We start from the raw sequence: 576,716 nt of genomic DNA on the forward strand, positions 1-576,716 counted from the left end.
AAGTTTTAAAACCTTCTATTAACTGCAATGCTTTTTAACGCAGTGCTATCATGTATATTGGTCCCAAGATGGTTGCCAACACTTCTAGGATGAAGTGCTGACAGCCATCAGATGTCACGATGAGATATGTCATTAGGCTATATATATATATATATATATTACCTACTGGCTATCGCCAGTAGGTATATATAGTTAGGATTAATTCCCTATGGGATTTTTGAAAATTCTATGTCTAATAACTTTGGCGTTTGTGGACGGAATCGGCTGAAATTTTCAGGAAAATGGCACATTTTGATTCTGAGCAGCCCCTGAAAATTTGGGGGGGTTTCGTCAAGGGGGGGCCGAGAAAAAAGGGGGGTCCCAAAACGCGTTTTTTACATTGAGTTTTCCATAGGGCGGTTGGACTCACTTTTAGCTCGAACGGCTGAATGGATTTGCACGAAACTTGGCAAAATTGTAGGGACTGTTAGCCCGATGTGCCTTTGCTAGGTCTCAATATATGTGCTTCAGTGGATTTTGAGAAATTAACGTTTAAATCAAGATATATATCTGTAACAGCGCTCCGGGCAGCGATCCGACCCGCTTACTTTTCGCGTTTCGGAACTTTGCGCGCAGAAAGCTGATTGGCTCTCCGGTGTCTGTCAACATTCTAAACAGTCCGGAGCGGCCGCCATCTTGTCTCTCGGTAGGATCGAGAGAGAAGAAGAGGTGAAAAACGAAGGGGGAATTTAATGAAAGGGGGCAAGGTATCCCCCTCTTGACCCCCTAGGAATGTTGTTGGGGTTATTAAAGGGTCCCGTGGGGAAAAGAAAAAAAAAATGATTTTTCACGGTAGAAGCGCTTCACGGGCCGCGAACTGGGCCGCAAACTGGTAGCGAAACGGGAATTCGCCATTTTGTGCTTCGTTAATTAAATTACTAGGTATAAGGGGGTGCGGGAGACGTATCCTAATCCCCTATGTTTCCTGAGGGTGGCTGAGGAGGCTGATATATGTTGATACATCTCTTCCAGCGGCTGTGCGTGAGCTTTTTTTTTTTTGCTGCGTGACAGTCCGGAGCGGCCGCCATCTTGTCTCTCGGTAGGATCGAGAGAGAAGAAGAGGTGAAAAACGAAGGGGGAATTTAATGAAAGGGGGCAAGGTATCCCCCTCTTGACCCCCTAGGAATGTTGTTGGGGTTATTAAAGGGTCCCGTGGGGAAAAGAAAAAAAAATGATTTTTCACGGTAGAAGCGCTTCACGGGCCGCGAACTGGGCCGCGAACTGGGCCGCAAACTGGTAGCGAAACGGGAATTCGCCATTTTGTGCTTCGGTAATTAAATTACTAGGTATAAGGGGGTGCGGGAGACGTATCCTAATCCCCTATGTTTCCTGAGGGTGGCTGAGGAGGCTGATATATGTTGATACATCTCTTCCAGGGGCTGCGCCATCTTGCCTTTTTTCCAATGCCACAATTTTGTCGTGCACGGCAGCCATTTTAGATGCCAGGCTGGTCCCAGGCTATCACCTACCCTTGCGGATGTAGTTTATGGCCCCAGCTGTAGAGAATTCAGACATGCCAACCCTCCCGATTCAGGCGTGTGACTACTGATTTCAGTGCTAGTCTCCCGCCTCCCGATTTCTGCAAGCAAAAACCCGGGGGCATATTACGAACAACTAGCGATAATTTTTGTCTCTAACTTGTTTAGAGACAAAAATTATCGCCGCACATCGGCGATTTTTATCGCAGATAAACCTTGCTATTATCGCAGAAAAGTCAGCGATATTCATGTATTATCGAGCAAATGCTCTTAGCCATGTTATCCACCTCCCATTGGATAACATGGCTAAGAACTGCTCAGGGCAGGTGTTAGATTTTGGAGATATTCGCGCTTAGCGCGAATATCTCCAAAAGTTGGTAATAGGAGAAAGCGATGTTAGGGACTGTTTCCAGTCGCTAACATCTTGGCACGCCACTTTGCATGTTATTAGTGATAAGTATCACTGACATGCAAAGCGGGGCCCAAGATGGTCGCTATCTCCTTTTAGCTGTCACTAACTGGTGTTAGCGACAGCTTGGTAATAGGGAGATAATTTTATCTCCGCTTTCATGGCTTTTAAAGCCAAAAAAGCGGAGATAAACCCCCTTGATAATATGCCCCACGATTCCTTGGGGGTTTCAGCTGACAGGGCTTGGTATTGTGTTACATGGTAATTTTTCCAGGAAACGTCAGAGGGTCGATGCAGGGGTTCTAGAAGAGGTGATAAACCATTTAAGCCTCATGAACAAGCGCATGGTCTTTTAAAGATTTGTGAAGTACTCGGGGCGGCGGTGTGTGTGTGCCCTCTTTCAGGAGCGGGCGGGGGGGCACTGCCAGCAACTTGCCAGGTCAGGTAGTGTTCAACATGTGCATCACCCTTTCTCTGCCTGCTATTGCGCTCCATGCTTCGGAAAGGTAAGAAAAAGAACGTGCATTTGAGTTTGAAATGTCCGATCCTGCAGCAGCACACTTCCAAAGCCCACACATGACAATAACCCGATTCAAGGCCCTATTCACCCGTTTTAAAAAAATATAGATAACACTCCAACAAAGTAAGATTATAAAACTTTATTAACTTTTAACTATAATGAACGGAACAAAAACTAAAAACATTTAAACATTTTTCAACTCAAAAAGCAACAATGGTTAGAAGCTGTCTTTTGTGCGAATAGTCCCAAGGCAGCACAACGTGCAGAGTTCTGGACGGCACCCAGGTGATGTCGCCTGGGTGCCGCACTGGTTTTGGGATCCTACAATGCAGCACAGAAAAACAGCGTGGGGCGTCCCGGGTGGTGCGGGGGGAGGCCTCGTCAGTAGCGGTCTGTTGTGCGAATAGTCCCAAGGCAGCAGAACGCGTTGAGATGTTGATGGGACTGTGTCCAGTGTCCCATGGCTGACACAACATGTACGACAGGCACCCAGGTGATGTCCAGTAAACTGCCGCACTGGTTTTGGTATCCTACAATGCTGCTCCGAAAATTGGCGTGCGGCGGCCCGGGTGGGGGGGGGCGTGGGGGAGGCGGCGTGAACGGGCCTCCCCAGGTGGCGGCCATCTAGCTGAGTTGCGCCCGCTCTTGCGGCTACAGCGTCTCGCTCACCATGTTGTTGAGTTGCTCCCACTCTTGCAGTGCAGCGATAGGCGGCTGCCACATGGCTCTTAAAATGGCGGACGGCTCCTCGGTTTTGGGCCTGGTCCACTGAAATGGCCCTGGGACACCTTGGAACTCGGACGCTTGCCTGTTAGGGCTTGGGCTCCATTCTCGAAAAGCGTCCCCTCAGCCGTGAAGATTCTACAAAAGTCTTGGGGGCCCCCGACTCCCGCAGGCTTCCGGTGGGGAGCGGCTGCCATGATTGCTCGCGGAATGACCACGACGGAGCCACGAGATGGTGGTGCTCTCATGCTGACGCCAGCTTCAGTCTGAATGATCCAGAAACAAGGTGGGGCTTTCATCGTTTGGGATAAAAAAATGTTCTAAACCAATGAAAAGTGTTATTTTTAGGTCATATGACCAAGACTTCCATCTTTAGGAAACCAAAAGTAAAATGAACCAATGAAAAGTTTTATAAACAAGTCACATGACCTGTTATGCGGCATAGGGCTACAAAAAGCGTAGAAAATCCGTTGGCACGTGAGGCGGCGTCAGTAGCGGACCGATGTGCGAATAGGCCGAAGGCAGCACAACGCGCCGAGATCCGGATGGCACCGAGGTGGTGTCCAGCAAATTGCCGCACTGGTGTGGCCATCCTACAATGCTGCGCCGAAAGACGGCGTGTCCAGCTGAGTTGCGGTCACTGTTGCGGTACAGTGACTCGAACGCGCCGAGATCCGGATGGCACCGAGGTGGTGTCCAGCAAATTGCCGCACTGGTGTGGCCATCCTACAATGCTGCGCCGAAAGATGGAGTGTCCAGCTGAGTTGCGGTCACTCTTGCGGTACAGAGAGTCGAACGCGCCGAGATCTGGATGGCCCCGATGTTGTGTCCAGCAAGTTGCCGCACTGGTGTGGCCATCCTACAATGCTGCGCCGAAAGTCGGCGTGGGGTGCCCCGTTGGCTTATGAGGTGATGTCAGTAGTGGACCGATGTGTGAATAGGTCGGAACCAGCACAAGGCGCCAAGATCCGAATGGCAAGTCCTGGATGTTGAGTGCCTCAGTTGAGAGTTCTGAGCAGTGCTTGTAAGACTGTCTGAAGCTTATTTGCACCTGCTGCAGCTTCACTATTGCCCTGGTGTGGCCAAAGGTCGCACATGACATAGGCGGCCGGCTCCCGAGGTCCGGCGGAACTTTTTTCCTTTTCCTTTCTGCTTCTTTTCCTACAATCCGTTTCATCTGAAGACACGACCAGGTCCCTGAATGTGTGCAGGGGGACGCTATTGATTGAATGAAAATGGCGGCTTGACACAAAGCTGACTCAAGCGTTACTGTTGATGCTATACAGACAAAAATTGGTTTTCAGTTTGTACATTCTTCAGGTTTTTTTTTTCCATCCAAGTCTGATTGAGAGTTTGTAGAAAAATGGCTTCAGATTTTCCACATACTACTCTTCAACATTCTTCCTAAATGTAACAATGTGAAACTCACTAGGAGAACGGCTGTTTCTGTTTCCTTTCAAAATGCTGCCAACAATATTTTCTGAATGGAAGACACCATCTTGTAGCATAAAGGGCCGAAAGGGGTTCTGGTCTGGCCGATGGTTGGTGGAGACATTTTGACTATATCTTGGACCTGCCCGGCCTCGCCCAAAATGGCGCCGGTATAAATGGGACTCTTAACTCCTTGCCCGCAAATGTATATCTAGAATATGTTATTGTAAGTGGCCCTGTCGTATTTTAATTACAAAATGTACGTCCACCGATTCCGCAACTGTTAGACACCTTTGTTCTTGCAACCTAATGGCCCGCTCGTTACGTTCTTCTACAGTGTAAATGTCTCCTCATCATATACGATTTCAGTTTGCTCCGTGGCCGGCCCACGTGGTTATAGGCCCGTATTTGTATACTGACATTTTCACAATAAAGGTTTTTAAAACAAAACACTGTAGTAGTATTTACATTGGTAAAGTTTTTACTTTTAGTCACTGTTTTCGAATCAGTAAAAGGCAAGTGAAATAAAGCAGTCCAATTACATGACGGATAAAAGGTATAATATGTAGGAACGCAGTAAAGATAAATGGTCAAGGGCAGTTGTGTTTTTCATGTCTGCAACATAAAGTGATCGATAAGAATCTGATAATCAGGCGTATCGGCGACTAAGACAGCAGGCCGAATCTCTTTTACTCAACGGCTCCGTCATGGAAGGAAGAAACGCCCTTTTTCTCGAAAAAGAAATATATTTTACTTGCAAGACAGTTGTAAATTTTCCGGGAAAGTACATTAGCCTGGAATATTATAACATATGTTTGAAAAAAAAATATTGTTCGAAAACAATAAAAAGCGTAATTTTTAGGTCATATGATCAAGCTTTTCATCATTAAATTAACAAAAGTAAAATGAACCTATGAAAAGTTTTATTAACAAGTCACATGACCTGTTATGCTTACGTTACGCGCTGCGCGCCGCGCCTCGGATCACTTCCGGGTGCGCTAACGCAGCGTGTCATATAACGCATTACGCGACAACGTAGGTCAAGAATATAGTCAAAATGTCTCCACCAACCAGCGTTCGGAACACAACCCCTTTCAGCAGTCCAAAAAGTTCTGTTAAATGACAACAGAGGGGACAGGCAACAAGAACCATCAGTCAAAGAGGGGAGGGCAAGTTCTTCTCTTCCGGGTCATGTTGGGGCGCTACCGGAACTGATCGAATTGGTAGTCTACAGTGTTTCTGGATGTTTCAGACTAAAGCTGGCGTCAGCATGAGACCACTACCATCTCGTAGCTCCGTCGTGGCCATTCCACGAGCAATCATGGCAGCCGCTCCCCACCAGAAGCTTGCGGGAGTCGGAGGCCCCCAAGACTTTTGTAGAATCTTCACGGCTGAGGGGACGCTTTTCGAGAATGGGACCCAAGCCCTATCAGGGAAGCGTCCGAGTTCAAAGGTGTCCCAGGGCCATTTTAGTGGACCAGGCCCAAAACCGAAGAGCCGGCCGCCATTTTGAGAGTCCTGTGGCAGCCGCCTATCGCTGCACCGCAAGAGCGGGAGCAACTCAACTACATGATGAGCGAGACGCTGTAGTCGCAAGAGCGGGCGGTAAACAGCTGAATGGCGGAAGAGGCACAGTGTAGCAAAAGCGGGCGGAATGGCAACTGAAACGGTAAAGGGGCGCCCCACTACAGCGTGTCTTCAGGTCAAACGGATTGTGGGACAAGGTTCAGAATTGAAGAGTCATCAAAAGGCAAAAAGTTCTGCCGGACCCCGGGAGCCGGCCGCCTATGTCGGGGGCGATCTCAGGCTACACCAGTGCTATAAGACTTGGGGAGGGTGTCGGAGCCAAGCGTCTTCTCCGAGTCCATGGCCATCACACCGCCCCTCAGGGGCCTCCGTCAAGCTGTTTAGGAAGGTAACATATCACATTGTTTTCTAATGCAGTCAGGTCCACAAACGACAATCACTTACTTTGAGAATAGTGAAGCTGCAGTAGGTGGAAATAAGCTTCAGACAGTGTTACAAGCACTGCTCAGAACTCTTAACTTTGGCACCCAACATCCAGAACTTATGCCATTTGAGAATGGCAGTGACATCGAAGCAACTCAGGGACCAAAACCATTAACGTACTTTCACGTATGAAAATCTTACTTGGGGAGGGGGCAGGAGCGAAGCGCCCCCTCCCAGTCAGCGCCACCACACCGTATGTTGAAAATTTGAAGCCATCGTTCTACAAAGTCAACCAAACTTGGATTGAAAAATCTAGAAAAATGTACAAACTGAAAACCAGTTTTGGTCTGCATAGCATCAGTAGCAACGCTTGAGTCAGCTTTGTGTCAAGCCGCCATTTTGATTCAACAAAGCACAGGCATTGAAAAAGGCTCAAACTCAGAACTCTGAACTATGGCACCCAACATCCAGGAGGTTGCCATCCGGATCTTGGAGCCTTGTGCTGCTTTCGACCTATTCACACATCGGTCCACTACTGACATCATCTTATAAACCAACGTTATGTAAATAGTTTTTTAATAAAATGTTTTACCCTGTTTCTTTGCTGGTGTGTTGTCTATATTTTTAATATTTGCATAGGGTTTGTCGTTATTTTGTGCGGGATGGGTGATGGAGCCGAGCTGTCTTGCAGCCCTCATGGTGTGGAGCTCAGTTCATCTCACTATTTTCGTATTTCTCATGAAGGGTTGTTCCTAATATTTCTATTTTAGCGAGGTCAAAAAGAGATCCAATTAGTGGCCTACTGATTTTGCTCGATTACTTTTATTTTTTTACACGATTTTTCACTATCTGCAAAGACTAAACAGAGTATTGCGACTTAGTGCTTGTTTGTAAATAGAGAATGATCCAAAGAGAACCAATTCTAAAACAGTAAATGCTTGGACAACAATCAATCAAATGGAGAGACAAGCAGGCACGACGGATTACAACGGGGGTAAAGGCCTGCGTTAACTACCCTTCAGTATCTGCAAAGAGAGAGTACTACTAAGACAAAAGAGGGGAGGGGGGGGTGCAGCGTTCAAAGCACATCAGCGTGCATAAATACGAAAATGTTTTTATCTATCACGTACTTGACATTTTAAAGCTTTTCATATTTGCTATTAAAAAACCAATGAAATTCACAGAAAAAACCATAGGTTATAGTGGATATATAGTTAGGAATTTGCATTTACAAAACCTTGAAAATTCAATGAAAAAACCATTGGTTTTAGGCCATATATAGTTAGGGATTTGCATTTACAAAACCTTATTTTACTCGCATAAAACCATTGAAATTCCATATATAGTTATAAGCGCTAACTATATATCGCGCACCCGCAATCCACTGCTGATGATGTCACATATTACATCATTCATGACATGGTTAGTGACATCACTGATGACATCACTGATGACATCTCAAATGACATCACTGATGACATCACTGAAAACATCTCATTTGACATGACTGATAACATCACTGATGATATCATTCATGTGATAATACGATGAACCTCTTCAGACTCTAATATAACCTTAGATACAATCAGTGTAAACAGACACTCACAGACTGTCACTCATCCATGGAGTTACTCACACACCTAGTCAGTCATGCAAAGAATCAATCACACCTCCATTTCCTCAACTATATAGTTATACACACCTTACTTATTCAAACATATTCTAACACATATTTACTCTCTTATACAATCACTGATACAAGTTCACAATGATCCATACAGCCACTCACACATTCACTGGCTCTTATGCACAGTTATTTATATATGTCAACTCTCACATGTACTGTGTTTTACATATGTACTTACTTTGACATGTAGCACTGAGATATCCATTCACTCACCAATACACTCATGCACACAGTCAACCGCCCATACAGCTGTTTCCACATGCACTTTTGAAACCATACATCTAGTGAATCAACTGCTCACACATCTATGCACAGAGTCACACACCTCCCAGCCACCCACACACACACTCAGTATCCCATACAAATACTTGGGCAACCAATCAATAACCCATATAGTTACTCATATAGCTACTGATCAACACATTTGGAATAACTTTGGCGCCGGTTGACGAATCTGCCTGAAAATTTCCTCAAAATGGCTTTGCGGCGTTCCGGTCCTTCCCTGAAAGTTTGGGGGGATTCGTCAAGCGGGGGCCGAGATAAAAGGGGGGTCCCAAAACGCGTTTTCCCCATGTTAATTTCCATAGGGCGGTCGATTTCACTTTTAGCCCGAACGGCTGAATGGATTTCCACCAAACTTGGCAAAATTGTAGGGACTGGTAGCCCGATGTGCCTTTGCTATGTCTCAAGATATGTGCTCCAGTGGATTTTGAGTAATTAAGGTTCAAAAAAATATATATATCTATAGCCGCGCTCCGGTACGCGCACCGGTACGCGCACCGGGCGCTTACCGCGACTTGCGCGCAGAAAGCTGATTGGCTCTGGGGTGTCTGTAAACATTCTAAACAGTCCGGAGCGGCCGCCATCTTGTGTCTCGGTAGGATCGAGACACGAGAGGTGGCCAAAACAAAGAGGGAAATGACCATAAGGGGGCAGAGTAGACCCCCCTTGACCCCCTAGGTTTGATGTGGGGGCCATAAAAGGGCCCCGCGGAGCAAAAAAAAAATTAAAAAAAATTTTGATTTTCGCGGGGTGAGCGCCCGGTACGCGCACCGGTACGCGCACCGGTAAGCGTACCGGGGAGAGTACCATGGGGAAAAAGAATGACAGTTTTAAAAGTAGCTGTTTAAAAAAAAAAATGTTTTGTTGTTTTTTTTTATACATACACATACATATATATATAAATGCATATGCATATATATATATGCATATATGTGTATATGTGTGCGTGTAGAGAGAGGTAGAGAGGTAGAGGTGTAGAGGTAGAGAGGTAGAGAGGTAGCGGTAGAGAGGTAGAGATTAGTAGAGAGAGAAGAAGAGAGAGGTAGAGAGGTAGAGAGTAGAGAGTGAGTAATAGAGAGTAGAGAGTGAGTAGTAGAGAGTAGTAGAGAGCAGTAGAGAGAGTAGCAGAGAGTGAGTAGTAGAGAGTAGTAGAGTGAATAGTAGAGTGAGTAGTAGAGAGTAGTAGAGAGTGAGTAGTAGAGAGTGAGTAGTAGACAGTAGTAGAGAGTAAGTAGTAGAGTGAGTAGTAGAGAGCAGTAGAAAGTGAGTAGTAGAGAGTAGTAAAGAGTGAGTAGTAGAGAGTGAGTAGTAGAGAGTGAGTAGTAGAGAGTAGTAGAGAATGAGTAGCAGAGAGAATAGTAGTGAGTAGTAGAGAGTGAGTAGTAGAGTGAGTAGTAGAGACTAGTAGAGAGAGAGTAGTAGAGAGTGAGTAGTAGACAGTAGTAGAGAGTGAAAAGTAGAGAGTGAGTAGTAGAGAGTAGTAGTGAGTAGTAACGAGTGAGTAGTAGAGAGAGAGTAGTAGAGAGTGAGTAGTAGAGAGTAGTAGATAGTGAGTAGTAGGGAGTAGTGAGTAGCGAGTAGTAGGGAGTGAGTAGTAGAGAGAGAGTAGTAGAGAGTAGTAGAGTAGTAGAGAATGAGTAGTAGACAGTGAGTATTTGAGAGTAGTGGAGTAGGAGAGAGTAAGTAGTAGAGAGTAGTGGAGAATATTCCAAAGTTTGGCACAGCACCACTTTCACAATGAGTCCAATCAAATCATATCACTTAGAGTCCTTATTGAAGCGCTGAATCTTGGTGTATATTCAAATGCTTTTATTTTCCTTAAGTTTATGTACCACAGCCAGCCGAAAGGTTTCGTTCTGTACAACAGAACTTCTTCAGGGCGTTCTTATTTCCTTCAAGTTATGTCGGTATCCAGTTGTCATATAACTAGATATTTCTTCCAAATGTTAGACGAGACATAAGTATATTCTTATTCAAAGTGACTAGGTATCAATTTTACCCACACAATTCGGGCAGACTTGAGTAATTTATAGCATCCTCAAAGTCAGTCTTTCAAAAATTCCAAAGTATAGGACATGATAATCCAAATCCAAATGTTTCTCAAGAAAAGTAATTTACAATCGTTCGGAATATCGGTGTTTGGGCAGATATGATCCAGGGACCCCCAGTATGCAAGGGGAATTAGTCCCCCCTCTACAAACGCGCCAGTGGCGTGCATTGCAGAGAGGTGTAACAAGGGTGTGGCCTCATTACACTTCTCTGCAATGCAGCTCCCTCGCGCATACTGGAGGCTCCTGGTGGACCAGTTGACCCCAGGGACCCCCAGTATGCAAGGGGAATTAGTTCCCCCTCTGCAAACGCGGCAGTGGGCTGCGTTGCAGAGAGGTGTAACAAGGGGCATAGTCTCATTACACCTCTGCAATGCAGCCCCTGGCGCATACTGGAGGTTCCAGGTGGGCTAATTGGCCCCCAGGGGCCCCCAGTATGTAAGGGGAATTAGTTCCCCCTCTTCAAACATGCACAGGGGCTGCGTTGCAGAGAGGTGTAAAAAGGGTTGTGGCTTCATTACACCTCTCTGCAATGCAGTCCCCTGGCGCATACTGGAGATTCCTGGTGGGCTTTCAGGTGTTATATAGTTAGGAATTAGCATTAAAAAAACCTTTGAAATTCACTGAAAAAACCATAGGTTTCACACCAGTTATAGTTAGGAATTAGCATTTAAAAAACCTTTGAAATTCACTGAAAAAACCATAGGTTTCACACCAGTTATAGTTAGGAATTAGCATTTAAAAAACCTATTAAATTCACTGAAAAAACCATAGGTTTCACACCAGTTATAGTTAGCTGGAAATTTTACTGACATAAAACCATTGAAATTCCCACGTTATAGTTAGTTGGACTCACTATAACTTGCGCGCCTGTAATGCACTGCTGATGACGTCACATATTACATCACTCATGACATGGTCAGTGACATCACTCATGACATCACTGATGACACCATCCTTGTGACAGAGTGACAGACCTATTTTCAGTGTAATGTAACGCTTGAAACACATATTCAAAAATAGAAACAAACATTTTGAAAAAAATGGAGATACCCAAACCAGTAACAACAACCAATTCAGTAATTCCACCATCTATATACACATCCACTCATTCACCAACAGTTCTATATAGTCACTCATATATATACTCACTCATCATATGTAGTGATACACCTATACATCCTGTTACACATCAGCAGTCATCCAAAAGTTACTCACACACATACTCACACATGCAAATAAACTATTGAACATCCATTTATTTGCATATACATTTATACACACACTACCACCTTACTTCTAAGGAAACTTACCCATACTTACTCTCTTAAACAATCACTTATAGAAACACATACTTATTTAAACAGGAACTCCTACAATCTCTCACTATATATACTATACTCACTTATATACATCAATACTCACATATACTAGATTAAAACATATGTCGTTACTAATGAAGACACTAGTGAGACAGTCATTCACTCACTAACACACAGATATACACACTCATCCACCCATACAGTCCTGCACATATGCTGTCTTCAAAACACATACAAACAGTGAGTCAGTCACCAACCCCTGCAGCCACTTATACACAAAGAGAAACACTGATACAAACATTTAAATATTTAAACAATACTCGCTAATATATGTATTCACTAAGATACACGTAATAAGCCAGTTACCCAACCACTTTTTTTTTAAAAAAACATCCATTTACACACTTATTTAAACATTTATTCTTCCATCGACCTTTACAAATACATATATAAAACAAATTTATTTTTCAGAAAGACACACATTCACTGGATGGTGTCATCAGTGATGTCATGAGTGATGTCACTGACCATGTCATGAGTGATGTAATATGTGACGTCATCAGCAGTGCATTACAGGCGCGCAAGTTATAGTGAGTCCAACTAACTATAACGTGGGATTTCAATGGTTTTATGTCAGTAAAATTTCCAGCTAACTATAACTGGTGTGAAACCTATGGTTTTTTCAGTGAATATTATATATATATATATATATATATATATATATATATATATATATATATATATATATATGTATATATATATATATGCACCTTGGTCCCTAACATCTATCCTGCGGCATTCTGGGACTGGTAGTTCCGCGCCACACTTGGAACTACTCACAGGTGCGAGGACTTCAGCAGAAGGGCGGAGCTGACGTGCTCTAACAAGCATATCTGAGAGGAACTCACATACAGCGTGGTGCTTCATCTACGGGACGCTTTGGGCGCTGAGGAAGGCAGTTATGCTGCCGAAATGCATTCGCAAGGTTACCAATAAAGAGGCGTCTCCTACCTGGTCCTCCTGGGAATCTGTCTCTTCTTTTCTTGGGAAGGAGGTTTTGTGCATCAATTCAGCGCCACCCAGGGGCGCTTCACAGAGACCCCCATCGCGCTATGGGGAAACCAGCCTCACTGGGACTTTGGACTCTTGCAGTTCGTGTATGTTGCCAGCGTTTGCTGGACAGGCTGGGAACCCGCCATTGAAGCCAAGGAGGAGTGTGAGCAGTTTTGGGGTTATTAATCCCATGCCGGGTAGGGCTCACTGTGGCTCGTCCCCTGCTTTACGGACTCTCAGGTCGATGTGGTTGCAGTGGTCAAGGGGGACCGGAGGAGGCACTCACTAGTTGGAACCTCCAAAGCAAGACGGACATTCAGTTTCCTAAGACATCACGCTTTTCCCCTGTCAGCCCGCAATGACTTTGTACATTCCAGTCATTCCCCTGCACCTTGGTCCCTAACATCTATCCTGTGGCATTCTGGGACTGGTAGTTCCGCGCCACACTTGGAACTACTCACAGGTGCGAGGACTTCAGCAGAAGGGCGGAGCTGACTTGCTCTAACAAGCATATCTGAGAGGAACTCACATACAGCATGGTGCTTCATCTATGGCACGCTTTGGGCGCTGAGGAAGGCAGTTATGCTGCCGAAATGCATTCGCAAGGTTACCAATAAAGAGGCGTCTCCTACCTGGTCCTCCTGGGAATCTGTCTCTTCTTTTCTTGGGAAGGAGGTTTTGTGCATCAATTCAGCGCCACCCAGGGGCGCTTCACAGAGACCCCCATCGCGCTATGGGGAAACCAGCCTCACTGGGACTTTGGACTCTTGCAGTTCGTGTATGTTGCCAGCGTTTGCTGGACAGGCTGGGAACCCGCCATTGAAGCCAAGGAGGAGTGTGAGCAGTTTTGGGGTTATTAATCCCATGCCGGGTAGGGCTCACTGTGGCTCGTCCCCTGCTTTACGGACTCTCAGGTCGATGTGGTTGCGGTGGTCAAGGGGGACCGGAGGAGGCACTCACTAGTTGGAAACTCCAAAGCAAGATGGACATTCAGTTTCCTAAGACATCACGCTTTTCCCCTGTCAGCCCGCAATGACTTTGTACATTCCAGTCATTCCCCTGCACCTTGGTCCCTAACATCTATCCTGCGGCATTCTGGGACTGGTAGTTCCGCGCCACACTTGGAACTACTCACAGGTGCGAGGACTTCAGCAGAAGGGCGGAGCTGACGTGCTCTAACAAGCATATCTGAGAGGAACTCACATACAGCGTGGTGCTTCATCTATGGGACGCTTTGGGCGCTGAGGAAGGCAGTTATGCTGCCGAAATGCATTCGCAAGGTTACCAATAAAGAGGCGTCTCCTACCTGGTCCTCCTGGGAATCTGTCTCTTCTTTTCTTGGGAAGGAGGTTTTGTGCATCAATTCAGCGCCACCCAGGGGCGCTTCACAGAGACCCCCATCGCGCTATGGGGAAACCAGCCTCACTGGGACTTTGGACTCTTGCAGTTCGTGTATGTTGCCAGCGTTTGCTGGACAGGCTGGGAACCCGCCATTGAAGCCAAGGAGGAGTGTGAGCAGTTTTGGGGTTATTAATCCCATGCCGGGTAGGGCTCACTGTGGCTCGTCCCCTGCTTTACGGACTCTCAGGTCGATGTGGTTGCGGTGGTCAAGGGGGACCGGAGGAGGCACTCACTAGTTGGAAACTCCAAAGCAAGACGGACATTCAGTTTCCTAAGACATCACGCTTTTCCCCTGTCAGCCCGCAATGACTTTGTACATTCCAGTCATTCCCCTGCACCTTGGTCCCTAACATCTATCCTGCGGCATTCTGGGACTGGTAGTTCCGCGCCACACTTGGAACTACTCACAGGTGCGAGGACTTCAGCAGAAGGGCGGAGCTGACGTGCTCTAACAAGCATATCTGAGAGGAACTCACATACAGCGTGGTGCTTCATCTACGGGACGCTTTGGGCGCTGAGGAAGGCAGTTATGCTGCCGAAATGCATTCGCAAGGTTACCAATAAAGAGGCGTCTCCTACCTGGTCCTCCTGGGAATCTGTCTCTTCTTTTCCAGGGAAGGAGGTTTTGTGCATCAATTTAGCGCCACCCAGGGGCGCTTCACAGAGACCCCCATCGCGCTATGGGGAAACCAGCCTCACTGGGACTTTGGACTCTTGCAGTTCGTGTATGTTGCCAGCGTTTGCTGGACAGGCTGGGAACCCGCCATTGAAGCCAAGGAGGAGTGTGAGCAGTTTTGGGGTTATTAATCCCATGCCGGGTAGGGCTCACTGTGGCTCGTCCCCTGCTTTACGGACTCTCAGGTCGATGTGGTTGCGGTGGTCAAGGGGGACCGGAGGAGGCACTCACTAGTTGGAAACTCCAAAGCAAGACGGACATTCAGTTTCCTAAGACATCACGCTTTTCCCCTGTCAGCCCGCAATGACTTTGTACATTCCAGTCATTCCCCTGCACCTTGGTCCCTAACATCTATCCTGCGGCATTCTGGGACTGGTAGTTCCGCGCCACACTTGGAACTACTCACAGGTGCGAGGACTTCAGCAGAAGGGCGGAGCTGACGTGCTCTAACAAGCATATCTGAGAGGAACTCACATACAGCGTGGTGCTTCATCTACGGGACGCTTTGGGCGCTGAGGAAGGCAGTTATGCTGCCGAAATGCATTCGCAAGGTTACCAATAAAGAGGCGTCTCCTACCTGGTCCTCCTGGGAATCTGTCTCTTCTTTTCCAGGGAAGGAGGTTTTGTGCATCAATTTAGCGCCACCCAGGGGCGCTTCACAGAGACCCCCATCGCGCTATGGGGAAACCAGCCTCACTGGGACTTTGGACTCTTGCAGTTCGTGTATGTTGCCAGCGTTTGCTGGACAGGCTGGGAACCCGCCATTGAAGCCAAGGAGTAGTGTGAGCAGTTTTGGGGTTATTAATCCCATGCCGGGTAGGGCTCACTGTGGCTCGTCCCCTGCTTTACGGACTCTCAGGTCGATGTGGTTGCGGTGGTCAAGGGGGACCGGAGGAGGCACTCACTAGTTGGAAACTCCAAAGCAAGACGGACATTCAGTTTCCTAAGACATCACGCTTTTCCCCTGTCAGCCCGCAATGACTTTGTACATTCCAGTCATTCCCCTGCACCTTGGTCCCTAACATCTATCCTGCGGCATTCTGGGACTGGTAGTTCCGCGCCACACTTGGAACTACTCACAGGTGCGAGGACTTCAGCAGAAGGGCGGAGCTGACGTGCTCTAACAAGCATATCTGAGAGGAACTCACATACAGCGTGGTGCTTCATCTACAGGACGCTTTGGGCGCTGAGGAAGGCAGTTATGCTGCCGAAATGCATTCGCAAGGTTACCAATAAAGAGGCGTCTCCTACCTGGTCCTCCTGGGAATCTGTCTCTTCTTTTCTTGGGAAGGAGGTTTTGTATATATATATATATATATATATATATATATATATATATATATATATATATATATATATATACGCTGACCCTCCCACAGCACACCTCACAAGCCAGCACTCCCCAGGAGAAGAACGGACACCAAATCCGATAATGGATGCAGCAGAGTTTTTTTATTTATTTCATTTTCAGTGTGTCAAGGGTGCCGCGATCTGACGCGTTTCGGTGACCCTGTCGCCTTGCTCACCAGATGAAAGTGTTTGAAAGTGCCTAACATTTAAATTGTGAACTACCAATCAAAGCACTTTTTACCAAATATCATGTGACCATGAGTCATAGCTATTGGCATAGAAAACAGACTTAATCATAGTCGACTTCCCTATGGTAATGTTCGCAATGTGGATAATGTCTGTATAAATACAATAACATTGCAGAAGAAATGTTTTGGGGAAAAAACAAAACAATATTTTCGTATCATTGCCCCAATTAATATCTAAAACAATAAATGTTATGATCATTATTAAAAGCATAACAATACATTGCAATGAAAAGCTTTTTTTCTTATAACTGCTTATTACATTTTTGTTTACATCCCAACCATATCTGTAACAATTTCATAATGCTTTGCCTTCAAGCTATTTAGTCACATGTATAAAAATCATGTGAAATAGTATCCATACTATTAAAAGTGCCATTGTGCTGAAAAAAGTGCAATAAGTGAATAAAGTGCATAAATATGAATAAAGTTTTGGGGAATGCCAGCCGGCAACCCCTTTCAGGGGAGAGAATCAGCGTTACTTGTTAGATTGTTACTTCATTTTAAGAAACAATTGCCAGCAGACTGAACGTGAAAGATTGCACCGTCCCAACAATGGAAGGAGAGGCAGCGCGGCAACCAGGAACTGTGCCAATGCCGTGCAGCGCAGCAGTTGTGAGTTAATATACCGGAATGACATTTGGGGGCCCACTGGAGGGTTTTTTAATGCTTCAATATTGCTCAAACAATGAATATTCACAAAAGGAACTCATTGCAAGTAATGACTTTATTAAATTGGACTCAAAATCCCAGCATGCAAATAGCACTGAGCATGACCCACTGGGGGTAACTGCATGTATTTAAATGAACGAACTTGGAGCACCTGAGTGATTATGCAGAGCAGCCCAGGAAGAAGAGGCTGTGTCCTCGAAACGCGTAGGCTGAAGAAATGCAATTTTACTCTGAATGAAATCCCGGTTTCTTGTGAATAAAAGCCTGTTGGTGACAGCTGCTGTGTGTGCATCTTTAAGCTTTCCGGCCTTTGGACAAAATATATATATATATATATATATATATATATATATATATATATATATATATATATATATATATATATATATATATCAAGATAATCCCGACCGCCTCTCGCTGCAATCATGAACGGGCGCAGACCTCCTCTCCACAGATGATTTAATTAGAAATCATGAACGCCATTACACCGATAAAGTGTCAGCAGTGCAGAAATGTATTCTGTTAGTGTCAGAGCAAGTTCCCCTCCCTGACGCGTTTCGCTCCGCAGACGAAGCTTGGTCACATGACGCGTCAGGAGTAGGCAGAGCAATTTATGGGAAGTAAAAGCTCATGCGCCTAAAGAAACAGGACGCAAGGGTGAACAAAGATACAAAGCAAGCATCAAAGCAAATATTTAGAACAAATTCAATGGCGAGATGACACAAGAAAATAAATTATAGCATAGTGCTCAAGAATATACAAGTGGATCAATCATATACAATCATAAATTATATATCTGAATCTATTAATAATATTGCATGGAAATGCTTAATGAAGCATTGAAACATTATTAGCGATAAAGTGCTAAAGTGCTAAAGCACTGCTGCATATAATATTGCACATATTAATGATATGATCAAATCAACTGCAAGTGCATGAAAGATTGTAATGAAATACACAACTCCCTTTCAATTTCTAATCTTACTTGTTCATCTATATCATGCCTATTTCTCAATGCTTGGTTGTATAAATGGCAAGTGCCAAAAAACGTGAAAGAAAAATTATATTATAAATAAATAATATATAAAAATTCAGACGGCTGAAAACCCTTTTAGAACCTGTGACATGACATTTGCTGTATTACATAAAGTAACATCATGGTTGCAAATTCATTATTCAATTCATTTTCAAACACACAATGTTAACCTCAAAGACAGATGATTCAATAGATTAACGCATTTATAAAAAATGGTGTAATTCATCAAAAGCATTCAAACCATTAGGTGATATTGTATCAAGCAACAGAATAAAATATGCTTCCCTTTGCCTAAGTAGTCTTTCACAGTCGCCACTGCGTCCAGGATTGGAGACTGAGCACAATAAGGTGTACTTCAGATCTTTTAGCTTTTTATCATGTACTGCCTTAAAGTGGCGAGCCACCGGGTAATTCATGTCAGAGTTCACTATTGCTCGTATATGCTGCAGGATACGCTGATTAGCTGGCAGCTTTGTGCTCCCAATATAAGAAAGTGAGCATTTGCAGGTAAGTTGGTAGATAACAAAATCGCTGCGAAAAGTAAGATGTTAATTTATTTGTATAGGTTTCTCACTGAAAGCTGATGTATAATGGGTGCCATTGACAGCAAAAGTGCACGCCCGGCACTATGTGCATCTGAAAAAAACGGCTTTGGTGAACCAGGAAGTTTTAGGGGGGCGCTCAGGTTGTGTTTTGTCCAGAACATCTTTCATGGACGGGGCCCTCCTGAAAGTAATAGCTGGTGACTTGGGTAACATGGGGCCTAGGATAACATCCGTTAACACAATCGGCCACTCTGTCTTGATAATTCTTCTTAATTTGCGCATCTGGGAACAAAAGGCGGTGATGAATCGAACAGATCCCCCGGCGAGGGATTCTGAGATTGTATTAGATCTCAGGGTCAAAAGTTCGTCCCTCAGGCGTCTTAATGCTTTCGAGAGGGCGCGGTTTAAAAGATCTTGTTTGTACCCGCGCCGCAAGAATCTTTGCATAGAGTCAGCCAGACATTGGTTGGTTGTCTCAGAATTGCTGCAGATTCTTTTAATGCGAATAAATTCGCCTAGCGGAATGCTATTAATCGTGTGTGGAGGGTGGGCACTGCGGGCATGAAGGATGGAATTTCCTGCAGTGCTTTTTCTGTGTAATTTAGTATGGATCTGACCCTGATCAATGTACACTTGGACATCTAAGAATTATGCAGAGTTGGATGTTATATTAGCAGTGAATTTAAGGTTCCTGTTATTGTTGTTGATGTCGTTGACTAAGAGTGCTGCCTGTTCGTGTGTTCCATTCCAGATGATAAAAATATCATCTATAAACCTCCAATAATAGTTAAGATGTTGAAGCCAATGACCGTGGGTCCCACGAAGAACGTGCTCCTCCCACCAGCCAACATGAAGGCATGAATAACTGGGGAGAAGCACGAACCCATGGCAACACCCCGCTCTTGTGGTAGATATCTCTGTCAAATTGGAAATAGTTGTTGAATAGACAAATACGTATCATATCCAACAACATGGAATTATGTTCTCTCAGAATTGCCTCTCTTTTGTCAAGGAAATACTGGACAGCTTCCAAACCATGCAGATGATTAATGCTGGTGTAAAGTGACTCGATGTCCATAACCAGGAAACAAAAATCAGAACACCAAGTGACTTGACTAATTTTAACTAAAAAATCAGTGGTATCTTTGAGGTAAGAAGGAAGTGAGGTCATGTGGGATTGGAGGAAAAAGTCCACGTATTTAGAGAGATTTTCATTAATGCTACCTTGTGCAGAAATAATAGGACGACCTGGGACTGGGAAGGTACATTTGTGAATTTTGGGTAAAAGATAGAAAAGAGGGGTGATGGGATGTGTTACACTTAAGAATTTGGTTTCTTCTTTAGTAAGAAGACCCTGCCTTTGCCAATGGCTGATGTTTTTTTGGTGTTATCATAAGTTTTTAACATGACAAATTTGGTAGTTTTGGTGTAACAGAGGGGGTCTCCTAACAGGCGAGCTGCCTCCTGAAGATAATCAGATTTAGCCCACAAAACAGTGTTACCCCCCTTGTCCGCATTCTTAACTATCACATTAGTATTGCCTTGTATTTTCTTAATGAGCATTGTATATTGTAAATTGTTGAAGTCCATTTGTTTTTTCCTTCCTAAAACAGTTCTGTTCAAAGTCTTTAATTCAGTGATGACTCTGTCACTGAATACATCCAGGGCGTCTTTAGGCATTAAAGGTAAAAACGTGGATTTTCCCCGAAATGGATTTGGTGATGTTTTATTAACTGCAATGACCTGACTGACTGTGGGAGATTGTTGAGAACTGTCCTCATAGGCTAATGAGATCAAAGTTCGAAGACCTCCTAGATTCTTAACCCGCAATGGCTGTTGCTCAGATGTCTCAACGGGCGTTTCAGTGTCTTTATTCGATCTTTCAGGATGAATTAGAAAATATTTCATCAGTTTGATTTTTCTAATAAATGTAAAAACATTGATGCGTGACTGAGTGTATGAAAAGTCATTAGGAGGACAGTAAGAAAGACCTAGAGAAAGAAGTTGTTCCTCCGCCTTTGAAAGTACCAAGTCAGTCAGATTAATTACAGTATTGTCTTGAGTAGTGGTTATTAGTTCCAATTCCTGCGAGTGTTGCCTCGTCCTCTACCGCGCTTTGGTATTGCGCCTCCTACTGCAGCATTTTTGCCTGCCGCTTTGCCTGCTGGTTGAGGAATGTTCCGTGAGCGCAGAGAGTACCTCCGGTCCTCGCTGACAAAATTTAGCTCGTCCACCAATGTAAAATTATTTAAATCAGTGGGACCCACAGTAGTAGTTGTTAGACTCTCTTCTGACCCACTATAGGATGCGACTGATAAATTGTCTTCATTAGTGGGGGCAGAATTTGTATTTGCCGTTTGATCAACTGTTGTGCCAGGTTTTTGTCGGACCGACATTGCTTTGATTTTATATGAGTCGTATTTCCTCTCAAAGGTGAAAATGCGCCCAGTCGCATAATCATGCTGATCTCGTGCAAACTTTTAAATCTTTTCGCTCTTGGATGGTTTGTTCCAACTTGGTCAGTCTCTGGTCAATTTCTTTGCGATTTTTGTTCAATTCGGTTTCACCTGTGGCTTCCAATAACCCATTCACCTGATCTATTTCAATCAGTACAGCTTCTCTGACTGATTGGGCATATTCGATTAAAATATGTAACATATTTTTGGAAGATTGCAGGTTATTTTCCGCCCATTCTTGTAGCATCTTTGGGTCAGGGTTTTCGTAGGTTGGAACAATTAACACTCTTAACCCCCTTGGGACGCGGTTTGCGTCAAGATATTTTTCAAGGGACTTCTTTTCCCACCATTTTGATAACTCACTACGGAGTAGTTTCTCTAATGTTTTTAACAAATCCCTCACATTGCTGTTAGTCGGAGTAGTACGACTTTCATGTGATGTTGTTGTAATGCTGACTGGTAGGTTCTCATAAAGGGCTTCCGCTGCTGTTTCCCTACTCCTGCATTATGAAGGGGGGTTAGAACCCAAGCAGTCAAGGGGACCTGGGCGTCAAGTAGTAAATGTATAGAGGGGTCCCCGTGGGAAATTATTTCTACACAAGCAATACAAATTCAAAGGAAAATAAAGTGGTACTCAAAAGACAAGGCTGTTGTCATTTATTCAACAACAACAATATAGAAACGGTTCAAAGCAATATTTATAGTCATTAATAGATGTGAACGAGAAATCTGGAATTTGAAGAGGCCCCAGAGGGGGAAGGGGAGAGGGGGGGGTGTGCTCAAAGGTAGTGTAAAAGATTATAAAGATAGTACACAAGTTTAAGCATACTGTACATATACACAATCAACAAGGAAATACAAATTATTCCAAAAAGAACCAAAACAGCCTACATCAATTAAGGCAAGTATTAGGCAAATGTTTCAAAAAGGTGGGGCATTCCACGGTCACGTGTACAAATCAATCAAGTACTGGAAAGGTGCCGGATGTCCCAAGGGAAAGAGGTGTCGACGTTTCGACCCCTATTAATAGGATCAATTTATTCCTTTGCCGGGGTCTTCATCAGGACCGTAGTAGGAGGGGAAGGGACGAGTAGGGGCCGTCCTATCTGAAAGATTGAAAACCTGTGTCAGAAATTGGAATGTTAATTAATGAAAACCACGCAGTCTTAGTACTGTCCACCAGAGGGGTGATTTAGTTAAAAACAGAATGAGGCCATGGAGTCCGAGTCAAGGGACCTCAGAACAGAAGGACCAAAAGCTGATTATGCGATTAATCCATAAACAAGCTTGTGAAATTGAATCGCTACAACAGGGATACATTAGCCAGGGGTTATAGGTGTCCACTCAGAATGGGGGACCCATTGGCAGTGCATGTAGTGCTCAGGTGAGCTCTTCATCGCAAGTGGGCATTGAGTTAGGGGGTATAAAATACATTAATTAAGTTCAGGGGCACATTAGCCTGACATGAAAACAGTGAGCAGTTACCTGTAGTTGCAAAAAAACTCTCGAAAGTTCAAATCGGGGCTGCCTGTTTTAGACAAATATACTGCTGGGCAAGTCTAAATAAAACAATGAACTTTATATTAGTCAGATTAACCCCAAAGAGAGCTTATTTGGATTAAGCCGGTCCCAGAAAAGTGGGGGGGGGGTTTTACCTCAGTATATAGTACTGCGAGATTGCAGACAAATTAGGGCGCTGTGCTGTAATCAGTTGGCTGTGAAAGAAAATATAAACACATTGGTTTGACATCAACGCGATGCGGAAGTCTAACATGCAGACTCTGCATTGACGTGTAATCATACCTTGATCTGAACTGTACTGCACCTGGGGGACAGAGGAAATTAATCGGGTCCGTACAGTGCCGCCCGCAGTGAATGGCTGAGCGCTGGCTTACACGATCGGCTCCGGGTGGTTGCAATGAGAACCCTAAAGTAATCATGAGGGCTCATGAGTATCTCGGTATTAGTTCAATGCACAGTCAAATGAGACGTAATCGGGGGGAGTTTTACACTTACTTCAGAATGCCATGGTCTGATCCGTAGTGTGCCTGGCGGACAGAAGAAATTAATCGGGTCCGTGCAGTGTCGCTCGCATTGGGGAGCTGGGCGCTGGTTTAAACGATCGGCTCCGGGGGATCACAATCGGAACCTACAGGAATCATGAGGGATCATGAGTGTCTCGGTATTAATCCGTTACACAGCCAAGAAGGACGTAATCGAGGGGTTTTAGACTTACTTCGAAAAACGGAGCGCGAGGCAGCAGAGTCTCTTGCTGCAGACGTGTCTCCGTACACAGTCCACCACTGAACGAAGCAGCTGGGCTTCTCGCGTTGAAACCCGGGCTCCGCTAACCACTACGCGGAGTTAGGGGGCGGGACTAGCGGTGTGACGTGGATCGATAAACATAAAGGAAAGGCTCGGGTGGGACCCTTAGTGGCTTGTGATTAGAAAGCAGCCCTTATCTCAAGAGATTGACATATTGTAGTTCATTGCATGTAAAACATTTGGGCGAATCAGGATACAGTTACACATTCGGATCAGGAAGTTTATCCAAGAGATAAGAGACTCGCGCACAGCCCTTGCAAAGGAGTGAAGGCGAGCGAACACAGTGATCATTCAGTTGAGAGGATCTCAAAAAGACACTCCATGTAAAACATATTTGATAAAAAATATTTTTATAGAAAAAACTCGTGCACCTGTCTCGCAGGATAGTGTAAACGAGTTGTCTGCATGTGTACCATATAGTGAAATTGAGGATAACCCCTAGGGTATCTGAAGGGTGTCAGTGTGGCTTATGTATGTTAGTCAATCATTATAGCTTATCTATATTAGTAAATCAGTAGAAATTCTAGAGAAGAAGTAAGATTACATCATGTGGACGCTCCTTATGTTGTGGTTTGTATGGTAATGAGTTAGTGATTCATCTCAGGGCGGCCAACTGAGCAAAGCTGCCGTCCTGTTCATTAAGGCCATTTTAACTGCTCACTGTTTTCATGTCAGGCTAATGTGCCCCTGAACTTAATTAATGTATTTTATACCCCCTAACTCAATGCCCACTTGCGATGAAGAGCTCACCTGAGCACTACATGCACTGCCAATGGGTCCCCCATTCTGAGTGGACACCTATAACCCCTGGCTAATGTATCCCTGTTGTAGCGATTCAATTTCACAAGCTTGTTTATGGATTAATCGCATAATCAACCTTTGGGTCCTTCTGTTCTGAGGTCCCTTGACCCGGACTCCATGGCCTCATTCTGTTTTTAACTAAATCACCCCTCTGGTGGACAGTACTAAGACTGCGTGGTTTTCATTAATTAACATTCCAATTTCTGACACAGGTTTTCAATCTTTCAGATAGGACGGCCCCTACTCGTCCCTTCCCCTCCTACTACGGTCCTGATGAAGACCCCGGCAAAGGAATAAATTGATCCTATTAATAGGGGTCGAAACGTCGACACCTCTTTCCCTTGGGACATCCGGCACCTTTCCAGTACTTGATTGATTTGTACACGTGACCGTGGAATGCCCCACCTTTTTGAAACATTTGCCTAATACTTGCCTTAATTGATGTAGGCTGTTTTGGTTCTTTTTGGAATAATTTGTATTTCCTTGTTGATTGTGTATATGTACAGTATGCTTAAACTTGTGTACTATCTTTATAATCTTTTACACTACCTTTGAGCACACCCCCCCCTCTCCCCTTCCCCCTCTGGGGCCTCTTCAAATTCCAGATTTCTCGTTCACATCTATTAATGACTATAAATATTGCTTTGAACCGTTTCTATATTGTTGTTGTTGAATAAATGACAACAGCCTTGTCTTTTGAGTACCACTTTATTTTCCTTTGAATTTGTATTGCTTGTGTAGAAATAATTTCCCACGGTTTCCCTACTCCTGAGCACGTCGCTGGAGATCATGTTACAACAAAAGTAAACGGCTCTTGTCAGTAATTTCGCCGACAGACTGAATGGCTTCGTTGTACCGAATAAATGTCTTTAGGAGATTTCCCAAATCCCGCTTTGAATTCCGTAGATGATAGTCAAAAACATGCACCAGGTGCCCTACCGGACTTCGCCTCAAGGATCCAAGGAGGTCAGCCGACCTCTCCGGCTCCGAAGCACCTCGCCGGGCCAGGACACCGATGACAATGAAATTGAGCAGGTTCTCGAACTGCGGGGGCACAGCAAACAAAACTCTTCCTAGTTGAAGTTGAAACACCGGAGCGTTGCTGGTTGTAGAGAACGCTGTGCCTCAAAGGATGGGAGGGTCCACGAAACCTGAAGCAACCAAATCCCGGCAATGGAAATCAAGAGAATCCCAACCGCCTCTCGCTGCGGTCATGAACGGGCGCAAACCTCCTCTCCACAGATGATTTAATTAGAAATCATGAACGCCATTACACCAATAAAGTGTCAGCAGTGCAGAAATGTATTCTGTTAGTGTCAGAGCAAGTGCCCTCCCTGACGCGTTTCGCTCCGCAGACGGAGCTTGGTCACATGACGTGTCAGGAGTAGGCAGAGCAATTTATGGAAAGTAAACCCCATGCGCCTAAAGAAACAGGACGCAAGGTTGAACAAAGATACAAAGCAAGCATCAAAGCAAATATTTAGAACAAATTCAATGGCGAGATGTCATATATATATACATATACACTGAAAACAGCGTTTAGAAGCTGTAAATTCTTTCTTGAAGGAAAGATCAATAAACGTTCTGAAACATTCTGCCATGTTGATTGAGATGTTGATCTTCTGCTTGACACATAATATTTTCCTCTTCCAAGGCAATCTCTACCTACAGCAACAGGGGACGGCAATGGGAACATCTTTTGCCCCCACATATGCAAATCTACTGATGACCATCTGGGAAAAAGAGGTTCTATTGGAAGAGAACAAGAAACATCAGAAGATAAAAAGATGGTATCGATATATCGACGACCTCTTCGTAATTTGGGACGGAAATGAGACAGAGCTACAGACCTTCATAGACTCTCTAGAAAACAATTGGTACAATTTACATTTCACTTCAACCATCAGCGACATCAGTGTGATTTACTTGGATGTAGAAGTTTAAATATGCAACAATAAACTATGCACTAAAATGTACCGCAAACCCACATCCTGCAACAGCATCCTCCATGCCAACAGCGGTCATCCTCCTAAATTAAAATGGAGTATACCATATGGAGAAATGCTAAGGGCTAAAAGGAACTGCTCTGAAGAAAAAGATTTGAATGTGGAAATAGAAAGAATGCTTGGCCATTTCCTCTCTAGAGGATACCCATTGGAAGTCCTGATGACAGCAAAATCTCGCATGCATCTAAAGGATAGAGCGGATCTCTTGATCTCTCGGAAAGAACAAACAAAAATAACGGGAGGTCAAAAAATCCAGAGAAAAGAAAATTGGAGGAGTCAGAGAACCAAACACGTCTCATTATGGACTTTAACAACCAGAGTCAGAACCTTAAGAGGGTGATAAAAAAAAATTGGGAAATTCTCCTGCTGGATTAAACTCTAAAGGAACATTTAACAGCTTACCCATGTATCACATACAGGAAAACAGTGTCTTTAGGAGATATTTTGACAAAAAGTCATTTTGAGATGAAGCCGAAGGAGAAAACAGCTTGGCTGAATACACCAGGGTTCTGGAAGTGTGTAAAATGCAAAGCCTGCGAGCATGGACAGAACATCAAAGAATACACACTCCAGAGTGGCAAAACTGAAAAGATCACAGACCACATCACATGCGATTCCAAATTTGTAATTTACAGACTTAAATGCCCGTGTGGAAGAGACTATATCGGGAGCACAATCAACAAATTGAAACTGCAAATCCTGCAACACCTGCGTGCGATCAAAAACAACGATCCGAATTATCCCATGGCGAAACATTTCAATGAACAACACCAAGCAGACTGTAGTAAACTAATATACTCAGGTCTAAAAATCGCCAAGATATCTGAGAGAGGATGAGATCGCACAATGAAGTTAAGAAAGATGGAGAGCAGGATGATTCTCGGCATGGGAACGGAATTCCCACACGGACATAACTTGGACGCAGAGCTTTATGTACATCTGGAAAAGTAATTAAATGAATGTGATCAATGAACAAACTCAAAAAATCCAACCTCTCATTCTGCATTGTATGGACATGATCTCATAAGGAGTAACATAACTACAAACCCTAGTAGATACAGATACCCAAAGAAGGAAATAGCCGAACTCAAGGGAGCGAATTGATTCACACAGTTACAATATAGGGCTAGCAAGGCATAAAGAAAATAGGTAAAATGCACCTTTTTGGATGTGACCATCTCGTATGCAGAGACAGACTCACTGAGCCTGAAAAAGGATATCATTCCCAAGGGAGGATAAATCTACTTTAGAACATGAATTATGGTTGAAAAAAGTTAACAAAATAAATATAAAAAAACAAGATATGAAAAAGAAATATCAATTGATAACTCTCTTCGGATATTTGCACATAATGAACTGATCAATCACTGTAATTACCAAAAGCCTTAACACCAAATGAACTCTTGCCCCTCCTTAGCAACTTTTGTAGAAAAAATGTACTTTACGGACAATTGTGACAGAGAGAATCAACTATCTCTTTAATATGATTTTCAGAAATGAACGCTTGATGAAGAACTCTTAAAATTAACTTTGGAATATGTATAAAATGTGCACCTTGGTCAACGCAAACTCTCATTTTGAATGTGAAAAGTATAATCTTACTTGGTACTTCACATGATGCACACCACACTTTAGAAATTCATTGTTATGTCAGTACTTTACTGAAAACTCTGAGCTGAATAGACACAAGGTGTAAAAATGGCGACCATAATGTGCCGTGAGTTCATACTCAGAATTGGTAGTCTAGTTGTTTTTAAAGGGTATAGAAACTAACAAGGGTACTAAACACAGAGCACAACATAAATTCTCTAGACACAAGGGATTCTATGGTCCAGTTGAAGACTAAGTATAGTCGAAACGCGTAGGCCGCCCTGTTGCTAATGCACATGGTGTTTGTGTATTAATAAAGAAACTTGAACTTAGCTGCTGTGGTGCCGTGACTTCTGTGGTGACAACGTGAGCCCAGGGGATCCGAGGTGATATATACAAATATATATATATACATGTGAACAAGGGTTACAAAGCCCGAAATGCGTCATGGTTGGGTGATCAAGGAAAAAAACTTGAAAATAAATAACTTACCTGAAAGCTGTGGTCTGTCTCCTGCTTCTCCGGTCCGGCCGGATCGGAGGTGGTGTTACGGAGTTACTCTTCAATACACATATATATATATATATATATATATATATATATATATATATATATATATATATATATATATATATATATATATATATATATATATATATATATATATATATATATATATATATATATATGTATGTATGTATGTATGTATATATATATATATATATATATATATATATATATACACTGTAAACAGTGTTTACGGAGCAAGATGGCGGCCGTGACCTCGGCCGTGTGAGCTGGCATTGTACTCTCCTGACCTGTGGAGGACCTCTGGCTAGCTGTGCCGACTGCCTCACCGCTTTCTGCATTTCGAAAATTGCATAATTAAAGCAAGCAGCTCTGTGCTTTATGGCTCTCACCTCCCGCCTGAATTTTCTCAGAGCCAGGCTCTCTCTAAAACTTCTGTGGATCCGGCGGACCATTCACTATACTGGTGCTCGTTTACTCGGTTCATTCTCCGGGGCGCATACAACGGGAATCACCTGCTGCCGTTTTCACCGTGATTCCTCAGCTTCAACGACGCCCTGCAGCATGCCGTCGAAATTGCATGCGAAAGCGGCCACCGCTGCTCTCAAGGCTCGTAGCGCTACCCGGAGCAATCAGGAAACTGGTGCGAAACTCCCGGCCCCTCTCACAGTGCAGAAGGTTCAGAAGGTGCGTTCGGTGCCGGCGCAGAAATCACCCTCTGCAAAGGGTCAGACACTGCCGGAGCTGTTTGATCGACTCGGCACAAAACCGAAGGCTTCAGCGCTAACTCTGGTTCCAGTCATCACTCCATTGTCAAATCTCACTCTGACTGAAAACTCTGCGGATGCCCAGCCCGGTAAGGAGGGGGTTAAAATAACTGTTACTGAGACTGTTACTGAGACTTTAATACTGACCTCACCCTCCGATCAGCAGCAGGCTTCTCCCTCAAATGATTCAGTTGACAATATTGTTTCATCATTGGTATCAGGTCAGATCCAGCATCCAGATTCTGACCCCTCTAACCCTCTTCACTCTTCTGCACAAGGCATTCTGGGTTATGTAGTCCCCCCCCTGAGTATGGCTCTATCTGCTTTAGAACTCCCTCTTGACCGCCCTTTAGATACAAGGGGGTCTGAAATTAGTGAGACTACCGATAAGCTCTACTCAGTCTCTGACCACTCAATTTCTGGTGGAGAGGAGGATGAGGATTTGGAGCAACAGTGGTCAGACTATGATAGTGATTCTGCTGATTGGCGTCTCAGTGACGCCACAAGGGATTCAGACGCCCCGACATTCACTGACAGAGTCCGCAAGCTCCCTGCTGTTAAACTATCTCTACAGCTTACTGAACAGGACTCGCAGAAATCAACTGAAGAGCCTTCAATAAATAACAAGGACATATCCCCCAGTACTGATGCTATTCCTGAAGAGGTCTCTCTAATAACAATATATCAAACCATCATGATGCATAGAGAGGCAACCAGGTTGGAGAATATGCGTACTCAAGGTGTATGTCGGAAAATGCAGAACTCCTTGCGACGAGTGATTAAAACCAGTGGGGAGACAACTGCAAGGCTTGCTGAAGCAGAGGAACGGATCTCTGCTCTCGAAGACTCTACACCAGTTCAGAGGGACTTGGCAATAGAGATAAAAGAACAGCGCAAGGACATTCTATTGAAACTCTCAGATCTTGAGAATCGCGCCAGAAGGAATAACCTTCGAATTCTGGGTATAGAGGAAAAAAAAGAGGGTGAAGATGTCCGACAGTTTGTAGTGGATCTTTTCACTGAAGCCTTCCCAGATGTCACTCAATGGGATTGGAACTTGGAGATACAGAGAGCCCATAGGTTCCCATTTAACATCCGAAAGCAATCCTCTGCTATTAATAATCCCTATCCTCGTGCGATTCTTGTTTGTTTCAATATTTTCCTTGCCCGAGAGCGCATATTTGATCTTGCCAGACCTAAAAAAAAACGATCTGCTAAGAATTCTCAGTTTTTTGTTCGTCCAGATTTTTGTTCAGAAACTGTTGATCGCCGCTGGCATCTGATATCAGCATTTCAGGCTAAAGGGGCCCAGGCCTTTTTGCCCTTCCCTGCAAAACTAAAAGTCATTGTTAAGGGCCAAACTAAGTTTTTTCTATCGGAGATACCTGCTAAGGAGTTTCTGGACTCAATATAGACTGACTTATGCAATGTTCATGTTTATCTAATGTCTTTCTGTGTTTTCGGAATCATGGCAGTCTAAAGCCTAGCTCTAAAGATGACCTAACTGATTTATGTAAAACTTGAATCTTTTTTTACTGGTGCTATTGGGTCATCACTATTTTCAAAACAGGGGTCTACCATGGGATCAGTAGAGTGTGGGGTACGCCTTCTCAACCATCGCAAGGACTACGGTCCTGATGCTCTGTTCGGGAGGTGTCGGGAGGGGGGTGTGGGGGGGTGGTCGGGAGGGCCTAGCTGGGGTGGGAGGGGGGGGTGGGGCGACTGGGGTTCTGCTGGTGGTAGGTGGTGGTGTTGACATTCTTTATTGTAATATATGGTCTGATTTTTCAAAATGCATTCAGCAGGATGATGCTAATTTTTTTTCTTCATTTCTCTCTGAAGTAATCTGTATTGATATCATCTCCTCTATAAAAGGTCCAATAGCTCCTCAAGGCTGGTTGCCCATGATTAAATTCAATGGCGAGTCCTAGTTTGATATGTGCAACGTGGAACGTTTGTGGATTAAATGATCCTAAGAAACGCAGGATCTTTCATAAAATGTTACAGGTGATGAAGGTAGATCTAATCTGCCTACAGGAAACCCATATAACTTGGAGTAGGCGTGGGCATCTGAGATTTTTAGGATACGATTTAGTGGCTTGTACTTGTCAAACATCCACGAACAGGGGTGTCGCTATTATTTTAAAAACTGGGATTGGGCGGGTTAAAAGGGTAAAGGAAGATAATTCAGGAAGGTGGCTAGTTGTAGAGTTATTGATTAATTGACGTTTGTTTTCTGTTTGTTCAATATATGCTTCTAATCTTGACGACCCTCAGGTGCTCAAAAATCTAAATGTGGAACTGGCTGGCCCCATCCAATGCTGTTCTGTGGCGATTTCAACATTAATATTCCCAGTTAGACTGATATCCTAATGCATAGCACCTATCTAGGGCGAAAGCCTCAAGTATATAAGGCCCTTCGAACACTTGTAATTGAACATGGTTTGATAGACCTTTGGCATTTTCATTACCCAGATAAAGAAAGCTATACTTTTTATTCTATACCCCACAATAAAATGGTTCGTATTGATTTTGTCTTTATTTCTGCCCAAGGGGCAGGTCTGGCTATGATAGAAACCCATCCTAGGACCATATCTGCGCATAATCCTATCATTTTTATTCTCTCATGGGAGCGACCTGTCAACCAAATTAGATCATGGACTTATGACAGGAAACTTCTCTTAGATCAACTCTATAAAGAACAATTTGCTCCTTGGATTTTAGAATTTTTTGAAATTAATACTGACACTGCCTCAGTTTGTATTGTCTGGGACACTTTCAAGGCTGCTCTGCGTGGCGAAACGAAGAGATTTGCTTCATATCGCTGGAAAACAGAACAGCAAGCAGTGAGAACTAGAATAGAAAATCTCCAACAAGCAGAGCGTGATCTCAGCACTAACATCCGTATGGGGCAAGATGTGGCAATTAGTCAGAAATTAGTTGCAATAGCAAAGTCTAACTTATTAGAACCCTTTTATAAAGATATCGCGGCCAAATACTATCAATTTCGAACGTCTATGTATGAATATGGTGAGAGCTCAGGTAAGGTCCTAGCAAAATGCCTACAACAAAGGGCAGTAGCCAGTAGCATTATTAGGGTCAGAGATGAATCAGGGGTCATCCAAGAAACTAATAGTGGTGTAATGAATGCTTTTGTTAATTTTTATTTGATTCTTTTACAGAGGAACCTAATATAACTCTGCAACAGCAAGCTACTCTGGATCAATTTTTTCAATCAATTGATACTCAGAAGGTTACTACTGAGCAGAATGAAATCCTGGCAGAACCTATAAGCTGGGAGGAAGTCGAATCTGCCATGAAATCTCTCTCTAATGGTAAAGCTGCTGGTCCTGACCTCATTCATCTAGAGTTTTACAAAACCTTTGCATATTTATTTAAGCAACAAATGCTCGAGGTCTTTAGGCTTGCCCAGGCTGGGTCTGTTCCTGATTCTTGGCGCCAGTCGACAGTTGTCCTTTTTAAAGAAAAGGGCAAAGATGGGCTTAGCCCTGCATCATATCGTCCGATAGCGCTAATCAATACAGATAGCAAAATCTACTCAAGGATATTAGCATGTCGGTTAGCCCACACTATTCTCCCTCTGGTATCCCTGCGTCAGCATGGGTTTATTCCTGGTAGGGACACGACCGATCATATTAGGCTCGTCATTGCCTTGCTAGACTGGGCCAAGGTCACAAATTCACCCCTCGGAGTGATCCTATTAGACGCCGAAAAGGCGTTCGACAGGGTCTCCTGAGGGTATTTATGGGCCGTTTTGCGTTGGAAGGGTTATACCTCTGAGTTTATTCAAGCTCTTCAAGCCCTTTATATATCTCCAACTGCAAAAATATGTATCTCAGGGAATGAATCTGATTATTTTTCTATTACCAGGGGTACTAGACAGGGATGTCCCTGTTCTCCTCTTCTTTTTGCTTTATTTATTGATCCTTTTCTTTCATTGATTGAAAAGTCTCGGACCATTTCTCCTATTATAGTTAATGGAACTCAATATAAGGCATTGGCTCACGCCGATGATATTGTTGTACTAACTGATAATGTCGCTGGATCATTCCCGGTACTAGAGGCTCTAGCAGCTCAATTCGGCTCAATTTCAGGGTATAAGCTCAATATAGCCAAGACCCAAATTGTCCAATCCGCGGCTACACCAATTTCTCATGTTCCTATAGTTACAGAGGCAACATACCTCGGTATCCGAATTACTGCTGATGTAGATCAGATTTTGGAAATAAATTATTCCTCTATCATTGATCTACTTCACAATAAGCTAGAGAGATTGGATCATCTCCATTTGTCATTATTTGGTCGCTGCAATATTTTGAAAATGTTTGTTCTCCCCAAATTCTTATATCTCTTTAGATCCATCCCACTCTTAATTTCTAAGTTAACTTTAACTAGAGCAGAGAGGATCTGTCAGCGTTTTTTATGGTCCTATCGGAAACCAAGAAGGGCTGCTAAGTGGACCTGCCTCCCACAGGACCGGGGCGGCTGGTCAGTCCCGAACTTAATATATTATTACTATGCAGCCATGATCCAGCATTTTTCCGTGCCTTTATTAGGAGATTCAGTTGAAATCAAGGCACATCTCTCACCTTCAATATATACAATAGCATTAGGTGATGCTACAAATGGAGTATTAACACGCATTCTCGAACCAAGCTACTTCAAAAAGACTAAATTTAAGCTATCCTAGGCCTTATTCACAATCTGGCAGAAAGTTCGCCGTCATTTTCATATTTCCAAATTCAATTACTATACTCCATTTAATGCTTCTGGTCTACTTCCATCAATATTTCAAGAGGGGGTGGCTGGCTCATGGATATCTGGCGGTTTGAAGGAAATTGGTGACTTAGCCCACTCTGGGCAAATGGCTTCATTTTCTTTTTTGAAGGAAAAGTTTCATTTGCAGTCTAACCATTTTTTTAAGTATTTGCAAATCAGAGGAGGCGCTAGGGGGCGCACAGCGGAATGGCTGCCTAGCTGTGCAGCTCCGCCGGGCGTATCAAAAAAGCTCCATTAATATGCGCTAACTCGGAGCGCCACAGGCCAACCGGCACACCATTCACCAGGGGAAAGTGTTATGCATACGAGGAACCCCGGAGTTTGCACCCTGCTGCGCTAGAGATGCGACACTGGCCGTGGACCCCAACGGACTCGGCGACCCAACATGGCGGACGGCGATCGTCTGAAGAATCTCGGCGACTGACCGCGCCGGTACCAGCGTGTGAGTGAACTCACATCAGACAATTGCCAAAAAACAGTGGTGTTCCCTCCGAGCGGGTGCCGCCCGCGGCGGATTGCTGGCGGGACCTGCGCAACCCTACGGAGGAGAGACATTGATCTTGCAGGTACGGTGCCGGAGGGTCACGGCGGGACGCTCCCTTTCATGCGGGCTTGACTGTCTCTCGCACAAATAACGCGCTCCGCGCTATACATGGACAAGCGCTGCCGGCGGCGTGGGGAGAGGATCGGAACTGGCCTGTTTCTGTGTTCTCTGGCAAAGAACAAGGGATCACGAAAAACGTACGCTAATGACATTGTTGACAGCGTTTCCCCCTCACACCTCCCCCCTGAACTGTTCCTACCTGCCGGCGGGAAGCACAATGACGGCGCCCATGCACACGTGGGATTGGGGTTCCCTGGCACACCAGTGGGCGGGCTGATTGCTGCCTTGCCACCCACTACATAACGAGGAATAAAAACGTCCTTTTTCTACCTGCATGGAAGTGGGAAATGCACGTGGGTTGTGCACCCTGCGCTAGGCTCCCTCACTGGAGGCTGACAACGACGCTATCTCACCAGCACGACAAAAAGGTCCCTACTGCAGAAACTGGATGCTCTTTCAATGGGTATATAAACGGCAAAAAACATTACCGACACAACCTGTGAGAACGGGGGGTGGTGGTGAACATCGCATGCCCGCACCAGTAATTGCTGGCGCTTATCTAGTGACAATCAACGACGCCTTGGTGTACCACGGCGACACCACCACCGCTTAACCACGGGACTCATTCCGACTGTGGGGTCTGATCTGTGCGTCACTTGGAGTGGCTAGAGAATAGGTGCCACATTCCCTCCTTACAGAGCAAGGCGCTACACGGCAAGCCGCAAAAGCAAACAACCCCCAGAGACAGCTAATTCAACACCCACAACATGGGCAAACCAGATAAACAACAGCCGAAACTAACGTTTGAGGCGCGAAAGACGCCCAAGAATCAGACTGGTGCTACGGGAGACGACCTGGAAACTGACTCTCAAGATGCTGGTGTCATGGAAACCATACTGAAATCCATACAAGCAAACCTGCAGGATATCAATAGCAAACTTGATCATTTGACGGGCCGAGTGGACAGCATGGCGGCTAAACTAGACAAACAGGGCGAACGCTTGGATACGACGGAAAACAGGATTTCGACGGTGGAAGACGAATCGCGCACCACGACGGCCAAATGTACAGGAATGGAGAAAGTACTAGAGGTGATCAAAGCCAGGGCCGAGGAGTTGGAAGCCAGATCGAGACGTAATAACATACGTATTTCGGGTCTTCCAGAATCAACCAACACTGGCCGAATGGAGACCTATGTGGAACAACTGTGCAAAGACCTGTTTGGCCCTGAAAATCTATCCTCAATATTCATTATTGAACGAGCGCACAGATCCTTGGCGCCAAAACCTAAACCGGGAGCCACACCTAGACCAATTGTGGCAAGAGTTCTGAACTATCGCGATAGGGACACAGTACTCAGACTGGCGAGGGAAAAAGGTGAGATTCACCATCAGGGAAACAAACTTGAATTTTTTCCAGACTTCACGTTCACTGTACAACAGGCACGCAAAGAGTTCAACGAGGCTAAAATCAAGCTCCGAGATCTGCAGATCTCGTATGCCATGCTATACCCAGCTCGCCTGCGGATCACATGGGAGGACAAGCCGATTTTCTTCTCGACCCCGAAAGCCGCAATGGATTTCATCAAAACAACGGCGGCCAAAGGTAAACGGTCCAATCGCAGAGACAGAAACACCGAGTCAGAGTGAAAGGTAAGACCTACTAGTGAACGCTGCGCTGTGTCTGCGCAGCTGAAGGACCTACGGGTGTAGGAGGGTAAAGCTGGATACCGCATGACCTACGGCTCCCAACCTGTGACTCTTCTCCATACAGGGTGTCATGTATGATGAGACAATGTTTGGGTATGGGTGCCATGTCAGAGAGACTCGCAGCTTGGTTAATTGGGGAGAAATGCAATGAGGGTAACATGGCAGCGGAACATAACAAACTATTAAAGCAGGAACTTGGTTATGCTGCCGTAATGTACCACTTATATGTACATGGGGGAAAGATGCCGTGCTCTCTGTCCAACACTGTAAGACTGTTCTGTATGCCTATGACTTCAATGATGCAAAATGGGAATGGTGTTGCTTCAGGGCCCAGGCGCTCTGTACACAGATCGTAGATTCGCCCACATCCTTTCACTAGGATGGATTAATGCGTCCTCGGTGGACCTCCACTAGGGCAGTCCCCGACAAGTTATGTTGTCAAACACAGTTCTGTGGGTACAATGGCTTCAGCAGAATTGGGTTGCTGGAGTGGGTGGGTATTGGGGAAGTTGGGGTTTGTTGATTTTTGAATTACCTGGGCGATCGAGATGCACTGCTGCACATCCAAGTGGGATGATTGTACACAGGTGGACATCCAAAATGCTATCACTGTGCAAGGTTGAGCTAACAATTGGGAAGAGGGTGAGTTACATATGGTACAACCAGTATGTGATGCTGTTCATATGAGTGTGAATAGCCTGAAATTACTAACATGGAATGTGAGGGGCCTTACCAATCCTAAAAAGGTCAGGCAAATTTTTGCATGTCTTGACAGGCACCACATAGACATAGCATTGCTTCAGGAGACTCACATGGACCCCAAATCACATAGACCAATTGGTACACGCTGGGCGGAATCAATCAACTCGGCGGCATACTCATCCTATTCCAGAGGGGTGATGACACTGGTCAAAAAGGGCACTAATTATAGAATAACACGTACAATTTCCGACACAAATGGCCGATATGTTATTGTGTCGGGAGTGTTGCGGGGCCAGGAGGTGACGATAGTGAATGTGTATGGTCCGAATGTTGACTCTCCGGGGTTTTTTCAGGACTTATGGGATCACCTGCTGGAATTTACTGATACGACTATACTCTGGGGAGGGGACTTTAATGTGGCATTACAGGACGCTGTGGATCGCTCTGCCGCTTCCATGGAACCACACAAGAAAGCCAGGGAAAAGCTGGGAGATATATTAGTAGAACTTGCACTCAAGGACATCTGGAGGGTCAAGCACCCGTCGACACCGGGTGCGACACATGTAAACATGGCTCACGGTAGCTGGTCGAGGATAGACTATTGGCTGGGGACAGATAATGTGGTGTTATGGACTACACAGATAGTAAATCACCCGCGTACATTGTCCGATCACAATCCAGTAGAACTTACTCTGCAGGTCCCACACTACACTCCCCCTCCATTCAGTTGGCGATTCCGCGCACAGGCGCTGTTAGACCCCCTGTACGTGACTACCATAACGAAAGCAATAAAGGAGTACTTCCAGTTGAATGAAAACTCAGTTGACGACCCATGCATTCTTTGGGAGGCATTCAAGGCGACGCTCAGGGGCACTTGCATTAGCACTACAGCTGGGATACTCAAAGACATACGGGCGCAAATAACTAGGCTTGAACGTGAGGTGTCTGCCCTAGAGGGGGAATATGCACACACAGGTAATGTGGAACTATTGGGGAAAATTAAGCTTGTCCTCATAGAACATCAAAAATTTGCGGAAGACGAACTGAAATATGTGAACAAGCGACCACTAGCTAGGCGGTTCGGGGAGGGTGGGAGACCTGGCAGACTGTTGGCGAGGAAAATATGTAAGGGACGAGAGCCGCAACTAATCACACAAGTGCATGACAGAGACGGCAAATTATGTACACAGCCTGCGGGAATTCTGGACAGCTTTGTCCGTAATTATGCCGACTTGTACACTTCCCGTCAACCGGCTCCGCCACAGGAAACGCGCGACTACCTTGAGGACATAGCAATAGCGTGGTTGTCCGACAACCAGCGTGAATACTTGGCACAACCAATTACAGTAGAAGAGGTGACCGCCATTATACACGCATTACCAAACGGGAAAGCTCCAGGGCCGGATGGCTATACCTGTGAATTCTATAAAGCCTTTGTTGATATCCTTGCCCCCCGCTTGGTTGAGATGTATGGTGCGGCCTGTGATCAGAAGACTCTACCGCCATCGCTGCGCGAGGCGGTGATCATCGCTCTCCTAAAGCCTGATAAACAGCCAGAACACTGCGAATCGTACCGTCCCCTGTCCCTTCTGAATGCGGACTCTAAAATCTTAGCGAAACTCTTAGCTGAACGCTTACAGCCCCTGATGACGAACCTAGTACTCCCAGATCAGGCAGGATTCATCCCTACACGAGCCACATCCCATAATACGAGAACGCTATTTGCACTATCTCACTACCTCCGCCCCCAGACCAAAGCGGCAGCCGTCATGCTGGACGCAGCCAAAGCTTTCGACTCCATCGAATGGTCGTACATACACACAATACTGCAGAGAATGGGGTTCCCGGCAAGGTATATCTCCTGGGTGTCTCTGCTGTACACGAGACCGGTAGCTAGAATAAGGATAAATGGATACATATCGGCGCCTTTTAATATTGCTAGAGGGACTAGACAGGGGTGTCCATTATCGCCTTTAATATCCGCCCTGGCCCTGGAACCACTCGCGTGCATAATCAGGCAGACGCATAACCACTCAGCCTTACATTTCCCCGGGAGGCCCCTTCATATTTCACTGTACGCGGATGACATGCTTCTCTACGTGCGAGACCCCGAACAGAACCTTAGTCCATTATTACGTGAATATGTGAAATTTGGTCGCCATTCTGGGTTACAAATTAACTGGGAAAAGTCATTAATCATCCCACTCACTGATTCCACCACTCCATATTCACCTGACTTCCCCCTAGACTGGCAGTCTGACCCCTCGCGTTACCTGGGCATATGGTACAGCCGGGACCCTGAAGAAGTGATCAGGATGAACTATGGGAGGGTGCTCACAGAATTAGAGGGTAAAGTAGAGAGATGGATACAGCTGCCGCTGTCCCTAGCAGACAGAATTGCGATAGTTAAGATGAATGTCCTTCCGAAGTTTCTGTATTTATTCAATAATATACCAATCACACCGCCTAAAGCAGTATTCACCCACATAACATCGCTGGTGCTTAAACTTATATGGGCGGGCAAACAGGCGCGCATAGACCTGCGTACATTAACATTGCCCTATGAAAAAGGTGGATTTTGTGTACCCGACTTTCGGCTCTACTATCTGTGCGCGCAGGCCCAATACGCGGCACATTGGTATCATACCACCCCATATCTCACACACACAGCGGTGGAAGAGGGGGACGCAGCACCGATTCCACTGAATGCAATAGTAACGCATAAACGACCGCCGCTGCACTCAAAAGATATTAACACAATTGATACCACGGCTCACGCATGGAGAACACTTGGCAGGATGGCTCACAAGCTTCCACTGTATGCCCCGGCGCTCCCACTACATTTCCACCCAAACATATCGGTGACCAATGAGAAAGTTGGAATGGACATACTGAAACATATAGGAATAGACTCATTTGGGGATCTATACCACGAGGGGACATTTCGCAAAACAGACGATCTGACCTATGTCAGCAACCCAACCTTACTTTTCAGATTCACACACTTTAGACTACAGAGGGCGATCCAGGAACTGTACCCAAACTACCCAGAAGAACCACCAACCTTGCAATTACTGCAATTTATAATCACTTCATCGAATACCTCCCACTTGGTCTCTAGATTATACAGGATGGCACAAAGCGAACTCCCACACAACAGTGATAGGGCCCTGCAAAGATGGAACGACTCACTACCGGAAGCACTAACAGAGCGTGAATGGTCTATTGCCTGCACACTCCTAAAACTCCTCACTTCAAATGGAAACCTGCGCATTACACACCTTAAATACCTACACCAAACATACCATACACCATATAGGTTGCATGAATATGGGTTACGAGAAGATGCCAGGTGCAGACGTTGTGGATGTGACGGGGCGGATTTCGTCCATTTAGCCTGGTATTGCCCAAAGATAAACGCATACTGGGATACGATAACGACCACTCTGAGTAAAATGGTGGGGATCGAGGTAGAGTGTACTATAAAAAACTGTCTATTGGGTCTGGTGCCAAATGTTAAAGCAGGGAGGCGGAAGTTCTGTGCCATAGCGCTCTTGATTGCTAAAAGACAGGTCTCCAGGTTCTGGGAAGGGAAAAAGGTCCCGAATGCTAAAGCATGGCTGACAGATCTGACGTATTGTAGGGACATGCTGCTCACGTACGAAGAGGAATTGCCCAGAAGGTCGCGACCAAAGAATTTTTGGTGTTATTTGACAGACTTTCTCCTGACCCTAGAGGGAGACGAAATGGAGGACTAGATAGGTATTGCCTTACGTGACTTGCCTTTCAAACAATTGATCTAATATGTTATCTACACTGCTCAATGATTTAGCCCTGTATTTATCGCACATTCACCATGCCACACACGGAGGATGTCAGAGTGTAGAATTGCCCGGGGGTTCCTAGGTTTATTGTTTTTGAATGTTCTACAAAAAGGGGCTTAAAACCCACAAAAATGAAGTTGCATGTAAAGTAGCAGTCAGTTGGCACCGCACACATACGATACATAACTACTGTATTGCTGCAGATACGCCACTGGACCCCCGGGTTGCCAGATGTAAGGCTGTGTTGTTTACTGATACTACGATTTTACAGAACGCGGCCGGCCTCAGGGTTGTAGGCCTAAGGCTGTGTCAACTGTACCTGAACCACGACAATAAAGACTTTGTTGAACTTCAAAAAAAAAAAAAAAATATTTGCAAATCAGAAGTTTTTTTGACAAAAACCTCCCCCTACATCCAATAATGTTTGACAAAATTCTAATAGTAGAACTAGTGCGAAAAAAAGCCAGATTAGGGAATCTATATCAGGCTTTTTTAACTCAACTCCCAGACGACCTAGCCGATCAGAACAGCAAATGGGCGATTAAATTTGGAGTGTCTTCTGTAGATTTAAAATTCCCGTTGGCTTTAGCCAGGTCTGTTTTGGTTTCAGGTACGTTTCGTACCCAAAGTTACATGTCTATGTTTAATCTTTACTATACTCCTGCTAAACTTGTTAGATGGGGAGCTGTTACTGGGGGCAAAGGTTCTTTCTGTGCAAGATGTAAACTTTCTTCTGCAGATTGTGTTCATATGTTTTATGCCTGTCCGGAGTTATCTATTTTCATTACTCAAGTCGAAACGTTTCTCACTTTGATAACTCAAACCCCTGTCAAAATTTCTGCGGAAATGATAATTACTGGATATGAACATTCAATGGCCACTCATAGAACAAGGTATCTTCACGCTTTTCTATTTATTGCTATGGCCATGTTAAGACTTTGCATTACATCACTTTGGATAAATCCTGAATCCCCCACCTTTTCTCACTGGAAGACCAGGATGTTGGCATGGTTCAAATTAGAGACTGCTGTTCAGACGTTTAGAGGAAGGAAAAAACGCCTAACTGCTGCTAAGAACTGGGCACCATTTGAGGAGTGGTTGGCAAAGTAATAATGTATTATCTATTTTTTTTTTACACTGTATAATTTCAGATGTATAACTTGCTCAGACCTGTGTTTGTATCTGCTTAATCCATTTCTCAACACCACGGGACAAAAAAAAAATAAAAAATAAAATAAAAAGTAAACAGTGTTTACAACAAATCTTTTACCCCGCAGGGAATCACAATGCGGTTGTTACAACGACGGCGTTGTGATTCCGCATACCATTACTCCACAAGTCGGAACAACGACTTGCGGAGGGTGGTAGGTGTTGGATTTAAAATCCAACACCTTCCACAGTGTCCGCACAGACTGGAGTTGGAATAGTAAATTATACTATTCCAATTTCCAGTGCCCTCCCCCTCCGCAAGTCGTTGTTACGTGGAATCGCAATGCGGTCGTTGTAACAACTGCGTTGTGATTCCCGGCGGGGTAAAAGAATGCGGGATTTAAAGGTATATTAAAAATATATATATATATATACATATACATATATATATATATATATAGTTTACATTACGGGGTTAAAAAGGTCTCAGCTCAATGTGTGTGTGATTCGAACAGCAGAGTTTTAATACAATTTATTGTACTTTCATTTATTGTTTTACACATGGAGGGCTTTATTTTTCTGAGAGATTGGCGCTTTTAAAAAACCCATAGCAGGCTGACCATTTATTCTTCCTGTGTGCACATGCAGACACGTTTTACGTTAACTCCATGACGAATGCAGGCTGAGGATGCATTATGCTGAGAGATGCTTTACAGTTTGTTACACTATGCAGTTTATTTATTAATATCAGGTAATTACTTGTTTTACCAGCCGAATTTTCTGTTATTTTCTTTGGACAATGTCTATATAGTATAACGGGTTTGTTTCAGGGCATGGCCAAAACGTAAAAGTATTTCCTTTATGTTCATGTGTGCCTTTAGAGGGAAGAGCTAAATATACTCATGTGTATTTGGCGCCAATTAGATTGAAAAAGGCTTCTGCGAAGCCGAAACGCGTCTCTCTTGTTGCGGGGTCGAGGGGGACCCGAGGAAATAAAAAAGCCATATTCATGCAGCCTCGAGTACGTGCCTTCTTCTTTGTTGAAGTTGGAGTGTTGGTTCGATATATATATATATATATATATATATATATATATATATATATATATATATATATATATATATATATATATATATATATATATATATATATATATATATATATATATATATTTGACTGGATCCCACCAAATAGAATCTGCAGGTGCATGACTTAGAACTACTGAAGGACATGTATCAATTGGAAACGGCAGATGAAAATGAAAGAAATGAGCATGTTGTCCTACAAGCCTTTGGGGTAAGAGGCGAGCGTGTCAAACATAGTGGCCTAAAATTAAAGACTAAATTTAATCCCAATGTCCCATTTGACAACATAGAAGCGTACAACCAAGCAGTGACCAATGAATTGAAACGAACCAGAATGAACTTTAAGAATTCCAAATGGGACAACCTAACGAAAGAACAGAGAACTGCATTAAAAGCATTAGAAGAGGATGGTTCTATTATAATCAAGCCCTCCGACAAGGGGGGCAACGTAGTAATAATGAACTATAAAGACTACAAAGAAGAAGCCATGAGACAGCTGAGTGACTCTTCATGCTATGAACTTATTAATTGGGAGAGGTACAGACGCACCATCAAGGAATATCACACACTACTTGGGGACTGGTATCATACTGGTCTACTAGACACTGATGAATATAAATTCCTAAAGACAGAAAATCCACACATCCCCTGTATATACTTCCTCCCCAAGATCCATAAGGACCCCACTAGACCACCAGGGCGTCCTATCGTATCATCCATCATTGTTGGAGAACACATCCATATTCTTAGACTTATACCTGAATGAATATGTTCGGAATCTTAACTCATTTTGCAAAGACAGCACAGACTTTCTTAGGAGACTGCATGATGTGAAATGGGAGGAGGGATATTATATGATCAGCATGGATCTGTGTTCTCTGTACACTTGTATTAATCAAGTGAAGGGTGTGGAAACATGTATGCATTATTTGAGGAGTCGTCACGTGGATTGTTGGAGGCATAATGCCATGCTTCAAAAAATGATGTTATTTTGTCTCCAGGAGAATATCTTCCTGTTTGAGAAGGCGGTATACCGGCAACTCTCCGGGACCGCAATGGGGACTTGTTTTGCCCCCAGCCTAGCGAATCTTTTCCTAGGCTGGTGGGAGGAACAGGTCATCTGGGCGGAAGGGTCCGAGATGTACACTGGCCACATTCTTATGTGGGTCAGGTACATCGACGACCAGTTTTTAATCTGGAATGGCCCTGAGATACTAGCGAGACAGTACATCAGTCACCTAGGAAACAATAACCTTAATCTAAAGTTCACATATGTAATTAGTAATTCATATTGTGAATTTCTGGATGTGGCAGTTGAGATAAAAAATGGTGATTTGACCACACGCCTTTTCCGGAAGACTACAGCCGGAAACGCGGTCCTACATGCGGCGAGCCACCATCCGGCTCCCCTTAAGAGAAGCATCCCCTACGGGGAGTTGCTGAGGGCCCGCCGCAATTGCAGCACCGACGTAGATTTCCACAATGAACAGAAGGCCATGATGGAACGCTTCACCCAAAGGGGATATAGCGATGAGGTATTAAACAGTGCTCAGACCAAAGTTCAGGGATTGAAACATGAAGAAGTCCTATTTAGTACATCTAAGAGTGACTTCAAAAGGAAAGCGATGGAAAATAATACCCAACCCAATGCACCCCGAATGATAACTAACTACAGTAGGGGAGCCTGGGCTTTGGAAAGAATAATGCGAGCCAAGTGACATCTGACCCTATTGTAGGAGGACTAGTGGGTAATAGACCTCAGATAACATATCGACGGGCACGATCCCTGAAAGATAGATTGGTTCACAGCTATCCCGGGGAAGATAAAAGCATAAAATGGCCCCCAATTCCCAATGGTTTCACTACATGTGGTAGTTGCAAGTGTGATCGCAATGGCAAGTCATGTAAAAATTACAAAACAGGTTCCGGTCAAACACGTACTATCAATCAACCTATCAATTGCAACACCGATTTCACTGTCTACGTACTGGAGTGCCCGTGTGGGCTCCAGTACGTGGGCAGCACTAAACATCCTTTAAAAACTAGGATTTTGCAGCACCTCCGTGCCATCTCTAACAAAGATCATAATTACCCCATGGCCCGCCATTATGAAGAAACACATGGTAGTAATAACGGCAGCCTGAGATTCTATGGAATAGATAGGATACCTAGAACCATTAGAGGTGGGGACCGCGAAACACAGTTGAGGATGAGAGAGTCTAAAAAAATCATTGACATGGAGAGTAAGGCCCCAAAAGGTCTGAATTATGGGGAGGAATTGGCATCCCATATAGGCTCCCAGAACTAACCAGGGCAGAGCAGAAGTATACCCGCGGTTTGATGAATGGTTTGTGCGTTACACTTTTTTCACATTTTATTGAATAAATTCTCCTATGTCTATGTATGCAAAAGATAATTAGTGGGGTAGGCACAGCCTTAATGAGTAGTAGACTGTATCCTGATGTTCCCACTGTTTGAACTGCAATGTTTTCAAATATAGGAGCTCGACACCATACTCTAGATAATGAATGTAATTTGAGTTGGTTGTTATGTATAATTTTATTTCATTATTTATTTGTCACAGTAATAACACATTCACCTGGATTGACATATCTCACCTTACACTCATCCTGAATAAGTGAGCACTCACACCTTGACCTTACCACCGATCACCCTCCTGCAAGTCGTACATGATGGTCAAATTACGAGGGGAGCTCTCCTCTACTGTCATAGTCCAGTCCCATGGCCCTATCCCGCATCAAAATCAGGGAGCTCCCTTAAAATAATTTCGGGACTACAGTCCCGTTCCGCAGTATCTATCTAAACTACAACTCCCAAGATACTTAGCGGTCGCCCGTCATTCCTCGGTTGGTGATTGGCCAATGCCGGCACCGCGTCACGATGGTATTATTAATAATATTCACATTGACGGGCGAACTTGACCGATGCGGGGTACACTAAACATTAGAATTCCTACTGGGAATCTCTTCCATGGGGCGGCTTAAAAGTCAACTATACATGACGATCATTAACATTTTTTGCCAGCGAGGTTACCGAATACAGCCAACTTCGTATACCACACGCACTCACCTAATTGAGAAGCACTTTATATATATTGAATGTCATAATACGGACATAGTGCTATAGAAGAATTTTTTGAAGCGGAATGAGTTCTTCATCAACTATGAGTATTTTCTCTATGTCTATTGTGTATCGAAACTGTTGTGGGACTATAAGTTTGGCAAAACACAAAATGGTGGTTACTTGATAAAGGCTTACGCCGAAACGCGTCGTCTTTGGTTAACGAGTGCACAATAAAGGGTTTGTGCAAGAATTCCTGGTGTGCCGTCTCTGTTTCCTTCTATTTGGTGGGATCCAGTACCTGCATACATTGAGGTAGCGGCTGCTACTACCGACGGCATCAACGTTGGCTGGTCGAGGGCCGTTCAAGCAGCAGAGTGAACGTGATATATATATATATATATATATATATATATATATATATATATACATACATACATACATACATACATGTTCTAGTGCCCGCATGCTTCCCACTGAGCTGTGTTTTATTTGTCATACATGCCTCACATATCAATTTTGTCTGCTTTACTGCTAACATTGCCACTTTGATAATTGCATTGGGCACTATATATAAGTAGGCTGTATCTTACCTGCATTTATGTTTATGAAGAGCCTCAGGCAATGTGAGCATGTTGCATTTAAGCTGTAATGGGAATCCACACACTATAGTATGTTTTCCATGTTTACTAATTGGGTCAGTGGGATGGGCTATTTAAATAATTAGTTATGCACTGCCAAACTTGATTGACAAAGGCCTCTTGAAGGCTGAAACGCGTCTCTTCTCGTGCTCGTGATTGAGGGCGTCCTGCACTAAGAAATAAATGCTGATTCCAATGCCACTTCGTGTCCGTGCCTGCTTTTCCATGGAACTTCTGTGGGAGTTAGGTGTTTTGGTTCATATATATATATATATATATATATATATATATATATATATATATATATATATATATATATATGTATATCAGCAGAAACTCCACAAAACCACCTCCAATCCAGCAGGACCAGCGAAGCAGGAGACAGACCACAGCTTTTTCCAGGTAGGTATTTATTTTATCGATTTTTCATAAGCAACCAACCACGACGCGTTTCGGGCTTTACAGCCCTTGTTCACATGCAGAGTATGGCAAACTTTCTAGTGCTTTTAAAGTGACTACGTGTCCCGCCCAACACCCTTCTTCCTGAATGGTCATGTGACCCAAATGATACAGAAAACAGACTATTTCCGTGAAAGTATGTGGATGCTCATATCTCAGATTAAATTCCTGAAAATAACGTATTGTCTGGATAAATCCAGTGAATCGCAATCACAGGCAATACAACAAATATGCATTTTCAAATTGATAATGTATGAGTCTGTTTCCATAATTTAAAAGTATCAAAAAATTAAAAGAGTCAAACTATGTTGGAGAAGAAGGTTGGACAGTGCTAAAGTGCTAACAACCAGAAAAGCTAGGTCAACCCTGCCTAGTGTGCAAAGAGGCTAAAGATAAAGTGCAACCTGCATATTCTAAAACCAGGAAAAAATTCATTACAATGTCTACTTAGTAGTATGCACTATAAAAATCCTGTAAGTTATCCGACATAAAATCAGGAGCTCCGGTTATGTATAAAATGCAATTGTAAAAAACATTGTTACATCATGATTTTGTTTTTCCTAAAAGAATATTGCAGTTAGTGTATAAATAATTTAAATAGTGATAAAATGATGTAAAAAAGAGGGAAAGGTACATAAACCATTGATCTAAAATGGTAGGAGGTGTGCATCTCAAAAACGTATTTGCTCAACATTAATATATGCATAAAAGAGAATTCATAGTATCATGCATATAAAAAATACAAAGCAGTATTGATTATCAATCCTGATAGACAACAGGGAACCTGACTATCTATTCATTATCATAAATAGTGGTACAAGAATATAAATATATATAGATATATCTGTGTATACACAACATTTCCGTCATATAGTCAGATGAGCAACAGGGAACCTGACTACTCAAAGAAATAGAGAGGTATGTGAAACCTAAACAGATTAGGATTCCATACTATAATTCACAGTGGGAATGCTATTGGAAGAGGGTCAAACGGTTCCCCTGAGAGTAGACAAGATATTTACAAAAAATTGTAAAAATCTTCAGTGTTGTTAAGACCATTCGGCCATTTGCTATCGTACTCCAGGATAAAACATGTTTCAAGTTGTCGTAGTAACAACTCTCTGTTACCTCCTCTTCGTAAGGGCAATACTGATCCTACCACATAGTATCTGAGGCAATTAAGATCCTTGTGATGCCTAGCTGCAAAATGGCGAGCTACAGGGTAGGAAGGGTCAGAGTGTAGTATTGCTCTAAGATGTTGTAAGATTCTGACATGCACCTGGGCTTTAGTGCTACCGATGTAATGTAGACCACAGGTGCACGTCAGAACATAGACTGCGAAGTCAGTTTTGCAGTCATAGCATCCCTTTATTGGATTCTCAGTGGGGCTGAATGGTGTACAATAATAAAAATATATATATATAAAAAAACACCTCTTTGGTTGCATACCACTAATGGCTTTAGGCGCTGTACCTCTTGTCGAGCATGCAAATTTGGGTGTAATAAGACTAGTTATCGTGCACCTTTTCAGACGTCTCCTGTCCCGATCAGAGGCAGCTACAACTGCTAAGCCGATTGTGCGGTTTACGTTTTGACGTGCACTTGCGGGCTAAACTACATTGGTCCATCAAGGCAATATTACAGAACGACCCTGCTTACCCTGTGGCCAGGCACTTTGCTAACTGTCATGGCAAGGACATTAATTGTCTATCGTATTATGTTGTCAGTGCCATTCCAAAGTCAAAGAGGGGTGGCAATTGAGAGCATCAACTTAGGCACCTTGAAACAAAATTTATATTAGAGTTTGACAGTAAATGGCCGTAGGGATTAAACAATTCAGAAGACATGCATACTTTTCTGTAATCATATAATGTTGCCTAGTGTATTTAAAGAAACTTTTGTTACAAATCGGTTGTTCTGCCAAATTCTCCTATAACATAATATATGTATCAAGATTTCCATATAGTGAGTCAAGACCATTTCTATACCTCACCTTGATTATTGTTTTTACAATGTACTGGTTTTTAGCAACATAGTAATTTTTGAGTAATTTTATCAATTTTAATATTTTACCCGGATGGAGTATTTTATTATTGATGAATTATAATACATGCCTGCTATTAATTAATTATGTATATTGTATTTTATAATATTAATCAAGGTTTTATTGTATTTAATATTGCACTGCACTTCTTTATGCCAATTTGCACACAACTGTTTTTTGCACTGTCTTGTTAGTCCTTACTGTAGGATTTGTTTGCACTAAGCACTTCCACTAAGTACTTTGGTTGCTTGGATTTATCCGGTTATTTTTTACAATGCACAAGGTCAGCGCAGAAATGAGCTATTACACTATAACATTGATACAATATGGATTTATCCAGATAGTAATCTTTGTGCATTTCATGCACTATTTATTATTTATTGTATCTTAACAATTAGTTTTGTGAAAAATCGCTATAATTTTGAAATTAATGTTGTGTGCGAAATACACAAGCATTTAGAATTTTAAATAATTTAAATAGCGTTTAAGCATGTATTTGTGTCAGGTATAGAAGAAATTCTGTGCACATCATGTTAACATAGTCTTTTTTCACTGCCATTTGATCTTGTGAATGCTATTCTAATGCAACCCCGGTGTGCACTTTCAACACATGTATATAAAGAAAAAAATGGCGCAGTTTAAGCTGAATGTGATCAAGGGCTGCATAGCCCGAAACGCGTCGTCGTGAGGGTTGATAAATAAAATATTTCTTGCCTGAAAACTTTGCTGCAGAGGCCTGAGTTTCCTTCCTCGCCAGGGGCTTTCTGGAAGTGGTTGGGATTTTCATCGTATATATATATATATATATATATATATATATATATATATATATATATATATATATATATATATATATATATATATATATATATATATATATATATATATATATATATATATATATATATATGTATGTATGTATGTATGTATGTATGTATATATATATATATATATATATATATATATATATATATATATATATATATATATATATATATATATATATATATATATATATATATATATATACATTCTTCCTTCCTTACTTCCTCCTCTGCATTTCCAGTTTTTGGAACTGTTGCAAGTCAATTGTTGTCAGTGGCAGGCACACTTACTATTTTCTACCACTTGCCTTTCTGCACAATTTCGATCATCAGTTTTTTGCCTACTGTTTCTATAGTGAACAAGCAAACCTACGAGTTCCTCTTCAGTGTCAAGCACACTTTTTAATTTCTTCAGCATGTTTATGGAATATCTTTGAGCAGTTAGATCGTCTTTACACGTACATTTTTTAAACAAAAACAACAAATAGGTGAAAATCTAGACACCTATATCACAGCTCTACATAAACTCATCTGTAAGTGTCAGTTTGATAACTTTACTGATTAGCTGATTAGTGACCAGTTTGTTAGCCATTGTAATGATGAGCAAGATAATCACAAGTTGTTATCTATGGGCAATCTCTCTCTGGAAGAAACATAAAAAATAGCAAAGAGTTTGGACATTTCTTGGATTTCTGTCAAAGAATTAGAGAACAACTCTATAGGGAGAGTCAATGTTGTTAAATCTAGCAAATCTTCTCTTGAAATGTTCTGATATTCCCAAAAACGTAGTGATAACAAACAGTCTGTTTTTGAAATAGCTGCAACTCCAACTAATATGTGTTACTGCTCTGGGAATGCTCCACATGTTTAGAATGGTAAAGCATGTTCAGCAAAAATGTAATCTGTAATTAGTAAAAGAAATTAGGTAATTTTGCTGTGGTTTGTCAGAAGGCCAAAAATTCTGCAAAGTCTGTTGCATTTGTGAAGGACTTCGATGGTGATGCAGACTCTGATATGAAGGTTTATATGATCTGGTACTTACTGTTGGGGATGAAGATACGTTTTGATGGTACTACAAGCCAAAGAAACGCAGTCCCATTTCTGGAGAACTCTCATGTTGTATTGATCCTATTGTGGACATTCATATGGGGAATACAATATTAAAATGTTGGTGGATTCAGGGGCAAAAGTCACAATGATTACCCAACATTTGTTCAAACTCCTGTGACCCCCTGCGAGTCACAGGAGTTTGTTTTCTGATGCGGAGCAAACAATTGAGCTGTTCGAGTACATAGAGGATGTACTTAAATTGAAGGGAAGGTGAATAGAAGGAAAAACCTATGTAGTGGTCAAAGGTTTTGGATGGTGTAACCAGTGTTTATTTGGAATGGCTCTTAAGCCTAGTGCTAAAGACACGTACGGGTAGTTGATTGTGATGATGTTGCAATTGAATGGAGCTGTAAATTTCCTGAAGTTTTTACTGAAATCCTTGGTAAAACCAAAGGATTCAAGCACAAGATCAAAGTCAAAGATGGAACCATTTCTGTCAAGCATAAATGTAAATGTGTGTGTCTTGTAAAGCACACTGCTACCCAGAGGCGTCCTGGCGCTATAGACCGCTGGGGAACCCGTCCTGGCTTTCCCTGTGAGATGTTCCCTCCTGGGAATCTCCAAGGTGAAACCAGGCATCCCTAGCGTTTGTGGGGGGCCGTTGTGGAGATGAGGCAAGCTAATGCCCAGAGTTGCAGAGTGTGATCCCTGGTTAGAGTAGGCACTGAGGCGAGAATTATCGAGTCCGCTGACCCTGGTTCACGACCCTGCCGCGTCGGGAATTGAACCCTGGTCCCGGGCCGTCCTCTGCTTCCGGGTCTGCCGCCTCTAACCAGTGAGCCACACCACTGCATGGGGCACTGTGCACTGTTCAGAGTTAGGGATGATTTAGAGAAAAATCTTAAAATGTTGTGCCGTGTGGGCCCGATTCACAGAATTAACTAAGACAAAATCCTAAACTTACTACTTTTGGTAATCACAGAATGCACTTACTACTTTTGGTATTCACAGAACGATTTATGACTATTAACTTTACGTCCACACTCGGGTAAGAGATTCCGACCCTGAGGCAGAGATTTCAGCCCATTGGTGGGACTTCCGGCCCGTAGATGGGACTTCCGGCCTGTAGATGGGACTTCCGGCCCGTAGGTTGGACTTCCGGTCCGGAGGTGGAGATTCCGGCCAGTGGCGGAGATTTAGCCATGGTAAGTTTAATATTTTTCACAGTGCAGGGAGTGAGAATGTTCGGGCTGGTTTTCTTTCCCATTTTCCATAACATCTCAATTGAGATTATCTATCAGAACACTGTGCATTGTAATACTACTAAACTGAGAAAAATCCTAATTTTAAGTCTTTCGGTATTCACAGAAGGCATTTAGGAGTCCTAAAGTTAGGAGTCCTAACTTTACTACTACTAAATTGCGAAAAACCCTAATTTTAAGACTTTCGGTATTCACAGAAGGCATTTAGGAGTCCTAAAGTTAGGAGTCCTAACTTTACTACTACTAAATTGCGAAAAATCCTAATTTTAACACTTTCGGTGTTCACAGAAGGCATTTAGGAGTCCTAAAGTTAGGACTCCTAACTTCTGTGAATACCGAAATGAGTAAGTGCCCTCTGTGAATACCAAAATAAGTAAGTGCCTTCTGTGAATATCAAAATGGTGGTAAGTTTAGGATTTTGTCTTAAGTTAGTTCTGTGAATCGGGCCCACAGGGTCAGAAAGCATGCTTTGTGTCATTTGGTGTAAATACATTCAGTAGTTTTAGAGATATTTAAGTTTAAAAAAAATATAAATGTCTTGGAACACATGTCCTTGCAGTGGACTTTGCGGATCCTACTGAAGTTTGATTGGCTGACAACACTTCAACTAGGAAGTGTTGGCAGCCATCCTGGGACTCAGCTTGAAGCCAAGTCCCAAAAAAAAGTAAAAAATATAGAAAAGAATGTAGGGTAGGAATACCTTTACCCCCCAAGATATGGTGGGGGATCCACAGGGACACCACTGGGGTATAAAAGAATATTTGTATTGAATTTTGCTGTACATTCCCGGGTGGACCAGCGGATCTGTGGAAATATTTTTTAAAATAGCCAGCAGGTGTTTTTATGAAGCCCCTGGGTGGGCCAAATCCCAGAAGCAGTTTTTATAATAATGCAGTGGTGCCCAAGCAGCACCCCCATGAACCCGGGGACCGCTAACTCCCTGGGACAAGCACAGTACCGTTGGGGGCCCGTGGGGTCCCCTACAGACTCAGGGACTGCCAACTCCCGGGGGTAAGTACCATTGTAATTTGGGGCTCAAATAATATAATGGAGGGGGGGCCCTAGTCCCGGAAACCCCTACCTCCCTGGGGAAAAATCAAACAGAAAAGGTGGGCCACACGGTCCCCTTCATGAGCCATATATGGCCCTGGGGACCGACACTACCCCAGGTCTAGTTACTGCTATGTTCCGTGTGCCCACCCAAGGACATTGCCGTTTGCTATGGCTTTGCTGGAGCTTTCCTGGTCTCACCAAGCCATAGCACAGTTTTGTATGCTTGGCTCTTGCTTACTCAAAGCCGAGCACATTTGCTTTGACACAGAGGGAGCTACATGTTACCAGCTCCCTCTGTGTCAAAGCAATGTTGGCTCCTACAGGAGGTGTGGTACTGGCAGGGACTGCGGGGCCTTGAGGTTGTCCCCATGGTCTCCATCATTAAAGTGTGGATGCATCAGAGACTGAGCCCCGGTGGATGGGATCCCCAGGGCTAAAATTGGCCCCAGAAGGAGACTGCTCAGCACCTCCCGTTAAATGTTTGACATTTTTGGGAGATAAAAAGGCCAGGCCCCAGGGGATGGGGTCTCTGGAGCCAAACATGACCTCTCTCCCTTTCAATTAGTAAAAAAAGTTTTTTTTAAAGGCTAGGCCCGGGGATGGGTGGTGGTCCCAGTGCCAAAATTAGCCCAGGGAAGGGGGGGCCCTTTCTAAAATACATCAAATGTAAAATTGAAATATTTAAAAAATGACAAGTAGGTAGAGGCCCCATCCCCTTTGTTTTCCACTCATTTTACCTCCAGTATGTCCAAAACAGCAGGATTACTGGATGTAACAGGAGGGCTTTTTGGCCCCCAAGGACCCTATGGAGACCCTTTTTTCTGTGTTTTTTTTTAATGGAGGGCTGATTACGGCCACGGAGACCCCATCCTCTGGGGCCAGGCTTCTACTGTGGTGCACTGGTCCCACCCAGGGCACCCACTCTTATTTGTTGGAGACCCTTGGGGAGCCCCAAGGCCTCCATAGTCCCAGCCAGCACCCCCGCATTCTGCGGGAGCTGGCATTGCTTTTGGAGAGAGGGGACTGCTGTTCCCTCTCTCCAAAAGCAATTCTTTACATGTTCTCACTTATTCAAAGCAGAGCACCATTTGGCCACCCTCTGACATTGCTGGAGCCAGCCCTGGGTGATGGGTGTCCGTAGGGCAACACATGGCTCCAAGAGGAATTGTCATTGGTGATGTCATCAGTGATGTCCCTGACCATGTCATGAAGGATGTAATATGTGAGTTCATAAGCAGTGCATTGCGAGGGCGTAAGTTATAGTTATCACAAGTAACTATAAGTGCTGATATTTACTTGTTTTTTACAAGGGGAATCTGAGTCTAACTATAATGTACCTGTAACCTTTGGTATTTTCTGAGATTTTCCAAGGTTTTTCAAAATGTATTTCCTAACTATAACATCACTGTAACGTTTGTTTTTTTAAGTGAATTGCCATGCTTATTAACTGGTCGGAGAAAGGGGCGGGGCTTCAGGCCGGATCTCAGCAAGTGCACTTAGTAGGACTTACTGGAGGTAACAGGAGGGTTTGTTGGTCCACAAGGATCCTTAGCATACAATCCCCCAACCAGTATTGCACCAGGAGGCATGTTTGCAGGTTGGTGGAGAAATGGGGCATAGCCTCCAAAGTACTCACACCAATCGCGCTCTGCAGAACTTACTGGGGAGAGCAGGAGGGTTAGTTGGACCCTAAGGACCCACAATAGCCAAGGGGGCTTCATCGCCTTTCTAGTAGTGCACCAGGAGGAGAATTTACAGAGTGGTGGAGAAAGGGGTGTGGCCTCCAACAACCTTTCAGCAATCCTGCTGTGTAGGACTTATTGGAGGCAACAGGAGGGTAAATTAGCCTCCAAGGACCCTCTGGACCCAAAGGAACTTAATTCCCAAAAGCACCAGGAGACAAGTTTGCAGAGCGGTGGGGCAGGGAGGCAGCCCTCCAGTGACTTGCAGGTCTTTTTTGCGCCAGAATCCCCATCTCCCAGTGCCAGGCCTATTATAAAAAGGAGAAGGGCACAGGTTTTGTTCTGGTTGCCATGGTGAGTACAGTGATTTCTTCTGGCCCCCCAAAAAAGTAGTCCGTTATTTCAAACATTTTGTACAAACCTGCTCAACAAATCTTAAACATTTGATAGAAGATACAGGCGTGCCTGCCATTTTGGACAGATGTAGTGTACAAAGGAGGGGGGGAGGAGGAGAGGGGGGTAACAGTTTCCCAAATGCTGAGCAAGGGAAAACTGCTGAGATTTATCCCAGCTGTACTCCCTCAAGCACTTGCCCAACAAATCTTACATCTTTGGTTTGGAATGTGGCTGGGATCACCAAACTTTTAGCTGATCCTGAGTGGGGCTCTTTTGTGGATTCCAACAATATAATACTTTTTCAGGAAACATGGAGTTTGCACCCCCATATAGGAACAGGTTCTCTACCTAAGGTCTGAATGCTACTAAGAAAGAGAAGGGGAGGCCATCGGGAGGCTTGGCAATTTGAGTCAGAAATGCTTTAGGCCTAAAAAAATAAATATGTTCACATAGACTCCCTTGATATACAAGCCTTAGATCTAAATACATGTGGTGATTTAAACCTCAGGATCTTTAATGTGTATAATAGAGTTGATCGGGGTTCCGATGATACCAATACTATTAGAATCTTAGACCAGGTATTATCTGAATCCGATGACTGTGTGGGAGCCCTGGTAGCAGGGGACCTAAACTGTACATTTGAGCCCTTAACTATGATTCCTAGAGACCTGACCGAAGATTGGGATAAGGTCTGGCAGGTCCCCAGGTAGATCTTTCCCCAGTCAGGTGGTCTAATAGAGGTAGCCAGGTGTTGGCCCTCTCGTTACAGCATGACCTGAGAGCCACCACCGGGAGAACAAAGTCAGCCCCGAAAGTGGAGGTAACATATAATAGGCGTTAGCAGTAGGATTGATTATTGCTTGGTTGCACTTGGTCTATTGCCCCTAGTACATGACCTGGTAGTGGTCAATCGCCTAGACAGCGATCACAATGCCTTGACCCTGTCCCTAATGAATCCAGGTAGCAGCTATTTATTTTATTTATTTATTTATTTAAAACATTTATATAGCGCATCTGTCACCTGGCAGGTATCCTGGCGCTGAGAGATTACTCCTAAAATGAAAAGAGACGGGAGACTGGGTAGGGGTTGTGAGGGATTTAGGGGAAGAGCCAAGTTTTAATCCGCTTTCTGAATGGAAGGAGTTGTGAAATTTGGCGGATGTCGACCGGCAAACTATTCCAGAGTTTAGCGGCGGCCACTCTGAAGGATCTTCCCCCAGTCCTTATATTGTTGAATCTGGGTACCCTTACAAGGCAGGCTGAAGCGGATCGGAGAGTTCTGGTGGGGGTGTACCAGGAAAACATTTTTTGTAGGGATCTGGGGCCAGTTCCGTGTAGTGCTTTGAAGACGAGGCAGAGTGCTTTAAAGGCTATTCGCTGCTTCAAAGGGAGCCAGTGTAGCTCGGCTAAGGCTGCTGTGGCCGAGGATCTCCTGGTCCATCCGAGGGCTAGTTTGGCTGCGGCCGACTGGACTCTTTGGAGTCTGTCCAGTAGCACAGCTGGGGACTCGAGCAGAAGTGCATTGCAATAGTCGAGGCGACTAAGGATAGTGCACCTGACTATTAGTGCTCGAGCCTGTGCAGGGAGTAGTGGCATGATTTTGCGTAAAGAGCGCAGTAGGGCCGAGCAGGTGGAGACAGTTTTGGTTACTTGCGTTTCCATGCTGAGTTTGTTGTTTAGCATAACACCCAGATTGCGGACACTAGTGACCGGCTGTGGTTTTTCTGGGGTTTCCGGGGGCCAGAATTCCGTGGGGCATAGGCGAGGAATCCGGCTCCCAGTGCAGAACAGTACCTCGGTCTTGGAGGAATTGAATTGCAGGGAATTATTGTGCAGCCAGCCGGCTGTGTCTCTTAAGCAGTCGTGGAATGATTCCATGGGAATTGAGTCTTCCCCCTCCCAGGAGAGGATAAGCTGGGTGTCGTCCGCGTAATTTATAGTTTTCAGTCTGTGGGATTTAATCAGGGTGACTAGTGGTTTCAGATAAACATTAAAAAGGATCGGGCTGATGGACGAACCCTGGGGCACCCCGTGAGGTACTGGGGAAAAGGCGGATTGAAAAGGGGGGAGGGACACCGCCTGTTTCCTATCTCGCAGGTATGAGTGGAACCAGAGCAAGGCGGTGCCGTCGACCCCTGCCTCTCTGAGCCTCTTTAGCAGAATCACATGGTTAACCGTATCGAATGCGGCAGACAGGTTCAATAAGATCAAGGCCACTGCGTGGCCCCTGTCTGCTCGCATACGAAGTTCTTCCATGGCTGTAAGCACAGCCGTTTCGGTACCATGGGCTGGGCGAAATCCGAATTGGAAGTCGTCCAGAATGTGATTCTGCTCTAGATGTGTCGACAGACAGGAGCTAACCCAGCGTTCCACAACTTTCGCCGGAAAGGGAAGGAGTGATATAGGCCGAAAGTTAGATAGACACTCGGGGTTCAATGAGGGTTTCTTTAGCAGCGGGGTGATGAGTGCTTGCTTCCAGGGGGTAGGGACCAATCCACAACACAGGGATTGGTTGCAGATCCTACGGAGGGTGCGGAAGAGTTCAGTTCCACACGCTTTCCATGTTTTTGGTGGCAACGGGTCAAGGGGGGACCCAGAGGTGATTCCACGTGCCATTCTCTCGAAGTCTGCTTCCGAGATAGGGGGGAAAGTCAGCAGACATTCCCTGGGTAGGAGTCTTGGGCTCAACGGATCAAGGTAAGTCGTGGCTGCCCCGGGGGAGTTGAGATTATCTTGCGAAGGGTGAATGGTAAGATTGTGGATGATGGTCTCAATTTTGTCCTTAACCCCTTCCATGCTGATGACAGAACGGTTCCGTCATCAGCATCGGCTGAGCTGTGCTGATGACGGAACCGTTCCGTCATGACTCCGCCCGCGCAAGACGGAGTCAGCACAGGCGGAAAATACGCCCCGCACGGAAGGGGTTAAAGAACTGTGCGAGATCATCACAGAGGGTCTGTGTGGGGGGATGGGTTTTTTGGCACAGTCGGGTGGATAAGGTTGTCGAGGATCTGGAAGATGCTTTTGGAGCTGTTTGCGGCATTGACTATGGTGGAGCAGTAGTAGGTGGATTTGCTCTCAGCGATAGCAGATTTATACTCCAGGAGCTTGTTTTTCCAGATAATTTTGTTTGTGTCGCAATAGCCTTGTCTCCACTTCCTCTCAGCCTGTTTACAGGCTAGTTTGAGGGTTTTCAGGGAGTCATTATACCATGGGGCAGAGGCTCTGCCTTTAGGTTTGCATTTTTTTAATGGAGCTATGTAATCCGTAGTGGATAATATCCTTGTGCAGAAGGCTCTGTAGTTGTCTTCAACCGAGTTGATAGGGGAGAAGCTGTCATCCACGTTAAAAACTGCGGTGGTAGAGCTCAGTTTTTCCAGAGCTTTCCAGTCTCTGTACATAAATTCTGGGAGGGCGCTATGATTCGGTGTTCTAGTTTTTGTGCTGGTAATGTAGAATTTAATAAGAGCGTGATCTGTCCAGCTCATGGGCAGAATGACGTTCAGATGTATTAGTTCAGAACTGGAAAAGATGAGGTCAAGTTGATGACCTGCTGAGTGGGTAGGTTGCTTAACCAGTTGGTAGAGTCCCACGCTTTCGCAAGAGAGGAGGAGGTTTTCTAGACCAGTGTCTAGACTACCGTTTGGCCAGAGGTTGAAGTCTCCTAGGATGATTAGTTTATTGTGAGAGGTTGCCATGTTCGTAAAGGTGGTGAGTAGCGCTTGCTGTTGTTGGGAGGTGAAAGTCCCTGGCGGACGGTAGCAGATAATTGCCGTAAAAATACCTCCGGAGTGGCAGTTTATGGAGAGGCCGAGGATCTCGGTCCCAGGGACTGAGTCCATGTCTATGGTGTTAATGTGCCAGGAGGCTCTGTAGATAATACCTACTCCACCACCACGGCCTTTGGGTCTGGGAAGGTGCAAAATGTTAAAGTCCTGAGGACATGCCCATGCTAATTCAATGTCACAATCTGCGTGAGTCCACGTTTCGGTTAAGAAGAGGACATCCAGGTGATGAGATTCGATAAGGAGATGAATTTCGTTAGCATGCTTTGGCAGTGATCTGATATTCAGAAGGCCTCCCAGGAGCAAACCCTTATATGCGAAGTCCTGCAATGGAAAGGCGGAGTCAGAAAAGATGGGCTGACCTTCGTGTGCGAATTCTCGTACGTTGAGCAGGGTTTCACGAGTGTAGCGTGGGGTTTGCGAACAAATTTGAGCAGAGTTGTCTGCGCTAGTCGCGTCCTCGTCGCGGACGAGCGCAGACGAGCTTGCCTTAAGCGCGCCTTCGGCGCGCAATCGTCGCGCCCGCTGCGCTTCCGGCATGGATTCATGCTTTATAGTGGGTGCTCTGGGCGTCGGAGGGGGGGTGTGGCAAACAGAGGTGGGCGTGGCTCGTGGCTCCCTCGAGCAGGCAATGGCGACAGAAGCGAGCGGTTTGGCCGTAAACAGCAATTAGATCTGCTGCTCGGCGTGGATTGAGGTAGGTGCCAGGGGGTGGTGCAATATCCTGAAGCAGGTTGTTGGGGGAAAACTGACCTGTGAGTCCTTTCCATAACGAATAACACAAGATCTATTAGAAGGAACAGGGTGGAGACTCATCCCGAGGCACTCAAACCAGTGAAACGCTTAGTGCACCAGACTTTGGAACAACTGTCCAAATAACCCAATGTTAGGTTAATCAGAATATTTGTCTACCAGTCATGAAACTATTTTTAATGAAATTAGGCACTTATTGGACAAGCCATATAGGGGGCAGAAACAGGAATATAGGCAGATCCAGGCAGTATGGTATCCAAGGCAGTATGGTACAATCAGGACAGCAGGAAAGCTAAAGCCAACCTTGTCCGGGCAGCAAAATCTAATGCCCACCCAGATCTGATAATTTGCAGACGAAATTACAAGAAAGCGTTAGTCAGCCAGGAAGGCTTTGGACCACCCTCCAAAGGGCATCCCTAGCCAAGGATTCTAAATTCTTTTGCAAACAGGCTACCTACTGGCTAACTGGTAGGGAACAGAAGTCAGAGTTTACAGTCTAGCCTGAGGATTGGGTGATTCTTTTTGGGGTGCTTTATGCACAAGGTGATTGTGAGTTGGAGGCACCACTAGGTGAAAGAGGGAAAACCTAGGATGAAGCTGTGGAGGCCCTTTTGTTCTTCATTGAAGAAACCGAGTGGCAATCGGCTCTAGTACAGCCGCCAAAGCCCCAGGACCCGATCGCATGCCAAATGATCTGTACAAAGAGTTCTTAAGTGTCTGGGGCACCTGTATTAATATGATCACAAATGCCATAACAGCAGGTATTGATATTCCTCTGTCATGGAACATAGTGAAAATTATTCAAATTTTTAAGAAGGGCAACAGAGTTAATCCAGCCAACTATATGCCTATAAGATTAATTGATTCATTGCAAAAAATCTTCTGCAAACCAGTGTTGTGACGAGTCCAGGATTGGATCTCAGACCACCATATTCTGAGCGACTTCCAAGCTGGCTTCCTTGCGAATATTAGCACGTTGGACCAGTTTTTTTGTATTTACGTATCTAATGGAGGGAGGTAAGTTTTAGAGGTGGCAACCTGTATGTGGCCTTTGTGGACTTACGTACAGCATTTGATTTGGTCCCGCACATAAAGCTGTGGAGAGTGTTGGTCGAAATGGGGTTGCCACGTAATCTATTAGAAATCCTAATATGCCTACACTCCTCAAAAACTGCACAAGTTAGATGGGGGACAATACCCAGTTTACTGAGCAATTCCCTTTCACCTGTGGAGTGAGTGAAAGGATGCATTTTAGCGCATACGCTTTCCTCCCTCTTTATCAATGGTGTGATTGGTTAATTGGCCATGGATGAATGTGATGCCCCAATGGTGGAGGAGCGAAGAGTTCCAGCTCTACTCCTCACGGATGACACCCTTTTAATTTCCAAATCCCCCCTTGCCTGCAGCAGGCAAAAACAAAATATATGATATTCTCGAAGGGGAACTCCAACCCACCCAAGAGACAATTGTATGTAGGAGAATGTTAACAACAAACAAAATATGAAGGAGGGCCCAAGGGGAATCTGTGTTTATAGACCTGCTTGTATCTTGTCCCCCAACTAAACAATATATTAACACATGGAAGATATCAAGGGTCGTTTCTAATCTTAACAGTGGTCGGTACCTATTTGTGGTATCCAGAATCACACATACCAAGAGGTTATCTAGGAGGTTACAGAGGAGAGAAAAATGAAAATTCAAAGATAGAGGAAAAATATACCCATCAGCCCACACAATGGCGGAACTTCATCATCTGGGTTGTTGTGGAGAGTTGGTATCCGCTAAGCACTTCCTCAGGGAAATTCCTGAGGATAGCTAGTATCGGATCCACAGGTTAGACCATCAACCAAAAGATGAGAGTTGTTAGGCTGTAAGGGCAAGTTGCAGTGCTCAAAAGTGTGAAGAGTGTGAACGAATATAGTGGTGATATAAAAATACCTGTTTTGATGTCTCTGAAAACTTTATTGGATACGACCATCTGTTAAGATTAGAAAAGACCCTTGATATCTTCCGTGTGTTAATATATGTAGGAGAATGTTCCCTTGAGCACGTTTTTGCATTTGATTATTTTGGTATTCACTTAACCCCAAATTTAAGTTGGGCACCACAAATCGAAAAGACACAAGCATACTTAAGCCAACAAATCACACATCCAGGTAAGCTACACAAAAAAACAGTGTCCAGGAAAGTGGGTCCAGCCCTAGAGGTTCATGATAGTAAAATACTGGGGGGAACCCTCTATGGGGCTGAACTGTGGGGTATAGGAAATGTTAACTCCCTTGTCTTAGTATAAAACAGGTTCATTCAATCAATGCTAAATCTTCCGATTGGCACGCCCCTGGTCCCCACATTCCTGGATCTGGACCAGAAAATGCTTCAGAATAAGATGGGCTAAAAGTAGCTAATGTACTGGCACCGCCTGTGGTCAGTAAATGAGCTTACACCACATAGAGCAGAGACGATAGATCTCCTAAAGCGATCCCAGGTTAACTCCATCCCATGGTTTAGCTGTTTGAAGAATCTACTGAAGAGTATTGGGATGGAGGAATACTGGAATTCCCCAGAAAAACGTGTCCTTATTGCAAAGTGCAAAGTCAAAAAGATCTACTGTGTCGGCATTATGGAGAAGGAGGTGGCCAAATGGGTAGACACTTTGACCCAAGAATTTACTCATTTTAAATTTGCTCCTTTTTATGAAGAAGCTATCAATGAAATTGTCCCACCTCTGGCAAGGAAATTATGTATACAATACCGTTTTAAAACCTTTTCACCTAAATTATTCTGCAAAAAGTGGTGTAGCAATGTGTCTGTAGACGACCAGTGTCCGGCATATAATGCTTGTTCAGAATCAACAGTCCACCTGCTCTTTTATTGCCACCACTACAATAATATGAGAACCACGTGGATTGTGCCTTTATGCAGACTGGTCAGACAGAGACACTATTTGGAGGCTATGAGACTATTAGCCACGGATACACATAGGGTAGTGGTATTTGGTCTGGCCAGATTCTGGTATGCACTATGGATCAAATGCTCAAATGTATTACATAGTCTTTTAAATCATTGTATGTTAAAACTGGGGCTTTTTGTATCGACTTTTAACTCAGCTTATTTTTTATATAATGCTGCATTTTGCATTTTGTATATTTTTAACCATTGTTGCATATTGTATTTTGGATGCTGTATTTATTGCTTGTACTACTTTTATAGCATCTTGCACTGTATAAGATCTTTGCGATTGAAAATAAAGTATTTGGTGATGATAGTTTTGAGGTAGGAGACAAAGGAAAAGTTGCTTTGAACATTGGAGAATTTGAAAGCATGAAATGGGTGAGCTTTTTTCGGTTGCATGATGGTCTTTGTGTGGTAGACAGATGCAAGTCTGATAAGATGAATAGTATGATTAGGAGTCCAGGAGAATGGTGGTTTATGATCAGGAGAGGAAGCAGCACATAACTCACGTGGAGCTAACAGCAGGATTGCATGCTTTGAAAGGTTTCAAGAATCTTTTGAAGGGAAATGCAGTGCTGATGAGAATGCACAAAGTGTTTGTCAGCAGTAGTATATATACATTGATTATGGGGAAGCAGGTCCTATCTCTCATAAGAATTGGTAAAGGGACCTCAGGTGTTTTGTTTAAAACTCAAGATAAATCTGAGGGCAGAGGACTTTCCTGAACAAGAGAATGTTATTGTACATTGGATTTTGGATTCCAGATCCGGGTAGCGGCAGGAGTGGATGCATTCCAACAAAGTTGTTTGGGGACTCTAGCTTATGGGTTCCACCTGTTGAGATAATTCAGAGGGCTCCACTGAAGGTGAGGAGAGAGAAATGTCAAGTGTCGTTGGTGATGCCATTTTGAGTGTCTCAAGCTTTGTTTCCACCAGTTATGAAGTTGGCTTGAAAATTTCATTTTCTAATTCCAGCCAGATTATGATTTATTAAAGAATGGGGATAGAGACGAGCATCCTTTGATAATGTGAAGGTATTGAACGTTCTTGTATAGAAAGTATCGAGAGATCTGCTTGACAGACAGGTCAAGCCTTCCTGTCAACATTTAAGACCTAGGGCTCCAGTGTAGCACCATAGACCCGCACACTCTGGCAATATGGTGACTTTGGTGAATTAATTGAGTGTATCTGTTTCATGCTGTGCCAGTCACCAGAACTGGGCATCACATGAGCACTTTTAGACTCCTGGAAGCCTGTATCCAAGCAGTTTGAAGTTGTCAATCTTGACTGCCATCGCATTTCAAAAACATTGACAAAATAAAACACTATAGGCCAGATTCTCTAAAAATAAGTTATAAGAGCTTAACAAGGTGACATACATGAATATTAAGTTATCTGACTCCAATATTCACTTCAGGCAGTGTTCAGCTACCTGCCAGGTCCCTAAGCCTGGTACAGAAGGCATTACTCCACCCATCCAGATGCTGCTTAGTTCTTTGCATATTGAAAGAGGAAATGTTGTGTTGACCAGAGACCAAAAGTGTACTATTTGCTCCAGTTTACCTACCTCTTGTTGTCAGCATAGCTGATAGTGGGTCAAAATGTAAGTACAACGTCGGTTCACCGATAGCTATATGCATAAGAAGTTGTAGAGGTGGGCGTAACTGGAATAATTCTTGCTAATGAAATTACTCAAAATTACCTCACAGTTACTCATAATTATGTGTAATTAAGTGAGAAGTATAATCCAGCATAACACGCTATTTTCTTAGTGTAAAATGCACCCTTCCATCCAAATTGGGACAGAGGATGTGTTTTGCGCCAAGAAAATAGCTCTAAATGATGCCGGACATGAACAGCAGTAGCCAGCAGCCACTCGTACTCTCATAGTTCATTGTTAATGTGCTCATTTGTTATGATTTTTGCCCCAAATTACTCTTAATAATTCAAGGTAGCATAATCACGTAATTTCAGTAATTTCGCATCACAAAAGTAATACGTAATAACTGAAACTACTCTATTTATTCCAGTGTAATTTACATTTCTACCAGGCCTACTTACAAGTAAGTGTTGTTGTGTTGCACATCATTATAGAAAGAAATATGCTCAATGTTATGTATAGTACCTCGTACTGTCTTCAAAATCCCACTTTTTCATTTGGGCACTCCACACCCATTTTCCCTTCGCTCACTTTTACTTTCTGTCCTTCTTTGGCCTTGCACATAAGCACCCCACTCCTCTCTGATTTGCTTCTTTTTTTGTATTACTTTGCCTCCTTCTAGCAAGCTGGGGTGTAGCCACCATTAGAACAGCAGGTCCAGTGACACCAGGTCCCCGAGGGCCTTATTGAACACTAAAAATCACTGTATTTTACTACTGCAACAGCAATCAAAGGGGCCAATCCTTGTTTGCACCAGTACCCATGGCATTGTTGCTACACTACTGCTCACAAGCACTTGCTCACTTCTGATTCACAATCATAATAAACCTGATGCAGTTTTCTTTTGTTTATTATTTTTATATCTCACACTGTTCAGTGCTTTCACACCGGTGATGTAAAAAGTTGATGTAGTAAAACACAACTTTGTGCTGCACCACTTTTTATAGATGTTCTAGACTTATGCTATATTCACTCAAGAATGCTATTCGTGTGATGGTCGAAAAGAAAGTAAACCCATGGCTGATGTCATTCATCAGGTGAAAAAGAACAAGGCTGGTGGTAAAACAACCAGCGTCAGTATCCAACGTATAAATCAAAAACAGAAAAATACTAAGCAAGAAAAATGTCAAAGAATGAACATGAGTTAGGTGTGGTAAAAAGCCTTCCCATAAGGGAATCACAAATGTTAATTTTAGCCGTATCTATAATTGAAAACTGTGCCATCCTCCATTCACAGCAACTCCTCGGGCTCACTAGCTTGCTGGCAAGGCTCAGCAAGTGATGGCAGGTTCATGGAGGCTCTATCGATCCCTGAAAATAGGACAGTGTTAGTATATTGTGGTATTCTTGAAATGTCGTGAAACTTGGCCACCCTAGCTTCTCCTTTAAACGTCATTTGTTGTTGCCTGGTGGACTGCAGAGGGATGGAGTAGCTGCACTCTCTCTGCTGTCCCGGACTTTTTGCTGGGGACTGTCTATTGGCAATTCGGCGTCCTCTGTTTTTCCTAGCCAGCATTTGGATTTCTTCAGTACATGTGGGGTGCAGACACAGACTGCCCTGTGCTGTTTTATCTCCTTGCGTGATTCTTTTACAGAATGTGTCACTTTGGTAGACGTCTCCGATGGATGATTGCGGGTGGCAGTGCTTCAGTGCCCAACCCTCTTCACTTTTTTCCTGGCTAACAAGCTGCACCACTGATAGCAGGACATCCTAGAGCTGACCCTTTTGGCTGCACAAGTCTCCCTTTTAATCTTCAGCTTATGCACTATCGGTCAGTGTGATCCTGTGCAGGCAGAGATCTGTCTGACAACCTTCGTGCAGTTAGTGTCAAGTAATATTTGAGTTAAAAACCAGTGAATGACCTTGCAAGAATACATTTATCAAGATGATGTAATTTTGGTTCTCAGGTTCGAGGACAACCATAGTGTTGATTATGGGGCAGATTTATGACGGACTTGCGCCACGTTTACGCCGCTGTTGCGTGACACAACGGCGCGGAAACGTGGCGCATCCCTGTGCCCTATTTACAACGTGACGCATCTAGGCAGGTGCGTCACGTTGTAAAGCCCGGCGCCACATGAAACCTGCGTCAGGTTTCATGTGGGCGTTCTGTCGCCGAGTGGGCGTTCCCTCGTAGGAAAGCCCCGTAAAACTGACGCAGTGAAATCTACAAGATTTCACTGAGTCAGTTTTACAAGGCTGCTGCGTCAAATCCTTACGCCTGCTTGAAGCAGGCGTAAGGAGTGACGCACCACGTTATGTATGGGTGGCCTCTGTACATAGCAGGAGTTGTGTCGCACTTGCGACGCTACTCCAGCAATGCGCCGCCCGTACACCACAAGATGCGTCACGCATCTGCCCTTCCTTGCACCATGTTTCGCCCCATTGTAAATGCGGCGCATCTGTGGTGCCGCAAGGAGGGAATTGCGTGACGCATCAGTTCTGGCGCATCCCTGCTGATTTGCAGAGATGCGCCAGAACTCATAAATCTGCCCCTCTGTTTCTAGGCAGTCTATGCTGTGTAATTAAGGACTACAGAAGTGGGTGAGTAGTGGGAATACATTGGCTCACTCAAAAGAGTTTCTTTGGTTGATTTTTAAACAAAACATTTCTCACCTTGCTGCAGGATAGATGAGCACACATACACCAAACACACTGTCTCTTCTGATGTTAGAGATGTTAGTAAAGGTCCTCATATGACTGCCTTGGCTTAGTTCTTAAGTACCAAAATCTGCTTGTAATGCCCAATTTTCGATGGCAATAATTTTCACTCCCAATAATTTTCGAATACAGGGTTCTCTCATTTCATCAGGTGCGATATTTACAGACTTAGACGCTGGTCCCTCAAATAGTATGCATAAGTATCCGTGGACTATGGGTGGCTCTCCTTCACAGGCTCCACAGCTACACTACACTATTCTTGTTTTCTGGTCAATTTTCATTATATCAAGAGTGAATAATTATTGCCTCTTGATGCAATATAAAATAAAATGCAGACCCGCTTTGGGTCTGGCATCAAACTGAGGCAGCGAGTGACATTGTCCGACTCCTGACGTAGGTGCATGAATGTGCCTGAGCCAGCCCTCAGAGGGATTGTTCATGGCTCGTGAAATACTAGCACTTTGAGAATGTATGTGTGACTATGTTTGTGAGCTAGAGTGAGAGAGATTCAGTGAAGGAATATGTCAGAGTGACTGAGAGTGAGTGACAGTAAGAGGGAGTATGTGTGAAAATGAATGTGAGTGAGTGAGGGATAATGACTGTGTGTGTAACTGAGGGTTACTGTGGGTTAGACTGAGCCTTGAGCCAGTCATAGTAAGGCTAAGTAATTCAGAATGAGTGAGAATAATTGGGTCTCTGTGAAACAGAGTGGGTTAGAGTAGAATGTGTGAATTAGTGAGACCCAGTGAGACTAGGTCAGAGTGAGAGTCAACTTAGTGCAAGCAAGAATGAGAGAACCCTTCATGAAGAAGCTCATTGGAATTTGAGCAGTGGGTTACGCCTCACAACTTTTAAAGGTCACCAGCCACCACTGCTCAGCAGCCTCACATTTGCCCGTCAACAGTTCATATTTTTGTGGACTGGTACCCAGCTTTCCTCATCAGACATTTACTGAGAGCAAGGGATGGAAAAACATAGTGGATAGACGGAGCAAGAGAAAGACGGAAAACATGTTATAAAGAGAGTAAAAAGGAACCTGTAAGAGTGAGATAAAGGGTCAGGGAGTACCTACTCATGGATTAAAGAGGCCCAGGGAGGGTTCAGCACTACTCAGCCTTGGTACTGGGCATGCCAACATCTGCTGTGGGCTTCTGAACTGAGCTTTAGGCACCGGCACTCATCCTTTTACAAATTTGGCACTGCTCCTGAAATCACTGGAAGCTACACAAAGTTAACAGTTCACCTAGAGTCCATTATAATTTCTGTGTGTGCTGTCCTACCACCACCTCAAATTCTAAATAGCCCCCTGAGAAGAAGACAGGACTTTGCGTTGAAACAAAGCAATTAAAGTACATCCAGCTACTGTATGGAAAGGTCCATTTTTTTCCTAATCCCTGGAGATAAGATTTCCCCACCAGGCAATGATTAATTTGCTTTTTGATTAGCACAAATACTTCCACTGCCCACAAGATGCTGAATTATACAGACAAGGAATACCTTCTGTTACTCTGTGTGCGTAAAAACAGATGACAATTTATCTTTCACTGCCTGCATCCTATAGACTAAAGGCCTTATTTATAGTTGGGTGGGCCATGAAATCACCAAACTCGCATTTACCCCTGCTGCTTTTTTAGTCAAGACAACTGCTAGATTTAAGATGGAGGAGCCACAGCTGGCTCTCCTGTCATACAATCTTAAACTAGAAGTCTATTTGCAAATGGGGCTCCAGATCACAGTACCTCACTCTGTTTTTAGATGGCTACTACCAACACTTTCCTCTGTCCAAGTCTACCATGCAAAGCATGGCCAACCCAACCAGAAAAAAAAAGCAATGGCCTTTACTGGTAAAAAGCCATATTTATTTGATTTGTCTACCCAAACACCTTCTTTGAGAGTTTATTTTAGGAAACCCCCCAAAATTAATATGCACCTTGAGTGCATCCATCGCACTAACTCTTGCGAATGCACCAAAGGAACAGAGATCCAAGCAGGCAAACATCTCTAAATGTGATGATGGTTATCCACCAAGTGGCTGGGGCCAGGACTTCCACTGACCTCGTAGGCTGACGGAACACCCACTATGGTCTAAATGGAAGTAATGTACATTTTTAATTACGTAATAATCCCCTGAGGGTTTCTGAAACACATCTGCATGGATGCAAAATGTTCGAAATAGGGCACATTGTAAAGCAGTTCTTGTATCCGACAGCAAACATGGGTGGAGGCAATCAGGAGCCTACCTTGACCCTTGACTATTTTCAAGTTTAAAATGTCTGCAGAGAGAGTAAATATTATTTGCATGTCAGTTTTAAAGTTCACCCAGGCACTGGATCCTCAAATTTGGCATAGTCATCTAGGGGCTCATTTATGAGCCCTTGCGTCATTTTTGCACCAGCAGTGTAAAAAATGTGCCTTTTTGCGCCACATTTACAAAGTGACGCATCTTGGTAGATGCTTCACTTTGTAAACCCCTGCGCTACATTATTCCTGCTCCAGGTATAATGGGGCAGATTTATGTCGGACTTGCGCCGCCGTTGCGTCACGCAACGGCGGCGTAAACGTGGCGCATTCCTTTGACCCATTTACAACGTGACGCATCTAGGCAGATGCGTCATGTTGTAAAGCCCTGCGCCACAAGTGGGCGTTCCAGCGCAGGGTGGGCGTTCTGGGGCAGGTGCGCCTCGCAAAAGTGGCTGAGTGAAATCTACAAGATTTCACTCAGTCACTTTTAGGCCAATGCTGCGTCAAAACCCTGCGCCTGCTTGAAGCAGGCGTAAGGCTTGACGCAGCATTGGACAGATAGGGCACCCCGAGCCTTGCTGGAGCTGCGTCGCACTTGCATAGTATGCAGGGGGGGTGTTCCCACGCAAGAAAGGGTCATAGAAGTGACGCAGTGAAATCTACCAGATTTCACTGCGCCATTTCTAGGACTCAAATGCGTCAAAATCTTACGCCTGCCTTACAGCAGGCGTAAGACTGACACAAGCCCTTTCACATGGGGCTTGCCCCATGTGAAAGGACACATTGCTGGAGTTGCATCACTTTTGTGACACACCCAAGCAATGCGTCACTTTTGCGCTTACAGATACATCAGAAATACTGACGAATCTGTAACTCCTTGCAACATGATGCGTCATACATTAAATATGACGCATCGGGTATGTCGCAAGGAGCGCGCACTGAGAAGTGACACATCGCTGCTTTCACGCAGCAATGCGTCATTTCTCATAAATGAGACCCCTAGTTCGTAACCTCTCATTGACCCTTTGAGACTATATGGCTCGGTAGATAGTTACACAAAGAAACAATACTTTATAAGTCACCTGGATTTGTGTGCGTCGGTGGTGGGGGACACACTGTATTTATAAATGAATTGATTTAATGTAGATTCCATTGGAATGTTTTCTGTTTTTCCCTTGCAGATGTGCTAGCAAATGGTTATACTAATAGTCTGCAATCAGGAAGTACTTGATACCAATCTCAAACACTATATCTTACTAAGACATTTATATTCTGTTTTAATGGTTTTTTTCATATTCGAAGTTTGTTCATGTAACTGCAAAGATTTATCATCTGAGATGTGATCTTTTTCATTATCCATAAAGGCCATATTGATCATTATGCAGCTTGGCATCACTTTCTTTAGTCTAATATACGAATCCTTGCTTATTAAAATAATAAATCACACATATGAAACGGGAGAGAGCACGGCTACACATTTTCATAAACATTTCTTCTGCGCCAATGACCATTCCTTTTGGTCTTTGGCAATTTTCATAAAGAGTACTAATGAAAAATAAGTGAAATAACAAGGGTGATTAAGCAACTGGTTACAGTGACCAGTTTATTGAAATCTGATTTTGTTAACGTGTGCTAGATTGCAGATCGGGAAAATAATTTTGAGAATGTAGATATTAGTTTATATTACTTTAAAAAGTGGAGCATGATATTGAATTAAAGTATTGCTGCACGTTCTGTGAAACAACCGAAACACTTTTGGATTTCAAACTATAACCATGTTGTGAGACTAAACGGTGCATTTCTTGAAATTCAAGGAATTTTCTTGTTGGCTTGCAGAAATAAAACCTATCAAGTCAATTTCAGCCCTGTTATGTTTGTACTTCAATATTCATTTTGTAACTGGTATTTTCAGCCAAGTTACTTTGCCATATTACAACAGAGGTGTTCGCTTGAAAATCGGTCTCTCCCAAAATGCAACCTACACTAAAGCGATTCATGGAACTGATTGTTGAAGCCAGGCTACCACATACTTAGGAGTGAACATGTACTAACTTGATTCCCTAGTATGCAAAAAGGCATCACAATTGATATCACCAGGGAGAGAACAACATGTAGAAGGCACAACAATCAATTAAAAAGTACAAAATTTTGTTTTTTTATTAAGTATATATACTCCGAATAAAAACATTCAAATACAAATACAAATACATTCAACCTATTCTAATCATAAAAAACAATAATCGACATACAAGGTAAAATTGTCAATAACACAATTAATTGTAAGTTCATAAAACAGTGGCAAACAAATGTAATCTTCGACGCGCGTTTCGGCGTATTAACAAGAACGCCTTCTTCAGGAGCCACATATAAAATCTGAAAGACATATATGAAGCAAATTAAAATCATCATTAAGAAAGACCTACTCGCCTTTCAACAACACTTATTGCATATACATCACAATATTATAACCTGCCTTACATATTGAAGAGACTCCCTACTAGTGTAGCCGAACTATAGAGCTACAAAAGGTACAAACTATAATTTATTATATTTGAGCAGTGGTGTAATTATACATGTCAAGGTCTTATAAGATGGTAGGACCTTTAACTCAATTCTATTGTCTAATGTAAGTAATGGTACTTGAGGGGCATGGTATTCAAGGCCGGATATCTAAAACAATATCTAGGCACAAAACCAGGGTGTCGTTATTGCAAATAAACATATATATCCTAGGGGACACTACTAACAGGCACCCTGGTTGATGTGGAAGAATGCTATCTTTATTCTAATCATTCAGAGTTCTTGGTGTTTACTAAGTATTCTCAAGGATGTTATTATTTCGAGCATGATTATTGACACACAGTCCTTACCACAAAGTTGAAAATACTACGTAGTTTCAAATGATGGCTGGAACACAGGAAAATGCTCCGTTCCTAATCGTGTGGACGGATGTGGGGTTTAGTTCCTTTTGGTTATACTAAACCATCCAACCAAAATGCTAAACAGCAAAGATGGATAAACATTAAATACCTGTCTAATATTCAATGGAAAGCATCTATATATAAGAAGCAGTTGTTTCAAGCTTTGGATGTGAAAATCTTACCTAATGTTGGTCAATTCAGTGTATGAAGGAAAATGTTTAAAACGGCAACCAATCGGTGTCAGTGCTGTAAATGAAAAGGGATATAAAGGAGTGACCAAACGATAACTTAAGCACACGTGGTAACTGGATGACCACCACAGTATCATGGCTGAATGTGTGCAGAATCTTACCTAAAGCATACAACCATTTATACAGCAGAACGGCTCTTCATTGATATGACGCTCGTTGCTTTTGTGAATTTCTTTAAAACTGCGGACATGAAATTAAAACGGGTCTGCAGTTAGTATCTTGTTTTGATAGACAAAATCAGACTAGGATATCTAAAAGAGAGCTCGACGAAAATACTATAAACGGAGATGCTAAAGCGCTATCTAAACATGGGACTTCCTGCTTATAATCAGGCATCAAAAATTGCTCATAAATGAACAGATCTGGACATCCGAACAATTAAACGGTATAACTGGTATAGACGAGGGTGATAAAATACTACCTCAGCTGCAAAGATCTAACTATTATCAAGGCATGGTGGGTGCTTGTCAATATATTGCGCGTATCCCTTAACTGATTAAATAAAACGACGGGCGTAAAGTACAAAATGTCACAACCCCGAGATGAAGTGGGAGAAATAACAAGAATGGGTGCGGTGTTCAGACTGAAATAGTCTCTAGCTCTAATTTATGTGGTAGAGATAAGTGTCGGGCTTACCGAAAAATAGTCGGCTCGGTTGATAAATGTACACGGGAACGCGGTTAATAAAGCTGCTCCCTCAGCGGTATCTTTAAAGCTGAGTGAAAAATAATAAAGAGCTGGGGTTAGGGTAGGAACGGGAAGGTGTACCTTAGTTGCAAGGTCTGCAACATGATAGCAGTGGGGAGGGAGAGACCGTTCACTTACCGAAAGCTGTCTTGGATGTAGCGATAACATCAACCTGCGGGCGTTCCGATCCGTGGATTCCTGGCGTCCCGCAGCCGTTGGAAATGATAATCAATTAGCGGGTAATCCTAGCTTTCCTTAAGTAGGCATGGCATACTTGTTCCTTATTCCAATTGGATAGCTGTGATCACTACCACATGCCGGAAAATTCCGGTTTAGTTAATGTAGAGGGAGGACTGCACGGCGCGTTTAGATGGAGGACTGCACAGCGCTTTTAAATGGCTCACTTTAAATGAACACAAGATAGGGGACTGAACAACGCGAGTATAATGCGATGCATTCATACGCGCTACATAATAGCAGTCTATGTGTACAAAGATACAGTCCTTGTTATTTTCGTCTAACTTGATTCCCTCTCAGACGAGATCCTTGAACCACGATTAGTGGCCATGTACAAACCGCCCTGTACCTGAGAACTTCAAAATCTGGTCAAGTTACAAAGGGGAAATATCTGTCTTATAAAGATATATAATTGAACATCTCTACAAATAACCCATAAACCGTCTGCTACTCTTGTCTTGGTGAGAGACACTTAACCTGACCTATACCGAGTAAGAAATTATCAAATTGTATTCTCAATTATAACACACATGAAGCAACACTGAAATTCAACTTTTTAAAAATCCTGCCTGGCTGGCATTGGTCCCCAAACAAACTGAAGAGATATTAGTTGTGATTACTTGCACTGGAGATGATTCTGGGTTTAGTACCCAAACTGGACTTCATGTCACCCACACCACACTAAATTCAGCATTTTCTACTGCCAAGCACTGAGCATAAGATGCATATGCAGCATTGAGGACACCTGTAAAGACCATCTACAGGAGCTTGCAAGATTATTTGAAAGCCTGGACTATCCTCTGCATATCATACACCAACAAATTGACAAGTCGTTGCAGTTACTCAGAGATGCACTTATGTTGAGTACCAGCATCAGAAACAAAAGTGCCAGAATTCCATTTGTGGTTGACTATCATCGATCATCTCCCAACTACGGAAATATAAGGCAAAAAATATTTCGCCTACTGTTCCTGTGCAAAACATTTTTAAAAAGTGCCAGTCATTGATTACCACAGAGCTACCAATTTATGATATCTTATTGTGAGAGCTGACCTCAAGCAAGCTGCAGAAAATGCAGGCGTTCATTGCTGTGACTCTAAAAGATATATCACACATGAATACCTTTTACAAACATCATCAGTAACTAGACCTATTATGACAGGGAGCTATGGAATAGGACAGCATCTTACATGTTGCTCAACATGCATTGTTTATGTGATTCAGTAGCAACACCAAAGCTGGAAAAAACAATGTGTAGGCCACACAGTGAATGACTTCTGTACATGGGTCAAGAACCACAAAACAAGAAACTTGACCAGCCGTTAGCCAATCGTTTTTGTCTTGTGGATCATTTACTATCAGATTTGAAAAAAGGGAGAATGACAGGACTCCAAGTGAAAACCTCCAAATGGAATCTTCACTTATGATGCTTTTGAATATCCTCACAATCAAGGGAAGGGAAAAAGAAATTAGGTTAATTCAGCTTCCTTAGGCTAGAGCAAAGAAATACATTTAAAGGGAATGAACCACTTGACCTGTGCTACCAGGGTCTATGATAACGCGTGGGGATCCTTGCTAGTAAAAACCCTCATATGCGAACACTAGTCTCAAGCGGTATATCTTGATTCTCCGCTTTTAGTGTCGCAACAGCATTATCATTGGGTCTTTTACTTTGTATGTTATACTGACCTCCAGATGGAGGAAGACTGACTTGATTGACAGTAGTGGTCAGGGATAAACAGGGAGGGCGTCTTGGTGTTCCAGTGAATGTGGTTTAAAATTCCTTATACCTAGTCTCAAATGTTTTTTTCTGTAGAGCATAGGTATAGGACAATAAAAACAGAGGTGTGCGTGTCAAGGCCTAGTTACTAGCCTTCTGCACGTGTGAAAAAAAGGAGGTTGAAGCATGTTGACCCCTTTAAAACTACAATAAATAATTGGAAACGTAACTTAAAGATAACAATACAATAAAGAACTAGAAACATGACTTTAATAAAACAATCTAATAAACAAAATGTGATGTGGACTCCAATAGACATATGGTAAGTAATCTGCAAAACAAAAAAGAAAATTAGTGTTTAAAATTAGATCGATGTGACTAAGTAAGGTCAAACATTACAAGTCAAGGTAACACTAGGATTTTACGTGTGCAGTGTGCCTGGTACATTTCACTTGTGTTATAAGCCCGCGTTGAAGCGGTGTCTGTATGGAAGTGCCTACTGCGTCAGATTTAAAAACAGATCAACATAGTCTTTAAAATGATTCAGAGATGAGACAGAATTAGGTGAGAGATCAAGTCATTATGCAGGACAATATCCTTTAGGGCTTATTTACAAGAGTTTTGCGCCACTTTTGTGTTACGTTTTGTATGTTGAAAGTGACGCAAAAGTGGTGCAAGGGGCTTGTAAATAAGCCATTTTATTTGTAATGCATTTAATCTGAGCTATTGTATATCTAGGATGCTCTGCTTACCTTGTGTAAACACTGTGGCCAGCAGAATGCACAACTTCAACTTAGATTTGGATCTACACGTCAGAGTAGACAGCAGCGTCCATAACTTTAAAAGAGAAAGAGAAATGATGTGAGAGAGAGTGAGAAAGAGAAAGAGAGAAAAAACGACATTAAAACATGGGAGAGAGAAAGTTAAAAATGGAGCTGTTAATACTGGAGAAAATATTTGTAGCTCACCTTTTGCCTCTGTTGTGTGTCTAAGCACGTGCTGGTTCATAGTGCACCCTCCAGTTTAGTGATCTGAAAGATAGAATATAGACTTTGTAATAGCATAGTGCATACAACTGCACACGTGTATTTTCGCTTTATTTATTTGTATACTCAGGATAATGTATTTTTTTTTAACGTCCTCTGTAAGGGGGTGTTTGTGCGCTGTTTTTCTTTCAAAGTAGTATGTTACATACACTCCCACTGCATAGCGGTGAGTTCTCGATATTGCAGGGCAGATTTACAAGCTCCTTGCACCACCAGTGCGTCACTTTTTGTGACATACTGATGGCACAGGGGACTCCTTTATATTTATGAGAGGAAAAGCCACCCTGCGTGACTTTTCCTCTCCTTGTAAATATGGCCCCTTCACACGCAGCACTTTGAGGTGAAGGGGCGTTTCATGGGTGTTGCTGTGAGTGTTCCCATGCAACACCCATGGAACAAGACACATTGTCCAGATTTACTAGAAATCGTAAATCTGGAGATGCATCTGAATGCGACGTCACCCTAGAGGTGGCGTAGCAAGGCGCAATGAGGACAAATGTTTTCATTTCTCCTCGTTTTTTTTCCTGTTTCAATCCGTGCTGCATTCTACGCACACATTAAAAGAGGAAAAATGCCTTTAGTGATTGTTTAAGTGCAGGAAGGTGCCTCTTCCTACACAAAAGCAATCTCCCCTTGGCACCATGGTACAAGGGTGCCTGCGCCGGCGCATGGCAACTGTTTGTGCGCCAGTGGAGGGGAGAGCACAGGAATGCGACATATTCTTGTAAATATGTCACATTTGTACGCTCTGAAATTGCCGTAGCGTGGTACAGCCAAAGGGCTAACCGTGCCACGCTGCGATACTTTCTAGTAGACCTGCCCCTGCGTACCTAGACTGTTGCATCTCATTGACTCGCAGAGTCTGGAGGTGAGTGTTTTTCTTCAGAAGTCAGAGGCAAATTTACAAGCTCCTTGCGCTACTTTTCCCATGTTAAAAGTGACACAAAAGTGGCGCAAGAAGCTTGTAGATCTGTTCGTCAGACTGTTGTAACCTATCTATTCTCACTGCTTGGAGGTAATTGTATATTTCTACGTAGTGAATGTGCAGGACACTACCCATGCTTTCCTTTCACAGATAACTTATTATTATTTCGGAAACAAGCTTTTTTGCTCACCTAGTGCCATTGGCGTGATTGAAGGAGGGTGCACTATGTGTCAAAGCAAGCTTCACTGTGGCCAACCCACTTCACTACTTGAACGCAGCTAAGGTTGTGCACAGCAGAGTGGACAGCAGCGACCATAACTTTAAAAGAGAAAGAGGAACGATGTGAGAGAAAGTGAGAAAGAGAAAGAGAGAAAAAACGACATTAAAACGTGGGAGAGAGAAAGTTATAGATGGAACAGTTAATACTGGAGAAAATACTCGTAGCTCACCTTTTGCCTCCATTGTGTCCAAGCACATGGTAGTTCATAGTGATGGAGCAAGTATTCGCCCGTAATGTGACTTGCTTGTATTCAGTCCTCTCGACATAACGTTAATACACTAATCAACATGTTTGTCCTATTGATATTGCATTACATGACATCTAAGTGAAGCTTGCATATGTGCTTTTACTAACGATAATCCACTTGCACTAATATGGCCGCTGCTACGCGGGATTTCTTACTGCGCATGCGTCTGTCACACTCACGTTACATGAGGTACTCTCTGCTTTTGGATGGAATCTTTTGCTTCTGCGCACAAGAACTAAGATGGCTGCACTATGTCCTCACATGCAAGAAGCTTGCACTGCTGCTTTTGCCAAGCTGTTTGTTCTGCTTAACTCTAACGCAATAGTTTAACCCCTTCCGTGCTCATGACGAGCTCAGCTCATCATGAGGTATACCTCTAGGGTGCTCATGACGAGTGGAGCTCGTCATGACCACACCCATTTACTTTAAGGTCCAGCACAGTTGAAGAATCTGCCAAGCAGCCAAGGTGTTAATGTAAAATAATGGGAATAGCGTAGAGATAAGTGGTATACAGTACATTCAATTATTCTGTGTTCTGAAACTGTTTCTTTTCAATTGTTTCATGTAACGATAATCTTGGGCCTGGGAGGTGTTATTACTCCATTTTGAAACCCACTGCATTCCATATTGAAACCTTTGAGCCTGCGCACCAGAGTCTGAAAACCATCATGTCTTGGCATTGAATGAATGCCAGGGACAGTCTTGACCAAGATGCGCCTGGGAACTTCAACTCCTGACCCCTGTGAAGGAAGCTGATCTAAAATATGAACTAAAATGTAACCAATATTGGAACATCCATTGTTGGGTGGTATAAAGATGCATTGGAAAATTAAATTTGTTGGGCGGGAATGTTAATAGAATATTCAGAAGTAAAAGTTTCATTTTAGTATGGTGTGATGATCGCTCCCCGTCTCTTGCCCGATCAAAATTGGAGATCCTTACACTTGCAACACTGGGGGTGGTTCACTGACCTAGTGAACAGTATAACTAGGGTAGGCTTAGCTAGTTAATTTGTCTGACTTGTCCGAATAGCTGACCTGCACTGACCCAACGCACTCAATAGGTGATCGGGGGCAGAGGTGCTGGCGGAGCCCTCTGTCAGAAGGTTCGAAACCCAGATTGGTGTTTAAGAGCTGAAGTGCTGGCGAGATCGATAACACTTACCGGGTTCTGGCTGTTAGCTGCAGAGAGGGAGTAACGCAGGCGTTGCAACTTTAACTGTGGGTGCTGGTCTTAGCCCTTGGTGGTCCTGTCCTGATCCAAGTTGGCTTTACCTGTCCTGATTCTGATCTGCACCTGCTTGCCTTTATGGTTTTGTACTTTCGGGGTTCTGTCATTTAAACTGACCCGTGGCCAGGGTTAGTTCTTCACACCATTCTAGATAAATATTCAATGTGGGTATGTCATTGCATCTGTGCATTAGATTGGATTTGAGTGGCTAGGCATGTGACCAGACTGTTGAACTGTCACGGTTGCTCTCCTAAGTAAAACAGCTTGTTAACTTTTAACTTTTATGGGTTTGTGTGTTTTTTAACTGACTGCACGACTTTTTTAATCATCTTCTTAAGGTGCTTTCACCTAGGTTACCGGCGGTGTTTATAGCGCCCGTTACCTTCTGGCTCTCCCACTGTCCTTGATTGGCAAGGCCCATCCGTGCGAGCAGACCTGCCATCTTTCACTTTAGCAGTCTAGTTCTCCCAGGCCCTACCAGGATATAAGTTGATGCTGTCACGGGCGCGCCGGCTGTGTACCAAAGGCACGCCAAAGGCTAGCCTGTCTGCGCCCGTCCGTGCTAAGGAGGGGCTCAGCGCCAGCCATGCTGCTGTTCCTTTGGCCGAGAAAAGTCAAATAGGTAAAAATGTTTGCAGCTTGGTCAATTATTCTTCTGCTGGACTCCGTTAAATAGACACAATAAGTCAGGGGAGAGGTGGGCTTTGTTTTGCTGATTCTGCTGCACCCTGATCTGACTTTCTGGAACAGAATCTTATACCATGCGGGCAGCTTAATGTGAGGTCACTGGTGAAGCATAAGACAGAAATCCAGCTGCTACTGGAAACTCACGACTTGGAAATTTTATTTATGACCGAGACCTGGACTCTTCCCGATTGTAAGGTTGATCTCGGCTTTACTTGCCCTTCCGGTTGAGAGGCAGGGGTGGTGGGGTTGGACTAATTTATAAGGATTCTCTGAACTTAGCCATTCTAGATATTGATGAGATGATGGGGTTTGAGCTCCTTGGATTTTCTATGAAAAACACTCAGGGACAGACCTTACCAAGAATGATCTGTTATACATGACCTGGTGCTTTTAGTGTGTAGCAACAGCAATTGCTGCTAGAGATCTTGACTAATATGATCACGACTCACCGTAGACTGTTGATCCTAGGTGATTTTAATCTCTGGTTTAATGGTACAATGGATGCTGGTTTGACTAATATTCTTCAATCTTGTTCAATGGGTGTCCGAGGCCACCCACACTGGTGGACACACACTTGATCTTATTTTTTCAGAGGTAAACCTTCTATCTATGGGAGAAATTCTTCCCATGGACTGGACTGACCATTTCTTGATTAAATTCTGTGTTAATGATGCTGTTCAAGTCAGTCATGGCACTAAATCTGTGGGTGGTTATGTAGGCAGAGATTGGAAAGCTTTGAAGCGTAAAAAGGGGCCCAACCAGATATTTCAGATACAGGATGTTTCTTTTCCGGAGGTGCATGTGGAAGAGAACTACTCCGTCCTCTGTGGAAAAATTACTTCAGTCTTGGATAGCCTAGCTCCTTTAAAAAAGCATTAGTAAGGGCAGACCCTCGGCCCGTGGTTTAATAAAAATCTAAAACATCTAAAATGTGAATGTATGAATGCAGAGAGGATGTGGAGGCATAAGGATCAGGTTGAAGATAAAATCACCTGGAGAACAAAGATGACGATCTATAGGAAAGCAATTAATAGTACTATGGCAGAGTTTTTTTCTGCTCTGATACTAAAGGCCCCCAACAGCTCAAAAAGCATTTTTAATATTGTCAATAGCCTGACCAGTCCTGACTGTGCTCAAAATATAACACCCCCCCTCCCAGACACTTTGTGATAATTTTTTTTCACGATAAAGTGAATAATATTATTATGGAGTTAGGAAATACTTCTGTCCGTACCGAAACAGGAAGTACGCCCAGCTCAGTAAAAGAGGATCATTTAGCAACCAGCTTAGTGATCACTGGAATCAGCTCTGAAGGTGGAAGAGCTTATCAGCTACCTGTTTTTCCTCCGTTGGACATGAAAGACTTCCATAGCCTTGCAATGGCTATTTCCTCTGGATCCATGTTAGACCCTCTACCCTATAAAATGTGGAGAGAATTTGAGGAGGAGCTCTTTCCCACTCTCCGTCAGATCTGTAACCAGTCCTTAACTAACGACTGGCTCCATCACAAACAAGCCCTGGTGACCCCACTGCTAAAAAAACCTACCCTCGACCCGGAATGTGCCATAAACTATAGGCCCATTTCTCTTTTGCCCTTTCCTGCAAAGGTTGTGGAGCGAGCTGTGAGTCGTACACTTTCGAAATACCTGGAACAACACAATCTCCTGGAAGATGTTTAGTTCGGGTTTCGGCCAGCTCATGGCACTAAAACGGCTTTGGTGACCGCGCTAGATGATCTTCGGATGCGGGCGGACAGGGGTCAGGCAGCGGTACTTGTACTTCTTGACCTGTATGCCGCATTCGACACGGTCAACCATCATACCCTGCTGGGCAGACTGCAAGAGCTGGGAGTCACGGGTCAGGCTTTAAAATGGCTCCAGAGACGCATCGGGAGACCGGCGGATCTTTGAAAACCGAGCGGGGCAGACTACATTGCCCAGAAACCCCTCGAGAGGCTGGCAGCAGCAGCAGCCCCTCCCACTTGACACCTGGGGTAATATCAATGCCTCGCCCCTCCCGCTTCACGGGAGGCGCATCGGGAGACCGGCAGATCTTTGAAAACTGAGTGGGGGCAGACTACATAGCCCGGAAATCCCTTGAGAGGCCGGCAGCAACAGCAGCCCCTCCCACTTGACATCGGGAGGGATATCATCAACTGAGGTTGCCTGTCCCGCGGAACGTGTGCGGGCGCACTCCGGGCTAAGCCCGGGCAAAGGGCGGGCCGTCTGTGGCCGTCCGGGGCAGGGCTGGGCCATCCCCCCTTTATTTTGTCACTCAAGGTACTGTGCATGCATTGCTTGCTTTCCCAGACACATTTGTTATACTAATGGGGAAAAGGAAATCCACTGAGGACGCTAATGAGACAGCGGGTGAGGTAGCAAAGTGTGGGAAAAAAGCAAAAAGGTCAAAGGTCAAGCACCAGAAAAAGCGTTTGATACACACGGGCAGCAATTGTGTTATGGACCGGATTGACAGTCTGGTGCAAGACTGTGAGGACCTGTTAATCTCTAACCCGGACATACATGAGACTGTTTTAGAGGGTGGGAAAAATGCGCCTATCAGTGTAGGAAAGACCCTAAGGAGGGGTACAGTGATCATCCCAGAAATGTTTATGAATAAACCTGGTACAGGGAGTGCGATCAAACCTGTGACTTGTGAGGAGGGGGGTCTTAATCCAGACCTACAACAGTCCCAATCAGCACCTGTTTGTGGCCCCGATGATATAAGCACTTTGCCTTGCAGTAACAGGTTCTCAATATTGGCCCAAATAGAAAATCAGAATCCCAAAACCAGTTCAGAGGGACTTATGACAGTTGCTTCTCTAAGTAAAGATATACTCCATGTGCCTGGACTTCCTGAGGTTCAACGGCAAGTGGAGGCACATGACAACCCATTGGCCAAAGTTGTAAAGCACTTATGTGATCTGGTTGAAGGAATGTAGGCCAAATTGAGTGGTTAACAGATATGGTAAATTCCTTAAGGGCAGACTCAGGTTCTGGATATTGTCAACAAAGTCTTGTAACGATTCAATCCTCTGGTCCAAATAGATCGCAGGTGGGCGATCGTACTAATCCTATTCCTACCACCAAAACACCCTCCGGTGTTCTTCAATTTCAAAGCACCCCCTTTGGTGAAATGGTTAAGTCAGGTAGAGGAGTCTCCCATACTAATCGCAAATGTAAAGGGAGTGGGGTAATGATCCCAGGAAACAAGCTAGTAGGAAAAGTGGGTGGTGTTTATACTCCTACAGTGAGACCTGGTGATCAGAAATTAGCAAGATGCCAACAGACAACTAAAGCGGATCCACCTAGTACGTTTGTTGCTCATTGTAATTCCAACTTAAATAAGCCATCTATGGTGTACCTGGTCAACACACCCAAGTTGAGTTTCGGTAGAAACTCGAATCCACTGAATCTTTGATTAACAAAGCTATCCATTGGATTAGGTATGTCAGAGGCTGTAGGTCTGTCATTAGGGAGGATATTAGCAGTGCTGAAAGGCTTAGCTTTTCGGGGGACACTTATGACTGTATTGGACTAACCTTCAAAAATCCTAAGTTGGTGGGAGATTTAATCAACCTTGAATACAGAACATGTTCCCCGGTTTCCTCAAGGATCCAACTGAAACCTACTCTTCTAACGGACTTGGCTGACCAAAATTCAAAAGGGCATTTGTGGCCAACCCCGGGGGGAGCTCTAGCATGGATCAAAATGATTGACTATTGACAGAAGCTGCACACGTGGAAGACAGAGTTGTAGTTAACATTGAAAAGTTTCCCCCAGGCCCAAGTCGGACAGTAGTAAACAAGGGGCCCCCTGTATTAAGTCCCCCAGCCAGGGCCACCTATGTAGGGACCAGGATCCTCAGCTGGAACATCGCTGGGCTCAACACCAAGGCAAAAGATCCAAAGTGGAGGGCCTGTCTCGCTGAGTGTGATATCATCGGGCTCCAGGAAACCTGGGACATCAAAAATACTTTCCTTTTGGATGGGTATGCAGCATTCTGGTCACCAGCAGTTGCTTCCCCTATGGGGAGGGCCAAGGGAGGGCTTTTAACCCTTATCTCACTAAGAATTGAGGGCATCTACACCAAGGTAGAGACAGGTACACCTTACTGTCTGGCTGTCCTAATTTCAACAAAGCTCGCTGGTATTTGGCTGATAGTCAATTTTTATAATTCCTTTGATAAGGCCTTTTTTAATGAACACTTAGTCTATATGAATTTTTGGAACTGTATAGAAAACATAATGCAAACTGTTATTCGGTTATGGTGTTGGGTGATTTTAATATTCATTGCTGTAATAAAAATTGCTTTGTTCAGGATAGCTTAGGACCGGCTGACCAAGAGAACATACATTTCGACATTCCCTACAGGGTTCCTATTTAGAAGAATTGGTGGTAGAAAATGATCTGATTTACCCAAAACAAGCCAAGGGGGAAGTCCCTACCTTTAGAGGCAAGGGCCTTGGATCAATTATTGACTACATTTGTGTCAGCTCCGCTGTAGCTAGCAGGGTAAGTCAGTATAGTGTCTCCTGGTCTATCTTTAGTGATCACAACCCGGTAATATTGACCTTGGTAGATGATCTCAAGAAAAAAGAAAAATCTAACACAACAGTTGGTATGTTAGACATTAGACCTACTGATCAAGCTCGGCGATTGAAATGGTGTCGGGTGGTTCCCCATGAGTTTCATGACAACTTACTGTTTAAAGTTGGTCATGAAATGTCTATCTGTTTAACAGATCGGAAAGTGGATGAGGAGGTCCTGGTGGCCTTTACTAAAATTTGTACCCAGATTATTAGAGATCTTAAAACGTTAGGTAAGGGCCTGAAAAGGACTGGGGAGAAATGGTTTGACCACAATTGTTCATCAGACCACCGGAAGCTGATGGTAGCACTAAAATCCACGCCCCCCAATAAAGTGGAGATAGCCACCCTCAGGAAATCATATAAAATGTCACTTTGGAATCGGAAAAAAGAAATTAGGGAGGATGCTAGGAATGATCTCTTATCTATTGACGTGGTTAATAATAGCGCCAAATTCTGGGCAGTGGTTAATAGGCCCTTTTTCCAGGATACCAGTAATGGTGAGCTTGACTGTGGCATACAGGAAGAATGTTGGCACAGTCATTGTAAGCAGGTTTATGATGGGGAAGGGAAGCCCGTAAACTTAGATCTAAATATCGAAGAATAACGAAGAATACACTCTTTCCTTCACAGAGCTAGAGGTATCAGAAGCAATAACCCAAATGACAAGTAACAAGGCCCCGGGACCAGACGGAGTGCTGGCTGACCTTTTTAAATCAGATATCAAGACATGGACAAAGATACTGTATAATGTCTTTGTCAATGCCTGTCAATTGGGCCTGCCACCCACATGGGCAAAATACGTCATAGTACCAATTTTCAAGAAAGGCAATAGAGTGGACCCAAGTTGTTATCGTCCGATATCACTTATTGATTCTTCTGTAAAGTTTCTAGGAAGGGTGGTGCTAACCCAACTAACAAGATGGTTGGAGGAGACGGGAACACTTTCCGTAGCGCAGTATGGCTTTAGAAAAGGGATGGGCACGATAGATCAATGCTAAACCTGCAGTTATTAATAGGGAAATATACAGTGGCGAAGAATGGCACAATTTTTCTGGGTTTTATGGACCTGTCTTCGGCCTTCGACCGAGTGAACAGGTCAAAACTGTGGTCCATTCTACTGACTCTAGGAGTAGATAGAAACATCGTCCACTTTTTAGCGGACTTGCATAGGGACTTATCCGCCATTGTGAGGTATGATCAGCAGGGTAATTGTACTGATGGAATACCCATTGCAAATGGTGTTAGGCAGGGGTGCATCCTGGTGCCACTGCTCTTTACACTGTATATTAATAATTTAGATTCCACCTTAACTGCCTCTTGCAAAGATAATCCATGTGCAGGGAAACGCATGATCCCCACACTGCTATATGCGGATGATGCCGCACTTTTAGCCAGAACGGCGGTAGGACTCCAGCTACTTTTAAACTCCTTTGCAGTTTTTATGAGATCACTGGATTTGAGTGTAAACTTCTCTAAATCACACGTAATGGCCATTGGAAAGAGATCTCCAAAAGTTAAAACTTTTTATTGTGAGAGGAATATACTTACCAGGGTTTCGAAGTTCCCTTATCTTGGAGTCTTATTTGATGACCAGGGCACATGGGGAACCCAAATTTTAGCAACAAAAAAAAGTCCTAATCAGAGCCACATCGGCTGTCCTAGGTTTTGCTAGGAAATTAGGAGCGAGGCCAATGAAGGCCCTCTTTCAAATATACAGAGCTAAGTGTATATCGCTCGCAATGTATGGGGCTGACTTGTGGGGTATTAAAAACGTGAAGGCCATTCAGACGGCTGAAGATAGGTTTCTTAAGAACATTCTATCAGTCCCGTAATCAACAGCCAAATACATCGTTCATCAGGAATGTGGAATTGGCTTTGTTGAAGACGATATCGCAGTGGCACTACTGCTGAAACGAATAGGGACCTGGCTAAACCCTGATTTAGAGTTAAATTATGACATCCTGAAAGACTGTATGGCACTTGATCAAGGGCATTGTATCCCCTGGCTTAAATATGTTAAGAAGTTGTCAGATAAGCTGGGTAGACCAGAACTATATAACTCGCCGGAAAAATTACTAAGGGGAGATATAAAATGGTCGAAGGAAACACACCTGCATATAGTTACCATGGCCAGAGACGAGAGAGAGTTGGAAAAGGTAATAGTAAGGGCTCATCAGTTGCGGAAAACTACATTGTCCATGGAACCATATTTTGGTATTGTCACAAATCCTAATCACCGATTTTTATTGATTAGATTTAGACTAAATCAACTTCATTTCCTTCTCGGTGATCAGTTAGGCTGGAAGAGGGTTGAAGACCTTGGGGCTTGTACCTGTGACAATTTCTCTATGCAGGATATTATGCATTTTATGTTTTTCTGTGAGTACCTTAATGACATCAGGAAGAGTTTTATTTCCCCAATTCTAGCTAATAAAGGCTTTATGCAAGTCAGGCCAGCCTTACTCTATCTTCAAATGTTGACAAATGTATGGGAAATCCAATTTTCTGGCCGCAGCTGTAAGAATCCTAAGCAAAATAACATAACATCATAAATCTATGTATGTATCTCATCGCTATGTTAAGATGTAATCAACACAAATTGCTTTCCATTGCTTTTTATATGTATATATCTGAGTATTAATTATTTATTGTATATCATGGTTTTATATTTGGTGACATTAATTGTCTTTTAGTATGCTTTTATGGTTTGTACAGTAACCGAATAAAGTAAATTTGACTGACTGACTGGCTGGCTCCGGTCCTTTCTGTTGGACAGACAGAAAGCAGTATCGATTCCACCGTATCAATCTGCCTTTTCCAACATCCCGCATGGAGTTCCACAGTGTTCGGCCATCAGCCCCATACTTTTTAACATCTACATGAAACCCCTGATTGCAGTCATTAAACAATATAACATGAATATTGTCAACTATGCTGATTACACTCAGTTGATCCTTTCCTTGGAGGGCGAGCAATCAACCTCTTTAGAGGAGTTTCATAGCTGCCTGCGAGACACGGCCGTATGGTTGAGGGCTAACTCGCTGCAATTCAACACATCTAAGACGGAGGTGCTTTACTGCACCACGCAAAACATTCCTCTCTTGTTGCCTAACAACTTCTGGCCTTCTGAGACTCCTAATTTGGTTCGCCCTGTGCAGACTGTTCGCAATATGGGGGTTAGGATCGACAATAAACTAACTATGGAGGCGCAAGTGACTAAAACAGTGGGCTGTTGTTTGTCCATTATTAGATCTTTGTGTAAGATCCTCCCCTTGCTCCCACCCTCAGTACGTACACTAGTCACACACAGTACCATCCTCAGCAGACTCGACTATTGTAACGCTCTGCTGCTTGAGTCTCCTAGATTTCTTTTGGATAGGCTGCAAAGAGTTCAAGCATCAGCTGCAAAACTTGCACTTTGTTGGCCGAGGGGGTCGTCATCCTCTCAGGCACTGGCAGAGTTTCACTGGTTACCAATGAAACAGCGTATCCAGTTTAAGTTGTAGAAAGCTCTACATGGAGTGGGTCCCGCCTCACTACAGAATACATTTAACTGGTATGCTCCCACTAGACATCTGTGCTCGGTAGGAGCAAAATTGGTAAAGATACCCAGATTTTAAAAAGTTAGATCAGGAAGTAGATCCTTTGAGGTTGCAGCTGCAAAACTATGGAACAGGCTTCCGCTGGAACTTAGGCAGATCAGTGAACCCCTACCCTTTAGAAGGAGATTGAAAACTTGGCTATTTCCCAAACTATAGCTGAAGGATCAGTAGCATTTTTGCTATAACTGTATGACTTTTCACTCCCTATCCATAGCGCCAGGATGCCTGTTCAGGTGACAGTACGCTCTATAAATTCAATAAATAAAAAAATGTGTTTCCTTCTCTCTTCCCCACCTTAATGTCAAAAGCGTAAAGGCTGCTTTATAAAAAACGCTGCATATTTTCATTCTAATCGTTATTTTTTTAATTGAGAATTTTCTATTGTACAATGCTTGGATTATGACATTTTAAAGATTTTAGATAAAGAGTTTAAACCTCTCCCGAGTTGTGGTTATTTTATGAGTGCAAATGTTCTTATTCTACCTATTATTCTAACACCTTTGATACCATTAGGACTTTAGGTACTGATGACGAAGATTGGTAAGACAATGGCATAGGTCCTAAATTAAATTTATAAATCACTGCTTAGAGTAAGTGACAGCTTACCTGATTAAATCTCATCATAAGTGGTTTTGGGCCTAGGTGAGTATGGTAATCTAAGTCGGTGACCTGCGCGCTCTATCAGTATTTCTTTTGGTATCAGCAAGATGGTTAGGGTTTAGTTGAGATAGGTAGTTAGTTGTAGTTAGTTGGTTAATGAAAAATATTTTTACATATTCGAGATTGTTTTATTGATTGTATTGATTTATGTATTAAACAAAATTGTTCGTACCTGTTATATGTTTTGTCTGTAATCCCCGGGGGCAGAATAGCGGGTGGTAAATGGAAGCCACACTGCAGTGAGGTCACTTACCTGTAGGAAATAAGTGCATGGTTAAGTAAAACCGGAAGCACTATTTAGGGATTTTTCTGTATGTGTGAATAAATGATAGCAAAGAGTTCGCTAGCAAAACTTTTTGTGTGATATCACCTAAAAAGGGTCACACGGAAGGAGTAGCAGGTTCTTCTGAGCTTGATTGATAGCAAAGGGGTAGCTGGTGAAACTGTGGCCTTAGTATATCCCAGAAGGGATAAGTCTGAAGGAATAGCAGGTTCTCTAAGCGTTGCGTGAAGGGTAAACGGAAGGGCTCTACTCGTAGTATATGAAGAGTAAGCGGAAGGTATTTACTCGTAAGTGAAAATGTATCTTTCCTCTGATTTTGGTACTCAGGTACAGTGGCAAATGTTTTTACGTTGTTGAATAATAAAATCTGCAATGAAAATTAAAGAAATTAAGTTTTCGTATTACCTTGCAAAGGAGGGAGTCAGTCGCGGAGCTGCACTGACGTCATTCAGAGCCGCGCTAGTATTGGTTGAGACAGCCGGCGTGTAGCTGAGGTAATAATTGTAAAGGAGGGCTGAGCACAGGAGTGTGAGCACTAGTCTCACGAGAAAAGCCGTTAAACTATTAGTTGAATTTATTTGAATTTTAAATTTTGATTGGTCACTGAAAAATAAAAGACGCGCTTGTATTGGAAGTAATTTGTAAACAAATTGAGAGTTTTCCTAAAGATTTGTGTTTAAATTATATGTGGCACATAGGTCCAATTGTAGGAGGTAGACCCAATAGGAAATATCTAGTGTTTGCACAAGAACAGTATATAAGAGGAAGACCTTATATCATGTACGGAGAGAAAAGAAAAATGTCCCTTGAAATATTTCCAGAGATGGATGTATTGATCCTAGAACAGCTGATGAGTAAAATTAAATCTGGCTCCCCAGCTGACCCGTGCCCACCTGAGATCTTCCGTGTTGCGCGCCCCTTGCTGGAGGAACGTATCATCTTCCTCCTCAACAGATCGCTAGATACGGGGTACTTACCGGCTGAGCTTAAGGAGGTGCGTGTAAGACCTCTATTGAAAAAGTCTGGATCAGATCCTGCGGTGTTAAAGAATTACAGACCTATTTCCCAGTTGCCCTTCCTCTCAAAAGTTCTTGAGCAGCATATATTAAAGTCCCTGTCCCTCTATCTGGAAACTCATCATCTACTCCACGAGCGACAGGCAGGTTTCCGTGCTCATCACAGCACCGAGTTGGTGATGCTATCGGTGTTGGATGAACTAAGAGGCATGGCTGACTGCAAGAAACCGAGCGCCCTGATTTTGCTGGACTTATCAGCGGCGTTCGATACTGTCAGCCATGCCTTGCTTTTGGATAGACTGAAGGACTTTGGGATTAAGGGCCAGGCCTTTCAATGGTTGCAATCATTCCTTACAGGAAGGACCCAAAAGATACAACTGGGGGACGAAACATCTGAGATGGGGATTTTAGGGTGCGGGGTGCCACAGGGGTCCGCCCTGTCCCCGCTTCTATTTAATTTCTACCTGCAACCATTGATTGCTTCTCTGGCCACTATGGGCTGTAAAGTCTATAACTACGCGGACGACACGCAACTGCTGCTAAGTGTCGATGACACCACGGCCGCACAACTCCAAGCTCAGAACATCTTGCGGTTCACAGTGCAATGGATGACGGATAACCTGCTAAAAATCAACCCTGACAAGACTGAGGTACTAGTGATTCCATCCACTGCCTCACCTTGGTGTGATCTCTATTGGCCCACAGAGTTGGGCCCGGCTCCAAAACCAAGCTCATCTGTAAAGAGCCTGGGGATCAAACTGGATGATGATCTGTCAATGGCCCCTCAGATCTCTGCGGTTGTGGGAAGTTGCACAAACATCATTAGGCAACTGGGGAAGCTAACTCCTGTCCTCTCACAATCCATGATGCGATCAATAGTAGCGGCCACCATCATCTCCAGAATTGATTACGGTAATGCCCTTTACCTTGGCTTACCTAAAACTCTGACCAGTAGACTTCAGGTCATAATGAATGACGCTGCCCGGTTGATCTTCATATTACCGAGGAGATCTAAAGCCACTCCCCTACTACAAAGTTTGCACTGGCTCCCCATTAAAGAAAGAGTGGAATTTAAGAACTTATGCACGGCCCATAGGGCAATCTATGGCAAAGCCCCAACTTACATCAAAGATCGTCTGCAACTTTATTGCCCTATGAGAACACTTCGATCCTCAGACTCCCAATTACTGGTCTGTCCTCGCTACAGGCTAGTGACCAAGGGAGGGAGAGCCTTTTCAGTGCTAGTCCCTCAGTTATGGAACAGGTTGCCGGAGGCACTGCGTCGGGAAGGGAATCTACTACGATTCAGGAAGAGCCTAAAAACATTCCTGTTCAGCAAAAGCATGAGCACAGTATAATCCAGCTTCCATCTTGCTAAGTTATTGTTTACTACCATCTTTCCTGGCGCTTAGAGGCCTGCAGGTGATTAGGCGCGAAATAAAATCTCATTAACAATAACAATAACAAGAAAAATGTCATTCAATAAAGGAATTAAGAATTATTTCAAGAAAGATAAAGAAATTAAAACAAGAGAAGGAATTATTATTTACCACCAAATACGCCAGCATCATACATGATGGTCAAAAGGGGCTATCACACTTGTGTGTGGTTAGAACATTGGATGGAGTACACAACAGATGATCGTGTTTTAGCATTTCCAGAAAACGGTATGTTTAATGGTAGAGTTTTGTACAATTTAAGAACTTGCATGAATGAATTAGATCCCAGACCTAGATTAACACAGTATGAGGCATTGGAGGAATGGGAAACTGAGGATTTTGAGAGAGATAGACCCAGAAGTAACAGGAATTGGAGAAAGTTTTATTCCCGATTATCAAAAGAGACAAGAGACAACCAAATGAAACAATGGAGACAGTCCATGTTAGTGGAAGGATTATATCCTGCATTAACTTTAGAAGAACCCACCGGAAGTAAAAGGACTGAAAAACCAAAACATTTAATGATTAGTGGTGAATCGGATGATGCTTATTTGGAGGATTTATTAATGAAAAATCCACCACCTTATGTTGAGGAGCCAAGCACAGTTAATCCAAATGCTCCGTTAGTGAAACCACCTTTGATTCCGCAAGTGGTACATGAGACTTCATTAGAAAAAGTACTACAAGACAGGGAAAGAGAAGCATTAAATAAACAAAGAAGTGAGTTGAGTCAGAACATTTCTCAATTAAATACATGTCCTGAAGCTCTAACAATTCGGGTAACTATAGGCCCAGTTGTTCCTTTGTAGGGAGATAAGCAGGCTAGTCCTAAAACTCCTGTTCTGACTACACCTGTAGTTCAGCCAAGAAAAGAAGCCTTCATAGTTGATGATCAAGTGAGTGAATGTGAGTTAGTGATTTTCCTGATGGATTCACCAATTAGAGAACCAGTGAGGAACTCAGTCAGGAAAAACACTCCTGTAAATTCTAGAGAAGTACAAATGGAGACATCCTCGGGTACAAGAAGTGCCACAGTAGTCACCTCAGAAGAAATAGAGAGATGGGCATGAGTAATAGAGAAACCAAAGTCACAGCCAAAAGTATTGGATATATTTAAATTAAGAGTCGAATTAGAAGAAATGATGGCTGGAAATGTGAGATGGAACAGATTAAATACATTCAGTGAAGATGAATTGTTGTTCATATGAAAAAGTATTTACTAGAAATACAAGAGTGTTTCATGAAAATTCCATGGATATGGCAGCTAATATGGGAATTAACATTGGCAAATCTAAAGTGTTACAGAAACCATATCGAGCTGAATTTTCTGACAAATATTTAGAAAACATGAATGTGTCAGGTAGAAAGGTACAGATCAGGGAGCTTATGACATTATTGCAAAAATGGGGTGACATAGAAAAATGCAAAAGTAGGTGGGCAAAGAAAAAAGAAGAGGCCCGATCAAAACAAACTGCATCCGAATATGTGTTAAAAGAAGCAGACAAGGTGTATATATTATTTCCCATGAGAAAGGTACCAGGTGGAGGTTATGTACATGTTCCATGGTCCCGACAAGATATTTTGTCATTCACAAATAATTTCCCAAAACTTCGGGAGAAGCCTGAGGAGTGATACAGACAAGTTGAGAGATTTGTGAAGTTTTCGAAATGTCTTTTAAAAGATTTAGATGGATTATTTGACATTGTTCTTCCTGTAGATTTGTGGCACTTTTAAAGAAATGCATAGATTTGTTGTGTGTGATTTAAGTCCAGTGAACCTGTTAGGCAGAGACTTGTTGTGCAAAATGAATTGATCTTTTGCACTCCAAGTGATGTTGAAATTAAAACTCCAGATGAAGACGGAATCTATAAATTAATGTTAGCAAAACAAGAAATAGAAAATAAAAAGCTAACTTTAAAAGACCTACCAGAAGAATTACAACAGACTGTAACTCCTAATGTATGGAATTTTTACCTGAAAAGATGCAGGATTAATGGCAAATGTTGATCCAATAAAAGTGACAGTAAAAGAAGGTGCAGTTTACCCAAATACCCGACAGTACAAAATGAGCCCAGAAATAAAAGCAGGTGTTGCAGCAGAAATAGAGCATTTGGTTGAAGCAGGCATTTTACAAGAAATAATGAGCAGTCCATGTAACTCGCCCATAATTGGCATAAAGAAGCCAAGTGGGAAGTATAGGGTCATACAGGACCTCCGAAAAATCAATAAAATTGTTGTCTCATGCTGTCCAGTTGTTCCAAATCCTGCAGTAATTCTATATCAGATACCGTGGGTAGCTGGATGGTTCAACCGTAAGAGATTTGTGTCACGCATTTTCTCAATTCCATTGCACTCAGATACCAAATTTCATTTTTCTTTTGAATTCGACAGGCATGTGTACGTCTGGAACCGCGTTCCTCAGGGGTACAGAGAGTCCATCGATTTTTAATCAGATTTTGAAAAAGTGCCTTGAGTCTTTGGTGCTGCCCGGACAGTCAGTCCTGGTCCAGTATATATATAGACGACCTATTGGTGCAGTCTAAAAATCGAAATGACTGTGGGCCATATGTAGGTAAATGGCATTTACCGAATCGTAAATACCGAATTTTACCGATTCGGTATTTACAATTCGGTAAATGCCATGTAGGTAATAATTCTTTAAATATTACCGAATCGGTAATATTCGGCAATTACGGAATCGGTATTTACCGATTCGGTAATTGCCATTGATTCCTATGGGCCTTGAGGCCCATAGGAATCAATGGCAATTACGGAATCGGTAAATACCGATTCGGTAATTTTACTGATTTGTTAAGGGGGACAGGGTGTCACTTTGACACCCTGTTGCACCCCTGATTTTGGCTTGTGTGCAATGTGACACACCTACATGCCCTTAGGGTATGTATGTGTGCCACATGGCACAGGTGTACATGCACAGATGTGCATGTACACAGAAATTCGTTATTTACCATGCCATTGTATTTCATGGTAAATAACGAATTTCTAAGGGCCTGTGGCACTGTTTCCAGTGCCACCTACATCCCAAATTTCCGATTCTGTACATTTACCGATTTGGTAAAATTACTGATTCAGTAAATATACAGAATCGGTAATTTTCAGGCCCCCTACATCTGGAATTACAAATACCGGTCAGTAACGGCCGAAATCGGCCGTTACCGACCGGTATTTTGCCACCTACATATGGCCCTGTGTTGTTGATACCATTACCTTGCTGAATCATTTGGGTGAAGGAGGGCATAAAGTGTCACCTGAGAAATTACAATTTTGTACCACGTCAGTGAAATATCTGGGGCACCAGAGAGAAAGAGGGGTCAGAAGAGTCACCTCAGAGAGGATCAGAATAATCAAAAACATGAATTTACCTCAAACTCAGAAAGAGATCAGAATGTTTCTTGAAGTTGTAGGTTATTGCAGGCAATTGATTGTGGGATTTGCAATCCTAGCAAAACCATCGGTACAAATGACAAAGAAAAGAGCAAAAGACCCAGTAGAATGGGATGACGAAAGCATGACTGCTTTCTTGAAATTACAAGAATGTCTGTGTACAGCTCCAGCATTAGGGATGCCTGACTATTCAAAAGATTTTGCACTATTCTGTGATACACAAGATAATTGTGCACTTTCAGTTCTGACCCATAACACACGGTCTAATGAGACGTCCTGTGGCATATTTTTCTTCCACACTAGACCCAGTGGCATCTGCATTGCCAGGATGCCTGAAAGCAGTAGCTGCAACCTGCATGAGCCTTGAGCAGTCAGTCCATTATTATGGGACATCCAGTGACAGCGTATGTTTCGCATGCAGTTGTGATTTTGTTAACAAGGACCAAGACTTAGTACCTCACTCCGAGTCTGCTGACTAAGTATGAGCGAATTATTCCAGTACAATATGTAATATTCTGAACCCAGCAACACTGCTACCTGATTCACACTTTGCAGAAGTGAAGGGAGAAGTCGAACATGATTGTATCGACCTGACTGAATACAGTACAAAACCACGTCCTGACATAAGAGAAGAGCCATTAATTGATTCTGAATATGAGCTATTTGTAGATGGCTCATGCATGAGACATGAGGAAGGAGGTTTGAGTGCTGTCTAAGCAGTGTGCACGTTGAGGGGTCCAGTTGAAGCATCCTATTTACCTGGAGTCAAGTCTGCACAAGTAACCAAATTGGTTGCATTAACAAAAGCCTGCAAATTTGGAAAAAATTGGAAAGCAACCATTTATACTGAAAGCCAGTATGGTTTCGGGGTTGTGCACGACTTTGGCCAATTATGGATGTAAAGGGAGTTTCTGACTTCTTCAGGTACTCCTATTAAAAATGGTCATTATGTAAAAGACTTGCTTGAAGCAATCCAATTGCCAAAAGAAGTTGCTGTGGTCAAGTGTGCTGCTCACCAATCTGGAAATGACAAAGTGACTCCTGGTAACCAATATGCTGACCAGTTAGCCCAACATTGTGCAAAATTTAAAATTGAAGTGGGTGGAAACAGCTGCCAACTTATGTTGCTTGAAGGTGTGAGAACGTGGAAAGAAGTGAGAGAATTGCAAAATGAAGCAGAACCAAAAGAAAAGGAAGAGTAGAGGAAGATAGGTTGTCAGAGAAGGGTTTAAGATGGTGTCATTGTTTACCTTGAATGTAGGCCTGTGTTACCGGACTGTATTCTTGCTCCTATGGCTAGGATGTTCCACGGAGATTCTCATTTGGGAAGAGATGCCATGATACGTTTGTTTAGACAGTCATGGTTCAATGCGAAATTCAGGAACGTAGCAGAAGCACTTTGCCATAGATGTTTAATTTGTCAACAAATGAATCCTGGAAAGAAAACTGTAGTGTTACCAGGAAAGATTGGTAAGACAATGGTATTGGTCCTAAATGAAATTCATAAATCACTGATTAGAGTAAGTGCACAGGTTACCTGAATAAATCTCATCATAAGTTGTTTATGGGCCCAGGTGAGTATGGTAATCTGAGTCGGGTGACCTGCGCGCTCTATCAATAGTGCACCCTCCAATTTAGTGATCTGAAAGATAGCATAAAGAGTTAGTAATAGTATAGTCCCACTTTCTCCTTTGACTGATGACTTGTCGTTGTTTCGGAAACAAGCTTCTTTGCTCACCTTGTGCCATTGGCGTGATTTCTCGGTAGTTGTTACGATGGCCACGCATCATCGCAGTATCCTGGAACATTGAGTTTTAGAAGTGTTGTGGGGACGCCAATTTGTGAAACAAAACCTGTAAGATAAAAAGGAAGTTAACATTGTGTGTAATTTTTTATCAAAGGAGAGAGGAAGTGACAGAGGGACTGCAAAGAATATTTGCAGCTCAACTTTCTGTCACCAGTGTGTTTTTGATCACGTGCTAGGACATAATGCACCCTGAAGCTGTACATCTAAAAGATAGTAAAAAAAAGATGTTATGATTGGTAATTGTTACTATCTTAACGTGGAGTTGGATAACATCGCCCTTTCACACACGTTCCTTCTCACATTTATAAGAACTATTTGTATAGTTTATATTCTGGACGATTAAGCAATTATAAAAATGTTCCTACTATTGGAAAAAAATATATACATGTAATTTGATGCACTATATAGAACTGCGTTTTTCTAAATCGCTGAGTTGCTATTTTGTATCCAATCTGCTACAGCCCTTCGACTCCCTCTGATGCTTACCCAGGCCTCACTGCTCACCTTTTCGTGGATAGGACACCTTCTACATCGTGCAGTCCCGCTCTGCCACTAAGAAGTCTCACATATGGTGCTGAGTCTTGATATCTCTATGTCTAACGAAATACTCGTTCTCCCATGATCATCATCGCAGGTTCTTCACTCGCTCAGTGCTTCGGGTACCACTAACTCAGTGACCAAAGAGGCCATGCGTGGTAGTGGGCCCCTTTGTTCGGTAGTTTAGGCCTACATGAAGCGTGCAAACCACCAGGACGGGCCATCACAGCGCTTGCGATGGGAGCACCTCTAAAATGGTGAACAGCATGTGCGCCCCGTCTTTTTTATAGGTAGGCTCACGTGTGTAGTGACGTATGTGCTGGATGGGTGTGGTGTATACCAGCCCTGAGGGAGTGTGAGTGCCGATCTATCAACTAGACCTGGAACTAAGAAATCACTACAATGTAAATCTGGGCCATGTAGTGTTGTTGTGTTTTCCTGGTAGCGTAAGCGGAGTGGGCTGTACTAACGTATTCAGCCTCGATTAATTCACCACCACCCTTTTAAATGTTGGGAGGGGGGCCGCTCAGCTCCGGGACACTGCAGGAGCTGGCCCTGGGGCGTGGCAGTTTCCAGGGCCTTCGAGGGCTCTAGACATAGGGACATGCAGTCTGCCTCACACAATACACTAAAAAAAGAAGAGAAAGTGGTGAGAGATGATTTGTGACGTGTTTAGGCTTGAGAGCCTGGATAATCATTAAATGGGGTCTGGCAGTGAAGTGCGTAGTTATTCTGGAAGAAGTCTTTTGGGGGTCTTGCAAAAGTAAGTCATCTTTAATAATTGCCTCTCTCTGTGTGTACTTGCAAGGTTATCTGATTTGCTTGCATGTTAAAAAAAGATACTTTCAACACCTCTTTTTGATTGGTTGTGAAGCATTGTAAGAAGATGTATTAGCGACCAATCCCTTTCTTGCGCTGATTTTGAAAAACATTTTATTGGCTGTTGTGTGGTTGCAAGTGCCTTTCTCATGGTAATTTTGATTGGCTTTTTTTTCTATGTGACGTTATGATACACTCACCATGTATGTAGCCCATTTTGTGACGCACTTTATTTTACAATGCGTTTCAAAAACTTATTTTGGTAGGGTGTTTTTAACTTAAAGTGTGTAGTCTGCTTACGAGTTTGTTGACTGTAAAGGTATTTAAAAATATGCACAAGTTTTCAAAATATTTTTATTGAGTCTTTTACATTCATCATACGGGTGAAATGCAAATTTTTAATTTTCATTCGTTGGTATCACACGTTTCTTTTATTTTATCAAAAGCAGTTGTTTATTAAGTTTACATTATATAAGTGTTGCCCAATAATTTTTTTTAAATGTTTGGGCTTTTTTTGCTTTCAGATAAAGTAGAATAGAAGTGCTAAGACAAACACCCATCACTCCTTCCACTTTTAAGTCACGTTTTTGTTGCAGTAAAAAGAAAAGGAAAATAAATGTATCGATTTATCTGAACATCCATAATGAAATATTTTCGAGCGGTAATTATTTACTGAAGCTCTTTTCTCTGGGAGGTGAAAAAGTTTGATTTTCTTGGTGACGGGTCATAAACTCCTCTGAGATCATAACTGTGAGAATTATAATATATATATATATATATTTTCACAGCATATGATCGCAAGGGGGGAAGAAACTGAAAACCAAAAGCCGGTGACGTTGCTTATATATCTTAACTCTTTGTGCTGACGTATCATGAACTCCACTGAGATCAGTATAAATGTTAATGTTATAATATGCATATTAACAGTATATGATCTCTAGTGGGAAACACAATAACAACTGGAAGATGGTGAAGTTGATTGTAAATGTTTAGGGTTTGCGCCTACGGGTCACCAACACCTCTCAAGCGAAGTACAGTGTAAACATTATAATATAGAAAGTCACAATACATAAGCTGAAAGGAGCCAGAAAAGCAGCAATGTTTGTTGTAATCTATCTGTTTCTGAAAACAAGCTGCTGACATTACAGAGAAAAAGCAAAAAACATGCAATAACATTTTTTTCTAGATATAAATGTTTAAATCTTGACAAATATCCACAAATTATAACTAAGTACTATGCCTATGCCATATTGAAACAACTTACACCTCGGGAATATATTTGTTGACGCAAAAGAAGAATCCGATGCTAGAAAAGGGAACCAGCATCACAGATTTGAGGTTTTGTATATTACGAATTTGTTCGTACTCAGCCTCCATTTTGAGATCGCCGCCATTTTGTGTTGCCCTCACTCAGGCAGCTCGGCGAACGCAATTTTTTTTTCGTTTCTGCTTTACGCGTCAGGTGGCTTCCTCGCCTATGTTTACTAACGAGTGTCAGGGTCTGGCCGAGTACACTAATTCCTGTCTGAGCTGAATAATCCCCGTCCGGACTACATGTCATTTCACACTATTGTTTCCTTTAAGTTATCTTATCTGTTGTCCTTCGCTGCACATCTCATGGATTCTCCTGTTTCTTGACTGTCCTTCTACGATACACAGCTGTGTTTTTCTCTGCTAGTAAACCGAATTGTGTGGATTTACTTGTGATTTGCTTATGGGGTCGAGTGACAAACATACTCGGGAACTCGAGTTGTTTTTGACTTAAAGTATTGTCTATAACATTTGCCTATAGCTCATGCTCGTGTGTGATTGCCTTTTTGCATTGTGCTGTATGATATATAAACCTGTGCGCCACAGAGTGAAGTGGCAGTCTCTTTTGAACCTTGTTGTATTGACGACTTCTAAGACCACTGTACTACCTGCAGCTAATAAATACCATCGTCTACGCCAGACGAAGAGTCTGTGTCTCTGTTTTGACAAGGCAGGTGAATCCCGGGGATTTAGGCGTACCCTGTGCCACGGGCCTTAGGGCTGCAGTTCTCCAACTGGCGCCCAACGTGGGGCAACTTCAGCGGTAGCGGTTGAGCCCGAGGGTCGTGAGGAGCCCTGCAGGAAAACTCCAGAGGAAGCGCACCACGTAATCGACCCCTGCATGTAGGAAGTGGACCGAAGGTCTTTGACGGCGCGGCTACTCCTCTCCGACGGCTGCTGACGACTGCTGCCCTGACTGTCGCCCTGCCTTGGACCCTTCTGAAGTTTTGGTAGAGCGAGACGATAGACGGACCTTCGCTGGCGCAGAACGATTTTTTGTTAAGTATTTGGTGTGTTGCTCCCACAGACCTTTGTTTTGTTTTTATTCTTAGTCTTTGTTCAGTCATTGCAATAACTGAAGCCAAGGGGTAAATACGATTGTACTGTTCCACTGATTTATACCCTTTGTTGTTTGTGATCAGTCTAGAGAAGTGACAATGCCTGGGCTGAGTAAGTTCAAAAGATTTTGTTGTTTGGGTTTTACAAGGGATTCCCAATTGGAGGAGTCATGCCCGATTCCTCCGGTTGGAACTCCGACTTATGAGCTCTATTCGAAACATGGCATTGGTCCCATTACCTTTAACGAGACATGGGTCCGATATACGAAAAATAGTGGAGTTTTGAGTTGGCCACAGAATGGTAGCTTTTATCCTGCAATATTGGATAATTTGGAAACAATTTTGTTCAGAAGAAAAGCCCGGCCGGCTATGTTTGACTCCTTTGGCCTCTGGCGTAAAGAAGCCAAACAGAAAGAAATTAAACAAGCGAAAAGGGATAAGAAAGCGCGAGACTTGTCAGTCCTTCAGGCTGCCCAGCAGTTTAAAGATAACGAAGTAGATGATGCGAAAGAGATATCAGAGAGACAACATCGTATGGCGCTAGATAGATGCTATCCGATGTTGCCTACTTCCTCTTCTGATAAAAGTAAGGAATTAGAATAAGATCCCCTAATGACTTGCTTATTGAATTCACCCCCGCCCTATGTTCAGAATGCGACTGCACCTCCGTTAACCCCTCCTGTTGCTCAACAAGTGGTTGCTCTATTACCGATTGTGCAGCAACCAGTTCAGCCCCTTAATGCTTCCTAGTCTACTTCTGCTTTGCCTTCACAGCTTGTACATCAGCCCCCGCCTTCTCCCGCTCCTATTCTTCGACATGCTGCGTCTCAGTCTCCATTGCCTTCTACATCTGTAATACCCCCTATTCTTTCGAGGGATTCCCCTGTTTCACAGAGGAGGATAGCAGATGCTGTTACAAATTTTTTCTCTCCTTTTGTTAGGTCCTTGAAAATGTCTCCAGCTTTTTTTAGACGACAATATCGTTGTCAGCTTCCTTTTGCGGATGAGAAAATAGCTCTGGGTTCTCTCGCTCGCAAATGGATTGAGCATGAGCCAGAATATAGTACAGATGATATTATGAGTTGTTTTCATCAATGGGGGGAGCCCACGCAGAGATACGTTTTCAATATCATGTGTCAAACTCTTATCAAAGGTTGGGAAGATATGGAGTTAGATACAGTCCCTTCGGACCTTCTGAAATTACAAGGTGATTTTGATAAAGGTTTTATTGTAGGAGACCGAGTTGAGGAAGCGGTCACTAGACTCATTGCATTTCGAACAATGTTTCTATCCCTGTCCTTTTCCGAGGTTGATCCAGTTAACAAAAAGGGTAGTAAGAATTATCCAATGCGTGAAGTCCCTCCAGTATGGAGAGACGCGGTGGTTGGTCCACCTGCTGTCCCTGCTCATTTCCAGCGTATATGGGTTCACGAACCCTGGAAGCGGTCTGAAGTATTGGCGCTTAAACAAACTCTTCCCGATCCCCGTAAAAATCTTGCAGGATATTACAAAGAATTGTCCCAAACAGTTGATGCTTGTATTATGAATTTGGCCGACATTGATATGTTATTTGGGAATGTTGTTCCGCAAGGTATATGGGCACGGATTCGTAGGGAAGATCATTTGGCTGAATTAGGTGGTGATTGGGCTGCTATTAGAGCTGCAGATGCGAATCAGGTGGGTGGTGCAAAACCCGAGGATTTGATTACGGCTCTTCCAGGTAGAATAATTGAGTTAATGAAGGCAATGATACCGGCGGTGCGAGTAATTTGGGATAAGTTGGCAGCGTGTAAGCAAAAGAAAGATGAAAGTGTTTAGGATTTTTTCACCCGTTTCGAAGAAACGTTTATAGACCATAGCGGTCAGGATTTGAGTGTAGAGGGTGGCCAGCGATTGTTTGTGGACAAGTTTGTATATAATTTACTCCCCAAATTATCGAATAAACTGAAGGGTTTGGAAAGTGCATGGGCTGTCTCTTCTCCTGCCAAAATATTGGCTACTGCACAGTATTATGAGAATAGGGATAATGAGGAGAAGGAGAAGCAAGAGAAGAAAAATAAGGATTTGAAAACTAAAGTTCTTTTACAGCAAGCGTATCAGCCTCATTTGAATCAGCATCAGCAAAACACTCAGTTTCAGCAACCTCCACAGTTCCAGAGATTGTTGCAAAGACCTGAGTATTTTACGCCGAGACCTTCATTAGGTCCTAATCAATGTGCATATTGTAGGGAGGAAGGACATTTTAAAAGCAATTGTCCAGTCCTGTTACAGCGTAATAATGGGATGTCTGCTTCTCGAGGTCGTGGTAATTTTCAGACGGGACGAGATACGCCCTCTCAGGAGCAGCGTTCTCATGTCCCATCTACATCGAACTACTTTGACCAGCAGGCAGTTCCGTCTAGGCAGTATTACAACGATGATTATTATATTAAAGAAGGGGCTGACAATTTTCAGACTAAATAGGACAGCCAAGGACGAAGTGAGGGAGTTGTGTCGATTCCAGTAGATCAAGATGGGAAAGATGTCACTGTTAATACAATGGGTGTCTCAGAACCGTTTCTTTTGGATACTGGTGCAATGAGAAGTTTGATTATTCATTCTAAACTCCATGGGGCCCCTTTGTCTGGCTTAATAAATACTTCTGTGGGATTTTCTGGTGCTCCAGTTTGTAATCCGGTTTCTTGCCACCTGCCTGTTTCGATTGGTCCTTATGATTTGGAAGCTCCGCTGATATTGACAACTGGTTGTAATGAGAAATTATTGGGCTTAGATTTACTAAAAAGGTTGCATGCGACATTGTATTGTTCCCCTTCTAGTATGTATCTCACGTTGGAAAAAACGATTAATGTCCCCTATGTATTTATCTCGGGACAAGTTTCCACCTGAGTTAAGTTTCCTCCCAGAAAGTCTTTGGGCCATGGGTCCGAATGATGTGGGTCGTCTTGCAATCCCACCGTATGTCGTCACAATTAAGGATAATGTTCGAATGCCACGCATTCCTCAATATTGTATCTCTAGTGATGGAGAGAGAGCATTATTAGCCATTGTAGATGACTTCATTCAGAAAGGTGTGGTCGAAGAGACTAGAGGCAATTTCTGTAATAGCCCTGTTCTTCCGATACTTAAAAGGACGGATCCTTCACAGCCTCCTGTCTATAGATTCGTTATTGATTTAAGGGAAGTCAACAAAATAGTAGTACCACAGTTCCCTGTTGTTCCGACATTACAGCCTTATTGACGATGATTCCTGCTTTGGCAGCTTGGTTTTCAGTGATCGACCTTAAGAATGCTTTCTTTAGCATTCCCATTGCTGAGGAAAGTAGGGATATTTTTGGTTTCTCTTTAGGTGCCCGAAGTTTTCGCTTCAAGAGAGCTCCTCAAGGCTATTGTAAAAGTCCCTTTATCTACAGTAAAGCTCTTAAATGTCAACTTGATACTTTTCCCTTGCCTCCAGGTGCTACGCTTGTTCAGTATGTGGATGATTTGCTTGTGGCTGCTGATACGGAAGATGTGTGTAGGAGTGTGACTGTGGCTTTGTTGCATCATTTGGCTGTTTTGAATCATAAAGTATCGCCCTCCAAGTTACAGTATGTCCGACAAGAAGTGACCTATCTAGGTCATCTCTTGTCGAAGGAGGGAAGGCGATTGAGCCCAGAACATATCCATGCTATTTCACAGATGTCTGAACCCACCACACAGAGAGAAGTGCGTGACTTTTTGGGTATTACTTCCTACTGTAGACAATGGATTCCCAATTTTTCCCTCTTGGCGAAACCATTGGTGGCATTAACGCTGAAAGATACGCCCCATCCGCTTCCTTGGACGGATGAATGTCAGAAAAGTTTTGTTGATCTACGTACTGCCTTGTGTTCCGCTCCAGTGTTGGGTACCCCAGATTATAGTAAGATCTTTACACTGTACGTTCATGAGAGAGAAGGTTGCGCGTTGTCAGTCTAGGCACAGCAATTCGGAGATAAGCAAAGGCCATGTGCCTATTTCTCCGCTACATTAGACCCAGTAGCTAAAGCTTTGCCCAGTTGTCTTAGAGCTACAGCAGCTGCCGCAATTTCTATTAGACAGTCTGCTGGATTAGTATTGGATAACACACTCATTGTTATGGTTCCTCATGCAGTGGATACTTTGGTAAATAGAACCAAGACGCAGCATCTCACGAGTGCTCGTTTGTCTGGTTACGAGCTGACACTTCTAGCGAGCTATGTTCATATCAAAAGATGTAACATGTTAAATCCAGCTACACTATTGCCACTCCCAGATGAGAAAGATGATCAGGAAAAGCATGATTGTTTTCTTCAAACAGAAGAAGAGATGAAGGGGATGATCGATTTAAAGGACACTCCGCTCAAGGACCCGGACGGGATCCTATGGGTGGACCGTTCTTTTTTTAAACTTCCAAATGGAGAAACCACTTCTGCCTATGCTGTTACCACCTTATGCACTATTGTTGAGACGGCACGTATTGGACATAATTCAGCCCAAGCAGCTGAATTGATAGCTTTGACTAGAGCATGTGTACTGTCGAAGGGAAAGAGAGTGAATGAGTATACAGATAGTCAGTATGCGTTCGGTGTTGCGCCTAGTTTTGGAACGTTATGGAGCGAGAGAGGATTTTTCACCTCTAATGGGACAAATATTCAGCATGGTCAGTTGGTAACTGATCTTCTTGAGTCACTTACTTTGCCAGCACAGATAGCGATCATAAAATGCAGCGCACATAAGAAAATCACAGATGATGTGGGTCGTGGAAATGCTTTTGCAGATCAGAAAGCGAAAACTACAGCTAGAAACACCACTAGTCAAATGTATGTGGCAGGCCCCGCAAATTGGGTGAGCGAAATTGGAATGTGTGAAGATACGATTGAGAGTGTGAAAACGATTCAGGGAGAAGCTACTGAGAAAGAATTGAGCATGTGGAAAGAAAGGACAGGAATGTTAGATCCAACGGGTTGTTGGACAGAGTGGTCGGAACATCAGCGATGGTTGTTACCGGACGCTTATGTGTTGCCGGTCGTGACTATGGCTCATGGCCCAGCTCATATTAGTGCAAAAGGCATATGCAAGCTTTTGGCTCCGGTATGGCAGAATGAAGGAATTCCAAAATGTGCAGAAAATGTGGTTAAACATTGCATTGTTTGCTTAATGCATAACCCAGGAAAAGGAACTCCAGCAGGCCATTTTGCTCCCCCGTCATATCCCTTTGAGGTGTTGCAGATCGATTACATTCATATGGATCGCTGTAACAACCTCAAGTATGTTCTGGTGGTGGTGTGTGCCTTTTCCCGCTGGATAGAGGCCTACCCCATGAAAGATAACACTGCTTTGTCAACTGCTAAAGTGCTAATCAAGGAATTTTTTCCTAGATTTGGTTTGCCGCGCATTGTCTGGAGTGACAATGGAAGTGAATTTGTGGGCCAGATTATGCAGAAAGTGTGTTCTGGTCTTGGTATTAGACAAAAGTTCCATGCGGCAAACCATCCACAGTCAGCGGGTTTGGTCGAGTGTTACAATGGTACGCTCAAGCTTAAGCTGGCGAAGATTCAAGCCAGTACAGGTCTTGCTTGGCCTGATGCTCTGCCCCTAGCTCTTTTGTCAACCAGAACTACTGTACACTCTCGTATGGGACTTAGCCCATATGAGGTGGTATTTGGACGTCAAGCAAATGTTTAGGGTGTCCCTCGTCCCAAAAGATACTCAGATATACCATATCCTCTGTTAATTGATTATCTGCACGATTTGACTACTAAATTGAGTGTTATTCGTCAACAGGTACAAAGTGTTCTGCCAGAGGCCTCCACAGACCCAGGTCACACCATCGTTCCCGGCGACTTGCTCTGTGTGAAGAACTTTTAACGGACCAAGAATTTGGAGCCTCGGTGGTCCCCACCTACGCAGGTGGTGCTCGCTACTCGCACGGCTGTCAAGGTGGTGGGAAAGCGCAATTGGGTGCATGGAGTGCACTGCAAAAAGGTGCCACTTCCATTACCCTTTGACCAGTGGACTCGTAGTGGTGTAAGAGAATTAGACACTGCAGCTGTTCCTTGTTTTGTCCCGTTCAGTGATGCTCAGATTTATGGGACTCTGTCTGAAAAAGCGGATGACGATATTCTTCAAGCTGCTGTGCCTGTACATCGCCGAGTAGACACCACCACCCCAGAAATACTGTTTAAAGATCAGACCGTGCCGAGCAAAACATGCTACAATTTAAGGCCAAGACCCAACGAACTGAACTCTTGAACACTTTTTATTAATTAAAGACATTCTTTTGTTCTTTTTGCTTTTTTGTATAATATTAGTATTAGATGTGCCATCTGTCTCCGTCGCAGGGTCACGGTAGGAGACTCAGACTGTAACCTGATTTTGTTCTTTAGTAAACGGCTAGTGCCTCAGGTATAAAGAAGTGATTAGCTGAGTGATTGGAGAAGAGTGCTGTGAGCGACATTTTTTTTTAGATAAAGATGGATGGTACAATAATTATAGGTAGGGAAAATAGGAAGCAAGAAATGAGAGTAAAATATTGTAAACTATTACGTAGCCGATTTGGCGTAGCATTGTGTTTTCTTATGTTTTTGTTTATTTTATTAGCCTGCACAGGATGGATTGTTCATATCTTACAATCAAAAAATGTTGCTAATACTACGACTTCTTTGCCTTCTCGACTTTCTGTCTTCTCACTCAAAATGCATACTTTACCCCCACAGGAACAGATAAGGAGAGCCGAGTATGTGAATAATATGTTTATTCAATTGTTACACCAACATCAGTTGGCCATTAATATGACTGATTGTTGGGTTTGCGGACTCATGCCACATAATACACAAAAGGGAATGCCATATCTGGTGCTTCATTTTTCATACGAAGGTTCAGCTTGGGCCTATTTGACAATGTTTTCGGCCGCATACCACAACAGACTTAGAAGCCCTGTGAGAACTCCTGGGAATGGATTAGATTTTAGTCATAGTTCTTTGCTAAAAAGCATAGTGGTAATGGCCAAGATTGTAGAGAAGGGTAAGATTCCATTGGATGAAAAGAAGGCTTATGATGGATGGAATGTCACCCACTATGTCTCCATTCTCAGCGATAAAACTAGAAAAGGCGAGTCTTCCACAGTGTGGACTGTGCCCCATAAAGGAAATCTTTGTCTCTAGATTACCAGTAAGAAAATTGATGATATCCAGAAATGTACATATACATATGTTGTTTCATCTCTTTATTTCCCTCCGCTAGTTTGATCTCAAGTAACATACTTTGTTTGTAATGATCGAGCCTACACTTGGTTACCTTCTAACTTTTCTGAAACTTGTTACATAGCTTCTCTTCTGCCCCCTACTTATACGGCTTTGTCAGACCATCACAGAGTTAGACATAGCAGAGGCGTATTCGATGCCAAAGACACGGCAGAGCAAGAGGGAGGAGATTTCCTTAAGGGATTCCTTCCCTTTTGGGGTCCAATGGTTAACAGAAGACACATTAGGCAATTGGTTAGAGTGGTTGAGACCACTATTAATGTTACCGCAGGTGCGATAGGTAACATTACAGCAGAGCTTCAAGCGGACCGTCTTATGACGCTTCAGAACAGAATTGCGCTAGACGTGATTCTAGCAGATCGAGGAGGTGTCTGTAGATTGATCGGATCCAGTTGCTGCATTTATATTCCAGATGACTCTCCAGCAGTGTACCAGGCCATTTCCAAATTGCAAACAGTCTCCGAGTCGATACATCAGGATGAAGGAGATTGGTCTTTTATGGGATGGTTTTGGGGAATAATGTCAACTTGGAGATGGAAAATCTTAATGTTCCTTGGAGCAATTCTAGCTGTCATATTCTCTTGTTGCTTGTGTGTTCAGTGTGGTCCTGCAGTGTGTGGCCTGTTGGCTACCTTGTGCGTTCCACGATCTGCTGCTCAGAAGACAGAGAATATTAGAAGGAAGGTGCAGCAAGAACTTGAAGATTTCATGAATATTAGTATTGACTCTGACTCAGATTAGCATAAGTTGGTTTGATTTGCCTGAATAATAGCAAAAGGAGGGTCTGAGGTTTTGTAAATTACGAATTCGTTCGTACTCAGCCTCCATTTTGAGATCGCCGCCATTTTGTGTTGCCCTCACTCAGGCAGCTTGGCGAACGCAATGTTTTTTTTTCGTTTCTGCTTTACGTGTCAGGTGGCTTCCTCGCCTATGTTTACTAACGAGTGTCAGGGACTGGCCGAGTACACTAATTCCTGTCTGAGCTGAATAATCCCTGTCCGGACTACATGTCATTTTACACTATTTTTTCCTTTAAGTTATCTTATCTGTTGTCCTTCGCTGCACATCTCATGCATTCTCCTGTTTCTTGACTGTCCTTCTACGATACACAGCTGTGTTTTTCTCTGCTAGTAAACCAAATTGTGTGCATTCAATTGTGATTTGCTTAAGGGGTCGAGTGACAAACATACTCGGGAACTCGAGTTGTTTTTGACTTAAAGTATTGTCTATAACGTTTGCCTATAGCTCATGCTCGTGTGTGATTGCCTTTTTGCATTGTGCTGTATGATATATAAACCTGTGCGCCACAGAGTGAAGTGGCAGTCTCTTTTGAACCTCGTTGTATTAACGACTTCTAAGACCACTGTACTAGCTGCAGCTAATAAATACCATCGTCTACGCCAGACGAAGAGTCCGTGTCTCTGTTTTGACAAGGCAGGTGAATCCCGGGGATTTAGGCGTACCCTGCGGCACCGGGCCTTAAGGCTGCAGTTCTCCAGATTGGAGACTCAGAAATAACTTGCGAAAACAAAACTAGGTGTGGTTTATATAGCTTTTGGTTCTTTAATAGTCTATGGAAGGAAGATTTGCTCTTTTTAACTATTTTACTTCTGCACGTGTTGTGAAAAGTTATAAACTGTGAAGCTAGAAAGGTTTTGATTTCCATAGTAACACGTATAAGGTCATTATTATCTACATATGTTACTCGGTAAACTGTGTTTTTTGCATTCTCATGATTAAAAACATCTAAATAGAAGACATTAAAAAGAATATTGTTTACAATAGAAGAAAAAAACTGATTAATATTTGTTATTACTATGCTTCTTAATAAAAAAAAATGCTAGCATATGTAAATCGTAAAGCTACCCTCGGAAAGGTGTGCTGGTGCTTGGGGCGTTGAAAAGATTAAGCAAGGTATTACTTACAGTGAGATAATGGTAGTCTAAGATGTCATAGTGTTTAAAATGGGACATGGCTTGAGAACCGGTCTCTGCAACTTACCTGTTTGGTATTGAATAGAAAGACATGCTTGGCTAGTAGAGACCAGGGATTTTCCAGATTAAAAGAGACCAAATTGCTCAACATGAAATACGTCACAGAGTGTGTTTTCAAATACGTTTTCATATTTAGAAGGACAGGATAAGTTACTGTGTGTAGCTTTTTTTCTCTATGTAAATATGTCCTCATCATACACAATACTTTGTGTTGAAGGGGAGTTCTAAAGATGTTGCTGTGAGTATTTTCGACTTATATAAGCAATGACTAATTTCTAATTATGTTAAAAGGTGAGTACTGGATAGGTCTTAAATGATTGATGTGTGTGAAAACACATGAAGTATTCGAAAACTAGTGTGAGAATGGTACCTAAATACACACTGATTCACAGTGTTATTCTAGACAAGCACAGTATCCTTTGAAGTTTACTAAAACACATTTACTAGTTTGGAAGGGGTAAGGTGAATAGACTTAGTCATTTTCCATAGTCATAAGCAGTGACTGGTTTTGAATTTTACGAAAACTTAATTACAGGATATGTTCATAAGCAATTATATTTATATAACCTTATGAAGTACTAAAACTCCAATGTTGGAATATTATTAGACAATAGAATTTACATAATATTTTTTTGGAGCCAAAATAGTTGATAAACCTACATTTGTATTATGTAGTAAGAAAACTGTTAAAGTGAAGTGTTTATGTTTTTGTGCAAGGACCTAGAACATAACAGATTTGTTATGGATAAAGAGGAGAATATGACTGAAGACACATTGAAAATGAGCAACAGTTCAATTGAAGTACAAAATCTATCTATAACAGGCAGTGAGACTGAATTAGAGGACATCAGTACTGCCGATATCACCTGTGATTTTGAAAATGAAAGCAGTGATGCTGATTTTTTAGAAGCACTGGATCACGTAGAACTACTGGAAGCTATAAATTTTGAAACGGCAAAGCAGCAGTATGATCTCAAAGAAGTACCAGATAAACTCCTTTTAGAAGCTGTATTAAAATATGAGATGTCTGAAGAATAAACCTTAGAAATTCACTGAAAAAAACCCATAGGTTTCAGCCACGTTATAGTTAAGAATTAGCATTTAAAAAACCTTAGAATTTCACTGAAAAAAACATAGGTTTCACACATGTTATAGTTAGCTGGACATTTCACTCATTAAAAACCATTGAAATTCCCCCGTTAGAGTTAGTTCAGCTAACTGTAACTCGCGCGCCCGCAATCCACTGTTGATGATGTCACATATTACATCATTCATGACATGGTCAGTGACATCACTGATGACATCACTGATGACATCTCAAATGACATTACCCTGTCATTGCAAACTGCTTTCCTATTAGGTAGAGAGAGCAGGAAACCTGCTCTCTCTTCCAAATAGGAAAGCAGGGGGCATATTACCAACAACTAGCGATCATTTTTGTCTCTAACTTGTTTAGAGACAAAAGTTATCGCCGCACATCGGCGATTTTTATCGCAGATAAACCTTGCTATTAACAAGGTTTATCGCAAATGCGATAAAAAACGGCCGCAATGCATGAATATCACTGAAAAGTCAGCGATATTCATGCATTATCGAGCAAATGCTCTTAGCCATGTTATCCACCTCCCATTGGATAACATGGCTAAGAACTGCTCAGGGCAGGTGTTAGCTTTTGGAGATATTCGCGCTTAGCGCGAATATCTCCAAAAGTTAGTAATAGGAGATAGCGATGTTAGGGACTGTTTCCAGTCGCTAACATCTTGGCACGCCCACTTTGCATGTCATTAGTGATAAATATCACTGACATGCAAAGCGGGGTCCAAGATGGTCGCTATCTCCTTTTAGCTGTCACTAACTGGTGTTAGCGACAGCTTGGTAATAGGGAGATAATTTTATCTCCGCTTTCTTGGCTTTTAAAGCCAAAAAATCGGAGATAAACCCCCTTGATAATATGCCCCCAGATTCCTTTTCCACAGGGGGAGCAGCATGTTAGCTGCTCCCCATGTGGAAAAGCAATGCCGGTTCCCACAGGATGCAGGGAGCTGTCTGGGACCGTGGGGGGATAGGGGACCCCCCAAGGCCCCCAACGAAGAGGGCAGCCCCGGGGGATGGGGTCCCCAGGGCTAGTAGTGGACCGGGATGGGGGCCACATGGCCCCCCTCCCCAAAAAAAACATTTAAAAAAAAGAAACGGCCCTGGGGGATGGGATCCCCAGGGCCAGAACTGGCCACAGGAGGGGGGCAAGGCAGCCCTCCTCCAAAATATTTTTTTTTTTAAAAAGGGCCATGCCCCGGGGGATTGTTCCCTGGAGCAAATTATGGCTTCCAGAGGGGGGGCACGCAGCACCTTTTGATTTTTTTTAAATTAAAAATTGGGGACAGGCCCTGGGGATGGGGTCCCCAGGGCCAGAACTGGCCACAGGAGGGGGGCAAAGCAACACCCCTCCAAAATAATTTTTTTTGAAAAAGGGCCATGCCACGGGGGATGGAGTCCCCGGAGCAAATTATGGCCTCCAGAGGGGGGCCACACGGCCCCTTCCTGATTTTTTTTTAATTAAAAATTGGGGGCAGGCCTGGGGATGGGGTCCCCAGGGCCAATAAATTAGAAAAGAAAGGGGGGCTACAAAGCCCCCTTCTTTTTAAAAAAACGGGATCGGGCCGGAGGCCACCCCTCTCCTTGCACCCCTCTGCAAACGCTCCCCCTGGCGTGTTTGCAGAGGGGGAACAAATTCCCCTTGAAAACTGGGGGTCCTTGGGGGCAAACTAGCCCACTGGTAACTTCCAGTATGCGTCAGGGGGCTCCGTTGCACAGAGGTGTTCTGAGGCGAAGCCCCTTTTTACACCTCTCTGCAACGCAGCTCTGTGGTGCTTACTGGCGGTACCTGGTGGGCTAGTTGGCCGCCAGGGGACCTCAGGATTCAAGGGGACTTAATCCCCTAAATTAAAATGTGCCACAGGGTGCGTTTGCACAGTGGTGTAGGTAGGGGCGGGGCTTGAGGTGATATGTGTGCAAACACGCCCTGTGGCGAGTTTTAAGTTGGGATTTTTTTTTTATAATGTTTTTTCTTTTTTTTTTACTGTAAAACATAGCCCTTGAGAACAAAATGCACAAAAGGTGTGCAATGAATGTTATAAAAGAAAAGAAGTAGCACTCGTGAGTTTTCAACCTGAGCAGGGATTGTCTATACACCCATGCTAAAATCGACTTACATTTTGCAAACTCCAAGCCTGTTGCTGGTGAATCGGAATACACTTAAGGAGCTGAAGAGGTGCCCTGATGTGCGTCGTCTGGTGCAGGTGTTGCTTGCTGGTTCCTCTCACGCTCTTTCAAAGCATACATAAAGTGTTTTTGTGGATATTCTCCAGGGGCTGCCACATGCTTCAAGTACCACAAGACTGCTCCTTGACAGTCCCTCTTGAAAATTACTTTTGGCAAAGATTGCACTTCACCTGGCATGATCCTAAATAAAGCTGCATAGTGGAAACTGTCATGTATATATAACAGTCTTGCATACAGCCAGCTACTTCCACCAGCTGAGCATGCTCCATATTGCGGTATTATATCAGAATAATCAATTAACAAAGTGCTTCTTGGTATCTTGAAAGAAGCAATTGCATTAAAACGTGCTTAATGTCCTATAAAAATTCACACTTCCTCATAGACCCATGGTGTTAAGTGAGCAAATATACAAGTATTAAGAATGTTGTTGAAAACTTATTTTGTTTAACCCTGGGCAGAGTTTGGGGAGTTGCACTATGCGAAGTTACTCAAAGAGCAAAAAAAACTTTGTTGCACTACGCGGTGGAGTACGTTAGAAAAATGCAGTTTGCAGTGATTGCACAGTGCAGGATGCTTGTCCGCACTGTGCAATCATTGCGAACAGCACCATGCACAGTGCAATCTTACCGTTTTCGACGCTCGAGTAGATTTTTACTTGAGCTGCAGCCTTCTCATCACGAACAGGCAGTTTCTCAATGCGAGCGGTCGCAAGCATACGAGACCACTCGCAATGAGAAATCTGACTCCCTCGTTGAAAAATCTCGCTGGGAGGTTTATTTTCCGCGCTTGCCAACTTGATGTTGGCGATGGCGAACAAGGTAAAGTCCCGCCGGGAGGTGTATTTTCCTTGCTCGCACTCACTAGCTTGATGTTGGTGAACGAGAGAGAGGAAAAACTCTGCTCCGCTGCGTGAAGCTGAGTTTTTCGGAACTCTGCGAGTGCGAAAAACTCTGCAAACTCTGCGAGCGGGGCGAAGTTTACTGCCAAGGGTTAATTTTGTTATAAACCATATTGTAAACGTACAATCCTGACTAAATTCCTTTTTTAAGTTTTAAAATAGAATTATATTGGAATAAGTATGGAATTCTAGTACAAAAAGAAACAAAATACTCACTAAGCATATCATGACAAATTCGAAATACATAACATCATGAGAAACAAACATATTAATTATATGACAATATCAAAACATTCTATAATAGGATCTAAAAGGCATAAACCAAATGTTATTAATAAAGAAAAATTCATGGAGGTTTAGGCACTTCTTCAATTCTAGGTTTGTTTATCTGTGATTAATGGGCAGAATTATTTAAAAAAGAAGTTATGGGTAGCCATAAGAGATCTCTTTTAAAAGCAAGTGCAACTGGATACACATAGGCTCTATCAAGCCTGTGATTACAACAAACTCCATACCACCATGCTTGAAAGGATATCTGAGAAGTAACTTTGCACGATTTCATAATTTGTTGAAAAGCAACAGCGAGAAGTACATTTATTATATAAAATTCTTTGGAGTGGGATGACCAATAGGTAGTATTGCCTAGATTTGTTTTTTTTTTCAATGGGACTTGTGTGTTAAAAATAGTATTTATCTGTTACCAGACCCTCAACCAAAATTCATCAATAGGTGGACATTTAATTAGCATGTGTTTAAGATCTGCTGAGGGTTGAGAACAAGACCAACAATTAAAAGGGACAGCAGAATCTATTTTATGTAATGTAACACAAATGATCAAGAGGCGGTTATAAATAAGAAGCAATGTTTGAGTTGCTCTAGAAGATTTCCTTATCGTAACCCAAATACTATTCCAAATTTAAATGAGAATAGTAGTTTGTAAATTGTGTTCCCAAAGATTCTCTATCTCTGCTTTATCTCTATTGTCAGGAACAAGTGTGAGATGCTTATATAATTGGGATGCAGAAGGCAATATATCCAATCAATCAATCAATAATTCAGGTGTCTGTTGAGCGCAACTACTCACCCGTAAGAGCCAGTTGTTGAGGTTTCTCGCAAAGATATGGAGCAATGTTGTCTGTCTGAGGTTAGCAGAAGGGCAATCCAGGCTCTGGTCACGAGGAAGGAGAAGGAATGGCCTCCAGATCTGGTCTTTCTGGTGTGGGAGACCATGGTGTAGGAGAGCTGGGCTGATCGTAGGGTCCTTTGGGGTGTGTGGAATATGAGTCGGCTGTTTAGGTATGCTGGTCTGGTGTCATGGAGGGCCTTGTGTCCGTGGGTGAGTGTGGTAAGGACAGGGAGTTTGCCGCGGTAGAAGACCGGAAGTGGAACCCGTCAGACAGAGATGCCCATGACTGCCCGAAAGTAGCTGCCGGTCTAGTTGTTCGCGGGGTCATGCAGGCGGGAAAATCAAGGAAGGACAATATATGCACGGCCCAGACAGAGTCCCAGCGGCGTCTTCAGGAAGCAATTCCATGGTGCCTGGAGGAAGACGAGGATCCCAGCAGTTCAGGAGAGGAGCAGCGTCCAGGGGAGCCGGCAGTTCAGGAGAGGAGCAGCGTCCAGAGGAGCCCAGCAGTCCCGGAGAGGAGCAGCATCCGGAGGAGCCCAGCAGTCCCGGAGAGGAGCAGCGTCCAGAGGAGCCCAGCAGTCCCAGAGAGGAGCAGCGTCTGGAGGAGCCTAGCAGTCCCGGAGAGGAGCAGTGTCCGGAGGAGCCCAGCAGTCCAGGAGAGGAGCAGAGCCCGGAGGAGCACAGCAGTCCCGGAGGAGGTGTGGACCGGAACCCGAGGGAGTACACCCCAAGGTTGTACAAGGTGCTTACGCCCGGCGGTCCCAGGAAGGGAGAACACGCCCCGGGTCCAGACACCATGGCCCTGTGGACGGGCCATGGCCAAGGCAAGTACCATTGAGGGGTGCCTTCCAGTGGGGTTGGTCGGCGTGATAAGTGGTAGACTCACGCCGGCCTCCTTCCTCCACATTCCCTCCCTTCCATAGTATCCCCACTGCCTATGGTGACGGTAGCACATATCAGTTGAAGAGGATCAGTGTGACTAATCCCGATCCCTTTCTTTCTTTTCCTTCCGGGGAGAGCCAACGGGGGAACAGACCAGCGCCAGAGCAAGGCGGTACCCCACGAAGCAGACCAGCCACCCCGGGAAGCGTCTGACACTTCGCCTGTTCTTGTTCTTGTTTTTTTTTCTTTACCTGTGAACAGAAAGAGATTTATCCATAACCTGAAAAACGTTCCCTAATAAAGACGCTCCAAACAAACGCCCTGAATGACCAGTGCCTCATTGTACCGGCCACTCGGACATTCTTACAGTGGGATTCTTGAAGGTAAGTCTAGCCTCGATGGGGAGGGAGTGGAGTGTGTGCAGGTGCTGGGAGATGTGGCAGTGTCTTGGCAGATTGAGGACGAGACTTGCAATGGCATTCTGGATGTTTTGTAGCTTGCAGGTGAGGTTTTTGTTTATTCCGGCGTAGAGTGCGTTCCCGTAGTCAAGTCTGCTGATGAGGGCATGAGTGACGGTCTTTCTGTGCTCGAGGGGGATCCATTTTAAAGTTCTTATGTATGAGGCAGAGTGTGTGGAAGCAGGAGGATGTAAGGAGAATTTGAGCGTGGAGTCCAGGATGATTCAAAGGTTGCAAGCGTGGTCCGTGGGTGTGGGTGGACTTCTGAGTGCGGGCCACCAGGTGTCAATCCAGGCATCGGGGGTTGGGCCCATGATGAGTACTTCTGTTTTATCGGTGTTGAGTTGTAGGCAGCCACTTTTCATCCATTTGGCAACGGCTTCCATGCCTTTTTGAAAGTTGTATCTGGCATTGTTGGGTTCATTGGATAAGGAGAGGATAAGTTGGGTGTTGCGTATGATGACACAATGTTGAGTCCGCAGGTTCTGAAGATGGGGTGAGCAGAGCCATGTTGATGTTGAAGAGCGTGGGCTGAGGAATGACCCCTTAGGGACTCCGCAGTTGGTTAGTGTAGGGTCCGAGAGGAAAGGGGGAGTCTGGCCCACTGAGTTCTGCCATAGAGGCTAATTCATGAATAGGAGGAGGAGGTGAAGAAGAGGATACATGATCAAGAGAGTTTGTTATAGAAGGATTGAGTTGCCAAAGCAAGCAACCGGTATTTGTCTACATACGAATTTGATAGGGAAAAAAGTGACTGCACTACAAGAAATGGCAAGCTGGTACCATCTTGAAAAAAACTGATGAACCCATTTAAAACCTCTAGAGTACCAATCTTTCCAGTAAATTATTCTATTATTTATTTTAATAGAATCTATCTCCCAGCTCTCAATCAATCATGCCAACATCATGATCATTGGAGACTTCAACTATTGGCCATCTGACACCCACGAAAGCCATCTTTCTATTGAGTTTACTGACCTGTTAGCAGGCATGAATTTCCACCAGCACATTAATACCCCTACTCACTGTAAAGGTCACATCTTGGATCAAGTTTGGACATCCAACCTTGATATCTCCCCTCCCTCCGTACTTCTCTGTTCCTGGTCCGACCATTATTCTATTTCCTTTTCTCTTTGTTTTTACACTCCCCGCCCCCCTCCTCTTATTAATAACCTATCTGCTCGCAATTGGAAGAAAGCCAACATAACCGATTTCCATGCCCTATTGGCTTCCTCCGTTCCAGCACCTGCGATTTCGGTCGCCGACCAGGCTGCCCTCCTTGAAGAATGGCTGTCATCTGCCTGTGACAAAGTTGCTCCCTACAAAACCATCAAAGCTAAGCGTCCCCACGACGCTCAACGGTGGTTTTCTGATCAGCTTAAGGCTGATAAACTTGCTCTTCGGCAGGCAGAGCGCCGTTGGAGACGCAACTATGATCCTCAGCTTAAACTGGTTTATGTAGACGCCCTGAACACCTACAAAAAAGCTATTCTATCTGCCAAAACTGCCTATTTCTCCCAAAAAATCTTGGATTCTAACACGAAAGCCAAAGACATTTTTTCTATTGTTAATGAGCTTTCCCTGCCTGACAGGATTACACCCCAACCCCAACCAACCCAAACCTTGTGCGACTCTCTGAATTCTTACTTCATAGACAAAATAACCACTATCAAAGACAGCATCCCTCCCCCCTCATCACCTCTTCCGTTACCTCTTCCCCCATGAATCCTAGCCGTTTGACTCAGTTCCCACCAATCTCTCAAAATGATTTCTCCTCGCTCCTTCTCAAGGTTAGCTCAGGCTCGCCTAATGACTGCTGCCCCCCTCAGATCCTTAGAGAGGCTTTCCTGGCATGCCCTGGCCCCCCATTAGCCTTGCTTAATAACTCTCTCGCTACTGGGGAGGTCCCTCGTTCTTTCAAACAAGCAGCTGTCATACCCATCCTTAAAAAAACTAATGCTGACCCTACCATTCTAAGTAATTATCGTCCCATTTCTCTCCTCCCCTACTTGGGCAAAATTCTGGAGACCTACGTTACCCGCTGCTTGAGTACCTTCATCGAGAATTCCTCCTTCCTGGATGCCCAACAAGCTGGCTTCAGACCCCTCCACTCCACCGAGGCGGTCATAGTGGCCGTCATGGATTCCCTGAGGAAAGGTGCCAACAAAAACATCTCTCAGGCCCTTGTCTTCCTGGACCTGTCGGCTGCTTTTGACACGGTCGATCATACTATTTTGATCGACCGTGTCAACAACGCCGGCATCCAGGGGGTGGCCCTCGACTGGCTCCGATCTCTTCTGAGCCATAGGCCTCAAGCAGTTCACTTATCTACCTTTTCTGCGCCCTACTCTTCTCTTACCTGCGGGGTCCCTCAGGGCTCCGCGCTCTCACCCTTACTGTTTAATTTGTACCTACAGCCCCTCCTTGCTTCCCTCTGTAATACCCCGGTCACTATTTTCAACTACGCAGACGATCTTCAGTTAATTTTTCCCATTGATCCTCTTCCTTCCTCCCGTTCCAACTTTCAATCCACTATGCTCCATATTGCAGAGTGGATGCTCCACAGCCAGTTGAAACTGAACCCCACAAAAACGGAGCTGGTACTTGTAGGGGCTCCACTAATCCGTGGAATTCCACCTTTTGGCCCTCTTCCCTGGGGACTCCACCTAGCCCGGTCAGCACTGTGAAGAGTCTGGGGGTGGTCATCTCTGAGGACCTCTCTATGCGGCCTCAAATCAACGCAGTCACCTCATCCTGTTTTTTCCATCTAAGGTGGATTCGTAAAATCAGCAGGTTCCTTACTAGAGATGCCCTTATTCTAGTCATCCTAGCACTGATCACTTCCAGACTCGACTATGCCAACACGTTGTATGCCAGAGTTCCATCAATCCATCTCCACCGGCTACAACTTGTCCAGAACCAGGCAGCCCGCCTGATTTTCCGCCAGCCAAAACATCAGCATGTCACCCCTCTTCTGCGTAGCCTTCACTGGCTCCCCATCACTAAACGCTGCATCTTTAAACTGGGCTGCATTACTTTCAAAGCCCTATCTGAGCTAGCCCATGTATTCATTTCTTCTTGCCTGACACGGTATGTTCTTCACAGAGACCTCCGCTCTGCAACTCTTAATCTCCTTGTCATTCCCAAAACCAGACGGAAAAAGCATGGTGGTCTGAGTTTCTCTGCCATGGCCCCCACCACCTGGAATTCCCTCCCAACTGCACTCCGTCTCTATCCCAGCTACGATCACTTTCGCAGACTGTTAAAGACCTTCTTGTTTCAGTCTGCACTTGAGTAACTCCTCCACCCCAGCTGCCGTTATGTCAAGAGCGCCATGAAACCGTTGATGAACGTGCGCGGTATAAATATTTTTAACGTAACGTAACGTAGAAGTATTGTACCAAATTGATGAGTTTAAAAATTGATCTTTAGGAGTTTTATAAGAAATACAATTAGAAGATAGAATGTTGCATGTATTCTTAAAAATCGGAAGAGATAGGGATAAGGGTCTAGGAGAAAAATCAATCTTTTGTAGTAAAAGAGATGTTTGTACAAGGCAAAAGGTTAAGTGATAGTTATGGAAATCTGTAAAAATATCTCCCCCCCCACATGTTTTGTTTTTTTTAAGTTTAAGAAGCAACATCCTGGGTTTTTTATTATTCCAAAAGAACTTAGATACAATGGACTTTTTATATTGAGATTGGGGAATACAAACAGGCATGTTTTAAAGATAGAACAATAAAATAGCTACTAGCATAATTTTGATAGTGTTGTGGCAACCCCACCAATATAATATCAAAGGATTCCAACAAGGTGTATGTGCAAGAAGGACTGTGAGCAATGTTTTAAAATTTGAAGCTATAGTATCTATAATGGTATAAGAGAACCACAGACCAAGATATTTAATCTTCTATGTATTCCAAAAAAAAGGAGGGCGACCTGAAATCAGCATGAAAACATAATTATATAGGGGGAGAATTTCACACTTGTCTGCATTTTATTTATAGCCTCAGATTGATGCAAAGTTATCTACTTCTAATAAAAAAGCTGATGAGGATGTTTGTGGATGAGAGATAAAAAGCAGAATATCGTCAGCATAAACAGAAATTTTAAGCTGAGTATCCCCATGTGTGAAACTTTCGATTTTTGGGTTACAATGAATCTTTATTAAAAAAGATTCCAAAGCAAGGATAAATAATAAAGGGGAGAGCGGACAACCTTGTCGAACACCTCTATGAAGAGGTAAAAATGGAGACATAGGCAATTAACTAAAATAGATGTCTTGGGAGAAGAATATAGTAAAGAAACATCATTATTAAATTTAGAACCAAAACCAAACAAAGAAAGCATAGAGAAGATAAAAGACCAACTTACTCTGTCAAACGCTTTTTCGGCACACATAGAGACAGCTGCCAAAGAAGAATTATATGATTTGGATTTACTAATCACATTACAAAATAGTCATGTATTACCTGAAAGATGCCTACCTTTAATAAAACCACATTGTTCTTTCACAATCAATTAGGGTAATAACTTATCCAAACGAAGAGCTAATATTTTTACATAGATGTTATAATCTAAGTTAAGTAGAGAAGCAGGGCGATCATTTTTACACAATCTTTGATCCTTATTATCTTAGGGAAGAAGACATATCAGCGCCATGTGAGAGGATATAAAATAAAGGAAAAGTTGGTGTAATTTGGGCAAAAAAGTGATGAAAAATATGCTATCAGGTCGAGGAGCTTTGCCACGTTTAATAAAACGAATAGCGTAAGAAATATACTGGATTAGAATATGCTCTTTCAATATGGAACTATCAATGTCATGGTGTGAAGGTGAAGGGGTGGATGTTAAATAATGATGAGGATCTTGGGGATCAGACTGAGACTCTGGGGTATACAGGGCCTGATAAAATATTGTAAATTCCAAAAGTAGTATATCAGTATGAGGTTAAAATAGAATCAATTTTTGTACATTGTTTCTTGATTTTAAGATAAGTGGCAAGAAGTTTCCCGGCTTTATTTTGACCTCCATAATATTTTGCACTGAATTTGAGTAGATAAGATTTGGAATTTTCAGTTGAAAGTGTATTAAACTCAAAAGGCCCATAGGAATAAATGGGGAGTATTCCTTATTTGCGATTAGCAATTTGCTAATCGCAAATAAGATAGCGATTTGAAGGGTGCCAGGGGTGTCCAAAGGACACCCTGTAGCACCCCTCAAATGAAATTTTACACAGGTGTTGCACACACACATGTCCAAAGGACATGTGTGTGTGTGTAGCATGCAACTCAGAAAAATGCATTTAAATGCATTTTTCTGAGTTTTCGCAATTTAGAACGAGGTCTGACCTCGCGGTAAATTGCGGCTAGAAATTGCGAATTCGCAAAATTAAATTGAATGATGAATTGCATGTAAGGAATCTCAAATAGAGATTCCTTAAATGTAATTCCTCGCAAAATTGTGAGATCGCAATTAGCGATTTTTACATTTGGGATGCTGAATCCCAAATGCAAAAATCGCTCTCGCAAAGGGCCAGATTCTCAGAATCTGGCCCTTTGCGAGCACTATTTTCTGTGATGAATCGGGCGGTTTGTGTGTAAGATGAAAAGGCAGTGTTAAACAAATGCTTTGTCACAGTACAGGTTAATTTGTGAAAACTAAACTAGGTTATGCCTACACACATGTTTTACGTTCATTTGTGATTGTGTCATTCAGTACATACTAATTAAGTTAAAGCATTAGCAGCCTGATTCATGATGTAAAATTGCGCCCGTAGTAGCGACAGTAGCGATAGTAGCGACTGCTGGGGGGGATATCCCAGCCCACCATGTCACGCTGCCTCCACACTTTTGTTAATTAAACAACAGGGGGTGGTGATGGACAGAGTTTCTGAATTAAGCAGAATACTCTCACCCAGTCAAGAGATCAGGGCTTAATGCAACACCGTTTTTTAGCTCACTGCACCATCCCAGCTCAGAACCTGGCTATATGCAAATTAGTCTGTCCCTGGCCCAGTGTATCATGGGAACAGGGCAAACCAAACTACCAAGCCAATTCTTTCACTGGGAAGGAAACAAGCTACCGGGGACCGGTTTCTGGCTCGGCCCGGCTTGCTTGAATCCTGATGGTGCAATGAGCTAGGGACTCACGTCTGAGTATACCCTTCCACGCTTATGGTGGACAAAATAATTAAACAACAGGGGGTGGTGATGGACAGAGTTTCTGAATTAAGCAGAATACTCTCACCCAGTCAAGAGATCAGGGCTTAATCCAACACCGTTTTTTAGCTCACTGCACCATCCCAGCTCAGAACCTGGCTATATGCAAATTAGTCTGTCCCTGGCCCAGTGTATCATGGGAACAGGGCAAACCAAACTACCAAGCCAATTCTTACACTGGGAAAAGAACAAGCTACCGGGGACCGGTTTCTGGCATTTCAGCAGTCTTCGGCCCGGCTTGCTTGAATCCTGATGGTGCAATGAGCTAGGGACTCACGTCTGAGTATACCCTTCCACGCTTATGGTGGACAAAATAATTAAACAACAGGGGGTGGTGATGGACAGAGTTTCTGAATTAAGCAGAATACTCTCACCCAGTCAAGAGATCAGGGCTTAATCCAACACCGTTTTTTAGCTCACTGCACCATCCCAGCTCAGAACCTGGCTATATGCAAATTAGTCTGTCCCTGGCCCAGTGTATCATGGGAACAGGGCAAACCAAACTACCAAGCCAATTCTTTCACTGGGAAGGAAACAAGCTACCGGGGACCGGTTTCTGGCATTTCAGCCGTCTTCGGCCCGGCTTGCTTGAATCCTGATGGTGCAATGAGCTAGTCCGGTCCTCGGATGCTTGATTCCGTTCTGGGAAGGACATGGCTTTTGTAGTTCGGACTGGACTGTTCCCATGGGGCAGAGGGTCAGAGCTGATTTGCATATCGCCATTGTCTAACTCAGGGTGGTGTGGAGTGCAAAAAAACGATGGATTTGGGCCCAGATCTTTGGACTGGGGTGAATGTGTGACATTGATCCACATTCTGTCCATCACTTGTTTTGTTTGCAATTGCTGCCATAAGTGCGCTGGGGATGCTCAGACGTGGGTCCCAGGCACTCCACACCACTGGAGTCAAGCTAGCCGGGCTGATGAGAGGTGTTACCTCGAAACCGGTCCGGTCCTCGGATGCTTGATTCCATTCTGGGAAGGACATGGCTTTTGTAGTTCGGACTGGACTGTTCCCATGGGGCACAGGGTCAGAGCTGATTTGCAAATCGCCATTGTCTAACCCAGGGTGGTGTGGAGTGCAAAAAAACGATGGATTTGGGCCCAGATCTTTGGACTTGGGTGAATGTGTGACATTGATCCACATTCTGTCCATCACTTGTTTTGTTTGCAATTGCCACCATAAGTGCACTGGGGATGCTCAGACGTGGGTCCCAGGCACTCCACACCACTGGAGTCAAGCTAGCTGGGCTGATGAGAGGTGTTACCTCGAAACCGGTCCGGTCCTCGGATGCTTGATTCCGTTCTGGGAAGGACATGGCTTTTGTAGTTCGGACTGGACTGTTCCCATGGGGCACAGGGTCAGAGCTGATTTGCATATCGCCATTGTCTAACCCAGGGTGGTGTGGAGTGCAAAAAAACGATGGATTTGGGCCCAGATCTTTGGACTGGGGTGAATGTGTGACATTGATCCACATTCTGTCCATCACTTGTTTTGTTTGCAATTGCCGCCATAAGTGCGCTGGGGATGCTCAGACGTGGGTCCCAGGCACTCCACACCACTGGAGTCAAGCTAGCCGGGCTGATGAGAGGTGTTACCTCGAAACTGGTCCGGTCCTCGGATGCTTGATTCCGTTCTGAAGGACATGGCTTTTGTAGTTCGGACTGGACTGTTCCCATGGGGCACAGGGTCAGAGCTGATTTGCATATCGCCATTGTCTAACCCAGGGTGGTGTGGAGTGCAAAAAAATGATGGATTTGGGCCCAGATCTTTGGACTGGGGTGAATGTGTGACATTGATCCACATTCTGTCCATCACTTGTTTTGTTTGCAATTGCCACCATAAGTGCGCTGGGGATGCTCAGACGTGGGTCCCAGGCACTCCACACCACTGGAGTCAAGCTAGCCGGGCTGATGAGAGGTGTTACCTCGAAACCGGTCCGGTCCTCGGATGCTTGATTCCGTTCTGGGAAGGACATGGCTTTTGGAGTTCGGACTGGACTGTTCCCATGGGGCACAGGGGCAGAGCTGATTTGCATATCACCATTGTCTAACCCAGGGTGGTGTGGAGTGCAAAAAAACGATGGATTTCGGCCCGGATCTTTGGACTGGGGTGAATGTGTGACATTGATCCACATTCTGTCCATCACTTGTTTTGTTTGCAATCCACACTTTTGTTGACGCCATGCTCACCCAGCTACACCGTCACATCAAATTTCCCACCAGCCAACAGGAATTGGACTTGACCAAGCTACAATTCTACAATGTAGCCCATTTTCCACATGTACTCGGATGCATAGACTGTACCCACGTCGCCATCTGCCCACCAGCTGCCACGGAGTATATGTTCCGCAATAGAAAGTCCTACCACTCCCTCAAAATACAGATGGTCTGCAATGCTAAGACATACATCACTGACATTGTCGCCCAGTACCCAGGGAGTAGCCATGACTCCTTCATATTCCGGCACAGCGGCCTCCACACACGACTGGTCAGGGGAGAGTTTGGGGAAGGACACCTACTTGGTAAGTACACTTTGTCGACAATGTCACATTGCTATGAAGTAACAGCGCAGCACAGGCAATCACCATCTGCTCCTCTCATTCAGGTGACAGTGGCTACGCCCTCCGTGAATACCTCCTGACCCCATACCTCAACCCTGCTACACCACAGCAACGGCGCTACAATATTGCACACATACGGACAAGGAATTGCATAGAAAGGACATTTGGCCTGCTCAAGAGCAGGTTCCGCATACTGCACAAGACAGGTGGGGCCATGTATTACAGTCCTGCAGTGTGCTGCCGCATTGTGGCTGTCTGCGCAATACTACATAACATTGCAACCAAGCGCCAGATACCTGTCGACATCTCTGGCAGTGAATCTGAAGGGGACAACCGGCCACCTGCACATGCGCGCCATGCACGTGGGGAGAACCCAGCTGAAGGCCACAGAGGTCGCAACCACATCACAGTGAACAGTTTCTAGTGCACCCTCTTCCCTCACCCCACAAATCACTAATGCATGCAAAATGTAATAATGACACAACGCTAATGTGTGCTGCAAAATAAATATATTTGTTTCAATCACAAAAATGGTACCAGTTCAACTATCTTCTACTAACAGTATTACTGCATACTGCTGTGTCAAAGGACAGGGCAGGCTTATAGTCAGCCTGTGCCTGTAATTGTCAAATGTACTCAAGTGCGCCTCCTGCGCGTTCCACCCAAGCGCCTCTGAGGCGCATCCTCTTCCGGGGCACCTGGACCTGGCGTGGGCCTGGTGCTGCGCCTGAGTGGCGGGACTTGTGAGGCAGAGTGGCTGCTGATGCTGGATGCCCCCTCACTGACATCATCACTCCCAACAGTGGCAGGTAGAGCAGGAGGGTGTAGTGCTGTAACCGCCGTGGTCAGGTGCTCCAGGACCCTGGCCATGTCCTCACAGCACTGGATAAGTTGGTTCTGCTGTGCTAGGGACCGCCGCGACAACAGTGAAGTTACATTGGCTGCAACATAATTGGACCTGCTGTAGGCGGCCAGCCGGCTCGTGAGCTGATGGTGGCGCCGGCGTGCTGCACTGCACTGAGTAGTCATCGCTGCAGTGTTGGTCTCCATGGCTGCAGTCATGCGGGCCATTCCCTCCCCCACACCTGCCATGGCTGCAGTCATGTTGTCCATGCGGTCCCCCACACCTGCCATGGCAGCCGTCATGCGGTCCATGCGGTCACCCACTCCGGCCACATTGCGCCCAATCTTGTGGAGCTGGAGCTGAATGGCACCTTGCTGCCGTGCCTGATGCTGATGGATACGCAGCATGCGTCTTTCGACACTCATACACGCCAGCCCCTGTCCATTGCCCCTCCTGCTGATTGCTGCAGTGGTGTGCTGGCGAGACCTGCCACGCCTGCTCTGCAGGCCTGACACTGTGGCTGGCCGCTGTGTTGCCGCTGTCGCGGGCACAGATGTTGTAGCACCAGCTGCTGGTGGTGTCACTGCAGGCGTTGCTGGTGCGGCAGGGACTGGAGGGACAATAGTCACGGGCCTGGCTGTGGCTGTAGGTGGTGCGCCAGACGCAGGGGGCACAATAGTCACGGGCCTGGCTGTGGCAGTAGGTGGTGCGCCAGACGCAGGGGGCACAATAGTCGCGGGCCTGGCTGTGGCTGTAGGTGGTGCGCCAGACGCAAGGGGCACACTGCTGGTGGACCTGGCTGTTGGTGTTGTTGCAGCGGCAGGGGCTGGTGCCTGTGTTTGTGGTGGCACCTCCTCCTCCTGGGCCTCCTCATCAATTAGAAGCCTTTTGCTGTCGCTGCTTTTGGCGCCACCTTTGAGGGTAAGTGGACGATTATTAGTTGCATGTATCTGTCAGACGTGCAGTTGCTACATGCATGCTGGGTGACATTCCCTGAATGGCAGTGGCTTTGCGTACTTTGGAACCTGTCTGGCTGCATTGTGGTACTACTACATTGTGGCCACACTACATCTCCCACAATGCTTCAGGGCATTCCCTGATGTGCAACAATGGCATGACTATGGGACATTATGGGAGCCTATTTGGTCATGGACATTCATAGGGGACAGGGTCGCAGTCGCATGCCACTTGCCTTGGGTGTCTTGGGTGGGGCGGGATGAGTCCAGACGTGTGAAGCCAATGCACGCCTCCCTCTCAAGGGTGTCTTCCACCTGGTCCTCCAAGGCTGTGTTAGCAGGGACTGTAGGTCCGCCACCTCCAGTGCCCGATGCCTCTCCAAGGCGCTCCGCCACCTTCTCTTTGGCACGACCTCGGCGGTCGTACCATCTTTTTTTAAGTTCGTCTAGTGACCTATCGGCCACACCCACGGAGTTGACGGTGGAGGCTATTCCCTGGCAGATCCTCCTTTTTTCTTGCTCCGGGACCCTCCTGGAGTCTTTGCCAAAGAGTTTGGCGTGGTTGGCCACCATCCCTTCAATCAAATGTTCGAGCTCCTGCTCTGAAAATGTCAGCTTCCTCTTCCGCCCTGTGGTGTTGCTGGGGCCAGGAACAGGTTCCTCTGACATGGCAGCAATGTTGTTGCAGAGTACAAATCACCAGAATAGCAGCAGCTCTCCCACTTGCTTCCTCGAGGTCTGCCTCACTGTGGTGAATGGGGGTGGGAACTGGCTGCTTCCTGGTTGTGATGTCATCACTGTGGTTGAAATGCGACTTCCCGTTTTCCTGATCTCGCGATTTGCCGATCTCGCAATTAGCGATATCGCAAATAGCGATATCGCTATTTGCGAGATCGCAATCCCGACGCGGGTAGCCGGAAATAGCGATTTTTCTGCGATTATCGTTAATCGCAAACGGAATTTGCGCCCGCGCGCGAATCGCATTTTTTTATCGCTAATCTTCATGAATTCAGATTTGCGATTTCTCAATAGCGAATCGCAATTTATCGCTAAATGAGAATCGCAAATCCCGTTCTTCATGAATCAGGCTGTGATCGGATTTTATTCATGACAAATGTATTTTTGTAGTGAAATCTACAGCAAAGACAAGTGTTCTCAGGTCCATTTTCATGCCAATCCTAAACATGTTCTAAATAGCACAATCTGAGAAACAACTGAGGGGAATATTCACAAGCCCCTATCGCCACGAGAATGTCACTTTTTATGATGTTCCTGTGGCCATAGTGGCTTCGCCTTATTTGCAAGCAGGGTTTTAAGCCATTTAATGTCGCTTAACGCTGCCTTGTAAATAAGGCCCCCTTTCACGCTATGCTTAGTGTGAAAGGTGAGGGCAAGGGATGTTGCTGTGGGCGTTACACCGCAACACCCATTGATTCTGACACTGCACTCTATTTACAAGGGAGGCTTAAATAGGAGGCAGCTCCAGAATTAAGACGAGGAAAAACCTGGTCTTACCCTGGCGCCCCGAGGAGAAATGTTTCATTTCGCCTCTTTTTTGCTGTTTTCGTGTGTGCTGTGTTGTGCAGATCACATAAAAACAAAAAAAAGCCAATGATTGTTTTTGTACAGGAAGGGCCCCCTTTTTACACATAAACAGTCCTTTTTTTAAATGCCGTTTTGCAACTTCTATGTGTGCTGCATTAAGCAGCACACCTAGAAGTTACAAAATGGCATTTATGTGCAGGAAGGGGGTCCTTCCTGCGCATTGACAATCTTCCCCTGCACACAGACTCCCTTGCACTATGGTTGAAGGGTGCCTGCATTGGCGCTAGGCTGCTAAGTGTAGCACCAGTGCAGGGCTGCACCATATTCTTCTAAATATGTTGCAGCCCTGCGTTTCTGAAGTGGCAGAGCGCAGCTTTGAGCCAACAAGGCTAACGCTGTGCTCCGCCACTTCACTTATAAATATGCCCTTGAGTTCCTGATTAAGAATTTGTCACTAATTTAAATCCTTACAATTCTAGAGGAAGTACCAAACCAATAAAAGAATCCACCAGTGGCATTTCCTCCACCACATTACAGGACATTTAACGCATCCTCCTGTGGATTTTTCTTTACCATCCAGCTGCAAATCAGGCCCTTACTGTATTTTGTTTCCAGTCTAAGGGCCAGATGTACGACCATTCCAAATTGCGTCTAGCAATTTGCGCTCAATTACCAGCCACAAAATGCGAGTCTCAATTTGGAATGTATAACAGTGTCTGAGACACTGATTATGATTCCCAATGGGGTCGCAAAATGCGAGGCTCATGTATATTAATGAGCCACTCACAATTTGCGACCCTATTGGGAGTGGCTGGTCCACCCAGGGATGGGGGCCTGCTGGGCTCAGCAGAACTCCATGTCTGAGACTGATTTTCAATAAAGGTGTTTTTTTTAAATGGAGCCCGTTTCCCTTGAAAGAAAATGGGATGCATTTTAAAAAAACTTTTTCGTTTCATTCTTCAAGGGCAGGCAGTGGTCCTTGGGACCACTGCCTGCCCTTGAAAAATATATTTGGAGCCAGTCACAAAGGGGAAGAGGTCCACTGGGGACCCCTCCCCATTTTTGACTCCATTTACCATCCTCTTGAGGAGGGCGGTAATTTGCCAGTTTTTGCGACTCAATTGCGGTTGCAAACATTTTTACATAGGCTAGAGACTCGCTACTAGAAAGGGATGCCCTTGGCTGGCCCCTTCCTAGTAGCAACTCACAATTCCTAATTAGCGAGTTGCAAATAAATTGGGACTCACTAGTTAGGAATTGTACATGGCCCTGTAACATTTTGCATGCGCAAACGGGTCTCAAACCTGTTTGCGCATGCAATTTAGAATCATACATATGGCCCTAACAGAGCAAAAGAGAACCACGCGGGGCAAATTTAAAAAAGCTATACATCACTGTAGCGGCTTCTTTAGGCTTGACACTGTCGTTTTCAGAGAAATTTCATACAATATGCAATACAAGTTCGAAGCAAAGATGACTATTTTCCGACAAACAGTTTTAAATGTATTACTGGAAATGTGTTTCTCTTCCGCATCACAAATAATTCATTGGCAAATATTTGTCTTGTCCATTTAGTTAGATACATTATTAAATGATGTCCTGCTTTGCCTTTCATGCTGTATTGGAATATATCCTCCAGTAGGGAAACCAAGCTGTCGTTTAAGAACTGAAATGCAAAATCAAGTGTACTCTAACTTTCTGTAATGGAAATGGTTAGACTCCCAGGAGCTTGAGCTATGTAAAATGGCAATTCGACACCTTTCTAGTTCTTTTTTATGTATTTTCCCCACATTCAATGACACCACGTTCTTTTGTGTTTAGGTTGTCCTTTCTCTGTGCTATCGCCACTCTGAACCAATTAGAATGAAAGTGTTATCTGTACAGAAAAAAACAGCATGGTGAAGACTATTTGTTGTCAAATTATTTCTCTCTGAAAAAGTCTTCACCATGCTGTTTTTTTCCGTACTGATAACACGCTCATTCTAATTGGTTGAGAGGGTTTGCCCATTAGAGAAAAAGTAATTTTTGTGATTTCTATCTGAAATAAAATGTGTAGAACCCGACAGGAAATCCCTGGTGCAATGCCAAAAGCAAAGTAAATAGGGTGATTCGCACTGCTTTGCTTCGAGACATTCCACGGACGGCTGAAGACAAGATCAATACTAAGTAGAAGACAGGAGGGTGTAGACATAGAGTCAAAGAGATATAGTTAGAGAAAAGTGGAGGGACGGTGGTGGAAAGGATGAGAGAGCAGAAGAAAAATTGAGGGGCATATTCACAAGGAGGAATCGCGGAATTAACTGCACTTTATCGCAGCCAAAGTCGTGATAAATTTACCCCCATTCACAAGCAGTTGCTAACAGCCCACAGCACCACTTTTCCTGCGATAGCATCCGCAAAAAACATCGCCACAGAGGACAAAAGCAACTTGCTGATGAGATGCAGAGTAGGCGTTCCCATGCAAAAAAGCCATAACAACACCTCACCTCAACATTCACAACGATCAGACAGATCAGCGATGAGAACACAAAACACGAGATAAGGCCCGTTAGCAGCAGGAACTGTACACCTGCTCTGACCTGGTGTAAAGTCGAACAGCAGACTGCACCACAATAGGGAGCACAGACTAGGGCGTCATCGGAAGGGCAACAGATGCCATGGAGCAACTGATTATGCAGCACGCACACCCAAGAGGGCCACAACACCCTCCTCCATCACCCCCAGGACCACCCCCTGGCACAGACATGCCACATGAACTACACCCAAACATGTTTGAAATATTCCGCCTGATGTCGCACAATCAAAACTGGTGACATGCATGTTATCACAGATATGAGCATCACACATTCACTTTCGAAAAAAAAAATTGAAACCTTATTGAAACAACACAGAAACCAAATGAAGACATATGGCAGCTCCCTTCAACACAATCCGTAGGTCACAGCCTGCAAGACAAAAAAGTGATGAGAAGGTGTGTTCTGTGCACATGAAAAGACAGAGATAGAGAAGAATAGAGGGGGAGGGAGAGAGAGAGAGAGAGAGAGAAGAAGAGAGGGGGAGAGACAGAGGGAAGAAGAGAAAGAGAGAGAAGAAGAGAGGGAGAGAGAGAGAGAGAAGAATAGAGTGGGCGAGAGAGAGAGGGAGAGAAGAAGAGCGAGAGAGAGAGAGAGAGAAAGAGAGAAGAAGAGATGGGAAGGGAGAGAGAGAGAGAAGAGAGGGGGAGAGAAAGAGAGAGAGAGCCGACCCAGCGCACCCAGGACACACTGCTGCCACTGGTGTGTCTTCAACCATTTGCCGGTAAGTATGGCAGCACACCAGGTCACACATCTGAGACAGAACCATCATCTGAAACAGAGTCCAGGGACATGATTGGCACCGTATACATACAGGCACACGCAGCCAGTGGCATCCTAGGCCCCCCGCCACCCATCGGAGCATGCCCGCCCATGCACACCCGTGCAACACTGCTCACCTTCCGACACCTGCGTGTAGACTGCAGGTCCCACCAAGTGCCGCTGCAAGCCACACATCCGGGGTCCACAGACATGGCACCCTCCAAACCATGCAGCCACATTGCGCAGGCCACCAGGTCACACGTCTGGTGCTGGGACTTGATCACACAATGGCATAGAACATACCAGGGCACCCGGAAACATCGCACCCTGCACAGCCACTCAGCCCAATGGGTACCACTAACTCTGTGACCCTGGGAGCAAGGCCACGTGGCAGTAGGGCCACGCAGGCCACTGGAGCGGCCTACACTGTGGTTCAGCTAGGCACACAAATCCTGAGCAGTCCGTACCGCCAGGACGAGTGATCATCGCAGGCTGCACACCCACTCAGCAGCTCAAGGTGCCAATGACTCAGTGCACCCTAAGTCACCGTCCCATGGCGGGGTGCCTGTGCTGGCCACAATGCAGCATCTGCCACAAACCCTGTCCAACCCCAGTCAGTGTCCCGTGGTGGGGTGCCTGTGCCAGCCGCAATGCAGCATCTGCCACAAACCCTGTCCACCTCAGTCAGCGTCCCGAGGCGGGATGCCTGTGCCAGCCACAATGCAGCATCTGGCACAAACCCTGTCCAACCCCAGTCTGCGTCCCATGGCAGTCACGTGTAGGCCTCAAGGCCTCGGGTCCGTCATCCAGTCCCCAGTGGCAGAGGGGTATGTGACATTGTTGGCCCCTTATATTTGCGGGTCACATGGCCTGTGATGCCTGTGCCGGGTGGGTGTGGTGTGCATGCAAACCTGCCCTCAGGGAGTGGCTGTGACATGCTGACAAGTAGACCAGTGACCTGCACACCACCGGTGAGTACGCCTGAGATGGGTAGCAATGAGGCCTTCCCCAGGAGCGTGAGCATAGTGGTCTGGCCTGCCGTATGCCAGAACAGTGCAGGGCTTGCAAAAATGACTCTTGGGCAATGGCCATCGATCAGTCCATGTTTGGACAAGAAAGTGGCTTGTGCGTGTGTCCCTGTTGTGTTGTCCAAGGGGACTGTGACCTACTTTGACATGTAGAGCCCTCTAACTGGCATCCCTCAGGATGAGCATCATTGACGCAAGGGAAATTACTGTCCCAACATTCATCCACACATATATACATGAATGATGAGAGACATAACACAGCAGTGCGTCACTGGATGCTTATTGCACATCCAGTGCTGTTTCTCAGCTGGAGCAGTACAGGGCACTGCTGAATACACCACACTATATGGGCCCGTGGTGGGCCAGCCAGAGTCCATCCATGGAAGACAAGTACTGCGCAAGAGGAGGAGTGCAGTCCGCAGTCCGGTAGCCGTGTCATTGGTCATCAAACTGGATGTGGCGGTCCATGTCGTTTTCCAAGGTGAGTGCATCTGAGTAAATCGGGGGTCAGTGGAAGGTCATGAGGCCATGTACGGGACCAGGCAGGAACAGGCCAGGTGGCGGGAATGAATGCTACTGAGCCCTTCTAATCACAGGCCCATCCACATCCTCGTCCCCGGATATGTACCCTGGCCCACCTGTGGGTATTGCTGTACTGACTGCGGCACTGTGTGGCACTGTCACTTCAGGTGCCGGAGGTGGTCTACATGCTATACTGTGCGGCACTGTCACCTCAGGTGCTGGAGGTAGTCTATCTGCCACACTGTGTGGCACTGTCACCTCAAGTGCCGGAGGTGGTCTATCGGCCACACTGTGTGCCACTGACACTTCAGGGGCCGGAGGTGGATTGTCGTACGCACTGTGTGCCACTGACACCTCAGATGCCGGAGTGGTTGGCCTGCCGCACAGGGAGGCATAGCCACACCAGGGGGCGGAGATGTGGATGGTGTGGGGCAGCAGTATTCAACATCACCACACCTTGTGGCAGCAATGCAGGGCATGGTAGATCCCTTCGATATTCCGCTGATGTTCAGCGGTGGCTTCCATCCTTTTCACCTCTATCCGCACCCTGTCCTCCATGAGCCTCCGCATCTGTGCCAGCTCACAGCTGGTATTGCTGAAGCCACTCTGAGAAGACATGTGTTCTTCTCTCCACGTCATGACTCCAGCGATGTCAGTCAGGCCTCATTGGAGACCATGGAGCAGGGCTACACACCCAAGGATGGCGTCAGGTTTGGTAGCCATGAGGTCGAACCCCACCCTCACCTGCTCTGCAGTCTCCCTCTGGCCCTCCAGCACACGGAGTTGAAAGGCCATGTGTTGTTCCTGTGGGTCTTGGGGGGTTGCGAGGGCTGTGGGCGCCTTCTGCTGGTTGCTTTGGGTGGTGGATGGGGTCTCCTCAATGCAGCTGGCCTGCCCTAATCCTGGAAGTGAGTTTCGGATGAGGTCAATGATGTCTTGGATGGCTTGTGTGTCAATGCTGGTGTTGTCCTCCTCATCATCATTGAAGAGTGGCTGGGACTGCTCTGCAGGAGGTGTTGACTGTATCCCTGGGATGTGAAGGGGCGATGGTGTATTACAATGCGTCCACATGTATGTAGCTGCATGGTACATGTTGACATTCAGACAACATGGCATTGTGCATTGTGTCAGTCTGTAGATCTGGGCTAGGACCCAGAGTCATTGTGGGTGTGCACTGTGATGTACTTTGTTGTGCATGTGTGCCATTGTGCCCATCTCCACCCGTCCCACCAGTACCTAATGGTTACTCACCCTGTTGCAGTTGTGTTATGTCCTGTCGAGCAGTGTCTGATCCCCCAACTCCAGTCACAGTCTCCACACGGATGACTGTCGACACCAACTCCTCCATATCATCCAGCTTGAGCTGTGGCGCTGGGCCCCCACCTCCAGTCTGCGTTGCTGCCTTCCGGTTGGCAGAGAGTTTCTACTTGGTCCGCAGCTTGATGTCATTACATCGCCTCTTGACCACATGCATTGTTCTCTAGTGCTTCCCGACGGCATTCACATTGTCAATGATGTCTGAACTTCAACTTCCTCTTCGTCTTGTCCTTGCACTTCCCTGTCCCCGAAGTCCGGGTGCGTGTGGGGTTACGCTTGTCCTCTGCGCCTGCTCCGGCAGCCTTGATGGTGCTAGGGTGTTGGTCAGTTTGTGTTTGTGTGTTTTTCCTACTTTTATGTTGGTTTTTCCCGCCTGCCAGGTGTGTGTTGCAGGCCTGGCGCTGCTTATCGCTAGTTTCCTCATCACGCTTTGGCCCAACGCAGGTTTTTTGGTGTTGTGGTTTCTGTTTCAGTCGCCACCAAGGTGGTTTTATCGCGGACGCGGTTTCGGCAGTCTATCGCATGCTGCCGCCGTGTTGTGAATTTCACGTTGTCACAGGGTTATTTTCCCGCAATGGGCTGCGGTGGTGAAAGTTGCACTACGCTACTCTTGTGGTAGTTATCATATGTTCTTGTGAATTAATTTTCAACTTTGCCATGAATTCAGGTGGCTTGCAACAATACAGGGTGATTAAATAATTAATCAAAGCTTTTTTTCTTACTCACCACACGGAGTTCCACAGCCTTTGTTTTTGTTCTTCAAATACTTTACATCAATGTATTTCATTAATTTGCAACTTTAAAGGAACCACCATAGCTATAAAAACAGGAAAAATATGAATGATAAAACAGGAAAAATATGAATGATAAGTAGAGGAAAATTGTTCAAACTGCACAGTTTCCATTATGATGGATGAGTGAATATTCAAATGTTCATGTGCCAAGTGCCACCTCAATCTGCACACATTTGAAATTTGAAAAACATTTCTAAATGTATCCTTTAGCACATGCAAAAGTAATACTAATACTACAAATAGCAAAAAAAATCTGTATTATCATACAATAATTGTGCACTGAGAACATGCTTTCCTCCTACACTCGCCCCTAGCTGCACTCCAAACTCCACCTTTATTCCATAGATCAATTTGGTGAGTACCTGCCCTTTTTTTCCCATTTAAAGCATTGACCATTTCTTAATGTCTAGTATATAACTAAGCAGAAAACATAAACAATTTCCCATTCTCCAGAGTCGAGATATTGAATGCAAGGTCTAATGAACCCAACCACATTTGCTGCCTTCCATCTCTAATATTGCCTGCTATGTCCGTAAGTTACTCGTTATTTCTTTGCATTTGTGTTCAGTTTGAGGTGATTCAAGTCCCAGTGCCCTCTAACATTGTGTAGCTGATGTTTCCTAGTGACACCCATGGTGTTTCCTAAGACTTTAGAGATACTCAATTAGTCCCCCAACCTATAGCCCTGAGAAGTAGCCCCTTCACTCCTGTGCCGACATTGCAATTGGTGTAAACATTTAATTGTTTGTGGGGCATAGTAGCTGTAAATAGGGCTCTTGAATTGTCTCTCCATAGAAAGTGATTGCGGTGACCTATATTAAATCGTAACAATTCATGTTTTTGAATATGAATGTTGATGTTCGTTTACATTAGGTTCATGGTTTTTGCAATAATAGTCATAAACATTGGAACATTTTAGGAGAGGTTGTTCGATATGACCTTCAGTGTACCTGCTGTTAGGGTTAAACTGGCTTGATTACAAATGCCATATTAGAAAAAATCGGTCGGTACAAAAGGAAGATGGTTGCTTTCATGAAGAAAGAAGGCCAGTAAAAAGTCTCATTTCATCTCATTTATTTATTTGAAAAGTTTTATAAAGCACGAACATGACTGTTGCGGGTATCAGAGCGATGTACAAAGTGGCAACAGCACGAATGAAACCAGCACAAAGGAACACACGAAAGAGATAAGTCAACACATTGTCAAAGAAAAGGGGGTAAACAATCTAGGTCCGGGGCCGGGTAATCGGCCCAGCTAGTACAGTTTCTGTTGGGCCCTAGAGGGAAATAACAATTTAACAGACAAGCGTAACATAAATCGAAACAACAAAGAAAATAAGTATCAAATCTGTAGACAGGGGAGCTTGAGAAGGAGTATAGGTTGATGATGTTAGTGATCACTCAGGAATTGCCATTCGGGATATGTTTCATGAAAGATGCAGTGGAAGGATTGGCTCTGATCTCTGGAGGAAGAGCGCTCCAAATTCTAGGAGCAAGACCGGAGAAGGCACGATTGTAAGTTCTTTTCTTTTTGAATTTGGAAGGTTTCAAAAGTAAGGTGGACGTACCACTTAAGTTCCGATAAGACACTGAAAGTACAAGCTTGTTTGCCTAATAAGCCGGAGAGTTGTAATGTAAGGATTTATGCGTTAGGCAAGCTATCTTAAAACGTATCCTAGCTTCAATAGACAGCCAATTAAGTTGTATAGTTCAGGGGTAATGTGATTGTGTTTTTTAGAGCTTGTGATGAGCCTGGCCAGTGCGAGGAGAGAGGATCTGAGCAGGGCCAAGCTCATTTTGGGAAGCGTTGCAAGGGTCACCAAAACATATTCCAGTTGCGAGATAACCAAGGATTTTACTGCAGGCCGGATGTCTTCAGGTGGAAGGAAAGGCTTGATTTTCTTAAGGGTGTTAAGTTGAAATTTTGCTCCCCTAATAGTAGCACTGATGTGAGACTCCTTATTTAGGTATTTGTCCAAGGTAATGCCTAACGATTTAGCAGAGTCAACCACATGAGGGGTGTAGTTAAGAGCTGTGAGCCAGTCCAGGGTAGGTGCAGAGTGGTAGTGGTGGGGGGGGGGAGTCAAAAGGAATTCAGTTTTGACAGTATTTAACAAAAGATAGTTCTGGGCTAACCATTGTTGAGTTTGTGAGAGAGAATCATTTGAGGCTTTTATGTCACCTGGAGAGGAGATCTTCAAGTACAGTTGTGTGTCTACCTTACTGCCTTCGTTTTCTCACAGTCTCCCTGATTGGAGTACATAAAGCTTCCTCCAAAGAGAAAAAAACTGTCTCTCTTGGCCAGACATCAAGTTATATTATTTGTCAATTCAAATTGCTGTCCAGCAAATATTTCTTAGTGTCTGATAATGCTTTACTTTTTTCCTTTTCTCCTCCTGAGATCATCATGTGATAACAGGATCACCCAGTTCCCTTCAACAAAAAGTGAGAGCCAGGAAAATCTCTGAGCACCTGCATCCCTGAACCTTAAAGCAATCCGACGTTTGCCCTCAGACAGCAGCAAAATCGTCTCAAATTCAGAAGCATGCTTTTCCAGATACTTTGACTTAACCTCTTGGCATTTGGCTTAAACAGAGTGTGATTTCTTGTCTGCTCCCTTTGACAGAAGTAAATTGTGTCTCTGAGAATTCCAGGTAGAGTATTCTTGGGCAGTCGTAAGGCACTGTGACCAAGTTGTTTCGACTGGGGTCTTTCACTTCTGGTGTTCCGCCACCATATTTCAGACCCACAAACTGAGAATTAAATACCTTGTTTTCCACTTAATTGTCAGGATAGAGAGGCAAAGCAGTAAAAGTCATAAAAATGAGGGTTTCTATGGACCAGAACCTCAGAAGTCAGAAAAATAACAAACTTCTCCCGGCCGTGCTTTTTCTTTGAAAAAGTAAAACTATTTTGTTACGAGCAAAACTAAATGGTAAGTAAAAATGATAACTATATACAGGCTGGCAGGTAGGAATACCAATGGGGAGACTCTTGAAGGGGCTTACAAGTGCAGATGCTGCACAACAATGCCTCTCAAACCATGGATAAATAAATATTTTGACAGCAGAAATCCCCTGACGTCTTATCCGAGTCAGTTCAATTAATGAACTCTACTTACTTGTATGATTCTTGTCAAAATGTACTAGTGTTTTCCTATTTTTGTAAAGACATTCAAAGTATACAACTAGAATGGGTTACTCATATGCCGTAGAGATTGTCTGTATCAAACATTTAGTCTATAAAAGGCACACTCGAATTAGCACAATGTCATATTTACAAACAGAACAGAAAAATAAATTGATACATTGTTAAAGACGCAACATGACTCTAATTCAACAACTTAATCTGCTACATTTAAGAGCAGCACATGAAAAAAAGTAATTATTTCATTCAAAACAATAAACATACGAGACATTACATACATGTCAACAACACATCAACCTGGATATACAAATTATCCTATGGACTGAACCAATTATTCTACATAATAAATCTTTTATGCCCTACTGTATTTTTATATCAGGACCTATCTGCTTAATGTATGGTCCAAAGGAGGACAGGGTGCAGATATGGTTCTTCTCATCTATGCCATCTTGATTAAGCTTATACATTCAGTCCTTTAATGCGGCGTTTAAAGGTACTCACTCTTGGCCTCAGGAAAGATTGTGCTGTCACGTTTTGACCTTCACGTTGGGACCAGGAACTGTTTTTGAAGGAAGGTCTTCCTCAGGGCGGGGAAACCTTTTGTAGGACAATGTAATTCCATAATATAGAACAAGGGAGTGTTATTCTAGTAAAGCTGCTACAAGTGGGCTGTACTAATTTATGTTATTGTTCCAATGTAACTATACTAATTTGCCCCAATTGTTCATGGGCAAAGGACAGTGTGGTGGTGAGCCTCAGCAAGGCCTACCAGTGCAAGGGAGTCGCCCTTCTCTGCACAGAGTCCACAGACCAATAGGAAGAAGTTGGCACAGAAACTGAAATAGAAAAGACAGAGTTTATTAAACCTCATGAGGTGGAACTACATTTATACAACACCCTTCGGCAATGTATGAAGTAGCACACTGACTAGAAGGAGCTTGGTCCTTTTATACCCACACAGGGGCTCAAATGAAGGCGGTACAAGTAACAAATGCTGGTTTCAAATGCCTACAAGGTCATACAGAGAGTGTGCTGGCAACAAGTAGGAGGGACTGACAGTTAGCTAATTCTGGTGGACACATCCTGACAGTTACAAGTTGAGGACAGCTGCAAGCTCAACTGAGCATGTGCAAAGCAGAAGAGGCTAAATATATCTCGTCTCTAGCCAGCTTTCATGAGCAGTTGACAGGAAGGCAGGACAGAGCACATTGGGAGCACATGGCAAACAAACTGGCTGCCAGAAATACAAAATGGATTCCACACAACGGACAAGATAGTCTCTAAATACAAGATGTCGTCTGCTAATGCTTAACCTAATCGCTGTTAAATTACAACAGATGACCCTTTCAGCATTAGCTGAAGACATTCGTTTATCTAGGGTAATCTAGATATGCATCCTGTACATTGATGTTCATCATCTCAGTAATTTCATTTTTTAACATGTGTTGTGCTTTTATGTTTGCAGTATTTCCTTTGGCAGGTGTACAAGCAGTGATGCACATGGAGCAAAGCATAGGACCACGTTGTATACAAGTACAGCATGTAAATAGTATCACCAGTAGTATACATAGAATAATCAGTAGCTTCCAGCCCCAAGTAGCAAAGAGTGTCCAGATCCAATTTGAAAATGTCCATGTACCACTCTCTGTGTGACTTTCTGCAGCAATCTTATGCAGTTTTGAGATTGCATCATATACTTAAGGTGAGTGATCCGGTATAAACACACAGCAACTGCTACCGATGATGCGACATGCACCACCTCGATCAGCTAAAATCACATCAAGCACCATCCTATTTTGGAGTGTTACAATCCTTGGAATTTGTAGTTCCTCTGTAATGTTCCAAAGTGCCATAGCTGTTTGATTGGTGACAGCTTCCAAAACACGAGTCAATCGCCTGATCTTTCTACAATTCAATGCAGCACCCACAAAAAAGAAGAAACCCAAATTGAAATTGACATATTGTTGCAAAGTGGTATCTGTCTGGTCAACTTCATCTACACTTATTGTTTGTTTGTATCTATTCTTGTAAATATCATTATACAACTTTAAAATCAGGTGATATGATGGAGGGGCCAAGAACACAGGTGGTAAGAAAAATAAAATGATATGTAACATACCCCGGACCACCCAACAGGCATATGATAGTATTCTTTATTACCACATACAAAATACGAATTATGCGAAGACATAAAACTACGTTTGTTAGCTCCTTCAATAATCAATGTCAAAATACATTCACTCCGTCCTACTGGAATTCTCCCAACACTACTTATACACAGTTCTGCTTTAGCTGTGGTCAAAGAAATTACAAAAGGTCCATTGTCTTTAATGTTCCTGATATTCGTGAAGACATATGGTGTCGAAATATTGTCTGGTTGGTACTCTTCCCATTCCCATTTAGTCACTTTAGCTTGAGGATAACCATCTATATCTTGATAGCATACTTCATTCAGGCGAAAGATAATTCCTCCTACTGAAGGCTTTCCAAAAGCAAACAAAAGAGCATACCAAGCTTGACATGAACCATTGTGGGAAAACAGTAGAGGAATAAAAGGTGTTCCTCCTTTCTTTTGGTGTGCAGGTATCATTCCACACACTTGGTAGTATTCGTGGCATTGTGTGTATGATGCAACATCTGGATGAATGTGTTATTTAGGTAGGATTGTTGATGCTTCTGCTCGTGATAGGGAAGTGTAAAATATTTATGTTCCACTGAAGCTGGAGTAGTGGCAACAAGAAGCTGTCGAGCAGGAGCCACTTTCTCAACAAAGGTGATTATCGCCATAACCACCAGAGCAACAACAAACCCTACATCACAAATGATTATTTTGTTATTCATTTCAGCAACACCGAAAATTGATCTTCCTAAAAACTCGATGAAAACAATTGTTGGAGCTCTTATCCCTTGGGCAGCCGCTGATTTCTTCACCACGAGCCAAGACGGGTGTCACTACACTAACGCAGGGCTGATCCCCCCTTGCCACATAGCCTCTCCCTTTCACTAACCCAGGGCGGTAGCTCAGCCAGTCTTTTTCAATACTGCAGATTCTTTCCACGGTCTCAAGTGGTATCGCGATGCTCCAGGAATCATGTGGTCTGGGAAAACTTTCGCAGATTTGTCAGATGAGATAGCTTGACCTTTCTCCGTCTCCAGAATCTCTCAATGGTCAGTCAGCAGAGCAGGTTCCACCAAGGCAGGCAACACACGCTTACAGTGTGTGCTGTGGACCAAGTTCTTCTTGTTTGTCACTCGAATTGCTGTCCTTGTAGTCAGGAGCACCTGCTCCGGACCTCGCCAACCCGGTTCCAGGCTGTTCGATCTGTCTAAGACCTTGACCATCACATACTGCCAGGATGGAGTTCGTGGGCCTCACCTGTAAATCTGTCAGGAAGCGCTTCTCAAAACCTGTTGATGAATAGAGATCAAACTGTCCGTTAACTGTGCCAAATTATCATTCATCAGAACACAAGGAACATCATGTATGGGGCGTGGCTTAGGAACTCACCAAATATTTATTGGTCTCCCAAACACCACTTCGTACGGGGTGAGACCAGATCCTGAATGTGGCACCGATCTTCTGGATAATAATGCCAAGGGTAATGCATCTGGCCACTTTAAAGACGTGGAAGCCAGTATTTTCGCTAACTTCAATTTTAAAGTAGCATTGTATCTTTCTACTAATCCTACTGATTGCGGGTGGAAGACTGTATGGAACTTCTGTTTGATCCCTAATCCTTTCAGGACATACTCAACAACTTGCCCAATAAAATGAGGTCCGTTGTCACTCCACAAAAGCTTACAAACACTGTGTCTAGGAAAAAACTCCTTTAGAAGCACCTTTGCTGAGGTGAGAGTAGTATTATCCTTTGTAGGGTATGCCTCTATCCATTTACTGAAGGCACATACAACCACTAGGACATATTTTAGATTATTGCAGCGTTCAAGTTGGATGTAATCCATCTGCAAGACTTCAAAAGGTGCGGTTGGTGTAGCAAACCCTCTTGTAGGAGTCTGTGTCCCTTTTCCAGGATTATACTGCCAATAGATCAAACAGGACTGTACCACTCTGCTAGCAATTTCAGGATGCTCCCAAACTTGTGGAAGCAATTTAGTTATTGCTAGTGCTCCAACATGTGCCAGCCCATGTGCCATTTGAACCATAGGTTGTAAATAGGCTGCAGGCAATTTCCACTTATTCATTTCTTTGTTACGCCAACAACCCTCATCGTCTAACATTTCTTCTTTATGACATTGCTCAAGCTCTTCCACAGAGGCAGATCTCTGTATATCCAATACTTCCTCTCTAGCGTCATGCCAACGCTCAGCTTGAGACTTCACTACGTACATGGAAGTAGTGTTTAGCTGCATTGCAGTTTCACGAGCTACGCGATCTGCAAAGGCATTGCCTTGTCCTATTTTGTCAATGATTTTCTTTTGTGCGCTACACTTCATAATAGCTCTATGTACGACAGGGGAAACCCATTAAACCAAACGGTACCTGGGTAATATAGACTCAAATAAAGAAATTGGTACCTCGGTATACAATATGTATTCTATTTTGCAATCATAAGGAATAAAAATGAAGTACTCCCTATATTAGTGTTTGTATCACTATCACCACACTAAAGTTTATATTATCTCTTTTGTGTTAGTCTCCTATCTCATCATGACCCATGGACACATTGACTGTTGTTATTGAGTACTTTTTATTTTTTCTTTTCTTCTTTCTGTCAAATAAACAAGTTTATATATCTCTCATTTTTCATTTTCAAAACACATTTGTATATATACACATTTTTTACATATATACAATAGAATATAAGCCCTTCGTTTCCAATTAGGATGTCACATCAAATCGTTAAACAGACATTCCTATTGAGATCAAGCAGATTCAAGTGAGGAAAACAATTAGGTCGAACCAATTTAAACCCAATGTCTTAAAGATCCCTCAACACACTATTCAAATTAATCAAACTTATTTATATGTATCTGCTGTCTCTTATATAGTCGACGCGTTTCAGCCAATCAATTTTGGCCTCTTCAGGACTAGGGCTATTCACAATCCATCTGTACAAAAAACAATTAAAAAAGAAGGAAAACAGACATCATTTTTAGGGGTCTTTAAATTAATATCAAAAAGTACCTATCTACATATTTACAAATGGAAATTTCATCCAACATAGTTTATAAAATAATCTTTCTGTGAGCGGACTGACCCTAGTAATCTACTATATATTTAGTACCTTTTCAAATTAAATAAACTAAACTAGTCAGAACAAAGTATGTTATCCTGAATAGAAATATTGACGTTTCTTAGAAAAATTAGACTTCAAGCCTTTTTTCTAGAAAGAGAAACTAATGAAACAGTAAACATCAGTGGTTTGAAAAATAAATCTAAATTCCTGCCAGAGAGTGTATTACTACCACCTGATATTTCAGTATTTGAAGATGTAGTTTTGCGTGAACTGGACGAACTGCATTCTAAAAAAATCTTTTATAATACAAACTGCAGTAGGATGGAGAAAATAGCACTAAAAAATCTATCAGACAACGCAAGTTTAATTATAAAACCCGCGGACAAGGGAGGTGGAATTGTGTTATGGGACGTGAAAAAATATGACCAAGAAGTAAATAGACAGTTGTCCAACAGGATACATTATAGAAAACTAGAGATCAATCCTTCAGTAGGACTAAAAGAAAAAATATTTAATATCACTAAAGAAGGCTTAGACCTAGGTTGGCTGTGTAAAAAAGAATTTGACTTTCTAAACACAGAAGACAGTAAAATACCAAACATTTATGTACTGCCCAAAGTACACAAGTCAACAATAGACCCCCCGGGAAGACCTATAGTGTCGGCGTGTGGGTCCCTATTAGAACCTTTGGCTAAATACACAGACTTTTTCCTGATTCCGATTGTCAAACAAACTAAATCTTACATAAGAGACACTATGGATTTTATATCCAAAATTGAAAAATTACCCTTCAATGAAGAAACTCAATTGCTAGTGTCATTTGACATAGAATCGTTATATACGAATATACCGCAGGATGAGGCAATAGCAGTAATGACAAATGTATTAAATGCTAGAGAGAGACCACACCAAGTCCCTTCTGAATTTATTGTATCTTTGGCGACTATCTGCTTAAAGAACAACTTCTTTAACTTTAAAGGTCAACTCTATTTACAAACGTCAGGAGTGGCTATGGGGTGCAGCTTTTCACCAGAAATAGCAAACCTTGTGATGGCCGAATTTGAAAAGAAATTAATTTACAGTGATACCAACCCCTTCAAAAATTGTATAAAAATTTGGTGTCGCTTTATAGACGACATTTTTTTAATTTGGGAGGGAAACACCACCATGCTGTACGATTTTCATAACTGGCTCAATTCCCGTACAGTGGAGTTTAATTTCACCATGTCATACCATCAAAAAAAGTTAAATTTTTTAGATGTATATGTACATTGTAACGATGGAGAACTACAAGTAAGCCTATACACTAAAACGACAGACCGTAATACATTATTACACTTTTCCAGCTGCCACCCAAGAACCCTAAAAGAAAACTTGCCATATGGCCAGTTCTTAAGGATAAAAAGAAACTCCAGTAAAAAAGAAGATTATTTTTTGAGTGCAGAAATCCTAAAAGAAAAATTAATCAACAGAGGTTACCCAAAGAGGTTAGTGAAAAACGCTCTCAAAAGAGCGTGGTTTACTCCAAGAGAAAATTTACTAACACCAAAAACAACGGTAAAAGAATCTCCATTGACATGCGTCTTGACCTTTGACCCAAAAGCTCATAAAATTAAAAAGATTGTCCAAAAACACTGGAAAATCATAGAACATCTAGGAATCCAAAAACCTCTATTTGCTTTTAAAAAAGGCAAAAATATAAGACAAATGCTGGTGAGAGCTGAGAGAAAAGAGGACAAAAAAATAACAGATCTGAGAGGAATGTTAAATTTGCCCCCTATAATAGGCCATTATAGGTGTTTGAATTGTGTAGCTTGTAATTTAACATCTGATTCAAAAGAAATAGAGATCAATGGATCAATACATCAACAAAAGAGTTTTTCTAATTGCAATACAAAGAATGCAATTTATTGTATTACTTGTCCGTGCAAAAAAACATACATTGGGCAAACTACCCAGCTGGTCAAGAAACGCATTCTGCAACATAAATCACGTATCAAATGCAAAACTTCAGGGGCTCCTTTAGTACAACATTTTGAAACGTATCAGCACTCAGAGGAGGATATAACTTGGTCAGTATTATGTGTACTAGATAAAACCAAACCAGAAGAACTCGAATCTAAACTAAATAGATTAGAAGCAAGATTAATCGAAAAATACAAAACAGCAACCACGGGGCTGAATGAAAAAGATGAAATCTGGTCTTTATTGTAAAATTGTGTGAAATTTGAATGTAACAATCTGTAAATTTGTTCCTTGATATGACATGTAACGGATAATGTAAAATTATCAATGTCAACAGTGTTTAGATTGTGAGGAGCGACTGACCTTGTATTTAAGCATACTAACTATTTTTCAGATTATATCATTAGAGACAATTTAAAGTATTATTCGATTTAGAAATAAAGATGGCACTCACAATTTGGTCTATACATGAACCTGTTGGGAATATAACTCTGAAATGGTCCCTCATTTGTGTCAAGATAGATAAACAGGAAGGAGCAAAAGTCCCCTTTCAGTTTCCATATAAACCACTCTGGAAAGGAGAGTCCCTCCTTAGTGTCGCCCAATTAAAGAGGGAGTCGCGAATCAACACTGCAGAGAGACGACCGGTTAGGAAAGTGAGAAAGTCGCCACTAAACGTAAGTGTTGTGAGCCTGCTTAGATAGTTTACAAATGCGATATGCCTAGAACGCGGTCCTGACGAAAGCGGGTCATGTTTGTATATTCCAGACCTCGGAGTGAGAAGAATGCGCAAGGCGGAGGTCCCCACGCGGGATTAATACGAAACAATTTAGTAACGCTTGAAACGCCAGCAGAGTAAGTTATTTTCCGCTCGCGTTTACACACCTTAGTTGGAAGAATGAGTCACACTATTGGTTTATTTATAGTGGTCTCTTTTCCATAGAGTCTGCAGGCTTGAGGTTGATCGACCTAACAATACCGCCATTTTCCGGATTTACATGCGAGCAGAGAGTGGACTGTACACAGAAAAATGAGTCCATGAAAAAATAGTGAAAGTTGTTCCATTCTAAATACCCGGTAAACACTAATTCATTTTAATAATGCTATTTAGATTAACCGGACTTGGCAAAATATATGTGACCAATAATTAAAGAGAGTGTCCACAAAAACTAACTCAGGATAACATACTTTGTTCTGACTAGTTTAGTTTATTTAATTTGAAAAGGTACTAAATATATAGTAGATTACTAGGGTCAGTCCGCTCACAGAAAGATTATTTTATAAACTATGTTGGATGAAATTTCCATTTGTAAATATGTAGATAGGTACTTTTTGATATTAATTTAAAGACCCCTAAAAATGATGTCTGTTTTCCTTCTTTTTTAATTGTTTTTTGTACAGATGGATTGTGAATAGCCCTAGTCCTGAAGAGGCCAAAATTGATTGGCTGAAACGCGTCGACTATATAAGAGACAGCAGATACATATAAATAAGTTTGATTAATTTGAATAGTGTGTTGAGGGATCTTTAAGACATTGGGTTTAAATTGGTTCGACCTAATTGTTTTCCTCACTTGAATCTGCTTGATCTCAATAGGAATGTCTGTTTAACGATTTGATGTGACATCCTAATTGGAAACGAAGGGCTTATATTCTATTGTATATATGTAAAAAATGTGTATATATACAAATGTGTTTTGAAAATGAAAAATGAGAGATATATAAACTTGTTTATTTGACAGAAAGAAGAAAAGAAAAAATAAAAAGTACTCAATAACAACAGTCAATGTGTCCATGGGTCATGATGAGATAGGAGACTAACACAAAAGAGATAATATAAACTTTAGTGTGGTGATAGTGATACAAACACTAATATAGGGAGTACTTCATTTTTATTCCTTATGATTGCAAAATAGAATACATATTGTATACCGAGGTACCAATTTCTTTATTTGACACTTCATAATAGCAACTTTCTTTGGGTATGTAATTACAGTCAAGAGATTATGTACTAATTCTCCGTGCATTATCTGCATCCCGTGGGATGTAATATAGCCTCTTTCCTTCCAGAGTAGGCCAAAATCATGAACCACTCCAAAAGCATAGGTCTATCTGTGTAAATGTTCACACACAAGTCAGTGCTAAGTTCACACGCTCATGTCAAAGCTATTAGTTCAGCTGCTTGAGCTGATTTCTGAGGTATGCGAGCTGTTTCCACTACTGTCTCAAGCGTGGTGATTGCATAAGCAGCTGAGGTCGTGCCATCTGGTAACTTCAGACAGGACCCATCAACCCACAGTTCCCCATCTACATCTGGAAGGGGCGTATCTTGCAAATCGATGCAACCCTTTGTCTTTTCCTCAGTAAGGAATATACAATTGTGAGGTTCCTTTGACTGGGACTGAGTCACAGGATATTGCAACATAGTGGCTGGGTTCAGTGTCGCGCACCTCTTCAAGGTAATATGAGGTGCTAACAGTGTCAATTCGTATCCTGTCAGGCGAGCACTAGTTAAGTTTCGTGTCTTGATCTGATTCAAAAGGGTATCTACTGCAAGGGGTACTAGCACCAACAGTTTGTGTGACAAAAATATCCCTTCCCTCTGACGTATAGACACAGCTGTCGCTGCAACTGAACGGAATCATCCAGGCAACGCATGAGCAACAGGATCAAGAACTACAGAAAAATATGCACAGGGACGCTGATTATCACCATGTGTCTGTACTAAAACTGACAATGCACATCCATCTTTCTCGTGTACTTAGAGTGTAAAAGCCTTTGTGTAATCTGGTGTGCCTAACACTGGTGCAGAACAAAGACCTTGTCTTAACTGACGAAAAGCATTTTGGCATTCATCTGTCCATGGAAGGGGGATCGGAGTATTTTTTGTCAAAAGCGCTAGCAGGGGTTTAACCATGTGTGAAAAGCCCAATATCCATTGCCTACAAAACGAAGTCAAACCAATGAATGCACGGACATCTTTCTGTGTGGAAGGTACTGGGGTGTCTAAAATTGCTTGAATGCGATATAATGCCAATGCACTGCCTTCCTTAGACAGAAGGTGACCTAAGTAGGTTACCTTCGGTCTACAATATTGCAATTTCTTTCGTGATACTTTATGATGGTGTGTAGCAAGAAAAGAAAGCAAAGACAAAGTACATTTTTCACACTGCTCAGGCGTATCAGCTGCCAACAAGATGTCATCGACATATTGTATGAGAGCCACTCCTTCAGATATAGTAAAGGAATCAAGCTGTCTCTTCAATGCTTGACTGTAAATACTAGGACTCTCAGTATAGCCTTGAGGAACTCTACAAAATGTATACGATCGGTTATTCAAAGTGAACCCGAACAAATATCAGCTATCAGGATGAATAGGGATCGAAAAGAAAGCGTTCTTCAAGTCTATAACAGAGAATGAAGTTGCTGTCGGAGAAAGTAGTGTTGTTATGTCAGAAACCACAGAGTACTGCAGTACTACAATCTTGTTGACTTCTCTTAAATCAATGATGAATCTATAAATCTTAGTGTCAGTATCTTTTTTCAAAATGGGAAGAATCGGGCTATTGCAAACATTGTAAGGAACTTCTTCCACAACCCCCACTTTAATCAAGTCATGTACCATGCGTGTGAGTGCTTCTTCTCCTTCTCGAGAAATCTTATACTGAGGCAGTCTTGGCAATGAAGCACCCTCCTTGACACTAATATCCACTGGTGGAATAACCATTTGCCCTACATTGGTGTCTGAAGTAGCCCACAAAGTACTAGGGAGTGAGGCTAGTGCAATGTCCTCTTTAACAATACAAGATCTCTCAATCACAGGGTAGTTGTCATTCAAAATAACCCGTACTCCTTCCGGAGAACATCGTATCGTAGCCCTAAAATATTTAAGCATATCAAGACCCACAATATTGTCTGGTGTGTTTGGAGAAAGCAAAAATGGACATGGAGCAGTAAACTTATCAACATGGAATGCGAGTTGTTGTGACAATGGGCTAAGGGAAGGTGTTCCATCGAAAACTATCGATGTAATGGTTAATCCAGACAGGGGAGCCCATGGAACCAATTGTTTAGACAAGGCGCTACAAGTAGCTCCTGTATCAACCAGAAACTGATCAGTAGAACACAAAACATGTGCTGTAACATAGGGACCCTTCTGATCTACTGGAACTTCAACTGATTCCTTACCCCATCCTAGGCAATCTTATGCATAAGCAGAATCTTGAAAATCAGAGGGCACATAGTCGGATATTTGATATTGATCCCTTCTATCAAAAGTGTTAAACCCATCCTGCCCACTTGTATTAGCATCAAACCTAGCGCAATCATTTGTGCTTCCTCTAGGCCCTGAATATCCTGAGCGATTTATCATTTGTCCCCGACCACGTGGACACTGCTGAGCACGCAGCACTGGACAATGTCCAAATTTCTTGCAGTACGCACACTGATCAACTGATAAATTCGAACGAGTATAAGAAGGAAAAGACAAACCATAAGATCCACGTCCGCCTCTATCATTACCTCTAGAAGGTGGGCCATAAGCTTGAGCTAACATAACCTTTGTTTTCAACTCTTTAGACTTTTTATCCTCATTATTTTTAGCTTCTAATTCTTGTCGCTCATATTACTGAGCCAAAATTAGAAGGGAAACCGGAGAAGAGGTAGTCCATGGACTGTCACTGGCCTTCAGGCGACTAGCTATTCCTGGCAAAAGGTTTGCGACATATTTATCGACAAACAGATGCCTACCCGTGTCGTCTGTCAATGACTGGCCACTAAAATCGTGGAATGCCTCTTCAAAAGCGTGCAAAGAAATCTGAAACCTATTCATCTGCCTTTTGCTTACACAACGCTAATATAGTCCAATCTATCTTTTTAGGGGGAATAATTGTCTTTAGCTTAACTAACATAGCTGCCGGAAGATTTAAATTTAACTGACACGGTTTCTGTGCAGGTTCTCTATCTTCATCTTACTGCTCTAAATCTTTTCATAATGCTCCAAATGTTGCACGATCGTCAATTTTACGCACAGTTCTCCACATATCAGGCGGTAATATTACTCCAAAAAACAAATCAATATCAGGCAAAGTCATAGTACAAGAACTAATTGCACCCTCACCTTCCTCATAAAAGGCTGCTGGATTCTTTCGCGAATCAGGCAATGCATTTTTAAGGGCCATATCATCTACTCTATTCCAAGGAGTGTAAACCCAATTATAAATAAAATAACCTTTAGCATCTGTAGAAGTCTTACCATCATTTGTACCCGTTCCTTTAGGAGGAACATATAAAGTCGCTGCTTCCCGCATGGGTTTCACATTACTTAATACATTCTTATCTGTTTCAAGAGTAGAAGTTCGTGCCATGCTGACGTGGGAAGTTTGTGCAGCTGCATTTGCTGCCTTTTTCTCCTCTCGCAAACGGGCTGCGTCAATACGCACTTTAACCAAGTGTCTGATCGTGTAATGCACCTGGGAATAGACAAAAAGACTGTCCCGTAATTGTTTACAATCAGCTGCTACATCATCGGGCTCCTTTTCTACCAAATGTTTCCTAAATCGTTCAATAGCCTCTGCAGCAAATACCTCAGTAAAATATATCTGCTCCCTTTCCTGCCAACTTTTTAGACTATCTAGAAGTTCAGAAGCAGCAGTAGTACTATGAACGGCTTTACGCGCAGCAGAACTAATCTGAGACGCACGTTCAGCAGATAACATTGAGCGAGTTTGTCTAGCTTTGTCCTGGTCTGTAGAAAAAGTCCTCCTCTGACTCATAAGGAGCAGAAGGAAGAGTATACGGAGGTGGACAACAATCTAATAAGAGAGAGTCATCTTGGGGTTTATTAAGAATAGGATAAAGAGGTCTTTTTTAAAAAGGCCATTTACCTGTAACTGACGCTCCTATCTTCTCTCTCTTCAATTTCTTTATTTTTCATTTCTAATGCTTTGGCATAAATACTCTTGCGCTGTTCTTTTTCAATCAAGGCTTGCTCACGCTTCATTAGCTCACGCACTTCTTTCTCCCTCATTTGTACACAGTCAAACTTACCTTGCCTAGCCTTTCGCTTAAACATCCGTTCCTCCGCATACTGAATCTTTTGCAAATCAAATGACCCATGCATAGGCCAACGCAACTCGGGATCTTTACTAGTATATTTATTCCATAACGTGCTGTACATTATAGAAGAAATACCTTACTTAACATACATTTCCCTATTAGGTGTCCCCTCCGGGGGGGGCGGTTGTGCTTCGTCGAGTTTCAAACTGGTACCACTACAAAAGCAACACATCCTTCGAAGTGTGCTGGAAACAGGCATGCCAAAAATAGGGCAAAATATGCAGTATTATAATCAAAGAAGCGCTTAAAGTACTCTTCGTACGTTGCGCCGTTCAAACACAGTTAAATAGAGTTAAATCTCCTCATTACCTGCCTATATGAATTGCAATACATATATAATTGTCAAACAGATTTCAATATTGGCCAATCGTACAAACAAAGCCGCAGTAAGTGTTACTAAACTACCTTACCAATCAAAGGCGCCAAACCAACAGCAAGTTCCGCAGAACAGCTCTTACCAATCAAAGGGTGTCCAGGTTCCAACTGCCAAGTTCTCAAATCGACCAAATGGTCACTGCACGGCGAATCAACAGAAGAGATCTCAGTCGAGGACCGGCGCCACCTAAATGGTCAGATCAGAAATAAAGGAAAAACACTGTGGTTTCCAAGACTCGGGTTTCCTCAGGCAGAGATTGCGTCCAAAGCGAGATTCCAATCCTTCGTCGCGACCCGTCCTTCGGGCATCTGAGTCGCCGATGAGCCCCACGTTGGAAGCCCCAATTTGTGGTGGTGAGCCTCAGCAAGGCCTACCAGTGCAAGGGATTCGCCCTTCTCTGCACAGAGTCCTCAGACCAATAGGAAGAAGTTGGCACAGAAACTGGAATATTAAATACAGAGTTTATTAAACCTCATAAGGTGGAACTACATTCACACAACACCCTTCGGCAATGTATGAAGTAGCACACTGACTAGAAGGAGCTTGGTCCTTTTATACCCACACAGGGGCTCAAATGAAGGCGGTACAAATACAGAATGCTGGTTTCAAACACATACAAGGTCATACAGAGAGTGTGCTGGCAACAAGTGGGAGGAGATGACAGTTAGCTAATTCTGGTGGACACATCCTGACAGTTTCAAGTTGAGGACAGATGTAAGCTCAACTGAGCATGTGAAAAGCAGAAGAGGCTAACCATATCTCGTCTCTAGGCAGATTTCAAGAGCAGTTGACAGGAAGGTAGGACAGAGCACATGGCGAGCACATGGCAAAAAAAATGGCTGCCAAAAATACATAAGGGATTCCACACAACGGACAAGATAGTCTCTAAATACAAGATGTCTTCTGCTAATGCTTAACCTAATAGCTGCTAAATTACAACAACAGGGAACCAGTTAGGATGGCACTCTGTCCGTGAAGTGGGTTAGGTGTCTTCACGTTCTTTTTTCTTTTATGTCGCCTTTTTTCAGTATTTCTTGGGGTTAGATATGAGGAAGAAAAGTAAAATCAATCTAACTGAGAGAACCGAAAAAACGTCTCTATATTTACCATGCACAGGTTGTATATGCACTATTGATTGTACTTAAAACACGGTGCACTTAGTGGCAAGAGAGCAACTCAGGTGAAAGAAAGTTCTGAGGTTCCGTGACAATTGTAAGTGGTGTTTCCGACTCATACGAATATGGTCGAGTCTGGTATCTATGAACCGCAAATGACGAGTTTAGTAAGTGTGCGCAGTTTCGCTGTGCTGACTTAAACCGTTCGTTTGTTACGTGGGTTTCTCATCTGTACCCACGGGTTCCATCTTAGATACGGCATCCATTTTGTCTCTTGCCCTCAAGTAGTCAGCGAACGGACGCTGTCCGCTTCGCGACCCTGGGACTCCCAAGATATTTGCGGAAGACACATGTCCTTTGAAAGTGTCTTTATGACGAGGGGGTTGCTACTGTAAGGCAGGTGGCACCGCTTAAGGCTCATCTTGCCGCACGGGCTTATTGTCTCAGCCGTGCATCTCATTAGGCACGTCCCTTTGATGCCTGTATCTCGTGCTTCCCGACACCTCCCCTTTTACACCCTTTCCGATCTCCCCACTGTCTCCGTCTTCCTCTGCACCTGTCTTCGTTCCTGTTTCGATCTACTTGATTGCTGATTGGAATTTGCTAATGGTGGGAAGATGGGTTTTTACAGTTGGGAACCGCCAAATGTTTCCGCAGTTATGTTCCGGACCTTATGTGTTTCAAAGTGATCAAAGCGACCCCTCTGGGAGCTCGATGTGGGAACTGAGTTGTAAACCTTTGTGTTTAATGTTAGCCTATGGGTAAAAACTGTATAAAAGGAGCGATCCACATAACCAATTTGAAGCAGTCTCCCCGAACTACACTCGATGTACTTCCTGTGACTTCTGTGTTCCCTGCAGTAAATAAACCTTGACTCTTTGACGCCGAAGGAAGTGTCCCGTGTCTCTGTGACTTGTACGCCGGAACAGGTTACCCACGAAGGTTTCAGGTGTTGTGCCCTGGCACCGCTGGGTCCAAAAGAACCCAGTCCTTCAGTTGGCGCCCAACGTGGGGCTGCATCAGTGGTACCGGTCCAAGCCCGACGATCGTGAGGAACTTCGTGTGAAATCTCCGAGGGAAGGTGCACCCCGCTTCATCGATCCTGTTGTCGAAATAAGTGGCCCGAAGACTTTTCCCGCGAAGATTCCCGCCTCCTGACGGCTGCGACGGACTGCTGCCCTGACTGTAGACCTGTTTTGGCGCCTGGCGTAGACCTTGGTATAGCGAGACGATTGACGGGCCTTCCTGAGGACGCCATTGATCTTTGAGTTAAGTATTTGTGGGTCGCTCCCAGAGTCCTTGGTTTTAAACACTTTAGCGAGTGTTTTTGTTGTAGACACTTTAGCGAGTGTCTTTGTTGTAAACACTAGTGGCTTTGTTGTACACGCTGTGTGAGTGTTTTTGTCGGTGACACTTTGCTAGCGTACTTTGTTGTTGTATTTGTTTGACGACTGCAGCCGCCAAAGACCGAGGGTTTTGTTCTTGCTGGGACTTGGTAAATCCCGTAACCCTTGAAGTTTGTGAAACTCGGCTAGTGTGCAAGATGCCTGGTCGCAGTACTTTGTTCAGATGTTGTAGACCTTGTGGTGCGGATTCCCTGCTGGAGGACTCGTGTCCGATACCTCCGGTTGGAACTCCTACTTATGACTTATATAGCAAACATGGGCTAGGCCCGATTGCTTTTAACGATTATTGGATAAAATATACAAAGAAAGACGGCGATCTTCGTTGGCCACCTCACGGTAGCTTCGAAGCGTCGATCTTAGATAATTTGGAAATAAAGTTGTTCGAACGTAAATCTAGGCCGGCCATGTTTGATGCCTTTCGGTTGTGGCGCAAAGAAGCCCGACAGAAAGAAATCAGACAGAATAAACGTAGTGAGCGAGATAATGTTGCTACCATAGTGAAGAAAGCTGAGCAGTTTCAGCGTGATAAGGAGGAGAAGGATAAGGAAGTGTTTGAGAGGCTACAACGTATGACCATAGATAAATGCTATCCTGCTTTGCCTACGGAGTTGGATAAGAAGGAAGAGGCAGTTGAGGACCCTTTAATGTCCTATCTTATGAAGTCGCCACCTCCGTACGTACAGGGTACCGTAGCTCCTGTGGTCCCTGCCGTACCTGTTCTTCCACCTGTTATTCCTCCACCCGTTCCTCAACCTGCACCCGCTCTTCCGACTGTTCCTGCTCCTGTGCCTGTTTCTATTCCTACTGCTCCTCCGCTTCCACATACTCCCACTCACGCTACTGCTCCTGTGTTGTTAACCCCTGTTGTTGCTAACGTTTCTACTCCTCCTCTTGTTAGTCCTGTGTCTTATTCTTGTCCCTCTACTCGTAATCGTAATTCTCCCATTGCGGCTAGTTTCTTTCAGTCGCTCGGACCTGTTTTTGGGTCCGCTGGTTCTGATGGTCCACCTCAGAGGCGTAGTCAGCTTCCTGGTAATAGGGAACGCGCTGCGCTATACAATATGGCGATGGGTTGGATAGACAATCCGCAGAGAAATCCACCCCGAGTTGTTCTTGAAACATTTAGTCAATTCAACATACCGACTCAGAGATATGTGTTTGACGAAATGTGTAAACTCTTACATGATCAGATAGCGGCCGTAGCGCCTGACGAGGTGCTGACCGCCCTGTCTAATCTTCGGCTTCAGTTCGCAACTGGACTGATAGTCGATACCAATGTCCGACGAGCTATTGAGCAGTTGCTGTCTTATCGCCTTGCTCCTATTCCTCACGCACTGTTTGTTGAGGATCTTGAACGCCAACAAGCTGAGTCTGGCCAATACCCTATGCGTGAAGTTCCGCCAGTTTGGGTACCAGCTGATAATACTAATGTTAATGCTCCAGTGGCAGCACATTTCCAGAGAGTATGGATACATCTCCCATGGAAACGATCGGAAGTGCTTCAGGTGAAGCAATCTTTGCCCGACCCTCGTAAAAATCCTGCTGGGTATTATAAGGAATTATCGCAGCTCGTAGATGCTACGGTAATGAATCTTGCCGATATCGACATGTTGTTTGGCAACGTCGTACCGCAGCCGGTATGGGCTAAGATTCGTCACCAAGATCACGCAAATGAATTAGGTGGTGATTGGGCTGCCATTACAGCGGCAGACGCTGGACAAGTGGCTGCTGCTAAACCCGATCAGTTGATTGAACTTCTTCCCCAGCGAATCATTACGTTAATGAAAACGCTTATGCCAGCTATGAGGGTAAATTGGGACAAGTTGTCAGCCTGTAAGCAGAAGAAAGATGAGAGTGTATCAGACTTCTTTACGAGGTTTGAGGAAGCATTTGTCGATCATAGTGGACAGGATATGGGTACTGAGGGTGGACAGAGGTTGTTTGTGGATAAATTCGTGTCGAACTTATTGCCCGACTTGTGCAATAAATTGAAGAATTCAGAAAGTGCATGGGCCGTTTCTACCTCAGCTCAGATACTGGCTACGGCACAATACTATGAAAATAGAGAGAAAGAAGAAAATGACCGAGCTGATAAAAAGACAAAAGAGCTGAAAACTAAAGTGTTGTTACAACAAGCGTATCCGCCGCGTTCTAATCAGAATGCGTCTCAGCAGAATAGATCACAGTCGCAATCGAATCGATCGCAGTCGCGTAACGATTCCTCTTTTCAAAGATCTTCGTTGGGGTACAATCAATGTGCTTATTGTAGACAGGAGGGACACATTAAATTCAATTGTCCCGCTTTGAACGAACGTATTAGTGGTAATTCGTCTAGAGGAGGCCGTGGTGGTTCACAGAATGCATCACGTGGTAGAGGTCGTGGTGCTCAGAACGACCGTTCTGACAACTCGTCAAATTCTAATAATTGTTTCGATCAGCGTGGATCATCGCAAGGACGATCTGCGCAGTACAATGTAGACGATTATTACGTCGATCAGGGGACTGACGACAGTAATTACTAGGACAGCCAAAGACAAGGAGAGGGAGTGGTATCAGTTCCGGTTGATCAGAGAGGGCCTTACGTCGCAGTTGCTACATTGGGCGTCGTTGAGCCTTTTCTGTTGGACACTGGTGCGGCGAAAAGTTCCATCATGCATTCGAAACTCCCTGGCGCACCTTTGTCTGGCTTAACAAATGTATCCGTTGGATTCTCTGGCGCCCCCGTTAGCAATCCAGTTTCGCGCCCTTTGTCCCTTCAAATTGGGCCTCGTGAGCTTGAAGCTCCGTTGATTTTGACCACTGGTTGTGGCGAAAATCTTTTGGGTCTGGATTTGCTTAAACGTTTGTATGCGACTTTGTATTGTTCTCCTGCGGGTGTAAAGATTACGTTAGGAGAGAGGGTAGTCTCTCCCATGTATTTGTCTCTCGATAAGCTTCCACCGGAATTGGATTCTCTTCCTGCGTCTTTGTGGGCGACAGGTCCAAATGATGTGGGCCTACTTGATATCTCCCCTTATGTTGTTCAGTTGAAATCGAATGTACGATTGCCACGTATTCCCCAATACCGTATCTCCCTTGATGGTGAACGAGCTTTGTTAGCGATCATCTATGATTTGATCGAGAAAGATGTTATTGAGGAGACTCGGGGAAACGTGTGCAATAGCCCTGTACTGCCCATTCTTAAACGTACTGATCCTACCAAACCGCCTGTTTATCGTTTTGTTATCGATTTACGGGAGGTAAATAAAATTGTGGTTCCTCAATTCCCTGTTGTGCCTGACATCACGGCGCTACTGACTCTGATTCCAGCTACTGCATCATGGTTTTCGGTGATTGACTTGAAAAATGCGTTTTTCAGCATCCCGATTGCCGAAGAGAGTAGGGACCTTTTCGGTTTCTCTCTTGGTGGACGTAGCTTCCGGTTTAAACGCGCTCCTCAAGGCTACTGTGAAAGTCCATCGATTTACAGTCAAGCCTTGAAGGGACAACTGGATGCGTTTCGGTTGCCGGTTGGTGCGGCCTTAATCCAATATGTCGACGACTTATTGGTGGCTGCTGATACTCAGGACATTTGCAAAATTGCTACGGTGTCGTTGCTGCAACATCTCTGTGAGTTAAATCACAAGGTGTCACCTTCTAAACTCCAATATTGTTGTCAAGAAGTAACCTATCTAGGTCACTTATTGTCAAAGGAGGGAAGGAGATTGACCCCAGAGAGAATTGCAGCGATTGCGCGAATGGCTGTGCCACAAACCCAAAGAGATGTACGTGCCTTTCTAGGTATCACATCGTACTGCAGGCAATGGATTCCTAATTTTTCATTGCTAGCGAAACCATTGGTGGCTCTTACGTGCAAGGATGTTTCAACTCCTTTACCATGGACGGAAGAATGTCAGAAAAGTTTTTCTGAATTACGTGATTCATTGTGTTCGGCTCCTGTGTTAGGTACCCCTGATTACAGCAAACCGTTCACGTTATATGTTCACGAGAGAGAAGGTTGTGCGTTGAGTGTATTAACGCAACCTTTTGGTGGTAAGCAACGTCCATGTGCATATTTTTCCTCGACCTTAGACCCAGTAGCTAGAGCATTGCCGAGTTGTTTGAGAGCAACTGCGGCAGCTGCGGTCTCCATCCGACAATCAGCAGGATTGGTCATGGATAATATGCTCACGGTGATGGTTCCGCATGCAGTCGACACTCTTTTGAATCGTACGAAAACTCAGCACTTGACGAGTGCGAGGTTGTCTGGGTACGAATTGACGCTCTTGGCAAGCCACATTCAAATAAAACGTTGTAATGTCCTAAATCCGGCAACTTTGTTACCAATTAGTGCAGAGTCAGATGAAGTAACAGAACATGACTGCTATCTGCGTACAGAAGAGGAAACAAAAGGTCGAGTGGACCTTAAAAACACCCCATTGGAAGACCCTGACGGCACTTTGTATGTGGATGGGTCATGTTTTAAATTGCCGAATGGTGATGTGACTACTGCTTATGCTGTTGTGACGTTGAATACTGTTGTTGAGACTGCGAGATTGAATCAGAATTCTGCCCAAGCTGCAGAGCTGATTGCTCTTACTAGAGCATGTGTATTAGCGAAAGGTAAGCGTGTGAATGTGTACACCGATAGCCAGTACGCTTTCGGTGTAGCGCATAGCTTTGGACGATTGTGGCGAGAGCGTGGTTTCTTCACGTCACACGGCACGAAAATACAGCATGGCCAGCTTGTGAATGATCTTTTGGATGCATTGACTTTGCCTGCTCAAGTTGCGATTGTTAAGTGTAGTGCGCATCGTAAAGTGACGGATGATGTTGGTCGTGGTAACGCGTTTGCAGATGAGATTGCTAAGGAGACTGCCCGGAACCTTAGCACTCGAATGTATGTGACGAGTTCGGTTAGGTGGCCTACAGAATCGAGTATGTGTGAGAATACTATAGAGAGCGTGAAAGCAATTCAGAATGAGGCCACCGATACGGAAAAGACGAAGTGGAAAGAAAGTACGGGAAAGTTGGATGCGAATGGTTGTTGGATTGATTTGTCAGATAAGAAAAGATGGATGTTGCCTGATGCGTATGTGCTGGCCGTTGTGACAATGGCACATGGGTTAGCACATATTAGCGCGAAAGGTATTTGCAAGTTGTTGGATGATGTGTGGAAGAATGATGGCATTACAAAGTGTGCTGAACGTCTGGTGAAGAATTGTATGGTGTGTATAATGTACAATCCTGGCAAAGGAACCCCAACTCCCCCTGGCAGTTTTGCTCCTCCTTCGTATCCCTTTGAGGTGATCCAATTGGACTTCATCCATATGGAGCGATGCAATAACTTGAAATATGTTTTGGTTGTGGTTTGCGCATTCTCCCGATGGATTGAGGCCTATCCCCTCAAAGACAATACTGCTTTGTCTACTGCGAAAATCCTACTGAAGGAATACTTTCCTCGGTATGGAATGCCTAGAGTCGTGTGGTCAGATAATGGAAGCGAGTTTGTTGGAAGTGTGATGAAGAGTGTGTGTAAGGGCCTTGGAATTAATCAGAAATTCCATAGCGCCAATCATCCCCAGTCAGCTGGATTGGTTGAAGGGTACAATGGCACCCTTAAACTAAAGCTAGCGAAGATTCAGGCTACGACTGGACTTTCGTGGCCTGACGCTTTGCCTCTAGCATTACTGTCAACTAGGGCGACTGTACACTCCCGAATAGGGCTTAGCCCCTATGAAATAGTGTTTGGTCGTCCTGCAAATGTGTGGGGGGTTCCTAGGCCAGGAATATTCGTTGATCTTGAGTATCCGATGTTGATTGACTACTTACATGACTTGACTGCTAAACTGAGGTTAATTCATCAACAGGTTTACGACGCCTTGCCGACGCAGACGGAGGGTCCAGGCCACCAGCTCCAGCCCGGTGATTGGGTAGTTACCCGTAACTTCTCACGCAAGAAGAATCTGGACCCCCGCTTTGTTGGACCTTACCAGGTGCTCCTGGCCACGAGGACTGCCGTTCGTCTTGAAGGGCGGAAGAATTGGGTACATGCTACCCATTGTAAGAGAGTCCCTATTCCATTGCCGGCAGACCCGTGGGTAAGGAAAGGCATTGCGTCAACAGAAACAGAAACATCGCCGGCGGTTGTGCCTTTTAGTGACGCACATCTTGTTGGAGAACCCTCAGCGCAGCAGAAAGCCATTGTTGGAACATTGTCAGCAAAAGACTCAAGACCAAATCAACAAACTGATCAGCAGGACGTTGTCTCTTCAACGGATCCTTTGTTTGACGAGCAGACACGTCCCGGGAAACATCGATATTCTTTGCGTTCTCGCATTAAGGACTAATAAAATTTCTTGCTTTGCTGAAATTGATAACTGCAATATCTTCGTTTCCCATGATCAACTTTGAACATTCGTATTGTTGAAATTTGTTTTGTATATATATCAAGCTTCTTCCTTGTATCTTTTTTTCCTTCCACAGCAGAGAATTATTGTGCTAAATAAATACATATTGTGTATTGAGGGCCGTAGGGTCGCGCGCGTACTTCCTTCTGGACAGTAGGTCTTGACGCTAGGTTGAAGGCCGTCGGTTCCTAGGAACTCCTGGGGATTGACTATTGCTGCACAGAACGAAGTGCGTCAAGAGACGTTGCGGACGGTCGTAGGGAAATGGCATTTTCGAAGCTGAACGATTTGGAAGGAGCTCAGGCGTACAGAGTCAAACTGCAGAAACTCAGTCGTACTAAATGTGTTGCATTCCAATTGTTTGTATTGTTTTTAACTGCTTCTGCATTTTTGGCGGGTGGGGTGTATTACACTATGTCTCACTTCTTACTTGCTACCCCTACTCCTACTCCTTACCCTAACCTTACTTTTACTACTACTACTGCTTCTCCCCATTCCTTTCATATTTTACCGGAACACGAACAGGCTAGACGTGTAGAATTCCGCAACAATTCCTTTATCCAGCTCCTCCACCAGCATCAGTTAGTGGTTAACACTACTAATTGTTGGGTGTGTGGGTTGATGCCACATACTACGGGTAAGGGAATTCCATATCTGGTGTTACCGTATAGTTCCCAAGGGTCAGCTCGAGCATTCCAAACAATGCTTCGAAGCGCACTGGGTTTCCACCCCACTCCAGAACAACGTTCCCCCAACTCTGGTCCTACCTCGTATCAGTGGGTGCTGTCGATGGCAATAGAGGATATGGAAGATGAGATCTATGATGCTTTTCTCATCCCTAAAGAAGAGGTACAAGCCTATAGGGTCCTGAGTAGAGGGGAATATAGTATGTTCACCAATGAAAAGCAGCTTAAACGCTCGCCTCCAATATGGGTCGTACCCCACACTGGTAATCTTTGTCTCGTGGGTCGTGGTTTGCAAGCCTCCCTTGGAGTAAGTGCTTGCACTGAAAGTTACCTTCTGCCAATGTCCCCGACCCCTGTGTTTCTGGCTGCCAAGGGTACGTACTTCATCTGTCATGATCGTGCATACACATGGTTGCCCGTAGACTTCATGGGCTCATGTTTTGTTGCAAATTTGTTGCCTCCAACGTTCACTGTAGATGCCGATTACCATAAGACTAGAGTTGTACGAGGCGTAATTAGCGAAGAGGATACTGCCGGTCAAGAGGCAGGAGACTTTTTCAAGGGTTTCCTCCCGTTTTGGGGACCTATGGTTAATAGTAGGAACCTGAGACATTTGACTCGAGTGGTAGAATCGACAGCTAATGTTACGGCTAGTGCCCTTGGTAATATCACCACAGAACTTCAGGCGGAGAGACTTATGACGTTGCAAAACCGCATGGTTTTGGATGTCGTTTTGGCAGATCGCGGGGTATGTAAAGTGATCCACTCGAGCTGTTGCATTTTCATTCCAGATAATGCTCCTACTGTCTATCAAGCCATCTCGAAGTTGCACAAGATCTCCGAATCCATACACGTGGATGTAGGGGATTGGACGCTACTTGGTTGGTTTTGGGGCCTGATGTCGACGTGGGGTTGGAAGATTCTGATGATCATCGGAGTTGTGGTAGTGTTCCTGTTCACGTGTTGCCTTTGTGTGCAGTGTGGTCCTGCCTTATGTGGCCTCTGTGCTACAACGTGTATGAGACAACCACCTGTTACCAAGGGGACTCGGTTGGACAGAGTTATGCTACAACGACATCTTGATGGTCTGATGAATATCGAATATGATTCCGACTAGTGCTTGCCTACATGAGGGCAAAAGGAGCGTCTGAGGTTCCGTGACAATTGTAAGTGGTGTTTCCGACTCATACGAATATGGTCGAGTCTGGTATCTATGAACCGCAAATGACGAGTTTAGTAAGTGTGCGCAGTTTCGCTGTGCTGACTTAAACCGTTCGTTTGTTACGTGGGTTTCTCATCTGTACCCACGGGTTCCATCTTAGATACGGCATCCATTTTGTCTCTTGCCCTCAAGTAGTCAGCGAACGGACGCTGTCCGCTTCGCGACCCTGGGACTCCCAAGATATTTGCGGAAGACACATGTCCTTTGAAAGTGTCTTTATGACGAGGGGGTTGCTACTGTAAGGCAGGTGGCACCGCTTAAGGCTCATCTTGCCGCACGGGCTTATTGTCTCAGCCGTGCATCTCATTAGGCACGTCCCTTTGATGCCTGTATCTCGTGCTTCCCGACACCTCCCCTTTTACACCCTTTCCGATCTCCCCACTGTCTCCGTCTTCCTCTGCACCTGTCTTCGTTCCTGTTTCGATCTACTTGATTGCTGATTGGAATTTGCTAATGGTGGGAAGATGGGTTTTTACAGTTGGGAACCGCCAAATGTTTCCGCAGTTATGTTCCGGACCTTATGTGTTTCAAAGTGATCAAAGCGACCCCTCTGGGAGCTCGATGTGGGAACTGAGTTGTAAACCTTTGTGTTTAATGTTAGCCTATGGGTAAAAACTGTATAAAAGGAGCGATCCACATAACCAATTTGAAGCAGTCTCCCCGAACTACACTCGATGTACTTCCTGTGACTTCTGTGTTCCCTGCAGTAAATAAACCTTGACTCTTTGACGCCGAAGGAAGTGTCCCGTGTCTCTGTGACTTGTACGCCGGAACAGGTTACCCACGAAGGTTTCAGGTGTTGTGCCCTGGCACCGCTGGGTCCAAAAGAACCCAGTCCTTCAGTTCTTGTTTATATATCGGATTTGTTTTGTGGTGGGATGATGTTAAAGTGTCCTAAGTCATCATCATGCATTGTAGTGCTATGATCAAGTTCATTCCGTGACACAAAGCATGCTGTGCCCTTGTGGGAATTATTTAGAAGGAACGCCTGTGTTTCCTCGGCCACGATAACAGGGGAATCGGTGCAGCCACTGCGCATTTACCTTTCTGAGTTTCAAAATTGCTCTGGAATTCTCCAGAATTTATTCGGCGTCTCTGATGCTCGGTGGCTTCCTTTCGGTCTGGCGTCTTCGCTGGGATCTTTTCTTTGGATAGGGTGTACGTTGTGACGTAATCCTTACGTCTTCGAATATCGCCTGGCTTGTGCCTGACTTCCTGATACCGGGTTTGTTTCAGGGTAGTCAAGGCAACTGTGAATAAATGTCCTTGTTAAGGGGAAACAGGTTTGTTTCCAGTGTAGCGTTCTGTCAGAATTCGCCTCTTTCCAACGTTGTGTGGTGGTGTCAGGGCCTGTCCTAGGATTTGTGGGGCCCCGGGCAGGGTAGGAACATGCAAGGACCCTCTAATTTGCATAAGATGTAATGTCACAGGAAGTGACGTCATAGCAAGTGTCAACTGGCCATTCATTTTCTGGCACTGTTAAAGCAGCTATGCAAGAAGCTACTTCTCTAATGTGGATATCACTGAAATGGGTACAAATACAAGTATTAGCTATAATACAATAAATGAACATATTTTAAAGCTCTAATATGTGGAAATACAACATGTCAAACTGGGTTGAAAAGCTAGGCCTTTATCTTTCCAATACTGATGTTTCCAGATAAGTGCATGAATAAAAGTGTAAAACAGATTGCCTCATAGATATTCAGTGGGTCTTCAGGTGACTCCTCTGTACTCCAGTTGCACCTGTGAAGTTCAGGGTTAAGGCATTTGGTTTTAACAGGCATGGTCATCAACACAAAGCTTTACATGCTAACTTCACTGCTCATCTCTCCCCAGCCTCAACTTTCTTTTACTGGTTCTGCCCCATTTACATCTTCTCTCCATTTTCATCCTTCTAAACACTAATCTTTTCACACTGATTTTGCACCTCTTACACCACCTATTTCCATTCATGCTCTTCTCTAATTCATCTCCTTTTGTACTACTCTTATTCTCGTCACCTCTTCAAACCATATTTTGTGGATTTTGCCCCTCTTAAATCAATCTCACTGCAATCACCAGCTTTGTTGCTTCTCTTTCTTGTTATGTCCCTCTTATATCCACCTTTTTCCTCCATGCTGTATGTCTCATCTCTCCCCATGCCTCTTACTTTTCTCATTGATTCTGGCATTCTACGCCCACCTCTCACCATTCCCTCTCTCTTCTCTGTGTAAGGTGTCTTGATTGTTCCGTCTTTCTTACATCTACCTGCCCCATCCATGTACTTCCCTTCACCTCTCAGTTCTTCCTCCACCCTCCTAATGCTTTTTTGCTGGTCTGTCCATTAACACCCACCTCTCTGCTTTTAACCCCTTGCCTTTTACATTGTCTCCATGTTTCTTCCTCTCTTACATCCGCATCTCCCTTCCATACTCTACACTTCACTTTATCTCTGGTACGGTCTCTTAACTTTCTCACTAATTATGCCTCTATTACACCCACCACAGACTCTAGCCTTCTCTCACTGGTTCTACCTCTCTATAATATACCTCTCCCCTGCCTCTCTCCCACAGCCTCTTACTTGCTCTTTGTTGCCCTACCCTCTTACATACATCACTCACCATTCCCTCTCCATGACACTTAAGTTCTCCTGATGGTCTGCTTCTCTTATATCTACCTCTCCCATCCAAGCACTGCCTTTTCACCTTTCATCTTTCTCTCCATCCTCAACTGTGTTCACTGGTTCTGTCCTGTTTATGTCCACCTCTCCCCTCCATGCTCTACTCTTCATGTTTTATCTCTCTCTCACCTCTACCCTCCATTCTCTGTTTTTGCCGCTGTAGCTTCCACTTCCCCCCTACATGCGCAGCTATTCACCCGCTGCTTACCTTGCTTCACCTCTTGTGCTGGGACACAGTACAGGCCACTGCAGCACAGATTGACCCACAACACTTCAGGGGCCCCCAACCCATCAGGGGTCTCACATTCAGCCCAGGGCCAATGAATATCTGTGAATATCCTCCCACTCTCCCAAAGCATCTTACCTTTCATTTTTGCATGCTATTCCTTGTACCTAACCAAGACTTTTCCCTTCTCCCATTGATTCTTCCATTATTTATTTATTTCATACATACACATCACTCCTTTCCCATCTCCCTTTCCTTAAGCGTCTTGTTCTTTATAGCTGTTTTGCCCCTTTTGTTCAGCACTCCCCTCTATGATGTATTCTATCATCTCCTCCACCTCTTCCCTTCTTTTATTTATCTTACTTCTTTTAGATGTACCTCACCTTCGATACTTCTATTAAAAGTAAAGGAGAACACCAGACCTACAGATGCACCCAGGAACATGGGAATTAAGGATTTCAGATGTGAACAAACATGATGCCAGGGAGTAATGCAACCTTTGCAGATGTATAAAACAAGGCATGTTGTGTGGGTGGCTTGAGGGGTTACATAACTTGGGTGTATCTTGGAGGGTTTATTCACTCCAGGTGGTAAGGATGGATGTGGGGTCTCCCCTCTGTCCCTCCCCCATCTGAATGTTATCATCTCTATTCTTTTACACACCCAATTGTTCATTTTTTCTTCGCTTCATGTAAATTACATGAAAGTAAAAATCAACAAGCGCTTATACTCGAATGGAGTTACTACTTATGTTTAACTGTTTTTGTTACTTTTGAATGTACATGCTTGGTTGGAGAAAAAAACCAATAAAATGTAACTGTTAAAAAAAGAAAAATAATAACCTTTTTCTCCGTACTCTGCTCTTCTCCCTTTCCCGTCATTGAAAGTGAGCGGCACCCATCGTGACCTTAGGTCACTTGTTTGTGTTTTGTGAGCCCTGCAGGATGCTCTGCTTTACATTCATGCAGGGGCAGGGCTCACTTCACACCTTAAGCCAAGCATCCGCCGTTATCATGCAGATGCAGCGATTAAGAGAAGAGAAAGAAGTGCTTGCAAAGGACGGCCAGAAACCCTGCCCTGCTCAGTCTGCGGCAGCAGAAAGGGATGCAGGAGTCACATTACTCTTTCAGCCCAGGGCAGCAGGGCACAGGTGAGGGGGCCCTTGGGATTTGCACGCTGTACGATGGCTGCAAACGCCAAGGGAGTGGGCTGTCCATCTGGATTTCGTACAAGGGCACATTTTTAAAAGGATGATGGACTCGTGGGGGGCCCCGTCACAGTTAGAAGGTCACGGGGCCCTGGGCAGCTGCCCATACTGCCCATGCCTGGCGCCGGCCCTGGGTGGTGTAACTGAAGTTTTGAAGTTGGCATACCACATAACTATAGTGGGAACGCTTGACTTGTTATGAGTGTTGCTGCCCTTACATGCGGTCACGGATGGGCTAGTGTAAGCACATTTAATCCTTTTTTTTTTTTTTAATTTTTTTATTAAAGTATTTTGCAGTTATATACAAGGCACGGCATCATTAATACAGAAAGAGCGATGGAAAAAAGTATATACATAACATTAAAAACTAATCAATAAATCATCAACAGGCGAGGTAAATATTACATCAAACAAATTATAACACAGAAATAATATATAAATTGGGGCATAGTGTACTTTCATGTTGTGTGCTATGAATATTATAATTGCACCGAGTTATTATTCCTTATCTTTAGACAAGCCTGCATTTCCAACAGTTATTCCTCCCTCCATCGTGTTATGGGATCCCATATTATATTACCTAATTTCCTTCCTCTTTTTCCCTTCCTTGCATATATCTCTTTCTCCATTTTATATATTATTAGTAACTTAGCCAACCATTTGTGAAAAGTAGGTGGTACAGGATCTATCCATGCAGAGGCTATACATAATCTCATGATAGACATAGCGACAAACAAGAATTCCCTCCCCGTACATCTTCAACATTAACTCCTAGTAAGATAGTTCCAGGGGTTAATACAATTTCGCTTTCTAGGATTTTGTTTATAAAGCATTCGATTTCTTTTTTCAATAAATCTAAACGGGGGCATAGAGCAAATACATGTTGCAAATCAGCATCCGAGCTTCCACACCTATAGCACGTGATGCCCACTAAACCTCCCCATTGTGCTATTTTAGCCGGTGTATAATACAAATGATAAAGTGTTTTATAGTGTTGAGCTTGTAATGGTGCTGAACATAGTAATGAATTCCCCTTTTCTAGGGCGATACCAAAACTTTCAGAGCTGATTTTGAGATTATCCTTCCATTTTTCACTCCATTTTTGGTGATCATCTTGTTTTACTTTAATCAATTCAGCATATAATCTTTTAATCGTGCAATCCTGCCCCCTTTGAATAATTTCCATAATAGCGTTACGCCTATATCCCAGAGCGCCACCTTCTTTTTTCAGGAGAAAACTCCTAACTTGGAGATATTTGAAAAATTGTCTAGTTTCTAGGTTGAATCTGTCTTGTAAATCTTTAAATTGGAGAACACCCTGATCCCCCTTTATATCTCCAATAGTTCTGATTCCCCTGTTTTCCCACTCTACAATTATAGGTCCCGAAAAAATATCTTGTGGGAGGGTGTGATTGTGTAACAATCTTGTATATGAATTATATTTTCCTAGACCAATTTTTTTCGCAAAACTTTTCCAAATTTCAAATGCTGCTATTATTGTCTTAAACTTTGTCTTCTTATAGTAACTAGCCTCTGTAAATTTCAGGAGAACATCCTTCACTTCCATTCCCAAAGTTAATCCATAGATTGCTAATGATCCAAATTTACTCCACTCCTCTGCTCCATGACACTGTTCACCTCCCATTAAACCAGTCATGTTCTGTAAATCCGCCGCCAAATAATATGATTTTAAATCTGGGACTCCCCAGCCTCCCCTTTCTCTCGGCAATGTCATATATCTAAGGGCCCTTCTCGTTTTCCCTTTTGCCCAAATTAATCTATTTAGTATACTCTCAAGTTTTTTAAATATTTTACTATCAAAAAATAGCGGTATTGCCCTAAAAAGATACAAAAATTTCGGGAGAATAATCATTTTTACTATGTTAGACCTTCCCACTATTGACAGATGCAAATTATCCCATCTATCCAAATCTTTCTCCACTTTCTTGATTAAAGGGGTAATATTCCTTTCCACTAAGATTTCCAGATCTGACATTATGATAACCCCTAGGTACATGCCTTCTTGTACCACTCGGTTGTCTAAACATGGGGTATATGAATTTTTTATTATCTGGGTTTTTGATGTATTTAGTTTATATCCCGATATCTTTCCAAATTTCAGTGCCTCAAGTTCAAGATGCTCTATGGTTTCAGATGGGTTTGGAGAGATAACAGCAATGTCATCTGCATAGGCTAATATTTTACACTGCCCGATGATTGTTGTTACCGGAATTATCATCTCAGATGCCTCTATTCTAGGTATGAGTGGGTCCAAGTATATAGCGAACAATAAAGGTGAGCAAGGGCACCCCTGTCTAGTCCCTCTTTTTATATGGAATTGACCTGTGTTTCCGCCATTCACACGCTACTGGTTCTAAGTAGAGAGTTTGTAGAGCTTTGATAAAGCCTTGTTTAATTCCTGTTCTAGCTAAAGCATACCAAAGGTAGCCCCAGGAGACCCGATCAAATGCTTTTTCTGCATCAAGTAACATAACTGGAATCGGGTCTCCGGTGACTGACGAAACATCAAATAGCGTTATTGCTTTCCGTATGTGGTGTGTGGTTCCTCTCCCTGGTATAAAACCGTGTTGGCAACTACTGACAATTTTATCTATAACTTTTGCCAGCCTTGATGCCAAGGCTTTAGAAAAGACTTTTACGTCTGCATTGAGTAGAGTTATAGGTCTATACGAACCTGGTTCTTCCGGATTTTTACCTTTTTTTAATATTACAACCACCTCAGCGCCCCCCCATGATTTAGGTAATGTTTTGCCCAGCTGTGCCCCTTGCATCACCCTTATTATTTCTTCTTTCAAACAATCCCAAAATACTTTGTAAAATTCTATAGGTATCTGATCAGGACCTGCTGCTTTACCAGAGGGTAGGTTCCATATTGCCTCCTTAATTTCTTCTAACTGCAGCTCTCCCTCTAACCCTTCTGCTTCCTCTTCCTCTATTAGATCTATAGGAGTCTCTCGGAGATACTCCATCATTTCATCCTTATCTTTTAGAGGATCATGACCCTGTAGTTCATCGTCGTATAACTTCTCGTAAAATATCCTAAAGACTTCTCTTATTTTATCCGACTCCGAATGAACCGTTCCCGAGGTGTCCCTAATTTCCCTCACTATGCCTGCAGCTTCTTGTTGCCTTGTTCGTGTAGCCAGTATCCTGCCAACCGACTCGCTCAACTCATAGCACTTCTCTCTTTTGGTATTATAAAGTTTTGCTGCTTTACTAGCAATTTCACCCTCTGCCTCTCCTTTAGCTTTGACTAGCTCTACCCAAGCTTTTTCCAAATCCCGCCCCGACACCACGCTATTTTCTAATCTTTCTTCTGCCATCAAAACCTTCAGGGCTAATTCTGAGTTCCTCAACTGGGTTTGTTTCCTTTTATAAGAATTATAACTCTTTGTTTCCCCTCTTACTCCAGCTTTAAAAGTATCCCAAACCACTCCCATTTCTGCTGTATCTCTATTAAAGGAAAAAAAATCAATAATCCATTTATTCATGTGTTCTATATACTTTTCATCTTTCAATAACTCTCTTTCAAAGGTCCAGTTTGTTTGCTGTCTAGTACTTGTTTTTGTTATTATAGTGAGTACTAGAGGGTTATGATCGCTAAGAATCCGTGGCAGCCTTTCAATTTTTGCATTGGAAATAATAATACTTGAAATAAAAAAATAATCTAATCTTGCACATGTTTGATGCGGAGCAGAATAGTATGTATAACCTTTATTATCCATTCTCTTTTTCCCCCATACATCTGAGAGAGCATTGTTTAACACCAGGCTGTGTAGTGCCTGAAATACTTTTTTTTTCCTGCCGTTATACTTTCCAAAAGAACCCAGTCCTAATCCATCTGCTCCATTAATATTGAAGTCTCCTCCCAGTATAATTTTTGGTGCCCATGTTGCTAATTCAACATCTAGAAATTGAAAGATATCAGGGTCGTCCTCTGTTGAACCATATACATTTACCAACGTTACCCACTCTCCATCAATAAAACACTCAACCATAGCCCATCTTCCCCATTTGTCTTGTGCTTTCTTTCTGGTTAGAATATTATTATTCCTAGCAAAAATAGCTACCCCTCTTTTTTTAACCCCTTGACTTGAGTGAACTAGCACCTTAAATCCTAACTGCGACAGAGCATAAGCTTGTGATGTCATAATGTGAGTTTCCTGAATGTATGCAAAATCCAGATTCATTTGTTTCAACATTAATGCTATTTTCGCTCTTTTTTGGGGATCATTTAGCCCACAGACATTCCAAGTTACAACTCTAACCCCCATTATCCTCATTCTCAAATCTCCTTTCCCTCCTACTCTCTCTTCTGTAAATTAACCATTTAGTGATCCAAAGTTTCATTATCACTAACTTAGCATTGCTTATTACATTGCATCCTTTACTTTTTCTCAACCCCACCTGTTCCCTTTGACTAGGAAATATTTTTTTTAAGCTCCATCTCTCTGTTTTTTTTCGTGCCGTGCCCTGTTCCCCCTGTGCTTCCCACCCCGCACCCCCTTCTCTTTCCCCTCCCTCCCCACCCTTTCCCTTACTGGCAAATAGGTCAATCCTGACCTATATGTGACAGCCGCGCCCTCCCAGGGGAGTTTGCCCCAGCCACTCTCCATGCTACAACGCTTTGAGAATATAATCACATTTACTCAAAAAAAAAGGACAGGACAAGAAAGGCTCAGTTATCTCTTTGTGATAGAAGCCACTTGTTTTATACTCTCTGTGCGATCCGACTGTCCATTTCGGTCCCTATGTCTTCTTTCTTCTCGAAGATACGTCAGGTATTCTTCGGCAACAATTTCGGAAAAAAAGATTCTAAACTGCCCATTGAGGCCCACTTTGAGGCGAGAAGGAAACAGCAGGTAGACTTCGCAGCCTAAGTTCTGAAATGGGACTATAAGTTGCCGCAACCGCCATCTTCTCTCGACTGTTGTATGACAAAAGTCAGGACGGGCAAAGAAAGTGATATCTTTAAAAGTGCGTTTCTTCGTAGGCTTAGCTTTCATTATCACTTCCTCCCTTAGCAAATAGTTTCCTACATAAACAAGAATTGCCCTCGATCTTGCTCCCGCATTACCTTTTTTCTGTACGAGAGGGAAACGGTGCGCTCGTTGCACTTCCTTATCCCAGTCCCATACACCCATCTCTGGGAACGCACCTTTCAATAGTTCTACAACGAAGGCTCTTGTGTCTCCCCCTTCTTTACCTTCTTCCACTCCTAACAGTCTTATATTATTTCTCCTCTGGCGATTTTCAAAATCTTCCAGCTTCCATAGTATATCAGATTCAGTTTTCCCCTGGGTCTGCCTGAATTCCTGGATTTCTGCCAACTCATCCTCCATTTTGCCAGTTCTCTGTTCTACCTCTGAGAGTCTACCTGTTACTTCAGAGTACATGTCCTGTAAGTTATGGAGAGATTTCTGTATTTTTTTATTAGCCCGTTTGGCTCTTTGGCTTTCCTGTCGTGCTTCTATTTGTATTTGTTTCATTGTAGCGAGTAAGATGTCAAATTTATCCTTATGCGGGTCAACTTGGGCCTCCTCAAGTATGTTAGATATTTCTTTTTGCGGCATCATTCCCTTCTTACTCCTGCTCTTACTCTTACTCTTGTTATTGCTTACTGGAATTCTTCCTCGAGATTTACCCCTGACCTTATGGGTTTTACCTTTAGTTTTAGATTTCAAATTACTTTCTTCTTTCGTTTAATTTAATCCTGTTGATATTGACATATACATGTAAATGCCTTTAGGAATCCGTTTTCAGTAGTACCCATGCGCAGAATAATTTTTGCTTTGAATCTGGAGAGGAGGGTGTCTGAACTCCTGCCGGAAACGTGTTTGAGGACTGTCCATTTAATGTCCTGTTGACCATGTCCTTTGTCCACGCAGTGTTGGACTTTAGGTGCATTTGGTACTTTGCATTTTATTTGAGATCTATGTTGGGTAATTCTCCTTTTGATCACTTGTGTAGTTATCCAATGTATGCCAATTAACATGGACAGACAACATGAAATAGAAAAATGTCAGTAAATTGTTACAAGAATCATACAAGTAAGTAGAGTTCATTAATTGAACAGACTTGGAGATGACATCAGAGGATTTTCGCTGTTGAAATATCCATGGTTTGAGAGCCATTGTTGTGTTGCAATTTAGCACAACAAGGAAAGGTCACAGTCAACTAACAACCTCCTGAATGTATCCTATCATTTTTGGAGAGTTAAACTTTATGGATCAATGCTATTTATTAGGGTTAAACAGGCGCTAAGGCACATACACAGCTGGCCACCTACAGAACACGGGTCAGCAGTGTCATGTAAATATATGAAAAGAATTGAACCCAATATTAACCCATGAAACTTCCCTTGCCACTTATCACTCATGTAAAGCAAAAATGCACAGTTAGGCGCTTGCCACCTAATATTCCGCCCGGGGCTACTGGCAGAATCTGACCTGAGCTTGCCACCCAAGTCCTTGGCATTAGAGTCCATCTCAGAGGATGGAAGGGATGATGGGATCAAATGTAGCAGCTTAAGGTATGTCAGAACCGTCAACTCAATGAATTCAGAAGACAGAATGTTAATTAAGGGCGTCCACAGCTCTTGGTAGATGTATGTTTCAGCTCTCCTGCAAGAGGCCATTTTTCCATTCCCAAAATGTACTATCATTTATGCAATCAAGTCATACAATTGGGGAGTCTATCAGAGTCCCATAATAAAAGTATTTCCTGATGAGCTGCGCCTAGAGCTAGGGTAATCTGATGTCTTCTCATTGATCTCAAAGGATATGTCAAGGATATAGAAAGAAAGCCTTAGTTTGGGGTATGCAGGGAACCTCATGGGATCTGTATTAAAAGCCCTGTCTATATTGTGAAGTATGCTATCCCAGCTTTGGACAGTTCCAGAGTAGGTGCAATAAGGTGCCCATCCTTCCCCAGCCCCTCCAGCATTCTCCTGTTCGCTCTGAACACCATTTCTGGACACAGCCAGGAGTTAGGTACCAATATGAATTTATTTTGTATGCCACTTCCATACTGGCATTTCTGTGCGGCATTTGCCATGCTCAATAATAGGTATCTTCGCATTCTTTGGGTGTTAGTGCCTGGTGAGCGCCTTCTCCCATCTTTGCTATCCTGCCATTTAGTCTTATATGGGCACTTGGCCCAATAGCACATAACTCTTCACAATGAGACGTCTATCATCTCTCTTGAGGACTAACCATCTCTCAAAATGCATAATCAATTTCTTTCAAACACCAAGGCCTTTCAGCATATTATCCATTGGGTTTATTAATACTCATATCTTGTGGTATAATGACATGTGTTTCGGTATAGACTCACAATCCTTCTTCAGGGCGCTAACCACCACCACTGATGGAGTAGCCAGTGGAGTATCATGAGGGAAATCTACAAATACAAAAGAATATCATCAACTATAACTAACTATGCATATATCCTGACTCTATTGGACACTATGTCCAAAATAAATAAAGATACAAATGAAACAAATATAAAAAATGTGGAGTACAGAAGAAATAAAATAGAAAGAACCTTATAGCCCATTTCTGCAGTGCTCCAAAGTTCCAGAAAAAAAGATTGTGGCAGAAAGATAATCTCCATGCAGGCATACATGGACACTTTTGGTCTAATCCCTGTAGCAAAAGGAGCTAGGATCCATGAAGAGTGGTTCCCCAGGGGGCCCAGCCCCAATGAGATTTCTGAAACAGGTGACATCTGTGGTTGCGGCCCCCATTGCGAACCTGATTAATACATCCCTTACCCAGGGTGTGGTGCCGCCGAGCTGGAAAATAGCTGTTGTAAAGGCTCTCCTGAAGAAACCCAATCTGGATTCCTCAGATTTGGCAAACTTCAGGCCCATTTCTCTGCTGCCAGGTCTTGGTAAGATCGCAGAAAGACTGGTCAACCATCAACTGTCTGTCTTCCTGGAATCCATCGGCCTGCTGCAAGAGTCACAAACGGGCTTTCGGCCATGGCAGGGCACAGACACCGCCCTATTGGCAGTCGTTGAGGAAGCAAGGAGCATTTTGGATTCAGGAGGGTCAGTGGCAGTGATCCTCCTGGACCTCAGTGCTGCCTTTGACACTGTAAACCACCAAGTGTTGATCCAACGGCTGTCCAATGCGGGGGTCACAGGAGTGGCGTTGCAATGGCTTAGGTCATTTCTGTGTGGTCGTACCTATCAGGTCTGGGAAGGCAGCAAGAAGTCTACATCTATCCCCCCCCAGTGCGGTGTGCCACAGGGCTCTTCGTTGAGCCCTACGTTGTTTAACGTTTATATGGCCCCCCTGGAGGATGTGGTTGCCCCTTTTGGGATAAAAATTGTCAGCTATGCTGACGATACCCAGCTGGTGGTTGCATTATCCCAACTGGAGAAGAACCCAGACTCGCTGCGCCTATGCATGACCAATGTACACACTTGGATGTGTGAATCGTCACTCAAACTAAACGGTTCTAAGACCGAGATAATGCTGTTAGGGCACTAGACTCCCTCTCTTCCCTCGACCGTTTGGCCCAGCTGCCTGGGTGAGCTCCCCAGCCCCAAGCAGGAGATCAAGAGTTTGGGAGTATGGTTGGAGCAAGATCTTTCTTTTAAGACCCAGGCTAAGAAAACAGCGGGGATTTGTTTTGGGCTTCTTTGCTCAGCCCGTAAAGTCTTGCCTCTCCTCCCTTTTCAATCGAGGAGGTTACTCATCCAGGGGCTAATTATCTCTAGGCTCGATTACTGCAATGCCATATTCCTTGGCGCCCCGGAAGCCATGCTCAGCAAGCTGCAGCAGGTGCAAAATGCTGGGCCAGGATGCTGACTAACGCGCCAAGGAGGCAATCAGCTAAGCCCGCCTTGAAAACATTGCATTGGCTCCCGGTGCGAGAGAGGGTTAAGTTTAAAGCTCTCTGTACTGCCCATAAGATCCTTCAAGGGAAAGGACCCCCTCCCTAAGGAAGTTAGTGGTGCCCTATAAAGCGAACAGAGCTCTTCGCTCTGATCAGAAACTTCTGCTTCAGGTCCCCAGAGTTCATAAGGCCCGCACTGGCGGCAGAAGATTTTTGGTGCATACAGCCACCCTCTGGAATGCGCTCCCACTGAAAATGCGTCTCGAGACATGCACTCTTCGTTTTCGGAGGCTTCTGAAAACACATCTCTTCTCGTCTTAAGATGTTGGATTTGGCTTTGCAACGGGTTGACGGATACCTTGACAAGCGCTGGGATGCCCAAGGGTAACCACGCGCTATATAAGACTCATAATAAAATAAATAAATAAATAAATACATGATCGTCATATAGAGTCATGCCTACTCAAAATGATATATACTGACTACTGGGTGCCCTATATCCCCAAAAGAGAGGGTGTCCTCTCCAACGGATGCAGAGGTGTCTCTTTTAAAGACTAGATACCTAGCTGCTGGCTGGTCACCATATATAGGAGCAGGGTTCCTCTCTGGAGTCTTATATGTGAATGATGTAAGCAACACGCTCGATAGCACCCTCCAACTAATGTATTAAAAACATATACAGAAAAATAGATTAAATATAAGAAGAAGAACTCAGCTGGTGTCAGCCAAAGAATGATACATAAGTACTGAGAATTCAGAGAAAATGTGAATACCTTCATACACAAAAGATGACAATGCCGTTGTCGAGAAACTTAAAGGCGGAATAGGTCATTTGTGGATCTGTCGGAAAGGATACCCAAGGGCAGAGCATCAATTTGCATGTTTTTTTTATATAAACCTTAATAACCGATCATCTGAAAAACAATATGATGATAAAGATGAATTAATCCGTAGCCTACAATTAATAAATAGATGGACCTTCTCACATAATTGCCAAAACTGCCAGTTAAGTGGCCAGAACAGCGCTAAGCCAAACAAGCACAATGTCAAAACGGGCTTGTCAACAAGCAAGACGCTGATACATAGATGGCCTATAACCGTCTGAGCTGAGACGCAGAGTCATCGTTCAGAAAAGAGCAAGCTCGGAAAAATCCAGTGATAAAAATAAATGGGCACCCACCACTAACAGGAGAATTTGTTTTGAGACACCTACCTCTCAGGTTTCAAAGGTAGTATTCCACAATATTCTATCAGGGGATCGTAGCTTCCACCATGTTCAAATCACCCATTTGAAACCTGACTTCACAGAATATAAGTTCAGTTTCTCCCATAAGGCTGCAGGTAATCAGGTGGCTCATCTAACACTTGAGAGACCTTCGATCTAGAGATTGGGCTCCAGTGGTGGCCATATTGGAGAGAGTAGGAAAAACTGAAACGTATATGAAAAGAAATCTCCGCTCAAAATTTAGTAGAAAGCTAGATATTTACCCAGAATACACACTTTTATGATTTGCTGTAAACTCATTCAGCCAATGTAGAGAAATTAAGCTTCAACATTTATAAATATCCAGCCACGTGGTACTACACAGGGAGTATCAAGTGAGTACCAAGGTACGAAAAGGCAAATGAAGCATACTTATTGCATTGATCTGTGGGAACAGAGACCAGTCCCATGAGTCTTAGGGCTGTGAGTGGTCAGTTGCAATAGGTAGGGAAATGATGGAGCTGCAATTTTAGGACTCAAGCACTCGGTAACCATGTCCTATAAAAAAAACATATAAGTAGAAGAGGAGGAGAGCCCTGAAACACAGCTCATGTGTAGGTGGAATCTGAGGCACCCTCCTTTAGGGTCAAAGTAAAAAAAATAATTTGTGTCACTGCAACTTGCTGTACCCTTATGGTACTCAGCGCATTCATTTGTGGGAGTGCCACAACATTTCTCCAAAATTACTGCTAAATTACTGCAAGATTACCATGAGATTACTGTGGGGCAAAAAAAAAAGTTGGATGGGTTGTTGGTGGGCTATTGTGTGACAGTGGGGGGGTTGGCTTGCAAATGATGTTGACCACCAACAAGGGGTTTATGTCTAGGATTGGCTGTTCAATAAGGTTGGGCCCAGGGCCTGGGCACAGGGCCTGGCCACAGGCCACCAACAAACCCTGCATGGAAAAAGGCTATACTTGGCTTTCTCAGGTCCTTGGACTTGCTACTTTATGGACATGTACGAATACAAAGGTTGGGTAACCAGGCATCTGGGAGTAGAGCACCAAGCTACAAGTCCTGTTAATCATTCTTTACATGAGATAGATTAATGGCAAATATTTCCCATTTTCCTTTTACTCCCTCTTGTCTATCCCACATTTACTAACAATACATATATAGAGGCCCTGAATATGATTTTGGTTGGAATTGCCTCTGGCTGACATCGCAGATTCAGGACCGGACGAACTCCGGTCGGCAGTCCTGACCCCAGTATTGCAATGAGGCCGTACCTGGTGCGGTTTCATACTTCCATTTCTCTATAGGACTCTGTACGCAAGGCCATAAACCGGGCGTAGCACAAGCTCCCATAGAGAAATGGGAGATTCTGTTAATCCCAGCACTGCATAACAGGCACCTCAAAGTAGCTTTCCAACTGGCTTTTCATGTGAGAAAGCCCGACTTGGAAAGCCCATCAGAAACCTGAGCATAATCGCAATGACAGAAATGCTGTCGTACAGGTATTATGTGCCGGGCGGAAGCAAGCTGGATTGACTGGCTGGTTTCACTTTCAACCGCCTAGATTGAAATTAGATGGTTGGAATCGAAACCTTTGAGCCCTGATTATGATGTCGGCCGGAGTTGCCTCCGACCAACATCATTACGGATTTGGGACCGACAGACCTCCAGCCGGTGGACCTGACCGCAGTATTACAATGCAATTGCACCTCCCATTTCTCTATGGGAGCTTGTGCTGTGGCCGTAAACCGGCCGTAGCACAAGCTCCCATAGAGAATTGGGATATTCTGTTAATCGCTGCACAGCATGGCAGGCACCTCGAGGTGCTTGCCACATGGTGCAGGAATTAACAGGCGGTCTCAGGGAGAAGGGGGGCCTCAGCTTCCAAAGTCACTTTCCTGAAGGCTGTCCATGTCGGAAACCAACATTGTAATCTTGACAGTGGAAATGTCGTTGTATAGAGATTATGTGCCACCTTTGACTGGCCCATGGGCTCCTTGAGCCCGTCGGAAGCCATACGGAATGACCAGCTGGTTCCACTTCTGACCACCTAGATTGAAATTATGCAATCAAAATTGAAACCTTTGATGTCAAAATCAGGCCCAGAGTGTAGATATTTCTGACAGAGAAAAGACAGCAGAAGCAGTGGCTCGGATCTCCAGCTGTAGATTTTTTAATAGCATTTTGCAGTGTGTGAGTGTTCCTACTGTCATACTACTTTACGAACTACAAAATTATGTTTATTAATTGGGCCCTGTAAAAGCTGCCAAACTTGCTTTGAATTGCTGGCAAAAATAGCAAACTGTGGTACACCTTTAAAGGGGACTTGCCCTTGCCAAAGTATAAATTTCAAATCTAACCAGATAATCTTAATCATGTCGTAAGTCAGACACATGCTTAGATTCATTTTGCAATTCACTCACATGGCAAACTGTTCATACCTCTTTGTACATCATCATTTTTTACCATTTCAATCAGTTGTAATATCTCTCTTTCACATGCCATTTATCATTATTTTGTTTTCAGTTATACCTTCGTTTAGGAAGTCACGAGACATGCATCTTGCTAATTCAAAGCTAATCACTGAAAGAACAGTGTTTCAACCTCTTTACTCCTTCACTGCCAGTCGGTGTTGAACATTTTAATACCTACATAGCAAGCAGTTTTCTATGACTTTTTTCCGTTAGAAGGAGGACAGAAATCTCTGACTCTACTCTGACAAAATAAGCCACATAATGGCTCCTAATAGCAATGCATGCAAGTTTTTCCAGATGAAAGAGTACAGTCTTCAATCAATGTGATACGAAGTAAATGCTTTAAAGAAAATTATTTTGAAATCTGGAGTATTTTCCCAGGCCCAGGTGAAATTGCGTAAAAGTGGTTTCTATTCATAGCTAGGTCTGCACATGCAAACTCTACCTATACCTACACAGTGCCAAACAGCCTCTTGCAACTACTCACTGTGGGGACATACTAACATGTAGGACTTTCATACTTAGAGCACCCACCTTTTTGCACTTACTAGGTACACCACACTTTAGGGCTCACTTAGCTAATATATTAAAGTAGATTGTCCTCCATAGCAAAGCATTTTTCTCTGTAATGAGACACTGTATTGCTTTTAAACTGCAGTCCAATAGTCCTCTATGGAGTTGTCTACTTTCGTCATATATATGGTGGTGTAAACGTACACTGAAGCACATGATATTTAACATTCACATAACTGGTCCATTTAATGTGCTAACTTACCATGGCATGGTTAAAGAAATCAATTACATACAATCTGTTTAACCCTTTCCGCGCTGCGCGAAGTTTCGCGCCGTGCGGACGGTTTATTCCGTGGGCAGTCTTCGGACGGCGCTCGCCTGTACTCCGCACACGCCCACCATGACGTCGGATGGCCGGGGGCCATCTGACGTATGCAAGTGGTTAAAAGTGCAGTTTTAGGACATGTGCACTTTGGTACTGAATGGCAGTGTCTCAGTACAGAGTCATATGATAAAACCAGCAAAAAATAGTGTCCCTAAGAGGCGAAAATCAAGGGATAACATGTAGGAAATCCACATTTGTATTGAAATGTAATAATCCTTGCCACATACCGATAAGACTCCTAACTATCTTTCAGCATTCAACAGATGATGTGCTTTTTTTCGGTCCCTCCCCAGCCCCACTAGTGAGCAGACATACACTAATACGATGGCCAGCAATAGAGATGGGAAAGGAGATGAGATTGAGAGAGACAAAATAGTCACAGATCTCCACCTCTGCTGCCTCGTCACTTGGCTGGTCAATCATGTCTGTGGAATGTGGTGAAAACCTATGTAGGGGAGTGACTTAGTATATGGTGCTCACTTATTTAAGTGTAGCACACTGCACCAATCTACACAACCTTATGTTGATTTTAGTGGTCTTAGACAACATTACAAAGCTCTCTAAGTGGTAGCTGTTGAGAGCAGCCTTCAGGCTTAGTCCAGAAGGAGAGTAAAGCAGCTTGTTTTACTAGTGCTTAATCTTATAGTGTAGGTTAAGTAAAAAAGAACCACAGAGTGTAGTTATTTAAATATGTACGTATTATGAACACTAATACATTGCAATATCTCCTACCCAGAGATATAACACAATACACACAAATAATTTGGAAATAGTACACTCAAGTAGCAAAATTGCACAGTGGTCTCCAGGGGGAGACCAAACCGTATACTAAAATAGTGGAATGCGAACCACGACATAAGTCTAGACTGGATCCAGAAGATGTAGAACAGTCGGGGACCTAAGGAACCACCCATGGTGAGTATCTAGGAACTCCCATGCGGCTGTGTGCATTGTGGCAACACGACGGCGTACTCAATGCAAGCCAATGGGTAAGTTGCAGTTGCAGTTTTAAAGAACAACCCTTCCCAGTGGACCCTGGAGAAATCCAGTGGGAGTAGGAAGTATGAGGAGTCACCTCACCTGTGGATACCCCAGTAACCAGGACACCTACACCAAGGAAGCCAGATGTATAGGTGCGAAGTGACGTCGGTACCGGCCATAGACCACAATGGAGGTCTTCAGAAAAGATGCAGCTAGTGAGAAAGATGAAAGAGTACAGTGGAACCCAAGGGTGTATTCTAAATTAGAGGTGCCTGCAAGCAGGGCGGACAGAGTCTATGGCACCCAGGAGTGACCAGGATGCACAGAGGACGAATGACCACCATGTCGGAGGATGCACGAGAATTGATGGTGCCCCTGAAGTTGCAGCTGTTCAGACCAGGCCTTAATGTGGAAGACCAGGAGCTGTTCACAAGCTGCCCACATTGGATGTGGAGCCAATGGGTCAGTGTCTGGCAGGGGCAACCAAAAGCCTTGGCAACAGCAACCAATGCAGTCTTAGAAAAAGGTGCAGAGTAGGGATCAGCAAGGTCCAAGGGACTCACCATGAACAGGTAAGTCAGACCAGGCCCCTAGCAAGCAGGAGAGCCCACTGGAACCAAAGAAGACCCTCAGGAGGCCCTAAAGGCCAGAGGAACAGGAGTCACAAAAGGACCTTTAGCAGCTCACCAAAGGATGAAGGCCCACGGTCCAGAGCATGCGATGCAGGCAAAGATCTTAGCTGCAGGAGATGCTTGAGGCTGGAGCTTCTTGGAGTCCGAAGATCTCTGGAAGAGAGAGTCAACAAACCTTGGCAACATCAAATCGACGCAGAGCCCAGGGGTACTGCTCCAGCGGTTCCGACAAGGGATATTGACTGCAAACTTGCTGTGGAGACACAGCAGACCTCTAGAGAGTTGTATAACCACCATCTGTGTTGCTGAACCTTTTGGAGTTTATTGGAGCTCAAGACCAGCAGAGTGGCAGCTTCATTGCTGTGCCTGCAGATGCAGGGGAGTGACTCCATCACTTCAAGGGAGATTCCTGTGGGTGTCTTGGATGTCCGCAGGCCTTGTGAAGAACCTGAATGAAGCACAGACACAGGTGCTGCAAAAGACTTGCAGGACCACAAGACCAGGAACATCAGGAGTCTTCGCAGTTGTGGTCTCAGTTCCTAAAGCAAAGTCCAGCGTAGTCCAAAGTGCCAAGACGGTTGAAGTTGAAGTGATTTCGGATCTGATTGGTGTCCGATGATGAATCTAGGGACCCACCAACAGGTACGCCCTTAAGTATTATAAGGAAAGGGTTGGGGCAATTCAGGGGTCCCTCCCAGAGGAGGGGCTGAACAGTGGGGAGGATACTCCCATGTCTTTTGTCCAGTTTCGCACCAGAGCAGGAGCCAATGGCCCCCTGAACTGGTTTCAACCGGAGTATGCAAGGAGGGCACCAAATGTGCCCTACAAAGCAGTCTAGTGGCACCGGCAAGCACTCCCAACCCTTCCCAATACAATAAATCCTGTCTGGGAGGTGGTCACAACTCCGTGTGACAGGAAACCTATTGTCTTGCCTTCCCCTGCTCGAGTTTGGCTCAGCAGCATGAGGGCAGTGTGGTTCTGTGGTTCGAGGGTCTGTGGTTCCGTGATTCTGAACCCGCTAAATGAAGGTCGTCGGATATAGCCGATTTTGGTGTCAGCGGACCGCAAATGACAAGTGCGGCATATATGAGTGTTCTTGTCATAATCGATCAATGAGAACACTTTATATTCATGGATTTCGTTCGAACCCTTGGGTTCCATTTTGTGTGCGGCAGCCATTTTGTGTGGTTGCCCTCACATAGGCCGATGACTACGGCCGAGCGAGTCTTTGGGACACGTACACCTTTAGCTGACTTTTGAGTGACCTGGCCGAACTGACTCCCTTGCCCGAGGCTGACCTCGTTGAGCCAGTTCATTGTTAAGCAGCTGGTCAGATAAAGATCAAAGAGTAGGACATTGCAGATTTTATGGTACATGCACACACCCTTCTATCTTGCTTGTCATCTGCTTCTGTTCTTTCCTTTATGGCTTAATCATTGATATGGGTTGAGGTCTTTATGATGGGTTCGTCCGGCCTGTTCGAGCAAGAATGTTGGATTTTGCCTAGTCATTTCTGGTGGGCTGGACAATGGAAAGTGGGATTGTTGTCATGCGATATGTCTGAGATGTCACTGTTCTATTGGTCAGTTTGTATGTAATTGATGCTAGCCAGGAATGTGATTTTTAGCATAAAAGACGATGCTCCGCTCAATGAATTTGTGCAGTCTCTAGCGAACCACCCATGTTGTGCTTTGTAGACCTCTGTTCCTGGTTGCAGCCAATAAATTTGGTCTTTGACGTCACCAAGAAGTGTCCCGTGTCTCTGTTTGCCAAGACAGGTGAACTTGAAAACATCAGGCGTTTTCCCTGGCGCCGCTGGGTTCTAAAACCCGGTTCTTCAGCAGAATCTTAGCTCTGGTAGGCAGAAGCCATAATTTGCTGTCCAGTTCTAGAACACTGGTACTGGGAACACTAAGGGCCTCCCAGATGAGCTTTCCAGTGTATGGAATCATACCCCAACACCGTTTACGGTGTTGGGGTATGATTCCAACATGTCTGATATCAAACACGACAGGGTTCGTTACAGGAAGTTTAGAGCTAGCCATCACTTAACGACATATGGCCGCTCTATGAATCGCAATGGCTGATGCACTTACAAACTGAGAGAATGGGCTCCGAGGGCTGTAGGGGAGTTCTGCTCATGCAGGGGCACCCTCACACCTATAAACGAGCACCCGTCCTTCAGAATTTAAAGGCCTGCCTTAGGGATGACTTATAGGTTTTTAGTGCAGTGACCTCAGATATAAGGAAACTTATATCTGTTGTATCATAAGTGGTGATAGCACCAGCATACACAGGCTGAGATGGCAGGTCTGTAGTCACAATTTTAACAGTCTCTCATGGGTGGCATAATATATGCTTCAGCTCATGGGAGACTTCGGGTGTACCTATGCCCTGGGTACTTTAGTACCATATACTAGGGACTTGCAAAGGGTACACCAGTAGCCAATACAGAGTGTACCTAAGTACTCACCATGTCCAATTTAAGGAAGAAGCACAGATACTAGGGTCCTAATTAACAGTATCCCAGTCAGACTAGTCAGTAAGACATAGCAACACCAGCAAAAAGTGCGGGTGACCATGAAAGCAGACCCTACTTTCCCACACCCTACAAGGCAAAAGGTGTCTTGGTGTCTTCTCGTTCACATAATAAAGCATAAATTCAAATGTGAATGAGTATATGTGGACATTTTGGATGTATATCCAACTCTCTGTACTAAAGCATGTGTTTGGCAATTCCTGCAAATGAAAGATACAAATATTTAGCATCTCAAATATAGATGTGTATTAATACTTTTCCCTGTGTTTTAGATAACAACTTCACGCTCCTCCACTATAAATTCTTTGGTGAAAGATGAGTAGTGGTTTCTATGACATTTCTGTAGAAATTAAAAACAACCATTACCATTAATAGCTTTTTGTTCCCTATTCTTGGCAATAGTACATGCTCAATGAAACTCAAATACATTATGGAATACAGTCACAATTACAAATTTAATGATCCACATCCAGCCTTCTCTCTGCATCACTGGGTAGCCTGGTAAATAACCTCACCCTACACCCACAGGACAGTGTATTGCAGTGTATTTAAAAGGCAGAACACATACTTTTAAGTTTTACATTTCTTGGTAGTGAAAAACTCCCAATTTAGTTTTTTCACTACTGTAAGACTTATCTTCCCCATAGGATAACATTGGGATTACCCTACTACACCTTTCAAGTGTAATTCCTAATTGTGAAGGGATAGACTTTGCAAGCATCGTGTCACTGGATACAGTTTAAAATCACAACTTATGGTGAAGATTGATTTTAAAATACAGTTTAGCTAATGTTACTTTTAGAAAATTGTCATTTATTCACTGTGTCCTTTTAGTGTCTGCTACCTGTCTCTGTTCAGTTTGGATAGAGATGGGCGTTTTGTGTTCCCTCTAGACAGCCACACACAAAGGAGGGGTAGGTGTGACTGAGTAGCCATCTGCTTCCATCTTGAGCGGGATGGGAGGGAGGAGCTGACACTTATACCTGAATTGGCTATGTCAGTCACAAGTGTGTTTCTCTGAGACTAAGCTACTCAGGATCAGTGTGTTGCTCATAAATGGTCCACCCCTTGATATCAGCAATTCCACAATAAAGTGAAGGGGCAGACGTTTGGAGAGATTTAGTGGGGGAAAGGGATTAGGGACGATAACAGCAAAGAGGGAGACCTGCACGAAAAAAACAAGAATTTACTGTTTCCTTAACTACCAACACATAACTCTCTTAGAATTAGTTATAAACCTTGGATATAGAGATAACCAAAAAAACACAACCACTAAATGAATCACCATTAATCCTCCATTAATCCTCCGTGGAATCAATGTCCAGATATTGATCAAAGAAAAAGTCAAAGAAAGCAATGTCTTATTATAAGTATGATTTTAGTGTCAAAATTAATTTCTCCAGATATATATCATTCCATTAAGATCAGGCCAATACACGTATCTCACTGATAAGTGAGAAGGGCACTCCTCTTCCTTTTTGTTTCCTGAAATATTCGAAACAATAAAGAATTCATTTTATTGAAATGTAACAAGAGTAATTTAAGAAATACAGAAAATGTACAATGCTTGCAAAACTGAAAACCTCAGACTGACAAGAAACTGACTTTCAAAATGTGTTATTTGTGGTAAAAAAAATATTAATGAATAGAACACTTATCTGAAAGTAAGTCTTGGATGCTCCTTTGAAAAAAACCTGCTATTGCTAATGTTTCTGAACAGCTCCTTGCAGTTCCAAAAACACACTAGAAACAAACTCCAAATCCAATTTGTGCTCCTCAGGATGAACAGTGGTAAGTTTCTTATTGTCTTTCAAATGAAGCCAGACGTTTCCTATACAGAAACCCAGATGCCGCAATCCCCAAGGAGACTTTCCTGAAATCTCTGTCTTGCAAGCAGCAAAGCACAGAGCCTAAAATAGCAGCTCTTCTCGAACCTCAGCAGCAGCTGTTGAACTATACTTCTTTCAGCACTTTCTTAAAACAAAATCCGGCAACCAGCAGGTGTCCTATTTTAATTACACACGATGGCTGCTGTGCTAGGCCTCCATTTATAGCCCATTTATAGCCCTCACAGCTGAAAACATCTAGCCCAACTGCCTCATGGGAATCGTAGTTTGCCTACGAATACTAAATAACAAAGCAACAGTCCTGAAACAAATTTACTTGCATTAAGTTTGGGATCTTTTCTTTTTGTATTCAGAGGAACCTGTCCTCTGATCTATTTATAAGCACCCCAAAGATTCTTAAGTCTGTCACTTCCTGACAGTGTCCTGTCCCCGCAAAAAGAGCTGCATACCCCCCATAGTGAGTCTGGAGCCAGGGCAACAGGAAGAGTGGAACTTTGTGCACTTCAAAGCTTTCTTTGAAGGCTCAGCCACTTCAAAGGCACAACTGGGTATAAGTACAGGACCCACGACACAACATTTGAGTAACCTTCTGGACCTTTCACAACTCTGCTAGGAAGAAGAGGGTCTGTGGTTCTGCTCAAGGAACGCCAGCCTGCTTGAACTGCTATTTGCTGAACTCTTACTTGCTTTGTTGCCCTGCTGTCTGCTGCTCTCTCTCTGCCTTAGTGAGAATGACTGGACCTGCATCAGTTGAACCCAGAGTTTCAAGGGATTGCTTGCCTGCCCCCATTTGCCTAAGTCTTAGGGACACACAGGACATAACACCATCCTGTTTCAACCCATGGGCTCATCTGCTTGTGCATCTGTCTTGACCGGTGGTGCCAACTCAGGCCTGGACTCTGGAAGTGGACCTAGGGCTTTGCTCCAGTGGAACTGACACATCCTGTGCTGCATGAAAAGAATCAACTCACCACCGCTGTTGTGGGGATCATACAGCACACTGCACTCGGAACTGCTGCTTCAGAATTAAAGGATCACCACCACTGCATGGACAAGATCAATGCATCACCTCTAGAGCATGGAGAGACCCAGTAAATAATCTTTGGAACCGCTGTACCTCAAGCTCCACGCTTTGCTCACAGAACCATTTCATCACCACTGTTGCATAGAGAAATACGGATCATTACCCCAACTGCTTGATGAATCACAGAAGCATCTCACTGTTGCTACTAGGATCAAGGTACTTCTACTTAGCGGGTCCTGCTTGAGTCTTGTATCCGGGACACGCTCCATAGTGGTTGGCCTGAACTCATGACTTTGTCCCTGTCAAGCGCGACCAAACAACTCTTTAGATGCTACTTGCTTCTCCGCACTATTTCTGCATTTAATCTTTAAAAACTCATATTTTAACTACTACTTATTGTATTTTTGCTGTTTTGGTCTTTTTTTTCAAAATACAATTAAGCTCTGTTTTTCTAACCTGGTTACATATTGCCTGTTAAATTAAGCCTGGCTGATCTGTGCTAAGTTACAAGAGGGTGAGCAACGGATAATTTAGGTGGTGTAGTGGCTTACCCTGCTGAGTATTGTGGTTCCTGCTTGAACAGGGTGCATACCTCTGCCACACAGAGATCCAATTACGAACAGTAACCATATATCAAGAATCAACGGCCACATTTCGGAAATCTGGCCAGGAAGTAACAAAACCCCCAAACTGTTCAAAAAGATAGACAGGCAAATTATGTTCAAAGGTGCCGTAATCTAAATGTACTCACTGGACGCCTTCACCACCAGCAGCTGCAGAGTAACATCCAAGGCCGGGAGGAGGCTCAGCTCATCCAAGCCAGGTGCAAGCCAGAACAACCAGCATGGTGTGGCAGAAAATGGTAAGTGGCAAGCAGAGGAAGGAGACACCTACAACTGCCACCACCAGCCGAGTTGCAGCAGCTGCGGGAGCCTACAGGGAACACAATCCAGGGGCAGGCACGTAAAACAGAGGAGCCACTGGGCATGAGTGTGCCTGGGCCATGGACTGCAAACTGCTCCCTCGTTTACTTGCTGCGCTGCAAAGTCCACTGTGCAGTCCAACAGCATGGAACGCGTAGTGTGGACGAAAGGGGAGAAGATCTGCTGATTGCCTCACTCCTAAGCTAATGATATACTTTTGTGTGGTCGGTGTAATTATGATAATAAACAACCTACTAGGTTCCTAGTCGTGGCTGAAATACAGAATGACAAAAAAAGTGATGCTTGACTGCCACCATCAATCTCAGCCATTTGTGATTTCCTGAGCTTCATTGCAGTCCTTTGCTTTTGTGCTCACTGTGCCAAGCCAGACAGGGTGCAACTGAATGGCAATTCGTCTTGGTCCTGCATTGGTAGCAAATGTACAGCCAACACGCCAGAATAGATCACCTCTGAATGATAAAACACCATCCCCAGGCAGGTTGGAGACATGCAAGGCTTCATCAGTGAGATGTAGTTGTAGTTATAAGGCGCAGTGAGCTATGGGAAGCATTCCTGAACATACCGGGTGCAATTCGGGCATTACATTGAGAGAAATAAAAAAGTGATGGGAGGAATGCTTGAATTATTCTTAATCACAAGAAGGGTTAAAACACAACGATTTGCAAGAAGTACAATTGGTCTGTTCCTTCCTCTACAGAGAAATTTTGCTTTTAAACACCATAGATAGGATTGTCATGGAATATGATCACTGCACTGCACTTATCTCAAAACTGGCTTGAGTTAGAAAATGTGCTTGCATCAAAGCTACCCCTAACCTGGCACAAACTTTAAATACATGAATTTCATAAACGTTTGTTTTGTTCTGCTTCACATAAATGTAAACGAAATAAATCTGAATCTAATCTAATCATTGATAGATCTATGTTTTGACTCTTGGCAGGTAAAACTGGTAAAGCTGGTACACCTGCTGGACTTTACTTGAAAAGTTTATATCAGGGAGACGAAGAAATCCATGTTGCTAACCTCATCTACGAGGAGAGTTTAGTTTCTTTTGAAATTAGCAAATTGCCTCTAAACCTGTACAATTTCGGACACAGGTATAGTGAAATTCCATGGTGAGCATTACAACACCATACTGGAGGAATTATCTTGCAGTTCTGCCATTAATAAAGTATATTCAACTAATATTGCCACACTTTATCTCTATGCTCCAAGGTCCTTTCTGTTTTCTATAACATACCACTATTGGGCTAAAATCAAGACATAAATGCATACGAAAAACAGAGACAATATTTTGCCTTTTTTCATCATGAGTTTGTCAGAGTGGTACCAGCTAAAGGGGATTGGGGGAATTGAGATATTCCGAAACTACAAGCAATTCTTGATTCCAGACCGGGTAATCCCAGATCCAGAAATACAGGAGCTGCTTTGAGTGACTTAATAATCTTCATCACTGAAACTGTGGAAACGGGCTGAAGGCAGAGGTACCAGTATTTCACACTCTTGCACCACAGGAAGAGCTGAAACTACTCTCAGCATAACCCTATCCTGTAGTGTGCTCCCCACAACTTCTAACGCTGCCACACAGCCCCCTGTACTCCTTCGGATGCCATTTCCCGCACACTACAATCAAGTGGTAAATGGCAGTGATAAGGGCCGGTTATTAGCCCCAGAATTGGGAATCATATGCAGGCAAAAAAAAAATTGCATTCCGGGGATTTTATGTTATTCCCAATTCAGTAGTCAATAATTTTAATGCCTATTATTTGGCGTGAGTTTATCGCCTAGAAAAAGAGATTCCAAACTAGGTAACTCAACACCAAATAATAGCCTACTTGTTTTGACACTTATTTGTGCGATGCGGATCCAGAAAATTCCTTATAATGATGATGAGACTTCTTCTCCCAACTTCATACTTGTCTTTTTGATTTATGGGAATTGGCCCCTATCCAGGTTTTCTTGAGCGTCTGCACCTGTGAAAATGATTCCCTTGAAGGTGTTGTTGATTTCCTCTTGTCTTATCCACATCTGAAGAAACTGGATCGTCACACTTTCTAAACCCCATAGTTTCAAAAAATGTTTAAACTTCCATTTGACTATGCAAGGAGGCACTCCAAGACTTTGCCAGTTTTCTGATGAGGCAATTCAGCTATGGAATTTGAAACGTCTTCGCTTCTATTTTTTTGACCACTGGATGTATAAAATATGTATAGACAAGAAATCTGATCATTATTTACTAGAATGACACTGCGCTAAAAGGGTATGTTACAACACACCAAGATTTCTGCGATTTCTTTTTTTTTAGTGTACATCAAAATGTTTACTTAAATGTTAAGGCTTACAAGAGTCTTTACTCTTCGCATGATTTTATCAATCTCTTATTACTGAAGAGTGGTATAGAGGAGTGTTGTGTATACATATATGTGTTAGTCTCAGGTAGCGGCATTTATTGATTACAAATGTTGACCTCTACATTAATCAATGATTAAAGTAAATTCTTGAGCGTATACTCCTGACGACCAGTATTCTGTATGATATAACAAAACACTCTGAATGGTATTGCTTCTTCCCTTGTTATTTGGGCAGCCCACTAACTGTTAGTGGATTTACTTCCTTAAAGGTGCAACTTCACCTGGTAGCTGCTGCTTACTCAATTGCTGATGCTGAACCTCTGGTCAGGAGTTCGAGGCCCTCCTCTACCCACAAGCTCCTTCATGCACCTCATCCCTGGTGGTCTAGTGGCAGAGAATATCTGCTCTGCTGCTAGAGCTGTCCCTCTGTCTCTGTTATCTTGCTTTTTCACGTTTTTTGCCTTTATTTCTGCTCTTTTCTTATTCGGCCTTTATTCTGTCTTTTCTTTTGCCTTTTTAATTCATTTTTCGCTGCCCTTGCCCCTGCTGTTTCAATCCCCTGCGGCCTGCCCCCTCCAGTGACCCTTCCCGTTTGTGTGTTTTCCCACTTCCCAGCTGTCGAGTCTCCCATAACACTACTTGATGACGGCCACTGTGTGGTGAAAGTGCATTCCACTAACCTTTAGTGGACTAGCCCCCTTTACAACGCAGCACCTCCTGGTAGCTGCTGCTGCCCCTTTTGCTGCTGCTGACCTGCTGGTCAGGAGTTCGAGGCCCTCCACCATCTACAGACTCCTGCAAGTGGATACTCCCTGGCAGTGGCGTAACGAAAGTCGTAGGGGCCCACCTGCAAGGTGCACAGTGGGGCCCCACTCTGGATTTAATCCGGAGCTCTCTGGCATGAGTACAGTGCTGAGGGGGCCCCCTCCAGCACATGGGCCCCCGCACTGCGGGGGATGCGGGGGCCTGTGTTACGCCCATGCTCCCTGGTGGTCTAGTGGGAGAGTATTTCTGCTCTTCTGCTAGAGATGCCCCTTTGTCTCTGTTTTCTTCTTTTTTCTCAATTTTTTGCTGCCCTCACCCCTGCCACTGTGATCCCCCGCGGCTTGCCCAGTGACCCACCCGCTCCTGTGGTTTCCCACATCCCAGATGTCCAGCCCCCGGCAGCACTACTTAATGTGCCCCAAAGAAAAGCCTGTCTCTGCCAGTCTGCACCTAAGCAGTGCCCCGCAACAGGGACCTTAGTTCTCGGACCTTTCACTGCTATGACGCCAGCACCCCCGTTGCCGTCAACTCAGGACACCATGCCTCCTGCCACCTTGCGTCACCCAAAGGAGACTGAGGGACCCCTTACCTGCTGAAACTGTAGACGACCCTCACTCATGACAACGCAGCAGCTCATTCAGCCGACCAACAGCACACCCGACCAGCTCACCTGCATCCTCCTTAACCTGCGATCCCTTCACAAACACGCCACAGAAATCCCGGACCTCCTTGACGCCGACTCTCCCGACATCATCTTCTTCAAGGAAACCTGGACCAACTGCTGTTCTGGACTGGACATCACAATCCCCAATGGCTACAAAATCACCCGCAAGGATTGCAGTGACTGACGAGCAGGAGACATCGTCCACAAGAACACCCTCCGCATGACCGTGCACTCAAATAACCCAGAGACAACCATAGCCACCTCCACTTCCAGATCCAGACCAACCCCAACACTTCCCTACGCAGCACCCTCGCCTACAGACCCCTCCACCCCGCGTAGTCCTCATTGCACCCCAGGCTCTCATATCCGCTGATTACATCCTACTCAAAGACCTCAACTTCCACCTGGAAAACCCCAGTGACCAGAACACTGCATACCTACTGGGGAACCTCACCAACATTAGACTCAGGCAGCTAGTTACCATAACAATCCACACAGTTGGACACATGATCGTCCCTGTTCCCAGGGGAAACTTCACCTACAGCCACACCACCAAACTCCTCTGGACCGACCACCACTGTGTACATCTCACCTTTGCAATGCCCACAGCACGCCACCGCCTTCATTGCTTCCCCGTTGAAGTTGGAACAAGGCCACCAAAGAACATTTCATTGACTTCCTCAGCACAACCACTCCAGCAACACCAACAGACGCCAATACCGCAGCGTGTAACCATCACAGATGGATCTCCAACTGCGCCAATACTCTGGCAGCCCTCAAGAAGACACCAGGCAAGCAACACTCCACGAGTCCAGGCGCACCTTCAGACAACTTGAGAAGAGATGGAGGAACAACAAAACCCCAGAAACCCATGCAACCTTTCAATCTACCATCAATGCACACCACCTTCCCCTCAAAACCACAAAGAAAATGGCCCTCCAAGACAGAATCAATGCCAACGCACACAACAGCAAAAAACTCCTTGCCATCATCAAGGAGTTCGCCAGGCCCAACAGCATGACCACCGACGTCACACACTCCCAAGACCTCTGCAACAATTTCAACACCTTCTTCTACCACAAGATCTACGACAGCTTTGACATCAAAGACCCTGTGACTATGCGCGCAACCACTGCACGCAACCATGCCGCAACAAAGAAATTATGCGCAACTGCACTCTGCTCACCACAGACGACACACTCCAGATTATGAAGAGCATCCACTCAGGAGCCACATCGGATACCTGCCCATATCTTCCATAGAGCAGCCATCTCCATCCCCCCCAGATTGGCCGCACTATCAACGGTCTATAAAACTGCACGACAACTGGAAATATGCCAAGACCAACCCCCTCCTGAAGAAATTGTCTGCCGACCCAACAGAGCTCAAGAACTTCAGATCCATCTCCCTCCTTGCCATTCCAGCCAAGGTCATCTAGAAGGTCATCAACGCCCAACTAGCCAAGTTCATTGAATAGAACCACATATTGGACGTCTCCCAATCCAACTTCTGAAGCAACCACAGCACAAAGACCACACTCCTCTCTGCCACCAATGACATCTGCTCCCCCCTCAACCGGGGCTAAACCACAGCCCCCATCATACTGGACCTCTCAGCTACCTTTGACACCATATCCCACAGCAAAATAATAACGAGACTCTGTGACAAGGCACTTGACTGGAACCAATCCTTCCAGACTGGCAGAACATAGCGAGTCAGAGTACCCCCTTCCTCTCAGAACCACCTATAGAGATCAGCTGTGGAGTGCCCCAGGGCTCCCCCTGAGCCCAAGCCTCTTCAAATGTGTACATGCCCCCCTCACAGCCATCATCAGAAGCCATAAACTCAACATCATCTCCTTTACAGACAACACCCAGCTGATCATCTCCCTCACCAAGTACCACAAAGCCACCAACTTTCATAATGGAATGAAGGACGTTGTTACCTGAATGAAAGATAACTGCCTCATGCTCAACTCAGAAACAATCAAAGTATTCATCCTGAGAGCCACCCCTCATCCTGGGGCAACTCCTGGTGGCCCACTGCTCTTGGAACCCCTCCCACCCCTACGGACCACGCACATAACCTCAGCATCATACTTGACTCCACGCTCACAATGAACAGTCAAATCAACGCAGTATCCTCACTCTTCTTCCACAAGCTCCACACAGAAATCAGAAATTCAGTCACCCATGCATTCATCACCAGCAGACTTGTCTACGGCAACACACTCTACACCAGCGTCACCCAGAAACAGCTCAGGAACTACAGAACATCCAAAACACCCAAAACACTGCAGTCAGACTTATCCTTGACACACCCCGCCACAGCCACATGACACAATTTCTCCTTTGACTCCACTGACTCCCCATCAACAAGCCGACCACCATCGAGCTCCTCACTCACACCTTCATGGCTCTACACGATGCAGGACCAGAATATCTGAACCACTGCCTCATGATGCGTTGGCTTGGCATCTGAAAAAAGAAGATGCTCTGCAGAGATGGAAAGACTTGTTTCAGGATGGTAAACTCTTGCCTTGGGGCTTTTGCCAACAACTGTGGGGTCAGGTCTTCTCGAGATACAAGTACTTACAGATTCAGAGTTGGGCAAATGATTCGGAAAATGTAATTGGGACTCAGAACGATTTCGAGTTGAAGCTTAGAATAGCGATTTTTAAGAAGGAATTGGCTGTATGGTATTGGATGATACTGGAAATGGAAGATGGACCATTTGTTCTACCGGAGGCCCTGTGGATGGATAGCTTGCCAAATATCGCGACAGAGAACCAATGGCAAGTAACAATGTCTATGCTCTACAGTATTGTTAAACCTGCAAATTTTAGGCGAAATCTTTTGTTTACTATCCACAGGACATATTGGTCCCCTCGTAGATTATCCAAATTTAAAGCCGGCAGAGTTGTGGGGTGTCCGAAATGCATGGCCCCAAATGTGGATGACCTTCATATGTTCGTTTCTTATCCAAACATAAGGCAATTCTGGCTGGATGTAAGTAATTGTCTGTCCAAATCTCTGAATCTGCGCATTGAGGTAAGCCCGGAATTAATTATAACAGGAAGATATGATTTAGAAAATAAAAGCATGAATAATAATGTTAGACTTACCTTTTATGCTATGTTGCTAGCTCGTAGAGAGATATGCAAGTTATGGGTCTCACCGCTTAGTCCTAATTTAATGGATTGGATCTTAGCCATGAGGTATATGGCTAAGTTCGATATTTTGGATAAAACTAAGAGAAATCTAGGATTTTGGGTACCCTTCCTTATATGTTTTGGTGGAATAACACTGACTATGATTTCCGATGATTAAGCCCGTGCCTATCTCGCTGGTATTTATTTTATGGGATTCTAGGACGAAAACAGAGTAAGAGGAAGACACACTTGATGAGTTAGATGGCCAAGAAGGATCGCTTAAAGAATGGCCTGACTTAAAATAGGTGGAGTTTACGCCTCACTATTCTAACCAGCTTATGAGAAAAAAAAAAACCAGTGGTGTATTAAGATAGAAGTTATGGGTGGCGAGTGGGCAAATGAGGAAAAAAAAAAAACACACTCTACACCAGCGTCACCCAGAAACCGCTCAGGAACTACAGAACATCCAAAACACTGCAGTCAGACTTATCCTTGACACACCCCGCCACAGCCACATGACACAATTCCTCCTCTGACTCCACTGGCTCCCCATCAACAAGCCGACCACCATCGAGCTCCTCACTCACACCTTCATGGCTCTCCACGATGCAGGACCAGAATATCTGAACCACTGCCTCATGTCCCACACACACACCTGCCAGACAACTCTGCTCTGCCCATCTCGCCCTGGCCTCCGCCCCACAGATCAACAAGACTAGAACTGGAGGAAGATCCTTCTCCTACCAAGCTACCAATACCTGGATCACCCTGCCCCCCCCCCCCCCACACTTAGGTAATTTGCATCGTTGACCCTGATACTGATACTCCACTACCATATACTCACCTGGGCACATAAACGTCACAAACGTGGATAAGCCGCTGGATATTTAATATTTTCACAACATGCCTAGAATTAGTTCATTAAATACCTTAATTTAATTTCCAACAAACCCTTCGCAGACCAACAAGTTCTTTCCTCTGGTCGATGGACTACTAGTTGAAACTAGTTGATGGCAATATTTAACATTAACTAACTTTTCTTTACTTTAAGTAAATCACCACAGACTCAAGAAGTTTTTCCAAACTTTATCTAAAATTGTAGGTGCCTGTGAACAGTCTCAATACAGTGCAGTCACCATCATTCGTAGGAGAGAAAATTCATTCAAATAAACACAATGCATTTATCTCTGACCCAAACAATAATCAATGCCGGAAAGGGAGAGGACAGAGAAAAAAGATCAAATACATATACGATTAACTGAAATTTATAGATACCAAGGATGCTTTGGAAAACCAGACCCATGGCCAAAGGACTGGTGGGGGTCCCCTGAGAAAGGTTCACGAGACAAAGACTTCAGGACAGGATAGTTACCCTCTCTAAGATACGGACGGTTAAGCGGCACCCCTCTCTGACACTCTCTTCCTCCTCGAGATTCTTCCACAATCTTCAGATCTAACCAAATTATTAAGGATAGAAAGCTCTTCTTCTACAATCGATTCATCATCAGTTACACAGCATCAGCTTCTCTCCCCAGCATTCAGTATGTAATCTCAGCAAAACGTCATCTGACAGCATTCAGTTCTCTGCTCAGAAAGACCCCATCTCTTGTTCTGACTAACTAACTAAATCTTCTTAATTATACCTTTTGTTTTTCATGTTCCACCCATTAATGTTTCAATATCTGAAAATACGAAATTTAATTAGTACGGCGAAGGGAGGTCTTCACCACACCATGCTTACATGTCCCAAAATTCAGTCAGACTATTGTTTGCAAACCCAACCCCTTACTTTTTCATTCATACATTTTATTCCCATCCACTCCATGTGTCCATGTGGTAACATTTAAAACATTAAAATCAATAGAACATTTCAGTGCTGAACTCTTCACCATCCATTCCCAGGCTGTGGCACTCGATTTTGGCTTCCGTTCAACTGTTCTGTCATTGACCTTCATGTCTTCATCTAGTGGTCATGCGCAGACTTCACGTGATTCAGCTCATTCAGTTAAGCGAGAAAGACCCAAATACACACTAGTGATAAATTTCAAAAGACAGATGTTAATTTCTCAAAGTAAGTGTTTGCACTGTATACCACCCACCTCTACTCTATCCCATTTCATGTATTAGACTTATCCCCGCATTAGCATTAGTAAAATAGCATGCTCTAATTTCAGCTAAGCAGGTGCCATGCATATGAGTCTTCAAGGCGCCATGTTAGTAGCTTTTGTTCATGTACTACAATTTCCCTCCAAGCGTTACTCGCCATACTTACGTAGATGTAATTCACGCATGCGCAAAACAGATTTCCTGATTAAAGCGGTATTAGTCCTTCTTCAATGTTATCTTTGTTAATAAATCCATAAGCAAGCTTCGCTAATCCAAAAGTGTTTGCGTAAAATGTGTATCAATATCCACAAAACTCTGTTAGGAACTTGTTAATGAGTTAAGCGAGCGGATCACATCCGAGCAAGTCTCTGTTCTCTGAATCCTTGCTCCATCAACTCAATTCAGGAAAGACCTCAAGACCTGGATCTTTGCATTAACGTTCACACCCAGATAAATAAGCAGTCCTTCTTTCAGCGCCTTGAGACTCTCATAGGTGAGTAGCCATGCTATGCCAACCCTTGATTGATGAATTGATTGATTGTTTGATTGATTTAATAAATCACTTTTCATATCGTTGTACCGCGACTGGACTTTTTGCCATTATTGTATTGTCTAGGCATATTTTCATATACTTTATATCAATTTTACCCCAAATAAACTATTCTATTGAGTAATCACTGTACAGACTTATATTTTAAAAGTAAAATAAATTGCACCATCACGTCTCATTTTCTCACTAGTCATAGAGGCATTGTCGGCATGCCTCTGAGAGGCCTCAGGCCTTACTTTTTTCAGGACTAGAGAACACAGATCATTGCTGTTCTCAGATGACATTTATTTGGTCCTGATGAACCTGGGCATGTCACTCCTAAAGCTCCACACAAACCTAAAGTGGTTCCAACAAGCACCTGGCTTTAAAATCAACTTGAGTAAATCAGAAATGTTTAATTTCACTGTTGAAAATTGGGTCTCTAGTTGGCTGAGGTTTGCATCCTGTTCAAGTAGGGACCACAATCCTAGAGCAGTCAGGCTTCTTTCAAGAGGCAATGTGTAAAGTATTTGTGCTCTTTAATAACAGTAACACAGTACAAATTACCACAAAAAGGTTCCACAATAAAGATAGCATATTTATCTGAGTAAAACCAGACCAAAACAACAAAAATCTAATAAGTAGAACTTGAGATATGATTTTTTAAAGAATAAACCACAATATAGTGTTTAAAAGTCAAAAGCGCGTAGGTGTTACTTGTGGTCACACTAGGCTGGGGTAATTTCAAAGTTTCATGCCGACCATGATGGAGCAACAAAGAAACAATGTCCTGAGAGGTAAGGATATGTAGACAATTAAAGCATGCATGCACATAGCATTACTTGTAAAGAAAGAAGGAGAATATTCGTTGGTATGACAAAAGTTAGTTAATCATCTTTATATTATAACATTAGTTTCATGGTCAGATGTTATACAGTTAGAGACAGCACTGCATAAATTGAATTGATGACAACCATATAAAACTTGGTGCATAAAAGTGTACAAAGTCAAGGTGGCGACGCAAGTGAAAAGTGAACAGCGTGGTCGGCGCACTGTGAATAAGGTGCAGATAATTTACAGTGAGTGGCTCGAAGGCGCATGTGACAACGTGATATCACAGTAGGCAGAGGTTCTTTCAAGTAAATGTAGAGCCACAACGGAGGAGTGCACCTGTTATTTAGGCTGTTAGGTCGACGGCGTTTCGATCCACATTAGTTTGGATCGTCATCAGGACTTTGTTGTCTGAGTTGGGGCGTGCTGTAAGGAAAGGAAAGAGGTTAGGGGTGAGGTCCTGGGAATTAGGAAGGGAAAACCATGTCAGGGGAGGCTATTGGGTACCTGGATGGATCCCTATTTAGCAAGCTTCCACGAATAGGAGGGGCAGTCTGTGGCAACTGGTGCAGGCCAAGTTAAGAATCGCCTGTAGACTGCATGTGGGACACGCCCAGTGCCCGCCCCCTCCTCCCATTCGAACCCCGCCCAGACGCGGAAGTAAAAACTTCCACTCCTTGCCGCCACCGGCTTTCCGACGCTTGCGGTTCATTCATGCTCCAGCACGGCGATTCATTCAGGTATGGGCTCCCGCTACCTCCAAAGCCCATGCTTTCCGACCAAAATGACGATCTGATTCTAAATGCCCCCCTCTTTACCTTTCCACAGCAAATGTGTTAAAACACGGCTGATTCAACACGGCCGATCCAGGCACAGATTACTCAAGGTACGTGGCGATTAGGTCCTCTAGCCCCCGTATTACTGCCTAACAGTATAGCCCCCAACCAGCATCTTGCTGATATCAGAAGGCTAGACCCACACAAGCATAGCACGCCAGTCTCCATCTAAACAGTGCTCCTTTGATTCTTTCTTGTCTCCCCAGTGCCCACATGCAGTCTACAGACGATTCTTAACTTGGGGTTTGGAGATAGCGGGAGCCCATACCCAAATGAATCGCCGTGCTGGAGCATGAATGAACCGCAAGCGTCGGAAAGCCGGTGGCGGCGATGAACCCCATTTCCCTTGAGTTTAGTTTAGGGGTACCTCTCCTATTTTTACCTATCAATTCAATTTATGCAGTGCTGTCTCTAACTGTATAACATCCGACCATGAAACTAATGTTATAATATAAAGATGATTAACTATCTTTTGTCATACCAACGAATATTCTCCTTCTTCCTTTACAAGTAATGCTATGTGCATGCATGCTTTAATTGTCTACATATCCTTACCTCTCAGGACATTGTTTCTTTGTTGCACCTTACCTACCCAGTCCTGAATTGGTATATGGGTTACACTCCTGTAAATCTTACAAGACCATGATGGAGTGCAGGCCAGCTACAGGACCCACATGGGGCGAGCTGATAAAGTACCTTGTATAGAGTGTCAGTGTTAAAGACTAGTTATGTCGGCTCCGATTCATGCAGTCGAGTGTCACCCTCCACGACGCAGGTGCTGTGTCATCATCGAGCCTCGCAGTGGGGACCTCAGGTTGTTGCAGCATCTTTATCGGACCTAGCAGTTGTAATTGAGTGGTGCAGGTATGTCATCATATCGGTATTGGGTCGGCGTCGAAGTGCACTGACTTCAAATGGATAGTTTCTGGGCACCGGATGGCATTGTCCACCAAGACCAAAACAAATCAGTTTCCCATGACTGTCTTTGGTACCAGGGGCCCAACAATGTTGATGCCGACCCGCACTAAAGGGGTACTAATGACTGGAAAAGGTAGCAGGGGGACTTTGCACTTCCCCCCTGACTTGCCACTCACCTGGCAGGTAGAAAAGAACCTACAAAAGCCATCTGAGGCCTTCCTTCTTTGAGGCAAATAAAAGTGGGTGACAAGCCTGTCAAAGGTCTTGTCTTCCCACGAATGACCTGCCAGTGGCACATCATTAATCAGACCCAGTAGGAAGGTCCTAAAGCGCTAGAGTACCACCAACACATATGTTGCACCAGGTTCAGGAGCCTTAGACTCACTATACAATAGACCATTCTCCCAATAAATCAAACACTGGCCGGTGGCATCACCAGCTGCCTGGGCCTCAGCCTGCTGCTGAAGACCCACAAGAGTAAGGCAATCCTTCTGGGCTATTTCACAACTCTTCCCTGGAGGAAACTCCTTCCTGCTGCCAGTTGGTCAGCTTAAGGCAGGTTCTCCAGTTCAGCTACACCTACCCCTGTAGTTACCGGAGCGTCCCCCTAAGGATCAGCCTCCTCCCAGAGTGTGGCCATTCTCTTTTAGGCAGGTACCTGGGCCATTCTTCCAGGATACAGGTCCTCTTAACTACTCTGTTGGGGTGCTGTGGACCGTGTGTTCATGCACACCCACTCGGGCAAGCCCAACATCTCCAAGTTTGAAATGAGCTCTACCTCCTTCCAGATGGTAAAACCCATGTTGTTGCCCAGTTGACAATCCACAGGCATGGATGGACCCACAGTTACCTTAGCAGACCTGACAGACACCCTCCCCACTCAAAGGGAACCAGAGTCACTGGGCAGTGGCTCCCACGGTTGTCAGCAGCAACAACTTGGTGGAACATATTTGTGATTATCTGCTCTGATGACACCATATGGCACCTGACAGTGGTCTTGCTGTCTCCTGTGTCTCTTAGAGCCTCCACCCTCTGCCCATTGATGGACACGCACTGACTGTACTTCTTGGTATTGTCAGGCATGTGGGTTCTCTGTACCATCTCTCAATCACTGAGGGGCACTAGTGTCAATTCTACAGTTCTCCCAAAACTATATGGGGCAATGTCCTCCCAAAGCGCTACACTAGCCAGCACCATTTACTGTCAACCAGTGGGGGCTGTGCCAGATCTGAACACTTGGTATCCCCTTTGTAGTGATCTTTTTGCTGACACTCATAACACTTCACAGGAGTCTTCCCTGCAGTCTTACTCTCAGGGAACCATTTATTTTTCTTCTTATGCAACCAATCAATCAATCAGGGTTTTATAAAGTACGCTACTCACCTGTGAGGGTCTCAAGGTGCTGAGGGTGGAGGGGTGCAGCCCCAAATGTATGTATTGCGTATTTGTATAGCGCTAAACTGTCACCCAATGGTTATCCTGGCGCTTAGACTCTTTAAGACCATACGCGATGTTACGCTGCCACAATGTTTACATTTTCCTAGGAAAAAGATACGTTTTTAATCCTTTTTTAAAAGAGGAGAATTCCCCAACGCTTCTAAGAGACAAAGGTAAGGAATTCCACAGTTTGGCTGCAGTGAATCCAAAAGAGCGTCCGCCCATCCGGATCCTCAAAATCTTGGGAACTACCACCAGGTATGCCGACGAGGATCGCAGAGGTCTGGCTGGCGTACACCAGGAGAACAGCTCCTGCAGCGGAACTGGCCCCTGACCATGGAGGGCCCTAAAAACTAAGCATGATGCTTTGAAATAGATGCGCTGGTGGATTGGTAACCAATGAAGGTCCATGAGCGCCAACGAAGAGGAGTCAGGTCGCAGCCGAGAGAGAGCTAGCTTGGCAGCCATATTCTGTATTCGCTGCAGCTTACCAATCAGGATATCAGGCGCACCCAGAAGTAGTGCGTTGCAGTAATCAAGCCTGCTTAAGATAATACTACGCACTACCTCTGGTCGGGCACGGGCCGGAAGCATAGGAAGGATCTTGTGTAGCGTGCGAAGCAGCATTATACAAGAAGCCACTGTTTTATTCACGAACGCATCCAACTGTAAGTTAGATCCAAACATGACAGCCAGATTCCAAACAGAATCTGCCGTCACAGAAGTACCCTGGGAAGAGGTAGGCCAGAAGTCCGTCGGCAGAGGCCGTTGGGTGCGGTCCGTGGAACAATGCAATACCTCAGTTTTTGAGCTATTGAATTGCAAGGAGTTCTGACGCAGCCATTACGCAGTGGCCGTCATGCAGCAGTGGAAGGTCTCCTGAGACACAGCATCACTACCCTCAAGAGAGAAGATAAGCTGCGTGTCATCAGCGTAATTGATGACCGCAATACCAAAGGACCTAATCAGCCTGACCAAGGGACGGACATACAGATTAAATAAGATGGGGCTGATGGCCGACCCTTGGGGTACACCCTGTCCTACTCTCTTGATGGCAGATCTGTAAGGCGGCAAGGCTACCACCTGGTGTCTGTCACCAAGATAGGAGACCAGCCAGTCCTGAGCCAGGCCGGCCACCCCAATTTCCTCTAGTCTGCTGACCAAGATGGCATGACTGACTGTATCGAACGAGGCCGACATATCGAGCAGCACTAAAAAGGCTGCCCGACCAGAGTCGACTCGCGAACGTAGGTCGTCCAGAGTAACCACCAGTGCGGACTCAGTGCCATGAGCTGGCCTGAAGCCAAACTGAGCCACATCTAGGCAGGTATTAGTCTCCATGAAGCTGGACAGGTGTTTAGAGACCAGTTTCTCCAAGATCTTAATAGGAAAAGGAAGCAACGAAATAGACCTATAGTTCGCCGCAAAGGTGGGATCCAGCGTTGCCTTCTTTAAAAGAGGAGACTGGCAGCAGATGGACTAGAGAGGGGGAAAGAGCTCTTCCTGAAACATTTTCCAGAATTTATGGGATAGCGGGTCCAGGGGAGAACCTGACGACACACCGTTGTCAAAGAACCAGGACTTGAGGCTCTTCCTGAAGGTGTGCAGAGTGGGTGAGCGCCTGATGTTGACTGGGTGCTCATTCCAGGTCTTTGTTGCGACGTAGGAGAAGGCTCTTCCCCCTGCTCTGGTTCTGCAGATGCATGAGGTCTATGCCAGGGAGAGTTCGGCAAAGTGGAGGTTCCTTTTGGGTACTTGTACATAGACTCTCTCGTTGAAGTGTTTGGGTCTGATATTGTGGAGGGATTTGTAGGTGAGGGTGACTAGCTTGAAGGTTAATCTCTTCTCGACGGGGAGCCAGTAGAGGTCATGTAGGTGCAGGGTCATGTGCTCATGTCGTAGGTTTCAGAGGAAGACTCTGGCTGCAATGTTCTGGATGGTTTGGAGATTGTGTAGCAGGGTTCTGTTGATTCCGGCGTAGAGGGTGTTGCCGTAGTCCAGTCTGCTGGTTGTGAGTGTGTGGGTGATGGTCTTTCTGCATTCGGGGGGATCCACTTGAAGGTCTTGCTGAGGATGCGGAGGGAATTGAAGCAAGTGGAGGTGACGGCATTGATCTGGTGGGTCAAGGTGAGGGAGGAGTCTAGGATGATGCTGAGGATTTGGGCGTGGTCTGATGGAGTGGGTGGGTTTCTGAGGGCGGAAGGCCACCAGGTGTTGTCCCAGGCGGTGCAGGAGGGTCCGAGGACAAGGACCTCTGTCTTCTTTGAGTTGAGCTTCAGGCATCTGTTGTTCATCCAGGCTGCAATGTCCTTCATTCCTTCCTGGAAGAAGAGTCTGGTGTCTTCGGGTCTCTTTGTGAGAAAGAGGATGAGCTTGTGTCGTTGGCATAGGATACTATGCTGAGCCCAGGCTGTATGGTGACGGCGGTGAGGGGAGCCATGCAGATGTTGAAGAGCGTGGGGCTGAGTGAGGATCCTTGGGGTTCTCCACAGTGGATTTCTGTAGCTTCAGAGAGGATGGGTGGGAGTCTGATCCTTTGGGTTCTGCCAGAGAGTAAGGAGCGGATCCAGTCGAGGACAGTTCCTCATATACCAGCGTTGTGGTGTCTGGGTGCGAGAGTGCGGTGTGAGATGGTGTTGAAGGCTGCAGAGAGGTCCAGTAGGATGAGGGTTGCAGTGTGGCTCTGAATCAGTAGCATGCGGATGTCATCGGTGGCGGCAAGGAGGGCGGTCTCAGTGCTGTGGTTGCTACAAAATCCAGACTGGGAGGAGTCGAGGATGGCGTTCTCTTTGATTCGGACTTGTATAAAGAGAACAGCCACAGCACCAGGTATTATTCTCAGGAGCACCTGGTAAAGGGTCCCTGGACTCGTGCCTGCTATATTTTAAATCAGCATTGCTTTATTTGCGCCGCTTTTAACTTTAAGCACACTTGATCTTTCTGCTCACCTGTTTCCCTGTGCACTCGCATATTCACCAGTCCACCGCTGGAAGTTCAGTTTGTGTGGATGGAAGGCATTGCACATACCGGAAGTGAGAAATCTTCCTCGCACCGCAGGTCAGCAGCCCAGCAGCTGATACCTGCCCTTTAAAAATGGATGACTCTCACAACGCACAGCGGACGCGCACAGCGGGTGCACCGCTGGCACGCCGAAGGCGTGCCAAATGCAGTCATGTCTGCGCCCGTCCGCGCCTGGACCGGGCCCAGGGCCAGGAATCCTGGCTCTAATACACCAGCAGTACCCGATATCAGGATAAAATATTCCAGCAACAAGCTAAAGGAGATTCACCTTGCGACCAAATTACATTCTTATCTCGATCTACACACCTGCACATTAGATACTCACTCCCTTTTCAGCTGCTCCAATTGTTCTCCCAATCTGGATACTCACACTAAACCAGTATCATCGCAGATGTATCCCCTACAAATAACTCACTAACATACACATTCAGCTCTTATAAATTTATGCTCCCTTCCCAAACATTCATATGAAGGACATCTAACATGGGCTTCAATTGGAATTTCATAGAGCATATTGTCAAGCCCATTATCGCCGTTTTAGCGGCAGTTTTCTGCCGCTAAAACAGTGATAATTGAATCGCCTGTCTTGATAATATGCCCCTGAGTACCTTAACGAATTATTGCGACAAAAATCAAGCCTCCCATTTGAACCCATGAGCAATTAGCATAGCCTGATCAGAGTGAATATGATTTCATAGTGCAGTACAGGCGCACTATTTAATTCATATCATGGTTTTTGACCTCTGGTTGTCCACAAAATACAAAATTGAAGTCCAGCACTTGTACAAATTGGAACGGTGTCAAGGTGATGCCCCAGAGTGAGAATTTAATCCATATGAAATGCAGTGTGCCTAATAATTGTACTTCAAGAACACCATATTATTTTGCACCTGGTACTAAAAGCAATTACCATTTAAAGGTGAGCATATACATTTGTTTCCGAATCTTTTAAAAGGTTGTAAAACACAAATGCAGAAACTATTCGCTTCCATATTAAACTTACTTATGAGTTCTCCAGAGATATATAGGTCTAGTACAATAATATTCAGAAACAACTTACTCGTTCTGTTTCCAGTATACACCTTCTTAAACCGTTAGTACAAATGTATACAACAATTGCAGCTAAAACGGACCTACCCGGTTCGGGACTTTAAATCACAGACAAGATTGAAATGAGCAATATGTATTCATTACTGTAGGTGAACGTTCCTTGAGGTCAATGTGCATACACACTCTCTCTCTCTCTCCTATTATAGTTAATCTGCAGTAATGAAATGCAGACATTTTATGCACTTACCATATATATAGTTGATCAAATATGAAATATTGTCTTAAACTACCTAATCAGTCTTAATAGAATTGTTATACTGTTATAAATATATATAATCCTTCCTCCTTGCATTTGAAAAGAAATTCATATATTTGCTCTGCGGTTGCGTCACCTTTGTTCCTTAGCCGTGATGCAAAATGCTAGTATTTACAAAACCACTCAAGGGGCAATTTGTACCACTTTGCGTGGCTCTGTAAAGAAATGTATCTCAAAGCAGCAGTTTGAGCTGCATTGTGTTACATTTCATCGTGGAAGGCATTCCATGGGTGGAGCATGGACGTTCCCGTTCCCATTTGACAAAATCCAAGATTTACAGAGGTTTGCAAACCTGAGATTGCGTGAAATCGCTATGCTCCCATCTGATAGTTTTACATGGAAAAAAGTATTTTTCCGCCTCACTATTTCCTCTTTATATATGGGCTGTATTGTACAGCCTATGTAGAAGGAGATTATTGGGTCACAATTGTTTTTATGCATGACGGTACCCCTTCCTGCAATAAAACAATTTGCCTTGTACCACCGTGCAAGGGTGTCTGCGATTGGCACTAGGCTGCCTGAAGTACACCAGCACCATAAGAGAGCAGACATGCCCCGGTTACTTACCGGTAATCTTCATTACTCCGAGTATAGTCTTCCTCGCCACATGAGTTCCCTCCCCCCCTCCCTGTCTGGCTATCGGCTTCATTGTTTGCTTGGTAGTTCAGGCTGTTGGTTGGGCCGGCCCGCCTCTTATAGAGGTCAGGTGTGACTGGTCGGCCATGTTGGGAGGGTGTGGGAGGCTTTTTTTACTTTGGAGGGTTCTGTCGTGGAGCTGAAGCTCACTATGTAAGTCATGTGGCGAGGAAGACTAACGAGGAGGTAATGGGCCATTAGGAGCACTTGTATTATACAATTGTGAGGCCACAACATTTTTTGCATAACTGTAGATTAACCACATTTGCCACAAACTCTATCATCTGCTGCATAATCTGCAGATTTCAAGAAAGAAAATTGTTACTAGCTCAAACGGTTCAAAGGCTAATACAACTGCTGCAACAGGTGTTGCCACAGAGTGGAAGGCCATTTGCAGATGTTGACTGGTCACCTTTCTGTTGCTTTAGCTGTATTTTAGTGTTAAATTGGTACTAATAAGGTGCAACCAATGCTCAGAGTTAACAGTTTTAAATTGGCAAATGTATGAAGTAATAATATCACAAACTGTGCTGCATTAAGCTGCATAATTAGCTTTTTCTCGCCTCATAATTTACTCAACCCAAAACACATAATTTAGCCCTCCCCTGCCACAAAAACCCAGTGGCTCTGATCTCCGTGCATAGGGCGCGTTTACTGATTTCTCCCTTTTATGCAATGCAGCGCAGCAAGTGCCACTGCATTGCATGAAAGGTTAGTAAATGTGTCCCTTTGTATTTTGACAAGCTATGTTGTGTTTATAGCAGTATTCGTTGCCATTAGTACGCATTGCTTTTTCCCAGTTAAAAAAATCTTCTGAAGGATATATCTCTGACATTGTTTGTCATCCCAAAATATCTTTTGTGGACTAATTAATTAGTATGTCTCTCCTAACCGCTGATATGAATGCAGATTCTGGGATTTCATTTTCTGAATTGGTGGTGGGCCTCTTGGTAATTGTCTTCTATAAAAGCAGAAAACACTGCTGTTTCTAGTTATTGTTTAGTTTCACTTTGTGTGCTCCTTTCAAACCAAATATTTGGGGTTTTTAATAAACGTTTGCCAAAGGGCAAGGAAATGTCACAAGCATATGGTAGGGTGGCCAGATTTTGAAAGGGAAAAACCGGGGCAGGTGAGTCATGAATGTAGTTCTAAAGCATTTCATGTTACTTTTATGTCTGGCCTGACCAGTTTTTTTTTTGACTTGGCTGTATATTTTTGACGCCGTTATCGAATACTCACAAAGTTTTTTTTTAAAAACTGTGCCATGGGTTTTATTGTTTATGGAAAGTTTTCCGTTGAGCGGGTACATAGAAAAAGCAGGGATGAGGTGAGAAATGTGTGTTTCCCGTGTTAATTTCCATAGATCCTTTAGACATGACTATAGCTGAAACTGCTGGATGGAGTTTCACGAAATTTGGCAGAAAGGTAGGTCTTGGTTTAGAAAATTACTTTTACTTATTTGGTTCTTATTCTTAGTCTTTGAGATATAAACTGAAATCCACATTTGTATATCTAGGGACACTAGATATGTATATCTGATCGGCTGCCAACACTTCGACCAGGAAGTACTGGCAGTCACCTTGGGACTCGGCCTGAGTTGAGTTCCAAGATAAACATAAAAATTAAAGTCAAGGGAGCAGCGTAGGAATGCCCTGAGGCCCTTAGCCTACTACTGGGGTCCCACAGCGACTCAGCCAGGGCCAAACAGCATTATTTTAAAATAGTTATTTTGAGGCAAAGATTGTGACAGATTTGTGAATTTGGAGCCAAACAAAAAACAACCACAGTCTCCTGTGTTTGTTTTCACTTTAGCCCCTGGGTAGGCCTGGTCCCGTTGGCATACCAGTATTGAATAAGAAGAAGGGGTGCTCACAGGCCCCACTGCTTGTTCTCCTCCTAGCCCCGGGAACCCCCACCTCCATGGGGCTATATTTTAATTTAGAAGGCGGGCCGTGCAGACCCCTCCATTGGGCTTCTTGAGCCTACGGCACAACCACCTCCCCGGCACTTTTCATCAGTAGTGGCGGGGGCCACATGCACACCATCCTGGGGCTTTAATATGACTTGGGAACCATCAACTCCCTCGGGCCAAATAAATAAAGATGCGAGGGCCGGCAGACACCCCCTCCCCATGGCCAAATTCTATTTAAAACTGAGGGGACCATATAATGCCCTGGGGACTACCAAATCCCCCGGGACGGCCAGTAGAAACTGAAGGAGGGGGCCTTCTGGATCCATTATTGGCCCTGGGGACAGCCATTCCCCAGGGTGACTTCTGATATCAATAGCAGTTTGTTTTGCGGGAGCTGTGACAGCTCCTACCAAGCGAGAGCAAACACTAACCTTGCTTCCAGCAAGAGGGATCTGTCAAACAACTCCTGATTGCTGGAAGCAGAGTTTTTATCTATTTCCCTGCCTGTTGGCATGAGGGCAGGGAAAACAGATGACAGAATTGTTCCCACATGCAAGAAACAGCATTTTTAGCTGCTTCATATGTGTGGAAGCAATGTCGGCTCCAGCTGGAGGCGGCAAGATGACAGGTACCGTGGGGGATTGAGGCTCCAACGTGATACCCAACAATGGTCACTGGGTGCCCTGGGTGGCCTCCAGGGCACCCAGGAGCAAGAAGCCAGGCTCCAGGGGATGGGGCCCCCGGGGGAAAAATTGGCCTGGGGAATTTTGGATATTCCTAGGGAGATGAAGTCCCTGGGCCAAAACTGACCTGGGGAGATGGGCCATGTGGCCCCATTTAACTTTTGACTAGGCCAGGGTTGCCCTAATGCTTAATTCACAGAAATGTAACCTCAATAGGAAGCACATACGTATATAAACATAGCAGTTGCCCCAATTAAAGCACCACTTCTGTAAAGAAGATATGGACCATGACTTCCTGGGCTTGAAGAAGGCAGAGCAAGTGTGTTCTCTCAGCAATCCCATGTTAAAAGACGAGCTGAAATGCTTCCTGGTGGTGAATGCATTGTTGATCTATTGGAGTGTGATGGAGCAGGCTGAAGAGCAAAATTTTGTTCTAACCTTTGAAGTTAATCTCCCATAATGAATAACTTAACTAATATGCATGTGGTGAAATTATTAATCAACTTAGTTTAAAACTGCAATTATCAGTACACGCGGGATAAACTAATGTGCTTTATGTTGCAAACGCAAAGAAGAAAATAATAAACTAACCTCGTCTATTGTCTTTGTCAGTATTAAATGCAGCTGTTTAACTAATGGCATGTGCTTATTATGTGTGCTTATGTTATATCTTTTTGTGACAAAAGCTCATGGAGTTCACGCAGTTCCTGAAGGAAAAGTAAATATACTGCTGCATATATGTGCTTCTGCTAGGTAGCATAATTAACCCTGTTAATTATTAGAAGGGGGGAGGGTGACAGAATGGGTCTCAATTCTTTAATGAATTGATGTCTTATGTTTTTTTAATAATAGTTTCCGAATTGAGGCCTAAAAGGTGGCCTAGAAAATATGGCTGAAAGCACGGCAGACGTGAAACCTTGTCCAGAGTGAAGTATTGGCACGTACGCATCTGTGAGGATTTTTGCTGCTCTGACATTATTAATTGAAAAACAGTTTCTTGGTCAATTTAAACGTACACAAGAAGAATAAGCTTCAAGGACAGGATTCGTGAAAGTCTGCCAAGGTCAGGAAGTAAAAAGTACAGAACTCGAAGAAAAAAGTTACTCTTTCGAGGAAGCCAAATGTTATGGAAGAAAAAGAAAATAGGGCTTATGTGAAGCCCGGATTTGCTAAATTCAGAGATGACCTAACAGTGGACTGACATGGGTCAGCCAAGGAGAAGCCTGGATTCCATTGAAAGAATGTGAAATGTAGAAGTTTAGCTAGAGAAAAGGTATAAAACCTGACACTTGGGTCGGGGAACAACGCTTGCTTCCCGATTCCTGAATGACGTGCTGTTGGACTTTTGGCGCACGTAAGGACAGCAGACTTTAAATGATATTTTCCTTTTCAGGTGAAGCGAGAAATAGACAGGGAAATAGATTTAGGGTATGGAAACTGTTATTTGCTAATATTTCATGATTCTGAACTTGCTTAAATAATGTCAGTTTATTAATTATTTTCCTAATAAAATGCTGCTTTCTTATTTGCTTATAAAATAAAGGTTCTAAAATGTAAATACTCTTTCTTTATGGAGAATAAAGTAAATAAAAATTAGATTTGAAAAAGACAAGCTGGTCTTGTTTAATCATGGTCCAGTTACTATCAGTTGATCCAATCGCCTAATGTGGTTTGATTTAACAAATGACAAATGTTAAAATCCATGGTAAAAGGTGATAAACTGCAGATGTATATAGAATTGTAAATATTATGTGAATAGATCTTAAATCATACCACTAGATTCAGTTGCTCAAAAATTGTCTCATTTGTGTTATGGGCCTGTTTAAGTGTTTCATAATTAATGATGAGTATTGAGGTGATAGATAGTATTTGTGAGACAGTTTTTCAATAGGAGCGCTGGATCAATTTCTTGGTAGCAGAGTTACTATGGTAACTGACATGTTACATGGTAATACATAGGATACATGTCTAAAACATGCTAAGTTTGTTCAGTTGTTACATGTAGTCGAAAGGATTTTTCCAGCAGTGTGAAAATTCCTAGTTGTGCCGGCATGAGTAGTGTGACAGGTGAAGTTACACAGTGCATTTGTTCTGTTTCAAAATAGTGGTATCGCCGTATATCACAAGTGTTGTGGACGTACAGCACAAGTTTAGGGATTTTAGGTGTGTAAGGTAGAATGTATAGCGAAGATTGTCTATGAAATCGTAGCTTTCGAGTATAGGGACTTCTGTCCTGTTTTAAAACTCACTGTGAAAAGAGTAGTAGAATTTATCTAAGCTTGAGTGAAGGGTAAGGAAATGTCGTCTATCTTACTGGCGAGTGAGTATTTCTGTAAGTGGGTTAAAGTCCTACTAAAGATTTATGTATGAATGGTTAGGGATTTTTCCGTATGAATGTGTGTAAATGAATGGGTAAAGTAGCCTTACTTTATTGACAAATTTAAATATTCTGTGAAAATAGCTTCGTCTATTTCATGCGAAAGAATACTTGATTGTTTGAAAAGACTATCACTTTATTTAGCGAAACAGACAAATGGTTTGTTTTTGTGGTGTTACTAACTGAATTCTATTGAAAGGTTTGTAAATATGGCACAGTGAACATTTTTTGTAAAGGAGGTGTCAGTGTAAGGAGCGAAGGCAGAAACAGAAGCTTCAGCGGTAGCATACGTCACACAAGTTGCGCTGTGATTGGCTAACATATGTCACAGTATTCGCGCACAGATTGGTTCACGTGACAAAACGAGCTTACAGCTGATTGGCTTATTCTAAAAAGCAGTATTTCTATAGGTTGAGCAGAACAGTGACGTAGCTTAACCTGATTAGTTAGTTAGTGAGGTTCGCGCACAGATTGGTTGGTGTGGTGAAATAACAAGGAAGTTGTATCGATCTTTACCAAAGCAAGGAAAATTTGTTTAAAAGACGTGGATTATTATTATTTGAAAGGGAAAAAGAAACCTTCATGGTTTCAGAAGTTGAAAAATAAAATTAAACCTGACAAGAAAATTTCAACGCGAAACGGAAGATTAATTCATAAATACAAAACACCTGCAGCCTATATGTTAGGTGAATATGGTTACCATACTTGTCTTTGGATTGAGAATTGGATGAAATATACTGAAAATGATGGTATATTAGCATGGCCAGAAGATGGATCATTTAACATTGCGGTTTTGAGAAACTTAAGAGAAAGGATGATGGAACTTGTACCAAAGCCTAGACCTACTCAATTTGAAGCTTCGGTTGAATGGGAGGATGAAATGTTTGAATTAGAACAAGAAAGTAGGGGAATATCAAAAGGAACAGGATTAGGTCTCGATAGGGAAACACATCAGGATAGAATGCATCGATGGAGAAAAGCAGACAAGTGTGATGGTTTGTATCCAGTGAGTCTAATTGATGACGCAACTGGTAAAAAATGTTCCCAAAAGAAAAAACATGTTAGAGAGGAGAGTGATTCAGAAGATGCGGTATTAGAAGAAATTTATACCAGAAAACCACCACCTTCTCAACCAGTTTGCACACTTCTCCAAGTGCCCCTCCAAGAGAAATAATTAATGAGACATCTCCCGAAACAAATCCGAATTATAAGAGAACATCTGAAAGAGTGGAGACATCTCCAGAGACAAATCAGAGCAACAGAAAAACACCTGAGAGAGTAGAAACGGGATGTAATTCAAATATATCAGGAGAAAATAGTAATTTTACTGAAACTCCAGTTCCTAAAGAAATGAAACCCCGAGAAATGGAAATAGAACAGAAAGGCATGAGGGATTGCCAGATACATCAGAATACATTCGTTCTGCGAATTAATTAATACAGCAGTTAACTAAAAGCATGGAAGCAGTACAGTGCCTGTAACAATAGGACCTGTTCTCCCAGTGTTTGATCAAAAGGAAATTAGACATTCAGCTTTAACTGTTCCATTAAATTCAGAAATACAGAAAGTGACTGAAAACTTTTATTCAGATTTAACCGAAATACATCGAGAAAAAATTATGATGCCAGATTTAACTTTTAATCAAAGTTTGTCATGTAAAACCCCAACAGGTGCAGATTCTGATTCTGGATCTCCGGTAAAAAGTTTAAGTAAAATAGGTTTAACGCAAACCCCAGAATGTAAATTACTTGATGTTGCAAAATTGAAAGCAGACATAGAAGAATTAATAATTGGAATTATTCATTATTTGCAAAAGCATAACATTGAAAACAAAAAACAGATATGACCAATTAGAGGAAATGGCTTTTGAATTAGAAATAGATTTAAGGAAGCAGAAGAGTTTGCAGAAAAATTATAGAGTGGATTTCTCTGAAAAAGACATTCAAAATCTGAATACTGCTGGAAGAATAACTCATATAAAAGATTTAATTGTGATTCTGAGAAATTGGGGTGAATTAAGTAAATGGAGAGCAAAATGGGCAAAGAAAAAGATGAAGACACAAGAAGTTTAGCTTTTTCCTATCAAAGAAAAGGAGAAAGTGGCAAATGAATTTCCAATAAGAGAAATAGCAGGAGGTGGCTATGTGCATGTTCCTTGGACAAGGCAGGACATTTTAATGTTTACAATTGATTTTCCCCGATTAAGAGAAAAACCTGTAGAATGGTATCGACAGGTGGACAGATTTGTGAAGGTTTCAAAAGTCCTGTGGGTTGATCTTGATGGATTCTTTGGCATAGTTGTCCCATCAGATCTTTGGACAGAATGTAAAATTTCTTTAGATTGGCCTAGAGAAGAACCCTCTTGAAATAAGGTAACAGGTGCCCCTTTGCCAGATGTAATGAAAATGTATGATAAAGTAATTGTAATTTTGAAAAACAAAATTCCCCCAAAAGAGGTGGATTGGGTTAAAATAGACAGAACAACACAAGAGCCAAAAGAATCAGTACATTCATTCTATGAAAGATTACTGCTGGTATTTAAATAATACAGTGGTTATGAGCATCTACGTGAAAAGGACATGAGCCATTTTATATACAGATTTGTATATGGCTTAAGACCTGAATTGGTGAAATGATAAGATCTGGAGTTGTTGGCTGGCAGTCACTCACAGTGGATGATATTTTGAGAAAGGCAAAATACTGTAATGATGAATTAGATGCAAAACAAAAGAATCTGAAAGAAAAAGCTATGTGGGCACAGGTAAAAGTGGCTGAACAGCAAATAGCAACTTTAAACAAAAATGTTGATCAGAATCAAGGGAAATTCAACGGTAATTATAATAAACCAAAATTGATGGGAAACATTGAAGAGTTAAAAAAGAAACTCCCATGTTTTAATTGTGGCAAAATTGGACACTGGAAGCGCGTGTGTAAGAATCCGCCCAGAAATTTTGTAAATAATACATCATTAAATCCACAGATGCAGAATGAGATGAATGAGCAGCAACAGCTACAGCAACACATAGTGAATCAGCAAAGTCAGATACCACAACCGCTACTTCCAAACTGTGTAAATGTGCAGCGATACAATACAGAAACAGGATTCTGCGGAGGTGAACAGGTAAACAGATCACCGAGAGTGAATGTGTCAAATGTGTCTCAACAATTTTGGACGAAAGAAGATGGGGGGGAATGAATCTGAGGATTACTTCTGACGGTGCCTGAGAGAGGAGGAAGAGTGTGTGCTTGGAGCTACTCTTGAGTTAGATCAATCTGGTCTATTTGTGAAGGGTAAAGTGAATGATGTAGAAATTACTTTCCTATTGGATACATGTGCTACCCGTTCTACTGTTAGATCAGTGGAAATAGAAAAGCTGCCTCTCCCTGGTGAAAAGATCCAAGTAGTAGGTGTAGCTAATCAGCAAATTAAAACAGATCTAACTGAACCAGTTGAAGTTGAGATAGGTGCATTTAAGGACATGCATAGATTTGTAGTTTGTGATAGCAGTCCTGTAAATCTATTAGGTTGGGATATCCTCAGCAAGATGAATTGCGCACTATATTGCTCACCTGGTGGTATAGAGCTTCAAACTCCAGAAGAGAATGGACTTTACAAATTAACAATGTCAATGGTTGAGGCAGAAGAAAGTAAATTATTTCCTGTGTTTGATAAAAATAATTTGCCTGAAGAATTAAAAGACACAGTAAATATACAAATTTGGATTTCACTGGAGATGAAATGGGTTTGATGAAAAACGTAGATTGAGTACAAATTACATTAAAACAAGGAGCAGATTACTCAAACATTCCTCAGTATGAAATGAAACCAGAAGTGATTGAAGGTGTTACTCCTGTAATAGACAAATTCATAAAACAAGAAGTTCTAAGAGAAATCGAGAGTAGCCCATGTAACTCACCGATTATGGGAATTAAAAAGCCAAACAGAACTTTCAGAATTGTTCAGGACCTGAGAAAAGTAAACAAAATTGTTGTCCCATGTTGCCCAGTTGTACCAAATCCAGCGGTGATATTGTATCAGATTCCGCATGATGCCTAATCGGATACAGGTATTGATTTATGCAATGCATTCTTTACTGTTCCATTGCATTCAGAAAGCCAACAAATGTTTGTGTTCCAGTTCAAAGAGCGTATATTAGCATGGTTTAGAATCCCACAAGGGTACACTGAGAGTCCATCCATTTTTAACCAATTGCTCAAGAAATCTCTGGAAAATCTAGAATTACCTGGAAATTCTACGTTAGTGCAGTATATTGATGATCTCCTTGTAGCTGCAAAAACAAGAGATAACTGCGTAACAGACACCATTACTTTTTTAAATCATCTGCCAGATGAGGGACATAAAGTGTCACCTGCAAAATTACAGTATTGCAAACAAGAAGTAAACTATCTTGGTCACAGAATTGAAAAGGGAATCAGACAAGTGATAACAGAAAGAAAAAAAATGATTCAAGCAATGCAACCTCCAAAAACAAAGAGACAGGTTAGAATGCTTCTAGGAATGGTAGGTTATTGTCGCCAATGGATCAGTGGATTTTCAGTAATTGCAAAACCACTGCAGAGACTGACAAAAGCAGATATAAAAGACCCAATTAAATTAACAAAAACTGAATTAGAAGCTTTTGAACAGTTAAAGAAAAGTTTGTGTGAAGCTCCAGCTTTGGGAATGCCTGATTATGAAAAAGAGTTTGAGCTGTATTGCAGTGAAAGAGAAGGATGTGCATTATCAGTTCAGATTCAAAGACATGGAAGACTGAGAAAGCCAATAGCATATTTCTCAGCTGTTCTTGACCCTGTTGCAAAAGCATTACCAGGTTGCTTAAAAGCACTGGCTGCAACAAGTGTGAGTATGGAACAAAGTGAAGGAATAATAATGGGATTTCCAGTGAAAGTTTATGTGCCACATTCAGTTGAGATTCTCCTCACTAGAAGCAAAACACAGCATTTGACAAACAACAGGTTGACAAAATAAGAAAAGATTATTCTTGGTTCAGATAATGTCTCGATTTTGAGATGTGTGAATTTAAATCCTTCCACATTGTTACCTGACACTACTGAAACAGAAGTCAGAGATGAGGTTGATCATGAATGCCTGGATGTATTAGAATATTGTACAGAACCAAGGCCGGATATTAAAGATGTCCCGTTGCCTGAATCAGACTTAGTTTTGTTTGTTGATGGTTCATGCTTAAGAACAGATGATGGTGTTCTGTGTGCAGCATACTCAGTGTGCACTGTTGCAGATGTAATGAAGCCTCCAGTCTCAAAGGAATTCGTTCAGCTCAAGTGGCAGAATAATTGCTTTGATTGGTGCATGTGAATTGGGAAAAGATCAGAAGATTACCATAGTGACTGATTGTCAGTTTGGTTATGGTGTAGTCCATGACTATGGCCAGCTTTGGCCTCAAAGAGGTTATTTAACTTCTGCGGGATCACCAATAAGAAATGCTCAGTTAATTAAAAGACTAATTGACGGAATTCAGCTACAAGAAAAAATTGCTGTAGTGAAATGCACAGCTCACAAAAAGGGAGAGGACTATATAACTTTGGGAAATGCATATGTTGATGCAATTGCAAAATTTTGCGCAAAACAAAATGTGTCTGTAAATCGGGAAAAAAATAATGAACATGTTTTGAACTCACTTATGCTAATATCTGTAGTTTAAACTTGGCAAGGAGTAAAACAGTTACAAGATGAGGCAAGTGATGAGGAAAAATACACATGGCTAAAAGCAGGTTGCAGGCAAAGAGAGGAAGATGAGATCTGGGTTTACAAAGATGACAGACCAGTAATGCCAGACGGCATGATTACTGACATGGCACGCATGTACCATGGTCCAGGACATATTGGAAGAGACTCTATGATTAGATTATTTAGGCAAACTTGATACAATCCAAAATTCAGAATAATTGCAGCTTCTTTTTGCCAGAGATGTCTTATCTGCCAACAGATTAACCCAAACAGAAAAACTGTTGTAAGCATGGGAACCATAGGACAGGAGGGTGGTCCATTTACCAGAATACAGATTGATTTTTTTGAAATGCCACGTCACAACAGACTAAGATATGTTTTGGTAATAATCTGTTTGTTTACGAGATGGGTGGAAGCATTTCTAACATGTCACAATGATTCAATTACTGTGGCAAAATTGCTTTTGAGAGACCTCATACCAAGGCATCGTTTTCCAGTGTCGATTGAGACAGATCGCGGCACACATTTTGAAAACAGATTGCTAAAACTGATTTGTGAAGCAGTAGGAATTAAGCATAAATTGCATTGTGCCTACAGACCAGAAGCATCAGGTGTTCTTGAGCAAGTGAATGGTACAATAAAAAACAGGATAGCTAAGATGTGTTTAGCAACAGGAATGAAGTGGACAGATGCACTTCCACTTGTTTTGATGACTTTGAGAAGCATTCCAGATAGAAAAACTGGTTTGAGCCCCCATTAGATACTTATGGGAAGGGTCATGAGACAAGCATTTGTTCCAGTTGATAAACTACTGAGCATAAATGATAGCACCATTATTGATTACTGAAAACATCTATCTGACGTGGTGACTTATGTGTTCCACCAGGTAGGAACTGAAGTACTTTCAAAAGAGAAAGAACAAGCTCATGATCTGTTGCCAGGAGACTAGGTTAGGACAAAGGTACAGAGAAGGAAGCATTTCCTGGTACCAAGATGGCAAAAGGCAAGACAGGTGATAATGGTCACAACAAATGCAATAAAGTGTAAGGGACTGAAAAGATGGATTCATGCTAGTTGTACCATACGTGTCCCTCCACCTGAAAATCCTGGCGTTGAAGGTGATACAACAGCTGATTCAGATTCAGAAGAAGAATCTGAAAGAAATCCAGATTCTGAAGATCGACAAGAGAGTCGCGATCTGGAAGATTCAAATGCGAATGAGGCATTGAATGAAAAAAATGAAGAAGTTGTGATACAAGATTCTGAAGAAGAAAATTATAATTATCTTCTAGATCAAGTAGCAGAAGAGCAAACCGAACAAGAAGTGATTCAAGATTAAGATCAGGAGAGTATTGAAAAGCAGATTGGAAACTTTGGAAGAAGGAACGAAAATTCTGAAACTGGTGGACTGGAAATAATTGAAGAAGAAGAAGAAGAAATTCCAAGTACCAGCTATAAGGATGCTGTTCCTAACAAAGTGAAACTGCCGAGTAAAGAAGTACCTGAATCTGAAGAAGAATCCGATACAGAAAAACTGATAATTAATGAATCAGTCGTTAACACAGAAAGTGAAACAGATGACAGTGGAGATGAATCAAAAGAGAAAAGATCAAGGAAAAGAGCTTGGAGAGTGGAATATAATTTGACAGAGCCAAAAAGGAGGTTAACAAGAAAAAAAGACAATTGGCCAAGTGAAAATGAAGGCCTAAAATTCAAATTAGTGAATAAAGCAAAAGAGCAGGTGAATGAGATTACAAGTCAAAAAGAAGAAGACTTGAATAAGAAAAAGCAAACAGGAAAAAGAATAGAAGTGATCAGTAGCAGGCCAAAGAGAACAGTAAAACCAAATCAGAAGTCTAAGTCTCCTGAGTGGAGCTACATAATAATCCCACCAGTGGTAGAAGTAAAAAATAGTTGATTCAGATGATGAAAGTGATAATGATTGATTTCATTCTTTAAGGTGACACAAGGTTGAAAAAATTGTGTCAGTAGACACTAGGTCGAAGAAATTGTGTTAGCTGAAAAACACATTTGATGTAAGACATAAGGTCGAAGAAAATCTGTAAGAAAACAAAGTTTTCTGATAAAAGAAAGAGGGGAGTATATTTAGTGATTTTTCAATTTTTAATTTAATTTTTATTTTTATTTTTAGTAAAGATGCCTTCCTATAATAATAATTCGAGATGCTCAATTCTCAGAAGATGTTGCAAATTGTCTTTAATTTGTGTAATTTTGATAATTTTAGTTTGGTTAATTTTAGCTGTCATTTTCCCTTTTGGAAGAGATAAAGAGATGTATAGAGCTAAGATGACTAGTAAAGTTGTGGTCAATCATGACAAAATTGATGACCCTAATAAGATTATTGTACATAAACCAGAGAATCATCAAGATAGATCTGTGGGAGAATTTTCTAGAAATACTTTTTCAAGACTTTTATCTAAATATGTTAAGGTGATGAACGCAAAAGATTGCTATGTTTGTGTGAAATTACCAACTTCTGTGTCAGAAGGCGTTACTTATAATATGCTTCCTATTACTTATGGTATAACCTGTAGTGTGATAGCTAGTTTGTTTTATAAAACTGGACGTCTGGAATATTATTTTTCAGACTTTGATGAGATGTTTGCAAATTTATAAATTGTAGAAAGCTTGAATAAAGTGAAATATGCTAAACAGATGAGGGAATAATTTTTCCTAGTGAACTTACATATGAGTATGCTTTTAAAAATAATCTAACATGTAAATTGAGAACAGAAGAGAAATGTTTTTAAATATAGTGGAAGAGAGGAGGGCAATTTATAAGCAAAACGAAATGACGAAATAAGACAAAGTCTAAATTTTGGCAGATGGAAGATGAAAAGCTTAATGGTAAAAATGTAAATGTCGCAATTCACATAGATAAACCTGTTAATGGAAAAATTTGTATAAGAAGAGATACTACCCAATTTGATCATTATTTTGTAGGTGCAAGTCAATGTGAAGATACTTATCATATTGCAGGGGGTTGGGGATTTGAAGAAGGCAAAGATCCAATTTTTCCTGGAATTTATTTTATCTGTGGAGATAAAGCTTATTACAATCTCCCGAACCACTGGTATGGGACATGTTTTGTAGGTTTAGTTTTTCCCAAAACTTTTCATGTAGATAGAAATGCAAAAGGTTCCTTTGAAATTGGTAATCACTTGAGTAGATTTAGAAGGGAAAGCTTTTCAGAAATATTAGGAGATATATTTGGTGCATTAATACCTATGGTAGAAATAACCCTGAATGCAAACAAAATTAGAAAAATATCCACAATTGTTGATAGATTGTCAACAGACACTGCAGGTGGATTTCAATTAGTAGACACAGAACTTGTTGCCATGAGATCCATGGTAACTCAGAATCGTCTTGCATTAAACATTCTGCTAGCAAAAGAAGGTGGAGTAAGTGGGATATTACATGTTCAACATTGCTGCACATATGGAAAGGGGCGACCACTCGGTCCCCCCGAACGTATGGCGGAGTGCCTCGATCCCCCCGGGAAGCCATTTTTTGGCGGGAGGCGCGTCTCGGCTGGTATGCCCAAAGCGGCGTGGCCGGGGCGCGCTTGTTCCCGCCCTAGAGTGGGCTGGCCTAGACACTGACGTAGCCAGCCCCGCCCCCGGGACGGGCAGGGGCGGGTTTACGCCCGCCCTGAAGACGGATAAAAAGAGACGCAAGACCAGAAGACGTCCTCTTGTTCTTGTGCTCCGAAGCTGCACCTCCTCGCTACACAAGAGGTCACCGCCGTCCATAGTCATAGTACATTTGGGGGGCAATGACTTAGTCACCACCGGTAGACGACTTCTCCTGGAGGCTATGCTTTCCACGGTAAGTTGGTTAGCAAGGAGAGTTCCGGGGTGTATAATTGCGTGGTCTCATATGATCCCACGAAAAGTGTGGCGGGGGGCTATCTCGATCCCTGCTTTGAATCATTCCGTTAAGAAATTGAATAACAAAGTGAGTAGGTTGTTCCGTTCCAAGACATTGCATTCGATCTCGCATAGTTGTATTAATGATGACAGTATGTATTTGGGGGATGGTGTGCATTTGTCGAGGGTGGGCAATGAGTTACTCATAGGAGACTTCCTAGCTTGGTTAAAATCGTTAAAACATGACCTTTAGGTAGGAGTTTGGTGGGGGGTCCGGATAGCCGGTCAACTATCCGGACCTGTGGCGGTAAGGTCATGATCGGTGAGCACTAATTGGTAGATCCCTATGAGTGGGCGTCACCCAACACGGATGGGAGCGCTCGGGAGAGGTGGCCATTGGCCCCTCAATGGGGAGGCGGTCCCGTCTAAGGGCGGGTCGCCGGAAGTTAAGGAAAGGCGGTCAAGGCCCCTTCCTGTGTAGGAGGGGTTACAGCCCCCTCCTGGGGAATTTCCCGGGGCCAGTGTCATCTGCGACGGCAGAGACGGTAAGTTGTGTGGGGTGGGGGGAGGTCCACGATACCTTCTAGATACCACACACAAGTGTTCGAACGACCTTTAAATGGCGTCGAGTCTTAAGTGCCCCCGTCAAGTCAAGGGAAATTGTTTGTAGTTGCACTTGAGGTAAGCCTCTGTGCTGTCGCCCTTCCCAAGTGGGAGGGGTAAGTCTGGTTAGGGATCTTGACACCGGTTATGACCTTGCCGTTGGCCCTTAAACGTTAGGATGTACAATTTCAGTGTTTATAGAGAATGTTTTTGTAGGATGCTAGTTCGGCTAGGAGAACCTCTGTATTAGAGAATGCCAAACATCGCAATGTGATAATGAAATTGTACATAACATGAAACGTTTAAATGTTTAATTTTTTGTTTTAATAAATACGGCCGCGGGAGGGTCACTCCCTCCCACATCCAAAAACTTTAAAGAACTGTTTCCGGTTTCCCTACTTTCGGGATCGTGTTGAGAGGGGGTGGCGGGTATCTCAGCCATATGGAAAGGGGCGACCACTCGGTCCCCCCGAACGTATGGCGGAGTGCCTCGATCCCCCCGGGAAGCCATTTTTTGGCGGGAGGCGCGTCTCGGCTGGTATGCCCAAAGCGGCGTGGCCGGGGCGCGCTTGTTCCCGCCCTAGAGTGGGCTGGCCTAGACACTGACGTAGCCAGCCCCGCCCCCGGGACGGGCAGGGGCGGGTTTACGCCCGCCCTGAAGACGGATAAAAAGAGACGCAAGACCAGAAGACGTCCTCTTGTTCTTGTGCTCCGAAGCTGCACCTCCTCGCTACACGTGAGCTCGGGACAGAACGAAGAGCCAATTTTGACCCACCCACCAGCCCCTGAGGACAGCAAGTTGTTGTGCAATAAAGTGAAGTTTATAAGTATGTTTTGCTGTTTTCGTTTACAGGTTATGAAAGTAGCAGTTTTGTTGTTGATCATAATAAAGTTTAGTGAATACCGTTTAGGTTGTTACGATTAAGATGACTTGATGTATTGTTGCATTAAACATGATCTTTCGGTCGTAGCGACCAGTGTTTTCATAGGTTCGAATGAGAATTGTCGTATTTATTTTTGGTAGGCGGTAAGGTCATGATCGGTGAGCACTAATTGGTAGATCCCTATGAGTGGGCGTCACCCAACACGGATGGGAGCGCTCGGGAGAGGTGGCCATTGGCCCCTCAATGGGGAGGCGGTCCCGTCTAAGGGCGGGTCGCCGGAAGTTAAGGAAAGGCGGTCAAGGCCCCTTCCTGTGTAGGAGGGGTTACAGCCCCCTCCTGGGGAATTTCCCGGGGCCAGTGTCATCTGCGACGGCAGAGACGGTAAGTTGTGTGGGGTGGGGGGAGGTCCACGATACCTTCTAGATACCACACACAAGTGTTCGAACGACCTTTAAATGGCGTCGAGTCTTAAGTGCCCCCGTCAAGTCAAGGGAAATTGTTTGTAGTTGCACTTGAGGTAAGCCTCTGTGCTGTCGCCCTTCCCAAGTGGGAGGGGTAAGTCTGGTTAGGGATCTTGACACCGGTTATGACCTTGCCGTTGGCCCTTAAACGTTAGGATGTACAATTTCAGTGTTTATAGAGAATGTTTTTGTAGGATGCTAGTTCGGCTAGGAGAACCTCTGTATTAGAGAATGCCAAACATCGCAATGTGATAATGAAATTGTACATAACATGAAACGTTTAAATGTTTAATTTTTTGTTTTAATAAATACGGCCGCGGGAGGGTCACTCCCTCCCACATCCAAAAACTTTAAAGAACTGTTTCCGGTTTCCCTACTTTCGGGATCGTGTTGAGAGGGGGTGGCGGGTATCTCAGCCATATATACCTGATAAGAGTCAGAACATAGAAATGTATATTAAGAATATTACAGAGTTACAAGTGAAATAGTACCCATAGAAGATGAAAGTTTTACAGAACGCTTGGGTAAAAGATTTGCAACAATTAAGCGCTGGTTTCAAGAGATTGGTAGTTCAATTATAGGTAAAATAGTTTTCCCTTTAATAGTCATAGCTATAATAACACTTTTGTTTAAAATAAGTTGCATGATACACAAGAGAAGAAAACACTTAATAGAAAAGAAAAGGATTTACAATCTCAGAAAAGAGAAAGAAGAAGAGATAGAATTAGAACAGTTTCGGAGAACTCAATATGAAAAATGCAGAAAAACAGATGAATCTAAAGTTTTGAAATACTAATATTAAGAAAGTCCAAAACATGTTCAAGGGTTGAAAATTTATAAAATGTTGGGTATTGTTTGGTGATTTTGAAATCACCAGATGAGGGAGTTGATGGAACAGGCTGAAGAGCAAAATTCCTGTGAAGTTAATCTCCCATAATGAATAACTTAACTAATAAGCAAGTGGTGAAATTATTAAGCAACTTAGTTTAAAAATGCAATTATCAGTACACACGGGATAAACTAATGTGCTATATGTTGCAAACGCAAAGAAGAAAATAATAAACTAACCTTGTCTATTGTCTTTGCCAGTATTAAATGCGGCTGTTTAACTAATGGCATGTGCTCATTATGTGTGCTTATGTTATGTCTTTCTGTGATAAAAGTTCATGGAGTTCGCGCAGTTCCTGAAGGAAAAGTAAATATACTGCTGCATATATGTGCTTCTGCTAGGTAACATAATTAACCCTGTTAATTATTAGAAAGGGGGCGGGTAACAGAATGGGTCTCAATTCTTTAATTAATTGATATCTTGTGTTTGTTTAATAGTAGTTTCCGAAGTGAGGCCTAAAAGGTGGCCAAGGAAATATGGCTGACAGCACGGCAGATGTGAAACCTTGTCCAAAGTGAAGTATTGGCACGTACGCAGCTGTGAGGATTTTTGCTGCTCTGACATTATTAATTGAAAAACAGTTTCTTGGTCAAGTTAAACGTACACAAGAAGAATAAGCTTCAAGGACAGGAATTGTGAAAGTCTGCCAAGGTTAGGAAGTAAAAAGTACAGAACTCGAAGAAAAAAGTTACTCTTTTGAGGAAGCCAAATGTCGTGGAAGAAAAAGACAATAGGGCTTATGTGAAGCCCGGATTTGCAAAATTCAGAGATGACCTAACAGTGGACTGACATGGGTCAGCCAATGAGAAGCCTGGATTCAATTGAAAGAATGTGAAATGTAGAAAGTTTAGCTAGAGAAAAAGGTATAAAACCTGACACTTGGGTCGGGGAAAAACGCTTGCTTCCCGATTCCTGAATGACGTGCTGTTGGACTATTGGCGCACGTAAGGACAGCAGACTTTAAATGATATTTTCCTTTTCAGGTGAAGAGAGAAATAGACAGGGAAATAGAATTTGGGTATGGAAACTGTTATTTGCTAATATTTCATGATTCTGAACTTGCTTAAATATTGTCAGTTTATTAATTCTTTTCCTAATAAAATGCTGCTTTCTTATTTACTTATAAAATAAAGATTCTAAAACGTAAATGCTCTTACTTTATGGAGAATAAAGTAAATGAAAATTAGATTTGAAAAAGACAAGATGGTCTTGATTATTTATGGTCCAGTTACTATCAGTTGATCCAATCGCCTAATGTGGTTTGATTTAACAAATGACAAATGTTAAAGTCCATGGTAAAAGATGATAAACCGCAGATTTATATAGAATTGTAAATATTATGTGAATAGATCTTAAATCATACCACTAGATTCAGTTGCTCAAAATGGTCTCATTTGTGTTATGGGCCTGTTTAAGTGTTTCATAATTAATGGTGAGTATTAAGGTGATAGATAGTATTTGTGAGACAGTTTTTCAATAGGAGCCCTGGGTCAAGTGCAATCTGTAGTGACTGGGACTAGCAGGTTCTTTCTCGTCCTTACCTGGTGAGAGTCGAGTCCATGGTTCTCGATTTAAATTGCTACAAGTATTCAAATGTGGAAACTCATTTGAAAGCTTTGCCCGTATGGCCCGCCCACCTTAGTAGTATGCACCAGACTTCCTGCCTTTTTCCGGGATGATGACAGCTTAAGAAGAGTACCCCCAGCATGTTTATTGCCAATTTTAGTGGCACATTCATGATGCCGAGGAATATGTGGACATCTCCACCAAAGACAGAAGCACTTACTCACAGACTGACCCACACACTCATAGAGGCACTTGTAAACCTACTCAGACACTCTCACACCTACTCTCAGACACTCACTCAGACATCCATGCACCCACTTAGACACTCACACACCTACTCATAGACCTATTCACGCACCTACTCATACACCCAGTGAGACAATTATAAAGCCACGTCCAGACCTAATCAGACACTCACACACTCACTCACATTCCTATTGAGACACTCACACACTCACTCACTTAGACATTCATGTACTCAGTCACACATTCACTCTGAACAGTTCCAGGTTACAGTTAGGAAATACAATTATAAAAAACTAAGAAATTCACACAAAAAAGAGTTACAGGGATGTTAAAACTGAGAAATAACATTAAAAAGCTGTATAAATTCACTAACAAAAACCAAAGGTTTAAGAGACGTTATAGTTAACAAATACCATTTAAAATAAACTGTATACTAAGGGGGTGATTACAATGGTGTAACGATCGCCACCGCAGTGCCGGAGGTGGCAACCATGACGCCATCGTAACCTGAATTACCATCTGCCATATTACGATAGAGGTGGGTATTGCGGCGGACGTAAAGTCTGTATGCCGCTTTCCCGCCAGTTGGCAATCATTACGATTGCCAGCCCGGCGGAGCTGGGCTCCATATATGGTGGCGTGCCTAGCAGGCACCGCCATCCATATTATGATGTTTGGGATTTATGACCTTTACATGGTGGCGATGCCGCCATGGAAAGGCTGGCGGGGACTTGCTTTGGGGGCCCGTTGCGGGCCCCCGGGAGGTTGTGGGGTGCACTCGGGGGGTAGCTATGATACCCCCCTACATGTCCATGCACAAGGTGGCAGGCACCACGCTGCGCCTGCCACATTGTCCTTGGAAATGCACAACATGGCATTTTACCATTGCTGTGGGTGCAACAGCCAGGAGGAATCCCCGCAAAGTTAAAATGCCAGATGCAACTGCCGCGGTGACGGTCGCATCATGATCAGGGGTGCAGGACGGCTGCATGACAGGCGGGCGGTTTCGCTCCGACTCAGGTTTGCACTGCATACTAACAGGCCCTAAGATGCTGCAAAAGTTATATTAGTTACTACGGTGTACTTTTAATGAATGATACTACTTTTAACATATATTACGTGATATATTATGTGAGTGACTGTGTGAATGTGTGCATCTGTGTGAGTGCATGTCTGGTTGGCTGTATGGGTGTTTGAGTGGCTTTATTGGTGTATAAGTGGGTGTGTGTGTAGGTGAGTGAGTTGACGTGTGAGTGGCTGTATGGGTGGGTGAATGGGTGTGTGAGTAAATGTATGGTTGAGTGAGTGGGTGGTTCTAACTTACACTTACATAGCACCCTGCTAATAGGGCTATCTATCTAGGGTTTACGTTAGGGGTGACCTAAATGTAGTAAAAAGGGAGTTTAACGCTTTGCAGTCATTTTTAATGCCAAGTCAATGTAGCAGTAGATTGTGCATGCAGGCACTGCAGTGGCAGGTATGAGACAGGTTTGAGAGGCTACTTCTATGAGTGGTGTAATCTGTGCTGTAGGCCCATTAGTAGCATTTACTTTACAGGCCCTGGGTACATGATATACCACTTCATAGGGGACTTACAAGAAAATGAAATATGCCAAACAGGTGTAAACCAGGCACGCTATGTGTTAAGGGTGAGAGCACATGTACTTTAGCATTGATCTGCAGTGGTGAAGAGTCCAAAGTCCTAATGCCAAAAAAGAGGCCAGAAACGTAGGAGGAAGAAGGCTAAAAGCTTGGGGATAACCGTACAAAAAGGGCCAGGCCGAACAACTCTCTGCCAAAACTCCAAGATGTGGGGATCCTGCTCTTCTGGGTCTGAGCTATGGGGACACCCCTGAGGTGTGTCCAGAATGATGACCCACCCTTCTGGAAAAACAATTCTGCAGTGGGTGTTTCCCCTCTGGAAGAAATGCCGGCCTGTCTACCAGCACAAAGAAGTTTGCAAGCTAAGTTGTGACCTATGTATGCCTATCAGAAGTGACAGCCTTTTTGAAGCTGGGCCACCTGTGGCCATAGCACTCTGGCTATCTTGTCAGGAGGAGATCCCTCCTGATCTCAGTAGCAGGCATTTAGTTCCCCTTTCCTGAAAGCCATTCACAGTTTGTGGCAGGAGTGCGGCAAACTGTCTTGGATTGACAATGACTGCAATACCTTTCAAAAGTTACCTTTATAGTAAAACTTCCTATTAATCCAATTATACCATTGTGTTGAGTTTTATGTAATAAATAACCCTGGGCGAAGGACTTCGCATCGCCCACGAAGTGGGCGTAGTGTTGCCTACTTCGCCCTTTGCAAAGTAGGTGAAGCAGGCAACACGACGCCCACTACTTGGGCATAGCGAAGTTACCGGCCACCCGCCTCCCCCCCGCCCTCCTGAACATACCTAATTTAGTAAATGGGCACATAAAAAATAAATAAATGGCACTTACCTTGTCCGCGCCGTTCCGGGGCTCCCTCTGCTCATTCAGGCCGCCGTCTTGATAACCAAAGCACATGCACGACCGCCCGCATCTCTTATGTGCTCATTTACAAAAATTAGGTATGTAGGAGAGGGGGGCATGCGGCGCGTAGTGGGGTTACGTGAAGTGCGCAGGTGGGCGTAGTTTATCGCCCACTTTGCGTAGCTTTGCGCAGCCCCACTACGCACACTACGCCCAGGGTTAGTAATAATTAATTTGGTACAGAGGCAGAATATTGAGTAAAACATATTGAGCTGCACAAATATCAAGTCATTAGTATTGTGGTTCAGAAATATCAACAGCAAGAATAACCTAGTCAAGAATATTGACGAAAGGTGGGTAATATCGATTTTAAAAATATCGTTTACAAAAATATAGTTGTTAAAAATATCTTTTTTTAATAATGTTATGTAATTTATTACATATTTTATATGTATGTAATGTATTTTTTTGTATAACAATTGTTCGTATTTTAAATAAATGTGATACATTTTTAGTAGTTATTCATTTTGTTTTATTAGAATTTTAAGTTTTTAGTTCTGTAGCAGGTTTTGAGTTTATGAGAGAATAGGGTGGAAAGTAATTTAATTATATTAAGGGGCCGATTCTGATTCGGTAAAAACCCCTGCGAATACCCGTACGGAGCATATTTCCCATATGAATAGTACACCTTAAACTTCCCCGTATGTACGATGAAGTACGATCCAAACCCAAAGCAGATCTCGGTACGAATTGTACGAAAGACCATACGACTAGCATTCGCAACACGCAGTACGCGACCTCCGTACGGATTGAAGCAGCTTTTTACGACCCAGCAAGTACAACTCATCACATCAACACTCTGTATGACTCTTTTCATACGGGAGCCTAAAACGTCCGAAAAAGCAGATTTCGAGTCGAACCGCGTACGAAACGGACCCCCGGGTACGCGAGTACACCCCATGATTGCCGGGGTACGGTGCCTAGGGGTACGGTGCTTACGGGTATGGTGCATAGTGTACGGTGCTTGGGGGTACGGTGCATAGGTGTACTGTGCATAGGTTTATGGTGCATAGGTGTATGGTGCATAGGTGTACGGTGCGTACGGGTACGGTGCTTATGGGTAAGGTGCTTAGAGGTACGGTGCATAGGGTTACGGTGCTTAGGGGTACGGTGCATAGGTGTAGGGTGCATAGGTGTATGGTGCATAGGTGTACGGTGAGTAGGGGTACGGTGCTTAGGGTTACAGTGCATAGGTGTATGGTGTGTAGGGGTACGGTGCTTAGGGGGACGGTGCATAGGTGTAAGGTGTGTAGGGGTGCAGTGCTTAGGGGTATGGTGCGTGCCCCCATGATTGCAGGGGTACGGTGCATATGTGATTGTGTGATTCTCCGTACAAATTGCTCATATGACTTTTTCCGTATGAATCGGTCCGGATCGTACTTGTCGGGGCGTACAACAAGTTTACGATTCATACTGTTCACCGTGAGAGTCCGTATCGTACGGATTTTCCCTTGCTTTTCGTACGGTTCGCAAAGATTCGGACGTATTTTTTTCCTACAGATCGGATTTGTACGATTCGTACGGAAAGGGCTACGAATACGAATCGTCGTACGGATTAGTTTCCCGATTCGGAATCGACCCCTAAATGAATTGATTATTTTTTATTTATTCATATTTGTTTAATTGAGATATTATAGTGTTAAATCTCTAAATTAATGTATTATTTATTAAGTAATAGTTGGTTGTTGATTAGTTTTGGTAATTGTGTAAATAATTTTAGGTGTGTGCTTTGCTGTATATAAGTGTAAAGAGTGGGAAGTAATTTATTTTTAAAGTATTCATTAATAATTGGTTGGTATTTATTTCGGATAATTAAATGGTAGTTGTGTAATCAATTTTTAGTATGTGTTGTGGTGTTTGTAGGTGTAAAGAGTGGGAAGTAATTTATTTTTAAGCTATGAATTTATAAATGGTTGTTAATTAATTTTAATAAATTAAGTGATAATTAATTATGGTAATTGTGTGAGTAATTGTAGCTGTGTGTTGTGTTTATATTTGTAAAGGGTGGGAGGTAATTTATTTTTAATTGATGAATTATTAATTTGTTGTTAAATAATTTTATTTAATTAACTGGTAATTAATTATGGTAGCTCTGTAATTAATTTTAGGTGTGTGTGGTGGTGTTTAGAGGAGTAAAGGGTGGGAAGTAATTTGTGTTTAATTAATTAATATATAGTTAATTACTGTTAATTATTTGATAATTACTCTGGATAATTGTTTATTTTTGTGTGTGTTGCTTTTACTTTTAAAGTGGTAAAGGGTGGATATTAAATGCATTTTAATTATTTATTATTTGTTAACATTAACAGTTTTTATTTGAAGAAATAAGCATTTAATCGTGTTTTATTATTTTATAGTTTAATTTAGGTGTGTGTTGTAGATATAGTATTAAAGTGTGTGTAGTCAACTAATGTATATTATTTTTTCTTTTTATTAATACTTTTTTTAATTGATTATTAATTATGTTAATTATGGAAATAAATGTAATAACAAATGTTGAAGTGTTTTGATATTGGCTTGGTTGTATAGGATAGGAAATAAAATAAATACATTTAGGTTTTCATAAAAAAACATTACTTTTAAACATTTTCTAATTTAAGATAATTATTTTTTATAAATGTTTTTAGTACGTTATTTTATATGATATTGGTAGGATTTTGTTATATGTAAATAATATTATGATATGTGATCTTTTTATATGCTTAATATATATAATGTTTTATTTTTTTACATGTTGTTGTATGTTTATGATTCATATATATATAGAAATATATTTTACTGTTTGAGTGTGAATAGTAATTTTTATTTCTTCGCTATCCAACACTTTTCCTAATGTTGCACTCACTAGAGTGGGAATAGTGATTTTTACCTCTCCGCTATCTAGCACTTTCCCTACTGTTGCACTCCCTCGAGTGGGAATAGTACATTTTACCGCTTTGCTATCCAGCACTTTCCCTACTGTTGCACACACTGGAGTTGAATAGTAATTTTTAATTCTTCACTTGCCAGTACTTTCCCTACGGTTGCACTCACTGTAGTGGTAATAATTATTTCTTCCCCATCGCTATCCAACAGTTTCCCTACTGTTGCACTCACCGGAGTGGGAATAGTAATTTTACCCCTCCGCTATCCAACACTTTACTACTGTTGCGCTCTTTGGAGTGTGAATAGCAATTTTTACCCGAACGCTATCCAACACTTTCCCTACTGTTGCTCTCGCTGGATTGGGAATAGTACATTTTACAACTCCACTATCCAACACTTTTCCTACCATTGCACTCACTGGAGTTGGAAAAATAATTTTTACCCCTTCTCTATCTAACACTTTCCTTACTGTTGCACTCACTGGAGTGGGAATAGTAATTTTTAACTCTCTGCTATCCAAAACTTTCTATACTGTTGCACTCTTTTGAGTAGGAATAATAATATTTTCCCCTCCGCTATACAACACTTTCTTACTGTTGGTCTCACTGTAGTGGGCATAGTGATTTGTACCCTTCAGCTATCCAGAACTTTCCCTACTGTTGCACTCACTGGACTTGGAATAGTAATTGTTACCCCTTCGCTATCCAACACTTTCCATACTATTGCACTCACAGGAGTGGGAATACTAATTTTTACCCCTCAGCTATCCAGCACTTACACTACTTTTACAATTGCAGTAGTGGGAATAGTTATTTTTACCTCTTTCCTATCCAACACTTTCCCTACTGTTGCACTGATTGTATTGTGAAATTTATGTTTACATATTTTTCTAATAGTTTTTTTAATTTGCTGTAGATTTTTTTATATTTTAAATCATTAATATATATTAATAATGTTCATAATATTTTAAACTTTTACTATAAATTAAAAATAATAGTTTATTAAATGTTTTAAAGTAAATATATTTGTATACATTATTATGTGTGTGTGTTTATTTTTATTAAGTTTATTTGTTATATTTTATTAAAATGTATATTAAATGTATTTTATGTTGTTAATATTATATTTAATTTTGATATACATTATTTTATTTGATATTTGTATAAAAGTAAATATTTTATTAATTTTTTACATTGATATTTTTAGATAAATATTTTTTTATTGTCTGTTTAACCCCTTGCATGCTGCCATCAACCGTTGGCTGACGGCAGCACTACCTGCACATTTTGCAGAAGTGCCGCACTGGCGCGAAATCGCGGCCGCGGCTAAGGGGTTAAGTATGGGAGCCAATATTTTTGTTGTCTATATTTTTTACTCAATATTTTTGACATTGATGTTGTGTCAGTGAACCAATTAATTTGATACCTCAAAGTAGTATAGTTGGTGTTTTCAAACGGAAATTAGCACTTAGTGGTTAGGCTACTGTAACATCATGTTAGCCAATGGGACTACTGGCCTTGCTACTGTTAAAATGACAATTGTTTATTGTCAATATCAGGACATGTAAAACATAAAACAAACATCCAATATTTAGTAACTTTGCCTTATGGGCTACCAAAGCCTTCCCTGGGGTGACTTATCATTATCAAAAAGGATGGTTTCAACTTGGCAGGTTAATTTTGTCATGTCAGGCTGGCAGTTTAAATGCTGTCTGACTAAGCTGCAGTGTTAGACCTAGATCCATGTTTTCACTTTGTCGCTGCAGTGGTGGTACAATAAGTGCTGCAGTCCACTAGTGGAATTATTCTTACTGGCCCTGGGTACACTTTGGTAACATATACTGGATCATGTGCTAGGGACTTATAGGTAAGTTAAAATATGACAGTCAGGTATTAGTCAATTGCATATACACTTTGGTGGTCAGAGCATATTTAAAGGGGCCTGGTCAGCATGCCCTAGTGCACTACAAAGTCGAAAAGCCACCAGCAATAATCCAAATCTTTGGGGGACAATCATGCACAAGCGGGCACTTTCTTACATTGGACAATAGTGACACCTGTCTTTTTTTTTTACAGTACTTAGAAAAGACAAAAGTGTGTTATGAATTATTGTACATAAATGGGACATGATGCTCAAAAGAGGTTGGTCTCAATCGAGGCTGTGATAAGTCTTTCCCTTTGCACTGAGAAAGATGCTGAAAGTCCATGCTGTCCAAAAGGTCTGTTTGTAAAATGGAAAGCACTGAACTGTTTAATTAATTGACATGAATCTTGTGTACCTGAATCCCGAGATGGGTGTATGTTGTTCCAAGCAGTCCACTGGTCCACCATGTGCACCATTTGTAATGAGTTGCAAAACAATGACCATCCTATTAATATTAATGAGGTGGGAAGGTGGGAAGATGGCAAAATTTTGAGAACAGATACTTTGATCTGCAATAGATTTCAACATCCTGTGTAGCTTCGATGTTGAGGCTGTTGGCAGCAAAATGCAAAGCACAGCTATGTGGCCAGTCTCTTTGTGCTTATTCAATGTAAAAAGGTCTTCTTTGGAAGTTGGTATATTCTGCACTCGGGTTTTTTAATCTTGAAGATTTTCACAAATGTTGCATTTTTGTGTACTAGTCAGCAATGATTCGCAAAAGAGATTTGCCGCTGTTATAGTATTTTTACTCTCTGAAGAAGTAACCATTGCACAGACTTGCTAACTTTGCAATGTGACTCCTTACCCAAGTTGTTTTTCCTTTATATTTAATGTAATGAAAATTAGCTTTTTCAAAGTGATTTACATTGTCTTTACAAATGTGAAGTCTTTTGAATATCAGACCCTGAGATTCATTTTCTCAGAATTTATGCTCCTGTTATCCCCATGCTATAATACTCGTGGCTTAGGAGAATAACCTTAAAATTAATGAGCTGAATGGATCACTGACAAATCTCCAGAAACACAAATAACTTGTGGACAGAATATCATGTTAAAAATATCGAGGACCAAAATATAGAGAAGGTAAGTGCAGATAGGAAAGTATAGATGTACTATTCCCAACTTCACAGCTATGTACCATGTAGATATATATATATAACCTACTGGCGGTCACCAGTAGGTAGTTATAGTTAGGATCTACTTTCCATAGGAAATCCGCAACATTCTATTGGGAATAACTTTGGCGCCGGTGGACGAATCTTCGCGAATTTCTCAAAGTTCGTGGCCCGCTCCGCTCCACTCCTTCCCTGAAAATGTGGGGGGGATTGGTCAAGGGGGGCCGAGACAAAAGAGGGGTCCCAAAACATGTTTTCCCCATGTTAATTTCCATAGGGCGGTCGAACTCACTTTTAGCCCGAAAGGCGGAATGGATTTCCACCAAACTTGGCAAAATTGTAGGGACTGGTACCCCGATGTGCTTTTGCTATGTCTCAAGATATATGCTCCAGTGGTTTTTACGAAAATTAGCTTTGAAAAAATACATATTGGGCTACATTGGGCTATATATATGTTAGAGCCCAAATGTAGCTCAATGTAGCCCAATGTAGCCCAAAGATGGCCACCAGAGACAAAAAAAACAAATGTAGCCCAAATATCAGCCAGATGTAGCCCAACAATTTGCTATTAAAAAACCTATGAAATTCACTGAAAAAACCATAGGTTTCACACACTTTATAGTTAGGAATTAGCATTTAAAAAACCTTTGAAATTCACCGAAAAAACCATAGGTTTCACACACGTTATAGTTAGGAATTAGCATTTAAAAAACCTTTAAAATTCACTGAAAAAACCATAGGTTTCACACTAGTTATAGTTAGGAATTAGCATTTAAAAAACCTATTAAATTCACTGAAAAAAACATAGGTTTCACACCAGTTATAGTTAGCTGGAAATTTTACTGACATAAAACCATTGAAATTCCCACGTTATAGTTAGTTGGACTCACTATAACTTGCGCGCCTGCAATGCACTGCTGATCATGTCACATATTACATCACTCATGACATGGTCAGTGACATCACTCATGACATCACTGATGACACCATCCAGGGAATGTGTGTCTTTCTGAAAATTCAATATGTTTTATATTTTAGTTTCTATTTTTGAATATGTGTTTCAAGGGTTACATTAGGTGAAAAAGCCGGAATCTCTTTTCCAATGACCTGATCCGTTTTTAGGATATGCCAGCCTCTCGATAGATTTCAAGCCAGAGGGTATAACAAACTACTTCTGGAAAACACCCTAAAAAGAGTAGAAAGAATCCCCAGAGAGCAACTTCTAAAAGAACAAACGAAGAGTACAAAAGCAAGTCTGAACGAAGGGAAATTCAGACTGATAACTACTTTCTCAGAAGATTCCAATCATCTGAGAAATATCCTAAAGAGAAGCTGGCATATCCTAAAAACGGATCAGGTCATTGGAAAAGAGATTCCGGCTTTTCCTTTAATCACCTTTAGGAAAGGAAGGTCCATCAGGGATAAAATTGTACATAGTCATCTGCCAGACAGAACCACAACGACAGGCAGGATTAGGGACATGCCAGGATTCTATCCCTGCGGCAAATGCAAAGCCTGCGAAAGGAGCAAGAAAAGAACTACATATGAAATACCAGGGTCAGGACAGAGCAAGAGAATATCCAAATTTCTCACTTGCAATACCACCCATGTTGTCTACTGCCTAATGTGCCCATGTGGTTTGAAATACATAGGCAGCACAGTGAAAAATGTCAAGCTACGTGTACTAGAGCACCAACGTGCTATCATGAATAAGGACTTCAACTATCCCGTAGCTAAACATTTTGCTTTAAGACACAATAGCAACAGGGAACTGCTGCAATTTTTCGCGCTAGATCATATACCAGTGGACCCCAGGGGTGGAGACAGGTTGCGGAAATTAAGAAGACTCGAATCCCGCTACATAATAGACCTCCAGACAAAGGCCCCTCTGGGATTAAACAGGAATGAAGAATTAGCTTCCCACCTAGGAAAAGCATAAACTCTGTAATGAATTTATTACACCCCGTGAACTATGCCGATCCACGGCTGAATAACCCACATCACACACGATAGGCGAATATAACTCACACAAAATGTGACTAATTTCGTAAATAAGAAATGTCAAATACTCGTAATTTTGGTTGAAATGTATTTTACAGAGCCTTTCGTGAATGTTTTTTCTGAATGTAAAAGTAAAAGTAATGTACTAAGTGATATATCTATCACGGGGGTAAACGTCAGTCCTCTTTCTATGTATATGCAACAAGGCGTTGTAAAGGTTTTAAACCTGCTTCCTTCTGTGTCAATGGTAGACACTGACGAAGGAAAACCGAAACGCGTTTGTCTGCTGAGTGTGTTGAGTAAAACAAATCAAACACTTTCCCTGCGAGTGCCGTAATTTCTTTCTGGAATAACTGAGAGAGACGGAGCTGTTATATATATATATATATATATACCATCAAGTAACATATATGTGGTGTTATACATAGTAAAAATGTACTTACCTCTAGAGATTTACCTTCACAATATAATTGTCCTTGATAATCTTGACAGGTTATTTTGTCTACACAATATTTTGTAGCTTATATTTTGTCTGCACTCCTTGTTGAATAGCTGTAATGCAATGGAAGATAAGCTGTTTAACTGTAATGTTCTAAAAATCAATTTCTCTATTTGATTTTGAAAAAGCGTTTTTGTTTCAGTCAGTCTTTCATCCCTTCCCCTGTGCCTATATTTGTGTTGTGGGGAGAACTTCCTGAACCTTGAAGAGTCTGAAGTATTCAACATAGGTGGACAAGCCACTTTAATCCAGTGAAAGTTCTGTACCCTTACCCTGCTTTGAATCTGACAGGTATGAAAGATACTTAAAGGGTTGTACTACTGAATATCTATACAACAATATCAATGTGCAAGAATATTGATGACAGAATATTGAGGGACAATATATTGAAAGGTAAGTGCTTATACAGAAGTATAGATTTACTATTCCTGACTCCAAATCTACACGCTTTCAAGATATACGTAGGTTTATAATTGGGAAGTTAGGTATAGAAAATCTAGATTTCATTTTCTGTGGATATTGTGTTTTAATACTTTGTCCTCAATATCCATGCCAGTGATGTTGTGAGTGTGATATTCAGAGCGCTCACCTGCTTAAAGTGGTACAGTGATCTTTCTCAGAATGCTGTAGCCTTTTTACCACCCCAGGTAAATGTTCAACCTGAGAAAATATAGCAACTGTTTCAATACAGAGTTCAGGGAGCTCAAAACGTTTGTTCCTCGCTAAATGGTGTCACTTTAGGAAAAGAAGGGAATGTGAGTTGTGTGAGCACTACAAATGACAACAGTTAAAGTACAGATGTGCAGTATGGGAAAATGTATTTTATTCAAGAAAGAAGATGACTGGGAGTGAAGTAATTGCCTCAGATGACTCAGAACCTTTTTTGCATATGGTCACAGGAGTTTACAACTTTGAATCTTCTGAGTATGCAGTCCCCTTGAATCAAACTTCTGGGGCTTCTCACAATGCATTTAGTGCTGCTCGTTATGTTACAGATCGTGTGTTTTTAGTTGATTTGAACCCCCTCTTCGAATTAGAGAAACTACCCTATCAAAAAAGTTTAGCCGGGATGTAGTGATGGAAAGTTGTCTGGGAATGGAGGTCCATTACAATGTCGAATGGTGGGTAGCCCTGCTGTTCTGTTTTCGAGTCGGTGAAAATTTATTGGTAGGAAGCAACTACTAAGTCTATTTTCAAGAGATATGATTTTCACAATCCAACCTGTTATGTTTTGATTTCCCTTCCAATTATTTAGTCTAAAATAGAAATCCCTCATATGACTGCACAGTTAAGATAGGGGAAAAACTTGTTTTGCCATGGATAGTAGCCCAAAGTAACATGAACTAACGCTCTACATTGCTTCCCGCTACTTTGCGTTAAGTAGGAGTCTCATGGCTGATACATGGTTGTTCGCATGCAACCATCTATAGTTTTTAGTACAAAACACTGTGGGGCAGATTACCAAGCCCCTTGCGCCACTTTAGCGTCACTTTTAACATGGGAAAAGTGACACTAAAGTTGTGCAATGGGCTTGTAAATCTGCCCCTATATTCTGTCAATGATAGGCATGGCTTTGCACCAAATATTTATGCCCCCTTGAGGCAGGCGCAAAGTGCGTGAAAACTTTTATTTTTTTTAAACTTTTCTAGCAATGCCTCTGTGTTGCTCAGTACAGCACTCACATAAACAATATGAAAAGCTTTTACGTTAGTGTAAGCATTAATATTTTATACCTGAATGACACCTTTCCAGTACAAAACCTATGCTGGACTCGCCCCACATCTTTGCACTATGATGCTTGCATGGCACTATGTAGGAAGAAAGTGTACTTGTAGAACAGCAGCACCATAAGTTAGAATATAAGGCACTCTCCCGGTCTCTCCCTTCCACAGAACGTAGTACAGCAACTTTGTTTGCAGTACTACATCATGTAAAAATATGGTATATTTGTCCCAACGTGGACATGCACTTTTCCCTCACCTGCACAGTGTTTTGTCCACATGGACAATGTGTTCGATCAATGCCAAAGAAACACAGGTCATGGCAAAATAAGGAAAGAGCACGTAAAAATGAAATAAATAGGAAAGGTACATGAACAGCACCAGAAATTATACTGTCAGTTTAATGTACAAAAACAAATCTGATTGCAAAACGACCATGAGACGTGGTCAGTGGAACAGGGAAAATAGCATTATCTGATAGGCGCTGTACTATGCCACCTTTTGCAATGATAGGACATTTCTGCAAGGGACCTTACAGACAAGATTACTGATAGACCATCTCTGCTACACAACTAACAGTCCCAAAGATGGGAAGCAGAAGAGTCCTGTGTGAGGCTAAATTTACCCAGCCTGGGATGTTTATCCTTACTAATGAGGCATGGCTACATCGGAAGCTATTCTAACCTTTTTAGCTAAACCTTACCTAAATAATATACGTAGCATGAGGAAAATGGATGGAAATACGAAATATAGTTATTAAATAATAATTGTGAAATTATACATCGCAGAGTTAGCGTTCAATGTAAATTTCAGGTAGGTCCATAATTTCTTATGGAAAAGTGGTTATTTCCTGCTACTTAGTTGAGCGCCTGTGATAAATGCCTGGGACAAGTCACTCGGACATAATCCGACCTGGGAATGTTAACACAACAGTGGCCATCAATCCTCTTGAAAGATAATTTTCACAGCTAGCTTGAAAATATCTGTAATGTAATTCTGGATCTTGACTTACTGAAAACTCAAAAGGATATATTGATGTCATTTTCACTGCAACAATAAAGCTTGATTCTGCTATACACACCAATAACTCAACAAAATATTATTTTCTTTTTTTGCAACTCCTTTTATTGCAACTTTCCTGATATACAGCAAATTGACAATGACCGTATACCTTTGCAAAGACCAGTATATGATTAAGAACCATCGCTGTTTTTTTGTGTTTTTTTTTACAGAGAGAAGGCATCATGGTCTTTGGAGCCATCCCCAACATTGAACGCAAGGGACTATTTCAGAACAAAACTTTGTAAACCTGCCATTACTGGGAATGGACTTGAATGAAAAAACCTGTGATGTGTGTGGAGAAGTAGAAGGGCGAGGGTAAATGTGAAAATTTAAGGGCAAACAAGAATCTGAGGTGACCACAAGAGAATTATCAGATGAGACATCAGGGAAGGGAGTACAGTAGAATATGGTCGCCAGTAACTTGTACTCAACATAGCGAACAGTACTGTACAGCACACTTCCAAAGTGGTAAAAGCGTTAAACTATGCCTAAGCATAATATTTTGTACTGGAATGTTACTCTAGCATTTCAAAACCTATGCATGACATCATGTACACACCCTCCTACCAGTAGCGGCTCGTGGAGTGAGTGCCGCGGCGCGGTGGGGCCGTGGGTGGGAGGGGCAGGGTGGGTGTTAGTAAACTCTGGCTCACAGCCGACTGGAGTAATGTAAATAAATAAGACGAATTTCATTGCGTGCACTGAAATGCCAAAGAAGTTTCAGCAGACGCTCACAATGAAATTTGTTTTATTTATTTATTTGTGTACATTAATCCGGTCGGCCGTGAGCCGGAGTTTACTACCCCCCCGGCACTCCCTCCATGACCCACCACTGGTAGGTGCATTGGCGCAAGGCATCCTAAAGTGCTCCAGTACACAGTGAGGAAAAATACCCACATAGTGGAACACATCAACTTTATTTGCTGTACTGAGGTAGGTCAACACGTTTTAAGTCTGCCCTTAGACATTTTGACCTAATTTGCTGATGATCACATGCCTTATGTCATGCACTATTGTTCCTTGACACCACTCTGATTAGATGCACATTTTCTTCTTCAGATATATAATTGTCTCAAATAAGGCCAATGCTCCATGAGCCCTTCATCACGCATTGCCACAAAGGCGGATTTTCAATGTATATGGATGTAAACATCGCAATGGTCAGTGTGGGAGAGATCCACCAATGCCAGTGGGTACTAATGCCCACTGCGCCAGGAATATCATTCAGAATTGCCAGCTCTGCCTGAAATACAGAGCAGCTAGTTTTATCCTTGGCGGCCACAACTGCAGAGCAGAAATGGTCACGGTTTGAATGTTTTCATAAGATGTGCAGTAGGAGACAGTCCCGCTGGTTACGCCTGTAGCATGTAGAGGTCTGCATTAGGACATCTAATGTAATTTGTGGCATGTGCAGTACCAGTTTTGTATTATTTCAAAATATTTGAATATAAGCCCTGCCTTCCGAAGACCTTTGTCTTTATCTGCTAAAAGGGCACGTCTCCAGAAATTAATTCTCAATGACGGGTGTTCTGCTGATATCGCGTGTATCGGTTTCAGTTTATATATAATGACTCCAAACATGCCGGAAAATACCTCTTTTTGTTAATAACAGGCATTTGGATAAGAGAAAAGAGGTGACTCAGTAGTCACTGCAAATGTTTGCACAATAGAACTACGGAAGCAGTGGGTTAATCGGTGGTAGAGCCATGACTGATGACTGTTTAGGGCATATTTATCAAATTCATAAAGCAAATTCATCACAAAGAACAGAAAATTGTTTCAGTGTTTCTTCATAGAAGAGTAGTCCTACATTTGATCTACACGCAAAGCCCCATTCTCTCCACTGGACACAGCGGCCAACCCTGGCACCAGGCCCGGACTGGCAATGCCGGGCACCGGGCAATCCCCCGGTCGGCTGCCAGGGGTGGGGGCCGTTTTTTTGGCAGGGGGCCGGTTTTGTCGTTGGGGCCGTTTTTTTGTCCAGCGTGCGTACCGTGGTAGTCAATAAATAGAGAAGTTGAAGCTCAGACTGGAGACCTACTAGTAGTAGTCTGCCTGCGTCTCTCCTCGCTGCTCAGCGCTCCGTGCGGGGTCAGAAATAAAGCACATCATCAATAAATCTGTACTTTATTTTTCTCTACTAGTGCAAATGTAATCAATATCAATCGCGCAGCGCGCTGCGCAGATGGCTCCGCGTCTGCGCGGTCTCAGTTCAACCACCGTAGGGTGGGGAGGGGCGGCATTGGTGGTGACATGACATGCGCATTGGGGTTCGCGCGCGTGACCCGTGAGTCAGAGCATTCCAGACGAACTAAGCCAGCCAGAGATTTAGGCAAATTGCATGCATGCACCCCATAATTTAATTATTTGTAGTAGCCCCTGCCTGCGTGTCCCACTGTCCCTCCCTGATGCTTGTTGCTGCTGCCGACTGTCTGCAGACTGCCCCGGCCCGCCGATCGCAGGTGAGTGCATTTTTCCAAATTGCATTTTCATCATGGCATTGGCACTAGTCTGTAGGCCGGGCCGCGGCCTGGCCGGGATTAAAACATAAGGTATATTGGCGGCCTGCAGCCGGCAGGCACTTCCGTAGTACTGCAGTCAAGTGCATTGCTGTGAGGACGATGGGTTTTGCCAAGGATTTGTATTGGCCGAGACCACAGTTCTTCCTAATACAGGCCTGGGTGCTCGCCATCGTTGTGAAACTGAAGAACTCCAGCAAAACAGAGTAATTTTACTCCGCAATGATGGTTCAAATTTCAAGGTGTAAAGTGGACTCCCAGATATGACCCAGGCATGTTAGGTATTTTTGTGGAGCCCGGGTCAAGAAACTCTGAATATCTGGCTCTGTCTACTGGTATTAGCCACGTTAGTTGACTTGTTATTAATAAATTGAGTAAGTAGACTTACTTTAAAATCTATAAACAAATGTAGCACGGGCATGGGGCCCCGAAGAAGTATGGCCCCTTGGGGAATAATGGCACACCCTGCCCTCCCGTATAACATGCAACATGGCCCTTAGTAGCTTCCCTCCATGTACGGACACATTTGTTTGTGTGAATTTCAAATTACCCACAATTTCAGGTGATTTATAATTTGTACACCAGTTAAACATTTTGAAAATACGGGCCCATGTTCGTGGTGGAGAGGGCCGCTTCCATCAGTGGCAGTTGTGTGACCTCTCCTAACCAAACAGATACAGGCATTACATGGGCATGATCAGTTCTTCATCCTTCTGCCACACTGTGAGCCAATGTGCATCACACCTATTACGGTCTAAGGCAATAACCCTGTTTACGTGCCCATTCAGAGTTTGGCCTCTTTGCTGCAACAGATACACTTAGCTGCATTTGGGTGTCTATTACAATGACAACGTATGTTGCGTACATATGTGAAGATCATGAACTCACTTTGGGAAGACAGGTGCCGATGGCATTTGAAATAATGATCCGAGCACGGGGGTGGGGGTTGTATAAGAGTGTGTAGATGTCAAATGCCCATTCTCCCTGTTCTGTAGCGAGCACAACTTTTACAACGAGTACGAACGGGTGCAAGAGGCAGGCCTTTTTTTCTGATTCCGTATCTTATATGTTCTTTTCTGAATCTTAATTGCATACCAAGAAAACATTCGTGAATAGAGATGTGAGCTAAATACGGACTCCCCCATACACATCTCTGAACACACCCAGCCCCCGGTGCAAAGCATGTGCCTGAGAATGCTGGATAAATGGTGGCGCCAGGCCCCGGCTTTTTGGTGTAGCAGCCTCCGCTATGGGCTCACTAGCTGCAAGCTAACTAAATATGATCACAGGAGCTCACTGCTGTATCTATCAGGTACCGTAGTTGTGGGGGGAAGAGGGAAATCTTGCGAAAGCAACCTTGCAAAAAGGAATTTAGAAACACCTGGCCTCCTCACTGATTTCAAATAACACACGGCGGTGAAAGGCCTATGATGCAATCCTTCCCATATCCATGCGGACTTGTTGCTCGTAGCATTGGGACAGCAGATAAAAGGACTGTTTGAGAGGGGTTCTCTTCTCTATCATGATCAGACGGTAGGACCAGATTGTAATTTACAAACTTGTTTAAAATTACCTAGCACAGAGAGGCTCGAACCTCCCCTTTGCCTTTTTGGAATAGTGTGTTCTGTGATATTGTTAGCCATAAAGTAAAGAAAATACTGAACAAGAGGTTACAGTTTGAGAAAGTCAAAGCAATGGGCTTATGTTTCACCAAAAATCACTACTGGTTGGCTACTATAAAGGGGGATGTTCACCACATAGAAGTTGGAATACTCTGTGTTGCTATAATCATGCTGCATATTTTCTTCACCAGACTAGTGCATAATAAATAACTATAGATGCAGGCCTTGTGTGTATACTGACTTGGGGGTTGACAAATGGAACCGTACCTACAGATTCCTTGTTGGGTCTTTGGCAGGTGTTATTCCATGTTTCCTTACTGACCATGGCAGGGCCTTTGGTGATGTCTATGGTATCCTCACTGCAGGCTCGATAGACCCTAACCACAGGCCCTAAGGGTCCAAGAGAGTTGTTCATGGTGTGGCCAAAACCTTGGCATGCATAAGTGAGGCTCCAGAATCAGCCGAGGGCCACTATAACCCTTTCAAATTGAGCTCTGTCACCCTCTTTTCTAAATAAAAAAAGGCAACGTCCAGCTGGCAGTTAATTGGCATAGGTTTTCCCTATTCTTTCAGACGTTTGTTAAGCTCAACAGTTAAAAAGGAAGCCCAACTTACCTACAAATACCAGACTCAGTTAACACCTGGCTGTCTTAGTAACATTGGCCAATGTGTACCAATTTAAAGGAATAGGTATCTCTAAAATAGAGTCTCATAAAATAACTCTAGCTTTTATGTCCGACTGATCCCATTCCAGTTTTGTACCCACTGTGCTGCAAGTTCCCCGGCCACACTAGGCTCTGCAGCAAATCTCAGACTTCAAGGCGACCATGCTGCAGCTTTTACAGATGGTTTGGAACTCTCAGGTGCACCTTTGGGCCCCACAGATTCATCAGGAGCTTGAAGTTGGTTGGGTTTCTGGTGGCGGTTACTCCACCAAAACCAACGGACCCTGTACTTCCTTTCTATTTCATGGTGTTTAATGCTCTCTGATAATGCTCATTCAAGCCCAAGTGCCACCAGTGGTTTCAAAAGTAGAAACATCTGCTGAATTTGTGAGCGCCTTAAATGCAGAGTTCGGATGGCAAGGTCCGGACCGGCGCCAGAAAATGATCAGTTGGGCCTAATATGGGTCTCTTGGCGGCATGAGGAAATACAGCACCGTTTTCATGGTCATGGGATGTGAGGCTGTAGAGATGGACAGCTCTGCCAAAAAAGGCAAGGAAAAAACATAAGAAAAATATAATATACATTGAAAGGCATGGTCCGCTAGCTTAGGTGCTAACGTATTAATCGGTCGCCATTAGGAGCACATGTACGTTATACCTTGGTGTGCGATAAAACAATTCCTACATGTTTTTAATATTTGCAAAATCTGGCACCAATTAGCATGCTAGTGTAACACGGAGCATGAAAGTTAAAATACTTAGGTTAAAGCCTTTTACTCCAAAACGTTCTTAATGCTGCTAGGCTTTTATCTTAAAAACTAGACGTTCCTCCGTTTTATCATGAAATTCTGCATATGCATTGTCAACAGGCCACTAATAAACAAGCACTGGAAAAGCCAATATGTCTTGCCTATGCGAGAGCTATTTGCTTGGGCAATGTGTTTCAGCCATGCTGTATACCAGTGTGGCTACTGTTCAGCATGTCTAAAAGTTAGTGGTGTGGTGTAGCGTAGGGTAGAGTAGATTGGAGTGGGGTATATTGGGGTAGTGGCATAGGGTGGATTGTGGTAAAGTGGAGTGGGGAAGATTGGCGTAGTGTAGTGAGGCTAGAGTGAGGTAGAAGGGAGTGGGGTAGATTGTATTGGGGAGGCATTAGGTAGTTGGGTTGATCAGCGTGGTAGATTGTAGTGGGGTAGATTGGATTGGGGTGGATTGGGATGAAGTGGGATGGATTGGGATGAAGTGGGGTAGATTGGGAAGAGTGGGGTAGATTGGGAAGAGTGGGGTAGATTGGGAAGAGTGGGGTAGATTGGGAATTGTGGGGTTGATTAGGGTAGATGGGAGTGGAGTGGAGTGGGGTAGACTGGAGTGGGGTATACTAGAGGAGTTGGGTCAACTGGAGTAAAGTGGAGGGGGTAGATTGAAGTGGGGTATATTGTAGGGTAGATTGGGATGGAGTGGGGTAGATTGGGGAGGTGTGGGGTAGATTGGAGTGGGGTAGATTGGGATAGATTGTATTGCAGTGGAGTTGGATAGAGAGGCGTGTGGTGGATTGGGATGGGGTGAGGTAGATGGGAATGGGGTAGATTGGAGTAGGGTAGATAAGATTGGGGTGGTGTAGATTGAAGTGGGTGGAATTAGACGCAGTAGACTGGAGTAGTTTTTTTTAAAGCATGTTTTTATTTCAATTGGTACGAAATAAAGGCATAATAAGGCAATACAGATAATGCAAGGTATCCATGCCATTGCCATATCCAGTTCTGCATGCCCAATAAGGAGATGGCAGCAGTGTTTGGCAATTATATGTTATCATTGTAAACTTATCTCAATATAGATTGGAGTAGGTTAGTTTGAGGTGGAGAGGGTTAGGGTAGATTGGAGTGGGATGGCCAGGGCTTGACTAGTTGTATATTGTGCGTTACCTGGGCCTTGCCGGCCCTGACTCCCGAAGCCAAGACAGTGAAACACACAGACGAGCACAGAATGATTAAGCCACTCCGAGAGTCCGCCTACGCTAGCCCAACTCCTCTTCATGTCATAAACACAAAAGGCAGAGCTAGGGCAGTCACTTACCCCACAGCGGTTAGCACAGCACCCCTTCTTCCCTGGCTGTCGCCTGGATGTTGATGGCTGGGATCAAGATCTGCTCAAACTTCTAAGACACATGATGTGTATTAAAGTAAATTGCTGCTTCCTCATAGAGTCGCCTGTCTCTAAGCCGAAGTGTCACCTCACCCTAGGTTGCTTGTGAATGAAAGATTGGTCTAACCTTGGTGCCTGTCAATATTCTGAGATTATGTCCGTATTCCTCTGTATCTGTCCTGTAGATTTGTCTTTTTGTCGATCCTCTATGCCAGTCTTCCTTGTTTTTCTGCTATCTGTGTCTCTGTCTGTGTTCCCCTTTACCTGTCCTCACTCTATCTTCCTGTGTTTTTTCTTTGCCCTTTGTATAACTTCTTGTGTGATTGGAGGTAAAGCAGGCCTTCAGGCAGACCTACCTATTTGTGTGTCTTCCTGTGTATTGGTTATTCTTTCATTCCGGTCATAGATGCATCTGTCTTCTTTCCTATATGGTAATAGGACACCTCCTGCCAGTCTCTGGTTTGTTCAAAACACACAAACATTGTCATACTGGAAAACAGCAGGATTAGAAGAAACTGTGCCTTTCATCACTGTGCACTGTCCCAGCTGCCGTCAGTCAGACCTTGTTTCACCTCGACTGGACCCTCAGAGGTCACATCACACACATTCATTGGCAAGACAATGCCATTTTCAAGACCGCTGCCCCCAACCACCCCTGAGAAAGAGCTGTGTTGTAAACAGAACATTAAAGATGTTAGGACTGCACAGGAAAGAGATGGGTAGACAGGTCACATGGATCAAGCAAGAGACAGGCAGATGTGCAGAGGGCACAGTTGGCATCCCTGGTTTCTTCAAAGCATCTCTATTCTACTCCCACCTCCAACCACATATCTTGTGGGAGCTGCACTGCCTATGTCTATCCCTGTTTCAGCACCATCTTTAGGTACGTTTCTTTAGAAATCATTGGTCTCTCTTTAAAGAGCTTGGAAAAGGAGAACACTTTTATATTGGGTTGTCTCTCAGCTAGCTTGTGGAATCAAACTGTTATTTCTGGTGGTATTCTGGTTCTGGCAGCAAGGTATGAAAATATCCAGTTAAGTTGAGTTTTCTCGACTACTTTAGGACACATTTTTGACAACAAGCATTGATAAAGTCAGCAGGCCTAGCTTTAATGTGAAAACTCATGGAAACAGCATGTGTGCTTCAGGTACATAATGTGACTGGGTGGGTAACCTGGTGCTCTAAAATTCACAATTTTTGTCTCTCTTTTTCCAAAAGTAGTCGCCGGGCTCGCTCGCTGCGCTTGCTCGCTACACATCATGTAGGGCTGGTCTCACTTTTACTTTGTTCTCTCTGATTCACTACTCGTGTCTATTTTTGGTTGGTCTATTTTTGGTGCTCTCTGAAAGAATGTCTATGGGTACATGATCTGACTGGGTCGGGGTAACCGGGTGCTCTTTAGGGTCATCATCTACTATTTACATTGCTTTGAAAGTTCATACAATTGAATATGTAATGGAAAATGTGCTGTAAAATTGTCCATTTTGCTCTGTCTTTTTCCAACATTTTCTTGTGGGAGAACAGCCTCAAAGCCCATAGTAGTCGCCAGGCTCGCACGTTGAGCTCGCGCGCTACGTGCCGGATGGGGGCTGGTCTGGGAAAATTTGCCAGGGCTGCTTTCAGTTCCCAGTCCGGCCCTGCCTGGCACTGTGAATGCCATCCTCTTCACTGTTCCTTCTAACTTTTAAAGCCCTGCCTCTTTTCAGTAGCCTATGCTGTCAGTGCTTACAATACAATACGACTTCAAATGCTTCAGCCTTATTTCCATTTTATTGTTCTTTTTTTGGAGGGCCAGCAGCGATGCCTTGAGTGCATTCCTATATGTTTACAATCCTGCCCTCTTTGACGGTTCGCTATGTGAACTGTCTCCCCTTCCAGAGCGTCGAGGAAGAAAAAGCTCTTAAGAAATGGAGTGGCGCTGTTGTTCTCTTTGTATGGTGTCCTGCTTACTACAGTGAATGTCCCACCATCTTTCCTCGCCGCTGCCTTAAGGGAAACTCTTGTTCTTTGCATTGTGGGTCAGTCCGAAGTATGTTGATGAAGCAGTGAAAGGACCCGCCTCCTGCAATCAATATTGTCAGGGAGATCGGGTTCCATTTCTGTTTTAAGAGGTCACTGATGTGCTTCCTTTTACCAAACATAACAAAACACGTGTATTTGTAAAGCGCAGCATTACCCGTAGGTGTCCTGGCGCAGAATAACAGATGTTTATTGTTATCCAACTCAATGGTACTCATTTTATCGACCTCAGATGGATGAAGGGCTGAGTGGACCCGCCGGAATTTGAACCTGTGACCATGAGGTCGAACACAGGCCCCTGCAGTGACTGCTTTAGTCCACTGAGCCACCAGACCTCCATCCTACTCTTGCCACAACCTCTAACTCTTCTGTGGGGAGGGGTCTCTAATGCATACTTCCTAACAGTCTTTAAAACCCAGGGCAACGAATAGTATGTGCATGTTAAATAGGTTTGCTTCAGCTCTTTCGTCAAAGATAGGTTTTGTATTTTCCCACATTGTTTACCGTTTCATTTCTCCTCTGCTCTGTTCCTGTTCTCATCATTTTCAAAGCCTTTCTCCTCTGCTTTTCCTTCTGCCTTCTCATGTGTGTGGGGGCTGGTAAAATGCTTTACAGTAGGACGATCTTGAAGGATGGAGGAGCTATTCACAAATATCTGTGCACAATATCTAGCCAACAGAAACAGAAGGCAAAGGAGCAGTTTTAGAGTGAGCAAAACGTTTGGACATGCGCCCACAAGAAAGTTTCATTCATCAGAGCTGTTCACGATCTTGCCCAGTTGTGAATCTGTCCATGGATTGCACAAATATCCACCACAGATTTGTTTAAACTAATTTGCAAGCTGTGATTGCCATGTCTAGAAATGACACTCCACTCTATGCCAATGCCTTGGCCAACGGGCAGAGATTTACCATGTTCTCATCGCCCAGAAAGATGAGCGGGTACAGCTGCAGCATCTAATTTTTTTTCTGGCTACCATTACATTTGTTTATAGATCAAGTGTTATTTACAATACTTAGAAATTAGAGATTTGCTTTTATGTTATGATATCAATAGTTGTAAAGCACAAGTTATCAACGTTTCTTGATGCTGTAAAGGGAAGATACGTGCACCCAGTGAGCAGGTTGGCTGCAAGGTAAAACAAGCTGAAATTAATTTGTAGGGCTAAAAGTTTTCCAATTTATTGCAAAAAGATAATTATAGGATAGGGAATGGATCTCACGGAGGGTCTCTTTTGCAATAACAAGAGAAAAAGCCCTGTCCTCAAAAGAAACAAAGCAACTCTTTCTAATAGTAAACAGTTGAGCATAAATGACTGAAATTTAGATGCTGTAAAGAAATATTGCACGGCGTACCATTACCTGTGTCTTCAACTAAACGTTTTATCTCGATAGAGAGCTAATGGAAGTATCTCAACAGGTTTTTGATGTGATCGTTGCATCTGGATTAAGTGACACATCTGGCAACACCATTTTGCATGTCTAGTAAGCAAAGGTTGATAGATTGCTGTGATAACAAGACTATAACAAAAGGTGCAAACAACAGCAAGGAAATATTTGCCTTTCCCAAAGATTTCCCTGTGCATCCGGGCACATACGGCAGATTCACCTCCTTTAAGGGCTTTTGAAGTAAGCTCTCGAAATTCTTCTGTAACAAAATCACCTCCATACATAGCAACTTAACCGAGGCATATAACTGTCATGATTTAACTTTCCCTCACACCCAAAGAATGAACCCTGACCTCGTGGGCCATTATCACTACGTTTGAAACCACTGATCACATTAAGACCATCCACTCACAGGCCTCATCTGACCCTTGGCCCACCTTCGCTTTCACCAGATGATTCCTACCGATTAGCGAATCAATGACACCCATCCTCAACATTACTATTGACTCATCTGTAAACTCACCCGCAAAGATGTTCAGCTCATCTTCTTCAAAGCATACATGATCCCTCTGGACAATGTCATCCATGCACATGACATGAACATCCTCTCCGACGCTGAAGACACAAAACTGATAATGTTCCTCTTGAACAGGACCCCTCAACACAAGAAACAAATTAATCACCTACATGACTGATGTGACCTTCTGGAGGAAAAGCAAATGTCTCAAGCTCAATGGTGACAAGACAGAAGTAGTGATCTTCGGCAAGAACCTCCTGCCATGGGATGCCAACTGGTGACCAGCTAAACTCGAATCCACACCCTGCTCCCACCACATCAACCTCAGAAACATCATCAATGGCAAACTGGACATGACTGCACATGTGAACTCTGTCACTGTATCCTGCTACCACACCCTGAAGATGCAGAGAAGATATTCAAATGGCTCCCTTGCAAAACCAGAAAACCATGCCTCAAGGCCTTGTCAGCAGCAAAATGAACTGCTTGAACACCCTCTACGCCGGATTCACCAAGAATCTCATGAGGAGACTGCAAATCTTCCAGAACTTCGCAACCAGCATTATCCTCAACCTCCCACACAGAACTCCCACTGCACCACACCTCAGTGAGGAACACTGACTCCTGATAAACTAAGACACTAATTCGACCTCTTCACACATACATTTAAGGCACTACAAAACATAGGTCCCATATACCTGAAAAGTTGCATCTCCTTCCACTAACCACGCAGACACCTCTGATCCACACTACTCCTACTTGCTCACATCCCAGAAAAGTGACGTGAAGAAAATATTTCCTCAGTGTGCAGCCTTGTCATTAAGCAGTTTGAGCCAAAATATTGTAGATAGACTGAGGGTACCCATCATGGACCTCTCTAAAAACAGCCCTGCTAACTCTCTCCATTCAGATCTAAGCAAATTTTGTTGAATGATTCATCTCACTCTAACTTCAGCTTGAACTCAGCTAACACTGTCATTCTGGTTATGTTCCCCTACATAATTGGTGGCCTAACCATGGTATGAACCACATTTCTCTCACCATTGATAAACTCAATAGCTTTCCACAATCATTGTCCCAGCAATCAGACTGGCATCTACCATCTTCTGGGAGATAATAATACCTCAATTTTGGGATGCACAGGGCATGGTAATAATCAATTGATTATCTCAAATTCTAACATTTTCCTTGGAATCTTCAATCTTCATTGGAGGGCTAGCAACATAATAGTTAATTTGCTGAAAAAAGTAAATTCTGAAAATAGGCTTCTCCAACACTGCCACAAACACCCACATACAGTATGTTCTATACTTTACCTGATCTTTTATAACGTTTTTTGACTGGTTATTGATGACCCCATCCTCATGGATTAATCTCACCACTTACAGACCTCTTTCACATCAGAGTTTGCAGACTGTAAAACATTTGGCTAACCAAAACTGTATTTACTCCTTGCTAAGTAGGAGACTCATGAATCTTCCTCCTATTGGCCTTAACTGAGGTGCCTATGTCTCTACAGTCAACTATAAATTTGGCATAGGGGTCCTTCCTGAGGATTGTGCTTTTGTGAAATGTAAAAAAGTGAAATCCTCTGCTCTAAGGTTCTGGGTCATAAAAGGGCTATTAAAGGAATGAAGATCTCTAAGTAGGAAGGAGATTAAACACAGTCAATATTTCATGAACAACATTTTTTAATAGACACAATCTTTCATGTCAAAAGAAAGACAGCTCTGATACCTAGTAGCCAAGTGGAAGTACTGCGGTATCATCTCATGTATTGAGCAAACCCTAACAGGCATATTGACCAACATTTCTTTGTGAAGTATCTTTTAATTCAAAATGGCCACGCACATCTATTGTTTGCCTATCTAACGCTAAATGGTACACTAGCCTATGATCTCCATAATCTCCTTCAAGAAACCGATCATTATTTGATAATGGTGCCTATAATCAGCAGACCTCCTTTTGCCCTTTTTGCATTTACCTTCTGGCATGCATACCTGAGAGTCCATCACATACCTATTTCGATCCCCCTCTTCCTCTGATACCACACTGTTCTACATTATATTGTGGTACATGAAATCTAAATTTCTTACACAATTCTAGTACCATTCTACATATATCTGTCATCCTCTCTGTAACCAACTACATGCATATTGATTGAAAGTCCATGGCACATCAGTCTTTACATTTCAGTTCCCCTACTACAGTAAGCTATACTACTAAGGGCCTATGTTTTAAAGCAGACTGTCTGAGCTTCATTCATATCACCTTTGCACCTCCCAAGCTGAGACACCAAACTGCTTACAATCTCCATTAGCCCACTTATACAAAGCATTCTCTTCAGAAGATGGTCTTATTCCCAAGCTAGAAACTAAACTTAAACACTGTGCAACCTCTGAAATTCATTAACTTCAAAACCATCATTCACATCTGGACCATTGAACCTGGAATTTTCCTTATAAATTTGTTAGAACTGGGTGTCTCTAGTTGGCAGAGGTAGGTGCCACTGTCCAAATAGGGACCCTTGCTTCTAGTCAGGGTAAGCAGGAAACCCTCTGAGATAACCCCTGCTCACCCTCTAGGTAGCTAGGTATGAACAGTCAAGGCTAATCAGAAGGCAATGTGTAAAGTATTTGTACCAATACTCACAGTAACACAGTAAAACACCACAAACTCACTCCACAACAGTTCAGAAAAATAAAGGTATTTAATCTAAACTACACAAGACCAAAACAACAAAAATCCAACATACACATTTCAAGAATATGGTTGCAAAAGAGTTCTTTAGGTTGCAATAAAATAATCCACAGTTGCGTGAAAAGTTCACAGTTGCGTCACATTGAGTCAACAGTACCTTTAGTTGCGACAAAGTTCCAAAAGCAGAAGCCGGTGCGGTGGAAAACAAGCGATGCGTTGCCCCTGAGACCTTGGGGAGGCAATGCGACAACCCTGCTGAAGCGATGAATCTGGTATGTATGGGGAGGAAGGCCACTTGTAGGGATTCCAGTGCGTAGGTTCCGTTGGAAGATTGTTTTCGCAAAGGCTATATGCGACGATCTTGTAGGGGCTGTGACGATCTCCGGGGCGACGATGCGTGATTCAGCGGTGATCTCTCTCTTGCAGCTCCTCGATGCGATGATCTGCGATGATGTTTGCAGAGACGTGATGCGGTCCGCAAGTAAGCGGTGCGGCGTTCTCACCCAGCAATGACAGGCTCTGCGACGACAATCGCAGCAATGGTGATTTTCCCGCAATCGAAGGATGCCTCATCTTAGGCAGCAGCAACAGACTCTGCGACGATCTCGACCTTGGTAGCGGCGGGAATTTTTTCGCACTGTCGGGGATGCGCTCCGCAGCAAACGATGCAATAACTTTTCAGTTGCAAAAGTCTCTCAATCTTAGTTTCCAGCTTCCCAGCACAGGTACAATTTGCAGAGGCACCACAACTGGCCAAAGCGCTCTAGGAACGACAGAACTCTCTCAGCAGAGTTCAGGGAAGCTGGGGGTAAAGTCCTTTTGTTCCTGGGACTTCAAAAACAGGGAGCCAGCTCTTCTCAGGCCCTTGGAGATTCCTTCAAGACAGAGGACACAGCACAACAGCAAAGTCCTTCACCTCTCCTTGGCAGCAAAGCAACAGCAGGTCAGTCCAGCAGAGCAACAACAGGACTGTCTTCCTTCTTCAGATTCAGCTTTCTCCTTTGCAGAGGTTCCTTCTTGATTCCAGGATGATCTAATTTTCTGTTGTCAGGGGTCCTGTACTTATACCCCTAAAAGTCTTTGTTCTCTTTGTGCAAGTGTGCCCTGAGCCCGGTCTGAACCAGTTCTGGGTGTTCCTTGAGCACTTGTTTTTTCTGGCTTCTCCTTTCCTTTCAGAGTGAGGGGCAGGGTCGTCAGCCGCCCAGCAGGAGGTGGAGCCAGCATTGTGGAAGGTAGGCACAGCCCTATTCAGGCCCAGGTGCTAACTCCTCCCACCACTCAAGTTGCAAATGCAGTCATTCAGCCTAGGGCTGACTCAACCAGCCTCCTGGGGAATCCCCAGCCCCTGTCACTCTCAAATCAGACAGTCAATACACAAACAGGCCAAGGCACACAGAAAGGTCAGACAAGAGAACAGCAACTTTCTAAAAGTGCTGTTCTCAAACACAGGATTTAAAAACAACCTTTCCTAAAAGATGTGTTATTAAATTCTGAGTTCAGGGATACCAGACTTTTATGTCCCATCTTGTTCCTATGGGAAGATCTGCTGGTAGCCACTGTAGCCAGCATCCCCCATGATAGCCTATAGAGCAAGATAGTCTTGCAGCAGTGAAAAACGAAAAAAGCTGTAATTCATTACCAGAGCATGTCACCTTCACAAGTACATGTTCTACCTTTCACATACACTGCACCCTGCCCAAGGGGGTACCTTGGGCCTTCCATAGAGGTGACCAATGTGCACAAAAAGGGAAGGGTTAGGCCTGGTCAGTCGGGACTCTGACCAGAAGGACACGGCAGTTCACAGACTGCACACAGGCACTGCGGTGGCAGACCTGAGACACCATTTTATGGCTACTCATGTGGGTGGCTCAATCAGTGCTGCAGGCCCACTAGTAGCATTTGTCATCACCAGCCCTGGCACACCTAGTCTAACAAAAGTAAATCCATCGTCTTCTCTGTTACATACTTTTATTAATCATGTCAGGAAATATACACTACACTGAAGGCTTTGTAAGAATTCCCTAACCTGATTTCCAGGTCCAACAAGACAATATATATATATATATTCACTAAAAAATCAAAGGTTACAGGATGTTATAGTGAGGTTTAGCATTTACACACATAAAACCATGGAAATTCAGCAGTTACAGTTATACTTATCTCAAGAAACTATAAAGCTTGCGTTAACCGCTTAAGCGCTGCCGTCTGCCAACGGCCGACGGCAACGCTACCTCCCCAGTGCTGCGAACGACCGTTGGCCGAAGGTCCAGCGCTCGTTATTCGAATGTTCGACGCAGTAAAGGAGTTAGGGTAACTATAATTCGAACCTCTGCCAAACAAAGTATTCTTGCAAATGTTGCAGTGATATTAGCAATGATGTCATAGACTAATGTAACATGTGGGGTAATTAGCAGTGTATGACAAGGGCCAACCCCCTTTGCAGAGTACCTCACCCTGCCCACGGCCCGTGGCCAGCCCCTGTGGCCAACCTCCCAAAGGCGGCCAAACTGCAAACCTCCCCCGGGCCACTTTTGCCCTGCAGACCCCAGGGCCCAGCACATATTTTTGGGGGAGCGGGCACAGGGCCCACTCCCCAGGCTGCTTTTGGTCCCAGGGTTCCATGCCCAGGGGCCCAGCAACATATTTCAGGGGAGAAGGGCATGAGCCCCCCGCCTGATTTTTGGCCCTGGAACCCCATTCCCCGGGCCTGGTACCATATTTAATAGGAAGCAGAGGTACACTGCCCTTCTCCTTGAGTTGACTTTGGCCCCAGAGACTTCCATCCCCTGAGGCCCGGCACATTTTGTGGGGGAAAGGGGTATTTGTTTTCCTCATCCGGCTGTTTTTGGCCCCCGGGGACTCCATCAGGGGGGAGTCAGGGTAGGAGTCAGGGTGGGGGGGGGTCGGGAGATTTTCAGGGCTTGGGGTTCCAGTAGTTTTCAAGGCTGGTGGGGGGTTGGGGTAGTTTTTAGGGATGGTGGGAGGGTCAGAATAGTTGTTTTTAATTATGGGTTTTGGATGTTAGACTAAGGGCAGTGGAAGGTTTTGGGGTAGTTTTGGGGATAGTGCAAGGGTGGAGGGGGTTGGGTAGTGTATGTAAAGGGGCAGGGTTTTAGGCCCCAGGGCCTGGGGGATGGGTAGTTGTTAGTTTTTGGGGTTTAGGAGAGGACTGGGTAGTTTTTAGGGCTCAGGGTCAGTGTGTTTATTTTATTGGGCGTTAGTGTTTAGGCATAAGGGCAGTAGAAGGGATTGAGGTAGTTTTAGGGACATCCCTGGGGTGTGAAGGGCTCAGTGTGGGAAGGTTTTGGGCCTCAGGCTTGGGTGGCAGGTAGGGGGTTTGTAGCTTAGAGCAGGGAGACAGGGGTCAGAGTAGTGGCGACCTTAGCCAGAAATACCCCTTTAGCATTCATGCCTTTACCACGAAAGTGCATTGTTAAGGCATGCATGGTAAAAGAATGTATGGTTAAGACACATTCATGGTACAGGCTGCATGGTAGAGACATGCATGGTTTAGCCATGCATGCATGCCTCTATCATACAACCCTTTATGGGGGAGGCGGATACGCATGCCCCCTCCTCAGGCCAATTTCAGGATGGGGGAATTCATCTCCTGGCCCGGCCAGCAAATGGTGAGTAACCTGGTGCCCACCCCGGGTACCCACCAAGCTATATGCGGGGGCTGCCAGGAGCACTCCAAAGGCCCTGCTGCCCGAGCTGCCTCCCCTCCTCCTACATGTACCAGCATCACTCCCAAACCACAGAGAGCAGTTGAAATGCTGCTTCTGATGGGAGCAACCTTTTAATCTGTTTCCCTGCCTGCTTCACTGCGGGCAGGGAAACAGATGAAAAGTCCATTCCCAACAGGCAGGAGCATTTTTCATGCAAACAACCCTCCTGTTACCCCCAGTAAGTCCCACACAGCAGGATTGCTAAGAGGTCTTTGTGGCCACAACCCCTTTCTCGACCACTTAGCAAACGCGCCTCCTGGCACACTACAGGTTAGGAAATGAAGTCCTCCTGGATGCTGAGGGGCCTTGGAGGTAAAGAAGGCCTCCTGGTACATCCTGTAAGTCCTGTAAATGGGATGACTGAGAGCTGTTCGGAGACCCTACCCTCTTTCTCCAGCACTCTTCAAACATGATTCCTACTCAAAAAAACATATACTTTCAATGAAAGAAACAAAGATAACAGGGACATTAAAGTTAGGAATTAGCATTTAAAAACCCTTAGAAATTTACTGAAATAACAAAGGTTACAGGGATGTTATATAGTTAGCACAAGTTTCACTTGTAAAAAACCACTGAAATTCAGCAGTTATAGTCAGATGAGCTAACTATAACTAGCTCCCCCACAATGCACTGCTTATGACCTCACATATTACATCACTTATGACATGGTCCGTGAAACCACTTCTGACATTACTGATGACATCTCAAAATACATTATTGATGACATCATCCAGAAATTACTACCGCACCCACTCACACCCCATAGAACCTTTCATACACTTACTACACTCCCACACAACCATCCACAAACCTGTTCGCAGACCCATACCATTATTTACACACCCACTCACTGATTCAAATATCTACACACACATCCACTCACTCACCCATGCAGCCACTCATACACGCACTCACTCACTAATACATCCACTGACATATCCACTCATACACCCATACAGCCACTCACACAGTCATTCACCCATAGAGCGAGTCTCACACTTACTCATTCACTGATCCAGTCAATCACACAGCCACTTACTGTCCCATTAAGCTACACACACACCTGCTTACTTACTCATACAGATACTAACATGTACTCACTCACCTATATAGTCACTGACACAAGCCCACACTCACCCATACAGCTCTCACATTCCCTTACTCACCTATAGTCACTCATATACCCCATCACTCACATATACTGTCATTTACACAACTAGTTACTCACCCATATATCACTAACACATCCACTCACTCACCGACACAGCCATACACACACTCACCCATACAACCCTCACACACGCACTCACTAACACATACAGCCACTGACCCACCCACTCACTCATTCAAAAAGGAATTTACACACCGCATCACTCACCCACACAGTCACCCATACAGGTACTCAGACAACCAATAACTAACTCAAGTCAAGTCATAAGCTTTTATTCGATTTGAAAATACAAATCATACAAGCATAAACTTATAAAACAATTCATTACATTCAAAGTTATTCTAAAAGACAAAATTATTCAAATAGTCACCAAAATATTTCATAGGGGTGGGGAACATGTACTGACAGGAACTGGGCATCAAATACATGATTGAAGATAAGATAAAAAGCTAAAAGGTATGGGGATCATCCATGTACAGACAGGAATAAATATAACTATCACATATAGTGCTTATCCTGGCAGCTGTACATTTAATTGCAAAGTGTAATTAGAAAAAAGGACAAATAAGTACAGACAGGAAAGTGTAAAATTATAGCAGCACTGAACACTTCCTGGCAGCTGTACATATCAAAATAAAAGTAACAACAGAGTAACAAATATCCACGTTTTCTAATAATTATGATAATAAAAACATTTAAAAAGCTAAAAAGGCAAGGGGAGCATACATGTACAGACAGGAATAAAAGTAGTTATCGCACAAAGTGCTCTTCCTGGCAGCTGTACATTTACTTGATTACGAAATACTGTTAAAGGAACAAATAAGTACAGACAGGAGTATATGAAATTATGGCAATACAATACATTTCCTGGCAGCTCTACATTTCAGTATAAAAGTGGCAACAAAAAAGCAGATATCCACAGTCTCAAGGGATGATAGTAACGCTAGGGCAGTCTTAAAAGACCGTATATTATGTTTGATAAAAATGGGCTTTAGGTACCTTGTTCTTAAAAAGTGGTAAAATTTGCAAAAAAGTAGAAAATGACAGTAACTCTGACGTGAAATGTTGTCACATGGGCAGGGAGTTTCTGATTTGACTTTCTGTACTGGAAACGCAACAAGATGATGTACAATACCCAGCCTAACACGGGTTAAGACAAATTGGTGAGAGGGACGGGAAACAATTGAAAGGTAATCTTGAAACCCCGATGGTAAATTTAGTTCCTTATAGAACTTCACGGTGGCCAACTTGCCATACACCACATCTCGCACTTTCTTTTTATACTTTAGAAAAGTTTGTTTGATTTCTTTTTTGGGGATTTCAACCGCCAATTCGGGGTCAAGAAGAACATCAATTTCAAATAGAGTTTTATACCAGAAGTGGATGTATTTCAACCAAAGAATGCGTGATGAGAAGTCCAATCCTATACAATCAAGGATCATTTCTTGAGTGAATCGAGTCTCTGGCTTAGCCCAAATAGAGCGCCACAATAAGAGTGGACGAACGGCTGCTAAGTCAGAAATAAACTCGATCCCGACCTCATCATGGATTAGTTGGACAGAAGCAGAAGGGGGGACACATAACACTCTTTTTAAAAACTTGTTTTCATCTTTCTGTAAAGAAGTGCCATCAATGTGACCCCACACTCCCGCCCCATACAATGCAGAAGGGACACAGCGTATGTTGTATATATTAATCATATCTCAAATGCTTCTCGATCCGAGCTTGGAAGCAAATCGAAATATGCTGCTGGTGGTTCGCAACATTTTCATCCTGATATTATCAAGCTTGGGTTTCCATGACCCGTCGTTGGCATAGGTGATTCCCAAGTAGCAAAATGATTTGACGTGTATCATTTTGTCGCTATCTAGATAAAAACTAGACTTCAATTTGTTAGCTGACTGGCCACACAACATTACATAGGTCTTGGATTTGTTCACGCGGAGTCTCCTGTTTTGTATAAACAGCATAAAACTGTTGATGATGCGCTGTAAACCTATCTGAGTACGAGATAAAAGAACAGCGTCATCTGCATATAGTAAGATTGTGACAGGTTTGCCTCCAATCAGCGGAGCATCTGCTGGTATAGCGGCCAAAGTGCAGTCAATACAGTTGATAAAAAGGGAAAATAAAAGAGGGGCTAACACGCATCCCTGGCGGATGCCCCGTGAGACTTTAAAAAACGGTGTGCATTCACCTAGGGTGCCGTATCAAACTTTACAAGAAAGTTTCTCGTAGAGCCTTGCCAGAAAGTAAACTATTTCTTTCGGTGCCCCTGACTCCAGTAAAACCTGCCAAAGAATGACGTGATCAACTAAATCAAACGCGCTGCTCAAATCAGCCAAACATAAAAAAAGATTGCCCTTTTTAGCTACTGTATATTTGTTAATTAAAAGATCCAAATTTACACATTGCTCCAGTGTCCCCATGCCTTTCCTGAAGCCGTATTGCGCTTTAGTTAAAATATTCATATCTTCAGCCCAAGTTTCTAGTCTTTTAAGCAGGATTCTGCTCATGACCTTTACTGAGGCGTCCAACAAAGAAATGGGTCGATAATTGGAGGCCTCAGATTTGCTACCTTTTTTAAATAAGGGGATGAGAACCGATTGGCCCCAAGAAGGAGGGATATTACCTTCGGCTGCACAATTGAAAACCCTCACCAGAATAGGGGCCCACAGATTGGATTCAGCTTTTAATAAATCGATTCCCCCCCTTACTGTTAGCGAGTCCTTCTTGTCCCTCTTCTAGGGTTATCCCCAGGGGTACAGGTGTCCATGAGGACGATGCATCGGAAGGTAAGGTTAATGGTAACCCTTCTGGATTAAAGATATTGGTGAAGTGGGTAATCTACTCATCGCATGCTACATAAGAAGTGATTTCCGGAATGCCCTCAGTGTTTAAAAAGGGACTATTGACTGTTTCCCAATAGAGTTTTCAATTTTTAGTCTCAGCTGCTTCATTCAGCTTGTCCCAGGCTTCTCTCTGTAAGACCTTTTTCCTATTGAAAATAGCCATTTTGTAGTTAGCCCTCGATTGTTTGATTCTGTTGCTATCTCGGGGTTTGGACCCTAAGGCTTGCTTCAATTCCCGTAAGGCTACTGTACAGGAATTATCAAACCATCCCAATTTTACAGTTTTATTAGATGATGATTTCTTGCTAAAGATACCCTCAATAATAATATTGATATTAGTAAATTGTAATAACAAGAGTTCAGGATTGATGATGTTTTACAACTAACCAAGAACTCCCTTTGTTTGGCCGTAGAATTGGCCCCTGTCCATTTGATCCTCGGGCCATTTGGTCTGCTCGAAACTATATCGGTGGTACAGGTTTCTCCTGGCTCAAGTTTAGCACCCCTTCCGGGAAGGGTGACACAAATGCTATTATGGTCACTAAGACTTTCTTCTCTGACATTCAGGTTTAAGTAATCTCCGTTGCTAGAGAACAGGATGTGATCAATAAATGTCCCAGCTTCCCTCCCTGTAAAAGTGGGGCAGATGGCGTTCAGATTGTTTTTGTTACATTTTAGCAAGTAAAGATCTAGTTTAATTATCAATTTATTTAGAATGGAGCCGTATTGGCAATGTGGAAAATGAGGAAAATCCTCACACTTGCCCACACCCCCTCTAGGGTTATCCATTCCAAAACCACAATAATTCCCTGTTGATAGGTGGCATGGTTGCAGGTTAAAATCCCCGGCCCATAGGATGTCCGTCCTCTTATTTGAGATGCCCATGACCTTTACAATTTCTTTTTCCAAAGGTAACAAAATATTTCCTCTGGTGGCATCAAAGAGGTTGTTATAAAAATTAACAAGGATCAGTTCATTTCCCTTACCACATTCAATCCTCAGTACCTGGCTGTGAACTCCCACAGTCGTACTGCTTCTTACTTTATAATTACTCAGTCTATTGGATAGGAGTATCAAAAGGCCCCCCTTGGCCCTACCTGAGCGGGATTTGGTGGCGTTGCGGCAATAAGAAGAATAGCCTTCTATATTTATTTGCTCTTGGCTCCAGGTCTCTTGGAGGAGGACTATATCGAATCCTTCTCCTATGAACCTGGGCCAAAAAGGGGTGTTTAATTTCCCTGCAATTCCTGCAATATTCCAGGATATCAGGGTAAGATCGGCAAACTCAGTTGGGTTATTAGTAGAGTGCCCAGACTTGGTTGCCTGGGCTATTATCCTGGGATGCCCAATTGATAGCCTCCTGGTAGGGGACTGAATATTGGTGAAGTGGTGACTGGGGGGGGAGGGATAGGATGGGGGTGCCTTCCGGTGCAGAGACCATCTGTGAAACCACATGTCCGCTAAGAGATGTGGAAGCCACAGTAGGGACTGCTTGGGTACTGACAGGACCAGATTGCACACTTAAACCAGATCCGGACTGCCTATTAGCTGGCTGCCTATTAGCTGGTTGGATTGATGGTGGTGGGACATAATGTCAGTAAACCATCTCCAGGCAATCAAATCTGTTGGTTGTCTGGATACCTTGCCACCCGTTGCCCAAGAAATGGCTTTTATTGGGATACCAAGGGCGAGGTATCCATTCCCTGCCCCTGTTCTGTTGAATTTGCCATGGGTCTCCATAATTCCATGATTGTTCTTGGGGCATGGCCCAGTTTGGTGGTGGAATTGGATAGTGATAGTTAAATGTGGGAGGGTAGAAAAAGAAGAGTCGATGTGTGTCGATGCCCCCCTTTTTCTCCAGATCTGGCCATGAACAGATATGGTTCACAGTAGACGCATCCTCGCAAGTAACGATGACGCAATCCCCCTGAATGCTCTTGGGGCTCTTCCCCACCCAAGGTACCCTGCGTACTGATGATATTGTACTAGTGTTGGGGGGCTTCAATGGCCTATTAATACTAAGCCACTGGAGGATTTTGTTCCGGAGGGACCAGTGAGGTTCATCTGTTCCTTCTGTGAGTTCGGGTACTCCTGTTAAGATTACAGTAAATGGAGATGCCTCTGGGGCCAGATGAACTGGACGTTTGGATCTGGTCCCCCTCTTACCTTCTTGGGAGTTGGTTTTAGGGGGAGCCAGAGGTTTACTGTTGGATTGCTGTAAAGACACATTTGTTGTAATGTGATTAACATCAGTTGGCGTAACTAGAGGGGTAGGAGCAGGGGGAATTGGCTGGCTGGATAAAGATGTCTGGGGTAAGGATTTGGCTATGGACTTGGGTTTTGTGCAATTTACACAGGTATTTAAAGCAGATGATGTAGGGATTATGGACTCATTTGTTTTAGGCTGTACCTTGGATGTAACAGACGGTCTATCGGAGTTAACTGGGGGAACCCCCGGGCGGACCGCTGAAGATGCCCCCCCGGTTTGACAGTTCCTGCCCTAGGCTGACTAGGTGCTTTAGCAAGAAGTGTGGCAAGCTGTTTTTCAATTGCCATGATACTTTGTTCTAACGGCTGGAGGTGATGTTTGAGTAGGTCCCTGAATCTATCGAAAAGCTGGGAAGGATCACAAACCATCTGACCAGGGCCACCCTCCTGATCGTTAACCAAAATGGGACATTGTAAGTTAGGTAAAGCAGATGATACAAAATTAGTACTAGAGGGAGCATTCATAGTTGATGCTAATATTGAACCTTTCTTTTTCTTCGTTTTAGAGTGTTGGTTAACGTTAGTCCCGTTATTTAGGGGTACGGGCTGCTTGGGTACGGCACCTTCTCTCACCCCCATAAGCCGGGTTACTTGTGCAGAATCTTCAGCCACAATCTGCTCAAGGTCCGGGGTGATCTCAAGGTTCCTTGTCGTATCCAGTTCCAGTGACAGGTTCGTGGCCGATAAATCAACAGCATTAGGGATAGAATGTACTTGTGCTGCTGCAGTTCTAGACTGAATTAGAATTGGTATAGTAGCAGCCGTTGGGAGCGGGGTTAGAGCCGCTGCTATAAGGCCCATTGAAGATCTCCTAGCTATCGCAAGGTCCTGGGATACCCTGCGTTCTAGGATAGAAATATTTTGGGTAATGGCCTCAGTAGTAGTCAATATAAACTTATCGATGGGACCTGTGATCAGTGCAGTTCTGAGAGCAGTCTTACTTCTAGAGCCCCTAGTCGTAGACATTATAGTTGGATTATAAGCTTCAGGGACTAGTTCCAAAGATCACAAATAGCAAAGGAGAGTACCTTTAACAAGAGAAAGGAAGTCGGGAAGATGGAAACCAAGGGAGTAGGCCCAGCCCAGCCAGGATCAGTCTGGAACGGGCTGAAACGGGCCCGCCCTTGGCCCGGGCTGCGCCCGGCGTCCCGCGAGACGGGGGTGACGCTGTATTTGGGCGCCTCCTGGCGCGCAAATGTCGCGGCGTGTGCCGCTATGCCTGCTGGGTCTTGTGGTTTTCCTGGCCCTTCTACCGCTCTCCACATGGCGGCCAAACCCCTGTAGGCAAATGGAGTCGGGCGGCGGGAGGCGGGAGGGCTAGGAGCTGGTTTGGATTATTCCTCGTCAGGCAGGCAGCAGAATTCACCCGTGGATGCAGCAAGAGAAAAGTAAGGTGCAAAGCGTTCCCCCCCTCGACCGGGGTGACGCTGTATTTGGGCGCCTGCTGGCGCGCAAATGTCGCGGCATGTGCCGCTATGCCTGCTGGGTCTTGTGGTTTTCCTGGCCCTTCTACCGCTCTCCACACGGCGGCCAAACCCCTGTAGGCAAATGGAGTCGGGCGGCGGGAGGCGGGAGGCGGGAGGCGGGAGGGCTAGGAGCCGGTTTGGATTATTCCTCGTCAGGCAGGCAGCAGAATTCACCCGTGGATGCAGCAAGAGAAAAGTAAGGTGCAAAGCGTTCCCCCCCTCAACCGGGGTGACGCTGTATTTGGGCGCCTCCTGGCGCGCAAATGTCGCGGCGTGTGCCGCTATGCCTGCTGAGTCTTGTGGTTTTCCTGGCCCTTCTACCGCTCTCCACACGGCGGCCAAACCCCTGTAGGCAAATGGAGTCGGGCGGCGGGAGGCAGGAGGGCTAGGAGCCGGTTTGGATTATTCCTCGTCAGGCAGGCAGCAGAATTCACCCGTGGATGCAGCAAGAGAAAAGTAAGGTGCAAAGCGTTCCCCCCCTCGACCGGGGTGACGCTGTATTTGGGCGCCTCCTGGCGCGCAAATGTCGCGGCGTGTGCCGCTATGCCTGCTGGGTCTTGTGGTTTTCCTGGCCCTTCTACCGCTCTCCACACGGCGGCCAAACCCCTGTAGGCAAATGGAGTCGGGCGGCGGGAGGCGGGACGGCTAGGAGCCTGTTTGGATTATTCCTCGTCAGGCAGGCAGCAGAATTCACCCGTGGATGCAGCAAGAGAAAAGTAAGGTGCAAAGCGTTCCTAACTCATACAACCACTCATGTACCCACTCGCACAACCACACAGCCACTTAGACACTAACTAACTGATACCGACATTCACACAACCAGTCACTCACACATGCATTCACTCAGACTCCTAATCACTTACTTATACAGTCAGACCCCCCAGGATATTGTGGCATGGATTAGCAAATTTAGCAGCACAAATATGGAAATTTAGTGGCACAAATATGGAAATTTAGCAGCAATTTTTTGTTACTCATAATCATTCATTTTCAGCCTGAAATCAATTTAAACTGTTTTAGCAGAGTATTCCACTTTGAATTAGGCATGTTTAAAGTATCTGTAGCTCTACAGAAGCGCAGCTCCAGTCGTACCCTCATACAAGGGAGCTGTATTTTCCCCTGGGATGTTCTAGAACCAATGTATACACACCTACTGGGACACCGCTTCCTCCTGGATCCGTGAGGCAGGACACCTCTTCCTCCTGGTCAGGGGCCCTGCACTTATTATTTTACAAACTAAGCACCAGTACACCATATCAGTACTGAACCTGCAGTGGCTTATGATGAAATTCACCTGAGGGATGACTGTCTTGTTATTCCTATGACCCTAACGAACAAGTCCTCCAACCAACTCAAGCAGTGAGTGGTAAACACCAAAACAATATTGACAAACAGTGCTTGTTTTACACTAGTGGACTTCAAGATCAAAGCCATGGTGAGGGAATGTGTGGTTTACCAAGTTGCTGGTCTGCCAGACCCACTTGCCCTCCCCCTCAGAGAAGATATATCATACCATCTGTGGACCAGGTGAGTGCAAGTTTTGTCTGTCTTCCAGATTAGAGATATTTCCGAGTTATTGTTGATGACCACTCCAAATAACGTGAGTGATGCCCAAACTGTTCAGGCATGTGTTGGTGTTGAATAGGGGCAGCTCATTCATAAGAGCAAAGGGGCATCGACCCCGTACTGGGAGTCACAACCTCCCAGGCACATTATTTTCAAAATATAAATACTTTCTTTGTACCTCTATTCACTTTCCATCATTATGGTGCTGGTTATGTAACTCTCTTTCCCGGCTTGCCGTGGGTGGGTAGGACAACTGATGGTAACTGAACTGCGCATGTGAGATTGGCCGTGTTTTTGCTGTGGCCAACCTGACATATGCATTCATGTTTCTACATTTAATGCTACTATTCAGCTGTGTGAACAGAGACACGGAACCATCAGTGTTATATGGAGCTTCCTATTCGCATGTCCCAGCCAACCCTAGCGCTGCTCTTATGCATTTTAGTATTAAAACATGCATGTGAGCAGTGCTTGAATTGGCTAGGGTGTTTGGCCCTTATGTTTCCTGGGTTCAATAAGCACATTGTAACATTCATGCAGTGCGAGGCACGGGATTTGCTCTCAGGAGCATAGCTGTATCTGAGCGCCAATCAAGTTAAGAATTAAGGGGCATATTAGTTGCTGTGTTGCATATTGGCGTTTTGCCTCGTTAGCGCTTTATTAATTATTTCCCCACTGCTTTCAGTCCTGTTAGCGCGTTTGACTGTAGCGCTACGCCGTGCCCCCCCCCCGCCTCCATTTTGTTTGTTGTTGTCCTCGTGTGCCCGCCCCGCCTCCCAGCTGTGACGCCCTCGCCCCTCCCCCTCCACTATCCATTTATGACAGTAGCTCCCGCGCGCAGCGTTCACGCGCAGCGACCGCGCCCAATCCGCGCCGAAGGTGCGCCAAAGGTAAGCCCGTCTACGCCCGTCCGCGCCTGGACCGCGCCCAGCGCCAGACCCCCTGTCCCTCGCGCTCCCCAGCCCTCCCGCATTACCTATGATGCCGCCACCCTCCTAGCCCTTAACCCCGGCCGCTCCCCCAACTGCGTCCAAGCCGCTCCTGGACACACCCATGGACCTTTCTCCTGCTACTCCTGCAAATTTCGCGGCACCGACAACATCTCCGCTACGACCACACCTCAGATTCCCGACCCCAACCACCTACAATGCATCCTTCTCAACACCCGATCGGTGCACAGGCACGCCATTGACCTATGGAACCTACTAGACTCCTTCTCTCCAGACGTCGCCTTCCTAACAGAAACATGGATGAATGCTTCCTCCGCACCAGACATCACCATTGCCATCCCTGAAGACTATAAGATCACCCGCAAAGACCGTACCAGTCACACAGGAGGAGGAATCGCTATCGTCCATAAGAAATCAATCCGCATCTCAACTAGCTCTGACGCCAACCTCGCCAACTCCGAACACCTCCACTTCCAGATCCACATCGACCCCAAAACAACACTCAGAGGCACTCTCCTCTACAGACCACCAGGACCCCGCGCAAAATTCAGTGAAGACATCACGGACTTCATCTCTCCACACGCGCTCCCCTCCAAAGACTATATTCTTCTGGGAGACCTCAACTTTCACCTTGAAAAGATAAACGACCACAACACCGCCACCCTCGTGGACAACCTCGCCAACCTCAGACTTAAACAACTAGTCACTTCCCCCACCCACATCGCAGGTCACACACTCGACCCCATCTTCACATCCAGCAATCATGTCTCCTTCAGCCACACTACGGATCTCCTATGGACCGACCACAGCTGCGTTCACTTCACCTACAACAAGCCGAAACCCATCAACCACTCCCAACCTACCCTGCAAAGAAACTGGAACAAAATCACCACGGACCAAATCTCCGCATCGCTCCTTCGAAACCCCCCAGCCCTCTCTTCTAACGCCAACGAAGCCGCTGCCAACCTCACCCTATGGTTATCCAACACCGCCGACTCATTAGCCCCACTGAAAAAACGTCAAAGCAAACCTGGCAGCAAGAAAGCCTCATGGTTCAACGATGATCTCAAGAAGTCCAAGAAACTCTGCCGCTCCCTTGAAAAGGCCTGGAAAAAAGACCCAACCACCAGCACCAAGGACGCCTTCAAAAGCGCCACCCGAACTCACCACCAACTGATCCGAAAAGCCAAGAAAACAGCATTCAAGGATCGACTTGACAACAACGCCCACAACAGCAAGGAACTTTTCAACATCGTAAAGGAATTCTCCAATCCCTCGGCCAACTCCAACGACATCACCCCCTCTCAAACCCTCTGCGACTCCCTAGCCTCATTCTTCCACAACAAGATTGCAGACATCCACAACAGCTTTGACAACCAACCCGGAAACCAACCCACCCTACCATCTGCTGGACCATCTTCCCCCCGTGAACACCCTTAACGCCTGGAACCCAATCTCCACTGAGGACACCATCCGCCTGATGAACTCCATCCACTCAGGATCCCCCACAGACCCATGCCCTCACCACATCTTCAACAAAGCAGACTCCGTCATAGCACCGCACATCCGAGACGTCATCAACTGTTCCTTCATCTCCGCTACCTTCCCAGAAGACTGGAAACACGCTGAACTCACCGCCCTTCTGAAAAAACCAACAGCCGACCCCACCGAACTCAAAAATTACCGCCCCATCTCGCTTCTTCCATTCCCGGCCAAAGTCATCGAGAAAGCCGTCAACAACCAGCTCGCCGCCTTCCTCGAAGCCAACAAATCCCTCGACCCCTCACAATCTGGCTTCCGAGCAAAACACAGCACTGAGACCGCCCTCATCGCAGCAACAGACGACATTCGAACTCTACTGGACAATGGAGACACAGTCGCCCTCATCCTCCTCGACCTCTCTGCAGCATTCGATACAGTCTGCCACAGCACCCTTCTACAACGCCTCAATAACATCGGAATCCAAGGAGAAGCACTTGAATGGATCACCTCGTTCCTCACCGGAAGAACCCAGAGAGTCCGCCTTCCTCCATTCAAGTCCGAGACCTCTGAAGTCATCTGCGGCGTACCTCAAGGATCCTCACTCAGCCCCACCCTTTTCAACGTATACATGAGCCCCCTCGCGGCCATCGCACACCAACACAACCTCAACATCATCTCTTACGCGGACGACACTCAACTGATCCTTTCTCTCACCAATGACCCCAGCACCGCCAAAACTAACCTACACGAAGGAATGAAAGAAGTTGCCGAATGGATGAAACAAAGCCGTCTGAAACTGAACTCAGACAAAACAGAAGTCCTCATCTTAGGTACATCCCCCTCTGCTTGGGACGACTCCTGGTGGCCGGAAGCCCTCGGAAAAGCACCCATCCCGACAGACCATGCACGGAACCTTGGCGTCATCCTGGATTCTTCACTCTCAATGAACAGACAAGTCAGCGCCGTATCCTCTTCCTGCTTCAACATTCTTCGCATGCTCAGAAAAACATTTCGCTGGATCCCCTCCGAAACAAGGAAAACAGTCACCCACGCTCTGGTCACGAGCCGACTGGACTACGGAAACACCCTCTACGCAGGTACCACCGCCAAACTCCAGAAGATACTCCAACGAATCCAAAACGCCTCTGCCAGGCTCATATTAGACATCCCACGCAACGAACACATCTCTGGTCACCTTAAAGACCTCCACTGGCTACCCGTCAATAAAAGGATCACTTTCCGACTGCTTACCCACGCACACAAATCACTCTACGACATCGGACCAGATTGCCTCAACTCTCGACTATCCTTCTACACCCCCTCCCGCCAACTACGTTCTTCCAGCCAAGCCTTCGCCACTGTACCTCGCATCAACAAGACCACCATGGGAGGCAGATCCTTTTCTTACCTGGCTGCTAAAACATGGAACTCACTCCCCGCTTACCTTCGCCTCACCCAGAACCACCTAGCGTTCAGAAAGCAGCTTAAAACATGGATATTTGACAAATAATCCTCCTCCCCTTCCTAAGCGCCTTGAAACCCTCTGGGTATGCAGTGCGCTATACAAATTTCATGACTTGACTTGACTTGACTAGCAAGGGGGTTTATCTCTGCTTTTTTGGCTTTAAAAGCCAAGAAAGCGGAGATAAAATTATCACCCTATTAACTAGCTGTCGCTAACACCAGTTAGCGACAGCTAGTAGGAGATAGCGACCATCTTGGCCCCCACTTTGCATGTCAGAGAAATTTATCACTAATGACATGCAAAGTGGGCGTGCCAAGATGTTAGCGACTGGAAACAGTCGCTAACATCGCAATCTCCCATTTCCAACTTTTGGAGATATTCACGCTAAGCGCGAATATCTCCAAAAGCTAACACCTGCCCTGAGCAGTCCTTAGCCATGTTATCCAATGGGAGGTGGATAACATGGCTAAGAGCATTAGCTCGGTAATGCATGAATATCGCGGACTTTTCAGCGGTATTCATGCATTGCGGCCGTTTTTTATCACATTTGCGATAAACCTTGGTAATACCAAGGTTTATCTGCGATAAAAATCGCCGCAGGTCAGCGATAAATATTTGCCTCTAACCACGCAATAGCGATAATTATCGCTATTGCTTGGTAATAATATGCCCCTAAGACTTTCAAGTTACTGCGCCTAACCACTTTAAAAGTTATCAGCTACCACTGGGTGTCAATAGGAATGTTGTCAATAGGTCCACCCCTCTCTAATTCATGTAGTGTGACTAAGGCATCATTGTCACCTATGGTCAGGATGTAAGCCACATAGGCAAGGATACAGTTCAGACCATGGTGGGAAGCCGTGGTTGTTGTTGTGGACTGGACTTTACAGACATTGTGATTCCAAAGGCTCGTCAGCACTTAGCTGCTTTGGACATGGTCCGCCTATGTATCACAGAAGAAGACTATGGCAATAATGCACACAATTACAGAGAGTTTCATGTGTTTTCTTGGCATTTGGAGAAACCTGGGAGCACTGTCAAAGAATTATAAAGAATAAACACCATCACACGGCACATCTAGAAACATTTTATGGGAAGTATTTTTTACCATTCATCATCTTCAACAGGACAAAGTGATAAACCGGTTAGAGAGGGTAATAAGGGCAGAATAAACTTATGATCGACTGTCATTTTAACCAAGGCTCTTATTGATCCTTTTCCTAATTTCGTAATGTTCCTGAGACACAGAGAACAGTGGGTATGCTAATGGGGATCTGTAATTTACCATGTGAAATAGATCATGTAGCCTGCTTGTTTTCAGTATTAACTTTCAGGTGATCATTATTTTTTCCATCGGTGCTTAAATGTGACAGTGCAGAACCAGCACACGTGGTAGCAGATTTATCATGCAATCTGATGGACAATGAGGTTTTATTGATTGTACCCGTGTCTGATCAAAGACAGCAACATTGGCATATTGAGTAGGCAATGTATCCTGCTCCATTAGCTTGATAACTACTGACAGGTACAATTAAAAAATGGTCTGCACATGATTTGTATCTAACGTGGTAAAAAGCAATGAACTTCACAAAAGAGTCACATGGCCCCACGTTGAAGCCCGGTCTATGGTGGGATTATTTGTGGAGAGCCTCAGAATAATGTATGCAGTTGGGCATTTATTAAATGAAAACATATACGCTTTCATTGACCTTTCCTATTCTCTAACTAAATAATTCAGGAGGCTAGTGTGAAATTTCCAGGCAGAAATGCTGACCTGTAGAGGTCATGCATAAACTCTGGTTGTTACACTGCTATTCACTACAATACGTGGTACTATCTTTTATACAAAAACGTAGCAAAATGCCTGTTGGAGCCTATTGGGTTCAAACAGCTGCTCCTTCATTCTCTAAAGCCAGGCTCGGCCTACCTTTGGGGAGGGCCAGGCTGTGACTGCACACCCCTGTGGGGAGATACTTCCGGAGCTCCAGGGACCCTATCTGCCTCACAAATGGGCATCCACTTTGTTGAGCAAACTATGCACCAATCCTTAGATGGCATACAGTTAGAGAACCTACCGAGAGAAACTGCGCCTGTGTGCCCGTGTTTGTCCTATGGCTTAAGGCCAATAACAAAGTCGACTCCTCCTTTCCATGGGGTCACAACTCTATGCACTTAAAGAAAAAGCATTTTTCCTTTGTGCCATGGTAAAGTATGCGACTGTACAGTCCGTACTAATGTAAAGATAACAAAACATCTGAAACCCCTTCTGTATAGAAGCGCAGAAAACAGAAGCAAATATAAACTTCCTTTCTGGGGCACTTGGCGTATTTCACCACTAATTCACTCATTGTTGGCATTCATCCTCTGGAATCATGAGGTGTTTATATTGTTCTTCCTGTTTTCATTTTTCCAATTGGATTTCTTTTCTAATTGTGGTGTTTACAAATGCATACTAACAGCAGTTCACCTCTTCTGCTACCGAAGGGTTGATACCTATCCCTCTCGTATCTGTATTTTCATGAAAGATGGCATGGTGACTACTGAATTCTTAAACTATATCAAAATTGGGTTGAAGTTGCCTTCTGAACCTAATTCGTTTGCACCTTCCACCTTAATAGCTATATTGATGAAATGTAATACAACAACTGAATAAATAGGCACAGACAATGCCAACGGTTTCCTTTTGAGTATTCGAAGTTGTTTTAAAGTTTACAAATGCAAACTAAAGGTTGAAACTGGGTTGTTAAATGTGGGCAGCACCACATATATGTGTTGATTAAATCAAATGAAACAGTCCCCAACTTTTTAACAATTTAAAATTGCATGCAGTGACGCCCAACAGCCACAATAGGGATATGTTTGTCAGTACACTAAGGCCCGATTACTATGCAGCCCTTAGGGCCTGATTTAGATGTCCTGTTCCGACATGACTCATCCCGGGACGTTCCGACATGACTCATCATGGGACTGAATGACACCCAGTCGGCGGTCTCGACCTCCTCATTAGGATGCGACCGAACACTGTTCGGTTTCATTCCTATATTTCACTATGAGAGCATGCATTACAGCCATAAACCGGCCAACAACGCATGCTTATTTTGTGAATTAGGAGGTGCGGTTCATTCCTGCACCCCGTTGCAGGCAGTTCAAGGTGCTTGTCACAAGGTGCAGGGATCAGCAGGGGAGCACCATAAATGCCCCCTTGTCCTCCAACCAGAGGCTGTGCACCAAAGGGGGCCCTGCTGGAGGACCCCAACACACGCTCTTTGACATAGTTTCTGTTGGACAGGCCAGCATGGAAACCATGTCGGAAACTGTGCATTATAATCTCAAGGGCGGATAAGCAGACCCTTGAGATTACTTGCCGGCTTCTGACTGAGTACGGGCTCTCCCAGCCCGTCGGAAGCCAGCTGGAATGACCGGGTCGGTTTTCTTTCTGACAGCCTCCATCATAATGAGGAGGTCGAAAAGGAAACCAAGTGGCCCATTACGATGCGGTCTAGTCGGAGCCTCTAGAGGCCGCATTGTAATCTGACCCTAAGTTAAAAGTCCACAGGCCTTTCCAAGTACTGAAGTCCCAGCCACACTCGTTTAATTGAAGTAAATTGCGGTTCATAATTGCAAAATAGCGCCAGCTGTGGCCACCTGTATGTAGGGATAAAATATAGTTGGGCAAAAACTAGTATGTCATAAAGAAAATATTCAGCAATCAGGAGTAACCCACCCAATGACCATAATAAGTAAAATCTTTATTGGCTTATAGTAATAATGAGTTGCTACTTATGTGGTGCTTTGTTGACACTCTTGACTTTTGAATGAGCTGTAAATAGCAAGTGTTACTATGTTGCCATTTTATTATACTAATAGGAAACTATATTTTTAAAATATCAGAAAAGCTCAATGTAAGCGGTGGATGAGTTCCCACAAGGACAAAGGGTAAACTATTATGTAAACTGATTTGTGTGCAGGAAAATCAAAACACTGAAACCGGTCCCAGGATGCCTATTTCCGTTCCAAGGAGGATCTGGCCTGGCAATTTGGGCTGGATTATTCCCATGGGGAGCAGGTTGTAGACTGCTTTGCCAATGGCGGGGTCAAAACTGGGGTGGCAAGATGAGCAAAAGAATGATAGGTAACCCAGATCTCTTGATTAGGGGGGAGTGTTTGGAAAATTTCAGCACTTCGTGCATCTTCTTGTTGTGTTTGCTTTCCTCAGATCAGAGAACAATTCCTGTGAAGTCTGACATCAGCTCAGCTAGAGAAAAGTTGTGATCCAGATCATCAGTTCCAAAACAGGAGTTACTCTCTTCTGAACTGGGCATAAAATACATTTATTTCACTGACAGTAACCCTGCAGGGATGTTGACAAGGCTAAAACAGTCTGAAATGGAACACAGCACCTGTGCAAATCTAACAAATTTTCCCACACTTTCTGTAATATTTATAGTGCTATAATTCAATTTGTGTTTGTGAAATATTTACTGAAAAAATGTCTCCCAGCGTCCGGCTGTACATTATTGTTTACAGGGCCACCACTACAATGTCCATACCTGTAATACAGACATAACTCAATTCCACGCAACTTCATGATATACCCATTCCAAAAACAGACAACAGTTCCCTAACCAATACCACCTTAAATATTGATAAGATGATAGTATCCTCAAGGTCTTACTGGATTAATGGTTCACCAGAAAGATAGTCCTCCTAGACATGGAGTTCTGAATGGAGGTTGGGTGGCAGCTGGGACAGACCTTAAGGTGCTTCATGTCTCTTGCTTGTTTCAGGGAACCAGGAAAACTGCTCGAGATGTGGCTTTGAGATCATGCAAGACTAGCAAGATCTCAGCAGCTATCTGTTGTAACATGACTCTTAACTCCTGCTTGCCTCATTTTCCCTGCCAGGCAACCAGCAACCTGAAGGAAGGATGGGTCCACCACCATTTGTTTATTCTAAAATAAATTTGCACCAGAGAATCCTGGTTAGTATTAGAAACTGTGTGGCATATTTACAAGTTTATCGCCACAGGAACATCACTTTTTATGACGTTTCTGTGGTGATAAACCTTTCACCCTAACCACAAGCTGCCTTGTGAACAAGATCCTCGTTCATGCAGCACTTAGAGTGCAAGGGGTGGTGTGGTGGGTATTCGATCGCAACACCCATTGCTTTTTGACGCTGACCACAATTTACAAGGGTTGCGGAAATATGGGGCAGCGTCAAAATTAAGGAAAAAAACTGGTCTTAGCATAGCGAATTACAGAGAAATTATTAATTTTTCCTCCTTTATGCTGTTTCTTTGTGTTTTGCATTGTGCAGCAAACATAGAAACAGCAAATCGCCATGAATGATTGTTTACTTTCAGGAAGGTGTCCCTTCGTGCCCAAAAACAATCATTTAAAAAAATGCCTATTTGCAACTTCTATGTGTCCTGTGTGAAGAAAATCCTACCCTCAACGTAGGCACCACGTGCGTTGGCACTAAGCAGCTGAATTTACCGCCAGCGCTAGGGAAAATGTAGGGGTGCGCCATATCATTGTAAATAGAGTGCATCCCTGTGTTTTCAGTACGGTGGAGCGCGGCTTTAGAAATGTTGGCTCAACGCTGCGCTCCACCATTCTCTTGGAAATATGCCCCTTTTTTCTGCCAAGTCTTCTAGAATTACTTACTGTTTACCTGCATAACAAGCAACCAAGACCCACAGGTTAGTTATACATTGTAAGTTAACAAGGGGAAGGAATTTCAGCTACTAAAATTCAGGAAGAAATGTTTTTAAAAGGACGACAATACAGACTTAATTAGGGAACCCAACTTATCAAGAGAAGTTTGTAAATGTTGAATTAATGAAATGAGTTAAAGTATTTCATCATCTTTAATTAGACAATAAATCATTCCAATCACAGAGAAAATCATGCCAATAGAATGAATAGTGATCTGCACTTTGTGACTCAACTAAGGTTGTAATAAACAAACAAAGATTGTGTGCAGTCAAAGGAGAAGACATGCAGTTGGTATGCGATTGCAACTTTGGGCCTCATTTATGAGAAGTGGCGCATCGCTAGGTGAAAGCAGTGGTGCAACACTTCTCAGTGAGCCCTCCTTGCGACACCAATGATGCATCATATTTACATTTTGCCGCATCATGTTTCAAGGATTGACAGATACGTCAGTATTACTGACTTATCTGTTGGTGCAAAAGTGGCGCATTGCTGGAGTTCTCAGAAGCGTGACGCAACTCCAGCAATGCTCCTTTCACATGGGACAGGCCCAATGTGAAATGGCTTGCGTCACCCTTACGCCTCCCATGAGGCTGGCCTAAGGTTTTAACGCATTGGCGACCTAGAAGTGGCACAGCAAAATCTCATAGATTTCACTGCACCACTCCTAAGACCCTTTCTTTTACGGGGAGCGCCTACCCTGCATACATCATACCTGACGCTGGTATAATGTAGCACAGGGGTTTACAAAGTAAAGCATCTACCTTGTTGCGTCACTTCATAAATATGGCGCAACATGGCGCATTATTTACGCTGCCGTTGCATCACTAAAAGTGACGCAACAGCAGCTAAAACAGTGACGCAGGGACTCATAAATAGGCTCCTGAGGGGCAGAGTTACAAGACCATTGTGCCACTTTTGCATCACTTTTCCTATGTTAAAAGTGACGCAAAAGTGGCACAAGGGGATTGTGAATCTGCCCCTTAATGTTTAGGTATCAAAGTCAGGATGGCAACTGTTCTATATCAGAGAAAAAGGGCTGATGGAAGAGTTGTATTGGGGATACCTGTACATAAAAATGTTGTTTTTCTTTCTTTCGCAAATTATCTTTCTCCCTGAGGTGTATTTGACTGTTATATTATAATGAGCATTTTTTTTTTCAGCAAGGCATGTTGTCTGGTGAATTAAGTGGTGCTTATGTCACAGCATGTTTACGGCCCCAAAAATTATGGGCAATATTAGCAAGATGCTCTTTAGAAATTTCTCCGATTTAGCGGCAGGAAACTGCTGCTAAAGCGGCGATAATGGGCTTAATAATATGCGCTATAGAATTTCAATAGAAACCCAGGTCAGATGTGCAGGACATCTAACCCGGGCGTCTGTTAGAATTCTATAACGCATATTATCAAGCCTATTATCGCTGCTTTAGCGGCAGTTTCCTGTCGCTAAAACGAGGATAATTTCAATGAGCTTCTTGCTAATATGCCCCTATATTTGTCTGTAAAATGCCTTGGTCTGCTACTCTAGTTTGAATGTCTGCCTTCCTTTTATTTTTAATACCGCCGAGTATACTCTGCTATTCTTTTTGGCTTTTTCCTTTAATTGTTTACAGAATGACACATTTTATTTGACAATCTGCACCATTTAGCGTTGGGGCCCACCAGTAGGAGGGGGGGGACACTGACCACAGACACAGGCATGGTGAAATAAAGGCCGCTTTATTGGAATCAGGTGCACCCTGCCTATTCCCAACCTTGGCCTGCGCTGCACAAAACTATGTCTTACTAAATAGTGAACGCCTAACAACCCCCCCACCACCCCTAAATGGATCCCCAACATTGCAACTCATAACATCATATAACATCCCATCTGCAACCTACCCCCTGCCTGCAACTGCAAAAGACCTCAAGTCCCCCTCCGCCTACAACAAGCCAACCCAGGTCTCTTCCAATACCCCCACTACTCCCTTTGTAACTAGGAGAAGCGCCACTCGAAAGCCGCAGTAGCGTCTTTCGACCCCCCCACTAGGACTCCAGCCTCCTCAGGGTACCTACGCACTCCCAATGCCGCATCCAGTGCCTCTTTCAACTGAACTATGTATAGCTCCATCCCATCCGGTGAGAGATGAACTCCGTCTTCCAGAAAGAAATACATCGCCCCGTATCTAACCTCGGGATGCTCCATCCTGCCTATCCCCTCTCTAGCACAGAAATCCTTCATCTCCCGGTTGATCTTTCTCCTCGTCCTGTCAATAGCTCCCGGGTGCTCAGCTTCCCTCCAACATCCCTTGGGAATAAAATCTGACCAAATCAAATGACAACCTGACCATTGTCTCTTAATCTCCAACAAGTCTCGTTTCATCTGCTTGACCAGTGCCAAACCTTTACATTGCACTAGGTCATTTTCACCCAGATGTATCACTACCACATCCGGGCACACCCCCCCTGACCACAGTATTCAGCAAGGGCATCAACTCATGCCAACGCATTCAACTCTTTCCCCTCCAATGACATCTAAACAATCTGTCATCCAATTCCAAGTTGAGCGTCCGGTGCTTCTCCCATTCAGCCCTCTCAGCCTGTTTGACAAATGAGTGTCCCACCAAGTAAATGTTCAGAAGCGCCACCTCCGCCCTGCCACAGCACCTGAAAAGACACACATGTAAGAGGGCGGAGCACAAAGTTCAAACTGTCCCCTCTACCCCCCTCATTCTGACATATCGCCTGTAACAGTCTGATTTCCATCGCCTCAGCTGCTTGATCTCCTCCGTCCCCCACCCACACCGCGTGCCTCCATCGCCTCCCAAATTCTAAAAGAATGCGTCCCAAACGCCTTCGGGTCCTCACCCATATTCCGTAGGGCGTGCCACAGAACCCACAAAGCCTGAGCTGCCGTCACCCTGTCACCTCCTTTCCGACCAAAGACCTCGGCAGCCGACGCCCGTCGCCCCGCCGCCAGCCGGCGACCCCACATTGCCAGACACACCCCATCCCGACCACTCGGTCCCAAGACTACCAACGTCCCCACCCCCCTTTGATCCGTCTTTGAGCGTCACAAGCACACAGCCACTTACCGGGCTCGCATCTCCACATCCTCCCACTGTATACCCCGCCCCCCATTCACACCCACCAGCTCCGACACCCGAAAAGCTCCAAAAAACAGCCAGGACATGAGTGTGAAAACAACACCATCTCCTTCCCATTGCGACACACCGACGGCAGCGCAGCAATCAAATCCACCAGTAAAACCCCTGTGATCGGCCGACGCTGTGTCACGCCCGCTCCCCTCTCCCTCCCCCACCCTTCCAGTAAAGGAGTCCCCAACTCACCCACCGACGGGGGTACCCCCACCACAACTTCCCCATGAACGCAACCGCCGCCAACTTGCCTGCAATTGTGACCCGCAACAAACCTCTGTCCATCATGCTCAACATGAATCGCACCACCTGTTCCTCCCGCTGCCAGGGATCCCCCGCCTTACCGCACCAGAGAGCCGAAACTCCTCCCACGCCAGTGCATACGCCTTCCACGTGGACGCAGCCACCAGTGCCCTCACCAACTGAACGACCCGGTGTCTCCCACCGACCAGAGATCCCCCAGGATCGGCGTCTTGACCATCTCCGTGGCTGGCCCATGGAACTTTTGCCACTATGAACGAGACAAGGCATCCGCAATGTCATTGTTCACTCCTGGGACGTGGCGCGCATGAAACATAATGTAATTCTCCAAACAGCCCAGCACAAAAACTCTCATGAGCTGCAACACCTGGGGGTGCCGTGCCGACTGCCGGTTCACCAAATGTACCACCAACATGTTATCCACCCAGAACAACACCCGCTCGTGCGCCAACTCAGCCGCCCGCACTGTGACCGCCACCAACAACGGAAACAACTCCAGGAAGGCAATGCTCCTCCCCCCACTTGCCACCATGTCAGACATTGCTCCGTGCACCGTCTCCAGTCCCCATACAGGCCAAAACCGCTGACACCTGCCGCGTCAGAGTACAGCATCACGTCCCACTCTCAATCCTCCGACGGCGCCATCAGCACACCATTGAACCGTTCCAGGAAAACCCGCCACATCCGCAAATCCTCCTTCAACCCCGCTGAGAGACGCACGTGGTGGTGGGACAGCATTAAGCCTGACAGAGCCAGACCCAGCCGCCGACAGAAGGTACGACCCGCTCGCACTAAACGACATGCAAAGTTAAGGTGCCCCAGGAGAACCTGCACCTCCCGAACAAACACCTTCTGTTTTCCTAGCATGTCGCCCACCATCTCCAACTTCTTGTCCTCCGGCAGGCGTGCTTCCATGGCCGCTGAGTCGTGCTCTATACCGAGAAAGGACAACACCGTACTGGGACCGTGCGTCTTCTCTGGTGCCAGGGGAACCCCAAATTCCTCCATCATCCCTGCCAAACTGTCCAGCAACTGCTGGCAGTTCGTCGCACTGGGTCGCCCCACCAGGAAGAAGTCATCCAGGTAGTGCGTCACCATCTCAGAGCCTGTGCGTCTGGAAAAAGTCCACTGCAAAAAGGAACTGAAACGCTCAAAGAATGGGGAGGAGATAGAACACCCCATCGGCAGTGCTTTGTCCACAAAAAAGCCACAGTCAAACTGGATCCCCAGCAACTGGTGGTCTTCCGGGTGTACCGGGAGCAAGCGGAACGCCGACTTAATGTCACACTTCGCCATCATAACGTCCCGTCCCACCCCTGACACAAGCCGCCGCGCCACATCCACTGAGGAGTAGGACACCGACGCCAAGTCCGACGCGATGAAATCGTTGACTGACCCACCCACTGGCCATGATAAATGTTGAATCAGCCGGAATTGCCCTAGCTCCTTCTTGGCCACCACCCCTATCGGGGATATGCTCAATCCCGGCAGCGGCGGCTGCGCAAATGATTCTGCCATGTGGCCCTCCCTGACCTCCTTGAACAGCTTCTCCCTCACAATACCTCTGTGATCCTGTACTGATTTCAGATTGTCCGCCCAGCCCGCAATCCGTGGGCCCTCATAGCCCAGCCGAAAACTGTCCTGAAAAACACTCCGCAACATGGCCGCGTCATCCGCCTGCGGGTACGCTGCCAGCCATGGCTCCATCTGCAGCACTCTAACAGGTGTATGAGCCTTTTCCAAAAGCCCTAGACCCCCTGACTCCCTCCCCGCTCCCCACTCTGTGACCCCCCGCCCTGCACTCCGCCTTGGGCGGGCTGCTGAGCTGGAGGCTCCGTGACACCCCAGCAACATGCCACTGGGTGTCGCCGCTCGCACTTTGAGCACTCATGCCAGATACGGCACGCCTGCCGGCCACACGCCCCCTTATTGAAGTCCCAGCAGGCCCCGTTTGTGCTCTGACCATTGGGCTCACCCTGACCCACCCTTCCTCGGTTGGGGCGGGCCGAAAAGGGGGCAGGCGCGAGCGGCAAACCGCTGGCCATATAGACGGTGTGACCAAACTTGGCCCACCCAGCGTCTGCTGATAAAGATCAGAGTCCAGCTCACCTCACTTCGCCTCCGGGTCAGCTGCCATCCACGCCTGGAACTCCTCGTCATAATGGGACCAGGCGTACCCCCCGTTCTTCACCTGCGCCCTCCGCACTACGTCCATGTACTTCAATAGTGCGATAGACCAATTCGGGAATTTTTCACAATCCACGCTGGTGTATATTAGAAAAGCCGCTGACCAATTGTCTATTGTCAACGGGACCTTGAGGCGCTGCACCAACTCCTGCTCTTCCTTCTGGGACCCCTTCTTTATAGTCAGTTCCCTATGCAACAGCTTCAGAATGTCAATGTACTCCCCCTTTCAGATCTTCTCCCTTGTCGCCAGCAACAAGTATGGCCCCAGCGGCTTGGTCACCCCCATGTAGGGAAGTTTCCTCACCGGCACCACGCAACTCTCCTTGCTCCCCGCCGCGACCACCCCCGCCACCGAGCCTGCCGATGCTGCGCCAGCACATGGCCCAACCGCTTCCGCCGGTGCTACGCCATCCATACCCATCCCCATGTCCTTGACATACCGACCTTTCACCAGCCGTCCAACATCATCCCCCCATGTATCCGTCCCCACCAACACTTGCACACAGCGCCTCTTGCCCGCACCACTCCCCACTCCATCTCCAACCTTACCTGGCGTCAAGGTCGGCGTCCGAGCTGGATCCCGCCGCCTAACCAGTGGAGCTGAGGGGGCCGTCACCGTGGGCGCGTCCTGCTGTGTCCGTACCTGCAACACACTGCCAACAACATTACTAGATCCCCCCTCCCATATCTCCCCCTCCTCTTCAGACTCCCCATCCCCAGCCTCCTGTAGCCTCCGGCCGTTCCCACTGGACTCCAGCCGGCTCAACCCCGCCTTCTCTCTACACGCCTGCATCAGATCACCCAGATCCATGCACTCACCTCCTCCCGCCACTGAACTTGTACCAACAGTCAAAGAAAAAGGAGCTGCATGTATCCCCCCACCCTCAGCGGCGGATGTGACCTTTCGGGGGGGGGCTGGCGGGGACTCCTCCTGTCGCCGCTCAACGCCGTCCCATGCCATGTCCTACGTTGGAGCGCGATGGCCCGTACAAGGCACAAGTACCATCACCTCGGTGGAATGGAGCTGCATGCTGCTCACCCGAGCTCCTCGCCAACATGTCCTGCCAAGGAAAAAAGGTGGAGGCCAGCATACTGGGGAAAAAAGGCCCTTCGTCCCCCCCCCACGCGCCACTCCCATCCCACCCCGCTGACGATGAACCCCAGCCCAACTCTCTCTCTGCGCCTCCCGGCCCCCCCTCACCCCTCCCTCCTCCCCCTCACCCTCCCCTCCCCGCCCCCACCTCCTCCAAATCTGATTCTTCAATCAATAGGGGTGACCTAGCTCCCTCCGCCTCCAGGCCCACCCCCTCTACCCTCCCCTCCACCCTCCTGCTCCATCAGCAACCCAGCACCCCTCCTTTGGCCCTCCCTGACTCCTGCAGCCTGGACCCCATCCACCCCCCCTGGTGCTCCCCCCTGCCAACCTCCGGGGCCCCCGCCCCATCCACAGGGACCGCACCGCCGTCCTCCCACACCCTCCTGCCCTCCGCCCACAAACTGCAGCGCCGGGCGTCCCTTGGGGCCTCCCGCCCCCTTCGCACTCTTTGGCGCTTTACCGCGCCTCGCGGCCTTGCCCCAGCCGCCTCCCCCTCCCGCTTCCCTCCCTCCCCTCCCACCACTCAGGGCCCTCTACGGTCAAGACCGCAGAGGCCCACAAGCAATCACCGCTGCCGCGGCGCCGTTGGCAGCACGCCGTGGCCGCCTTACCTGGAGGTCGGGCCGCACCAGATCCATGCAGCCTGCCTCCCCTAGCAGCCTCAGAGCCTCCTGAACCCGGGGGTCACCTAGCGCCGCCATTTCTTCACCGCAAAGAGCCTTAGACCAATCGCTACTGCCTCCTGCCTGCCGCAACGCCACACCACGGCCCCAGACAACCGCAACAACCCGCAAAACCAGGTACAACAAGGCAAAAACAAGGCCCCCAACGTATTGACCCGGCTACTTTGTCACAATCCACAAAATGGTGGACAGTGACACGAGCATACAAGCTATAACCAACCCCCAGCCCAAAAACAGCCCAAAAATAGCCCAACTGCCCTCCCCCAGCCCAAAACAGCCCAACCGTCCTTCCTGTCCGTCCTGGGTCCCCCTCCCCTCCTACCGGCCACAAAAACCCCGTGGGGGAAAGCCTCCCGGTGGTCGGCTGCCCCCCAAATCCCCAATGTACCAGCTGACATCCTAACAACTTCTAGAATGTATCAATATTTTTTACCTTCGTCTTTTAAACAATACTTTCCTTGCAAAATCTTGCTTATGGCGAGTGTTTTAGATAGGACCTATTATTTTCCTACAAGAAAAACTGGTAGAGCACTTCTTTTTAATTGTTTAGAGTGCAGAAAGTCTGTTAATGCGGATAAAATGGAATTTATCAAATTAATAGGGTTTACTGAATCCAAAGGACTGTTCTTTTTATGTAATAGCTTTCGAAAATAATGCATGGTATTCTTTGCTAGTGGTCTAAAAGTATTTAATTTGCGTCCAAAGGGTACTCTCAAAAATGCTGTCAGAAATATAGGAATCCTAAAATTGGGAGTGATTCAGTTTTGGACTGTGGAGGCTGGAATCAATATTTTAAAAATCTAAATTGGAGTGAGTCAGAAATAAAGGAGGCACAGAGCCTAGCTCCGGTGATATTTGCATGATCTAAATGACATCTATTATTCACAAATTACAGGTAATTACTATATAGTGTGATCATTCATGTTGCGTTTTCTGTCATTAGTGTTGTACCTTAGCTCTCTTTTTTAACCATTCCGTCTTCTGTATATTCTCCGAACATTTTTCTGTGTTTTACAATGCAGTGTCATGGACAGATATATTGGACTGAACTATTAGGACCCAGAGGCATTACTTTTTATCATGCGTGAGCCCAGACCTTTTAATTTTTCTAAAATTATATGTATAACATACATGGGGTGGCTTTCCGCTAACCCTCTTTATCCATCAGTCTGTTATTGTGTCAGAACATGCATGAACAATGTGAGCATGTGGATCGATTACAACTACCTGAAGTTAAATGCCTCCAAAACTAAGGTCGTCCTCTTTTTAGTAAAAGCCCCGCATTTTGGACGCCAGAATGGTGGTCACCCGAATTAGATTAACTGCCTGAACCCTCAAATAACGTAAAAAATCTAAGCATCCTGATAAAGAAATGAAGTTCAAGGACCAAGGGCCAGATGTAGGTAATTCATTTTTACCGATTCTAAAATACCGAATTTTACCGAATCGGTATTTTAGAAAAGGTAAATGAGATGTAGGTAAAAAATCTGTAAAAAATACTGATTCGGTAAAATTCGTAATCCCCGAGTCGGTATTTTCCGAATCGGTATTTGCCGAATCAGCACATACCGATTCGGTAAATACCATTCATTCCTATGGGCCTGGATGCCCATGGGAATGAATGGGATTTACCGAATCGGTATTTCCCGAATCGGGAAATACCGAATCGGTAAATACCGAGTCTGGGATACAAAAAAGCAAGCAGTTGAGCCACCAATCAATCAGGTGCCTCCACCACGCCCCTCAGCCAACCAACAGAGCAAGCAACCAATCCTGTGCATCCACCCCACCCCACAACCAGGAAGTGGCCACACCTATGCAGGTGCTGAGTAACTGATCACCCAGGAGAGCAGTTAGACACTGACAGGCTGTTGTTTAGCTGAGCTGTGCAGGACTAAGAAATGGAATCCCAGGACACCCAGAGGGAAGGTGCAGAGAGGAAGAGGAAGATGAAGTTCAGCACAGGTGAACTCCAGGTGCTGTTGGAGGAGGTTGTTAAGCACTACCCCAAGATTTTTGGAAAGCAGTCTCTGCAGGTAGCAGAGGCTGTGAAGAGGAACACCTGGCTGGGGATTCAGTCCAAAGTAAATGCAATAGGAGTGACAACCAGGGAAGTGGACGATCTGAAGAAGAGATGGTACGATCTGAGGACCATAACCAAAAAGAAATTTAGAGGCCAATGCAACAGTGGTGGAAAAAACAGGGCATCTGCTCTCACGGACCTTGAAGAGCTCGTGGAGTCCACACTGGAGCCAGAGTGTGTTGTTGGAATTGGTGATGCAGACAGCTCAGCCCGAGCTGCATCAAAGTAAGGTAAGGGACATGTCCATCATACCCCACCCCCTGCCTGTCTCCCTCCCCTAATGTGACTGTGTGTTGAGCTACTCAAGTACAGGCTTTTGTATCCACCTGCAATGCATGATGGTAGTTGTAGTTGTAAGTATTCACATCAGAGCAGGCAACATGAAAGAATGTCAGCCATGCCACACAATACAAATAGAGAAAGGGGAGGACCAGGAAATAGTGCAAAATAAATGTGATTTATTATAGGAATACACAGTGAAAGCACCACTAAGCCACTGTTCATATCTGTCCACAGGAGAGACTTTGCGCACGACAATGCAGGAGAGGGAGAAAAGGCCACCCCAAAGGGAGAGGAGTGAGGAAGAAGCCAGGGATGCAGTGCCCAGCACAGCAACACCTCCAGCACCCTGCACACAAGCATCTCCCACAGCAGAGGCAGCCACCATGCAACTGCCATCATCTCCTCTGCTCTTTGACTCACCACAATATAAGCCTCAACAACTTGCCACACCAGCTGACTCAGAGGTGTCAGAAGTCTACAGGCCCAGGAGGCATGACGTTCTCCCGCAGAGAATCTTACAAACATCCTCTGATGAGGAAAGGGAGGGTGAGATACCAACAGAGTCAATGGCAGTAAATACAGCTGGTCTTCCATCCACTCTTGTCACTGTTACCGTAGGCACAAGATGCCTAATGGTCCGGGAGGCAGGCTTCACTGGCCATGATGATGGGGTCTTCTGTGGCCTCGAGACATCAATGGTCAAGGTGCAGCGCCTGCAGGCGAAATCAATCAGTGCAGTGCACAGACAAATGCGCTATATGAACAAAAACTTTGACACCATGAACCAGGGATAACATCAATGGCGGACAGCATGAGGGACATGGCCGATGGGGTCAGGGACATGTCACAGTGTGTGATGTCACTTTGTGAAGAACTACACGAGGACCGCGCCCAAAGGCTCAGGTAGAGGCAGTATATGCAACACCAGACAAGGGGCATGCACCGTCTGGCAACAGCGACTTCACTGCTGTGTCGCCGTTCTGTTGCTATGCAGGAAGGGCTGGTGCACTGCTGCACAGACCTAACAAGGGGGATGGGGCGGGTCACTACAGCAATGGAAGTGCTGCTGACTAACCAGTCAGCCACCACAGGAGGTGAAGTTTTAGGGGACACAGACAACACCAGTAGCAGGAGCAGTACCCCTATCCCAGAAATACAGAGGAGCAGCAAACGCCAGACTACAGGCGTTGGCACAGCAGACAATGATCATGCCCAACCACAGGCATCACGCAGTGCAGAGCATGGGCGCAGGCAGTAAGGCTGCCAAATTTGAGTGGACATGTGAGGGTGAGGTAACCCCTGTCCGCACAGTTGTGCTAGGCACACTTAGGATGTAAAAAAATATGTCTTCATACATTAACCGTAGTGCCAAATAAACTATGTTTACTGCATTTAAACCCTTGCTGTGTATCTCTACTTACTCAAAAGTAGTTTTGTGTGATCTCTGACCGTCTCTGTCTGCCATCTGTCGGTGTTGGTACTCCTACTGTGTTGGCTGCAGGCAGTGCCTGGTCATCGTCATGGTCTTCATAGTCGCTCAATTCCACCTCGGTGCCCTTCTTAGTAGCGAGGTTGTGCAACATGGCACAAGTTGCAATGATCTTACAGCAGATGAGTGGTGAGTACTGCCGTGCCCCTCCACTTTTGTGGAGGCAGCAGAACCTGCTCTTCAGAAGATCAAAGGTGCGCTCCACGATGTTCTGGGTTTATTTATGTGCAACATTGTATCGTCTCTGGCTGGGGGTCGTGGGGTTGAGGTAGGGTGTCAGGACGAAGGAACGGAGGGCATATGCACTATCCCCTAATGTGAAATAAAAAAAAATTACTCACAGGCACACAGTTACATATTTCTGCATTATCTATCAAGGGAGTGTCACACACTAATTTACCTAGTGGGTATCCTTCTCCGAATTCCCCTGCTGTAAGGCGGGTGTATATCACACTGTTTTGGAAGATGTAGGAGTCGTGAGTGCTTCCCGGGTACCTGGCCACTATGTCTGTGATCATGTACTCGGCATCACAGATTACTTGTACATTTATTGTGTGAGATGACTTCCGGTTCCTGTAAATGTGCTCAGTGGCAGCAGGTGGGCATATTGGGATGTGGGTCCCATCAATGCAGCCAATCACGTGTGGAAAATTTGCCATTAGGTAGAAGTCAGTCTTGGTCCTGAGCAGGTCCGCATCAGTGTCCGGGAAGCGTATGTAATGCTCCATTCTTTGCATCATGGCATCCAGAAACTTCCTGAAGAAACGGGACAGGCAGCTCTGGGACACCCCACCTACCGCTGCAACAACACTCTGGTAACTGCCAGATGCAAGCAGGTGTATGCTACACAGCTTTTATAAATCAATGTGGAAAGGATCACTGATCCTGCATAACCAAGGTCTGCAGGTGGATCAGTAGGTGTCTCCCAAATAAAAGACCCTCATACACGTGAGTCGTGTAGCGGTATATGATGTGTCCCCGCTTCTTGTAACACGTGTCCATGCGTAAAAGTACTTTTAACCTCACAAGATTAATGCGCTAGAATTCCTAAATAATTCCATAGCGACAGGCCTTAACCTTTTACCCGAATCCAGAAATATTAAAGTTGAACCTCTGGCTGTCCGGGTAGTTTAGAACACCTTTATAGCACTATTTCACTTATTCACCATCACTACTGTTTTAACCAATGGTACAACCTCCTGGCGGAGGGTGCAAACAAAAACTGACCCAAGGATTACGCACGGACACGTGTTACAAGAAGCGGGGACACATCATATACCGCTACACGACTCTGAAAAAGCACGTGTATGAGGGTCTTTTATTTGGGAGACACCTACCGATCCACCTGCAGACCTTGGTTATGCAGGACCAGTGATCCTTTCCACATTGATTTATAATTATTGAAAGGAGATTGAAAGGATCTCTACTCTCTCTCCCTCCACCAATTGATGATACGTATGCTACACAGCACCTGCACATGGGGTGGGATGGCATGCACCCTTGGTGTACGGTGCTCCAGGAGTGGGTGCAGGTCCCTAATCAGGTCCAGGATGGTTTGTGGGTGCAGCCTGTACCTTTGCAGGATCTCTGGCTCAGTCAGTTGGAAGAGTGTGATCCTCTGCCTGTAGACCTGCTCCTCCCTTCTCCATTCCCTCTCTCCTGCAGCCTGTAGCCATAGCCGCCTTGCTGTGATGTAGAATGCCGCCATTCTGGTAAATACCGACTCTTAAATACCGAATTTGAAGCAAATTCAGTATTTTAGGGGTCACCTACATCTCAAAAGTCTTATTTTTCCGTTTCGTATTCTCCGAATCGGTAAATTTACCGATTCAGAATGTTTACCGAATCAGAAAATTTACTGATTCGGAATATTTACCGACTCAGTATTTTTACTGACTCGCTACGACCGGTATTTGACTACCTACATCTGGCTCCAAGTATTTAAAATCACCTCAGCCTCATTTTGCTCCTTAAGGCTTATAAACAAGATTGAAAAATTCTTGCCTCCTGAAATTCTGAGAACAGTCATCCGTGCATTGGTTCTTACAAAGATCAACTACTGCAACAGCCACTATCTTACTCTTGCAGCGGGTCTCAAAAACATTGGGGTCACCCCACTTTAGGGAGAAACTTAAATGGTACACTCCCACAAGGATGCTTCACTCAAGCTCCCCCATGAACCTGACTATCACCCCATTTGGGAGATTCTACTGGGTTGCGAAGAGTTTTTTTCAGGGCCATGGCTGTGCTCTGGAACAGCCTTCCACTGGCATTAAATGCAGCTCCCTCCCTGCTTACTTTCAAAAAAGCCTTAACCACCTGACTTTTCACGCAGGAGTAGAAGGCACTACGCTCCTCAGTTAGACCCTCTTCTGAAATTTTGCTGTAGTTTTTCTCTTTCCTATAGCGCCAAGACGCCCATGGGCATAAGTTGCACTTTATAAATTATATTTATTGATTTATTCATATTGTGGTTTTCAATGAGTCAAGCCTGCAATTGCAGGCCGTTGTCTTCGCACTGGCACATATGGTGGTTTTAAATGTGAGTCCAGCCTGCTAATGAAGGCTAGTGTGTGTGCCATTGCACTTATGCTCAGGCTGCTTTGCCAAATTGGTTGGAGGTTTTTCAGTTTATTACAAAGTGATGGTAATGAATCCATGTCTACTGTTTCAGGTCAGTCCATTAAAAGACCATCATATAATGTGAAGTGGACATCAGGTAAATAGTGTGTGGCCGCAATTTCAGATTATTTTCTACCCCCTTGTAATGTTGAGGTTTAGAGATGTGAATAATTTATGTTTTCTGTTTGTTTTAGTGGTCAACAGTTCTGAGTCCTGAGGAGAACCCAAAAGGAAGGTTATAGGTTCTAAACACATTGACAAGTGTGCATAAAACAATTGGACCTTGAAATCAGGGTGGATGGGACCTAAAGTGAAGTAAACAATACTCCTGGTCTTAGACAGACCAGCAGTGTTAGGCTGTTTGTCCATTGACGAAGGAGTGTGTAGTTATTTGTACAATACATAATAAGTATTACCTCCTTTTGGGTAACCAAATTTGGAACTGACTTATTTGTTTGTTGCAATTTAAGGTTTGTTTGTGTTTATGTCGTTTTTGTGCAGTGATGTGAGGTGGGTGTAATCTATTATATATTTATTAGATATTCATACTGTTCTTTTGTGTGTGATAATTGCTACCAAAAAAGTGTTATGATTAATAATTTTAAAGAAAAAATGGTGTTCACTGTTTATGAATATAGTGGTCATGAAGGATATTAGGGTTGTGTAGAAGTAAAGTCAGTACTGGCATTTTTGAGGTGTTTGAACTTCTAGAAAGTGGGCATTTCCCCGCTCTGAAACTCATTGTGTGTCTTTTTTCGTTTTACTCAATCCCACACTGGGGTCTGGGAGGGCTCATCTGTGAGTTTCCCAGCAACAGCTATAAACCTTAGGCATGCAACTGGAATGACAGACCTCTGCCATTTGAGGGCTAGTTGGATGGATTGCTGGGAGATGTTTTGAAATTTGGCTTCTGGAGCCAGAACTTGGCCCCACTAAAGATTAGAATCTGCATTCCATGGCCTCATGGCAGAGAGGATTGAAATGTAGGGGAGACATCTATGGTTCAAAGGGAAACCCTCTGAACTAACCCCAACTTCAAAGACACACTACAGTATAAGTAGTGGTGCCATAGTTCAGCAGGGCAGAGATACACTTGTGGTGGCATGGGACTGGAGAACCTGGAACTGCGTGGTGCACACTGCCAGGGGATTCTGTTGTGCACTAGGAGGATTACTGCCATTGAAAGGGACCGTGTGGCCTTACAGAATACTGACTGGCCTGGGCTGACTACCTGCTGTTGTGTGACACCATGAAGTGTACTCTCCAAGGGCTTGTTGGCTTGCCCCCTGATTTTTTGTGGAGGTCTCAGGGACACCAAAGACCTCCTGTGAGTGATCCCCACCATCTACCTGTAGCCCCTGGAGAGCGATTCCCTCTTAAGTGCCCACATTGTCTTCTGAATCCCAACTGGTAGTACATGTGAGCTTGCTACTAAGAACTGTGCCTGGAGACCAGTTTGCCTTGTCTGGAGACCCAAAAGCATTCATCGCATCTAAGGAGTGGGGCTCTTGCTCTTTGGGAACCTTAATATGCATAAGCTTCTTGTTGGTGGTGAGCAGATTCACCGGTTGTAGGACCTTGCGTAGCCCACTTTGCCGATCGTGCCGCATCTCTCTTGTTCAACACGCCACCTGCATGCTCATTGCATGTGGTATCCAATTAACAGGTTGCAATCCTTGGATGTGAGGACGTAACCGTAGTGATGCTTCATCCTACCTCGTGTGACAGTGCTGAACTTGTGCCTGTGTGACTGAATTGCCTGGTGTGACCAGAAGTACCATGAACCATGCGTTGTGCTCATTTCCAGGGAGGTACATTATTTGCAACTCTTCATTGTGCATTACTAGTATTGTTTGATGCGACCCGTATCAACACACGCCAGACATTGGACCTCATTTTCAAGGAGGTACTAAGCTAGTAACTCTTTATTGTATGAGACCGGAATTGTCTGGTGTGGTTTGTATCACCTCACACCAGATGCTGTGCCCGAACTGGCTGGGTCCTACTCTGATCGACGTGTGGCTCTTTCTTCTGAGAGGCTCCCCTGCTACATTCCCTATTCATTCGCCCGGGCCCCAATGACATTGTGCTACAAGGTAATATTGCCCGACCGGGTCTTTGTATTCATAATGACTGGCGGGGCTGAAGGGATGCTTCTGAGAACTATCAGAATTAGCTCTAGAGATTGGGTGAGCCCCTGTGCTTCGGAAAACTGGGCTGGTGCTGGAAGGCCCCTTGTGGAACTCTTTTAAGTGACCAAGTATTGTCCTCAGCTTACTTCTGCTCAAAACCCTGTGGGTGAACTTCCAGAGTGGTGGACAACTACCATTTGATGACTGACTCCTAATTAGTCCTGCAACCTACCCCAACCATCTTACCTGGGACCCTGTCTAAGTGTGACTTCGGCCACAAGCAACCTAGTATCCTGGGGGAGGGCCGGTTATCTTCAATCCATGGGTATAGGGTAGTCTGGGGTGAGTTGGAGGGTGGAGGGAGCCTTGGACCATGGGGTCAGCAATGTGCTATCAATTGATCTGTCTGATATTCGTATTAAAGCTGAGTGAGTGTGTGTGTGTGTGGGAGTGACAATCTATGTAACCACCTGTGAGTAACGACACTGGCCTCCCTCAGAATACTGATCCCTCGTTCAAATTCCAATCCATTCAGGTTAAGGTAACCGGGTGGTAGGGAAAGGTATTCGGTATTACTTGCTGTAAGTAGACACACTCAAGATGAGTACCAGAGTCTCATTATTTCTTCTCTAAACTAGGGGCCAAAGTGGGAACGCCACCCAGTAGTCACACTTTCATCAAGGGTCAGTGTCTCCTTTCTGACCATTTTGACCCCCTCTGATGTTCAGAGATATTTGGCCAGAGGTTAGGGAATAGTATTTGTGAGTATGTATAGCAGTTGTACTGGAATACTATTTCCCCTATTCGAAAAAATACTCAACAGGTCCTATACTGTTTATAAAACATATTGAGCTTAAAATTCTTATTATTACATGCTAAAGATAAGATAACGTAAAATGAACCTTTTAAATATGTTACAGATGTACTCTCAATGTATTGAATGTGATAAATAGGGGGTACTCAGCATTCTGCACATTTATCACATTTTTAAGTTGCTAGGGCCCACATGCATCAAGCATTTTTGTAGTCGCAAACGGTGCGATTACTTAAAATCGGCCGTTTGCGAATGCAAAAGTGCTTTTTGGGATGCATGAAGCAATTTTAGAATTCGTAACATTGTTGCGAGTTCTAAAATTGCGGGTGCTTTTAAGAAGTCGCAGATGTGCGATTTCTTAAAAGCAATGCATCATTACTTTCACAAGTGCAAAGTCGCAATTAGGGTGCCAAATTTACCGAGTGGTTGAACCACACGGTAAATTTGGAAAAAGTGTTTAAAATGCTGCAAATGTTTTTTTTTCTACATTCATGTTTCACACACACATGTCCTTAGGACATGTGTGTGTGAAACATGATGCGAAAAATACATTTCAGGGGTGCATGGGGGGGTCCTTTGGACCCCCCCCTGCACCCATGAAATTTTCAAAGTGCCACTCGCAATTTGCTGATGCCTTCCCATTGAGTCCTATGGGCCTCTTGGCCCATAGGAATCAATAGGAATTCCGAAAATGCACTTAAGAATTCGGTATTCATTTGGGATTCGGTAAAAATTGCGATTTTTACCGAATCCCAAATGAATACCGAAAACAATGATGCATAGCATTTTGCACTTCTTAATTTGCGATTCCTTATTTTTCGCAAATTAGGAAGTGCAAAATGTAACAATGATGCATGTGGGCCTAGAGGAATTAGTCAGTTTCTTCTTGTCTTATTATGTATACTGATAAACTGCTCCTGAATGGAACTAGAGTCTGCCCTCTTCAACCACAGAAATTCCTACTGAGGCAAGCATGAAGTGGAAAGAAAATAATACAAGATTGTGGCACGTTATGCATTTGATCTTTACTTTGATTGCCTCAACATGCGTGGACGTTGGGCTTCTGAACTTTTCATAAGTTTGCAACGAATTAAGTTTAGATGTCTGGTCTGAATTAAGAAACTGTTATCATTCATTACATTTACATTCTAGAAAAGTTGTTGATCAAGCCACATTCAACAGCGAGAGGTGTGAATCTAAAGTAAAATAATAGAGGTATATGTACGAAAACTGTTCTGAAACAGGGAAGGAGACAAAACAACAGGTGCGTATCTTCACACCTAAACACCATTATGGTGTGTCTGTTTCTCTGATGAGCAACACGAGGGGTGTGTGGAAGGCAAAACAGTGTAAGAAATGTACACACAATTAGTTATTTTTAATTGAATGAATTTTAATTTGCTTGTGTGGCGGCACGCCAGTGTTTTTCATCACCACCTGGTAGTGTTTGAGAACTCGTGATTATTCTTAACAGGTAGAAAACACATACCTGTCGATAAAAATAAACTAAACACTGAATAAAAATAAATACTACAAATGCACGAGAAAGCAGGATGTGGTAGGAAAAATAACTAACTCATATGATCAATTGTGTTACTGGGTTTCAAAACCCAGTGATGTGCCCTGTTGTGACGCCTGGGCATGCTCACGTCCAAACCCTCATAATAATTTTTTATACAGTCCACATTTGGGTCCCTTTTCATCAACAAATGTTTGACTGCAACGATGCTGAGGTTTTATGATTCTCCGTGGTCCACTTCTGCAAATAGTTAAAAATGACAAGCTGATGTATTGCTTGATACAATTGTGCAATAATTGGGTTTCAGAACGCAGGGCGCAAAAAAAGAATATTTACTTTACCATAGCACCATCACTTTTGCAATAAGGTTGTCAAATAGTCATGCCATATGTTTATTGCTTATACCATTTGTTATCCCTGTTGCAAAGGGTAGGGCCAAGAAAAGTATACCTTCAAAAAATAAACAACATTTCCAATTCACATACATTATTTGGGTAGATTATCCAGAATATATTCAGGATTCCCACTAACCCAGAAAAACCCTGAAAGAAAATGTAAAAAACTATGGGCCAGATGTACTAAGGGCCATATGTTTCAAGCAAATTTGCATTGGCAAAGGCCGAAATTCGCAGAATTTCGTCCTTTGCGAATGCAAATTTGCTAAATGGTATGTATAAAGCAAACTCTGGTGCAAAACAAGGAATCGCAAAATTTGTGATTCCTTATTTTGCTATTGCATTTCAGGAATCGCAAATTTTGCGATTCCTTAAATGCAATGTATTAAGCAAAAAAAATTAGCAAAATATCCTTAAGGAATCGCAAATTACCACCAACTTCTAGTTGGTGGTAAATTGCGAATTCCTTGAAAATGCTAATTTTTGCATTTTTCAAAGTAGCATGTGATGCACAGACATGTCCTTAGGGCTTGTATGTGTGCCACATGTGCACCCATGCATATTTCAGGGGTGCAACAGGGTGTCTTTTGGACACCCCTGCACCCTTGAAATTATTCTCAATTTGCGATTAGCAAATTGCGAATAGCAAATTGAGAACAACTTCCCATTAATTCCTATGGGCCTCCTGTACCTTAGAAATGAATGGGAAAGTATTCCTTAATTGGGATTCAAAATTTGCTAATCGCAATTAAGGAATTTTAAGAAATTGCAAAAAAAATGCGATTTTGTACATACATACCTATTTGCGATTCTCAAATAGCGATTTCTGAAAAATCGCTATTTGAGAATCGCAAATCAGGTTGATGATACATATGGCCCTAAATCACATATTTGCAATTTCTTAATAGAGAATTTTAGTGGTTTGCTATTAGAAAATTGTAAACTGTGATGTACAGTGTTTTTGACACTGTTAGTGATTCGCAGTGGCTCACAAAATGGACCAGCCTCATCAATACTCATGAGGCAGGTTACAATTTGCGATCCATTGTGAATGGCTACAATCACAGGGATGGTGGTCTGCTGGGGTCAGCACATAACCATGTCTGTGATTGATTTTTAAATAAAGCAATACATTTTTTTCTAATGCATCCCGTTTTCCTTAAAGGAACATGGGATACATTTCAAAAACAAAAATGAAAAGCTCCCTTTTCATTTTTTAAGAGTAGGCAGTGGATCATGGGACCACTGCCTGCTCTAAAAAAAAGTTGGTCATTTGCAAATGGGTTACCACCAACTTGAAGTTTGCGGTAATTGCGAATGTTTTGAAACCTCGTTCCTGATCGCTAAACATTCATACATGCCAGTGCTATTCGGTATTAAGAAGGGACGCCCTAAATACACCCTTTCTTAATAACAAATCGAAAAAGCGAAATGTGATTCAGTAACAATTTACTGAGTCATATTTTGCCTTCTGTACATGGCAAAATGCATTTAACTGGTCGGAAATGGCCCGATGGGCCATTTTCAAGCGGTAAAATGCTTTGTACATCCGGACCCATATTGCACTGCCTGATGTTACCCTGTTAATGTATGCATGTGAAAGCAATGCACTTCTACACTTTCAGTGGTTTTGAACAAACACAATCTTAATGCAATACCCAAAGCACACAATTGAGTGATTGCCTACTCGCCAACTATCTTTCAGGATTTGAGAATAATTCCAAATGTTTTAAATTAGATTAGACAAGAGCGCGACCGATTCAGATGAAGTCGAGTTTTGTGGGCTGTATGTGATTTGAAAAACTTTACTGAAACTTTTCCTGGAAATTTGACCTGACAGATGCTCCTGAGAGATGCAAATAGTATTAGTGCAGGGTTCCAACACTACAGTTTAGCATTGTAATAAATGGGATTCTGAAATCCCTCTGTAAATGCCTGTCTCTAACTTGTTTATAATCAGCAACTTAACAACTGTTATAGCTGGAAGCAGATAGGCAGCATATTGGATAAAAAACCCATTGCTATATATTAGGAGGATGTTACAAATCATCAATGAGTTCTGTGAACATGTACAGAAATGAGGCCAAAGTGAGGTACCATTTTTATCAGGAAACCTAAGGTAATACTGAATTGTAAAGCAACTGTTGTTACCTATTGACTTCCGATGCATTTCTGCCTTCCAAATGAAAGACAATGTGTAAAAAAGAAGACATTTTGAAAAATGACCTATAATTCTCATGCTAGTATGGGTACTCATAATTTTGGAAATGCTGACTCCATGCTGACCTGCAATAAAAGCAAAACATATTAGAGTCAGCATAATGTAAGTCAGACCTTCGCTGCTATGCCTCCCCCCCATGCTAAGCCTTTTTTAGGCCATTTGGGATAGTTTGCGCTTAGGATCATGTATATTTTTTAACACATAAGGTATTTAAGCCAAACTTGCATCTTTTTATTCCAACATCATTGGGATTCTAAAGGAACACAGGGTTTGTGGATTACACCGGATGAGGCCCAGAAATTAGCCAAAATACAGCTACATTTTGGTTTTTTTGGGGAAGAATAGGAAAAAAGTGCTGCAAATGAAAGCGTCTTTTTTTTCCTGCAAATGGTATCAAAAAAGGGTTTGAGGGGCTGATATCCCCACTTTCCCAGATTTCAGGTACAAGCAGACTTGTGTCAGAAAAGCAACATGTTTTACACAGTTTTGGCATTTTACTGAGATATAGCCTATTTTGTGCTATTTATTCGCGCAGTCAACCTTATTCCAGTCAATGGTAGAAATGAGTATTAAAACAAAAATGGATCCTAGAAAGCTATACATTTTAGGAAAGTAGACAAAATTCTAAATTCAGAAAGGGGCAATTTGTATAGATCCTTCAAGGTTTCTCCATAGAATATAGGAAAACTTGAAAATTACTTGAAGAAAACAGCCATTTGTGTCAACGTTTTCCCCTGTAACTTCTCCTAATTGTGACAGATGTTAGAAAGCAATATGCCATTACATCCACTGGACCTTTCTGGTTATGGAGATATATAGGATATATCTATAGGACTTGTAGGTTCACCAAGAACCCAACGAACCCAGAGCCAATAACTGAGCAGCGTCTTGCAATGGTTTTTCATTATGTACCGGGTATATAGCAATTAATTTGGGAAAATATGTACATGGAAAAATTGGTATGAAAGACACCTATATATTTTTGAAATTGGAACAAAATATAGAGTTTAGAAACAGTAGCTGTTTGCACATTTCCAAAATTATGAGTACCCATACTAGCATGAGAATTATAGGTCATTTTTCAAAATGTCTTCTTTTTTACACATTGTCTTTCATTTGGAAGGCAGAAATGCATCGGAAGTCAATAGGTAACAACAGTTGCTTTACAATTCAGTATTACCTTAGGTTTCCTGATAAAAATAGTACCTCACTTGACGGGGTAGGTCTAGTGCCAGTGACAGGAAACAGCCTAAAACGCAACGCGGACACACTTTATTTTGACAGTCTAAACTGACCCTTTTTTTGCAAAGTGCAGAGTTATACATTTTAAACCCTAGCTCGGCCGGTACCTAAGGAAACCTAGCAAACCTATATATTTTCCAAAACTAGACACCCAGGGGAATCAAGGATGGGGTGAATTGACTGGCTCCCACCAGGTTCTGTTACCCAGAATCCTCTGCAAACCTACAAATGTGTCAAAAAACACATTTCCCTCACATTTCTGTGGTGGAATGATCTGGAATCTGAGTGGATCCACAATATTCCACCCACCCCACGTTCCCCAAAGTCGTCCGAGACAAAAATGGTACCTCACTTGTGTGGGTAGGTCTAGTACCCGCAACAGGAAACGTCCAAAACGCAACGTGAACACACCACATTTTCACAGTGAAAACTGACACTTTTTTTGCAAAGTGCAAAGCTGTAGATTTTGAACCCTAGCTCTGCCGGCCCATAGGGAAACCTAGCAAACCTATACATTTTTTACAACAAGACACAAGAGGGAATCCAGGATGGGGTGACTTGACTGGCTCCCACCAGGTTATGTTACCCAGACTCCCTTGCAAACCAAAACAACACATTTCCCTCACATTTCTGTGGTGGAAAGTTATGGAATCTGCGTGGATCCACACAATTCCACCTACCCCGCATTCCCTAAAGTCTTCTGAAAAAATGGTACTTCACTTGTGTGGGTAGGCTTAGTGCTCGTGGCAGGAAACGGTCCAAAACACAACGTGGACACACCACATTTTCACAGTGCAAACTGACCCTTTCTTGCAAAGTGCCAAGCTGTAACCGTAACTCTGTAGGTGCCTAGGGAAACCTAGCAAACCTATACATTTTTAAAAACTATACACCCAGGGAAATCCAGGATGGCATGACTTGACTGGCTCTCCCAGGTTCTGTTACCCAGAATCCCATGCAAACCTAAAACATTGTCCAAAAAACACATTTTTCTCACATTTCTGTGGTGGAAAGTTCTAGAATCTACGTGGATCCACAAAATTCCACCAACCCAACATTCTAAGAAGAATGGCACCTCACTTGTTTGGGTAGGCCTAGTGGCTATGAAAGGAAATGGCCCAAAACGCAACGTGGACACACCACATTTTCACAGTGAAAACTGACCCTTTTTTGCAAAGTGCCAAGCTGTAGATTTTGAACCCTAGATTTGCTGGCACCTAGGGAAACCTAGTAAACTTATACATTTTTAAAAACTAGTCACCCAGGGAAATTTAGGATGGGGTGACTTGACTAGCTTCCACCAGGTTCCGTTACCAAGAAACCCATGCAAACCTAAAGATTTGTCCCCCAAAAAAATGTCCTCACACTTCTGTGGTGGAAAGTTCTGGAATCTGTGTGGATCCACAAAATTCCACCCACCCCACATTCCCCAAAGTCTTCCGAGAAAAATAGTACCTCACTTGTGTGGGAAGGCCTAGTGCCTGTAACGGCCCAAAATGCAATGTGGACATACCACATTTTCACAGTAAAAACAGACCCTTTTGTTGCAAAGTACCAAGCTGCAGATTTTGAACCCTAGCTCTGCCGGCACCTAGGGAAACCTAGCAAACCTATACATTTTTGAAAACTAGACACCAAGGGAAATCAAGGATGGGGTGACTTGACTGGTTCCTACCAGGTTATGTTGCCCAGAATCCCTTGCAATCCAAAAAAACACATTTCCCTCATATTTCTGTGGTTGAAAGTTCTGGAATTTGCATGGATCCACAAAATTCTACCCGCCCAACATTCCCTAAAGTCTCCCGAGACAAATAGTACCTCACTTGTGTGGGTAGGCCTAGTACTTGTGACCGGAAACAGTCAAAAACCCAACATGGACACGCCACATTTTCACAGAGCAATCTGACTCTTTTTTTGCAAAGTGCAAAGATGTAACCCTAGCTCTGCCGGTGCCTAGGGGAACCTAGCAAACCTATACATTTTTTAATACTATACACCCAGGGCATCCAGGATGGGGTGACTTGACAGGCTCCCTCAGGTTCTGTTATCCAGAATCCCTTGCAAACCTAATGTTTTGTCAAAAAACACATTTTCCTCACATTTCTGTGGTGGAAGGTTCTGGAATCTACGTGGATCCACAAAATACCACCCACCCCACATTTCCTAAAGATTTCTGAGAGAAAACGGTACCTGACTTGTGTAGGTAGGCCTAGTGCTCGTGTCACGAAACAGTCCAAAACGCAACATGAACACACCACATTTTCACAGTGAAAACTGACTCTTTTTGCAAAGTGCTAAGCTGTAGATTTTGTAATCTAGCTCTGCCGGCGCCTATGGAAAACTAGCAAACCTATACTTTTTGGAAAACTATACACCCAGGGGAATTCAGGATGGGGCGATTTGACTTATTCCCCCCAGGTTCTGTTACACAGAATCCCTTGCAAACCTAAAGATTTGTAAAAAAAAAACACATTTACCTCACATTTTTGTGGTGGAAAGTTCTGGAATCTGCAAGGATCAACTAAATTCCACACACCTCGCATTCCCTAAAGTCTTTCGAGAAAAATGGTACCTCACTTGTGTGGGTAGGCCTAGTGCTCACAACATGAAAAGGTCCAAAACACAACGTAGACACACCACATTTTCACAATGAAAACTGACCCTTTTTTTTAAAAGTGCCAAGCTGTAGATTTTGAACCCTAGCTCTGCCCGTGCCTAGGGAAACCTAGAAAACCTATACATTATTAAAAACTAAACACCCAGGGGAATCTAGGATGGGGTGACTTAACTGGCTCCCCTAGGTTCTGTTACCCAGAATCCGTTGCAAACCTAAAAATGTGACCCAAAAACTTTTTTTCCTCACATTTCTGTGGTGGAAAGTTCTGGAATCTGCATGGATCCACAAAATTTCACCCACACAGCATTCCCCAAAGTCTTATGAGAAAAATGGAACCTCCCTTGTTTGGGTAGGCCTAGTGCCCGTGACAGGAACTGCCCAAAACGCAACAAGGACACACCACATTTTGACAGTGAAAACCGATCCTTTTTTTGCAAAGTGCTAAGCTGTAGATTTTGAACCCTAGCTCTGCCGGCATCTAGGGAAAGCTAGCAATCCTATACATTTTTGCAAACTAGATGCCCAGGGGAATCCAGGATGGTGTGACTTCACTGGCTCCCACCAGGTTCTGTTACCCAGAATCCCTTGCAAGCCTAAAGATTTGTCCAAAAAACACATTTTCTTCACATTACTGTGGTGGAAAGTTCTGGAATCTGCATGGATCCACAACATTTTACCCACCCCGCATTCCCTATAGACGTCCGAGAAAACTGGTACCTCACTTGTGTGGGTGGGTCTAGTGTTTGCTGCAGGAAAACGGTCCAAAATGCAACGTTGACACACCACATTTTCACTGTGAAAACAGACCCTTTTTTTGCAAAGGTGCCAAGCTGTAGATTTTGAACCCTAGCTCTGCCGACACCTAGGGAAACCTAGCAAACCTATATATTTTTGGAAACAAGACACCCAGGGGTAACCAGGATGGAGTGACTTGCCTGGCTCCCACTGGTTCTGTTACCAAGAATCCTTTGCAAACCTAAACCTTTGTCCAAAAAAACACATTTTCCTCACATTTCTGTGGTGGAAAGTTCTGGAATCTGCGTGGATCCACAAATATCCACCCAACCCATGTTCCCCAAATTCCTCAGAGAAAAATGGTATCTCACTTGTATGGGTGTGTCAAGTACTTGCGACAGGCAGGGGCCTAAAACCTATTGAGGCGACATCAAAATTACCTATTGCAAAACAACCTGGTTTTGCAAGGGGGTTCCCATGAGTTTTTGGCCCCGAGATCGGCAGCCATCTAGGAAAACCTACCAAACTATACACCCGTGGGAGTCCATTGAGGTATGGTTTGCGCGGGTCCCTCAACATTTTCCTACCCAGAAACCCTGGCAAACCTAAAATGTAGCTGATAAATTCACTTTTTTCTCAAATTTCTGTGTGGGAAAGTTCTGGAATCTGTGTTGATCCGCAAATTTCCTCCCACCCAGCGTTCCCCCTGGTCTCCCAATAAAAATGGTACCTCACTTATGTGGGTAGGCATAATGGCTGCCACAGGAATGGCCCAAATCATACTGTGGAGACTTCAAAATTACCATTTACAAAACTACCTGGTTTTGGGGGGCACCTGGGGTTTTGGCCCCGGGCTCAGCTGCCATCTTGGGAAAGTACCCAACCCAAACCATTCTAAAAATAAGACACCTGGAGGAGACCAATGAGGTATGGCTTGCGTGGATCCCCCATCGTTTTCCCACCCAGAATGCCATGCAAACCTTAAATTTAGCTAAAAAAACACATTTTCCACATATTTTTGTGTGGAATCACTGTGCCAGCACAAATGTTCTACCCCACAGCGTTCCCCTGAGTCTCCCGAGTAAATTGATTCCTCACTTGCGTGGGTGGGGGAAAGGCCTGTGACTGGAACGTTTCTTTCAAGACATATTTTATATATGCATGAGAGATAAAAAAGTAAAGAAATTCTTAGTAAGTTTGCCGTATGATTTTTTCACACTAGTGAACTAACTGTGATTATAAGTGATGGAAATTGTTATATTGTGGCTCTGTGCTGAATATATGCAGGCCTTTAAGTGGACCGGGCATACCGGTGCTGAACACTGCTACCCCTTTCAGACACCCACCATTTTTTCATCCCACTTAAAGCCATGAATATACGCATATTAAAGGAATGGTACAATAAAAGTTTAGGAATTACACCTCTGTTTACTTTCCTTAACTTGCACACCCATTTTGAGCACCCAACAGTATTGTTTGTAAAAATTAAGTAATAGAGCTTTATCTAGTACGAAAATAGTAGTTATACTTTTATTGACAGGTTACCTCCTCACAGCCGCACTAATCCTTCTCGATCTCAGTGCGGCTTTCGACACTATCTCCCATAACATCCTCTTCAGATCACTGGCTGCCTTGGGTATTGGTGGCAATGCTCTTAAATGGTTGACATCTTTCTTAACTGATCGGACCTTTCAAATCTCACCTCGGTCCTCAATATCTAAAGCATACTCATCTCCTCACAGTGTGCCCCAGGGCTCGATTCTAAGCCCTCTCCTCTTCAATCTGTATGTCACTCCCTTGGCTCACATCACCGATCATGCAGGGCTCACGCTGTTCTCATATGCTGACAACTCACAGATTGTTTTCTCCCTATCAGAATCCGATCAAGCCTCCACCTCCCTCCTTCAGTTGGGTCTTAGGGAAATAGCCATCTGGATGAACCATAACCTACTCGAGCTGAATGGAGGGAAGACAGAGGTCTTCATCCTTGGGAAAAAGCAAGATCTGTGGAGTTCTAAGCATTGGCCAGCTGAACTGGGCCCCATTCCATCTCCATCTGAGCATGTTTGCACCCTCCTCTACAGACCACCTGGACCCCGCGCAAAATTCAGTGAAGACATCATGGACTTCATCACTCCACACGCGCTCCCCTCCAAAGAATACATCCTTCTGGGAGACCTCAACTTTCACCTTGAAAAGTTCAACGACCGCAACACCACCACCCTCCTGGACAACCTCGCCAACCTCGGACTTAAACAACTGGTCACCTCCCCCACCCACATCGCAGGTCACACACTCGACCCCATCTTCACCTCCAGCAATCATGTCTCCTTCAGCCACACTACGGATCTGCTCTGGACTGACCACAGCTGCGTTCACTTCACCTACAACAAGCCCAAACCCACCAACCACCTCCAACCAACTCTGCAAAGAAACTGGAACAAAATCACCACCGACCAGATCTCCTCATCGCTCCTTCTAAACACCCCAGCCCACTCCTCGGACCCAAACCTAGCCGCCGCAAACTTCACCGTATGGTTATCCAACACCGCCGACACCTTAGCACCACTGAAAAAACGTCAAAGCAAACTTGGCAACAAGAAGGCCTCGTGCTTCAACGATGATCTTAAGAAGTCCAAGAAACTCTGCCGCACCCTTGAAAAAGCGTGGAAAAAAGACCCAACCACCAGCACCAAGGACGCCTTCAAAACCGCCACCCGCACTCACCACCAACTAATCCGAAAGGCCAAGAAAACAGCATTCAAGGATCGACTTGACAACAACGCCCACAACAGCAAAGAACTTTTCAACATCGTCAAGGAGTTTTCCAATCCCTCGGCCAACTCCAACGACATCACCCCCTCTCAAGTCCTCTGCGACTCCCTAGCCTCATTGTTCCACAACAAGATTGCAGACATCCACAACAGCTTCGACAACCAACCTGGAACCCAACCCACCCAACCATATGCTGAACACTCTCCCCCCGCGAACACCCTTAACGACTGGAACCCAATCTCCACTGAAGACACCATCCGCCTGATGAACTCCATCCACTCAGGATCCCCCACAGACCCATGCCCTCACCACATCTTCAACAAAGCAGACTCCGTCATAGCACCACACCTCCGAGACGTCATCAACTGCTCCTTCAACTCCGCCACCTTTCCGGAACACTGGAAACACGCTGAACTCACCGCCCTTCTGAAAAAACCCACAGCGGACCCCACCGAACTCAAAAATTACCGCCCCATCTCGCTCCTTCCATTCCCGGCCAAAGTAATCGAGAAAGCGGTCAACAACCAGCTCGCCGCTTTTCTCGAAGCCAACAAATCCCTCGACTCCTCACAATCTGGCTTCCGAGCGAAACACAGCACTGAAACCGCCCTCATCGCAGCAACAGACGACATTCGAACTCTACTGGACAATGGAGACACAGTCACCCTCATCCTCCTCGACCTCTCTGCAGCATTCGACACAGTCTGCCACAGCACCCTTTTACATCGCCTCAGCAACATCGGAATACATGGAAAAGCACTTGAATGGATCACCTCGTTCCTCACCGGAAGAACCCAGAGAGTCCGCCTTCCACCATTCAAGTCCGAGGCCACCGAAGTCATCTGTGGCGTACCACAAGGATCCTCTCTCAGCCCCACCCTCTTCAACGTATACATGAGCCCCCTCGCGACCATCGCCCGCCAACACAACCTAAACATCATCTCTTACGCGGATGACACTCAACTGATCCTTTCTCTCACCAAGGACCCCAACACCGCCAAAACTAACCTACACGAAGGAATGAAAGAAGTTGCTGAATGGATGAAACACAGCCGTCTGAAACTGAACTCAGATAAAACAGAAGTCCTCATCCTAGGTACATCCCCCTCCGCATGGGACGACTCTTGGTGGCCGGAAGCCCTTGGAAAAGCACCCATCCCGACAGACCACGCACGGAACCTAGGCGTTATCCTGGATTCTTCACTTTCAATGAACAGACAAGTCAGCGCCGTATCCTCATCCTGCTTCTACATTCTTCGCATGCTCAAAAAAACATTTCGCTGGATCCCCACCAAAACCAGGAAAACAGTCACCCATGCTCTGGTCACGAGCCGACTGGACTACGGAAACACCCTCTACGCAGGCACTACCGCTAAACTTCAAAAGAAACTCCAACGAATCCAAAACGCCTCAGCCAGAATCATATTAGACATCCCACGCAACGAACACATCTCTGGTCACCTGAAGGACCTCCACTGGCTACCCGTCAATAAGAGAATCACTTTCCGACTGCTAACCCACGCACACAAATCACTCTACGACATCGGACCAGATTGCCTCAATTCAAGACTGTCCTTCTACACCCCCTCTCGCCAACTACGCTCCTCCAGCCAAGCCCTCGCCACTATACCTCACATCAACAAGACCACCATGGGAGGCAGATCCTTCTCCTACCTGGCTGCTAAAACATGGAACTCACTCCCCACTCACCTTCGCCTTACCCAGAACCACCTAGCTTTCAGAAAACAACTTAAAACGTGGATATTTGACAAGTAATCCCCCCCCCCCCTCCTTAGCGCCTTGAGACCCTCTGGGTATGTAGTGCGCTATATAAATTCTCTGACTTGACTTGACTTGACTATAGATAATGGGCTAACTATGCAAGTCCAAGGGAAGAAATTGGCCGCCACATGCTTTACGATTCTGCACTGGCTGAGAAAGATTCTTTGGATGTTGCCTGGGGACACCCAGAGGTCTGTGGTCAATGCCTTGGTGACCTGCCGGCTGGATTACGGTAACATACTCTACCTGGGGGCTGCCAAGGCAGTTACTCAACGCCTTCAAATGGTCCAGAATGCCGCAGCACGTCTACTTTGCGGCTGTAAAAGAGACAAACATATCTCAGGACGCCTCAGGGATCTTCACTGGCTCAGAGTGGAGAACCGTGTAAAGTTTAAAGCCCTGAGTCTTATGCACAAAATCAAAACAGGGAAAGCCCCCAGATATTTGCAAACTCTGGTAAAAATGTATTCTCCTACACGTACACTTTGTTCCTCCTCTCAAACTCTTTTCTGTGTGCCAAAGTACAGATTCTCAAGAATAGGCGGCAGGTCCTTTTCCTTCCTGGCTCCTAGACTCCCTTCCCATTGATATCCGCTCTGAAAGATGCTACAGTCGTTTCCATGAAGCCATTAAACCTGGCTGTTTAATCAGTAACCCTTGGCTTTCTGTGTCTTGAGGCTCTTGTTTCAGCTAGCGCTGGGAAACCCTTCTTGGGTAGCTGTCGCGCTCTATAAGCTTAATAAATAAATAAAATAAATAAATTCCTCTTGAAGCCAACACTGGAAATAGGCTGCAGCTCTCTCTCTACAAGATACCACCTTCATGCTCCATCTCCCCACATCACTGTCCCGCACCACATCACTGTCACTAACCTATCTCTTTGCAAGTGGATGGTCCAAACCACTCCCTATACTAGTAGTTTCGCAGCTGTTCCTCTTTGAGCTGGCACGCAGCTCTCGCTCTTCGAGCTGATGGGCCGCTGCTCTCCCTCTACGAGCCAGCCAGTTGGTTTGTAGCTCTTCCTCTACGAGCCAGTCTAACGGCTCGTAAGTCTCCCTTTGGGAATCACTAGTCAGCTCCCTGCTCTTCGCCTGTGAACCGTTGGGCCCTCAGTTGTACCTTTGCAAACTATCACTGGAAATATACTGCAGCTGTTGCTCTATGAGATATCTCCTTCACGTTCCCTCTCTCCACATTAATGTCCAACATGTATGCCTTTGCAAGCCAACAACCTGCATCTTTCCCTATAGCAGTAGGCCCGCAGCTGTTCCTGTGTGAACCGGCCCGGAGCTCTTCCACTTTGAGCCGACGGGGTGCATCTGTTCGTCTAGGAGCCAGCTAGTCGGCTCGGACCTCTTCCTCTATGAGCCAGCCTGCCGGCCCGGAGCTCCCCCTCTGCATACCATTGTTTGGCAAGCCAACCTGCAGTTGTATTTCTGCAAGCCAACACTGGAAATATAGTGCAGCTCTCTCTGTCTGTGAGATACCCCTTCAGGATCCCTTTCTCCACATCACTGTCCCGCAGCTATCCGTTTGGAAGCCAACGGCCCACACCTCTTCATATACCAGCTCGCCCGCAGCTGTTCTTCTACGAGCCGGTCTGCAGCACTCCCTGTGTGACCCGACGGGCCGCAGCTCTCCCTGTACGAGTCAGTAAGTGTGCTTGGAGCTCTTTTATACGAGCCAGCCTGCTGGCCTGCAGCTCTTTCTCTGCAAACTATTGGTGGGCTCGCACCTCTTCTTCTATAAGCTAGCCCGTCGGCTCTCAACTCTCCCTCTACAAACCACTAGTCAGCTCGCAGCTCTTTAAGTAGCTACATACTATTGGTAATCTGCTGTAAATACACAGTTAATACCTGTGTAGGGTAGGAATTGTGCTGTCAGTCCCATGCACTTTTCTAATCACCCATCCAGCATTATCTAGTTATCCTATCACTGCACCAAAACCTAAGTACTTATAATATCAACATGCAGTCTGTTTACATCACTGTAATCATTCCAGTTAGTAGTCATGTACTACTGTAGATACAATATTCTGTGCACTATGCATGCAGATGTCTAACCAGGGACATACTATTGATATAGTCTTGTAAATGCACATTTAGTATCTATGCATTGTAGGAATCCTCTTGTTAGTCCTGTGCACTTCTCCAATCAACCATCCAACACAATCTATTTATCCTATCACTTTGCGAATACCTAAGTATCTTTCACACTACTTATACACTACTACAATTATGCAGGTAGCACTGCTCCATTGCTGAAATCATTGATCTAGTTTCTTAGTATGTTTTTTATAGTTATATATGTGAATATGTATATATAATTATTTTAATTATATTAAATTGTTTTCAAAACTTTTCCTATTTTACAGATATTTTGCATAATTTTTAAGAAAGAGTAAAAATGACAAGAAAAGTGTAAAGAAAAAGAGAACACAGAAAAGAGGTGTATTTAAAACAAAAAGGAAAAGAGAAATTAGATCAACTACAACAGGGATCTTTAAAAAGAAGTGTTCTGGTAAGAGAAGTAAAGATTTTTGTTTTAAAATTGTAAACACAGTTTCTAATTTTAAAAATAAAAAAACAGACAGATACAACAAGGAAACAAAAGGAAAAGAAAAAATGTACAAAAAAGTCGAAAATTGAATTATCGAGAAAAGAATTATGTTGGAAGTAGGAAAAAACTATTTTCAGAAATTTGAAAAAGAATCTATAAAAGTAGAGTACGCCAAAATTTACTCAAAAATTTAAAATATATAAAAGGAGATCAGCATTTCACAGACAAAAAAGGAGATTCTAAGTGAAATTGTAAAAGCATTTGAATTGAAAAGAAAATTATTTATCTTAATTATAAAAAGATTGAAGACTTTAAAACAATAATACAGTGTATGAAGGACAAATGTATAAAGAAAAGAATTTTTGTAAAATATTTTCTTGGGAATGGAAGCATACTTCTAGTATGGAACCATATTTTTATGAATAAAGTTATTTCCAAGAAAATAGATTACTGCATTAAGTTGATACCTGTGGTCATTATTATGAAGTGAAAAATAACTTTCCAATAGAAAAAGAAAAGATAGTTCCTAGAAATGTTGAACAAGTAATAGCTGAGGAAGTTCAAGGGAGATATACCCAGGCTCCAGTGTTTACATGTGATTGTAGTGGTATTTGTAGTATACCTCAACAATCTATTGATATTTTACTAGATTAGAGAATATGGAAGAAAAACTGTGAAACAGAAGATAATACAAGGACTAGATCCTTGCAAAGTGAGATCATTTACGGGGTTGTAAAGTCATTCTCTGCCTTGTCTTTCTAGGAAAGTGTGTCAAAGTAATTTTTATCATTTAGGAATGTTAGCAGTACATCATTCTGAAATGCAAATGTTAGTTAGAAGATTATACTACGAGAAAAGTTCTGCAATATGTTTAAATGAAATTAATACAGCTCTTTTGCATGGTTCATTGTTGGATGTAAAAAAAGTTTGTGTTGATATAGAGTTACATTTCTTTGCTGGTCAAGAGAAGTGTTGAGAAAGTGAGAGTTTGATAAGTGTAGGTGTTGAAGAAGAGATGGAAGATAGAACGAATGTGAAGTTTGAAAAAGAAATAAAGTTTAAAGAAGTGTCTGGTGAAAATCCCAACTATGTTTGTTTTTGTTGTTGACATACTGTTTATAAAATTCAAAGTAGGAATATAGGTGTGTTTTCAAAAAGTGGAAACAAAAACAATGCTAAATGGAAAGAATTTGCTGCTTATCTGCTTGTGGAAGTTCGTTTTGAGTTAGGTACTGTACAATGTATTTGTAAATATTGTTACAATAAATTAAAAGAAAAGCAAATGCCAGCTGGAGCTGCCCATAATGACTTACAATTAGTATCTCTACCACCTGAACTTAAAGATTTAAATACATATGAGGCCACCCTCATTTAATCTGTGCAGCCTTTTCAGGCTATAATTCGTATGGAGCCTAAAACAGGTAAGCTGCCTCCAACAGATCTACAAAGAGGTTTAAAAGGAAAAGTTGTGTATTTACCTTTAGATTTAAAGAAACATGTTGGAACTGTGCGTGTAGAAAGACAGGATACTGATCCTGTAGTCATTCTTGTTAATGGTGTACCCACAAAGAGTCGGAAAATATGGCAAGAGTTAGTAGATGTGAGGAAAGTCCAAAAGGCTATATTATATCTAGTGCAAAACAATATTTTCTATAAAAGTGTAAACGTAGAAGAAGAAATGACTTTAGAAGATAAAACAGATATTTCAAGTGGACAAATAGAAAAAGGTGAGAATTCTAGAAAAGAAGAAATGTATGAACATTATACTATACACGCTTTACATTAGAAAGAACTGATAGGGGATACTATTGAATTGTTCCAGATTAAAAAAGCAAAAGGAACTCCCATGTGTGTGGGAAAAAAGTTTGGAAGCTCGTTGTTTTCCACAGCTGCTCCATACTGGAAGAGGTGGACGATATGATGAACTATCGGTTCAGATTCCAGTTTCAGAATATCGTACTTTATGACTCTACTCAGAAGAACCAAGATTTTGTCAGTGTATTCCATGTTACTTTCATCTTTTATTTGAGAGTGTTCTGTCTGCACTTCTATATGCAGTCAACAATATATTAAAATTTGGAACGCATCTTTCACATGTTTCTGCAAAGGAATTTATGGACAAAGTTGAAGAAAGAGACAAACATTTAGAATCACAGTCAATTAATTTGATGGCATGTCAACATGGCACTAATGAATATTGGTGTTGATGTCATGGGGAATTTAAATGTATGTTAAGAAACTTAGGAACTCCTACCTGGTTTGTTACACTTAGCTGTGCTGAATACGCACGGGATGATTTACTGGAGTTTCTACGAGAAGCTGATTCAAATATGGAAAATATTGAATTGAAGACACCTGGAGAATTGTGTTCCCTATATCCTGTAAATTTCTGCAGATATTTTAATCATAGATTTAAAGCTATGATGTCTTTCATCTGTAATAAAAAAAATCCTCCTATTGGCGAAGTTATTGAATTTTTTGGGAGAAAAGAATAGCAAGCTAGGAGTCAAGTCAAGTCAAGTCAAGAAATTTGTATAGCGCACTACATACCCAGAGGGTTTCAAGGCGCTTAGGAAGGGAAGGAAGATTATTTGTCAAATATCCATGTTTTGAGCTGCTTTCTGAACGCTAGGTGGTTCTGGGTGAGGCGAAGGTAAGCGGGGAGTGAGTTCCATGTTTTAGCAGCCAGGTAAGAAAAGGATCTGCCTCCCATGGTGGTCTTGTTGATGCGAGGTACAGTGGCGAGGGCTTGGCTGGAAGAACGTAGTTGGCGGGAGGGGGTGTAGAAGGATAGTCGGGAGTTGAGGCAATCTGGTCCGATGTCGTAGAGTGATTTGTGTGCGTGGGTAAGCAGTCGGAAAGTGATCCTTTTATTGACCGGTAGCCAGTGGAGGTCTTTAAGGTGACCAGAAATGTGTTCGTTGCGTGGGATGTCTAATATGAGCCTGGCTGAGGCGTTTTGGATTCGTTGGAGTTTCTTCTGGAGTTTAGCGGTGGTACCTGCGTAGAGGGTGTTTCCGTAGTCCAGTCGGCTCGTGACCAGAGCGTGGGTGACTGTTTTCCTTGTTTCGGAGGGGATCCAGCGAAATGTTTTTCTGAGCATGCGAAGAATGTTGAAGCAGGAAGAGGATACGGCGCTGACTTGTCTGTTCATTGAGAGTGAAGAATCCAGGATGACGCCAAGGTTCCGTGCGTGGTCTGTCGGGGTGGGTGCTTTTCCGAGGGCTTCCGGCCACCAGGAGTCGTCCCAAGCAGAGGGGGATGTTCCTAAGATGAGGACTTCTGTTTTATCTGAGTTCAGTTTCAGACGGCTGTCTTTCATCCATTCGGCTACTTCTTTCATTCCTTCGTGTAGGTTAGTTTTGGCGGTGCTGGGGTCATTGGTGAGAGAAAGGATCAGTTGAGTGTCGTCCGCGTAAGAGATGATGTTGAGGTTGTGTTGGCGTGCGATGGCCGCGAGGGGGCTCATGTATACGTTGAAAAGGGTGGGGCTGAGTGAGGATCCTTGAGGTACTCCGCAGATGAGTTCAGAGGCTTCGGACTTGAATGGAGGAAGGCGGACTCTCTGGGTTCTTCCGGTGAGGAACGAGGTGATCCATTCTAGTGCTTTTCCTTGGATTCCGATGTTATTGAGTCGGTGTAGAAGGGTGCTGTGGCAGACTGTATCGAATGCTGCAGAGAGGTCGAGGAGGATGAGGGCGACTGTGTCTCCATTGTCCAATAGAGTTCGAATATCGTCTGTTGCTGCGATGAGGGCGGTCTCAGTGCTGTGTTTTGCTCGGAATCCAGATTGTGAGGGGTCGAGGGATTTGTTGGCTTCGAGGAAGGCTGCGAGCTGGATTACATATGCTTTTAAGGATCAAGGATGCACCCAAATTTGGAACTGATTCGGGTGGGACTGTTTATCTTTTATTGAAGAGTATGTTACCTGTGCAATTCCGAAAACAGGAGGACAAAATATCTTAAGACAGGAAGTTTTACGGTTTCAGAGTGATCGATGTGGAAAATAGTGTTGATGGAAATATACGTCAAAGGATACATTTTACACAAAATGTCGATTCATCTTTCCACGTCCAGTCATTTCCAAAAGTCTTATGTCAGCAGTGAGGCATACTATCATTCGAAAATCACCCAAAATACTTATAATATAAAAAGAACAGAAGAATCGAAGTACATTGATGATTATAATCCAATGATTTTGAAGATGTGGAATGCAAATATGGACATACAATATGTTGCAGATAACTCAATTGCTATCACTCGCTATGTCATGTCATATATTACCAAGTCTGAGAAGACAGAATTGAAAGAAATTTGGGAGAAAATTTCACAGGAGAAGACACTTAGCAAACAATTGTACACATTCATCTTGAAGATGCTTTCACATTAGGAAATCGGATGCTACGAATGTTCGGATAGATTGAGATTTGCAATTTAATATTCGAAGTCAAGAAGAATCATCTGGATAAGTCTAGGCCTTGCTGCAGCACGAAATCGAGTTTTGAAAGAAATTGAATACTTATCACTGAATGAACTAGAATGAACTAGAAAGTAAAGATATTCTGATATCAAATACATTGAATACATACTATCCAAATAGAAGTCCATACCTGGAAAACATATGTCTACATGAAATACTACAACATTATAGTTTAAAAAAATGTTACAGAAAAAAGAAATGAAGAAAAATATGCTGTATTTGGATCTGAAGGATATTTGGTAAAGCATGCCAAAGGAAATTAGATTAATCACAGGAAATTAAGTTGTGATACTCCAGATAAGAGAGAGTTTTTCTATTAAGCTCTTCTGTAACACCTTAAAACCTTGGCGGACTGAAATTGAATTTCTTGAAGATTTTGACAGCTATGAAGATTCTTTCAATGCATGTAAAGATAGCATTGAATGTACAATTTTTCCAAATTATCTCCAAATGTTAAACGAAGAGATTTATCAAGAAAAAAAACGATTGCAGCTGAAATTGCTAGAGATAGTTCACAAGATAGTCAGAGTTCTACTCCACAAAGTCAAGATCCACTAGGAGAATACATGCTTAAAAATGAAGCAGCAATAGCAATGAGTTTAGTGAAAACGGTGATGCAGCAAGCACAACAGGACAATATTGATTTGAAAAATTTGGAGGAATGTCTGAATACTGAACAGAAAGAAATATACGACCAAGTTACACAACAGATACAACATGGATTACTGCATGAAAAGAATGATTGCTAATGTACATCATTTAGACCTATTCTTATGTACATCAGTGGACAAGCTGGATCAGGGAAAGGTTTCTTGATTAAATGTTTGTCAAGTTATCTACAGAAAACAACAGATATTTGTCTTGTGTTCTAACTGCGCCAACTGCGTTAGCAGCACACAACATTAAAGGGATTACTTTACATCGTCTACTTATTTTACCAGTAAAACATGAAAAGAAGTTGGAATACCACAAGCTATCTCGAAAAGCTTGTTTTGAAGTTTTCAGAGTACTGAAGAAAATGAAACTTCTGGTAATTGATGAAGTAAGCATGGTCTCAAACTTAATGCTTGTGTTTGTACATTTGAGGATGAAGCAGATTTTAAAAACAAATGATGATGTTTTATTTGGAGGAAAACATGTAATTGTATTTGCTGGTCTACTACAACTCACACCTGTGAAAGGCCAACTAGTTTTTAAAACCCTTCTTCATGAAGACACTTTGGGAAGTATTGGAAATATGAACATTTGAAGTTATTTTGAATATAAGGAACTTATCAAGGACTTGTGACAAGCAAATGATGAAGATTCTGGAAATATTCTTCAAAATATTAGAATTGGTGTCTTAAGAAAGGATGGTAAAAATGCTTTAGAAAGTCAGCTACTAAGGACTATATTTTGCTTTATGCCAACACTGAAAAAATGCTCTACATTCAATGAAGAACTGTTGAAACTGGTAAATGAAGCGATAATGAAAATGGTAGTTATTGATAAAATAGAACATGAAGGAGTAACTAGTCTTTTGTCAGAGAAATGACAGTTATAATTAGACTCTTTGGAAAAATCAATATCTAAGACTGCTGGTTTGGAAAAGACCTTATATGTATCTCTAAACTGCCGGGTAATATTACAGTGTAATTTAGATTTTGAGAAAGGATTAGTAAATGGAGAAATGGGAAAAGTTGTTGACTTTGCTAGCTATGAAAATAGAGATGGGATTGAATTTTTCAAAGAATACATTTGATCAGATTGAAGAGGTGAAACAGATTGGACGCTGTTCTATTAGTTTCTTGCTTGTAAAAGATTTGTATATTCGTAGAAAACAGTTTCCACTTTGCTTAGCTTATGCAGTGACTAATCACTAATCATAAATCTCAAGGTTTAAGTGTAGACAGTGTTTTGGTAAATATTGGAAGTTCTGTGTTTAAGGAGGATATAGCATATGTTGCATTGTCCGGATTGTATTTGATTGATTTTGATGTAGAAAAGGTTAGTGCAGATGTAAATTGTGTAAAAGACTACAATTGGTTAAGAAGTCTCCATGCTCCTAGTTTAGGTGAATATCCTATTTATGAAAAACATTAAATACATCCAAAATGGAAATATGATAAAGATTTTATTGAGGTTGCAAAGAAAAAAAAACATTAAATACATCCAAAATGGAAATATGATAAAGATTTTATTGAGGTTGCAAAGAAAAAAAGAATTTAAAAAGAATGATGAGTCTGGAAAGAAAATAGAAGTGAACACGGTTGCTCATATTGTAGGATGTCAGTTTGAAAATAGTTCAGGTATCAACTGCTACGCAAATGTAATCGTCAATGTGTTTTTTTTAGAAAATATACAACATGCAGTTATGGAAAAAAGAAAAAAAAGATTTTGTTTGTTGTTTCATTACATTTTAGAGAAGTTGAAAACTGATAAAACGAAAATCCATACTGCTTCTGATGTGCGGAATCTTCTGGATATTTGTTCTGGAACTTCACAATTTACACAGTATGTACAGCAAGATGCTCAGGAATTTCTGATGTTTATGGAAAGGGGCGACCACTCGGTCCCCCCGAACGTATGGTTGGGTGCCCCGATCCTCCCGGGAAACCATTTTGGGCGGGGGCGTGTAACGGCTGGTATGCCCGAAGCGGCGTAGCCGGGGCGCGCCTTTTCCCGCCCAGGAGGGGTTGTCCTAGACACCTACACCGATGACCACGCCCTGTAGGCGTACTGGAGGAGGGTACACGTCCTCCCGCAGAAGAATAAATTGAGCGGGAATCCGAAGAAGCGTCCTCTTGTTCCTGCGCTCTGAAGGCCGCACCCACTCGTTGCTCGTGAGCCCTCGACGGAACAAGCAGCAATTTTGAGAACTTGTATTTCTTGTGTTTCTCTTTCAGTTACTCGAAGGCGAAGAGTCCAGGACCTCGTTGATCGTCTAGGAGCGGATAATCGAAACCATGGCTGGCAAGAAAGGAAAGGGTTCCGAGACGGATAAAGTGCTACGCATGTTGGTGAACCGGATGGCTGGCATGGAGCGGAAACTCGGTCAAGTCCCATCGATCATTCGAGGTTTGGCGGAGGTCAAACAACAACTGGCTGCACTGAGCAATCCTGGTAACCCTAAGAAGGTAATAGGCCCGGCCTTGCCGGGAATCGTCCCAGAGGGTAGAGGGAAGCGGGTCAAGAGGAGGGCGGTTTCAGGGGAGGTTCCGGTCCCAGAGGTACCCCCGGCCACCCCTGTCACACCGGCAGACAACCCGGTACCAATCCCGGACGCGGGTCAACCGATCCTGGTAGTAATTACCCCCGCTAACGATGAAGATATGCCTCCTGAATTGGCCACCCAGTTGGCCGCATGGCTCAATAAAAAGGCAGGGGGTGCCAAGGCGCCCGGAGACACGGCCGAAGAGGCCAAGCTACTAATCCAGCAATTGCGGCAGTCGCGAGATGCCGCAAAGGCGAATATTCCTCTTGTTCCCCCACAGGTGACACTGGTAGGACCTGCAGTTGGTCTTGAGAAAACGGCGGGAACAACGACCGAACCGGGTAAGCTCGCTTTGCCAGTGGCGGGGGAGGGCTCATTACCCTCAAGGCGGGAGAGGGTGGCACAGCACATCCCTATGGCCACAAAAGAGTTAATATGGGGAGACAAGTATGTCAATATGTTTTCATTATTAACTGACCATCGCGAGATCGAGTATGCTAAAACCCAGAAAGATTTGTGGCACCCGAGCGTGTGGCGCACCAAGATGGCGGAAATCAGGGTGGATGAAACGATAGCGAATTGGGCGAAGGCCTTTGCAATCTTTACTGCAGTTATGGGGGAACGTAAACCCGAGGTGTTAACTGAACTGTCTTGCTATCAAACTCGTATTATGGATTTTTATGCAATGTATGAGGGAGAGGAATGGAAAGGTTATGACATGAAATTCCGAAAAGCGAAAGAATATGATGCCTCTCTGACATGGGACTGCCTCGACTCGGTCTCATGGCATAAGCAGCTCCTGCCGGGGGCGGCAGGTACATCCTCGCCGGGCGGGAGTGGGTCTGGGGCCTTCCGCCAAAAGCCCGTGGTGCCCTTTCGAGCAGGTGCCGGTATCGATCACCAGCCGAAAACCGGCGGGATTGGCGGCAAGCGGGGGGTCTGTTGGGGCTTCAATCGAGGCAACTGTAACAGACCGCAAGTAACATGTAGGTTCAAGCATGTGTGTGCGGGCTGTGGGAATTCCTCACACCCAGAGAGTTCATGTAGATCGAAAAATAACGGGGCGGGAGGAAAGGGAGGGTCCAAGCCGAGTAAGGTAGAACGTTGTGACCAATTGCCTACACCCGTTTATCTCATGGCTATGACTCCTTGGTTAAACAAATACCCTGATCATGTCTCCTCTGGGGTGTTGAGGAAGGGATTCTTGCATGGCTTCCACATCCTGGCGGGGGATTTTCGAGGGAACTCCTTTTGTAAAAACCAGTTATCGGCGCAACATAATCCAAGTGTGGTAGAGAGAAAAATTGCAAAGGAAGTCAGCTTAAGGCGAGTGGCAGGGACATTTCATCACCTACCGGTGGCGGATTTCATCTGTTCCCCGTTAGGGGTTGTCCCGAAGAAAGACCCAGGGGAGTTTAGACTTATTCATAATCTGTCGGCTCCAAGGGGTTCCTCGGTGAACGAGGCCATTGACCCAGAAGTCTGTTCGGTGCGGTACGCATCGTTCGATTGAGCCGTGGCCATGCTGAATCGCCCGGGCCCCGGGGCGCTGATGGCGAAATCAGATATCGAGTCGGCGTTCCGGTTGCTCCCGGTACACCCGCAGGATCAGCGTTTGCTGGGTTTTGCATTCCAAGGGAGTTATTACATGGATAAATGCATGCCTATGGGTTGCTCGATTTCTTGTGCCTATTTCGAAATGTTCAGTTGTTTTTTAGAGTGGGCATTTACCGAGGCCACAGGGCATAGGCATGTTATGCATTATCTCGACGACTTCCTGTTTTTGGGAGCAGCCGGCGACAAGAAATGTGCGCAGGCGCTGCACGACTTCTGCATCCTCATGAGGGAGTTTGGAGTCCCATTGGCACCAGGTAAGACGGTTGGGCCATCTACTTCACTGGAGTTTCTGGGAATTGAGCTCGATTCTGTGGAGGGATGTTTCCGTTTGCCGTTGGGAAAGGTGGCCAAATTTAGGGCTTCCTTGAAGCTATGCCTTGGTAAGGAGAAAGTGACCCTGCACCAGTTGCAGCAAACAGTGGGTCAGCTTAACTTTGCCTTGAGAGTGATACCGATGGCCCGCCCCTTCTCACGCTCTATTGCACAAGCTATGGTTGGTCTAAAAGAAGGACACCACCGTGCGAGACTGTCTGCAGAGGTTCGCCAGGATATGCGCATTTGGTTGGTATTTCTGGCGGACTTCAACGGTCGGGTAGTGTGGAACAAGCCGCCAGCGTCTTCAGATGAACTAGGTCTGTGGACTGACTCGGCAGGGAGCGTGGGATTTGGCGCCATTTTTGGTAATCGATGGTCGGCGCAAACATGGCCGGCGTGGTGGCACTCCAGCGGTCTCACAAGTAACATTGGGTTCCTGGAGCTATTCCCCATTTTGGTTGCTCTGATGGCATGGCCAGACAATTTCAGAGACCGCTCAGTGGTGTTTTGGTCTGATAATATGACTGTTGTCGAATGCATTAACCAACAAGCAGCACGCTGCAAGTGGATCTTGAGATTGTTGAAAGAGGTTGTGCTGCTTTGCATGAGACTGAATGTACAGTTCAGGGCGAAACATGTGCCGGGTGTACTGAATCATGCGGCTGATGCACTCTCTCGTTCACATATGCAGGCGTTCAGGGGTTATCTACCTACAGCGGACCTAGTGGCGGCACCATTCCCCGAAGCCCTTTGGCTAATCGATGCCCCGGAGTACAAGACCTAGTGGCAGCAAGCTTAGCCCCCAGGACAAGGAAGGCATATGAAGGAGCGTTTCGTTCCTATTGCACATTTTTGGGTCCGGCAGGGGATCAGAGCTGGGGTCAGGAGGAATCCTTCCTGGGGTTCCTGGTAGCACTGCACAGGGAGGGCCGATCAGTGGCAACGGCCAATAGGCATAGGGCGGCCATTTCATTCATGGCGCAGGTGCATGGCATAAAAGACCCAACGGGTTCCTTTTTGGAGAAAAAAGCCCTTCGCGGCTGGCAGCGCCTCGAGGGTTGCAAGCAAGATGAAAGGCGCCCGATTGGCTTACATAGGTTGTCCCTACTCATAGCGAAACTAGACGGAACATGCTCCTCCCAATACGAAGCAGTTCTGTTCCGGGCAGCTTTCGCATTAGCTTTCCACAGGGCTATGCGGGTGAGCGAACTGGTCGCAAGGAATAAGAAAGACGTTGAGGGAGGCTTGTGCAGGGATCACGTCCAAATTAGGGGTGATTCGATGGTGGTTACGATAGCCAGGTCCAAGACCGACCAAGGGGCTATGGGAAATAGTGTTGTTGTGCAGCGCGCGCGAGGGTCCCCCACGTGCCCGATAATGTGCATAGAGGAATACTTGGCACTGAGGGCGGCTACATGGGGGGGGAGTTTGCTGAGGCACAAGGATGGCACCCCACTGACAAGGTTTCAGTTCCAGAGGGTGTTAGCACTGACAATCGCTGCGGCGGGCATGGACCCGTGCGATTTTGGGACCCACTCCTTTAGGATAGGGGCTGCTACTGAGGCTACAGCCAGGGGTCAGAGTGCGGACGAAGTGAAACAGTTGGGGCGATGGTCCTCGAATTGCTTCAAAAGGTATGTGCGATTGCACATGTTGTAAAGAACAAGTGACATGCACTCACGCTTTTTGTCTTTTGTTTTAATTACAGTTTCGCGAGCCTGTCACGCGGGGCGGAATTTGCAGTCGACCCTGTACCAGGAGACCAGCGGTCATGGATCACCGTCTAGAGAGAGAGTGGTATGGGTCGTGGGCCACTCATACGTGAGGCGCGCCGAGGACGTATTCAAAGCAGGTGACGCGATTCGCGCAGCTGGGGAATACAGGTACAGAGTGGCCTTCCATGGGAAGGGCGGGCTCTGTTTTGACCAATTCGAGTCATTTGTTGAGGGTCTCTTAGGGCGGCAAAGGTCACCGCCATCTGTAGTCATAGTACACCTGGGGGGCAATGACTTGGTGGCACTGGGTAGAGGAGTGTTGTTTGAACAAGTTTTGTCTGCTGTTAGCTGGTTGGCGAAAAGAATCCCGGGGTGCACGATTGCCTGGTCCCTCATGATTCCCAGGAAGGTATGGCGGGGGGGCCTTTCGGTGTCAGCACTGAACCATTCAGTGAAGAGGGTGAACAATAAAATTGGTAGATTGTTTCGCTCTGCGCAGTTGCATAGCATTCCTCATGGGTGTATTCGGGGTGATCACATGTATCTGAATGATGGGGTTCACCTGTCCCGGGAGGGGAATGATTTACTCATAGGAGACTTCATAGCATGGCTAAGGGGTTTGAGGAAGCATGACCTTTAGGAGGAGTTGGGGGGGCCAGATAGTCGGTCAACTATCCGGCCTGTGGCGGTAAGGTCATGATCGGTGAGCAGTAATTTCAAGGTCCCTAGAGGGGGGCGCCACCCAGAATGGATGGGAGTGCCCAGGGGAGGTGGCCATTGGCCCCTCCCACGGGGAGGCGGCACCCACTAAGGATGGGTCGCCTAAGGGAAGACGGCCATAGGCCCCTCCCAGGGGAGGAGGCGGCTATATGTCCATCCTACTAATTTCGCGGGGGCCGGATATCCGCGACGGTGGATAGAGAGTGTGGGGATTGGGGGGAGTCCACGCTGTCCTTCCTACAGATACCTCACACGGGAACTCGGACGACCTTTAAGATGGCGTCGAGTGGAAAGGGGGCCCCCACCACGACAAGGGAAATTACAGTTGGCAATGAGGGTAGAGTCCTCTGCGCATGCGCCACTCACACCGTGAGGGCGAGAGTTTTGGTAGTAGGTATCTGACACCGGTTAAGACCTTGCCGTTGGCCCTTAATGCTAGGATGTACAATTTTAATTTAGAATGTATACATTTGCAGAATGTTAGACTCGGCTAGGAAACCTTTGTAGTAGAGATCTATTAAGGTTAGCCAAAGAACATGTCTTCATCGAAATGTAATAAATGTAAAATTGTACATGATTATGAAACTTTTATTTAACGTTTTAAATTTTGTTTCATATTTTAGTAGATACGGCCGGGAGGGTGACTCCCTCCCGCCTTCCAAAAGTTCAAGCCTGCGTCCGACTTCCCATCCTTGGGGATTGTGTTGGGAGGGGGTGACGGGCATCCCGGCCATATGCTCGCAGTATTATAAGAGGGAGGTATACAAATTGAAAATCTGTTTGGACTACATTACAGATGGGATCATAAATGTGACAGCTGTTCATTTTCATCTACTACTAAAATACACACTGAACGATTCATATATTTGACAATGCCAGATTTGAAAACAGTGTCTTTCAACAATTTAGTAATAGCAGCTAATCAACATATGGAATGTACTCAGTGAAAATCAGAAATGTTGTCAACATTATTTATACAAAGATGTAGACAATACATTATTTTAATGCTGCAACATTGTAGAACAGATGGAACAAAAGTGGAAACCAAAATATTTTTTTTGTGTGGGAGGTCAAGTTTCAGTTTCAGGAAAAACTTTTAAAACAGTGGCTATTGTTTTCCATGATGGAACTACTTAAACATCTGGACGCTATGCTGTATATTTAAAATGCAATCAAGGATGGACATTATGTAATGATGCACATTTAGAGTATGCATTTCGGTTGCCTATTGAATTAACAAATTCATATTTAATATTTTTGATGTCAAAATTTTGAGAAGATGTCAAGATGAAGTAATCAGTATATTTTGGATATATTCACAACAAATAATTTCACAAACATCTTTCGGCCTATTAGGAATTCAGAAGTTTATTTAGGATACCCTCAATGCAGATTTTTTCAGAAACATAATTTGGCCTTTTGGAAAGATGTTCAGAATTATGGTTTAAATAATTGATTCTGTTTTTTCATATTGCATTTTTAAAAATGTGTTCGAAAGAAGGTGCTCATATATGTAATCTTTGTGTTGTATACAATGTTAATAAGGATATTCATTTGTGAAAATGGAAATAGAGAATTGAGTTTTTGTAGTAGATATTTTCAAGATAGATGTGGTGTTTTTAACAATCGTATTGATTTTTTTTGCCCGTTGTCACCTGATGATCAAAATTGTCACTGTGTATGGTGACATTCAATAGATTCTGAAGACAGCAAAAAAATGGAAAAATTGAATATGGGATGTAATTGTATACTTACGTTGTGTTTTAAAAACAATAAAATTATATGTAATAACATGAATTTTGTTTTTTCCCTTTTACAGACCTTAATACTAAAGTTTAAAATATTTTAAATTTGCATTAAAAAAAGAAGTGAACATATATTTTGATATCTACTTGGAAACAGGTAAGAATAATTCACCCAGGTACTACCCTTGCAGTCTATCAAAGACACTGTTACTCCCTATGCCCATCTCTAGTCACGCAGCCAGTACTATATACTAATACAATCGGTCCACTAATACCCAAACACTTATAAATACACTATGCACTCTCTTTACAGCACAATAATCATCTAGTTACTTGTCACGTACTTATGTAATGGCCTAACTGCGAATATAATTACAGCTACAATATCCTGTACACTATCCATACAGACCTCTAACCACCTACATACTATTGATACACTCCTCTAAATATGCAGTTATTACCCATGCAGTGTAGGAATCATCCTGAGAGTCCGATGCATTTCTCCAATCACCCATCCAGGCAATATGTAAGCACTTATAAATTCACCATGCACTCTGGTTGCAGCACTGTAATTATTCCAGTTACTAGTCATGTACTTATGGAATGGAGTAGCTACTATAATTAATAGTAGCTTTCCAGGTGGATATACTTAGAAATTAGCATTTAAAAAACCTTTGAAATTCACTGAAAAAACCATGGGTTGCAGGGACATTATAGTTACAAATTAGCATTTAAAAAAACCTTTGAAATTCACTGATGTCATTTGAGATGTCATCAGTGATGTCATCAGTGATGTGACTGACCATGTCATGAATGATGTAATGTGAAATGATCAGCAGTGCATTGCGGAGGCATGAGTTATAGTTAGCTCAACAAATTATAACGGCGGAATTTCTATGGTTGTGTATGAGTGAAATGTCCAACTAACTATAACGTTCCTGAAACCTATGGTTTTTTCTGTGGATTTCAAAGGTTTTTTAAATGCTAATTTGTAACTATAACGTCCCTAAAACCTATGTTTTTTTCAGTGAATATGTATGTATATATATATATATATATATATATATATATATAATATATATATATATATATATATATATATATATATATATATATATATATATATATATATATATATATATATATATATATATATATATATATATATATATATATATATTACCTACTGGCGGTCGCCAGTAGGTAGTTATAGTTAGAATTTTTTTCAATGCAAAATCTCAAAATTCTATTGTGAATAACTTTGGTGCCGGTTGACGAATCTGCCTGACAATTTCCTCAAATTTGTCTCGCGGAGCTCCGGTCCTTCCTTGAAAGTTTAGGGGGGATTTGTCAAGCGGTGGCCGAGATGAAAGGGGGGTCCCAAAACGTGTTTTCTCCATGTTAATTTCCATAGGGCGGTCGAACTCACTTTTAGCCCGAACGGCTGAACGGATTTCCACCAAACTTGGCAAAATTGTAGGGACTGGTAGCCCGATGTGCCTTTGCTATGTCTCAAGATATGTGCTCCAGTGGTTTTTGAGTAATTTAGGTTGACGCGACTTGCGCACGGAAAGCTAATTGGCTCTCGGGTGTCTGTAAACATTCCAAACAGTCCGGAGCGGCCGCTATCTTGTGTCTCGGTAGGATAGAGACACAAGAGGTGGAAAAAAAAGGAGGGAAATGACCATAAGGTGGCAGGGTAGACCCCCCTGACTCCCTAAGTTTGATGTGGGGGCTATAAAAGGGCCCCGCGGTGCAACATTGTTTTTTTTTGATTTGCGCAGGGGGAGCGCCCGGTACCCGCACCAGGGAGTGGACCGGGGAGCGGCCCATGGGGAAAGAAGAATGACAGAGTTTTGAAAAAATTTAGCCTTTTTTATAAATTGGAGGTAGTTCTAAAAAGAACTGTTTTTTTTCTTCTTTTTGTTGTTTTATATTTTTTTGTGTTTTTGGAACATTTTGTACTTTTTTTTGGCTTTTATGAACTATTTTATATATTTTTTTGTTATTTTTATGGGGAGAAACGAAAAAACAGGGAATTGAAAATGGCTCAACTGGAGCAAAAAAAAAAGAAGAAAAAATTAGGGTTTTTTGGGACATTTTTGGTTGTCCCCAGCAAGGACGATGAGCTTTATGCTCAGTTCACCATAGGAGATGGTCTTACCACAATGGATACATCTTATACGGAAATCCGCAAACCGTGGCTGAATGCAAGGGATCGTCTAACTTGCCTCTGGTCCCGATGGAGTGGGTTGCTTTCTTTTGGAGGTGGTGCTTGAAAATTGGGGAGGGTTACTGGCCAGTTCCCTCATCTCTGCAGTAGAATAGTTCATCGGATGCCTGCGCTGCAAGTGGCGAATCATGGTGTTGTTTCCAAAAGAGTATTTTTTATTAGGGTTCCCCCTGGAAAGTTCCATGCCACAGATTAGGCAAGTCACCTTGGCCGCATTGACTTTTTTCTTGCCCTCTGGGATGCAAAAAAACGCCCATACAATGTGTGGTTTTGGCTGGTATGGGGTATTGTGTTCTTGCAGCCATCTTCTCCTCCCCTCCTCCTCCTCCTCCTCCTCCTCCTCCTCCTCTTGTTGACCACCAATGTAATCTTGCGGTGGTCCTCTTGGTGGTTGTGGTGGTGGTGCAGATGCTCCAGCTGCTGCTGCTATTGAAGCCATTTCAAAGTACAAAATATACCTCAAAGATTGCAAAACAGGTCTTCCTAAGTCAAAGGACAAAGTCAGAATAAGGAAAAAAGGTGGGGTCTTTTATCATTTGGAAAAAAAAAAGGCCTGAACCAATGAGAAGTGGTATTTTCAGGTCACAAGAACAGGGATTTCATCATTATGAAACCAAAACTGTTCTGCACCAATAAAAAGTGTTATTTTCAGGTCACATGACCGATGCGCTTACGCGGCGCGCCCCCGGCGCGTCGCGTAAGCGCGTCACATGTTTACGTTGCGCGATCGTATTCGCTCGAGTGCTTCCGGGTGCGCTTCACGTGGACGCGGCTACGCGATACGTCACAATGATGTTTTTGTTCACGGCAATAGCGCTAACGGGACGCTCTCCGGAGCGTGCCCTGGGGCGCTTCAAAAGACTACGCTTTCCGGGGCGCTCACCGGGGTGCGCCCCGGGAGCGCTCCAGGGTAAAATAGATAAATAAATAAAAAAAATATATACATTAAAAAAATTGTTTTAAATACAAATAAAATATAGGATTCATTCATTTTCAAAAATATTACATTTTATAGCTATAGACATTTGCTATTAACAAAATTTTGAAATTCAAAGAAAAAAACATAGGTTTGGGGCCTTATATATAGTTAGGAATTAGCATTTAAAAAACCTATGAAATTCACTGAAAAAACCTTAGGTTTTACACCAGTTATAGTTAGGAATTAGCATTTAAAAAACCTATGAAATTCACTGAAAAACCATAGGTTTCACACCAGTTATAGTTAGGAATTAGCATTTTTAAAAACCTATTAAATTCACTGAAAAAACCATAGGTTTCACACCAGTTATAGTTAGGTGGAAATTTTACTCGCATAAAACCATTGAAAATCCAACGTTATAGTTAGTTGGACTCACTATAACTTGCGTGCCTGCAATGCACTGCTGATGACGTCACATATTACATCACTCATGACATGGTCAGTGACATCACTCATGACATCACTGATAACACCATCCTTGTGACAGAGTGACAGACATCCTTTCAGTGTAATGTAACCATTGAAACACATATTAAAAAATAGAAACTAACATTTTCAAAAAAACGGAGATATACATACCAGTTACAACAACCAATTCAGTAATTCCACCATCTATATACACATCCACTTATTCACCAACAGTTATATATAGTCACTCATACATATACTCATTCATATACTCATTCATCATATGTAGTGATACACCTGTACATCCTGTTACACACGACAGTCATCCAAAAGTTACTCACACACATACTGACACATGCAAATAAACGATTGAAAATCCATTTATTTGCATATACAGCTATAGACACACACTACCACCTTACTTCTAAGGAAACTTACACATACTCACTCTCTTAAACAATCACTTATAGAAACACATACTTATTTAAACAGGAACTCTTACAATCTCTCACTCTCACATATACTCACTTATATACATCAATACTGACATATACTACATGAAAACATATGCAGTTACTGATAAAAACACTAGTCAGACAGTCATTTACTCACTAACACACACATATACACACTCATCCACCCATACAGTCCTGCACATATGCTGTCTTAAAAACACATACAAACAGTGAGTCAGTCATTGATGCATCTATGTGCTAAGTAATACCCCCACCAAACCATACAGACAGTCATACTGATACTAAAAAAACATCTAATAACCCATACGCACACATGTAGCTACTCACTAACCCATGCAGCCACTTATACACAAAGTGAAACACTGATACATATATTTAAATATTTAAACATTACTCGCTAATATATGTATTCACTAAGATACACTTAAGAAGCCAGTTAACCAATCAATTAAAAAAAAAAAACATCCATTGAGACACTTATTTAAAAATGTGTTCTTCCATCGACCTTTACAAATACATATGTAAAACATATTTATTTTACTGAAAGACACACATTCACTGGATGGTGTCATCAGTGATGTCATGAGTGATGTAATATGTGACGTCATCAGCAGTGCATTGCAGGCGCGCAAGTTATAGTGAGTCCAACTAACTATAACGTTGGAATTTCAATGGTTTTATGCGAGTAAAATTTCCAGCTAACTATAACTGGTGTGAAACCTATGGTTTTTTCAGTGAATATATATATATATATATATATATATTACAACACTTTCTCCCCCTTCAAGGAAACGATGAGCCGGAAACGTAACACGGTGCTTTCAAAGCATTTATTCAAGCAATTTTAGTCAATCCTGACGCGTTTCATTCCATCTTGGAACTTCTTCTGAGGTGAGCCCTGGCTAAAAGGAAACTGATTGTTAGTCCCCGCAAGTGTAGATCTGTAACCATTCTCGGCCCTCTAGTGGGCATCAACATGATAATATTTTACAGTACATGATGGTATGTGTGGTTTTCACAATTCAGTCCAAAACATTACAAACCCTCCAGTGGGCTGCCTTCAATATATATATATATATATATATATATTCACTGAAAAAACCATAGGTTATAGACCATATATAGTTAGGAATTAGCAGTTACAAAACCTTGAAAATTAACAGAAAAAACCATAGGTTATAGACCATATATAGTTAGGAATTAGCATTTACAAAACCTTATTTTACTCACACAAAACCATTGAAATTCGCATATATAGTTAGTTGCACTAACTATATATCGCGCACCCGCAATCCACTGCTGATCATGTCACATATTACATCATTCATGACATGGTCAGTGACATCACTGATGAATATCTCAAATGACATCACTGATGACATCACTGATGACATCTCATTTGACATTACTGTTCACATAACTATGGGCCCGATGTAGGTAGGGCGTTACCGATCGGTAACGGCCGAAAATACCGATTTTTGGCCCTTACCGATCGGTAAACAGCCATCCAGATGTAGGGAACCAAAAACAGAAATAATCGGACAGAAAACCGAATCGGAATGAGTACCGAATGGGAAAGAATCCGATACGTACATACCGATAATCGGATATGTAACGAATCGGAAAAACACCGATTCGGATGCAAATACCGAATCGGTCCATGTACCGATTCGTTAGTGACACCGATTCGGAAAATCACCGATTCGGTCCAATTACCGAATCGTTAGTGACACCGAATCGGAAAATCACCGATTCGGTCCAATTACCGAATCGTTAGTGACACCGATTCGGAAAATCACCGATTCGGTCCAATTACCGAATCGTTAGTGACACCGAATCGGAAAATCACCGATTCGGTCCATGTACCGAATCGGTACAAATACCGATTCGGACATGAGCCGAATCGGAAAACATGCCGATTCGTATGAATCTCCGATCGGGAAATTCCCCGATTCCGACAGTTGGGGAGATGTAGGGAGGCACAGAAACACCGAAATTGGCTCAAAATCGGTAGAATTCACTCGGTATTTACCATGGATTGCAATCAGGTGGTAACCAACTCCAACCCATATAAACAGTCCCAAAATGCATTGCAACTTGCAGGATGGCAGCTTTCTATGTCATTGCGAGGCGGCTACGGCTACAGCAGGAAGGACAGAGGGAATGGCTAAGAAATGAACAGGTCTACAGACAGAGGATAACCCTGTTCATGCTCACTGAGGCTGAGATCCTACAGAGATACAGGCTGGACTCTGACACCATACTTGAGCTCATCAGGGACCTTAAGCCATACTTGGACCACCACACCCCAAGGGCACACGCCATCCCTGCGCACGTCCAGGTGCTATGCAGCCTACACCTGGTAGCGTCTGGCAGCTATCAAAGTGGAGTAGCAGCAGCAGGAGGGGTGAGCCAGAGCAGCCTGTCAAGGTTCTTCCACATATTCCTTGACGCCATGATAGACAGGATGGACCAATACATCTCATTCCCTGCAACCCACGCAGAACTACTACAAACTAAAGCTGACTTCTACCAGATGGCACAATTTCCCCAAATCATCGGTTGCATAGATGGCACGCATATTCCGATTTGCCCACCAGCGGACACCGAATACATATACCGCAATCGGAAATCTACACACACCATCAACGTGCAGGTGATCTGCAATGCCAAGTGCACCATCACAGACCTGGTAGCAAAATTTCCAGGAAGTACCCATGACTCCTATATATTCCAACAGAGCGGCATATATGCACGGCTGATGGCTGGCGAATTTGGAGAAGGATACCTCCTAGGTGAGACACATCATCAGACCCCCATAACACATAGTAGGTAGGTGTAATACATGTATGCATGTGTCTAATGTGACCCCTTTCTCTTCCAGGCGACAGTGCATATGCCCTCCGCTCATTCATACTCACCCCCTACCTCAACCCCTCCACACCCAGCCAAAGGAGGTATAACCGGGCCCACATACGCACTAGGAATGTTGTTGAACGGACCTTTGGCATCTGGAAAAGTAGATTCAGATGCCTGCACAAGAGTGGAGGTGCAAGGCAGTATACCCCCATCACCTGCTGCAAGATCATAGCTGTATGTGCAATGTTACACAACCTTGCGGTCAAGAAGGGCACTGAGGTGGAGTTGTCTGACTACGAGGACTATGACGACGACGAAGCTGTGCCACTGACACAGCCAGCTGGGGTGTGTACGCCAAGTGATGGCAGATACAGACGTGAGGAGATCACTGAGAACTATTTCTGACTGAGTACAGATGCAAAGACAGATAAATGTTGCTTGCAAAAAACAAATTTTAATAGTGATGCACCACAGTTACAGCACTGATGTGCATCAAAAAATGGAGTTTGTAAAATCAAATAAAGTCCAGGCTTCTGGTTGCCTCATCCCCCCTTGCCAGGCTATTTTTTTGCCCGCTTGCCAGACCCACTGGGGTGTCCCTCAGCCCCCTCCGAATGGCCAGCAGCATCAGCGGATCGCCTGGTGCTCCTCCGTGGCTCAGATGCAGCGCTGGCCGGGCTGCTGCGGCTGCTGCTGTCTCCAGCATCACCCAGGTCCAGGGCAGGATTGGAGGCGGTGTTTGATATTATCATGGCCTCCATGGCCGTGGTGATCCTGGCCATCCCCCTAGTGAGCTCAGCCGTATGCTGACTGAGCACAGATTCTTGGTTGGAGCTGCGATGGCACAGTTGTGCCGTCGCCGCTGCAAGCCGGGCCATGGCCCGGTTGAGCACCCGGGCATCCCGCCTGCGCGCCACCTCATGCTCCTCCTGTCTGGCAGATGAGTGGGTGATGGCAGTGGTCAGCCTGCCTAACCCTGCTGCCACCTCCTTGTTGCTGTCCACAACAGCCTGGAAACCCTTCACCAACTCTCCCATCTGCATGTTGTGCTGCAGGAGCTGGCGTTGGCAGGCCATGGTGGATTTTGCCTGTTGGCGCTGGATTTTAACCATCTGTCCCTCCAGGCCCAGGAACACACTGCCCTCCCGTGCTGGTGCAGCAGTGGTGGTGGTGGCACGGCGTCGGGCACTGCTGCTTCCGGCCTGCTGAGTGGGCTGGGGTGCCACTGGTGGGGGTGTGAAGCTGGCCGGTCCCTGAGCCCCTGCTCCCAGGACTGGTTGAACAGGTGGCAAGGCCACGGTTGTGCCAGGAGCTGGTGTAGGCGGAATGGTCTGCCTTGTAGGGGAGTTTTCTGGGGAGAATTGCAAGGGGGGTGTGCTGGCCAGTACTGGGGAGTGCACTGCTTGGAAGTCAATGACCAGGACTCCCTCCATTCCTAGCCCTGGGGTGTCTCCTTCCTCATCCTCCTCCTGGCCAGCCTGGCTGGTGCTCGGCCCTGCGACTGCAGTGTTGGACGTTGCTGCTCCCTCTGCTGTCACAGTTGTTCCGCCTGATGGGGCCCCTAGGTACAAAGAAGCATTTGTAAACTGAGTGCCGATGTATTACAGTTAGTACAATTATGGCATTCCACATGTCCTTGCATCTCCTTATACCGTGTCACACTGTTTCCTGTCTTGTGATTCTGCACTGACATATTTGTCTAACTTCTGCTGACTACATGTACCATGATGCTTGTCTCTTGTATGTTGGTGACAGTACAGTGCTGGTGTTTGCCTATGCATTGTGTCTAATGGGGAGGTGTCTGGTAGGGTGTGTCATGATGCGCATGCTTCTTACCTGTAGCTGTGGCTCTCGCAGAGCTGTCCAGGGTCCCGATTCCTACGATACTCTCCCTCTCGATGGTGCTGGAGACAATTTCCTCCAGCTCGGTGAGGGGTGGCGCCGGGTTGTTGCCTCCTCCAGTGTGTCCAGCCTGCCTTTGAATGTCAGCCAGCTTCCTCTTCGTGAGGCTGCGGATGTCGTAAAACCTTTTTTTCAGTTCCTCTGTGGACCTGGGGGTGACACCCGCAGCATTGACCTTCTGGGCGATGTCGGCCCAGATTCTCCTCTTGGTGCTGTCTGGCACGTTGAGGGACAGCTTGCCAAACAGCTGGCGGTGCACCCTCACCACCTCCTCAACCAGCACCTGAAGTTCGGTGGTGGTGAACTTGGGCTTCCTCTTCTGGGAGGACTTCTGGCTTCCTGACTGATCTGCCATTTTCTCCTGTTCAGTTTGCAACCTCCTTCTCCCACTGCTGCTAACTGTGTGTGTTGGGCTCAGGCAGGCTTTCCAGATACTTCTTAATTAGCTGCACCTGCCAGGGTTGCCACTCCCTGTTTGGGTGGGGGAGGGGGAGCCACCTCATTGGCTGAATCGCCTATTGCCGAATCGGCTTTTACCGATTCGGTAATATCCGAATCGGTAAAATCCGATTCGGTATTATCCGAATCGGTAAAAGCCGAATCGGTTCTTTCAATGCATTCCTATGGGCTTTTTCGCCATGGGTCTGTTTTCATGGCTACGAATCTATGATTGCCGAATCGGATTTTACCGAATCGGCTTTTACCGAATCGGTATTCGCCGAATCAGGAATATCCGAATCGGTGGTAGCCGATTCGGTGATTTCCGATTCGTTGTTGGCCGATTCGGTACTTTCCGATTCGGACCGAGCAGAATCGGAACGTACCGAATCTCATTACCGATGCCGACCGAATCGGTATTCATTCGGTGTTTTTTTCCTACATCTCGTTTTCCGATTTCAGAATACCGATTCGGCCCGCCTCGGTATTTTGAAATCGGAAAATCGCGTTTACCTACATCGGGCCCTATATGTGCTCCAGTGGATTTTGAGTAATTTAGGTTCAAAAAAAGATATATATCTGGGCGGAGCCTAACCACACATCTGATCTGATTGGCTGTCAGCACTTCATCCAAGAAGTGTTGGCAGCCATCTTGGGACCAATATACATGATAGCACCTCATTAAAAAGCATTGTAGTTAATAGAGGGTTTTAGGACTTTAGTTACATTATAAATCATTTGTTGATGGTACCATACTCGTTTTAGGAATTGTGGTGGGTTCTAAGGTGATTTTACCATGTGAAAAAACCTTCTGCTGTGATATCATGAATATTGTTTGAAAGAAAACTAATATCTCATGATTTTCCCACAGTGGTTTGGAAGGGGATCTATAAGCTAAACTGAAAGCATATTTTCTGTAAATTCACATTATCTTTCTCAGTCATGTGAAAATGAAGTCTGACATTCTCAGTAAAACATGTACATCCAACAAGGACAGAGACTGTCAGTTGATTCCTTTGTGTTCTACTGCAGCCTCCTAGAGTGTTCTAAAGAACAACTAGAGCGCTAACAGTCCTACTTATTACAAAGGTATGGCACACCTGAAGCCATCTTGATTGGAATAAAGTGGTAACTCTTAAAACATTTAATTTAAAAAGAAACAACATGAGGGGGTATATTTTGCCATAGAAAGTATGATTAGTGCTGCAGAATGAAAAATTAGGGCACATTTTGAGTGACTTCTCGAATCCTTTTCTATTTCATTAAAACATTCTGACATGCAGTCTCCCAAAATGGCCACCAGAGACAAAAGAGCCCAAATGTCGCCCAAATATCACCCAGATGTAGCCCAAGTATAGCCCAATGACAGAATGTCCCAGAGTGTTCTAAAGAACAACTTGAGCGCTAACAGTCCTACTTATTACAAAGGTATGGCACACCTGAAGCCATCTTGATTGGAATAAAGTGGTAACTCTTAAAACATTTAATTTAAAAAGAAACAACATGAGGGGGTATATTTTGCCATAGAAAGTATGATTAGTGCTGCAGAATGAAAAATTAGGGCACATTTTGAGTGACTTCTCAAATCCTTTTCTATTTCATTAAAACATTCTGACATGCAGTCTCCCAAAATGGCCACCAGAGACAAAAGAGCCCAAATGTAGCCCAAATATCACCCAGATGTAGCCCAAGTATAGCCCAATGACAGAATGTCCCAGAGTGTTCTAAAGAACAACTAGAGCGCTAACAGTCCTACTTATTACAAAGGTATAGCACACCTGGAGCCATCGTGATGGGAATAAAGTGGTAACTCTTAAAACATTTAATTTAAAAAGGAACAAAATGAGGGGGTATATTATGCAATAGAAGGTATTATTAGTGCTGCAGAAAGAAAAATTAGGGCACATTTTGAGTGACTTTTCAAATCCTCTTCTATTTCATTAAAAAATTCTGACATGCAGTCTCCCAAAATGGCCACCAGAGACAAAAGAGCCCAAATGTAGCCCAAATATCACCCAGATGTAGCCCAAGTATAGCCCAATGACAGAATGTCCCAGAGTGTTCTAAAGAACAACTAGAGCGCTAACAGTCCTACTTATTACAAAGGTATGGCACACCTGAAGCCATCTTGATTGGAATGAAGTGGTAAGTCTGAAAACACTCAATTTAAAAAGGAACAACATGAGGGGGTTAATTTTGCCATAGAAAGTATGATTAGTGCTTCAGAAAGAAAAATTAGGGATCATTTTGAGTGACTTCTCAAATCCTCTTCTATTTCATTAAAAAATTCTGACATACAGTCTCCGAAGATGGCCACCAGAGACAAAAGAGCCTAAATGTAGCCCAAATATCACCCAGATGTACCCCAAGTATAGCCCAATGACAGAATGTCCCAGAGTGTTCTAAAGAACAACTAGAGCGCTAACAGTCTTACTTATGACAAAAGTATGGCACACCAGAAGCCATCTTGATTGGAATGAAGTGGTAACTCTTAAAACATTTAATTTAAAAAGGAACAAAATGAGGGGGTATATTTTGCCATATGAATTATGATTAGTGCTGCAGAAAGAAAAATTAGGGCACATTTTGAGTGACTTCTCAAACCCTCTTCAATTTCATTAAAAAATTCTGACATACAGTCTCCGAAGATGGCCACCAGAGACAAAAGAGCCTAAATGTAGCCCAAATATCACCCAGATGTACCCCAAGTATAGCCCAATGACAGAATGTCCCAGAGTGTTCTAAAGAACAACTAGAGCGCTAACAGTCTTACTTATGACAAAAGTATGGCACACCAGAAGCCATCTTGATTGGAATGAAGTGGTAAGTCTGAAAACACTCAATTTAAAAAGGAACAACATGAGGGGGTTAATTTTGCCATAGAAAGTATGATTAGTGCTTCAGAAAGAAAAATTAGGGATCATTTTGAGTGACTTCTCAAATCCTCTTCTATTTCATTAAAAAAATTCTGACATGCAGACTGAAACATGCACTTTGAATACCAGCAGCAGACGTCCCTGGTGAGCAGTAGCTTTACTACTGTGATCTAATGTGCAACTAGAGTGCTAACATTCAGAATTTATGGCAAATGTGTGACACATCTGAATGCCTTCTTGATGGAACCAAAGTAAACAAGCATTGAAAATGCAATAGATCTCGCCCTCGTTTGAGTTAAAGCCATTCTCTTTGTAATGAGGTGGCTTTTTAGCTTTGCTTTTATTAGTGTTTTTTCAACTTTCATGTAAATAACATGCATCTGTATGCATATAAGTATATGTATGCATGCATTTATGTTTGTATTTATATAGATATACAGATGATATATGCTTATATATGTATGTATATATATATATTCACTGAAAAAACCATAGGTTATAGACCATATATAGTTTGGAATTAGCATTTACAAAACCTTGAAAATTCACTGAAAAAACCATAGGTTATAGACCATATATAGTTAGGAATTAGCATTTACAAAACCCTGAAAATTCACTGAAAAAACCATAGGTTATAAATCATATATAGTTAGGAATTCGCATTTACAAAACCTTATTTTACTGACACAAAACCATTGAAATTCCATATATAGTTAGTTGCACTAACTATATATCGCGCACCCGCAATCCACTGCTGATGATGTCACATTTTACATCATTCATGACATGGTCAGTGACATCACTGATGACATCACTGATGACATCTCAAATGACATCACTGATGACATCACTGATGACAACATCCAGTGACTGTATGTTTCTGTAAAGTTAAAATATGTCTTACATATTGAAGAATGAGTGGATGTATAAGTGTCTGGATGAAGGATTTAGTAGGTGCATGACTGACTGTATGAGTGAGTGATTAAATGTGTCTCACTGAGTGCATGGGTTAGTGACTAAACTGTCTTAATTTGTGCATCATTATGTCTGTTGTTCTGTAAACTGTTGCATGTGTTGATAAGTAGCTATATGAGTAACTATATGGGTTATTGATTGGTTGCCCAAGTATTTGTATGGGAGACTGAGTGTGTGTGTGGGTGGCTGGGAGGTGTATGACTCTGTGCATAGATGTGTGAGCAGTTGATTCACTAGATGTATGGTTTCAAAAGTGCATGTGGAAACAGCTGTATGGGCAGTTGACTGTGTGCATGAGTGTATTGGTGAGTGAATGGATATCTCAGTGCTACATGTCAAAGTAAGTACATATGTAAAACACAGTACATGTGAGAGTTGACATATATAAATAACTGTGCATAAGAGCCAGTGAATGTGTGAGTGGCTGTATGGATCATTGTGAACTTGTATCAGGGATTGTATAAGAGAGTAAATATGTGTTAGTATATGTTTGAATAAGTAAAGTTTGTATAACTGTATAGTTGAGGAAATGGAGGTGTGATTGATTCTTTGCATGACTGACTAGGTGTGTGAGTAACTCCATGGATGAGTGACTGTCTGTGAGTGTCTGTTTACACTGATTGTATCTAAGGTTATATTAGAGTCTGAAGAGGTTCATCGTATTATCACATGAATGATATCATCAGTGATGTGATCAGTAATGTCAAATGAGATGTCATCAGTGATGTCATCAGTGATGTCATTTGAGATGTCATCAGTGATGTCATTTGAGATGTCATCAGTGATGTCATCAGTGATGTCACTGACCATGTCATGAATGATGTAATATGTGACATCATCAGCAGTGGATTGCGGGTGCGCGATATATAGTTAGTGCAACTAACTATATATGGAATTTCAATGGTTTTGTGTGAGTAAAATAAGGTTTTGTAAATGCGAATTCCTAACTATATATGGTCTATAACCTATGGTTTTTTCAGTGAATATATATATATATATATATATATATATATATATATATATATATATATATATATATATATATATATATATATATATATATATATATATATATATATATATATATATATATATATATATATATATATATATATATAGCAAGATGTATTGAAGAATGAGTGGATTTACAAGTGCCTGAATGGATTATTTAGTACGTCCATGACTGACTGTATAAGTGAGTGATTGAACGTCTCTTACTGTATGCATGGGTTAGTGATAAACTGTGTGAAAGTCTGTATTAGTCTCTCAGCTGGTGTGTAAGCGGCTGCATTGGTTGGTGAGTAGCTACATGAGTGTCTATATGGGTTTATGATTTGTTGTCTTTGTGTCTGTATGGGTGCCTGAGTGTCTGTGTCTGTTTGACTGTGCATAGATGTCTGAGTGGGTGATTCACTGGTTGTATGGATTCAAAAGTGCATCTAGGAAGGGTTGTATGGGTGAGTTAGTTTGTGTATTGGTATGTTGGTGAGTGAATGAATGTCTCAGTGTATAAGTGTGAGTAACTACATATGTTTTAAGGCAGTATATATGAGTGAGTATATGTTGGAATATATAAATGACTATATGTGAGAGTAAGTTATCTGAAGAGTGTGTATATAAATGAGTGTCTGCTTATATCAGTTATTGTATAAGACAGTAAGTATGTGTTAGTATCAGCATAAATAAGTGATATGGTGTGTGTATAAATAACAGAGTTGGTGTGTATAACTGTATACATGAGTAAATTGGTCTGTGATTGATTCTTTGCATGACTAAGTAGGTGTGTGAGTAACTCTATGGATAAATAGCGGAGTGTTACTGTATGTATAGGTGTATGATTGCATATTATAGTAATGTATTGATGAGTACCTTCATGTATAAGTGACTGGATGTGTGTACAGACCTAGGAAATAGTGGGTGGTATATAGTATCTGGCATTGTTGTGTGTATGGTTTCAAAAATAGTAGTCTGTATTTTAGAGTGCGTGTATCAAATTTTCTATTAGGGCATCAGTATATGTTTTCACATGGATGATGTAATCAGTGATGGCGTCAGTGATGTCATTTGAGATGTCATCAGTGATGTCACTGACCATGTCATGAGTGATGTAATATGTGTTGCACTGGGTACGCCATTCCCTCTTTTTTTGCCTGAAAAGTATATGTAAATAACTTTAAACAGTATATGACAGCAAACGATAATCTAAAATATTTTAAACATTTATATATTTGTAACTGTAATAAACTTATATTATGAGAAATATATTTTCTCAAGATCACGTCGGGTGCGCCCTCCTTGCACGCTTGGTGCGTGATTGCCATGTGACCTTAAAAAAAGCATTTGATTGCTTCATAACATTTCCCATTGTAACAGTTGGACGACCCCACCCATTTTACTAATTCTCTCTACAGTGTTGATGAGAGACACCACTTCACCTTAAACAGCTTTTTGAAAAGTTTTTTTTCTGTGTACACATATCTTATACTACACACAACATGCAACCATCATCCAAGTGTGATGGCCATGTATCTGAAACGGGTACATCAAAAAACAAATGTTTGTTAAACAATGCCCTTGGTGTGTGTGTGTGCACATTATTGTGCTGCCTTTTAGCCTGGGTATTGGTGGCTCTGAGGAGCATCATCAGCCACGGGGAAAGTGAAGGAACATCCTAGATCACATGTGACAAACAGTAAACAGTAATGTGTAGATTTGTATTGCTGTACACTCTGTGTCAGGCTTTACCATTATAGTAGTGTGTTATATGTGAGACTTTCAGATTCATGTTTGACATACATTGCTTGACTGTAATGAGCGTTATCACTGTGTATGACATAGCCTCACTGCTGATCCTCCCTCCATTTGAGCACATTCACATGTGTACGCTTCACAATAGCAAAACTTTCAATAATACAGCACACCATTGACATGCATGTCTTCACGTATCCACAACCTTGACAACGACATGTGATGTTGCCATTCAATCTTTTCGAACAGCATCTCATTAGCGATAGTTGCCGCCCTCCCTCCCGATACATGCTACATTAATATAAATTGTGCATTCTGCGATGTCAAAACTGCAAAAGAAACACACATAACTACACTTCCTGGCCAGGCAGGAACTGAACAACACCCAGATCCCCAAAATATTTATTTACACTCCTACGCTGGCCTGGCATACGCATGCCCAGCCCACTTTGCATACGTGTAAATAGGATAACGATGACGCCACATGTCCTAGTTCTTCCACCCTGCTTCAAGTGATATGGCCGCATCCACCTCGCATATCACAATGCACAATAAAAAAAAGGGATCCATGAGCGGTACACCATACTTCCAATCGACACTGGTTCTAAATTGTGAACCCTACTGCCCATCCGTTTCTAAAGTGATCCGTGAGGTGTACACCATCCTGCAATCAACATTACAACTGAATTGTGAACACGACTGCCCGTAGTGTTTACACACACAACAATGACAGCAGGTGAGCCGTGGGGCCTGGGTGCACAGCGGCTCCAATTGAAAGCTGTGCTGCAGGAGGGGTGGGTTGCATCAGCCTGAGTGCGCAGGTGCGAACAAGCAAAGTTCCCTGCATAAAGATGTGATCTCTGACCTCATTCAGTTACATCTCTGTCTCATTTGAAAGACCTGCTGGTCCGTACTGTAGGCCTGAGCCAGCGGGCAGCGCTGCCCTACAGACACGTGGCATTGGATTTTAGGGGACTGTAGTGAGCTCATTGCTAAGTGTACATGCACACAGGCTTCCGCCACTGCATTACACATGCTCATTATGCTTCTAGCATGCGCTCTGTTCCTTTGTATGTGAATCCTTGGTATAACATAATATTATTTAACATAATATTATTGTCGTGCACTCCAACTCCTCTTTGAACCACGATTACCCTTCAAAATGAATGTTGCACTAGACAGGTGTTTTCTATTCAGCTTGAAAAAAACCTTTATTTACCTCCAGATTTTTCCACCATTAAATTATTTCTCCCTTTTCAGACACTGAATTAATTGACCGAAAATGGACGGAGTGGGTGCTCACCCTGTAATGATGCCCTTGGCATTCTGATGCCTTCCATTGTGGTATCAAGACAACGTCCCCGACCAGAGACCTGCTCTTCCACCCTACAAAAGTACCCCGACTTGGAGCTTGCACTGGCACCTCGTGGGACACACCGATGGTGGCAGGTGAGCAGTGAAGCCTCTGTCTGCAGGACCTACAATTGAGCACAGTGAGGGGGAAGGGGCTGGGGTGCATCAGCCTGGGTGTGCAAATGCAAACAAGCGTTGTGGCCGTCTGTAATGATGTAATCTCTGACCTCATTCAGTCACATTTCTGTTTCATTTTAATGACCTGCTGGACCATACTGTAGGCCTGAGCCAGCGGCCAGCGCTGCCCTAAAGACATGTGTTGAGCGCGGTGCTTTGGGAGGGATGGGGTACATCAGCCTGAATGCACAGGTGCGAACAAGCGATGTGCCTGTGTAATGATGTGATCTCTGACCTCATTCAGTCATATGTCTGTCTCATTTTAGGGACCTGATGGACTGTACTTTAGACCTGAGCCAGTGGGCAGCGCTGCCCTACAGACACGTGGCATTGGATTTTAGGGGACTGTAGTGAGCTCATTGCTAAGTGTACATGCACACAGGCTTCCGCCACTGCATTACACATGCACATTATGCTTCTAGCATGCGCTCTGTTCCTTTGTATGTGAATCCTTGGTATAACATAATATTATTTAACATAATATTATTGTCGTGCACTCCAACTCCTCTTTGAACCACGATTACCCTTCAAAATGAATGTTGCACTAGACAGGTGTTTTCTATTCAGCTTGAAAAAAACCTTTATTTACCTCCAGATTTTTCCACCATTAAATTATTTCTCCCTTTTCAGACACTGAATTAATTGACCGAAAATGGACGGAGTGGGTGCTCACCCTGTAATGATGCCCTTGGCATTCTGATGCCTTCCATTGTGGTATCAAGACAACGTCCCCGACCAGAGACCTGCTCTTCTACCCTACAAAAGTACCCCGACTTGGAGCTTGCACTGGCACCTCGTGGGACACACCGATGGTGGCAGGTGAGCAGTGAAGCCTCTGTCTGCAGGACCTACAATTGAGCACAGTGAGGGGGAAGGGGCTGGGGTGCATCAGCCTGGGTGCGCAAGTGCAAACAAGCGTTGTGGCCGTCTGTAATGATGTAATCTCTGACCTCATTCAGTCACATTTCTGTTTCATTTTAATGACCTGCTGGACCATACTGTAGGCCTGAGCCAGCGGCCAGCGCTGCCCTAAAGACATGTGTTGAGCGCGGTGCTTTGGGAGGGATGGGGTACATCAGCCTGAATGCACAGGTGCGAACAAGCGATGTGCCTGTGTAATGATGTGATCTCTGACCTCATTCAGTCATATGTCTGTCTCATTTTAGGGACCTGATGGACTCTACTTTAGACCTGAGCCAGTGGGCAGCGCTGCCCTACAGACACGTGGCATTGGATTTTAGGGGACTGTAGTGAGCTCATTGCTAAGTGTACATGCACACAGGCTTCCGCCACTGCATTACACATGCACATTATGCTTCTAGCATGCGCTCTGTTCCTTTGTATGTGAATCCTTGGTATAACATAATATTATTTAACATAATATTATTGTCGTGCACTCCAACTCCTCTTTGAACCACGATTACCCTTCAAAATGAATGTTGCACTAGACAGGTGTTTTCTATTCAGCTTGAAAAAAACCTTTATTTACCTCCAGATTTTTCCACCATTAAATTATTTCTCCCTTTTCAGACACTGAATTAATTGACCGAAAATGGACGGAGTGGGTGCTCACCCTGTAATGATGCCCTTGGCATTCTGATGCCTTCCATTGTGGTATCAAGACAACGTCCCCGACCAGAGACCTGCTCTTCTACCCTACAAAAGTACCCCGACTTGGAGCTTGCACTGGCACCTCGTGGGACACACCGATGGTGGCAGGTGAGCAGTGAAGCCTCTGTCTGCAGGACCTACAATTGAGCACAGTGAGGGGGAAGGGGCTGGGGTGCATCAGCCTGGGTGCGCAAGTGCAAACAAGCGTTGTGGCCGTCTGTAATGATGTAATCTCTGACCTCATTCAGTCACATTTCTGTTTCATTTTAATGACCTGCTGGACCATACTGTAGGCCTGAGCCAGCGGCCAGCGCTGCCCTAAAGACATGTGTTGAGCGCGGTGCTTTGGGAGGGATGGGGTACATCAGCCTGAATGCACAGGTGCGAACAAGCGATGTGCCTGTGTAATGATGTGATCTCTGACCTCATTCAGTCATATGTCTGTCTCATTTTAGGGACCTGATGGACTGTACTTTAGACCTGAGCCAGTGGGCAGCGCTGCCCTACAGACACGTGGGTTGGCTTTTAGGGCACTGTAGTGAGCTCATAACTAAGTGTACATGCACACAGGCTTCCACCACTGCATTACACGTGCACATTATGCTTCTAGCATGCACTCTGTTCCTTTATATGTGAACCTTGGTATAACATATTATTATTTAACCTAAAGTATTGTCGTGCACTCAAACTCCTCTTTGAACCACGATTACCACTAACAGTTGGTAGATCTTGCTTCAAAAACGAAGGATGCACTCAACTGGTGTTTTCTATTAGGCTTGAAATAAACCTTCATTTACCTCGAGACATTTCCACCATTAAATAATTTCTCCCTTTTCAGACACTGAATTCATTAAGCCAAAATGGGCTGAACGGGTGCTCACCCCATGATGATGCCCTCTGCATTCTGACGCCTTCCATCGTGGTATCAAAACACCATCCCCGACGGAGACCAGCTCTCCCACCCTACTGGTACCCAGGAGTCGAAGCTTGCACCGGCACTTCGTTGGACACACCGGTGGTGTCAGGTGGGCAGTAAAGCCTCTGTGTGCAGGACCTAAAAATGAGCACAGTGCAGGGGAAGGTGCTGGGTGCAGCACTCAGGGTGCACAAGTGCAGGCAAGAGATGTTCCCGTAGCAAATAATGTAATCTCTGGCCTCATTCATATGTTTCATTTTAAGGACTTGCTTGACCACACTCTTTCACGCGGACTCCAGTGTCCTAGACAAACGAGTGACGGGTAAACACTGAGGGACGGGTTCGGCAGGCCAACGCTCTGTCTCCTCCTCCCTCTGTTCTTTTCACTCTCCCTCCCCTTCTCCCTTCCACCCACTTCCCCTCCCTCCCATTCTCACTTTCTTCCTTTCATTCAGACTACCTTTCTTCTCCTCTTCCACATGGCACACATACTTATGTTTCATATTTGTCTTTCAGGGTTTGTACGCTGCTTCCGGAGGAGTCCCACCCACGTATTTCATGTTATACTGTTTTTTCTTCTAATAAACGTGCATTTCCATTTATTTGTGTTGTTTTAATAAAGATTATTTTTTTTCCAATAAATAAGTGAGGGCCAGATGCATCAAGCTAAAAACCTGTCGCAAAGAGGCAGATTCTCAGAATCTGACCCTTTGCGACTGGTATTTTTTGCATTTGGGATACATCATCCCAAATGCAAAAATCGTAAATAGAGAATTCGCTAAATTGCGATTGTTTGCATTTAAGGAATCTCAAATTGAGATTCCTTAAATGCAATGCATGAAAGTTTCTAAAATAGCGAATTCGCTATTAGGGCACGCAAATTACCACGAAGTACAACTTCATGGTAATTTGCAAAAACGTTGAAAAATGCACTTTTGTGCAGTTTTCAAAGTTTCATGTTGCGCACACAGATACCCTAAGGGCATGTGTGTGCGCAACATATGTGCAGAGATCAAATTCAGGGGTGCAACAGGGTGTCCTTTGGACACCCCTGCACCCCTGAACTCGCAATCTCAATTTGCGAATCGCTAATTGCGATTCGCAAATTGAGATTGTCTTCCCATTCATTCCTATGGGCCTCTAGGCCCATAGGAATGAATGGGGAGGTATTCATTAATTGTGACTCGCAAATTGCGAGTCGCAATTAAGGAATTCTAAGAAATCACTATTTTTGTAGTGATTGCTTGTTGCTTTCCATTTTGCTATTCCTTATTAGCGATTCCTTATTTTTCGCTAATAAGGAATCCCTGAATGGATGCTTGATGCATCTAGCCCTGAGTGTCTTCTTTTTCTGACAACACTTGTCTGTAGTTTATTGTGAAAATTGTCTGTTCATAGGAGATTATGAGGGAAAACATTTGTAATTTTGCGGTGCACCTATCAAATATAAACCAATAGGCTATTACGTAAATGAAGCCTGCGTAATTCTACAATTGCAAGGGTTCTATGCTTGTATCACTTTATAATACCATGAGGACTGCTGTGTGATTACAGAACCAATAAGGCACTGCCTAGGACGACTGAGGCTCTCCCTGCATACTTAAGTAAAGCCCCGGAGGGTGGTGATCCCCGGACTTCAGTTGGCCTTGAAGCACCCCGAACAATTAGTAAACAATACCCGGGAAGGTGGCAATCCCCTAGGCTATGAATCGTCTCTGTGCCCTTCTGCCTCTAATATACATGTGACATTAAGATCCCCAGTCCTACAGAGAACAAAACAAATGAACAAAAGTGTGCTTTGTAGACCAAGACCCTTCTCCTTGCCAAATTTGGGGTAATTCTGATCACCCATTCCTGTAGCCTTGTGTAAAGTTTCCCATGGAAATTAACTTGGAGAAAACACATTATGGGATCCCCCATTTTTCTCAGCCCCCCCCCCCCACTTATTAATCGTCCCCAAACTTTCAAAATAGGAGCTGATATGAACAAAGAATTTGTTTGGAGAATTTCTTGAAGATTTATCAAATAACGCCAAAGTTATAAGAAAAACGAAAAATGTTCTTCCTATGAAAACTAGGTCCTAATTATAACTACCTACTGGCGACCACCAGTAGGTAATATATCCATATTCACACATTCTTTTATAATTACTGTCAAAACTAAATCCAAAGTTTTGAAGGACAGAATCGACGCTGGTCGATGATATAACCAAATCCCAATTCTTCGTGGACGATATCATAGGGTACACTTTGTGGAACTCCCAATAGGCCCCTTAGGAAGTTGTTTTCCACTATTTGAATTAGGGCTTCAGGGCCATAACCTAAAACTCCACAGCCATAGCTGGCTATTCTGAAACACTTGGCTTTGAAACTTTCCAGGGCGGATTTTATATGGGTTCAAGCCGACAAGAGAAATTACCTATGGTAACATAGCTCTATTAAAAGCCACCGCAGATGCGTGAGAAAACCTGGAGAAACCAGAAAACCACTGAAGCACATAACAACCACAGGATCGCCCTGAAGGAATACCACCAGGGTGTAAGAGACATTGAACGAACCTTCATAAGAAACAAACTCCAGACAAATGTGACCAAGGCCTAGGAACTGTTCAGCATCAGACAGCAGTTCGCAAAACCTCCAGCAAAGCCAAGGACGTCACTCCTTCCCAGGAACTCTGCGACAAGTTCATCTCCCATGTCCATCTGAAGAGCAAGGCCTTTACGACAACTTCAGAAAACAGACGCTGAACGCCTCCCCCCTATGCCGCCATCCATCAAAACCTGGAATCCTGTCACTGTTGAACACATCACTGCGACCATGAAGAAAACCCACCTTCGAGCCCCTAAGAACCCTGCCCAATGCACTTAATCCACAGGGCCGCCGCCACCATCGCACCCGAACTAGGACAGACCATCAACACCTCTTTCAGGTCCGGCATCTTCCCAGATGACTTGAAGCAGCGGAGGTTAAACCCCTCCTCAGGAAGTCAACAGCCAACCCAACAGACCTGAAAAACTACCAGTTCATCTCTCTCTCCCCTTTGTGACCAAACTCACAGAGAGACCTGTAAACACATAACTGACCGCCTTCATCGAAGAGGACGCCTCCGAGTCTGGATTCCACAGCAAACAGAGCACCGAAACCGCCTTCCTCGCAGCCACCGATGACATGCACATGTTACTCGACCAGGGACACACTGCGACCCTCATTCTGCCAGACCTCTCCATAGCCTTTGACACCATCTCACATCGCACACTCACAGTTAGACTTCACGCCACAGGAATACAAGGAACCGCCCTTGACTGAATACATTCCTTTCTTTCCTGCCAAACCCAGAGGATCAGACTCCCTCCCTTCCTCTCTTAACCAACAGATATCAATTGTGGAGTACCCCAAGGATCATCGCTCAGCCCCACTCTCTTCAACATCTACATGGTCCCCATCGCCACCATCGGTGGACAGCATGGGCTCAGCATTGTATCCTATGCCGACAACACCCAGCTCATCCTCTCACTCATAAAAAAGCCCAAACACACCCAACTCTGTTTCCAGGAAGGAATGAAAAACATGGCAACCTGGATGAAAGAGAGCTGTCTGAAGATCAACTCAGAGAAGACCCAGGTCCTCATCCTCGGACCCTGCACCTCCGCCTGAGACAAGACCTGGTGGCCTTCCGTCCTTGGTAACCCACCCATCGCTAAAGACCAAGCCTGAAACCTCGGCATCATTCTCGACTCCACCGTCTCCACGAACCAGATAAATGACGTTGCCTTCACCAGTTTCAACTGCCTACGCATCCTCCACAAGACCTTCAAATGTATCCCCCCGACTGCAGAAGGACTGCCACCCACGCACTCATAACCAGCAGAATCAACTACGGCAATGCACTATATGCCGGATTTAACAGAACCCTCCTACAAAGACTCCAAATCATCCAGAACGCCACAGCCAGACTGATTCTGGGGACTCCGCGCCACGAACACATGACCCATCACCAACAAGACCTCCACTGGCTCCCCATGGAGAAGTGGGTAACATTCAAACTCCTCACCCACGCCTACAAATCCCTCAACAACATCAGGCCCAAATACCTCAACGAGAGAGTATCCTTCCACTTAACCAAGAGCAACCTCAGTTCCGCCGAACTCACTGTGGCAGAGGTCCCACGCATCCACAGTTACAGAACTGGCAGAAGAGCCATCTCCTACATCACGGCCAAGACCTGGAACGATCTCCCTGTGAACATCAGATGCTCCCGACCCTGCGCAAGTTCAGGAAGGACCTCAAGACCTGGCTCTTTGACTGATCCGGAGCAGCGCCCCCCGCCCAGCGCCTTGAGACCCTCACGGGTGAGTAGCATGCTTTATAAACCCCTGATTGATTGATTGATTGATTGAAGGTTATGAGTGAATGAAAATTAAAGCCAGAAACTAACTCAACCCCAAGATAATGAAGCTCATCCACTTGACTAATATGGTGACCATCTACTATAAGTTTCACTTACATTTTGCTGCATGCAAATTGTTTCTACCAAAATATTACTGTTGTAAAATTAGTGAGCTATTAAGCTCCTGCGAAGATGGGTCGGGCAAGTAACAGTGATGCTTTATTTAAGGAGAATTCTCCCTTTTTAACTATTTTTAGCCCCTTTAAATTACATTATGCATCACATTATGAAAGGATCTTGCCTTCCCTCACATTTTTAAACCATTGGTTTCTTACCTACATTTACATCTGAATGCTCATTTACTTCTGCCTTCTGTTCAGGAAAGGCTTTAAATTCAACAGACCCTATCAGTTCAGGAGTGCCTCACTTTTGTCTTAAATAAAAAAAAACAGTAGCACTCTATTTGTTCATTAAAACTATGTGGTAAAGCTTCAGTTGCTCCCTAGGGAAATAAATGACAGATTGCTGATAGTGTTGGTAGTACATGTTACAATCAGAATGTTTTACTGACATGGACGAGTAAGATTTTTGAAACCCACAATAAATGTGTCCTAATTTTAGATTTCTAGCGCACTAACCTTAAATTCTATGAAAAAAGAAGCCACTTATTTTGTTTATTTACTGCTTTAACCTCTGTAAGAAATGCTTTCAGATTTATAGTTTTTATTCCATCAAGATGGTGTTCAGATCTGCTACACTTTGTCATAAATACGGAGAAGCTTATTCACAAAGGTCAATATAAATATAGTTTTTTTCACTGAAAAAAACAAAGGTCAAAGTAAAGTTATAGTTAAGTCATGAACGCTTTGAACTCAAAGAAAACAGAAATTCACCAGATATAGTTGGCATAGCTAACTATAACTTGTGCCTCTGCCATGAACTGCTCATTTCCTCACATATTACATCACTCATGATATATTCTATGACATAATTTATGGCATCACTGATGACATCCAAAATGACATAATTGATGGCATCACTGATGTCATCATCCAATGAGTGTGTTAGGTTGTTTTATTGTTAACATAGAGGTAAGTAGCTACCATATTACTTTTTTACCTAATTTTGTACAGTCTGGGCCCAGCTAATTGGTGTAAGTGTTTACAAAACACACGTGCCTCTACTGCATCATAATTATGTGGAGGTATTGAACATATTATAAATCTTTATATTGTAGATAACAGTTGACAACTTGTGTCTGGTATGTTCTACACAAACACAAGTTTTGGGGTTCTGCAGAACAACTTTCCAACAGGGCAAAGATTCCACATGGTAGATACTACATATTGTAAGCAACCTTGCACTATTAAGTAAGTAAGTAAAAATGTATTTGATCATTTGAATGACCATAGCAAAGTAAAAACATCACAGTTCATAGTTAAGATCAGTTACATCATAAAAAGAATTAGGAAGGGAAAATAGCAGCCGATAAATTTAAAACCTGTTAAAACGCAATCCCTATAATGTTTCACAAGCAAAAGTGCATTATTTAGTATAATATTGATCGCAGTTTGTTTGCCTTTTTACAAATCCCTTGATTATCACAATTCATAATCACAATTTACTAGCTAGGCAGTTTTTCATAGTCTTCGCTCTCCTCCACCACGCATATAACCAAAATCTCGGGAGTGCAAAGACCAGCCATCTAGTTGACTCTTATTTAAAAATTCTCATTGTATCTGCTGGGCTTCGACATGACATCAGGCGCAAATTGGTGCAATCCAGTTGCTATGGAAGTCTGCATAAGCCGTACAATAAAAAGTAAAGTGGCTACTAGTCTCGCTGGCAGAGTGGCACATAGGACATGTCGAGAGGAGTGAGTCATGTCCCCTTTTACTCTTTACTGAATTTAGAGGCAGGGTACCATATCTGAATTGTAAAAACAACAATCTCGCCTGGGGTGGTTCAACCTCATCAAGAAACAGTTCAAAGCTATAGCTGGGTTTTATTTCGAGAAAGGCAAAGGTTGTTGTACCATGGGCATTCAGATTTAAAATTCACTGGTCATGGTAATCCCAGAACCTCTTTTTTAGTGTGGAGACCATCTCTTTCTTAATGGCTTCTGGGAAATCCCAGACAAAACCCATACTGAGTTTATAAAACCAACCTCTGATCCCTCCAAGCCATTTAACACGCCCGTTCATTTTGTGGAGATTAATTAGCTCCGTTAGGCAGCTTCTAAGAGGGACTTGAGAGTTGTTGACCCAGATACAGATCCAAATAATTAGTACCCTCAGGATCCCAAAATAGGCAATAGATCTAAGGCCAAGGTCCTGTCTCAAGGGTAACAGAGGGGTGTTCATTGGTAGATTTAAAATTATCCTGATGAACCTATTTTTTACAAGTCTAGACCTTTTACATTTTCTAGGCCCCAGAGTTCCGCTTCATAGAGCGCTGCACCTAGCCCTTTTGCTCTGTGGAGTTCTATCAATGGAAATGTTGGCCTGTATGGAGAATCTTTGACCCTCTTGTTTATTGCACTATCTATATGTTGGAGTGCTAGAGTGCTCTTTTCTATTTGGTCAGATCAGGCGAGACTTTCATTAATTCGAACCCCAAGATAGTCAAAGGATTTTACCCGCTCCAAGCTTTGGGAGTTGAGAAGCAGCTTTCCCTTTTGGTGCTTATAGGGGTTGAACACCAAATTTTTGGTCTTGCTACAATTGATTACAAGCCCCTAGAGCAGGGGTCTTCAAACTGTGGGGCCCGACCCCCAGGGGGGTCGTGGAGTGATAGAAAGTGGGTCCCACATTCCAGATCACACTTCTGTCTATTATTATTATTTCCAAAAAGGTGTCCTGGGGCTAATAACCATCTGCCAGTTGAATGGCAAATAAGAAACACACAGAAGGGGAAGGAGAACCAGCCAAATGGGTTAACCTACAGGGTATAAGGGCCAGGTGTTTATAGCTTCCTAAAGGATAATAGATTAATGGTGGAGCGAAGCAAAGGTAGGTGAAAGTTCCATAAATGTGCATACCGCACCAAACAGTGAGGCCGACTATTCATGTTTTTTTGAATTAGGGAACAACAATAAATTGTCAATGACCGAGAGGAGCCTACGGGTGTGCCCAGTGCAGAGAAATGAGAGGGTGAGAGTAGATGGGATGAGAGAGGACAGCATGGGAGTGAGAGAAATAGATTTAAGAGGTCAGGGATGAGGAGAAATGTGAAGTGCTGAAGAAGTGCAGAAACGCAAGAGGATAAGTGACTGTGCGCGAAAGGTGAGGGCACAGAGGAGGGATACTGTTAAATGGTGAGAGAAGCTAGCTGAGTGATGATCTGTGACATTAAAAGATAATTTGGTGCGACGTGGGTGAGGGACAACAGGGTTGAGGGAAGAGAGGGAGTACTGAGGTGGGTGCTGAGGTAATAGGGGAGAGGGACGTTGGTTCAAGAAGGTGTGGAAGAACAAAGACGAGATGTGAAAGATGAATGGTGGACTGGAGAGGTGTAAGATACAAGAAATTTGTAGGAAGAGACTTGAGGTGCTGAGGGGGGAGAGAGGTGATGTGTCCAGAGAGGCCGTGAGATAAATTCGAGAGAGGAGGGCAGTGAACAGACAGAATGGCAAGAGGTGATTCAACATGAAGTGAAAGGTTGAATGGGAAGAGTTCAGAAGTTGTAAAAAGGGGTGAAAGAAAATGGCTTTCAAAGTGAGAGAGGGATCCAGGGTTGGAAGAGGAGAGAGGGATGGAAGGGAGGGCGTGAGAGAAAAGTGGCATGGGTAAACTGCTTAACTCTGTATAAGGCTGCCCGGGTTTTAAGGGGCCCTTGCTGCTCCCGGCCTGTGCCAGGTGAGCTTCTAATGTGGCAGCACTTATTCCTGTGGAGTGGAAGGCCCTTCACAAAGGTTGACTAGACATATTTCTGTTGTTTATTGATGTATTTTCATTATACACTGGTACTGATGAGATGAAATCTTTCCTCAGTGTTACTCTGTGTAAAGAATGTCAAACTAATGAAGCAATACTGTCCCAAAATATGCGGCATCACATAGCATTATTTATTTTTTTCTTACCATACAATTTAGTCGAGCCTGCCGCATAATTTGGTCCTCACCTGCCTCATAATTCCAGTAGCTCTGCCTATAGGTTTAGAATTGTTTGTCAGGAGGAGGTCCTTACGCCTGAAATTTGTGACTGGGGGGGTCTCGCCATCCAAAAGTTTGAAGACCTCTGCCCTAGAGTTACAGGACCCCTCGAATCTATTGAGGAGGTTCTGGATTCCCCTTGGCATTTTTGCAATCAATAGGGTGTCATCCGCAAATAGCAAACAGGGAACAGTTCTACCTGCCATTTTAGGAGGATCTCTATCACAGTTAAAAAGCTCATCTATAACTCCATTCACCAAGAGTGTGAACAGAGTAGGGGCCAGGACCCATCCCTGGCAGACACCTTTTTGGATATTTACGGTGCCCGTTAGTCCACCATTCGAACTCCATCTAACCTTTGCAAAGTTGTTTACATGGAAATGGACCAAGATGTTAAGCAGTTATGGTGGTAGGCCCATGCCTCTCAGAACGGACAACAGTTGGGTTCTATTAATAGAATCAAAAGTTGTTTTTAGGTCCACGAACACAATATACAGGTGACCTCAATTTATGACCACTTCCTTCCAAATTATCATACGGAATCTGAGGACCTGATCCATTGTGCTCGTGGACTCCCTGAAGCCCGCCTGGAGGTCGGAGAGTATATGATTACTCTCCATCCACTGTTGGATTCTAATTAGTATAACCTTCCCAAAGATTTTTTGGGAGACATCAATGCAACTGATGTGTCTGTAGTTTTCAGGGGGGGCTTTTTCTCCTTTCTTAAAAATGGGGATGATTTTAGCGCCCCTCCAGGATAATGGGACCTCTCTCCCTTCCAGGATGGCGTTTAAGACTCTAGTTAATAATACCCCCAATATTTCAGGCTCATCTCTATACATATCCCCAGGCAGTTTGTCCAAACCAGGGGCATTCCCTTTCTGAATTGAATTTATGGCCAAAATAGTCTCCTCAGAAGTGATGGATGTATCCTCCACTAAGGGCAAAGAGAGCGGGGCTTCCAATTAACCTATTTTTGCTCCCCCCCCTGGGCTACGTACAAACTCCCAAAATATTCCTCTCAGATTTGGGGCTGCAAATGGAAACCATTTTCTATTTTCAGGCTACTAGAGCCTTTGGTCATTAAGTGCCAACATTTTTGACTATTCCTCATCTTTGAGGCTTCCACAAGAACTACATGCTCTTATGTTATCTGGGGATTTGGTCTTTACCGCCTTCATTAGAGTTTCCTTAGTCTTTCTGCATGATTGATTATACCATGGCTTGGTGTGCTTACATGGGAGGATATTATCATTTATTTTGCAAAAAAAGGGTTTTATGGCATCATTTAATTCCCTAAGAAAGCACAAAGTATCAGCCCTGTTCTCGTTTATTGGGGCTAGTTCCACTAGGGCTAGCCCTAACCTTTCGTACATTTTTGGGAGGGCTGTTTAATCTAAAAGAATCATCGGCCATTTAACACTTCTCTCATTGTTACTTGTGATCACTGGAGCGTTGTTTTGTGATATAGGGCCAAGGCAGTCCAGCATAGTAAACATAGTTAAAAATAGTGTGTTATGGTCACTATCATCCCTATCGATAACCACACACTGGCAGATGCATCAACGTAGCCTTTTGCTAATCCTAAATAGCGATTTTTAAGGAATCGCTATTTAGGAATAGCAAAAGTCTATGCATGTAGGAATCGCTATTAAAATAGCGATTCCAAAGCATTCCTTAATTGCTAGTCGCAATTAGGCCTACAGGCCCATAGGAATGAATTGGAGATTGCATGAGCAATTTGCGAGTACCAGTAGGTACTCGCAAATTGCTCATGCAATTTTATGGGTGCAAGGGTGTCAAAATGACACCCTGTTGCACCCCTGAAATTGATCTCTGCACATATGTTACACACACACATGCCCTAAGGGCATATGTGTGCGCAACATGAAACTTTGAAAAATGCACAAAAGTACTTTTTTCAAAGTTTTAGCAAATTACCATGAAGTTCAACTTCATGGTAATTTGCTACTCCTATTAGCGAATTCGCTATTTTTTTGACTTTCAGGCATTGCATTTAAGGAATCTCAATTTGGGATTCCTTAAATGCAATCCCAATTTAGGGAATCTCAATTTAGAGATTTCTTAAATTGCGATTTTTGCAGTTGGGATGATGCATCCCAAATGCAAAAATACCGGGGGCAAAGAGGCAGATTCTGAGAATCTGCCCATGTGCGACCAGTATTTACTTTGATGCATATGCCTGCATGTCTTTTATGTTTCCCCAAAGTCCAATATCGACTAAGAAGTAATCAATTCTGGATTTACATGCCCCTCTCTTAAAAGTACACCCGGCTCTCCTATCTGAGTCAGTCCTACCATTACATGCTCGTAACCCATGATCAATGATCCGAGAATTTACTTGTTGGGCTGCCCTGGTACACTTTTTTATTGGTGAAATTTCCAGTTTTGGGACTCCTCTTGCTTCGTCCCCCTCTTCAATGAGTTCCTGGATATAATCCACCGGCTCAAAGGTAATGTTTAAATCACCGGCAATTATTAGCCGGTGGCTCCCTCTTGCTAGATCGAGATGGTTCCCCAAGAGTGTCATTGTTTCAGAGGGCATAGGTGGAGTGCTCAACCGGTTGTATACATTCATGATCTTCAGGGGGACGCACCCCTTGGGGAGAGATATTTCCAACCCAAGTATTTCTTCCCAACCGAGGATGGAGCTTTTGTACCTTTGGTGAAGTGAAGTGTTCAGGAGCAGCAGCGGGGCCACGATCAGGTGGAGAACCACGCTCCTCCATTCTTCTAGTGGATTTCTGCACCACTACCACGCAACTTCTTGTGTTTCCCGCTTCACGGAAACACTCACAGCTGGGGGCTTGAGGACTGGGCAGAGAAGCGAACTACAGCGCCCATAATCCTTCAGGGCTTAGAGGCACGCCCACGCCACCCACAGGGGTACAAAATCAGACTGCACATCCCGCAGCGCGGGGAACTATTGTACCTTTGGTGAAGGGAAGTTTTCAGGAGCAGCACCGGAGTCACAATCAGGAAGAGAACCACGCTCCTCCATTCTTCCAGTGGATTTCTGCACCGCTACCACGCAACTTCTTGTGTTTCCCGCTTCGCGGGAAACACTCATAGCTGGGGGCTTGAGGACTGGGCAGAGAAGGGAACTACAGCGCCCATAATCCTTCTGGGCTTAGAGGCACGCCCACGCCACCCACAGGTGTACAAAATCGGACTGCGCATCCCGCAGCACGGGGAACTATTGTACCTTCTGGGCTTAGAGGCACGCCCACGCCACCCACAGGTATACAAAATCGGACTGCGCATCCCGCAGCGTGGGACGCATGCGGGACGAGCCCGGCAAAGCCCAGGCAAAGGGCGGGCCATCTGTGGCCCTCCGGGGCTGGCCAAGGCAGGGCTGGGCCACCCCTCTAAAGTCTAAAGTCTGGACATAAACAGGTATTAGGATATACTTATTGTATCCTGCACTATTTCAGTAGATCAGTTGTCGTGCAAGTTTTATAGTTAAGTGTGTTTTCCCATGCCAATGGCAACTCGATCTGGTAAGGGTATGAGGGTGGGGGGAGGCTGTGTAAGCGGCACAATGGACCAGTTCATCAATCGGGCGTTTTCAGTTATCGAGAAAGAGATTGCCATCACTGAGCGCCGCCTCTCACTTGAGCCCCTTAATCGAAAACGTTCCTCCCTTGTGCCCTTGGCACGGGCGGTTTCGCCTATACATATAGTTGAGCACCCTGATGTAGCTACTTCTAGTGTAGATCTGCCTAGATCAGAAGCTATAAGGGCTAGCCTGGATAGACTGAATGCCCTTGGGGAGTGCCTTGCCCTTAGTGTATCACGCCCCTACTGGTAATTGCATATCCTCTGAGGGTCCACCTGCACAATCCAAGGCAGCGGCTGTCAGTGGAGTTAGAGCAGCACCCATTAAAAGGAAAAGAGCCATAAGCTACCAAAGGGGTTGTTATCTTAAACCCCCTAAGAAGTTCAGGGGAAAATGTTCTAAGGAATGTGCGAAATCTATGATGCTGGGGGCGGTTGATAAGCAGATCACCTTTAGAACACAAGGGGCTTCTTCGACTGGTGGCCACACGATATGCGCCCCAAGCGAGCTGGAGAACGTAAACCCAAAGCCTATTCCTACTTCAGGCACTTTACCCCAGATACCCCCTATCGCCCAAATTGAGAAAAAAATTAAATCCCTGATACTCCCTGTACTTGAAAGGGTGAAAGTTTTGACGGAGAGACTGGATAGATTTGAGCAAGCCACTCTCGACAAATTCTTTTCACTCAAGTCCTTAATAAAGTCCTTAATTAAATTACATTCTAAAAACCGGGAGGGTGTGCTAGAGGCGAGTAAGGACCCCCAGGTGGACCTTACACTCTTAGGGGCGAGGGCACCAATAGCGACAGGGGAAGTCCCTGGGTCTAAAGTGTGTGCGAACACTGTTGTTCAAGGTGGACTTATTCGCACCAATGCTCAAATAAGCCCCAATTGCAACATGAACTTGGATAAAGGGTCCAAAGGTCCCCGACATGGTCTCTCTGCTCAGAGCATAGACATTACTACCACCGGGGGAGGAAGAGGGGGCAGAGATAGTAATCCACCTGTACCAACAAATATGTCCTTCACGGCTGAGAAGGGAGACACCAACCCTCCCCCATTAACCTACCTTCAGAATGTCAGACGTACGTAGTGGTACTCACTGGGTTCCCACAGCATAGGGCTGGCAAACAGGAATCATATAATGAGCTAAAAAAAAAACTATGTTTTGGCTAAACAAGAATAGACCCTTGCCTAGTTCATTTGACGGTCAGGTTCTTCATGTTAGACGGGTTAGTTGGGTTGGAAATAAGACTAAAGACACAACGGGTATTTGCATTCTGGTTAATTTCAGGGATGCTAGGGTTGCAAGGTATATCTGTAACCAACAGTCTGGCCTAGGTAATACAGAAATTGGCACACACGATCTTAGCTATTTTCAACTTCAACCAGCATTTCCCCGGAATACCAGCTACCAGCCCTGGGGTGGGACTGAAAGAGGGCTCCACCTCTATGACTTCCATTCCCATATGTCCTACATGTCAAATACAGGCCTAGGAGCCTACAGGATGGGGCTTGGCTGCTGACTTGGCGCTTACTCCCCTGACGAGAGGCTACCAGCTGCAGCCAACACGTTTGGGTGCAGTAAGTTGACTGAGTGCGGTGCATCACATGGGCCTCTATGTTATCCTGAGTACTATCCCTCTCCTATTATTAGCCCTACGAACAAGTCTGTACTTGTTTATTTCCAACCAGAGATTAACCGTTGGCCTGTCGAGCTGGAGGGCACGCCACTGGAGACCCGAACTGGGTCTAGCATGCTTGCCACACAGTCTCCATCTGAGCAAGTTAGAGCGAACAGCGATGTGAGGAACCTCAGTTGGAACATAGCGGGTATTTCCAGAAAATTAGATCTCCCAGACTGGAATACCCTTATTGAGTCCTTTGTGATTTGTACCTTCCAAGACACATCTTCCTGGAGTATGGAGCCTTGCCATAAGGTTGGTTATACCACGTATTTTGTTCCAGCAACTCCCCCCTTACAGGGAGAGGCCACCCCTTAGGAGACCTCCGTAAATGGGTCAGCATTTCTTTGGGCTGCCACATCAGGCACAGAGTAACTAATTCTCCTGACATATTAAGATTATCAGTTAGGGGGCCCCAGAGAGGGCGCACTTTGGAGATATTTAACATTTATGCAGAGGCTCCGAAGGTGTTTCCCCTTCTCCAACCATTACTGGGATTGAATATGAACTTAGTCAGTGTAGTCTTAGCATGTATGTCCTGGTTGCAGGGGACTTCAATTGTACTTTTGAGCCCCTTGCGGCAGAGGACATCTTGGGTATCTCTGATGAGGACGCCAGGAGGGGCATTCCATCTTTGACAATATCGCCCATAAAGAGGTGGTCCCAACGGGCCATCCAGCTTAACCCCTTAACTTTGGAATTTGGTCTAAGGGCAGTGAATAGCAGATCAACATTGGACCCTACTGGAGCCCACACGTTCAACAGGGTAGACCATTCGTGGAGGATAGATTATATCCTACTCGACTTCAAGCTCTGGAGTTTTATGCACGATATGGAAGTTCTGTCCACTACGGACAGCGACCGTAATCCGCTATCTTTGATCTTGCACTCCATGTGACCCGCAGGTACCCTCTGTTATACGATCAACCTCAGAAGTTTGCCCCTCAAACTGTGGGAGGCGTCTTAAATGGTGTAAGGTCGTCCTGGATGAGGAGAAGGTTCAGATCATAGGGGCACTTATGGATGCAGCCCTGTCCAAGATAGACACTACCACCTTGGGCCCCCCAGAGGTATACATACTTTTTTGTGACACCATTAATGCCCTCGGAAACCTATTTATAACACAGAGCAGGGGTCCCCCCATAAGGGAGCGTCAGAGTCCCAAGGGCAACCCGGGGTGGTATACCAAGAAATGTCGGCAGATGAAAACTGCACTTTTTAAAGCAGTCAAACTCAAGGGCCTTGAGTTGATCCGGGCTGCTAGGAAGTAATATACGCTCTCCATAGGTGAAGAAAGAAAAGATTGGGAGGACCAGTTCTGGGTTGACCTAAAGAAAGACAGTGCGGGGAGGGACTCTAGGGGTTTCTGGGATCTACTAAGGGCTAGGAACAGGCCTGCCAGCACCCTCATAACATGCAACATTACCGAACAAACATGGTTTGATCACTTTTGTCTTCTCTATACTACCAACCTGGATGACAGGCAGGGCCTGATTAATTTACCACCTATGGGCCCCATCGGGGTGAGCGAGCCTCTTTCCTTTACAGCTAAGGAAGTGGAAAATGTGATAAAATCCTTAGTTCCAAACAAAGCAGCAGGTCCAGACGGGATTCGGGGGTACTTGCTCCGCCTCAATTGTAAAGTATGGGAGAGGCTTATTTCATCTTTAGTTAACGCTACTTACTATGGTGCGGCAATCCCAGACTCTTGGAGGGGGGCTAAGGTCGTCCCGATCTTCAAAAAGGGGGGTCGGGACGACCCTGCCAACTATCGTCCTATAAGCCTAATCTACTGTACACAGAAGGTTGCAGGAAAGGTGGTTTAGGGAGAGTGCTCCAGTGGGCCGATGACAACAAAATCCTTTCAGATTTCCAAGCAGGCTTCAGGTAGGGCACTGGGACCATTGAGCAGGCATTTAGATTGCTGCTCATATACTGGAAGGTAGTCGCACTAGGCAAAGGCAGTCTTTATCTCGCTTTTATTGACCTAAAGACTGCCTTTGACCTGGTGCCCCGGGATCATCTGTGGGGGGTAATGTCCAACATGGGGATGCCCGCATATATCTTGTCTTTATTGGTGAAGTTCCATACTGGAAACTTTGCTCAGGTGAGGTGGGGCACCCAGGGCCAGAAGACTGCAAGAATGCCAGTGAATAGGGGTGTCCGCCAGGGATGCGTTCTTGCCCCTACTCTGTTCTCTCTTTATGTGAACGGAGTGGTGGAGCACCTCCTGAAAAATCCGTCTGATGCACTATCCCTGGTGGGCAAGAGAATACCAACTCTCCTATTCGCTAATGACACCCTCCTCCTCTCTAAATCCCCGGTGGGTTTACAGAGCCTTTTGGATAGTTTCCAGTCTTTTTGCACAAGTAGGGGGCTCAAAATGAACACTGACAAGACTAAATATCTGGTACTGAACCCCCCCAAAAAGCTAGGATGTCCACCTGTACTAAACCAGGTGCCCCTGGAAAGGGTCAAGGAATTTGATTACTTAGGCATCCGCTTATCTGACACGATGCAGTGGAACCCACATCTCCAGAAGATGTTGTTAAGCCACAAAAGGGCTGTGGGGGCACTTCTTAAAGAACAGCTCTTGTCCTCATGCAAACCCATTGCCCCTGTGATAGATATATACAAGGCGAGAGGAGTTAGCATCGATCAGTTATCTAGATCCGAGAACAAGTTCTTGAAGGATCTGATGGCTCTTCCTCAGAGTACCCGACTCTACCCCTGTTACTTGATACGGGGTGCCCTTCAATCCAAGATCAGGCACAGCTCCGTCCGCTATTACTTTGGGCCCGCCTGTGGAGTGCTCCCAAACTTGCCAATTATGCTGAAGGTTTATCAGAAGTATTGTCGATGCCTGGTTGGTCCAAAATTAGGTGGCTTAAGGACGTTAAATTCTTGCTTGGTGAGCTGGGGCTTGGGGATGCTTGGGTCTCTAGATCTGCTCCTCCTAAATCTGTCCTTAAGAATATATATTGGAGTTGGGTATCTAACAAAAGTAGCTCTGACCCCAAACATTGTAGAGCAACCATTGAGTTTCTTGGGTTTAAGGACGTGGCCTTCCGTGAACCCTACCTCGATATAATTTTAAAATCTACAGACAGGGCTCTGTATTTTAAGCTTAGAGTAGGCATGCTCCCAGTGGGTGAACTGACTGCACGCTGGAAAATCCCAGCCCAAGCCTCACACTTTTGCCTATTCTGTACGACTAGAGTGGAGTCTGTTGCCCACTTCCTATTTGAATGTCCAGCTTATAAATCCCCGAGTTCTAGGTGGTTAAAACTATTGTGTGGAAAGTTGGGCAGCAGACACCACATAGTCGCTCTGCAAATTTTGACTTCAGGCACCTGGACCTTGTATGTGTGCGGACTGTCAAAATTCTTAAGATGGGCAAGGTCGATAGGATCCAAAAGACTTAATGAAACTGTTTAATTATGGTCATTGTATTTAGACCTTCTTAATTATTTTATTGTTGCCATGTGCACTATTTTAGTTGATCTGCTAATGTATTTTATTTGTTATGGTTTTTAACCTGTTGTTTTTTGTAATGCTTTTAAAGATATGTTTTATCGAAATAAAGTCTATTGACTGACTGGCTTTTGATCTTCCCTATCAGGGAGTTTTTCACCCATATCAGTATGCCCCCTGCAGGGTGGCCCATTGGTCCTTTCTTTGCCTCGATACTAAAGGTGGTAAAATCTAGCTTACACACTTTCTATACAGCCCAGGTCTCCTGAAATAAGCATATGTGGTATTTATCAATGAAAGCACCCCATTCAGGATCATTGAGCTTGGAATTGATACCCGCCACATTCCAAGACAGAATTGTTAGGTCACTAGAATTTGCATTATTTATCTGGGGGTCTCTGTTGTTCAAATTTCTTTCCCCACCTTCAGGAAAAATGTTGGACTGGACAATTGTACTAGGACAGTTTAAGTTATTCTTTACCCGATCATTTGGTTGTGCCCCTTTTATTGCAAGGAGTCCCTTATCTTCACTTAAAATCTGTCTGGGAACTCCATTGAGTCAATCTAGGTCATCTAGGTTTGAGAGTGACTGATATCTATTTCTAAGTTCTAGAGCCCTGGGCCATCTGTTGATGGCTTCATGCAAGGGGCCATTCCTACTCGTCATCGGTCCCCCCTCCTTAGGTACTAAGTTCCTGTAAAAAAGGACCAGTGGCAGTAGTTTGGGGCCTTGTCCTGGGATTTGTTTTGCTAGTGTCGAACCCCGGTCACCCAGCCAATTTGCTAGTGATCGGGATCTGCAATTAATCAGAATACAATCTCCCTTGTGTTTTTTAGGCATAGGGCACACCCACCCAACCCTTATTACAAATAGAATGTCTCTAAAGTAGGCATTTGATAAGTCCACCTTCTGAGCTAACTAGTTTTCTTTGAGAGATGGGGTATTAGATAACACTAGTACATACGGGGAGCATTCAGGTGGGAGATGGAGTGTGATTTTGTTGTCGTCTCTAACTAGACTGGATTCCAGGTTGGCTAGCGGGGCTTTCCCTGCTGAAGCATTGCTTTCATCCCTCTCTCCTAGGGCAGCAGGTAATGGATTTTTTCCCCTTTCCCTTGTTGGGCAATCTAGCCGGTAGCCCGTTTCTGGGGCTTTCTTTGATGCAGGTACTATTTCCATTCTGGCACTAGAACCAGTGTGCAACTCCAGGTGACTTTTAATTTGATCCCTAGTTTCTGTTCTCTGTTTGCGAAGGTCATGCTGTATTAGTAAAGTATCTTCTGTGCCCATCTTCCTATTGAGCCCGGCCCTCTGTTCTCCGTCCAATCCTGCCCTAGTCCATGAAACTACATTTAACAACAGTTCAATGTCAGCCTCTAATTTTTCCAGTCTCGAAATTAGTGGGCAGAGGGTTCTTGCCAAAGATTTTTCTAAGAGGCATATTAACTTCTCAGGTGAGTTGGGAAGGGGAGACTCTACATTCTTTGGTTTATCAGTACACTTGATCCGTGTTTGGGGCCCATCCCCATAAACCACACTTAGGCCTTTACTGTTTTTCTTTGACCTGGTATGGGTAGAAGAGGATGGCTCAAGATTCTTGGCCTTTATCCTTTTTTTAAGGGCCATAATATTCTCTGAATGAGCAGGCACCTGTTCTGGGGTCTCCTGGCTGTGTGTTGGTTCCAGGTCCAATATAGGGAGTGATGGAGATTTGTTCAGTAATTCACTACCAGAGATGGCCTCTATTATGCTAAAAGTACCTCTTTCCGCTGGGGTGATATCAGTTCCACGGCCACCTTCTACTGATAGTCTTCTTTCCCCTGTTTGTATCTCCTTTTCTATCACCTTCATTGGTCGTAATAGATATCCATCTAGGGGCTGTGAGCATTGTGCCTCCTGGACCTCGATTCACCGTCATTTGGTAAAGTCTTGTGCAGCAGGTATGAGTCCAGAGCCCAAAGCCAAATGGTGTGCCCCCCCATCCCCTCCTGGCTCTGACAGGCGCGGACGGCCCGCCCTTGGCCCGGGCTTCGCCTGGGCAGCACCTGGGCAGCACCCAGGCACGCCTGTGTACTTCCCGGGCTGCAGGAGCCCTGCAGAGACTTTAAAGCGCCTCCTGGTGCAGAGAAATTAGGTAGCAAGTGTGCGCCCCTGGGGACTCTGGGAAGTGGAGTCCAGGCCACGTAGATCAACGTGGCAGCCCCCGTTGGCTGTTCTGCTACAAAGCAGCAACTGGTGTGCAGGGCAAAGGGCAAAGGTACGTTTTCTGGGACCCACGCTGCGGAAGCCCTGCAGAGAATTTAAAGCGCCTCCTGGCGCAGAGAAATGAGGCGGCAGGTGTGCGCCCCGGGGACTTTAAGATGTGGAGTCCCGGGCGCGTAGATCAACGTGGCAGCCCCCCGTGGGCTGTTCCACTACGAAGCAGCAACTGGCATGCAGGGCAAAGGTAAGTTTTCTGGGACCCGCGCTGCGGGAGCCCTGCAGAGAATTTAAAGCGCCTCCTGGTGCAGAGAAATGAGGCAGCAAGTGTGCGCCCCTGGGGACTCTGGGAAGGGGAGTCCCAGGCACATAGATCAACGTGGCAGCCCCCGTGGGCTGTTCTGCTACGAAGCAGCAACTGGCGTGCAGGCCAAAGGGCAAAGGTACATTTTCTGGGACCCGTGCTGCGTTAGCCCTGCAGAGAATTTAAAGCGCCTCCTGGCGCAGAGAAATGAGGCGGCAAGTGTGCGCCCCCGGGGACTCTGGGAAGTGGAGTCTTGGGCGCGTAGATCAACGTGACAGCCCCCCATGGGCTGTTCCGCTACGAAGCAGCAACTGGCATGCAGGGCAAAGGGCAAAGGTAAGTTTTCTGGGACCCTTGCACTATTAGATAGAATCATCTCAGAAATTCAATATCACATAGAAGACTGTGTGTACCAAGTACTTACCAAAGTAATGTGCTTATTTTGCTCCAGAAGTTGTAAAGTAGTTTTCACCACAGTATGAAGGCTGCAGGTAGTATAATCTTTAGCACCTTCAGACCTTGGTTATTTTAAGTGAATAATGTACTTTGACAAGTGTTACACAGAGTATACACTGGTCTCAGTAAACACTTTTAAATACTTTGTGGTGTATTTCTCATGAATGTTACACTGTCTGAAACACAGGCCTGGCCCAATGGTTGCCAACCCCTGTCATGTACTGCCAAAGGGCATGTGTGGCATGGGGTGTGTGGCTGTAGGGGATTGGCTGAAGGTCTTGGCCACAGGCTGTCTGAGGCAGAGGTTGTATTAATGTAAAGTAATTACAATTACTCAAATTAACTGAGAAAATCAAAGATTACATGAACATTATAGTTAGGAAAACGGATTAAAAATACCTTTGAAACTCACTGAAAAAACAAAGGTTATAGGGATGTTATAGTTAGGCTGACATTTCACTCGTACAAAACCAGAGAAATTTAGCAGATATAGCTAGCTGAGCTAGTGATAACTTACACCCCCGCAATGCACTGCTGATGACTTCGCAGATTATATCACACATGACATGGTCAGTGATGTCACTCTTAACATCAGTCATGACATCTCTAATGACATCACTGATGACATTTCAAATGACTTCACTGATGGCATCATCCTCAGAAACACTCACACACCCACTTTCATCCCCATGTAACATCTCATACACCCACAAACATGCAACCACTGACAGACCCATTCACAGCCCAATACGCACACTCATATGCCTACTCACTGATCTATAGAGCCACTCACACATCAATGCCCCATACAGCCACTAATGCAATCACTAACTTACATATACAGCCACTCGCACAGACATACAGAGGCTTACACACCCACTCATACAGCCACTCACACACTGAATCAGTCACCCATACAGCCACTCACATACCGACTCATGGAGTTACTCACACAGGAACTCACTCACTCATAGATTACCTAACACACATACTCACTCACCTACACAATCACAGAAAGGAGCACATACTATCCCATACAACCTCACTCACAGTCATTCACTCATCTATTCAGCCACTCATTCACTTACACATACAGCCACTCATATACCCACTCACTCACCCATACAGCCACTGAATCACCCATGCATGCACCCATACAGCCACTCATGTAGCCTCTCATTCACCCATACAGAAACGTGTGTACCTGCTCAGTCACCCATACAGATACTCATGCACCCTCTCATTCACCATTTGTAGCCACTGACACACCCACACACTCACCCATAAAGCCACTCATTCACCCTCTAAATTCACCCCTACAGTCACTTGCACACCCTCTCACTCACCCATAAAGATACTCACACAGCTACTCATCTACTCATGTAGACACTGACACACCCACTCGCTTGCCCATACAAAAACTCGCACACCCACTCACTCATATACATAGACTTTCACACACTCACTCACCCATAAATGCACTCCCACTCCCACTGCCATTTACCTTAGTATATATGTTTATCATTCAATAACTTCAAAAAAGCTCTCATACTCACTGGATGATGTAATCAGTGATGTAACTGAGCATCTCATGAGTGAAATAATATGTGAGTTCATAAGCAGTGTATTGCGGGTGCATAATTTATAGTTAGCTCACCTAACTATAACTGCAGGAATGTATTGGTTTTGTATGAGTGAAATCTGAGCCTAACTATAAATCCCCTGTAACCTTTGTTTTTTCAGTTAAGAAAATACATATATATCAAATCAATATATAGAGTGACATTGACATTATGCAATAAGGAAGCAGAGAACACTAGGTAAATCTCAAGTTTAGGTGGAGAACAGCTTCTGTGTAGAGTACCTTTCACCACCCTACAATACTTTAACTGTGCTCACCTCATATGTCTGCTTTTCCATCCAAGTGTCATCCAAGCCGACATAGAAAGATACAAAGTATTCTAGCCATTTCTACAGCCAAGTATTTAAACATAGAATTAGCACAGTGCCATCCATGCCGAGCTGTAAAATGACAAAAGCTTTTTTATCCCTCTAGGCACAGTATTACTGCTTTGAATTTATAATACAAACCAAGCCAACCTGAAATGAATAAAAGCAACCTCTGACACGTGATTCGTTATCATTATAGTTGTTCAAAGAGGTTTAGCTTTGTCCAGACACAAGGGAGCACCCAGTATATGTCAGAACAATGTCCTTTCAGGCATAAAGTGACACGTAAATTATGCAAAAAAGACACAGAGAACTCTGGGAAGTTCTCAAGTTTAGGTAGAGAGAGCAGCTTCTGGAAAGGGGCGACCAATCGGTCCCCCCGAACGTATGGCAGAGTACCACGATCCCCCCGGGAAGCCATCTTGGGCGGGAGGCGAGTCTCGGCTGGTATGCCCGAAGCGGCGTAGCCGGGCGCGCCTTTTCCCGCCCTCGAGTGGGTTGGCCTAGACACTAACGCGGCTGGCCACGCCCTTGGGGCAGGCAGGGGCGGGTTTACACCCGCCCTGAAGACGGATAAAAGGAGAAACAAGACCGGAAGGCATCCTCTTGTTCCTGTGCTCTGAAGCTGCACCTCCTCGCTGCACGTGAGCTCGAGACGGAACGGAATTTGCTCACCTCAAATGTCTGCTTTGGGCTAATTCACAAACTGCCACTGCAGTCGCAGTAGAAGCCTCACAGTCGAGACGGGGTCTCACACTCCTGATGGGACCTCCTTACAGCAGTTTTCCATTGCAGAGGTCCTGCCACAAGTGTGGGAGCCCTGCAATGACTGTGAGGCCTCCACTGCGACTGCGGAGGCCGATTGTGAATTAGGCCCATAGTATTTTGCCACTGGCTGCTCTTAAAAAATGAAACTGAAACATTTAATTTGTATTTTTTAAATGCATCCCATTCTCCTTTGAGGAAAATGGGCTTCTTTTAAAAATAAAACTGCTTTATTGAAAAAGCAGTCACTAGCATGGTGGTCTGCTGACCCCAACATGCCACCATCCCTGTGAGTGCCGGCCATTCCCAATGGGTTGCAAAATGCAACCTACTTCATGGATATTAATGAGGCAGGTCCTTTGTGACCCATTTGGGAATTGCACACAGTGTCTCAGAGACTGTTGTACATCAGTGTTTGCGACTCGCAATTTGAGTGTTGCAAACAATGCAAATTGCAAGTTGCAAACACTGAGGGTTGTACATCTGGCCCTAGGTCTTCTGTCCTACAAAAAGTTTTTAAAAACATTTGGGGGGGCAGGGATACTCTTAACCGCTAAGCCTGTGTGGGGGGGCAGTAGGAATTCAACCAAAAAATACATTTTATTGGATCGTGTCCATGGGTCTGATAAATTAAATGGCGGGCGACCACCCTTTCTAAAATATGTTCCTCATGGTTGACCATGGCTCGAGGGTTAGCACCTACAGATTCTTTTTGGATGGGGGTTCACAACCCCCTCCCTAAGCCTCTATGAGGGCTTGAGGACCCAATAACCCATGGCCATTTTCATATTTTGTAAATGGGGTGCACAGCCCCCTCCCTGAGCCTTTATGAGGCTACAGTGACCCTATTCCTTGGTTGGTAACTCACAGCCATTACTGTAGGCAAAGATCTAGCATCATTCTTGTTGAAAAGTTTTTCTAAATAAAGTCTTATTAACCCCTTGCATGCTGATGATGGCCCCCAGCCGTCATGCACTACGGTGCTAGTGTGCTGATGACGGCTGGGGGCTGTCATAAACCCGCCCACTCGCGATACTGCCGCACAGACGCAGAATCGCGGCCGCATGGAAGGGGTTAAATTTAACAAGTGATGATCTCATAAAAGCAGGCTTTTCCTTCATAGCTTTGTTAGAATCACTCATAGTAGTATGACATTTTACCAAGGGCCATATTTATTAAGCTGTTTTGTGATCGCAAACACTGCGAATCACAAAAAAACAGTGTTTGAGATCGCAAAACAGAGTCTCCCCATGTAAGAAGGGGATTCTGTGCGCAAATATGAGAATCGCAAATGTAGCGATTACCAAATTTGTGAGTCAAGAATTCTGTAAATAAATATGCGAACTCGCAATTTGCTAGAAGTCATTTGCACATTTCTCTAATAACCTGCTTGCAAATTGCAAATTTGCAAAATGAAATGCATTAAAAAATTGCAATTTTGCGAAATTCACAATTTTGCTCATCGCAATTACCACCAACTCAGAGCAGGTGGTAACCAAGTGCAACCCATATAAACAGGCCCGCAAAGCTACAAGGGGTTCCACAATGGCTGTGCTGTGCTGTATGTGATAGCCAGGAGGCTACAAATCAGAGCTGCCACACAGAAAAGGATCTTCAGAGAACGCATTAACCTGTTCCAGTACACAGAGGAGGAGGAGATCCATGTGAACTACAGGCTGGTCGCTGACAGCATCCTGGACTTAATAGAGGAGCTCAAACCCATACTAGAACACCCAACACGCAGGGCACACTCCATTCCCCCCCCAGTATACAGGTCCTGTGGTCACTGCACTTACTGGCATCAGATAGTTTCCAGGGGTGATAGCCACAGCAGGAGGGGTCCTACAGAGTGCACTGTCGTGCTTCTTCCACGCTTTCCTTGAAGCATTGGGACAGAGACTGCATCACCACATCCAATTCCCCAGCACACAATAGGCATTAGATCAGACCAAACAGGAGTTCTACTAGAAAGCCTAATTCCCCCACGTAATCAGCTGTGTAGATGGGACCCAAGTTGCACTATCCCCACCCTCGCAGAATGAGTATATGTTCAGGAACCGCAAGTCCTATCATTTCCTGAACATACAGGTAGTTTGCAATGGCAAACATAGCATCACTGACATAGGAGTGAAATACCCAGGCAGCACACACAACACATTCATGTTCCGCCACAGTAGAATAAACCGCCAACTCACAGATGGCAAGTTTGGTGAGGGATACCTGCTAGGTAAATACATGGCTTCCAAACACACAATCAGTAAAGGTCAGGAGTGTCTTGACAGTGTGTAACATAATTATTGTCACTCTGCAGGAGACAGTGTGTATGATGTACCTGACTGCATCCTGACTCCATACCTGAATCCAGCCACTGCAGGAGAGCGGAGGTATAACTGCGCCCACAGAGCCAGAGCCACACGCTGTACCATTAAGAGAACATTTGGAATCCTTAAGAGCCGTTTCTGTTGCTTCCATAAAAGTGGAGAAGCGCTACAGTATAGCCCTGAGAGATGCTGCAAAATCGTGGTCACCTCTGCAATGCTACACAACATGGGAAAGGCAGCCCAGTGTAGCTCACATATTTAGAGCCATCAGATGAGGAGGGACGAGCACCACGTCGCAGACCAGCAGGTGATGCCGGGGCAGCTGCGGGGCACCAGAGATGAGATAAGATCCCACAGAACTATTTCTAGTCGAGTAATGATGGTGCAATGCTAAAGATTGGTGCTAAACTGTGTTATTTATTTCCTTGGTTGCAGCTATATATATGTCACACAGCCTGACTTTATAACAATTGCTTGCATATGTTTGTGCCACAGTGCAAGGATGTCCGTCATCCAATCATTCAATATGTAATGTGTTGCTTCACACATTGCTGTATGCCCCTTAAGTGAAGTCATTTTACCTTCTGCAGGCACAGCCTGCTGCCCCGCTCAGGGTGCCCACTGCCCTCCATGGAGTCATCAGCTGGTCTCTACTGCCGCGCACTCCGACGTCTGTCCAGGTGGAATTGGTGGAGTGATGCTGCTCCTGCTGGACTGATCATCAGTATCCAAAGTGCTCAGTGGCCCTATGCCACCTGTGGCAGCTGCCTTCATCTGGCCCACTGCATGTGTGACCTCATCTAGGTCCCTGGAAAAGCCTGGCTCATGACAGTTGATTAGCCAGAATGCCCGGAGCGTAATCATTTAGCTCCTGAAAGCATACGCGAGCGAGCACGACTGAAGGGACTTCATCAACAAAAAGCTCGGCTGCCATTCCAACCTGGAAGCGGTTGCCCACATAATTCGAGGTGAAGCAAACATAGAGGAGTAAAAGTTTGCTGCCCCGTACTTTAAAGGTACGTCAAGGTGCCTTAATACCGTGATACACAAGGCTCACGCTTGCAAAAATAATACAAGTAACAGGCTCCTTTGTAGGCTTTTTTGTTATAGAGGCAAGTTGGCGTGATTCTTCTCACTGCGCTTGGCGGGCAGCAGAGCAGCTGTTAAGGCGCAAAAGATCATCCTTACTAATAAGCAGGGATTGGTTTCAACAAACGTAGCTAGAATGGTAGTTTTTGGTGTAATATCAGGATAGGCCGATTCATTGCGGTTTCTCCATCTGTTTCTTGTACAGATTTTCTAGCATACAGGCTCCCTGGCATCATTGCATGGCCCGTGTGGATAAGAGTATGTGTATTTAAAAAGACTTTTGAATATTTGGAGGCTGTGGACGTTCTCTAGGGCTTGTGATTAAGTGTTCCAATCAATTTGAGATTGCAGATCCAGAACAAAGTCCGCAATAGACAAATAGATTGGCTGATCTATTAAAAATAAACAAGGTAAGCTTGAGACCCCTGGTTGAAGCGACAGCGAGGGATAGGAGCATATATTATGACACAGAGAGTTATTTAGATTTTTTGATCTGTTCTTGTCATTACAGTTTTTTGGTCCTGGGGAGAACACCAGATAAACTGAATTTGTTCGAAACGCGTCAACCTGCTTTTTTTGACCTATTGAGTGGTTTGAATGATTGAAATTGTGTTTTGATGTCTATAAGAATTATGTAAATTTTGCACCGTAGGTCTTGTGATTTTTAACAAATGTGTCTATGGTGAACTTTAAACTGTCAATGTGATGTTGAGTGTGATTTGGTGAATGAGTGGTTTAGTTGTGTATAGTGTATTAATCAGAGTGTGAAAGTGTGCATGTAGTTTTATTTAGCTGGGTGGGAAGTGTTAGGATGTGAGACTTGTTGTGTAATGTACTTTATATTGTTTAAATTATGTAAAATATTGTAAAAAAATCCACTCAAATAAAACTATTGATTAACTAATTTTGAAAAATAAAAAATTGAAATTCAAAAAACCCAAATGGTCACGTCTGTTTAGGTCTAGGTGACTACATTGAAAATAAGATGAACTTTATCAGTACTGGCTTTTCTATTGTTTGGTCTTAGTGTGTGGCACTGCCTTACTGATTATGAGTCCAAACCCCGGTTGTTCTTCATTGCATCTGGTCCACGGCATGTGTGAACTACACCAGGCCCCTGGCCACAGCCTGGCTGATGACAGCTGATTAGCCAGAAACCGGTCCCAGGATGCTTGTTTCCGGTCCAGGGAAGACATGGCTTGGCAGTTCGGGCTGGACTGTTCCCATGAGGCACAGGGTCAGACTGATTTGCATATGGCCATATCTGAACTTAGGTGGTGGTGTGAGCTAAAGAATGATGATGGATTACACGCAGATCAGTTGACTGGGGGTGAGTGTTTGATTTACTCAAACGCTCCGTCCATCATCCCCTTTAGTATCGCTTTGTTCGCCCTATTTTAACAGGGTATGCCCAGATGTGGGTCCCTTGCTCACTTTGCCACTGGATTCAAGCTAGCCTGGCTGATTATGGCTGATTAGCCAGAAACCGGTCCCATGTTGCTTGTTTCTGGTCCAGGGAAGGCATGGATTGGCAGTTCGGGCGGGACTGTTCCCATGAGCCACAGGGACAGACTGATTTACAAATGGCCATGTCTGAACTGGGGTTATGGAGTGAGCTAAAGAATGATGATGGATTAAACCCAGATCAGTTGACTGGGGGTGAGAGTTTGTTTTGCTCAAACGCTCTGTCCATCATCCCCTTTGGTATCGCCCTGGCCACATCCTGGCAGCAATGGGCCATTTTATGCTGCATACTCACACACCGACGTTCCAGCAGGGACGTGGCAGTCGACAGGCGGTTCACAGCTGTGGTGTACAAGTCCAGCCGGCTGTGGAGACGCTGTCTCTCCCTGCACCTGGCTTCCCGGTCTCCCCTTATCTCTCTGCACAGTCGTTCCAGTGCACCTGTCATGCCCATTACACCACCCCTAATCTTAGTCATGTTGTGATTGTGTGTTGAGAACTGGCGCTGGATTGACTTCAATGCCTTCGCTTGCAGGGGCTGGACTTTGAGCAAGCTGCCTTCAAGCCCGGAGAACACTGTGTCTTCGCCAACAGAAGCAGTGCTGGAGGACGGCTGTGCCCTGCGTCTCAACTGACTCCCTTCACTGAGATGGACATGGGACTGTGATGTATGCTGTCCTGCATGCTGGCTCTGGACTGGCTGTGACTCTCCTGCTAAATCTGTTGGCCCTGCCTCCAGCAGTGGTGGCACTATGAGGCACCGTTCTCATGGCACAGGAATTGCTGGTCTGACTTCACCCTGCTCCTCATGCCCTGCCTCGTCCTCATTTTCGGATGTGTACTCCCCTTCTGCAATGGATTCCTGTGTTGCAGGTGGTGCTGTGAATGTAAATGTACACATTAATTCTTTGTACTGCCTCGCATTGGTAATGCAATACAGTTGACATATTTTGAGTACTAGTTGTCTATTTTTTGCCTTTCCTTTATAACTCACTGCTCCAGGTTTTGGTGCATGCGACTACATCTCCCATAATGCATTGCTGGGCGTGCTTGTGAAAATGTACTGGAGGTGCAATCATGTTTGGTGTCTGGGTGTTTCCTGTGTGTGTGAGTGGATTGGAGATGTCAAATAACCAAAAGGATTCTATCAAAAAAAGTGAAAAGGTGATAGTTTTTTTATTTTTAATATACTTATAAGTGGTACTAGGCTCTCTCTTAAAGATGGAAAGATGAGAGCACAATGTGCTTGTTAAAATACCCCTCACACACTAAAAAACCGTTAGTGTCATGCTTCATCATAGGGGTCTTCCCGCCCCTATAACGGGACGGGGCGTGCTACGACCAGACGGAATACGTGGGAGCACTTAGATTGTGACAGAGGCTATGTGTGGGTGCATAGGTATCAGTGAAAGTGTAGGGACCTAACACTAGTGAGTGTGGAAAAAGTGAAAAAAGTAGAAAAAGTTAAAAATTCCCTGGCTTAGTAGAAAAAAACAGATTTATTAGCTTCTCTAGCTGGGAACATTAAGAAGGGGTTGTGTGGTAGAGCATTAGCTTACTACCTAGTCGACATGTTTCGTAAGCAGTCCCCTACTGCTTACTCATCAGGACCAAATAACGATCCCTACTTATAGTACTCAGTTCTATCAAGTAATGCCTACTGTCCTACAAACAATCAGCAAAAATCGGCTGGCTGTTTGGCGCTTCGGGGCATGAGTTGGCCCAGGTGAAGCAATACAATTAGTATAAAAATGGACCTAATATGGTCTTTATCTCGGAGGAGCACGGGGGTAGGAACAATGATTTAGTTGGCTGCCGGACACAAAACCGCGCAGAATACCCCTCGCCTGCATACTCATGGGGCTTTGAAAAAATACTGAGATAAAGACCACATTAGGTCCATTTTTATACTAATTGTATTGCTTCACCTGGGCCAACTCATGCCCCGAAGCGCCAAACAGCCAGCCGATTTTTGCTGAATGTTTGTAGGACAGTAGGCATTACTTGATAGAACTGAGTACTATAAGTAGGGATCGTTATTTGGTCCTGATGAGTAAGCAGTAGGGGACTGCTTACGAAACATGTCGACTAGGTAGTAAGCTAATGCTCTACCACACAACCCCTTCTTAATGTTCCCAGCTAGAGAAGCTAATAAATCTGTTTTTTTCTACTAAGCCAGGGAATTTTTAACTTTTTCTACTTTTTTCACTTTTTCCACACTCACTAGTGTTAGGTCCCTACACTTTCACTGATATCTATGCACCCACACATAGCCTCTGTCACAATCTAAGTGCTCCCGCGTATTCAGTCTGGTCGTAGCACGCCCCGTCCCGTTATAGGGGCGGGAAGACCCCTATGATGAAGCATGACACTAACGGTTTTTTAGTGTGTGAGGGGTATTTTAACAAGCACATTGTGCTCTCATCTTTCCATCTTTAAGAGAGAGCCTAGTACCACTTATAAGTATAGAATCCTTTTGGTTATTTGAGTCCTGTTTTGGAGGGTGATTCTATCAGTACCTCTACGTTCCTCTTTTTGGTTTGGATGGATTGGAGATGTATCAGGGGAGTTATGGCATGCATCTTACCTTGTCTGGGCGTTCGGAGCTGTCCAGGTCAGCTACACCACTCACACTCTCGGGCTGAAGGGTGCCCTCCACCAACTCCGCCAGGGGTGTACAATATGTTGTAGTAGACGTCCCACCACCAGTCTTTTTTGCCTCAGCCAGTCTTGTTGCCACCTTCTCCTTGGACGTTTAACGCATGTCATACCCCCTTTTTCTGAGGTCTTCAACAGGGTGGTGGGTCACGCCAATCGCATTGACTTTCTCCTGTATGTCGTTCCATATCTTCCTTTTGCGTGCCTCTGGCACACGTAGGGATTTTTTCCCAAACAGGAGCTCATGGCTGATGACCATTTCCTGGATGAGGACCTCCTGCTCCCTCTCACTGAATTTCTGTTTCCTCTTTCTTACATTTTCCTCCTGCTGCTTCTCTGCCCCCTGTCAATCCATTTTTCCTTCTCTCAGTTGCAGAGCACAATACTCCACCTCTCCTCACAGCCTTTCACTCAGCTTCTGGCAATCAGGTGCAGCATGGGCAGTCCCACTTCCTGGTTGTGGTGTCATCATGCTGCACCTGAATTGATGATTCTCTATTTTGAGATTCCTTAATTGGGAATTCGCTATTAAGGAATCTCAATTTAGGTATTTGCATTATTATTCTGCAAATCTTTGAGAATCGCAAAGTGTTTCGATCTTTTATTTACATCGGGTTTTGCGAGTCTGAAAATGTGACTCGCTAAAAATCACTATTTGAGAATCGCAGAATCCATTTTTCCTACATATGGCCCCAAATCATTATCAATTTTTAAAATCACCACAGATAGATCCTATTCCTGCTAGGTGCCAGGTTCGATAAAGCTTTACTTAATGGATGAAAAGCTTGTAAATATTTTCTTGCATACCCTGTCACAAATCTCATAATCAGACCTCCAAAAGGCTTAATTAAGCACCCTCAGTGCTTTTTAGATGAACGGGTCAGTAGTACAAATAATACGCATCTTTTACCAAATTTTTTGAATATGCTACCAATCCCCTCTCCGGGTACAACAATATTTCCTTGGCAAGTGCAATTAGCAGTTCAGCTTTATTCAGATTATAGTTACAAACAGCTACTGCGTGCCTTATACATTTAAACACCTCAATATCTAAATAAATATGACTATTTTCCAGCATTTATACTAATAAGAAATATCTACACCAATTCCTTTAAGCTAACTCAGTAGTATTAATGTTTACCGCGTATTGCTGCTATTTCTATCAGTTGAGGTGTCTCAGTTCTTAACGTATGTAGATACCCAGGACAAACACAAAGTGAATTTATCCCACCACCTGGAATTGTTACACACTAAGCAAAGTGAGAAACCTATGAAACAATTAGTACCCATTATTAAATTGCAAACTGTTGTACCCTGTGTTTACGCCACTCAGCTGAATAGATACACTCTTTTTCAGAATCACATGGAGCACTTTGCATACTTTTGTACTGATGCTTTCACTGATGTTTTCATAGCTAGGGGTGGGCAGTTAACTCCACTACACCAGCGGAGTTTGCTGAGTTTTGCCAACCCAGAACTCCACTGGAAGCACGGAGTTTGGAAACAACTCAGATTTCGTCAAGTAGTGGAGTTTGCCTCCACTGCCCACACCAATTACACATTCACATCGATGGCCTGGAGCAGAGGAAAGCAGCTCCCTACAGTGAATCTCATCCTTGCACCAGTGACTTCACTCCCTCGCCTCACAGTGGAAGGGAGGCTCTGGGTGGGAGTTTGGCCATATTGACTCAGCCGTCTGCCTGGGCTGACACCCATTAAGCAGGTCACCATAACAAGTAAAAGAGGACTTCTGTTTCAATGATGTGTCTTGAGCGAATGCCTCCTAAATGTTTGAATTCCCTGATATTATAAAACCAAAAACACAAGGTATGAAGATGGACCTCAACCATGACTTAATGTATTATAACACACTACCAAGGTTTGCTCATTATTTTTAAACTGACAGTTTTTCATTCCCATTTAAAAAAAATATATATATATATATTTATGTATTATTTAGTGCTTTCTTCCTGTGGTTAATATTATTTTTGTGGTGAAATCAACTATCCTGTTTTGTATGTTTTTCTTTTGTTTCTCTTTAGTTTCCCCTTATTCTGAACTGACATTATGCTACACCAACATTGCAACTTTGGCAGTCGCATATCCCTCTTCTAATTCTTAATGAAAGATGTAAGAAGAAATAGTGACAGAAGGGTGCCTAGGCCCAAATACCTTGAATACTATTTGCCCGAGAGAAGAAATATATTTCTATTAAACAGAATTGTGGGCGTGGGTATTTTTCCAGAAAGGGAACAAGACTAGCACTTGGAAAAGTATGAGGGAGATCACAAATGTTAGTTTCTGTCAACATACTTTATAACATCACAAGGTGCATCCAATCGAAGGAAGAGATATGTTTGAGCATCCAATGATCAGGAGCCCGGTGAGAGTGATTGTATTCCGTTCTGCGCCTGTGTGTTTGCCTGATGTGTGACAGGCTGTACAATACTGTGGATCAGGCACAGAGCGGCTTGGAGAAGCCACCCCTACAGCAGGCCCTGCACTGCAGAACATGGGAACACCACTAATGTCTTGACAGCTGGGTCTTCGGAAATGTGAACCTCTACAGACACCAGGTAGAAAGGGGGCTTGGCTTCTGGGGCGTAGAACGAAGTGAGCAGTCCAACTGTGGATGCAGAGGGTTCTGTTTCAATTAGGGAGTATACTTGGCTCTGCAGAGAAAGAGCACAATGTGTCTTCTAGCTGGGAGTGGTTTCTTTCAAAGCGTTCATACAATTTGCATATATAATTTGATGTAGTTTAAAAAGAAGAGAGTCCTAAGTAGGATGGAGTGGAACTCTGCAGAATTCCACAGAGTTTTTGTGCAACTCCATAGAATTCTGTGTAGTGCAGCTCTGCGAACTCCACCCACCCCTACTCATAGCTTCAGAGATCAGATCTTATAAGTATTAGTTGTGATCTGGTAGCAGAGGGATCATAGAGAAATATCTGTCCCCTGAGACACAAGATTCAAGGCTTCAGGAACTGCAAGCTTCCAGCACATTTCAGTCATGTCACAAAAACACTCTCCCAGCCCCAAAAGTATAATAGCATTAAAGAAAAAGTGCAGATGCATGTAGAATCAGCTTCTGAGAGTAGTGACAAAATAGAAATACAGATTCAAGCATCACTTACTAGATGACAGCTCAACATGATGGCTCAAATCAACACAGTGTGCACCTCTTGCTTCCACATCCTATGCATGCTGCAAAAGATCTTCAAATGTTTGCCTCAGGACATCAGACGTACAATTACACAAGAATTTATCTCCACCAGGCTGGACTATGTCAACAGCCTCAATGTTGGAATCACCAAACAACTCCTACATAGACTCCAGGCCATCCAGAACACAGACAGAAGACTATTACTCAACCTCCCACACCATACCACACCCACAAAACACCTCAAAAGAGTAAGCTTCCCTAGCTCCACAGTCAGAAGTGCAGCCCATTTAAACTTCTCACGCACACATACAGAGCCCTACACAACACAGGACCAGAATACCTGAATAGCCGGATACATTTTCACCAACCCACAAGACACCTACACTCTGACTCCCTCTCACTCGAACACACAACTCACATCTGCAAAAGCAAAACTTGAAGTTGCTCTATCGCACCAAAGACATGGAACTACCTCCTTCAGCTCATCGGAGGCTCCTCAGATATTGAGTTCCGCAAGAAGCTGAAGACTTGGCTCTTCATATAAGCACCTTTGGGACCACCCATCTACACACCTTGCCTAGGCACTTGGATACCCTCTTGGGTGATTATTTTGCTATACAAATCAACATAACATAACGTAACATAAAAACAAACACATGCATATAAGTATTTACAGAAGAATGTTTTTATATAGAATAATAAATATTAGTGGAATATATTTAATTTCAATTATGCTACATTTATATATTAAAATATTTAAATGTACTACCTTAAACTTACAATGACTACTTTAACCTCTATTTATATTACAAAAATCTATATTTTTATACAATTTTGGATAATATTAGTGTCAACAGTTTTTTGTTTTGTAATATATTTGTACTTACCATTATAAGTATGGGATCATGATATGTGGTGAATTATATTTAACCACAATATTTTTGACAACCATATTGTTTACCACGATATTGTGCCAGTGAACTGATTCTCTGATTCTGGTGGTAGACCTGCAGCCAATTCCAGCTATTCAAAGTTTTGTACCCCGAATGAGAAATAGAGCCTCTCAGAATGGCATTGAGCAAAAATCTACCCAGAATTACCTCTCTGAGTGGAGTGCTACCACTCGTAATAACGGTCTTACTTCTCAATTTGTATGATCGGAAAGCCAAGGATTTGTGAGCTTAGCTTATTTGATTTTTGCTTTAACCCCTTTGCTGCTAGGCATTCCCCTCCACCATGCTAAGCCTTTTTGGGCTATTTGGAGTAGTTTGAGCTTAGACCCAGTTCGTTTTTGTCTACATAAGGTATCCACCCCAAATTTGCGCCTTCTTTTTCCAACACCCTGGTGATTCTATGGGTACCTAGGGTTTGTGGATGCACATGGAGGGGCCTGAGAAATTAGCTAAAATGCAGCTACAATTTGAGGTTCCTGGAAAAAAGTGGGGAAAAGTGCTGCAGAACAAAGCTACCGTTTTTCTTTCTGCAAATGGCTTCAATGAAGGGCTTGCAGTGCTAAAATCACCATCTTCCCAGCTTTCAGGAACAGGCATACTCATAATCAGAAAACCACATTTTTCAACATAGTTTGGGAATTTTACTGAGACATAGGCAATTTTTCTTATTTTTCTGCTTTCAACCTCCTTCCACTTATTGGTAGAAATGGGTGTGAAGCCTATGGTGGATTTTGGAAAGATATACATTTTTGAAAGGTGTACACAATTCAAAATTCAGCAAGGACTCATGTTTGCAGATCCTTCAAGGTGTTCCTATAGAAAAAACTGTTGAAATAAACAAATATTGAAATTGAGTAAAAATAAATGTCATTTGTGTCTACCCTTTCATCTGTAGCTTCTTCTAGCTTTGGCAGCTTTTCAAAAGCAATACAACATTACATCTGGTGAACCCTTATGGTTGCAGGGATAGGTTCTCTGATATGCCGAGGTACCCAGGGCCAATAACTGAGCTGCCCTTGTAGCAGTTTTTCATTGTGTAACGGGTAACAGCAGTTATTTGGGTAAAATATAAAGAGTGAAAAATGGGTATCAAGAAAAACTATGTATTTCTGAAATGGCTACACGATATGGAGCTTAGCAGCAGTGGTTATTTGCACATCTTTGAATGTGTGGGCGCCCACACTAGCATATGAATTACCGAGCATTTCTCCAAAGAACTTCTTCCTTACACACTGTCTTAAATTTGGAATGCGCAAATGCATAGAAAGACAATTGGTAATACCCCTTATTCTACTATTCTGTTTTCCCCTAAGTCTCCCAATACATATGGTACTTCACTTGTGTGGGTAGGTCTAGTGCCTGCTACAGGATATGGCCCAAAATGCAATTTGGACACATCACATTTTTCCACTCAAAATTACCCTTTTTTCGCAATGTGCCTAGCTGTGGATTTTGGGCCATGGCTCAACCGGCAATTGGGGAAATCTAGGAAACCTAGGAATCATGTACATTTTTTTAAACTAGACACCTACATATATCCAAAATGGGATGACTTGTGTGGCTCTCGTCAGGTTCTGTTACCCAGAATCCCTAGCAAACCCCCAAATATGTCTAAATAAATATTTTCCTCATATTTATGTGATGGAAAGTTCGGGAATCTGAGGGGAGTCACAAACTTCCACCCTTGTAGCATGTCCATGAGGTCTCCTGATAAAAGTGGTATCTAACTTGTGTGAGTAGGCCTTGTTCCCACAACAGAAAATGGCCCAAAACGCAACATGGACACATCACATTTTTCCACCGAAAACTGAGCCATGCTTTTTTATGTGGGTAGTTCTAGATTTTGGACCGTAGCTCAGCCAGCACCTATTTAAACCTAGCCAACTTGCACATTTCTGTAAACTAGAACATTAGGGGTTTCCAAGGTGGGCTTACTTGCGTGGCCTCACCTTTTTTATTTTTACCCAGAGTCCCTTGCAAACCTCGAACTTTGACTTAAAAACACACATTAATCTCACATTTCTGTGATGGAAAGTTTTGAAATCTGTGGGTATCAAACAATTCCATCAACTTGGTATTTCACAATATCTCCTGATACAAATGTTAACTCACTTATGTTGGTAGGCCTAGTGCCTTGACAGGAAACAGCCCAAAATGCAAAATGGATGCATTGCATTGCCTGATGGAAAAACAATGTGGTTTTTGTGATGTGGGTAGCTGTGAATTTTGAGCCCAAGCTCAGCCGTCATCTCGGGTAACCCATCAAACCAGCACATTTTTTGAAACTAGACACCCAGGAAAGTCCAGGGTTGGATCAATTGTGTGGCTTTTACCAGTTTTTTTTTTACTCAGAATCCTCTGCAAATCTCAAACTTTGTCTAAAAAAACACAATTTCCCTCCATTTATGTGAGGGAAAGTCCTGGTATCCTAAATCAGATACACATTTCCTAACATCAAGCATTCCCCCAGGTCTTTTGATAAACATTCTACCTTACTTGTGCAGGTGGGTCAAGTGCCCACAACAGGGAAGGTCCCAAAACATATTGTGGAGAAATCAAAATAGCCTATCACAAAATGCCCTGTTTTTGCAAGGGAAGAACCTGCGTTTTTTGGTACCGGGCTTGTCGGTCATCTAGCAGACATTTCTGAAAACTAGACACCCAGTGGAGTCCAGGGAGGGGTGGCTTGTGTGGATCCACCAAAACTTTATTGCACATAATCCATAGCAAACCTCAAATGTAGCTAAAAAGTCACATTTTCTTCACATTTCTGTTTGGAGTCACTACGCCAGCACAAATTTCCCACCACTCAGTATTCTCCTCAGTCTTCCAATAAAAATGATACCCAAGGGGCTGCTCCCTGACATATATATGTAATGTTCCTTGTGTCTAGTGGTTTCAGCCCCCTGTGGGGGCATATGGACTTAAAAATATGTCCTGTCTGCCCCCTGGGATGCAGAAAATGATTAAAACATTCCACAAATAAAGAGGAATGACCCTTGCCCAAGGGACCACTCCCGACATATAAAAAACTACAACCTCTGGTGTCTAATGGGCATCCACTTGCTCCTCCCCTTCAGATGGCAGATCAGCCTAAAAATGGCTCATCAGCCCTGGGCTGGAGCAGAATTCCTAAAATAAAAGTCCCCTAAAGGGAGAGACCTTTGCCTAAAGGGTTGTCCCCATTATCATCATAATAAAACATTCCCTGGCCTCTAGTGGGTTTCGACCCCCGGGGGCTGATTGACCCAAAAACAGTCACATCAGCCCCCAGTGGGGGTCAAAACATAGATAAAACAGACTCTTTTTTAAGGGGTCGCTAACCCAATCATTTGTGAAAATAACCCTGGTGGTCTAGTGGTGTGGATTCCTGTGCTACGAATACAGTCCCACCCACAATTGTGGAGCAGGAATCCACTCTGTAGAGACAGGGGAAAGTCAATTGGATTAGCTTTATTGTTTGATTGATAAAAATCATTACAATGGTGAACATGCATCATTAATAAAAACCTTATATCGGAAAATTGATAAAATATTTACACATAGTACAAGAGACTAGTGTTGTCTGGATCCTGTGTTTTCGCTTACATTGTTTTCTCTTAGTACTTAAAAAAAATATTAAGAATCTTCCCAAGACCATCAATTCATTCAGTTTGTACCGTCACAGTAAATTGAAAGATAAAATTCATCAATAAATAATTTAAAAACCTGGAAATGTATATTTGTTACCAGTAATAAAATATTAACTTCATTCAGACAATACAAATGTATAGGGAGCGATTAAGAAACAGTTGGGAGCCATGGTTAGTCCTTCTAATTTAACATCTGCTGAGACCACAGGACAATACCTTAGTCATTAAGAGTTAGTGACTAATACCACTGGTAGTGAAGTTCCATTTATATGGTAAAGTCCCAGCATATGATAATTTAGGTGTTAGGGATGCACAATAGGGCAAAATGATCAGTGTGAAAAAAAGGCCATAGTCAACTACTGTTAAATGGTGCGGAGGACTTAATCCTCCCTTTTGAGGTTAACCGTTGTTGACTTGCTGGTTCTCTCTAATTATAAATCTTCTTGCTGTTCTAGTCGCAGACTTGGTGAACCAGATGTTAAGCAGTGAGTTATCCGGGTTCATTAGTGCAAGGATAGCTTTTCGGCACCTGCAAATGCAAAGTTTATTCCATTCGCTCTTTAACAAGATCTTCCAGTCGTCGAGTACTGTAGGACAAAGACATACCACATGCTCAATTATTTCTTTGCTACTCCCACAACCCCTGCATATTACGTTGGTGTTTGCACATCGCCAACTTGGCAAGTGATACAAAAATGGCCATTCGCCCATTCTGAGGGCCATGAATCTTTTTTTCCACAGCACTGAGTAGGTACATGACAAATCGGGTGCCATGATCCCTGGCTTGAACCCTGATACAATTGTCCAGGCGTGTTTACATTGGGCTCTATCCGAGTGGAAGGACCAAAGGTGGACGTTCCTTTTGATGTGGATTTTGCCTGCCTGCTGCAATGGATTTGAGCTCCAGATTTCTTCTGTGTCCAGGAGATTTAGAGAGTCTTGTAGGTAACACCAGTATGATCATCCAAGTTGACCGGCAGAAATTTCCTGCCACAGACGGGCCTCCAGGCTTCCTTCTCTGGAGGTACGCAACTTATTGCACAGCCTGATGAATGCTCCAGCCCCTACTGCTTGATAGTCTTGGAGACCAAACTCAAGACGTATTTAAGCGGGGGTGAAGCTTTGGGAAGCCTCAACACGTGTTTGAATACTCTTGTTATTATTTTATTCACAAGGCTGTTGTCTTTCCTTGCATGATCTCCTGGCTGTAGGTGAGGAAGTTGATGATTTTTGCCTCATGACTGTTATGAGTGGGGTAAGACTTGGACCGGACAGTTCCCTAGCAAAAGTCTTAAAAGCCACCTGGATTGTCAAACCTTTAGCTTCTACCTCGTCTCTATGTTTAGAGAATGAGCCTCTTCTATCCATGTGGATCCCCAGGTACTTATATGAAATAGCGCTATCAACACTTTTACCGTTATATAACCAACCGCCACCTTAGTATTTTCTTAACCCAAAGGTAATTGCCCTTGTCTTTGTTAAGTTCAATTCCAGTTTGTTTTTGGTGGTATAAAAGGATAATTGATCAAGTAGTCTCTGCAAACCAATCCTAGTGTGGCTAAGCAGAACTAAGTCGTCCACGTACAATAGATTACTAACTCTTACCCCGGCGAGTTTTGGAGGATGAGAATTAACTTAGTCATTTGACTCCGACAAGTCTGAAATTAAAAGATTGAAAAGAAGGGACGATAAGACACAACCTTGTTTCACTCTGCAAGATGTCTGTATTTTCCTTTATGCGGATCCATGTGTTAGTGTGTAGAGCAATTATGGCTTGTAGAAGCATTGGTGGAATCGCCCATTTCTGCAGTTTGCACCATAGTAGTCTTCGGGGCACGCGGTCAAAGGCGGCCTTAAAGTCCACGAAACAGCTATGCATTAACATTCCTGAAGCAGCCACTTTATCTAACAGGACAGATATTGCAAGCAAATTTGTTATAGTGCCTGATTTTTGCACAAATCCTCTCTGGTTAAAGGGTATTAGATTTTTTTTTTGCCCAAGACGCCAGATCTTGAAGGAGTAGTTTGGCATAATATTTCGATTCTGCATCCAGTAGATTAATCATCCCATAATTTTTCAGGTCAGATCTCTTGCCACCTTTATTAATTGGATGTATGATGACGCCATGCAACGATTCTGGTAATACCGAATTGGTCCAGCAGTAAGAAAAAAGGGGTGCCAGTTGAGTGGCCCAGAATTCTGTATCTTGTTTAAACAGAGACTGTGGTAAATCATTTAGCCCCGGGGCTCCATCTGAGCGACCCTCAGGTATAATTCAAACAGGTTTTTCCATAATATTTCCCAATGTTGTAGGTGGGTGTTGGGGTACTTCTGCGGGCTGGAGCGAGGATTTAGTACCAGTTGCCGGTAGCATCCTTCTGTTTGATTCAACTTTTTTCTTTTGAGTCCCTATATCCGTTATGCCTAAGAGTTGGCAACAGTTGAGTTGTGGGGCCATAATCGGGGGTCTGGCCAGTGGACCAACTTCTTCTTCTTCTCGTTCCTCAAAATGGGTTACTAGATAGGATACCCATTCGGCTTTGGAGATATTAGTGCTACTTTTTCCTCCTTGCTTGTATATTTTGGAGTTAACGAGTGACCAGAAAGTTTTTGGTTTATGATTTCTACTTGTGAGTATCACTTTTAACCAAAACAGTTTGGAACATTTATTTTTCTCCAGGAATATTGCTTGTCGGAGTGCTTTTTGAGCTTGCTTATATTTATTAAATTTATGATCTTCCCCTAGGTGCCTATGTACTTGTCTTAACACACTGTTACGTATTGATTTTAATTTCTTAATTTCATCTGTTAATATTGCTGGTTGTATTTTTTTCAGTTTTTCGTACGAGAGAAGTTTTTAAGCAGTTTCCGGGAGAAGAGATCCCATGCTGTAATAGGCAAAGATTCGTTGGTACTCCTTGAGTCTTGCAGGGCTTTACATTTGCTCATTGTTGCTGGTATAATTGGATCTGACAATTTCAACCTTTGAGATTTTCGGTGTAATTTCCTCCTGAAGTTTGGCTTGTCACAGCATGCTGTGCTAGGTGGAATGACATGGGGGTCACTTGAGGACGGTGATCGCTATCTCCTGGAGCAACTATGGTGTAATTCTCAATCAAGGGGAGGATTTCCTTGTTACAGAGGGTGTAGTCTAGAAAGGAGTGAATATGACCATTCGATCTTGTCCAGTTCGGTGGATTGTCCTTAGGGAAGCGACCCTTCAAAATTGTGTAGCCCAGGGCACTGAGTTGTAGCATCATATATTCACTGAGTTTGCTATGCTTGTTGCCGTTGGATTTTGTTTGTTCCAGAAGGTTTGGCCACAGTGCATCATACTCTTCGGGAAGTTCCTGGAAAAGGTTTGTATTATTGTCACCAGATACTAGACAAGCTGGTCTTTTGTAATTACTTTCTAAATTACACAAGATCTGAATTAGGTGGTTGAACTTTGGTTTTTTCTCCCTGATACTTTGTGAAATATAGACGTTATTCAGAATCAGTTGTTCAGTCTGTATCAGATCATCTATCCTTATGCCTGAGATCCAATCTTCCTCAAATGTCAATTGAGTAATATTAACGTTTAGCTTGGCTGAAATGTAGATTTAAAGACCACCGCTAGGTAGGCCAGATTTGTGCAGCCTCTGAGCAGGTGTTCTATATTCCAAATATCCTTCTATTGGAAGACTAACCAGGTACAGTGTTTCCTGCATTAATATAACCTCAAGATTTTTTTAAACTTTACTACGCCGGGGGATTGAAGTTTCAGGGTGAAGCCGTTGAAATTCTATGAGCATAATGAAAGACCGGGTAGAATACCATTTCAATTGTGATTTCCCCCTTCCAGGGCCGCTGGCAGCCAAGCCCAGTCAGACACCTTAATTTTGACCTCCTCTGTTTCAGGGCAGATGGCCCCTCCTAGGGATTGGCCTTCGGCTGATCTTAATATTGAGAAGGCTGGTGGTCCTGGTTTATCTAATGAAGCCTGGGTTTTTGCAAGAACCAATGGGTATCGTGTTTCAGCTTGTTGAACTGTTTTAATTCCCCATGTGTTAAATAGATCGGACTCTAGTTGTGCCTGCTCATTAATTACTACAGTTGAAAAGGTAATTAACCTTGGTTCGGTGAGTTGATTGCTTCCAATGGGTTTGAATTCAATCGAAATTATATTGTTGGACTCAATATGATGCAGCTCGGGGATGCTTTTAAAGAGTTTCAGAAGATATCATGTGGTCCTTGAGTGTGATATTCAGGGATAAATAACAATTTAGCTTTTAGATTTGTTATTGTGGAATCCTGGCCGTGGATCTTATGGTTGTTTTTACCTATTGGCTGGAGTAAATCGATTCTCCTTTGACTTTGATGTGATTGTTGCTTATGTCCCGCTTGTTCTCCTTGAGGTTGATGGTCCACTATATTGGGGGGATGTTTGCACGTTTGTATTATGTCCAGATTCTTGAATAGTGTTATCTGAAAATTCTCCTTGCATCTTAACCTATATTCATCTTCGTGCTGTTCTATGTTTTCCCTGTTTTTGTTTTCCCTTGGTGTATTTACCATGTTTATTGAAGCTGTCGGGTCTTCAGGTGCGGTCTTAACGGTGTGAGGTAATATTTCCGACTTGGTGACTCTTCCTGGCTCGTCTAAAATAAGAGCCTATGGAGGCTTTACAAAGACCTCACCCCTGGCCACAGATGGATCCTCATAGTTTTTACTGTGGGCGGGTGATAGTCTTGTCTTACTGGTTAACTCTGTGGTTAATTGTGAAAATTATTTTTGTAATGGAGAAAAAATACTATCAAAACTTGCAGAATTGATTGAGCCAAGTCTAGTGTTGTCCTTTTTGACGTAGGAGGGGTCGCTAGTCATATTTTGAGCCACTGTGCTGCGTTTATTGTGGTTTTTTTCTGTAATCTCTTCCTTTCCCTTTTGCTCAAATGTTGGTTTTGGAGGGGTTTATTTATTAGTCCCGTCCAAGAGTCGACGTCTCGGATGTCAGTATTTTGCTTTGTCTCAGTCTTAAACAATGTTTCTATTTTTGATGTGATGTTGTTCTTATTATTTGATTTGGTGGTTTGGAAAATGCCAAACGCCTTAGGTGCCACTTGGTTATCTGGAGGCGGTTCTACTACTAAGACGTCGGTCGGTCAGGTATCGGTTTTTGCAGATAAAACCCTGTTACCTTTGCTGTTTTTATTATGGTTTATGCTTTGATCTTTAACTTTCTGAGTGGTTACATTATTTGTATGTAAGCATGAGGATCTTGCAACCCTGATGGTAATTTCCTTATTTCTGTCAACACCAGGACAAGGAACTGGGGAAGTGTAGACAGGCTATCAATAATTGGCAAGCAGCAGCATATTGCTTGGGTCAAATTGACTTTAGATTGTGCTTTTGTGCTTAAGGCATTCAAGCCTTCCAATTTGTTGTCAATCCCTGCTGTATATACTGCTAGTGTATTTAGAAATTCAACTTGTAAATCGAGTTTATCTGAATAATAATGTAATGCAGATACTGTGGATTGTAGAGTTTGTAAAAGCTGGGGCCAGACGGCGGTGGATTCAAAAGCTGCTAAGTCGTGACCTTCAATCTCGTCTTGTTTTATTGGATTTTGTTTTGAAAAAGGATAAATCCAACAGGCAGTGATGCTTGGGCCCTCCTGACTTTACATCAGGTGATTCGTAATGGACCAAGATGGGAGGCGTCGTTGACGTTAGTGGTTTGATGTTATCCAGAGTAGTCCTAGTCCACTGTGCTGCTTGGGGGGTGGAATTTATTTTGTTTTAGGAGAGACCGAATTAACTTTCTGAGTGTTGGTTTCCTGCTGTAGGGGTGATCTGGGATTGAAGGGAGTGGCATCGCTTGAGATGGATATTGGCGATGAGCATTGATCCTTATTTGGTTGATGAACTTGTTGCAGAGGGGGAGACTTGTCTCCTGACCGAATAACTGATCTTAACCTATTTTTTCCTGGTGTAAAGGGTTTGTCCCTTATAGAGTGTCCATCTGGGGATGTGATGGTGACCTGATTATGAAGCTGTTCATGAATCAGGGCCTGCACTTTAATCTGAACTGGGTCTAAGTTGGGAAGAGTTTGAGGGGGCTGAACTGATGAGAGTGATGTTTCCTTGGGGTAGCTACTTCCCCTTCTTTGGAGTTTTGGCTTCCTTGTGAGGTAAAGGAACTAGCCTTTGCGCTTATTGATTGTGGGTTTTGGCCCCAATAGGCTCCAGCCAGACTCCACTCTATTTTTAGTTGGTGGATATAGGGTGCCAAGAGCGGGGGGAGCAGGAGAGCACTAACCTGTGCGGCTAGACCCTACTCGACCCCTCTCCTCAACCCCTCTGCTCTTCCAACACTGCCAGTGATCGCCAATTCTGCACTATCTCTGTCTGGGTGACTGATTACTAACTGTACAGGGGTCCTCTTCATCCTTTGCAAGTGGGTGCAGCAAGTTCAAAGCCACTCTCCCTCTTTCAATGAACTCAAGATGACTCAAGATGACTCGGCTCCATGTCGTTGTGCAGTAGTGCAGTAGTGGAGTAGTGCTGTATAAAGGGACCAAACTGCACCACCCGTCCTGCCTGCACGTCATATTGCAGGTGCAGATGATGCTTGTTGAAGAGAAGCCTGGAAAAGATGGCTGAAAAGAAGGCTGAGGGTAGCGTGGTGCGGAGGGGGGCCTTCCACTCAACTCTACCCGGGTGGAAAAACACAGCCTGAAAGTGGTGCACTTGTGACTGTCATCTACCAAAGCAGACACACTTGTGCCACAGGACAAGAATGTCTGAATTGTGGGGAGCATAGGTTTTGTGCTGGAAGCAGTCCCTTACTGTGCCACAACTATGCTTCAAGGCGGTTCCCACTTTGTAAGTGTGCTGAACAGTGCTGCACACATGCAAAGTAGGAAAAACAAGGGTGAGGTGAAGAACTTTGGCACAAATACCTGTCTACAATTCTTTGTAGATGGAGATTTGCATTAAAACCCACAGTAACGCTCATGCACCTCCCAATGCCCTATTGATGCAAGTTACCCTAGACAGAACATTTGCAGCTTTGATTCAAATCTTATCAAACTGTGATTTTCATTGTATTGTAAAGTCCACCAAAACACTTTGGGGATTATTTATGAGAGCCTTGCATCACCTTTGCGCCACATCACGTGGTACATATGTGACGCAGGGGTCTCATAAAGATTTATGAAGCCAGGCAAAGCAACGCTGCATGGTTTTGAGTGACCTCATAAATCATGAGTGTAGCAATGCAGTGCAAATTGATGCGTCGCCTTACTCCACGCCCAGGATGCCTTCCATGGACATTGTGGTCTGTTTTCACACGCAAAACCCATGGAATTTGATGCTGTCCCAGATTTACAAAAACATGTCAACCCGGGGAAGCGCCAAATTTGTTTGCCTCCTGCAGTGAGGCGTCACTTTTTGTGACGCACCAGCAGCGTAAAAAATGTACCTTGTTGCACCATATTTACAAAGTGACGCATCTAGGTAGATGCGTCACTTTGTAAACCCCTGCGCTACATTATACCTACGCCAGGTATAATGTATGCAGGGGGGCGTTCTGACGCAAGAAAGGGTCAAAGAAGTGACGCAGTGAAATCTATAAGATTTCACTGTGCCACTTCTAGGACACCAATGCGTAAATTTCTTACGTCTGCCTCACAGCAGACGTAAGACTGACGCAGGCCCTTCATTGCTGGGGTTGCGTCACTTTTGTGACACACTCCAGCAATGCATCATTTTTGTGCCATACAGATACGTCAGAAATACTGACGTATCTGTAACTCCTTGCGCCATGATGCGTCATACTGTAAATATGACGCATCATTGGTGTCACAAGGAGGGCGCAGTGAAAAGTGACGCATCGCTGTTTTCACGAAGCGATGCGTCACTTTTCATAAATGAGGCCCGGTGTATTCCTGTCCTTTTACTTGGGCGTAGGGTAGCGCAGCAAGCTTTCTTGCTGAGCAGCCACACCAACATGCCATAAATAAGGCCCTTTGTGTCTGGTTTGCTATAAAAAAAGTTGTGCAAAACTATTGTGTAAATATGGACCACAGTGTTTTATGAGGGGGGCAGCATTGTCACCCCCACATTAAATATATTAATATGTACACATTGAATACAATCTTATCTGTGATCGGTACATATTTTATTACACGCATAGTTTATAATTGATGACTGAAAATATCTGTGATGTGTGATAACTGATGTTTGGGTAGTTCCATCTTCTAAGGGATCTAAGACACACACGCAGACATGCACAAACAAAACTAACCTTATCGCCTAACACTCCCTGTGACTGACTGCACAACATACTCGTTAGTTTTTCATTTTCTTCATGCGTCTCCCAGGGTTTCGAGAAGAATCACATTTCAGAAACGTCAACACTTTCTAGGCACCGTTTCATGGGTCTGTGCTGCAGTCCGACACCCACGTATAGCCAAAGGCGAAATCAATGCTCGCAGACATGAGAGTCCTCCTTGCAATATCACGTTATTCACTGAAATGGAGAACGAACCTCTGCCATGGTTCATTTTCTGCGGAACTTGGGCAGCAGAAAATACCGACTTTCACGACTCCTCTGGTGAGACTTTCATCTTGAACTGGCTTTTTCCTCGCTGTAGAATTATGAAATCAATATAAATGATATTAGCTTTCATTATCTAGATCCCAAGGGGGTTCTCAAATCGAGAGGTGACTGCAGCACCGCACAGAAACGAAAAAGAAAAAATAGCTTCATCAAGCTTCATTGTTCTCGGTGCTAAAAACAAACCAAGTGTTGTGCCTTTACTTCGCAAATATAGACGACAAAGCTTAAAGAAACTCTCTGAATTAGGCAAAAGAGTAACAAAACAAAAAAACAGCCAGTCCTGATTTTAAAAGAATGCTGTTTTTGAAGTATTCGTGGCTGTTTCCTTTTTAGTGCGTTGTATATACTGATACCTCCCTCAAAATAAGAATAGTGATTTCACCTGTTTTGAGGTACAGCAAGGGACACATGAAATGACGCCCTGTGACGTAATTGGTCATGTACACATGCTGTGCCGGCGTACCAAGTGAAAAGAGTGCAAAGCACTTGCAAAGAAATTGTGCATTGCTAATATAGTAAATGCTTCTGATTTGAAAAATAAGTCAGAAGATTCTTTAAAAAACAGAATCTTATTACATGTAGCCTGACAGCACAGTTACCCATATGGTCAGCAGTTTCCAATAAACAGAAAGATATGCTTAGGTTCAGCCCCTTAAGTCTTTGGCTTATTTGGGTCCGACCCTTTCAGCAGTTGCTTTGAGACTATGTCAAACAGTCGTCTAAAAATAGCATTTATTTAACACTTGTGTTTTCCAATTACAGGTAATATCTATGCAAAGTAAGGTGTCATCAAATATTTGCATTGCAATTAAGACGTTTATGGAAAGTTGCAATATTGACTAATCACTTTATGCAAGCCATTAGATCATCAAGCTTGTGTATGCAAATGTTTAGGCTGAAGCCACGCTCTCTCAGCTATGTGATTGACATTTCAAGCAATTGCATCTGACTCTAGAGTGACTTCTACTAACAATGGGGTACTAGAGGTTCACAGAAAGTTTTCCAGGCTTTTGAATCTGACTCAAGAAGGAGCACTAGTAAAAACATGGGAAACTGCAGCATTGTGAAAGAATTTTGAAATTTTGACCATTTTGAATTCTTTCTGAATCGAGCATGACCGTCAGTAATGATTTGAGGAAGTGCAGGTATATATATATACGTGAACAAGGGCTTTTTAGCTTGAAACGCGTTGTGCAGGGTCGTAAAAATAAAGTAGACTTTGCCTAAAGTACTGTGGGGTCTGTGCCTCTTTCTTCGCCACACCGCCGCTGTGTGGGAGTCGGAAGTGGCGGGAGCAGTCAAGTTTGGATATATATATATATAAATAAATATTACCTACTGGCGGTCGCTAGTAGGTAGTTATAGTTAGGATTATTTTGTATAGGGAATTCGCAACATTCTATTGGGAATAACTTTGGCGCCTGTTGAGGAATCTGCCTGAAATTTTCCTCAAATTTGCCTCGCGGCGCTCCGCTCCTTCCCTGAAAGTTTGGGGGGGGATTCGTCAAGCGGGGGCCGAGATAAAAGGGGGGTCCCAAAACGTGTTTTCCCCATGTTAATTTCCATAGGGCGGTTGGACTCACTTTTAGCTCGAACGGCTGAATGGATTTCCACCAAACTTGCCAAAATTGTAGTGACTGGTAGCCCGATCTGCCTTTGCTATGTCTCAAGATATGTGCTTTGTCCACTATAAGTGTGGCAGGGTATACTCAGACATGAGTCCCTTTCTCACTGCACCATCAGGATTCAAGCAAGCCGGGCCGAAGACGGCTGAAATGCCAGAAACCGGTCCCCGGTAGCTTGTCTCCTTTCTGGTGAAGAATTGGCTTGGTAGTTTAGTCTGCCCTGTTCCCATGATGCACTGGGCCAAGGACAGACTGATTTGCATATAGCCAGGTTCTGAGCTGGGATGGTGCAGTGAGATAAATAACGGTGATGGATCAGGCCCTGATCTTTGGACTGGGTAAGAGTGGTCTGCTTAATTCAGACAGTCTGTTCATCACCACCCCCTTTTCTCAAGATATGTGCTCCAGTGGATTTTGTGTAATTTAGGTTAAAAAAAATATATATATCTATAAGCGTGCCCCGGTACGCGCACCGGGGCGCATACCAGCGCACTATGTGAGTTCGCGCGCGGAAAGCTGATTGGCTCTTGGGTGTCTGTCAACATTCCAAACCGTCCGGAGCGGCCGCCATCTTGTGTCTCGGTAGGATCGAGACACACGAGGTGGCAAAAACAAAGGGGGAAATGACCAAAAGGGTGCAGAGTAGACCACCCTCTAGGTTTGATGTGGGGGCCATAAAAGGGCCCGCGGGGCAAAAAAAAACGGGGAGCGTACCGGGGAACGTACCATGGGGAAAAAAGAATGACAGAGTTTTAAAAAAATGTAGCCTTTTTTTATAAATTGGAGGTAGTTCTAAAAAGAACTGTTTTTTTTCTTCTTTTTGTTTTATATTTTTTTATTGTTTTTTTGAACATTTTGTACTTTTTGTGGCTTTTATGAACAATTTTATATTTTTTTTGTTATTTTTATGGGGACAAACAAAAAACAGGTAATTGTAAACGGCTCACTGGAGCAAAAAAAATCAGGAAACAATTAAGGTTTTTTGGGACAAATGTGGTTGTCACCAGCACGGTTGTTGAGTTTAATGCTTTGCTCACCATAGGTAAGTGTTTTACCACAAAAAATACAAACGATTTTGTATTGTCCAAACTGGGTTTGTATGTTTGGGACCATCTCCCTTGTTTCTTGACCCGATGGAGTGGGTTGCTTTCTTTTGGAGGTGCTGGGAGAAGATTGGGGAGGGTTTCTGGTCATTTCTCGGACCTCTGCCGCAGCATAGTTGATAGGGTGCAGGCGTAGCATGTGGCAAATCATGATGTTATTGCCAAAAGAGTACTTTTTGTTAGGGTTCCCCCTGGAAAGTACAGTGCCACAGATTAAACAAGTAACCTTTGGCGCATTTACTTTCTTAAGGTCCTTTGGGATTGAAAAAAACTCACAGAGAATGTGCTCCTTTGGCTTATATGGGGTAGCAACTTCAGGCAGATACCTCCTCCTCTCCTCCTCCTCCTCCTCCTCCTCTTCTTTATCTCCACCACTTTGGTGTTGTGGTGGTCCTCTTGGTGGTGGTGGTGGTGGCTGAGATGCTCCTGCTGCCGCTGCTACTGTAGCCATTTCTGAGTACAAATAGGTAGTAATAGCTCTGGAAACAGGTCTTCTTCACTCAAAGTACAAAGTGAGAATGAGGAAAAAAGGTGGGGGCTTTCATCATTAGGAAAACAAAACTGTCCTGAACCAATGAAAAGTGTTATTTTCAGGTCACATGACCAGGGCTTTCATCATTTGGAAACCAAAACTGTCCTGAACCAATAAAAAGTGTTATTTTTAGGTCACATGACCCGACGCGCTCACGCTACGCACTCCGTAGCGTAAGCGCATCGGATGCTTACGTTGCGCGATCGTATGCGCTCAAGTGCTTCTGGGTGTGTTTACGCGATGCATATCACGCAGACGCGGCTACGCGATACGTCACAGTGATGTTTTAATTCGCGGAAAAAGCGCAAACGGGACTCTCACTGGTATGCGCCCTGGGGCGCGCCGCAAGACTGTGCTTACCGGTGCGCTCACCGGGATGCGCACCGGGAGCTCTACAGGGCAAAAAAATAAAAAAAACATGAACAATATACATAAAAAAATAGTATTACATAAATATACAATATAGGATTCATTATAAAAAATATTACATTTCATAGCTATAGAAATTTGCTATTAAAAAACCTTTGAAATTCACTGAAAACAAACAAAGGTTTGAGGCCCTATATATAGTTAGGAATTAGCATTTAAAAAACCTATGCAATTCACTGAAAAAACCATAGGTTTCACACCAGTTATAGTTAGGAATTAGCATTTAAAAAACCTATGAAATTCACTGAAAAAAACATAGGTTTCACACCAGTTGACACCATTCTTGTGACAGAGTGACAGACCTCCTTTCAGTGTAATGTAACCCTTGAAACACATATTCAAAAATAGAAACTAACATTTTCAAAAAAATGGAGATACCCATACCAGTTACAACTACCAATTCAGTAATTCCATTATCTATATACACATCCACTCATTCCCCAACAGTTCTATATAGTCACTCATACATATACTCACTCATCATATGTAGTGATACACCTATACATCCTGTTACACACCGACAGTCATCCAAAAGTTACTCACACACATACTCACACATGCAAATAAACTATTGAACATCTATTTATTTGCATATACAACTTTACACACACTACCACCTTACTTCTAAGGAAACTTACACATACTTACTCTCTTAAACAAACACTTATAAAAACACATACTTATTTAAACAGGAACTCTTACAATCTCTCACTCTCACATATACTCACTTATAAACATCAATACTCACATATACTAGATTTAAACATATGTCGTTACTGATAAAGACACTAGTGAGACAGTCATTCACTCACTAACACACACATATACACACTCATCCACCCTTACAATCCTACACATATGCTGTCTTCAAAACACATACAAACAGTGAGTCAGTCATTGATGCATCTATGTGCTAAGTAATACCCCCACCAAACCCTACAGACACTCATACTGATACTAAAAAAAACATCTAATAACCATATACACACACATGTAGGTACTCACCAACCCATGCAGCCACTTATACACAAAGTGAAACACTGATACATATATTTAAATATTTAAACATTACTCGCTAATATATGTAATCACTAAGATACACTTAATAAGCCAGTTAACCAATCAATTTTTTTTATAAAAACATCAATTTAGACACTTATTTAAACATTTATTCTTCCATCGACCTTTACATATACATATATAAAACATATTTATTTTTCGGAAGGACACACATTCACTGGATGGTGTCATCAATGATGTCATGAGTGTTGTCACTGACCATGTCATGATGAGTGATGTAATATGTGACGTCATCAGCAGTGCATTGCAGGCGCGCAAGTTATAGTGAGTCCAACTAACTATAACGTGGGAATTTCAATGGTTTTATGTCAGTAAAATTTCCAGCTAACTATAACTGGCCTGAAACCTATGGTTTTTTCAGTGAATTTAATAGGTTTTTTAAATGCTAATTCCTAACTATAACTGGTGTGAAACCTATGTTTTTTTCAGTGAATTTATTTGGTTTTTTAAATGCTAATTCCTAACTATAACTGGTGTGAAACCTATGGTTTTTTCAGTGAATTTCATAAATTTTTTAAATGCTAATTCCTAACTATATATAAGGCCTCAAACCTATGTTTTTTTCAGTGAATTTCAAAGTTTTGTTAATAGAAAATGTCTATAGCTATGAAATGTAATATTTTTGAAAATGAATGAACCCTATATTATATTTGTATTTAAAACAATTGTTTTAATGTATATATATATATATATTTTTTTGCCCTGGAGCGCTCCCGGGGCGCCCCCCGGTGAGCGCCCCGGAAAGCGTTGTCTTTTGAAGCGCCCCGGGTCGTGCACCGGAGGAGCGTCCCGTTAGCATCAATGCCGCGGCCGAAAACATCATTGTGACGTACCGCGTAGCCGCGTCCATGTGATATGCACGCGTAAACGCACCTGGAAGCACTCGAGCGCATACGATTGCGCAACGTAAGCATCCGACGCGCTTACACTGCTAACACTTAAAACATTTAATGTAAAAAAAGAAACAAAATAAGGGGGTTTATTTTGTCATAAAAATTATGATTAGTCCTGTAGAAAGAAAAACTAGGACATGTTTTAAGTGAGATCTCAAATATCTTCCTGTTATATTTCAACAGGTGCAGCCTGGAAGTTGATTCCTTTGTGTTCTACTGGAGCTTCCCAGAGTGGTCTAAAAAACAACTAGAGCGCTATCAGTCTTACTAATGACAAAAGTATGGCACATCTGAAGCCATCTTCATTGCAATGTACTGGCAACACTTAAAACATTTAATTTAAAACGGAATAAAATGAGGGGGTTCAATTTGTCCTAGAAATTATCGTTAGTGCTGTAGAAAGAAAGATTAGGACATGTTTTAAGTGAGATCTCAAATATCTTACTGTTATATTTCAACGGGAGTAGCCTGGCAGTTGATTCCTTTGTGTTCTACTGCAGCTTCCCAGAGTGTTCTAAAGAACAACTAGAGCGCTATCAGTCTTACTAATGACAAAAGTATGGCACACCTGAAGCCATCTTCATTGGAATGTACTGGCAACACTTAAAACATTTAATTTAAAAAGGAATAAAGTGAGGGGGTTCAATTTGTCCTAGAAATTATCGTTAGTGCTGTAGAAAGAAAGATTAGGACATGTTTTAAGTGAGATCTCAAATATCTTCCTGTTATATTTCAACAGGTGCAGCCTGGAAGTTTATTCCTTTGGGTTCCACTGCAGCTTCCCAGAGTGGTCTAAAAAACAACTAGAGCGCTATCAGTCTTACTAATGACAAAAGTATGGCACACCTGAAGCCATCTTCATTGGAATGTACTGGCAACACTTAAAACATTTAATTTAAAAAGGAATAAAATGAGGGGGTTCAATTTGTCCTAGAAATTATCGTGAGTGCTGTAGAAAGAAAGATTAGGACAAGTTTTAAGTGAGATCTCAAATATCTTCCTGTTATATTTTAACAGGTGCAGCCTGGAAGTTGATTCCTTTGTGTTCTACTGCAGCTTCCTAGAGTGGTCTAAAAAACAACTTGAGCGCTATCAGTCTTACTAATGACAAAAGTATGGCACACCTGAAGCCATCTTCATTGGAATGTACTGGCAACACTTAAAACATTTAATTAAAAATGGAATAAAATGAGGGGGTTCAATTTGTCCTAGAAATTATCGTGAGTGCTGTAGAAAGAAAGATTAGGACATGTTTTAAGTGAGATCTCAAATATCTTACTGTTATATTTCAACTGGAGCAGCCTGGCAGTTGATTCCTTTGTGTTCTACTGCAGCTTCCCAGAGTGTCCTAAAGAACAACTAGAGCGCTAGCAGTCTTCCTTATGACAAAATTATGGCACACCTGAAGCCATCTTGATTGGAATAAACTGGTAACACTTAAAACATTTTATTTAAAAAGGAACAAAATGAGAGGGTTCATTTTGTCATAGAAATTATGGTTAGTGTTGTAGAAAGAAAAATTAGGGCATGTTTTTAGAGAGATCTCAAATCCTCTTCAATTTAATTTGAAAATTCTGACATGCAGACTAAACAATCACTTTCAATACCAGCAGTAGACTTCCAGTTACATTCCCTGGTGAGCACTAACCCCTACACTACCCAATTACCACTGCCCTACCTTAAACCCTAAAAACACTACCCCCAGCACAACCCCCTACACTACACAAATACCACTGCATTACCCTAAACCCTAAGATACTACCCCCTACAGTACACAAACACCACTGCGCTTCCCTAAACCCTAAAAAACTACCCCCAGCATGACCCCCTATACTACTCAAACACCACTTGTCTACCCTAAACAGTAAAACACTACTGCAGCATGACCCCTTACACTACCCAAAAACATTTGCACTGCCCTAAACTCTAATACACTACCCCAGCACAACCCCCTACACCACAAAAACACCATTGTACTACCTAAACCCTAAACCTTTACCCTCAGCACGAACCCACAAACACTACACAAACACCACTGCACTACCCTAAACCCTAAATCTACCCCCAGCAAGACCCCCTACACTACCCAAACACCACTGCACCACCCTAAACCCCAAATCTACCCCCAGCATGACCCCCTATACTACCCAAACACCACTGCAGTACCCAAAACCCTAAAACACTACCCCAGCACAACCCCCTACACTACACGAACACCACTGCACTACCCTAAACTCTAAATCTACCCCCAGCACGACCCCTACACTACACAAACACCATTGCATGACCCTAAAACAATACCCCAGCACAACACCCTACACTACCCAACCACCACCACCCTAAACCCTAAATCTACCTCCAGCATGCCCCCTTACACTACCCAAACACCACTGCACTCCCTTAAACCCGAAAACACTACACCCAGCATGACCCCCTACACTATACAATCACCACTGCACTACCCTAAACCCTAAATCTACCCCCAGCAGGACCCCCTATACTACCCATTTACCACTGCACTACCCTAAACCCTAAAACACTACCGCAGCATGAACCCCTACACTACCCAAACACTTTTGCACTACCCTAAACCTTAAATCTACCCTAGCACGACCCCCTACGCTGCCCAAGCACCACTGCACTACCCTAAACTACAAATCTACCCCAGCACGACCCACTATACTACATAAACACCACTGCACTACCCTATCAATCAATCAATCAATCAATCAATCAAGGGCATTTGTATAGCGTGCTACTCACCCGGAAGGGTCTCAAGGCACTGGGGGGGAGGAGTCTGTTACTGCTCGAAGAGCCAGGTCTTGAGGAGCTTCCTGAAGGAGAGGTGATCCTGGGTCAGCCGGAGGTGGATCGGGAGGGAGTTCCATGTCTTGGCTGCAAGGTGGGAGAAGGATCTTCCCCCGGCGGTGGCTTTGCGGATGCATGGTCGGCGGCGAGGGCGAGCCTGGTCGATCGTAGCTGGCGGGTGGGTGCGTAGAAGGTCAGGCGGTTGTTGAGGTACTTGGGGCCCAAGTCGTGGAGGGCCTTGTGTGCGTGGGTGAGGAGCCTGAACGTGATCCTCTTGCTGATAGGGAGCCAGTGCAGGTCTCTCAGATGGCCGGAGATGTGGCTGTGTCGGGGGATGTCCAGGACGAGTCGTGCGGAGGCGTTCTGGATGTGCTGGAGTCTTTTTTGAAGTTTGGCTGTGTTTCCAGCGTAGAGGGCGTGTCCATAGTCCAGTCGGCTGGTTACGAGTGCCTGGGTGACCGTCTTCCTGGTTTCGGTGGGGATCCATTGGAAGATCTTACGGAGCATGCGCAGGGTGTTGAAGCATGATGATGAGACGGCGTTGACTTGTCTGGTCATCGAGAGGGATGAGTCCAGGATGAAGCCCAGGTTGCGTGCATGGTCCGTTGGTTTGGGGGTGGTGCCCAGGGCAAGGGGCCTCCAGGAGTCGTCCCAGGCGGAGGGCGATGATCCCAGGATGAGGACTTCCATATTGTCTGAGTTCAGTTTCAGGTGGCTGTTCTTCATCCATTCGGCGACGTCTTTCATCCCTTCATGTAGGCTGGTTCTGGCGGTTGCGGGGTCGTTGGTAAGGGAGAGGATTAGCTGGGTGTCGTCGGCGTAGGAGATGATGTTGAGGTTGTGTTTGCGTGCGATGGCTGCGACAGGGCTCATGTAGATGTTGAAGAGGGTTGGGCTGAGTGATGACCCTTGTGGTACGCCGCAGATGACTTCGGTGGCCTTGGATCTGAACGGGGGGAGGCGGACTCTCTGGGTTCTTCTGGCAAGGAACGAGATGATCCACTCCAGTGGCTTCTCTCGGATTCCGATGTTGCTGAGGCGCTGTACTACAGTGCGGTGGCAGACGGTGTTGAACGCTGCAGAGAGGTCAAGGAGGATGAGGGCCGCTGTTTCCCCGTTGTCAAGCAGGGATCTGATGTCGTCAGTGGTTGCGATGAGGGCGGTCTCGGTGCTGTGGTTGACTCGGGAACCGGACTGCGAAGGGTCAAGGGATCCGTTCGTCTTGATGAAGGCGGCAAGCTATGTGTTGACGGTCTTTTCGATGACTTTGGCAGGAAAAGGGAGGAGCGAGATGGGGCGGTAGTTTTGAGGTCGGTGGGGTCCGCTGTTGGTTTCTTCAGGAGGGCGCTGAGCTCGGCGTGCTTCCAGGTCTCCGGGAAGGTGGTGGTGTTGAAGGAGGTGTTGATGATGTCCCGGAGTTGGGGTGCAATGATGGAGTCGGCCTTATTGAAGACGTGGTGGGGGCAGGGGTCGGTTGGTGATCCGGAGTGGATGGTGTTCATCGTGCGGGTGGTGTCTTTGGTGTTGATCTGGGTCCAGGCGCAGGGGATGGTGGTGGGGGCGTTGGTTCCGTGGTTGGGTGCGTGGTTGGTGCGCCGAAGCGGTGGAAGAACGAGGCGAGTGAGTCGCAGAGGTCTTGCAAGGGAGTAATGTCGTTGTTTCCTGCGCTGGGGTTGGAGAGCTCTTTGACAATGCTGAAGAGTTACTTGCTGTTGTGAGCGTTGTTGTCCAGTCGTTCTTTGAATGCTGTCTTCTTGGTGGTGCGGATCAACTGGTGGTGTATGCGGGTGGCGTGCTTGAGGGCATGTTGTCCGTGGTCTGGTCGTGGCGCCAGGCTTTCTCGAGGGTGCAGCAGTTCTTCTTGGAGGTCTTGATTTCGTCGGTGAACCAGGGGGCTTTCTTGCTGCCCGGTCTGCTGGGAGGGTCTGCGCAGTTGGTGAGCCACTGTGTGAGGTTGCTGGCTGCTTCGTTGGGGTCCGTTGTGCTGGCGGGAGGGTTCTGGCAGAGGGAGGTGGTGTGCTGCTCGGCGGTGATCTTGTTCCAGCTCCTGCGAGGTCCCTGTTGCGGGTGGTGGTGGGTGGTGGTTTTTCTGAAGATGAAGTGGATGCACCTAAACCCTAAATCTACCCCAGCATGACCCCCAACACTACACAAACACCATTGCACTACCCTAATCCCTAAAACACATCTCCCAGCACAACCCCTACATTACACAAACACCACTGCACTTCCCTAAAACCTAAAACAATTACCCCCAGCACGACCCCCTACACTACACAAACACCACTGAACTGCCCTAAACCCTAAAACACTACCCCCAGCACGACCCCCTACACTACATAAACGCCAATGTACTGCCCTAAACCCTAAAACACTATTCCCTACACTACACAAACACCACTGCACTACCCTAAACCCTAAAACACTTCACCCAGCACAATGCCCTACACTACACAAACACCACAGCACTACCCTTATTCCTAAAACACTACCCCCAGCACTACCCCTACACTGCACAAACACCATTGTACTACCCTAAACCTTAAATCTACCCCCAGCACAACTCCCTACACTACCTAAACACCACTGCACTACCCTAATCCCTACAACAATACCCCCAGCATGACCCCTTACACTACTCAAACACCACTGCGGTACCCTATACCCTAAAACAATACCACCAACACAACCCTCTACACTACCCACACACCACTGCACAACAATAAACCCTAAAACACTACCCCCGGCATGACCCCCTACACTACCCAAAAACCACTACGCTACCCTTAACCCTAACACACTACCCCAGGCACGACCCCTACACTACACAAACACCATTGTGCTTCCCTAAACCCTAAAACACTACCCCTGCATGACCCCCTACATTACCCAAACACCACTGCGCTACCCCAAACCCTACAACACCACCCCCAGCATGACCCCCTACACTACCCAAACACCACAGTGCTACCCTAAAACTCTACCCCAGCACGACTATGCTATTCTGTTCTTTTACTTGTTATATACTACACAAGTGCAGCGTGGTCTGGGTATTGCCATCTCTCTCCTCTAGCATGTCAGTCCCCATCTGGAGTGGTACATTTAAATCATTGTAGATTCTCATAGATCCAATAGAGTGTTTTTAGATTATTCATTTATTCATAATTTTTGATATAGCACACTCAACCCTGAGGTATCAGCACGCTGTACATAAAACAAGAACTCCTCACTGCATCACTCCCAGCATGGGGCTTTGTTCATCTGAAATGTATAGGTCACTTTTTATGACGTCATCTTACCGAGACACCACCGCCTCGCGGCCGTGGCGTTTTCTCTCTATATAAAGTGACTGGCTGCTCGCATCTTCACTTATACCAGAACCCCATTAGGCGTCACGGACATCGCACACAGCAAGTAAGTTCCTCGGGTCAGCCCCCTCACAATTGCACCCCTTGACTTTGTTAGTATCTGTAATTATTGGTATTACTCCGAGTTAAGAGTCCCCGACATCATGTTGTTTAAATGTGCAAATCCTTCTGTGAAACTGTTTAAAGCTCCCAAAATATCTTAATCTTCCGCTGAACTCGCTCGGAGCCAGAGTTTCTTCCTGGCATATGTGTGTGCCTCACATTTTTAAGTCTGTATTTCCTTTGTGAAAACATACATTGTGCTTACGTAACTTTGGATGCACCTTTCAGTCCGTTTTTTACCCGTTGCAAGGCGCCACCCCCCTTCGGGGAATGGCGTCGTTAGTGGCAGCCAAAGGGCCGACCCAGAGTAGGTTCACTTCCGAGTCAGCCGACCCGGAAGTGGATATGGTGCAAGGACCAATAGGAACGGGGGGCGGCGGAGCGCCCCGGAAGTAGTCGTATGGTGCGAGGTATAACAGCCCGCGACCATCTTAGAGGCCCCCTCTTTGTCCGCTGACCGCCCAGGAGTCGGACTTGTTTATTAAAAATTAAGTTCACAGGTCAATTACTTCATTGACTCACCCATTTCTTTATTTATTAGTAAAATATTCCATCACAGTATTTAAGAATAAGCCAGATACAAGGGGTGGCTGGGGGGCAACCAACAGGTCACCCACTGTTAGCATTCAGCCCGTTAATGTTTGGTTCATCCTCAATGACCCTATCGCCATCCACAGGGATCACCTGGCACGTGCCAGCAGATATGAAAGAAAAGATACTCAGAGGTGAATATGTGGAGGTGTTCGACCTCCTTAATGCAGGGGTAGCGGCGGGAAAACCCAAAAGTGGGAAAGAGGGTGAATATAATCAAAAGAAGTCGTGGGTGGAGTGGTCCATGAAAAATTGGATCACGGGATTTGCTATTTATGCCGCAGTTATATTGGAAAAGTATCCTGTGCTGGGCCCTCAAATGATGAGCTATATATCCCTGATTCAGGGTGCGGCAGCTGAGTTTCCAGGCCAGGGGTGGTTAAAGTATGATAGAATGTTTAGACAGATGAAAGCTGTCCACCCAGGTATATCATGGGACCAGCGGGAGATCAATCTATGGCACACAGTGTTCTATTCCTCCCCCTCAGCGTCTAACACTGCTCCCCCTGCTCAGAATCAGTCCTTTCGGAGTGACAAAGGCGTCGGAGAGAAAAAACAGGCCTGCTGGCAGTTTAACAGAAATGAGTGTACCAGGGGGGTCTCGTGCAGGTTCAAACACTGCTGTTCGTATTGCGGTGGAACCTCCCATCCTGAAATCAGATGTTTTAAGAAAACTGGAAATCCCAAGGAACAGTCCAGCCATGTCACCCCAAAGGGAAAGCCACCTAAAACTTCCGACAAGGCTACCAACTCCCATTAAACGGCATGTCCTGACACTCCTCCTCAGTAAGTATGACAACCTCGAGGAGGCTCAATTCCTGCTTCATGGTTTTACGTTTGGCTTCCGTATCCCGTCTTCAGCCCCCCCTTCCAATGTCCCGCCCCGTAATCAAAACTCAGTGTTGCGAAATATGGAGGCAGCGCGAGACAAAATCATGAAGGAAGTATGCTTGGGACGGGTCGGGGCCCCTTTCAAAGATCCACCTACCCATAATCTGGTTTGCTCGCCGTTAGGATTAGTTCCGAAAAAAAAGGAAGGTAAATTCCGTCTGATTCATAATCTATCAAGCCCCCCAGGGTTATCTGTCAATGATAAGCTAGACCCAGACCTGTGCACGGTACGGTATACCAAGTTTGACACGGCCATTGAAAAATTGCAGGCACTGGGGGAAGGAGCATTAATGGCTAAAGCTGATATTGAGTCGGCTTTTAGGTTACTGCCTGTTCACCCAGAAGATACCAGGTTCTTGGGTTTCACTTTTGATGGTAACTACTTCGTAGACTTATGCATGCCTATGGGGTGTTCTATTGCCTGTGCAGTTTTCGAGACGTTTGCGAGGTTCTTGGAATGGGCAGTGGAGCAGTTCCTGACCTCAGACAAATCGCATGCAGTAGTCCACTACTTGGATGATTTTTTATTCATGGGTCCCGAGGGTTCCCAGTCTTGCAGGAAGGCCCTTCTGGGCTTCCAGCATTTGGCTGGGGCGCTGGGGGTGCCATTGGCGGTGGAAAAAACCGAAGGCCCGACTACATGTTTGACCTTTTTGGGCATTGAAATTGATACTACAACAGGTGTGTGCAGGTTGCCAAAGACTAAAGTAGATGCCTTCAAGGCCACAATTGATAGCTGTCTAGGAGCAAGGAAGGTAACCTTACACCAGTTACAAGTTCTTTTGGGTCAACTGAACTTTGCCCTGCGGGTCATACCAATGGGCAGGGCTTTCTCCAGGAGTATAGCGAGGGCAATGTCCGGGCTGCGGGCAAAGCACCACAGGGTGAGGCTTTCAGCCGAGTTGAGAGAGGACCTACTGATTTGGAAATGTTTTTTGCAGGATTTCAATGGCACAGTGTTGTGGCGGGCAGCCAGCACCTCAAATGCTGACCTTGAGCTATTCACTGATGCTGCAGGGAGTATTGGCTTTGGGGCGATCTTGGGCCCAAAATGGTGCATGCAGCATTGGCCAGACGAATGGATAGAGCGAGGTCTGACCCATAACATTTCTTTTCTAGAGTTGTTCCCCATAGTGGTAGCTTTGCACTTGTGGGGGGATATGCTCGCACACAGGCGCATTGTATTCTGGTCGGACAGCATGTCAGTAGTCATGGTGATTAATAACCAGAGAGCAACCTGCCCTTGGGTGCTCAGGCTATTGAAAGAGTTAGTATTGCAGTGCCTGAGCCACAATGTCCAATTCACTGCTAGACATGTTCCAGGTGTAGAGAACAAAGCGGCTGATGCATTGTCTCGTTTTAAGTTGACAGAATTCCGGGAGCATTGGCCGCAAGCGGAGACGACAATGACAGCCTTCCCAGCGGAGCTATCGAAGTTTGGTGCCCCACGGCTGCCGAGTTGATATCTGCATCCTTGGCCCCCAAGACTAAGAGTATGTATCAAAAGTCCTGGGAGTGTTATGCGGCATACTTGAGGGGAGCGGGCCTAGTGGACGCCTTTGTGCCTCAGAGCGTGTTAGGTTTCATAGTACAACAAAAAGAGAAAGGGAAATCAGTGGCATTCATGAAAAGACAGTTGTCGGCATTGGCATTCTATGCAGGGCTACAGGGAGTTTCTGACCCGACAAAGGATCAGAGGGTAAGAAGAGCAATGAGAGGTTGGGAACGCTTGACACCAGGGGAAAAAGATTCCAGAAGACCCATAGACGTAGGGAAGTTGGTTAAAATCTTGGAGGCACTGCCGTTCGTTTGTTTCCCTTTGAGTAAAGGGACTTGGTTACAATTGGGTAGAGTAGAGGGGGAGCCCTTCTGTCCAGTTAACCTACTGAGGGGATTCATCCAAGTCAGGCCTCAGGGAGCGGAGGATAGACTGTTAATTCACGAGAGTGGTCTACCTCTTACCAGGTTTCAGTTCACACGAGTAGTTAAAATGACCCTGGCAAGGATCGGAGTTGATCCTACCGACTTTACATCCTATTCTTTACGAATTGGAGCAGCGACAACAGCTGCTGGCTTAGGCCTGCCCGAACAGGTAATCAAGAGATTAGGTCACTGGAAATCAGCATGGTATGAACGTTATGTCCGCCCGCAATTAGTCTAGCAAATCTGTTTCACTAATTTTACGTCCCCTTCTGCTTAGATTCATTCTCATCGTATCTCTTAATGTTTACTATAGGTACCTCCCCTAAGAGAATCCAAATATGTTGGTGTGGCCACTCCTTCATTCGCAGGGCGGGGGCGCACTTCGAAAAGACTCTCAAAGACAGGGTGACCATGATGCAAGGTTGGGATCATCATTGGGTAGGCATAGGCGGGCAGCGCCTAGCGGACGTCCCGAGTGATGTTAAGGCGGCTTTGGCCAGAGGCATGCCTTATCCGGATGTATTCGTGTTGCACTGAGGAGGCAACGATATGATTCCGGGCGGTAGGAGAGGAGTGAAGGAGTCCCTGTTCTCTACTCTAGCAGCGGTCAAAAGCATTTTTTCGGAAGCCATAGTACTGTGGTCAGAAGTCATCCCGAGGCTCGTTTGGGTGCGGGGCGCACCTATGAAAGCAGTGAACAAATCTATTACAAGGTTGAACCAGTCGGTGGCGGAAATCCTCCAAAAATCTAGTATTAGAACTATTCGTCACAAGTTGATACAAACGACCAGGCCGGAGTTATACGCGGAGGATGGAGTGCACCTTTCTGAGGCGGGCACTGAGATATTCATAGAAACAGTCCTAGGGGCCATCTCTGAAGCTCTCGAGCGCAAGGGGGGAGGTCGAGTCTGCCAGTAAGCGCCTCGCCCTGTGGCGGGGTTCCGGACAAGAATACCACGGGAACTTCTTGTCTAGTGACAGTTTTACCTCTGAACAGGTTTGCTAAATCATTCTGGACTCTGGGCTGGCGGGAGAGTTGGGGCTGACCTGCTGGTGGCCTTGGCTCTTCAGCCCTACCCCGGAGGCCACTGGTTGCCCAAGTGGGGGCACATTACTCACCTGCGGCTCTGTTGACCGGAAGGGGGTTAACGTAAAGAGAGCAGGTGATCTGGGTTGCGGCCTGCTGGCGCAACCCTGAAGTCAAATCAAAGGCCCATTGGAGAATGGGCGGTAAATGAGTGTATATTGTATATAAGTGCAAGTTTATTCTTAAATACTGTGATGGAATATTTTACTAATAAATAAAGAAATGGGTGGGTCAATGAAGTAATTGACCTGTGAACTTAATTTTTTTAATAAGCAAGCACACTGCAGAAAATCAAGCAGGACTCCCGCGTTTGATGTTGAATTGGGGCCTCGTAAAGCATGCAGTGGGGAGGGGGGAGAATGCACTTTGTATGCCATCTATGCAAGGCGCCACCCCCCTTCGGGGAATGGCATCGTTAGTGGCAGCCAAAGGGCCGACCCAGAGTAGGTTCACTTCCGAGTCAGCCGACCCGGAAGTGGATATGGTGCAAGGACCAATAGGAAAGGGGGGCGGCGGAGCGCCCCGGAAGTAGTCGTATGGCGCGAGGTATAAAAGCCCGCGACCATCTTAGAGGCCCCCTCTTTGTCCGCTGACCGCCCAGGAGTCGGACGTCGCCTAGAGAAGACACCCACCCACCCATCCCTATAATAAGGATTTCAGGTAGGGCAGTAGCGGGGTTCCGGACAAGAATACCACGGGAACTTCTTGTCTAGTGATAGTTTTACCTCTGAACAGGTTTGCAAAATCATTCTGGACTCTGGGCTGGCGGGAGAGTTGGGGCTGACCTGCTGGTGGCCTTGGCTCTTCAGCCCTACCCCGGAGGCCGCTGGTTGCCCAAGTGGGGGCACATTACTCACCTGCAGCTCTGTTGACCGGAAGGGGGTTAACGTAAAGAGAGCAGGTGATCTGGGTTGCGGCCTGCTGGCGCAACCCTGAAGTCAAATCAAAGGCCCATTGGAGAATGGGCGGTAAATGAGTGTATATTGTATATAAGTGCAAGTTTATTCTTAAATACTGTGATGGAATATTTTACTAATAAATAAAGAAATGGGTGGGTCAATGAAGTAATTGACCTGTGAACTTAATTTTTAATAAACAAGCACACTGCAGAAAATCAAGCAGGACTCCCGCGTTTGATGTTGAATTGGGGCCTCGTAAAGCATGCAGTGGGGAGGGGGGAGAATGCACTTTGTATGCCATCTATTAGTTTTCCCTTTAAATCCACACATTATGTTCACGAAAATTTCCTGTCACACTTCTTGTTTTAGATACTGCCATCGTGCTTAAAGGGCCATCCATGCCCCTTTCCAAATAAATAACAGAAACCTGACTCATCACGCATTCAGGTAACGCCACAATCTGGACTGCACTCGATTGAAACATTTAATCACTCAGATATCAACACTGATGCATATCTTTTTTACCATCTATCCTACAGTTCCAAACTACTTAAACCGAAGGCGATGTTCACCTTGTCGGATAAGTATTTCACCAGGTAACTTGGCTGACCCTTTAACTCAATTGGTGAAGTTAAAAGTGCTTTTTTAACTAAAATCCATATTGGACTGCATAGAAGGTAGATAATGAATCGAAGCACCCTAGATACTCATAAGTCACACACGCAATTATCAAAATGTACTCTGTTGCCATTCATTTCCTTATATTCCAGGCAGCAGGTTCCTCACATTTTAAAGATTGCTAAAATAATGTTGACTGACTACATTCTTGCTGACAGTCAGTCATAGTGCGTTAAACAGTAAGGACAGCTAGTCGATTGTGACTGCCTTATCACAAGTCCATAAATAGGTAACCATAATTTAATTATGTTTAATTTATAGTACAATGGTAACTCAGTCAGTCACACATTCTGTGTGTTTCACTAAACCTTTATCATTTCAACCCAATTAAGGGTGGCAGAACCATCAAGTTGTAACTGATGCGACATCTGCAACTATTCACTTTGTGCATATCTTCGTGCAATTTTAGGTAAGGACCACTCTAGCATCGGGTCAGCATCATTAAGTGGGACACTACCTATTATGTGAAATCTATCATTTTTGGTATTTAGAGCTGCCTTTCCACCCCCTCTTGCCCCGACCCACCGCTTCACCTAGATTTTGAATCCATTTAAAATAATGTTCCTATGTTCACGTTAAATGTATCTGCATCCCTACACCTTTGGTTGTGGTGATTTGGACTGTTTTCTATTCCAGCACGAACCAGCTCCCTCTATTCCAGTCTCTGATCTTTTTATCCAGTATTTGTCAATTCATGCAGTGTACAGACGTGATGTTTTTGCTCATGCATATTATCCCTCCCCTTTTATTTTAGAAATCACAAGTGGTCTCCCGAAGAAGGTGTGTGTTACGCCGAAACGCGCGTAGAGATTCCTCATTTATCCACTTGGCTGTTGTTTTTTATAAATGTATAATCTTATTTGTGCTAATTGTTTTTAATTGTGTCAACCGTGTTGAAATCTTATGTATTAATTTGTTTATTGATGAATTATGTATATGTTCGTTTTATTTTAAAATATAATACTCTTTGTGAAATTTGTTAAATAAATTTGAAGTATATGAAATTGGTATATTAGCTTATTTGTCCTGTACACTGCCCCACTATACACCACAATTGTGTTCCTACTATCATTGTGTCTTTGTATCTCATATATCTTAGCAGGACCCTGAAGTTGCCTAGGTATTGCTATTTTGCATAAAACAAGAAAAGACATATTGTTTAATATACATAGAAATGAAAGGAAGTAACAACTATTTAACAATTGAACAAGAAAAAACAATAGCAGAGCAAACATAATTAGGGTGGATCCAGAATGGGCCGTGATAATTCAAGAAACTGAGTAAGGGTAGGGGAGTGGATGGAAGCGGGAAGAAGAGGATGTGAGGATAAATTGAATTAGGAATAGGGACGCAGAATGGGAGGACAGTTTGGGGTGGAGAGGAAAAAATATTAAAAAAAATAAAAGAGTGGGTAATTTGACATACTGGAAGTTAAGAACAATGAAAGAGAAGAAAGTGAAAGTATAAGCGACAAAGAGGGAAAGAGTTCAGAGGAAATTCTGTTCTGTTTGAGCACATTATGATGAGTGATTTTAGCAGTGTTTAGAGAGGAAAGATTTTTTTTTTTATACACAAAATGATTAAGGGCCATATGTATCAAACTCCCTTTTTGCGATTCCCAATTAGCGAATTATAGCAAATCGCAAATTGAGAATCGAGAAACAGTATTTAAATAAAAACTCACAAAAAAAACGATTCCGTAAAAATCGCTATTTCCATTGCGATTTGCCCAATAGTGATTCCTTAATAAAAAAATCGCAAAATAGCGAATTTGCAAATCTAAGAATCTGAAACTCAGGTGCAGCTTGATGACATCACAACCAGGAAGTGTGACTACCCATGCTGCACCTGAGTTTCAGAAGCACAGTGAGAGACTAGGAGTGGAGGCGAGGCATCACTGCAGTGCTACACTCAATAGCAGAAGCTGGAGACATGGCCAGCAAGGACAAGCAGCAGGGGGAGACACCCAGAAAAAGGAAAGACAAATTATCAGAAAGTGAACTGGAGGTCCTTATTTAGGAGATGGTTGTTAGCCATGAGCATCCCCTTGGCAAGAAGTCTCTGCATGTTCCTGAGACACGCAAGTGGAGGATATGGGCAGACATCCAGCTTAAAGTCAAAGTAATTCTCAATACCCACGAAGCGTTGAAGACCTCAGGAAGCACTGGTATGACATGCGCCAGCGCTCAAAGGAGAAGGTTGCTACCAGGTTGGAGCAGGCTTAGAAGACTGGTGGTGGGACCTTGCTGCCACTGCTTCAACGCCACTCGAGGAAATGATTGAGAGGACCCTGCTTCCGGAGAGTGCTATGGGCATGGCAGACCTGGACAGCTCCGACCCCCTGGAATGCAGACAAGGTAAGACGCATGGCATCACACCCCTGATACCTCCCTACTTCCCCAAAACACCCAGGAGAGACCCAGGGGCACAACAAAACTATAAGTCCCGTGCAGGTACACAAGCACACAGAGCAATGCATTATGGGAGATGTAGTCACATGCACCAAACAGTTGAGCATTGACACCCACTCAGTCTCAAACAGTATGTGCGCATCATGAATTCAAAATACAGACAGACAGGACCCATGTAACTCCAAACAGTGAAATTTAATGCATGACAAATGCAAGGCAGGACAGAAAATGAATCAATGCATTCACGTCCATAGCACCAGCAGAAACACAGGGAACAATCAGTAGAGGTGAGGATGAATCCCCCAACCCAGAGGCGACAGGGCAAGAGGAGAAGGAGGAGGAAATGGAGGAGGAGTGAAGCCCTTTTATCCCTCCAAAGCTCCAGCAGGTGGATTGCAGTGCCACCATTGCCCCTGCTGGAGGAGGAAGCCCAGGACACCAATGTCGATGTCCAACCAGTCCAGGGACAGTCAGAGCCACAACACCATGCTCGAGCACGTGCAGATGCAATACAGTGTTGGACTGAGGGCGGATCATGCTGCTAGGCGCAGGAAGATGCAGCGCCTAGACCTCTACACCAGGGCGCTCAACCGCCTTTCCTCTCTGCTGTCAAGGCACAGCATCAGAATACAGCATGAGGTGGCACACTGCAGACAGGATGTGGAAAGGGTCCTGGTACAGTTGACATGTGCTGTGGATCAGCTGCCACTACTGGCCCAGGAGTCCTCACTCAAACAGACAAGGACACCCAATCTGGCAGGAGCAGCATTACAACCCCGCCCCCACCGGACAGGCGCCGTAGTGTGCGTCACCGAGGGCTTCAGAGACAGGTGAAGAGGACACTGTGCACCCACAGCGAGGGGCTACAGGCCAACAGCGCCGCTGTTGAGGTGCTTTGACTTGGACATGGAGAAGGGTGTGTTGTAATTTGGCAGCGATGGGGTAAGCATTAGCAAAAGCCATCCTGTATTTAGAGGCTATCTTGTCCATTTTGTGGAATCCATTTTGTATTTCTGTCAGCCATTTTGTTTGCCATGTGCTACCATGTGCTCACCATGTGCTCTGTCCTACCTTCCTGTTAACTGCTCTTGAAATCTGCCTAGAGACGAGATAAATTTAGCCTTCTCTGCTCCGCACATGCTCAGTTGAGTTTGCAGCTATCCTTAGTCTGTAACTGTCTGGATATGTTCACCAGAATTAGCAACTGTTAACACCTCCCACTTGTTGACTGTGCATTTTCTGTTTGACCTTATATGTACCTAAAACCAGCATTTTGTACTTGTACCACCGTCATTTGAGCCCCTGTGTGGGTATAAAAGAACCAAGCTCCTTTCATTCAGGGTGCTACTTCATACATTACCGAAGGGTGCTATGTGAATGTGGGTCCACCTCATGAGGTTTAATAAACTCTGTAGTTTCTATTCCAGCTTCTGTGCCAACTTCTTTCTATTGGTCTGAGGACTCTGTGCAGCAAAAGTAGAACCCCTAGCACTGGTAGGCCTTGCTGAGGCCCACTACTACAAATTGGCACTCCAACGCGGGGCTCATCGGCGTCTCAGATGCCCGAAGGACGGTTTGAAACGAAGGATTGGAATCTCACTTTGGACACGATCGCTGCCTGAGGAGACCCAAGTCTTGGAAACCACAGCGTTTTTCCTTTCTTTCTGATATGACTATCCAGGTGTCGCCGGTCCTCGAGTGAGATCTCTTCTGTTGATTCGCCGTGCAGTGACCATTTGGTCGATTTGAGAACTTGGCAGTTGGAACCTGGACACCATTTGATTGGTAAGAGTCGTTCTGCGGCACTTGCTGTTGGTTTGTAATGCCTTGGATTGGTAAGGTAGTTTAGTAACACTTACTGCGGCTTATGATTTGTATGACTGGCCAGTATTCGTATTTGTGTGTATGTGCTATATATGAATTGCAATTTATATAGGCAGATAATGAGTAGATGTTTCTCTATTTGAATTTGTTTGAACGGCGCACCGTACGAAGAGTACCTTAAGCGCTACTTTGATTATAATACTGCACACTTTGCACTATTTTTGGCATGCCTGTTTCCAGCACACTTCGTAGGATGTGTTGCTTTTGTGGAGGTACCAGTTTGAGACTCGATGAAGCACAACCGGCCCCCCCGGAGGGGACGCCTAATGGGGACATGTATATTGAGTATGGTATTTCTTCCATAATGTACAGCATGTTATGGAATAAATACACTTGCAAGGATCCTGAGTTGTGTTGGCCTATGCATGGGTCATTTGATTTGCGAAAGATTCAGTATGTGGAACAATGTATGTTTAAGCGAAAGACTAGGCAAGCTATGTTTGTGTGCGAATGTGGAAGAAAGAAGTGTGTGAACGAATGAAGCGGGAGCAACCCTTAATTGAAAAAGAACAGTGAAAGAACATTTATGTGAAAGCATTAGAGTTAAAAAAAACAAGGAAACAAAAGAATTAAAAGAGAGAGAGGATAGGGAGCGCCATTTACAGGTAACTGCCAATAGTCTGTTAAGCAATCCCTTTATCCTATTCTTAATAAACCCCAAGATGATTTTTTGTTATTAGATCGTTCTCCACCTCCGTATATTCTTTCCTCTGCCCCTTATGAGTCAGATGAGGATTCTCATACAGAGCAGGAGAAAGGGCGAGAAACTCGTTCTATTCTGCCCGCCCAGGGTTCGTCTGAGCTCAGATCTGCTGCCTGAAAAGCTCTTCGAAGAACCGCCCCTGCTTCTGAACTTTTAGAGGAGATGAAAAATTGGCAGGAAAAGGAGCAAATATATTTCACCAAGGTATTTGCCGCAGAGGTCGTTGAGCGGTTTAGGAAATATTCTGATGAATTGGAGCCCGATGATGTAGCACAGGATTGTAAACAAATGCGTGATGGTCTGTTTGTCTTTTCTCAGGTGGCTGATACAATCAGGCGTTTGGTTAAATTACGTTTTGAGGCAGTCCGTTTGCGAGAGGAGAAAAAGGCAGCAGATGTAGCTGCACAAACATCTCAGACCGGCGTGGCACAAGCTTCTATCTTCGGAACAGATAAGACTATGATAATTAATGCGAAGCCTATGGGGGAAGCCGCACCTTTGTATGTTCCCCTTAAAGGAGCGGGTATGAGTGATGATAAGACTTCTATTGATGCAAAGGGTTTCTTTGTCTATAATTGGGTTTACAGTCCTTGTAATAGAGCGGATGTAAAAATGCATTGCCTGATCTGCGCAAAAATCCAGCAGCTTTTTATGAGGAAGTTGAGTGTGCTATTAACTCTTGTACCATGACGTTGCCTGATATTGTTTTGTTTTTCGGATTGATAATGCCGCCTGACATGTGGAGAACTGTGCGTAAAGTTGATGATTGTGCAACTTTTGGGGCATTATGGAAAGAGTTAGAACAAATGGATGTAGAGCTGGAGCCAGCACAGAAACCGTGTAAATTGATTTGAGATCTCCCTAGAACTATATTAGTTAAGTTAAAGACGATTATTCCCCTAAAAATGATAGATTGGACTGTATTAGCGTTGTGTAAGTAAAAGGCAGATGAATCGGTTTTAGATTTCTTTACACGCTTTGTGGAGGCGTTCCACGATTTTTGTGGCCAGTCATTGACAGATGACACGGGTAGGCATCTGTTTGTCGATAAATATGTCGCAAACCTTTTGCCAGGAATAGCTAGTCGCCTAAAGGCCATTGAGAGTTCATGGACTACCTCTTCTCCGGTTTCTCTTTTGACTGGCTCAGTATTATGAACACCAGGAATTAGAAGTGAAGGGTAATGAGGATAAAAAGACTAAAGAGTTGAAAACAAAGGTCATGTAGGCTCAGGCTTATGGTCCGCCTTCTAGAGGCAATGATAGAGGTGGGCGTGAATATTATGGTTTGTCCTTTCCTTCGTATACTCATTCAAATTTGTCTGTTGAAAAGTGTGCGTACTGCAAGAAATTTGGACATTGGATTTCTGATTGTCCAGTGCTGCGTGCTCAGCAGTGTCCACGTGGTCGGGGACAAATGAGAAGTCATTCAGAATCTTCAGGCCCTAGAGGAAGCATGAATGATCGCGCTAGGTTTGATGCTAATACACGTGGGCAGTATGGGTTTAACACTTTTGATAGAAGGAACCAATATCAAATGTCCAACTATGTGCCGTCTGATTTTCAAGATTCTGCTTATGCATAGGATTGCCTAGGATGGGGTAAGGAATCAGTTGAAGTTCCAGTAGATTAGAGGGGTCCCTATGTTACAGCGCATGTTTTGGGTTCTACTGATCAGTTTCTGGTTGATACAGGAGCCACCCGTAGCGCCTCATCTAAACAATTGGTTCCAAGGGCTCCCCTGTCTGGCTCAACCAATACATCGATAGGGTTCGATGGAATGTCTTCCCTTAGCCCATTGTCACAACCACTCACATTCCATGTTGATAAGTTCACTGCTCCATGTCCATTTTTGCTTTCCCCGAACACACCAGACAATATTGTTGGTCTTGATATGCTCAAGTATTTCAGGGCTACGATACGATGTTCTCCGGAAGGAGTATGGGCTATATTGAATGACAATTACCCCGTGATTGAGAGATCCTGCATTGTTAAAGAGGACTTTGCATTAGCTTCACTCCCTAGTACTTTGTGGGCTACTTCAGACACCGATGTAGAGCAAATGTTTATTCCGCCCGAACATATTAATGTCAAGGAGGGTGCTTCTTTGCCAAGACTGCCACAGTATAACATTTCTAGAGAAGGAGAAGAAGCACTTACACGCATTGTTCATGATTTGATTAAAGTCGGGGTTGTGGAAAAGTTCCTTACAATGTTTGCAATAGTCCTATTCTTCCTATTTTGAAAAAAGATACTGACACTAGGATTTACAGATTCATCATTCATTTGAGGGAAGTCAACAAGATTGTAGTACCGCAGTACCCTGTGGTTTCTGACATAACAACACTACTTATTTTGGTTCCCCCAACAGCGGCTACATTTTCTGTGATCGATTTGAAGAATGCTTTCCTCTCGATTCCTATTCATCCTGATAGCCGATATTTGTTCGGTTTCACTTTGAATAATCGATCATACAGATTTTGTAGAGTTCCTCAAGGGTACACTGAGAGTCTGAGTATGTATAGTCAAGCCTTAAAACGACAACTTGATTCCTTTATTTTGCCTGAAGGAGTGGCTCTCATACAATTTGTCGATGACATCTTGTTGGCAGCCAAAACGCCTGAACTATTTGAAGAGTGTACTTTGTCTTTGCTTTCTTTTCATTCTGCACACCATCATAAAGTGTCACGAAATAAATTGCAATATTGTAGACCGAAGGTAACCTACAATCTGCACTTACACCAGATTGTATACAAGCAATTTTAGACACACTAGTACCATTCACTAAGAAAGATGTCGGTGCATTCATTGGTCTGACCTCGTTTTGTAGGCAATGGATATTAGGGTTTTCTCACATTGTCAAACCCTTGCTAGCACTTTTAACGAAAGATACTCCAATGCCCCTTCCATGGGCAGATGAATGTGAGAATGCTTTTCGACAGTTTCATCAAGCTCTTTGTTCTGCACCAGTGTTAGGCACTCCAGATTTCACAAAGGTTTTTATACTCTATATACACGAGAAAGATAAGGGTGCATTATCAGATTTAGTACAGACACATGGTGATAAGCGGCGTCCCTGCGCATACTTTTCAGCTGTCCTTGATCCTGTTGCTTGTGCATTGCCTGGGTGTTTTCGTTCAGTTGCAGCTACAGCTGTGTCCATACGTCAGTGTGAAGGGATAGTTTTGTCACACAAACTGTTGGTGCTAGTACCCCAAGCAGTAGATGCCCTTTTGAATCAGCTTAAGACACAACACTTAACTAGTGCTCGTCCTACAGGATATGAATTGACTCTGTTAGCACCTCATATTACCTTGAAGTGATGCCCGACACAGAACCCAGCCACTTTGTTGCCATATCTTGTAACCAAGACTCAATCAAAAGAGCCTCACAATTGTATATTCCTTAATGAGGAACAGACAAAGGGTTGCGTTGATTTACAAGATACGCCCCTTCCAGATGTAGATGGGTAACTGTGGGTTGATGGGTCCTGTTTGAAGTTACCAGAAGCAATGACCTCAGCTGCATATGCAATTACGACACTTCAGACAGTAGTGGAAACAGCTGGCATACCTCGGAAGTCGGCTCAAGCACCTGAGCTAATAGCTTTGACACGAGCGTGTGAACTTAGCACTGACTTGTGCGTGAACATCTACACGGAAAGCTGCTATGCTTTTGGAGTGGTTCATGATTTTGGCCTACTCTGGAAGGAAAGAGGCTTTCTTATATCCCACGGGATACAGATAATGCATGGAGAATTAGTACATACTCTCTTGACTGCACTTACATACCCAAAGAAAATTTCTATTATGAAGTGTAGGGCACACCAGAAAATCATTGACAAAATAGGACAAGGCAATGCCTTTGCAGACCGCGTAGCTCGTGAGACTGCAAAGCAACTAGGCACTACTTCCATGTACGTAGTGAAGTCTCAGGCTGAGCGATGGCACGCTGATAGACAGGAAGTGTTAGATGGACAGAGATCAGCTTCTGTAGCAGAACTTGAGCAATGGGCCAAAGAAGGAATATTGGAAGATGAGGGTTGTTGGCGCAACAAAGACATGGCTACATGGAAATTGCCTGCAGCCTATTTACAACCTATGGTTCAAATGGCACATGGGCTGGCACATGTTGGAGCTCTAGCAATAACTAAATTGCTTACACAAGTTTGGGGGCATCCTGAAATTGCCAGCACAGCTAAAAGATTAGTACAGTCCTGTTAGATCTGTTTGGCAGTACAATCCTGGTAAATGGACACAGACTCCTACAGGAGGGTTTGCTATACCAACCGCACCTTTTGAAGTTTTGCAGATGGATTACATCCAACTTGAATGCTACAATAATCTGAAATACGTCCTAGTGGTGGTATGTGCCTTCAGTAAATGGATAGAAGCATACCGTACAAAGGATAATACTGCTCTCACCCCAGCGAAGGTGCTTCTAAAGGAGTTTTTCCCTAGATATGGTGTATGTAAACTTTTGTGGAGTGACCTCATTTTATAGGGCAAGTTGTTGATCATGTCCTGAAAGGATTAGGGATCAAGCAGAAATTCCATGCAGTCTTCTACCCGCAATCAGCAGGATTAGTGGAGAGGTACAACGCTACTTTGAAATTGAAGTTGCCGAAAATACTGGCTTCCACGTCTATGAAGTGGCAAGATGCCCTACCCTTGGCATTGTTGTCCATAAGATCAGTGCCACGTTCACGATCTGGCCTTACTCCATATGAAGTGGTCTTTGGGAGACCAATAAACATTTGGAGAGTTCCTAAGCCACGCTCCATACATGATGTTCCATGTGTTCTGATGAATGGTTATTTGGCACAGTTAACCAACAGTTTGATCTCTATTCATCAACAGGTTCGAGAAGCTCTTCCTGACAGATCTACAGGTGAGGCACATGAACTCCGTCCTGGCGACCACATGATCGTCAAGGTCTTCGACAGATCAAACAGTTTGGAACCGAGGTGGTGAGGACCGGAGAAGGTGCTCCTAGCAACAAGGACAGCAGTTTAAGTGACGAACAAGAACAACTGGGTCCATAGCACACACTGCAAACGTGTGTTGCCTGCTTTGGTGGAACCTGCTGTGTTGACCGACCATTGAGAGATTCTGGAGATGGAGAAAGGTCAAGCTATCTCACCTGACGAATCTGTGGGAAGCCTCCCGGACCACACGATCACTGGAGAATCCCGATATCAGCTGAGACCAAGGGAAGAATCCTACATGCACACCAAAGGAGGAATACCTTTTATTCCTATGCCGTTTTCCCATAATGGTTCGCGTCAAGCTTGGTATGCACTGTTTTTTTGCTTTTGGAACGCCTTCAGTAGGTGGGATTAACTTTCGTCTGAATAAAGTATGCTATCTAGATACAGATGGTTATCCTCAAGCTAAAGGGACTAAATGGGAATGGGAGGAGTTTCAACCTGACAATATTTCGACACCATATGTCTTTACGAACATGAGAAACATCAAGAAAAATTGACCTTTTGTAATTTCAGTAACAAGAGCTAAAGCAGATTTATGTATTAGTAGTGTTGGGAGAATTCCAGTGGGACGGAGTGAATGTATTTTGAGAATGAATATTGAAGGAGCTAATAATAGTAGTTTCACATCTTCGCACAATACTTTTTATTTTGTGGAAATAAGGGATACTATCAACTACCTGCTGAGTGGTCAGGGATCTGCTGTGTGTCTTTTCTGTTGCCACCTGTGTTTTTGACACCTGCGCCATACCAACTCGACTTCAAATTGTATAATGACATTTCCAAGACCAGATACAAATGAACAATAAAAACTGAGGAGGTTGATCAGACTGATACCACTTTGCAACAATATATTGATGTTAATTTGGGTTTGTTCTTCTTTGTGGCTGCTGCATTAAACAGTAGGAAAATAAGGAGACTCACTTGTGTTGTGGAAGCTGTTACCAATCAGACAGCAATGGCCTTTGGGAGCATTACAGAGGAACTGCAAATTGCAAGGATTGTAGCACTCCAAAACAGAATGGTGCTTGATTTGATTTTGGCTGATCGAGGTGGTGCATGTCGCATCATCGGTAGCAGTTGCTGGGTGTTTATACCAGATCACTCACCTTCAGTATACGACGTAATATCAAAACTGCATAAGATTGCTGCAGAGATTCACCCAGAGACTGGTACATAGACTTTTTTGACCTGTTCCTGGACACTATTTGCTACTTGGTGCTGGCTATTTTATGTATACTGTTGGCGATAATATTTACATGCTGTGCTTGTATACAATGTGGTCCTATGCTTTGCTCCATGTGCATGTACACCTGCCAAGAGAAATAGTGCAGAAATAAAAGAACAACAAATGCTAAATATTGAGATCATTGAGATTATGAGCATCAATGCACAGGTTGCATATCTAGATTACCCAGATGAACGACTGTCTTCAGCTAATGCTAAAAGGGTCATCTGTTGTAATTTGACAGTGATGGGGTTAGGACTATCAGAAGCCATACTGTATTTAGAGACTATCTTGTCCGTTTTGTGGAATCCATTTTGTATTCCCGTCAGCCATTTTGTTTGCCATGTGCTACCATGTGCTCACCATGTGCTCTGTCCTACCTTCCTGTTAACTGCTCTTGAAATCTGCCTAGAGATGAGATATATTTAACCTTTTCTGCTCCACACATGCTCAGTTGAGCTTGCAGCTGTCCTTAGTCTGTAACTGTCAGGATGTGTTCACCAGAATTAGCAACTGTTAACTCCTCCCACTTGTCGACTGTGCATTTTCTGTATGACCTTATATGTACCTAAAACCAGCATTGTGTACTTGTACCGCCTTCATTTGAGCCCCTGTGTGGGTATAAAAGGACAAAGCTCCTTCCATTCAGGGTGCTACTTCATATATTACTGAAGGGTGCTGTGTGAATGTGGTTCCACCTCATGAGGTTTAATAAACTCTGTAATTTCTATTCCAGCTTCTGTGTCAACTTCTTTCTAGTGGTCTGAGGACCTTGTGCAGAGAAGGTAGAACCCCTTACACTGGTAGGGCTTGCTGAGGCCCACTACTACAGGTGCATCAACCCAGTGTACACAGACACTTGGTCAACATTGTTCATTTGCACTGTGAATCTAACATGTGCTGGACAATACATTGTGTGCTACACATGGTGTGTGCCAATATATATCCTGTACTAAAGTACTTAAACACAGTTTTGTAATAGATAGTTAGCATTGTGTCATCTTTTCTTACCTAGAAATAGTTCTGTGTGATCTCATCTTTCCACTTGTGAGTCAACGGTGTATCCCACAGTGGCGGAAGAGGAAAGCATTGTGTGTGCTGCCTGGGTATTTTGCGACGATGTTGGTGATAATGTGCTTGGCGTTACATAACACTTGTATGTTAAGAAATGATAGGATTTTAGATTCCTGAACACATACTCGTTCTGGGAGGGGGGGTATGATGACATGGGTCCCATCTATGCATCCAATGATGTGGGGAAATTTGGCAATTTGATAGAACTCCTGCTTGATCTGGTCTAGTGCCTGTAGTGTGCTGGGGAAGTGGATGTGGTGATGCAGCCTCTGTACCATAGCATCAAGGAATGCGTGGTAAAAGCGCGACAATGCACTATGTGAGACTCCACCTACTGCGGCTATCACTCCCTGGAAGCTACCTGATGCCAAGAGGTGCAGTGAGCACAGGACCTGGATATGTGTGGGGATGGTGTGTGTCCTGCGTGTGGGGTGTACAAGTATAGGTTTGAGCTACGCTACTAATTCCAGGATGCTCTCTTCATCCTGTAGTTAGTATGGATCTACTCCTCAGTCCGCTGGAACAGGGTTATGCGCGCTCAAAAGATCCTTTCCTGGGGTCTCCTTCCCTGTGCAGCAGCTCTGAGTCGCAGCCTCCTGGCTATCACATACAGCCCAGCCATTGTTGAAAAAATCTGTTGCATTGTGGGCTTCTTTAAATAGTTCGCACCTGTTTACCACCTGCTCAGACTTGGTGGTAATTGCGATTCTCTAATTTGCGAATTTCGACAATTCTCAAATTGCCATTTTTTCATGCATTCCGGTTAGCGAAATCGCAAAATGCGAGCTCGGCAACTATGAGTTTTGTTATTGTTGTATCACATTTTGCGATTTCGCAAATAAATCGCAATGAAGTATGATTCACAAATTTGCTAATCGCGAATTTTGCGATTAGCAATATTGTGTACCGAATGTGTCTCTTACATAGCAAAGCAGTTTTTTGGCGATTCGCAGTGTTTGCAATTGCAAAACTGCTTCATACATATGGCCCTAAAGATTTAAACAGTCGAAGGGATTGTCTTCATAATAGATTCACAGCTCCGAAATTGGTTGTGTGACTGCTGTTTGTTTGTTGATTTGTCTGGTTCCCAGTGTCAGATTTTGTACACTAATCAAATTCAGTTTGGTGGAAGATGTTTTGTGTGTGGAAGTCAGATAAGCTGGTTTGTTCAGCTGCAACGTTTTTTTAATGATATAACAGCCAAATGAACATCTTCACTTTCGATATCTGGAAAAAACATTATGAGGATTTTCAATTAGGAAAAAAATGAATTTAAATTTACAAAAAAGAAATTAATGATTGTAAAGTACTTTGCTAATACACATTCATAATCAAATATTTTATATTGATGTCCCAAAAGTATTACAGACTGGGGACTTTGTGCATAGATTTACAATGGCCACTCACTGCGCAATATTATGCTGCGCACGTGGAATTTTTAATGGTTCGCCTATGGACATGTTTGCGCTAAAGAAATTAGATACTTGAAAGGTGGGATGAGTGCACAGCCTTATTTCTGTTATTGTTTTTTCAGTTTTGGGTGCTCCTTAGGTGGCGGCCAACGTCCCTGGGCGCCTAATTAATTAATCGGATCTGTGCTAAAGAAATACCATATACCTATATATTCCTTTCTGCCAACCAGTCTCCAGGCAAATCCTTAGTCAATAGACCCTATGTGTTCTCCTGCATCTCTTCCCTTCTATCTACCCTGATAAATTGGAAGCCTGTAGCTGTGTATATCCATGAATCTCACCTCGATGATTGATAAAAAGGAATTACTACCTGGAGATCTCAGCTTGTGTCGCAATGAATGTATATCATGCTGATACACAGGCTCGTGTTTTGCAATAGATCTGGATTGGTGGTGTTAATGATTGCTGCCTCCCTCCTACCCCCCAAAAAAGCAGGGCCGCAAAGGCATTACTGCAGACTATCCCAAAGCCCTTCTTTACTGTGGTGGAGAAAAGCTCTTGAATATTGATCTTGTGCTGCAATCAACATAAATTTAACATCAATGATAAAGGTAGACATTAACTTTGTAAGATGACAAAAAATCATGACATATTGTTAAGAGCCGTGTATAATCACATGCAAGGAGATTATCATTGTAAATTGAAATTGCCTACCCTGAACTTGGAATAATGTAATTTTGCAAGAGATGCCGTGAGATGCTTGACAGCGATTCATTGCGCTCTTAGACATCTTTAGAAAATAATCACATTACCCATTAAAGAAAAAGGAAGGTGAAACTAAGTCAAATGCAAATAAAGAATGTGTTTCTGCGAACACCGAAAACACAGTTCACTTCGTATCAGAATTAACTCTTTAATAAACACTGCTAGAATATTTAAGGTTGGGAAGTAAAACTAAAATAGGTAACAAAGTTTGCTTGGATTTGAGATGACAGTTGCTTTTCCAATCACCTCGCAGGTGAGACTTAGTGGGATAGAGAGAGAAATAAAAATTATTAGTGCTGCGCTTTTTTGCTGAATTTCATTATACCTTTCCCTGCTAATGATAACAACACTTGTTTTTTCTAGTGTGCCTCTCTGATAGCAGCCTCGCTATTTGCATACCACTCATTATGACTTAAAACATTCTCTTTGCATGCGTTGCTGTTGAAACATAAAGGCCAGGAATGTGATGTCAACCTTTCATGTCTGAAGGAAGTAAAAACACACTTCTAGGTTTGGACACCCTAAGTTTACGATCTCTTTTTTCACTTTTGCAGAGACTTTTTAATTCCTGCTGTCACACTTTGCTACTATGTTTCTGTCTTTCCCATTGCTACTTCTTTCGCTTTTACCTCACTTTCTGTCTTGGTAAATCCTGGTCCACAGAATAGAGTGCTGGTGGCCTTCACCTGAAATCACATTCACAAATTAGGAACTGGCACTAAGCCAGGAGCAAGGAGCAAGAAGCCAATTTACAAAAGTATCTCTCTCTCTCTCTCTCCCCCGACCCCCCCCCCCTCCACAGGAGATGGTAGGGCAAGGAACAAAGATAACTACTTGAGTGCTGCAGGCTGTATCACTCTGGTAATTTTGCTGGTGCTTGTCACCTAGCATTCAAGAAGTGTAACTTCAGAGTTTGCAATATTAGTTCGAGTGATGATGCTTCATGGTAGGATTACAAAATATTTATCTTTGTCCGGTTCTTCAGGACCAGCTCAGTGACTTCAGTCCATTTGAATACAGTGTCTGTGGAACTCCCATCAACCGGAAAAATGTCCACACACATCTAAATTAGATACCTTCAATGGGAACTCGGGGTCATATTATCAAGAAGGGGCGATACATTATCGCCACTTTTATCGGCAGAAAACTGCTGCTAAAGCGGCGATAATGGGCTTGATAATATGCCCTGGTGAATTCCCATTGAAGCCCAGGTTAACACCAGAACTTGGGCTTCTATGGGAATTCACAAGGGCATATTATCAAGCCCATTATCACTGCTTTAGCGGCAGTTTCCTGCCGATAAAAGCGGCGATAATGTATCACCTTTTCTTGATAATATGGCCCTCGGATCCTCACTGTTAAAGGAACCTCTGACTTCTAGCTACTTCAATAAAATACCGGTAGGCTCCGACAGTCCTCAGCAAATTAAATGTCACAATAGCACAACTGACACAGGTCTCTCTAACCCTCCCAGTAACACATCATTTACTTCAGTATCTTTCCAATTGGCCAGCAGCTCTTCTGACACAGACATCTCTTCCTTCATGAGTTCAGGCTCCCAGCAGTCAGACTTCCTCAGCAATGAAACATATGACCTAGCATTGGGTCTTAAAGACTTTTCCAGTATTTCATTTGTAATGATACCATATGCAATTCAAAATTAGTTCTTACTGGCTCAGCTCCCAATGCATCACAGTGTGTCATTGGGGAATCCTCTGAAATGTAATAAGTAGCAAAATAAGTCCGAACAAAGAGCTTCTAAAACCTTGCAATAAGGTGGTGAGACAATTGGGATTATTTGCTGGAGTCTGGGGTGAGCTCCTTGCGAAGTAAATATCCCCACTCCTAAAAGGTAAACATCATGATATCAGTGAGAAATCCTGAAACATAAATATGGTGGCTCAAAATGACAGGCTTCATTCAATGTGAGTGAAGTATGTTGGCAGCACCAAAGCAAAATGGTTAGTAAAAAAGCAGAGAGGGCATAGACCTTTAAATGTTATACTAATTTTATATGAATATATTTACCTGATATTCACATTTGTTTCCAATTTTAAAGCTGTTGGACCAATTCGCAATTTCTTGTCAGAGTATGTAAACGAATACTACAAGGAATATCATTACTCCAAAATGCCTTTATGAAGAGGCCCCTTGTAATAAAAACGAAACCAAATGGCAAGTATTGGTAAACGGAATTAGGAGTTACACATTTTTACAGAAAAAGCAAAGAGCATCCATAAAGTCCAATGGAGATGAAAATGTCAATGTTAATCTGTGTTCATTACCTTCAGCGGCCAAAACAGTTACCAGCAAACTTCTCGGCCTCACGCAAGCAAATAAGGAAGATGCAGGGCAGCAGCCTTGCAGTCTGGAACATTTGAATTGTAAGAGGAGATATTTTGGTGATTCCAGGAGGAGACAGAATTCTCTACCTTCTGCTTTACTGTCAAAACCAATATTCCAGTCCCACTTTCCCAGAGGTTTCAAATGTTCTTCCTGGACACACTTTCAGCTCCAAAACGTTCAAGAGGTCATCTGATGAGGTAACGCTACAAGTTCCAGGGGCAGACAGACTTAAATCTACCTCCTTCCTTAGGGGCACAGCCAAAAGACAAGTACCAACTTCGCCAGACTGTTCACAAAGTCTTCACTAGTTCAGGGATTTTTGAAGATGCTAAGTGATATTCAATCTGCTCGCGCTTTACTAGCCCATACTAGCCCATACTTGGGTGGTACTACTGATACAAGAGCATCACTCTCCTGGGGAAACAATGTTTACAATACTGTTGGTACAATCGAGCGCCATTACAACGCGGTCAGAACATCGACTGCGTTGTTACATGCATACCATTACAAAGCAAATCATTACAACGACTTGCTGTAGGGGGCTTTAGGTGTTGGATTTTAAATCCAAGACCTTCCAAGACCTTCCCTATTGTTGCACAGACTGGAGTTGGAATAGTAAATTATACTATTCCGAACTCCAGTGCCCCTCTACATCAAGTCATTGTAATGACTTGCGTTGTATTGGTATTGGTACGCATGGTAACAACGCGGTCGTTGTACTGACTGAATACGTAAATGCATGCAAAGTAAATTCATATATTTCTCTCTGGACCGGAGAAAAATCAACTGAAAATGTGCCTGTTCTTCTGCCAACTGAGAAAGGGGCACAACCCTGTCGTGGACTTCATCACTGTACACTCTAACCTCTAATAAAATCAAATATAAGGCACAATAGCCATTGTCTAATATGTTTACTTGAAACAACCACATCTTGCAGAGAAATAAAACAATTTGGGCAGTAATAGCTTACCTTTCCAAAACCATGAGACAATAGACTATTTTCTTATTTCAAATATTGGAAAGTGGATAATATTCCTTGTATGTTCCGAGTAGGTCTTATACCTTCTACACCAGAACTTTCCATGTCCGAAGAATTGACCCCTTCCCATTTACTCTGTTCTGAAAAACATTTCAAAGAATCCCTTCAGGATGTTAAAAAAAAATTGAGGATAATTATGTCATTCCCATTTCACAAGACACACCGTTTTAGAGTACTTAGCAACTATGTAACTTCTACCTTGTAAACTCAGTTACATCAATTGCATCAATTGCTCCTACTTTGAGGGACCTGGTAACCATTATTTCAAAATTGAGTTCTAAATCTGGTGGCATAAGGGTTTATTGTCTTAGTATCTAATATGTTCAAATTTCTTTTGTTTCTTAATTTATTCTATTTTTAGAGAAAGGTTTTTTCCAGCCAATCAAAACAGATATCAAAGTACTTTTGCCTAACAGTTTGTATGTAATTTTAAAACTGACCAACCACAATATAATCATGGTTAATCAATGGAGTGAGGGAGTTTTTTCCAGCATCCCCTAAGAATTCTGACCTTGTGTCAGCACCACCCCAACACATTATAGAATTATGTTTTACTTTCTCAATATGTTTACTTTTAACAATTTTCTCATTATTCTGTCTCATTATTTCATCACCCATAACTGATATGTTTACTATCTACTTTCTTTCTATGCTTAATACTGTCAATTACCTCCAACTATCTAGAGCAACTGATTTTTGGACGTGTGAAGAATTATTGCATCTTTCTATAATCATCAATGTCTTAATGAAGGCAGGTCTGTATTTACTATTTACTTGTTGCTAGCCACACTAAACTTGAAATAGGAACCTTTGTAAGCTGATCTGATTTTTTTCTCCTAGATGGCTTCAGAACCATATTTGAACATGAAGCACTGTTTCCAAATGTTTTGACTAAAGCCTTTCATTAATTACTGCATATCACAATAATTATTATTCCATAACACATAGCTTGAAAGATCTTCTTTAAGTCTAAAGTGACTATTTTCCATCCAACCCTTGGAGAAGTCAAATCCATGGTTATTTCCTTGTATTAAAAATGTTGTTTACACATCTTTCTTACCATAACCCCTTCGGTATCCTTCTCTAGTGGACTGTGGTTGTTCAGATTAGTAACCTCAGCTACCATCTTTGAAATTTAAAAAAGTGTCCCAATTTTGGAGTTTGTTTCTACATTAATTTTGCTATTATTCCAACTAAATTCTGATCATTCAATTTTATCTGATCATTTTCTTGTGTTTTTTAAAAATATAACCGCTGGGATAGCCTGTCAGTTTGTCACTGACATTTGTGATAAAAGGGACTGTCCGGAATTTGTATTTGATTAATCTCCTCCTCATAATGGTCAGTTTAGCCCCATACTGGGTAGTCGAAATTCCACTTCAAATAATCTATGTTTCATGTAGGGTAACATTATCCAGTACTTGCCCTCAGCATTGTTGTGGTATTGGTTGAAGTTGACCATTGTTATCATTGACCTTATCTCATACTAACAATGTGTATTATTTTAACGTTTTATACAAAATATGTCAACATTGGAAAGCTTTAGTCCCAGGCAGGAAAGAGGAACCCACGTTGGAGGTATTCCTAGGGGGAACAAGGCGGCCAGCTAGGTAGACAGCCACGAGTCGCGCTCCACTGACCTCTGAAAATGGTTACCGCTGATACTGGTTGACCGTGGCTGGCGTTTGTTGTGGTGTTCCGTTTCCCTGTTTTCTCCAGGAGGCTTGCACGGTTTGTTTCACCCGTTTTCCTCGTGCTGCAAGCTCCTTGCGCCGGCTTCACTTGATTGGCCTGGAGAGCCACTGACAGCCTAAGGGTCCACGGCTGTGGTCTCGGGGTGGGGCTGTGTGACGTCACTCATTTGTGCTGTCCCCTTGTCATTGGATCAGCCCTGGTAGGGCAAGTAAACACTGTACACACTGTTCCCCAGCAAGAGCCCAGGGTGCCGGTTGGTCCTCATCAGAAGTGTGTGCTACTACACTGTGTATCGCGAAGAGTTGTTTCCTAGGTGAATACCATGACTCAAGTCAGTTAGAAGAGGCCTAGCCAAGGCCTGACTCGGTTACAAGGCCCAGTCCTATGGAGTTAGACTCTCAGCAGTATGGGGGAAAAACAGCATCTTAAGGGGGACCTCCCTGTGCAACATAAAAAGTTACCTAGTCCCCCTACTAGTTTAACTCTGGATATCGAGATTCTACTAGGAAAAAGGTATAAATGAAGATCTAGCACGTTTCTAGGGAAAGTGCTCCCCTCACAGCATGTGATACAACCCAGTCACCTTTTACCAACTGCACCAAATAAACGCAGATATACAAAGCTGTCGGCTACATCAGGGAAAGTGACTGCTATAAAGGAGAGAAATAATACGTTTATTCTGCCACCTGCAAGGGTGACTCCATCACTTAGGTCCAATCTTAAGCTTAACATGCAGAGTAGTAAGGAAATTGAAAAGCAGGGAGCAAGCATGTCAGCGATCTCTCCACCATTAGATCCGGTCATCACATTGTCAAGTAGATTCTCTTCCTACAGCGAAGTAATCCCCGCAGTGGGGGAAGGCTCTCAACATGAAGGTGACGCAAGAAGAGACGTAGCTTCAGAGGTGGCCCATGTGGAAACTCAAGGCACGGATCTAATTCAGGGGATGTTGACCCAGTCATCCCTGGAGATTAAGGGCTGCTTCTCCACGTCTGAAGTAAACAAAAAGAAGATACAGGATACATGCACTAGCCTAGAGGAAAACCTGTCTATTTTAGCACATCATATGGAGGAGCACAGAATACATTAGGGGAATTAAGATTGGACTTGAAGGGTAACACTCTAGAATTGATCAGGTTAAAAGATAGAGAAAAAGACCTTTCGGAAAGACTGGAGAGACTTGAAAATAAATAATATCAGGATTCTGGATAGGAGAGAAGGACTGGAAGGGGATAACATTAAGACCTTTACTATAGGGAGTCTAAAGCATTCCCACAGGCTGCCTCTGCATCAGTCTGGGAATCTGAGATTTAACGGGTTCACATGGATCCATTTAAATTGAATCCCGGATGGAAGAAACCCAGGAAAATGTTGGTATTTAATCAATCATATCTCCTTAAGAAACAACTACTTGGGCTGCTCTGAAGCTTAAGAATGCCCAAGCACAAGATGAATCTTTCAGAATAAGGTTGGACATCTCTTGCATCACAGAAGATAGAAGGTGGGAACTGGGCAAGCAGATGGATGCTCTAAGAGAACTTGGTGCTCAAGTCCAGTTAAGGTTCCCTGCTTTTCTGAAGGTGATGTCGGCCAATAATATGTATGGCCTTCTATGAGCTCTCCCTAGCGAGAGACACTAGGGCTGCGAGCACTTTTAGCTGGACTCTCTTGCTGGCACATTCACGGACAATACAGCATTTTTAAACTTGAAAATATAGCGTTTTTTATCTTCTGTACCTGGGGGCTCTAAATAGCATGTTTTAATTGGGGAATTCGTTAGGCACACTGACACCTGTTTACAAGCTGTACTGTACTTTCCCTGCCTCGCCCAGTTGTTTTATTTGAATAGTTGCTAGCGCCGGCGGGCGCCATCTTAGGTAGGGCTGGGGGTGCGCTCTAGTCGCGCCGCCCTCCCGCCCTCCCAGGTTATTTAGAGCTGCTCCTCAGCACTCTCGCTGCCTTCTCTGAGCTCTCCCTAGCGAGAGACACTAGGGCTGCGAGCACTTTTAGCTGGACTCTCTTGCTGGCACATTCACGGACAATACTGCATTTTTAAACTTGAAAATATAGCGTTTTTTATCTTCTGTACCTGGGGGCTCTAAATAGCATGTTTTAATTGGGGAATTCGTTAGGCACACTGACACCTGTTTACACGCTGTACTGTACCCTCCCTGCCTCGCCCAGTCGTTTTATTTGAATAGTTGTTAGCGCCGGCGGGCGCCATCTTAGGTAGGGCTGGGGGTGCGCTCTAGTCGCGCCGCCCTCCCGCCCTCCCAGGTTATTTAGAGCTGCTCCTCAGCACTCTCGCTGCCTTCTCTGAGCTCTCCCTAGCGAGAGACACTAGGGCTGCGAGCACTTTTAGCTGGACTCTCTTGCTGGCACATTCACGGACAATACTGCATTTTTAAACTTGAAAATATAGCGTTTTTTATCTTCTGTACCTGGGGGCTCTAAATAGCATGTTTTAATTGGGGAATTCGTTAGGCACACTGACACCTGTTTACACACTGTACTGTACCCTCCCTGCCTCGCCCAGTCGTTTTATTTGAATAGTTGCTAGCGCCGGCGGGCGCCATCTTAGGTAGGGCTGGGGGTGCGCTCTAGTCGCGCCGCCCTCCCGCCCTCCCAGGTTATTTAGAGCTGCTCCTCAGCACTCTCGCTGCCTTCTCTGAGCTCTCCCTAGCGAGAGACACTAGGGCTGCGAGCACTTTTAGCTGGACTCTCTTGCTGGCACATTCACGGACAATACTGCATTTTTAAACTTGAAAATATAGCGTTTTTTATCTTCTGTACCTGGGGGCTCTAAATAGCATGTTTTAATTGGGGAATTCGTTAGGCACACTGACACCTGTTTACCCGCTGTACTGTACCCTCCCTGCCTCGCCCAGTCGTTTTATTTGAATAGTTGCTAGCGCCGGCGGGCGCCATCTTAGGTAGGGCTGGGGGTGCGCTCTAGTCGCGCCGCCCTCCCACCCTCCTAACACTCTATAAAATGTGTATCCCGGCCAGACGGCGCAGCGGGCTGGCGCAGCGGGCGCACCGGATGCGCGCCGAAGCCGCGCCTAAGCCAAGCCCGTCTGCGCCCGTCCGCGCCTGGACACGGCCCAGGGCCCGAACCCCTGCCCCGACCAGCAGAATCTCTTGGAGCAGAAACAAACTTGTAAGTTACTCGCTCAATGTGTGCACTCCAGGACTCCACAGTATGAGAGCAGGGTTGAATGAAGGGTGCCGTCACTGCCAATTTCGTTTCCACACAGGGAAAGCAGATAGCAAGAATAGTAATTCTTCCTTGTCCTGTGGCCTCATTAACGTGAGATCGTTGAGTTGTCATAAATATGATGTTCATGAACTCCTCACTGATAAAAATCTTGACCTACTGTTCATGACAGAAACATGGCTTGATCCCAACTGTGACCCTGATATTATACAGGCCTTACCAGAGAACTATCAGATGGTCCGCCTGGACAGACCGAAAGGTAGAGGAGGTGGAATTGCGATCGCCTTTAAACAACATTGGGCCTGTAAACTTGAATCAATCTGTTTGGCAAGTTGTGAGGCGGGCTTTTTCACCATAACGATTGACGGTAATATAACTTTAAAAGGCTTGTTAGTCTACCGCCAACCAGGTCCTTTGTCCAGATTCAAAGGCAATCTGCTAGAGTGTATCACTGAAACAGCGCTAAGAAGTGATAAGTTTTTGCTGTTAGGTGACTTAAATACACATCTAGATGATCCACTAGACAAAGGAGCGATGGAGCTCTGTGAGGAATTGAATACCCTACAGCTAGAACTCAAGGGTCAGCTTCCCACACACAACCGTGGGCATCTGTTAGATCCCATATTTGCTAACTGGGAGGATGTCCAGGCTGCACCCCCCGAGCCCCTGCCTTGGACAGATCATTTCCTTGTCCCGTTTGTCATTCACCTGCCTAAATACAAAGCTCATGCCTCCGCCCCTCTCAATTACCCTCGTCGAAGGTGGGCAACATTCTCCTTGCCAGAGTTTAATAGGGCTCTCATGGCGGAAGGGCCCCCAGGAGGCCAGGATGTGACAACAGCAAACACATTGCTTAATGACCGCATCACAGCCGCCCTGGACTGTACAGCCCCATTGGGTCGGCCAAAAATAGGTGCCCACAGACAGACAACTGCTCCCTGGTTTGGGGAGGCACTGCGTCTTGCCAAAAGGGACTGTAAGCGGGCAGAGAGACAATGGAGAGTGGCATATGATGACTCAATGAAAGAGGTCTATCATATCAAGAGACGCATCTATCATAATAGAATCCGTATTGAGAAAGCTACATACTATGCAGAGAGAATCCAGAGAGCAGAAAATTCCACCAAGGAACTGTTTAGTATATATAAGTCTCTAGCCACCCCTAAAACTGCGAGTCTAGATAAAGATCTCTCAGTAGCAGCATGCAACCGCATCGCTACTTATTTTGGAGATAAAGTATCTAAAATCTATGCTGCTTTCCCCGAAATGCCTCATGCAGCGGAAGAGCCAATAGACCTAGCAGTAGAGGAAGACGATCGTAACCAGTTTCTTAACTTTATCACCCCTTCACCGGAAGAGCTAATTAAAATCTGTAGGTCTGTTAAATCTGGCTCCCCTCGAGATCCCGCACCCCCTAAAAGATTGAGTGACAGCTTGGAGACCTTGGAACCCTACATCAGGCATGTGCTAGATGTCTCCTTCCGATCCAGTTCAATACCTGAGGATTGGAAACAGGCTGTGGTGCTTCCCCTCCGCAAGAAGCCCAACATTAGCTTCGAGAATTTGGACAATTTGCGCCCCATCTCCTTGCTGCCTTATCTCTCCAAGGTAGCGGAGAAGGTGGCAAATAAACAGCTAATGACATATGTGGAGGAAGGCAACCATCTTCATCCTACCCAATTTGGGTTTCGGCCCCGTCATTCGACGGAGTCCGTCCTTCTGAGGGCTACTGAAGCCCTCAGGCAGGGTGCTGACGAGGGACAAACAATGGCGCTAATTTTATTAGACCTTAGCGCCGCGTTCGACACTGTGGCACATTCCATCTTGCTACAGTGTCTGGACAAGGTCGGGGTGAAAGGGGCGGCGTTGAAATGGATTTACTCATTTCTCACCGGCCGGGGTTTCCAAGTGAGGCAGGGTGAACACTACTCGGAGCGAATTCCTTTGGACCAGGGGGTGCCGCAGGGCTCGTCCCTGAGCCCAACACTCTTTAATCTTTATGTCGCTCCGATTGCCACCTTAGTAGAGAGTCACGGCCTCAGCTTGGTATCGTATGCCGACGACACGCAGTTGGTCATCTCCCTATCGTGTGCACCCGGTCTTTCGGCGGACATCTTCAGAGCATGCATGCAAGACCTGGCTGCCTGGATGTCCGCCAATTGCCTCAAGCTTAATGGGGGCAAGACCGAGGTGCTGATCGTGGGGGGCTGCCAGTCTGCGTGGACGTCGGCATGGTGGCCATCTTCCCTGGGCCCAACCCCCATTCCTTGCCAAAAAGCAAGGAATCTGGGCATTTGGTTTGATGCCGCCCTCACCTTTGGCCCGCAGATCAATCAGGTGGTAGGACAGTGCTTTGGGACCCTCAAAAGCCTCAGGAAGACGCTGAAGTTCTTGCCTGTGAGAGCCCGACAGACCTTGGTACATGCACTAGTCACATCAAGGATGGACTATGGCAACCTTCTCTATTTAGGAACCCTGGAGAAGAATCTCAGCCGCTTACAGGTCCTACAGAACGCTGCTGCACGATTGGTGCTTAGATTACCCAGAAGAGCTGCTTCTGCAGCGGCTCTCCGGTCCTTGCACTGGCTTCCGGTCAGAAGCAGGGTAGAATTTAAAGCACTTTGCACGTGCCATCGGATCATTCATGGGAAATCCCCTCTTCCTCTACAAGGACTCTTGACACCTTATGAGCCTCCTCGCTCTCTAAGATCTTCTGGCTCTGGACTCCTGGCTGTCCCTAAGGTATCCAGAGCTCGGATGGGGGGTAGATCTTTCAGATACCTTGCAGCCGCCAGATGGAACAAGCTGCCCATGGCGCTACGACTAGAGCCATCTGAGTCAATTTTTAGAGCTAAGCTCAAAACTGCTCTATTCGCCTAGTAGGTGTGCCGTTTTGCATGGTCCAGGAATAAAGTAGCTCCTCAGCGCGGGGACACGCCGTTGTTGCGTCACCATGCGCTTTACAAAACCCCCAAAATAGAAATAGAAATAGAAATAATTGTAGATCACCTGAAGAAGTGGATAGTTTTCCGGCACTCAGCAAACCTGCAGCTAGTTGAAGAGATACACACTGTTAAGGAAGGGAGCTCAGCTTTTTCTTTTTATTTGTTATTTTTCTTTCAGAGGTTAGTGGGCCATGGCTCAAACGGGCAATAATTAATCACCAATGAATGATTTGGGAGGGTTCCAAAGAGTGGGGTGAGAGGGAAGGGGGTGTTGCACGTGTGTGGGTGGGAGCATTGGGATTTTTTTTTTTTAATCTGTAAAAGTGACCTCATGTGACTTAACAATTGCCTTTAGGTGTAGTTTGGGATGGATTCAGGAATATGATGAAGGGTAGATCTAGTCTAGGGGGTGGGCGCCTTGAAGGTCTATGCTGGAACGTGAATGGTCTGATGGTTAAGAGAAGGCAGTGCCTGGTCTTGCAACACCTAAGGATAACCTGTCTAGGATTCTCATGCTCCAGTAGACACACCTGCTCTACTCAGAATGCAAGGCATTGTTCAGTAAGCAAAGATGGGTTGATAGGATTATAGCTTCTGACCAACAATGTTGCTCAAAAGTGGTGGTCATAATCTTTAAAAAAAAACAGGAGTGGAGCTTATTAAGACACAGGCTGACGGCAGAGGACGGTGGGTAATAGCAGAGGTAAGATGTCAGGGTGCTAGATACACATTAGCTAATTATATGGTCCTAATGAAGATGATACTTCCCCCTTAAATAATCTTTGTCTAGCCTTGGTAGATTTTGAAGCCCCCTTGATATTAGGTGATGAGTTTAATGTCCTCCTGAATAATAAGATAGACAGATCCTCCCCTAGACCCCAGATCACGGCACCATGAATTAAAGCCTATTTATCTGTAATGCTAAAATAAATTATCTGTGTGATGTTTGGCGGAAAAAATGGGTGAGGCGAGGGAGTATTCTTTCTATAGTAAATACACCGGCCATTACTCCAGAATTCATTATATTTTTATCGAACTTCCAGAATTAGAGATAGTAAGGTCAATAAAATATTTATCTATTCACATTTTGGATCATGGGGCGATAGCCTAAAAGCTAAAACTTCCTTCGGAGTCCATTCTGAGTAGGTGGACCCTGAATAGGAGACTTCTCTTGCAGCCTTTAATCCCTGACATGATAATAGGGAAACAGCCATATATTCTGTTAGCATAACCTGGATTCGGCTCCTATATATGTAGTCTGGGATGCCTTTAAGGCTTGGTTGAGAGGGACTTTAATGGGTGCTGCCGGGCCTGGGTCAGATTGGGAACAAAGGAGATGGTTGATCTAGGGGAACAACTAGCAGTGGCAGAGACAGCTTTAAAGGCTGGACAGGCGACTGATGGGGAGAAAGAATCTCTAATAGCAAAGGTCGAGGGTCTGCAGTTGAAGCTTAGACTGAAAACTGAGGAAACCGTGCTCCAGAAGTGGGAGGTAAGCAAAATGAGGGATTTTGATCAGGGCAAGAATTGTGGCAAACTTCTCGCCATGAAGAGTAGATTGGATAGATTTTGTAACTACATTAGCAAGATTAAAGTTGGTAGCCAATTTATAGAGGTTAAAAGGGATATTGAGCAGACATTTGTGGAATTTTTTCAAGGCTTATATTGTGAGGATTTACTGGTTGAGGAAGATGTCATAGATCCGTGGCTTTCTGAGAAAGAGCTTCCAATCTTAAATCTGGATAGCCAAAAAACCCTAACCTAAGTTATTGTAGGGAGTGAAATACACGCCATCCTTAATAAAGCCAAGAAAGGGAAAGCGGCAGGAGCCGACGCAATTCCAATTGAGGTTTATATGTTAATAATTGATCAAATGATCCCGATCTGGCTAAAATTGTTTAATGAAATCCTTTTAGGCATTTCCTCCTTGCCAGATTCGTGGAGTGAGGCTGTCATTACCTTGATTCTGAAGCCCGGGAAGGACTCAACCAAATGCCAGTCTTAATGACCATTATCATTATTAAACTGTGATTATAGGATATTTGCAGCGATTCTGAAAGCTTGACTTAGCAGGATAGTGGGGTTGATAATTCATGAAGATCAAAAGGGTTTCTTCCCGGGCAGACAGATTCTGGACTGGTTTATTCCCTAATTGGATCGCGTGATTTGGCCACCACGCTGGGTGTACCTCTCTCAATTATCACTGTTGATGCATCAAAAGCCTTTGATCGAGTTAACTGACACTATTTAAAAAGGACATTGAAGGCTTTTGGTTTTGGCAACTTGTTCAGAGAAGTCCTTAAGAAAATATATAAAGTTCCCAAGGCCCAGATATTGGTTAATGGCAATCTTACCGCAGTGGTCACAATTCAGTGTGGTATGAGGCAGGGGTGCCCATTATCCCCCAATCCTTTTGATTTGTATATAGAGCTTCTGGCTCAAAGTCTAAGGCAGAATGATAAGAATGCCCCTTTCATATCTAATGGGTTCACTAGATAGGGAGCATTTTATGCAGACGACCTGATTTTATTGTTATCTAACGTCAATTCTACCCTATCCGAGTTACTGGCTGAAGTCCAAGTTTTGGAAAAATGTTGGGCTATGAAGTTATTAGCGATAAGACAGAGATCATGGCCTGGAACATGTCAGCTCAGGGAGCGAGGCTCTCCAAGCAAATAAGATACCTGGGAGTAACTATAACTCAAGATCTAAGAAGTATTCTTAAAAATATTTGGAAAAAGTTTCAAGAGAGGTGGAGGTTTTATTGAAGAGGTGCCAGAGTACGCTTTTATCTCATTATGGGAGGGTCAATCTGATTAAAATGTGTGTACTCCCTAAATACGCTTACCTTTTTAACAACATCCCCTTGAAATTTGATAAAGGTGAATTACTTAAAATACAGGGCAAGATCTCCTCTTTTACCTGGGCAGCTAAAGGGATCAGGTTGTCCTCTAAGAAACTAAGATGGAAATTGTAACACAGAGGTATGGGACTACCAGATCTTCAGTCAACTAAAGAATTGTAGGATGCGACTTCTCAGGCCAGCGAATTTCTTAATCGGTAACCTGTTTAAAGCTATGCTGTTGGACTTAAATGAGGTAGGCTTCATGTACAAATTTGGCGCTCCTAAAATATTTTCAAAAGTCAGCCTGAAGACATTGCATATGGTGGGCAAACTTGGGTCGTATTGTCGGATCTGTTTGGGATTGCCCTATTACAGTGAATGGGCTCCAGTTTGGGATTCTCCAGGACCTCCAGATTGTCTCTTAGATGCTTTAGTTCAACCATTAAAAGAGGAGGGGGTTACACACTGGAGGGACATTGTGGACAGTAATAAATGTTTCTCCTTGGATTTCTGGAGCAACCTTACTAGTGGAGCTCTATCTAGATTTAACCCCTTCGATGCATGTGACAAGGTCAACTCGTCATGGGTGTTACCTGCGCTGTGCGTTTGACGAGTTGACCTTGTCACAAAACAAGGGATTTTTACAATTGCAGCTCAGCACGGGAATTTGCTGTAGCAATGATGCGGTTAAGTACTACCAAATGTAATCTTGGCGTAAGAGTCAATATTGGTCCTTTTTTGAGGACAATTCCATGGAAAATGAATTACAAGATCCGACTGTGAAAAAGAAGGAAGTAGGACAGTGGTATCACCATCTTCTTGCTGCAGCGAACAGGAAGAAGGATCATCCATACCTGGTCTGGGAGAGGTGCTTGCTGAGCGGAGTGCTGAAAAATCTTTGGCAATTATCCCTAGACTTAGTATACCCAATGATCAAATCTGCAGCACTTAGGAGAAATCACTTTTTTACACTCCATAGGATATTTTGGTCCCCACTCAAACTCTCCAAATTGAAGGGCAATGGAGAAGCATGGTGTGTGAGATGTTGTGCCCTGAAGGCGGATGACATACACATATTCATGTCCTGCCCCGCAATTAAAAAATGTTGGGGCAATGTGGGTAAGACCTAGTCCGATGTTCTGGGTATGGAGATTGAGGTAAGCCCTTTTCTGATAATTTTTTGGGATTGTATTGAAGCCTGAAAGGACGCTGAGTTTCTCTGGGTTACAGAATAAATTGGTGTTTTACTTGGTCCTTTTAGCAGGGAGATTTGTAAGTTATGGAGCTAGGGGAGTGCCCCCACATGGAGAGCTTGGTGGAAGGAAGTAAGATACTTTAGAGACTTGGACCGAAAGGTTAATGAATCTCGATCCAGATCAGACATTGGGTTATTTTGGAATTTGATAGACCATTCAGATTATGATTACATTATTTTAGAGTGTCCAATGATTTTACCTGTTGGTCAGCTCATGATGTGTGGCGCTGCTGGGCTTCGCAAGAACCTCAGCTGAGACTGGACCCCATGATACGAGCAACAGGGGTGGACTAGACTGAGAGGTTGCTTCATGTACATAGGTCATATGAGGAAAAGAAAATAAAAATATAAAAAATTATAAAAAACATTGGAAAAGCTTCACCCTTAAAGAACACAAGCTTAGGTTTCCAACTCCACTCAATCTAGTGGAGGTAAACTCACTTTTTCTTGCAGAAATATCCTGCAGCTGGAAAAGTGTGAGTGGGGTCTGCAGTTTGTCTATCTAGTTATTCCCACTACCACACAGGAATGAACTTAGCCATAAGCAGCCACAGGAAAATGCTGAAGTGTCTGAGTCACATATATTCTCTACCTTAAAAGTTTTAGTGTAAGGATCAGGATTTTTTCAGTGGTCGGGGAAAGCAGCCACATACCAAGAAACTTAATAGCTCAAAGATGCTGGAGTGGGGCAATTAGTGGCCATCAATGAAAGTGGGGATAGATTCCCAATGCCATGCAAATGTCATTTGTTCAGTCATTCTCATGTGTATTTCTCGATGTACAAAGGCATCTTTATCAAATCTCTTTATTTGAGTGGTTACTCTGGGTTCCTCTGGACTGGGTGGCAGGTAATTTAATCATCTGAACAATTGGGGTATGCTTGATACCTTCCAATTATACATGCACTTCCTTACAAATGAGTTGACATATATGACATTTCAGTGGTCAACTATAATGTCTAGTCATTTGAACTAAAGAGAATAAAAGTCAAACTCATAATGTGGGGTAGCAGCAAAATTATCTCTACTCACATTGGAAACAAATCTGGAATATTAGGTGTAGAAAGAAATTGTAGAAACTAAAAAATGGGTGATGCTGATATCTTGGAATGTAGCCACACAAAGCCATGTTGAATTGCTTTGCTAGTCGGCTACCAGCATAACACATGGCTATACAGATTAGGCAGAGAATATGTGAGAACTTTATAATGACTTACCATTGTAGTTTCAGAAATTTCAGCCAAGCATAACCCCTAAAACTGTTCCGTAATGCTCAAGAAAGAGCACTGAACAGAAATAAAAAATGACAATCCTACCAGTGTGGAATAATGTGTATCCATCTGTTGAAGGAATATGGGTATGAATCCGTAGCAATGCCCTAAATCTAAGGACATAGAAGCTAGTTTAAGGGCTAATGGAAATAGCCTCTCCCAGAGCTCACATAGAAAAAAGCAGCCAAAGTCTTAACCAGGGGCACTTGTCTACTGTTGCACCTACTGTCGTGTGTTGGGATATATAGAAGACCCTGAGGAATGAGATAGCTGTGTCCACTTGAATGAATTACGCTTGCCACTAGTGATTGGTCATTACATTCTGGGCAAGCCATTTTATCTCTTAAAGCAATAGCTTGGATTTTAAGAAGGTTTTATGAATGTTTGGAGGCTTGGACCTCAGGAATGAAGGTATAGCATTGTTCTTACAGTTGCAGGGAATCCCAGCAAATAGAACTTTCTGACAGGTATTTAAAGAAGCAATTCTGAAGATATGGGATTTTGTTTAATCAGCCACTTTTTGAAAAAGTAAATGTGCTGCTATGAAATAATAACTGCTTTGAACAACACAATAACTTCTCAATCTGTTTTTAGAGAGATTCTCTGGGCAGGTATTTCTCGGTTGACTGTATTGCTTTCAACCTAGTGACTGGTTTTAAGAATCACGCTAAGCTGAAAATACTGTTATATTTTAGTAACAAAGATTGACCTTTGATATAAATTCACCCCAATTTGTCTTTTTTTACAGTTTACCCTTTTCATATTTAATACATATTATGGTATTGCCATTATTACACTTTGTTATTTTTACCTAAATTCAAAAGCGAAAATCTTTCTTATGTATGAACTAATTTTGGTGTTCTTTTTATATCTCTTAATGTACCAATTGCAATTTAGTTGGGAGAATCTTTGTTGGATCTGCCAAACTACCAGGGATAACTCCTAAAACATCAAACACACCTATATACTTATTAGAAACAATGTTACTTTCTATTTGTGGGGGCTCAGCCACTGCTCACATTAAGATCGTAGCAGCTCTCCTTGATAATATATTAATCTGGTGTACTACAATGGTAGCGTACATAAAGTTAAGAAGAACTGAGGGGCATATTATCAAGGGGGTTTATCTCTGCTTTTGGCTTTAAAAGCCAAGAAAGCAGAGATAAAATTATCTCCCTATTACCTAGCTGTCGCTAACACCAGTTAGCGTCAGCTAGTAGGAGATAGCGACCATCTTGGGCCCCACTTTGCATGTCAGAGAAATTTATCACTAATGACATGCAAAGTGGGCGTGCCAAGATGTTAGCGACTGGAAACAGTCGCTAACATGGCTATCTCCTATTACCAACTTTTGGAGATATTCGCGCTAAGCGCAAATATCACCAAAAGCTAAAACCTGCCCTGAGCAGTTCTTAGCCATGTTATCCAATGGGAGTTGGATAACATGGCTAAGAGCATTAGCTCGGTAATGCATGAATATCGCTGACTTTTCAGCGATATTCATGCATTGCGGCCGATTTTTATCGCATTTGTGATAAACCTTGGTAATACCAAGGTTTATCTGCGATAAAATCACCTCAGGTCGGCGATAAATTTTTGTCTCTAACCAAGCAATAGCGATAATTATCGCTATTGCTTGGTAATATGCCCCTGAATTTTTTAACTTTGACCAATACTATTCAGGCCTAATTTAACAAATACCTCCTTCTTAAGTGAACAGTTTGACAGCATAGGAGTGCATTGATTTGTGAAGAGTATGGCGTTCTGGGGGGCATTTATGATACGCGTGATGATTGAAAGGCAAGTGTACTGTTTACTGATCCTGGTGTTTGAATTTTCAAAAAATGTATGTTACGCGCAGTGGGGTAACAATAACCTGCATCCACTGTGGTGCAGAATAGGCCCCCTCAGGCCCTGTGCATGGGTGGCAGGCCCTGGCTTGAGAGCTCCTGACTGGATCCGGAGTATGGAGTCCCCCTACATTTACTTTAGAGGAGGCCCCCAGCAAGCTTGGATATGCCTCTGGTTACGGGCAGTCCTAATGTGGAACTTCAAAGTGGGGTTGCCCTTGATTTTTTCCATCAAACCCTATATGATGCAAAAAGTAGTGAATCTGCACCTGTAGATTTATGTCTACATGCAGGCTAGATTTACTACTTTTTCCTATTCACCAAAGTGCCCTGTGGTAGATTTGGAAACTTTTCCATGTGCATATTACCAGGCATACTAGTGGAGAGGTCAAGTGACTTTAAATAAAGTCTCATATACCATAGTGCGGAGTTCTCCAAAGCAGAGAAGTCCATACAGAGGAAATGTAGGCCTAAGTGCAAATGAACACTCTTTTTCTCATTGTGTGAAGACATTTGTACCATGGAGAAAAACTTTCACGTACACCCCACCAAATATGGGGATGATCCATTCCCCTTCTCACACTGCTAGGGAAAATATGCCATCCCTGTGCATCAGAAAATATCATCCTTTTCAAGAGTGTAAAAGTAGGTAAAGGAACCACACTGTTGAATGACCACTTCTCATTATTTGAGTGGGATTAACAAGTGAAGAAATCCCCACAATCGTGACACACATTTTGATGCTCAAAAATGAGTTTACTATTCATTCATAATGCCAGAGTTTTTAGCATTTCATTTATTCTGGCCATGTACTATTTTCTATTGATTATAAGAAATAATATACTCAGTATTATGCATAATATTTCTCTGTTTTCTAAACCTTTTTATTCTCTTTTTTATTATTCATCCTTTTTTCCTCATTCATTTTAATAGATTTTCGTAAATTTGTTTAGCACAATTTGTACATGTAGTTTCTTTAAGTATCGTCTTGTCTCTTGGGCCAAGCTATCAAAACTAAGCCAATCTTATATTCGATTATACCCATTTACCACTTTGGACTGGAATAATAGACATGCCCAGATATACTCGCTTAACACACCTTTGTATGTGATTGAACACTATGAATTGTTGTTCTGATCATCATAAAGTCTATTTCATATTTAAAATATGACCATACATTTTTTGCAAGGAAGATTTGCAATCATTCCAACCTCTATTAAGCGTTCTGCCAATTTACAGATTGCTTTGATGGTGAAAATAATGGACTATCATTTTTATCTTTTTTAGATACCAACACTGAATCCCTCACTCAAACACATGTGTTGTGTTAGGTGGCTTTGCCATAGTGTCCATTTGGTGCATGTAGTTTAGTTTTTTGAATTAGCTAACAGTGGGTGATTTTGCATTACCATGAACTTTAAGAAAATAGTTAAAAAAATATCAAGGCATTTAATTTCATAAAAAAAACATACTCTAGCATGGCAGAACAAAATGAATGTTATGCCAGTGACAAAAAAATCGGGCCAATATTTGAACAACTGTACTAATAAACATTGATCCACACAGGTGGTACCACAATGTAATGTACAACAACTGAGAGTAATATTTTGCAATGAATAGGTGTGAATTGCCCATATAGTACTCCTAGCTTACTCCTCAATTTCAGGAGTGCTACTTGCCTACTCTTAAGTTACTTCTGGGCACAATATACGAAGGTAAATCTGCATGTGAAGTCATGAGTTTTTTAAATCTATTGTCTATTTACATATAACTATTTTTTTAAGTAGGGACATCTGCTAAGCATGTATTGTATAATGTGACTTTGACAGTTTTTTCTGCCTATTTATATTATTTATATGTTTATTAATTTTAATATTTTTGTAAAGTGATGTATTTGGGTGTATGCAAAATTGAATTTGACTCCTTAATTTAGCTTTATTTTTTATTTCATGTGTTTTTCTTTTAAAATATTTAGCAATGTAGTGTACATGATTATCAGCAATGAGTGCAATAATATGACAGTGCTTTCCTCATATGTATTTTTACCTAGTTAGGACCGGGCTTTGTGCTGGCAGTGCTATTCCCTGCCTCCCTTTGTTTTATATGCAGTACCTGCGAATGGCCAGTAACGTGAATGGCTTAGTCTAAGGCTGATCTGTACTTGAATGGATGTGGGTGTACCTTTAGTGTAACTTAACTGAATTGCAACTTATTTACCCTTCTGTAGAACTCGTAACATACTTCTAGAATTCACAAGCACTAAAGTAGTACATCTTTGTGAATCAGGCCCATTGTGAATTTGGGCTAAGGTATAGGGCAGGCAAAGATGGAAAATTCTTGCAACTCCTAAGTGAATTGCACTTAGTGCTATGTGAAGAAGCATTACTGGAATACACATACTTACAAATACCTTTGTGATTTTGCCTTTTCCAGAGTAAATCAGGATTACTTGTGGTGTATTTATTGATTCCTCCTGAAATCCAGGGGTACTACAAAGTAAGGGCACAATGACACTTGTAATATGGCGGTACACTGTATTACAAATACTATCAGCCATAGGACATGTGTCTTATGGTGGAGGGGAATTATTCCATTTGCAAAAATGCAAATAAGAGCATACATCTTTTTCGAATGGGTTGAATCTATAGGGCATGCACCATAGTGAATTGCACTTAGTAGTACTTGCAGTACTACCTCAGGTACTCAAAAGGGCCTGGATTAGGCTCCATGTTATTCGAGCCAAACAGCTCAACTTACGTCAGAAAACACTGCTAATGGGAAATACTCTCAAAACCTGGTTAATGAGATTCTATCACACTGCATCGATTCAACCTGTTTCACATTGCATCGATTCAACCTGTTAACTATGATTTTGGGATTAAATAAAGTAGTACTTCTGTAGTACTCTTTAAGTACACTTACAATACTTTGGAAATCATCCCCCAACATATAAAATTGGAATATTAAATAAATATGTATATACAATTAGTGCAAATCAAAAGGACTATGCCCTCTTTGCATTATTTCGAGTAAGGAGTAGTATGTTTCAGCAGTGATTCCCAACGCTTTTAGGAGTGCGTAAATGAGTACTCATGTAGCAATTCCACACATATTTGTGAGTTTTAATGAATCACCTCCATAACTAATACACGTGACGTCACAGTATGGTATAAATTGCATTTGAAGATCCTGAGTGTAATATGCTATTCTTCACCATTGGGTGATGAAGGGGACGGCCCTCCCCTTAACGAAGGACATAGCTGGCAATAGAAACTCTGAAGTTATGGATATGCCAGATCATACATTGAAAAGCGACTTTGGCACTGTTTGGCAAACCTGCTTCAAAAAAATAATCATTCAGATATAATATAATATAATTCAATATCATGTCATGTCATATAATACCATACAATATAATATGTCATGTGATATAATATAATATAATATAATATAATATAATATAATATAATATAATATAATATAATATAATATGATATAATATACTATAATATAATATAATATAATATAATATAATATAATATAATATAATATAATAAATAATATAATATAATATAATATAATATAATATAATATAATATAATCCATATATTCGAATTTACTGCACTTGATACGTAATTTGTCTCATAAGATGCAGGTGGCAACAACAACAACAACAAAATAATGCTGCTAGACATGGTGCATCACAGCCGTTGCTCTTATTTAATTTTCCCTCTGCTTTGTCCCTCGGAATCCGCCCTTACACGGCCCCACAGCCCCACCACGGACAGCGGCTGGTGCAGCATAAGTTACATTTGCATACTGCATTTCCCAAATAATTTGCCCTTCCGTTGCTATGCATTGGTAGCAGCCCTGACATCTGTGAAGCACAACAGATTGGTTTGGTGGCTTTTAATATGATTCCAAAGCAGATATTTCACAGGAAACATGGGAATATTTCCAAACTTCACAATTCTCTGCAAAATATAAGGTGCATATTAGCAAGAACCTCGTTAAAATTATCGCCGTTTTAGCGGCAGGAAACTGCAGCTAAAACGGCGATAATGGGCTTGCTAATATTCGTTGTAGAATTCCAATAGAAGCCCAGGTTAGATGTGCAGGACATCTAACCTGGACTTCTATTGGAATTGTATGACGCATATTAGCAAGCCCATTATCGCTGTTTTAGCGGCAGGAAACTGCCGCTAAAATGGCGATAATTTTAACGAGGTTCTTGCTAATGGGCCCCCAAGTTTTTATGTCACTGCACATTGAGACAAAAAAGAGCAAAAAAATGACATTTAGTAGAAATGCAGTGTGAATAGATACAATGGCTTACACTGGCCGAAGTCTTGCATGGGTCACGCTGCCCACCCTCCTACTGACTTCCCTACCATATACTAATAATTTCGATATTATTCTCCGTGCATTATCAAATATGATTCATACCATGTTCGTTTTTTCACACCCCTTAGTTCTAAATGAAAGTATTTAACCGAAACTTGGATGGAAGGAGTTAAATCAATGCATTGAAATAAAATTCACCTAATACTCCTTTGAACCAAATATAGAGCTGTTTTCCTCGGTCCCGATATTGTAACATCCATTTTTGCGACGGAAAGAGCAGTGTTGTCTCATGTCAGCTACGTATTACTGTAGCAATAACAAGGACATTGACCTTTGCACCCCAGTACTGCAAGTGCAGCTATATACCTTTATGGGTACACTGGCTTTAAATAAAGTGTTCTGAACCTAATCTTGTATTCACTAGAATGACAGAAAAATATGTAATACGAAAGATGGATCAAAAATAGTTTAACAAAACAGTTACAAACTTACAGTGGCACCGAATGTAAGAACCATTCGGGTAGACCAGAAGCCCTCATATTTAAATCACCATCGTCTGTGGAAGAAAACAGTGTACTCGAGGCAAAATACAATATGGCTTCTGCATGAATCAAGGCAGCACATGTAATCCAATAACTATCACCACTGTGTTTTTTTCCCTCTTCCCGTTGGCACCTCATCATTCACTACCATGAATAAACATCACCCAGTTCCATTTATCATCCTCCATGTGTAATGCCCCTCGTGGTGTTTGCATCTCATCGGTTTTGCAGATGTAGCTGTCATTCTTGGAGTTTTTGTAGCGTTAGCTTTCGCCAGGGGCACTTATCAGTCGATGGTCATACACACGTGTCTCACAATCTCTTCCTTCAACGCTTTTCTATGATGTGTATCGAGTTCTCCTTTCCAAGAATCTAAAATTACATTTAAAGAACGTGTGAAGACATGCGGATGTGACACAGAGGCATTCCTTATTACACAGATAACTGCTTTCATTAAAGATAAACAGGATGCTTCATCGAATGCACTGCTTCCAATAATAAATATGGGGGCATATTATCAAGGGGGTTTATCTCCGCTTTTTTGCTTTAAAAGCCAAGAAAGCGGAGATAAAATTATCTCCCTATTACCTAGCTGTCGCTAACACCAGTTAGCGACAGCTAGCAGGAGATAGCGACCATCTTGGGCCCCACTTTGCATGTCAGTGATATTTATCACTAATGACATGCAAAGTGGGCGTGCCAAGATGTTAGCGACTGAAAACAGTCGCTAACATCGCTATCTCCTATTACCAACTTTTGGAGATATTCGCGCTAAGCGTGAATATCTCCAAAAGATAACACCTGCCCTGAGCAGTTCTTAGCCATGTTATCCAACGGGAGGTGGATAACATGGCTAAGAGCATTAGCTCGGTAATGCATGAATATCGCTGACTTTTCAGCGATATTCATGCATTGCGGCGATTTTTATCGCATTTGCGGTAAACCTTGGTAATACCAAGGTTTATTTGCGGTAAAAATCGCCTCAGCTCAGCGGTAAATTTTTGTATCTAACCAAGCAATAGCGATAATTATCGCTATTGCTTGGTAATATGCCCCATGGTTCCTAGGAAACGCAATGTCAAATGATGTCCAGCTGATAGACTAAGGGTAATATGTACAAAGAAGTGGCGGAGTGAGGCGTTAGCTGCCATGGCTTAACACCTCACTCCGCCACTTTAGAAACGCAGGGTTACACCATATTTACAAGGATATGGTGCAGCCTCGAGTTTCCCCCTGTGCTGGAGTTACATTTAGGAGCTTAGCGCACCATAGGGCAAGGGTGTCTGCGTGCAGGGGAAGATTGTTAATGTGTAGGAAAGTGTCCTTTCCTGCACATAATAGCAATCTTTAAATGCTGTTTGGCCACTCGTATGTGTGCTGCCTAATGCAGTATACATGGAAGTTACAAAATGTCAATTTTTATGTAAAGATTGTTTATGTGCAGGAAGGGACACCTTCCTGCACATAAACAATACAAGGCGTTTAGTTGTATCCATGTGTACTGCACAGAGCAGCACACGTGGAAAAAACTAAAACGAGGAGAAATAAAAGCATTTCTCCTCGTTTCACCAAGTTAACACCCCGCTCTTAATTCTGGCACTGTCTAATATTTATGTCACCCTTGTAAATTGGGGGCAGTGTCAAAATCAATGGGTGTTGCAGTGGAATGCCTAATACATCGCTGGATGCATAGTAATGCCCATGCTCCACCCATGTATTCCCTACCCAATGCAGTGTTAGGCAATTGCCTTGCATTGCTTTTTTTTTTCAAAGCCACGCAAGAGTACTCAAGGTGGCCATTGTCTGCCTTTATACATTTTTTACAAGCAGTGTGTGTCGAGCCTATGCCCAAAAAAGTAGTACATCACAACACAAAATGTTAGTACATTTAGGCCTAAATGTCTCTTTAATCCAATTTAAAGTACTCAATTTACCAAACTTAGAAATTATGGAAAGCTGTAACAGCATTGTCAGAATTTGAACACATTATTTTCACTTCCTTGTTTGTGCTGTGGATTTTTAACTTACAGAGCTCTGCCAATGGAATTATTTGAGTGGACACAGGTGCAAGGTTTAAAGTGCAAATGCCTTGCATAGGGGGTCTTTGACGCTCACATTTTGTTGGGTTTGTCATACAAAATTGGGGTGGATTTGCAAGATTAAGGTTGTGAATAACTGCTACAGAATATTTACCTTCCAATTGTTCTCTCTTTTGGTCCCTTCATCTTCTATTTGGTCCACACACAACAAACAGTTCGTTTTCTTTGTGTTACTCTAGAAGAACTTGCTTTTATGCAAATAAAGCCTTCTATTTGTGTCTATCACAATTGTGTTCATCATTTTTTATTTAGTGTACAATAATGTTTGCAGTGACATTAGAATGCAAGAATATGTGTGGGCAGTCTTGTTTTCAGGGCTTATTTTTTGTAGATTCCAGTTGTGTTTTCTTAGTGTTTTTCAAACCTTTTAAAATCAGTGCTAACCAGTGATATTCAGCTGCCTAACCCCCAGAAATAGACAGAAAGTTTGTTTTTCCAGTGATCACAAAATAGACTTATGTTAGACACCTCTAAGCATACAATGTCTCTTCACAGCACTCTCACTCACAGTTCATTACCCTCCCTCATATTTCAGTGCCACTCACACTCACTCTGTCAAAATCATGTGGTTTACAGGAATATTAACGGATTAAAAAAGTAAGAGTGCTATATTCTGATGTTTTAATAAACACATTCCTGACCAGAGTTTGGGATTCATTCACCTACTTCTTACTGAATAATATGACATTGTGGGGGTGGTAAAGCCTGACAGTAACTTAGTACCTTGGAAACCTTTAACATTTTGAATGACACCAGATTGATGTATAACCCTTCATTCTATGGCACATGAAACTTGATGAAGCATGCTCATCATTTCCTTTCTGCACTCTTCAGGTGCTGCTACTGTTGAGTATACATTCATAGCTGCCAATTGGCACATTGGCAAATGTCTCACTTTAAGTCAGTCCTTACCTTTTAACAGACATTGCATTACACTCTGGGACATGACATTTTGTTTTTAACATTGTAACGATGGGCTCAAAAACACCAGCATAAAAGCACAGTTGGGTAAAAAGCCAAGCTAAGCAGACAGTGTCGCACAAAAAATTAGACATCTTGCAGCTATGATTTCTTTTGATATGGGTACAGACATTTATAATGTTTTCACCACTGTCCCGTGTACATGGTGACAACACTCTTTTCACAGGTAGCTGTTGCTACACCTTGTATTAAATGCTTAATGCCTGGGGTGTTTAGCTGCAGACCTGCTATCAGTACTGACTTGTTAGCAAAGGGGGTTGATGTATCAAAGGGGTTTACAAACTCTATACTGGCCAGGATTCTTTTAAACCAGCCATTTCACCAAAAACTGAACCCTACCAAAATAACAAATATAATTTAAATATTCCCAGATTCTCTAAATTGTATTAAATAGTTATATCATGCATAAAAACATGCTTCTAAACCCTGCATCTTCAATCCAAGCACACAAAACTGAAAGAAACAAACGGAAGAAGAGACACTATTTTAGTGACTTTCCTAAACAACAAAATTCAGGCAGAATAACCTTAGACTAGCCTTCTTGATGCTACCTTGCATAACAAAATTACATTGTATTGGCTCCTTCAGCAGGAAATAAAAATGTTTCATTCTTTCTCACTTTCCTTTATTTGGGTGACAATTTAGTTTGTAGTTGTGCAGGTGTATATCAGTGTTTATATGTTTACACTGATGAGGGCTGCTTCAATTTCAACATAGTGTTCTTAGTTATTAGGGGTTTAAACCTAAAACAGGATGTGTTTGCTTCACCACACTATTATTCCTATCCCGAAGCAAAAATTAATCTCTAGCTTTAGTCAGACGATAGATTTTGAAACGTGTGTTTTTTACTACACTGATTTTTTTTACATACTTGTATTTTATAACCTTGAATATTACATTATTTTTACATAAATATATATATATATATATTCACTGAAAAAAACATAGGTTTCAGGCCTTATATAGTTAGGAATTAGCATTTAAAAAACCTTTAAAATTCACTCAAAAAACTATACGTTTTAGGGGTGTTATAGTTAGCTGGACATTTCACTCATACAAAACCATGAAATTGCTCCTATATAATTAGTTGTACTAACTTTATTTCGCGCACCCGCAATCCACTGCTGATGATGTCACATATAACATCATTCATGACATGGTCAGTGACATCTCTGATGACATCTCAAATGACATCACTGATGACATCAGTGATGACATCATCCACGTGACAATCACAAACACCTTTTCGTACACTAGAAAAATCTTTCATCACTCTTTGTAAAATACAGAGTATCATATTTGAATCCATTGTTACTGCAATACAAGTATCTAAAAACCCACTCAGTGATTCATAGATGTATACACACATCTAATCACTTACCTGTAGATTCACTCATACATGCTGTCAATGAACAATCGAACACTATCAAAATTACTTATACACCTAAATCGACATTACACACCAGCACACATCCTATTCACATATGAAGTTATCTTACTCACTTAGGCAAACAATGGATCATACTTACATATTTACCTAGCTACACACTTATACACTTATACAAACACAACTTCATCTATTCATTTAGATAATAAGTCATACTTAGTGAATTATAAAATCATTATTACAAGTATTAAGTTATCCACACAGTCACTCACACAATCATTGAGTCTTATGTATACTTATTTATATACAACAACTGACACATACACTGCCTTTTATTTTTCTAGTTTGTTGGACATGTACCATTGAGAAATATATTTGCTCATCACCACACCCATAAAGATATTCACTCACCCAAACAACTGTTAGAACATGTAGTTTTAACTTCATATATCTAGTGAATCAACTATTCACACATCTTTGGGCAGTCACACACCCCCCACCGAACCCCACACACACATTCACTCTCCCATACAAATACTCAGTTAACTAATCAATAACTAATATAGACTTTCACATAGCTAGTAATTAACTGGAGAACTAGTTAACACAACAACTGACAAAGTGATACAGATATTCAAACAGTTTTGTCACTATCCACTATATTTAGTGAGACACTATAAATTGGTCAAGTAAACAGTCAATTACACTGCTACTAAATCCTCCATCCAAATATTTATTTTTATATATCCACTCATTCTTCAATGCAAATTGCTATATAAATAATGCATATTTAAATAACAAAGCAAACCATATATTTCCTGATTTTGCCTCTAGCACACTGGAATCGAATCCCAAGAGACGATGCAGACCCAAATCGTGCTGAATTTCTTTATTTTTCAGTTACTCGCCCAACACCACCGCCATGACGCGTTTCGGTCCCCCTCGGACCTTCATCACATGACACATCACACGGGCAGATCAACACCATTTAAAGTGACAGTGCAGTTTCAAACATAATGGATATGGAGGAAAGACTCAGTTCCTGCGTAAATGCATTACTAACTGTGAAATACAGTGCATATAGGCTTACACATTTTGCATAAACATCCTGTGCAAAACTAGCTGATAAATACAGTACATATAAAGTGCAAAATGTGCCAGATTCATGTGCAAATTGCAATTTTGGTAAACATTCACAATAAATATTTACATAACCGAGTAAAAAACATCAATAAATAATTATATTCATTATTTATGATAAAAACATCCCATTACTAAAATCAACCAGGTAAAAGGAACTTTCTAAAATATATGCATGATTAAAAAATCTATTCTAAAAAGTCCTTTATGGCTGCATCAATAATGAGTGTATTCTAAGCACATGATAAAAATCTTGTTTAGCCACTAATCCACGCAGGAACATTGGAGTAATTATTCATAAGTATAGCCCAAGTGGGCATGCTCCTAATCATCCACAAGAAGAATATATATCAGAACAGTGTGTTCACACCCTAAAACCAAAATTAACCTAGTGAAAATAAGTGAAAGTATAAAATACTTAAAATTGATTCTTTTTGTGAGCGGCATAACGACTTATTCATTGTAGATGGACATAGGAAGATATATACAGATTTAAAACACACCATAATTCTCAGATATAGATTATAAAAACGTATAAAAATCTTCTGTTGAATTCAAACCATTCGGACTCTTAGTGTCCATCTCAAAAATGTATTTTGTTTCCAATCTTCTTAATCTAGCATTTCTATCCCCTCCGCGCCTCAGGGGTGGGATGCAGTCAACTACATAGTATTTCAACAGATCAGAGTTCTTAGCGTGAGCTGCTGAAAAATGGCGAGCCACAGGGTATGATTCATCCCCATTTTTAATAGCCCGTAGATGTTGTAGAACTCTCTTATGACACTGGGGTCTAGTGTTCCCTACATATTTCAATCCGCAGGGGCACTCCAATACATATATTGCATATTCTGTCTTGCACGTTTGGGCGGGTCTGGGGTGGGTGCCCTGTTCGATTTTGGCCGCCATCTTGGAGTGGGGTGAGTGGATTGAGGCGTCTCTACCTAACAGCGCTTTAGTGCGCATGAGCCGCCTGGGAACACCTATTTAAAGTTCCTCCCCTAGCGCAGCGGGATCACACAGCGGGCGTGTCCTCGCGTGGCCGGAGTCGTGCCAGAGTCCTGCCCATCTGCGTCCGTCCGCGCTAAGGACACGCTGGACGTCGCGGGATTCTGGTTAACAACTACTATTCCATCTTAGTGCCGCCATGCTGACATATTCGCGGGAGTGCCAGTTTGCTATCGGTCAGGTAAGTCGTAGTTGTACCCTTCCACCGGTACATCCATTGCGAGGCCCGTACCATTGCCCTTGTAATGGGTGGGCTCTTGACTCTCCGAGTCCTCTCCCTAGGATTAACTCCCCGGCGACCCGCCGCTCTACAGATTTCCCTTCCTCCTTGCGGATCCTGAACCTGAATGTCAGGTCAGCGCTGAAACATTATCAGAACATCTTTGACCTTATTGAGGAGGAAGCTCCGGACATATTTGCCATGACTGAAACCTGGCTTCAGGATGCGGATACTGCTATTTTAAATCTAGCCTGCCCACCCGGCTATTCTATGTACACCTTGAATAGATTGTCCAGAGGTGGGGGTATAGCTTTAGTAGTAAGGTCCACTTATTCCTGTGTCTGGAGTGCCCTAAATATCCCTGGGTGTGAAAGTGCCTTGTTCAAGGTCTCTGTCAGCCCTGAGTTTACGCTTTCCGGGATGGTCGTTTATCGTCCGCCCGGCAGCGATGTGGTGTTTAGAAATGCTTTCCCCGACATTGTTGGCCCTTTGGTCGCAGACTGTGCCAACTTCTCCATCATGGGTGATTTGAATCTGCATTTCGACACCCTCTCAGGCCTGACAGTGCGCTCCATCTCCTCTGACCTAGAGGCCTTTCAACTTCCCCAGTTGGTCTCCCAGCCCACCCTTTCGGGGGGGCATATTTTAGATCCCTTGTTTACCAATATGCCGGGGACTAAAATCACCTCTATTTTACCGGTGGAATGGACAGACCACTTCTTGGTGTCCATTCTTTGCCCTGTCTCAGCCACCCCCTCCATCTCCTCGGCTAGACAGGTACAGAAGAGGGCCTGGAAGAAACTTAGGTTAGAAGATTTTCATCTTCTTCTACTAGAGGAGCCGCTGGGTCCTTTGACGGATGTAGAAAAGGGGTATGACCTCTTCTGTTCCTGGATCACTAGGGCCTTGGACTCTCTGATACCCATTGTATCGACTAAAATCAACTCTAGAGAGTCGAGTCCCTGGTACGATGGCGCCCTTCGTGCCCTGAAGGGTGCCTGTAGACGGGCTGAGAGGGCCTGGAGGAAGACCTATGGGGCTGATTTAAAAGCTGAATATGCCAGGTCCGTTAAGCTCTACCATCGGGCTATCTGTCGAGCTCGAGCAGCTTTTTATGCCGCAGAATTCCGGAACAGTACTAATCCGTCAAAAGCCATTTTTAAGGCCGTAAAAGATCTCATGGCAAAGCGGACTACCTCTACGACCGTAAGTTCCCTTTCCCACTGTGAATCCCTTGCTTCGTATTTCCTGGGGAAAGTCCAAGCTATTTATCGGACATTCCCTAGCATAGGGTCCTGTCGGGAAAGCACCAGTGGGACTCCCCATCAGACTACTCTGCTTGTCTTCCCCCCCTTACCTTGGACGGGTTTGATAAACTTGCGTCGCAAGTCAAATCTGGATCCCCATCTGATCCAGTAAGGCCTGCCCTCTTTCGAGATCAGGCTTTTATGGGACGTTCAGTTGTATGTTCCCTTGTTAACCTTTCCTTGGAAACGGGTGTAGTTCCAGCTAAGTGGAAGCAAGCTGTGGTGTCCCCAATTATCAAAAAACCCTCCCTGGACCCGTCCAAGCCTGAAAGTTATCGTCCCATTTCGTTGCTACCCTGGCCAGCTAAGATCACAGAGGCCCTTGTCAATCTGGCCCTGTCTGAACATCTTGTACGGACCAATGCCCTCGACCCCACACAAAACGGCTTCCGTGCTGGTCACAGCACGGAGACCGCGTTACTTGTGATGGTGGAACATCTCCGTGCAAGGTTGGATGCTGGTCAAACGGCGGCGCTTATATTGTTAGACCTTAGCGCCGCCTTTGACACGGTAGACCACTGCATCCTCCTGCATCGGCTTGAGGAGACTGGCATTGGCGGTCAGGCGTTGCAATGGTTCCGCTCCTTTCTAGATGACCGCTCCTTCTGTGTTGCCATCCCTCCCTTCAAGTCCAACTTCCAACCGCTGGCCATGGGGGTTCCGCAAGGGTCCTCGCTGAGTCCCACGTTGTTCAATCTCTACGTGAGACCGCTGGCTGATGTCGCTAGGCAGTGGGGCCTAACTTTGGTCTCATATGCCGACGACACACAGCTGGCGGTTACTCTCAGCAGGGACGCAAAGACTGAGGCCCCTAGGTTTCAGTCTGGACTGAAGGCGGTGGCCAGCTGGTTGACAGGCAACTGTCTCCAGCTAAATGCCACAAAAACGGAGGTGATGGTTGTCGGTAAGGGAGTGGAGATGTGGGGTGACCAATGGTGGCCTTCAGAGCTGGGACCCACTCCGACCCCGGTACCGGAGGTGAAAAACCTGGGGTCTGGCTGGATGCGGGCCTTTCCTTTGTAGGGCACACTGCGGCCTGTTGTTTTGGACTGCTAAGGGGCCTGAGACCTGTTCTCAAGTTCTTTGACGCCCCGACCAGGCAGCTAGTGATCCAGGCAACTATCATCTCTCGCCTGGACTATGCTAGCTCTCTTCTGGCTGGGGCCAACCAGGCCGAGTTAACCCGTTTGCAGCGGGTTCAGAATGCTGCGGCTAGGGCGATTGTTGGCTTGCCCAGATTCAGCTTGGTGGCAAATGTCCTTCGTTCCCTACACTGGCTCCCTGTAAGGAAGCGCATCCTCTTTAAGGTTCTGTGTCTTGCCTTTAAGATTCTGAGAGGTATAGGCTCGGAAATTTTATCTAGCTGTCTCTCCTTTTACGTTTCCACCCGTACCCTCCGTTCCCAGGGCTTGGCCCTTGCTGTAGTCCCCAGATTCAGGCTCAGTCGCATGGGAGGCCGCTCGTTTAGTGTAAAAGCTGCGTCAGCATGGAACTCCCTTCCTGTTGAAATTCGCCTGCTGGAGGACCTCTTGACTTTCCGGAGGGCTATAAAAACATTCCTGTTTTAGCTGCTTTTATGTTTTTTCATTTTCCCTGTTGTGTTATGTTCTACCTTGTCTCTGCGCCGGGACGCTCCTTGGCTGGAGTATCTGTGCGCATAATAAATTAATATAACATAACATAACATAACGTAAGCTTTTTATCAATTTTCCTAGGTGTACTATGGAAAGGGCTCTGGTATTCAGTTTTGTTTATACCCTGTCTGCATGCTTTACAAGTAGCACACTTGATGAAACCCTTACTTTTAGTCAGCCAGTCAGATGAGGATTTGGTTTCAGGACTACTGGACACCAAGGTGTTACTCATGGAGCTGGCCTTTCTGAAAGTCAATTTGGGGGAACGTGTTAATTTCTAACCCAAGGTTGGATCATTCCTGATTAGTGGCCAATTCCTGGTGATGATTCTCCTAATAGCCTGATGCTGATCACTATACGTTAGTATGAGTCTCAGGGGTTGTTCATCAAGCGGAGTGTCTTTGATTCTTCCTCTAGTGACCAATGCCTGTGTTCTACTTTGTGCATTGGCTCTTCTGGTCGCACTGTCAATGACCTTGGGGCTATACCCTCTTTCAATGAATCTCATCCGACATTCCTTCTGTGCCTTAAGACAATCTGATTCTATGCTGCAGATTCTTCTGATCCGCAGCATCTCCCCATAAGGGATGCTGCGGATCAGGTGGGCCGGATGGTTGCTACCGGCATGCAGTACTGAATTGCCCGCCATGCTTTTCCTATGCAATCTAGTGTTAAGAGAGTTCTCAAACACAAATAATTCAACATCAAGGAACATGACCGAGGTCTTGCTGATGTGGCTAGTGAATTGTAAGTTCATGTTGTTGTTATTCAGTGAATTGACAAAATTCAGTGCCTCATTCTCAGTTCCTCTCCAAATGAACAATAAATCATCAATATATCTGAACATATGTGCTACCTGATTATTGACAAATAAAAGATTTTCATCTAATAGTGTCAGTCTTTCCCATAACCCCATGTGCAGGCAGGCGTAGCTAGGGGAAAAACATGCCCCCATAGCTACGCCTCTAATTTGTTGGTATACCTGTTTGGAAAAAAATAAATAGTTATTCTCCAGACACATGGTAATGATTGCTATCAGCATTTTGTTATGTTCCAGGTAGCACATGGGACGTTTTTGGAGAAAATAATCCACAGCCTTTAATCCGTCCCTGTGATGTATACTGGTATACAATGACAAAACGTCCATTGATATTAGCACCATGTCCTCGCTCCACACCACCTTTTCCAATTTCCTCAGTAGGTCGCCTGTATCTAATACAAAGGATGGCAGTGTCCGTACACAGTCTTGCAAAAAATGATCCACATATTTACTACCATTTTCCATTAAGCTACCACAGGCAGAGATAATGGGCCTGCCTGGTGGATTCGAAGTGCTCTTGTGGACTTTGGGTATGAAGTACAGTACCGGCATTATGGGATTATCATTTTTCCGAAACTTTTACTCATCTGCAGATAACAGCCCTGTACTTCTCCAAGCCATCAAACATGAGTAAAATTTGTCCCATGATGCTCTTACCGTGCCCATGTCACAGCGTCTATAACTCTCCTTATCACCCAATTGTCGTTCAGCCTCGTCACAGTACATTTTCTGGGGCCAGAGGACAATGTTGCCCCCTTTGTCAGATTGACGTACGACAACTTCAATATTGTTATTCAGCTTGGCCATAAGTTTGAAATACGCATTGTCCTTTGCAGTGTATCTCTTTTTTGCCTCATTTTGTTTTTTATGTAGGATTTTCAACTCCTGTGTCACCTTATCATGGAAGATGTCCACATTGTCACGAATCATGATAGGACAAAATTTCGATTTTACCCTGAATGTTGTAAGTGGTCCTTGCACAGTAGTCATTGGCATTTGACTCAAAATATCATCCGTGACATTACCCTCATCACGTAACTGATGTAAGTCCTGCATGAGGCCAATATCTTGTACTGCAATGCCTGGCGCTTCCTCTAATGTGTTCATCATTGTGGTTTTATTCCTTGTACTTCCCTGAAGTAAATGAAACTTTTTGAGTTTAATTTTTCTCACAAACTTGAATATATCCACTCGACAGTCAGCATAGTTGAAGTTACCTCTGGGACAAAAGGACAGGCCCAAAGATAAAATAGATATTTCATTTTCCGTCAATTGGATATCTGTCAAGTTTATAATAGTTTGTGATTTTCCTTGTGTACTGGACAGTTCCATCATTGATTCCATTGTTTCTTTGTTTTTTTGACATAACGCTTTTTGGGGGTTGTACCGCTGTTTGTGGCGTTCCCACCTCCTACGGTTCCTTGACTTGTTATTTGTGCACTTTGTGCATTCTGAGCCCTGGAGCGCAGTGTTTGTCGTCTGTCCTGACTCATACAATCCACCTCCTGCGCCAAGGTGTATTTCTGAAAACCCGCTCTCTGCATTCGTGATGTCTCGTTGTCAGACCCACTTTCAATGGCTGAGCTAAGGTCAGTTGAAGAGCCAGCGATGGAGTTACTCGCTGCCGCCAATGATTCATTCTGTACTGGTGGCTGAGCTAACACCTGTTTCTGTGTTTGAGTTTCTTGTTTCTTAATTTTGACAGAGTCATACCTTTTGGCAAATGTGAAAACCTGTCCGTTTTCATAGTCCCATCGATCCCTTTGGAATTTGAAACTCTTCCGTTTTTTAATTATTTCCTCTTCACGGGCCAGGCGTGCCAGCATGTCTTCTTTAAATTTATGTACCACTGGAGTAGGTGTTAGTGAGACATTAGGCACTGATTCCACTTTTGCAATTTCCTCATTCAGGGTCTCAATTTGGCTCTGTAGTTTTATCCTGTCACTTTCGGCATATTTTACCAGTAAAACCACAAGTCTTTTTGAGGAATCTAGGTTTATCTCTGCCCAGTCTGCCAACAAATTAGGGTCAGGATTCTCGTAGCTGGGGGCCAGCATTATGCGTAGCCCCCGCGGTATACGACCCACCTCCAAATATCGACTTAGAGAACGGTGCTCCCACCACTTGGCTTGTTCAGCCTTCATTAGCTTTTCCAACTTTTTATACAATTCGCGCAGGATGCTGGTCGAGTCAGTTTTAGACGGCCTGCTATCATCGGAAACTTCTGCCCCTCGAGGAGCGTCAACAAATAAGTCTGAGGCTGCCGCCTCACGGTTTCGTAACATGTCAGCGGACATGGTGTAATTACAAACTTGGGGCTGATACAAACGCCACCCGCTACGTAAATATCAGCGGTAATGGCGTTTATGGACTTAGAGCACTACTCCCTCACCGTCAAATGTGAGCTCCCTGCTGCCGCTCCGCTTCAGCTGCCGGTAACTGCCAACCGCCGTCGGCCGATCTCCAGCTCGCATTCACCTCGCTTCAGGGACACTCCTCTCGCTAGACAGGGGGCGGCCACAGCTCCTTCTACACAAGGATCAAAACCACTTCAGCTGCAGCCGCAGTCCCGAAGCCATGCAATTCCTGCCGTACGGCCCAAATTCCAAGGGAGGGGTCATGCTGTTACCGGGGAAGCCAATCCGGTAAACAAATTTCCTGATTTCGCCTCTAGCACACAGGAATCGAATCCCAAGAGACGATGCAGACCCAAATCGTGCTGAATTTCTTTATTTTTCAGTTACTCGTCCAACACCACCGCCATGACGCGTTTCGGTCCCCCTCGGACCTTGATCACATGACACATCACACATTTAAAGTGACAGTGCAGTTTCAAACATAATGGATATGGATGAAAGACTCAGTTCCTGCGTAAATGCATTACCAACTGTGAAATACAGTGCATATAGGCTTACACATTTTGCATAAACATCCCGTGCAAAACTAGCTGATAAATACAGTACATATAAAGTGCAATGTGCCAGATTCTTGTGCAAGTTGCAATTTTGGTAAACATTCACAATAAATATTTACAAAACCGAGTAAAAAACATCAATAAATAATTATATTCAATATTTATGATAAAAACATCCCATTACTAAAATCACAAGGTAAAAGGAACTTTCTAAAATATATGCATGATTAAAAAATCTATGCTAAAAAGTCCTCTATGGCTGCATCAATAATGAGTGTATTCTAAGCACATGATAAAAATCTTGTTTAGCCACTAATCCACGCAGGAACATTGGAGTAATTATTCATAAGTATATATATATATATATATATTTCATATGAAAACACCGAAACTTGGAGGCCCTCACGCGGTGTGTAAGTATCTTTATTCATGCCAGGTTGTTCGATTAACAAGTTCCTTCCGCACAGCACGTTTCTGCCATATTCAATACATATGCGTTTCGGGCGTTCTCTCACTCTTCTTCCAAAGTAATGGCTTAGGTGGGAGGGCAGCATGCAAGCATTTATGATGTATTTACAGTCCCGCCCCTCGGGCATATGCGGAGTGCATTCTGGTATTATGAGTTCTTTATCTGCTGCCATTCCCTACAAAGTGCTCAAATCCCCAGTGGGTTGCTGTGCCAGTTGGTGCAAGTTAAAACGCGCTACAGATTTCACCTCGCAAAATACAGACTGCTCCATCTGCATTGCATCAGTAGCTGCGCTGGAACCGCCTCTCCGCGGTGCGGGTTCTCCGTGACCAGGCCGGCCGCTATATATTCCATATGAAAACACAGCAAGAAAAGGTATTAAAAACAATTTAGCATGGTGTACCCTGACCGTCCGCCACACAGGCATGACAAAGAGTCAAGATTAGTATGATTGCCAAGGAAGTAACATAGTGAAAAGCGCCCCTGTACCAGCTCTTAGACGGAAGAGCAGTCTCCGTTCCCAGCGGACCATGGGTTTAGTGAGATGGCTATGCAACTGAAGATCAACAGTTCTCAATAGACATAAAAGTGGCTACAGACGGCTTCCTGGTCTCCATATCAAGTCTATTTATTCTATATTATGTATAAAGGGCCATCTGTAGCTCTTTTTATTTACAGTATCTATCTCATTTGGGCTTGTTTGCCGTTTTAAGCTGTTTTTGCTACAGCTGAGTAAATAGTCAAAGGCATTGACTTAAAAAAGTTTGCATGTAGTAGGAATTATTTGTTGGTATTACGGTCCTTCTTCTACTCAGCAAAACTGGATAACACATCAAGGACATATGTCTAGACAATTAGGCAAAACCTGCATGGTGAGACAGCGTTTGGTAATATTGTTGTTGTGTAAGACGTATGTAACCAATGTTTCTCGGGTCCTCGTGATGAGCAGTAAAGTTTATGAACCTCAAGGTAATGGGGGGAACAAAGGAAAGGAATAGAAAGGTTACTAGGAGGGGGAAAACTATCGGTCAGCATAAGCAAGGACTAAGAGGGTGACCTCAGGGCGATCATGTGTTGGTGGGGGGGCTTTTTGTATAATAGCACCTATGGCCCTTGCACGATTTGCCAGATAAGCCTCTTTTGATGAAGCAGGGAGACTGAATCTCAGTGCCTGGTAGGTGTGTGAGTGGGGCTGCAGGCATAGTGAATGGCAAAATATATATGAAGACATGGGCTCATAAGGGAGGTGTATCTCCGCATATCAGTTTCTAAAACTGAGTGAACATTGTGTCCCGGGTCGTAGCTTAGGGTCATTTACAAAGACAGCAGACTTTCTCCCAATGTAGAGCAGTACTTTCCACTTCTCCCATCGGAGGAGCAGCTTGTGCCATTGTAAGACTACTGGAGGTTAGGTGGCCCTCCAGTGCAGCAAGAGGGTCAGCTTGGCTAGCAGCAAGGACAGGCATGCAATCGTACTTGCACTTTGTGTGTCCTCTCGTGCCTGTAAATTCCAGGCAGTTGCTTCCCATGTGTTTAGTGTTGTATGTTCAGTAACGGCACCCAGGGCATCATGTACTGCTCTCCAATAGTGAGCTATGGTGGGGCATGACCATAGTATGTGTTGGAGGTCGGCTGCTGAGGACTGACATTTAGGACACACAAGGTGTGCCATGGGAAATATGCAGTTTAACCTGGGTGGTGAGATAGGTTCTGTGGAGTATCATGTATTGGACATTTTTAAAGCTTGTTTTGCGAAAGATACTTTGTGGGGATTCTAGGGCCTTTTTCCATTCAGAATCCTGCAGAGGGTACATAATGTCGTCCTCCCACATTTGATGAAGAGGTGTCAGGGAGATCCCCACTTGTTCTTTGGTGACCTTATAAAGTCATGTTATCAGATGGTGTTTATCACCATTGGTCTATAGGTTGTGTATAACGGCATAAGTGGGGGACATCTTCATCTAGTGTGTGCCACATGAGCCAACACGCTGCTAACAATTGTCTGTGGAGAGGGAGCTGGCCTCGGAAAAGTCTTGGCGCAGCTGATAAAATGTGAGTAGCTTGCGGTTTTGTAATAAACTGCCCATAGTCTCTATGGCCTGATCATGCCAGGGAGAAAGTACTTCGGATATTAAGGACCCAGGAATTCTCAGTAGTGCTCAGAGGGGAATTATGGGAGCATACAGTTACACGTGTTGCATCAGTTGAAAGATCCAGGTGAGGCACCTCTGGGCAACCCATACCTGTAAGGGGCATAAACAATGAAGTTTAACCCTGGGGAGTAGGAACTGGCAAAGGATGTCAGGGGGTTTCAACATGCAAGCCAGCGCGATACCTATTGGAGTTGGTCCACAAGATAGTATGATTCGAATGAGGGAGTGCCCAATCTGCCATAGCTCATGAGTAGTTGTATCAATTTGATGCCGTTTGTCATCCCAAATCAGTTCCTCGACCATAGAATCTAGTTCCTAGAAAAAATGTTAGGGTGGATAGACTGGCCCATTGACAAAATAGTACAGTAATCAGGAAGGACCACCATTTTAGAGAGGGTTGTTTTGGGGTAGGTGCTTTCAGTTCTTAAGTTGGGACTTTAAAGCCAGGAGTGCTCGCTTCAGGTTCCCCTCGAATGGATCTTGATGTGAGTGGCATAAGCGGATACCTAAGTAACAAACAAATGTATCTGCCCATGCCGGTTGTAAACCTCCAAGCCAGACCTCTTGCAGGGGTGGGTTTGGGCGCAGATAAAGATTAACAATTTCTCCTAGTTTACTGGCAAACCTGCTGTCACCTCGAACCCCCAGCAGGTCGCATGTTTCACCTCAACCCCTGTGGTAGCGTCTCAAAGACAGAGAAACAGAGGTGCTGCCCATGGGGATATCCCAAAGCATACGCTCTGATTTGAGGTGGGGATCCAAAGGCTCCATTTCAATAATGAAAAGCTTAGGGGATACCAGACAGCCTTGACAGGTGCCCGGCTATCAGGAATGAAGTAAAGATTAAGTGACAGTGACAGGGTGGCAGTTTTGTATAGGACTGGGTGGAGTTCGCAGAGTTCTGGTACTCAGAACTATGTGGAGTGACTATAAATCTATGCAGAGCTACGTGGAGTTCCACAGGTGGGCGGAGTTTTCCGGTACGTCCGTTCGCATTGCGTTTTCCATTAAACGCATTGTAGAGTACATTCTTGCATTTCAAATCACATGTGAATGGCAACACGCAGTTTGAATGGGCAAGGCCATCTTCTTTTCTACTCTGCTTATGGTACCGTGTCTAATTTTTACCACTTTGTAATCCGCTATTCTCCTAATTAATCTATCCTTCATTTTTATTTATTGTATCAGTGGCTGATTTTGTGTCTGTATTTAAAAAAAATTAATAATTGTGACTTTTCGGATTTTGTTTATATTTCTCCTTACTTCCTTATTTTTTTTTCCTCTCCTTCCTTTTTCTGTTTCTTTTCTAATCTTCACCCCAATCAGCACCATGGCAGAGCAGGGTTGCCTACATTGTGGGCAGCGCCGCTGCCCAGTATGCAACCTGAAGCAATCTTAAGAGGCAGCTCTATATTATTGTGTGCAGCGCCACCTCCCCTCCATGCTGGCAGAATGTGTGGGGTGATTTTTTTTACATCAACACAGATCCTCCAAAGGCATCAAATATATTACCCCACCTATACACTGGTTGCAGAAAAAACATAAAATGCCACCAAATAAATACATTTTGTAATTTGATTGAATACTTCCCATGGCCTAAATGATGTTTCAATTCAAAGGACACCACAGAAACATTTTTATGTGCACTCATGACTAGTACTGGGCTTACTGGCTGGAAGTCCCATTTGCAGACTAGGCCACATTGTGAATTAAATGAATATTGCAAATGTATTAAATAACATGGAGACAATGTTGTAAACTGTACAACATATTTCCTTTACAAACGAAGAACAATGACATGCAAAAACATAACTAGGCCCCTACTGAAATGGCAGGTTACCCACCACAATACAAATAACTCCTGGTGCATACCCCCAATCAAGCAAACAACACCCTTATGCAACAGATTTTGAACTTACTTGCAAAATCTCAAATACAAAGTCTTTGAATCCTGTGCTGTATTTGCAGCAGATAAGGAGAGCTTTCCTTCCAGCTTCAAATCCAAAGGAAAAGCGACCAGGAGATGGAAAAATCACGAGGAGGAGCCTGCTGGACAGGAATATGAAGTTGGAGTCTCTGGGGCACTTCCATCCAGCTGGAAAAAAAAAATTAAAAATAGGCTTCTGGCACAAGAAAACACTCCAACGCCTGTTGGAGAAGGAAACCAACTCAAAAAGTCTCTCAGCTGTTTCTTGATCACAAAAGCTGCTTGAGTGGTGCTTTTGCGATAAACACTACACCAGCGTCGCACAGATGGAAGCGGTGCAAGCGAACACAAAGTAACTAGAGTTTGCCAGTTGCCCAAGATTATTGTGGTGCTCACGAGCAAACTTCAAAATAAATCTTGAGCATGGACAGAAAAAAACTATGCTTTGCACCCAAGAAGGTATAATTCAGGAACTTTGCACTCTGCGGAGGAGCACAGAGGTACTGAATTCCACCTTCCCGGGAGCGAAGCATAGTTTTTTTTCCATTTTTTCTTGAGATTTGAGAGTGTTATGTGATTTGCATTAGCTTCCATTTTAGTTATTTATTTTAACGTAGCTTCATTTTCTATTGATGGTTTGCATATGTTTTCCTATTGCGATAATGGTCCTTGCATGCATTTATTTCTGATCAGCATTGTTGTCCTGCAGTCTGCACATTTAGTTCAAAGGTCCCACAGACTTAGAACATGAGGCATTGTTTTATTTTTTGCGCTCGCAAAGAGACAAGTCTTCTGAAACTTTGGCACAGTGTGATAAGCTTGCCATTTTGCTATATAAACTTTGTCTATGCTAAAGTTGATAAGATGTGCACTTCTGCTAAAGTCTTCATGGAACGCTGCTGCAAGATGCAGTCCTGCTGTGCCCTACCTTCATCCTGAGCAGGAAAATAGCTGTACACTCAGAGGAGCATCCATAGATGCACTGCTTCTGGCTTTCTGACATATATACAAGGTATGGGGTTAGATCATTCCAGCAGGCTGGACAGATGAGTTTTCCTGGTATGCTCTCTTTAGCATAGAGGCTACCAATAGACAGGAGTAACATTTGCAATGTTATGAACAATTGCCAGGATTTAATTGTTTGTAGTTTTTTACTATTCTAATAAAGCTCATTACAATAATGTGTCTCATCTTTCTTATAGTCACAGTTCATGCTTTTTTGCAAAGACTAGATTTTTTCAATAAACATTTGAAAATACTCTATTGTATCTTTTTAATTGTGACAATTTTGGTATGTAAGAGTGACAACTGAAAGGGTTAGATCTGTTTCCACAATTACCTTGGTAATGCTCTGGGTTACTGACAACAGCTATAACTCTGTAGGCTTAGGAGCTTGGATGCGGTAGTGTGAGCTAGCCAAATAGATCAACATTTACTGACTGTATAAGAAGTCTCAGTCTCTGTATTATAAAATGTTGTTGTTCTAAATACATAGTTCTACTAGATTAGTAGGACCAAAGAACAGGATTCTGTCCAGTCCTGGCGTTTTGCTGCTCGCCAAGTCATTGATCACCTTTTTCACCTCTGTCATTGTAATCAAGTCTTTGAATTCCTCACGCTCAATGGTGCTGATGCTAATTACCAGGATGGGGGCCAAGAACTCCCTTTTCATGTTTGGGGTCTGGCAGGTGGTGCTATGTGTAGCACTGAGTAGTAGTCGTAGAAAGTTTCCACTATGGCTTACTGTGAATGTAAAGGGAAGCCTGTGTCCTAGCAGTTTCAGTAATGTAGAGTGCTGATCTCTTGGTGGACTAGCCAGGCCAGGAGGTGATCTCGTTTTTCTCCAGTGGAGTGCATCCGTGCTCTGTACTTCATAAAGTTATAACAGCAACTATCTTGTATTACAGTAGCATGGCCTTCCTTGGCCGCCACCAGTGTCCAGCACACATCATAGTTGTAGGGATCTTGGAGATTGAGATTTGCTAGAGACTCCTCTGTTTCTTTAAGGTACCTGCCCATCTCTCAACAAACACATAATATGTTTTGGATACTCATGCCCCTGGTGACTGTCTTTAAGGAGTCACACTCAACAGCACACGTAGTGGCTGAGGAGTGAGTTTTTAAGCAAAATAGAGACTTATATAAATAGGTTGTGTATCCTAGATGATTGGGCCATGTAGGAACTGGCAGAAGGGGAGCCTTCCAGTCCATGTCTATAATGTTGGTGGCATGGTTAAAGATGATTCAACCAATATAGTCTGAATGTTTCACCTGTGGCAGAATAAAAGTAGAGCAAGGGAAACAACCCAGATTGACGTACAAGTTGTGGGGGCGAGTATTGTGAACATTGCCCATAGTGTGTATTATGTGCCTTCCAGGCATCCAACAGGGACCAGTTTTTGATCCAGCGAAAATGAGTGTTGGCACACCGATGTTTAAGTGAGTGGTGGGTGGGACCTATTGAGATGAATATCTAGGACACTATTAGAATCCCAACTGATCACCCATTGGATGTCAACCCATTGAGGTAATACACTTGTAGAGGGAGGCCCAGTAATTTGATTGATCTGAGTTCAGGGCATAAATGCAACCAAGTAGCCCTTGTATAAGTCCAAGCGACCTTCTTCAAAGATGTATCTGTCCTTCTCATCAACGATTGTATTAAGAGTTTAAAAGGGTGTTATCGGTCAAATCCAGAGTAACATACCCTGTGCATAGGCAGAATATATTGTGCCATATATGTTACCCCATCAACATTTGATCACTCGTTGGAGCTCATCACTAGTGAGATGAGTCTCCTGTAGGAAACTAATGTGAGCATTTTGTTGTCTGATGTAGGAGTAAACGGAGTAGCTGCGGTGCACTGTGTGCATGCCGCTAATGTTCAGTGTTAAAAACCTAGTCGTGAGGTGGGGTGCCATGAAGTTGGAACATGAGGATATGCATTCGGGTGATGTGCCATTGTGCAATGTCCAGTTTCCCAACCCCCACCAGTATACATGGAGGTGGAGGGTATGTGACTTGGCTGCGGAGAAAACAACTGTGTAAATACAAGAACTAACGTGAAAATACTAAGAGCCTGCAGCAACTGGCGGCACACCCAAATAGTCTTTGCAAGAACTGTCCATAATTGGGAGGATTTTTTTTGTAAACCGTGACCATAGTGAGTAAACAGGGAGGTGTCAGGTTGCTGGCAGGGAATCTTTGCATTTGGCTGTCTGGGCCTATGAAGTAATATTGGCAGACTCTGAATTGGGACTATGATGATCAGATGTCTTTTGGGGGCTTTGGAGGACCCACCATGGACAGTGGCATTGCAGCCCTCCCCAGTAACCAAGCAGCAACCTGTTCAGGATAAGTGTTCCTCTGGGCATGCTGCCCTTGTCAACAGGTAGTTCATCTGGGCAGGTAGGGCTTCAGGTAAATTCCTCAATTGTCTATGGGGGGACCAAAAGGCTGGCAAATGCCCCCGAGTGGTCAGATGGGCCGGAGGCGTCCTTGTCCTCATGGATGGTGGAGTCTGTTGCAGAGTCTGGTGGTGGCGAGGAATGGGTAGATCACAAGTGCCACTAATATTGCCAACTGCTGCTCCCATCCCAGGTCCTGTTGTGCTGGTGCCGTGTTACCCCCAGGAGGCACAACCACCTGGTCCCACTACTCATATGTTATTGTGCTGAACCTTTTCTCTCTCAGCACCCTACACCCTACTCAGCAGGCACTGGACCCTCTCCACAAAGTACTGACAACATTTTCCTTGGTCTACCACTTGAGATTTCATATTTTCAATGGAGATCTCTCTGTCTGACACTCTGGAGACCAGTTTCCTCTGACCCGTTGAGCAGTAGGCCAAATTCTGTGCGGAGTTCTTCTATCTTGGTTTCAAAGGAGGTCTGAGGGGTCTCTATGGCACTAGGATACCATCCAGGTTGTCAGGAGGTTTTCAGGGATGTGTATGTGCTGATGCGACCCAAGCTGTTGACAGGTATGTTGGCAACGGTGGCCTGGAGTGGCAACTCACTGGCTTCTGGCAGCCCATCACTGTTTGGGAGACAGGTGCAGAGGCTGAGAGATGGAGAGATGTTAATTCTCTCAGCTGTAGTCAGTATTCACTGAGAAGAAGGCAGCAGGGGGTGAGGAACAGGGGAAATAAGAGGTACAATTGATATGTGCTACCTGTGGTGCTGGGGGTGTCTGTATGTCCAAAAGCTGACGTCCAGCACAGGCTGCAGTTCATTCCCTGCGGCTCATCCTGATTACTGGTACCACTGTTCCGTCACCTAGCCTGTCACTATAGAGACGCTTTTGAGGTGACCGCCCACCCAGTGTGGGTCCACCAGATGTATGACGGTACAACACGTACCGTTACAACGCGTACCGTTACAACGCGTACCTTTACGACGCAGGTTTAACAATGCAAGTCGTTACAATGACTTGCGTTTTGGGGGGGCTGGATAGTGAATAGTTTAATTTACTATTCCAACTCCAGTCCCCGTGGATGGTAGGGAAGGTGTTGGATAGTAAATTAAACTATCCCCTATCCTAGAGCGCCCTCCAGCGAAAGTCGTTGTAACGTAAATCCTGCATTGTAACGGTAACGCGTTTTAACGGTTATGTTGTAAAGGATGTTTCCCGGGTCCACCATCCCACTCCTCGGGTAGATCCCCAGACCATCTCCTCTGGCCCACTGAAGTGTTGCAGTGCCTGTTAGCCTGCCCAACCCCGGAAGGGTTCCTCAGTCCACCTCCTGGACCACCCCCAAATGCTGTCTATGCAGGCCTGGAGGAATCAGTCTACAACTAGGCCCTCTCGTATATGGGCTTGTCTCTGTCAGCCGGGGTCCATGTGGGCCTGGTAAACACTTTCCTCCATCTTGTCATTTCCTCCAAGGAACACATTCTGATCAGTTCAAGCCCAGGCGGGAGAGCATTCAGGAGTCCCAGAACTGGGGAGGGTCATGGACACCACCTCCCTGAAGACATCAGCCTCAAGACCCTCTCCAAAGTTGACCCAAATGGGCCATTACTGCTCCTTCTGTCTCACACCATGCTGCTGCAGTGGTGGACCTCGGGCCCAAACTCCCTAGCTGGATGTTTGCAGCGGTCTAGTGGTCACAAAGTCATGGGATCCACAAGGATCGCTAGGCATTTCCTCTGCAGCATGATGGCTAGGGCTGCAACTCCCCACCAGTGCTTTTAGGGTCTAGATGAAGCAGCTGGGTTGAGTGGGGCCTCCTCCGCAGACACTGCAGGGATCCCCTCCCTGTCCATTTTGCTGTGTGGACCTGGTGATGCGTGTAGGCCGCACAGGTATGTTGTGCAGTCCCAAGGCCCCCAGCCTGTCCGGAGCTTCAGACCGTCCCCACTGATGGTTCAGACCTCGCCTCCACAGTGGTGTAGGCACTATCCTATGCCAATGCCTAGAAATCTTGTGTCCAGGTTGGAAGGATAATTGTAGATTTCCCTACCTGCTGATCCAGAACTTGGCTAGATGCTGTCTGACATCTTAGGTGGCTAGACTACGCCCCCTACAGTGTTATGGTAATGGCTTATTGTCTTGTGATTTCCATTGCAAAAATTGCAAAGTCAAACACCGCCACAAAATTAATTTAGATGATTTCATAGTATAAGCTTTAAAAAGAATGCAATCTATAAAAGGAGCCCATTGTGTACTTTGCCATGCATAAAGACGATGGTCGAAGGCAATATTTGTCATTACTCTACAATCATTGCAAAACAAAAGAAATATTTGCAAAAGTTAAAACTGCTTGCCTCTTTAAAAGGAAAGTAGTGAAAATTGGCCTATGTATCAATGTAAAACGTAGCAAATGCCAGGACAGAGGCCTGCAAGGCAAAGTAGAGCTACATCTTAGCATTTCAATTTCCAATGTGCCTTTGTTGTGACCCATATCTCTTTACTCGGTCCCTTACAGGACTTTGGACACTGTGACCACCTCAACCCCTTAAAATGTTCTCTTTCGCGGAAGAGGGTCACACCACAGGGTATTGCATTTTGAAATACAGATGCACAGGTAAGACTCTTTTGCATCATGTGATACTTTTCTCAAAGATTCACAATCAGGTTATTGCCTCCTTACAGTTAATGAGGTGGGTGAAATGCAATTGATAGACGGAATGCTGGACAATGCAAACATTCACCCCAGTCACCATGATCTGGGTTTAATCCATCCATCTTTTGTTCACCACACCACAGCAGTTTGGTCCCAGACATATGCAAATCAGTCTTGACCCTGTTCCTTGTGTGAACAGTCCAGCCCGAACTGCCAAGCCAGGTCCTCCCTGGACCAGAAACAAGGATCCTGGGACCGGTTTCAGGGTATCACCATTCATCAGTCAGGCTGAATCCAGTGGTATAGTGAGCACAGGACCCACATCTGGGCATACCCTTTCCACTCAATTAGGGCTGGGCAGTTCCCATTCGGTACAGGGTCAAGACTTATTTGCATATGGCTGGGTTCAAACTGAAATGGCATGGTGAGCAAAAAAACGATGGATTTAGGCCCAGATCTCTGTACTGGGTTGAATGTATGACATTGTTCTGCATTCTGTCCATCAATTGTTTTTGCATCAAGCTATTAGGTAGCAGCACAAAGTGACTTAACAAGAATTACCTGAGTGCACCAAAGCAACACACTAAAATAGCATTAAGTGTAAATATAACAACTTGACAAATGTTCCTGATGTAGAGAATGAATTTGTTTGAGGATTAAGATAATGGCTCCCATGCTATTTTATTGTAGAGAGAGGTACATCTATGGTGCTTTTAGTGCCGGGCTTCACATGGTAATCCACACAGCGTCATGTATCCCTAAGGCAGGCATCCACTGTGGTACCCATATGTGTATTGTGCTTTCACAGAGTAAATACCATCTAACTACATGGTTGAATATTGGTCGACATACGAGTATGACTTCTCCATTTACAACCATATGCATAATACATCTTGCAGACGTAATGGGTGCACTATCTTTCTCAAAACTACATTTTCAAGCAGCTAGGGAGGATCTGCGGCACGAAAACGAGATCGGGCGCAGCAGGTTAGTGTAATCATAGTACTTATCCCATTATGTTAAGAATAAATCCACATGGTTATACATGGGTTGGCATGTAATACGAGTATCGCTCCTGTATTCACTAGCACAAGCATAAACATTGTGCAGTCATAAGGGCACACTATTTTTCTCAAAACGACAATTTTTCTTTAAACTACATTTCCCAGCAGTGTGAGGGACCGTCTGCGGTATCATCATGTTAGGAAAAAATCTTCGGGCCGATATCACGATATAAGTGGCACAATAGGTGGCATACAATGCTAGTATGGCATCCTGACTAGTTTTCTTGGTGGTGGTATCATTCCCCAAACTACAATTCCCAACATCTTGAGGGAGATCCTACAACGCGATCATGTGACCGAGCATAAGAGGAAGGTGTCATTGCAGTAGTTGTTTAAAATCATGGGAACTCCGTATGAAAAACACCTCCCCAGACGGTTCGGATGACCTACTGAGGTTTCGACGTACAGGTAGGCGCTCTCACACATTAGCACATGAGTATATGAAAGAGTGAACAGCTATGGGCGGCCTCAACCAGGGACCGTGCACACACTAGAGTTGCATGTGCGAGTCGGGTAGATGTACCCCCTTTTTGTTTTTAACGTTTTAATGGTCTAGACCAGTGGTTCCCAAACTTTTTTGACCTACGGCTCCCTTGACCTAATCAGCAGTTGGCCGTGGCTCCCACCATTTTTTTACCACGCCCCTTTAGGAGACTCCCATTTCGAAAAATGGTATGTATCACACAAATCTGCATGCAAAATAAGGAATCGCAAAATTTCTGATTCCTTATTTTGCGATTGCATTTAAGGAATCGCAAATTTTGTGATTCCTTAAATGAAATGTAAGAAGCCAAAAAAATTAGCAAAATGTCCTTAAGAAATCGCAAATCACCACCAACTTCTAGTTGGTGGTAAGTTGCGAATTCCTTGAAAAATGCAAATTTTTGCATTTTTCAAAGTGCCATGTGACTCACATACATGCCCTTAGGCCACATGTGCACCCATGCATATTTCAGGGGTGCAACAGGGTGTCCTTGGACACCCCTGCACTGTTGAAATTATTCTCAATTAGCAAATCGCGAATCGCAAATTGAGAATAACTTCCTATTCATTCCTATGTGCCAGGAGGCCCATAGGAATGAATATTAATGGGAAAGTATTCCTTAATTGCGATTCGCAATTTGCTAATCGCAATTAAGGAATTTTAAGAAATCGCAAAAAAATGGCGATTTTGTACATACATACCTATTTGTGATTCTCAAATAACGATTTCTTAAAAATGGCTATTTGAGAATCGCAAAACTGGATGATGATACATTTGGCCGTTGGTGTGTTTGGATCACAGGTCTTAAATGAGATCGCCTGGCAACTAATTGGAAGACAAGCAGCTGGACTTACAAACTATGGATGCAAGGATGCCAGTATGGTATCACTGTGAAAGAAGCATCACAATATGTAATAGATAGAAGATCATGTGGGTTAATTATTCTCATAAATTAGCATATTGACTGACGCAGACCCACAATATGACCACATGATGATAAGTCTTGGAAGTTCATACTTCATGAAAGGAGATGTTTACCTGTTACAGGGTGTAGAATCAAGCATTCCTCCAATGAATTTCTGTGTATTCTGTGTCCTTTTTAAATGTACAGCTTTTGCTGCTTTTAATTGACAAGTTGAGGCAACATCAAAATGAGATAAGCAGGGCATTCTAATCAGTATGGTCCTGTTGATTTCCTGTTTTTTCATAGAGCGTTGCCTCCTTTCCCTGAGCCGCAGCCAGGTGAGGTGAGGTTTGATCCCCATGCACATTGGGTAAGCATGGAATGTTGTTTTTTTCAATAACTAGGGACGTTATGATGAATTAGATCAGTGCCAGTAATACAATATTTGAACTCGAATGATGATGTAGAGAATCTTGATTTAGAAAGCTGATCTTAGAAGAGTCTTAAGATTGGATTTTGTTTTATGTTACAGTGGCTGATTGCAGCATGATTTGCAGACTGTTAGACACCTAGGACTCCAGGTGGTATGGTTGTATTGATTCCAACCTGCACAATTCACTTTGTAATATTATTATTGTTTATTCACAATGCAGTAGCAATAGCATTGAGGTCCTGAATAAGGCAAAGGATGATTGTTTCCTCACATTGCTGAAACATGTCGACCCAGTCAACTATTATGACAGTCATTTGTTGAAAGCTGTCTATTTTTGCACTGTTTTTAGATTTGAGCACTGAGAGACATTAATTAAAGTCTTTTCTTTCGTTGCCCAATTTTAATTCACTTTTGTTTAACACGTTCTTTTGCACTGCATTCATTTCCTATCATGATAAAAAGCTGCTCACATCTATAAGGTCAAGCACTAACTCGCATTACGTTAAGAACATAATCATCAGTTCTTAATTCCGACATTTGTAAGTTGTGCTGCCATGCCTATAAAAGGGGAATAGTCATTAGAGTCACTACAGTGACACTTGGAGGATACCTAAATGATGATGAAGCATGGCACCATTGGTGACTGATGGGAATCCGTCCTTATGGTTAGGACTTCCAATTGCATTAGGACCCTAATTAAGCTTTCTTTTGGTGGTAAGGAGATTTTTTACTCTTTCAGATTCCCTTTTGACTTCTCTAGACCCGTGGATAGGCATGTGTAGTATCTGTTTGAATGCCTCCATATCATAAAAACAAATCTTATTTTCTTTCACTTTAAATTTGCTATATCTCCATTTCTTTTTTTCTTATCAGTCTCACTCTTAACATATTGCTCTCTCTATGTCAATCTTTCCTATATTTCCTGTTTCAATTAACTTAAGTAGTGTTTTAACAAATGTGTTACACAAAAAGCTATGGTAACTTATGTCAAAAACATGGTAAGAGATGCTCCCTCACCTATTGCCTCTGCTTTGTTCATTTTATTTTTCTACCCCTTATCTCTCACACTATTCATGCCATCCATATCTTTATCTTTCCCTCATTCCTAGGGACTCCTTTTGCTTTTGTTTTTTCATTTTATGCTTCTTCTCTTTACTTTTCTTCTTGCTTTCCCCTTTTTCTGTATCATTCTCCTTCTCAGCTCAGTCTCATTTCTTTCTTTTCTTCAATGTGCTCTCAATTCACTGTCATGCCTCAAAGTTCTAATTTTCCCCCACAACCTTTAATCTTGCATCTCTCTCTGTCAAATACAAACGGCTACTCTATTTAAATCTAAGCATCTAAGTATTTCACTAGATTATACCTAATGGGCGAAATATGTGCACTTTGGACAAGAGATAATTGTCAGACATGAATCTTAGGGTGAACATGTTCTCCAAGTGAAGGTCCAGTGTCACTTTTATGATAACTATACTGCTTGTGGCGGTTGGAGAATTATCATATTTCCCCAGCACAATCATAAATATAATTCCAGGCATTTCCCACCTCTACTGGTCAAGTTGATTATTCTGCTGGCTAAAAGATGGAACAAAGGCCTCTCCACACAATAGAGCTATTTAATTGTGCGTAGCCCACTTCCTGGGAAAGCAGCCGCTGTGCATCCATTGGGGCGTACTTGCGTAGCCCCACCAGCCACCATGGACCCGCATCGCGGCCGCCGGTCCGTATCTCTAAATAAAATACATTGCGCTGAATTGCGCAGGGGGGGTGGCCTGCTGCAGCTTGAGTGACAGTCTACACTCAGGCTGCAGCAGACCGTAGTGTGCAGTCCCGCTGGGGAACATACAGGGCGCATGCTTGAGAAAGCATGCGCACTGTAAGTTCCCCAGTGGGACCCAGGGGTGCTTCACCGTGCTGTTCGCCTGCCACAGCCTGGGTTTCCTAAGGGCGACAGGGCGAGCAGCAAATGTGACCCCCTAGCCAATCCTGGCGCTGCATGCAGCGCCAGGATTGGCTGGTCCACCGGCGCAGCATCCCATTGGATGCCGCGCGTGGGTGTGGCCCGGCATTCGTCTCAGGAGCAGCAAGCCAAGGTGGACTGGTCGTTGGCGGTGCCCGATTATGTATGTGGAGACTTTGCCCCACACCTTGAAATGGCTGCCAGAAGAGAATCTTTATCTTACAGTCAGCCAAGCAGAGTATTCAGATCAATGCACCAGACTTCGGCTCCAAGGACCGAGGCCTTTATTTGTCGTGTAGCCTGCTTCTGTTCCTGTGTGTAGGCGCCAACGGACCCGAGGCGGCGCAGACATGGTCAGGTAGGGTCTATTATCTTTTCATTTTAAAGCTCCCCCTAACCCTGCAAGACACCCAACTTCCCGCGAGCCACGACTGTTAACCAGGCGATATTACGTGAAAAAACCCCATCAAGGTCAGTATGGTAATGGCGCAAAGCATGGGCTCTTCATTGGGCAGCAAACTCCTGTTTACATCGGAATCGAGATGACCGGCCAGACTGGGTAGCAAACCTAGCCCTGACAGAATAGTTTAAACTAAAGCTAAGCTAATACTTTAGTGGACACATCCATCTGTAAGTGTGCAGGTTTGCTCTGCCCAAAGTAATATTTAAGAAAAATAAATCCAAACCGCTTAAATTAAATCATACTTTTTAAAAGATGTTGGTCGGAATATTTCACACCTTGTTTTTCAGCACTACGTTGGCTGCATACCCTTATTGTTGTGCCATATTTTACCTTAGTGTATGATTTATTACCTACTAACCCTTTTGCTAACATACTACATAAAACCGCAGCAAACGTGACACCCAGTTGAGGTAATAAATCGAAGCTGCAAGGCCATACAGGTGAGAAAGCGGAATATTAGTGTGCAGTGTGATTGGAAGTACTGCAGGTGCATGGATATACTCTTGAAAATATTTTAAGCACCAATCCTCTCCTAAAAGTTGCTGCTCAGAATAGAAGCAGGCAATGTGCAGGCCTTGCTGAATATGCCACGGTTTCTGACAATTGCAAGGGGACAAGTTGCCATATTTCAGTGGGGCCTAACCTCTTGGCAGGTACACGGAGCACACCTTGTGAAAAGAGTGGGTGGATGTTTTTGACCCATGTGTACCCTTGACTTGTGCCTGATTTCAAAGCCATGTACTTCAACATGGCTAATGTCCATCTCGGTGGCCATGTTTAGGTCACCAAATACTTCATAAGTACCTGAGTATGAGAGACAGTGGAGGATGTGGGGCTATTTAATACGTTTCCTGGGGCCCAGTTCCACTTTTCAGGTATTGAGTGACCTGGGAACTGAGAGATTAAATCACAGGAGGGGATTGGAAAGATTGGAAATCATGGAAAGGAAGGCACATTTATCATGTGGAGGACAAAAGAAAATTAACTGAGACCTCAAAACAATAAGGGAGTGGAAGGATGAAAAATAATGAAACAGAAAAAAAAAAGAAAAACAAGCAGTGGCTCTGTGTTGAGTAATGTAGTCTTTTTAAACCATACTGCTCACTGTTCACAGGATATAAGCAATACACCGTGATACTGGTCCCCCCAGGGATCTGTAGTGGCGCATAAAGTATCAGTAAAAAACACTCTTGATTTCTGAATAATAAGTATAAAAGTGTTAAGGTAGCCATGTTGTTCTACTTACATTTCATATGCTATACTTAATCTTGCATCCATATGAGGGTTTGCTTTTTCCAGGAAGGTACTTTTTTTCCAGGCAGCATATCACTCTTGTGCATAATTTGAATTGAGCCGCATCCAGGTATATGTAGCAGGGCACAACTGGTTTGTAGCTGAAGGCAGTGTGGGTGTCTCAGTGGGATAGTATGGTGTTCATTGGAGGATGTGGCAGTACGCCAGAGCTGCCGAATTTCGTTCTGGGGAACCAGGTTCAGCCTTCATGAACAGTCTACCAGAACACTCTCCTGGATTCCTGGAGTGCCTCTGACTTTGTTCTGTTTCTTTACTTTTTGTGACTGTTGGTCCTGCGGGGAAACATTATCATTTTATGTTGTCTTGTTTACTGGGAGCATAGTGTAATAGGCTGGCTGGTAAAGTGCACTTCCCATAGTGTGCAGTCACTTCAATTTGCCTTTAGGTGACTACCTGGATTGATGGTGGTTTTCTATTTGATTTCATGTAACTCCTTGTCTTGATGAGTGCATTGGTTTTAGTTTGTTTGAGGTAACTGCTTCACATGCTGGTTTCATCACACAGCTGACACCCACCCTGAGAAAGCCAGAGATGCCCTGTTAGTGGTATCAACACCAGTGCGCTTAGGTTCCTTACAGCTCCTTCACTTGAAGTGAGTTACCACCTACCCATTACTTTTTGTATCCTGCTCGTACCAAGTCAGATCCAGACCCAGACCAGTCCCCACAGTTGCTCCGGATTAAGGGACATTGTCATGTCATCTCAGGCACGATGTAAAGACTCCCAGTGAGCTGAGGACTCTTTTGGCTCAAGAACCAACTAGCTGGAGACCCTTGTGGTTGTTTAAAGATTTAAGATCAGCCTGTAACTCAGTCTTGAGCTGGGTGGGTGACCTCAATTACAAAGTGGCTGTGCCAGATGTCCCATTATGAACCCTTTTGCCTGTCTCCCCTTCAGACTCAGAAGGCATAAAACTGGGGTGTGCTCAACCCTGCTAAAAAACTGAGGGGTGACCCTAAGAGCACAGCTGCCATCCAATCAGGGGTGGGATGCTTTGGTGTGCTGGTCTGGTTTTCTGGGTGCATTGGCTCTGTTTCGGACCGGTCTGAGACCGATTCAACAGTGTTTCTTTCGGGTGTCGATCTCCCGTGCCTTTCGGACGAGGAGCGCGACGACCTGGACAGGGACATCTCTGTGGATGAGGTCGCACTTGCGATCTGCTCACTGCGATCGGGCAAGGCACCCGGTCCCAATGGTATCCCGGTTGAGCTATATAAGATCAGGCCGGATGTGGTTTCCCCACACCTGCGTAACATGTTTCTAGAAGCGCGGGAGAATGGCCTACTTCCCCTTGACCAGAGGTTGGCCATCATTGTGGTCATCCATAAGGAAGGGAAGCCGAGAGACTTGTGTCGGTCCTACCGTCCCATTTCCCTCCTGAATGCTGAGCCTAAGATTCTCGCCAAGATAATCGCTAATCGACTGGTTGGTGTTATCGGCGACTTAGTTCATCCGGACCAGTCGGGCTTTATTCCACACCGCAACACTGCCCTTAACTTGCGTAAACTCCACGGCGCCCTGGCCAGAGCTCACACCCTTGAGGAGCCGGCAGTCCTGGCGTCCTTGGACGCCACGATGGCTTTTGACTCTCTCGAGTGGAGCTACCTTTGGGCGGTGTTGGCGAAGCTCGGTTTTGGCCCGGTGGTTGTGGGATGGGTGAAGCTTTTGTATGCTGACCCACTGGCTAACGTTGCCGTCAATGGTCGCATCTCGGCGACTTTTGCCCTTCATAGGGGCACCAGGCAGGGTTGTCCCTTGTCGTCTCTTTTGTTTGCGCTCGCTCTTGAGCCGCTTGCGGCCTTGTTACGTACACAGCCGATTCTGCATGGTATAAGCTGGGCCCCTGGCTTCGAGGACAGAGTCTCCCTGTATGCGGATGATATTCTGCTTTACCTCACTTCCCCTTGCAAGTCACTTATTTTGGCGTGTGATGTACTCCGACTTTTTGGCCGGTATTCCGGCCTTGTTATTAACTGGGCAAAGTCTTCCCTCTACGTACTGAAAGGGGACACACTGCGCCTCCCTAGAGGCTGCAACATCCAGGTGGCCAGCCAGGGCTTTAAATACTTGGGGATTTATATCTCTGGTAATGTGAAGGCGCGCTATGAGCACAATTTGCTTCCCCCTCTTCTCCGCCTCCGGCGTGACGTGGAGGGTTGGCGCAAACTTCCGCTTTCTTTACTTGGGCGCGCGGCATTATTTAAGATGATGTCCTTGCCCAGGTTCCTATACGCCCTGCAGAACACCCAGGATCCGGTCCCCGCCCGATACTTCAGAGAGATTGAAGGCCTTCAACGTGCCCTGCTCTGGGACGGCCGACCCCGCGTCGCTATCACGAAGCTTACGCTCCCGTGGTACGACGGGGGTATAGCACTACCAGACGTGCGCAGATACTACTGGGCCTCCCAATTGGCGGCTATCAACCACGGTTTCTATGGTCCTGAAAATAACCCTGGATATGCGATGGATAAGTGGCTCCTGAGTGGCGGCAATTACTACAGGGCGCTGTACTCGAGGTCTCTGGACAGGCGGATGACGGGTCCAACGAGAACTGCGGTCCATATTTGGAGGGCAATCACCAAGGCGCACGGCTGGCAAGGCAGGCTGACTAGATTCACCCCATTGTATAACTCAGACATTTTGGGCAAGTTATGGCACACCAAGGGGTTTAACAAGTGGGACCTCATAAGTATCTCCAGGGTGGATGATATGATATCGAAGGGTGAGATCAAGACCTTCTCCCAGCTGCAGGCTGAATATCAGCTGGGTAACTCAGAGTCTTTCCGATATGCCCAGTTGCGACACGCATTGCTCTCTGCTAAACCAGCTGAGGGGGCGATTCCAGAAAGCTCCCCGTTGGAAGACAGGGTGTTGGATGGCCATATGCCTGACAGTGCCATCTCACTGTCTTATAAGAAACTTATTAATGTTCACACTGACCTCCTCCTGGGTGTGCGGGAGCAGTGGGTGCGTGACGGACTGGAAATCGACGATGAGGATTGGCAGAGTGCAGTTTCTTCCCCTAAGGAAGTCGCCATTTCCTCCCGTCTCCGGCTGGTGCAGCTCAAAATCCTGCACAGGGTGTACGTGACTGGCCCCCGGCTTGTGCATATGGGCTACTCGGTCGATGGGCTTTGTCGCCGCGGCTGCGGTGCCCTTGCCACTTTTATGCACATTCTTTGGGAATGCCCCGCCATAGCCTCCTACTGGAGACGTGTGCATCGGATTATGGACGAAGTGACTGGGGTGGTAGCGACTGCGGAAGCTAGGAGATGCCTCCTCAACATTTGGGGACCGACGGACCACAATGTGGCTCAGACGCAGTGGGTGACCCTTGGCAACGTGGTGGCCAAACGTGATATCGCACAGAAGTGGGGGGCTTCGGTAGCTCCCATGGTGGTGCAATGGAAAGCCAACATGGACTGGTGTATGTTCAGGGAAAAGACGGTCTATGTTGCCAGGGGTAAGCCCAAAAAGTGGTTGAAGGTGTGGGGGGCCTGGAATGCTTACCAGGGAGATATTTGTGTGCCTCCGGAACCTGTCTCATTGGAGGAACATCTGTCGCCATAACTTGTGACACCAACTGTGACACGCTGTAATGTTGTATCCTGTTTCCTCTTCTCCGCCCCCTTCTATCCTGATCTGCTCTCCTGTATCCGTGCTAGTGTTCCCGCTGCTCCCCCTACCCCACTGCCAACACTTCACTGTTTTTTTCTACCCCATTGCCACTCTTTATGCGCCTTCTGGCGTCCTTTTCTTTTTCTTTCTCTATGTTCCTTATGAAACAAAATAATAAAATCAACCTTCATTGTACTGTGACATTTGTTCTTGCGCTATTGCTCTCCTGTTTCTATATGCTGCCTTGCCTCCAGGATGTTAGGCTAAATAGCTGTGTGCACTTTTCTAAATAAAGGTTTTAAAAAATTTTTTTTAAAAAAAGAAAATGCACGATTTTTCTTCTTTTTTTTCAAAATTTTCTTGGGGGGGGGGGTAATCCCCCCAAACCCCCAATTTGGGGTTCAGGCTCGCTCGCTGCGCTCGCTCGTTACGGTGCTGTATGCAAATCACTTGGCGCCCCACCACTTTGAACTGTCAACGACGGCCCCTGTGGGAAAGGTAGAACGGGGAGCAAATTGGCATGTGCTAAATAACTCTTCACCATACACCCAGACTGGGCAAGCTCAATTCCAATGAATCAAAGGAGTAAGGATACACCTCTGGAACCCATCACAGGAATGGGTTTCCTTTGAAGTTGTCTTCTCTTGCACACAACAAAATCACAAAAGACAGACTCTTTGGAAGAAGCATCTAAGACAGATATCTGCATAGTTTAGTCTTCTGTGTGGAATCCTTTGCTCGGACCAGTAAGAAGAGGATGGATTAAAAACCGATGAGTAGCAGGTAGTTTTACATGCAGGCCTCCAGCAAGCAATGCCATACCAGGCTTGTTTTCATTAGCTCTATCCACCACTATACAAGCACATCTTGTTTATTAAGGGCTGCGAAAAGGTAAGACCAGTGTAATGATGTCAGCACCTTTCATAAATAGTTTTGCATCTCCTCATATGCAATCAATAGGCCTGTCAGTGCCTGGTTACATGACACTAACTCAGACCTCCGAACAGGCAGGAAGGCCATGATGTACTGCACAAGCATTCAATTCTAAACAGGGAAACAAAAGTGTTTAAGTGGTACCCTTAGAAAAATAGAGCCCTGATGCACTCATGAACTCGCCACCCCTGGCTCCACTGCTTATCTAGTCCCAGATTTACTAACTGTTCATGTAACGCAACACTGCAGTGTAAGTTTGTGTGCTGTGTTGTGTGAACACAAGAGAACTGTGTGGTATTTACAATGAAATGGTGCTGTTCAGCTCTCTCCCTGCACTGACACACTTGTGGCTACCTATCGAAAATGCAGGTTACATTGGGTCATTGTGCAAGGGTACCTGCATTGTGGGAAGTAAGGTTTTTCTGCAGGATAGGGGTAGCTTCCTGCTTAAAGACTATCTTTATAGGGATTTTCATTTAGTGGAAGAGGTGTGGCGCAGCAGCCAGGCTGCCTGATTCTGGACCATGGCGTTCAAGGTTCGATCCCCGGCAGGTTAGCCCAGCACCATGTGACTCTGGGCAATTGCTCGCTTAATCTTCCTGACGGCTCCCAGTGCCTGTACAATGCAGGTATTTAATGTATTTGTGCTGCAGAGTGCAGAGCACATGCAAAGAGGAAGGGACCAGGATAAATAAAGATATTTATTCTTCCTACACCAGGTTCTGGTAGGTGCACCATTTTAGCTTTACAGATTTGGATTTATAGTTTTTTGTAAATCTGGGTTTCCATCAAAATACATAGGAAGATGCACAGCAGCCCCCATGCTCCACCCATGTAGTGCCTCTCTGGTGCAGGGTAATGCAAGGTAGCACTATGCGCTACCTTGCAGTACTTTCTTTTTAGATAGACACACAAATCGGGCTTTGTGTGCCTTTTTAAATAAAAAAATACCGTTTTTTGACATGGATGCAAGAAAAAGGTGGCACACCCAAGACGTGAAATCCAGTCATTTTTGGCCCTAACATTTAGAGGTATGAAAATAACAGTGCCTAGGTTGTGTGCTGGTTGGAAATGTGAATGCAGGTCGAAGTACATAGGATTAGGGGACCAAGAGACTAGTATAAGCAAGAAAAAGCCAAAGGGCCCGATTACGATGCGGGTAGGAAGGGCTCCGACTGTTCGTCTGAACCCTCTTGCCGGCGTCGTAATCTGCTGTTTGTATTCTCTTCCGGCTAGCCATTTCGATGGGCTCGGTCAGAAGGGAATCTAAGTTGGATTTCCAAATGGTTAACAACGGACTCGGAGAGCTCATCCGCCATCCAAAAACCCTGCAGTAATCCCCTGGGATTACAATGGCATTTTCCCCATTGCCTTTTTGTGCCGGCCTTTCCGGCACAAAAAGGCATTGGGAAACAGCTTTAGGGCCCAGCAGAGCCCCCATGGGTGCAAGGCCACCAAATGTTGATCCCTGCATCCGGTGGCAGGCACCTTGAGGTGCCTGCCACGGGTTGCAGGGATGAACTGCACCTCAGCTTGTTTCAATGAGAGCATGCATTCCATTTGGAATGCATGCTCCCATTGAAAAGACTAGGAATGCGACCGAACAGTGTTCGGTTGCATCCTATTTCCAGGGCTGGAACCGCCAACAGAAGGTCGTTCGGTTCGAGTTCTTGACTGTTGTTGGACACACTCTGTTCCATCTGACATCAGAATTGGGCCCAAAGTTGGGGTGCCAGTCCTGAATGTAAGTGCAGTGAGTGCATTGTGCTAGCGGTGGTTCATATAGAGCAATGTGCCTCGGTTGTATAATGGTGCCCTGGCACGTTACAGAGACATGAATATTGTAAGTTTCTTTGATGGCTGGAAATGGCCAATGCAAGAATAGATTACACTCGGAGGTCTGGGCCTTTTGACCCAGCTGGCTCAATAGCATCTAAACCTAACCATTGTGGAGACTGATTGTGTCAGCACCAAACATTAATTCATGAAGTAGATTGGCTAAAGTATGGTTCGAGGGAATGAGGCTTGTCAATACCAAGGGCCTCTTGGTATGGCGGCTCTTTGATGTGAGACAGTTTGAAAGAAGAGGATTCTCTGTAGGCGTACAGAAATAATGCCTATTCATCAATAGGTAATAACCTCTGCATATGTGACAGTTCAGAACTGGCACTGATAGGGTGTTGGGTGCTTACAGTGTGCCCAGCTGGGATAGAGCATTGGTGAAGGAGTACTTCCAGGGGTCTGAAGGCGGTTGACATCAGCAAGGAAGATACAAAGGGTGGGCTTGTGGAAAGGTCTGTAATCAGAGCACCTAAGTGAGCTGGTGGCACAAAGGATTTAGTGATGTGCTGTTATGGAAGGCTAAACTGGTGGAACACCCCAAGTGACAATTTAGACAGCTTGGTGTAGCCATCCATCTATGCGTTACTGAATCAGCACATGTGTATTTCCAAAATAAATGCCTTCCTTCATCGCAGAGGTTATATTTTATGATCCCATTTGATTATCAACCGATAAAGTAATCTAAAGGTAACACACAAACATTTGGAAGTTTGTATGAACAACTTGTGAACAATGGAACTAAAGATGAAACATTTGGAAAAAAACTAAGGGGCTTATTATGATGCTGTAGGAAACCATTTTCTAAGGCATCATAATCAGTAGTTTAGATTAATTTTTGACCGACCCATTTCAATGGAGTCGGTCAGAAATTAATCCAAACTGGATTTACAAATGACTTCCAATGCGCTCGGAATCCCAAGGACGTCATTTTCTGACCGAGGGATAACAATGTTGAATTTTGACAGCCTTTCTGTGCCGGCCTTCCCGACACAGAAAGGCTTTTGGAAGTCAACTTTGGGGGCCCCCAGCAGGGCCCCTATTGGTACAAGGCCTCTAGATGGTGGCCGAGGGGGGGCCAATGGTGCCCTGCTGTTGATCCCTGCCCCCAGTGGAAGGAACCTTGAGGTGCCTGCCACGGGGTGCAGGGATGAACTGCATCTCATCTCTTTCTCTGTCGGAATGCATGCTCCCATTGTAAAGAATAAGACTGTGACCGAAGAGTGTTCAGTCGCATCCTAATTGCTGGGTTGAGCCCGCCGACAGGAGATCAGTTGGTCCCAGTACCCAATCGATGTCGGGCAGACTCAAGTCCATCCAACTTCGAAATCGGCCCCTAAGATGAAGGTCCCTATGGAAAAGTCTTCAAAAAGTGAGCAGAAAATAGGAGCTAAAGTGGTAATGAAATTTGAAAAACATATGTTATTTGTTCCATAATGTTGGTGAGTTCATGGTTAAGAAAGGATTAATAGTCCTTTGTGAGACTGTACTTTGACAAAATTACCTTGGTTTTGTTAAAAACAATGAAAGTTTTGGCTGTGTTTTGCTTAATCTTCAAAATTAGTGTCACAGCCACTTAACTTCAAGTAAGCACATTTCTCAGTGTGATAATATACATTATTCAAACTGACAACAGTAGAATTGTTAAATTCCCTCCCTTTGTGATTATAATGCTCAGTGAAGAGAAGCATCCATTGCTTCCAGCCTAAAGCTGTCCAAATTGGTATGATTTTAACCTTATCAGATTTATTGTGTGCTTGAGGTTCAGTAAAACGTGATATATATATATATATATATATATTGAAATGAAAGAGGAATGCTGTTTTTAAACCAAACTATAGATGTTCAGTCTCAGTAAAGAGTTCTACTCATAGTCATTGTATATATTATAGTTCTAGCACCATTTGCAACATTGTGTCCCTGTGTGTATGTGTGCATGTGTCTGTTTATGTTTTTGTGTGTGTGTATATGTGTGCATGTATTATGCAAAGCAGAGCAATACCCTGAACCCCAGGCTCAAATTGGGGGGGCAATAGAACAACAGGACAAAATTGCATTAAATTCATAATTGCTGAGGCTTTTCAACCTCCAGTGCCGAGCATTTTTTGATATTTTGGTAGTTAGCATTTACACCTTCATAAATTTTCCAGCTAAGGAACCCATGTCAATTTATTCCCAGTATTATGGAGATTGTAGAGATACCCAGGCTTTGAGGATTTCCCTAGAGGGCACCAAGAAAATAGCCAAAGTATATCTACATTTTGGTTTGTTGGGGAAAAACTGAACAAAAATTCTATATAGGAATCCTCATGATTTTTTCCCTATGACGGCATCAGAGAAAGGCTTGTTATGCTTAGGATCACCATCCTCACAACTTTTCGTAAAAAGCAGAGCTCAATCAATCAACGGAATTGTAAGTGTGCTACTCACCCACGAGGGTCTCAAGGCACTGGGGGAGGGGTTTAGAAGCTCCATTCAGTCGAACAGCCAGGTCTTGAGTGTCTACCTGAAGAAGAGGTCTTGAGTATCTACCTGAATATGTTTAGGGAGGGGGTGCATCCTATGTCGATCGGGAGCTTGTTCCAGGTCTTGGTCGCGATGTAGGGGAAGGCTCTTCCCCCGGACCTGGCTTTGCCAATGCGCAGGGTTTTGGCAAGGGCATGGTTGGTAGATCGGAGGTTTCCTTTTTTTTAATGTTTAATATAGGGTCTGCTAAGGACCAGATAGTGTGGGAGGCATTTAAAACCTATCTAAGTGGGCTTCTAAGCTCCTTAATGATTGATAAAAAAAATCTATGAAAAGGTTGAAGCTGATAGGCTTTATAAGTTTAAAGAAAAAGTATCTGATTTACAGCAGGCCTCTCTGGTTTCTTAGAATCTTGTTCCACAGCTGGAAAGAGTTGTTCTTCAGGCAGACTTTCAGGTCAATGTAGATAGGACCCCGAAAGATAGATGGGACGTCAGCAAGTTACAACATTTCACCTATGGCGAAAAATGTGGTTCTCTTCTGGCTTGGAAGACTAGGGTAGACAGGGTTAGGAACCAGATAAAGAGCTTGAGCCAAAGAGGGTCTGGGGCCTTATTGCATGATGATGATACGATTCGAGAGAAGGCAAGATCATTCCTGCATAACTTGTATTAAGAAGACATTGAGCCCAGACCAGAGGGAGCTGGGAATGGTTAAGCTCAATTGATCTTCCACAGCTGTCTGATACTGATAGGCTGTTTTTGCTTACGAGTATTACTGAGGTTTATTTAGCGATGTTGGACAAGGTGGTGCCGGTTTTGAGAAATGTGTTCAATAACATATATTTGAAGGGAGAATGTGCCCCCACGTGAAGCAGCAATTTCTTTAATTTTGAAACAGAATAAGGATCCGCAGAAAATCGAGTCCTATTGACCAATATCACTCCTAAATGAGGACCACAAGATTTTTACAGGGGTACTGGCAGCAAGGGTGGGCAATATTATTAAGTCCATTGTGTACCCAGACCAGAGGGGGTTCATACCTGGAAGACAGCTAAACAAGCTAACCTTTCAAGCCATAGGGGCAATAGACATTGCAATGGATAATAAGTGTCCACTTACGATTGTTGCAATAGATGCGGCTAAGGCTTTTGATCAGGTTAATTGGTGTTATCTTTGGGAGACTCTGAAGAGTTTCGGTTTCCCTATATACTTTGTGCAGGCAGTTCAATCAGTTTATCTTAAGCCCCGCGCAAAAGTTTTAGTCAATGGTGCTCTGACAGAATGGTTCAGTATTGAGAGAGGCACCAGGCAGGGGTGTACCCTGTCACCACTATTATTTAAGTTATATATCGAACCGCTGGTGTGTCTTCTTAGGGCGGATACCCTTATTAAGCGTTTTAGAATTTCGGATTTAGAGCTAAAGTCGGCTCTTTATGCTGACTACCTCCTTATGTATACCTCAAATCCCGTAGAAGCAGTACCCAGGTTGATGGTGGTCGCCGAGAAATTTGGTGAAGTTTCCGGCTATAAAGTCAATAAAGAAAAAACAGAGATAATGGAATGGAACTGTGCCAATACAACACAGGGGGCAAAGTGTCAAAGGAGGTACCTGGGGATCCACTTAGCGCAGTACCTGGTAGACATACCAAAGATCAGTTGGAAGAAAGTGTCTAGCGAGGTTGGCAGGTTATTATTGCGCTGGGCAAACCTCCCCCCCTACGGGAGGGTCAACCTCGTTAAAATGATAATTTTGCCCAAACTGACATTTTTGTACAATTCGATCCCTTTATCTTTCAGCACAAAGGACATTGCCAAACTCCAAGGGAAAAGTGGGTCCTTTATATGGGCTACTAAGACCCCAAGAATCGCCTGGAAAAAGCTCAGGAAAGGCCTAAATATGGGTGGTCTCACTTTGCCTGACTTACTTACTGCCATGCATTCCATTTTAAGAATTTTTGAATTTTGGCCAATAAGATTGATTCCTCCACTTTAGGTTTATTATTTCGGGCTATGTTACATGATGTTCCACAAGGACAGGACTTTTTTCCGTATAAATATGGGGATCCCAAGTTCTACAAGAAGGTCCGTCTTAAGACATTGGGAGCTGCATTAAACAACTGGATTTACATCAGAAGGGTGTTGAAAATCCCTTATTATACAGCTCAGGCCCCAATTTGGGATCCCCCCGGCACCCCTGAATGTCTTCAGGACCGACTTTCTCAACCACTCAAGTTAGCTGGTATCTGATTCCGCTGTGACCTGCAGAGGGACTCACATCTGAGTCAATTTCCAATCGGACTCTCGGGACATTGACTAGATTCAAGTTTTACCAGCTATCTGCTTTGTGGGCAACACAGTCTTGGAGCAATGAAGACGCCAGTTTGAAATTTGATTTAGTCTCCAGAACGGGTAACTGGAAACGCGAGGTCTCATTTTGGTACTGGGCTCTTCTAGAAGCAGGGGAAGGGGCAGCACGGGAAGTAGGGAACCTTAGGGACAGTGTCCTTGGGGAAGATGACGAGGGAATTTGGAAACTCTTGTGTGACTCTTTTTCTATGTTGCAGGCAGTAATGAAGCCAGATGCTCTCAAGTGGAATCATCTACACACTGCCTACAGAGTTTATTGGACTCCTAGAAAATATTCTAAAGTGAACAAGAAGGTTTATAACTGCCCCAGGTGTAAGTTTCCAGTAGCAGATGATCTTCACATGTTTTCTGAGTGCCCAAGAATCAAGCTCTTCTGGACTGAGGTATGTGGCTTTTTAGAGGATGTGTTGCTCCATCAGGTGGAATCCTGCCCAAGGTTGATTTTTCTCGGTCTTATGTTGGATTACCGTATGAATGCTCCAGTTTTAAAATTTGTGTTCAATGTAATAATTCTCGCCAGACGGGAAATTTGTAGGGCCTGGAAATCTGAAATCCCTCCTTCCTTTGCAGACTGACTGAAGCATGTTATCTTGGCCAGCCAATCCGACATGGCCTGCGATAAAACAAGTACACGTAAGATCTAGGCAGCCTTAGTGACCTGGAGGGAGAGGTAGTTGGTCCTATGATTATGCCAATGTACTGTTGGTCCTGTCCTCACTAGTAACTTACGGTCTCCCTGGTGCTGTGAACAGATGGTTGAAAAGGAAACAGTGTTATCTTGAGGGTGAACTCCTCTCCTTTTTCCATCAGCATGACATATGGGCGTTGTCAGAATTAGCCTAATTTGAAGGTAAGGTATGGAGGGATCCCATCAAGAGTGTCCGTTAAGGCATGCATGAGGACTACAAAAAAAAGGAGGTTTCTCTTGGGTACATTTGAAATTTTTTTGTTGAGGTATTGGGGTCTGGAGTTGTGGAGGCATTTGTAGGCGTGGGAGAGTATTTTGAAAGTGACTCTCTTCTCTACGGGGAGCCAATGGAGAATATGCAGGTGTTGGATGATGTGTTTGTGTCGACGGATGCCAAGGACGAGTCTTGCTGCGGTGTTCTGTATGGTCTGGAGTTTGTGGAGCAGAGACTTCTTGATCCCGGCGCTGAGGGCATTTCCGTTGTCCAGTGTGCTGGTCATGAGTGCATGGGTAACAGTCTTTCTTGATTCGAGAGGATCCATTTAAAGGTCTTTCGGAGGGTGTTGAAACAGCTGGATGTGATGGCGTTGACCTATCGATTCATGGAGCGGAGGAGTCGAGTATGATGCTGAGGTTTTGGGTGTGGTCTGTGGGGGTGGAAGGCTGCCGAGGGTGGTGGGCCAACAGGTGTTGTCCCATGTGGAGGCGGGGTTCTGAGGATGTGGACTTCTGTCTTCTTTGAGTTGTGCTTCAGAGAGCTGCTGCTCATCCTGGATGCAATGTCCTTCATTCCTTAGTGAAAGTTGAGTCAGGAGGTGACTGGGTCCCTGGTGAGTGAGAGGATAAGCTGGGTGTCAACGGCGTAGGAAACTCTGCTAAGTTTCTGCTGTCTGACGATGATGGTGAGGGGGGCCATGTTGAAGAGTGTGAGGTTGAGCAACGATCCTTGGGGTACTACTCAGTTGGTTTCCGTGGGTTCAGATGGAAAATTTGGCAGTCTGATTCTTTGGGTTCTGCTTGTGAGAAAGGAGTGGACCCAGTTGAGGGAAGTTCCCTGTATGCCAGCCTCGTGGAGTCTGGTGGTGAGTGTGCGGTGGGAGACAATGTCGAACGCAGCGGAGAGGTCAAGTAGGATCAGGGCTGTGGTGTGTCCTTGGTTGAGGAGGGTGCGGATTTTGTCTGTGGCAGCAAGTAGAGTGGTCGCAGTGCTGCGGTTGTGGCAGAATCAAGCTTGGTTGGGGTCAAGGATGGCATTTTCTTCTATGAACTTTGTTAGCTGGGCATGAACGATCTTCTCTGTGAATTTGGACTTGAAGGGGAGGAGGGAGATGGGTCGGTAGCTCTTGAGGTCCGTGGAGTCTGCTGAGGGCTTTTTGAGCAGAGGTCTGACTTCTGCACATTTCCAGTCATTGGGAAAGGTGCCAGTCTTGAAGGTGACATTGATGGTGTGTCGTAGTTCGAGAGCGATGGCGGTGGTGGCTCTATGGTAGATGTGCTGTGAGCAGGGGTCAGTCAGGGCCCTTGAGAAGAAGCCTCTAATGGTCAGAGTGGTGTCTTTGATGGTGACTGGGGTCCAGGAGGAGACGGTGGGCCCGCTGGCATTGCTGGGGAGGGAGGTGATATTGGTGTCGGGTGTCTGGTCATTGCAGTGATAGTAGAGGCCCTTGATTTTTTGATGGAAGTAGGATCTGAGATTGTCGCAGAGATTCTGGGAGGGGGTTATGTCTGTGGTTTCGCTGGGGGCATGGTGAATTCCTGGATGACGGTGAAGAGCTCCTTGGGGTTGCTGAAGTTGGCCTAGGATCTTTTTATGGATGAAGGTCCATTTGATGCATCTGAAACATTGGTGGTATTCTGTCATGGCATTCTTGTAGGTGGTGCGATCTTTTGGTGTTGTGCTGTTTCTTCAGTTCTAATCATGACGTCTGCAGGTGTGCCTGTATTCTTGGAAGTTTGTGGTGAACCAGGTGGCCTTACTGGGTCTCTGTCTGTTGGAGTAGCGTAGTGGTGCGAGTTCATCAGCAAAGTTGGCGATCCATCTGTGGAGTTCTTTGACTGTGAGGTTGGCTTCAGTCGAGATGGAGGGGCATCGCGGTTGAAGTTGTGGTTGAGCTACTCATCAGTGATTTTGCTCCAATTCCTTTGTGGGGTGTGTTTGTCAACACTGAAGTGTACGCAGTGGTGGTGCATCCAGGGGATTGGGTGGTGTGGCTGAAGTGGATTCTGTTACCACCTGCGAAGATGGGGTCAAGGGTGTGTCTTGCCTTGTGAGTTTGGGTTGCGACAAGCTGTTTCAGGCCGATGTTGGTGAGGTTATCCAACAGGGTGGTGGAGTTGGGGGTCACTGGGGTTTTTGAGGTGGAAGTTCAGGTATCCGATGAGTACGTAGTCCATGGAGGTGATGGCATGGGGTGCGATGAGGTCGGTGATGGTCGTGGCCAACAAGGCACGAGGTCCGGGGGTCTGTAAGCAAGGGTGCCGTGAACAGTGCATTGACAGGAAGTCCTGTGATGGCTGTTCCTGCCAATGCTAGAAATGCCTGCTGGATTTTTCTAAATGTGGCTCGAGGCACCTCAGTCAGGGTGACAGAGAAATTTACCACTAGCCCTGGCGGAGGATGAGCCATTCACTAAATTATAAATCAGGCCAAAAATTTCTGAATTCTAGGGGTCTTTTCTGTAAATACTTTAAATTTGTGCCAAAGAAATGAATCATTGAAGTAAAAAAAAAAAATTTTAAAAGTAGAGAAACATAGCAGTTAGTGACAACATTTCCATCTATTAAATATTGTCATGATGGCGAATTTACACAAGCAAAATAGTGTTACATATGTCTGACCATTCTGAAGGGAAGGATATACAGGATTTGTGTCTCAACCAGAGCTAACAACAAAGCTGCAGATCATAATGATTGTTCATCATGCAGCAATTCTGATGACAAATTCTAATGAATAAAAAATGAAAATTAAGAAAACCTATGTACAAGCACAAGCTGCTAAGTTTACGAACAGGTGTTATGAGTGGAGTTCCGAATTTTGGGGTTACCCATACTATCATTTGTTTCAGAGCGCATTTTGCATAATATGTTGTTTCTTTTACACTGGCATACATTTGGAAGCCAAGACCACAGGGAAATCCAATTGGTAATAACAAATGTTCTACTATTTTGTGCTTCCGAAATAAAATGAGTACCCCACATGTGGGGCTGGGGCCTAGCATGGGTGATACAAAATACACAGAAAAGAGACCTGCAGAGATCACATTTCGCTCAACAAGAATAATGCATTTTCTACAAATAGGGTGTTTGTAGAATTTGGGCACTAGCTCCACCGCCACCCAATCCTACATTTCTGAAAAATATATACCCAGGAGCATCTAGGGTGATAATCTCAACATCACCTCCTCTGAGACAAGCTCAACTTCCGGCTCCTACTTCCAGAAGATCAGGTGTTGCAGATTGTGGTTCCTGTTGTTGGGCTTTGGTTCTGATAGTGGTGCTGTTGATCCAGGGGGGATCCTTTTCCCAAAGAGGAGGGCACAGTAGGTAAGTTGCACTGGTCAGTTTCTTGGCAGCAATCACCTTCTTTGAGGCAATCTTCTTTTTTATGGGTTAGCAACACTTAACACAAGAACACGCACTTAGCAGAGGACTCTGGTGTCACTGTCAGATAATTTGCAGACTTCCCTTAGTCTCATTATTATGCTTGATGTGATGTCTTTTGCACCAGGAGGCAACAAAAATGATGCAGAAAGTCGGTTAGACTTGTGCACTGTAGCCAATGCAATACATATCATCATCTCAAATCTTTAAAAATATTGTACCAAAGCATAAACCAGTATTTTTCCTAAACATTACACAGGAAAAGCTACAGCACCCCCTTTGGGAGGCAAGTGGGGCAAGGAAAAGAATGAATACATTCATTATATAATTTCTGATGTCCCTCCTTGGCCTATGGGAATCCTTTGTGAGGCAGAAGGCAGGCAACATTGAATAAATTAATTAAATATGTGCTGGTATCCCTCCAAGACACGTGTGTACTCTATGGGAGGCAGTGGAAGCAGAAAACAGTCCATGAATAATATAGTTGTTGCTGTCCCTCCCTCTAGGTGTCCTGGAACCCCAATGGGAGGCTTGGGGGAGCAAGTACAAATTTAGTAGATTCATTAATCGATTGCTAGTATCCCTCCAGAGCCCTATGAGAGGTGAGGAAAGGCAAACATTGAATACATGAATTACATATTTGTCAGTATTCTCCAATGTCCACAGGTTCTCTATAGGAGCCAGGGGAGGTGGGAAAAAGCAAATAAATTAATAAAATATTCCTGGTGTTCCTCAGGGGCCTAGGGGTACCTAGAAGATAAATATCTACCAAGGAAATAAATAAATGAATTAAACAATAACTGCTGCCCCTCAAGGACTTATGAGGAACCCATGGGAGGCAGGTGGAAAAGGCCAAAATTAAATAAATGACTACAATAATTTCTTGTGTTCCTCCATAGGAGGTGGGGGCATATACACATTTTATAAATGAATAAAATATGTGGCAGTGTCCCTCCAGGTCCTAATGGTATAAACTAATTAAATAATTGCTGGTGTCTATACAGGATCCATTGATACCCTAAGGAAGCCAGAGGGGGTAGGCAAAATCCCAATACATTATTTAAATGATTAGTGGTATCCCTCCAGGGCCCATAAGGACACTATGAGAAGCAGGAAGATTGGGAAAAAATTTAATTAATTAAACACAGCATCATTGTAATACAATCACCTACAAGCACGCATCAATATATCAGGAAAAGAGATGAACAAAAATGTTATGGACATATTCTATCATTGTTCCCAGAAAATCGCTCTTAAACGTATACTGTAAGGATTGAAGTACACACTGGCTGCACAAAATGGTGGTAGCTACTAGCTCATCCACCATATGGCAATCAAAGGAGGGGACATGGACAACAAAGACAAAATGGACACTACAAACACATATTCATTAGCACCACAAAATGCTGGTGGTCACATGGCTAGCAAAGACAGAGGCAAAGAGAACAAACACAAAATGGTCACAATACACACACACACACACTTTCTACACAAAGTGGCCACCACCACAGGGCAAGAAAAATTGAGGCATTGAGAACATAGAAAAACTGACAACCTATACCAAACACGCACACTAGCTACACAAACTAGGCCCAGCTACATTGACAGCAAAAAAGGAGACATGAAGAACTAAGAACATGGTCGCCCTATCCTGCGGAGAGCACCTTACCCCGCTCAAAATAACCTTATAGAATTGCATGGAATGGATTATGCAGATATATATTACAAAATTTGCCTCGGCCCAAACATGGGATTGACCCACCACCAGGAAATCAGAAATGTCAGAAAATGTAATAAAATAACATGTGAATATTTCCCATAAAACAACATCAATTACTGGTCCAAAATTCTTTCAAAACTTTCAGAAAACGAAAAACACAACATCGACCATGTCCCCCTTACACAAAAAATGGGAGGCAAGAACATCGGTACAAAGGTAGGTGAGAACAAAAGAACATATCTGGCTTCATGGGTCTGGAATCCATAAGCCACACTGGCCCTAGCCAGCAATAGGCAGAGGTACACAAAAAATACCTAGCATTTTGCATTTAATATACCAGCATCCACAAGAATTCACAAGCCCTAAAATTATTATATAAACATGTAATATAGTAGCAGTGAGAATGCAAAAAATACATTACAAATACACCTAAGGACTACTGCAGGACAGACTAGACCCCAAACACTACAATAACAGGACAGTAAAAGGATAAAACACATGAAAAAGGGAAAAATGTGTTTATACCCCAGGCCTCCACCATCACCTTTCCAAAATGAAACATTTTCCCTTAAGCGAACATAATGTCAAAAAGGCCCCTCACTCATAATTTCAAGCCATCCAATAATGAACCAAAAAGTACATATACAAGTAATAAAAATAGTTGTGCATGCCCTCTCTAAGAAAACACATTTTTCATAAAGTACTGCATGGAACTTACTTGATTTTTCTGAAAATTCCAAGGGTGTTGGTGCAGTAGAGATTGCAGACAAAAATAGAGTGATAATCTCCCTCCAAAATACAAATCCCTTGATCCACAATGATCAAGGGCTCAACAAAACAGAGGGAGGAGTCTTGAGGGTGGGAAAATGAAGTTGCTGACATGTGTGCAGTAGCTTACCAGTCTCAATGGCACTTTTAAAAAAAGAAGAAAATGTGCATCATGCTTTAAAAATTACCTGAATGGTCTGCTGGGTGAAAATTCAACTCTGTCATTCACTTTAAAAGAACTACAGCTTGCGTTTAGATTTATAATTTCAAACTCAAAAAATGCCCAAAAGATCAATGCATGTAAAAAATGTACCTAAAATGCTTGTTGACCGTATGCATTAAAGGAACTGATGCTCATGTTGGGAAGATGCCATTCCTATTGGGAAGTTTTCCCATGCATTTGTACCAATTGCATTGGTTCTGTGCATCTCTCAATACAATATCTCTCTGAACTGGAGTATTGTTGCACAACACGGGGTAATGTAGTAATCTCAGTAATTATTCATTAATTTTGTTATGCAAAACTTTCAAAAGTTAGCTAGTTTCAAACAGCGTAATTAAAATTTCACCCTGGCTTTATATGTAGTAAAATACAATTTTTCATATGGTTTCCCCCGAATGTTTGTCTTATCTGTTTTATTGGCCTTTGAACTCAATGCACTTTATCCCTGCTAAACTGGAGTAAAATGCCTGTGTTCCTCCTTGAAATGCGCTAAAATTGGCCTGAACTGGTTGACGCAATTAACTATGGCCATAATATATGGTGCAGAAACATAACTCTGGCACAGTTATGAAACGTTAAATGCCAATTGTAGACTGCAGCACATATTGAGCCTCCCACTACATTGGCAGTGAAAACATGGCTTCAGGACTACCATGTGTAGAGTAAAAGCAACAAATTGCACCCTGCCCACAGACCTGTCAAAATGCCCCTTTGACAGATGGTGAAACCTGCTTTTAAATAATAAATAAGTCAGCACTAAGCACACTTTGCTGCCCACAAGGTAGGGTGCATAATATTTAAGAAGTGTCACACTAGAAATGGCATTGTTCCCCAATACCTATGCCCCCCATACCTGCATTGTTACTGATCACACTTAACTGGCAAATAGGGAAAGTTTAAGTATTGATAATACACTTTATTCTATATTTTTTTCCCCTTGATGCAAGACCAATTAAGATGGACCCAGGTACTGTACTAACTTGACAAGAGAGCTGCTTTTTGATAGGTAAATGTAGGGGGTAGCTGGAGGAATCAGCCTTTGTCAATCTAGTCAGATTGGTATTAACCCTGGTGGAATGGGAGCCAACCTCCCCTCCCAAGAACAGGTTTAGAGTGGACACAGATAAGAAAGCTGGTAATATCTCTGAACATGTCTATGGGTGGCACACAGACTCTGCACAAGGGAAGAAGTGTATTCTCATCTTATAGTTTGTGAATAAGGTGCTCTCTGGGATTTTTTCCACTAGGAACAAACACAAACTGCTGCAAATATGGGTAAGCTTGCCCTGCAGACCTTTATCCCCTTGATTATGGAAGCGCTAGGAGTCACTCTACCAACTGGTTGGTGCCAACCATAAATGTGGCACCCGAAGGCATCCTCGTAAGAAGACTTTCTGGACCTTTGGAAGAGCAGAAGAATGAATACACTTGCTGTTTGAAACCTGTGAGGAGTCCTGAAGGGATTGACCTGCTCCCATTTGTAATCAGGACAATTAAATGGAATCCAAGGGTTAGTGACATGACCTCCTCTAAGGCTACATGGAAAAACAAGCTGTACGATGCTTATTTCCCTAACATGCAAACCTGACAAGTTGCATTTAGACCTGGACTGGACAATAGTGGTGTCCTCCAATGGAATGTGTCCCGAGAGCTATGTGCTGTTCCTGAGGTCCTGGGAACCTTGGCTGCCTCTAACTGGACTTGTCCTACAGTCTCTGAAAAGCTGTGGGACTTAGAAATATTCTAACTTCCAGCCACTGGAAGACTGTGACCAACCACTTGATCAGATCCAGCCAAGTTGCAACTTCACTGTGCTGAAACACAGGTTTCTCAAACTATGAACTCCACATCAGCAAATCCATTTTAGCAGGTCCTATGCAAGAAGGTATCCTGCCTCAAAGAACTTGTCTTTGGATACCATCTGACGCCTTCCCCAGTTGGAGGATTCTTAGCTCCAAAAAAGATACCATGTCCTAACATAGCAATCTTGACTGGGCAAAGGTGAGAACAATATCCGGACAACAAAAGGACTTTTTTGGGTGCAAAATTTGAACTTTTCCTACTCTGAGCTTTTCTTTTCACATCAAAAGCTTCATCAGATTCTCACCCAAGGCTATTTGGCTTTAAGAAAACTTCCTCAGATCCTCTCTGCAACCTGACAATTTTGACTTTTATTTCAGAGAGTAAGTCCCAAGAAGAAATCTTAGAGCAGGAAGAACCTGTTTGGTATTTATGCAGTGGAAGCGAGTGCAAAAAGTTGTTTACCACCCATTACCAATATCAATAACCATCTGTCTTTTCCCCACATAGACAAAATTGGGCCCATACCTATAATAACTGGTCCTCCGATGAACCTTTTGAGAGTTGTTAGGGACTGACTATTGTCAAGACGTATAATACCCCCCTTATGAGGACCTACAACAAAGGGAATATTCTATGAACAAGCTAATTATTACAATGTACAAATCACATTACCCTAATCATCAATACATGGCAGACTCTGTTTTACTTATCACTTTGATTTTATCTATTTCTTAAGAATATGAATGGTCAATCAATTGACACAATATCGAATCACAGATCATCACACAAAGGAAGTAATTCACAATAACATCTCATTTAACAAGCATTGGCCAGTGGATAGGAGAAAAGACAAAATAAATATTGAAATAAGATCAATGCAATTATATAGTAACATACAAACCTAGAGGAAACTTTTGCACACTGTACTAATAGTCTGAAGAGCTAACCCTCCAGCCAGAGGGCAAAGCTGACGCAAACTCACAAAGATATGAGGAGCAAAGTTTAAGAGTCAGGATCAGACAGCAGCAGTCAAAAAAGAAGCTTAAGGAAACAGTAACACAGGTCTCTCCACACTGGTAAAGTTCTCTCTCCTCAAAAATGCTCTCTCTCCAAAAATGCTCTCTTTCAAACAATACTCTCTCCCCGCATAAAGTCTAACACTGGTAGTCATACCCTAAATTTTAAAGTCTATCCCTAATTTGTATCAGAAGTTCAAACATTTCACAGTTCTCATTGGTTCAGGAACATAGGGTGTTCAGTCACACTGCTTCCATCACACCAAACTTTCAAAATGTCTTTGTTAGAGCCAGGCTGTCGTCATCTTCCTTTAGCAAAGAAATCACCTATATTCTTCTTCCTAGGCTCTCGCACATCTTCTAAACATTTGCAACATTTTACTAGAACGGTTATCCCCAAAATTAAACATTTCCTCAGACAGTATGGAAGTTCCATTGATATCTTCCATATTGCTGTCGACAAGAATATAACATAACAATCATTACAAAGGACAAAATACAATTCTTTGGAGCCTATGTTTAAAAAGATAATTATTCCTCACAGTGGTTTGAGGCCTTCTCTGTAATGTGTGCCATTTTCTCTAGGAGAAATAAACAAACTTAGATATTTGTTCACATAAAAAGCTCCATTACATAATTCATTTTAGGCTTCTATTGTTCTAATATAGACACAAATATTCTCAACAAGTATTTTAGGCAATTAATATCACTTCCATAAAGCTCTTTTATTAATACATTTCATTTACTTTTACACATGAAGCTTAAACCCCTGAACATTATTTCTCTGCTAATCATTTGCGGCCTACAGAAATCGTTTGTCATTTTCTCCTGTACATTTCTCGATTCCCTTTCTAAAATACCCCATGTTATTTTTTTTCTCAGTTAGTTTCACAACTCTTGTTAATGATTTTCACAAAGAAGGAGGATTAATCCGAGCAGGTTTTATTTGGGAAAATCCTGCTCCATCAGTGTATTTGACCTACTCTCCATCGAGGTTTGCCTGAAATCGTGCTTAGGTCTCAGTCACATGGAACAGTGACTACTTATTGATACTTTACTTTTTTGGGCGTTTTTGGTCTTAAATCTCTCCCTCTGCAGCCCACAAATATCTATAATGTGGTCTGCGTACCAGGGGTGAGCACCAGGGCATGTACTTGAAAGATGTATGCACAGGTAAGAGTGCTGGTCAGAGCCAACAGGGGCAGCTGGGCCTTCGGGCTCCTTCCGTGGCACCCAGCAGAAGAAAAGGTTGTCACTGCCCTGGATGGGCACTGAGGATCCGAAATCAAATAACAAGAAGGAATAATAAACAAGCTGCAGAAGCTGCTCATCTATTATGTTATGTTATGTTATGTTATGCGTTTTTATTAGGCGCACAGATGCTCCAGCAAAGGAGCGTCCTGGCGCCCGACAAGGTAGCAGCACAACACAACGAAACAATAAATCAGACAATATTTTAAAACTAAGTGAATAAGAAGGTTTTCACCGCACGGCGAAAGGAGAGCAGATCCCTGAGGGCTCGGATCGCCGGGGGAAGGGAGTTCCAGAGCACCGCCGCACGAACTTGAAAGGAGCGTCCGCCGGCCCTACTCTGCTTGAAGCGCGGGACAACAGCTTATTCACTGCTCTAGAGAAAGAGCATCCCAATATGCTTCACAAGGGCTTTTTATTTGCATTTTTCTGGAGCCTGGTGATGCCCCTAGCAGGGGTAGGGGCATCATCAAACAACTTTTAAATGCTATGGGGGACAGCAGTACAGGCCTATCTTTTTATGTGGGGAGTTCTCTGCCCCGAGTGCCACAGTCGTAAACTTACTATAACCTCATAGTTTGGGAGTAGCAAAAACATGATAAACTAACACAACAGTAAATGATAGCTTACATTTGTGAATCTTTCCCATAATGTCTGATACAAATAATAAACATTTCTGTAATTGTTAGTGAAAACTTATCATATACCCTATATGGGGATTCAGAGTCTGCCAGAAATGTAGCTTGCACCTGATGGAGCAAGGTGAAGAACAAGATTTTGTTCAAACTTGTGAAGTTAATCTCCCATAACAAGTAATCAAATTAATAAGCTTGTGGTGAAATTACTAATCAACTTAGTTTAAGAATACATTCATCAATACACGTGGGATAAACTAATGTGCTTTATGTTGCATACGCAAAGAAAAAAATAATTAACTAACCTTGTCTATTGTCTTTATCAGTATTAAATGCAGCAGTTAAATTAATGGCATGTGCTTATTTTATGTGCTTATGTTATGTTTTTTCTGTGATGAAGAGCTTATGGAGTTCATGCTATTCAAGAAGGGAAAGTAATTATAATGCTGCTTGATTGTGCTTAGTGCTAGGTAACATAATTAACAGGATTAATTAGTAAAGGGGGTGGGTAACAGAATGGGTCTCAATTCTTTAATTAATTGATTTCTTGTGTTTGTTTAATAATAGTTTCCAAAGTGAGGCCTAAAGGTGGTTCAGAAAATATGGCTAACAGAGCTGCAGACGCAAAAACTTGTCAGAGTGAAGACTTTGCACATGCGTAGCTGTGAAGATTTTTACTGCATTGTCATCGTTAATTGAAAAAGCAGTTCTTTGGTTGTGTTTGAATGTGCTCATGGAGAAAAGGCTCAAGGACAGGAACTTAAAGTGTCTGCCAAGGCTAGGAAGTAAATGTTCGAAACTCGATGAAAAAGTAACTTTCTTGAGGAAGCTGAAGGATGTGGAAATGAAAGACAATAGGGATTTTTTGAAGCCTGGACTTGGTCAAGAGTCGGAGATGACCTAATATATTTTATCATGGACTGACACAGGACAGCCAATGAAAAGCTCGGATTTGCTTAAAAGAATGTAAAATGTAGAAAGTTTAGCGTGAGAGAAAGGTATAAAGTCTGACACTATGAGCAGGAAAAAAACTCTTACTTTCCGATTCCTGAATGACGTGACATGCTGTTGGACCTTTGGCGCATGTAAGGACAGCAGACTTTTAAATGATTTTTCCTTTCTAGGTGAAGCGAGAAATAGTCAAGGAAATAGATTTAGGGAATGGAAATTGTTATTTTGCTAATACTTTGTTTTTCTGAGCTTTCTTTGAAGATGTCAGTTTTAATACATTTCCTCATTTAAATGCTGCTTTCTTAATTGCTTATAAAATAAAGATTTTAAAACGTAAATACTTTTTCTTTATGAAAAATAAAATTAATAAAATTAGATTTGAAGAAGACAAGCTGGGCTTGTTTATTCATGGTCTAGTTTCCATCAGTTGATCCAATCGCCTTTGTGGTTTGTTTAATAAATAATAAATGTTTAAAACCATGGTAAAGAAAGATAAACTGCAGTTGTATATAATATTGTAAATAATATGTGAATAGTTTTATTAATCATACCACCTGATTCAGTTGCTCAAAAATTGTCTCATTGGTTTATGGGCCTTTATGTGTGTTTCATGATTAATGGTGAGTATTGAGGTGATAGGTAGCGTTTATGAGACAGTTTTTCAAACAGAGCACTGGATCACACCTTACCAATTAAAATTGTTCTTTTCAGGTGAATATTGTTGATCCTTAATGGCAAGTATCATGGTGACACAGTCCTCCATAACCTGGTCATCATATCTTGAATGGAATTAAATCTTATGAAGCTAATGTTGCAACCAGATGTGAAATACCCAATTGTTTCTGCATTTCAAGCTTTCTTTCCCCAGTTTTGAGCAGAGATTTGAGTTTTCCAAATGAGTGCATGACGCATAACAGTTACTGTTATGCTATAATCCAGTGGCATTCGAAGTTTGACCTTTGACCAATTTTGCTCTTGATTTATCCTCATTGTATCGGAAATAATGTTATGTCTGACTACTGAAACCTCTTGTTGGAGTATTTGTGTTCAAGCAACTCTTTAATAGAATGAATAACAATCTGAACACTTTTCACAATATCAATAGTTTCTAATGAGGGTGGGCTCTGGTAGCTCAGGAATTATAACAAAAAAAACATACGGTAGTATAGGGCTTGAGGGATATTTAGAGACCTGCCTAAGTATTATCCCCCAGGAGAACTACAGCTATAAACAAAAAACTTAGGGGTCTAAATTAGAAATCCTTTGGTGATTCTTTGTTATTGTACCTATGCCACGTAGAGTGCGTAGGAACAGAAGACAAGCTAAACTAACAAACCATATCACCAGAATGCGAAACACCAGCGACTGTCAGTCAACCTTAGTTGAGGATTCCCATCAAAGTCTTGTATCGATCAATATTCTCATCTGGTAATCCTTCCAGGGTATTGTGTCTCTTGATCATTGAGACACCCAGCATACCCTGATGACCGGTTCGGGGTAACGACCCACAATCACTCGGTTGTACCACATGGTGTTGATATGATGGGAAGGTGCAGTGCAAAAATAATATGTGTGGTGATTAAAAGAGGATAGGGAACTTAACGGGAACCTATTTAATAAACATAAGCCCCTTCCAATTTAAAAGCAAGAACAGTACAACACAATAATCGCAGTACACACAAATAGCTGCGAAAGGACCAACATGTTTCAGCCTCAAAGGGAAATGTCCAAGGCTTTCTTCAGGGTCTCTGTTCTATTTTAGTGCTACTGCCTATCAGTGAAAAAATGTGTGAAAAACGATATGAAAAAACACACAAGTGAAACAACAACAGTAAAGGATATAATGTTCCTTCATCTGTCTAGAATCCTCTCTTCGGCACCTGGTGTCTTAGTAGTGTCCAGTGTGTCCGGGGAGTGGACCTCACCTCTTCCTGGACCTGGCTCAGGATATGTGAGACCCCGCTCTGTCCGTCGTTGTCTCGAACAGTGACTGAGTCACTGTTCTTTTAATCACCACACATATTATTTTTGCACTGCACCTTCCCATCATATCAACACCATGTGGTACAACCGAGTGATTGTGGGTCGTTACCCCGAACCGGTCATCAGGGTATGCTGGGTGTCTCAATGATCAAGAGACACAATACCCTGGAAGAATTACCAGATGAGAATATTGATCGATACAAGACTTTGATGGGAATCCTCAACTAAGGTTGACTGACAGTCGCTGGTGTTTCGCATTCTGGTGATATGGTTTGTTAGTTTAGCTTGTCTTCTGTTCCTACGCACTCTAGGTGGCATAGGTACAATAACAAAGAATCACCAAAGGATTTCTAATTTAGACCCCTAAGTTTTTTGTTTATAGCTCAGGAATTATTCCTGAATCATTTTTGTAACAATTTACCAGAATGTGGTGTCTGGTATATCATTCAAAGGGCCATATGTATCATACTTCCGTTTTATGAATTTTAATTAGCGAATCTTAAGGAATCGCTATTTAGAATTTGCAAAACGGTATGTATGTAGGTAATCTAGGAATTTTAGCGATTCCTTACTATTCCTTGTTTCCGAATTCGCAAATTGCGAATTCGCAAATAAGGAATACTTCCCATTCATTTCTTGGGGCCAGGAGGCCCATAGGAATGAAGGGGAAATTTGCTAATCGCTATTTGCTAATCGCAAATGTAGCGAATTTTCAAGGGTGCAGGGGGTGTCTCAAGAACACCCTGCTGCACCCCTGAAAATGACATGTGTGCGCATATGGCGCACATACATGCCCTAAGGGCATGCATGTGCGTCACATGCCACAATGAAAAATGCCAATTTGCGCTTATTGAAAGGGAATCGCAATTTACCACCAACTTTCAGTTGGTGGTAAATTGCGATTCCATAAATCAAATTCGCAAGAGAAAAAAGCTTCTTACATAGCAATTAAGGAATCGCAAAATTGCGATTCCTTAAATGCTATGGCAAAATAAGGAATCACTAATTTTTGCAATTCCTTATTTTGCTACTTTTTCATACATTGCAAATGTGCAAAAATGGCCGTTTCCGATTCGCAAAGGCCGAAATTCGGCGAATTTCGGCCTTTGCGAATCGAAAATAGCTTCATACATATGGCCCAAAATGTCATCAAGGTACATTGGAGTCTAAAATGTGCAGGGCTTCAACATTATCATCAAATGGCCTATTAGGCAGGTGCTGACGGGTATAAACTGTGTGTCTTTCCATTACAGAGTGTGGTTCTTCTTAAAATTGTAATTTCAATCTGTCAGTGTCTTCTAAATAATAACTCTAGTCAACAGAGGCTGTCTGGGTTGGGAGTTGACAAAGAGGTATGAATTTTGAAATGTATTGAGCTTAGTCCCCAATAAAAGTCAATAGTAGTGCTCTTTTCGTTTCACATAAAAATTGTTACTGTCCATTGCGAGTAAATACTTTTCAAATGTAATCTACAGTTCACCAGGAGGATCAAGATATGCAGGTATTGGGTAACACTGTAGGTTGACGGGTACGAGATAAATGAAATGAAATGATGTTCAAAAATGTTTTATGTAGACCATGAAGAAAGTGAAGTTGTAAGTAGCAGACAGTCTGATCGAGAGGCACAGTTTAAAATCAATCAATCATTCAAAGCATTTGTATAGCGCACTACTCACCCGGAGGGTCTCAAGGTGCTAGGGGAGGGGGGTCCGCTACTGCTCGAACAGCCATGTCTTGAGCTGCTTCCTGAAGGCGAGGTGGTCCTGGGTCAGGCGGAGGTGGGTCGGGAGGGAGTTCCAAGTCTTGGCGGCGAGGTAGGATTTGTATTGACATGGTGAGATTGTTATTATTCTAACACTGCAACGTGTTTGCTAGTGAGGAAGCAACAGCAGCGGCCAGTGCATTTAAGCGTGATGGGGCGGGGCACTGCCGGGGGGATGTCGACAGACGATGGAATAGTAGTTATTTATTTATTTAAATTGCCCTTTTCCGTCGTCTGTCGACATCCACCCCCCGCACCCCGCCCCTCTGCGCTTACTTGCACAGGCATCTACTGGGAAGCAGTTAACACTGATGGCGCAGAGTGAGTACAGAAATGATTTCAGGTCAGACTCCATCCGAATCAGGTAACAAAGGAAAGGGAACATATCCGACATCCATTGCTATTTATAGATTGCCGCCAAGAAGCACAATATGCACACGTGGGGGTTCGCTACCCAAACCTCATTGCCAAAATGTGGAATTAAGGTCGCTCACAACATGTTATGTATAACCGGTACATATTGGGCTCCGAAGCTAAGCATTTCAGAGGTAAACTCGCATTACAGAGTTTTCAAGCATAGCCAATGGCCAGGAATGCATAACATGTTACAAATTTAAACACACATGCACGCACTGAGAACAAGGGGCATCAGAAGACAAGAAAAAGGACAGAAGACAAACGGAATAAGCAGAGCAGATGTTATGAGGAAACTATTAAATTGCCAGAAAAAACACAGGTAACACACAGGGGCACTTAAACTTAAATACAGCCCATTTTCAATGTGATAGCACATTGTATATGAAGCACTGAAAGGATGCATGAATCGAATGTTCTACAATGACAAACAAAGGAGTACAGCTTACTCTGGTCCTCTTCAAGATTTCCTCTAAATGAAAAGAAACACTTCTTGCGCAGATACTTGTTTAGGTCTGTGCTTTAACAGCATAGCTCTTGATTTGACCCATTGCTTGTGATATAGATGGAGTGAAAAATGGAACACCCATTACAACCAGTAGCTTTCATTAGCTAGTCTTATTCGGATATTGATTGAGACTTTGTCAATCACGTACTGTCTCAGTTCAATGGATTGTTCATCTCCCTGTTAATTCTATTGACTGTTTTGGGTGAATACGTCTACCCCGATCTAGTGCTTGCTTGAAATGACTAAGGGGCCACATTGCCACTCTAGCCTCTATCTGCTCCTTCCCGGTCCACTGTGTGTCTTATTTCAAGTACCTAATGCTACTAAGCACATTAAACCCAGATTTAGTGGCTTTGTCAGTGCTTGTTACCCTTGTATGTACACTTTGAGGTGCTTACTGTGTACTCGGTGACAATCATGTGGGGTATACATGTTTTTTAAAATCAATTTTTGCTTAACAAAGGATGTAATCCCTGGTGGATGAGTTGGGGTTTTTGGTGGGTCCCCACTCTGCTCTTCAGGGGAGATTGCTCCTGCTATTCGGTCACTATCCCTTCAATGTGTCATTTTACCCAGCCAGGCACTCCATGCAAGCCACCTTTTGATGGAAGAGGTGTGGCGCCGCGGCTAGGGCGCCTGACTCCGGAATCTGGGGGTCGCGGTTCGATCCCCAGCACCGGTGGCAGATTAGCCCAGCACCATGTGACTCTGGGCAATAGCTTGCTTAATCTTCCCGACGGCCCCTAGGGCCTAGAGACCCTTACGGGTGATTGAGCGCTTTACAAATGTGGATTATTATTATTATTATTATTATTATTATTTGAGGATGACCTTTTGAGGGGTATAGGAATGGATCTGAAATCAGCTCATGTGTTTCCAGACTGCCTTGCTGCTGCTCTTTCACCTAACTGCAGGTGTAGGACTCCTCTGCATTATTCCCCACTGTGATGGAAGAGTGCACAGTGGAGAAAGAAAGATTATAAAGTTCCCTTATGTGTGCATAAGTGCCACAAAAGCCAATTTTAATGTTATTATTTCTCAAAGTCTTCTAGTGGCGTGTGTGTTTAACAAATACCATAAACATTTTTAGATATAAGTATGGTATTTGAGCATTACAATCATTAAGATCAATATCTATTCTTTATTCTGGTCCGCTTTGCCATATCCTTATCACTTATGCCATGCCACTACAGGTAGGCATATGTACATAAACGTCAATGTTTGGCAACCAACTTGATGTGTGCTAGTTGTTCTTGAATCTAAGACTGATTTTTATAAACATGTTTCTTGGATCCCATAACCAGAGCGAGATAAAGATATAAATGTGTTGAGATGCATTATGGCTTACTTCCTGGGATATGTGTGACAAATTAGAGGCACCAAGACTTTAATTTCCAATAGCTATGAATGTGGCGATTTGGGGAGAGGAGTGGAGGAGTGCAGGAGATACTAGTCAAAATAAATAGGAACAATTGTTGGACATAAACAGGAATTATGTCATAAAATGATGGGTTTATAAATGCCCTCAGTTAGGAGGAAGCATTGTGAAAAATAATGTGGCTCTTTGTCAGTTTATATTTACGTTTCCACCACTTTTTCCTGTGGATGAAGTAAGGGATCCTCTGTTTCTGCATCTTAAACATAGTCATGTTTCCTCTCCTGAAAGACCCACAGATCTCAAGCTGGATTCCATGTATATGCTGATGACATGCAATTACATCACTAAGCCATTGGTGGAAATATCATCTCTTTTAAGGAGGAAGGTATTTGCCAAAGGAGATTTGAAGATTTAGAATGGATTGACTCTTGACATGCACAAATCAGAAGTCTTTTTGCTATGGTTCTTCTTCCTTGGCTTCCTTCCATTTGGACTGGAAGTGTGGTTCATCAGAACCTGGAAATAGAGCTCTATCATGAACCTCATATGAATATCAAGTGCTCAACAGTGCTCACAGAAAAAATGTGCTTACTATTGAGAGACACTGCTCCAACATGTTCTTCTAAATATCTCACACAGCACACATTTGGCCATTGGTTGGTATATGCAAACAACTCGCATTCTATCCTTCCTAAAGATCTGTTGCCAGCAGGAGTTACTATATCAAGCTGAATGAACAAACACGGATTCCTTAAAAGGTGATATCACAAAATGATGTGCTCGCCCAGAGCAGTTTATCACCTGCTTTTATGCATTTACACCGCCTAAAGTACATACATTTAACTCAAAATACCTCCAAGAGAAAGCATGAATAAAAGGCAACTCTAGCCTTGTTTCCAAACTATGCTGTTTGAAAACCTTAACAGCCGCCAGAGCCCACAAGGAATGATCCAGTTTCGTTGGTTAGCGCCGCCAGGAATTGCCACATGGCGAAGAGCGCCCGCGGCCCTCTCCTCCCCCTCCCCAAGAACAAAGGGAAGAAGGAAAGGGGGAGGGGGATATAAGACGACGTTCCCCATGGGTAGCTCACCTTTTACATCAGGGAGCTGGGGGAGCGGCAGCAACGGTTTTTGATTCCTACCCACCCACACCTACAACAGCAGCGTCACAGTGCTGACAGGGACGAAAAGAACTAAGGGTGCAATGATTGGCGATGGAGACACACTGGGCGGTGTGTGGGAGTAAGGCCACTCACTTTTGGATGCCTCACCGATGAGCGAAGTGGCACCACTCACTTTGGAATACCTCTTGGCTGAGTGAAGTGGTCTAACAAAAGTGGTAGCAAACGGAGACCGCACTCGCAGCCCAGCCCCCGCAAGACGGCAGGGCACAAAAGAGTCCAACATGGTAGCGAACTGAGGCCTAACTCCGGGAAGAGGCTACCCCATGCAATGAGAGCGCAAATCCAACCAAAAGGGGCTGAAACAAAAGGTGTATTGGTTTGGTTATGGAAACACACCAAGAGGGTGGTGTGTAAACGAAGTGCCACTCATTCTGGGATGCCTCATGGCTGGGTGAGTACGCCTGACAAAAACCGGGGTAGCAAACAGAGACAGCACTTTCAGCCCAGTCCCAGCCAGACGGCAGGGCGCAGGAGAGAATAGCAAGGTAGCGAGTTGTGGCCTGGCTCTGGGAAAAGGCTACCGCCCACACGCAAAGGGGCGTGGAAAACAACAAAGAACAATCTACAAGCTGTCAGGGTGATTTATGACTCTAGGATATGCAAATTAGCAAAAGACAAACCAGTGATTTATGGCCAGTCAATGATTTATGCCAGATGATTTATGATGCCCATGCAGAATAGTTTAAGACAACAAAATGATGACAGATGTGACAAAATGATTTATGACATCCCGATGATTTATGACCATGATTTATGGCAGCTGATTTATGATGATCAGGCAGAGCAATTTATGACAACAAAATTACGACAGATTTGTGACAGAATGATTTATGATACCCGATGATTTATAACCCATGATTTATGATGTCCAAATGACACTGTGTGATAACCATTTATGTTAATGATTTATGACCCCGGCCCGAGAAGGTGCCCAGGGGAGTTGTACAAATATGACCTATGTAATGAGTAATAAAACTGCAGCCAACAACCACCACAAAAACAATGACTGTTGGCTGTGTGTAGTAATACAGATACACTTTGGTGAGGGATAAGGATTGGGGTGGTCTAGTCGTCAGAAGGACACTAGACCAGTACTTAAGGCAGCCATGTTGACGCGCAGCGGGCACGCGCAGCGGGCTCGCCGGAGTCGCGCCAGAGTCCAGCCCGTCTGTGCCCGTCCGCGCACGGACGGGCTCGGGGGCTGGGACCTCTGGGCAACTGCGCACTTACCCATCCGATATATTGCGCAGTTTAAATAAAGGTGAGGCTCGCTTGGATAGTGCTATCATGCAGAAACTCCAAGACTGTGCGATATTCATCCCCCAGAATATGACTCCTTCTGGGTCCTACTCCTCATTGAAAATAGCGAGCCTTAATACCCGCTCACTCCATTGCCACCATGTTGAAGTTTATAACCTGCTGCAAGACAATGAAATTGATATACTGACCCTAACAGAGACCTGGTTAGGTGATAGTTCAATGCCTGATATCATTGCCGCTCTTCCCAGCGGATATGACGCCTTATGGCACAACCGCCCAGGTAACGCACGGGGGGGAGGGGTAGCTGTTCTATTTAAAAAGGCCTTGTCAGTGGAAAGATTGCTGTCAGAGACAGTCGACTTGGCTGACATACTTGGGGTAAAAGTCACAGTTAACAACTCTTGTTGGATGTTGTTAGCGGTTTATCGTCCACCCAATGCGACCCCACTGTTCCATGACCTATTCGGCCCCATTATGTCAGACATATGCACCCATTATACGAAAATCATTGTTACAGGAGACTTTAATTTACATTGGGATAAACCCCATTGGGATTCATCCATGCGCCAACTGGACACCCTGATGTCAACGCTAAACTTTAAACAACTTGTGAAGGCTCCTACACACATTAAAGGTCATGTCCTTGACCTGGTATGGACTACAGACCCAAATGTGTCACTTAAAGAGATAACCCCGTGTATATGGTCTGACCATTATCTAGTATCTTGTGAGATACGCATTAATGGCCAAATAAATAAACCACCACCGGAAGTCAGGATAATTCGTAAATGGGTAGAGGTTGACCTGATAAACTTGACTAAGGTGCTCTCACCAAAGGATTGGTCCTTGAGCCCAGACTTTAGCCTGGACCAGCAATACGCGGATCTAACGCAGAGCTTGACCTTAGCTATTGATCAGATAGCTCCAAAAAAACAAAGCTGATAAAAGGACCTGGTAGGGAGGCTCCATGGTTTACGCCATTACTGAGGGACCACAAAAAGAAACTCAGAGCTCTGGAAAGAGGTTGGAGGAAAAATCAGCAGGACTCAGCCAGAAACCTCTATCGAACCTCCCTCAAAGCATACAAAAAACAAATCTCACTGGCTAAAGCCGAATACTACGAATCCCGCCTAAATAAGGCAGCCAATGTGCAGAAAGAGACTTTCAAGATTCTGTCGGAGTTGACAAAAAAACCCCGACAGATCCCAGTCCCCCATAGACTGTAATACCTTTCAGGGATACTTTCTGGAGAAAGTAAGAACCATTATCCAGGAGATAAAAAGTGGTACATTAAAAGGGCTGGATACACCGACAGCCCCTCTTGAACCAATTGGTTGCTCCATCGCACTGTTTCCAGAGATTGACACACGGAGTCTGGAACAGCTGATGGATAGAATCAAATCTGGATCTCCAGCGGACCCGTGCCCACCGAAGGTCTTTCAAGCAGCCCGTCCCTTATTGGAGGAGCGTGTTATCTCCCTCCTAAACAGATCCTTGAAGACAGGGCAAATACCAGCAGAATTTAAAGAGGCGCGGGTAAGACACCTACTGAAGAAGCCAGGCGCAGATCCTGCAATATTAAAGAACTACAGGCCGATCTCTCAGCTACCATTCCTTTCAAAAGTACTGGAACAACATGTACTAAAATCCCTGTCCAAGTACTTGGAGTCTCACCATCTACTCCATGAACGACAGGCAGGGTTTCGAGCACATCACAGCACCGAGTTGGTGATGCTCGCGGTGCTGGATGAATTGAGAAGCCTGGCTGACGGTAAGAGACCGAGCGCCCTGATTTTGTTAGATCTGTCAGCGGCGTTCGATACCGTCAGCCATGCTCTGCTCCTAGAAAGAATGAGTGATTTCGGTATTAATGGCCTGGCCTTCAAGTGGTTGCAATCCTTCCTGTCAGGTAGGACCCAAAGAATACAACTTGGGGAAGAAACATCTGTAGTGGGGACGTTAGAATGTGGGGTACCTCAGGGCTCAGCCCTATCCCCACTTCTATTTAACCTATACCTGCAACCTTTGATTGCTTCCCTGGCGCGCATGGGCTGCACAGTATTTAACTATGCGGACGACACTCAGCTGTTGCTGAGTGTCGATAACACAAGTGCCGCACAACTTCACACCCAGAACATCTTGAGGTACACGGTCCAATGGATGACTGGAAATCTTTTAAAAATTAACCCAGATAAGACCGAGGTATTGGTGATTCCATCTGCCACCTCACCGTGGTCTGACCTCTACTGGCCAGCAGAGCTAGGCCCGGCCCCCAAACCAAGCCCAAATGTAAATGGGGATCAAACTTGATTCTGACCTATCAATGGTCAATCAGATTTCCTCCGTGGTGGGTAGCTGCAGCAACATTATTCGACAGCTACGTAAGCTAGTACCTGTCATCTCCCAATCCATGCTACGTTCCATTGTCGCAGCTACCGTGATCTCGAGAATAGACTACGGTAATGCTCTTTACCTTGGCCTGCCAAAAATCCTGACTAACAGGTTACAGGTCATTATGAATGACGCTGCTCGTCTCATCTTTAGATTGCCAAGACGATCCAAAGCATCTCCCCTGCTACAGAGCTTCCACTGGCTCCCTATTAAGGAGCGAGTGGAATTCAAAAATCTGTGTATAGCTCACAAAGCAATCCACGGGCTGGTGCCTGCCTATATCAAAGATCGCATGGAGGTGTACAGCCCAATGAGAACCCTAAGATCCTCAGATTCTCAATTATTGGTCTGCCCCCGGTACAAACTTGTTACCAAGGGAGGAAGAGCCTTCTCTGTGCTAGTTCCTCAGCTATGGAATACATTACCTGAGTCGCTGCGCAGGGAAGAGAACCTCCTACGCTTTAGGAAGGGTTTAAAAACGCTATTGTTCAAGAGGTCCATGAATACTATCTAGTTTAGTGGATGCCGCTCTCTGTATTGTCAAGTTGTTGTTTGCATCATCGATTCGCAAGCGCCTAGAGGCCTGTAGGTGATTGGGCGCGCTATAAATCAAAAATAACAATAACAATAACACAGGTATGGTACGGTTCCGGGAATGGGCGCAGTGCGGCTGTTATACAAGAATGCGCGTTAGAAGCTACTTAGAGAAACAGGTAAGTAAAAGATGGATGTCACAAACTGCCTAAATCTGATTATCCAGGACTATGTAGAAAGTCACACAACCACATGCTAACCGCTTGATCTTACATTTTGCACTTATATTTGACATAAAACAAATAAAAGATTATGTAAATAGTGCTTCATATCAACCACAGTCTGCAGAGGTCAGCAAAAATGATTGTAAGAGTCGATGTATGTATCTGCTAAAGAAGATATACTCTTGAAAAAACACTACCAACTGATACTGGCAGGTGCAGCTATTTTAAACTTGTCAACCGTCAACTCACATCAGTGGCAGCACCAGATTCACTTTACCTGGAACTGAACATGCATAATTATAAGAGTGTCACACAAACCACACATCAGGAAAGACATTACATTAAATCTTCTCCTTTTTTAGAAAAAAGTGAGATTCAGCACTGGGTTTTGTGAAGCTGACCTGTGACCTTATCTTAAAAAAAAAAGACGTGCTGTGTTACTTATTTATATTATTTTTATTATCTCATCATTATTTCATCAGATTTCTTTCAGATAACACTTTTTTAAAATCTTTTTTCCTCTCTTTTTTTATATATATAAATATATGACAAAAAATTGTTATACAGCCATGATTAAATACAGGTTATACAAAAAATACATCAAATTGATTCAAGTTAGTATACAGGACCACAATTCCATTCATTCAACACGTTTCGGCTTGCGCCTTCGTCAGGAATTCTGTGTTTCTTTCACATAACTGGTAACTGTATGATTTTCCAGCTGTTAAAATAGATTAGCTGCGAAAATGAAGTGACGGTTCAAATCAATTGCCTGTGCGTTTTAAATTCTCCCAGTTCGGCAAAAATAAAGGACCAATCTGCATTAGTCTCATGTTACTCCTGTATTTTTAGATCGTGCATATGGAATTCTTGTCTTTATCTATTCGCCCATGCTTGCGTCAAGTGCCCTGTGTTTCATGCTATTTCTCGCGCAGACCCGTCTGGTTCGTCTTTCGTCTTACCGTTCACATTTTGCACTTATATTTGACATAAAACAAATAAAAGATTATGTAAATAGTGCTCAATATCAACCACAGTCTGCAGAGGTCAGCAAAAAATTATTGTAAGAGTCGATGTATGAATCTGCTAAAGAAGATATACTCTTGAAAAAAACACTACCAACTGATACTGGCAGGTGCAGCTATTTTAAACTTGTCAACCGTTAACTCACATCAGTGGCAGCACCAAATTCACTTTACCTGGAACTGAACATGCATAATTATAAGAGTGTCACACAAACCACACATCAGGAAAGACATTACATTAAATCTTCTCCTTAAATGAGCCGCTGGGTTTTAAAATATATGCCTGCTGGTAAGAATACATTAAATTATTGCCATAAATGTATCTACATTGACAATAGTGTGCTATATATAATCTGCAGGTGAGTGAGACACACTCCCTTTGAATGAAACACGTTACTTGTACTGACTGATGAGACATTGTCTTTTGAAGTGAATCTTAATGATTTTAGCCACCGCACAGAATTAATCTTCAGTTTTGTATTGGAGTGTAGTATTTTTTGCTTATCACTAGCATGCACAGCGTCACTGGCTGTCTCCTTAGAGATAAAAGTTTTGGCCCCTTTCACATATCTCTGAACTCTAAATGGTATTAGGTTACCTTGAACTACACTCCAAAGTTAAAGGGAATGACCATTTATTTTCACAATTCTTCTTTTTCATTTCTTAGCCTCGTCTACCAGTTTGGCTGTTGGCTCAGAAGGAATGGTTCATAGAATATTTTCCCTTCTTTTATTTGTTTTATTAACATCTCCAAATGAAAATCCACATTCCTTACTTTTTATTTAAAAATTCCCTAAATTAAACCATAGTTCAATCATATACTGCGTATTCCATGCCTTACTCAAGCAAAAGTTAGCCACTCTTCCCAACAAGAACCTATGCTTATTTAGCTCAGCACAGTCAAAAGATTAAGAATGGTTTCCCAGGGAGCTTGGCCAACTGCAGAGTGTGATGTCCGCTTTCTAGAGTCACTCCGGAACCTCAGCAGCTCAATCCCCCATCATCTATACACAATCCGTAGCCCTCCCCCACACCCTCTTCCCTCACTCTCTTGGTGATAAAAGGTGATGCTGGAGGTGAATCTAGAATTTTGCCTGGCCTTGAGGTCACAAACCAGAGTCCTGCAACACAGATAGCAGTGCTGCCTGTAACAAATCGGGCAGCCAAAGCCTCTAGAAGATGGGGCTGGGTGAAACAAGGCCACCCCCCGAAAGATACCCCCGAAGTGAGAAGCTGGTGACAAATGACACCACCCCCTTCCCCAAGTATAAAGGTCAGTGGAACCCGGCACAGGCCCATGACATCAAGGAGAGACCAACATTTAGACCCGGCGCATTCCTGTGGAGGGCCCTCTGGACAATAAGAGACAGGAAAAGCAACTTGAGGGAAGGGAGAGGCTGCACTGGCATCTTGGTCCAGAATAGTGATGGGAGCAGGGGGCCCATGATTGAGCTACTGTAGCTGAAGGAGGGGGAGAGAGAGGGAAATGCCCGCTTTGCCTCCAGTGACAAGAGTCCCAGGAAAGCCAGGAGGTAGACAGAGAATTAAGTGAAGAAGAGACACCAGCGGTGAGTGGGAAAGCGGGAGACATCGGACAAGGACGAGCCAACAGGTCACAAGTTACCCCCAGCAGAGCATAATGGGGGCACAGAGCATACTGACAACTGCTTGAGAGAGGAACAAGGTGTAAACAAGAGGTGGACAGTAGTCTATTCCCCCCTCCCAGGTGGATACCGCGGTGGCCTTGCCCTCGTTGGGGACCTACGGGCAGTGATTGTGGGGAAACCGGACCCCCACGCCTCAATTATTGGACACAGGTCCATTATCTCCTGAAAGAGGAAAACTAAGAGGGCGCTAGGAAACCTCAATAGCAGTGGGGATCCAGGGCAGGTGGAGGTAAGTACCCCTATAGGTCTAAGCAAGCCCTTGTAAAGCAGCAGAGCTAAAGATGACAGGAGTGAAACAGACCTGGAACTCACAGCAAACCAAGCTGGATAAATATGCCATTACCAGAGATATTGCACCTGGAACAAGAGGCAGTAGGGACTACGGTGGTGAAAAATGACCCACCTCAGGCTGGAGAGATGCTCACCCCAAATGACATTATGGCAGCCATCCAGAGAGTTTGTGGCTCACTGGAGTTGAAGATTGACTCAGCTTTGCTGAAGTTAAAAGAAAATTCTGAGACAGCATAACGTGAAGTAGTCAATGATGTTGTGGTGGTGGAGAGGAAAAAGGTGCACCAGATGAGGCCTGAGCCGGCTTGAGGGATGGAGACCAGCACATGACGAAAAGACTCGTAATTGACCCAGTCAACAGCAGCCTGACAGAAAGGACCTGGATCAGCAAGCCATGGAGGGGGATGAAGAAAGATAAAATGGGTCATCGCAGCAGAAAGATTCCCATTACACAGTGCCAAGAGAGGCACCAGGGAACTGGTTTGATGCCCCAGGCTGATGACTGGGTTGTAAACATTAATGGGAGGGAGAGGCTGGAATTTGATGATGGAAGGTGGGAGAGACTGATCTGATCTACAACACCAGACTGGTAACAAGTGCTGTGCCCAGGGGGCAAAAGGCTAGGCAATCATATATAGTGAGATGTGGGGGAATGGTGAGGCGAGAAGCAACAGTAAGGTTGTGACCATTACTCCCTGATTTGTTCAGTTGACGTTGGGGTGACAGGTGCTCTGCTATGTTGGATTTCCAGTCCACCATGCAGAGATGCAGGGAGGTGGGAGTTATTGTGGGGTTGTTTTATTATAAGCAGTTGGCGGTTCCGGATATTTGTTTGTCTGCGTAGACCATCAATACACAGTGGTGGGCATGTCCTCCTACACCACCCTAGCCAGGCCTCATGACTTGCAAAACATCCACAGGGCCGTTTGTGGATTTGAGGGGCCACATGAATGGAAAGAAGGGGAGAACTGATGTAAAGATTTTGTCCTGAAATATTAACAGGTTTGGGAGAAATTAAAAAGAGTGGTGCAGCAATATCTCAGGAGGCAGGTGCCCAATTGTGTCCTGTTACAAGAAACCCACATGCTAGGCAGCAACTACAGTGCCCTTGCCAGATAGGGGATGAAAATGGTGGCCCATGCAGGCTACACATCGGGCTCAAGAGGAGTAGGTATACTGATAAAACGTACATTCCCATTCACAACCCAAAACACGTGGAAAAATTCCCAGGGTAGATATGTGGCCCTGCCTGTGATATGGTAGGGTTGTAAATGTAATATATGCTTGGTCTGTGTCCCACCATGCTCCCTTATTCCCTGATCTTAATGCCCTTCTACTACAGCTACTGAATGGCACGATTCTCATGGGTGGCGATTTTAATTTAATAGTGGGTGAGAAGTGAGACCACTGGCCACCAAGATTCATAGGGTCAACACACAGCCAATTGGCAGAATTTATTGATGATGGAACGGGAAGAACAGGAGATGAAGAAGCCCTTAGTTAGGGCTCCCTTTTTAACCAAATCAACCTTGATAATTGAACCCTATCTGAAATTGGTGAATAGGGCCTTTCATCGCTGGCTATTGACTAGGTTCCTTTTTAATTTGATCCACTTCACATTGGGTGAGTTGCCTGTATGGTCTAAACCAGAGGATGCAGCTCTCTGTAAATGTGATAATCATTCCGTTCAAGACACTATTCACTTTATGATGTTTTGTGATAATTTTTAATGAAATACGTAGGAAGTTTTTAATCCCTATATTGATTGGCAAGGGTATTTTGCAAGGTAGACCTGCTTTGCTCCAGTTACAAATGCTGAGTAACCCTTTGGATATGTTTGCCATTTCTAGTTTTCTTGTAGCTGCCATACGTATCAAACAAAAAAGAAGTGTTAGTATATCAATTGTATAACTATTCAGCCTATTTTAAATATGATTTTAATTGTTTTTACCCACTCATTGTATTTTATGGATATGGAATAATGTACAATGAATATATGAAAGTGTTTCTATATGTGGATTAGTCTAATTTCGTTTAAACTTACAATGTACTTTTAGGATTTTAATCAATCGAATAAAGTGGATTGACTTGACTAGCTTCTTACAGAATGAAACACACAATTTTATTTTGATGTCCGTCATCAGGTGAAGTGGATGACTGACTAATCCCAATCTGGATGAGATTTATACTGAAACAGGAGACTCAAGACAGAATTGCTCTAATTAGTCCCTGGTACTTAAAGCAACACAAGATATGGGAGGTTTTAATAACTAGCACCAAACACTACTTGACAGAAAACCTGCCCTGTGTGAAATAGGCGCACACTCTGTGGGAGGGCTACAAGACAGTGGTCGCAGAGCAGGCTATTTCCCTCATAATGGAATTTGAGAGAGAAAAGAGAAAAAACTAGAGCAGTTCAAGCAAAATATTTTGACCGAAAAACCTCCTCAATGACGGTAGTTATCACATACGCACAGCCCACTCTAGCACTAAAACAGAGGGAATATCTAGACCTAGCTACAGATGCTGTCCAGGAGATCCACCGAGCTATGCAATATTGTCTATACGAGTTAGGGAAAAAAACAGGCAAGCTGTTAGCATTGCTCGACAAACGAGACCAGTCTACGAGATTGGTATTAGAAGTTAAGACAAGGGAGGAAAGCCTAGAAAGGGAAACTAGCTGAACAGCCAAGTCTTTTGAAGACTATTACGCCCACCTATACTCCCTGGTGGTGAGTATGACCACCGAAGGCGCATTAGCTTTCCCCATGACATACAACTGTTTAGATTGTCGAATGTGGATCAGGACCAATTAGATGCAGACACACCCGAGGAAGAACTGCTTGGAGTGGCAAGGTAACTTTACTCTGGCAAAACCATCGACCCAAATGGCATACCACTCGTACTCTCCAAAACAATAGTCTTTAAGTTAGCCCCCCACTTACTGAATATGCATAAGGAAAGAAGACACATAGGTGCCCGTCACAAGGTCAAAGACTGGCTGCCATTGTGGTCATACATGAGAAAGGTAACTGCCTGAGACATGTGCCTCTTATAGGCTGATATCTCTCCTTAATGCAGAAGCTAAAATATTAGCTAAACTGTTGGCTTTGCGTCAGATCAAAGGAATCCAATCCCTGATCCACCCTGATGAATCGGGATTGTGCTGCGCTGGTGTCGCCTATGAGTTTCCGCTACATACGGATATACATTGCACCAAATGTGATCATTTTCTCAAGGAAAATCTTGACCTGCTGTTAGACAGATTGAGACAGGTTGTGGGACATAGGGGTCACTCCTGCTTTAGTTGCTGAGAAGGGCAGCATTGTTTAAAATTATGTCTCTATCCTGCTTCCTATAAACCTTGGAAAACACACTCTATGAGGTCCCCAAACTGCAAGGCAATTGAAGGAGGGGTCCAGTCCATACTTTGGGTTGGTGGTCTGGGACGGATAGCACTACCCAATTTAACTAGGGGCAGGTATGAGGGAGGCATTGCAGTGCCTGACATTTAGTGGTACTACTGGGTGGCACAGCTGAGTATGATTAACAACTGGGCCTTCTTCCCACAGAAGGAGCTAGCATTCAGCATGGATAGGGCAGTGCTGGGACCACAAGGATACCTATGAGCCTTATAGAGGGGGACTAGGTAAGGAATTTGACGAGACTCCACATGGATAGTGCTGAAACTCTGGAGGAAGGCCACATTGTTCTTGGGATATGCGGACATGACTATTTGGGAGATGGCACTGTGGGAGACAGTGGGGCTGTAGATGCTGTGGGGCCAGCAGGGCTTTGAAAGAGAGACCTTAAAGGAATCTCCAAGGTGGGCGACGTATGGATGTAGGGAGAAATCATCTCCTGGCATGATATACAGCTAGAATACAATCTGGTGTCCTCTGAAGTCTTCCTCTATCTGCAACTCAGAAATGCACTGAGAGTGATACTCTCAAAAATAACTGAACTTCCGGAGTCTTTGCATTTAGAAGACAGGCTACTTGACGAATATATGCCCCAAATTGCCACCTCCCTGACATAAGACACAACTTAATCACTAGGAGAGGGAGAGGGAGATGGGTGACTTAGATGATGGAAAGTGGAAAGAGGCCCTGGCTGAACGTGCTGGATGGACATATGCTCTGGGTTCAGATTAGTCCGACCAGGATCCTACATTGCTCCTATGATGCCTGAACAACAATGGTAAAGATGGTACGGGCTGGAGACGCACTATGCCTGCGTGACTGCAGGCATACAGGTACATTTTTTCATATCCTTTGGGAGTGCCAGGGAGTGCAAACAAATTGGGCATCTGTTGTAGAATGCCTGAGGATGATGGAGGGGGGGGGGTTAGGGCATCAGTGTGTCAGCAACTTAGTGTATTCAGAGCATCTGGGATGAGAATGAATCCAAAAGGGCATGAAGGATGTGAATGATGGTGGGACTGGCAATTGCCAAAAGAAATATTGCAAAAGCAGGAGGAGCCAGAGGGGTGCCAGATATGGAGGCTTGGAAGCGAGACATGGATTGTTGTATGATGGCAGAATGGGTGGTTTACAAGAGCAGGAGTTGTCTCCAAAAATGGGGGAAAATCTGAAAGGACAGGAACACTTATAGAGACCACTTGTGTGCAGATTTTAACTGAGGTGCTATTGTAGAGATGGGGTAAGGACAAGGAGCTGGTGAAGTAGACAATGTATGAAGGGATGAGAAGGGGGCCTGGAGTGGCTCGAAGTTAAATTGTAATGTAAAATGATACCAATGTGGCAGACTGTATTTGAGTTCACACCGCTAATAAAAAGATCTGGGAAAAATGGCTTTCCAAAGACTGTAACTAATTAAATTCAGCACTTTAAATTATTTTAGATATAAATAAGATTGTGCGGGGAATGAGATTTTAATACCTTTTCTGATTACTTTGATATCTATCTCATTCGTCTATTTGGATCGGTTATTTTCTGTCATTGAGTAAAAGACAAACCCCACATAGGTTAGATCAACCCCATAAACTGACGCAACTCTGAAGAACCACTTACAACTGATAAAGTTTAAAAAGGTTTAATACAAAGTCAAGAAAAGTTGCAAATACAATCCTCTCAGGATCAGATTCAATAAGTATACAGGAACTAGAAGGAACATAAATTCCCTAAAGAACCTCAGTCTACAAACGAATACAATTTAAGTCAGTTCCAGAATCAACAGATTAAAAAGCATAGATATAATGTGGTTCCGTTGCGTCATCTACAAAAGAAAAGAATACAAGTTAAATCTGTCCCTACTCTATGCTAGGTGACATCCCTACTTCGCAAGTTCCTAGTACCCTAAAAAAGTGTCAGCAGTTTGACTTCCTAAGAAGTTCAAACTCTCTTAGCCTCTAAAGGTAACTTATGTCGAGAACAGTACCCTCTCTGCCTACCCATCCGCTCTCTAAGGGTCCTCGGCCTACTGCTCTCTTGCGCTCTGATCTCTCTCAGCGCTTACTCCTAACTTGCTTGCCATCTGCGCTCTTCGCTCTTGCTTGCTTTCCTCCCCAGGGTGCTGTCCCTAAATACACAATCACTGTATGGATGGAACGCCCCTTGACGCCCACCACATACACATACATATGATGTCATTTTCTAGGTCTTTCCATAGCTTCGTCTCTTCGCGTCGTCCGTTAAGTTGACCCTTCTCCTTAGACGCCATCTTCGTCTTCTTGCTGGTGACTTCATTGACATTCCATTTGACACTTTCGGGGCAAAGTCTATCACCTCATCAGAACGTGGGGGCATATTATCAAGCCTGTGCGCTAAAATTATCGCCGCTTTATCGGCCGAAAACGGCCGATAAAGCGGCGATAATGGGCTTGATAATATGCTCTGTGGAATTCCAATCGAAGCCCATGTTAGATGTCTTCACATCTAACATGTGCTTCGATTGGAATTCCATAGAGCATATTATCAAGCCCATTATCGCCGCTTTATCGGCCGTTTTCGGCCGATAAAGCGGCGATAATTTTAGCGCACAGGCTTGATAATATGCCCCTTCATTCTTTATGGCTGTATACGTAACCTCATTTGGTCCTGTGAATGGTCATTTCAAAACAAGACTCAAATTCCAAATGTCTCCTCTCACGTTTAGGCCATAAACTTCGTCCGACATTGTCACCTTAAATCTAACAAGACCTTAGACTCCTTGGCTCGCACATTCAGATGAAGGCTATTCACGACTCCTGTGAGCCCACTAAATTACATACAGCGGACTACACTCCTGCGAACCCTTGGTCAGTCAGGTTAAAATCACACATGACCCAACTCTTCTAACATTCCTACAAACCCTTCTACACAGTATAAACTTTAACACACAATTATATATAACCGAATTTAGCAAATCGTTTGCTTATAAGTGAATACATTCTACATAGAATATGAACCATATACATAGAACGTAAAGTTATATTCTCCTGTTACATCTTTTATAAATGCTCTGCACATTTCTTCGTTTTACATTTTCTCGCTGCTTTCTCCATTTATAATTATACACGTACATGAATTCTACTTGCACGTTCTTCTGTTCGTATGCATTTCTACACATTTCTACATTAGCCCACTACGTATACGGCTTCTAAATCATAGTATTTCTTACGTAAATACAAATACATTTCCTATTATTCATGTTACATATGCTAACTTTATACTATAAGTGCTATTTCACGTTACAACTTCTACGTTTATACGATATGCTTGTAAATATGGTCCGGATATACTTTTTATTCAAATTGCGCTCTCTCAGTTCCCCCCTTTGATGACCTCTAGTGGTCATCACTAAAATGCAATTTGAATAACTCCTTACACAGAACTAGTTACAAGATTCCCTCTTTTTATCGTTTCGAGAGCTCTTAAACTTTTATACTGTTGATCTTGTAAAGCAGCTAATCTCCTTTCTTGCTCTCTCATGGATCTTTGTAACCGGTTTGTCTTATACCATTTATACAATTTCACTAACCCTAACAATGTAATTATGCAAATTAATACTATTAATACAGGTTTCAATATATACCATATAATGCTTTTACCTAGATTGGCAAACCAACTTCCAACCTTTCCTACTCCATGACCTACTTTTTCCCAAACATTTACTCTTGTTAAATCTTCGATTTCTTGATGTATCTGCGTAATGTTATGTATGACTTTCTCAAGTGGTTTTGAATTATCAGGAATATAAGTACAACATTCCTGGACCTTCAAAGCCTTGCAGACTCCGCCCTCTTTTGCTAGCAGAACATCTAAAGCAAGTCGGTTCTGAAGAACCATTGCTCTAATCGACTGCATCTCTCCTTCTACTAGCATCAATGACCTTGCAGTACTTGCAGATAATCTATCTACAACTGTAGCTAGTCTCCTGATCTTAACATCGTTAAGTATTAAACCTAACATAGGAAACATTGCTCCAAATATGTCTCCAACTACTTCTGCATCTCCTACTTCTCTTTTCGTTCTTATCGAAGCCTTTTCTTCTATGATTGCTAAATCCTTTGCATGATATATTTTGGGGAAGACAATTGCCAAGTAACACGAACCATACCAATTGTCAGGCAGTTTTACATAGGCATTTCTTCCACATACAAAATATACATTAGGAATATCTTGCATCTCCTTCATGAAATCCTTCGTATAGTATTCCAACCTAAAAGCATGTTCGCAATTTACTTCACCTACAAATACATTCTCATAATATGTCTTGCTTCGAGTTAAACATAACTTTCCTTTCTGCGTTCTATCCAAAGCTATTGGACCATTACTACCTTTCTTCTTGTGTGCTTTTTCTTCTTCAGTCCAATCAGTTTTCCACTGTCCTGACATTTTTAGAATCTTCTGTCTTCTGTATCTGTCATCTACTTGTCCTATGAACTTTTTCTCTATCTCTGACACTTTGCAAGTCAGATTATTTCTACGTGCATATGATGTATCTAGCGTATCCCAAGGAAGAAAGAACTTTGCTAGTCTATCCTCCTTTTTATAATAGTCCCACTTATTCATTTGTTTATAATTCGGGACTTCAGGCAGTACCGAATCATAATTTGAAAAGTAGTACTCGAACCCTTCTCTACCATAAAATATACTGAGCAATAAACTACATGTTATCCCATATGTCAGTGGGAGATGATGATATCTAATGCCTTCATCTACAGAAGCCGGCAATTGCATACATACATAGCAATCTTTGGCCTCCATGGCATCGATATACTCATACAATAGTTTGGCATATGCATTTGACCTAAAGTTTCCCTGTGACTCGTCTACGTGTAACCTACGAGCTTCATTTGCCAGTAACGCCTTTTCACGAATAACATTGCTCTCCTCCTTCTTCCCAACAAGAGCAGGTTTCAAAGTCGTTACAGGCTTTACATCTTCTGTTTCTTTATCAGTTTCATGTCCTACTATGTATGATATGGTCACTACTGTAATAATGAGAAAAACTACTATTGCTATTAGTGTACCTATTATGCATTTGGCTTTTCGGTTTGGGTTGCCGTTCTCCATGTTATCAAACAATGTAACCCTTTCCTTTTCGAAGAAAAGTTTTCCTTATTCAGTCTTTATTTGCTTTCTCAGTCTGTAAAGTGCTCTTTATCAACAAAAGTCTCTCTTTTACAACAATGTCTCTTTATCTTTAGCAACAGACAACCCTAACCCTTCTCCGTCCTCTAAATGTAATCCCTAATTTTATTCTTCTTTTCACTCGGCGCTAGGTTATCTTCTTCTTTATAACTTAAACACAAAAGTCTTTATGCATCTTCAATTATTCTCGTACCTGCAGCTTTAATAACAAGTTCCAATAATTCAAAACTAATGACTTTTTCTTCTTGTTCTGGAATTTGATGACCAAAAGTTGGAAACTGTAATCGATTTAGCACTAGGTCTTTGATCCGACTCAGGTAAGGGGGTATGGGAAGTGTGAAAGTCAGTAACCCCTCAGTCTCGAGTCCAGGCGTCAACATCCATATCTCCACTGCCACAAATGGATCGAGATCGATTACTTTCACTTCTCTCACTCTCCCAGATTTCTGTCCCCAAGACATCTGCTAGATAAGTCCACTCTGGGGTGGCGTACCTTCTGCAGGGCACGCGTACCCTTCTTGATCTTCTCGGACTCTCGGAACCTGAGTCTGTAGTTTCTTCTTCTTGATCCGATTCTTCAGCGATCGGGACAAGGGTACTTTCTTGTGGTGCTCTTAAGCTTGGCCTTCTCCTTCGTTCTGGCCAACTGGCTTCGTCACTCCTTGTCCTCCTGCTCCTTGTTCTTGGACCCGTCTCTTGGTCACTTACATCTTGTTCGGTCTCTGACTCGAATTCCCGGCTACTTCCTTCTTCTGAGACAGCTTCGGTCTCACTGGTGTCCTGACCATCATCAACCTGTTCCGACACAGGCTCAGCCTCTTCAATCACCTCTACAACTTGGCTTTCCCCCTCTGTGGCTTCTCCATTTTCCGCTGGATTCTCATCCGAGAGAGGAGCTGTTTCTTCCAGAGGTGTTGGCACTCTTCGGGTGTGTGAGGCGTGTATCCAGTTGGGCAGGCCTCCACACTTTACTGCAGTGTTCGTAACAAGTATGACTTGAAATGGTCCTCGCCAGCGCACGTCTAGACAGTTTTTCCTTACGTGCTTCTTCACCAGGACCCAGTCTCCTGGACACAGGTCATGGCACAAGTCTTGTGCTGATGGAACCTCTGCAGCCTGGACCTGAAGGGACACTGAATTAATGGCATCAGATAGTCCCTTGCAGTAGTCCAAGATCAAATCGTCTGTGATGTTCAACAACGCTGCAGTCGGAACCGATGGCAATCTCATAGCTCTCCCCATTAGCACCTCATGTGGAGAGAGACCTGTTTTTCTATCTGGTGTGCTACGTATGCTCATAAGAACCAATGGAAGTGCGTCTGGCCAACTCAGGGACGTCGATGAACAAACTTTGGCAAGTCTGGACTTGATTGTACTGTTGATTTGTTCTACAATCCCTGAAGCTTCTGGTCGATAACTGCAATGGAGCTTCTGATCGATACTTAAAGCTGAACATAGCATTTTCACTATTTCGCTGTTGAAATGAGTTCCTCTGTCCGATTCCAAAGAGGATGGCACCCCAAACCTCGGTATTAACTCTCTAAGCAACAATTTTGCTACTGTAAGTGTATCGCACCTACGTGTAGGATAAGCTTCGACCCATCTAGAAAATATACAGACAATCACTAAAACGTATCTGAGTCGATTGCACTTGGGCATTTCAATAAAATCAAGCTGCATTCTGTTGAAAGGCCCCCCAGACCTCCCTATGTGACTCAATGTGACTGGTGTTCTTTTTCCTACGTTTAGTTGCTGACAGATCGCACATCGCTGACATACTGCTTCTGCCGCTACTCTAAATTTCGGATTAAACCACGTTTGTCTGAATACTCTCACCATGGCATCTCTACCTATGTGTGCTGATCCATGCAATTTCCTTGCCATTGGACTAACAAGTTCATTCGGTAAAACTGCTCTCCCATCTGCAGAAATCCAGAAGTTCATTTCACTTTTTGTACACCAAGCTGTTTCCCAGCCCTTTTTCTCATCATCTGGTGCATTTTCCTGAACACATTTCAGTTCATCCCACGTATCTACAGTGTCTAACAACATTGTTAAATCAGTTCTTTCCTGTATTCCCCCCACTTCTACATTAGTGTGAGAATATCCCTGTTCTGCGCAGTAACGCGCTACTTCATCAGCATAACGATTGCCTTGCGACACAAAATCTACGTTTTTCGTGTGCGCGGCACATTTGACAACTGCGATAGCTGTTGGTCCTTGTAACGCTTCTAACAATAGTCTCACGAATTCTCCATTCCTAATGGGAGAACCCGAGGAGGTCATGTAACCTCTTTGAGACCATAACTGCCCGTAATCGTGAACTACCCCGAAACCATACTGGCTATCGGTGTATATGGTGACTCGAATTTTGTTTCCTGCTAAACAGGCACGCGTCAAAGCAATAATTTCAGCTACCTGAGCGGAATGTACTCCTTCCAGGCAGGCGGCTTCTACAACTCTGGTGATTGTACAAACTGCATAAGCTGCTCTCAGCTGACCAATATCGTCTCTTACGCATGAACCATCAACAAAGAAAATTTCATCGGGGTCAGTCAATGGCTCATCTACGATATCTGGTCTCGGTTTGGTGCATAGTTCAGTCACATCAAGGCAGTCATGATCTGTACAAATTTCATCATCAATCTCATTTGGAAGTGGCATCAAAGTCGCAGGATTCAAGACAGAGCATCTCTTTAGGGTCACATTCTCGGCAGCCAATATGACTAGCTCGTAGCGTGTGAGCCTGCTATTCGTCAGATGCTGAGTCTTAGTCCTGGTCATTAACAACTCCACAGAATGCGGTACGTACACCACTAACTGATGTCCCATTACCACACTCTCACATCGTTCAATGCTGACACCCGTTGCAGCTACGGATTTGAGACATCCGGGCAACGCTGCGGCTACTGGATCTAATGTAGCCGAAAAGTAAGCAACTGGCCTACGCGCATCTCCGTGTATCTGGGCCAAAACTGCTAAAGCGCAACCCTCTCTCTCGCAGCAGTAAAGCAAGAATGATTTTGTGTAATCAGGCATTCCTAAATCCGGGGCACGACACAAGTCCTCCCTCAGCTGCAAAAATGCCATCAAACAATCTTTGTCCCACGGTACCGGATCACTGACTCCTTTGTGCGTCAGTTGTAATAACGGTTTTGCCTTCAGTGAAAAGTTGGCTATCCACTGCCGACAATATCCGACCATGCCTAGAAACATCCTGACTTCTCTTTGTGTCTTAGGCGCGTTCATTTTCATGATCGCCTCTATTCTGTCTGGAGACACCTTCCGTTTTCCCTTTTCAATCCTGTGGCCCAAGTATTGCACTTCGGTAAGACAATATTGCAATTTACTTGGAGACACCTTGTGTCCGTTTTCGGCCAAGTGATTTAGTAAGGTAATGGTGTCTACCTTGCAAGCTTCCTCAGTTTCTGACGCAACTAGGAGGTCGTCTATGTACTGGACCAGAACTGAGTTCTTGGGCAGCACTAGACTTTCAAGATTTTTCTTCAGCAGCTGGTTAAATATCGATGGGCTTTCGGTATACCCCTGAGGGATACGACACCATGTTAAAACGCGATTTTCCAGCTTAAAAGCGAAAAGATACTGGCTATCTTCATCTAAAGGAATAGAGAAGAAAGCCTGGCACAAGTCTATCACGGTGAACCATTCAGCTTGGAACGGTATCTGAAACAATATCACTGATGGATTCGGTACCACTGGACAACATGAGACAACAATATTATTAATCTTTCGAAGGTCCTGCACTATTCTGTATTTTCCACTAGGCTTCTGCAAACCCATAATCGGGGAGTTACATGGACTACCCACGATCTCCTTCAGTATTCCCTGTTTAATCATGGATTCGATCACAGGCTTTATTCCTGCAATCGTCTCCGGTGTCAACTTATATTGTGGTGTTCTTGGATACTCGGCATTGGGTCTTACCATGATCTTTACTGGTTCTACCCCTTTGATCAGTCCTATTTCCTCTCCAGTAAAATCCCACACCTCAGCTGACACTTTCTCCCTCAAGTCCTGTGGAAGCTCCTCCACTGTTAAGGTAGGATATAGTTCCACGCACTCCTGCGAGTTTACTACCTTGAAATCGGCATCCTCATCGTTGGTCTGCACTTCTACTCCTTCAGGTGTGCAATGTATTGTGCAATTCAGTTTACACAACAGATCTCTTCCTAACAAACACACCGGGCTAGAATCACAGATCACAAACTGATGTTCGTCACTGTAATTCCCTATCTTCACTGGCACTGGTTCTGTCAGAGGATTCGTCATCCTCCTGTTTGCGACTCCTACCACCTGAATCGTCTCTCCTGACATTGGCAGACCTGGGACTACCGCTGATCTCAAAGTGGATCGAGTGGCCCCCGTATCCACCAAAAATGTCGTAGGACATCCAGCTACTTCAGCCTCTACGTATGGTCCTCTCTGATCTACCTCCAGGGCTGCTCCTAGAGTACAGTCTTCTTCTCTATTCACTCGTTGCCCTGTAAGAGGATCAACGTAGTAGCATTCTTCTCCTCCTACGAACAATGGCATTTGTCTATACGTTTTCCCTCCATTTGCAATGCGAGGCGGTTGAGGAAACGGGGCTCGAGGAGTCTGAGTCCCCCCTTTGACAAACTTTCCCTTCTGGACTGCAGCTCCCTTAACCACGTTGTTCTGAACCTCATCCTCCTCCTGTTCTAATTCGCCCGTCTCAACATTATAAGGACACTCGCGTCTCCAATCTCCACTCAGAGTGCCCCGACAGAGACCTGGACTAACACTATTGCCAACTTTTTTACCACCAAAATCAGGCAAATCCAGGCCTCCTTTCCGCAGAGAGATCCGGATAATGTGTCTGTGAGGCCGATTGAGGCAGCGCCTCTGTCTCCACCGGGCCCAGTTCTGCTCGATTTTCCTCCTCTCTCGGTTGACACATCTTTAACCTTGATGAGGAACCTTAAGTCGGGCTCACCATTAGATCCTTGCCCGGCAAAATTTCTGGCGAGAGTGGCTGATGCTATAAATCCTATAGCCAATCCCATCCTTAATCTATCTCTGAGCGAGGGCTCTCTGCCTCCGACATGGAAGCAAGCCATGGTCATTCCTCTGATCAAGAAACCTAATCTTGACCCGGAGGCACCTTCCAACTATAGACCAATCTCGCTCCTCCCAGCACTGACCAAGATCTTGGAAAAGCACGTACATGGCGTGCTCTCCAATTTCTTGGAGTCTAATGATCTGCTCCATGAATCCCAATCGGGATTCCGCTCCAACTTAAGCACCGAGACGGCGCTCTTGGAAGTCTCGGAGATCATCAGAGAGGTGCTGGATATGGGAGGCAGGGTGTTGTTAGTCATGCTAGACCTGTCGGCGGCGTTTGACACCGTCCCCCATGAGGATCTCCTCACTAGGCTCCATGACATCGGGCTAGGGGGGACGGTGCTCAATTGGTTTTCTTCCTTTTTGGCCAGCCGCCGCCAGACGGTCTGGGTTCCACCCGGATCCGCCGAGATGCCGCCATTGGGAGTCGGAGTGCCTCAGGGCTCTATCCTGAGCCCCACTCTTTTCAACATCTTGATGACCCCTCTGGCGACATTGGCGGAGTCCCATGGGGCCCGGATCGTCTCTTATGCTGACGACACTCAGCTCCTCTTCACCTGTCGTAAGGGTGAAGAGTTTGATGGTGAAGGGATCCGCGAGTGCCTTGGGGCTGTTTTTAGCTGGTTTTCACAAAACAGCCTCAAGTGCAACTCGGATAAGTCCGAAATACTATTCTTCGGATGCCCCTCTGAACCAGACTGGCGAGGCTGGTGGCCTGCTGACAAGTTCCCTCCCACACAGTCATCTAAGTGGGCCAAGAACCTGGGAGTCAAAATCGATAATGAGCTGTCGCTCAAATCCCAGGTTTCTACCCTTACGGGAACCTGTTTTGGCATCCTCAGAATGTTGCGCAAGTTTTTCCCCTTACTTTCGGAGCAACATCGGAGGATCACTGTTCAGGCCCTCATAGGGTCCAGATTGGACTATGCCAATGCTCTATATCTGGGCCTGCCTGAATACCTCCTCCAACGCCTGCAGATCACTCAGAACGCTGCTGCGCGTGCCATCTTTGGCCTTCATCGTCGGACTAGTGCCTCTAATCTTCTTGCATCCCTCCACTGGCTCCCGGTGCGGAAGAGGATACTGTTTAAGACCATGACTCTCGCCCACAAGGCCTTATATGGCACTGGGGCCAAGTATCTTCAGAGGAGGCTTGATTTTTACCGACCGGCACGCTCCCTTAGGTCAGAAACCTTGGCCTTGGCTCGGGTCCCACGTATCAAAAAGGCTCGGCTAGGCGGCCGGTCCTTTAGCTTTCTTGCTCCTAAGCTTTGGAACTCGTTGCCGTTGTCCCTGCGGAGCACTTCTAATCTGCTTGTCTTCAGGAAAAACTTGAAAACTTGGCTGTTTGCCGGATAATTCTCCCCTCTGTGGCCCTTTTCTCTGTTATTGTTATGTTTCCTGTCCCACTTTTGGTTTGGAGCTCAAAGCGCCGGGACACTCCTTTGGAGTAGCCGTTGCGCTATACAAGTCCCAATTTAACATAACATAACATAACATAACAATGTCCCACCTCGTTACACTGATGACACCTCGTTGTCTTTTTCAGTGTCGCGATATCTATTCTCGGTCTCGATCTTTCTTCCTCATCTCTGCTTTGATTATTCTGTTTCTTTCCTGGCGTTCCTGTTCCTTGTTGCCGCTGTCCACCCTTTCCAGCTGATTGAATCTGTACTAGCATTAGCTTCTCCTTAAGTTTCTTTGCCTTCGAATCTATTTCATCGCTACAGTACCTTGCATACCTCAGAATCTCATCTAAAGGTTTGTTCTGCCAACAGATCAAGTGCTGTTGAATCATCAGGCTTATGTCTGGTCTCAATCCTAAGACACAAACTGTCCTATGTCCTTAGGATCCATTACGTCTAACCCACTGTACTGTTTGAATGCTTTCAGTAACCTCTCATAGAACTCGTGAACGGTCTCTTTTGGTTCCTGAGTTGTTCGATCTATCTTAACCCAGTCTATGTCTTGCACCAGCACTTTCTCTTTTAGCCATGCAATTACTCTCTCGTACTTTTCCATGACTCTATCTGATGGACCGTTTGTCCGGGCATCCCTCGGAGGCTCACAAGTGGGCCATTCGATACTAAGTTTGCATGCCGTCCACAAATCTCCGGGTACTACAATATCAAACAGAGTGTTCAAATCGATCCACAGTACCTTAGAGATCTTCACAAATCTCTCTACCTGCTTATACCACTCCACGGGGTTCTCTCTTAACTTGGGGAAAGAATTAGTAAATGCCGCTAAATCCCCCCTACTCCAGGGCACATGGACGTAGTTTCCGTTCGCGATTTCTCGCAAAGGGAAAGATTCCATTCGCATTAGCTCTCCATCCTGGGACTTCGCAAGTGTACTCCTTCTGACGGATCCCCTCTTAGACCATCTTTCCTCCCATCTATCCAGATCCCTCCATATTCTGATACACATGATTAGTTCCCTTATGTGTACTCTTAGGCCAATCGTCCTACGCTCATCTAGATCCCGATCCGTGCAATTTAGTCTATGGTTGGGTTGTAAAGCTTTAGTTCGTGACATGTCTATCATATACCTATCTGCCAATTCAGATAATTTTTCATGAGCTGACCTTGCTTTCCGAGTAACATCCTTAGATAAAAACAGTATTTCATCTGGTTCGTACAGCTCTAACCTTTCTATTGCCACTGTGCCATCTATGATGTCATCCAAGTCTGATTTCAAGCTCATTACATCAATCCGCCTTGCTTTTATTTCAGTCTTCAGTACGTCAGTCCTAGGTTGTTCTCTTACATCTCTCTCTCCTCCACTACGCACCCTACGTCTAAGTATAGGTGAGTTGTGAGGAGTTCTTCTTGTATCTCTTTGTTCCCACCTCTCTAGATCCCAAACTTTTCCGTCCTCCCTTGGGGTATGGTGGAACAATGCTCCATTCCTCATCACTACATTCTGTCTTTTCGACTCGGTCTCGCTAGATACAATATAGGATCCTCCGTTCTGTTCTGTATCACTGCACCTCTCTTGCTGTCTGGTGTCGCTCAACAAACGGTAAGGTCCTTCACGGCCCTCCATGTTCCCGCGATCTTGTTCGTGATCGCCGGATGCATGGCGAGACGTTTCGCGACTCCCTATATTCTCATGACTTCGTCCATGATCACCGGATGCATGGCGAGACCCATCGCGACTCTCCATGTTTCCGTGATTCCAATGTCGCACATTTTCGTCCAGGGCATGGTGAGTGCACCTGAAACTATCTCGATACTCCTGCGTCTTTCGTTCTCCCTCACTAAGGATGACGCGAGGTACTCCCCCACACCCTGCACTCCTGTCATCGCACATTTGCCTATTGCCATTTGTAGTATGGCAAGTATCTCTTCTGCTTCCTTGACTCCCTCTCTCCCACTCCGGGCTGCTTTTGCCAGCTCCACAATGAGAGAGGATCCTATTATCCTGGTCACTCCATTCTGCTCCTGTTTCAAACCTTGTATTCTGAGTCTCTTCGGCAGCATCCCATTCTTTCAAATACTCCCTTAGCTCCTTATAGGACTTCGGTTTCGGTCCCCTTAAATCCATCTGTCCTCTTTGGCCCCCCTGTTCTATCCAGGGACCCGTTGCGGAATCTAATGGGGTACTCCGACATTTTGGTGCTAGCAACTGCCTTTGGGAATTGATCGTATTATTCCTACTCTCCATCTCTGCCCTTTCCCTATCCCATCGTGCCTGATCCTCCTGCTGGACCCCCTCTGGGTTGTAGATGGACACTATAGGGCCTATGGTAACAGGTACTTGCAGAGCATCTGGCATTTGATACGACCTTGCATGCTGTGTTTCTGGCACCTTCTGGACCACGAATCGTCCCACTACTCTCTGTTCGGGACTAGATTGAGGTACTTCCTCACTTTTCCTGGTATCCCATTCCGATACTGGGAGCGGTTTATATTCCCCCCATCTAGCTCCGTCTCCTTGCTGTAGTACGGGACTTTCGGCTTCTCTGTTGTACGGAGGTGGTCTATCTGTTAATAGTCTCTCTATTAGATCCTCATCTGGCTCACTATCCTCATCTTCTTCCAGAGGTTTCTTTTCTCCCGTAGTCTCTAGCATTGTGAACAGTTTGTCTGCTTCTATCTTTTGCACTCTGCACTTTTTAGCTTCGCCATCCCATTTGGCATCCTGCACTGCTTTTACCGATCGTCTCACTCTTTCTTGGCGTCTACTCACGCTCTTTTCGTGTGCTGCTCTAAACCATGCGCTAAGTGCTTCGAACTGTGTTGGCCTCGGTAGAGGTCTTGTTGCAAGCATTACCGCTTTCAATTGGTTCAACACTTCTAGCTTAAACGTCCCGTATCTCGGGAACGTCAGTTCCTTATTCCCTTCTGTTAGCTTATTCCACTCGGAGATCCATAGTATCGAGTGTAAGCCTACTTTCACTGCCATATGATAAGCTGGCGTGCCTTCTGGTGGAGCTTCTTCTCCTGCATATAAGTTTCTTCTATCTCTCTTAAAGATCGCCCTTAAACGCTTAAAACACTTCATTTTCAATAATCTACGATTTTCCTTATTAATTCTCTCCTTTGTTTACGTCCCGATGACAAACCACCAAATCCCTGTGCGACTCTCGCTAATCAGCCTATCCCAGCGCGGTTCTATGCTTACCGGCCAATCTCAGCGCGGCTCTACGCTGACGTCACTCGTCCCCTCTGCAGCAGTTCTCCTCCTTTCTCAGCTTGCCTCGCAGTCTTGCATACGACTCATTCATACGCCGAAAAATGACTACTTCCGTCCAAGCGATCACTTTTCTCTGACTGTACGGCCACAGTCTAACTGTAATTGTCACCTCAACTGACGAGACGTCTTCCTCTCACTTCGGACGTTCGCCTTAACTGATAGGTTACTTACACACAGTAAACATACGACCAGCGTCCGTTACTCATACACTCACTCAAACGCTCCCCCTATCATCGGTCTGCGGGCGATCAATGGTACCTCATGACCCCCTTTAAATGGTAGACAAATTACTCTGGATGTTGGATACACCCGAACCACTTAAGCCCTCTCTGGACATAAGATTTTATCCGGTTGCGCGCGCTCACAACCTTCCCTCAATCACACTACAGGCATTCAACTCCGCTTGACATTTCAACACAGGTACAACATAAAACACCGCAATCTGGCAACGCATGACCCTTATACTCACTCTCGACCGACTCTGCTGCTTTTCTCTCGACGCACCGTCCGCACCTTCTTCGGCAGGGATTCTTCTTCTGGTCGTCGATGACTAGGGACCTTGGGGTAATCTAGACCTGACCTAGGTTGTCTTCCTCAAGAAGAAAACCATCTTTCTCTGCTACCAACTGCGGGGAATGAGATTTTAATACCTTTTCTGATTACTTTGATATCTATCTCATTCGTCTATTTGGATCGGTTATTTTCTGTCATTGAGTAAAAGACAAACCCCACATAGGTTAGATCAACCCCATAAGCTGACGCAACTCTAAAGAACCACTTACAACTGATAAAGTTTAAAAAGGTTTAATATAAAGTCAAGAAAAGTTGCAAATACAATCCTCTCAGGATCAGATTCAATAAGTATACAGGAACTAGAAGGAACATAAATTCCCTAAAGAACCTCAGTCTACAAACGAATACAATTTAAGTCAGTTCCAGAATCAACAGATTAAAAAGCATAGATATAATGTGGTTCCGTTGCGTCATCTACAAAAGAAAAGAATACAAGTTAAATCTGTTCCTACTCTATGCTAGGTGACATCCCTACTTCGCAAGTTCCTAGTACCCTAAAAAAGGTGTCAGCAGTTTGACTTCCTAAGAAGTTCAAACTCTCTTAGCCTCTAAAGGTAACTTATGTCGAGAACAGTACCCTCTCTGCCTACCCATCCGCTCTCTAAGGGTCCTCGGCCTACTGCTCTCTTGCGCTCTGATCTCTCTCAGCGCTTACTCCTAACTTGCTTGCCATCTGCGCTCTTCGCTCTTGCTTGCTTTCCTCCCCAGGGTGCTGTCCCTAAATACACAATCACCGTATGGATGGAACGCCCCTTGACGCCCACCACATACACATACATATGATGTCATTTTCTAGGTCTTTCCATAGCTTCGTCTCTTCGCGTCGTCCGTTAAGTTGACCCTTCTCCTTAGACGCCATCTTCGTCTTCTTGCTGGTGACTTCATTGACATTCCATTTGACACTTTCGGGGCAAAGTCTATCACCTCATCAGAACTTCATTCTTTACGGCTGTATACGTAACCTCATTTGGTCCTGTGAATGGTCATTTCAAAACAAGACTCAAATTCCAAATGTCTCCTCTCACGTTTAGGCCATAAACTTCGTCCGACATTGTCACCTTAAATCTAACAAGACCTTAGACTCCATTGCTCGCACATTCAGATGAAGGCTATTCATGACTCCTGTGAGCCCACTAAATTACATACAGCGGACTACACTCCTGCGAACCCTTGGTCAGTCAGGTTAAAATCACACATGACCCAACTCTTCTAACATTCCTACAAACCCTTCTACACAGTATAACCTTTAACACACAATTATATATAACCGAATTTAGCAAATCGTTTGCTTATAAGTGAATACATTCTACATAGAATATGAACCATATACATAGAACGTAAAGTTATATTCTCCTGTTACATCTTTTATAAATGCTCTGCACATTTCTTTGTTTTATATTTTCTCGCCGCTTTCTCCATTTATAATTATACACGTACATGAATTCTACTTGCACGTTCTTCTGTTCGTATGCATTTCTACACATTTCTACATTAGCCCACTACGTATACGGCTTCTAAATCATAGTATTTCTTACGTAAATACAAATACATTTCCTATTATTCATGTTACATATGCTAACTTTATACTATAAGTGCTATTTCACGTTACAACTTCTACGTTTATACGATATGCTTGTAAATATGGTCCGGATATACTTTTTATTCAAATTGCGCTCTCTCAATTGTATGTGTCTTTAAGGCAGAGTTTTTAATAGAATAGATTTGGGGCAAAATTAGCAGGGATTTGCTGTAGCCTATGTATTTTTGTATACATCTTCTCTAGACTCTTTAAATAAAAGCAATTTAAAAGGAATTGCTCTCTCCACCTGAGAATGTTATTTTCTTATCCTCAGCTTGCAAAACACTCTGCCCTCCATTACCAGACCCTTCAGAATTTACCAGTAACTCATAATGATCGACTTAACAGTGATATTAGAAGCACAACAAAGCAATTACATTTTCCTATTTTCAGCAGAAACGTCTAAACATCTACTTGGAAGGAAAGAATACAGTATTATTTATGTGTGATTTTAGAACATGCTGTATGCTCTTGTTCCTTAATTTTAAGATGAATGGAGTTTCAATAGCAGCTAATTAATGGACCTGGTTGAGTAAAGGTCTAAGAGTACGTGATTTGCTTCTTTGTCTATCACTATTAGATAACAAGGATATTTTAGCTTGACACCAATTTTTCAAGACTGAGAAGTTACAACTGTCACAGGGTGATTTGTTTTACTGCATGTTACTAATAATGAATGTTTTCATAAGCAAATTTTTAACAACTTAATTTTGTAAACATTGTTATTACTATTGTCTACTTTGTATAGTTATGTGATATTTTATTGAAATACAGAATACATGAATATAGGGAGTGAGTCATTCTCAAGCAATAAGTACAACATTCTATAAGGTCAAACAAAAACGATCTCACGGCACAGAGCAAACAGGTTTATCATAAGAAAAGTATGTGAAGTATTTATGGGTACCAAAACAGTTAAAACAGTAAAAAAGTAAAAACAGTACGATAAAAAGAGACAGCATTTATATTTGAATAATAACAAAAAATGGTTAAAATCCAATAAGTGAACCATAGATATAATTCTTCAAAGTTTTTGGACAAAACGCACCAAAAACAGTAATGAGCCAGTAAGAAGATACTGTTCGCACTTCACTGAGAACACGGTGCAATCTCAGTTCCACCACAATAAGTAGATTCAGACTGTGCTCAACAAAGTCCTCTCGAAGTTTAATACCCATTGGCTGAGGGCTCTCTGCAGTTATAAGTTTGTGGCAGGAAAAGCTCCGAGCATGAAAATGAAAATTTCATGCATGCCAAAGCCCTTTAATCAATCAGATACTTTTCTTACATTCACCCAGTCAAGATTTGAACCTTTAGACTTATGACCTGATGTAGCTTTTGGTGAAACTTTGATGAATATAATTTCCATCAAGTTAGAAGTGCCATAAGATATAATGCACGTGTGATACGGCAGACAGGATATCAATCCCATTTGTGAAAGAACATCCCAACTGCCAAGATTAAAATCTGGCCTGGAAGCTGTATCTAATTTAGGGCCATATGTATCAAGCAGAATTGCATTTGCAAATGCCAAAATTCACAAAAGATGCAATCGCAAAATAAGGAATCGCAATTGCCATCGTAATTTTGCCAAATGGTATGTATGAGGCAAATCTGCGTGCAAAATAAGGAATCGCAATATTTGCGATTCCTTATTTTGCAATTGCATTTAAGGAATCGTACATTTTGTGAATTTCGGCATTTGCGAATGCAAATCTGCTTTTCCTTAAATGCAGTGTAAGAAGCACCAAAAAAGTGCAATTTGGCCTTCAGGAATCGTAAATTACCACCAACTTCAAGTTTGTGGTAATTTGCGATTTCTTTGAAAAATTCACTTTTTTGCATTTTTCAAAGTGCTATGTGAAGCACATACATGCCCTTAGGGCATGTATGTGCGCCACACGTGCACCCATGCTTATTTCAGGGGTGCAACAGGGTGTCCTTTTGACACCCCTGCACCCTTGAAATTGCATTCTCAATTTGTGATTTGTGCCTCTAGGCCCATAGGAATGAATGGGGAGGAATTCCTTAATTGTGAATCGCAATTTGAGATTCTTAATTAAGAAATATGTAGGAGTCACAAAATGTATTACAAATCCTACATACATAGCATTTTGTCATTCTCAAATAAAGATTCGCAAAAAATTGCTATTTGAGAATCGCAAAATAACTTTTTGATACAAATGGCCCGTCGAAATTGAATACTTTTCCTGCAAGGTCCTGCTGTATCTCTGAAGGTCTTGAAAGTCCAAAAATGTTTAAAGGCCCAACTTTTAAACATTTCTGGAACAGTTCCTCTTTGTCTCTTTTAAGGTTCCCAGGGTCTCAAGGGCCTCAAGGACAGCACAGAAGGGCAAGGACTCACTTCAGCACAAGCCACCAGAAGGTCCAGTTCAGGTATAATTACATCTGATCAGTAGGACACTGCAGGAAAAAGCCTGTTGGCACTTGTTGCGTCCCTATTGCCACACCGGAGGTTAATCAGATGACCCTTAGAGTCCATTTGTCAGTCCTGGGGACAGTTGGGAGCAGGTCAAGCTCCTCAGGTCTCCACAAATTTCACAGAGAGCAGGTCCAACCTGCTCTTTCACAATTCCAGGAAATGTTCAGATGAGTGGGGTGAGGTACCACTTGTGTAGAAATCATTAACCAGTGAGTTGTGGTGACTCATTGACACCCATTAATCACACAAAGGTCTAAAGGGCAAACCTTCACACTTTTGATGCATGTTTTCTTTGCCTTACTGCAAACTATCTCACAGTACTCTATTCTCAGGGAAATCCAACATGCCAGAACCCTTCTGCCCTTGAAGAAGGCTGATAACCCAGTAAGGATAGTATCTATGGAAATGAGAAGTACTCTCCACCTCAATCACAACAAAGTGGTTCTGGTACCAACCCCGTCCCACTTGGATGGTGCCAGGATAGCTACACTGTGCCCAGGAATCAAAGGCCTCTTTTCCCAGGGTCTCTCTTTAAATTTAACTATGAATGTGAAAGGCCTCACTCTGGTCCTTTTCAAGACTAAATACAATTGCTCTTCCTGCGCTGAGATGAGTAACCAACTTGACATCAAGTTTATCTTGTGAAAGGGCCCAAACTATTTTCTCTGCTCGTGGAGTAATTTGCACAACTCATTAAGGGAAAGCACTGAAAGACGAAGATGCTGTCAGGCTGGTGCTAATGAGCATACTGCTGCTCCACGTAGGTAAAGTCCAACTTTTAAAAGTTACTATATCATGAGTCCCAGCTATAAAGTCTCAACAGGTGAGAGTGGCTTCTAACACCAAATGAGTTAAAGCACAAAATAGACAACAGTCAAAAAACAAATATCCTCCTTTGGTTTCCATCACAGCATACACTTGCAATCATACAATTTATTCACCCCGTATCATCAGTTCATAAATGTGCCAAATCTCAAAATATATATGACAGAAATGTATTTCATATAATAAAAACAGCTTACTTAACACAAAGTCATATTAAAAGCATTTACGAAATCCTTGCATGTCTTGTAATACTCATTAAAAATAAAACTTTTTATTTATTTACAATTCCAAAACAAATACACAAAAATGGGAGAAAACAGTAGACAAAGATAATTCACCAGTAACTTTAGGATTTTCTTTCACAGTTGAAATATTTTTCATGAACTTTTTCTGAGACTGGCAGTTATCCAAGTATTCTAGTGTCTACACAAAAAAGGCATCAACGCATTTCTGTCGAAAACACATTGTAAAAACCACCTTCTTCAGGCTTGTAGATATCTCCCGGTTGTCAATGATATAATCTATAATACACATACACAAAAAGACAAGAAATGCTAAGAAAAATGTACGTTTTTTTAAAAAAAAACTTTGAATTTTATAAACCACATTTATAGTCTAATGATACAAATCACTAGGCACATTTACATTCGGTTGCTTCTTTTCTGAAAACTTTTGTATCCAGATGGTATAGTTATATGCATAGCCACACCATATAGTGGAGTCACATGCACACTCATACTCACACCCTACCCTGGTGTAAAAAACTCAGGGTATAATACCTTTCACATATGGTACTGAAGTAAACCAGCTCTTAAGAGTCCTCAGTATACTCTAGGGCTATTCCAAACGTATGGCCCATTGATCCTGGTCCAAATTCACAATAAAGATTTAAAATCCATATAAATAGAAATCAGATCCTTTAGAAATAGGGCATCCATAGATATCCCCGTTGCTTTATGGATTAAAAAAAGCAATAATCACCTGTATTTAAAAAACAACACAGTGCCAATAGTGTTCAAAAGTGAAGGAATAAGAATCTGTGAACAATAAAAATGACAATCAACAATTTCATCTCGGATGGCAGTTTCTCATATATCCATACCCTCTAATCATATGTTGGGATCTAATACATACCTATCTCCCACACATTCTCTGTCTGCCAAATCTAATTTCACGAATGTAAAGCAAATGGTTACGGTTCATTCAGGTCGGAACCCTAATCCTTTATAATTGTAAAATCACAGGGACATCAAAAAACCCTGTATTGAAAATAAAACACTATATATCAGGATTAAAAGAGCCTTCCCAATTCACTACACCATATTTAGTATGTCTCTTAGAGCTTATGGCAGACAGCACTTGCCCACGTATTCTCTTTATCAATTGCAGCTATCCTCAAGTTATACAATGTATTTTATAGAAACAGCAAGTCTCTCTCTATCCTGAAGCTTTGCAATTTGTTGATACATAAACGTCCCCTGTATTAGAACAAAAGTACCTATTATTAGAATGCCTCGTATCTGTGTTAAGAATCCCGATTACACGGAGAGTAAAGGTAAAATAATGTCTACATCACTCTCAGCAGCTAAACATACTCAGCCATGTACAATGTCAGAATCTAACTAATAACAAAAACGCTTGCATCAACTAAACAGGCTCGACAATGTGAAAGGTCAGAATCAACTGAGAGCAAAACGTCAAATGGCGGCCATCCCACTGCTAGGACACAGTTATAATTGAGAAGTCACAATACCCCCTGTATTACCCGGAACCGTTCTCACAGTCTGAATGATAACACATCCTCCAAGTCTCCAGCCGCTCTATAGTAATCCCATAAATTAACTTTGCAACTAATCATTCGACATGCGATCTCACAATGGATCTTACCTTCCTTCTATTTTTCAAATCAGACGGGACTGCACCTCCGATTTAAAAAAGGCGGATAGGAAAGAGCACATTTAAATACGTCCACGTCCATCCCATGTGACCACCCAATAACTAAACGCATGTTTTCCATTATTAATCAAAGCATTAGGTGCACACACCCATCAAGTTGGAACGCCATCTTTAAATAATTAGGAATCGTGAACTAAAATGGCTCAAAACCTATGCGGCTATATTTTATGTCCAGAGTTTTTGATTTTAAACACACTAAATTCTCAATCAAATTCCATTTTATGAGGCCTAGTGAGATCCTTAAATCTACACTACTCAAGTCCTAAGATGATTTTTACCCACACCGTCAACTTTCCACAAATATCCTTGCTCATCATCAAAGCCAAGTACTTTGAGGGCCCTTTAATCAAAGATCTTGAGAACTGGGTCGCTGTGCAGAAGATTGTGCCTATCATTTAAACTGGCTTCAGGGAAGGTATTAGAACACTCTCCAATCTAATGGCCCTCTCTATATTATTTGACAGAAGCCTAATCAATCCATCATTATTTAATTGCTTTGCTTTGTGGACTACAAATCGGCCTTTGGTCTTCAGAGGTATTCTTTGGTCCAAGCTGTAAAGCATGGGAATTCCGCAAGACTTTTTAAGGGAAATCCTACTGTTATACACCAACACTTGGTTTTGTGTGAAAATTGGAGATGGAATCACAGTATCACGAAACACATATACAACTACAAGATGGAAACAAGGCTGTTTTTAGTGCCGCTCCTGTTCAAGTTCTTTTTACCAGGCCTCTCAACATCAATACATAAGGTGAATGCACACAACCCAAAGCTATGTAGTCATGCAACATAATGCCTATTCTATGCAGAGGATGTCCTCCTAATGAGTAAAACAAAATTCGGAATACAGTGCCTGTTTATTACGCTTCATGGTTATTCTCTCACCACCAAGTTGCAAGTAAATATTGCTAAAACCAAAATCATGACTAGTGGTAACAAATGTTTTAAAAACCTGGCATTTCGTACTTGAATGGACACCGAATACTAAAAGAAGCTGAATACTTTGACCTCCTCATAGATAATCGAATATCATTCCTCCCTAAGAAGCAGCATATTCAAAATACAGCCTACTCTCCGCTTTATGCTTTCTGTGCACCTTGCAAACAACATTGGGGCACGACATTAGTCCCTAGCTGAGAGTTAAACTGAAAAAAATACTTCCCTCTGTTGCGTTCGGCTCGCAAGCACTAAAGGGATGAGAGGCAAAACGTCTGGATAAACGGATCTACAAGAAGATTTTTGACTTGCAGCAACACTCTTCTGCAGCTCAAATCAGCCTAGAACTTGTACTAATAAAGCAAACAATCGCCTGCAAAAGGGCTGTTATGAATTCATGCTTCAAGCTCCGTTCAGTTAAAAAAGATACACTTAACCACCTGCTGTGGCTGGGAATTGTGAATTCAAGGGAAAACATACCCACATGTAATTTTCGAGAGGAATCCTTAGTTGATTTTCAAATACTCCTGTTAGTTTTATCCAGAGGATTGAGAGTATTTACGACAATATCACCAAAGATAGGGACCATCTAAATGACAGCTCTACCCTCCCTCCCTCATACTCTCTCACTGCACATTCTTTGGATTGCTTTTCCTCACTCACAACTGACACTGTGGAGGCTATAATGAAAACAGTCAAATCAGGTTCCCCTCACAATACCTTACCTACCAAAGTATCCTCACTACTTCATGAACAGTTGGCACCCGCTTTCTGCTCTATTCTCAACTCTTCCCTGAATAACGGCAATCTACATTCTAAATGGAAGGCTGCCCAAGTATTGGCAATATTGTTAATATTGGCAATATCTTTGCTACCCATGGGCAAAGCTAGTGGGGAGGACACGATCCCCTTGTAATTTTATAAAGTTTTCAAGGCACATCTAATTAAGCCTTTTAGGGACTTAATACAAGATATCGGACGCAATCTTTGGTGGGTGCAATAGATGTTGCCTCTCAATTTAAAGTTCCACTAGCGGTTATCACATTAGATGCCGCCAAGGCTTTTGACCGCGTTAATTGGGAATTCTTGGCTAAAGTATTAGAAAAAGTTAATGTAGGCAGAAACTTTTGTGGGGCAATAGCAGCATTTTACCAGGCTCCGACAGCTAGATTACTAATAAATGGAAGTTTATCCTCTCCTATAAAAATTCAGAGAGGAACAAGACAGGGGTGTCCGCTTTCCCCCCTGCGTTTTGATCTATATATGGAATCGTTTGTAGAAAAGATTAGACAAGATCAAGATATTTTACCCTATGAATATAACAACTTGGTGAAAAAAGTCGCTTTATATACGGACTATCTCATGTTGTACACTATTGACCCTATTAAATCAATTCCTCTCATATATAAAGCAGCAGAGAACTTTGGTCAAGTTTCTGGATACCTGATTAATCAATCCAAATCAGAATGTATGTGCTGGAATATAACCCATGCTAACTCCATTCCAATCTTGAAACATCAAATTAGATATCTGGGAATTCAAATTACGCAGGACATAAATCAACTTGCAGAAAAAAATCTTTTAAAAATTGAGAAAGAAATCGCGGAATCCTTAAAAAGCTGGTCTCTTCTTCCTCTGACCCTAATTGGAAGAATCAATGTAGTAAAAATGATGCTGCTACCCAAATTAATATACATATTCCAGAACATTCCACTTACCTTCAAAGAAGCCAAACTAAGCAAGATTCAAGCCAAATGGAACTCCTTTATTTGGGCCTCTAAAGGCATAAGGATTTCATGGAAAAAGCTTTGCAGGAAGAAAAGCAGGGCTGGATTATCCGAACCGGATTTGAGAGTATATGCCTGGACCCTATTATTGAAAGCAGGAATAAGGTTATTTGACACCCTAGGGGAGACAGAAACAGACTTTATGTTTCAAAACATGTTATCCGAGATCCAGGGAGGATCTAATGCATTTTTGTTTAAGTTTGGAGACATGCGTTACTTTAAAAAAGTGTGATTAAAGGTTTTTAGAGACATGGCATATGTGTGGGCCAGAGCTAGAAGAGTGCTGAACATTCCATATTACTCTGCCCTCGCCCCAATATGGGACTCTCCTGGCGCTCCTGAATGGACTAAAGATTTACTATCTATCGCTTTGCAGAATGCAAATATCAGAACTTGGGGCCAGTTATTGCCTGGAGGGAACCTTTTGAGTTGGGAATACATTTCTGTTCTTACAGATAAGAAATCTATCCAAATTCAAGTATTTTCAAATTAAAAGCTGGACCCAGGCTGTTACAGGGGATAAAGGTGTCAAGGCTGTTTTCGATGAGCTTTTAATGAAGAAACCTAGAACACTTAAAACATCAGTCCATTATTGGACAATACTCGAGGAAGAAGATGGAGAGTTCGCCCTCCCAGATCAGCTATGGAGGGATCAAGTACTGGACGCCGACTTGCAGAATTTATGGCAAGTATCCTTTGACTTATTACATCTCACGGTCTCACCTGCCAATTTTAAGCGGAACCACTTGTTTTCTCTCCATAGAGTATACTGGTCTCCAGCTAGGCTCGCCAAATTTTCGAAGGGGCCTACTCCCTGTTGTCCAAAGTGCAATCTGGAAAAAGTTGAAATACAAGAAGGTATGAAAGCCCTTTTTGGGTATGAAATACAGGTTAGTCTGCAACAAGTTTTTTTGGGAATTCCTTCTAATTATGAGAATGCACCACGAGATAATAATAAGTTCTTTTTTTATTTAATTGTCTTAGCCCGCAGGGAAATATGTAAACTGTGGGTGAGCACCATTGTTCTGACATATGTAAATTGGATTAGGGCAATTAGGCATACTCTCAGCTTAGATAGTATGGTATGGAAGAGAAGGAAGCATTTTTGGACTCCCTGCATTATTTGGCTTGATGGTTTATAACAACTCCGTCCAATGATTAGCCCTTTTTGCAGAATGATCCACCCGAAGATCAGTCTAAGGGTCTGGTAAATTGAGAGACTGAGCTGACTGTTCACATGATGGCACCGTGAGATTTATACTGGGTGTCTGCAGAAAGAGTTCCCATAAAGGTTCTCGGTATAATCAATACTGAAAATATCTTTATTGGCGTATGAGGACTTAAAAAAAAATTATTAAAAAAAAAAAAAAAGATATCTGACGCAACGGAATGGTACCTGAATCATGGAATCTGACTCGAATTGTTTTTTTGAAAAAAAAGGATAAATCTCGTATCGTATGTGGGTTTTACAGACCTATATCGCTTATCAATTCGGACGCCACCATTTTCTCTAAAATCTTCGCTACCCGATTGGCACCAATAATGACTGAGCTGGTATCAAGTCATCAACACAGATTTATTCAGGGGAGAGAGACTATGTCTCACATAAACACGGCTATATCTGCCTTCAATTTAGCGGAAAAAAGGGGATTCACTTGGGAATGTTGCTTTTAGACGCACAAAAAGCTTTCGATCGGGTGGATTGGAAGTTTTTTATGGGGGATGTTGGAGAGGGTGGGCTTAGGGGGCCGATATAAACAATGGGTCCAAGCTTTATATTGCAATCCTTGTGCTAAGTTAATGTACCTTGGCACACAATCAGAGGTATTTTCTATATACAGGGGCACTTGCCAAGGCTGTCCACGTTCTCCACTTTTATTTGCACTTTATATTAAACCTTTTATTTTCTCTCTGCAAGCTAACCCACAAATAACCCCAATAAAGCAAGGAACTAGTATTTTAGAGGTAACAGCCTATGCAGATGACTTAGCTATATTTTCACTTGAACCAGCAAGAGCGATGATAGAAATAGAAAAAGAAGCAGACAGATTTGGCAAATTATCTGGATATAAGTTGAATGCACACAAAACACAAGTATTGGTTAATTTTAACACTGGGGAGGGAGGAGCTACAACACCAACCAAGATGGCCGCATAGTCTCCCGGCTCGGCTGACCTCCGTCTACCGATCTATTATCCTGTCACCTATCCTGGTTACCCGCACCGGATCCGTGTGTGTGATCTGACCTGCTCTCCAGTGGTGCAATCCCGGAGTTTCTCCGCCGTTGTGGAGCGGAGTTACATCGATGGTCGTCTGAGGCCTAACCCAGCAGGGACGCCGGGGTCTCGAGTGCGGGCTCTGCCGGGTCCGAGTTGAATAACAACGGACTGCTGAATGTGGTCGGGTCCGCTCTCTGGAACATTCGGACTTTTGATTGGTCTGCTACCACCAGCTGCCTGGTGCCCTACAGTAGGTGAGGCGACGAGTGACGCACGGCGATGTGTCGCGGGGTCCCTGACCGGGGGTTCGACATTCGCTTCGTAGATCCCCCCGGGTCGGTACCTCGCTGCGTATTATTGCTTGCTAACCATCAGTCCCTCATGGCTTACTCCTGCTCCGTCTAATTTTGCCCCGGTGAAGGCGCCACTCCGTGGGGACCACTATGTTGGAGGAAGAAAGGCAGCTAGCGGAGCAGGCTTGAACTGGCCCGTCACTGCGAACGGTGCTGGAGGCACTCATGGCACTTAAGGGAACCATTGCAGTCCAGACTTGCAGTTTGTTGTCTGCGACGGATGGACTCACAGACCTGAGAGCGGATCCTGACTCGACACCCGCGCCCCGGCAACCAGCCTGCATTTCAATATATGCCTCGGAGACTTGTTTTGACCCGGCGCTGGAAGCAGGGTCTGCTCCTACTGTACTGGATCTACCTGACTGTACTGTGCCCGATCACCCAATGGAGCCGTCGGAACCCCCGATTGTGTATCCCTTGGAACATTTGCATGACATCCCCATTCTGGAACTTTCTACTTTCTATCCTTTGCTGTTTTGGACCTTGTCGACTCCCCTCCGCTGTCGGTCTTTCAAGATGGCGGATGGGTTAAAGCTTGACTTCGGAGACAGGGAGGGGCAACATTGGCACCAACCATCCACATTGAGATCTGCCGCACTTTTCTAATCTGTTTACTCCTGTTCTGTAGACTCTTGCAATAATTTGTGGAAAGGGCTTTCTTTAATTAACGATTTTAGTGAATTTGATAGACGGGGCCAGGGCTGAGATTGTTATCTGGGTCTCTCATTGTGGCACTAGGTTTAACGGGATTGTTTTCTTGATCTAACGGAGTCCGGGGCGGGGTTGGTTATGACGGGGGAAGGAGACCGGGAGTCCAAAGAAATATGCCCTCCTCCGATTTCCCTCACCGAGTGGGGTTCTTTGCCTTTTCTCTCTTTCTCTTCTTCTATATTTCGGGTTCTAATTACTGGGCGACAGGCACGTTGCGAGGGGGGTGGCCGTAGTCATCAGCAGGGGTGCAGGGTGGGGGGTGTGGGGATGGATGTTCATTTTTATTTTTGTTCTATGGCCTCTTTTCTTCCTTCTCTTCCCTTGTCTTCTTCTCTTTTCCTTTTCCGTGTTAGTGTAGTGGGTTCGGCTTTCTTACATCCTTGACTCTATATCTGTACCTTGACTTTCTGAGGTTTTGGTGCTCTGGGGCGGACAATACTGATGGAGTAGACGAATAAAAATGCGCTAGTTTATCCTGATGACTTACGTCTTAACTCCGTTGACTTAGTTGATAGCGAGTTTCTTTTGGACACGTTGTTTCTTTGCTCGCCCCCTTTTGTGATCCGAGACACTGTGCGACATCTGACTCTTTCTACTTATTATTTTAAAATGAAAACCTCCTATCCTGTGTCTAAATTGAATTACCTTTGCAACCGATGCGCTTTGTGAATTGAGATCCTATGCTTAGCGGCCAGCCCTGGGGGTTGTAGGCCCTTGTCTGTATTCGATTGCAAATGTTAAATAAAGGTTTTAAAAAAAAAAAAAAAAAAAATTTAACACTTGGGTTAGTTTAAATGGGGTCTTCACGGTAGCTGTTTATTTGGGGGTTAGAATAACTGCGCGGGTTAACAAAATAATTTCATTAAATTATGAAGTATTATTCAAAGAAACAGTGGCTCTCTTAAAAAAATGGCATAAACTCCCGATTGGCATTATGGGTCGCACAAATATAATTAAGATGAAGATATTGCCAAGATTTATATATTTGTTTAGATCTATTCCTTTACGTGTTCCCAATCGTTTTTTTAAAAGGCTAGATGGCCTTTTTAGTAGCTTCCTTTGGGGGTATAAGACTGTACGAAGAGCTATGTCTTTGCTGAAGTGCCCTTTTGAACAAGGGGGTATAAATTTCCCAGACTTTAAAATTTAGTTTTTGGTCTTCTTTCACAGCACGTTTCCAGAGCTTACTAGTACCTTCCTGCCTGACCTTTTTACATCAATTGCTAGTAGGTGAAATTAGTAATATGTATATTTACAAGACCACTGACCCTAATTATTTTGAGCGGGTTAAATTTAAGATGATACGGGACACTATTTTTATCTGGAGAAATATTTTTAGTAGCTGTGGCCAATCTTACTATCATGATAAACTGCCGTTGTGGAACAACCCAATGCTCCCGGAGATTTTTCATGATAATATATTACGACAGTGGGCGGAGCTAGGGATCCAGACATTAGGCGATCTATATGACCACGCAGGGCTCGCATCATTTGAGAAACTACAAAATCTGTTTAAACTATCAGATTATATGTTTTTTAAATATTTACAAATTAATAGATTTCTTGGATACATCTGAAACTGATTAGTATCACGGAGTCCGATATGTGGGACTTTTTGTATCAGGATAGAGCTAAAGGCAAGATTAGTGGCATGTACAAAACCCTCACTAGCAATCAAAAAGGGGACAGTAATAAATTGGCTCATATATGGAGCATGATGCTGGGTGAGGAAATCCTGGAAAAGGACATTGAGCAAAGCCTGCATATAGTGAGGAAGTCTGTTCATGCCACTAATCTACAAATGCAGCAACTTCGTACTATCTGTAATTTATATTACACACCAGAAAGAATAACTAAATGGGCCCACACTAATCAAACTAGTATATGCACGAAATGCCCTAAATGTGATCTTCTGGCTGCAGGTTTGATACACATGCTTTTAGAATGTCCTAAATTGAAGGATTTTTGGCAACAGCTTGTTCAAGTTTGTTCTGAGAAATTAGGGATTGACTTCTCTGTAAACTCAAGGGACATTATCTTGGGACCTCGTAAATATAGTTATCAACAAAATCGGCTTTTATTGATATTGTGTCTGATGGGTAGACTGATCATCGCTAGAGCTTGGATTGATGTACAACCTCCTAATTGTAGGGATTGGAGGGCTCTGTTGAAGGAGACATATTCATTGGAATATATACTGGCCAAATCTAGGGGTTTACAAGCCCAGACCAAATTTAATTCTTTTTGGGGACTCATTTCAGAATGTTTTTGATAGGAACCAGAATGAGCAGGTTATATTTGATGTCTTTTGTGTCAGTATACTCTCTATATTATTTGAACTTGTTCTTTACGCCTTTTTTTATCTCACTATAATATGATTACTGTTTAATACTAAAAACCCTGCTTAACAAAATGGTATGAAACCAATGAATACTGTATATATAATTTCTTGCTGACTTGCTGAATAATAACAATATAAAAAAAAGGTAGGCTGCCCAAGTAAATCCCATTTGAAAGAAACCTAATGCCTCTCTGGAAGATCTATCTAACTACAACCCTGCTACCTTATTAGAGCAAACTTCTGGAAAAACGTATTAATAAATAGCTCTCAGATTATATTGAAGTAGCAGGAGGCCTTAACCCCTCGCAGTCTGGGTTCTGTCCCAGGTTTAGTACGGAGACAGCACTGATCGCAGTTATAGACAACCTTAGACACTCCATGGACAACGGACAAGAAACACTACTAGTGCTGCTGGATATGTCAGCAGTGTTTTACATGACAACCCATTCCATACTACTAAACAGACTAAGAAACGGTTTAGTCCACGGCCTTGCCTTTGAGTGGTTGTCAAGCTTCCTAACTCACCGCACTCAAACCGCCAACCTCAGTGCTTTCCGTGCTCTAACATCGGAGCTGATTAAAGGTGTGCCCCAGGGATTCTGCCTTAATCCCACTCTATTTACCATTGATGTGACTCCCCTAGCGTACTTACTCAGGGAACTGGGTTTCATCCCAATTTCTTACGCTGATGACACCCAGCTCCTTATGGTATTTGATAAAAATTCTCCCAATACCCAGTCAACCTTCTCCGAAGGCATGCTAGCCACCTCGAAGTGGATGAGGAATAATTTCCAACAGATAAATGCTAGCAAAACAGAGATGATGCTATTTGGAGATGCACCCCTACTCTGGCCCCAAATATTTTCCCTACACGCTCTCTTGTGAAGATAAAGTATAGTCTCTACTTGAATTCTATACCTGGTTAGATAACCAATGTCATTAATATCTGTGTTTCCTACATCCAGTAATGATCTGTTCAACTTGTAACTCTGATATTCGTTCATGAATTGAGGAAAATACAAATACAAGGCATGAAGAATACTTCATTTTCATTTTCACTATCTACACAATTTAAGAATAGTCATTATATTCTCTGTAGATTACACCACATTCCAATAGCTTAGAATTAGTTCAAGTTCATTGTTTGTTTTAATCAACAATATGACGTTAAAGTGTTAACTCTGACTACTGTTCAGTTTCAACAGATCAGGTTAATTTTCATCAGCAATATAATTTCAGATACTCCTCAACGATCCACCAGTTGATACAAACAATTCTCAACAGGAAATGGGTCTCCAGTAAAGTCCAAGTTGGAGCACCTCTGTAGCATGATTGCCTAGCAAGTACACATCAGCCACAAGGGCTGTTATACCTTTTAGTTCAAGGTGCCAGCTGTATCTTGGGAACAAGCAAGAGTTCTTCCTTATCAGAATAATAGTTTGCAGATGCACAGTGCCTCCAGCATGCATGCATTGCTTCAGTCCTCTCAGCAACAGCACTCTGAGAAGACTAGTGACTTTCTGTGGAATGCACAACAACAACTGCATGCAGGCATGACTCGCCTCCATGCTCATGGATCTCGCAGAGAAGGATGCCTCCAGTCCCATTTCCTCAAAGACTCTTGACTCTCCAAGCCCCATGTCAAGTAGATTAGATGTGTGTTGGATGGAGCCCTCTCTGCAGGGTCATCCCAAAACCTTTTTTGCATTTTGCCCTTCACTTTATGCTGATTTATTTTTGTGGGCCATGGGACTCTGTGCACTGCTGACCAGTGCTAAAGTGCTTGCGTGCACTTCCTATTCACATTATTAGATTGGTTTATACTCAACATGGAAATGTAATTTGCTTGTAAGTCCCTTGTAGAGTGGTATACCATGTACACAGGGCCTGTAAATTAAATACCACTAGTGGGCCAGCAGCACCTATTGTGCTACCCCCTTAAATAGCATCTTAAAACATGTCCCAGACCTGTCATTGCAGCCTTAAGGTAGTTTTAAACTGACATGTTGACTTGGTATTCAAACGCCTTTGCCAAGCCTTAAATTTTCCTTTTATTACATATAAGTCACCCCTAAGGTAGGCCCTATGTGGTCCATAGGCCAGGTGCTCTGTAAATAAAATGTTGGACATGTACTTTTAAGGTTTACATGTCCTGGTAGCGAAAACTCCTAAATCTGTTTTTCACTACCGTGAGGCCTATCACTATCATAAAATAACATTGGGGATTCTGTTTTACATTTAATAAACTGTAATTTCCAATTGGGAGCTGGTAGCTAAGGTGTGTTTGCTGCCTGAGGTATTGTAGTGAGATTCCCTATTTAATGGTAAAGCTGGGTTTTCCAATATAATAAAAAAAAGCCACTTTTAGAAAGTTGGCACTTTTTAACCTTAGCGCTTTGGTGCTTGTAGCCTGGCTTGGGGCACATGACTGGGAGTAACTGACAGTTAGACTTTGTGAATTCCTCCCAGGTAGTCACACAACAGAGGAATTAGATGTGCCTGAATAGGCCATCTGCTGGCAGGGCGGGAGGTGGAGCTGAGTACAGCCCTACTTGCAACTAATAGACTGTTTTCTGCCTTTGCATAAAAGGTCTAACAGCCCCACATTGCTACTGCAGCCACCTTGGAGCTGGGGCAGGGGAAGCATGACATTTCATGCACTTCAAAGCTACTGTCTAGAAGCATCCCCCACCTCCCAGAAGGAGGGCACCAGGGTATAACAAGCATTTGCAATGCAAACGGTCTTGCCTTTGGGACCTTATATGTATTTAGCTATGCAGCGCGTTAGCCTGGGCGCTGAAACATCTACTGTTCTTTAACATGGGCTGGAAGTAAGCAACAAACTGCGTGACATGGAGAGAAATATTGGCTTTGAGCTGGAAATGTTATAGTTTAAAGTTCTGTTTTTAATATAAAAGCAGGGCTTTCGGTGGCCATATCACTGAAAAAACAAGATTTGAAAAAAATATTATTGTAAACGGGTGCTCATCAAAGACAATTTCTATAAACTGGAATCTAGAGAATGCTAAAGTGATTCTAGTATTTTACTGACCTCTTCTGGTCATTTTCTATTAAGAAAGTTAAATGTAGGCAGTTGCCAGAAAAATTTAAAAAAGAAAGTCGCTCAGCAGAAAGAAATTTTGGTATTTTACTGACCTCTGCTGCTCCTTTTCTATCAAAACAGTTAAATAGAGAGAGTTGGACAGGAAAAAAACTCTCCCGAAGCGGAACCAGACAAGTCCTAGGGCTGATCTCCAGAGCCCGCAAAGTACATACACATATAATTATATATACTAAAGTATAGGAAAAAGGTCTCAAATGCTCAAACAAAAAAGGGAACCTCAGGCACCAACATGTCAGTACACTTCTGCACCTGTAGATACTCTGCCAGAAAGAAGTACTTCTGTGCTGCTGGAAGGACTGCCACTCTGCTGGACTGCTACCCTGCTGGATTGCTGCCTTGTTTGTCCTGCTTCTCTGCTACCTTCTACCTCGGTCAAGGACTGAATCTTTATATGTGGCAGGACCTCCATAGTGATAGTTATCTGGCCTCTTCTTCAGAGCCAAAGGGACACAAAAGGATTCCTTCATCTTGAACCCACACCTGGAACTAGACTAAGTAAGTATTGACCCTCCAAGTTGTGCCCATCCAGGCCTGGACCTTTGGAAGTGGTGCTAAAAGTGCCTATATAGCCAGAATCCAAAAGTGGAGACATTTTGGCTAAAAAGTGCTCTAAGAACCAAGAGGAGACCAGAACTGACCTGCTCGCCTATTTGCCTGAGGAGCATCACTGGTCGGATTGACTTGGCAACTTCTCTCGCTACACTCTTCTCCACCTGCATCAGTTCATGAAGGACCTCAAGACCTGGCTCTTCAACTGAACCCCAGACCCCCCCCCCTCAGTGCCATAAGACCCTAATGGGAATCTTCCACAGAGCGAACTGCTGCTTTTTCGTGACCCATTGCCGCTTTGGAAGGCAATTAAATCTGCTTGTGCTCGTGTCTTTGCCCACCCGCCTCCCGCCGTCTGACCCCTGTTCCAGCTCGGGGTTTGGCCGCAGAGCGGAGCGTGGTGTGGGGCTGAAAAACTACAGTGACCAGCATCCTCAGCGGTGCAATCTGCGTCAATCGCGCGCCAGGTGGCGCTTTAAATCACAGTCACCCCGGTCGAGGGGGGGAATCATCCACAGAGTGAACTGCTGCTTTTCGGGGCCCATTGCCGATTTGGAAGGCAATTAAATCTGCTTGTGCTCGTGTCTTTGCCCACCCGCCTCCGGCCGTCTGACCCCTGTTCCAGCTCGGGGTCTGGCCGCAGAGCGGAGCGTGGTGTGGGGCTGAAAAACTACAGTGACCAGCATCCTCAGCGGCGCAATCCGCGTCAATCGCGCGCCAGGTGGCGCTTTAAATCACAGTCACCCCGGTCGAGGGGGGGAATCTTCCACAGAGCGAACTGCTGCTTTTTGGGACCCATTGCCGATTTGGAAGGCAATTAAATCTGCTTGTGCTCGTGTCTTTGCCCACCCCTCTCCCGCCGTCTGACCCCTGTTTCAGCTCGGGGTCTGGCCGCAGAGCGGAGCGTGGTGTGGGGCTGAAAAACTACAGTGACCAGCATCCTCAGCGGCGCAATCCGCGTCAATCGCGCGCCAGGTGGTGCTTTAAATCACAGTCACCCCGGTCGAGGGGGGGAATCTTCCACAGAGCGAACTGCTGCTTTTCGGGACCCATTGCCGATTTTGAAGGCAATTAAATCTGCTTGTGCTCGTGTCTTTGCCCACCCGCCTCCCGACGTCTGACCCCTGTTCCAGCTCGGGGTCTGGCCGCAGAGCGGAGCGTGGTGTGGGGCTGAAAAACTACAGTGACCATCATCCTCAGCGGCGCAATCCGCGTCAATCGCGCGCCAGGTGGCGCTTTAAATCACAGTCACCCCCACCTCGCGGGACGCGAGCGGGACGCCGGGCGAAGCCCGGGCCAAGGGCAGGCCCGTTTCAGCCCGTTCAAGACCGGGCAGGACTGGACTGGGCCACCTTATTGACAGTTTCACCCATTTGTCCTACCAGACGGTAATCTATCTATCTTTGCCCTGCTGTGTGTTAGTGTTCTATATTAGCTTACTGACTGTTGCTTATCCTAATTGAAATTATGTCACCAAGAACCACCAGAAGCAGCAAGCCATCTCATGCTGCTCAGACAATAGGCCCAATTGATCAATTCATCGCAAGGGCTAATGACGCCATAAATCAAGGTGTCCTTTTGTTAGAAAGGAGGGTCTCACAGGACTTAGCATAGCCAAGCGCTCCTCTTTGGGGCTATTGGCTACAGCTAAAACCCCATTGCGTAATTTAGACAATTGCGCACTGTTAGAGCGATTGGCGCGGATTGCGCCGCTGAGGATGCTGGTCACTGTAGTTTTTCAGCCCCACACCACGCTCCGCTCTGCGGCCAGGCACTGTGGACCTATCAGTGTCAATCGATCTTTCAGCTACACAATTGTCACACTCTCCTCAACTCCAATCACCTCTATCAATTGAGAGAACCCCGACTCTCTTTACAAACCCAACAGATGAGGATTTACATTTTCCAAATACTAGAGCCCAGAGGGAGGGAGCTATACCGAAAAAAAGAAAGGGGAGAAAAGGGAAGAAGAACACACCCCAGAAAACTGATCCACAGTTACAACAAGGTTCCCCGATTCAATTTACCGCTGAAGCCCCTCTCCCTAAGCAAGGTACAAGTCATTTATCACTACCCCAGCAACAGCAACAGACTAGCTTTACAACGCCAGATATCATCAATCTCTCATCTGATATTCCCAACCCTAATCTCAGTGGTAAAGTGGGAAATGGGAAGGACCCTTGCACTCAGGATACTCACTTACTGGTTTCATTAGAGGCACTAATCAAATTATATATGAAACCCATTGAGTTAACTCTCGCCAAAATTGAAAAAACTTTAGCATCACTAACTTCTGATCTAAAGACCAAAAAGACCTCTTTCCTTACCGCCCCTGTGGATCAAACACTTAATTCAAAATCCACCAAAAAAGGGGCACCTACCACTCATCACGCACCTCAAGTACCCAAAACTGTGACTACTACAGCGGTAGTCCATCAAAACCCTTATCCACAATTGTGCAGCAAACGCTACCACCTAATGCTGCAAAAAATGTCCCTGCCACACTTTCTCTCCCAGCCCCTTCCCCGGCACCAGTTCCTACTCGCACTTTACCTCCTACAACGAACCCAACAAAAACACCAGCTATAAAAAATGCTGCTTACAACACTAAACGTAATAGAGCTCGCTCAGTCCATCTTCCCCCAGAAGCAACTCCATTTGTCGTCATCATGACCGGGGTTCCTGAGCTGAATCCAAACTCAGAGGAACCAGCATGGTCCTTAAAAAACAAAGTGTTACATTGGTTATCAACCAACAGGCCCCTTCCTCCCTATACCAACAATAGAGTCACCTCAGTTCGAAGGGTCCCCTGGGTAGGAAAAGAGTTAAAAACAATTCCCGGAGATTGTGTAATAATTAATTTTGAAGACCCCCAAACGGTCGAACACATCTATTCCTGGGGCCCTCATCTATCCTCAGAAGGAATAGGCACAAAAAGATTGTCCTTCTTCTATCCCCCAGCTAACCGCTATGCCCCAGGTCCCGAGTGGAACTGGACTCAGGTAGGAAGCTGGAATAGAAGATCAGATTGGACAGATTGGTCGGGACATGGAGGCAGAGACACTGCACCATCTTTTGATTGGAGGGGTGTCCCTACTTACAATAGATTCGAGTGTTTGGAGATGGTGGATTGACCACCATCGACAAACATTCATGTTAACAAGAAACCTCCCTCTCCAGATCCACCTCCACTTAATACACCTACACTTCCACTACCCCTGACCCCAATCCCCAGTCTTGTGTTACCATCATGTGCAGAATTCCCGCCCCACCCTGGTAAAGATGATGATAAATCCCTCTTCCACCAAACCTCGCTACACCCAGGAAGTCCAGCACAAGATACCATAACTTCGTCAACCTTGCAAGTATCTATATTATTCTGGAACGTAGCAGGTCTCCGATCAAAGCTTTCACTTCAATCCTGGCTAGAATTTGTATCTACCTACCAGATAATTTGTTTGCAGGAGACCTGGGCAGTTGACCCAATACATCTACAAGGCTATAAAACTTTCCATTCCCCAGCGTGTGCCACCACCCATGGTAGACCCATGGGAGGCCTAGTAGTATATATCTCTAATAACCTGGCAGTAAGGAATATTTTCACCTTACATAGTACTCCAAACTATCAGGTCTTACTGATTATTTTTATTGATGGTACGTCATACTGTTTTATACATTTTTATAACAATTTATCCCCAGTGGACTGTACTAAAACTGTTTCCGAAATTTCCCACCTTATAAACGAACAATGCCTTAAGTTTTTACCATCTGCCTGTAATGTCATATGGGGAGGGGATTTCAATGTACCATTGTGTGCTAGTTTTAAAAAAGGTACTTGCGGCCTTCTAGATGAACAAGACTGCCCATTGACACACTTCACCCATTCCCATCTAGGTGACTTTTTCAACGACAGTCTTACCTCGCTAGAATTGACATTCGCAAACAAACTTGTTGATCCCCCTGTAGATTTCAGTCCCACTTTTCATGGTAGGGGCTGTTCAACTACCATAGATTTTATTTTATGCTCTTATTTTTTAAAGGGTAAACTTATTCAGTTTACCACTGGTTCAGAAGTTGCAGGTGATCATTTTCCTAATAGCATTACTCTTAAGCTAACTTCAAGCGATTTCCACCCCATTAGGAAGAGTCTACTGACTCAAAAATCTCTGACCATGGATAGAACTAACGGTTTTTCCGTGAAATGGTCAAAGATTGACCCTACAACAATCACTAAAAAGGTTATATCCAAGGCACTCCCATGGATAAATACCTGTCTGGCGGATGACTCTTCCCCCGAGCAAATCATATCTAGCTTTCGGGAAATTCTAAAAGTCATTCAGGCCGTATTACCAGACAGCGAAACTAGAAATAGAAAAAAATCCCTTCAATGGCCATATACTTCAATTGTGTGCATGCATCAATACATATCAAAGACTAGTGACAGAAGGAAGGTAATACTAAACAGAAATCATTCAAAAAATTGTATTTATTATTTCTCTTTTTTGTAAATATAAATTCATATAAAAATCGTTATAAATCAAGCAATTCTATAGAAAACACATCAATTAATTATACAAATTCATGAAAGACATAATAGAATCATAAAAATAAGCAACAAATAAATATATATACCCCATGGTGTCAGACATACAACCAACTTACTCTCGTGCTACCAAGCATACTACAATCAAACCTCATACATTGATGAAAAAAGGAACTGGTAAACAATTAGCCAGATCACACAGCTAAAATTGTTCAAGGGCTACAGGAAAGGAATAACGGCCCTTGTAGCAGGTCTACGTGCGTTTCGGTGGTTCAAGCCACCTTCATCAGGACCTTGTTCACCATTTAGTGCAGAACCCGGGGATCAGACAGGACAAAAAACCTAAAAAGGAAAATAAATCTGTCACTAAGACATCCACAAGTTAAGTTTTATAAAAAAGCATAAGACATTCACTATTGCAGTTAAACTATGGGGGCTCATAAACGCGACTCAAGTAGGCACCTATACTATGTTAGTTAAAGGAATATGATTAAACTGACTTCATAGCACAGCGAAGAAGAGACCTATTGGGCCAGGACTACCTATTCACTCACAGAGCATGTTACCGGCTAGATTATAAATACCAGATAAAAAAAGGGACACACAAATTAGCTATTTGCATGGGGGCCTATCCTCAAGTAAGGGGTCAGAGACTCACAGTAGCACAGCTGTACATTGTCTATACTTACAAAAGAGCACAGTGAGTATTTTTCCTTTTTAAAGTGCGATTATAGAGGTCACATAAAGGACCAGATCAATTGAACAGCATCTACAAAGGAATCAAGGGAGGCTGTAAATAGACATGTAATGGCGACTTGCTGAAACTCTTGCATGTCCCAGATTAAATAGGGCTTACCAATAGCGTCGTTCATAATGGGAGCAAAAAAGGCATGTGAGACTCAGGACTTCATCCGTATTGATGGCTACAAGGAGAATGTAAACGCCATGATGTCATAATTTATGCACAAATACCAAGAATTACATAACGTATGTATGCTTCCTATTGACACCCATCCTTATTTCACACTGACAGTGACATACCAAGGTGGTCGCAGTGTGTCCTTGTTCAGTGGAACTTCACGCAATTCATCTATGTGTCGTATTAAAAAGAAGATCTCAAGTTGATTGGGGCTGACGGCGAAGGGACTAAGTACTGTTACTTCCTAATCTGTGCAAAGAAGGAAAAATAACAAAAGAGTCTAATAAGGACTGACACATTCCACTTCATATGCATGTCCAAGATAGCAACGAACAATAAAGCCAAAAAAAGGGGGGAAGAGTGTAGGCTTACTTATATGCACAGTAGAGATACAGTCCATTGGTAAACTGCTTTATGGTATACCAGCGACTCTAAAAAGGAAGAGAGAACGTTACACGCTGTTAGGGTTTATGCAGGGTCTGGCAAGAAATAATGCGCGTTGTTAGTTGGATCTGCGACCTATCTTGAAAGCGTGCAAGCGTCCATATCTAAGTGGAAGATGATAGATACGGACTATTGATGTTGCCAGATACATTGGTGTGGGTGAACCACTGGCAACACGGGAATCAGTATCACGTAAACTCATAAGCCTCTACTGTTTCTCGGGCTGGCAAAAGCGCAGATTGCTGCCTGATCCTAAATGGCTGACAATACAGAGACAGTCCAATGATAATGGATTAACAACGAGAGCGCCGAAAACTCCGAACTGCCCTGTCCTAGCGCTAAAGCCGGAGGTACCTCCAGCATAACTCCGTGACTCAAACGCCTACCTTAAGGTCCGTGGTAACGCGCCGTAATCCTTCTCCGTCACTGCGCCCCTTGGTGAGAAGACGCTTCAGACCCGCCATGATTTATACACCTTCAAGGCGTTCCAATCCCGCGGGAAGTGAACGTCAGATAGCAGAGGTCTCCAAATGTCAACACAAACGTAGGACTTCGGAAAAACGTGCATCTTGATAGTATCGAACTAGGAGAATAATTTCTAATGCAGGCGTGGAAAAATAAATAATCCAGCTGAACCCAGAAGCTGTGGTTAAGGTCAAATTTTAATGCGTATACAGCTTGCAATTTACATGCTTGAATGTAGCGTAACCAAAGGAGGAAGTGTACAATTTAAAGCAATTGCAGTAAAGTACAACTTCAAAAATTCAGGATGTATCAAGTAGTTACGTCACTGGAATTGTCTATGCTAGTACTCCCACAATTCAGGGCATAAAGGATAACGCCGTTTTCCGGAGACTGAATTGCAACGCACAATTGCGTGAAAAACAGAGGGAGTCTTCCAAGAGAAGCCTGAAAGGCCGCAAAAGGTCGCAAAAGGTCCATCTACAAGGTACGCAATACATAAGGTGGTCCAGCCACCAAAGAGTGCAATCGATGCATGTGTTGCATCTAAATCATTAATACAAGAACATATAGATTGTTCTACAGACTACAATAATGTATGTGTATTTACAACAAATACCCCAAAGAATTTTTTGTAAATAAACGGAAAAGTCATGATCAGATATTTTAAACATAGAACCTGACATTCTGGTGTAGATCAAGATTCACTGAACCGGAGCTCCACTTAAGCTGCCCGAAGGGAGCAATGAAAGACAATTTGTCTAGAGTCTCATAGCAATTGCCACACTGGCACATACTGAGGGTTGCTGCGTCACGGAGAAGGTATTTTACCTGGTCACATACCAAGATAGTTCTTCATTAAGTCCTCTTTTAACACTATCCAACAGGTAAATCCAAAAGGTTTCACGTTTTTTACGCGTGATTTCACTCGGTTGTCCCATTTTGGGTGTAACCTTTTCCAGGATAGACCATTTGATCTCATCCTCCTTGTGGGACTTATCAATGCAATTACCAGACAGCCCCAAGATGGTTTAATTCGGCTTGTCATAAAGCATTAACTGCTTTAAAGAAGGCTTTACATAATCCAGTTAGAGATAAAATTGAAGTAGCAAAACTTAGAACCGAATATAAACAGGCCCAAATCTTTTGTAAACGAGACCATAAGAAAAAACTGTGGGCCCAACTACACGCGAGCAGCCGCAGCAAGGACTGCTCCCAGTTCTGGAAGATAGTTAAATCTCCCTTCCTGGCTGAAGCGAATTTGCATCAGCATTTGGATGTGGCTGTGACTGCAGACGAGTGGGTGACTCACTTCTCCAAGATCTTTAGTGACCCCCCCTCGGCCTGCGTCGCACAGGTTGAATCGGTAGTCGAACCCCCTGGAACGGAGGTATTTCCAATAGGTCTTCACTTTACTCTTAGTGAGATCATCCACGCGTTAACCTCCTCTAAAACCGGAAAGGCCCCCGGCCCAGACGGTGTCCCCCTTGATATTTTTGTCACCAATATTGACCTATGGTCCCCTATCGTCACCCAGGTGATGGTGGCAGTATCAAAAATAGGTCTTTTGGACTCTTGGTCCTCCTCCATACTCCTTCCAATCTTTAAAAAGGGCGACAGAAACAACCCGGCCTGTTATAGGCCCATCTCCCTCCTGGATTCAATGGGGAAGGTCGCGGGACGTCTAGTCCTGGAACGACTCCAGGATTGGGCGACCGAGAAGAACATCATTACCGACCTCCAGTATGGTTTCCAGGAGGGGCTTGGTACCGTCGAAGAGGCCTTAAATCTAACCCTTTTAATAGGCAAGTATGTGGGAGTAAAACGGGGCAATCTGTACATGGTCTACGTCGACCTTAGTGCGGCGTTTGATTGCGTAATACACGCCAGGTTGTGGTCTATTTTGGAGGAACTGGGCATTGATCCCCCACTTATCAAGTTTCTGCGAGAACTTTACTCTGATGCATCAGCTTGTGTAAGATACGGGGTGGGTGGAGAATTAACATCCTCATTCTCCATAACACGAGGAGTCAGACAGGGATGTGTCCTGGCTCCCTTTTTGTTTAATTTATGCACTAACGGCCTGGAAATAGCCATGCTAGAAGGGAGCCAGGACCTACCTACCATTAACCAACGCCCTATCCCAGCATTACTATATGCTGATGACTCCGTTATATTAGCCCGAACTCTAGTACAGCTGCAAAAACAACTGGACAAATATTGTAACTATATGCTTTCTCTGGGTCTAAAAGTAAATAAAGGCAAGACCTTTGTCATGTATACAGGACCAAAGGTTAAAAATCCCAAACATCTGTACATTGAACAAACCAAATTGGAACGAACTAGGGAATATCCCTACTTAGGTATTTTAATCGACAACCAATTAACCTGGAAAAGGGCAATGGCAAGCAGGAAACTGCTCTACCATGGAGAGCAACCTCTGCGCTTGTCTCCTTCTCCAGAAAATTGGGCAAACCTGCTCCATCTGAGTTGCTCAAAATTTATGATGCTAAATGTCATAGCATTGCAACATATGGCGCATGTGTCTGGGGCCATGTAAACACTGAAGATCTACAAAAAATCCAAAACGGTTTTATAAAATACCTACTGGCACTTCCGCAGAGTGCTCCGATTTACGGTTGCCACATAGAGCTTGGTATTGACTACCTCACAGATAACATCAAATGTCAACCAATCCTCTTGTGGCACCGCATTTGGAGCAAACCCCAATGCCATCTAACACGTGCCCTGATCTCAGATTGTTTAAAGATGACGTCCTGGAAGAAAATTCCGTGGTTGATGTATGTTTTTAACTTTTTGAAGGACCTGAACCTTGCACATTACTTCACGGATCCTCCTTCAACAGCAGATATAAGCAGAAATGCACTAAAAAACCAATGCCTCACTCACTTAAGAGAACTGCGCCTTTCTGGTGAAGTACTTAAGCAAACTAATGTGCAAGTTCTGTCGGTCCAAGTCTCTCCAGGTATCCAGCCCTATCTCACTTTTTATTTATCGAACTACGAAAAATACCTATTAACAAGATTTCGTTTCAATTTGTTTTTCCGCCTTGTCACATTTTCGACTAAGTCACACTGGTCACACAACCTAGTCAAATGTCCGTGTAATCATGTCTCGCCCCAAACGACTATGCATATTGTTCTGTTTTGTCGTTATTATAATGAATTACGTAAGCGTTGGATTATTCCACTGTTGCGCCAAATGGGGCTGAGAACCTGTCGTCCGGCATTCTTAGCTCTCCAGCACTTAGACTTGCAATATGTGGCAAAGAACGTAGCGCTCTTTCTAAACTCATGCTTAACTATCCGTAATGCTATGGAGACAATGTTTAATTGAGTTTGTAATCTTCTGAATCAATCAATTCTTGTATTATGAATTATAGTATAATCTTTTTTATATTTTTTTATTCTGCAATATAATAATGTATTTTTACGGAAATGTATTACCTTATATGATGTACTTTTTATGATTATCAATACGTTAATCGAATAAAAGATTTTTGAATTGAATTGACCCTAATGGGTGAGTAGTCGTACTTTACAAGAAATCGGATTGATTGATTGACTGGCAACAGAAAATCCGTTTCATCGACCGTTCACAAAAGGGGTATTCAACCTCATGGAACTGTGTTCGGCTACAGCCCTCTGCCTTGTTCCACTTGAGATTTTGGACTTTCATTTCAGATACTAAGTACAAATGTAGATATCTTCACTAAAGTTTTGACCCAAGATTATCTGGCAATGACTCCCCCTATTCAGACATCTCCTGCAGCATTTCCCCGCTGAACTTTATCTTCACAGAACATTTTCTCAAGAATCTTTCTAAATCCGAAAATGAGCGCTGACCAGGCCCAATCCACTTCTTTTTCCGAACCGCGCTCGATTACGGTCTACCATATTTTTCACTTGTGACCCTGTCTTGCCGACTAGATGATTGGTTGGTGTCTTGGTTGGTGCTTTGATCATTTAAGCATTACTTTTTACTAACATCTTTAAAAATTAATAACTCCAGTTCTACTGATTGGATTTTTGCTGTTTTGGTGTCAAGTACTTTATTAGAATTCACAATATTTATCTAAATATTTTGGGATTGCTCTTGTTGTGTGCTTTCACTTTATTGCTGTCTGTGTGCAGCATAAATACTTAACACATTGCCTCTAAGTTAGGTCTGACTTCTTTTTCTGCCAAGCAACCCAAGGTAAAGAACAAGTTAGTGACTTTTTGTTGTTTCACCCGGCAAGGGATTTTGGCCGTTGCTTGACCAGGACTCACACCCCAGCCAACTAACTACTGATTATCTCATACTGTGTTATTGTTGCATGTAATAGTTAACCACTGTCAATGAAGCTTCTCTATTCATGTCAGAGGATGGTGTCAGAGACCAGCCTCAGAAAGTTATTCTCATCAAAATAAAACAACTACTGAAACCTCATGTTTACCAAAACTATAACTTTTACACAGGTGATTCCATTTCATGCTCTATTATTGTGAACCTCCTTCCCACACTACTAAGCAGTAGGGTAAGAGCACTGGTGGTATCAGCTATAAAGCTGTGTGACTATGGTCGCTAGAGGTAGTGAGGGAAATTTCCAGCACACTATGACTCAGTGATTTGCATTCTCAGAGGCAGTCAGTAATGATGAAAATGATTGACAAGTGATGAGTAAAAACATCCACTCAGGGCCTTAAATAATCCTCTCTGGCAGCCAGTATGTAAGCTACAAAGTCAGTCATTATGATTTCCTCTGAAATGGGCAATAACTACTTGTGCACAGATTTACCAAATAATTTTCTGAGCAATTATTCGCCTATATGGCAAAAAAATAAAACCCACATGTACACCTGTTCTGAACAGGTAGAAATGCCTGTGCAACAGCTTGCTGTGGTTAGAGGTATTGGTGGGGAGTCAGGCATGCCTGCCTTGGGGGGAATAGAAATTACTCTAGCAGGACTGAAAAAGGAAGTGAGTTGGACTTCAAAATGCTGCTTACCGCAACCCACCTCCTGCAACCTCTCTGAGAGGCCCAAAATGATCTTGTAAAGAGATTTCTAACCCAATATTTCTAGGCTGTAAGAAATTGGTTTATTGGTGGAGGGGGTGGAACCCCACAGGGCAGCAAGCCCAGTCATTGTCGGGGTGCACCACAAAGTCACTAGATGAAACACATAACAATCTGGTAGTTTGGCACAAAAGCATTCATGCTAAACTTGGAGCCAATGTGTAAAGTATGTATAAAGCATGCAAATAGTAATAGAGTGAAAACACAATACAAGCAAAATCAATTTGGAAAATTAGAGTACATTTTGATCAATAAATGGATACTAGAATGACACAATTCCAATCAGTAGAACAAGAGATATTCAATTTTAAAGTTTTGGGTAGATATAGTGTCTAAAAGTACTAAGGGTCACTGGCTGTCATCTGGTCATGCTAGACAGGGGGAAGTCACAAGTTCAGGCCGCATGTGATGGAGAGCGGTCTGGTAAAGGGAGTAGATTACCTTCTCAAAGTCCGGTCAGCAGAGTTACCTTTGCATTGTATGAGGCTGAGAGAAGCAGGAAAAACATGCGTAGTCATCGCTGTGGGGTAAAGAGCAGGCCTGGCATCATGGATGGCCATTGCTGTAGCACAAAGATCCAGCCATGTGTTGCAGACACTCATTGCTGGAGAGTCTTGTTGGTGGTCACAGCAGGCTGTGCTACTGCAGCACTAAGTGCAAATCTTGCATTGCTGGTCATTTCTGTAGTATGAAGAGGCAGGTTAACTTTAGCTTTACATTGGCGGTCATCGTGAACGGCAACATTTCCTCACAAAATGGACAGTCCATGGTCGCGAAGAGCCCAGAACTTCAGGATGTCACCTTTCTTTTAAGGAGGAGTTCAACTGATGCCAGCCAAGTGTCTAGGACTTAGGGAGGCACATCTTGGGGCTCAGAAACTCACTCCTGCTGAGCCTGGAAGGCTTAGGCAGGTCCATTTGCAGTTACAGGCAGGTCAAATGCAGAAGGTCAGCTGGGCAGTTGCAGGAAAGTGGCTGGAGCTTGTTGTGTCCCTGCAGCTTAGTCAGGAGGTCAGCCAACTGACCCTGGAGAGGCACATCTTAATCTCAGAGAGCAAGGCAGTCCCCAAGCAGCTGGGCAGTCCTCTAGAAGCAGCAGGGAAGAAGCACTGCCTTTTCCCCCTCTCGGGGGAAAGACAGTGCTTCTTATGTAACATCCGTACTGAAGAGTGGCCCTGGAGGTCCAATATTTATAGGTGGTGCCAGCTTTGAAGTGGGGAATTCCATATCCTTCCCCTACATAAGGTTCAGAAGTCTGAGGTGACAAAAGACTAGTGTCAGGTTCCTTTGGATGTGCTGGAGACAAGTCCTTTGAATTGTAAGTCGGGCAAGGCACATCATCACCCCCAGCCATACTGGCAGGATGGCCTATACTGCTGACAAATAGTCATCTGTTATGTTCCTGTCTTGGTGGAATACATAATCCCCAGATGCAGAGTCTTTCACAGTCATGTGATCTAGGAAACTTTCTAAAAGTGGTATTTTCAGAATTGCAACTTAAATCAGACTTTACCTTTGAATGGGATTTTAAATTACAATCCCTTTGAGCGTGAACAACACACGCAATCTGCTGCCAATTAAATGTTATCACTTATTAAATGTATTAATGTAACCCAGCAATAGTCATTGGAGGTAGGCCTTGCGACAGGGAACAATTACTTCAGGAGTTTTTTACTGCTAGGGCATGAGTCTTTAGGGTCTAATTTAAGGGGGATTAAATGTATTAAAAAGAAGGTTTAAGCCTAGCAAAAGGTTTATTTTGCCAGGTGTAAATGGAAATTTAAGCTGCACTTCAAGTTGCAGTGACAGACCTGAGACATGCATTAAAAGGCTACTTGAGTGGGTGGCACAATGAGTGCTACGGGCCCACTAGTAGCATTTAATCTACTAGCCCTGGGTACATGTAGTACCATCTACGAGACTTACAAGCAACTTAAATGTGCCATTTAGATGTAAGCCAGTTTTTCCATGTTTGAAAGAGAGAGCCAAGCACTTTAGCACTAGTTGGCAGTTGTAAAGTGCACAGAGTCCTAATGCCAACAAACAATTATTCAGTAAAACAGGTGGAGCAAAGGCACAAAGTTAATTGAAATACCAGGCCAAGAATGTCATGTTTAAAACGGACCCTGAAGCATAATTGCGTGTTTCAAATTTTCACTTGGAGTTACCATTCAGGGTGAAATAACAACACTTATAATGATTGTGAGATCTAGTTATTGGTGTGTAGGTACCTCGTCAAGGGGGCACTAGCCCCTTTATTTGCAGAGAGACAATTACTATTATACATGGGCAAGGGACAAAGAGCAAGAGAAAAGGGGGGTGTAGGATATTACAAGGTGTCTCTTGATAGAAAAGTGCTTGAAAGGACTGACCAACTCGCAGGAATACAGCAACCCCCCCTACCCCCCACTGGCACTACACGGATGCCAGCTGCTGTCATCAGACTCACATTGTAATGTAAGTCTTATACAAATGTAACTCACAATTACATTGTATTGTAATTTCTTGCATAAGGTATATGTTTAGCCTCAGCCCTAGCTGAAATTTGCATTCTTCGCCTGAGCTGCATTTTACTTTCTGCCCCAATAAAATGAGGTCCATTTGGAATAGTGGGCTGCTTTTATGCTCATGTCATCTCTTTGGGTGTCGCTTGGTGTGGATCTTACACTGTTATGACTAGTTGCTGTTATTCTTGTAACAAGCCTCTACTGACTGAAGATTGTGGCCCAGGTCATAAAGGTTTAGCGATGGGATAGTGTTACTTTTGTAAGGCGAACCCGACTCTAAACCTTATTGGAAATTAACAAACCAACGCAAATTGTTATTAGCGTCGGTCTGTATGGGAAAGTAATGCAAAGCAGTGAGAAATGCTACATTGCATTACTTTATGTGAAGGAGCATTACAAGGGTGATACATGGATGTTCCCATGCAACCACCCATGCTTTTGAGGCTAAACCTTATCTACTAACATGAGTAGACAGGGTTTAGCACCAAAAATGAATGTCGCTGGAAAGCAGGCCTTAATGGAGAAATTTATTTATTTCTCCTTTTTTCCAACTGAGCATGCGTGCTGCACATACAAAATAGGAAATGCTTTCTGCTGTGTCTAGGCAAAGTATTTTGTCCATGAAGGGTGCCCTTCCTTACGAAACTTATGCTAGACTCAGGCATACACCCTATCACGATGATGCTAAGGGTTGTGCCTGGTGCACGACAGCAGCTGAAATCAGGAAGGAGACAGCAATATCTCTGTGTCTCCGGCGCTCTCCTGCTCTCGCTCTCTCTCTCTGTCACACAATGCAGCACAGTGTAGCATTTGTGGCTGCTGCGTTCCCTGAAACTTTTCAGAATCTGGGCCTGTGACTGCTCACTGCACGCTCTCTGAAGTCCTTCTGAGCGCCATTCATTAAAACAATGTAAAGGCTTCGAGCCATCTGTATTTGATAAAAATATTGGGGTTAGAAAGGCAATTACAGATCAGTGCGGTGTGGCACAGTATCAGATGTTCAAATCACTGCTGCCTCTTGATGCTGACCTCAGTCAAAGGCCTTAGAATCTCAGTTGACCCATAATAACATTTCTTCAAATGATCGTCCACGCACAATTGTGTTCTCCGAAGCCACGCTCTGAAGTACAATTCATTGCGCCTTTTTCCATCCAGAATGGAGGTTCTGATGTATTTGAAGAGAGATGAGTTCTGACATGACTCGATGTTCACTTTCCATCAATGGGTTGAGAACTCATTAACAAATGTGAACGAGTTTCATAATAATACTGTTTATGCACAGCTCAGAGGCATCTGCTTAAACACGGACAACTTTCTAACAATGTTCCCAACTTTCGAACTGCACGATGGGCTTTATATATTTAAATCCATATTTTAAACCCAAACCAAATGTATCTCTGGTGAAATGTACTTGCATCTTTTCAGTGTGCGTGCTTTTTTTCCTTCTGCCTTGTAACCTTTAGGAAAATGTAATTTCACACCTATCCAACTAAATTAATATCATTTAACAATTCATGTAAAATTGCAGTGCGACTTCCGTCTGAAAAGATTTGCAGACTTACAATAGTCGCACATATCCATTTACATTAAATCGGGAGTGCATTTAATTTCACATTGTATGTCACTACTAGACAGAGAATCAACCTAGCGATATAATTTCTAATTTATTCAAATATCTTCCGTTTCTTTATCTCTGGTCCCTCTATATCTTAACCTCAATGTGCTCACATTCGGTATATATCGGTATATCCATACCTTTTTCGGATTCGATACTGCTGAATAAACTCTGCTGTAACACGAGATGATATTTCCTGTTATTAACAGTCAGAACAGACATTTATTCATCTTTCTTTATGTGAGGGAAATACTAATTTCTTTTCATGAATTAGCAAATGGGCCAGGTTTAGTTACCAGGAATGCTTAATAAAGTCGATATATCTAATTTATTTTGTTCTTTTTTTCAGAATGTAGCAACAAATTCATATAATAAAAAGTGAGGATGCAACTGCATAATGTTTATAAATATCAAATATAATGAATACATGTGTGAGGAAAAAAGGAAAAAAAAATAATATTTTGTAATGTGATTCAATGTAATGGTGTAATATTCTAAACCTAAACACACACCAAAGCTCAGTGCACTGTGACACTGACACGCTTACCCACTGAGAATAGGCCTTTCCTAAAACATAAGAAGAAAAAGAAGAGCCAACTGATTGTTCATAAGTTGTGAATAAGAGAAAAATTACATCATGATAGGGTTGTTGGAGTATTGTTTTTCAGAAATTAAATAGCGACCCGGCCTCTGTGATATGGAAACCAGGCCTGCACTGAGTTTTGACGAAAGTGCTCCCAAGAAGGCACTTTTGGGGAAATCCCAATAGTGAAATTGTGGAGACCTCTAAAGGCCAGATGATAACCAAAAGTGCAAACCTATTTTTGGTTCACCCTTGTTCTGTATTCTTGATAAATACTGAGCGGCCCAATTTCTACCAGTCGCAAAAAATGGCATCTATTTAATTTCCAGCAGTGATGCACCACAGCCTGTTGCCATAGGCCGGAAAAAGGCTATCCCAGTGGGTTGGTGGCTCATCGGTTGAAAGCTAATTGATTGCCTTAATATTGTTTACCATCCATAGGCAACAATTCCACCTTTGTTGACTAAGGTATCGAGAATGTGTTCACCAATTCTCTCTTTCTGGCCTAGCTTACTCTGTACTTGGGAAGCCTAAGGTGGAAGTGTTTTGTTGAACAATAATTCGATCCAACAGCTTAATGATCTGACTTAATGAAGAAGGTCCCAACTAAGGTCTTCTGCTTCTGTTTTAATACCATACCTATCTTCTTATGATATAATACTACAAGCACTCATTCAATGTTTATTGGGCTGATGCTACTTCTGGAATCTTCAAATTAGTCTTTCGCTTCTCCCTGGGACGAGTGATTAGATCTGGAAAAGATTGAATGCGGTTGCCAGCAAGGCGAAGTAGTCTAGGTCCCCGAACCGATTGGATGCTCACCACTCTTCATCTGCTCTCTTAAAAGGGGAATTGGCATGCCTTGGGAGTAGGGCTCTTTAAAGGTCTGACACTATGTTAGCAATAGAGATGCTGATCATTGATCTTTTAGTAAACCTGGGCAATTTGGTTATAACTTTACTTGGAGGAGGCAACTAAAATGAGGGTCAGGTTGAAGTTGTGAAGTGCCTGTGTCAATTCATATTCACTTCAACTGGATTATCAGGGACATAAAGAGGTTGTAATATGGACCTGTAGGAATGATCAATTATTTTATACTAACCTCAAAAATAAACTATGACTAATCCCCAACGTTCTACAAGTAATGCTAGGTAGAGGAAATACAAATCTGATTGCCTTTCATGAAAATTGTAAATTTACATTACAGAGTCCAGACTACAAGTTATTACAAGCTAGAACGTTAGATATAGTTGTACCCATGCCATTCAAAATGGCCAGACTAGTAAACCTAACTCGGAGGGAGAGATCAAAGATAGTTATTTAGCGAGAGATTAGACAAAAAGGAAGAAGTAAAAATGATATCAAAAAAGAAGAATAAAAAATGTAGATGGCATATTTGCACACCACTGACGAGTCATCCTATTGATTTAACAAAACACTATTCGACAGCTGAATATCTATGTAAAGTAACAAAGTCACGGTCTTCCATTGATTTACAGATCAATATTTCTTAAGACATGAATTGAGCTACGGACAACCATTTCCTTTCTGCTATTGTGGAAATCACAGGGAAAGTTTTTTTTTTTTAAAGAAAAAGGCTATAGTTGAATGCATCGACAAGTGCCATAAAACACAGTAAATGTTCATGCGCCAATAGTTCAACTAAAAGTATAATAATGAATGTAATTGTTTATGACAAAGTTACTAAAGTTAGCAGCATTTCTTTATTGAACACTACTAAATGCCACCACTTGGTCTCTCAGTAATCTCCTTACTCCTGCGACTTGATTAGTAGGATTAAAATTAATAAAATACAGAACACAACAAAACAGCTATTAAAATGTGCAATTGCTTGCTCATTGAGGCTTGGGCCTCATAAATTATAGCCTTTGGAAATTAAGGGTGTACAAATTAGAATAAAGGTGACCAGTAAATTGATCCAGAACCAGGGCTATTTAGTCAATGGCCAAGCAATGGGAAGCAGCATAACTGTAGCAAAATATGATAATCAGATTTGAAGCAAAATAATATTTTCCTTTTCATTCCCCTATATAGATCACAAGACAGCATGACATCATCAACAGAAGATGCATTTTAGAATATTTCCTCAAGTTTCTCATGTTATAATGAACAGTGTAGCCTCTGTCAAGTGTATCCACTCAAATGACATGGGTTGTGAAAACTGATTACCTCGTATAGAATAGATCTTGGTGATTTGCTACTCCATCACTCTTTAAAATTCATAGATTCAATTAAATTCAGTTCAATTCAATTCTTCTTTATTCAGATATGAGGTATCCACAAAAGTACAAACATACACAATTGTAGCACATGATAAAAGACATATATAAACATATAAATATTTAAAACAGTCATAAAAAACACACAATTAGATTCCAGGCCATGACATATATTTATTCATTCTTGGACCTGGACTTTGAACTGATTACCTGATATGGCCTAGCTTGAGCCTTCCTGAGATTTAGGTGATCAAAGCTCAAACTTATGTAATGGGCAAGCCTTTATTACTAACTCCCTTTAAAAGAATTCATAAGAAGCAGGTATACTACGGAGGGTAATAATTGAACATTTAAAGATTCCTGTTTAGCTGAGCCTAGAAAGATCCGGCTCTGCAGGAGCATATTTAAAGACTTCTTAAGACAAGAGGGTGAGGGGTGAGGGCTGAGTGACAGGGCCCCACCCTCCATAGAAACATTAGTGGGTGATGTTGATTTCACATCATTTGTGCACATGGAGAAAATGAATACAATCTGAATGCAGCAGGGTTTGTCAGACCGAACATATCAGTGTTATAGATTTTGTTTCACATGCATGTTATATATAATATGCATCCAAGAACATTGGATGCCGAATAAAATAAATCTGCCAGGTGTCAATATTTGGGAAGTGCTTGCTACAATGAGAGATGTTGAAGGGTTGACTTTGAGGGGTTTTACAGTCATTTGTAACTTCAAATATAACTTAAAAGATGTCCCTATTGAGACGAAAAATGAGGCATTTATGCATGTGAAGAGCCATCTAGTCAATCGTTTCTAGTTAAATTACACGTTCTTATATTAAGATCACTAAACGATGATGCAATGAATGTTATATGTGTCTGTATTTAAAAAAATATAATAAGACAATTAACAATATTCACAGCTGGAGTGTGTACACTGAGATACGTCTGGGCTATAGAAGAGTTGGAAGGGTTCGAGGATGTGAAATTATATAAAGGGGCACCTCATCTGCAGCTAAATATATTACTCGAAGAGAAGATTATACGTTATACTTCTTCCTTATGTGGCACCTAATAGAAGCTAGGACTAAAAAATAGGAAAAGAAATAACGAGGTTTGTCTTCCAAATATATAAAAACATATGGTTTACTGAAAAAGTTAAACTTTAAAAAACTTTCGAAACTCAGGAAGCTACTTAATTCGGGATTTGACATTAAGCAAAATTCAGAATATTAGGCAACTCAAAACACAATTAAAAAAAGAGACACAAGAAGCTGAATGTTGATTCTGGGAGATGGTTTAGATGAAATACAAGGATCAAGGAAACAATAAAATGCTGGAAATGTATGACCGCCTTGAAAGTAGAAATGGATGTGAAACTGGTGAACATTTGCCTCAATCAAGTTAAAATTCATCATTGTGAAATTCATGCAGCTAGGGCCCTATTCACAAAAGTTAATTTGGTGGGGACTATTTATTGACGCTTTATGGAAATTCACAAAGGGATTTCTGGCAGGTTTACAGAGATTGAGATCACCAACATGAGTGCCCAGGTCTCCACAGCTAAAAGTTCCCTAAAGAAGTTGTGGTTTCAAAATGTGGCTTTCTGTGCAAGGTTAGGAACACCCACTAACATGGAAATTTGCAGCATACTTAAGCTATGACGCAACTCCTTGGATTGGCCGAAGATTTACCTCAGTACAGAGCTGGCATAACTCTCCTTCCAGGGTGGGAAGAAGAATGCATCAACACCACACTTATTGGGTGTGTGGGGGAAGCGGATTCTCCATGGGGAAACATATTATCCCTGCAGAGGACATAAATAATGAATAAGTACTTTTGCACAAGGGAACCCATTTTGTCTGTACTAAGTTCTCTGCCATAGAAAGCTCCTTAAAGAGGGAATGGAAGTCACATGGAAACCTGGGCCAAACTTTCCATGATGATTCCAATCCGAACGGGTGAATTTCAAACAGTAGTAATTCTGCACCCACATATAGAATTAAATATGAAAGTAAAAATGTGCTACTTTTTTTAATGAATAGTGCCAATAATGTGTACTTGAGTGACCTTGTAGACCGAAATCCTCCCATAGAAGCTAAAAGATGAGACCTCAACTTTAACCAATGAAAGAAGAACAAGTCGTAGAACTATTTAGAGTCCAAGATTTTATGAGCTCCAAGTTAGAATTTTTGCTTTTGGATTAGCTGCTTTTTGGACCCTTACTGTCAGTGGGTCTAAATCACTCTAACCTCTGCTAAAATGAACTGAGAATGCTAGGTACCAGTGTCCAACTTTTAAAACAAGGCCCAATGCTTCACAACTGGGGTAAGAAGTTGTGGGTTGGCTGCACATGACTGTGTGAACATATGCATTTTCACACGAGTGCAGACCGAATAAAAGGATCCAGCCCAGACCGGAACCTGCCAAAATCGGACCCTTTAGAGAATAGTGCTGATCTGGTACAGGCCTTATAATGTAAATGGGCATTCATAGTACAAAGCTGCAGTTCCTAACTGAGAGTTGTGCTCACTTTATCATACATGTTGGACAAAATCTATACCAAAGTATAGTTTTGCCACAGTTAGGCCCAGAGACTAGATGACACACTGATCGCATGGCAAAAATAGATCCTAATTGCAGGTTCAATGTCCCTCCTTCTGGCAGTTTAACATTTTTCATATTTCTCGGACTTAGGGGCATATTATCAAGGGGGATTATCTCTGCTTTTTTGGCTTTAAAAGCCAAGAAAGCGGAGATAATTTTATCTCCCTATTACCTAGCTGTCGCTAACACCAGTTAGCGACAGCTAGGAGGAGATAGCGACCATCTTGGGCCCGCTTTGCATGTCAGTGATATTTATCACTAATGACATGCAAAGTGGGCGTGCCAAGATGTTAGCGACTGGAAACAGTCGCTAACATCGCTATTTCCTATTAACAACTTTTGGAGATATTCGCGCTAAGCGCGAACATCTCCAAAAGCTAACACCTGCCCCTGAGCAGTTCTTAGCCATGTTATCCAATGGTAGGTGGATAACATGGCTAAGAGCATTAGCTCAGTAATGCATGAATATCGCTGACTTTCCAGCGATATTCATGCATTTCGGACGATTTTTATCGCTTAGGAGATAAACCTTGATAATAGCAAGGTTCCTAAGCGATAAACATCGCCGCAGCTCGGCGATAAAAATATCGCCGCTAAACCAACATAGCGATAATTATCGCTAGGTGTTGGTAATATGCCCCACAGCTCCTAAATAGATTTGAGGTCTTTTGTACTCAATGTCAAGTTAATTAATCTCCTGGCCAGCTGGAAGATGTAAGGCAGCCCACACAATTATGCTATTTGGCAGTGTTTAGGTCTGTTCCGGGGAAGGGAAAGGATGGGGATCAAATCTGCTATTTACACTTCACCTGGCCTGGGAAGGCTTACCCCACGGAAAATAGAATGGAGAAGGCCAGACCTCTGGAGCCAATCACAGGGGGGCTCCGTTTAAAATTTTTAAAGTGAAGGGACAAGGCATCTTTGGCAGTAATGGACAGGGCTTAGCCTATCAGAAAAGTATTTAAACAGACTAATTCAAGACCCATTTTGAAATGTCCCAAAATACTGTGGAGGAGAGTTGGGACAGAGGTGTTGTGATGATGTACCATCCCAGGATTGGGCAGAGGTGCCTCCCTTCTGGACCACCCCCACTTAAACACCTTCATCACAAGAAAGAGCAGGAAAAAGAGATTGATTTTGTAGTACCCTGTCTGTGGCGCTGCAGCACCTGAGATTTAACCAGTGGCAGTTGTGCTGTGTCCTCTAACTCTTTGAGGTACAGAAGGGGGATAGACCAACTGTGTGATCCTGAAAGAGAACTAGTCTTCTGAACTGCTGAAGACTGGCACTGCAGTGGGGAAACCCTTGTCAGAGGTCCACCCTCTGACATCTGCTTAAACACAGGTGTCCTTCAAGTGGCCATGGACTCTATAGGACTGGAAGGGTCTGTTGGATGTTCTCATTTGAGGGTCTCGCTGGAAATATCCCTAGGCTGAGGACAACATCAGTAGCTGGAAGGAGGACAAGACAGAGTATAGAGATAAAATCCATTAAAAGCAAGCTCCTATAGAAATACTACAATTTAGGGGCTTGAGTGTCAAAAGTCAATAGTCTTGGTAGATAGCATTGGTCCCTAGGAGCAAACCAACATAAACATCATCATCTACATCAGTCAATCGGAGCCCTAGAAATTTGGATTTGGCACACATTGCCTCATCAGTCATTGCCCTGGAAATGTCCACTTGTTGGGTGGGTTGGTGGGCATGACAGAGAGCCTCCTGCATGAGCTGACTACAAATAAAAAGAAGAGGGTTGTGTTCCAGATCCTGGGCATGCTAGTTGTAAGTGGGCTGGGGAGCAATACAGCAAGCTGATTCCCATGTGGTACATTGGATGTGCAGGACATGAGGGAGAGTCAAATGGGACTCCAATGCAGCCCTCAAGCAAGCCACTAGTTGGTGCCTGATTGGACAAGGCACCCATGCTTACTAAAAAATAAGACAAAAGGCATTTTGGTTGCAACAAGTCTACAAATACAATGAAAATGGCCTGGGATGAAGTCATGCCTCACTGTGCCCAGTGACACCTATTTGAATATTTAGCGTGTGGTGCCCAGAAAATTAGGGGCACTGCAGTGACACCTATAACCTACTAAGGAACCTCACTAGAAAAGCAGTGGGTCTCAATGACACCAGAGTACGGCCCTGGGCAAGATTTCTAAAGGCACTTTAAGGGCCTAATTACGAGTATGGCGGTCCCAAGACCGCCCTACTCGCTGTTGCGGTCTGACCACCATATCCTTGGTGATCTGACCACCCGATTAGGACAATGGTGTTGGGACAACACAAGACCGCCACCACCACCGCTGGATCTAGGATCTAGGATCCTGCGGGTTGCGGTGGAGGGGAACGGCATGATCTGTGGTGACGGTGTCAATGCCGCATTACTGTGTAGATCATGACCTTCCTCATTGACAAACATTCGTGACTGGGGCCAGCCATGAAAAGGTTGACAGAAAGGAAAGTAAGGGGCCCCAAACAGGGCCCCAGTGTAATTCTGCCAAGAATGGGTGGTGGCCCGGGTCACATGTTGTGCCCCCTATGCTACTACTGTCATGGGTGCACTATGCACCATGCACCACATGGTACATGGCAACAGTGCATGCACAGAAGGGGAGGCGGTGCAGTGCAGCGGTATTGCCTTCTTACTCTATATATGAGACGAAGCATGCCACCGCCTCAAGGCCGCTGTTGGCACACCACCAACTCAGCAGTAAAGTACAAATCTGGCATTCGGGATGCCGCTAGCTTGGCATCGTTCTCTCGACATGCTGTGGCCTAGTAGTTTGACTGCCAAGGTCATAATCAGGCCCTAAGTCATTCATCAAGTCACAATAGTGACCCTGGGAGAGCTTTGGGCTACTTATTCTTCTAGATATTCCATCTGATATCTACACCCTTTATTAACCCACACTGGTAATTTACCCTCAGATCTGGATATCCCATGTGTATTGTGTGGAAAATACACCTAACACAGTGTTCCAAATCAATATATTTAGAGACCTTGCCCTGCGCTGGATGTGTCGCAATACACATGTTCCCTTATTTGTTCCCAGTTTCATCACCGACTGTTATGCATTTTTGTCCCAGATATTTTGCTCCCCTTTTTCCACAGCTGGATTCCACTCTGGATTCTTTTGTTATAGAAGATATTATGCTGGGATCTTTTTTAAACTTGATTCAGTATGGTGT

The sequence above is a fragment of the Lissotriton vulgaris genome, chromosome 3_1, assembly GCF_964263255.1.
Source record: "Lissotriton vulgaris chromosome 3_1, aLisVul1.2, whole genome shotgun sequence".
In the NCBI taxonomy this organism is placed as follows: Eukaryota; Metazoa; Chordata; class Amphibia; order Caudata; family Salamandridae; genus Lissotriton; species Lissotriton vulgaris.